Consider the following 539,778-nt stretch of genomic DNA (forward strand, 5'->3'; position numbering starts at 1 on the left):
TGTATGTAATCTGTACACACATATAAGCACACCACATGCACACACCACACACACACGGTGTTTCAGAATGATGGACCCAATTTCAAAGCAGTATATTTCACGATGGCAACATGTTACAATTACACCAAAAGTTACACATGGTTTAATGAGTTATCTCAGACAGTCATATGAGAGTTCGCAAGTTCTCGGCTGGCACGACGAGTGGACTTGCGCGGTCTACGCTGAAAACTCTCTTGAATTCTTCTCACGTTTTCCTCTCAAGTGCGTGGTCGCCCTGTGCTCTTCCCCTTACATAAACAGCCTGTTTCCTTGAATTGTTGGTACCAATGAGGAATGCTGATTGGCATTGGCGGATCAATGCCAAAACGCCGTTGAAACGCACGCTGCATCGCGATTGCGGATTCAGTCTTGCTGAACTGCAGAACGCAAAACGCCTTGTGTTGCGGGGTCGCCGTGTTGCGAATGACTGAGGCAAGGGGCCATTTGTGCGCTGAGAGAGGCATCTAGCGGTAATCATTTGAAACTCCATGCCCCACCCTTTCAAGTGGTGAGAGTTTCATTCATGGGTGGTTCGTGGTTGCAGAGATATAGCGATTTCAAATCGGGTCCATCATTTTGAAACACCCTGTATATTAGAGGTGCACTTAGACTCGGATATGTGTGTGTGCGCGCGCGCGTGCAAATTTGTGTTGTGGGCCTGTGCCCCAGATCTTTTAAGAGATTTGGCAATGCCCCTGTTGAGCGAGGTATTTCTCTGGGTTCACTGTACAGCTGGTATGACTGGCATGTATCTAGGTAGGTTTTCCTTGAACTTTTACAGCAGTTTGGGTCACCAGCAGCACTTGAAATGGGCCTTCCCACTTTGGGGCTAGGCAGTTCTTCCTTCGGTGACTTTTCACATACACATAATCTCCAGGCTGGATGTCATGATATGGACCCTCAACAGGGTCTGCCTGTGCATCTTTGGTTTGGTCTTGATACCTGGAAACAATTTTGATTAGTTCAATCTCATAATTAGTAATAGCATCAAATTGTTCACTTACTTCTGCAACTTGTGGTGGTTTCAGGCCCACAAGCATCACTTCTCCAAATACTATCTCATATGGACTTAGGCTGTCAGGAGTGTTTCTGAGTGCAGGGAGTGGGAGAGTAGTTCAGATTCTGAAGAAGAACCACCAGACATGGGAGAGGAATTTTCCCAGGCTAGTCCAGACATGGCTGGGCCGGCTGCTCAGGTTTCAAAGGTCCAGTTGGAGGAAGAGGGTTCCTCTTCACCCCCCCCCCCCGTGAGAGACAGCAAACAGGGAGAGGCGGGGTTTGGGGAGTCTGAATCAATAGATGCCAGACGCAGAGCAAAGAGGGAGAAGGCTGGGGTGGAACTTAGACAGTCTACCCGATTGGCCTTGCGTGAACAGCTGCGCTAGAGACCTCACGAGAGAGAGAGAGACCTCCTCCCACCCCTTAAGTTAGGCTAGTGAGATTGCTTTCCTTTCAAATGCCGCAACTTTTGCAGCTATCTTTTGAGCCCCCTGAAGGCATTTCCTTGTAGACTGAGAGTCACTGAGAATTTGCATCTGTATGACCCTTTGAAGAATTGGATTAAAAGCCCTAGACTAAAGCCTCTTGTCTGTGTTTTATTTGGCATCTGAAATTCAGTGGGGGAAAAAGGAATCCCGACAGTGGCCATGTTTGCGATTTGGCAGGTTTTGTAATTGCATTGTAACTAATGGCAAAGCTTCAGGCCATTTTAACCCTGTATCAGCACATATTTTTGCCAGTGTCCGCTTTATGTCTCCATTTTTCCTCTCTACTTGGCCTGAAGATTGTGGGTGGTAAGGAGTATGAAATTTTAGCTTAACCTGTAAAACGGTACACAATTTCTTTATTAGATCAGCAGTGAAATTACTTCCTTGATCAGATTCCAACCATTGGAGTATTCCAAATCTGGGGAAAAACAGTTTCCTTGCAAATGTAATAGCATCTGCTTTTCTTGTTGGGTAACATTCAACGCAGCCACTAAACGTGCATACGACCACTGAACAATATTTTTGTAGCTCGTTGCTACATTTCAATAAAGTCAAGTTGTAGCACCATGAGTGGTTGGTCAGGTCTGGGTGGTGCACTGGGTGTAACTTTTTCTCTATCTGTTGAGGCAAATAGTTCACAGATTACACACTGCTGGGTGATTGTTGCAGCAGCTTGGTGTATACCTGGGGCAAACCACTCTTTTTGTAACTGTTGTGCTATTCCCCTTTTGCACGTGTCCCTTTTGATGGGACACAAGTGCAAGCCAATAAAGCACTACTTTGGGGGCAACAGGTTTGAAATCGGGGCCAATATAGACACCAGAGGTTGAAAGAGTACAACCCAAGAGATCCCACTGGTGTTTTTCTTCTGGAGGAACGGCGTGTTGTGCCGCAGCGAGTTCTTCAAAGGAAAGAGGGGTAGCAAACCCTGTGAAGATCTCAAAAGGGGCCAGAAATCCAGAGACAGAAGCTGCCTTCGCTGCAGCATCTGTCTGTGCATGACCTAAAGAGACGGAGTCAGTGTTTTTAGTGTGAGCAGGACAGTGCATAACAGAAATGCTAGCAGGGTATTGTAAGGCATCTAATAAAGAAGCAACTGGGGGCCATGTGCAATGGCTGCTGTACTGGAGGTAATGAACCCTCGTTGTTTCCAAATTTGTCCTGTGGAATGACACACACCAAAAGCATATTTCAAATCAGTGTAAACATTTACAAACAATCCCATAGCAAGGAAACACGCACGGGTAAGAGCGATCAATTCTGCTGCTTGTGCAGACTGTACATGAGGAAGAATAGAGGATTCAAGAACAGCGGTATCAGAAACAACAGCATAAGTGGTAACTGATTGACCTTCATTGTTATGTTTGCAAGAACCATTACAGTAAAATATATCAGGATTAACAAGAGGAACATCGGTAAGATCGGAACGTGGTTTTATAGTCAATTCAAGGATTTGCTGGCAATCGTGTGGGGTGTGATCTGGTTCTCTGTCTGTAGGAAGGGGGAAAAGCGTAGCAGGGTTAAAAACATTACACTGTGAGATAGTAACACTGGGGTTTGTTAGCATGGTTTGCACCTAAGTCAATTACTGGGGCAATACCTTGCTTGGCATCCCGAGATACAGGATATTGAGCCAGTCTTGGAAAAGGCTTGTTGGTTTTGTAAGTAATATGGACTGGTTGGGCAGATGTTAGCAATCCTACTTCATTGGCATGGGTTGCCCACAACGAAGGAGGCACCTGAGAGAGATCCAGAGGAAATTGGTCTGGACCGCTATCTGGGTGTTCTTTAGTTAACATCTGGAAAAACTGAGAAACATTTGTTCCCGGAATATCTACAAATACTTTCAGGGGAACAGTAAGTTGAAGCCCACAATTTGCACAACCAGTCTCGTCCCAGGAGGTTGTCGGGGCAGAGGGCGACAGTAAAAAGGCATGCCCTTCGGTTAAAGGGCCAGTTGAAAATGAAACAGGGTCTGCAAAGGTACGGGGTATGGGATTTCCTCCAATACCAACAGCATGAATAACACGGTTGGAGAGGGGTAAAGTCACATCTGCAGGTTTTACAGTAGACAGCGTAGCACCTGTATCAACTAAAAAGGAATAAGGCTTCCCTTGAATTGAGAGAGTCACTAAAGGTTTATCTGAAAAAGATTGCTTAGGTAATGCTGGGACTTCAGAGCATTGCCATTGTGTTTGAGTGGGATCCCATGAAGGGTGCTTGAAGTGGCTGTGCAGATGGATTTAGACCAGCGTTGGTGGTCTGCTGAGAAAATTGTCTTGGTTGCCATGGAACAGCATTGTTGTAAAAGGGCTAAGTTTGGGTCATGGTGTCTTGTCCCTGACCAGTCTTTTCTTTATCCCTTATTCTTTTGCGACACTCATTCTTCTGATATCCCTCTTTTTTACCATAATGGCACTGTCCAGGCTTTCTAGTGTTAGTCTTTTCCGTTGAAATGTTCTTTGCGTGGGGGCCCTTAGAGTTAGGTTGCTGCTGGAACACCGGTGGCTGCTTGGGGAACCTTGGTGTTGTTGAAGATCTTGAATTTGCATGGCCATTAGGGTGGTTTTGAGCTCTTTCTTTTTTGCTTTTTCACTTTGCGCATTTCCCCAAAACCGAGTAGATGCCTCAGTAATTTGGCTGAGTGGGTGGCCTTTCCATCCCGCTACAGTATTCTTTAATTTTGTGCCAATTTCAGGTATCATGTTTTCTACCAAGGTAGAGACAACCAGCTGATGATTTCCTTGAGCTTCCGGGTCTAATGAGGGAGACTTAAGGAAGGTTTCCAGGAATCATTCGACAAAGGCGGCTCGGTGCTCACCTTCCTTCTGTTTTCATTGTTGCACTTTTGCCCCATCAGATTTTTGAAGAAAGGCTTCAGTTGCTGCATTGAGGAGTCTTCCATATTGGCATCTAAAAGGCCCTGCTTATGGTCATTACTTGGAGGTCCTGGCAAAACTTCAGGCCACCTATTTACCAGTTGAGCAGGCTGTTCCCCTGTTGGCTGTCTGGCTTGGCGCATAAGGACTGAATACTCATGGGGCAGCAAAACTCCGTGTAAGATCCACTCAATGTCCCAATGTGTGGGATTATAAATGGCTATTAGGCACTGCATTTCTTCTTGAAACTTCGGGGGGTCCTCTCGCAATGCAGGCAAAAGAATCTTATAATTCGCTATGTCTGCAGCAGTCCATGGTACATGGATGCACGGCTCACCTCCCTGAACTCCGGGAAACATGCACATAGGAAACTGGCCAGGGGGTTGAGATGACCACTTAGGACGAAAGTACTCTGTACTATATGGAACAGTTCCTTTCTTTTCTCCGTGTTGGTGTGGCATTGACAAGACTACTACATCGCCAACTTTTATACCACAATTTCTCAAATCTGGTCTCAGTTGGTTTTGGAGAGACTCTACGGTTTGATCTCTTAACATGATCGTGGGGGCAGGGGAGGTGCTAGAGGAGGGAGAAGGCGAGGAAAAATAGCCTGTTGGGGTTGAAGAGTAGAAGGAGAAACGAGGAGGAAGAGGGGTTTGGGGGGAGGAGGGGGTGAAGAGCAGATTGGAGACCATAAGTCAAGGAGATCTTCTGGAGGGTTGGGCAGGGGTGCAGTGGCAGGAAGTTGTAGGTAGAGAAGAGTATATGAAGGAAGGCCCATAGAAAGGGAAAGAGGAGAAGAGGAAGAGGAGGAAGCAGCTAAACAGCACTCAAGCTCTTGGATTTTTTTTTGTCCTTCTTTGCAAGATAATCTTTTTGGATGTCTACTATGATGGCATCTTCTTTCTTATTTGTTCCTCCCATAAGAACCAAAAGTCTATCTGCCTGGGATGGGGGGTTTCTAAAAATCCTCTGAGGTAGAGGAGCTTGCTTTCTTCAAATGAGCCCTCATCTGGCCATTGGTGACTCGGGTCTTTGTAGGTATACTCATTTCACACATGACACAAAAACTGTAGTCGTTTAAGACTGAGACCTGCCGGCAATTTTCCTGGTTGGCTGCAGATTTTTATCATCCGTGCTAGTGGGGAACCTGGAGTTGGGGTTTTGGACCCTGAACCTCTCATGTTGTGTTCTATCCAAGGACGCAACGAGGATTCCTATCCACAGAAATCGCTCTTATTGACAGCTGGACCTAACCATGGACTTTCCCACGATCAAACACACCAAAACGCTCCGCTGGTTTAGGAGCCTGTTCGTGAAGGAAAACGGAAATTCTTTACTCACCGGTGAATTTCTGTTCTAATCGAGTGAAGGAGGCCAGCCAGAATAGGGAAGGACCTGCCTCCGGGGCTGGGAAGGCAGCCTGCAGTTGAACTTCTGGAGGAGGTGGGGCCTCCCCCATGCTCACCAGTTGAGTCTTCCAAGTCATTGAAACTCTTCGGAAGCCCCCGGTCCTGACGGTCTTTGATTGTGTACTTTGACTGATGATCAGGCTGAGGAAGCAACAGTAGTGAAGCCTGTCTAGCCAAGGAGTCACCTAGAAGGAGGCCGGCCCAGGCGGGCCTGGCTGGCCTCCTTCACTCAATGAGAACAGAAATTCACCAGTGAGTAAAGAATTTCCGTTTCTCCCATCAAGTGTAGGAGGCCAGCCAGTATGGGGATGTGAAAAAGCAGTTCATCCCCGGGTGGGCCAACAAAGCGTCAGGCCGGCCTCCTGCTAGGATTGTAGGACTCTTTGGAGGACCCTCCTGCTGAAGGTGCCCTCTGCAGAGGCAAATAGGTTGATTTTGTAGTGGCATGTGAATGTATGTATGGACGACCACGTGGCTGCCTTGCAGATCTCCTCTAGTGGAGCTCTCTCCCAGAAGGCTGCTGATGCAGCCATCCTTCTCACCGAGTGGGCCAATATTCCCTCTGTGGCTGCTAGGCCGCTGGAGGTATAAGCCAGTGCTATGCAGTCACGTAGCCATCATGCCAGAGAGGCCACTGACACCTTCTTGCCCAAGGAGGATGGTCTAAAGGACATGAATAGGGCACTATGTTGCCTGTGGGACCTGGTTCTATCCAGGTAGAACTTGAGGGCCTGCCTAGCATCTAAAGTGTGCCACTCCCTCTCCTGGGGGCTGGAAGGGTGAGGGCAGAAGGAAGGGATGATCGGCTCTTGGGCTCTGTGGAAGTTTAAGTTGACCTTGGGGATAAAGGTTGGGTCCGGGAGAAGGACCACTTTGTCCCTGTGAAAAATGCACAGTTCCTTCTCTGCCAAAAGAGCCCCCGGCTCAGAGACCCTTTTGGCAGACGTGATGGCTAGAAGGAAAATTGTTTTGGGGGTCAACACCTTAAGGGTGGTGGCCCCTAGGGATTGGAATGGCACTTTGGGCAGAGCTTAGAGGACAGCTTTGAGGATCCATGCGGGGAACCTTCTCACCAGGGAGGATTGATCAGTGAGGCTGCCCTGAGGAAACTCTTAATGTGGGGGTGAGTCCCTAAGGTCCCCCCCCCCGGTCTAACTCCCCTAGTATGGACCCCAAGGCAGAAACCTGCCTTTTTAGGGTGTTTGTTTTGAGGCCTGTTGACAGGCCCTCCTGGAGGAACTCCAGGATATCGCCTATGTTAGTGGCTAAGGGGTCTCTCCCTGCTGTCTGGGCCCATTTGAGGAAGGCCCTTCAGGTACGCTTGTACGACCTGCTAGTGGAGGACCTCCTGGAGGCCAGGAGGATGGAAACCACTTTTGATGAGTAGTCCTGGTCCCCTAGCAGTTTCCACTCAACCTCCAGGCAGTTAGTTTCAGGAAACCTGGGTCTTGGGGCGTGATCGGCCCTTGAGTCAGCAGGTCATGTCAGGGCATCAGGGTCAGTGGTTTGATCGTGGTTAGGCTCATCAGATCATTGTACCGTGGTGTCCTTGGCCAGTTGGGGGCTATCAGGATTAGCTCCGCCCACTGGTCCCTCAGCTTCCAGATCATTTTTGGGATGAGGGGTAAGTGGGGGAAGGCGTAAAGAAGATCCCCAGGCTATCTGATAGTCAGGGTGTGTGTGAATTCAGTGCCTGTCATGAGGTAGTGGGTGGCGAACCTGGGGAACTTGGCATTCTGCTGGGATGCAAAGAGGTTGATGCAAGGCAGGCCTAACTGCCTCGTCAGCCAACTGAATGTGTCCGGGTGGAGGGACCATTCTCCTGGGTCTAGGGATGTCCTGCTGAGCCAGTCGGCCTGGATGTTCAGCACACCTTTTAGGTGCTCTGCCTTAATGGAATGGAGGTGTTTCTAGGCCCATCTGAACAGCATCATGGCCTCCTTCTGAAGGGATTTGGACTGCATCCTTCCTTGTTTGTTCACGTGCGCCTTCGTTACTACTCTGTCTGTTCTGATTAGGACATCCTGCGACTTTAGCTGTGAGGCTACGTGTCTCAGCGCCAGCCGGATGGCCCTCGGTTCCACTAGACTGATGCTGAGGTGAGATTCCTCCTCAGTCCACAGGCCCTGGGTGTGATTGGCCTCACAGAGAGCACCCCATCCTGTGAGGCAAGCATCTGTGGTTAGGGTGGTGAATGTTGGGGCCTGGATGGGGACACCCTCTGCAAAGTTGTGCGACCACCAGGATAGGGAGCAAGAGACTTCCGCTGGGATTGTCACCACTGGGTTAAGATTGGATGCTATTTCCTTCTGGAAGGCCAGGAGGAATGACTGTATGGGCCTTGTGTGGAATCTTGCCCACTGGATGGCCTCCTGGCATGAAACCATCATGCCCAGCAGCTTTGCCAGTTCTCTGAGGCAGAGTTTCTTGTTGGTCTGGATCCGGGCCGCCAACCTGCTTACTGCGGTCTGCCTGTCTGGAGATAGGGTCATGGTGTCCTTGGTTGTGTCCAAGGTCACCCCCAGGTGGAACAGGAACTGTGGTGGTGACAGGGAGCTCTTCTTCTTGTTGATGACAAACCCCAGGGACCGTAGGGTTGAAAGAGTGTCGCTGGTGTCCTGCATAGTTCCCATGATGTAGAGCGGATTAGGACATCGTCCAGATAGGGGTGTAGATGGATTCCCTTTGACCTCAGGTGGGCCACTGGGGCCAGGAGGATCTTTGTGAACACTGTCAGAGCTGTGGCTAGGCTGAAGGGGAGAGCCTTGAATTGGAATTGTTTTGTTCTGTAGCTGAAGCACAGGAACTTGTGGTGAGATGGCTGGATGGGGATGTGCAGGTAGGCCTCTGACAGGTCCACCGATGTTAAGTAGTCCCCTCTCTGGACACTCTCCTTTATGGACTTGAATGTCTCCATTCAGAACTTCTGTTCCCTCAGGCAGTGGTTGAGCCACGTTAAGTCCAGAATGGGCCTGGTCCCCCTGTTCCTCTTCGGGACTGTGAAGAAGAAGGAGAAGACGCCCTGTCCCCTCTCTTTCCGTGGCTTCTTCTCGATGGCTCGGATCTGACATCGGTGTTGTATTGCTGCAAGAGTCCTCCAATGCCCAGCTGGGTCCTTCCGATGGGGAGAGGGCTTGGGCTTTGTCTGGAAGCGCTTTGCTTCTTTCTTCACTGGGTTCGGCAAAGCTTTCTTCTTATCCGTAGTCTCCACCAGGAGCTTGTCTAGGGCCTCCCCGAACAGGAGCTTACCTGAGAAGGGGACGCTCGCCAGACTGGAATTGGTTTTGGCGTCCACTCCCCAGTTGTGCAGCCAGATGTTCTTCTAGCCACGACGTTAGCTGCTGTGGCTTTTGCTCCCAGTTGGAAGAAGTCTAGTGAGGCATCGGCCAGGAATGAAGCTGCCATCGCTATATCCTGTAGGGTGTCGTGAGCCTCCTTCCCCGGGGCTCTGTCGTGGAGCAGTCCGTTTGCCATCATGAAGATGCCTGTAGTGACGATGGTTGACATGGTTGCTGTTCACATGGTGGACGTGACTGGGGCCTCGAAGCCCCTGTGGAGTGCTGTCTCGGCCCTTTGGTCGTGCTGGTCTGAGGGGAGCTCGTCTTGCTCTGAGGTTAGAAGAGCCTTGGACTTGAGAGCTGCGATGGGTTCGTCTACTCTGGAGATGACCAGGTCCTGCATGGCATCCTCTTGCAGGCTCTAGAACCTCTCACAAGTGGCAGTGGAGTGACTAAGAACCGGTTGACCTAGACCACTCCTCGCCTAGTATCTCTTCCAGGCTTAGTGGGAGTGGCACATTCAGTTGAGTGGGGGTAGTGGGAAGGCTGCAGCCGCCCCCGCCTTCTTTGTCCGGCCCTGGGGGTGTCGCGGTTTCTTCCTGGTCTGTAAGGTCCAGGATGCTGAGGCATTTGGTGATAATTTTGGTAAAGGCCTCCGAATGGAAAAGACGGCCCTGGGGGGACTTTTCCTTAGGCTTGCCTCCCTCTGAGGGGTCTCTGTCCTCGGATTCTGATGAGCTTGCCCTGAGGGAAGGGGAACTAGAGCTGTGGGTGTCAGAGCGGTAGGCAGGGGATGAGGCAGGGGATTCGTCCCTCTGTCTCCGCTCTCTGAGCCGCCTTGCCTTCTTCTTTTGGTTAGAGGACGACGAGGATCTGGAGTGCTTCCTCCCGGAAGGGCCCCTGTTTGAGGTGGATCGGGACCTGCCTGAGGCCTCACTCCTCCTCCCCCTCTGCCTGCTTCTCCGGGAGTGGGCACAGGGGGTGGGGGTGCAGCTGCGCTCCCGTTTGGAGTGTGATCTGTTGCACCAGTTGCCCATGGCGCTGATGCTGGATGAGTGCGAGCAGGTGCACCGCCTGGATCGGGCCCTTTCCCTGGATGTGCTCCTGCAGGAACGCTCTCTGTGCCCAGTCCCCTCTTGCAGAGAGGCCCTATGTCTGATCTGGCAAATGTCCTCCCCTAGGAGATGAAGCTTTCCCCCTCCCAGAGCTGTGCTGGGGGTTGGCCCTCAGGGTTGGCCCTATAGCAGGGCTCCAAGCCCCCCACCCCCTCCTCCAAGGGTTCCCATGAAGGGGAACGCAGGGGACTGGAGTCTTTCATTTCTTGCCCTTTCGGGTGGGGGGGGGCAGGGGGCTGCTCAGGGTCCCTGCCGCCTGGATTCATCCTCTCCAGGCCGCTCCTGTTCTTTTCAAGCGGGGGGCAATGGAAGCTGCCACTGCCCCTCATAAGCACCACCGTCGGTCAGGCCTTGCTCCACTGTGCCACAAGGCTGCTGGTGGAGAGGGGGCCGATGTCAGTTCCTGCCTCAGATCTGCGGTTGTGGGTTCCCTCCGCCCCCTTGCGGGAGCAGCTGGACTGTTGGGGCTTCCCCGGTGCCTGTGCGGTGGCGGGTGAGAAGCCCTTGCGGGGGGGATCTGGTTCCGTCGCCCCTCCGCGAGCCGGCCCTCTGTGTACCAGAGGAGCGGTCACCTCCCCCATGTGACCAAAGGCCACTCCTTTCTTCTTGCTTCTTCCTTCCTCTTTTTTTTTTGGTAGTTGCTCATGCACGCGAGAGCCTCAGACATAGCTGCCTCCCACCATGAGGCAGGAAGTCAAACTGGCGAGCAGGGTAGAGGCCCTGCCTCCTGCGGAAGCTCAACTGGAGACTGCCCTCCCGGCCCTGGAGGTGGGTCCTTTCCCATTCTGGCTGGCCTCTTGCAGTCAGTGGGAGAACCACTTCCTAGATTGGCCTCTTTCAGTCCAGGCGTCAGCCCACCCACCGCAGGTCACAGCCTCGTGGGGCCGCCATGGCGGTGTTTCGTATTCTGGACACAAACACAATCACTCACAAAAATGTTCGAAAGTCATTCCCGGACACAATACAACCTAAACTACATTCCACCCAATACTATCTCTATATTTTTCCAAAGAGCTATGTTTTACGGGAAATTACTCTTACCGCCTCTGCTGATCTTGAGTGGCAGAGACGAGGAGGACTGAAAAGGAGATTTTAAATGGATCTCTTACCCTATGGATGCGCACTCAGCCCTGATCCCAGCATCTGTGGTCGAGCCCAGCTGGAGGAGTTCCAGTCATCCCACTGTTCACACCAAATTGTCAGGGAAGTGTGCCTCTAGGGGTCCATAGCCTGGAGGTCACAGCACACTGCAAATGGCAGCTCTTTGGAAAGCTTTATTTACAATAACACCTGCATGGACAGAGTCATAAGATGAGTCTGACAGACCTATGGTGCAGCACTATTTGGCCTTTTACACTGTCTTGGTTACATATAACTCCACCCTTTCGCAGGGCTGACGCAGCCAATTGCGGCATTCTGCGGCAGCTGGTAATAACAACACAGCAGTAGTTTCACGCAGGCGCGTGAGCATGGCGATCTCATCTTCACGTGACTCTTGGTGCTTCAGCAATGGGATCTCTGTCGGTGCCTTGGTGACTGTAAGGCGTTTCTTTATATGAGCATAGCAGGCTTGCGCACGTGACTCGGCTGTTGCTGGCGAATGGCGTTAACATTTCATTCCTTCTCCCACATACACTTCCGCAAGACAGAGAACTCATCAACTCATATTTCTTTAATTAAGGTCCCTAATCTAAATAAGTTTCAAAGTAGTTTAGTGTGCATTCATTCATTTATTACTACATGTATATACCATCTTTTTTCCTCTTGGAAAGCTCACATGGCCCTCCTCCTCTCCATTTTATCCTCACAACAATCCTGTGGAGTAGGTCACACTGACAGTCAGTGTCTGACCCAAGGTCACCCAGTGGGCTTCATGGCCGAGTGGGCACTAGAACCCGGGTCTGCAGAGTCCCACTCTGACACTCTAAGACAGCCTTCTCCAACCTGATGTGCTTTAGGTACGTTGGACCACAGCTCCCAGCATGCCCCAGCCAACATGGCTGGCTAACACATCTGGAGCACACCAGGTTGGGGAAGGCTGCTGTAAGCACTGCACCACGCTGGCTCTCCAAGTATGTGAGAGTTGAGGAAAACATGAAGGTGGCAGCAGAAGGGGACAAGGAGGTGGTGCCTGCCTGAGGACTTGGAGGGGGGCGAGAGGGTGAAGAAGGGCTGGAGGCTCAGAGGGAGACTGAGGGAGGGAGTGTTTGTGGAGGGTGAGGAGATATTAAGGACAGACCAGTGGGTGAGATGCTGCATCTTCAGACCCTGAACTAGACTGAGAGCTTTGGTGCGTGTGGCCCTCAGGTGAAGGACCCTCCCCCAGTCTCTGGTGTCTCTTTGGGCCTTGGTGTTTTTCAAAGTTCCACTTATGACCTGGACCCCCTTGAGCAACTCCTTAAGGATCTCTTGCCTCCCTAAGAGTCCCACCTTCCTTCTTCTACATTCCCCCTTCCCAGTAACTTGGGTTTTGGCTGTAGGCGTTGGGTGACTGACAGTCTAGACACAGGGTTTAACCACAAACGCTTACTAGAAGATTTAAAGCAAACAAATGACAACTAAAGGCATTGACACAATCAAGCTGAGTGATACAAAAGGCTTTAAAAGAAAATAAAAGTTGCAAAATGCAAGTTCCTTTACGCTAGCTGTCCTTTTCTATGCTGCTGCTTCCTGCTCACTGTTCAGACTCTGCTCTCACTTCAGGCTCTGTCTCTCTCTCTCTCACACTTTTGCTCTGGCTGCAGCCTGGTCTTTCTGACTCTTACTGGCTCTCTCCCTCTCTTTATATGCCCTCCTCCCTCAAAACCAAAGTGAAACTTCTCCTCTCTGGGCTACCGCCTCCGAACTCCAGGCCTCTACGCCTGACCCCTTTTTCCTTTGTCTCTGTAGGCCTCAAACCTTCACAGCCTTCCCTTCTGGGAGATGGCCTGGTTGCTAGCTGGAGTCATCCCTGGGAGAAAAACCTGCCTGCCCTCCGAGTGTAATAATTAACTCACAGAACAAAGTCTTGGCTTTGCAGGACGTGGCAGCCTCTCCAATTGGCCTTGAGATAGAAACTGACAGAAGAAGGAGGAGTTCCTTTGGCCCTGTCAGAGGCTCCCTTGGAGCACAGATCCAAGATGGACGAGAAAGACTTAGGTGGCCCTGGAGCAGGAAGAGGGCCTGGTACCACCACAACTGGGAGCAGTGGGGAATTCTGGGAAAGAACGGTGCAGAGAATCCTGGGACAAGAGATGCTCTGCCCAGATGTACAGAGCCAGCATTTCCGGCATTTCTGCTACCAGGAAGCCGAGGGGCCCCGAAAGGTTTGCAGCCGACTCCGCGATCTCTGCTGTCAGTGGCTGAAACCAGAGAGGCACACCAAAACCCAGATGCTGGACCTGGTGATCCTGGAGCGCTTCCTGACCAACCTGCCCTCGGAGATAGAGGGCTGGGTGAGAGAATGTGGAGCAGAGAGCAGTTCCCAGGCGGTGGCCCTGGCAGAAGGTTTCCTCCTGAGCCAGGCAGAGGATAAGAAGCGGGCAGAGCAGCAGGTGAGAGCCTTTCTTCTTGATAACTCCCAAGGGTGAAGAACGGGAGGGAGGATATACTAAAGCGTTCTTTTAATTGTCCAGGGTCTTTGCCTGTAGTACCATTCCTTTTCCAGTCCTTCTCCCCACTGCATGTCCTGGATCCTCATTGGTGTTTTAGGAGCAGGGCCTGTTTGCAGAATTGGGCACTGATTTCCCTGAGGCAGAGAAGGCTCCAGGTGGCAGCAGACAGAGTCCAATGCAAAGGAGGATCGTGCTGGAGGATGACGGTGGAGCCACCATGCGGGGTAAGGATTAATGGGACATATTTCAATGGGGTATCCCTCTCTGGAGTATGCAAGAAATCCATGGCATCCTTTTAAGTTCCTCTAAATATGGTGAGGGTGGGGGTGGGGATTGACACTTAACTTCATCGTTTCCCACACGTCAGAAATGTGGTTACTATCAAAACATGAAAACATTATACATGCAAACCAGTACTTTGATTTCTGGTGAATTACCCAAATGGGGAGAGATGTGTTTTCACACAACTCAAACGTTAAAAAATGGGTATAAACAGCGGAGGTTTGATGACCTTGTGTACTTAGACATGCATCATTTAATCTCCAAGAAAAGTACATGCTCCTGTTTTCTCACCACATCTGCTTCCACAGGTGATGGAACGATGCTGGCAATAGGGACCCACTCATCTCTTCCTTGTGGTGGAGGGGAAACAGCTGCCGTGGGATCAAATCAGGTAGGGGGAAGGGGAGACAGGCCAGAATAGCCTAGCTGCCTCTGTCTTCTGCTCGCCTCCCTGGGCCTGAGCAAATCTCTCTCTTTCTCTTTGCTTCTGTCAAAGCTGCCCATTTGGAAGGCTGTGAGTGCCTCTCATGAAGGTTTAGATCACATTTTCCCCCATCTTTGGGGGCCCATGGGCACAAAAGAAGAGAATAGGGCACGTATGAGATGCTGAGAATAATCACCCTTCATCTCACCTGAATTAGTGTTTAGGTTTTTGCTCATCTGTAATATTCATGGAATCTCTGAGGAGGGCATGTTTCCCTTTCCTTTCAGAGTCTGGTGGCCTTTGAGGACGTGGCTGTGTCTTTCACAGAGGAGGAGTGGGCTCTGCTGCATCCTGACCAGAGAGCTCTGCATCGGGAAGTCATGGAGGAGAACTCTGGGATCGTGGCCTTTCTTGAGAAGGCTCTGTCTTTCCCTGGTGGTAATGATATCTTGTTTACAAATGCAGCAGACTAATTTTAGCAATTTTGCACATACCGTATATTTCAGCATGTCAAGTCCCCATCTTCCAGTCTAACAAGATGTATATATTTCTATTGAGTAAGGGTGCAATCCTATGTATATTTAGACAGAAAAAAGTTAAATGCTGGCTGGGGAATGCTGGGAGTTGTAGGACCTTTTTCCGTCTAAACACGCATAGGAGTGTGCCCTAAGGACACATTCATGATGTATGTTTAGACAGAAAAGTCTCCTGGCTGTAGCACATAAGGTTGCTCCCTAAAACATAAATATTCCACCTTCCCATATTGAAAAATATTGTGGGTGGCCCGGTTGGGCAACCCATAGTTATCCTTGAGAACATAATTTTGTATGTTTTTCCCATAGGGGCAAAAAGTCAGTTTTGGGGGCATAGCTAAGCTCCCCCTTGTCCAAGCTGCCCCAAATTTTGTCCATAGATAGCTACTTAATTTGCTAGCAGATTAGCTAGGTTTGGTGCATAACGAAGCTTATTATGGGATGGTATAGGGAAAAAGGATTCGTCACCCATGTTGGGCTTCATGGATGGAAGTGAGCATTGCCCTTTGAGATAAAGGTCTATGGGGAGTTGTTCTACTGCATAGGCTGTGGTAGAAGTATTTTTGAGTGTGAAAGTTCAAGAAAAAAGAGTGAACATGCGTGACCAACTGTCTGTCACGCGAAATACAAATGGAAAGCTGCCAAATTTGCTATGCTGGGAGAGGATGGGCTAACTAGCACTGAGGTTGAAATCCAGCAAGATCGGTCAAGGGTTGGGGAAGGGATGAGCTTCCCCCGCACACCCCATTTTTTTGTATTGAGGGAAGTCGGTTGGAGGTTTCAGAATTGTTGGTGCTGAGCTGTGCGTGTGGCCGGGGGGTTGGGGGGATTTAAGGGGCCCCCTGGAGCCCCATGGCAGAGCAGCTTGGTTCAGGTCAATCAGTCAAGGCAGGGAGAGGGAACTGAAGGGGCTGTGCTCTGCCCCTGCAGAAGGGTGCTTGATTCGCATTTTTTCTTTACCAAAGTTAATGTGTTTTTAAAAAGGCCGCCATAGGAAGTACAGGAGGAGGTGCAGGAGTCAGGGGGCTCATGCCTGGTGTGTCTGTGTGTGCAGGATGGGGTGGGGGGCTCCAGGTTGGGAGGGTCATGGGGGGTCATGCCTGGCTCTGCAGGGTGGGGTCTGAAGAGGTGATGTCTGTGGAGGGGGTCAGGGGTGAGGGGTCATGCCAGGGCTGGAGTCCTGTGTGTGACGGTGGGGATTCGTATTGGGTGTGGGTGTCCTGAAGTCGGTGTCTGGGGTGGGGGATCGGAGGTGAAAGCTCATGCTGGGAGTGAGTGTCTACGGGTGGGTGCCCAGGGTGGGGTTGGGTGGTGGTGGTTCAGAGACCAGTTGAGGGAGCTTGTGCCCAAGTCTGCGTGGCGAGCGCTAAGGGGGTGATGCCTGGGGGTGGGTCCAGGGGATCAGAAGCCAGGCACGCCCCCCCCCACAAACTCCCATGAAATCACTCCTATACTGGGGCATTCGCCCCATGCCCCTGAGCCCCTACACCATATATTATCCCCTGAGGCCCCACCCCAGACATCACCCCCATTTCAGACATCACCCCCACCCTAGACATTACCCCCCCAAGCCCCCACTGTGCAGTCCCAGGCATGAGCTCCCAATCCAGAAAAGATCTAGGTATGAAGCCCCCCAAACTGCCCGTCCAACTGCCCCCCCAGCCCGGAGCCCCCAGTCAAGCTCCCCCCACAGATCCCCATCCATGGCACGAGCCTCCACCCCTGATGCTCACCTGGTACAAGCCCTGAGTCCAGACATCCATCCCTAGCATGAGCCCCCACGCAGCAGAGCCAGGCATGAGCTCCTCCCCAAGCCACAGTCCTCAGCCTGGAGCCCCCAGCTCCAGACCCCCCACCCCAGGCATGTTGTTTATCACACTGGCAGTAGAATTTCATCTTGGGCGAACAGCCACATCTGGTCACTGTGTCACCTGGTGAAGCAAGCAGATGGGTGCTGGCCAGTGTGCAGTGACACCCACCTATCTGGACACAAGCCACTTGCCAGCACATTTAGAAGACGCACACATTCTGTTCGTGGCTAAGGAATAGTGGACTGCTGTTGCACGCCGCTTTGCATGAAGAGGTGATGGGAAGAGCGACTGGGCAGGCATTAATCAGCATGATAACTCAATGCTACTAGAAAACGTACTAGTCACAGCCGCGCTTCTGAAAGGTCTTCGGTTGCCGGTGACAGACATTCTTCTTTGACCACCAACTTCCCTGCTCCCAGACTTTGTCGCCTCTCTGGCCCTCTGAATTGTGGCTGGCGCCTGGGAGTCCAGGCTGAGCCACAGCAGATGTGTCCTCCTGACACTTCTGGCGTACTGGTAGCCAGACATTGGAAAGGGCTGGCAAGCTGTGGACGCCTCACACCCAGTTGCCAGGGTCCACTCCTGCCCACCGCAGACTTCTTCTGATCACCACTGGTACCCGCCTTCCCTGCCCCCACATTTTGAGCCTGCCAGTTTTCATAGCCACTGTACACTCCAGATGACATGTAAAATGGAGAAAGGCCGTAAATGCAGGGAAATCTTCTGTTACAGTTACAGTGTTGATAAACACCAGAGTCTGCACACTCCTTTGTGCTCTTACATCTGTGCTGCAATCCTTGTGGGGAGGGAGGAGTGGAGCAGGAGGGAGCGCCAAGGACATGTCTTAACACTTTCCTCACAAGACCTATGATATCAGTGGCAAAACTTACGGTGCTTCATGAACGGTGGTTGAACCAAACACACAGAAGCCAGGAGATCATCTTCCCAACCCTAACGCCAGCCCCCGTCCCAACCACAACACGCCTGGGACAAAGGGACCAGCACGTGTGTGGCAAGTGCCCAAGGGCAGGAGCCCATGGGGATGCTCATGGGGCCACTGGACCACAGAGCTCTGGGACCTCTCAGTCAGCAGCCTGAGTGCTTGGCCCTGTGAGGTATTGCGCTTGCCAAGGCTACGGTGGCCAACCAGCTGCCCACAGGAAACCCAAAGCAGGACATGAGCGCAACAGCATCCTCCTGCCCACGTTCCCCAGCAGCTGGTGTACAGAGGCAGACTGCCTCTGATGCTGGAGGTACCACATACCCATCAGGACCAGTAGCTAGTGAGAGCCTTCTCCACCATGAATTTGTCCAATCCTGTTTTAAAGCCATCCAAGTTGGCAGCCATCACTACATCTTGTGGAAGTGAATTCCATAGTTTAACTTAGCGCTGTGTGACTGACCCAAAGTCACCCAGTGAGTTTCATGGCTGAGAGGGGACTAGAACCAGATCTAGAACCAGATCTATGAATTCCATAGTTTAACTCAGCGCTGTGTGACTGACCCAAAGTCACCTGGTGAGCTTCATGGCTGAGAGGGGACTAGAACTAGACCTCCTGAGTCCCAGACCAACACTCTAGCCACTACACCACACTCGCTCTCATTGAGCTTCATGTATGAACTGATGAGCTTCATGTGTGAATGGAAGCCTAATTCATGTTCCATACCACACCTGCTGTCAGTTAATGCCAGCAAGAGAGGCTGAGAAATGCATTGTAAGATCTGCCTCCCATCCAGGTCTTTTCAGTTCTTCCCTTTTTCAACACAGTTCTTTGAGGTTGTTCAGTGATTTCGTGCTCTCTTTCTAAATCTTACCAGCTCCTTGTCTTCATTGCAGGAGATGATGAAATGGAAACTGAGACTGAGAGATACCCACATGAGGAGCCACCAGAAAGAGACAGATGCAAACAGACAGAGCAGGAGAGAATAAAAACAGGAGCAAAGCAGAAGATGAGGAATACATCTTCTGCTTTTCAGGGCAGTGGCTGTGTTGAAACCACAGTGCAAGAAAAAATAGATGCAAGAAAGGAAATAAGTCAATTCTCTTTGTGTAAGACAGGTTTGGACTCTCAATCAAGCCTTAAAGGTCATTGTAAAATCCACACAGAGAACAAATTGTTTAAATGCTTGGAGTGTGGAAAGAGCTTCAGTGTGAGCAGAAGCCTCAGAAGACATCAAATAATTCACACAAGGGAGAAACCCTATGAATATGCAGAGTGTGGAAAGTGCTTCAACAAAAGTTCAGCTCTAACATCTCATCAAAAAACTCATGCAGGGGAGAAACCATATGAATGTGCAGAATGTGGAAAGAGCTTCAGTGTGAGCAGAAGCCTCAGAAGACATGAAAGAATTCACACAAGGAAGAAACCATATGAATGTGCAGAGTGTGGAAAGTGCTTCCACAGAAGTTCAGCTCTAACATCTCATCAAAAAACTCATGCAGGGGAGAAACCATATGAATGTGCAGAGTGTGGAAAGTGCTTCAGTCAGAACACACACCTCACTTATCATCAAAGAATTCACACAGGGGAGAAACCATATGAATGTGCAGAGTGTGGAAAGTGCTTCCATGTAAGCAAAACACTCAGAAGACATCAAAGAACTCACACAGGGGACAAACCATATAAATGTTCTGAGTGTGGAAAGAGCTTCAGTGTGAGCTCAAGCCTCACTTATCATCAAAGAATTCACACAGGAGAGAAACCATATGAATGTGCAGAGTGTGGAAAGTGCTTCCATGAGAGCAAAACGCTCAGAAGACATCAAAGAACTCACACAGGGGACAAACCATATAAATGTTCTGAGTGTGGAAAGAGCTTCAGTGTGAACTCAAGCCTTACTTCTCATCAAAGAATTCACACAAGGGAGAGAATATATAAATGTTCTGAATGTGGAAAGAGTTTCAGGGTGAGCAGAAGCCTCACCTCACATCAAAGAATCCACACAGGAGAGAAACCATATAAATGTGCAGAATGTGGCAAGAGCTTCAGTCAGAAGACACAACTCAGTTCTCATCAAAGAATTCACACAGGAGAGAAACCATATGAATGTGCAGATTGTGGAAAGTGCTACAGGCAGAAGATAACCCTCACTCTTCATCGAAGAATCCACACAGGGGAGAAACCATATCAATGTTCTGAGTGTGGAAAGAGCTTCCGTGTGAGCACAAGCCTCAGTTCTCATCGAAGAATTCACACGGGGGACAAACCATATAAATGCTGGGAGTGTGGAAAGAGCTTCCGTGTGAGTACAGTCCTCGCTTCTCATCGAAGAATTCACACAGGGGACAAACCATATAAATGTGGGGTGTGTGGAAGGAGCTTCAGCTTTAGCACAAGCCTCAGTAGACATGAAAGAACTCAAGCTCACGGGAGAAGCCATATAAATGCTTGGAGTCTGGAATAAACTTCAGCGTGAAAACAGGCTTCTGTTAAAATCAAAGAGGAAAGTGATATAAATGCTTGGAGTGCAGAAGTTTCCAGATGAGTATAAACCTGATTTCTCATTAAAGAATTCCTATTGGATAAACCATATAATTGCCCGGAATGTGGAAAGAGTTTCAGTGAGAAGATCTCACTTCTCACCAAATAACTCACACAGGGGAGAACACTTAGAAGTATTTGGAACATGTCACGAGATTCAGTCACAATCCAGCTCATCTTTCACATCAGAGAACCCACTTTGGAGATCAAATTAGAAGAACTCGCTACACCCATACAAGCCTTCCCAGCCCTTAAGTTTGAAACCCTGTTCATGGGCCCACCAGCAATATCCATCAAGTTGGTGGGAACAAGACTGGGCCTTCTTGGTGGTGGCCCCAAAACAGTTGAACTGTCTCTCATGATAATGTTGCTTAGCCCGTTCATTATATGTTTTAAACAGATATTCAAAACCTTATTGTTCCCATCTGCTTTTACCTGATTTATTTGAAGTTGGCGCATCTTTTTAACAAATAGTTTTCATGAAAAGGTAGCAATACCACATAAATATGATTTGAACGAAGGGAGCAATTCAGAGCCTGAGGATCCCCACCCCTGGGCTAGGGGAATATGTGCATAAAGTTTTGCAACAGTGCAATCCTCTACAAGTAAGTTCCATTGAGATCAATGGGGCTGACCCCCAGGTAAGTGAATGCAGAAAGGTCTGCAGCCTTTGCTCCTCTGATGCTGGAACTCCAATGTTGGAGAGGGCAAAAAGGCGAAACGGGAAATCTGGGAAATCCACAGGATCGAAAGCCTTCCCAGTCTCAGGCACAGGCCCCTGGAACAAGGGAAAGCTATGTCACCCTGGAACTGGTCTACTTGGTTTCCCTCCCATTGAGAGCAAGAGGAGGGGACATTTAAATAACAGGATAACAATGGCTGGAAAAAGTCCAAAAGGAAAGGGAAAGTGCCAGACCCTCCAAGCAGGCATGGTAGGGGGCTGGTGAGAAAGGGGCCAGGACCAGGGGAAGCGGCTCTGGTGCTTCAACGGGTGATGCAGGACCAGTGGGCCCTCTGTGTTGGTCCCAGGCGGCTTCCCATTTCCAGTCTTTGGAGCTCGAGAGAACCCGAACTCTGCTCTTACATTGGCAGGTTTTTTAAAAATACGGAATTCCCCTGGTTTTTAAGGAGATGAGAGGAGCCGTGCTGCATCAGACCGAAGGCCTCCCCAGTCCAGCATTCGGTCTGCACAGTGGCCAGCCAGGAGCCCCAGTGGGAAGCCCACCAGAAGCAGGACACGAGTGCAGCTGCCGCCTCCCACTTGCGTTCCTCAGCAACTCGAGTACGTAGACATACTGCCTCCGACACTGGCGCTGGCACAGAGCCATCAGGACTAGTAGCCATTGGTAGCCTTCTTCTCCATGACTTTGTCTAATCCCCTTTTAAAAGTGTCCACGTTGGTGGCCCGCACTACATCTTGTGGTAGCGAATTCCACAGTTGAACTATGTACTGTGTGAAGAAGCTGAAAATCTGTCCTGAATCTCCCACCATTCAGCTTCATGGGATGACCCCTCTGGGGTCGAGTATTATGAGAGGGAGAAAAATGTCTCCCTATCCATATTCTCCACACCATGCATAATTTGGTACACTTCTATCATGTCTCCTCTTACTCGCTTCATTCTCTGCTAAACAATCCCATATGTTGTAACCTTTTCTCATAGGGGAGTCGCTCTGGCCCCTTGCTTCATCTTTTAGCAACTCTACAATATCCTTGTTGAGGTGCTGTCCTGGATTTTAGGTGTTGCAGAATTTAAGCACCCTGCTTCTTCCCTCTCAGTCACTGACCAGAGACAGTAGTTCGAGCGGATGTTTTATTCAAAGCAAACACCAAGGTGTGGTACTGTCAAGAATGGCTCAAGACTGGACCCTGAACAATAGCTCACACAAAGTTTTATACGCACATGAAAAAAATACATGGACAGGACATTCCTCTTTAATATGATTGGTCTTCAAGACTGAAACATGTCAAGCATGCGCAGAAGCATCAGCTAGCCTTTCCCCTTGGGGTGCTGACAGTCAACTTTTGTTTGCCTTGCAATATAATGAAAAAAGGAACTTATAGAAATTGTTTTTCAGCCAGAAGAGACACACTTAGCCAGAGATTTATTTTAGATAACTTGTGTTTGCGGTTGTCCACTTTACCGTTAGTCATTTCAACAGTTAAAGAAAGTGTAAAAGGTTAAGCAGCTTTAAGTTCATTATTAAGACACAATCAGCTGAAATGACAGAACAAAATGGAGGCACAGAGGCTAAGAGATTTCTGTCACATAGGAAATAGCCAATTTTGCTTTATTGGACTTGCTGGGAAGGCTATTAAAAAAATGCTAACCCACCTCTCTTAGAACAATATAAGATAGCATATTATGAAATGCAAATGGTAAATATTAAAGATGAATAATTAAGAATTTGAAAATGTAAATAATTAAAAAGTATTGCATTAAATTGTATTAAAGAGAAGACAACACAGAGACACAAGCAGGTTCACAATAAATTCTGGGTAACTGGCATAAAAATAATGATCAAGATGACTTGGATGGTATCCAAAGAGAAAGCACTGATTTAAAGCCCTATCTCTTAGGCCAAAAAGTTATTTGAGTAATGAATAGGTGTTGTTACTGTTCAGTCGTTCAGTCATGTCTGACTCTTCGTGACCCCATGGACCATAACACGCCAGGCCTTCCTGTCCTCCGCTGTCTCCCGGAGTGTGCTCAAGTTCATATTCATTGCATCGGTGATGTTATCTAACCATCCCATCCTCTGCTGTCCCCTTCTCCTTTCGCCTTCAATCTTTCCCAGCATCAGGGTCTTTTCCAGGGAGGTTTCTCTTCGCATTAGGTGGCCAAAATATTTGAGCTTCAGCTTCAGTATCTGTCCTTCCAATGAGCAGTCAGGGTTGATTTCCTTTAGGATGGACAGATTTGACCTCCTTGCAGGCAAAGGGACTCGTAAGAGTCTTCTCTAGCACCACAGTTCGAAAGCATCGATTCTTCGGCGCTCAGCCTTTCCTATAGTCCAGCTCTCGCAGCCATACGTTGCTACTGGGAAAACCATAGCTTTGATTATATGAACCTTTGTCAGCAAGTTGATGTCTCTGCTTCTTACTATGCTGTCTAGGTTTGCCACAGCTTTCCTCCCAAGGAGCAAGCGTCTTTTAATTTCATGGCTACAGTCACCGTCTGCGGTGATCTTGGAGCCCAAGAAAGTAAAATCTGTCACTGCTACCATTTCTTCCCCTTCTATATGCCAGGAAGTGATGGGGCCAGATGCCATGATCTTCGTTTTTTTAATGTTGAGTTTCAAACCAGCTTTTGCACTCTCCTCTTTCACCCTCAACAAGAGGCTCTTGAGATCCTCTTCGCTTTCTGCCATTAGGGTGGTACCGTATGCGTATCTGAGGTTGTTGATAATTCTCCCAGCAATCTTAATTCCGACCTCTGATTCATCCAACCCAGCGTTTCTCATGATGTACTCTGCATATAAATTAAATAAGCAGGGCGACAATATACAGCCTTGTCGTACTCCTTTCCCAATTTTGAACCAATCGGTTGTTCCATCTCTGGTTCTTACTGTTGCTTCTTGACCCTCGTACAGGTTTCTCAGGAGACAGGTAAGGTGGTCTGGTACTCCCATCTCTTTAAGAATTTGCCACAGTTTGTTGTGATCCACACAATCAAAGGCTTTAGCGTAGTCAATGGAGCAGAAACAGACATTTTTCTGGAATTCTCTTGCTTTCTCCATGATCCAGCGAATGTTGGCGATTTGATCTCTAGTTCCTCTGCCTCTTTGAAACCCAGCTTGTACTTCCGGTAGTTCTCGGTTCGCATACTGCTGAAGCCTAGCTTGTAAGATTTTGAGCATAACCTTGCTGGCATGTGAAATGAGCGCAACTGTATGGTAGTTTGAACACTCTTTGGCATTGCCCTTTGGAATTGGAATGTAAACTGATCTTTTCCAGTCGTGTGGCCATTGTTGCGTGTTCCAAATGTGTTGGCATATTGAGTGCAGCACTTTAACAGCATCATCTTTTAGGATCTTAAATAGTTCAGCCGGAATACTGTAATCTCCGCTATCTTTGTTGTTAGTAATGCTTCCTAAGGCCCACTTGACTTCACTCTCTAGGATGTCCGGCTCCAGTTCAGTGACCACACTATCATGGCTATCAGGGACATTAAGATCTTTCCTGTATAGTTCTTCTGTGTATTCTTTCCACCTCTTCTGAATCTCATCTGCTTCTGTTAGGTCCCTGCCTTCTTTGTCCTTTATCATGCCCGTCTTTGCACAAAACATTCCCTTGAGATCTCCAATTTTCTTGAAGAGATCTCTAGTCTTTCCCATTCTGTTGTTTTCCTCGATTTCTTTGCATTGTTCATTTAAGAAGGCCTTCTTGTCTCTCCTTGCTATTCTCTGGAACTCTGCATTCAGTTGGGTATATCTTCCCCTTTCTCCCTTGCTTTTCGCTTCCCTTCTTTCCTCAGCTACTTGTAAAGCCTCATCAGACAGCCACTTTGCTTTCTTGCATTTCTTTTTCTTTGGGATGGATTTCGTTGCTGCCTCCTGAACAATGTTACGGACCTCCGTCCATAGTTCCTTAGGCACTCTGTCTATCAGGTCTAATCCCTTAAATCTATTCCTCACCTCCACTGTATATTCATAAGGGATATGATTTAGGTCATACCTGAATGGTTTAGTGGCTTTCCCTACGTTCTTCAATTTCAGCTGAAATTTTGCAATAAGAAGCTCATGATTTGAGCCACAGTCAGCTCCAGGTCTTGTTTTTACTGACTGTATAGAGCTTCTCCATCTTTGGCTGCAAAGGACATAATCAATCTGATTTCGATATTGACCATCTGGTGATGTCCATGTGTAGAGTCGCCTCTTGTGCTGTTGGAAAAGAGTGTTTGCTATGATCAGCGTGTTCTCTTGGCAAAACTCTATTAGCCTTTGTCCTGCTTCATTTTGTACACCAAGGCCATGCTTGCCTTTTATCCCGGTGATTTCTTGACTTCCTACTTTAGCATTCCAATCCCCTATGATGAAGAGGACAACTTTTTTTGGTGTTAGTTCTAGAAGGTGTTGTAGGTCTTCACAGAACCGATCAACCTCAGCTTCTTCGGCCTCAGTGGTTGGGGCATAGACTTGAATTACTGTGATGTTGAATGGTTTGCCTTGGATTCGTACTGAGATCATTCTGTCGTTTTTGAGATTGTACCCCAGTACTGCTTTTCCCACCCTTCTATTGACTATGAGTGCTACTCCATTTCTTCTAAGGGATTCTTGCCCACAGTAGTAGATATAATGGTCACCTGAATTAAATTTGCCCACACTTGTCCATTTTAGTTTGCTGATTCCCAAGATGTCAATGTTCAATCTTGCCATCTCATGTTTGACCACCTCCAGCTTACTTTGATTCACTGATCTTACATTCCAGGTTCCTAAACAATATTGTTCTTTACAGCATCGGACTTTCTTTTCAGCACCAGACACATCCACAGCTGAGTGTCCTTTCGGCTTTGGCCCAGCCGCTTCACTCTTTCTGGTGCTACTTGGAAATACCCTCTGTTCTTCCCCAGTAGTATATTGGACACCTTCCGACCTGAGGGGCTCATCTTCCGGTGTCATATCTTTTAGCCTTGTGATACGTTCCATGGGGTTTTCTTGGCAAGAATACTGGAGTGGGTTGCCATTTCTTTCTCCAGTGGACCACATTTTGTCAGAACTCTCTGCCATGACCTGTCCATCTTGGGTGACCCTGCACGGCATAGCTTATGGCTTCACTGAGTTACGTAAGCCCCTTCGCCACAACAAGGCAGTGATCCATGAAGGGGTAAAATACATTTACAATTAAATTGTAATTACATTTACAACAGGTACAATTAAAAAAACATTAAAAGCACAGCATTTTAATGGGCTTGCCCAAGTTTTCAGCTGCTGCTGTCTTAGTCATTTCATTTCTCTCAGCTCCTCAGTATAACAATAGGCCAAATGTATCTAGGATCAATGGTCTTAGGGTGCAATCCCATGCATGTTTAGACAGGAAAAAGCCCTACAGGTGGCTGGGGAATGCAGGGAGTTGTAGGACTTTTTCCTGTCTAAACATGCATGGGATTGCACCCTTAATGACTCAGGCCATTTCCCCATTCCAGAGATCTGCAGGACGTTGAGATGATATATATCCATATAACACCCAGGATTTGGGGTAGTCTGTAAGACTAAACAGACCCAAATAATGAAGTATCCATGACAAAAAATATGCATCTCCCTTACGCCATCGTTTGGGAAAATGCCAACTCAAGAGTGTGTACTTCAAAATTCAGACAGACTGCTGATTGGCGTGGAAGCAAAGAAACCCCAAGCTACGTCAGACATGGGGGTCTTGGAGTGAATATTGAAGTCCCATCTATCCTGGGGGGACCACAACACTGCACCCAAGACCACCTCCATAAGGGAGGGACAGAGGTGTTGTGTCGGGTACATGAATGGAATCCATGTTCTCTGTTGAGATCCCACCACCTCTATCATGTTTCCCCTCAGTCGTGATTTTTCTAGGCTAAACGGTCCCAGATGCTGTAACCTTTTCTCATCTGGAGTTGCTCCAGCCACTTGCACCTATGAGAAGACAGGATACCCTGGAGAAGATGCTGATGCTAGGGAAAGTGGAAGGCAAAAGGAGGAGGGGCTGACCAAGGGCAAGATGGATGGATGATATTCTGGAGGTGACGGGCTCGACCTTGTGGGAACGGGGTGGCAACGGCAGACAGGAAGCTCTGGCATGGGCTGGTTCATGAAGTCACAAAGAGTCGGAAGCGAGTGAATGAATAAACAACAACACAATATCCTCATTGAGGTGTGGTGACCAGAAATGTACACAGTGTGGATATGGACAGTTTTTTATTCCTTTCCTAATGAGCTCCAATATGGAATTTGCCTTTTTCCCCAGCAGCTGCACGTTGGGTCAATATTTTCATCAAGCAGTCCAATGCAACCCCAAGCTGTCTTTCTTGCTCAGTCACCGCCAGCTCATCCCATCAGCGTATATGTGAAGATATACATACAAATTAAGCGAGGCAGGCGGCTACTAAGGAGGGGGCTTTTCAGTGGTGGCACCCCAGTTCTAGAACGCCCTCTCCAGAGATGCTGACCTGGCGCCTACGTTGCAGTCTTTTCGGTGAAAACCTCTTTCTTCCTTTAAATCTGCTTTTAAAAATGTGACCCTGCTGCTGCTTTATACTTCGGTTTTAATACTGTAGATAAAAACTTTTAAAAGTTTCATATTCTTTTTTTATCATACTGTGTTTTATGGTTTTGACTATAGCGAACCTCCCCTCGAGCTCCAGTCACTGGCCAGCATAGAAAGGTAATCAATAAATAAGCAGACGTGAATCACGTTACACTTGCCCTCGCTGAACCGCCAGTGCCGCTGTATTGCCCGTTCCCCACGCCTGAGCCGGGGCGACGTGCGGCGCTGCCCCGCGCTCCGGGCAAGGGGGCGCCCGGGCTTGCGGGGTCGGGCGGAGCGCGCGCGGCTCCTGGGGGGCGGGGAGGGGCCCCGCGTGCGCGCGCCTCCCCCGGAACCCCTTCCTGTGCCGGCTCCGCCCCGCGGGGAAGCGGAGCCGCTCCTGTCCGGCGCGGGCGGGCGGGCGCGCCGCGGAGTCCCTGCGGGGTCAGGCGAGTCTCCTGCGGCCCCGCCGGGGCGTGCGGGAGGGGTCCCTGGGGAAGCCCCGGGGGGCGCGCGCCCGGGGAGGACGGGCGCGGGGGCTCGCCAGGCACGTCCGCGCGCAGCCAGTGGCGAGGAACGGGAAAGCGGGGGGGGGGCATTATCCCGTTGGGAGGCCGGGGCTGCCAAGAGCGAGGGCGGGGGCGGGTGGAGGGCTGAGGAGAGGCCCCCGCCCGGGGCTCAGCCCGGGAAGGCGGCTCGTGCGGCGCACCCCTGCCTCAGCCTCAGCCTCCCCCAGTGCAGGGCGCGCTCCCGGTGCGCCGGACTACAACTCCCTCCACGGACGAGCGCAGGCTGGGAAGGCAGGACACGCGCCGTCCTGCTCTCCGCAAAGCCAGGAGGCCCTTTCACGGGGCGGGGGGGTTGGAAGTCGGAAATGGTGTAAAAGATGGAACAGAAGCGACTGACCGATCAACCCCCCCGTGTTTTGCTCAGGATGGGCGTCCTCTCCATAGTCACCCTTTGTCCGCTCATGGGGGTTGCGGGGAGAAGAAACTAGTCACTGGACGCAAGTCTTCAAACGCAGAAGAAAGGAAATATCAAATAGGGATGTCGAAACGCGTGTGGGGAGGAGGGTGGGGGACCCCAGCAAGCATGGCAACAGATCCCAGCTCTTTTGCTGCACAAAGTCTGTGGGCTCCTTGGCAGCAACGGCCGGCCAGTGGTGGGAACAGGACGAGGCCCTACGTGAGCCTTGGTTCTGCTCCAGCAAGACAACTCTTAGCTGTGACTGTGAGAGGAATGGAGCCTCCATGGACAGAGAGAGTATATCTGATTCGGGGGCAGCAGAGACATGTTACTTAGTTTTACCTGAAATAATCAAAAAGATGCCCGAATTAGAGAAAAGGTTATGTTTTTCCTAAAAATCTGGGCTCTTTGTATATGTGAATCCAAGAGATTAATAAACTATCCAAAAGTCAGATAATTAACTCATATTTCCTTAATCTTTTGTTCAGTCATGTCCGACTCTTCGTGACCCCGTGGACCATAGCACGCCAGGCCTTCCTGTCCTGCGCTCTCTCCCGGAGCGTGCTCAAGTCCATATTCATTGCATCGGTGATGCTATCTAGCCATCTCATCTTCTGCCGTCCCCTTCTCCTATTGCCTTCAATCTTTCCCAGCATCAGAGCCCTAATCTGAGCTTTAAGGTAGCTTAGTGTCAAGAGATCCCTTTTTTTTTTTGGCATTAGCTGCTTGTAGCAAGCTCTGTTTTGTGAGGAGGGGCTGGAACACACCCATTAAACCACCTGCAAGTGTTATCGGAGTCCCCCCCACCCCCCACCGGTCTCTGCTCTCATCAAGGCCAGAGCGGAAGTCTTGTCCAATTAGGCCAACTGATTTCAGTGAGGCTGCGGTGAGAGCTTTTCGGCTCCCCTCCGCCCTCCTGGAAGCCAAGGATGTTATCCAGCCCAAAATTGATTGGCTATGGAGGCTCACTCACTTGTCAAGGGTGGGGAGTATAACAGTAGAAGGGGGCACTGGCTATTTGGTCTTTGTTTGGTCTTCGTCTTCATTCTGGTCTTCGATGTTGGTCTTTGTCTGCCTATGCTAACTGGCTTCTGGGCCTGTGAGCTCCCGGGTCGGGCCCTGTCCTATGGGAAGGCCATTGCTTCGGTAAAGGACGGGACAGGAATAGGTGCTGCGTTACTAATTTTGCCTGCACCATTGTTCCAAAAGGTTTCTCTGTCGTTTCAAAGGGTTTCTCTGATTGCTTTGGGTTTTCTCTGACTTCCTCTGATATCTGTACACCTTTTCTACCCTTTTCCCTCTTCCTTATTTTAAAAAACTCCACACCTGTTTAAAGTCTGTGTATGCTTTATTCCACTTTATGCTTTATTCAGCCCCAGTACTGAATTCAGAGTCTTCCGCTTTGGTCTTGCTACTGTCCTCATGGCGCCCGCAGGCACATCTAATGGTTTCCACAAATGGGAGTCCAATGTGGTGCCCGCAGCCAGCAGGCACCTGAATTTTTTTATTGTTTAAAAAATATTTTATTTTTGGAGATCCAGTCAGCGCCATGTTACTCTGGCAAGCATTCTACCAAGGCTCCGCAGGTCGCCCCCTCAAACAGCTTTTAAAAGGTTGAAAAACCTTTTCATCTTTCCCTGGAATTAAAAGGGAAAGCTTGAGTTCCATCTGGATAAGATCTTGGAAGGACAACTCCTTTTGCAAAAGTGGCAGAAGGGCTGCATTCTAAGGTCAGTTTTTCCGGAGCGTCATCTACTCAAAAGTTGTTTTGGAAACTCCTACATAGTGAGGAGACTTCAGGGCTGACAAGCAACAATTTTAGTTAGTAACTTTGAATTGAAAATAACAACATCTGAGGACCTGCAAAATTTGTTTACATGACTGTTTATGTGACTGTTTCTTTCTAACTATTTCTACCTGCCTTATCTTTGGAAGAGGGGGATGGCAGCATCAAAGGGAAGGAAGAAAACTGTTGGACCACCATCGACCCCCCCCCAATCCCCCCTTTGTTAAAGGCTTCTAAAGACCCTGCCGATTTAGGGGAGGTACTGGCCTTGATAAAAACTTTGTCTTTTCAACTAGCAGAACAGGCTAAGAGGTTGGATACAATCCAAGATTCCAATACCATCCTTCAAGGGGCTGTGGATTTAATTAATAGCTTAATTAATTAATTAATTAATTGCCCATCTGGCTGGTCACCCAGCCACTCTGGGCAATGTACAACAACAAAACAGTTAAAACAATACAATTCTACATTAAAAACATCATAAAAAATACCCTAACCCACCCCAAATGCCTGCCTGAACAACAGTGTTTTTAATGCGCTGCGGAAGCTCATTAAAGAGTGGGCATGGCGGAGTTCCCTAGGGTGGGAGTTCCACAGAGTGGCAAAAAATGGAACTGAAGGTCAGTGCCCTCCAAGAACAGATTTCTGTGCAAGAAACTACAATGCAAGCCTGTCATAATGTCATGTCTGCTAGAATTTCTCAATTGGAGGCATATTCACACAGGGCAAACCTGCGCATCCTGGGTATTAAAGGTGTGCCTGATGGGATAAGCTTGCCTAAATTCCTGGATAAATTTCTGCATGAGCTATTTGCTCTGCCAGCTGATTATTTATTGGATACTGAGCATGCATACCGTGTTCCAGGTGCAGCTCATGGCACCAATGGGACTGCAACTGTCAGAGTCCAATTTGCAAGAGTCTCTACAAAAACCCATATCCTATGTTTGGCTAGAGAAATTAAAGGACTTTTTTCAGGGCCAAATCAAGATAAAGTTATGCTATTTCCAGATTACACCAAAGAAATTGCTGACAAAAGAAGGCAATTTACCTAGGCGAGAATTCATTTAAGACAAATTAATTTACAATATCATATCAAATATCCTGCTATATTTTGTATTCTTTTTGAAGGCCAGATTAAAAAAAATTTAAATCATGAATTGGCGGCGGCTTGGTTAGCTGGCATACAAAGTAAAACGCAGGAGACATCTTTTCTTGCTTCGTGAGCTGAGAATTCTTCAATCAAGATTGCTCTTTCGATTTGTTTAGGCTACAAGGGCCAGGCAGTACGCCAGTGAGGAGGATTGTTTATATATATTCCTGTTTTCTTCTTACTTCGTTTTCATATTAGATATGATATACTTATATAAAATTTTTATTTGGCTGTGTATAGATATGTACACATTCATATATATATCCAGAAATGATATTATTTAAAAGATAGATAATATTTAACTTATATGCAGAGTACATCATGAGAAACGCCGGGTTGGATGAATCACAGGTCGGAATTAAGATTGCCGGGAGAATTATCAACAACCTCAGATATGCAGACGATACCACCCTAATGGCAGAAAGCGAAGAGGATCTAAAGAGCCTCTTGTTGAGGGTGAAAAAGGAGAGTGCAAAAGCTGGTTTGAAACTCAACATTAAAAAAACTAAGATCATGGCATCTGGCGCTTCCTAGCATATCGAAGGGGAAGAAATGGAAGCAGTGACAGATTTTATTTTCTTGGGCTCCAAGATCACCGCAGACGGTGACTGTAGCCATGAAATTAAAAGACACTTGCTCCTTGGGAGGAAAGCTATGGCAAACCTAGACAGCATAGTAAAAAGCAGAGACATCACCTTGCCGACAAAGGTCCGTCTAATCAAAGCTATGGTTTTCCCAGTAGCAACGTATGGCTGTGAGAGCTGGACTATAGGGAAGGCTGAGCGCCGAAGAATTGATGCTTTCGAACTGTGGTGCTGGAGAAGACTCTTACGAGTCCCCTGGACTGCAAGGAGGTCAAATCAGTCCATCCTAAAGGAAATCAACCCTGAGTGCTCATTGGAAGGACAGATACTGAAGCTGAAGCTCAAATATTTTGGCCACCTAATGCGAAGAGAAAACTTTCTGGAAAAGACCCTGATGCTGGGAAAGACTGAAGGCAAAAGGAGAAGGGGACGGCAGAGGATGAGATGGCTAGATAGCATCACCGATGCAATGAATATGGACTTGAGCACGCTCCGGGAGAGAGCGGAGGACAGGAAGGCCTGGCGTGCTATGGTCCATGGGGTCACGAAGAGTCGGACACGACTGAACAACAACAACAATATAAAATATATTAATGATTTATTATTTTTTACCCATTTCTTTTTTCTTTTTTTACTATTATTGTTTTCATACTATGAGACCTTGATTAGTAATATTTTTAACTGGCTAAATTTTTAAGCTCTATTATTATATATTAACTGAAAGGCAATATATGCTTAGTGGAAATGAACTGTATGCTTCCTTCCGTGTTATGATCATATGATATTGAAATTTAAGGTTGATTATCTATGCTGTATTGAAGTGTAATAATGGCAATGATATAGGTATAATTTTTTAAATAGAATGATACTTGAAGTCTGTGTGTAATGAAGTTTAAATTTAATCCCTTGAAGCAACTTTTATATTTTTTCTTTTTCCCTTTGGCTTTCTTCCCCCTTTGGCTTTTTTTTTCTTTCTTCTCCCCCCCCCCCTTCTTATTGCTGTGTCCTCTTAAGCAGGGGTCCCCAATCCCCAAGCCTCGGACCGCTACCGGTCTGTGGCCTGTTAGGAACCGGGCTGCAGCAGGGGTGTGGGAGGCGATCCGTCCCTCCCCTCCCCCCCCGGAATCCTCGCCGGCCCTGGCCAGCTCTGCTCTGCAGCGAGTCTGCAGAGGTGGTGGCCGGCTCTGGCTGCTGGCGGACTTCCAGCCCCTGGGATGCAAATGGGACGCATTTGCGTCCCTGTTCTTCAAGTAATAGGCTACGTAAATCTTTATTTGTGTCCCATTTGCGTCCCAGGGACCGGAAGTCCGCCAGCAGCCAGAGCCGGCTGGTGGCTCTGTGGACTCGCCGCGGAGCGGAGCCGGCCAGGGCCGTCGAGGATTCCGGGGGGAGGGAACGGATCGCCTCCCCTCCTCCCTGCGGACCGGTCCCTGGGTTCATAAAGGTTGGGGACCGCTGCTCTTAAGAATACTGTATTGTTGGAAACTGTAGATAATGTTTGGTTGTTGCTATTTATTTCATTTATAAAGATTAAAATAGAATAAAAACTATTTTAGTGTGTGTGTGTGTGTGTGTGTGTGTGTGTGTGTATATATATATATATATATAATTTTTTCCATTTTTAAAAATATACATACATGGATTTTTATGAAGCGCATACAGCTTTCTTGTAATTCTACATGGGTTTCAACCAAGGCAAACCAAATATCCAAGTAAGTATCCATTTTAAGGTGGCATCTATAACCTACCCATTCAAATATTGAAACCGTAATAAGGTCCTCAAGCCATTGCATTATAGGGGTGAGTGTTTATCCTTCCAATGTTGTACTATCAGTCATTTTGTTGTCAAAAGGGTGCAGAGAATCCATTTATGCTAACCATTTCTTAATTTCCATGAGGCAGGTAAATAATTTAAAGGAGAGTGTACATCAGTGAATAATAAAGACTGTTCCAGTGCAAAATTTATCATGTAGTAACCGCCTCTCCAAAAGAAGCAATTACTGGACATTGCCAAAATAGATGTTTAGAAGACGCATTAGCTGTATTGTACCACAATAAGTTACCCAAATTACACAATTCCTTATTAAAGAGACGTTGTGGTGTCCAGTAGATGTGAAACAAAAGTTTTCACTGAATAAGACGTATCCTAAGATCCACAGACATGACGGAGATGCCAAAATGATCCAGCATTGTGTGGTGGTGCCCACAGCAATTCTCAAATTCCCAGCTGTGCCCACAAGCTGAAAAAGGTTGGGGAATGCTGGTTTATAGTTGGAGATCAAACTAGAGGATGTCAGCTTGAGCCCTTAGTCCTGTGCTCCAAGCGTGTCCTGCAAGGTCTGAGTACCTCCTCGCTCGGACTGAGGTGGATGTTGAAAAGGGCTGTGGCACTCTGCCAGGAAATTTGTCCACCCACTGCCCACACTGTGGGAGTTTGGGGGTAAGCCCTCTTCACCCTCCTCCTCCAAACTTAGTGTATTTTTATTTATCTATTTATTACATTTATATGCTATCTTTTATCTACTTGCCACAATCCCAAGGTGGCTCACATGATCCTCTTCTCCATTTTATCCTCGCAACAACCCTATGAGGTAGGTTAGGTTGAGAGTCAGTGACTGGACCAGTGTCACCAAGCGAGCTTCATGGCTGACCAGCAACTAGAACCCGTGTCTCCCGAGTCCCAGTCCAGCACTCTTACCACTGCACCACACAGGCGCCATCCTTTCCTTCAGAGAGATGACCTGGTTGCTAGCCAGAGTTATCCCTGGGAAAAAAATTCTTCCTGCCCTGATAATGTAATAATTAGCTCACAGAACCATGTCTTGGCTTTGCAGGATTTGGTAGCATGTCCGCTTAAGGCAGTCTTGGCCTTCACACAGAAAGTGCAAGAAGGAGGAGGTTCTGTGGCCCTGTCAGAGGCTTCCTTGGAGCACAGATCCAAGATGGACCAGAAAGGCTCCGCTGGCCCCAGAGGAGGAAGAGGGCCTGGTAAAACCACAAATGGGAGCAGTGGGGAATTCTGGGAAAGACCGGTGCAGAGAATCCTGGGAGGAGAGATGCTGTGCCCAGATGGACAGTGCCTGCGCTTCAGGCAGTTCTGCTACCAGGAGGCTGAGGGGCCCCGAGAAGTTTGCAGCCAACTCCACGATCTCTGCTGTCAATGGTTGGAACCAGAGAGGCACACAAAATCTCAGATGCTGGACCTGGTCATCCTGGAACAGTTCCTGACCGTCCTGCCCGCAGAAATAGGAAGCTGGGTGAGAGAATGTGGAGCGGAGACCAGTTCCCAGGCGGTGGCCCTGGCAGAAGGTTTCCTCCTGAGCCAGGCAGAGGACAAGAAACTAGAAGAGGAGCAGGTGGGAGCCTTTCTTCTTGATATCTGCAGAGGGTGAAGAATGTGTGGGATGATATACTAAAATGTTCTACGAATTGTCCCAGGCCTTTGCATCTCATGTAATTCCTCTTCTAATTCTTCTCCCCATTGCTTGTCTTGGATCCTCATTGCTGTTTCAGGAGCAGGGCCTGTTTACAGAATTGGGCACTGATTTACCTAAGGCAGAGAAGGCTCCATCCAGCAGCAGACAGAGTCCAGTGCAAGGGACGACCGTACTGGAGTGTGATGGGGGTAAGAATTAACGAGGCACATTTCGACTTCTAAATATTCTAGATGGTTGAGGGGGGATGGTTGTGGAGTGGCTGTTTCCAAAGGTCAGAAATGTATTTCTACCCTTGAAGTCATTATACATGGAAACCAGCATTGTGATTTCTGGTCAAGGACCCAAATGGTCCTTGGGGAGGGATGTTTTTGAACACAGCTGAGATTTTAAAAAATGGGTATAAGCTGGTGGAGGTTTAATCCCCTTGTGAACTTAGACATGCATCATCTAGTCTCCGAGAACAGCACATGCACCAGCTTTCACACCACCTTTGACTCCCACAGGTGAAAGGATGATGCCAGCAATACACATCCAGCCATCACATGGTGGAGGGGAAACAGCTGCCCTGGACCTGGATCAGGTAGTGGGAAGGAAGGATCTCCCTCCTTCTCTTTTCTTCCATCAAAGCTACCCACTTGGAAGGCTCTGCATACCACTCATGAAGGTTTAATTAGGTTTTCCCCATGTTTGGGGGCCCATGGGAACAAAAGAAAAGTACATGTTTAGCCACTGAGAATACTAACCATTCACCTCATCTTAACTAGTGCTTTGGGTTTTGCTCATCTCTTGATGGAGCCTTATGAGGAGAAAACGTTTTCTTTTCCTTTCAGGGTCTGGTGAGCTTTGAGGAGGTGGCTGTGTCTTTCACGGAGGAGGAGTGGGCTCTGCTGGATCCTGACCAGAGAGCTCTGCATCGGGAAGTCATGGAGGAGAATTCTGGGAGTGTGGCCTTTCTTGGTAAGGCTCCATCTTTCCCTGTTTGGTAATGATATCTTGTTTACAAACGCAAGAAACTAATTTTGGGATTTTTGCACATTACGTATATTTCAGCATGTCAAGTCTCCATCTTCCAGTCTAACAGGATGTATATGTTTTTATTGTTTAGACAGAAAACAACTCCTTGCCGTAGGACCTCTTCCTGTCTAAACATGTGCATCATAACATTAATATTCCACTGTTCCATATCAAAAACATATATATCTACAAATGGTCTAACGATGGTTGAACTTCAATACTGTTAAAACCACAAAATTCTTCAAACAGGAATTTAAATCCGAGAGGCAAGATGAAGCAGCCCTGCCATGACCTACTGCCTAAAAGTCAATAGAGAAGGAGGCGTGTGTCCCTTGGCAGGAAGTGGTAACAGAACTGGGACCACTGTTAGAAGGCCCTGTAGCTCTGATAGAGTATATACCTTTATTCCCTCTTCTTCAATTTGTGCCAGTCAAGCATCTGGAGAGTAATCATTAAGCCAGGACCAGACTAATAATAAAATTAGTTCTAAAATGTATTGAAATAGCAGGCAAGATGGTGAAAAGTGAAATGTATTAATGAAAGACATTTCAATGAAGACATGGTAGAAACTCAACAATTAGCTGAATTAAAAATGATTAAGGCATAATAAATGGAATGAGGCTGTTACAATGTGACTATCATAAAAGTATTAATAAAATATAAACAGTAATCCCATTAACTAATGAAATCATAGTGCATGGCAAATAGAATATTAGGGAAAGAATATCAGATATTAATCTTTGCCTAGCACCCTCTCCAGCGCAGCTAACTTAGGGCCCAATCCCTTTTATAGTAACAAGAAAAGACAATAAAGTCCGACGAAACTGCCGTGTCAGCATCTTAGAGGATTGACAGGGCTATGAAAAATGAGAAAAACCCAACCAGCTATAAAGAACCAGGCTGTAAGAGCAGAATGCAGAACCTTGCTCCTAAAATCAAGAAGCAAAAGAACATTGGTGACGATTACTGAAATATAGGGCACTAAGTTCTCACTTTGAATAATTAGTAGCTAAAATATGTTTTAAAACTAAATCCCACTCTCCTCCTCCCGAAGGAAAGCCTTCTGGGGCAGAGTCTTAAGTCTCAAAGTAGTTCTGTGATCAAAGCCATAAAACAATAAAGAAAATCAGAAGGCACAAACTTAACTGTGTTTTACCCTAAAACATTTCAGAAGCACTTTTTACTCTGCCCTACTTGCTCCTTTGCTAAACATCCTCCGAATTAGTTCTGTGTTACTCCATACCCAGGCCAGGACAGTTCAGAGAGCTCTCGGTTTTTTAACGTGCAGCATCCTCTTTGGAGGACCGCTACCTTCGCAGCCTCTGTCGCTCTTCTCTGGCAGAAGGACGCGTGCCTTATTGTACGCTTCACGCTGCCACGATTCATTGTGCGGGGTATCTCATAGTTTCCCCTGCATACCGTTGGCAAGGCTGCATTGCCAGCTTTTCTCCCTCTCTCCTTGTTTCCAGCAAAGCAGAGGAAAACCCTCAGAGTGTTTGTGAGCTCGTGTTTTAGCTCACAGGAAGTCCAGGCCTTGGGGGCCTTCTCCTGGTCCACAGCCCCCCAGAAGGCAGAAATCAAGTCCAAAAATAGAGGTTAGCTAACATGCCTCAGATAGGGTCTGCGGAGCTGGGCAGCCACGGACCATTTTAATGTGTGGGTGAGCTCATGTGGGAAAAAGCGGTCCTCGGTGTATCTGGAACCCTGATCCTTTGGTTATTTAATGCTAAACATCCGCATTTTGAGTTGTTCCCGGAAAGGGCTTAGGAGCAAACATAGGCCTTTAGAGAGATCTGACACCAGTGCCTCATCCCAGCACTTGTCCGCAGTAGATATGGCAACCAAGTTGGATTGGATGTGAGAGCAAATTAGTCACACGAGGTCCACGCTGGTGGGTTTGGATGGAGAGGGTTCTGCCAGACGCAACTCTGAGGCTGGCGTGGCAGCCACTGCCCCTGCCCATGCTCTAAAAAGCCCGTGGTTGGTTGGGACATGAACGCTCATGTTCCCCAGCAAGTGGTGTAGAAAGGCATACTGCCTCGGACACTGAAGGTGCATATATTTATTTGATTTATTTGCCGCCCATCTTACTGGCTACCTGGCCACTCTAGTCGGCGTACAATGCTAATAACAAATTTACATAATCAACTGAACAAAAACAACAACAACAAACATACTAAAACAACACTGCTCTAAGAAACCCTAACCCACCCCAAATGCTTGCCTGAACAGCCAGGTTTTTAAAGCCCAGTGGAAGCTCATCAAAGAGGGGGCATGGCAGAGGTCACTAGGGAGGGAATTCAAAGTGGGGGCCACCACAGAAAAGGCCCTCTCCCTAGTCCTCACCAGCCTAGCTGTCCTGGCTGATGGGACAGACAGAAGGCCTACCGAAGCTGATCTCATTGAGCAGCATTCCTGGTGTTGTTGGAGATGCTCCTTAAGATAGACTGGGCCGGAACCGTATAAGGTTTTAAAGGTCAATGCCAACACCTTGAATTGGGCCCAAAAAACAACTGATAACCAGCGCAGCTTCTTCAGTACTGAGTGATGTGGTCCCGCCGACGGCTGCCTTTAATCTGGCGGGCCACTGCATTCTGTACCACCGTGAAATATGGATTTAATTTTCCCCAGGACCACTCAATTGATCAGGCTGAGAGGTTTGGGATCTTAAGAGGAGGAGAAGAACATGCACACAACTAATGTAGATGAAATAAAAGGAGATTTATTGAAATAAAAAATATGCAGAAGTAGAACCTCCCCAGAGAGTTTCAAGCTCTCTGAGGCTGAAGAGGTCACACACCTCTCAGGCACAAACTTGATTACAAGCAAATCTCTAAAGATCTTCAAGCCCCCTGAATCTCAAGAGGTTACACGCCTCTTAGATTAGAGCCCCAAACCAACAATCCTCGAGAGGCTGCATGCCTCTTAAGGCAGAAACTTAGTTACCCAAATGTGGTGCATTAAATGACTAAATATACAGTTAGCCCCCGTTTGTTGCTCAGCTCCAAATCGGTCCGCTGCCACAGATGGCCCACTGGGACAATGATGATACAGTGTCAGCCAGGCCCAAGCCTAAGCGTGTTGTCTTATATCCTAAACCCAAACAGTTAAGCGTGACAGAACAAAGATAGCTGCGCCCATATCTAAGCCCTGGACAGTAAAATCCTCTCCCTGAATGTTACCCAACACATACCACAGCGCTATCAAGGACTTGGCCAGAGCACTCAATGCGTGTCCCGTGGATTGAGGGTACTGTTGGTATGTGCACATACAACGATCCAGATGCAACCACGCCCCTCCTGAACAATGGCAGATTCAGGGGTTTTATACTCTTCTTTCTCGTTGGGGCTCGTGAGATCAAAGAGGGGTTCAGTATGTTCTTTGTTGATAATGCATCATGTGCTCAATTTCCCAAGACTGACATTTGTTGTAGACAGCCAGGAACCTCCTTCCGACTCCCCAACATTTCTATGGTTATAAAGTGCCATCCTTATTATCAGAACATCTGCAGATACCCCTCTTTTATTGGCCCATGTCCGTCTTCTGTAACTGATACTTTGGCAATCTTCAGCACATACCAAAGCACCCTCATCTGGCCCTCCTGCAATAAAACCATTCACTCTCCATTCACACCTCCCCTTCCTGATCTGGGCTATTCACATGACATGGACTGGTTTAGGATGTTGACCTTTTCACATTTCATAATGTTCTAATTCACATTCAGATATCATGGGCTACAGTTTACATTTCAGGATGTTTACAATTCTAGGCTTGTGCTCAGAGTCAAACTCTGCATTCTCTTTCTTTTCACACCACATTTGTTACATTGCAAAAAAAACCCCAAAGTACATCAGGTCTATAGATTATCCACTATAGTACATCAGAAGTCTATAAGATTATCCACTAGGAGCAGAAAGAGAAGTTATAGAAAGTACAATTGACAAAGGTGGATTTAAGAAATGAGAGAAATTAATAAAAGGGAAATATAAGTGGATATGAGGAGACATTAGAAAGACAACTTGAAGAAAAATAGGAAAAATAAAATCACACTGTGTCACCAGCTGCAACTTATGAACCGTCTTCAAGGGTAACCCCACATAGACCACATTACAGTAGTCTAAACAAGAGGAGACCAGGGCATGAAATACTGATGGGAGCAGATGGTTAGGGAGATAGGGGCACAGCCGCCGTATCAGATGGAGTTGGTACAACGCTGCCTGGCTCACGGCTCACACCTGAGCCTCCATGGACAGCTGGGAGTCTAAAATGACCCCCAGACTGCGGACCTGGTCCTTCAGGGTAGCCGCACCCCGTTAAACACCAGGTCAACATCACCCAACCTCCCCTTGTCTCCCACAAAAAGTACTTCGGTTTTGTCAGAGTTCAGTTTCAGCTTAGTCCTTTTCATCCAGCAACTCACCAACACCAGACACTTGGACAGGGTTTCTACAGCCATGAGAGGTAGAGTTGTGTGTCATCCGCATATTGGTGACACTGCACCCCAAACCTCCTGATGATAGCCCCCAGTGGCTTCATATAGATCTTAAATAACATTGAGGAGAGAACAGATATATTCCTCAGGACTAGTAGCTATTGATAACCTTCTCCGCTAGGAATTTGTCTAACCCCCCGTTAAAGGCATCCAAATTGGTGGCCATCACTACATCTTGGGAAGTGAATTCCCTAGTTTACCTATGTGCTGTGTGTAGAAATACTTCCTTTAGTCTGTCCTGAATCTCCTGACAATCCACTTCATGGGATGACCCCAAGTTGTACTATTATAAGTGAGGGAGGGTAATGTCTCCCTATCCACTTTCTCCACACCATACATAAGTTTGTACACCTCAGTCATTTTGTACACTTCTGTCGCCTAGATAAGGACTTAACTACTCAGGCCATGTCCCCATTCCAGAGATGTGCAGGACGTTGACATATTCACCCATTTCATCTCGCAATAGAATTCATACATTGTAACGGTCCCACTGCCCCCACAGTAAATCTAAATGCTGTCAAGTACTGATATCACATGCTAGCAGTGGGATTCCTCAGCCTGTATGGACAATGCACCTTCATGGTCCAATGGACTCTGCAGTATTTGGTGTTCCCTGTAAAGCTAAATGTTCTCAAGTAGTGATGTATCCATGACAAAAAAATACTATTGTGCACCATCTTTGCATCCATCTCATTTGGCAAAATTCCAACTTGAGCATGTACTGCCCAAGCGAGACAGATCCCTGATTGGCGTGGAGGTGAGGAAATCCGAAGCCACGTCAGACATGGGGGTCTTGGAGTGTATATTGAAATCCTACCTATCCTCGGTGGACTTCAACACTGCACACAAAACCACCTCCATCAGGCAGGGAGAGTGTGGTTGTGTCAGGTACATGAATGGAATCCACACAAAGCCCACCGCTCTGTCTGCAAGCATAAAACAAGGAAATTCCCCAGTGGGATTCCAGGTGGAATCTGATAGACTCCACCGAACCCAATGCTTCTGGTCTGAAAAGGGTGACAGGGACTGCTAGGATTCTGCTCCCTGTGTCCACCCAGGACTCCCTAAGAGACACTAAGTTGGCTCACTTACCCAACGTTAACTCCCAGTTTCGTTCCTGTTTTCCTGGCTGTTTCCTTCTTGACCTTCTTGGCATGGATCTGTTTGTGATTCTCAGGCTGCTGGCCTAGTATTCAAGATGCTCTTCGCTAGGAGTGGACTCTGAAGGAAAAATAGCAGATGTCTAATCTTGCAACCCAGCTCTCAGAAGTCTTTATATCTCTCTATTTATTATTATATTTCTATCCTGCCTTTTTTCTTTTGGCAAGGAACCCAGGGTAGCTTCCATGGTTCTCCTTCTCTCCATTTTATCCTCACAACAACCCTTTGAGGTAGATTAGGCTGAGGGTCAATGAGTGACCCAACGTCACCTATTTAGCTGCATTGCTGACAGGGGACTAGAGCCCAGTTCTCCCGAGACCCAGTCCAACAGTCTAACTACTACACAACACCGGCTGTCATTAAGCTTCATGTCTGAACCTCTGAGCTTCATGTCCAAGTGGAAGCCCAACTCATGTTTCCATAATGTTAATCCATTTTCCATACAACACCGGCTTACAGATAACACCACTCAAAGGAGGCTGAGAAATGCATGGTAAGATTTGCCCCCCATCCAGGTTTTTCCAGTTCTTCCATTTATCACAACTATTCACTGCGGGTGGCCAGTGATTTGAGGTTTTGTTTCTAAACCAGTTCTCTTGTTTTATTGCAGGAGGTGATGAATGGGAAGCTGAGACTGAGAGAGAAACATGTGAAGAGTCACCAGAAAGAGCTGGATGGAAAATCCACACAGAGGACAAATCGTTTGAAAGCTTGAAGTGTGGAAAGGGATTCAGTATTGGAAGATGCCTCACTTCCCATCAAAGAATTCATGCAGGCGAGAAAGCATATGAATGCTTAGAGTGTGGAAAGAGCTTTTATTTGAGCAGAAATCTCAGTAGACAACAAAGAATTCACACAGGGGAGAAACCACATAAATGTGCAGCGTGTGGAAAGAGCTTCAATGTGAGAAGAAACCTCAGAATACATCAAAGAACCCACACAGGGGAGAAACCATATAAATGCTTGCAGTGTGGAAAGTGTTATAGTCACAAGATAAATCTCACTACTCATCAAAGAACTCACACAGGGGAGAAACCATATAAATGCTTGGAGTGTGGAAAGAGTTTCAGTGTTAGCTCAACCCTCACTTCTCATCAAAGAACCCACACAGGGGAGAAACCATATAAATGTGTAGAGTGTGGAAAGTGCTTCAATAGAAACACAAACCTCACTTCTCATCAAAGAATACACACAGGAGAGAAACCATATAAATGTGCAGACTGTGGAAGAAGCTTTAGTTTGAGCACTACCCTCAGTAGACATCAGAGAACTCACACAGGGGAAAAACCACATAAATGTGCAGAGTGTGGAAAGAGCTTCAATAGAACCACACTCCTTGCTTCTCATCAAAGAAATCACACAGGAGAGAAACCATATAAATGTTCTGATTGTGGAAAGAGCTTCAGTGTGAGCAGAAGCCTCACTTGTCATCAAAGAATTCATACAGGAGAGAAACCACATAAATGTGCAGAATGTGGAAAGTGCTTCAATACAAGCAGAAACCTCTCTTCTCATCGAAGAATTCACACAGGAGAGAAACCATATAAATGTTCTGAGTGTGGAAAGAGCTTCAGTGTGAGCACAAGCCTCAGATATCATCAAAGAATTCACACAGGAGAGAAGCCATATGAATGTGCAGAATGTGGAAAGTGCTTCAATAGAAGCACAAACCTCACTTCTCATCAAAGAATTCACACAGGAGAGAAACCATATAAATGCTTGCAGTGTGGAAAAAGCTTCTGTCATAATTCAACCCTAAAAACACATCTGAGAATTCATACAGGAGAGAAACCATATAAATGTTCTGAGTGTGGGAAGAGCTTCAGTGTGAGCACAAGCCTCACTTCTCATCAAATAATTCACACAGGGGAGAAACCACATGAATGCTTGGAGTGTGGAAAGAGTTTTAATGTGAGCAGAAACCTCAGTAGACATCAAAGAACTCACACAGGGGAGAAACTATATAAATGTGCAGAGAGTGAAGAGAGCTTCACTTTGAGCAGAAACCTCAGTAGACATCAAAGAATTCAGGGGAGAAACCATATAAATGCTTGGTGTGTGGAAAATGTTTCTGTCAAAATCAAAGAACTTAGACAGGGGAAAGATGATATAAATGATTTCAGTGTAGAAGTTTGTATATGAGTATAAACCTGATTTCACATCAAAGAATTCATATGGGATAAATCATGTAATTGCCTGAAACGTGGGAAGAGTTGCAATCAAAAGATCAATCTCACTTCTCACCAAATAACTCACACAGGGGAGAAGCCATACAGGTGCTTGGAGTATGGAGTGAGATTCAGTCACAATACATTCCATTTTTCCCATTGGAGGAAACCAATTTGGAAGAATAAATTTAAAGAACTGACTATACTCATATGAGCCTTCCCTTCCACTCTATTGGTCTCCAAAGCCCTGCTCACGTGCATACCATCAAGAGCTGTAAAACTGGTGGGAACAAGAGACAGGGCCTTCTCGGTGGTGACCCTAATACTGTTGAACTGCGTCCCATGATACATTTGCTTAGCCCCCACCCCCATGATGTTTTTAAACACACTTCAAAAATGGTTATTCATATCTGCTTTTACATGATTCATGTGAAGTTGGCCCAGCTGTTAAAAAATAAAAAACATAAATACGATGTGAAAAAAGTGAGTAATTCAAAGAAAAAAATCTTAGGAATTTTAGAAAAGACACTAATTAAATTATAGAGAAAAACATATACTGAGAAATTTCATGATGATCCTTAATATTCCAAAGTTTATGGAAAGGTACCATTCAAGCAGTATTTTAAAGCTCCTTCACAGATTTTCCTTAATCCCTAGACACCTCTGGGGGTTGACACAACTTCAAAAAAGAGGCAGTGCAAAAATTGCTATATGCAATAGAATTGTGATTAATTTCATTTCCTCCAGTTCAGTTTTACTACCCCAGGAGAATTATTTTGTGGTTTGGGGTAAGACAATATGCTGACATTTCAAACATGATATCTAATAGACTTTTCAAAAATTATTTAATATCCAGGCAATCCTTCAAAAATATGTAAATAGTCTGCCTGTGAGGTTTGACATGTTAAGCACTCTTCTAACTGATTAGAGAACATTGTTTTAAATCTATGTGGTACTATGCAGTCCTGTTGGTGCTTAAAAAAATATTCCCAGTTTGTGCTCAAAATATTACTAAATATACAATAAATAAATGGATTGCTTTTACTATTTTATAGTTGGTTGTAAATGGTGTTGTTGAATTGTTCTTGATTTTGTATTTCTCTGTATTTGTTCAGGATGATTTTAGTGAGTAAGGGCACAGTCCTATATATGTTTAGCCAGAAAGAAGCATTCCCCAGCCAGAAAGGAATCTTACAACTTCCAGCATAGCGGAAGAATGCTGGGAGTTGTAGGACTTTTTTCTGGCTAAATATGCTTAGGATTGCACCCTTAACCACTTTGAGAGTGCGTTTTAGCCCGTGAAACTGGTATATCAAATCTTAAAGTAAATGCTAAGGAAGGAGTTGTGTTAATGTGCAGAAGGAAATACAACTAAAGAAACATTAGGGTTGTATTTTTCCTTCCATTAGTACATAGTGACAAATACTGACCGAGAGTCCATAGATGTCCCCCAACTGCAAAAGGAATAGCAATATTCAGAATTTCTGCTCACTTCATTGAATACATTTTACCCAGCTACGGTTTCTTAGCATTCCAGTGCTAGACAAATCCAGGCCCAGCTCAGGACATTTTGGTGCCTGAGGCAAAGCAGGTAAAAGGAAGAGAGAGCACCAATTTTCAAATACCAAAGATTGAATTTTACTGAAGAAAAACATTTTACTGAAGAAAAACGTTTTACTGAAGAACGTCAGAAAAAAACTTGACGTCTGAAGGAATACACACATGCACACACCGCCCCCCCTCAAGAAAGGGACTGACAGGGAAACTAACAGGGAAACAAAACAACCAGGGATAAACACATCCAGGTAACCTAACTCGACTGTGTCATTATTAGCCAATTTGGCCCTCAGATTCAGAGAGGTTCAACGTTCCTCCCACATGGGTTTACCCTCCACTGAGTTTTGCTGCGTTCACCTATGAGGAAATTCATGTGCAGCCTGATCTTATTCATGTTCTTCACTCAGAAGTAAGTCATGCCACTGATTTCAATGAGATCTGCTTTCTGCTGAGCTTGTATGGGACGGTGACATACTCCAGTCTCTAGTGTCAGGCACAAAAGAACAACAGGTACATAATGCAAACAGGTGTGCCCAGCCACAGGGAAAGTTGGGAATATGTACGGACAACACTGGAGAGTCCACAACGGGGGGGGGGGGTGCATACACAGGAATTATTGCATGCAGCTCCTCCGTTGCCCCTGGGGTCAAGCAGAATGAGAGATGTGGTCCATGTTTTCTTACTTGGGGCAAACAGAATAGGGATCAGGTTGTGCTTCTCCCAAGTACCTCCTCCAAATCCTAAGCCCCTTCTGGCAGGCCTTCCTTCTTCCTGGGCCTCCGTCTCCCAGGTCTTCTGCTTGTGGCCTGCTGCTGGCCTTCTCCACTCCTCGCTCAGGAAGGGCTCCTCACTTCAGACCTGGCCTCACACCACTCCTACGTCTTTCCCTGTGGTAACTGACACAGAAAATTACTCCCCAGTGGCACCTTGTCTGGAAATCTTAGGCGGCATTTGCTCGCTCGCTCACTCACTCACTCCTTGAACCCTTTTCCCAGCAGGCCTGTAGTTCTTCCTGTGACCAGAACAGGCCGCCTGCTTTGCCACAGAAACGCTCCCGAAAGCCTTCCTTGTTCCTTCTCTCTTTACAACCAGTTCTGCAACCGAGGCTCTTTTGGCCTGTGCTGCTCATAACCTTGCCTGGCCAATCTTACCTCTATTAAAGCCGAGACGTAAATAAAGATGTTACCTTCCTGTGATGGGTTTAGACTCCCTTACCCTTGGGCTGCAGGCCTAGCTAATAAGCAGGCCCCTCCCTTCCCACCTCCCGAGGATGCATTTTGCAGCCAGCTTAGGCCTCAGCTGAGCAGCTCTTCTGTTGCATGCACAACTATGTAAAATATGGCCCGGGAAAGGTCCCATTATGTCACACACATGTTGAGATTCGAGTGCCATCATACACCCCGATACACCATTTCCTCTTTTTATGAAAACTTTAAACCTAGTACCAAGTATTCTGGTGAGCCATGTGGCAGCGTCAGGACAGGGACAATGGTGTGCACAGGAACTGGAGCAGGGGCTCCCTTGCTTTCTGGAGGCCTGGGGCAAATTGCCCCAGTTCTCCCCCCTCTGGTTAGCCCTGCAGCTTTGCGGTGTTATCAGGTTGTATAGCTTGCACAGGTTTGCAAAACATAGCAGTGTTAACAGGCCCTGCTACTCGCAGGCTTTTCCCTACTAATGTCTATGAAATGGGCCCAGAGTGAGTGAGCTCTTACTTGCTGCTCTGCTTTCAGCGCACTCCTGCTCCGGTTCTAGGATCCCCAGGACGTTTCTGTCATGTGATGTGGGTGGCTCTCTACAGTTGACTCTCATGGAGTTCTGGCCTATATTCTTTATTATGTTCAGCACACACACAAAATGGCTCCTGCTGTGAACTCTCCTGCCTGAGCTCCAACATTCCCTCCTCAGCCGCAAGAAGTAGGTTGTCTGTTGGAGTGGTGTAACTAGTCCTCAAGGCAAAGTGTCACTGTATTCTACCGTATCCCAGGCTGTAGCTTCTTCAGTTTTCTTCCCTTGCTGCAACACAGCAAAACTATCACAGGTTTTACTTTTGATATTTTTCTTGTTTTGTAGCAATTCCTATCTTTTGGTAAGCATTCTATATTTTAGAATATCCATTATTTTTATCTTTAAAAATAATTAACAAAAGTTATCAATAAAACTCACTTCTTACCGCTTACGGCTCCTCCGAGTAAAGCTGTGTTCTAGTGATTTTTACCTAGTGCAAATGACATCAAAGTGGAAATTGAAAAAGAAACATCATCAGTTTGTAGTTAGTACCCAAGTAATCCGTAGAACCTTGAAAAACAGGTTACAGACACTTGCTTTTTTGCCACCCTAGCTCTTTGCAGACAGTACATTAAAAAACATAACCACTGAGCTCAGCTCAGCACCCCGCTCAGCTCCGTATCCTGGTGACTCAGCTCACCCACCGCTAAGGCCATCCCTCTGTGTGTGCGTGTGTATATGAAAGAAGAGTTTTCTAGAAGAAAAAGAAATACATAAACTTCAACCGAAGCAGACCAAATATCTTCATGGGTATCCGTTCGCGAGTGACACCTATATACCACTAATTCAAATGTTGAAAGTGTTGGCAGATCCTCAATCCATTGCACTAGATCATCTCTACACCAGCCTAAGATCCCACATTTAGAATGGGGCTTTCTGTTTCTGTTTTAAATGCAGGATCATGATGGGCTCCTTTTTGCAAGTGCTTCCTCTCCACCCCTTTTCTCCCTTATCTGCGACTGCATCTTCCATGTTTCATTATACAGCCGCTAGATGGCGCTGTGGTCTAGCTCCTCTTATATAGGCTTTTCCCTTTTCATGAGGGAACTCAAGTGGAAGTCAAGCGCTATAATTGGATAGCTCATTATCACCGATCTTTAAAAAAAAAATGGAACAAAGGTCATTTAGTACGGGAGATGCCCTGGAGGTTCATGAAGTCATCTACAGGACCCGCAAACGTCTGTGAGTAATCAATCTCAATAGTAGGGTAAACACTCCTTTGAAGAAGCCCTTATAGAAGGTGAGTGTTTATCCTTCCAATGTTGGAATATCAGTCTTCTAGCTATCAAACTGGCACAGAGAATTATTCACTGACGCTGGCCATGCATTAAATTCCAGAAAATTGGTAGATAATTTAAAAGAAGATGTACATCAGTAAATATTAAAGAGAGTTCCAATACAAAGTTCATCTGTAAAATAAACACCCACTGCTCCTGGCCTGAAGAGACAGAGATCACATCCTAAGGGAGCACTGTATAAGAATCTTTGTTTAAATACAAATTTTAAGTTTGTTTGGAAGCAGAGGCTTCATGAGTCTGTGGGGTGCAGTCCACCAACTCTGAAGCAACCTGGTGCCCTCCAGATGTTGTCGACTACAAGCCCCCTACGCCCCAGTCAGCATGGCCAAAGGTCAGGAATTATGGGAGCTGTAGTCCAAAATATCTGAAAATATTGGGTTTCTTGTCTCTTGGGGCAGATGGGTTGGGGGGCTCTCCTGGGTGCTATAATTTTTTCCTCCCCTGATGATACTAGGAGGAAGCTGGCAGCACAGGCTCCGCTCTGGTTTTGCTTCTGATGCTTTGGTTTCTCTCCGAAGAGAAATCCCACCCACACAGACCTCTTGCATATTGGATGATGTATGCAAAAAGAAAATGTTTCTGTAGCGTTCTGCATCGTGTGGTCTTCGGGTTTTGTCTATATATATTCCCCTAAAAATTCTCTTACATTTTCACCAATTAAATTACTCAAAATATTATTAAATATCCAATAAACAGATTGTTTTAAAATTGTGACTGCTTTTGGTATTTTTTTGTTGGCTTTAGATGGTGTTGTTGAATTGTGGACATAAGTTATTGATTTTGTATTATTTTGTATTTCTTTCTGGTGATTTTAGTGAGTAAGGGCACAAACCTATGCATATTTAGATAGAAAAACGTCCTACAACTCCCAGTATTCCCTGGCCAGAACGGAGTCTAAAGGAGCCAGAAATGTATTTACAACTCTCAACATTCCCCAGAGCTAGCATGGCTAATCATGCATAGGATTATACCCCTAACCACCTTGAGAAGGCTGTATAGCCCTTAAAATCAGAAAATTAACATGAGTTAAAGTCATATTAATGTGAAAAAGCAAAGACAACTAAAGAAAATTTCGGCTTCTGTTTTTCCCCTCTCTTCCATTAGTACATAGTGACAAATACTGATCAAGAGTCCATAGATGTTCCCCAACTGCAAAAGGAATCGCAATATTCAGAATGCGTGCTCACTTAATTGTTTGCATTTCAGTGCTAGTCAAATCGAGGCCCAGCTCAGGACATTTTGCTGCCTGAGGCAAAGCAACAAATGCCCCCCACCCTGCCCGCAGTGACAGAATTGGTTTGAAAGGGGCATTTAACTTCAGCTCCATAGGTAGAGCAGGGTTGGGGAACCTGTAGCCCTCCAGAGACTATTAGACTACAACTCCCATCACCCTGAGCATTAACCATGCTGGCTGGGGCTGATGGGAGCTGGGATCTGTCACTGGCTAGCAATGGCCTGTTCTGTGAGCGGAAAGGAAAACAAGCAAAACAGGAGCTCACACGCCATTTTGCTTGCACTCCCGATTTCCTTTTCCCTCCCTGTGGATTTTTCTGCTGCCATCAGATAGAAAGCTTCATTGCTCTGGCGGCCTCCATGGACAGAGACTTAAAATTTTCTGGGTCACAGGTATCTCGTTTAGGAAATGTGGGGATTGGTTATTAGACCTGGGGTGGGTAGTGTTACAAGAGCAGAACTCGCTCCTTAGTCTGATGCCAAGACGGAGGCCCAGTGAATTCACTAGACGCAGGTGAGACTCTGGATCAAGCACTTTATTGCATGGCCTGCAAGGCACTCTGTCAGCAAAGCAGCAGAGAGCCCTGAATATTCAGTGGGGCAGACTTTTATACAGGGAAATACGTCACATATAGGGAAGAGCTCTAGTATGTTCTTCTAGACACATTACTTGGAGGCATGCACACACTCTGTTATCTGGAACAAAGCTGGACATTCCCTTCTCTGGGGAGGGTCAGAGTGAAGAGCTGTTGATACAATCAACAATGAACAATGATGATTGTTGATACAATCAACAAGTACAATGCTTATCAGCCTGTAGCACAGGCTGCGGGTTGCTGTTTACTGGGGAGGAACCTACACTCCCCAGCAATTCCCAGAACAGGCTGCAATCTGCTACGTATAGACTGTCACAGCCAAAAGAGGGTGAGCTAGCGAACAAACATGGAGTTAATCTATTTTAAGACTTAACACATACACAAACATCTGTTGGACACCTTATAACTGCATTGCCAATTTGGGGTACACCTAACACATTAGAACAACAACAACAAACACATTAGGGGTGAGGTTAAAGGGTGCATTCCACAGTAGCCAAAAAGAAGGAAGAGGGACCACAACATTTCAAATACCGAAGATTAAATTTTACTAACGAAAACTGTCAGTTGGAAAAAGTTTGACATCTGAAGGAATACACACACCCTCAGAAAAGGCATATGAACAGCAGGGAAGAAGCTGCAGAGAAAAAAGGCAACTCTTAAGTCCAACAATAATGAGCGAAGTGAGGCAGGCAGCTACTAAGGAGGGGCTTTTCAGTGGTGGCAGCCAGCTTATAGTATGCCCTCCCCAGAGATGCTGACCTGGCGCCTACGTTGCGGTATTTTCGGTGAAGACCTTTTTCTTCCTTTAAATCTGCTTTTAAAAATATTTACCCTGCTGCTGCTTTATACTTCAGTGACGGTGACTGTAGCCATGAAATTACAAGACGCTTGCTCCTTGGGAGGAAAGCTATGGCCAGCCTAGACAGCGTAGTAAGAAGCAGAGACATCACCTTGCCGACAAAGGTCCGTCTAATCAAAGCTATGGTTTTCCCAGTAGTAACGTATGGCTGCGAGAGCTGGACTATAAGGAAGGCTGAGCGCCGAAGAATTGATGCTTTCGAACTGTGGTGCTGGAGAAGACTCTTACGAGTCCCCTGGACTGCCAGGAGGTCAAATCAGCCCATCCTAAAGGAAATCAACCCTGAGTGCTCATTGGTTTATGGTTTTGACTATAGCGAACCTCCGATCGAGCTCCAGTCACTGGCCAGCATAGAAAGGTAATCAATAAATAAGCAGACGTGAATCACGTTACACTTGCCCTCGCTGAACCGCACGTGCCGCTGTATTGCCCGTTCCCCACGCCTGAGCCGGGGCGACGTGCGGCGCTGCCCCGCGCTCCGGGCAAGGGGGCGCCCGGGCTTGCGGGGTCGGGCGGAGCGCGCGCGGCTCCTGGGGGGCGGGGAGGGGCCCCGCGTGCGCGCGCCTCCCCCGGAACCCCTTCCTGTGCCGGCTCCGCCCCGCGGGGAAGCGGAGCCGCTCCTGTCCGGCGCGGGCGGGCGGGCGCGCCGCGGAGTCCCTGCGGGGTCAGGCGAGTCTCCTGCGGCCCCGCCGGGGCGTGCGGGAGGGGTCCCTGGGGAAGCCCCGGGGGGCGCGCGCCCGGGGAGGACGGGCGCGGGGGCTCGCCAGGCACGTCCGCGCGCAGCCAGTGGCGAGGAACGGGAAAGCGGGGGGGGGGCATTATCCCGTTGGGAGGCCGGGGCTGCCAAGAGCGAGGGCGGGGGCGGGTGGAGGGCTGAGGAGAGGCCCCCGCCCGGGGCTCAGCCCGGGAAGGCGGCTCGTGCGGCGCACCCCTGCCTCAGCCTCAGCCTCCCCCAGTGCAGGGCGCGCTCCCGGTGCGCCGGACTACAACTCCCTCCACGGACGAGCGCAGGCTGGGAAGGCAGGACACGCGCCGTCCTGCTCTCCGCAAAGCCAGGAGGCCCCTTTCATCGGGGGTTGTTGTTTATTCTCTCAGTCGCTTCGGACTCTTCGTGACTTCACGGACCAGCCCACGCCAGAGCTTCCTGTTGGCTGTCGCCACCCCCAGCTCCCCCAAGGTCGAGCCCGTCACCTCCAGAATGTCATCCATCCATCCACCTTGCCCTTGGTCGGCCCCTCTTCCTCTTGCCTTCCACTTTCCCTGGCATCAGCATCTTCTCCAGGGTGTCCTGTCTTCTCATGATGTGGCCAAAGTACTTCAGTTTTGCCTTTAATATCCTTCCCTCCAGTGAGCAGTCTGGCTTTATTTCCTGGAGTATGGACTGGTTTGATCTTCTTGCAGTCCAAGGCATTCTCAGAATTTTCCTCCAGCACCACAGTTTCTTCCTTCGCTCAGCCTTCCTTATGGTCCAGCTCTCGCAGCCATAGGTTATTACAGGGAATACCATTGCTTTAACTATGCGGACCTTTGTTGTCGGTGTGATGTCTCTGCTCTTAACTATTTTATCAAGGTTTGTCATTGCTCTACTCCCAAGAAGTAAACGTCTTCTGATTTCCTGCCTGCAGTCAGCGTCTGCAGTAATCTTTGCACCTAGAAATACAAAGTTTGTCACTGCCTCCACGTTTTCTCCCTCTATTTGCCAGTTATCAATCAAGCTGGATGCCATAATCTTGGTTTTTTTTGAGGTTTAACTGCAACCCAGCTTTTGCACTTTCTTCTTTCACCTTTGTCATAAAGTTCCTCAGCTCCTCCTCGCTTCCAGCCATCAAAGTGGTGTCATCTGCATATCTGAGATTGTTAATCTTTCTTCCAGTGATTTTAACTCCAGCCTTGGATTCATCAACCCAGCACTTCACATGATGTGTTCTGCATACAGGTTGAATAGGTAGGGTGAGAGTATACAACCCTGCTGCACTCCTTTCCCAATCTTAAACCAGTCCATTGCTACGTGGTCGTTATACAGATTCCTCAGGAGGCAGACAAGATGACTTGGTATCCCCATACCACCAAGAACTTGCCACAATTTGTTTTGATCCACACAGTCAAAGGCTTTAGAATAGTCAATAAAACAGAAATAGATGTTTTTTTGAAACTCGCTGGCTTTCTCCATTATCCAGCGGATATTGGCAATTTGGTCTCTAGTTCCTCTGCCTTTTCGAAACCCAGCTTGTACATCTGGCAATTCTCGTTCCATGAATTGCTGGAGTCTACCTTGCAAGATCTTGAGCATTACCTTACTGGCAAGTGAAATAAGTGCCACTGTTCGATAGTTTGAACATTCTTTAGTGTTTCCTTTTTTTTGGTATGGGGATATAAGTTGATTTTTTCCAATCTGCTGGCCATTCTTGTGTTTTCCAAATTTGCTGGCATATGGCATGCATCACCTTGACAGCATCATCTTGCAAGATTTTAAACAGTTCAGCTGGGATACCGTCATCGCCTGCTGCCTTGTTATTAGCACACCGTCAAATCTATCCCCAATATTATTATCCTTCCTATACAGATCTTCCATATATTCTTGCCACCTTTTCTTGATATCTTCTGCTTCTGTTAGGTCCCTGCCATCTTTGTTTTTGATCACACCCATTTTTGCCTGGAATTTACCTCCAATGTTTCTGTTTTTCTGGAAGAGGTCTCTTGTCCTTCTTATTCTATTATCTTCTTCCACTTCCAAGCATTGCTTGTTTAAAAATATTTCCTTATCTCTTCTGGCTAACCTCTGGAATTTTGCATTTCATTGAGCATATCTCTCCCGATCACTGTTGCCTTTTGCTTTCCTTTCTTGGGCTACTTCCAGTGTCTCAGCAGTCAGCCATCTTGCCTTCTTGGTTTTCTTTTTCTTTGGGACATTTTTTGTTGCCGCCTCCTAAACAGTGTTGCGAACTTCTGTCCATAGTTCTTCCGGGACCCTATCTACTAAATCTAGTCCCTTAAATCTGTTCTTCAACTCCACTGCATATGCATTAGGAATATTAGTGAGCTCATATCTAACTGATCTGTGGGTCTTCCCTATTCTCTTTAGTCTGATTCTAAATTGTACAATAAGAAGTTCGTGATCTGAACTACAGTCAGCTCCAGGTCTTGTTTTTACTGACTGTATAGATGTCCGCCACCTTTGGCTACAAAGGATGTAGTCAATCTGATTTCAGTGTCGACCATCTGGTGAAGTCCATGTATAAAGTTGTCTTTTAGGTTGTTGGAAGAGAGTGTTTGTTATGCACAGTGAGTTGTCTTGGCAAAATTCTATCAGCCTATGTCCTGCTTCATTTTGTTCTCCCAGACCATGCTTGCCTGTAATTCCAGGTGTTGTTTGACTACCCACCTTAGCATTCCAGTCTCCTGTAATGAAAATAACATCTCTTTTTAGCATATTGTCCAGTAGGTGATGCAGATCCTCATAGAACTGATCTACTTCTGCTTCTTCAGCATCTGTGGTTGGGGCGCATATTTGGATCACTGTGATGTTAAATGGCTTACCCTGAATTCGAACTGAGATCATTCTATCGTTTTTTGGATTGTATCCAAGCACTGCTTTAGCCACTTTATTATTAATTATGAAGGCTACTCCATTTCTTCTGTGGTCCTCTTGTCCACACTAGTAGACCTGGTGGTCATCTGATGTGAAGTGGCCCATTCCAGTCCATTTCAGTTCACTGACACCCAAAATGTCTATATTTAATCTTGACATCTCCTCAACAACCACATCAATTTGCCCTGGCTCATGGATCTTACATTCCAGGTTCCTATGGTGTGTTGACCTTTAGAACATCGGATGTCAGGGTGGAAACTGAGCCCATAGAGCCCCAGAGCAGTTCTGATTCTGAGGAGGAACAGCAATCCGTGGGAGAGGAGCTCGCTCATCTCTCACAGGCACAGCAGCTGGCAGAGATTCCTCCTGCCAGCATTCCTAGGATAGATAGTGACCCTGGCAGTGAGAGAGCGCTGGACGGGGGCTTGCTAGATGCTCGGCGCAGACACAGGGAGCGACGACAGATGGAGGGCGCCGAAAGGAGGCGCTCCGCTCGTTTGGCGCTAAAACAACGGTCGCGTCCCAAGGACCCAAGGGAAAGAGGGAGGATCTCTCCATAGCCCATAAGTTCAGAGTCTTCCCACGGTTCTTCTTCAAACGGGGACCAACTGCCTTACCTGGAGCTTAGGCTACTCTGCTATCTATCCCCAGTGCAGTTCCTTGCTTAGTCGCTAGTGATTAGTATCTGTAAGAGTGATAAAGGAATAAAGCCTTGGAAAGAATCCTCTTTGTCTGTGTCCTGAGTTGGCTATTGGATGGGACTGCAAGAGGCAGCTAGGGCGCTCCTGACATCAGATTTGTTGTTCACCACCAGCACCATCGGCCTTTAGCCATCCTTTCAGTTTTGAGCTAGCTGCGTCATCACATCTGGGCCTAGTTGAACTTATCCTCTGTTCCTCCCCTGGAGCATTTTGACCATCTTCTGACCTGGGAGTCCCATCTTCCGATGGTATACCGACATATCTCTGGTTGTACTGATCCATTTAGTTTTCATGGCAAGAATACTGGGGTGGGTTGCCGTTACCTTCCTCAGGGATCGTATTTAGTCTGACCTCTCTGCCATGACCTTCCCGCCTTGTGTGTTCCTTCACGGTTTAGCTCATGGTGTCATTGAGGTGCTCAAGCTCCAGCACCACGACAAGATAACGATCTCCTTTGCTGGAGTTGATCGGGGGGGGGGGGGGGTTAAAAGTTGGAAATGGTGTAACGTCCTCTCCATAGATCACCCTTTGCGGGAGAAGAAGATATTAGTCACTGGACGCAAAAGTCTTCAAATGCAGAAGAAAGGAAATATCAAATAGGGATGTCAAAATGCGTGTGAAGAGGAGGGTGGGGGACCCCAGCAAGCATGGCAATGGATCCCAGTTCTTTTGCTGCACAAAGTTTGTGGGCTCCTTGGCAGCAACAGCCGGCCAATGGTGGGAACAGGATGAGGCCCTATGTGAGCCTTGGTTCTGCTCCAGCAAGACAACTCTTAGCTGTGACTCTGAGAGGAATGGAGCCTCCATGGACAGAGACAGTATATTTGATTCGGAGGCAGCAGAGATATGTTATTTAGTTTTACATGAAATAATCAAGAAGATGCCCGAATTAGAGAAAAGGTTATGTTTTTCCCAGAAATCGGGGCTCTATGCATATGTGAATCCAAGAGACTAATAAACTGTCCAAAAGTGAGATAATTAACTCATATTCCCTTAATGGATAGCCCTAATCTGAGCTTTAAGGTAGCTTAGTGTCAAGAGATCCCGTTTTTTAGCGTTAGCTGCTTGTAGCAAGCTCTGTTTTGTGAGGAGGGGCTGAAACGCAACTGTTAAACCACCTGCAAGCGTTATCGGAGTCCCCCCCCACCCCCCACCGGTCTCTGCTCTCGTCAAGGCCAGAGCGGAAGTCTTGTCCAATTAGGCCAAATGATTTCAGCGAGGCTGCAGTGAGAGCCTTTTCAGGTCCCCTCTGCCCTCCTGGAAGTCAAGGACGTTATCCAGCCCGAAAGTGATTGGCTATGGAAGCTCACTCACTTGTCAAGGGTGGGGGGTATAACATTAGAGGGTGGCACTAGCTATTTGGTCTTTGTTTGGTCTTCGTCTTCATTCTGGTCTTCGATGTTGGTCTTTGTCTGCCTATGCTAACTGGCTTCTGGGCCTGTGAGCTCCTGGGCGGGCCCTGTCCTATGGGAAGACCGTTGGTTTGGTAAAGGATGGGATAGGAATAGATGCTGCGTTATCGATTTTGCCTGCAGCATTGTTCCAAAAGGTTTCTCTGTCGTTTCAAAGGGTTTCTCTGATTGCTTTGGGTTTTCTCTGACTTCCTCCGATATCTGTACACCTTTTCTACCCCTTTCCTCTTCCTTATTTTAAAAAATTTTCACACCTATTTCAAAGGCTATGTATGCTTTATTCCACTTTATGCTTCATTCAGCCCCAGTACTGAATTCAGAGTCTTCCGCTTTGGTCTTGCTACTGTCCTCATGGCGCCCGCAGGCACATCTAATGGTGTCCGCAAATGGGTCCCCAAATGAGTCCAATGTGGTGCCTGCAACCTGCAGGCACCTGAATTTTTTTATTGTTTAAAAAATATTTTTTCCATTTTTAAAAATACACATACATGGATTTTTATGAAGCGCATACCACTTGTAATTCTACATGGGTTTCAACCAAGGCAAACCAAATATCCAAGTAAGTATCCATTTTAAGGTGGCATCTATAAGCTACGTATTCAAATATTAAAACCGTAACAAGGTCCTCAAGCCATTGCATTATAGGGGTGAGTATCCTTCCAATGTTGTACTATCAGTCATTTAGCTGTCAAAAGGGTGCAGAGAATCCATTTATGCTAACCATTTCTTAATTTCCATGAGGCAGGTAAATAATTTAAAGGAGAGTGTACATCAGTGAATAATAAAGACTGTTCCAGTACAAAATGTATCGACTAGTAACTGCCTCTCCAAAAGAAGCAATTACTGGACATTGCCAAAATAGATGTTTAAAAGAAGCATTAGCTGTATTGTACCACAAGCAGTTAGCCAAATTACAAAATTCCTTATTAAAGAGACATTGTGGTGTCCAGTAGATGCGAAACGAAAGTTTTCACTGAATAAGACGCATCCTAAGATCCACAGACTTGACAGGGAGACGTCAAAACGATCAGGCATTTTGTGGTTGTTCCGACAGCAATTCTCAAATTCCCAAATGTGCCCACAGGCTGAAAAGGGTTGGGGACTGCTGGTTTAGAGTTTGAGATTTAGGGATCGAACTAGAGGATGTCAGCTTGAGCCCTTAGTCCTGTGCCCCAAGCGTGTCCTGCAAGGTCTGAGTACCCCCTCACTTCGACTGAGGTGGATGTTGAAAAGGGTGGTGGCACTCTGCCAGGGCAGTTATCTGCCCACTGCAGTCTCAGTCCAGCACTCTTACCACTGCACCACACAGGCGACATCCTTTCCTTCGGAGAGATGACCTGGTTGCTAGCCAGAGTTATCCCTGGAAAAAAAAATTCTTCCTGCCCTGATAAAGTAATAATTACCTCACAGAGCCATTTCTTGGCTTTGCAGGGTTTGGTAGCATCTCCACTTAAGTCAGTCTTGGCCTTCAGATGGAAAGTGCCAGAAGGAGGAGGTTCTGTGGCCCTGTCAGAGGCTTCCGTGGAGCACAGATCCAAGATGGACCAGAAAGGCTCCGCTGGCCCCAGAGGAGGAAGAGGGCCTGGTAAAACCACAAATGGGAGCAGTGGGGAATTCTGGGAAAGACCGGTGCAGAGAATCCTGGGAGGAGAGATGCTGTGCCCAGATGGACGGCGCCTGCGCTTCAGGCAGTTCCGCTACCAGGAGGCCGAGGGGCCCCGAGAGGTTTGCAGCCAACTCCACGATCTCTGCTGTCAGTGGTTGGAACCAGGGAGGCACACAAAATCTCAGATGCTGGACCTGGTCATCCTGGAACAGTTCCTGACCGTCCTGCCCGCAGAAATAGGAAGCTGGGTGAGAGAATGTGGAGCGGAGACCAGTTCCCAGGCGGTGGCCCTGGCAGAAGGGTTCCTCCTGAGCCAGGCAGAGGACAGGAAACTGGAAGAGAAGCAGGTGGGAGCCTTTCTTCTTGATATCTGCAGAGGGTGAAGAATGTGTGGGATGATATACTAAAATGTTCTGCAAATTGTCCCAGGCCTTTGCCTCTCATGTCATTCCTTTTCTAATCCTTCTCCCCATTGCATGCCTTGGATCCTCACTGCTGTTTCAGGAGCAGGGCCTGTTTGCAGAATTGGGCACTGATTTCTCTGAGACAGAGAAGGCTCCATCCAGCAGCAGACAGAGTCCAGTGCCATGGATGACCATACTGGAGGGTGACGGGGGAGCCACCATGCAGGGTAAGAATTAACGGGGCATATTTCGACTTCTAAATATTTTGGATGGTTGAGGGGGGATGGTTGTGGAGTGGCTGTTTCCAAAGGTCAGAAATGTGTTTCTTTTCTACCCTTGAAGTCATTATACATGGAAACCAGCTTTGTGATTTCTGGTCAAGGACCCAAATGGGGAGGGATGTTTTTGAACACAGCTGAGATCTTAAAAAATGGGTATAAGCCGGTGGAGGTTTAATCCCCTTGTGAACTTAGACATGCATCATCTAGTCTCCGAGTACAGCACATGCGCCAGCTTTCACACCACCTTTGACTCCCACAGGTGAAGGGATGATTCCGGCAATACACATCCAGCCATCACTTCTTCATGGTGGAGGGGAAACAGCTGCCCTGGACCTGGATCAGGTAGCGGGAAGGAAGGATCCCTGGGGAGACATTCAGGAGCAGCAACCTCTGTCCTCGGCTCACCCCCCTGGGCCTGAACAGATCTCCCTCCTTCTCTTTGCTTCCATCAAAGCTGCCCACTTGGAAGGCTGTGAGTGCCACTCATGAAGGTTTAATTTGGTTTTCCCCATGTTTGGTGGCCCATGGGAACAAAAGAAAAGTACATGCACAGCTGCTGAGAATACTAACTATTCACCTCATCTTAACTAGTGCTTTGGGTTTTGCTCATCTGTAATCTTGATGGAGTCTTATGAGGAGAAAACGTTTTCTTTTCCTTTCAGGGTCTGATGGCCTTTGAGGAGGTGGCTGTGTCCTTCACGGAGGAGGAGTGGGCTCTGCTGGATCCTGGCCAGAGAGCTCTGCATCAGAAAGTCATGGATGAGAATTCTGGGAGTGTGGCCTTTCTTGGTAAGGCTCCGTCTTTCCCTGTTTGGTAATGATATCTTGTATACAAACACAAGAAACTAATTTTGGCATTTTTGCACATTACGTATATCTCAGCATGTCAAGTCGCCATCATCGAGTCTAACAGGATGTATATGTTTTTATTGTTTAGTCAGAAAACAACTCCTTGCGTAGGACCTCTTCCTGTCTAAACATGTGCATCATAACATTAATATTCCACTGTTCCATATCGGAAACATATATATCTACAAGTGGTCTAACGATGGTTGGACTTCAGTTGTTGTTGTTCAGTTGTTCAGTCGTGTCCGACTCTTCGTGACCCCATGGACCATAGCACGCCAGGCCTTCCTGTCCTGCGCTCTCTCCCGGAGTGTGCTCAAGTTGGACTTCAATACTAAATGTTAAAACCACAAAATTCTCCAAACAGGAATTTAAATCCCAGAGGCCTGATGAAGCAGCCTTCCATGACCTACTGCCTAAAAGTCAATAGAGAAGGAGGCGTGTGTCCCTTGGCAGGAAGTGGTAACAGAACTGGGACCACTGATAAGCAGGCCCTGTTGCTCTGATAGAGTATATACCTTTATTCCCTCTTCTTCAATTTGCTCCAGTCAGTATCTGGAGAGTGATCATTAAGCTAGGACCAGACTAAAAATAAAATTAGTTCTAAAATGTATTGAAATAGCAGACAAGATGGTGAAAAGTTAAATGTATTAATGAAAGACATTTTGATGAAGACATGGTAGAAACACAACAATTAGTTGAATTAAAATGATTAAGGCATAATAAATGGAATGAAGCTGTTGCAATGTGACTATCATAAAAGTACATTAATAAAATATAAACAGTAATCCCTTTAACTAATGAAGACATAGTGCATGGCAAATAGAATATTAGGGAAAGAGTATCAGATATTAATCTTTGCCTAGCACCCTCTCCAGCATAGCTAACTTAGGGCACAATCCCTTTTATATCAACAAACACCATAAAATAACATCAGAAGAAACTTCTGTGTCAGCATCTTAGAGGATTGACAGGGCTATGAAAAATGAGAAAAAAAACCAACCAGCTATGAAGAACCAGGCCATAAGAGCAGAATGCAGAACCTTGCTCCTAAAATCAAGAAGCAAAAGAACATTGGTGACGATTACTGAAATATAGGGCACTAAGTTCTCACTTTGAATAATTAGTAGGTAAAATATGTTTTAAAACTAAATCCCACTCTCCTCCTCCCGAAGGAAAGCCTTCTGGGTCAGAGTCTTAAGTGTCAAAGTAGTTCTGTGATCAAAGCCATAAAACAATAAAGAAAATCAGAAGGCACAAACTTAACTGTGTTTTACCCTAAAACATTTCAGAAGCACTTTTTACTCTGCCCTACTTGCTCCTTTGCTAAACATCCTCCGAATTAATTCTGTGTTACTCCATACCCAGGCTAGGACAGTTCAGAGAGCTCTCGGTTTTTTAACGTGCAGCGTCCTCTTTGGAGGACCGCTACCTTCGCAGCCTCTGTCACTCTTCGTTGGCAGAAGGACGCGTGCCTTATCGTACGCTTCACACTGCCACGATTCATTGTGCGGGGTATCTCATGGTTTCCCCTGCATACCGTTGGCAAGGCTGCATTGCCAGCTTTTCTCCCTCTCTCCTTGTTTCCAACAAAGCAGAGGAAAACCCTCAGAGTGTTTGTGAGCCGTGTTTTAGCTCACAGGAAGTCAAGGCCTTGGGGGCCTTCTCCTGGTCCACAGCGCCCCAGAAGCCAGAAATCAAGTCCAAAAATAGAGGTTAGCTAACATGCCTCAGATAGGGTCTGCGGAGCTGGGCAGCCACGGACCATTTCAATGTGTGGGTGAGCTCATGTGGGAAAAAGCAGTCCTCGGCGTATCTGGAACACTGATCCTTTGGTTGTTTAATGCTAAACATCCGCATTTTGAGTTATTCCCGGAAAGGGTTTAGGAGCAAACGTAGGCCTTTAGAGAGATCTGACACCAATGCCTCATCCCAGCACTTGTCTGCAGTAGATATGGCAACCAAGCTGGATTGGATGTGAGAGCAAATTAGTCACACCAGGTCCACGCTGGTGGGTTTGGATGGGGAGGGTTCTGCCAGACACAACTCTGAGGCTGGCGTGGCAGCCACCGCCCCTGCCCGTGCTCTAAGCCCATGGTTGGTTGGGACATGAACGCTCATGTTCCCCAGCAAGTGGTGTAGAAAGGCATACTGCCTTGGACACTGGAGGTGCATATATCCCTCAGGACTAGTAGTTATTGATAGCCTTCTCCTCCAGGAATTTGTCCAACCCCCTGTCAAAGGCATCCAAATTGGCGGCCTTCACTACATCTTGGGAAGTGAATTCCATAGTTTAGCTAAGTGCTGTGTGTAGAAATACTTCCTTTAGTCTGTCCTGAATCTCCTGACAATCCGCTTCATGGACAACCCCAGGTTCTAGTATTATAAGCAAGGGAGGGTAATGTCTCCCTATCCACTTTCTCCACACCGTGCATAAGTTTGTGCACCTCAGTCATTTTGTACATTTCTGTCTCCTAGATTAGGACTTAACTACTCAGGCCATGTCCCCATTCCAGAGATGTGCAGGACGTTGACATATTCACCCATTTCATCTCGCAATAGAATTCATCCGCCTCTATATGCCAAACATTGTAACGGTCCCACTGCCCCCACAGTAAATCTAAATGCTGTCAAGTACTGATATCACATGCTAGCAGTGGGATTCCTCAGCCTGTACGGACAATGCATCTTCATGGTCCAATGGACTCTGCAGTATTTGGTGTTCCCTGTAAAGCTAAATGTTCTCAAGTAGTGATGTATCCATGACAAAAAATAATATTCTGCACCATCCCCGCATCCACATCACTCAGCAAAAGGCCAATTCAAAAGTGTATACTGCCAAAGCGAGACAGATCCCTGATTGGTGTGGAGGCAAGGAAATCCGAAGCCACATCAGACATGAGGGTCTTGTAGCGAGTATTTAAATGCCACCTTTCTCGTGGACCACAACACTGCATGCAAGACCACCTCCATCAGGCAGAAAGACTGTGGTTGTGTCGGGTACACGAATAGAATCCACATTCTCTGTCGAAAGCCCAGCACTGTGCCTGCAAGCATAAAACATGGAAATTGCCCAATGGGATTCCAGGTGGAATCTGATGGACTCCACCGAACCCAATGCTTCTGGTCTGAAAAGGGTGACAGGGACTGCTAGGATTCTGCTCCCTGTGTCCACCCAGGACTCCCTAAGAGACACTAAGTTGGCTCACTTACCCAACGTTAACTCCCAGTTTCTTTCCTGTTTTCCTGGCTGTTTTCTTCTTGACCTTCTTGGCATGGATCTGTTTGTGATTCTCAGGCTGCTGGCCTAGTATTCAAGATGCTCTTCGCTAGGAGTGGACTCTGAAGGAAAAATAGCAGATGTCTAATCTTGCAACCCAGCTCTCAGAAGTCTTTATATATCTCTGTTTATTATTACATTTCTATCCTGCTTTTTTTCTTCTGGCAAGGAACCCAGGGTAACTTCCATGGTTCTCCTTCTCTCTGTTTTATCCTCACAACAACCCTTTGAGGTAGATTAGGCTGAGAGTCAATGAGTGACCCAACATCACCTATTTAGCTGCATTGCTGACAGGGGACTAGAGCCCGGTTCTCCCAAGACCTAGTCCAACAGTCTAACTACTACACAACACTGGCTGTCATTTAGCTTCATGTCTGAACCTCTGAGCTTCATGTCCAAGTGGAAGCCTAACTCATGTTTCCATAATGTCAGTCCATTTTCCATACGACACCTGCTTACAGATAACACCAGTCAAAGGAGGCTGAGAAATGCAAGGTAAGATTTGCCCCCCATCCAGGTTTTTCCAGTTCTTCCATTTATCACAACTATTCACTGAGGATGGTCAGTGATTTGGGGTTTTGTTTCTAAACCAGTTCCCTTGTTTTATTGCAGGAGGTGAGGAATGGGAAGCTAAGACTGAGAGAGAAACATGTGAGGAGTCACCAGAAAGAGCCGGATGGAAAATCCACACAGGGGACAAATTGTCTGAAAGTTTGGAGTGTGGACAGGGATTCAGTATTAGAAGATGCCTCACTTCCCATCAAAGAATTCACACAGGGGAGAAACCATATAAATGTGCAGAGTGTGGAAAGAGCTTCAGTGTGAGAAGAAATCTCAGAATACATCAAAGAACACACACAGGGGAGAAACCATATAAATGCTTGGAGTGTGGAAAGTGTTATAATTACAAGATAAATCTCACTACTCATCAAAGAACCCACACAGGGGAGAAACCATATAAATGTGCAGAGTGTGGAAAGAGCTTCAGTGTTAGCTCAACCCTCACTTCTCATCAAAGAACCCACACAGGGGAGAAACCATATAAATGTGCAGAGTGTGGAAAGTGCTTCAATAGAAACACAAACCTCACTTCTCATCAAAGAATTCACACAGGAGAGAAACCATATAAATGTGCAGACTGTGGAAGGAGCTTCAATGTGAGAAGAAACCTCAGAATGCATCAAAGGACTCACACAGGGGAGAAACCATATAAATGCTTGGAGTGTGGAAAGTGTTATAGTCACAAGATAAATCTCACTACTCATCAAAGAACCCACACAGGGGAGAAACCATATAAATGTGCAGAATGTGGAAAGTGCTTCAATATAAACACAAACCTCTCTTCTCATCAAAGAATTCACACAGGAGAGAAACCATATAAATGTGCAGAGTGTGGAAAGAGCTTTAGTTTGAGCACAAACCTCACTTCCCATCAAAGAATTCACACAGGAGAGAAACCATATGAATGTGCAGAGTGTGGAAAGTGCTTCAATAGAAGCACAAACCTCACTTCTCATCAAAGAATTCACACAGGAGAGAAACCATATAAATGTTTGCAGTGTGGAAAAAGCTTCTGTCATAATTCAACCCTAAAAACACATCTGAGAATTCATACAGGAGAGAAACCATATAAATGTTCTGAGTGTGGGAAGAGCTTCAATGTGAGCACAAGTCTCACTTCTCATCAGATAATTCACACAGGAGAAACCACATGAATGCTTGGAGTGTGGAAAGAGTTTTAATGTGAGCAGAAACCTCAGTAGACATCAAAGAATTCAGGGGAGAAACCATATAAATGCTTGGAGTGTGGAAAACGTTTCTGTCAAAATCAAAGAACTTACACAAGGGGAAAATGATATAAATGATTTCAGTGTAAAAGTTTGTATATGAGTATAAACCTGATTTCACATCAAAGAATTCATATGGGATAAATCATGTAATTGCCTGAAATGTGGGAAGAGTTTCAGTCAAAAGATCAATCTCACTTCTCACCAAATAACTCACACGGGGGAGAAGCCATACAGGTGCTTGGAGTATGGAGTGAGATTCAGTCACAATACATTCCATTTCTCCCATTGGAGGAAACCAACTTGGAAGAATAAATTTAAAGAACTGACTACACTCATATGAGCCTTCCCTTCCATTCGATTGGTCTCCAAAACCCTGCTCATGTGCATACCATCAAGATCTATCAAGAGACAGGGACTCAGTGGTATTGAACTGCGTCCCATGATACATTCGCTTTAAACACACTTCAAAACATGGTTATTCATATCTGCTTTTACATGATTCATGTGAAGTTGGCCCAGCTGTTTAAAAAAAAACATGAAAAAGTAACAATACAACATAAATATGATGTGAAGAAAGTGAGTAATTCAAAGAAAAACATTTTAGGAATTTTAGAAAAGATACTAATTAAATCATAGAGAAAAACACATATTGAGAAATTTCATGATGATCCTTACTATTCCAAAGTTTATGGAAAGGTACCATTTCTCTGTGAATTTGTTTTTGGATGTCACTGACTCTTTTGGAAATATCTTCGCTTACTTGATAAAGCTGCTTCACAGATTTTCCTTAATCCCCAGCCACCTCTGGGGGTTGAGACAACTTCAAAAAAGAGGCAATGCAAATATTATTTTGTGGTTTGGAGTAAGACAATATGCTGACATTTCAAACATGATATCTAATACACTTTTCAAGAGTTATTTCATATCCAGGTAATCCTTCAAAAATATGTAAGTAGTCCACCTGTGAGGTTTGGCATGTTCAGCACTCTTCTAACTGATTAGAGAACATTGTTTTAAATCTATGTGGTACTATGCGGTCCTATTGGTACTTAAAAAAATATTCTAAGTTTGCACTCAAAATATTACTAAATATACAATAAATAAATGGATTGCTTTTACTATTTTATTGTTGTTGTTCAGTCGTTCAGTGGTGTCCGACTCTTCGTGACCCCATGGACCATAGCACGCCAGGCCTTCCTGTCCTGCGCTCTCTCCCGGAGCGTGCTCAAGTTCATATTCATTGCATCCGTGATGCTATCTAGCCATCTCATCCTCTGCCGTCCCCTTCTCCTTTTGCCTTCAGTCTTTCCCAGCATCAGGGTCTTTTCCAGGGAGTTTTCTCTTCGCATTAGGTGGCCAAAATATTGGAGCTTCAGCTTCAGTATCTGTCCTTCCAATGAGCACTCAGGGTTGATTTCCTTTAGGATGGACTGATTTGACCTCCTTGCAGTCCAGGGGACTTGTAAGAGTCTTCTCCAGCAGCACAGTTCGAAAGCATCAATTCTTCGGCGCTCAGCCTTCCTTATAGTCCAGCTCTCACAGCCATACATTACTACTGGGAAAACCATAGCTTTGATTATGCAGACCTTTGTCGGCAAGGTGATGTCTCTGCTTTTTACTATGCTGTCTAGGTTTGCCATAGCTTTCCTCCCAAGGAGCAAGCGTCTTTTAATTTCATGGCTACAGTCACCGTCTGCGGTGATCTTGGAGCCCAAGAAAGTAAAATCTGTCACTGCTTCCATTTCTTCCCCTTCTATATGCCAGGAAGTGATGGGGCCAGATGCCATGATCTTCGTTTTTTTAATGTTGAGTTTCAAACCAGCTTTTGCACTCTCCTCTTTCACCCTCAACAAGAGGCTCTTGAGATCCTCTTCACTTTCTGCCGTTAGGGTGGTATCGTCTGCATATCGGAGGTTGTTGATAATTCTCCCAGCAATCTTAATTCCGACCTCTGATTCATCCAACCCGGCGTTTCTCATGATGTACTCTGCATATAAGTTAAATAAGCAGGGTGACACTATGCAGCCTTGTCGTACCCCTTTCCCAATTTTGAACCAATCGGTTGTTCCATGTCTGGTTCTTACTGTTGCTTCTTGACCTTCGTACAGGTTTCTCAGGAGACAGGTAAGGTGGTCTGGTACTCCCATCTCTTTAAGAATTTGCCACAGTTTGTTGTGATCCACACAATCACAGGCTTTAGCGTAGTCAATGAAGCAGAAATAGACGTTTTTCTGGAATTCTCTTGCTTTCTCCATGATGCAGCGAATGTTGGCGATTTGATCTCTAGTTCCTCTGCCTCTTCTAAACCCAGCTTGTACTTCCGGTAGTTCTCGGTTCGCATACTGCTGAAGCCTAGCTTGTAGGATTTTGAGCATCACCTTGCTGGCATGTGAAATGAGCGCAATTGTGCGGTAGTTGGAACACTCTTTGGCGTTGCCCTTCTTTGGAATTGGAATGTAAACTGACCTTTTCCAGTCTTGTGGCCACTGTTGAGTGTTCCAGATTTGTTGGCATATTGAATGCAGCACTTTAACAGCATCATCTTTTAGGATTTTAAATAGCTCGGCTGGAATACTGTCATCTCCGCTAGCTTTGTTGTTACTAATGCTTCCTAAGGCCCACTTGACTTCACTCTCGAGGATGTCCGGCTCAAGTTCAGTGACCGCACTATCATGGCTATCAGGGACATTCAGATCTTTCCTGTATAGTTCTTCTGTGTATTCTTGCCACCTCTTCTTAATCTCATCTGCTTCTGTTAGGTCCCTGCCTTCTTTGTCCTTTATCATGCCCGTCTTTGCACAAAACGTTCCCTTGAGATCTCCAGTTTTCTTGAAGAGATCTCTAGTCTTTCCCATTCTGTTGTTTTCCTCGATTTCTTTGCATTGTTCATTTAAGAAGGCCTTCTTGTCTCTCCTTGCTATTCTCTGGAACTCTGCATTCAGTTGGGTATATCTTCCCCTTTCTCCCTTGCTTTTCGCTTCCCTTCTTTCGTGAGCTACTTGTAAAGCCTCATCAGACAGCCACTTTGCTTTCTTGCATTTCTTTTTCTTTGGGATGGATTTCGTTGCTGCCTCCTGAACAATGTTACGGACCTCCGTCCATAGTTCCTCAGGCACTCTGTCTATCAGGTCTAATCCCTGAAATTTATTCCTCACCTCCACTGTATATTCATCAGGGATATGATTTAGGTCATACCTGAACAGTTTAGTGGTTTTCCCAACGTTCTTCAATTTAAGCCGAAATTTTGCAAGAAGCAGCTCATGATCTGAGCCACAGTCAGCTCCAGGTCTTGTTTTTACTGACTGTATGGAGCTTCTCCATCTTTGGCTGCAAAGGACATAATCAATCTGATTTCGATATTGACCATCTGGTGACGTCCATGTGTAGAGTCGCCTCTTGTGCTGTTGGAAAAGAGTGTTTGCTATGATCAGCATGTTCTCTTGGCAAAACTCTATTAGCTTTTGTCCTGCTTCATTTTGTACACCAAGGCCATGCCTGCCTGTTATCCCGGTGATTTCTTGACTTCCTACTTTAGCATTCCAATCCCCTATGATGAAGAGGACATCTTTTTTTGGTGTTAGTTCTAGAAGGTGTTGTAGGTCTTCATAGAACCGATCAACCTCAGCTTCTTCGGCCTCAGTGGTTGGGGCATAGACTTGAATTACTGTGATGTTGAATATTTTATAGTTGGTTGTAAATGGTGTTGTTGAATTGTTCTTGATTTTGTATTTCTCTGTATTTGTTCATGATGATTTTAGTGAGTAAGGGCACAGTCCTATGTATGCTTAGCCAGAAAGAAGCATTCCCCATCCAGAAAGGTGCCCTACAACTTCCAGCATTCCCCAGCCAGAAAGAAATCCTACAACTCCCAGCGTAGCTAGCTGAGGAATGCTGGGAGTTGTAGGACTTTTTTTCTGGCTAAATATGCTTAGGATTGCACCCTTAACCACTTTGAAAGTGCGTTATAGCCCGTGAAATTGGTATATCAAATCTTAAAGTAAATGCTAAGGAAGGAGTCGTGTTAATGTGCAGAAGGAAATACAACTAAAGAAACATTGGGGTTGTATTTTTCCCCCTCTTATGTTAGTACTGTGGTAAGAATCCTTTAAACCTCACCCCTGATGTGTTGTGTGTACCCCAGAATGGCAACGCAGTTATAAGAGTGCCGTTGGCACCTGTTTAAGGTGTTCCACAGATGCTGATGCTTCTGTAAGTCTTAGCCAGAGCTACTCTTATGTTTGAACACTAGCCTTGTTTTGGCTGCACAGTCTCCAAGAAGCAGATTACAGCCCGTGAGCAGTTTCTCTGCCGATTCAAAGGGAGGATGAGTACCTCCCCAGACTGCAGGCTGATAACATTGTATGTTGTGCAGTAACTGAGTGTCGGTAGCTGGCAGACTGCCGTCCCTCTCCAAAGAGAGAACATTCAGTTCCTCTCCAGATAACTGTGTGTTGTGTACCTCCAAATATGGCTAGAGTTCTTCCCTGTATGTGACTTATTTCGCTGTATAAAAGCCCGCCCCACTGAACAGTCAGGCCTCTCTGCCCCTTTGCTGACAGAGTGCCTTGCTGGCCACGCAATAAAGCACTTTCAGATCCAGAGTCTTACCCGTGTCCGGCTAGACAACGAACAAGGAGCGTGTTCCGCTCACACGACAGTACATAGTGACAAATACTGACCGAGAGTCCATAGATGTCCCCCAACTGCAAACGGAATAGCAATATTGAGAATTTCTGCTCACTTCATCGAATACGTTTTACCCAGCTACAGTTTCTTTGCATTTCAGTGCTAGTCAAATCCAGGCTCAGCTCAGGACATTTTGCTGCCTGAGGCAAAGCAACAAATGCCCCCCGCCCCGCCCCCCGGTGACAGAATTGGTTTGAAAGGGACATTTAACTTCAGCTCCATAGGTAGAGCAGGGTTGGGGAAGCTGTAGCCCTCCAGAGGCTATTGGACTACAAATCCATGACCCCTGAGCATTAATCAAGCTAGATGGGGCCGATGGGAGTTGGACTCTGTCACCGACTAGCAGTACCCTGTTGTGTGAGTGGAAAGGAAAGGAAATCCAGGCCTGGAGTTCTTCCTGTGACCAGAACAGGCCGCCTGCTTTGCCACAGAAACGCTCCCGAAAGCCTTCCCTGTTCCTTCTCTCCTTACAACCAGCTCTGCAACTGAGGCTCTTTGGCCTGCATTGCTCATAACCTTGCCTGGCCAATCTTACCTCTATTAAAGCCGAGACGTAAATAAAGATGTTACCTTCCTGTGATGGGTTTAGACTCCCTTACCCTTGGGCTGCAGGCCTAGCTAATAAGCAGGCCCCTTCCTTCCCACCTCCCGAGGATGCATTTTGCAGCTCAGCTGAGCAGCTCTTCTGTTGCATACACAACTATGTAAAATATGGCCCGGGAAAGGTCCCATTATGTCACACACATGTTGAGATTCGAGTGCCATCATACACCCCGATACACCATTTCCTCTTTTTATGAAAACTTTAAACCTAGTACCAAGTATTCTGGTGAGCCATGTGGTAGCGTCAGGACAGGGACAATGGTGTGCACAGGAACTGGAGCAGGGGCTCCCTTGCTTTCTGGAGGCCTGAGGCAAATTGCCCCAGTTCTCCCCCCTCTGGTTAGCCCTGCAGCTTTGCGGTGTTATCAGGTTGTATAGCTTGCACAGGTTTGCAAAACATAGCAGTGTTAACAGGCCCTGCTACTCGCAGGCTTTTCCCTACTAATGTCTATGAAATGGGCCCAGAGTGAGCGAGCTCTTATTTGCTGCTCTGCTTTCAGCGCACTCCTGCTCCGGTTCTAGGATCCCCAGGACGTTTCTGTCATGTGATGTGGGTGGCTCTCAACAGTTGACTCTCATGGAGTTCTGGCCTATATTCTTTATTATGTTCAGCACACACACAAAATGGCTCCTGCTGTGAACTCTCCTGCCTGAGCTCCAACATTCCCTCCTCAGCCGCAAGAAGTAGGTTGTCTGTTGGAGTGGTGTAACTAGTCCTCAAGGCAAAGTGTCACTGTATTCTACCATATCCCAGGCTGTAGCCTGAGGCAACGCGACAAATGTCCCTGCCCTGCCCGTGACAGAATTGGTTTGAAAGGGGCATTTAACTTCAGCTCCATAGGTAGAGCAGGGTTGGGGAACCTGTAGCCCTCCAGAGACCATTGGACTACAATTCCCATCACTTGTTGTTGTTCAGTCGTTCAGTCGTGTCCGACTCTTCGTGACCCCATGGACCATAGCACGCCAGGCCTTCCTGTCCTGCGCTCTCTCCCGGAGCGTGCTCAAGTTCATATTCATTGCATCCGTGATGCTATCTAGCCATCTCATCCTCTGCCGTCCCCTTCTCCTTTTGCCTTCAGTCTTTCCCAGCATCAGGGTCTTTTCCAGGGAGTTTTCTCTTCGCATTAGGTGGCCAAAATACTGGAGCTTCAGCTTCAGTATCTGTCCTTCCAATGAGCACTCAGGGTTGATTTCCTTTAGGATGGACTGATTTGACCTCCTTGCAGTCCAGGGGACTCGTAAGAGTCTTCTCCAGCACCACAGTTCGAAAGCATCAATTCTTCGGCGCTCAGCCTTCCTTATAGTCCAGCTCTCACAGCCATACATTACTACTGGGAAAACCATAGCTTTGATTAGACGGACCTTTGTCGGCAAGGTGATGTCTCTGCTTCTTACTATGCTGTCTAGGTGTGCCATAGCTTTCCTCCCAAGGAGCAAGCGTCTTTTAATTTCATGGCTACAGTCACCGTCTGCGGTGATCTTGGAGCCCAAGAAAGTAAAATCTGTCACTGCTTCCATTTCTTCCCCTTCTATATGCCAGGAAGTGATAGGGCCAGATGACATGATCTTAGTTTTTTTAATGTTGAGTTTCAAACCAGCTTTTGCACTCTCCTCTTTCACCCTCAACAAGAGGCTCTTGAGATCCTCTTCGCTTTCTGCCATTAGGGTGGTATCGTCTGCATATCGGAGGTTGTTGATAATTCTCCCGGCAATCTTAATTCCGACCTCTGATTCATCCAACCCGGCATTTCTCATGATGTACTCTGCATATAAGTTAAATAAGCAGGGTGACAATATGCAGCCTTGTCGTACTCCTTTCCCAATTTTGAACCAATTGGTTGTTCCATGTCTGGTTCTTACTGTTGCTTCTTGACCCTCGTACAGGTTTCTCAGGAGACGGGTAAGGTGGTCTGGTACTCCCATCACTTTCAGAATTTGCCACAGTTTGTTGTGATCCACACAATCAAAGGCTTTAGCGTAGTCAATGAAGCAGAAATAGACGTTTTTCTGGAATTCTCTTGCTTTCTCCATGATGCAGCGAATGTTGGCGATTTGATCTCTAGTTCCTCTGCCTCTTCTAAACCCAGCTTGTACTTCCGGTAGTTCTCGGTTCGCATACTGCTGAAGCCTAGCTTGTAGGATTTTGAGCATCACCTTGCTGGCATGTGAAATGAGCGCAATTGTGCGGTAGTTGGAACACTCTTTGGCGTTGCCCTTCTTTGGAATTGGAATGTAAACTGACCTTTTCCAGTCTTGTGGCCACTGTTGAGTGTTCCAGATTTGTTGGCATATTGAATGCAGCACTTTAACAGCATCATCTTTTAGGATTTTAAATAGCTCGGCTGGAATACTGTCATCTCCGCTAGCTTTGTTGTTACTAATGCTTCCTAAGGCCCACTTGACTTCACTCTCGAGGATGTCCGGCTCAAGTTCAGTGACCGCACTATCATGGCTATCAGGGACATTCAGATCTTTCCTGTATAGTTCTTCTGGGTATTCTTGCCACCTCTTCTTAATCTCATCTGCTTCTGTTAGGTCCCTGCCTTCTTTGTCCTTTATCATGCCCGTCTTTGCACAAAACGTTCCCTTGAGATCTCCAATTTTCTTGAAGAGATCTCTAGTCTTTCCCATTCTGTTGTTTTCCTCGATTTCTTTGCATTGTTCATTTAAGAAGGCCTTCTTGTCTCTCCTTGCTATTCTCTGGAACTCTGCATTCAGTTGGGTATATCTTCCCCTTTCTCCCTTGCTTTTCACTTCCCATCTTTCGTGAGCTACTTGTAAAGCCTCATCAGACAGCCACTTGGCTTTCTTGCATTTCTTTTTCTTTGGGACGGATTTCGTTGCTGCCTCCTGAACAATGTTACGGACCTCCGTCCATAGTTCCTCAGGCACTCTGTCTATCAGGTCTAATCCCTGAAATCTATTCCTCACCTCCACTGTATATTCAGAAGGGATATGACTGAGGTCATACCTGAACGGTTTAGTGGTTTTCCCGACGTTCTTCAATTTAAGCCGAAATTTTGCAAGAAGCAGCTCATGATCTGAGCCACAGTCAGCTCCAGGTCTTGTTTTTACTGACTGTATGGAGCTTCTCCATCTTTGGCTGCAAAGGACATAATCAATCTGATTTCGATATTGACCATCTGGTGACGTCCATGTGTAGAGTCGCCTCTTATGCTGTTGGAAAAGAGTGTTTGCTATGATCAGCATGTTCTCTTGGCAAAACTCTATTAGCTTTTGTCCTGCTTCATTTGGTACACCAAGGCCATGCCTGCCTGTTATCCCGGTGATTTCTTGACTTCCTACTTTAGCATTCCAATCCCCTATGATGAAGAGGACATCTTTTTTGGGTGTTAGTTCTAGAAGGTGTTGTAGGTCTTCATAGAACCGATCAACCTCAGCTTCTTCGGCCTCAGTGGTTGGGGCATAGACTTGAATTACTGTGATGTTGAATGGTTTGCCTTGGATTCGTACTGAGATCATTCTACCATTTTTAAGATTGTACCCCAGTACTGCTTTTCCCACCCTTTTGTTGACGATGAGTGCTACTCCATTTCTTCTAAGGGATTCTTGCCCACAATAGTAGATATGATGGTCACCTGAATTAAATTCGCCCATGCCTGTCCATTTTAGTTCGCTGATTCCCAAGATGTCGATGTTCAATCTTGCCATCTCATGTTTGACCACCTCCAGCTTACCTTGATTCATTGATCTGACATTCCAGGTTCCTAAACAATATTGTTCTTTACAGCATCGGATTTTCTTTTCACCGCCAGACACATCCACAGCTGAGTGTCCTTTCGGGTTTGGCCCAGCCGCTTCACTCTTTCTGGCGCTACTTGGAAATACCCTCTGCTCTTCCCCAGTAGCATATTGGACACCTTCCGACCTGAGGGGCTCATCTTCCGGCGTCATATCTTTTAGCCTTGTGATACGTTCCATGGGGTTTTCTTGGCAAGAATACTGGAGTGGGTTGCCATTTCCTTCTCCAGTGGACCACATTTTGTCAGAACCCTCTGCCATGACCTGTCCGTCTTGGGTGGCCCTGCACGGCATAGCTTATGGCTTCACTGAGTTACGCAAGCCCCTTCGCCACAACAAGGCAGTGATCCATGAAGGGGAATTCCCATCACCCTTGAGCATTAACCATGCTGGCTGGAGCTGATGGGAGCAGGAATCTGTCACTGGCTAGCAATGCCGTGTTCTGTGAGCGGAAAGGAAAACAAGCAAAAGATGAGCTCCCACGCCGTTTTGCTCACACTCCCGATTTCCTTTTCCCTCCCTGTGGGCTTTTCTGCTGCCACCGGGTAGAAACCTTCATTGCTCTGGTGGCCTCCATGGACAGAGACTTAAAATTTTCTGGGTCACAGGTATCTCATTTAGGAAATGTGGGGACTGGTTATTAGACCTGTGGTGGGTAGCCAAAAAGAAGAAGGAAGAGGGACCACAACATTTCAAATACCGAAGATTAAATTTTACTAAAGAAAACTGTCAATTGGAAAAAGTTTGACATCTGAAGGAATGCACACACCCTCAGAAAAGGCATATGAACAGCAGGGAAGAAGCTGCAGGAAAAAAAGGCAACTCTCAAGTCCAACAATAATGAGCGAAGCGAGGCAGGCGGCTACTAAGGAGGGGCTTTTCAGTGGTGGCACCCAGCTTGTAGTATGCCCTCCCCAGAGATGCTGACCTGGCGCCTACGTTGCGGTCTTTTCCGTGAAGACCTGTTTCTTCCTTTAAATCTGCTTTTGAAAATATTTACCCTGCTGCTGCTTTATACTTCGGTTTTATACTGCAGACAAAAACTTCTAAGAGTGCATATTCCTCTTTATCACGCTGATTGTTATGGCTTCAGCGACAGCGAGCCCCGGGCGAGCTGAGCACGTGCCGCTGTATTGCCCGTTCCCCACGCCTGAGCCGGGGCGACGTGCGGCGCTGCCCCGCGCTCCGGGCAAGGGGGCGCCCGGGCTTGCGGGGTCGGGCGGAGCGCGCGCGGCTCCTGGGGGGCGGGGAGGGGCCCCGCGTGCGCGCGCCTCCCCCGGAACCCCTTCCTGTGCCGGCTCCGCCCCGCGGGGAAGCGGAGCCGCTCCTGTCCGGCGCGGGCGGGCGGGCGCGCCGCGGAGTCCCTGCGGGGTCAGGCGAGTCTCCTGCGGCCCCGCCGGGGCGTGCGGGAGGGGTCCCTGGGGAAGCCCCGGGGGGCGCGCGCCCGGGGAGGACGGGCGCGGGGGCTCGCCAGGCACGTCCGCGCGCAGCCAGTGGCGAGGAACGGGAAAGCGGGGGGGGGGCATTATCCCGTTGGGAGGCCGGGGCTGCCGAGGGCGGGGGCGGGGGCGGGTGGAGGGCTGAGGAGAGGCCCCCGCCCGGGGCTCAGCCCGGGAAGGCGGCTCGTGCGGCGCACCCCTGCCTCAGCCTCAGCCTCCCCCAGTGCAGGGCGCGCTCCCGGTGCGCCGGAGTACAACTCCCTCCACGGACGAGCGCAGGCTGGGAAGGCAGGACACGCGCCGTCCTGCTCTCCGCAAAGCCAGGAGGCCCTTTCACGGGGCGGGGGGGTTGGAAGTCGGAAATGGTGTAAAAGATGGAACAGAAGCGACTGACCGATCAACCCCCCCGTGTTTTGCTCAGGATGGGCGTCCTCTCCATAGTCACCCTTTGTCCGCTCATGGGGGTTGCGGGGAGAAGAAACTAGTCACTGGACGCAAGTCTTCAAACGCAGAAGAAAGGAAATATCAAATAGGGATGTCGAAACGCGTGTGGGGAGGAGGGTGGGGGACCCCAGCAAGCATGGCAACAGATCCCAGCTCTTTTGCTGCACAAAGTCTGTGGGCTCCTTGGCAGCAACGGCCGGCCAGTGGTGGGAACAGGACGAGGCCCTACGTGAGCCTTGGTTCTGCTCCAGCAAGACAACTCTTAGCTGTGACTGTGAGAGGAATGGAGCCTCCATGGACAGAGAGAGTATATCTGATTCGGGGGCAGCAGAGACATGTTACTTAGTTTTACCTGAAATAATCAAAAAGGTACCCGAATTAGAGAAAAGGTTATGTTTTTCCTAAAAAAAATTCCTAAAAATTGGGGAATGCTGGTTTAGAGTTGGAGATCAAACTAGAGGATGTCAGCTTGAGCCCTTAGTCCTGTGCCCCAAGCGTGTCCTGAAAGGTCTGAGGTGGATGTTGAAAAGGGTTGTGGCACTCTGCCAGGGACTTTGTCCACCCACTGCCCACACTGAAGGAGTTTTGGGGTAAGCCCTCTTCACCCTCCTACTCCCTTCATACTTAGTGTATTTTTATTTATCTATTTATTACATTTATATGCTGCCTTTTATCCGCTTGCCATGATCCCAAGGTGGCTCACATGATCCTCTTCTCCATTTTATCCTCGCAACAACCCTATGAGGTAGGTTAGGTTGAGAGTCAGTGACTGGACCAGTGTCACCAAGCGAGCTTCATGGCTGACCAGCAACTAGAACCCGTGTCTCCCGAGTCCCAGTCCAGCACTCTTACCACTGCACCACACAGGCGCCATCCTTTCCTTCAGAGAGATGACCTGGTTGCTAGCCAGAGTTATCCCTGGGAAAAAATTCTTCCTGCCCTGATAATGTAATAATTATCTCACAGAATCATGTCCTGGCTTTGCAGGATTTGGTAGCATGTCCGCTTAAGGCAGTCTTGGCCTTCACACAGAAAGTGCCAGAAGGAGGAGGTTCTGTGGCCCTGTCAGAGGCTTCCATGGAACACAGATCCAAGATGGACCGGAAAGGCTCTGCTGGCCCCAGAGGAGGAAGAGGGCCTGGTGAAACCACAAATGGGAGCAGTGGGGAATTCTGGGAAAGACCGGTGCAGAGAATCCAGGGAGGAGAGATGCTGTGCCCAGATGGACGGCGCCTGCGCTTCAGGCAGTTCTGCTACCAGGAGGCCGAGGGGCCCCGAGAGGTTTGCAGCCAACTCCACAATCTCTGCTGTCAGTGGTTGGAACCAGGGAGGCACACAAAATCTCAGATGCTGGACCTGGTCATCCTGGAACAGTTCCTGACCGTCCTGCCTGCAGAAATAGGGAGCTGGGTGAGAGAATGTGGAGCGGAGACCAGTTCCCAGGCGGTGGCCCTGGCAGAAGGTTTCCTCCTGAGCCAGGCAGAGGACAAGAAACTGGAAGAGGAGCAGGTGGGAGCCTTTCTTCTCGATATCTGCAGAGGGTGAAGAATGTGTGGGATGATATACTAAAATGTTCTGCGAATTGTCCCAGGCCTTTGCCTCTCATGTCATTCCTCTTCTAATCCTTCTCTCCATTGCATGTCTTGGATCCTCACTGCTCTTTCAGGAGCAGGGCCTGTTTACAGAATTGGGCACTGATTTACCTGAGGCAGAGAAGGCTCCATCCAGCAGCAGACAGAGTCCAGTGCAAAGGAGGATCGTGCTGGAGGGGGACAGGGGAGCCACCATGCAGGGTGAGGATTAATGGGGCATATTTCGACTTCTAAATATTTTGGATGGTTGAGGGGGGATGGTTGTGGAGTGGCTGTTTCCAAAGGTCAGAAATGTGTTTCTTTTCTACCCTTGAAGTCATTATACATGGAAACCAGCTTTGTGATTTCTGGTCAAGGACCCAAATGGGGAGGGATGTTTTTGAACACAGCTGAGATCTTAAAAAATGGGTATAAGCCGGTGGAGGTTTAACCCCTTTGTGAACTGAGACATGCATCATCTAGTCTCCGAGAACAGCACATGCACCAGCTTTCGCACCACCTTTGACTCCCACAGGTGAAGGGATGATGCCGGCAATACACATCCAGCCATCACTTCTTCATGGTGGAGGGGAAACAGCTGCCCTGGACCTGGATCAGGTAGCGGGAAGGAAGGATCCCTGGGGAGACATGCAGGAGCAGCAACCTCTGTCTTCAGCTCACCCCCCTGGGCCTGAACAGATCTGGGCTCTGCGTGCTCCTCATGAAGGTTTAATTAGGTTTTCCCCATGTTTGGGGGCCCATGGGAACAAAAGAAAAGTACATGCACAGCTGCTGAGAATACTAACTATACACCTCATCTTAACTAGTGCTTTGGGTTTTGCTCATCTGTAATCTTGATGGAGTCTTATGAGGAGAAAACGTTTTCTTTTCCTTTCAGGGTCTGGTGGCCTTTGAGGAGGTGGCTGTGTCCTTCACGGAGGAGGAGTGGGCTCTGCTGGATCCTGGCCAGAGAGCTCTGCATCAGAAAGTCATGGATGAGAATTCTGGGAGTGTGGCCTTTCTTGGTAAGGCTCCGTCTTTCCCTGTTTGGTAACAATATCGTTTACAAACGCAAGAAACTAATTCTGGCATTTTTGCACATTACGTACATCTCAGCATGTCAAGTCTCCATCTTCCAATCTAAGACGACGTATTTGTTTTTATTGACTATGGGCACAATCATATGTATGTTTAGACAGAAAACAACTTGCCGTAGGACCTCTTCCTGTCTAAACCTGTGCATCATAACATTAATATTCCACTGTTCCATATCGAAAACATATATATCTACAAGTGGTCTAACGATGGTTGGACTTCAGTATTAAATGTTAAAACCACAAAATTCTGCAAACAGGAATTTAAATCCGAGAGGCAAGATTGAGCAGCCCCAATAGAGAAGGAGGCGTGTGTCCCTTGGCAGGAAGTGGTAACAGAACTGGGACCACTGTTAAGAAGGCCCTGTAGCTCTGATAGAGTATATACCTTTATTCCCTCTTCTTCATTTTGCTCCAGTCAAGCATCTGGAGAGTGATCATTATGCCAGGACCAGACTAAAAATAAAATTAGTTCTAAAATGTATTGAAATAACAGGCAAGATGGTGAAAAGTGGTAGAAACTCAACAATTAGCTGAATTAAAAATGATTAAGGCATAATAAATGGGGTGAGGCTGTTACAGTGTGACTATCATAAAAGTATTAATAAAATATAAACAGTAATCCCATTAACTAATGAAGACATAGTGCATGGCAAGTAGAATATTAGGGAAAGAATATCAGATATTAATATTTGCCTAGCACCCTCTCCGGCGCAGCTAACTTAGGGCACAATCCCTTTTATAGTAACAAGAAAAGACAATAAAGTCCGACGAAACTGCTGTGTCAGCGTCTTAGAGGATTGACAGGGCTATGAAAAATGAGAAAAACCCAACCAGCTATAAAGAACCAGGCCGTAAGAGCAGAATGCAGAACCTTGCTCCTAAAATCAAGAAACAAAAGAACATTGGTGACGATTATTGAAATATAGGGCACTAAGTTCTCATTTTGACTAATTAGTAGCTAAAATATGTTTTAAAACTAAATCCCACTCTCCTCCTCCCGAAGGAAAGCCTTTTGGGTCAGAGTCTTAAGTGTCAAAGTAGTTCTGTGATCAAAGCCATAAAACAATAAAGAAAATCAGAAGACACAAACTTAACTGTGTTTTACCCTAAAACATTTCAGAAGCACTTTTTATTCTGCCCTACTTGCTCCTTTGCTAAACATCCTCTGAATTAGTTCTGTGTTATTCCATATCCGGGCCAGGACAGTTCAGAGATCTCCCGGTTTTTTAACGTGCAGCGTCCTCGTCGGAGGATTGGTACCTTCGCAGCCTCTGTCGCTCTTCAATGGCAGGAGGACTCTTCACACTGCCACGATTCAATTTGTCTAACCCCCTGTTAAAGGCATCCAAATTGGGGAAGTGAATTCCATAGTTTAGCTATGTGCGGTGTGTAGAAATACTTCCTTTAGTCTGTCTTGAATCTCCTAACAATCTGCTTCATGGGACAACCCCAGGTTCTAGTATTATAAGCGAGGGAGGTTAATGTCTCCCTATCCACTTTCTCCACACCGTGCATAAGTTTGTACACCTCAGTCATTTTGTACACTTCTGTCGCCTAGATTAGGACTTAACTACTCAGGCCATGTCCCCATTCCAGAGATGTGCAGGACATTGACATAGTCACCCATTTCATCTCGCAATAGAATTCATCCGCCTCTATACGCAAAACATTGTAACGGTCTCACTGCCCCCACAGTAAACCTAAATGCTGTCAAGTACTGATATCACATGCTAGCAATGGGATTCCTCAACCTGTATGGACAACACATCTTCATGGTCCAGTCGACTCCACAGTATTTGGTGTTCCCTGTAAAGCTAAATGTTCTCAAGTAGTGATGTATCCATGACAAAAAATAATATTCTGCACCATCCCCGCATCCACCTCATTTGACAAAATGCCAACTCAAGAGTGTGTACTGCCAAAGGGAGGCAGATTATCGGCGTGGAGGCAATGTAATCCCAAGCCACGTCAGACATGGGCTTCTTGGAGTGTATATTGAAATCCCACCTATCCTGGGTGGACTTCAACACTGCAGACAAAACCACCTCCATCAGGCAGGGAGAGTGTGGTTGTGTCGGGTACACAAATGGAATCCACATTCTCTGTCGAGAGCCCACCACTCTGTCTGCAAGCATAAAACAAGCAAATTGCCCAATGGGATTCCAGGTGGAATCTAATAGACTCCACTGAACCCAGTGCTTCTGGACTGCAAAGGGTGACAGGGACTACTAGGATTATGCTCCCTGTGTCCACCCAGGACTCCCTAAGTGAGCCAGCACTTACCCAACGTTAACTCCCAGTTTCTTTCCTGTTTTCCTGGCTGTTTTCTTCATGACCTTCCTCGCATGGATCTGTTTGTGATTCTCAGGCTGCTGGCCTAGTATTCAAGATGCTCTTCGCTAGGAGTGGACTCTGATGGAAAAATAGCAGATAATGTCTGATATTGCAGCCCAGCTCTTAAAAGTCTTTATATATCTCTATTTATTATTATATTTATATCCTGTTTTTTTTTTCTTCTTTCAAAGAATTGAGCGTAGCTTCCATGGTTCTCCTTCTCTCCGTTTTATCCTCACAGCAACCCTTTGAGGTAGATTAGGCTGAGGGTCAATGAGTGACCCAACATCACCTATTTAGCTGCATTGCCAATTGGGGACTAGAACCTAGTTGTCCCAAGACCCAGCCCAACAGCCTAACCACTACACGACACTGGCAATCATTAAGCTTCATGTCCGAACCTATAAGCTTCATGTCCAAGTGAAAGCCTGTACTGCCCCTGCAGTAGGCTGTGAACTCTTAATTTAGAGGTGCCAAGATAGTGATAAATCAGATCCAAGTTTACTGATAAAGGAGTACTTTATTGAGTAACTTACAGCACACAGGCGTACCCAGTGGTTGGATCAGACAGCTTCTCTGAACCCAGAGCCATGGGGTACAATGGGTCTTATACCATACATGTTAGCAAGGAGGCAGCATCAGCAGCAAGCACCCCCTAGCATTCCCAGCGTAGACTAGCAGGGCTTGGTTCCCAGCACAGCCACCTGTATCTTTAAGATAAACAACCTCTGCTTCTCAGGACACTCTCCTCATTAGGACACTCTCCTCGTTAGCAAGGGATGTGCTTGCAGCTGTTTCTCACCCTTTGACTCATCCTGGTAAATCAAGAGGCCTGTTAAGGGAAACAGCAGTCCTCTGACCAAAGCCAGGGAGCATTATGGATCTAAGCCACTCTAAAACCACTAATAGCTTGATTCAGGCCTGGGGCCTTACAAAGCCCAACTCATGTTTCCATAATGTTAACCCATTGTTCCATACCACACCTGCTTACAGATAATGCCAGTCAAAAGAGGCTGAGAAATGCGTGTTTTTTTCAGTTGTTCCATTTATCACAACTAGTCATTAAGGATGGTCAGTGATTTGAGGTTCCGTTTCTAAATCTTACCAGTTTCCTTGTTTTATTGCAGGAGGTGATGAATGGGAAGCTGAGACTGAGAGAGAAACATGTGAGGAGTCACCAGAAAGAGATGGACGGAAAATCCACACAGGGGACAAATCATTTGAATGCTTGGAGTATGGAAAAATATTCAGTATTAGAAGATGCCTCACTTCCCATCAAATAATTCACACAGGCGAGAAAGCATATGAATGCTTAGAGTGTGGAAAAAGCTTCAGTGTTAGCTCAACCCTCACTTCTCATCAAAGAACCCACACAGGGGAGAAACCATATAAACGTGCAGAGTGTGGAAAGTGCTTCAGTAGAAACACAAACCTCACTTCTCATCAAAGAATTCACACAGGGGAGAAGCTATATAAATGTGCAGACTGTGGAAGGAGTTTTAGTTTGCGCACTACCCTCAATAGACATCAGAGAATTCACACAGGGGAGAAACCACATAAATGTGCAGAGTGTGGAAAGAGCTTCAGAAAAAGCTCAGGCCTCACTTCTCATCGAAGAATTCACACAGGAGAGAAACCATATAAATGTTCTGATTGTGGAAAGAGCTTCAGTGTGGGCACAAGCCTCAGATATCATCAAAGAATTCACACAGGAGAGAAACCACATAAATGTGCAGAGTGTGGGAAATGCTTCAGTAGAAGCACAAGTCTCACTTCTCATCAAAGAATTCACACAGGAGAGAAACCATATAAATGCTTGCAGTGTGGAAGAAGCTTCTGTCATAATTCAACCCTAAAAACACATCTGAGAATTCATACAGGAGAGAAACCATATGAATGTGCAGAGTGTGGAAAAAGCTTCTCTCATAATTCAACCCTAAAAACACATCTGAGAATTCATACAGGAGAGAAACCATACAAATGTTCTGAGTGTGGGAAGAGTTTTAATGTGAGCAAAAACCTCAGTAGCCATCAAAGAACCCACACAGGGGAGAAACTATATAAATGTGCAGAGAGTGAAAAGAGCTTCAGTTTGAGCAGAGAAACCCCAGTAGACATCAAAGAATTTAGGGGAGAAACCATATCAATGCTTGGGAGTGGAAAAAGTTTCTGTCAAAATCAACTTACACAGGGAAAAAATGATATAAATGATTTCAGTGTAAACGTCTATATACGAATATAAACCCAATTTCACATCTAAGAATTCATATGGGATAAATCATGTAATTGCCTGAAATGTGGGAAGAGTTTCAGTCAAAAGATCAATCTCACTTCTCACCAAATAATTCACACAGGGGAGAAGCCATACAGGTGCTTGGAGTATGGCGCGAGATTCAGTCACAATACATTCCATTTTTCCCATTGGAGGAAACCAATTTAGAAGAATAAATATAAAGAACTGACTACACTCATATGAGCCTTCCCTTCTATTAGATTGGTTTCCAAAACCCGACTCATGTGCATACCATCAAGATCTATCAAATTGGTGGGAACAAGAGACAGGGACTTCTCTGTGGTGTCCCCAATACTGTTGAACTGCATCCCATGATACATTTGCTTAGCCCCCACCCCCATGATGTTTTTAAACACACTTCAAAAATGGTTATTCATATCTGCTTTTACATGATTCATGTGAAGTTGGCCCAGCTGTTTAAAAAAAAAAAACATGAAAAAGTAACAATACAACAAGAAAAAAATCTTAGGAAATTTAGAAAAGATACTAATTAATAGAGAAAAACACATTGAGAAATTTCATGATGATCCTTACTATTCCAAAGTTTATGGAAAGGTACCATTTCTCTGTGAATTTGTTTGTGGATCTTACTGACTCCTTTGAAAATATCTTCAAAAAAGAGGCAATGCAGATAATTGCTATAAGCAATAGAATTGTGATTAATTTCATTTCCTCCAGTTCAGTTTGTTCCTTTAACTACCCCAGGAGAATTATTTTGTGGTTTGGAGTAAGACAATATGCTGACATTTCAAACATGATATCTAATACACCTTTCAAAAGTTGTTTAATATCCAGGCAATCCTTCAATAAACTATGTAGTCTGCCTGTGAGGCTTGACATGTTCAGTATCCTTCTAACTGATTAGAGAACATTGTTTTAAATCTATGTGGTACTATATGGTCCTATTGGTAATTAAAAATAATTCTAAGTTTGCGCTCAAAATATTACTAAATATCCAATAAATGGATTGCTTTTACTATTTTAGAGTTGGCTGTAAATGGTGTTGTTGAATTGTGGTTATTCTTGATTTTGTTTCTCTCTGTATTTGTTCATGATGATTTTAGTGAGTAAGGGCACAGTCCTATGTATGTTTAGCCAGAAAGCATTCCCCAGCCAGAATGGAGTCCTACAACTCCCAGCATTCCCTAGCCAGAAAAGAGTCCTACAACTCCCAGAATTCCCAAGCCAGAAAGGAATCCTACAACTCCTAGAATAGCTGGCTGGGGAATGTGGGGAGTTGTACTTATTTCTGGCTAAGTATATATAGGATTGTACCCTTAACCACTTTGAGAAGGCTGCATAGCCTTTGAAAGTGGTATATCAAATCTTAAAGGAAATGCTGAGGAAGAAGCCATATTGATGTGCTGAAGCAAAGACAACTAAAGAAATGTTAAGGTTGTGTTCCCTCTCTTCCATTAGTACATAGTGACAAATACTGACCAAGAGTCCATAGGTGTTTCCCAACTGCAACAAGAATCACAATATTCAGAATCTGTGCTCACTTCATTGTTTGCATTCCAGCGCTGGTCAAATCCAGGCCCAGCTCAGGACATTTTGGTGCCTGAGGCAAAGCAGGAAACGCCCCCCAACCTCGTACAGAATTGGTTTTAAAGGAACATTTAACTTCAGCTCCATGGGTAGAGCAGAGTTGGGGGACCTGTAGCCCTCCGGATACCGTTGGAACCACAACTGCCATCACCCCTGAGCATTAACCATGCTGGATGGGGCCGATGGGAGGTGGAGTCTGTCACCAACTAGCAATGCCCTGTTCTGTGAGCAGAAAGGAAAACAAGCAAAAGAGTGAGCTCGAGACCCCCTTTTGCTCACACTCCAATTTCCTGTTCCCTCCCTGTGGCCTTTTCTGCCGCCACCAGGTGGAAACCTTCATTTCTCTGGTGGCCTCCACCAAACCAGTGTTAACATTCTCTGGGTATCAGCTATCTAGGTAGTATGGGGATTTGTTATTAGATAGGGGGTGGGTAGCCAAAGAGAAAAAAGAGTGAGCACAACATTTCCAATTTGTTGTTGTTCAGTCGTGTCTGACTCTTCGTGACCCCATGGACCATAGCACGCCCGGCCTTCCTGTCCTGTGCTCTCTCCCGAAGTGTGCTCAAGTTCATATTAATTGCATCGGTGATGCTATCTAGCCATCTCATCCTCTGCCGTCCCCTTCTCCTTTTGCCTTCAGTCTTTCCCAGCATCAGGGTCTTTTCCAGGGAGTTTTCGCATTAGGTGCCCAAAATATTTGAGCTTCAGCTTCAGTATCTGGCCTTCCAATGAGCACTCAGGGTTGATTTCCTTTAGGATGGACTGATTTGACCTCCTTGCAGTCCAGGGGACTCGTAAGAGTCTTCTCCAGCACCACAGTTCGAACGCATCAATTATTCGGCGCTCAGCCTTCCTTATAGTCCAGCTCTCACAGCCATACGTTACTACTGGGAAAACCATAGCTTTGATTAGACGGACCTTTGTTGGCAAGGTGATGTCTCTGCTTCTTACTATGCTGTCTAGGTTGGCCATAGCTTTCCTCCCAAGGAGCAAGCGTCTTTTAATTTCATGGCTACAGTCACCGTCTGCGGTGATCTTGAAGCCCAAGAAAGTAAAATCTGCCACTGCTTCCATTTCTTCCCCTTCTATATGCCAGGAAGTGATGGGGCCGGATGCCATGATCTTCATTTTTTTAATGTTGAGTTTCAAACCAGCTTTTGCACTCTCCTCTTTCACCATCATCAAGAGGCTCTTTAGATCCTCTTCGCTTTCTGCCATTAGGGTGGTATCGTCTGCATATCGGAGGTTGTTGATAATTCTCCCAGCAATCTTAATTCCGACCTCTGATTCATCCAACCCGGCGTTTCTCATGATGTACTCTGCATATAAGTTAAATAAGCAGGGCGACAATATGCAGCCTTGTCATACTCCTTTCCCAATTTTGAACCACTCGGTTGTTCCATGTCTGGTTCTTACTGTTGCTTCTTGACCCTTGTACAGGTTTCTCAGGAGACAGGTAAAGTGGTCTGGTACTCCCATCACTTTAAGAATTTGCCAGTTTGTTGTGATCCACACAATCAAAGGCTTTAGCGTAGTCAATGAAGCAGAAATAGACATTTTTCTGGAATTCTCTTGCTTTCTCCATCATCCAGCGAAAGTTGGCGATTTGATCTCTAGTTCCTCTGCCTCTTCGAAACCCCGCTTGTACTTCCGGTAGTTCTCGGTTCGCATACTGCTGAAGCCTAGCTTGTAGGATTTTGAGCATCACCTTGCTGGCATGTGAAATGAGCGCAATTGTGCGGTAGTTTGAACACTCTTTGGCATTGCCCTTCTTTGGAATTGGAATGTAAACTGACCTTTTCCAGTCTTGCGGCCATTGTTGAGTGTTCCAAATTTGTTGGCATATTGAATGCAGCACTTTGACAGCATCATCTTTTAGGATTTTAAATAGCTCAGCTGGAATACTATCATCTCCGCTAGCTTTGTTGTTACTAATGCTTCCTAAGGCCCACTTGACTTCACTCTCGAGGATGTCCGGCTCAAGTTCAGTGACCGCACTATCATGGCTATCAGGGACATTCAGATCTTTCATGTATAGTTCTTCTGTGTATTCTTTCCACCCAAATATTAAATTTTACTGAAGAAAAACGTCAGAAAAGAATTGAAGTCTGAAGGAATACACACATGCGCTCCCACCCCCTGAAAGGGCATACAACTAACAGGGAAACAAAAATAACCAGGGATAAACACATCCAGGTAATCTAACTAGACTGTGTCATTATTAGCCAATTTGGCCCTCAGATTCAGAGAGGTTCAATGTTCCTCCCACATGGGTTTGCCCTCCACTGAGTTTTGCTGCGTTTGCTTATGCGGAAATTCATGTGCAACCTGATCTTATCCACGTTCTTGACTCAGAAGTAAGTCGTGCCGCTGATTTCAATGAGACCTGCTAGCTATGTCAGGCACAAAAGAAGAACAACAGGTACATAATGCAAACAGGTGTACCCAGCCACAGGGAAACTTGGGAATATGTACGGACAACACTCGAGAATCCACACAAAGCCGCTTACTCTTCGTTACTAAGCATGCCAAGCACCATATCAAGTGAATAAATATGGTAGTAATTCAGTTCCCAACCAACCCACTTCTTTTCTTTTTTAAATTGCACAAATGCCTCTCTTGAAGGCAGGGGAAGCCAAGCTCCGTGGGCCACACTCATTCCACTCCCCAAGCCTCACCCTCTGGCCTGAAAGGGGGGCAGCTCTGTGAGAAGGCAGAAACAGGAATCCCCTGGTTATCTTCAATCCAATGGAGGCTGAGCGGTACATAGGGGAATTGCCTTGTTATCTCAGATCCAGTGGAGGGCAAGCAACACACAGGGGAATCTCTTTGTTATCTCCAATCACAGATTGGAGATAACAAGGGGACTGGGGGAGCAGCAGCTGCGCACTCTTCAGACATGTGCAGGAGCTTTTGCAAATGACAGAGGAATGGGCTTTGCTTGTCCTTTGCCTTCCCTGTATGGTGGAGGCAAAGAATGAGTAACATCAGGCTTTGCCTGGCCTGTGTCCTGTCCCCAACGGGACAAGGTGTGAGGCAGGCAAAGGTTCTTTGCTGTGCATGGACCCTCTCGGATGGGGGAAGATCAGCAGAGGACCTGGTTCTCAGCAGACATGCTTGGGAGGATCATCTCCTGACATGCCAGCCAGCTTGCATGGCCTTTGTGCGAGCTTTTCCATTTTCCTTGCCCAATATGTAGGAGATCTGGGTGGGTGGGATTTCCTGCTCTTTGGAGGGAAACCGAAGCATCGTGAGCAAAGCCAGAGCAGATGATCGTCAAGGGAAGAACTGGCTAATAGGAAAGACACAGTTTAGTTAGATTAGCTGGATGTGTTTATCCCCGGTTGTTTTTAATACCCTGTTGCTCATATGACTTTTTTTAGGTTGTGCATGTATGCTAAAAACATTTTCCTATTGACATTTTTCTTCAGTAAAACATAATCGTTGCTATTTGAAATGCTGTTGTCTCCCTTTTTTTCTTTTTGGCTACCTACCTCACATCTAATAGCCAGTCCCCACACTACCTAAAGTAGATACACGAGACCCAGAGAATGTTAAGGCTGCTTTGGGGAGGGAAAAACAAAAAGGCAGGTGAGCTCACTCTTTTGCCTGTTTTCCCTTCCACTCATAGAACAGGGCACTGCTGGTCTGTGACAGACCTCAACTCCCACTGGCCCCAGCCAGAATGGCTAATGCTGAGGGGTGATGGGAGGTGTAGTCAATAGTATCCACATGGCTGCAGGTCCCCCAGCCCTGCTCTACCGATGGAGCTGAAGTTAAATGTCCCTTTAAAACCCATTCTGTCAAGGGTGGGGGTGCATTTGCTCCTTTGCCTCAGGCACCAAAATGTCCTGAGCTGGGCCTGGATTTGACTAGCACTGAAATGCAAAGAGACCATAGCCGAGGAAAACCTATTTGATGAAGTGATCACGGATCCTGAATACTGCTATTCCTTTTGCAGCTGGGGAACATCTATGGACTCTCGGTCATTATTTGTCAATGGAAGCAGTGACAGATTTTATTTTCTTGGGCTCCAAGATCACCACAGACGGTGACTGCAGCCATGAAATTAAAAGACGCTCGCTCCTTGGGAGGAAAGCTATGGCAAACCTAGACAGCATAGTAAGAAGCAGAGACATCACCTTGCCGACAAAGGTCCGTATAATCAAAGCTATGATTTTCCCAGTAGTAACGTATGGCTGTGAGAGCTGGACTATAAGGAAGGCTGAGCGCCAAAGAATTGATGCATTCGAACTGTGGTGCCGGAGAAGACTCGTACGAGTCCCCTCGACTGCAAGGAGGTCAAATCAGTCCATCCTAAAGGAAATCAACCCTGAGTGCTCATTGGAAGGACAGATACTGAAGCTGAAGCTCAAATATTTTGGCCACCTAATGCGAAGAGAAAACCCACTGGAAAAGACCCTGATGCTGGGAAAGATTGAAGGCAAAAGGAGAAGGGGACGGCAGAGGATGAGATAGCATCACCGATGCAATGAATATGAACTTGAACACGCTCCGGGAGAGAGCGGAGGACAGGAAGGCTTGGCGTGCTATGGTCCATGGGGTCACGAAGAGTCGGACACGACTTAACGACTGAACAACAACAACTAATGCGTGAGAGAGAGAAATATGACCCTAAAGTTTCTTCAGTTGTCTTTGCTTCTGCATGTTAATATAACTCCTTCCATAGCATTTTTTAAAAAGATTTGATATATCACTTTTAAGGGGTATACAGCCCTCTCAAGGTGGCTAAGGGTCAGGAATGCTCGGAGTTGTAAGACTTGGAGGGTGGCTGCTGGGTATTTTGGGGGACTGGAAGGCTGGGTTTGGCCAGTCCTATTTTGGTAGGGGAGCTGGAATCTGTTCCAGAGTGGTCCTACCTTGCAGGAAGGTTGGAGCTGGTTCCGGCGGGTCTTTCACAGCCTGCCTTGGATATTGATGGTAGGCCCAAGAGCAGGATTTCAAAGTTAAGGGCTGGGAAGGCTTGTATGGGTCTTTCCACATTCCAGACAATTATATGGCTTCTTCTCTGTGTGAATTCTTTGATGTCTACTGACGTTTTTGCTCAGACTGAAGCTCTTTCCACACGCTGCATATGTATATGGTCTCTCTCCTCTGTGAATTCTTTGATGAGAAGTGAGGGTAGAGCTAACACTGAAGCTCTTTCCACCCTCCAAGCATTTATGTGATTGCTCCCTTGCGTGAGATTTTTGATGACAAATGAGATTTATCTTGTGACTGAAATTCTTTTCACACTCCAGGCATTTATATGGTTTCTCCCCTGTGTGAAGTCTCAAGATGGTATGTAAGGGTTGATTTTTTACAGCACTTTCCACACTCCAAGCATTTCTAGTTTCTCTCCTGTGTGAGTTCTTTGATGAGAAGTGAGGTTTGTGTTCTGACTGAAGTGCTTCCAACAGTCTGCATATTGATATGATTTGTCCCGTGTGTGTCTTATTTGATGTCTACTGAGGTTTGTGCTCGTAATAAAGCTCTTTTCACACTCTGCGCATTTATATGGTTTCTCCCTTGTGTGGGTTCTTTGATGCCTGCTGAGATTTGTGCTCACACTGAAGCTCTTTCCACATCTGAAGCATTCATATGATCTTCCCCCCATGTGAGTTCGATAGAAAGTGAGACTTGTTCGAATACCGAATCTCTTTCCACACTCCCAAGCATTTCAACGATCTGTCCTCTATGTGGATTTTACAATGACCTTTATGGCTCGACTGAGAACCAACGCTTGTCATACACACAGAGCATTCATTTGTTTCCTTTCTTTCATCTATTTTTTCTTGGACTGTGGTTTCATAGTAGTCACTGGTCTGACAAGTGGAGGATTTATTCCTCATCTTCAGTTTGCTTTAGTGTTTATTCTCTCCTGGTCTGTCTGTTTCCATCCATCTCATTCTGGTGGCTCCTCACGTGGGTCTCCCTCACTCTCAGCTTCCCATTCATCACCTCCTGCAATGAAGAGAGGAAACAGGCAAGATTTAGAAAAGGAACTTCAAATCACTGAACATCCTCAATGAACAGTTGTGACAAAAGGAAGAACTGAAAAGACCTGGATGGGATGCAGACCTTCCCACACATTTCTCAGCCTCCATTGACTGGCATTAACTGACAGCAGGTGTGATATGGAACATGATTTCGGTCTCCATTCAGATATGAAGCTCATAGGTTCAGACATGAAGCTTAATGAGAGCCAGTGTGGTGCAGTGGTGAGTGTGTTGGGCTGGGACTTGGGAGATCTGGGTTCTAGTCCTTTGTCGGCAGTTGTGAATTTGGGCCAGTCACTGACCTTAGCCTAAGCAACCTCCCAGATTTGTTGTGAGGATAAAATGGAGAGGAGGAAGACCATGTAAGCCACCTTGGGTTCATTGCAAGATGAAAAAAGTTGGGATACAAATGTAGAGCCAGCGTGATGTAGTGTTGGACTGCAAGTTGAGAGATCCAGGTTCTAGTCCCCACTTGGCCATGGAAGCTCACATGGTGACTTTGGGCCAGTCATAGACTCACAGCCCAACCTACCTCACAGGGCTGTCGTTGAGAGGATAAAAAGGAGAGGAGGATTATATATGCCACCTTGAGTTCCTTATGGACGAAAAAAGATGGGATAAAAATGAAACAAACAAATAGGTGGACTTTTAAGGGCTAGGACATAAGATCAGACATCAGTTATGCTAATCTACTTTCAGAGTCCCCTCCTAGCCAAGAGCATCTTGAATATGAGGCCAGCAGCCTGAGAGTCGCACAGAGATTAATGCCAAGAGAGTCAACAGGAAAGAAAACAGGAAAGAAACTGGGAGTTAACGCTGGCTAAGTGAGCCAACTTAGTGTCTGTTACTGAGACCTGGGTGGAGACAGGGAGCAGAATCCTAGCAGTGTCTCTCACCCTTTTCAGACTGGAAGTATTGGGGTCCACGGAGTCAGTTTCCATCTGGTATCCCACTGGGCAAGTTCTTCATTTCACGCTTGCAGGTACAGTGGTGGGCTCTCGACAGAGAACGTGGATTCCATTCCTGTACCTGACACAACCACACTCCCCCTGCCTGATGGAGGTGGTCTTGTGTGCAGTATTGAGGGCCACCTACGATAGGTGGCATTTCACTATTCACTCCAAGACCCCCATGTCTGACGTGTCTTGGAATTTCATTGCCTCCACACCAGTCAGGGATCTGTCATGCTGTGGCTGTACACACTCCTAAGCTGACATTTTGCCAAATAATGTGGATGCGGGGGCAGCGCATAGCTTAATTTTTTTGTCACAGAAACATCATTACTTGGACCATTTAGACTTCCAGGGAACCCCAAATACTGGAGGGGCAGTGGGACCATGAAGATGTTTGGCCCATAGAGGGTGAGGGATCCTATTGCTATATACATCTGTCCGTACAAATCTCTGGAATGGGGAAATGGCCTGAATAGTGAAGACCATTGTTCAGGAACTGGGGGAAATGAAGTGGCTATGACACCAGTAGCTGAAAATTCAAGGCAATTTTAAGAACATGGGCAGTGATGGAGGCTACTGTAACAGCCTCAGAGTTGCATCTGGCAGAACCTGTTCTATCCAAACTCACCATAGTGGCCTGGGTGTGACCCATTTACTCTCATGTGGGCTGTGCTGTGGGGGTCAGATAAAATAGAGACAGGGATATGATTTGATACGGTTAGGATTTTAGGACTGAGAACTCAGGGAGAGGGGGAGGCGTCTGTGGCGATTTGTGAAGTGATTATTTGAGAGTGTGATCTAGAGAATGGTTTATGAGAGAACATATACTGATAAAGCCATTAAGAGTTACCTAAAGAACGCTTTATTGATTATAACAATAAGTTGTTGAATTATATTCAACAACTTATTGTTATAATCAATAAAGCGTTCTTTATCAACGCTACGCCTTCTGCTCTTGGCTACATAAGGGGAAGGTATAAAGGCAACAGTACAAGGTTATAAGTAAAGTCTGTGTGTCCTCGCAGATAGAGGACTGAGTAAAGGGTTGGACCTCAGCCTTAAAAGTCCTTGTTGTTGTTGATTCGGTCAGTCGCTTCCGACTCTTCGTGACTTCATGGACCAACCCACGCCAGAGCTTCCTGTCGGCTGTCGCCACCCCCAGCTCCCCCAAGGTCGAGTCCGTCACCTCCAGAATATCATCCATCCACCTTGCCCTTGGTCGGCCCCTCTTCCTTTTGCTTTCCACTTTCCCTAGCACCAGCATCTTCTCCAGGGTATCCTGTCTTCTCATTATTTGGCCAAAGTACTTCAGTTTTGCCTTTAATTTTGCCTTAAAGGTCCTGGTGGCAGTGAAACCTGCTGTGTGTGAGAGAAGGTGGTTTCTGCTGAGGGTGAGAAAGGCCTCAGAGAAGGGGAATTCTCAGTAGGAGAAGGCAGGAACACCACAGCAATAATTTTTGGACTTATTTTCTGGGTTCTGGGGTGCCGTGGAAAAGGAGAAGGCCCATAAAGCCTGGATTTCGTGTGAGCTAAAACATGGGCTCACAAACACAATGATGGTTTGCCTCTTTTGCTGGAAACAAGGAGAGATGGAGAAAAGCTAGCAGTGCAGCCTTGTGGATGGCACGCAGGAGAATAGCCCCTGCGCCATGAAACAGAGAAGTGTGAAAGGTGCAACAAAGCATGGATTGTCCTTTCAGCTAGAAGCCATGAAGGCTGTGAAGGCTAGCGATTATCCAGAAGATAATGCTGCACATTAAAAAAAAAAAAATGGGGGGGGGGGGAGATCTCTGAACTGTCCTGGCCTGGGTGTGGAATAACACAGAACTAATTAGAATGTTTAGCAAAGGAGCAAGCAGGGCAGAGAAAAAAGTGATTTTGAAATGTTTAAGGTTAAAACACAGTTAACTTTGTGTCTTTCTTTATTGTTTTATGGCTTTGCTTACACAGCTAAGTTGACATATAAGACTCTGCCCCAGAAGGTTTTCCTTTGGAAGGAGACTGGGATTTAATTTTAAAACATATTTTATTTACAATTTTTCAAAATTAGAACTTCCTGTCCTACATTTTGATAATATTCACCAATATTATTATGTTAGGGCGCAATCCTATCTAGATAGGCGTCTGCCTCCGAACTCGGAGGTGACTGCCTATCCAAAGCAGGGCAGAAGCACGGAGGGGATTGTTCTCTCCGCACTTCTCCTGCCCTGCTTTTTTGGCTAGACAGCCGATTGTGGCTGTCTAGCCGCGGGAGCACGGAGCGGGGAAGGAGGCTGCTGTATGACACATAGGGTGTGTCATACAGGCAGCTATGCTCTCCCTGCCCCGGAACACCCCCACCCACGCTCCTTTCCAACCGCTTCGTGCTCCTCTTGAGAGCACGGAGGATGGGGCTGTTCCGTGCTGCCTCTGGGGCAGCGTGGAAGTGCGTGGAGGTCGGTTCCCAGAAAACAACATATCCTCTAGCTGTCTAGCCGCTGTCTAGTGGCCACAGGATTGCTCCCTTACTTGATTTTAGAAGCAAGGGCAGGTTTTTCCTGCTGTTCTTATGGCCTGGTTCCTTATAGTTGGGTCCCTCACATTTTTTCTTCATAGTCCTGTCAAGGATGTAAGGTTTTGACATAGATGTTTCTTCTGACTTGATATTACCGTCTTTTATTGCTGAATTCCTGTGGGCCAGCATTGGTCTTCTCATTTGTTTCACTGATACCTTGTTACACCAGAGAATCATTTTCATTTTCATTTCACTCTATAAAGCTAAAGGCTTCTCATGTTTCCCTGTTCCAATGAAAAATTGGAAGCCAGATTGATGTAGACTGGTAAGGTACATTTTTTCACTTGGTACAAGGGAGGAAGTTTAAGTTCAAATATTTATGCCTCTAAGGGCACAATCCTATGCAAGGTTAGGCAGAAATAAGTCTTACAACTCCCAGTAGGACCTGTTTCTGTCTAAACATGCATAGGATTGTGCCCTAATTTCGCTGGGGCTGGAGAGGATGCTAGACAAAGATTAATATTTGATATGATTTCTCTTATATTCCATTTGCCACACAGTATGCCTTAGTTAATGCAATTATTTTTTATATTTAATTAATACTTTTATAATTGCATATATAATAGTCATAATTTAACAGCTTCATAACATTTATTATGCTTTAATCATTTTAATGTAATATATTTTGATTTTGTACATCTTCACTGTTTTTCATAAAATACTTTTAACTTTTCACCATCTTGTCTGTTAGTTCAACACATTTTAAAACTAATTTTATTTTAGGTGTGCGTTTGTCTTAACGATCACTCTCCAGATGCTCACCAAAGCAAAGTAACAAAGAGGGAATAAAAGGTATATCCCCTATCGGAGGTGCAAGGCCTTCTCAGCAGTTGCCCCGGCACTGTACCACTTCCTGCCAAGAGACACACACCTCCCCCAACCTTCTTAATTGTCTCGTAGGCAGTAGGTTATGGCAGGGCTGTTCCATCAGGCCTCTGGGATTCTATGATGGCTCCAGTCTGTATCTGTAGTTCTGGCAGCTCATAATATTTCCTGAGGTTAATGACCTGATGCTGATTGTTACATTCTTGTTTTGAGGATGTTGTGGGTTTCTCACTGTCTTCATCGGGCAGCAGTGGCAAGCGCAGGCAGAGGATCCAGCTGCTCTCGGCTCGCCGTGGCGATCATTTCACCTTGCCTCCCCCTCCTCAGTTGGGCTATTCTGTCACCTCGGAGGACTTGGATGCAGAGAAGGCAGCGCTGCAGTGGTTTAACAAAGTCTTGGAGGAGAAAACTGGTAGCCCCCCCCCCCCAGCTGCCTTTTGGATGAACTGCTGCAAGTCTGACCACCAGTGGGACAGCCTCAGAGAATGACAAGGGGGCGGGGGGGGGGTCATGCCTCTCCTCCTGCCCAGGGCTCGCAGTGTCCCTTGGGGCGTCCCGTTGGCTCTTGCCAAGTGTGGTGGCAAGAGTGTTGGACTGGGAGCTGGGAGATCCGGGTTCTAGTCCCCACTCGGCCATGGAAGCTCGCTGGGTGACTTTGGGCCAGTCACAGACTCTCAGCCCAACCCACCTCACAGGGTTGTTGTTGTGAGGATACAACGGTGAGGAGGAGGATAATGTAAGCCGCCTTGGGTTCCTTGCAAGGGGAAAAAAGGCGGGGTATAAATGCAGTAAATAAATAAATTAATAAATTAACATTTAGTACCGAAGCCTAACCATTGTTAGACCACTTGTGGATATATATTTTTCAATATGGAAAGGTGGAATATTAATGATTTGGGGTGGAATCCCATGCAAGTTTCAACAGAAAGACATCCTACAGCCAGGAATCTTTTCTGTCTAACCATATATAGGCTTGTGCCCTTAGTCGATAAAAACGGATGCATCCTGTTAAGACAGGAAGAGGGAGACTTGATGTGCTGAAATATACGTAATTTGCAAAAATCCTAACATAGTATGTTGCATTTGTAAACAATGTATTATTTTGTTTAACAATAACAAGATATTATTACCAACCAGGGAAAGATGGAAACTTACCAAGGAACACCAGGATTCCAGAATTCTCCTCCATGTATGCAGAGCTCTCTGGTCAGGATCCAGCAGAGCTCCCTCTCCTCCATGAAAACCACAGCTCATAGGTCACTAAACTGTGAAAGGAACAGAGAACGTTTCCTACTCACAGATTCCATAAAGAATACAGATCAGCAAAATCCAAAGCACTAGTTGAACCGCCCAGAGAGCTTCGGCTATTGGGCGGTATAGAAATGAAATAAAGAAATAAAATAGTTAAGGTGAGGTGAATGGTTATTATTCTCAAAATCAGTATATGCCCTGTTCTCCAGGCCTCAAACAATGGTGGAAAACTGAATGGCACTCACACCCTTCCAAGTGGGAGCTTTGACAGAAGCAAAGATAAGGAGATTTGTTCAGGCCCAGGGAGGTGAGCCGAGGACAGAGGCACCCAGGCTACCCCTTGCCTGTCTCCCCAGTGATCCTTCCCCCTACCTGATTCAGTCCCACGGCAGCTGTTTCCCCCCCAACACAAGGAAGAGTTTAGTAGGTACCTACTGCTAGCATTGTCCTTTCACCTGTGGGAGACAAAAGTGGTGTAAAATCAGGAGAATATGCTTGTCCCAGAGATTAAACCATGCATGTCTAAGTACACAAGGCCCTAAACCCCTGCTGTTTATACTGATGTTTTTATTTCAGTTGTGTGCAAACACATCTCTCTCCATTTGGGTTCTTGACCAGAAATCACAACACAGCTTTCCATGTGTAACGTCTTCAAGCGCTGAAAACAAACACATTTTTGAACTGCGGAAAAAAATGAAGTTGTGTCTATTCCCACCACCCCCCAATCCGCCCCACCCCCATATTTAGAGGAATCAAGTTGAAATATGCCCCATTAATTCCTGCATGGAGGCGCCTCAGTCAGCCTCCTGCACAATCCTCTTTTGCACAGGACTTTAGTCTGCTGATGGAGCCTTCTCTGCCTCAGGGAAATCAGTGCCCAGTTCTTGGGGGATCAGTTATTACCCTGTTGGATGTTATTACCCTGTTGCTCATATGACCTTTTATAAGTTTCTGTGTGTGCAATTCCTTCAAATGTTAAAACCTTTTCTTACTGATATTTTTCTTGAGTAAAATTTAATCTTTAGTATTTGAAATGTTGTAGTGTCTCTTTCTTTTTTCCAACCCACCCTATGTCTAGTAACCAATCCCCAGACTAGCTACAGTAGATACCCGAGACTCCGGCTGGTTTGGTGGAGGCAGCCAGAGAAATAAAGATTTCCACCTGGTGGCAGTGGAAAAGCCCACAGGGAAGGAAAAGGAAACTGGAGCGTAAGCTCAGTCTTTGGCCTGTTTTTCCTTCCACTCACAGAACTACATTGCTGGTCCGTGAGAGACTTCAATTCCCATCAGCCCCACACAGCATTGCCAATGGGTACGGATAATGGGATGTGTAGTCCACCAGCATCGGGTGGGCTACAGGTCCCCCAACCCTGATTTACATATGGAGCTGAAGTTAAATGTTCCTTTAAAGCCCATTCTGTCAATGGTGAGAGTGGCATATGCTGCTTTGCTTCAGGCAGCAAAATGTCCTGAGGTGGGCCTGGATTTTCCTAGCCCTGAAATGCAATTAAACCACAGTTTGGTAAAACCTATCTGATGAAGCGAACACAGATTCTGAATATTGCTATTCCTTTTGCAGTTGGGGAACATCTGTGGACTCTGGGTTATTATTTGTCGCTATGTACTAATGTAAGAGAGAGAAAAATACAACCCCAACGTTTCTTTAGTTCTTTTTGCTTTTGCACATTAATATGATTCTTTCCTTGCCATTTATTTTAAGATTTTATATACCAATTTTAACAGCACAGTCTTCTCAGGGTGGTTAAGGGTGCAATCCAATGCATGATTAGCTAGAAAAAAGTCCTACAACGCCCAGCATTCCCCAGCCAGCCAAGCTGGGCATTGAAGGACTTTTGTTGTGGCTAAGATTGTGCCTTTACTCACTCAACTTGACACAGAGAAATACACAGAAATAAAAAAAACTTTAACAATAACTGAAATTCAACAACACCTTCTAAAACTAACAACAAAGTAGTAACAAAGTTTTCACAATTTTTAAACAATCCATTTATTTATTGGATATTCAGAAATATTATGAGTAATTCAATTCACCACTGTTCAGAGCTCAGCGTTATGGAAGGGAAGGTTTGCATGGGTGTAGTCGGTTCTTTCATTCTTCCATGGGGGTTTCCCCAATATGAAATATGGGATGTATTCTGACTGAATCTCACTCCATACTCAAAGCACTTCCATGGGTTCTCCCCCGTGTGAGTTATTTACTGGGAAGTGAGATTAATCATCTGACTGAAACTCTTTCCACATTCCAAGCAATTATATGGTTTACCGCATACGATTTAACAAGAAATTGGGATTATAATCATTTGGAAACTTCTACACTCCAAGCATTTATAGTTTCTCCCCTATGTAAGTTCTTTGATTTCAACAGAGGCTTGCGATTACACTTAAGTCTTTTCCACACCCCAAGCATTCGTATTCTGAGGTTTCTGTTAATAATGAAGCTTTTTCCACACTCTGCACATTTATATGGGTTCTCCTGTGTGAATTCTTTGATGACAAGTGAGGCTTGTGCTCGCACTGAAGCTCTTTCCGCACTGCAGGCATTCATATCGTTTCTCTCCTGTGTGTATTATTTGATGAGAAGTGAGGCTTCCACTCAAACAGAAGCTATTTCCACACTCAGAAGATTTATATGGTTTTTCTCCTGTGGGAAGTCTCAAATGTGTTTTAAGGGTTGAATTATGACATAAGCTTTTTCCACACTCCAGGCGGTTATAGGGTTTCTCCTCTGTGTGAATTCTTTGATGATAACTGAGGTGTATCTTCTGACTGAAGCTCTTTCCACACTCCGCACATTTATATGGTTTCTCACTTGTGTGGGTTCTTTGATGTCTACTGAGGCTTGTCCTCAAACTGAAGCTCCTTCCACAGTCTACACATTCATATGGTTTCTCTCCTGTGTGAATTCTTTGGTGAGATCTGAGGTGTGTGTTCTGAGTGAAGCTCTTTCCGCACTCTGCGCATGTATATGGTTTCTCCCCTGTGTGCGTTCTTTGATGATCAGTGAGGTGTACGCTTCTACTAAAGCTCTTTCCACACTCCAAGCATTTATATGGTTTCTCCCCTGTGTGAGTTCCTTGATGTCTACTGAGGCTTCCCTTCAAAGTGAAGCTCCTTCCACAGTCTGCACATTTATATTTTTTATCCCGTGTGTGAATTCTATGATATTTACTGAGGTTTCTGCTCACACAAATTAGGCTCGTGCTCACACTGAAGCTCTTTTCACACTCCAGGCATTCATATGGTTTCTCTCCTGTGTGAATTCTTTGATGGGAAGTGTGGCACATTCTAATACTGAATCTCTTTCCACACTCCAAGCATTTAAAAGATTTGTCCTCTGTCTGGATATTAGAATGATCTTTAAAGCTCAATTGAGAATCAAAGCTTGTCACACACACAGAACACTGATTTGTTTCCTTTCTTTCATCTATATTTTCTTGGACTGTAGTTTCATAGTAGTCACTGCCCTGAAAAGCAGAGGATTTATTTCTCATCTTCTGATCTGCTCCAGTTTTTATTTTCTCCTGGTCCATCTGTTTCCATCTGTCTCTTTCTGGTGGCTCGTCACATGGGTTTCCCTCAGTCTTGGCTTCCCATTCATTACCTTCTGCAAAGAAGACAGGAAACTGGTAAGATTTAGAAACAGAACTGAACATCCTCAATAAGGAAAGCTTCCTCCTGTGCAACCACCGGGTCATTACTGACCCCTAGAGGGACACCGCTTATGCTGGCGTTTTCATGGCAGACTAGCGGGGTGGTTTGCCATTGCCTTCCCCAGGCGTGACTACCTTTCCCACAGCAAGCTGGGCAGTCATTTTACCGACCTCGGAAGGATGGAAGGCTGAGTCGACCCGAGCCGGCTACCTGAGACCCGGCTTCCGCTGGGATCGAACTCAGGTCGTGGGGAGAGTTTCAGTTGCAATACTGCTGCCTACAACAATTGTCATAAAGGAAAGAACTGAAAAGACCTGGATGCGAGGGAGATCTTACCATGTATTTCTCAGCCTCTCTTGACTGGCATTAACTGACAGCAGGTATGGTATGGAGCAATGGATTGGCACCAAGAAACAAGAGATTAGCTTCCACTCAGACATGAAGCTCATAGATTCACAAGTTCAGACATGAAGCTTAATGAGAACCTGTGTGGTGCCGTGGTTAGCGTGTTGGACCGGGACTCAGGAGATCCCAGTCCCTGGTCGTTCCTTTTGACAATAATCACCAATATTATTTTGCTTATTGATTTTAGGAGCAATAGTAGGTTTTTCCTTCTATTCTTATCGCCTGGTTCTTTATAATCAGTCAGGTTTTTTCCCTTTTTCATACCCCTGTCAATCATTTAAGGTTCTGACACAGAAGTTTATTCTGACTTTATTTAGGGTGCAGTCCTATCAACTGAGTCCTTGAAGATCGTAAGCTCTGGAACTCGGTGGTTTACGATCATCCTATGCTGGGCAGGAGAAGCAATCTTCGCTTCCGCATTCTCCCATCCTGCATTATTTCTAGATGGTCTTTTTCGCGAGTCTAATCAAGGCATTTTGAAGTGGGAGGAAATGAAGCTGGCAGAGGTTCAGGGTGCCTTGTATCCTGGCCTCTGCCCTCTCCTCCCCATCCCCCAAATGCCCCCTTTTCCTGCTTTTCAAGGTCCAGTTCCCGATCTCAGAGACCAGCTGGTGCAGTTCTTTCTGCTCAGGCAATGAGGGGGTAAAACCTCTGACTCCCCCTTCTGAGGTCAGATTGCTGTCTCCAGCCTCAGAGGGGAGACTCTGAATAATCCTATGCCCCCTCAGACACTGCCTAGATGCTATATTAATGCTCGCTTAGCCATCTTTTATTGCTGAATTTATGTGGGCCAGCACTGGCCCTATTATTTGTTTCACTGATATGTTGTTATGCTAGAGAATCATTTTCATTTTATTTTTAATTTCAGTGTTTAAAGCTAAACGCTTCTCATGTTCCCTGTTCCAATTAAAAGCTGGAAGTCAGATTTATGGTAACTGGTAAGGTATGTTTCTTTACTTGCTACCAGGAAGACGTTTAGGTGCAAACATGTATGACTCTCTGGGTACACTCCTATGCCTGTTTAGGCAGAAATAAGTCCTACAACTCCCAGCAACCCCCAGATGGCAATGTGGGCTAGGTACTGCTGAGAATTGTAGGAGCCTTTTCTGTCTGAACATGCATAGGATTGCACTTTTAGTTAGCTGTGGCTGGAGAGGGTGCTAGACACAGTTTAATATTCGACATGCTTCCTCTTACATTCCATTTGCCATGTAGTACGTCTTAAGTAGTTAATGCAATCACTTTTAAATTTTATTAATTCTTTTATCATGTCCTTTATGGTAGTCACATTGTAACAGCTTCATTCCAATTATTGTTCTTTAATTATCCTTAATGCAATATATTCTTAATTTTGCACCATGTCTTCAGTGTTTTATATGAATGCTTTTACACAATCTTGTCTGGTATTTCAATACATTTTTAAAATAATTTTAGTTTTAGTGTGGTTCTGGCCTAAGTATCACTCTTCATGTTGTAGCCAGGGCAAATTAAAATAGAGGGAGTAAGGATATATCCTCTATCTGAGGTACAAGGCCTTCTCAGAAGTGGTCCCAGTGCTGTGCTACTCCCTGCCAAGGGACACACACCTCCCCCATCCTTCTCAATTGTCTCGTAGGCACTAGGCTCTGGCAGAACTGTTCCATCAGGCCTCTGGAACTCTATGATGGCTCCAGTCTGTATCCGTAGTTCTGGTGGCTCCGAACATTTCCTGAGATTCTAATCACTGATTCTGAAAATTTAATGCTGGTCATTAAATTCTTCTCTTGAGGATGTTTTGGTTTTAACATCTAATATCAAGGTCCAACCATTATTATACCACTTGTGGGTACATATTTTTCAATAAGGAAAGGTAGAATATTAATGCTTTAGAGTACAGTCGTATGCATGCTCACAGTTGTACGAGTTTTTTCTGTCTAACCATATAAAGAATTATGCCCTTAATCAATAAAAATAGATACATCCTGTTAAACTGGAAGATGGAGGCTTGACATGCTGAAATATATGTAAGGTGCAAAAATGCTAAAATTAGTTTCTTGCATTTGTAAACAAGATATTATTACCAACCGGGGAAAGACGGGGCCTTGCCAAGAAACGCCAGGATCCTAGAATTCTCCTCCATGACTTCCCGATGCAGAGCTCTCTGGTCAGGATCCAGCAGAGCCCACTCCTCCTCCGTGAAAGACACAGCCACCTCCTCAAAGGCCACCAGACCCTGAAAGGAAAGGGAAACATGCCCTCCTCAGAGATAATGTGGAGTCTGCAGATGAATAACACCCAAAGCATGAGTTAAGGAAAATGAATGGTGATTATTCTCAGCATCTATATGTGCCCTGTTTGCTTTTTTTGTGCCCATGGCCCCCAAAAGATGGGGAAACCTGATCTAAGCTTTCCTAAGTGGCATTCACAGCCTTCCAAGTGGGCAGCTTTGACAGAAGCAAAGAGGAGAGAGCTTTCTTCAGGACCAAGGGGTGAGCAGAGGACAGAGGGACCAAGGCCACCCCCTACCTGATTCAGTCCCACAGCAGCTTTTTCTCCACCCCCACAAGGAAGAGATGAGTGGGTACCCATTGCCGGCATTGTCCCATCACCTGTCAGAGACAAAAATAGTGTAAAATCAGGAAAATGTGCTTGTCTCAGAGATTAAACCATGCATGTCTAAGTATACAAGGCACTAAGCCTCCGCTGCTTATACCCATTTTTATTTCAGTTGTCTGAAAACACCTCTCCCCATTTGGGTTCTTGACCAGAAATCACAATACTGATTTCCATGTATAAAATCTTCAAGTGCTGAAAACAAACACATTTCGGAACTGTGGGAAAGGATGAAATTCAGTGTCTGTCCCCCTACCCTCCCTGAAGCCCTAAAAATATTTAGAGAAACCCAGTTGAAATATGCCCCATTAATCCTCACCCTGCACAGTGCCTCCTCCGTCAGCCTCCTGCACCATCCCCCTTCGCAGTGGACTCTGTCTGCTGCTGGATGGAGCCTCCTCTGCCTCAGGAAGATCAGTGTCCAATTCTGTAAACAGGCCCTGCTCCTGAAACAGCATTGAGTTTCCAGGACATGCAATGGGGAGCAGGATTAGGAAAAGAATGATAGTAGCAAAGGCCTTGAAAAATTAGTCGAACATTTCTTTTATGTCCCCCTCCCATTCCTCCCATTATATCCCCCTTTTATATTCCCCTCCCCCTCCCTTTGGAGTTATGAGGAAGAAATGTTCTCACCTGTTCCTCTTCCTGTTTCTTGTCCTCTTCCTGGCTCAGGAGGAAACCTTCTGCCAGGGCCACCGCCTGGGAACTGGTCTCCGCTCCACATTCTCTCACCCAGCTCCCTATCTCCGGGGGCAGGATGGTCAGGAACTGCTCTAGGATAACCAGGTCCAGCATCTGGGATTTGGTGTGCCTCTCTGGTTTCAGCCACTGACGGCAGAGATCATGGAGTCGGTTGCAAACCTCTCGGGGCCCCTCAGCATCCTGGTAGCAGAACTGCTGGAAACATTGGCTCTGTACATCTTTGCAGAGCAACTCTTGTCCCAGGATTCTCTGCACCATTCTTTCCCAGAATTTCCTACTGCTTCTAGCTGTGGTGGTAGAAAGCCCTCCTCCTGCTTTGGGGCCACCTGAGTCTTTCTCGTCCATCTCAGATCTGTGCTCCAAGGAAGCCTCTGACTGGGCCAAAGGAATTCCTCCTTCTTCTGCCTTTTTATATCTCAGAGTAACAGCTGTCACAACTGGAGGTGCTTCCAAGTCCTGCAAAATGTTTTGTGTGTTAATTATTACACCGTTAGGGCAAACGTGGATGACTCTGCCTAGCAACCCCACCTTCTCCCAGATGGAAAGGCAGGTGAATACCAAGAGTCAGAGAGAAAGTAGAGACTAGGGCAGGTTCCTTCCCCTGACAGCCATAGATTAAAACTTTCTATTTGCTTGAAGAAGATGCAGCATCTGTCCACTTATCTCTCCCCTAGTAATCCTAACCCTCCACGAACTCTGTCTCTGCATCTCTTCTTCAGCTTCTTTCCTCCCCACAAATCCTCAGCAGGCCCCCTCTTCTTGTCCCTTTCTGCTGTTGCCCCTGTGTTCTCCCTGTGTCCTCCTGTAAACTGAACGCCCTTGACACTGGCTTACATAGGAACGTAGGAAGCTGCCTATGCTGAGTCAGACCCTTGGTCTGTCTAGCCCAGTACTGTCAACCCCTCCAGGGTTTCAGGCAGGATTCTTTCCTAGCCCCATCTGGAGAAGCCAGGGATCGAACCAAGGACCTTTTGCATGCAGAGCAGGGGCTCTGCCACTGAACTACGGGCTAATATGAATGAAATACTAGTTGGTGAGTTATCTGAATTGTAGATACTTTCTTAATCTGTCAAACTAACATGCGGATAAATCTAGATTTTCTGTGGAAAGAACACTTTTTCCCTAATGTAGACATATGTTTAATTATAAAATATAATTTCTACGCCGCAGCTGAGATTTGGTATACTGCTTCTGTACAGGGAGTTTCTATTCCTCCCACAACTGTAGCAGATCCAAGGTTTACATAGGGCTGCATCCCCTTCCCAAAGGTTGCCAGCCCTCGTTTCAAAGAAACCAGAAGCTTTGGCATGAAAAGAACCCGACTGTCCTTTGTTTGGGTCTTCCCTGCCCCCACAAAAACCTCCAGCCCCCCCCCCCCACAAACACATTTTTCTTTTTAAAAATCCCCCCCAGCTTTTTAACACTTTCAATTATTTATTTATTAAATAAATAATCTGCCCCTCTGAGCACTGCTCAGCAATGTGCAAGAATGTATCTGAGAACCCAGGTTGGTACGGGGGGGGGGCAGGAGGGGTGCGGGGCGTGGGAAGGGCTGTGACCAATTAAGTAGGATGCTAATTCTAATCGAAATACTGCAATCAAAATACTACATTCGATGGATGCATCACTTTGGCTCAATACACCCAAGATTTCAAGCTTTTAAAAATCCCCCCCCCCTCAAATCAAAGGGGCCTCGTGGCTTTGCAGGGAGTGGGAAAGAAGGCCGCCTGAGGTGGCCCTTGTGGGGGAACCCTGTGTGGGCCACCTCCTCTGGGGTGAAATGTGGGGAGGGGGAGGCCTGTTCCTTTCCGGCCCTCCGCCCTTTCAAAACCTCAGCGACCTCCACACCTTTTCTCCCCAGTGGCGGGCCGCGGTTTTGAGCCTGGGCAGCCCCCCTCCCTGGGGTCCCCATGCCCCCTGGGCAGTTTCATCCCTCCTTCCTTCCTTCCTTCCCTCCCTCCCACCCACCTACCTACCTACCTACCTACCTACCTACCCACCGTTACTTTTGCAGCGCCAGGACTCCCCTCTCCCCACATGCACGAGGTGGAGCGGGGGAGACTCGCCAGATCCCCGGGAAACCCGGGCACGCGACCTGCTCGGGGCAGGAGAGGCTCCATTTTCGGGTGGGGGAGGGGCCAGCACTTGAATGGGAGGGAGGGGCTGCGGGGCACCCCCTCCCCCGACTCCCTTCCTCTCTAGGAATCCACACCCGTCGTTTTAACCCTTAGCAGGCCGAGCAGCTAAGCTACAAGCCAGGCTTCAGCAGTATGCGAGCCGAGAACTACCGGAAGTACAAGCTGGGTTTCGAAGAGGCAGAGGAACGAGAGATCAAATCGCCAACATTCGCTGCATCATGGAGAAAGCAAGAGAATTCCAGATAAACGTCTATTTCTGCTTCATTGACTACGCTGAAGCCTTTGATTGTGTGGATCACAACAAACTGTGGCAAATTCTTAAAGTGATGGGAGTACCAGACCACCTTACCTGTCTCTTGAGAAACCTGTACGAGGGTCAAGAAGCAACAGTAAGAACCAGGCATGGAACAACCGATTGGTTCAAAATTGGGAAAGGAGTACGACAAGGCTGCATAGTGTCACCCTGCTTATTTAACTTATATGCAGAGTACATCATGAGAAACGCCGGGTTGGATGAATCAGAGGTCGGAATTAAGATTGCTGGGAGAATTATCAACAACCTCCGATATGCAGACGATACCACCCTAATGGCAGAAAGCGAAGAGGATCTCAAGAGCCTGTTGTTGAGGGTGAAAGAGGAGAGTGCAAAAGCTGGTTTGAAAATCAACATTAAAAAAACTAAGATCATGGCATCTGGCCCCATCACTTCCTGGCATATGGAAGGGGAAGAAATGGAAGCAGTGACAGATTTTACTTTCTTGGGCTCCAAGATCACCGCAGATGGTGACTGTAGCCATGAAATTAAAAGACGCTTGCTCCTTGGGAGGAAAGCTATGGCCAACCTAGACAGCATAGTAAGAAGCAGAGACATCACCTTGCTGACAAAGGTCCATCTAATCAAAGCTATGGTTTTCCCAGTAGTAATGTATGGCTGTGAGAGCTGGACTATAAGGAAGGCTGAGTGCCGAAGAATTGATGCTTTCGAACTGTGGTGCTGGAGAAGACTCTTACGAGTCCCCTGGACTGCAAGGAGGTCAAATCAGTCCCTCCTAAAGGAAATCAACCCCAAGTGCTCACCGGAAGGACAGATCCTGAAGCTGAAGCTCAAATGTTTTGGCCACCTAATGCGAAGAGAAAACTCTCTGGAAAAGGCCCTGATGCTGGGAAAGACTGAAGGCAAAAGGAGAAGGGGACGGCAGAGGATGAGATGGCTAGATAGCATCACGGATGCAATGAATATGAACTTGAGCACACTCTGGGAGAGAGCGCAGGACAGGAAGGCCTGGCGTGCTATGGTCCATGGGGTCACGAAGAGTCGGACACGACTGAACGACTGAACAACAACAACAACAAGGCCAAGCAGCTAGAAGATCTCCCTGGGGCTCTCCAAGCAGGAAGGCAACCTGGGCAACCACAGGAAAGAAGCGCTGGATTGGGCCGGAGTGCGTTGTGCTCCCTGGGAGGAGCCAGGAGGAGGCTGAGGGCAGCCGCCGCTGCTCCTGGCCCGAGGAGGGATTGGCCACAGCTCTCTCAGGCTCTCAAAGCAGGGGTCGAGGGGAGGGAACCTGGGCAAAGGAAAAAAAGGCTGGCACCCTTGCTTGCTGGAATAATCATAAACAAATACAGAGGAATACAAAATCAATAAGTATAACCATTCAAGAGCCCCATCTAAAACCAACAATAAAATAGTAAAAACAGCAGTCACAGTTTTGAAGCAATCCATTTATTTATTGGATATTTAGTAATATTTTGAGCAACATAATTTGTGCAAATTTAGGATAATGTTTTTAAGTTACCAGCTCGGCCACATAGCACACATAGATTTAAAACGATATACTCTGAATCAGCTAGAAGAATGCTGGGTGTGTCAAGCCTCGCAGGCAGACTGTCAAGAATGACGGCCTGTTGTCCTCCATAAGATCAGGCCAGGCGGTCACGTCTGATGTAAGCACCCGGATGGTGTGTCATCTAGAGGCTCCTCGGCCCTCTGCGCAAGGCCAGGCGCGGCCCCAGCTAATTGGGGAGTGACCACAGCTGGCGCTGGTGGGGGGTTCCAGCCGCTTGAGGGCCAGGGCGGCCCACCCAGGGCCAGGTTGCCCAGGTTGCCGTCCTTTGACTCCTGCTTTGAGAGCCCCAGAGAGCCCTTCCGGCTGCTTGGCCTTCCAAGGGTTCAGTGGGCCGAACCAGATTCCTGGAGAGGAAGGGACTTGGGCAAGGGGGGCGGGTTCCCCCCATAGCAGGTGCCCATCAAAGTTATACAGGGGAGAAACTGTGGAAATGCTTGGAGTGTGGAAAGAGCTTCATGATGAGGGCAATCCGTCCTGAATCTCCCACTGGCAAGAATGACGGCCTGTTTTCCACCATAAGATCAGGCCAGGCGGTCCGTTCAGATGTAACCACCAGGGATGGTGGGTTATCTAGAGGCTCCTCGGCCCTCTGCGCAAGGCCAGGCGCGGCCCCAGCTAATTGGGGAGTGACCACAGCTGGCGCAGGTGGGGGTTCCAGCCGCTTGAGGGCCAGGGCGGCCCACCCAGGGGCTGAGCCAGTGCCCGGCTCAAGGAAATCTGCACTGGGTTGCCAGGGCTGGGCTTGAAAAGAGGGCTGAGGTCGAGGCATGGGGCCTCCCTTCATCCTGGTTGTCCTGGACCTGCAGATGGCTGGTTGCTATCTGGGGAGATCCATACTTAGGTATGGAAGGAGAGGCCGGGTAGATTTATTATTTTGGCTTGGCTGTGCGTTCATAAAGCTCTCTGTACATGTTTAAGTAATTTGGCTTCGTACCCTTTTGTGTAACTTGGTACTTCTATTCTTCCCTTTCCCTCCACCCCTTTTTTTGTATCTTAATGAACGTTCATCCAACCTTTAGTTGGTGTGACTTTCTCTGCATAACCTCAGTACTAATTTCAGTGCCTCTTAGCTTAGGAGGGTGGCTACTGGATATTTTGGGGGACTGGAAGGATGGGTTTGGCAAGTCCTATTTTTGGAAGGAGAGCAGGGATTGGGTTCGGAGCAGTCCTACCTTGCAGGGAGGTTGGGGCTGGTCCCGGCAGGATCCCCTCACACAGAGGATTTACACATATTTTAAAGGATTGCCTGAGCATTTAACGATTTTGGAAAGAAATATGGGATATCACTTTTGAAATGTCTCTAGATCGCCTTACTCCAGACCACAAAATAATTATCTTGGGATCTTTTAAGGAAAAAAAACTGAACTGGAAGATATGAAATTAATAGCAATTCTACTGAATATAGCAAAAATTGGCATTGCCTCTTACTGAGTTTCCTCAAACCCCACAGGTGTCTTGCTTTCTCAAGGAAAATCTGGGAAGCAGCTTTATCAATAAAACTTAGATATTTCCCAAGGAGTCAGCAGGGCCCACAAACAAATAAATTCATAGATAAATGTCCCTTTTAATAATCTTTTGGAATAAGGATCATCATGGAATTTCACACCAAGTTTTTTGTTGATGATTTAATTAGTATGTATTTGTAAGATTTTTAAGATTTTGTCTTTGAATTGCTCACTTTGTTCAAATCATATTTACATTTTCATAAACATATTTTTTAAACAGCTGGAGCGACGTCAGATTAAACAGGCAATAGCAGATGTGAACAATCACGTTTTTAGAACCTGTTTAAACCACATAATGCAGAAGCTAAGCGAAGTTATCATGGGAGGCAGTTCATCAGTGTTGGGGCCACCACCAAGAAGGCCCCATCTTGCTCCCACCAACTTGATGGCTATTGCTGGTGGGCCCATGGGCAGGATTTCAAACTTAAGGGCTGGGTAGGCTTATATGAGTGTAGTCAGTTCTTCAAATTTATTCTCCCAAGTGGGTCCTCTGGTGTGAAATATGAGATGGATTGTTACAGAATCTCCAAGCTCTTCTATGGAGTCTCCCCTATGTGAGTTACTTGGTGGAAAGTGTGAATGATCTTCTGACTGACACTCTTTCCACATTCTATGCTTTAACCCATCTGAATTCTTTGATGAGAAATCAGGATTATACTGATTTCAGATCCTGGAAAGGAGATACTGGAGAATCTGATCTGCTTGGGATAGAAGAGACTCCACTTTCCTCTGAGGGGAAGCCAGTATTTGAATGGAGGGAGGGGCATTTGCTATGGGGGACTCCCTCTCCCCCCTCCCCCAATTCCCTCATCTTCCTGTATTTCTGTGCAGAGATATGTATTTTTCACATACAGTGCAACCCCACCTCCCTTTCTGTTCCTCCTGTTCTTTTTGAACAAGTTATATCCTTCAATTGCTGTATTCCAGTCATGGGAGTCATCCCACCAAGTCTCAGTTATACCTATCAAGTCATAATTTCCCTCTTGTATTAAGAGTTCAAGTTTGTTCTCTTTGTTTCCCATACTCTGGGCATTAGTATATAGACATCGAAGACCATGTGCTTCATAGTCTGGCTTTCTTCCTACATGTGTCTGAAGACTATGATTGGGCGCTATCAGAGCTGTTCTCGCCGTTGCAGTGCATGTGTCTACGTCCATTGTTACCCCCAACATTACATCCCCCTTCCCTGTAGGATTCAGTTTAAAGCCCTCCTGATGAAGTTCTTCATGCTGTGGCCAAACACATTCTTCCCATCCTTTGTGAGGTGCAACCCATCCCTTGCCAACAGCCCATCTTCCAGGAAATATAGCCCGTGGTCCCAGAATCCAAATCTCTCTCGTCGGCACCACCTTCGTAGCCAGTCATTCACCCGGAGTATTTTTCGTTCCCTTTCTATCCCTCTTCTAACTACTGGAAGGATGGATGAGAAAACTATCTGGGCCCCAAAGTTCTTGAGTTTCCTTCCCAAAGCTTCAAAGTCTGACGTGATCTCTTTGTAGCTCCGCTTGGCGGTATCATTTGTTCCCACATGGATGAGAAGAAAGGGATACCTGTCAGTGGGCTTTATGAGTGCAGGCAACCTTTCAGTCACGTCTGTAATCCGTCCTCCCGGGAGACAACATACCTGGCGAGTCCACGGGTCTTCGTGACATACTTGGGTCTCGATCCCACGCAGCAAGGAGTCTCCCACTACTAGCACTCTTCTCTTCTTCTTGTTGTGGGCCTGGGTTTCATCGCCTCTGTTTGACTGACCTTTAGCCTCTTGCTCATTCTCATGTAGGTTCCCCTGTGATTCTTCCTCTGCAGGCTGTCCTCCAGTCTCATCCGCAAGTACCTGGAATCGGTTCCACAGCTCCACTGCTTCCACTGGTGCGGAGTGGCATCTAGTTCTTCTTCTCCTAACTGTCACCCTTTTCCAAGGAGTATCCTCTACTCCATTTTTCTTCACCTCAACATTTCCCACTTCTGCCTCATCTTGCTGTTGCTCTTCAAGCTTCTGGTCTTCCCTTTGCTGCTGTAGTTCCCCCATTCTGTCCAAGAACTCTTCGTGTTCTCTTATTCCCCAGAGGGTCGACAGTCGCTGCTCCAGTCCACTTACTTTTTCTTCCAGCAGTGTGATCAACTTGCACTTGTTGCACATGTAGGCCATGTTGTTCTCAGGCAAGGAAACAAACGTTGCACACACCTTGCAGGTCACCACCACTGGACAGTCCTGTCCTTCCATTGCCTCTTTTCCCTTTTTGTGTCTAGCTTTGTGGTTGTTCTAGACTAGCCTGTGCCTGCTCCTCCACTCAGTAGAGGTTAAAAGCAGAGTCCCACTCTTAGCCTCTGTCTCCTTTGTCTCTTCTACCACTGCAACTCCCCTGGCCAACTCCTGTTTGCTCGCTCTGGTCGCTCGCTCTCTGGGAGCTTGCTTGCTTCTGTAGTCCCTGGACCAGCTGGAGCAGCTTGCTCTGCTCAGCTGGGAGGCGGGAAACAGCATGGTTTTGCGGGGCTTTGCTGGGGGCTCTGACTTTTCCTCTCCTGACGATCCTAGGAGGAAGCTGACAGCGAAGGCTCTGCTCTGGTTTGGGTTCTGATGCTTTGGTTTCTCTCCAAAGAACAGGAAATCCCACCCAGCCACCCAGATCTGCTACATATGAGGCGATGAAAAGAAAATGTTTCTGTAGCTTAGAGCAGGGGTCCTCAACCCCTGGGCTGCGGACTGGTACTCGTCTGTGGCCTGTTAGGAACCGGGCCGAAGTAGGGGTGTGGGAACCCCCCTTACCTTCGGTCCATGGGGTGGGGAGGCGATTTGCCCCCCCACCGGAATCCTCGCTGGCCCTGGACGGCTCCGCTCCGCAGCGAGTCCGCAGAGCTGCCGGCCAGCTCCGGCCACTGGCAGACTTCCGGCCGCTGGGACGCAAATGGTGTCCACGTTCTTCAAGTAATAGGCTACGTAAATCTTTACATAGCCTATTATTGCAAAGCTCCCCTGTGGAGCGGAGCCGGCCAGGGCCAGCGAGGATTCCGGGGGGGGGGGCAAATGCCCCCCCCTCCGCAGACCCAAGGTAAGGGGGGTTCCCACACCCCTACTGTGGCCTGGTCCCATCCCCCCCCCCCCCAGTCTGTGGAAAACTTGTTCTTCCACGAGACTGGGCCCTGGTGCCAAAAAGGTTGGGGACCTCTGGCTTAGAGGATCCTCCGATGGGTCACTTCACGGAACTCCAATGGCCTCGAAGATTCAGTGTCATTTCAGGTGTATAGATGGAAAGATGTGTTTGTGTGCAGGGGCAAATAATTTGCTTTTGCTTTTTCAGTCCTTAATGTGATTTCATGGAATGTCAAGGGGCTGCGAAATAATAGCAGAAAAGAGTGCTTTCTAAGTTAAAAGAGCTTAGAAAGTTGATACGGCCTTTTTACAAGAAACTCATTTGATGGCTGCAGATGAACATATGTTGCAAAAGGACAAGTCTGAGAGGTTTATTTAACAGATACCTCAACACAGTGTAAAGGGGTTGCGATTTTAATTCATAAACGACTTTCTATTTTAGTTCAACGGGTGATTCTTGATACTCAGGGTCATTTTTTGATCCTGCTTGGGAAGTATATGGATAAACTAATTGCCATGATTAATGTATATGGGCTTAATAATGATTCTTCAGTTATGTTTCATGATTGTTTTAGTAAACTGGTTGATTTCACTTATGATTATTTGATAGTGGGTGGGGACTTTAATGAGATTTAAGACACTTTGCTGGGCAGGAATACACCTCCTCTTAAGACCCAAACAGCTATGAGACTGGCAATCTACGCTTACATGGTGGAATATGGTTTCATTGATGCTTGGAGAAGTTTACATCCTGCTGATAGAAAGTATGCTTTTATTTCACCAGTCCACCACAATTGTTTTAGATTAGGTTATTTTTTAATTTCTACATCTTTGGTAGGTCAAATAAAAGATGGCAAGATTGACACATGGACACAGACAATGCCCCAACATGCTTAGAACTGAGATTTTTTTACATCACTAGGGCCCATTGTCTTTGGTGCTTTAATATTTCTCTTCTTAATCATGATAAGTTTAAAACTCAGAAGTTAACTGAACTGACAGAGTATTTAAAAACTAATGAGGGTACAGCTGGTTCATACACCATCGAATGGGAGGCCAGTAAAGCTTTTATATGGGGCTGAATTATTGCCTATTCCTCTTACCATTTTTTTTAATTCAACAGGTGGCTTTAAATAATAGAATCATAGGGTCAGAAATGGCCTACAAGACCAATGAGTCCAACCCCCTGCTCAATGAAGGAAGCCTGATTCCCAGGCAGTCTCCCATCATAATAAGAAGTTGAAATATCTTATAACTCAGTTTGCCATTTCCCCTACTGTACAACTTTATCAAGAGTTGCAGAATGTTAAGCATGAGTTGAATAATATTCTTTCACAGCAGGTGGAAATTGCTTTGACTTGTTTATGACAGGTAGATTGGGAAAATGGTGAACGTCCCAGCAAGATCCTTGCACATTGTCTTAAACAGCAACAACACTGAAATGTTATTTCAGCTATCAAAGATGAGAGCGACAGAGTATATATCAGGTGGCCCAAAAGTAGGTATACAGTTGTTTAGAATGTTGATGGGACAGGGAGAGAATGTGTGAGTAGAAGATGTGTGGGTAGAGTCAGAATTACAGTTGGGAAGAGTGAGCGACCAAGTGACAGTTAAATCAGTTAAGTGTAGAGTGAGGGGAGTGAGGCCCTTAAGTTGTTTAGTTGTTTAGTGTTGTTGTTGTTTTTTACTGATATTGTGAATGATGGCAGCGAACTTGAGTCAAGAACAAAGAAAGTGGATTCTAAAGCAGTACTGGAAGACTGAAGATGCTGAGCGGGTGCGCACAGCGTGGCAAGAAGCATCTGACACTCCTCCACCAACATGTCTGACAATTTATCATCTTGGAGATAAATTTGAAGCAACAGGTGCAGTGGCTAATGCACCAAAATCTGGATGTCCTAGGACATCTATGACAGAGGAAAATGAGATGAGAGTCTCTCTGACATTTGTGAACAGTCCGAAAGAGTCCACACGACGTGCGTCTAAGCAGCTATCCATACCTAGAACGTCCTTGCAACGCTTAATGCGTAAATTGAAATTGAAGCCGTACAGTCCAAGACTGTTACATGGTCTTCTGGAGGACGACCCAGACCGTCGACTGCAATTCTGTGAGATGATGCACAACCAAATCTCTAACGAACCAGACCTTCTTGATAAGATCATCTGGTCAGATGAAGCTTCTTTCAAGTTGTCAGGCCACGTGAACAGGCATAACTGTGTGTATTGGGCAGATGAAAATCCTCATTTGACTATCACATCTCAACTGAACCAGCCAGGCGTCACAGTGTGGGGTGCACTGTCCAACGAAGGTGTTGTAGGACCGGTTTTCTTCTGTGGATAGTAACAATTACCTAAACATGTTACACGACATGGTAGTGCCACAACTCAGAACCAGGGCTCATTTCACCGAACTGCTCTTCCAACAAGATGGGACACCTCATTATGCTTTTGCAGTAAGGGACTATTTTGACAACACCTTCCCACAGCATTGGATCGGACAATGTGGCAGCATTGAATGGCCGCCACGTTCACCCAACTTAACACCAATGGACTTCTTTTTGGGGGGCATAGTAAAGAATAAGGTTTTTGAGAGGAATCCCCAGACAGTGGACGAATTAAAAGAGTTCATCTCGGAAGCATTTATGGACATTGATGCGGACTGGAATTTGTGTCGTACTGTGTGTCACAGTGTTCTGAACAGGTTCGAGGAATGTTGCAATGTTGATGGAATACATTTCGAGCATTTACGAGATTAAACAGTGTTAAACAAATAAACAGTGTAATAAAATGCAAATAAACTATACTGTATACCTACTTCTGGGCCACTCTGTACATCTCCTATAGATATAAACTCACAATTTTTAAAGTTTTACACTGATCTTTAAAGCACTGGTAGTGAAAAGGATATGGAAGCTTTTTCCCCCTCATGTTAATCTTCCATGCTTAGATTCTCCATGACAGCTTCTTTGGGGTCCTTTGCATTCGGAGGAAATTATGATGGAAAACTGCCTGGGAATCAGGCTTCTTGCACTGAGCAGGGAGTTGGACTCGAAAGTCTGGTAGGCCCTTTCCAACCCTATGATTCTATGAATGCAATTATGAATATGAATACTGGAAAATCACCCAGTTTGGATGGGTTTCCAATTGAGTGGTATAAAACATTTTCTAGCCTATTAGCTTGAAAGCTGTACTGCTTCTGTAATTATATTTTTGAATTGGGTCCCTTTCTTCATCGTTAAATGATGCTTATATTACTATGATTCCTAAGCCTGGCAAGGATCGTACTCACTGTGCTAACTATTGACCTATATCATTAATTAACGTAGATATTAACATATTAACAGCAATCATGGCCAATAGATTGCAAAAAGTTATTGTAGCATTGTTCGGCCAGACCAGGTGGGATTAATTAAAAACAGACAGGGGCCTGATAATCTCAGATTGGTTGTTGATCTGGTCGCTAGAGGTGAACTCAGCAAACATAATACTTCTGTACAGGGGCATCATTCTGAAATGGCCCACCTGGGCACAGACCTTTTGAGCTGTGCCCTGGATCTTTTGCGCTGTCCTAATTGCCATTTTTTTTACATTTTCCCATTGACTTGCATTGGAAAACAGAAACAGCCATAACTTTTTTAGTTTGTATGATAAATACATGAAATTTGGAGACTTGGTAGCCCCCATGGAGCTGATTGAATCTGCTAAATCAGGCCTAGTGGCTTTTGTGCTAGCCACAGGTAAAATTTGCTTTTTTCAAGAAAATGTGTCAAAGCAAAGAGCTATATTTTTTTTGTGCTTCCACATACGTGCATGGAATCTGGCGACCGGGCAGCCCCTATGGAGATGACTGAGCCTGCCAAAGTTCAGACAGTTAGGTCCAGCGGCTTTTGCGCTAACCATGCATAAAGTTTTCTTTTCTAAAAGTCTAAAACAAAAAGCAAAAACTGTCAAGCCACCCAGGGATTGAAGGTGTTTAAGACGACCATTAGGAGGTCACTATCCCTAATCTCTGGTGTAGGTTTTTTTTGAGGTGCAAAAAACCCCTCTCTCCCCCTACTTTTCTGCTCTTACATGCCCACTGTTGGGAGCTTGCTTGCAATTAAATTTTGAAGAGGGAGAAGGAAGGAAAGAAAGAGCACCATGTGAAATACTGGTATTCCACACAGCATCTGATTTTACTGCCCCAAACTGGAACCTTTGGCTTTTGCAGAAGTTTAGTAGCTTGAGTACAGCAAAGGATCCAATCAGCCTCCACAAACTTCTTCCTCCCCCTCCACTTTAATTTATCCTAAATAGCTGTAGGACTAAAATAATTCCAAAGGGAGGGTTAGCACTATGTGGCATCATGATCGAAAAACTGGTGGGGCTTTTAAATAGGTTCTACAGTTTTAAAAAAGCTAGAAAAAGCCCTCAGCCACCTCACCTCATAAAGTTCATGTAAGTACGTGCAATCCTTGCAAACCCTCCACAGCCTCCTAAATTCCTCTGAAGTACTACCTCTCTGAAAGGAGCCACTTGGCACAGGGAATTCTCTCTACCCCACCACCCTGCATTTCCACTCACCATCCTTCTTCCCTCCCCTCCCCTATCCTTTCTTTCTCTTCTTTATTCCACCCACAGCATATCTTGGGGAATTCTTAGAGAGAATTCTCTTCAGTGGGCAAGCGAAGTTCTGAACTGTATTTGACTTTATACAAACAGACAAGAGGGCTTGTTTTTCTCCTCTTCACTCAAGCCTTTGAGAAGAGTGGGTTCATATGGTTTCAGAGAAACAAATCTGAGGTCTGTTTGTTTGTCGGTTGCCATTACCCAGCAGTAGGAAGGGCTGTAGCTCAGTGGTAGGGCACATGCGTGGCATGCAGAAGGTCCCAGGTTCAATCCCCAGCATCTCCAGGTAGGGCTAGGAAAGGATCCTGCCTGAAAGTCTGGAGAGCTGCTGCTGCCAGTCAGTGTCAACAATTCTGCGATACATGAACCTAGTGTCTGACTCAGTATAAGGCAGCTTTCTATGATCCTATGAACAGAAAGCTTTAGTAAAAAAAAACAGGAGTTTTTGGTTTGTTTTTAAGTGGAGGGGAGGTAAATATTGCTAATTTATTCAATCCTATGTATGCCTACTGAGAAGTCCCATTATGTTTAATGAGGCTTACCCTCAGGAAAGTGTTTATAGGATTCCAGCACAAGTTACTTTTGCAGGGAGGTTTGCACCTTGATGTTCTGCGTGTTTACTCAGAAATAAGTCCTGAGTTGTGAGCATGGTACTGCAGGCTTAATACACTGTCTACTTAATTCCATCGAATGAATTGACTACTCTTTCAGCTCAGTCCTATGCATGTTTTCTCATTTGTGGGTTTGTGGTTTGTTTTTGCATGAACTCTAGCTTCAGTGGTGAGGGAAAGGCACTTATTACATGCTCAGAGTTTCTCCACAACTTAGCCCTAGTTTTGAAAACAGACTCATTGGTTGAATCCTGGTGAAGTCTTGGCACAAATGAAGATACAATGAGAGCTTGTGCATAAAGAGGAGGTAGAGTTGCACAAATCAAGAGATCTGTTTTTATGAAGAGTTGCTGGAGGATGGTAGGATGAGGAGGGATGGTTGCATGGAGGGGAATAGAGCTGGTAGGGGGAGAATGTAAGTGCCCAGTAGTGACAAAAAATTCTGCACATGCTCAGAGGCACTCTATATTTAAGAACATAAGAAACAGCCCTGCTGCATCAGACCAAGGTCCATCTAGTCCAGCATTCTGTTCACACAGTGGCCAGCCAGATGCCCATTGGAAACCCACAAGCAGGACATGAGTGCAATAGCACCTTCCCACCTATGTTCCCCTGCAGCTAACATTGGTGAAATGTAAATAAATTCTAGTAACTCTAAATTTGCATGCATGTATACCTTTCAGAAACTTTGCAGGTTTCTTGCCTGGGGGACACCTCTAATGACCTGTGTATTTTCATACAAATTTACCCAAAAATTATTGGGGAAGGGGTGAAGGGAAGGGAAAGCAAATCACTCCTGCCCCCAAATTGGAGAACCCCCCTTCCACATGAACTGCTGCACCTATTCTTCTGAAATTTTGCTGGTTTCTTACTTAGGGACAACTCTAGGCTGTCTGTAATTTTCAGAACAATGGTCCACAAAGAAAATAGGGAGATAAGTATGTCCTCTTCTGGAGACCTCAAAATGTCAAGGCCAGCCTTGCACAAAAACCCATTCTGAAATTTGGCAGACATGATCTCCTCTGAGGGGGCAATGAATCCTGAAATTTTTATCTAATTCTTCTAAGGAAGTAAAACGTTATTGGCAGTTCCCTTTGAAAGAAAATCAAAACATAAAACCTGCACCTATTTTTCTGACATTGGGCAGGTGTAATCCCCTTCTAGGATTATCATTCAGTTCTGACCAAGAGAAAAAAGTTAGCATTTTTTTTCTAATTTCCCATGGTAATCAACAGGAAGCATTAAGACTCATTTTCCCAAACATTGACTCAGGTTTGGTGCTGAGCTGAAGTGGTCAAACTGGCCAGAGTAGAAATTGGCCAGAGTAGAAGTGGGATGTTTTCCAAAACTCTGAATTGGGGCCTGAGTTGAAGTGGGGTGGAGGGTCAGTGCACACTTCTTCTGTATGTACGTATGTAATCTATACACAGATGCAAGCACACTGCATGCACACACCCTACACACACACACACACACACAGATTATATATATATTAGACGTGCGCTTAGACTCGGATAAAGATATATAGGTATGCACATTTGTGTTATCAGCCTGTGCCCTGGATCTTTTAAGAACCTAGCAATGCCCCTGCGTCTGTATCAACACATGATGAGAAATTTAAAGCAGAAATTATCTTATCTGACCAGAAGCAATTATAGAGCACTCCCCATTCAATCTCAAAAAAGTTCATTCAATTTGGACTGCAGAAAGGCTCGATCAGTAATAAAAAGAGATGCTAGGGAAATTAAGTCTGACTATTCTCCCGAAACAATCAAGATATTTGTAAATAAGAAAAAAAGAACATAGGGAGATAATTAGAGATAAGAAAATGATATTCTTGGACGCAGCTATGAAGACAAAAAACAGGGTAGCCTTTTGGAAGATTGTAAATAATGGCTTAAATAGTGACAAACGTATTGTAAGCCATCAAATATCTAAGACAGATTGATGGAGGGAGCAATCCTACCTTGATCGATCGTCGCCTCCGAACCCAGGGGCAACTGCCTATCTAGTGCAGGGCGGGAGGAGTGGTGAGGAATGGATCTCCTCCTCACTCCCCCTGCCTGACTTTTGCGGCTAGACAGCCGATTTTGGCTGTCTAGCCACGGGACCTCAGAGCGTGGGAAGCGGCACCTGGGCGACATGTAGGATGTGTTGTACTGGATTTCTGACTTCCCGCCTCGGCATGCCCCTGGGAACGCCCCATTTTTGCCACTCTGTGCTCCTCTTCTCAGCACAGAGCATGGCGCCATTCCGCGCTGCCTATGAGACCGCACAGGAGGGGGTGGAGGTTGGTTCTCAGGGAACCAACCTCAGAGCGCAGGCTCTAGCCACTGACTATAGACCATAGGTTAGTGCCCAAAATTAATCTAACTGGCGACCTCCCAAAGGGTTGGAATACTTCTATAGTAATCCCGATCTTTAAGAAGGGGGATTGTAAACTCCTGTCAAGGTACAGGCCAATTAGTCTCATTGATATAGCAGCCAAACTATATGCTAGACATCTGCTGAACAAACTGGAAGACTGGGTTATTTTGAATAATATTCTTATAGAAGAACAAGCTGGGTTCCAAGTTGGTTACTCAGCAATGGACCCATTGCTTTCGATTAGATCGCTTGGTCAATCAGTACATAACTGAAGAAAAGTCAAAACCGTATGTGGCATTTGTTGATTTCTAAGCAGATTTTGACTATAAATAGGAACAGGTTATGGGCAAAAGTGGTAGAGTTAAACATGGATTGACACCTCTTGATTTTATTCCAATTGTTTCATCAAAATTCAAACGTCCAGGTGAGATTTTGCCCTGCTGGACACAAGTCAAATAACATCACAGTATCTTGAGGTGTTAAACAGGGATGTGTCCTGGTTCCCTTTTAATTGAATGTATTTGTAAATGATGTAGCTCATGACTTGAGTGGCAACTTTTTTTCCAGTAAAAGTAGGACAAAGAAAGCTGTCATTTCTCCTCTATGCTGACGATCTGATTCTTATCTTGCATACTCAGACTGGTAGACTGGTCTGCGTAGATTACTATCAGCATTGGCTGAATATTCGCAGAAAAATCTATTGTCTATTAGTTATGGGAAAACTAAAGTCATGGTCTTTGAACATAGATCTCCAATACATAAGGGGAGAATAAATTCCCACCCATCGAGCAAGTACCCTCATATTGTTATTTGGGCATTCTATTTTAATCTTCAGGAGGTTGGGGTGCCCATTTTAGGTCCTTGAAATTAAAGACAAACCTGCAACTAAATGGATTATTGGAAGTTTTTGAGCACAACAGGAGGTTATGAAATCCACCCAATTCTAACCTTGCTGAAATCAAAACTTATCCTCCAATTTCGGTATGGAGGAGAGCTATGGGGTTTTAAAATCCTGTATGATAGCAAAATATTTCAAAATAAGCGGCTAAGGATAATTCTTGCTGTATCAAGGAGTACTCACTTCATCTTGGGTTTGTCTTGCTTGGTAACACAGAGTGAACTGCTCTGTGTGGACCTTGAGTGTTGTTCATATCTATTCCCTAGTTGCCCTGTGGCTGGGCATATCGGTTTGCATTATTTACTTGCTGTTCTTGTTCTGTGCTTCTGACACAGCTGAAGTCTGACATGGGTCACAATCCAATAAATGCTAAGCAGAAAGCAAGAATCACTGAAAAGAGTGGTGTGACTTCCTTCTGAGTGAAACACATGGATAAGATCAGGCTGCATATGAATTCCCTCATAGGTACCTGCAGCAAAACTCAGGGCTGGAGGCGGAGTGAACCCATACAGCAGGGGCATTTGAACCTCTTTGAGTCAGAGGGCCGAATTGGCTAATAATGAGGACGCAGTCTACTGTAGTTAGGTTAGCTGGAAGTGTTTATCCTTGCTTGCTTTTATGACCCTGTTCATCATATGACCTGTTTTTGCACGGGGTGTGTGTGCGCGCGCGCGTGCATTCCTTCAGATGTCAAAACATTTTCCTATTGACATTTTTCTTCAGTAAAATTCAATCTATGGTCTTTAACATTTTGTAGTCATAGAATCATAGAATCATAGAATAGTAGGGTTGGAAGGGGCCTACAAGGCCATCGAGTCCAACCCTCTGCTCAATGCAGGAGTCCAAGTCAGAGCATCCCTGACAAATGGCTCTCCAGCCTCGTCTTGAAGGCCTCCAGTGTGGGAGAGCCCACCACCTCCCCAGGTAATTGGTTCCATTGTCGTATTGCTCTTACAGTCAGGAAGTTTTTCCTGATGTTCAGCCGGAATCTGGCTTCCTGTCACTTGAGCCCATTATTCCGTGTCCTGCACTCTGGGATGATCAAGAAGAGATCCTGGCCTTCTTCTCTGTGACAACCTTTCAAGTACTTGAAGAGTGCTATCATATCTCCCCTCAGTCTTCTCTTCTCAAGGCTAAACATGCCCAGTTCTTTCAGTCTCTCTTCATAGGGCTTTGTTTCCAGTCCCCTGATCATCTTTGTTGCCCTCCTCTGAACCCTCTCCAGTTTGTCTGCATCCTTCTTAAAGTGTGGTGCCCAGAACTGGACACAGTACTCCAGATGAGGCCGATCCAGTGCTGAGTAGAGGGGAACTAGTACTTCCCGGGATTTGGAAGCGATACTTCTATGAATGCAGCCCAAAATAGCATTCGCCTTTTTTGCAGCCACATCACATTGTTGGCTCATATTCAGCTTGTGATCGACAACAATTCCAAGATCCTTCTCGCTTGTAGTGTGGTTGAGCCACGTATCCCCCATCTTGTAACTGTGCATTGGTTTCTTTTTCCTAGGTGCAGAACTTGGCATTTGTCCCTATTCAATGTCATTCTGTTGTTTTCTGCCCAGCCCTCCAGTCTATCCAGATCACTTTGAATTTTGTTTCTGTCTTCCAAAGTATTAACTATCCCGCCCAATTTTGTGTCATCTGCAAATTTGATCAGCATTCCCTGCACCTCCTCCTCCAAGTCATTAAGAAAAATGTTGAAGAGCACTGGGCCCAGGACTGAGCCCTGCGGTACCCCACTCACCTCTCCCCAGTTTGAGAAGGTCCCATTGATAAGCACTCTTTGAGTCCGATTCTGTAGCCAACTGTGGATCCACCGGATCGTTGTTTCATCTAGCCCACTTTGAGCTAGTTTGCTCATCAGGATATCATGGGGCACTTTGTCGAAAGCTTTGCTGAAGTCGAGGTATATGATGTCCACAGCATTCCCACGGTCTACAAGGGAGGTTACTTGATCAAAAAATGAGATCAGATTTGTCTGGCAGGACTTGTTTTTGACAAATCCATGTTGGCTTCGAGTAATCACGGCATTGTTGTCAAGGTGCTTCCAGATGGATTGCTTTATGATCTGCTCCAGAATTTTCCCAGGGATTGATGTCAGACTGACTGGTCTGTAGTTCCCAGGTTCCTCCTTTTTACCCTGTTTGAAGATAGGGACAACGTTAGCCCTCCTCCAGTCATCTGGCTCTTCCCCCGTCCTCCATGATTGCTCAAAGAGAATAGACAGCGGTTCTGAGAGTTCTTCTGCCAGTTCCTTCATGACTCTTGGATGCAGTTCATCTGGCCCTGGAGATTTGAACTCATTCAGAGTAATGAGGTGTTCCTTGACCACCTGTTGATCTCAAGCTGCAATCCTGCCCCTTCAGCCTGTACTTCGCCTTTGCCAGGGGGGTCATAGACCCTCTTTTGGGAGAAGACTGAGCCAAAGTAGGAATTGAGCACCTCTGCCTTTTCTTTGTCATCTGTTATCGTTTTGCCATCCTTATTTAATAGCTGAACCACCCTTTCTTTCCTCTGCCTTTTACTATGCACGTAGCTGAAGAAAGCCTTTTTGTTGTTTTTAACATCCCTTGCTAACCTCAGCTCATTCTCAGCTTTAGCCTTCCTGATGCCATCCCTGCAATTCTGTGCTATCTGCCTGTACTCTTCCTTTGTTACTTGGCCTTCTTTCCACTTCCTATATGTGTCCTTTTTTGTTTTCAGGTCATCCCTAAGCTTTTTGTGAAGCCACATTGGCTTCTTCTGTTGTCTTCCACCTTTTCTTCTTGTTGGAATTGCTTGTGATTGTGCCTTGAGAATTTCCTTTTTTAAAAGCTCCCACCCATCTTGGACTCCTTCTCTCGTTAGCATCGCTTGCCATGGGACCTTACTGATCATTGTTCTGAGTTTATGAAAACCAGCTTTCCTAAAATCCAGGGTACGTGTTTGACTACACTCAGCTTTTGCTTCCCTTAGAACCAAGATCTCAAGTACAACTTGGTCGCTTTCCCCCAGAGTTCCTGTAACTGCTACTTTATCCACTAAGTCTTCTCTGTTGGTTAGGATCAAGTCAAGGATAGCCGATCCTCTAGTTCCTTCCTCTACTTTCTGTAGGAGGAAGTTATCCGCCACACAAGTCAAGAATTTCCTGGAGGGGCCATGTTTTGCAGAATTTGTCTCCCAACAAATATCGGGGAAATGTACCCCATTACTACTACATCATGCTTCCTTAAAACATTGGCTATTTGCTTTTCAAAAGTTTCATCCTTGTCTTCTCCTTGATTGGGTGGCCAGTAGTAGACTCCGACCACCAGGTTCCTTTTATTCTTTACTCCATTTATTTCAACCCAGATGCTCTCGATGGGGCTACCAAGCTCATCCTCCTGTATTTCTGTGCAGAGATATGTATTTTTCACATACAGTGCAACCCCACCTCCCTTTCTGTTCCTCCTGTTCTTTCTGAACAAGTTATATCCTTCAATTGCTGTATTCCAGTCATGAGAGTCATCCCACCAAGTCTCAGTTATACCTATCAGGTCATAATTTCCCTCTTGTATTAAGAGTTCAAGTTCGTTCTGTTTGTTTCCCATACTCTGGGCATTAGTATATAGACCTCGAAGACCATGTGCTTCATAGTCTGGCTTTCTTCCTACATGTGTCTGAAGACTATTATTGGGCGCTATCAGAGCTGTTCTCGCCGTTGCAGTGCATGCATCTATGTCCATTGTTACCCCCAACATTACATCTCCCTTCCCTGTAGGATTCAGTTTAAAGCCCTCCTGATGAAGTTCTTCATGCTGTGGCCAAACACATTCTTCCCATCCTTTGTGAGGTGCAACCCGTCCCTAGCCAACAGCCCATCTTCCAGGAAGTATAGCCCGTGGTTCCAGAATCCAAATCTCTCTCGTCGGCACCACCTTCGTAGCCAGTCATTCACCCGGAGTATTTTTCGTTCCCTTTCTATCCCTCTTCTAACTACTGGAAGGATGGATGAGAAAACTATCTGGGCCCCAAAGTTCTTGAGTTTCCTTCCCAAAGCTTCAAAGTCTGACGTGATCTCTTCGTAGCTCCGCTTGGCGGTATCATTTGTTCCCACATGGATGAGAAGAAAGGGATACCTGTCAGTGGGCTTTATGAGTGCAGGCAACCTTTCAGTCACGTCTCTAATCTGTCCTCCCAGGAGACAACATACCTGGCGAGTCCATGGGTCTTCGCGACATACTTGGGTCTCGATCCCACGCAGCAAGGAGTCTCCCACTACTAGCACTCTTCTCTTCTTCTTGTTGTGGGCCTGGGTTTCATCGCCTCTGTTTGACTGACCTTCAGCCTCTTGCTCACTCTCATGCAGGTTCCCCTGTGGTTCTTCCTCTGCAGGCTGTCCTCCAGTCTCATCCACAAGTACCTGGAATCGGTTCCACAGCTCCGCTGCTTCCACTGGTGCAGAGTGGCGTCTAGTTCTTCTTCTCCTAACTGTCACCCTTTTCCAAGGAGTATCCTCTATTCCATTTTTCTTCACCTCAGCATTTCCCACTGCCTCATCTTGCTGTTGCTCTTCAAGCTTCTGGTCTTCCCTTTGCTGCTGTAGTTCCCCCATTCTGTCCAAGAACTCTTCGTGTTCTTATTACCCGGAGGGTCGACAGTCGCTGCTCCAGTCCACTTACTTTTTCTTCCAGCAGCGTGATCAACTTGCACTGGTTGCAGGTGTAGGCCATGTTGTTCTCAGGCAAGAAAACAAACATGGCACACACCTTCCAGGTCACCACCACTGGAGAGTCTTGTCCTTCCATTGCCTCTTTTCCCTTTTTGTGTCTAGCTTTGTGATTGTTCTAGACTAGCCTGTGCCTGCTCCTCTACTCAGTAGAGGTTAAAAGCAGAGTCCCACTGGTGTGAAAGTGTGTGTTACAAGACAAATAAATGGAAAAAAGTTAGTTAAAATAAAAAAATAAAAATAATTAAAAAAAATGTTAGGGCCTCCCCCTTGTCCTCCCCTGCCGAACTCCCCTGGCCTAGTCTCTCTCTTTTTGGCTACCCACTCCGTATCTAATAACCAGTCGCCACACTACCTAAACTAGGTACCTGTGATCCAGAGAATGTTAAGTTTGCTTTTGGGGAAGCTGCCAGAGAAATAAAAGTTTCCACTGATGGCAGCGGAAAAGGCCCCAGGGAGGGAAAAGCAAAACAGCATGTGAGCTCACTCTTTGCCTGTTTTCCCTTCCACTCAGAGAACAGTGCATTGCTGGTCTGTGACATACTCCAACTCCCATCAGCCCCAGCCAGCATGGTTAATACTTGGGGGGAGGGGAGTTGAAGACCAATAGTATCTGGAGAGCTACAGGTCCCCCAACCCTACTCTACCTATGGAGCTGAAGTTAAATGTCCCTTTAAAACCAATTCTGTCAGGGGGCGGGGTGAGGGGGGCATTTGTCGCTTTGCCTCAGGCAGCGAAATGTCCTGAGCTGGGCCTGGATTTTACTGAATTTCTTCAGTTCTCTTCGCACATTGATATGACTCCTTCCCTAGCATTTATATTAAGATTTTGTAGACTGCTCTTCAGGGCTATAGAGCCCTCTCAAAGTGGTTAAGGGTGCAGCAGTATCCATGTTTTGTCAGAAAGCCATGCTGGGAACTGTTGGGCTTCTTTCTGGCTGGGGAACGTTTGGAGGTCTAGGCCTCCTTTCTGGCTTGGCAGCACTGGGAGTTGTAGGACTTTTTTTCCTGTCTAAACATTCATAGGCCCACCCAGATCTACATATTGGGCAATGAGAGTGGAAATCGTTTTGCAAATTGTTTCCAGTTAACCATATGACCTGCGGGCGGGGGCTGCACACATGTGCATTCCTTCAGGTGTCAAAACGTTTTCCAGTTGACATCTTCCTTCAGCAAAATTTAATCTTTGGTCTTCGAAATGTTGTGGTCTCTCCTTTTCTTTTTGGCTACCCACCCCATCTCTTATCCCCACGCTTCCTAAACTAGATCCCCGAGACTCAGAAAATTTGCAGGCTGCTTTGGTGGAGGCAGCATGAGAATGGAAGGTTTCCACCTGGTGGCAGCGGAAAAGGCCTCAGGGAGGGAAAAGCAAGGCGGCTTGTGATGTCAGTCTTTGGCCTGTTTTCCTTCCTCTCACAGAACAGGGCATTGCTGGTCTTTCACAGACTCCAACTCCACTGGCCACAGCCAGCATAGCTAATGCACAGGGGCGATGGGAGTTGTAGTCCAATAGTATCCGGAGGCCCCCCAACCCTGCTCTACAAGTGGAGCTGAAGTTAAATATTTCTCTAAAGCCCATTCTGTCAGAGGTTGGGGGGCATGTCCTGCTTTGCCTCAGGCAGCAAAATATCCAGAGCTGGGCCTGAAATGCAAATAAACCTTAGCTGGGGAAATCGTATCTGATAAAGTGAGCAGGGGTTCTGAATATCGCTATTCCTTTTGCAGTTGGGGAATGTCTATGGCTTCTCAGTCATTACTTGTCACTATGTACTAATGTAAGAGAGAGAAAAATAGAAGCTTCAAGTTTCTGTAGTTGTCTTTGCTTCTGCACTTTAATATCACTCCTTCTCTGGTGTTTAAGATTTTATATACCACTTTTTAGAGCTATACAGCCCTCTCAAGGTGGTTGAGGGTGCAATTATTTGCATGTTTAGCCAGAAAAAAGCCTGAGAACTCCCAGCATTCGCCAGCCAGCCATGCTGGGAGTTGTACAGCTTCTTTATGGCTGAGGAATGCTGGGAGTCTAAACATACATAGCATTGCATCCTTACTCACTAAAATAATCATAAAGAAATACACAGAAATACATCGATAACAATAACTGCAATTCAACAAACCATCTAAAACGAACAATAAAATAGTCAAAAGCAGCTACAATGTTTAAACAAACCATTTATTTATTGGATATTTAGTAATATTGTGAGTAATAATAGTTAGTGCAAATTTAGGAGTATTTTTATTTTTAAAAATTACCAATTAGAACATATACCACAACATTTTGTTTATTTATTTATTTTATATCCCACCTTTCTTCTATCATGGAACTCAAGATGGCTACACCTGGTTCCCAGGGCCTCCTGTGCCTTCAGACTATGCCCTGGGGCACAGATTTAAAACAAAGTACTCTAAGCAGCTGGAAGAATGCTGGACATCTCAAGCATAACAGGCAGAGTATTTCCCTTTCTTTTAAGCATTGCCTGAATATTAAAAAAATTTGGAAATAGGTGCTGGATATAAACTTTGAAATATTCAGCATATCATCTTATTCCAGACTGCAAAAAATTATCTTTGACTATTAAAAAGGAACAAACTGAGCTGGAGGAAATGAAATTAACAGTGATTCTATGGAATGTAGCAAAAATGTCCATCACCTGTTATTGGCAGTTTTCTGAAACCCCACATCTGGGAAGTAGCATTATCAATTAAACTTACATATTTCCTAAGGAGTCAGCAAGGTTAACAAAGATACATTCACAGAAAAATTGTCCCTTTTCATAAACATTTTGAATAATAAGGCCCATCATGGAATTGTACAGTAGGGGGTTTTATCTAGGATTTAATTAGAATCTATCTGTAAGATTTTGTCTTTGAATCACGCACTTTGTTCAAATTGTATTTATGCTGCATTGTTACATTTCACAGAAATATTTTTTAAAAGCTGGGCAAACTCCAAATGAATCAGGTAAAACCAGATGTGAACAATCAGGATTTTCAAAGGTGTTTGAAACACAGAATGAAGTGGCTAAGCAAAGTTATCATGAGAGGCAGTTCAACAGAGTTGGGGCCACCACCAAGAAGGCCCTGCCTTGTTCCCTCCAACTTGATGGATAGTGCTGGTGGGCCCATGAACAGGATTTCAAACGTCAGGACTCAGAAGGCTTGTGTGGGTGCAGTCAGCCCTTCAAACTCATTCTCCCAAGTGCGTTCTCTGATGTAAAATATGAGTTGGATTTGGACTGAAACTCATTCCGTACTACAAGCATTTCTGTGGGTGCTCCCAGGTATGAGTTATTTTGGGAGAAGTGACATTGATCTTTTCATGGACACTCTTTCCATATTCCACGCAATTATGTGGTTTATCCCATATGAATTCTTTGATGTGAAATCAGGTTTATACTCACATGGAAACTTATGTACTTCAAGCATGAATATAATTTCATATCATTATATCATTTTTCCAGAGACATGTGGTCACACTGAAGCTTTTTCTACTCTCCAACCATTTATACAGCTTCTCCCATGAGTTCTTTGATGTGTTCTGAGGTCTCTGCTAAAAATGAAGCTCTTTCCACACTCTGCACATTGATATTTTTTTTTTTAATTATTTATTTCATTTCTATACCACCCAATAGCTGAAGCTCTCTGGACGGTTCACAAAACTAAAACCAAGGAGCACACAATAAAACTATATAAAATATATAAAACATTAAAACCACAGTATAACAATACAACCAGAATAAAACCAGAATAAAACCTAACAGCAATGCAGGGATTTAAAATACAGATTTAAAACAGCAAAGCTAAAATTCTAGAAAGCTAAAATGCTAAAATGCCTGGGAAAATAAAAAAGTCTTCATCTGGCGCCGGAAAGAATACAGTGTAGGTGCCAGGAGAACCTCTCTAGGGAGCTCATTCCACAGCCGGGGTGCCACAGCAGAAAAAGCTCTCCTCCTAGTAGCCATTCGCCTCACTTCCTTTGGCAGGGGCTCACGAAGAAGGGCTGCTGAGGATGATCTTAAGGTCCAGACAGGCATATATGGGAGGAGGCGATCCTTCAGATAACCTGGCCCCAAGCTGTTGAGGGCTTTGAATGTTAATACCAGCACTTTGAATTGGGCCCAGAAATGGACTGGCAGCCAGTGCAGCTGGAAAAGCACTGGCGTAATATGAGCTTGCTGGCCAGTCCCTGTTAACAATCTTGCTGCCCTGTTTTGGACCAGCTGAAGTTTCCGGACCATTTTCAAAGTCAGCCCCACGTATAACGCATTGCAGTAATCCAGATGAGAAGTTATCAAAGCATGCATAACTGTAGCTAGGCTATCTCTGTCCAGATAAGGGCGTAATTGGTATACCAGCCTTGTTGTTCAGTCGTTCAGTCGTGTCCGACTCTTCGTGACCCCATGGACCATAGCACACCAGGCCTTCCTGTCCTGCACTCTCTCCCGAAGTGTGCTCAAGTTCATATTCATTGCATCGGTGATGCTATCTAGCCATCTCATCCTCTGCCGTCCCCTTCTCCTTTTGCCTTCAGTCTTTCCCACCATCCGGGTCTTTTCCAGAGAGTTTTCTCTTCGCATTAGGTGGCCAGAATATTGGAGCTTCAGCTTCAGTATCTGTCCTTCCAATGAGCACTCAGGGTTGATTTCCTTTAGGATGGACTGATTTGACCTCCTTGCAGTCCAGGGGACTCGTAAGAGTCTTCTCCAGCACCACAGTTCGAAAGCATCAATTCTTCGGCGCTCAGCCTTCCTTATAGTCCAGCTCTCACAGCCATACATTACTACTGGGAAAACCATAGCTTTGATTATGCGGACTTTTGTCGGCAAGGTGATGTCTCTGCTTCTTACTATGCTGTCTAGGCTGGCTATAGCTTTCCTCCCAAGGAGCAAGCGTCTTTTAATTTCATGGCTACAGTCACCGTCTGCGGTGATCTTGGAGCCCAAGAAAGTAAAATCTGTCACTGCTTCCATTTCTTCCCCTTCTATATGCCAGGAAGTGATGGGGCCAGATGCCATGATCTTCATTTTTTTAATGTTGAGTTTCAAACCAGCTTTTGCACTCTCCTCTTTCACCCTCAACAACAGGCTCTTTAGATCCTCTTCGCTTTCTGCAGATAAAAAGGGCTCCGTGCGACTGAGTTCACCTGTGGCTCAAGTGACAGTTCTCCCCCATGTTTCTTTCCCAGATGTGTTTTAAGGGTTGAATTATGTCAGAAGCTTTTTCCACACTCCAGGTATTTACATGGTTTCTCCCCTGTGTGAATTCTTTGATGAGAAGTGAGGTTTCTCTTGTGACTGAAGCGCTTTCCACAGTTTGCACATTCATATGGTTTCTCCCCTGTGTGCATTCTTTGATGTCTACTGAGGTCACTGCTTGCACTGAATCTCCTTCCACACTCATGACATCTATACGGTTTCTCTCCTGTGTGAGTTCTTTGATGAGAGGTGAGATGCGTGCTTGTTCTGAAACTCCTTCCACACTCAGAACATTTATACGGTTTCTCTCCTGTGTGAATTCTTTGATGAGAAGTGAGGTTTGTGCTCACACTGAAGCACTTTCCACATGGCAAACATTTATATGGTTTTTCTCCTGTGTGTGTTCTTTGATGAGAGGTGAGTTGTGCATTCTGACTGAAGCACTTTCCACACTCTGTACATTTATGTGGTTTCTCTCCTGTGTGAATTCTTCGATGAGAAGTGAGATGCGTGCTTGTTCTGAAACTCCTTCCACACTCAGAACATTTATACGGTTTCTCTCCTGTGTGAATTCTTTGATGAGAAGTGAGGTTTGTGCTCACACTGAAGCACTTTCCACATGGCAAACATTTATATGGTTTTTCTCCTGTGTGAGTTCTTTGATGAGAGGTGAGTTGTGCATTCTGACTGAAGCACTTTCCGCAGTCTGCACATTCATACGGCTTTTCTCCTGTGTGAGTTCTTTGATGACAAGTGAGCCTTGTACGTGTACTAAAGCTCTTTCCACAGTCCAAGCATGTATATGGTTTCTCTCCTGTGTGAGTTCTTTGATGGGAATAGAGGTTTGCGCTCACCCTGAAGCACTTTCCACACTCTGCACATTCATATGGTTTTTCTCCTGTGTGAATTCTTAGATGGGAAGCTAGGCTTTTGCTCACTCTGAAGCACCTTCCACACTGCAAGCATTTATATGGTTTCTCTCCTGTGTGAATTCTATGATGTCTACTGAGGCTTCTGCTCACATTGAAGCTCTTTCCACACTCCAAGCATTTAAACAATTTGTCCTCTGTGTGGATTTTACAATGACAATTATGGCTTGATTGAGAATCAAAGCATGTCTTACACACAGAGCATTGACTTGTTTCCTTTCTTTCATCTATCTTTTCTTGGAATCTGGTTTCATAGACGTCACTGCCCTGAAAAGCAGAGGATGTATTCCTTATCTTCTGATCTGCTTCAGTTTTTATTTTCTCCTGGTCCATCTCTTCACATCCATCTCTTTCCAGTGGCTCCTCACATAGGTCTCCCTCACTCTTGGCTTCCCATTTATCACCTCCTGCAACGAAGACAGAAAACTGCTAAGATTTAGAAAGAGAACCTCAAATCACTGAACATCCTCAATGAATACTTGTGATAAAGGGAGGAACTGAAAAGACCTGGACGGGAGGCAGGTCTTACCATGCATTTCACAGCCTGTCTTGACTGGCATTAACTGACAGCAGCTGTGATATGGAACGTGAACCCGGAGCCCATTCAGACATGGAGTTCATAGGTTCACAGGATCAGACATGAAGTGAAATGTCAACCAGTGTGGTTCTAATTTCCCGTCAGCCATGAAGCTCACTGGGTGACTTTAGGTCAGTCACTGACCCTCAGCCTAAGCTCGTTCCTAGGTTTGTTGCGAGGATAAAACAGAGAGGAGGAAGACCATGTAAGTGACCTTGGACACCTTCCAAAAGGAAAAAAGGAAGGACACAAATGTAATAATAAATAAATTTTTCCACATGTAGCCACCTTGAGTTCCATGATGTAAGAGAAGGGGGATATAAATGTAATAAATGAAAAATTATAAAAATACGTAGACTTTTAAGGGCTGTGCCACAAGATTAGGCATTAACTTTCAGAGTCCCCTCCTAGCCAAGAGCATCTTGAATATTAGGCCAGGAGCCTGAGAGTCGCAAACAGATCAATTCCATGGAGGTCAACATGAGAACAGCCAGGAAAACAGGAAAGACACTGGAAGTTAACACTGGCTAAGTGAGCCAAATTAGCATCTCTTAGGCAGAGACCTGGGTGGATCCAGGGAGTAGATTCCTGGCAGTGTCTCCCACCCTTTTCAGACCAGAATCATTGGGTTTGGTGGAGTGTATCAGATTCCATCTGTATCCCATTGGGCAATTTCCTTGTTTTATGTTTGCAGATGGAGTGGTGGGCTCTCGACAGAGAACGTGGATTCCATTAGTGTACCTGACACAATTACAGTCTCCCTGCCTGATGGAGGTGGTCTTGTGTGCAGTGTTGTGGTCCACCCAGGGTAGGTGAGATTTCAGTATTCACTCCAAGACCATCATGTCTGATGTGACTTGGGATTTCATTGGCTCCACACCAATCAGGGGTCAGTCTAACTTTGGCAGTACACAGTCTTGAGTTTGCATTTTGCTAAATGGTGTGGATGTGTGGGCATAATTGGTTGTCATGGATACATCACTGCGTGAGAACATTTAGATTTGAAATGGGATTGGACAAATTCTTCTACAGGAAGGACAGGGAAGGATGTACTGGGGGAGGTGTTGCCCTGCACATCAAAGTGGGCATAGTGTTGAGCGGACTAGAACACCTACGAGGGGTACGCTCTTCCACAGAAGCGCTGTGGGTGATCATACCAGCCCCTGCAATGAATTTAGTGCTGGGAACGTGCTACTGTCCCCCAGACCAGAATGCTCAGAGTGACCCTGAGATGGAAAATGAAATCATGGAGGCGTCCAAACAAGGAAGTAGTAGTGGGCGACTTCAATGACCCCCACATTGACTGGATCAATGCATGTTCCGGTCACGACAAAGAGGTTAAATTTCTCGATGTCCTAAACAATTGTGCCCTAGAACAGTTGGTCTTGGAACTTATCAGAGGGGAGGTGACCTTGGATTTAATCCTAAGTGATGTTGCCCAAGATGTAGTATGAGATGTAAATGCTGTTGAACCAATTGGAAACAGTGACCACAGTGCTATCAGATTTAATAGAGATTTAAGTGGAAAATAGCCCAGGAAGTCCAATGCAGTCACATTTGATTTCAGAAGAGGAAACTTCTCTAAAATGAGGGAAGTGATGAAAAAGAACTTAAAAGGGGGAGCCAGGAGGATTAAATCCCTTCAAAATTCTTGGAGATTACTCAAAACTACAATAATAGAAGCCCAGCTAAAAGGTATACCACAGGTTAGGAAAGGTAGCACCAAGTCCAAGAGGTTGCTGGCATGGTTAACAAGCAGTGTCAAGGAAGCTATTAGAGAAAAGCGGGCTTCTTTCAGAAAATGGAAGTCTTGCTCAAGTGAGGAAAACGAAAGGGAGCACAAGCTTGCACAAAGGCGATGCAAGCAGACAATAAGAGATGCAAAAAAGGAGTTTGAAGAGCATAGTGCCAACAATATCAAGGCCAACAATAAAGAATTATTTAAATATATCAGAAGCAGGAAACCAGCTAGGGAGGCAGTTGGACCACTGGATGAAAATGGCGTTAAAGGAGTACTGAAAGAAGGCAAGGAGCTTGCAGAGACGCTGGATGAATTCCCTTCATCCATCTTCACTGCAGAAGATATAGGACAGATACCTGCGCCTGAACTGATGTTTTCAAGAAGGGAGTCTGAGGAACTGAGGCAAATAGTGGTGACAAAAGATGAAATTCTCAACCTTATGGATAAACTGAAAACAAATAAATCACTGGGCCCAAATAGTGATTCATGCAACATGCCCCTAAGATCAGCCTCTATACCAGAGGACTGGAAGATGGCCAATGTAACACCAATTTTCAAAAAGGGATCCAGGAGGGATCTGGGAAATTACAGGCTGGTTAGCTTAACGTCTGTTACAAGTAAATTGGTTGATGGCATTATTAAAGATAAAATTAGTAAGCATATAGAAGGACAAGCCCTGCTGAAAAAGAATCAACATGGCTTCTGCAAAGGTCAGTCCTGTGTCACTAACCTTTTAGAGTTCTTTGAGAGTGTCAATAAACATGTAGACAGCGGGGATCTGGTAGACGTTCTTTACTTGGACTTCCAAAAGACTTTTGACAAAGTCCCTCATCAAAGACTCCTGAGCAAACGTAGCAGTCAGGAAATCAGAGGACAGGTCCTCTTATAGATCAGTAACTGGTTAAAGAACAGAAAGCAGAGAGTAGGAAGAAATGGTAAATTCTCCCAATGGAGGGAAGTAAATAGTGGGGTCCCACAGAGATCTGTATTAGGACCAATGCTTTTCAACCTGTTCATAAATGATCTGGAATTAGGAGTGAGCAGTGAAGTGGCCAAGTTTGCCGATGACACCAAATTAGTTAGGGTGGTCTTCACCAAGGGACTGTGAGGAGCTTCAAAAGGATCTCTCCAAACTGGGAGAATGGGCATCCAAATGGCAAAAGCGGTTCAATGAAAGCAAGTGTAAAGTGATGCAAGTTGGGTCAAAAAATCCATTTATTATCTGATGGGATCTGAGCTAGTGGTGACTGACCAAGAAAGAGATCTTGGGGTTGTGGCGGACAGCTCAATGAAAATGTCAACCCAGTGTGCGGCCGCTGTAAAAAGGCAAACTCCATGTTAGGCATAATTAGAAAAGGAATTGAGAATAAAACTCCCAATATCATACTGCCCTTATACAAATCTATGGTGCAACCACACTTGGAATACTGTGTCCAGTTCTGGTCACCATACCTAAAAAAAGATATTGTAGAGCTGGAAAAAGTGCAGAAGCGGGCGACTAAAATGATCAAGCAGCTGGAGCATCTCCCCTATGAGGGAAGATTACAACAGCTGGGATTGTTTAGCTTGGAAAAAAGGAGGGTGAGGGAAGACACGATAGAGGTCTACAGAATTATGCATGGTGTGGTGAATGTGGATAGGAGACATTTTGCTCCCTCTCTCAAATACTGGAACCCACAGGGGTCATCCCATGAAGCTGAACAGTGGGAGATTCAGGACAGATAAAAGGAAGGACTTCTTCGCACAGCGCATAAACTATGGAATTCACTACCACAGGATGTAGTGATGGCCACCAATTTGGATGGCTTTAAAAGGGGGTTAGACAAATTCCTGGCAGAAAAGGCTATCAATGGCTACTAGTGTTGATGGCTATGTGCTACCTCCAGTACCAGAGACAGTGAGCCTGTGTATACCAGTTGCTGCTTGGGAATCACGCATTACCCCACCCCCAATTTAGGGCCGGCCCTACTATGTGGCAGGGTGAGGCAGTCGTCTCAGAGGACAGATGCTAAGAGGCAACAGCAAAGTGTTCAGGGAGAGAACTGTATACCATGTTCAGCGTACTCTGCACCCCCTAAGTTTGCCTGCTCCCTTCAAATGCGGTGGAGAACGTTGTCCCATCATTAGTGCTCATCTCCCAGTCCAGTCAGCTTTGGTACATGGAACGGGAGGGGGCGCCATCTTGTCCTTTGCCTCAAGCAGCCAAATGCCTTGGTCTGGCCCTGCCCCAAGTTAGCTAAGACCTTACAGCAGTCATGGATAGCCGGGTGTGGTGATTCCACACGCACAATATGTAAATAGTAAAGGTTTGTATATACGTATGGTGGCTGGTATGTATCTGGAATGATTGACAGGTGAGTGTGAGGCGGGGTTTGGCAAGAATGTGGGCAAGAATGACAGCGTGGCAAGTGGAAGAAAGGGGGAGTGGCTGGGTGAGAATGGAATGCAGTGTGATTGGAGGAGAGCTTGTGCAGAAAAGGGTGGGGTGAGTGCTTCTAGCGAGTCAGAGCAGTCTGGGAGGAAGGTAGATTAGGTACATCTGAGATGTGATTGGGAGATAACAGTGAGAACCTCTAGCAAGATAGTCTATGGGACAGAGAGTGTGTCAGATGGCGTGAGAGAGGGTGTGAGAGGTTTTGAACATAGAACTAAAAGCAAGAGTTATATTGTGTAGTTTATAGTGTCGACTTATTTTAGTCATCGTCCCCGATATCCTTTCCTCATCCCAACCCAGTTCCTATTTCCAGTCCTGTTGTATCAAATAAGCCTTCTTTGTTTTCAGTTTTAAAAGACAGTTTCCTTTTTAGTTATTAGGAAGGGTTTCATGGAATCACCCTCACGTGCTGGCTGCTTGGTCTGTGCTACCAAAAAGAAAGCAAGCAGCTCTAAAAGGGTTATTGGTGGCAGCAATCGTGAGAGTGGTGAAGCATCTCAATACACAAACAGAGGATTGTGGGTGAGAGCCTAAAAGTGTCAGTGTCAGGAGAGACACTGATCAAAGCACCTGATCTGGTGACTAGAAGTAGAATCATGAAGTGGTCAAAAGGCCTCAGGTCCTCACAGCGGGATATACATGCAATAAATAAATAGAGACACAGGACCTTCCCTTTGGGAGATCTTGGGGGATGAGAAAGGGGTTCTTTATTCATGTTAAGGTGCTGGTTGTAAATATTCTCATTGTAACATAGGTTAAAGTGAGATACACAAAGATGTCTATTGCTCATAGTATATACTCTCCTCAATAAATGTAAATGTTTGACCTGAAGATACTATCCTTTAATGTAAAGGGTCTGGGGACACCTCAGAAACGAAGCAGAGGCCAAAACCTGCTCCAAAAAGAGCAATCAGACATCAAGATGTTACAAGAAACTCATCAAAAAACTCAGGAAAATGAAGATACTGAACTACCCAAGTTTGGGTGAGCTCAATACAGCTCCTGGCTCTTCAAAAGACAGTGGGGTTCTCATTGCATTTGGAAAAAAATGGTCAGTTTCACATTACTGGACACCTTGTATCATCCTAAAGCCAGGTATGTTTTTGTTAAAGGGCCCATTGGCAGAGAAAAACTCTCATTTGGAGCAATATATAGCCCCAATGAAAACCCCCTACAATTTCTACAAAGCACATTACACATCTTAGCTTCGAAGAAAGGGGCGGGGATGATTCTAGACTGTGACTTAAAAATGGTGGTAAATGAAAACTTAAGATAGGAGTACGGAGGCAAATATGAAACCAAATAGGAAATAGAAATCCACACAGAGAAACAAGCAGGTTCACAAGGAATTCTGGGCAACTGGCATAAAAATAATGGCCATGATCACCTGGAAAGTATCCAAAGACAAAATGCTGATTTAAAGCCCTATTGCTTGGGCCAACATTTTATTTGAGTTTATTTTAACTTAATTATCTCCTTTATTTTAACAAGGAGATAATTAAGACTGTGAGCCCCTCTTTATGGGACAGCAGATAATATTGGTTATGAGGTAATTTCTGTATAAAAATAAGGATACATACATGCTGATTTGACAATGTGGGAGCTTCTTACTCGAAACTCACCATGCCTGCGTACCTGTCAGCTGAACAGCCTATTCAGTAGTGAATAGGGAACTTGGAACTTAGAACGAGATCTCTCTTATTTAAAGTGTTAAGACTAGAAATCTAAGAACAGGAGATATTTGAGAAATTCTATTTCTTTTTAAGCTGTTAAGATCTAAGAATCATTAGCCAAGCTGTGTTTAACATCAGAAATGTTTTTATATTACTATTATATGCAAGTTATATTTTGATGTCATTCTACAAGTATATTTCTAATAAAAATGATACATGGATGAAAAAAGACTTTTCTGTATTAATTCTTGTTGGTAAAAAGGTGTATGTTTTGTTGAGAAGTATTTAATCTGCTATTAAATGGTAAAAGAAGAGCGAAATGCTTCCAAATGCTTTGAGCTATAGGCAGATAGCTAACAGTCCCTCATCCGGAACAACGACGCATACTTCGGGCTTTAACAATGAAAAGAAATGAAATATTATAACTTTGGAAATAAAAATTCAAAACACAAAGATTAGTATTTGCTATTCTTTCCTTAATATTCAATTTGCCATGCAGCATGCCTTCATCACTGAATGGAATTACTTTTTATATTTTATTAATACTTTTATGATAGTCACAATGTAACAGCTTCCTTCCATTTATTATGCCTTAGGGTGCAATCCTATGGGGATAGGCGGCTGCCTCCAAACTCGGAGGTGACCGTCTATCCAATGCAGGGCAGGAGACGTGCAGAGGGGATTGTTCCCTCCGCACTTCTCCCTCCCTTCATTTGCAGCTAGACAGCCAATTTCGGCTGTCTAGCCCCAGGAAGGCAGAGCGGGGGAGGAGGCTGCCGGACGACACATTGGATGTGTCGTACAGGTGTTTCCACATTCCCCGCACCAGAATGCCCCCCCAGAGTACAGCGTTTTGGCCGCTCCATGCTCCTCTTCAAAGTGTGGAGCACGGGAGCCATTCCGCATTGCCTGCAAAGCAGTGCAGAAGTGGGAAGATGGTCGGTTCTCCAGGAACCGATCCTGGAGCGTGGACTCCGACGTGAGTTCCCAGAAAACCAGATATCCTATGGCCGTCTAGCCGCTGACTAGCGGCCATAGGAGTGCTCGCTAATTAATCACTTTTCATTCAATATATTATTGATTTTGTACCATGTCTACACTGTTTTTCATTAATACATTTGACTTTTCACCCTCTTGTCTGCCATTTTATTTTTAGTCTGGTTCTGGCTTACTGATCACTCACCATGTGGTCACTGGAGCAAATGTTAAAAGAGGGAATAAAGGTATATCCAATATCAGAAGTACAAGGCCTTCTCAGCAATGGCCCCAATGCTGTGCAAGTCTCTACCAAGGGGCACAGACCTCTCCCATCCTCCTCTCTTGTCTCGTAGGCAGTAGGCTAAGGCAGGAATGCTCCATCAGGCCTCTGGGATTCTACGATGGCTCCAGTCTGTATCTGTATCATTTCTGGCAGCTCCTAATATTTCCTGAGGTTTTAATGACCTGATGCTGATTGTTAAATTCTTGTTTTGAGGATGTTGTGGTTTTAACATTTAGTAGTGAAGTCCAAGCATTGCTAGACACTTGTGGATGTATATCTTTCAATATGGAAAGGTGAAATATGAATGTTATAAGGGGCATGTTTACACAGGAAGAAGTCCTACAGCCAGGAGGTTTTTCTGTTTAAATATACAAATACATACATCCTGTGAAACTGGAAGATGGAAACTTGACGTGCTGAAACATACATAATGTGCAAAACCCCTAAGATTGGATAGCTGCAGTTGTAGACAAGATATCATTACCAACCAGGGCAAGACGGAGCCTTCCCAAGAAAGGCCACAATCTCAGAATTCTCCTCCATGACTTCCCAATGCAGAGCTCTCTGGTCAGGATCCAGCAGAGCCCACTCCTCCTCCGTGAAAGACACAGCCACCTCCTCAAAGGCCGCCAGACCCTGAAAGGAAAGGGAAACATTTTCTCCTCAGAGATTCCATGAATATTACAGATGAGCAAAACTCTAAACACTAATTCAGGTGAGATGAAGGGTGATTATTCTCAGCATCTCATACATGCCCTATTCTCTTCTTTTGTTCCCATGGGCCCACAAAGATGGGGGAAAACGTGATCTAAACCTTCACGAGAGGCACTCACAGCCTTCTAAGTGGGCAGATTTGACAGAAGCAAAGAGAAGAGGGGAGGTTTGTTCAGGCCCAGGGAGGTGAACTGAGGACAGAGGTTGCTGTTCCTGCATGTCTCCCCAGTAATTCTTCCCGCTACCTGATCCGGGTCCAGGGCAGCTGTTTCCCCTCCACCACGAAGAAGAGATGGCTGGATATGTATTGCCGGCATCATCCTTTCACCTGTGGGAGACAAAAGGGGTGGGAAACCAAGAGCAACTGTTTGTCTCGGAGATTCAACCATGCATGTCTAAGTACACAAGGGCATCGATCCTCTGCTGCTTATACCCATTTTTAAAATTTAAGTTGTATGAAAACACATCTCTTCCCATTTGGGTCCTTGACCAGAAAACACAATACTGGTTTCTGTGTATAATGTCTTCCGGTGTTGATAGTAAACACATTTCTGTGGGAAAGGATGAAGTTCAGTGTCAATCCCCCCACCCCCCTCAAGCCCCCCAAATATTTAGAGGGACCAAAAAGGATCCCATGGACTTCTTGCAGACTCCAAAGAAGGAAACCAAGTTGAAACATGCCCCAGTAATCCTTACCCTGCATGGTGGCTCCTCTGTCATCCTCCAGTATGATCCTCCTTTGCACTGGGCTCTGTCTGCTGCCGGATGGAGCCTTCTCTGCCTCAGGGAAATCAGTGCCCAATTCTGCAAACAGGCCCTGCTCCTGAAACAGCAATGAAGATTCAGGACATGCAATGGGGAGGAGGACTGGGAAAGAAATGGTACTACAGGCAAAGCCCCTGGACAATTAGTAGAACATTTTAGAGTACCCAGCTCTCGTTCTGAATCCTTTAGCGATACCAAGAAGAAAGGCTCTCACCTGCTGCTTTTCCAGTTTCTTGTCCTCTGCCTGGCTCAAGAGGAAACCTTCTGCCAGGGCCACTGCCTGGGAACTGGTCTCTGCTCCACATTCTCTCACCCAGCCCTCTATCTCCATGGGCAGAATGGCCAGGAACTGCTCCAGGATCACTAAGTCCAGCATCTGGGTTTTGCTGTGCCTCTCTGGTTTCAGCCACTGATGGCAGAGATGATGGAGTCGGCTGCAAACCTCTCGCGGGCCCTCGGCCTCGTGGTAGCAGAACTGCCGGAAATGCTGGCTCTGTACATCAGGGTGGAGCAGCTGTTCTCCCAGGATGCTCTGTACCGGTCTTTCCCAGAATTCCCCACTGCTCCCAGTTGTGGTGGTACCAGGCCCCCTTCCTGCTCCGGGGCCAGCTGAGTCTTTCTCGTCCATCTCGGATCTCTGCTCCAAGGAAGCCTCTGACGGGGCCAAAGGACTTCTTCTGGCACTTTCTGTCTCAAGGCCAATGGGACTTGCTACCAAGTCCTGCAAAGCCAAGACATTGTCCTGTGAGGTAATCAGGGCAGGACTATGTTTTTAAGAGGGTGATTCCGGCTAGCAACCAGAAAGGCTGGTGAATGCCAAGGCCCAAAGAGACAGCGGAGACTGGGGGAGGGTCCTTCACCTGAGCCCTCAACCTGCTGGAGGGTCTGAAGATGCAGCATCCCACCACTGCTCTGTCCTCATCAACTCCCCCTGCACAAACCCGCCCTGTCTCAGCCTTGCCCTGAGCCTCCACCCCTTCTCCGCCCTCGCTGTCAGGGGTGCCTCTGAGCATAGGCAGTGGCAGAGTAGCTCTGATTTCGAAGAGGAACCGCAAAACGTGGGGGAGGAGCTTTCCCAGACTCTTCCAGACTAGCAGAGACAGACCCCTCAGCTCTCAACAGCCCAGCTGGACGGAGAGGGCCTCTCTTCACACCCCCTGTGAGAGTTAGCGAACGGGGGGGGGGGGGCTTGGAGAGCCTGGATTCTTAGACGCCAGGCGCAGACGCAGCGCCAAGAGAGAGGTGGCGGGGCGGAGCTTAGGCGATCTGCCCGATTGGCCCAGCAGAACAGCTAGGACTAGAGATCTCACGAGAGGGAGGGAGATTCTCCCCCACCCCTTAAGTCAGGAAAGCATGCCTGCCTCTTCTCAAGGGGTGGGAAACATTCAACCTTGTATGCCCGCCTCTTCTCAAGGGGTGGGCAACATTCAACCTTGTATGCCTGCCTCTTCTCAAGGGGTGGGCAACATTCAACCTTGTATGCCTGCCTCTTCTCAAGGGGTGGGCAACATTCAACCTTGTATGCCTGCCTCTTCTCAAGGGGTGGGCAACATTCAACCTTGTATGCCTGCCTCTTCTCAAGGGGTGGGCAACATTCAACCTTGTATGCCTGCCTCTTCTCAAGGGGTGGGCAACATTCAACCTTGTATGCCTGCCTCTTCTCAAGGGGTGGGCAACATTCAACCTTGTATGCCTGCCTCTTCTCAAGGGGTGGGCAACTTTCAACCTTGTATGCCCGGCTCTTCTCAAGGGGTGGGCAACATTCAACCTTGTATGCCCGGCTCTTCTCAAGGGGTGGGCAACATTCAACCTTGTATGCCTGCCTCTTCTCAAGGGGTGGGCAACATTCAACCTTGTATGCCTGCCTCTTCTCAAGGGGTGGGCAACATTCAACCTTGTATGCCTGCCTCTTCTCAAGGGGTGGGCAACATTCAACCTTGTATGCCTGCCTCTTCTCAAGGGGTGGGCAACATTCAACCTTGTATGCCTGCCTCTTCTCAAGGGGTGGGCAACATTCTACCTTGTATGCCTGCCTCTTCTCAAGGGGTGGGCAACATTCAACCTTGTATGCCTGCCTCTTCTCAAGGGGTGGGCAACATTCAACCTTGTATGCCTGCCTCTTCTCAAGGGGTGGGCAACATTCAACCTTGTATGCCCGGCTCTTCTCAAGGGGTGGGCAACTTTCAATCTTTGTAGCTTCCCTTTGAGCTCCCTGGAGGCATTTCCTTTGCAGACTGCGACTTACTGACAATTTGCATCTGTATGACCCACTGAAGTAAAAGGATTAGAAAGCCCTGGACAGAAGCCTCTTGTCTGTGTTTTGATTTGGCTGTTTGAAGTTCAGCGGGGACCAAAGGGAACCCTGACACTCTCCCTCCCCCCAAGTCCTCAGGCGAGCACCTTTTTCCACAAGTCTCACATACCCAGAGAAACAGTATGTTGCAGTGGTTAGAGTGCTGGACTGGGGCTCAGGAGACGCGGGTTCTAGCCCCAACTCAGCCACAAAGCTCATTGGGTCACTTTGGGCCAGTCACTGACTCTCAGCTTAACCTCACAGGGTTGTCGTAAGGGTAACATGGAGAGGGGGAGGCCCATGTGAGCCTGGCAAGAGGGGAAAAAGGGGGCCATACATGTAAACACACACTAAGGTACCTGGAAACTCATTCACATTAGGGCTCTCAATTAAGGAAAGAGGAGTTGATGAATTCTCTGACTTGTGGACAGTGTATTAATCACTTGAATGCACATATGCGTAAAGCCTAGATTTCTAGGGAAAACACAACCTTTCCTCTCATTGAGACACCTTTTTAATTATTAAATGTTACACTAGGTGACGTGTCTCTGCTGCCTCTGAGATCAGGTAGACTGCCTCCGTCCACGGAGGTCCCATTTCTCTCACAGATAAGAGCTGCTTGCGGGAGCAGATGCAAGGCTCACACAGGGCCGCATCCTGTCCCCGCCACTTGCTGGCCGCTGCCTCCCAGCAGCCCACAACCTTAGCGCACCAAAAGAACTCAGGTCCGCTGGCCGGCTTAGTTGGGGGTCCCCCTGCACCCCACCCCACCCCGTCCCGCCCCCCACATTCTGACATGCCAATTTCATCGGCCCTTGCTCTTGCTTTGGAAGACTGATGCGTCCCCCGCGGCCGTGCGTGTGCGCGCGATTCTACAGGGCAGCCTTCCCAGCCTGGCGCCCTCCAATGGCCAGGCGGGCTGGGGCGACGGGGGCGTCGCCTGGCACGCCGGGAGGAGCGGGCACCGGATGGCGCAAGGCCGAGGCCTGCGGAGCGAGGCGAGCCGCCTTCTCCGGCGCAGCGGCGCCTCTTCCGGCCCGCCGGCCTCCCTCCGCTGCTCTCCGCAGCCCAGTCACCGCCCCGCTTCCCCTCCGCCCTCCAGCGGCTGGCTGCGCTCTCGGCCTGCCGGGCCGCCCCCGGGCCCTCGCACCCCTCCCGCCTTCCCCCGGCCCCGCAGCCCGGGACCCCGCGCCCGGCGGGGCGGAGGAGACTCGCCTGTCCCGCGGGGAGGCCGGACTGTCCTCTGCCGGGCGGGCGCGCGCGGGAGGGAGGGAGGGAGTCGGGGCGGGCGCGCGCGGGGCCCTCCTCCTGCCCGCCCCTTCCTCCCTGGGAGGCGCGGGCAGCCGCTCGCCCCGGAGAGCCGAGCCGAGCCGAGCCCGCGCTGGGCCTCCCCCCGGAGCCGCGGGAACGCGCCTCGCCAGCCGGGAAGGGAGGCTGCGGAGGCGCGTGGCCGCCTGTGCGTGGCGGCCCCGCCCCGCCCCCCCTCCAGAGCGCGCGGCGGAGCGGGCGCTGCGGCGGCCCATGCGCGCCAGCGCAGCGAGCCCGCGGGGAAGGGCCGGCCCGCGTGTGCGTGGCTGGCGCTGCTCCGCTGCTCGGCCGAAGCCCGCGGGCTCGCAGGCTGGGAGCACGCGCCGCGACAAGGGGACAGTGCGGCCGTTTCGAAAGGCGCACTGCCGCGGCGAAGCGAGGTGTGGTCCCGCAGCGGCGCAAACAGGGCAAGAGTGCAGGAGCGATTCGAAGTGACGAGGGCTTCACGCGGCCAAGAGGGTGGCTACCGCAGGGTAGCGCCAGCTCAGCCTCGGGGCGCGGGGGTTCCACAACCGGGGTGCCACCACTGAAAAGCCCTCTCCTGAGTAGCCGCCTGCCGCGGTTCATCCCTTGCAAGTGCGAATTCACGTATATGCTGATGGGATGGGGGCTGGGGGGACTGACCAAGAAAGAGCTCTTGGGGTTCAGCTGGACAGCTTGATGAAACGGTTTGCTTGGGAAAGGGCAAACCCCATTAGGAAAGGAATACAAAAAACCCCGAATGAAGCTGAATGGTGGGTATGAAGGAGGGGGATCCCAGCCACCGGGACCGGCCGAAGCCTCCCTGCAAAGGAGGGCCGCTCAGGACCCCATCGCGGGATCCTGGCTGTCCTTCCAGAAGTAGGACTGGCCAAACCCGGCCTTTCAGTCCCCCAGCATACCCAGTAGCCACCCTCCTAAGCCAAGAGACGCTGAAATTTGCACTGAGGTTATGCAGAGAGATCACACCAACTAAACGTTGGATTCAGATCTGACAAAAGGGGTAGCGGGAAAGGGAAGAATGGAGGTAGCACATTACACAAGAATGTAGAAAGCCCAATCACTTAACTATAAACAGAGGGCTTCCTGAACACACACCCAAGCAAAATAATAAATCTACCTGGCCTCTCCTTCCGTACCTAAGTATGGATCTCCCCAAATAGCAACCAGCCATCTGCAGGTCCAGGATAACCAGGATGAAGGGGGGCCCCATGCCTCAGCCTTAGCCCTCTTTTAAAGCCCAGCCCTGGCAACCCAGGGCAGATTTCCTTGAGCCGGGCACCAGCTCAGCCCCTGGGTGGGCTGCCCTGGCCCGCAAGCAGCTGGAACCCCCCACCTGCACCAGCTGTGGTCCCTCCCCAGTTAGCTGGGGCCGCGCCTGGCCTTGCGCAGAGGGCCGAGGCGCCTCTAGATGACACACCATCCGGGTGGTTACATCAGACGTGACCGCCTGGCCTGATCTTATGGAGGAAAACAGGCCGTCATTCTTGCCAGTGGGAGATTTAGGACGGATTGCCCTCACAATGAAGCTCTTTCCACACTCCAAGCATTTCTAGTTTCTCCCCTGTGTAACTTTGATGGGCACCTGCTCTGGGGGGAGCCCCTCCCCCTCACCCAATTCCCTTCCTCTCAAGGAATCGGGTTCAGCCCACTGAACCCTTGAAGGCCAAGCAGCTGGAAGGGCTCTTAAAGCGAAGAAGGCAACCGGGGCAACCATAGGAAAGAAGAGCTGGACTGGGCCAGAGTGGGTTGTGCTTCCTGGGAGGGGCCTGGAAGAGGCTCAGGGCAACAGCCGCTGCTCCTGGCCTGAGGAGGGAGAGGCCACAGCCTGAGAGAGAGCTCGGTACACAGGAGTCTTGGTTTGAAGACAACTTTGAAGTTTGTTTGGACGCAGAGTCTGTGTGAGTCTGTAGGGTGCAGTCCACCAACCTTGAAACATCCTGGTGCCCTCTAGCTGTTTTACACGACAAGCCCCTTAAATCCCAGCCAGCAAGGCCCATGGTCAGGAATCAAGGGAGCTAGCTGTAATACAAAATCTCTGGAGAGCACCAAGTTTCCTGCCTTTTGCATCAGATGGTTATATGGGGTTCTGAGTTTTTCCTCCCCTGGCGATCCCAGGTGGAAGCTGGCAGCGAAGGCTTTGTTCTGGCTTTGCTTATGATGCTTTAGTTTCCCTCCAAGGAGCAGGAAATCCCACCCAGACAGATCTCCTACAAAATGGGCAATGAAAGCGAAAACAAGATGTTTCGGGAGTTTGGTGGGTCCTCCGATGAGTCAGTTCCCATGGCCAATGGCCATGCAGACTCAGTGTCATTTCAGGTGCAAAGAAACCATAATCTCTGGATTTTAGGAAAGTCCGTTTTAATAAACTCAAAACAATGATAAGTAAGGTCCCATGGCAAGCGACACTAACGAGAAAAGGAGTCCAAGATGGGTGGGAGTTTTTAAAAAAGGAAATTCTCAAGGCACAATTACAAACAATTCCAACAAGAAGAAAAGGTGGAAGACAACAGGAGAAGCTAATGTGGCTTCACAAGAAGCTTAGAGGTGGCCTGAAAACAAAAAAGCACACATATAGGAAGTGGAAGGAAGGCCAAGCGAAAGAGGGAGAGTACAGGCAGGTAGCACAGAATTGCAGGGATGGCGTCAGGAAGGCTTAAGCTGAGAACGAGCTGAGGTTAGCGAGGGAGGCTAAAAGCAACAAAAAGGCTTCCTTCAGATATGTGCATAGTAAAAGAGGAAATAAATGGTGGTTCAACTATTAAATAAGGATGGCAAAATAACAGATGACAAAGAAAAGGCAGAGGGGCTCAATTCCTACTTTGGCTCGGTCTTCTCCCAAAAGAGGGTCTATGACCCCCCTGGCAAAGGCGAAGTACAGGCTGAAGGGGCAGGATTGCAGCTTGAGATCAATAGGCATATGGTCAAGGAACACCTAAATACTTTGAATGAGTTCAAATCTCCAGGGCCAGATGAACTGCATCCTCGAGTAATAAAGGACTTGGCAGAAGAACTCTCAGAACCACTGTCTACTATCTTTGAGCAATCGTGGAGGACGGGTGAAGTGCCAGATGACTGGAGAAAGGCTAATGTTGTCCCTATCTTCAAAAAGGGCAAAAAGGAGGAACCTGGGAACTACAGACCAGTCAGTCTGACATCAGTCCCTGGGAAAATTCTGGAGCAGGTGATAAAGCAACCCATCTGTAAGCACCTTGAAAACAATGCAGGGACGACTCGAAGCCAATATGGATTTGTTAAGAACAAATCCTGCCAGACGAATCTGATTGCATTTTTTGATCAGGTCGCCTCCCTTGTGGACAGTGGGAATGCTGTGAACATAATGTACCTCGACTTCAGCAAAGCTTTCGACAAAGTGCCCCATGATATCCTGATGAGCAAACTAGCTCAAAGTGGGCTAGATGAAACAACGATCCGGTGGATCCACAGTTTGCTACAGAATCGGACTCAAAGAGTGCTTCTTAACTGGGGAGAGGTAAGGAGCGGTGTACCTCAGGGCTCAGTCCTGGGCCCAGTGCTCTTCAACATTTTTATTAATGACTTGGTGGAGGAGGAGGTGCAGGGAATGCTGATCAAATGTGCAGATGACAAATAATTGGGCAGGATAGCTAGTACCCTGGAAGACAGAAACAGAATTCAAAGTGATCTTGATAGGCTGGAGTGCTGGGCAGAAAACAAGAGAATGACATTTAATAGGGATAAATGCCAAGTTCTGCACCTAGGAAAACGAAACCAAATGCCAGTTACAAGATGGGCGATACTTAGCTCAACAATACAAGAGAGACAGATCTTGGAACTGTTGTAGATATAGGCTGAATATGAGCCAACAATGTGATATGGCTGCAAAAAAGGCAACAGCTCTTTTGGGCTGCATTAATAGAAGCATAGCTTCCAAATCCCGTGAAGTACAAGTTCCCCTCTACTCAACACTGGTTAGGCTTCATCTTGAGTACTCTGTCCAGTTCTGGGCACCACAATTTAAGAAGGATGCAGAAAAGCTGGAGAGGGTTCAGAAGAGGGCAATGAAGATGATCAGGGGACTAGAAACAAAGCCCTGTGAGGAGAGACTGAAAGAACTGGGCATGTTTAGCCTTGAGAAGACTGAGGGGAGATGGGATAACGCTCATCAAGTACTTGAAAGGTTGTCACAGAGAGCAAGGCCAGGATCTCTTCTCAATCATCCCAGGACACGGAATAATGGGCTCAAGCTACAGGAAGCCAGATTCCGGCTGAACATCAGGAAAAACTTCCTGTCAGAGCAATATGACAATGGAACCCGTGACCTCGGGAGGTGGTGGGCTCTCCCACACTGGAGGCATTCAAGACGAGGCTGGACAGCCATCTGTCAGGGATGCGTCCAGCCATCTGTCAGGGATGCTTTGACTTAGATTCCTGCATTGAGCAGGGGCTTGGACGCGATGGTCTTATAGGTCCCGTCCAACCCTACTATTCTATGATTCTGTTAAGCCTCAGAGGAGTGCAGTGACATTTCTGTATGAACTCTTTGCTGTTCAGCTATCTCCTCTCCACACCCTTTGACTTTTCAAAGAACAGCAACTCTGAGGCCTACAACACTCCTGATTAAAATGATCAGCCGCTGTGAAACATCTGCCTATTTTGTTATGGATGGTTTATATTGTGTGAGGATTCCGAGATTATATAAAGGGTTAGCTGACAGAAGCGAGACAAGGCCTGAGGGATCCTGGAAGCAATATCTAGTTTAGGGGGGTTTGTGTATAGGGTTTTAGAAGGGGTAGAGTAGGGAGGGAAGTGGGAAGCTGCCTTAACGGACGTGTTTCCTGTGCTCAGCAATGATGTGCAATGCTCCAGTCTGTGCTTGCTTCCAACTCGCCCTCCCTGCACCTGACCCCTTTCCTTGGTCTTTCTGGCCCAAATCCAGATGGGGAGGATGGAGGGCCTGGGACCAGCACAGAGGACCTGCCGGTCCTGTAAGACAACTGGCTGGGTAAGTGTCCGGGAGAGACGGCCTCCTGTCGCATTATGAGGACAGCCATTCCACATTTCATCCATGCTTGGAGGCATCCGCAGGAAGGGGCAAGGAGGGGCAACTGACCCCCATGGGGCGAGTTAACCCTTCTGGGTGTGTTAAGCCTTTGCGGGGATTTCTGTTAGGATTTAAATCCTAACAGAAATCTAAATCTAACCTAAATCCTGTTAGGATTTCGTTGCAGCCTCTTAAAAAAAAAAACCAATTTAGAAATCCAGAAGCTTCCTGTAGCTGGGTCTGGGAAGTGGTGGGTTTAGCAAAAAAACACACCAAATGATGACAGCAAAGACAGGAGTTCATGATCTTTCTACCTCTGGTCTTGTTAATATTTTCTTCTGACTTTATAAAAATTACCTTGACAATGTGTGCAGATAAAGTTCACCGTGATTATATACCTATTGGAGGAAGCGGAGCAGTGGCTGAGAAAGTGTGGGATGCAGCCTTGCAAAGGAGCCCGGTGTCATTACACCCGTTCTGCGGGGGGGGGGGGGGTCACAGTATTATTTACAACTGACGTTAGCAGCAGCACAATTTATCAAGGGTTGGAACGGGTTGTTGTGATACATCTCTCTTTCTCTCTCTCTCTTTTATATTGTATTTTTGGTTGTATTTTTGTGGTTTTAATTTTGTGAACCACCCAGAGAGCTTTGGCTATTGGGCGGTATAAAAAAGGAATGAATGAATGAATGTCTATACTGCCCAATAGCTGAAGCTCTCTGGGCGGTTCACAAAAATTAGAGCTACAGTATGCAACATAAAACAATATAAAACATAAAAGTTTAAAACCACAGTATAACAATACAAAGAAAATAAAACCTAGCAGCAATGCAGAGATTTAAAACACATTTAAAACACCAGAGCTAAAAGATTAAGAAGCTAACATGTTAAAATATAAACATATAAAAACATCTCAAACACACCTAAACTAAATGATTACTATAACATTATATAAATGTAACAGCCATTTTTAACCTATACACAATTAATACTTCTGACATTCATATAAAAATCAAGAAACCATTACTTTTACACATATTCAAACCGACAAGGCAAAAAGTAAGAACAACAAAGTGCAAAGATCTGTTATTGTCTGTATACATAAAAAACTTCAAATGAGACCTCAGGATTACTCTAACTGCAATAATTATCATGTTAAAAAAATAACACATCAATACTGGTTTATAATATTAAAGAGCCTTCTTCCCATGAAAACAGACCGCTGACTTGTCTACCTTCTATTGCACACTTGAAACTGACCAGCACCTTTTGTATAACCATATGACAGCACATTATATAGGCTGTGTTAAACTACCCTTATAACAGGGTGGACTTCATGAAGTAAATCTATAGTAATGAAAGAGTACCATTTGTAAATAGCTCTCCAAAATGGCATACATAAAGCGTGTTCTTGAAAGAGAGAATTTTTCATAGAAAACACTTAAACTGTAATTCCCTTATATGATGCCACCATTTCATGTTCAGACAAATTTAAATCCTCGCATCATCTTTTTTTTAAACTTAATTTTTATTCTACTTTTTATCTTTATAAATGAAATAAACATAATCACCATCTATAGTTTTCCGCATTACAGTATTCTTCAGGATGCAGCAACAACCAAAAAAACAAAAAAGAAAATATAAAAAGGAAAGAGAAGGAAAATGGTGAAAGAACAGAAAAACAAAGGGAACAAGAAAAGGTATTTTTTAAAAAAAGTTACATAGAAGGGTTACATTTAGACTCCCTTACACATAAACTTCAAGTATCACTCTACTTAAAAGATTATACCATCGCCAATATTACAATTCAGTACAGCCTAGGTAATCCATCTTATTTCAGTAACATATCTTCAGATTTATAGCAAGGAAACAGGCATACAATTTTCCCCTCGCCATAAAATGCTTTTCAACTAACATATAATGGTAAAGCTAAAATCAACCAACCAGGAATATTACTAATCATAGTCTCAAAATAATAATAATAATACTCATAATAACTAAAAGGAAAAGAAGCCAATTATAAAGGATAAAAGAAAACAAAGCAACAATTACTAGTATATGTTATACTATCTATATTTTAGATAGCATCATTTCTAAATATATATATATGAATGTGTACATCTATGCACCTACAAACTGGAATTTTATATACGGTATATCATGTCTATTATAAGAAAAAGGAGTTAAAAGAAAATGGAAGGAAAAAAACCGGATATATGTAAACAATAATCTCTGGCATACTGCCCAGATCTTGTAACCCAAACAGACCAACAAGCAATAATTGTTTATACATTCCCCTCCCCGGGCTCATCATGCCAGCTGTTCCATTCAGTTTGGGATTCCTCTTCCCCCAATGCACGAGGTGAGCTAAAGACCCACCAGATCTCAGAAGGAAGAAACCGGAGCATCTGATCCGCTTGTTGGAGGAGACACCACTTTCTACTGTGAGGGAGGAGCCAGTCTTACCATCTATTTGTAAGATTGGTAAGATTTTGTCTTTGAATCGCTTCCTTCGTTCAAACTGTATTTATGCTGTATTGTTACCTTTTCACAGAAATATTTTTTAAAAGCTGGGCAAACTCCAAATGAATCAGGTAAAACCAGATGTGAACGATCAGGATTTTCAAAGCTGTTTGAAACATATAAATGAAGGGGCTAAGTGAAGTTATCATGGGAGGCAGTTCAACAGTGTTGGGGCCACCACCAAGAAGGCCCTGCCTTGTTCCCTCCAACTTGATGGATAGTGCTGGTGGGCCCATGAGCAGGATTGCAAACTTAAGGACTCGGAAGGCTTGTGCAGGTGCAGTCAGCCCTTCAAACTCATTCTCCCAAGTGCGTTCTCTGATGTAAAATATGAGTTGGATTTGGACTGAAACTCATTCCATACTGCAAGCATTTCTGTGGGTGCTCCCAGGTATGAGTTATTTTGGGAGAAGTGGCATTGATGTTCTCATGGACACTCTTTCCATATTCCACACAATGATGTGGTTTATCCCATATGAATTCTTTGATGCGAAATCAGGTTTATACTCACATGGAAACGTATGTACTTCAAGCATGTCTATCATTTCATATCATTATATCATTTTGACAGAGGCATGTGGTCACACTGAAGCTTTTTCCACTCTCCAAGCATTTATATGGCTTCTCCCATCAGTTTTTTTTTATGTCTTCTGAGGTCTCTGCTAAAAATGAAGCTCTTTCTACGTTCTGCACATTGATATGGTTTTTCCCCCATGTTTCTTACTCAGATGAGTTTTAAGGGTTGCATTGTGTCAGAATCTTTTTCCACACTGCAGGTATTTACACTGGTCTCCCCTGTGTGAATCCTTTGATGAGAAGTGAGCCTTTTCTTGTGACTGAAGCGCTTTCCACAGTTCACACATTCATATGGTTTCTCCCCTGTGTGAATTATTTGATGGGAAGTGAGGTATGCCCTTCTACTGAAGCACTTTCCACACTCTGCACATTCATATGGTTTCTCCCCTGTGTGAATTGCTTGATGGGAAGTGAGGTATGCCCTTGTATAGAAGCACTTTCCACATGCTACACATTCATATGGTTTCTCCGCTGTGTGAATTCTGTGATGAGAAGTGAGTTCAGTGCTGCTTTTGAAGCTCTTTCCACACTCTGTACATTTATATGGTTTCTCCCCTGTGTGAATTCTTTGATGACAAGTGAGGTGTGCTTTCCTACTGAAGTGCAGTCCACACTCCGCACATTCATATGGTTTCTCCCCTGTGTGGATTCTTTGATGACAAGTGAGGTGTGCTTTCTGCCTGAAGCACATTCCACACTCTGCACATTCATATGGTTTTTCCCCTGTGTGAACTCTTTGATGGGAAATGAGGCTTGCATTCAAACAGAAGCACTTTCCACATGCCGCACATTTATATGGTTTCTCCCCTGTGTGAATTCTTTGATGAGAAGCTAGGTTTGTGCTCACACTGAAGCACTTTCCACAGTCCAGGCATTTATGAGGTTTCTCCCCTGTGTGAGTTCTTTGATGGGAAGTGAGGCTTCTGCCTGCACTAAAGCTCTTTCCACACTCCAAGCATTTATACGGTTTCTCCTTTGAGTGGGTTCTCCCTTGATGAGAGGTGAGATTTCTCTTCTGACTGAAGCACTTCCCACACTCTGCACATTCATATGGTTTCTCCCCTGTGTGAATTGTTTGATGGGAAGTGAGGTATGCCCTTCTACTGAAGCACTTTCCACATGCTACACATTCATATGGTTTCTCCGCTGTGTGAATTATTTGATGAGAAATTAGGTTTATGCTTCTTTTAAAGCTCTTTCCACACTCTGCACATTTATATGGTTTCTCCCATGTGTGAATTCTTTCATGAGAAGTGAGGTGTGCTTTCTTCCTGAAGCGTTTTCCACACTCTGCACATTCATATGGTTTCTCTCCTGTGTGAATTCTGTGATGAAACATGAGTTCAGGGCTTCTTTTGAAGCACTTTCCACACTCTGCACATTTATATGGTTTCTCCCATGTGTGAATTCTTTGATGAGAAGTGAGGTGTCCTTTCTGACTGAAGTGAAGTCCACACACTGCACATTCATATGGTTTCTCCCCTGTGTGGATTCTTTGATGACAAGTGAGGTGTGCTTTCTGACTGAAGCACATTCCACACTCTGCACATTCGTATGGTTTCTCTCCCGTGTGAATTCTGTGATGAGAAGTGAGTTCAGAGGTTCTTTTGAAGCTCTTTCCACACTCTGCACACTTATATGGTTTCTCTGGTGTGTGAATTCTTTGATGAAAAGTGAGGTCTGCACTTGTTCTGAAGCTCTTTCCACACTCCGAACATTTATATGGTTTTTCCGCTTTGTGAATTCTTTGATGAGAAGTGAGGTACGCTTTCAGACTGAAGTGCAGTCCACACTCTGCACATTCATATGGTTTCTCCCCTGTGTGAATTCTTTGATGAGAAGTGAGGTGTGCTTTCTGATTGAAGCACATTCCACACTCTGCACATTCATATGGTTTCTCTCCTGTGTGAATTCTTTGATGAGAAGTGAGGTGTGCTTTCTGACTGAAGTGTAGTCCACACTCTGCACATTCATATGGTTTCTCCCCTGTGTGGATTCTTTGATGAGAAGTGAGGTGTCCTTGCTGACTGAAGCACATTCCACACTCTGCACATTCGTATGGTTTCTCTCCTGTGTGAATTCTGTGATGAGAAGTGAGTTCAGTGCTCCTTTTAAAGCTCTTTCCACACTCTGCGCACTTATATGGTTTCTCTCCTGTGTGAATTCTGTGATGAGAAGTGAGGTCTGCACTTGTTCTGAAGCTCTTTCCACACTCCGCACATTCATATGGTTTCTCTCCTGTGTGAATTCTATGATGTCTACCGAGGTTTGTTCTCATATTGCATCTCTTTCCACACTCCAAGCATTTACACAATTTGTCACTGCCCTGAAAAGTGGAAAATTTATTCCTTATCTTCCGATTTGCTCCAATTTTTATTCTCTCACATTCCATTTGTTTACATCCATCTCTTTCTGGTGGCTCTTCACATGGGTCTCCCTCACTCTCGGCTTCCCATTCATCACCTCCTGCAACGAAGATGGGAAACTGGTAAGAGTTAGAAAGAGAACCTCAAATCACTGAACATCCTCAATGAATCCTTGTGATAAAGCGAGGAACTGGAAAGACCCGGACAGGAGGCAGGTCTTACCATGCATTTCGCATCCTGTCTTGACTGGCATTAACTGACAGCAGCTGTGATACAGAACGTGAACCCGGCGCCCGTTCAGACATGGAGCTCATAGGCTCACAGGTTCAGATATGTAGCGTAAGGTCAGCCAGTGTGGGGTAGCAGTTATAGTGTTGGACTGGGCCGTGGGAGCTCTGGGTTCTAGTTCCCTGTCAGCCATGAAGCTCACTGGGTGACTTTAGGTCAGTCACTGACCCTCCGCCTAAGCTCATTCCCAGCTTTGTTGTGAGGATAAAATGGAGAGGAGGAAGACCATGTAAGCCACCTTGGAGACCTTCCAAAAGGAAAAAAGGAAGAATTCAAATGTAGTAATAAATACATAAATAGGTAGACTTCTAAGGGCTGTGCCACAAGATTAGGCTTGAATTTTGCAATTTAACTTTCAGAGTCCCCTCCCAGCCAAGAGCATCTTGAATATTGGGCCAGGAGCCTGAGAGTCGCAAACAGATCAATTCCATGGAGGTCAACATGAGAACAGCCAGGAAAACAGGAAAGACACGGGGAGTGAACATCGGCTAAGCGAGCCAACTTAGTGTCTCTTAGGGAGACCTGGGTGGATCCAGGGAGCAGATTCCTGGCAGTGTCTCTCACCCTTGGCAGAACAGAAGCATTAGGTTCAGTGGTGTCTATCAGATTCCACTTGGAATCCCACTGGGCAATTTCCTTGTTTTATGCTTGCAGACGGAGTGGTGAGATCCCGACGGAGAACGTGGATTCCACTAGTGTACCTGACACAATCACAGTTGCCCTGCCTGATGGAGGTGGTCTTGTGTGCAGTGTTGTGGTCCACACAAGGTAGGTGAGATTTCAATATTCACTCCAAGACCATCTCGTCTGACGAGACTTGGGATTTCACTGCCTCCACACCAATCAGGGGTCTGTCTGACTTTGGCAGTACACAGTCTTGAGTTTGCGTTTTGCCAAACGATCTGGATGTGGGGGCTGTGCATAGCATAATTTCCTGTCATGGATACATCCTTATGCGAGAGCATTTAGACATGAAAAATGGGATTGGACAAATTCTTCTACAGAAAGAACAGGGAAGGGTGTACTGGGGGAGGTGTTGCCCTGAGCGGACTGGAACACCTATGAGGGGTAGGCTCTTCCACAGAAGTGCTGTGGGTGACCATACCAGCCCCCGCAATTTAGTGCTGGGAACATGCTACTGTCCCCCAGACCAGAATGCTCAGAGTGACCCTGAGATGGAAAACGAAATCATGGAGGCGTCCAAACAAGGAAGTAGTAGTGGGCGACTTCAATTACCCCCACATTGACTGGATCAATGCATGTTCCAGTCAGGACAAAGAGGTTAAATTTCTCGATGCCCTACACAATTGTGCCCTAGAAGAGCTGGTCATGGAACTGACCAGAGGGGAGGTGACCTTGGACTTAATCCCAAGTGATGTTGCCCAGGACGTAGTACGAGATGTAAATATGGTGAACCAATTGGAAACAGTGACCACAGTGGTATCAGATTTAATAGAGATTTCAATGGAAAATTGCTCGGGAAGTCCAACTCAGTCACATGTGGCTTCAAAAGAGGAAACGTCTCTAAAATGAGGGAACTGGTGAAGAGGGGGTCAAGGGGATTAAATCCCTTCAAAATGTTAGGAGATTACTCAAAATCACATCAACAGAAGCCCAGCCAAAATGTATACAACAGGTTCGGAAAGGTAAGTCCAAGAGGGTGCCGGTACATTTAACAAGCAGCCTCAAGGAAGCAGACAATAAGAGATGCAAAAAAGCATTTTGAAGAGCCTATCCCTAACAATGTCAAGGCCAACAATTAAGAATTCTTTAAATATATCAGAAGCAGGAAACCAGTAGATAATACTGGTTATGAGGTAATTTCTATAAGCAAAAGGGATACATACATGCTGATTTTAGAATGTGGGAGCTTCTTTGAAACTCACTATGCGTGCATACCTGTCCGCTGAACAGCCTATTCAGTAGCGAATAGGGAACTTGGAACTTAGAAGGAGATCTCTCTTTTTTTAAAATGTTTAAACTAGAAGTCTAAGAACAAGAGATTTTTAAGAAATTCTGTTTCTTTTTAAGCCGTTAAGATCTAAGACTCTTTAGCAAAGCTGTGTTTAACAGCAGAAATGTTTTTATGTTATTATATTCAAGTTATATTTTGATGTCATTCTACAAATATATTTCTAATAAAAATGATACATGGATGAAATAAGACTTTTCTGTATTAATTCTTGTTGGTAAAAAGGTGTATGTTTTGTTGAGAAGTATTTAATCTGCTATTAGATGGTAAAATAAGAGCGAAATGCTTCCAAATGCTTTGTGCAGATAGCTCACAGTCCCTCATCCGGAACAACGACACATACTTCAGACTTTAAAAAGGGAAAGAAATGAAATGAAGGTATTGGATACAGGTAAAATAACAATGAATTTACAATTTACCAATCAAAAAAATTATAACTTTGGAAATAAAAATTAAAAACACAAAGATTAGTATTTGCCATGCATGGATCACTGCCTTGTTGTGGCGAAGGGGCTTGCATAACTCAGTGAAGCCATAAGCTATGCCGTGCAGGGCCACCCAAGACAGACAGGTCATGGCGGAGAGTTCTGACAAAATGTGGTCCACTGGAGAAGGAAATGGCAACCCACTCCAGTATTCTTGCCAAGAAAACCCCATGGAACGTATCACAAGGCTAAAAGAGATGACGCCGGAAGATGAGCCCCTCAGGTCGGAAGGTGTCCAATATACTACTGGGGAAGAGCAGAGAGTATTTCCAAGTAGCGCCAGAAAGAGTGAAGCGGCTGGGCCAAAGCCAAAAGGACACTCAGCTGTGGATGTGTCTGGTGGTGAAAAGAAAGTCCGATGCTGTAAAGAACAATATTGTTTAGGAACCTGGAATGTCAGATCAATGAATCAAGGTAAGCTGGAGGTGGTCAAACATAAGATGGCAAGAGTGAACATCGACATCTTGGGAATCAGCAAACTAAAATGGACAGGCATGGGCAAATTTAATTCAGGTGACCATTATATCTACTACTGTGGGCAAGAATCCCTTAGAAGAAATGGAGTAGCACTCATAGTCAACAAAAGGGTGGGAAAAGCAGTACTGGAGTACAATCTCAAAAACAACAGAATGATCTCGGTATGAATCCAAGGGAAACCATTCAACATCACAGTAATTCAAGTCTATGCCCCAACCACTGAGGCCGAAGAAGCTGAGGTTGATCAGTTCTATGAAGACCTACAACACCTTCTAGAACTAACAACAAAAAAAGATGTCCTCTTCATCATAGCGGATTGGAATGCTAAAGTAGGAAGTCAAGAAATCACCGGGATAACAGGCAAGTATGGCCTTGGTGTACAAAATGAAGCACGACAAAGGCTAATAGACTTTTGCCAAGAGAACATGCTGATCATAGCAAACACTCTTTTCCAACAGCACAAGAGGCGACTCTACACATGGACATCACCAGATGGTCAATATCAAAATCAGGTTGATTATGTCCTTTGCAGCCAAAGATGGAGAAGCTGTATACAGTCAGTCAAAACAAGACCTGGAGCTGACTGTGGCTCAGATCATGAGCTTCTTGTTGCAAAATTTCGGTTTAAATTGAAGAACGCAGGGAAAACCACCAAACCATTCAGGTATGACCTAACTCATATCCCTTATGAATATACAGTGGAGATGAGGAATAGATTTCAGGGATTAGACCTGACAGACAGAGTGCCTGAGGAACTATGGACGGAGGTCCGTAACATTGTTCAGGAGGCAGCAACTCAATCCATCCCAAAGAAAAAGAAATGCAAGATAAGCAAAGTGGTTGTCTGATGAGGCTTTACAAGTAGCTGAGGAAAGAAGGGAAGCGAAAAGCAAAGGAGAAAGGGGAAGATATATTCAACTGAATGCAGAGTTCCAGAGAATAGCAAGGAGAGACAAGAAGGCCTTCTTAAATGAACATTGCAAAGAAATCAAGGAAAACAATAGAATGGGAAAGACTAGAGATCTTTTCAAGAAAATCGGAGATCTCAAGGGAACGTTTTGTGCAAAGACGGGCATGATAAAGGATAAAGAAGGCAGGGACCTAACAGAAGCAGATGAGATTAAGAAGAGGTGGCAAGAATACCCAGAAGAACTATACAGGAAAGATCTGAATGTCCCTGATAGCCATGATAGTGCGGTCACTGAACTTGAGCCGGACATCCTCGAGAGCGAAGTCAAGTGGGCCTTAGGAAGCATTACTAACAACAAAGCTAACAGAGATGACAGTATTCCAGCTGAGCTATTTAAGATCCTAAAAGATGATGCTGTTAAAGTGCTGCACTCAATATGCCAACAAATTTGGAACACTCAACAGTCGCCACAGGACTGGAAAAGATCAGTTTACATTCCAGTTCCAAAGAAGGGCAACACCAAAGAGTGTTCAAACTACCGCACAATTGCGCTCATTTCACATACCAGCAAGGTTATGCTCAAAATCCTTCAAGCTAGGCTTCAGCAGTATGTGAACCGAGAACTACCGGAAGTACAAGCTGGGTTCCGAAGAGGTGGAGGAACTAGAGATCAAATCACCAACATTTGCTGGATCGTGGAGAAAGCAAGAGAATTCCAGAAAAATGTCTATTTCTGCTTCACTGACTATGCTAAAGCCTTTGATTGTGTGGATCACAACAAACTGTGGCAAATTCTTAAAGAGATGGGAGTACCAGACCACCTTACTTGTATCCTGAGAAACCTGTACGAGGGTCAAGAAGCAACAGTAAGAACCAGACATGGAACAACCGGTTGGTTCAAAATTGGGAAAGGAGTACGACAAGGTTGCATATTGTCGCCCTCTTTATTTAACTTATATGCAGAGTACATCATGAGAAACACTGGGTTGGACGAATCAGAGGTCGGAATTAAGATTGCTGGGAGAATTATCAACAACCTCAGATACGCAGACAATACCACCCTAATGGCAGAAAGCGAAGAGGATCTCAAGAGCCTCTTGTTGAGGGTGAAAGTGGAGAGTGCAAAGCTGGTTTGAAACTCAACATTAAAAAAACGAAGATCATGGCATCCGGCCCTATCACTTCCTGGCATATAGAAGGGGAAGAAATGGAAGCAGTGACAGATTTTATTTTCTTGGGCTCCAAGATCACCGCAGACGGTGACTGTAGCCATGAAATTAAAAGACGCTTGCTCCTTGGGAGGAAAGCTATGGCAAACCTAGACAGCATAGGAAGAAGCAGAGACATCACCTTGCTGACAAAGGTCCGCATAATCAAAGCTATGGTTTTCCCAGTAGTAATGTACGGCTGTGAGAGCTGGACTATAGGGAAGCCTGAGCGCCGAAGAATCGATGCTTTCAAACTGTGGTGCTGGAGAAGACTCTTACGAGTCCCCTGGACTGCAAGGAGGTCAGATCAGTCCATCCTAAAAGAAATCAACCCTGACTGCTCATTGGAAGGACAGATACTGAAGCTGAAGCTCCAATATTTTGGCCACTTAATGCGAAGAGAAAAGTCACTGGAAAAGTCACTGATGCTGGGAAAGATTGAAGGCAAAAGGAGAAGGGGATGGCAGAGGATGAGATGGCTAGATAGCATCACCGATGCAATGAATATGGACTTGAGCACACTCCAGTAGAGAGCGGAGGACAGGAAGGCCTGACGTGCTATGGTCCATGGGGTCATGAAGAGTTGGACACGACTTAATGACTGAACAACAAAATGCCTTCATTAGTGACTGCAATTACTTCTTATATTTATTTCTACTTTTATGATTGTCACAATCTAACAGCTTCCTTCCATTTATTATGCCTTAATCGTTTCTAGTTCAATATATTGTTGATTTTGTACCATGTCTACACTGTTTTTCATAAATAGATTTGACATTTCACCCTCTTGTCTGCTACTTTATTTTTAGTCGGGTTCTGGCTTAATGATCACTCACCATGTGGTCACCGGAGTAAATCTTAAAAGAGGGAATAAGGGTATATCCCCTATCAGAAGTACAAGGCCTTCTCAGCAGCGGCCTGAGTGCTGTACCAGTCTCTGCCAAGAGGCACACACCTCCCCCATCCTCCTCTCTTATCTCGTAGGCAGTAGGCTAAGGCAGGGCTGTACCATCAGATCTCTGGGATTCTATGATGGCTCCAGTCTGTATCAGTATTTCTGGCAGCTCCTAATATTTCCTGAGGTTTTAATGTCCAGATGCTGATCATTACATTCGTGTTTTGAGGATGTTGCGGTTTTAACATTTAGTAGTGAAGTCCAAGATTGTTAGACACTTGTGGATGTATATCTTTCAATATGGAAAGGTGAAATATGAATGTTATAAGGGGCATGTTTACATAGGAAGAAGTCCTATGGCCAAGAGATTTTTCTGTTTAAACGTACATAAGATTGTGCACTATGTCAAAACAAATACATACATCCTGTGAAACTGGAAGATGGAGACTTGACGTGCTGAAACATATATAATGTGCAAAACCCCTAAGATTAGATAGCTGCAGTTGTAAACAAAATATTATTACCAACCAGGGCAAGACGGAGCCTTCCCAAGAAAGGCCACAATCCCAGAATTATCCTCCATGACTTCCCGATGCAGAGCTCTCTGGTCAGGATCCAGCAGAGCCCACTCCTCCTCTGTGAAAGACACAGCCACCTCCTCAAAGGCCACCAGACCCTGAAAGGAAAGGGAAACATTTTCTCCTCAGAGATTCCATGAATATTACAGATGAGCAAAACCCTAAACACTAATTCAGGTGAGATGAAGAGTGATTATTTTTAGCATCTCATACGTGCCCTATTCTCTTCTTTTGTTCCCACGGGCCCCTAAAGATGGAGGGAAATGTGTTCTAAACCTTCACGAGAGGCACTCACAGCATTCCAAGTGGGCAACTTTGACAGAAGCAAAGAGAAGGTGGGAGCTTTGTTCAGGCCTAAGGAGGTGAACCAAGGTTGCTGCTCCTGCATGTCTCCCTAGTAATTCTTCCCACTACCTGATAGGGGTCCAGGGCAGCCGTTTCCCCTCCACCACCGAGAAGAGATGGCTGGATATGTATTGCCAGCATCCTCCTTTCACCTGTGGGAGACAAAGGGCGTGGGAAACCAGGAGCATCTGCTTGCCTCTGAGATTACACAACACACAGAATCATAGAATCATAGAATAGTAGGGTTGGAAGGGGCCTACAAGACCCTCGAGTCCAACCCCTGCTCAGTGCAGGAATCCAAGTCAGGGCATCCCTGACAGATGGCTGTCCAGCCTCGTCTTGAATGCCTCCAGTGTGGGAGAGCCCACCACCTCCCGAGGTCACGGGTTCCATTGTCATATTACAGGCAGGAATTTTTCCTGATGTTCAGCCAGAATCTGGCTTCCTGTAACTAGAGCCCATTATTCCATGTCCTGGCACGACTGAGAAGAGATCCTGGCCTTGCTCTCTGTGACAACCTTTCAAGTACTAGAAGAGTGCTATCCTATCTCCCTTCAGTCTTCTCAAGCCTAAACATGCCCAGTTCTTTCAGTCTCTCCAGAGAGGCCTTTGTTTCCAGTCCCCTGATCCTCTTCATTGCCCTCCTCTGAACCCTCTCCAGTTTGTCTGCATCCTTCTTAAAGTGCAGTGCCCAGAACTGGACACAGTACTCAAAATGAGGCCTAACTAGTGCTGAGTATAGGGGAACTAGTATTCCCAGGATTTAGAAGCTACGCTTCTATTAATGTAGCCCAAAAGATCATTGGCCTTTTTAGCAGCCACATCACATTGCTGGCTCATATTCAGCTTGTGATCTACAACAATTCCAAGATCCTTCTCGCTTGTAGTGTTGTTGAGCCAAGTATCCCCCATTTTGTAACTGTGCGTTTGGTTTCGTTTTCCTAGGTGCAGAACTTGGCATTTATCATTACTAAATTTCATTCTCTTGTTTTCTGCCCAGTGCTCCAGTCTATCAAGATCACTTTGAATTTTGTTTCTGTCTTCCAGCGTATTAGCTGTCCTGCCCAATTTTGTGTCATCTGCAAATCTGATCAGCATTCCCTGCACCTCCTCCTCCTCCAAGTCATTCATAAAAATGTTGAAGAGCACTGGGCCCAGGACTGAGCCCATGTGTACGTGTCTAAGTATCAAACCTCTGCTTATATCCATTTTTAAAATTTCTGTTGTGTGAAAACACATATCTCCCCATTTGGGTCCTTGACCGGAAAACACAATTCTGGTTTCCAGGTACAATGTCTTCCCATGTTGATAGTAAACACATTTCTGTGGGACAGGATGAAGTGCAGTGTCAGTCCCCCCACCCCCTCAAGCCCCCCAAATATTTAGAGGGAATAAAAAGGATCCCATGGACTTCTTGCAGACTCAAGAGAGGGAAACCAAGTTGAGGGATGCCCCAGTAATCCTTACCCTGCACGGTGGCTCCTCTGTCACCGTCCAGTATGATCCTCCTTTGCACTGGACTCTGTCTGCTGCCTGACGGAGCCTTCTCTGCCTCAGGGAAATCAGTGCCCAATTCTGCAAACAGGCCCTGCTCCTGAAACAGCAAAGAGGATCCAGGACATGCAATGGGGAAGAGGACTGGAAAAGGAATGGTACTACAGACAAAGGCCCTGGACAATTCGTAGAACATTTTAGAGTACCCAGCTCTCGTTCCGAATCCTTTAGCGACATCAAGAAGAAAGGCTCTCACCTGCTGCTCTTCCAGTTTCTTGTCCTCTGCCTGGCTCAAGAGGAAACCTTCTGCCAGGGCCACCGCCTGGGAACAGGTCTCTGCTCCACATTCTCTCACCCAGCCCTCTATCTCCGAGGGCAGATTGGTCAGGAAGCGCTCCAGGATCACCAGGTCCAGCATCTGGCTTTTCGTGTTCCTCTCTGGTTTCAGCCACTGACAGCAGAGATGATGGAGTCGGCTGCAAACCTCTCGCGGGCCTTCGGCCTCCTGGTAGCAGAATTGCCGGAAACGCTGGTTCTGTACATCTTCGCAAACCATCTCTTCTCCCAGGATTCTCTGCACCGGTCTTTCCCAGAATTCCCCACTGCTCCCAGTTGTGGTGGTACCAGGCTCTCTTCCTGCTCCAGAGCCGGCTGAGTCTTTCTCGTCCATCTCGGATCTCTGCTCCAAGGAAGTCTCTGACGGGGCCAAAGGAACTGCTCTTTCTTCTGGCACTTTCTGTCTCAAGGCCAATGGGACTTGCTACCAAGTCCTGCAAAGCCAAGACATTGTCCTGTGAGGTAATCAGGGCAGGACTATGTTTTTAAGTGGGATGATTCCGGCTAGCAACCAGGTCACCTCCCAGAAGCAAAGGCTGGTGAATGCCAAGGCCCAAAGTGACAGCGGAGACTGGGGGAGGGTCCTTCACCTGAGCCCTCAACCTGCTGGAGGGTCTGAAGATGCAGCATCCCACCACTGCTCTGCCCTCATCAACTCCCCCTGCACAAACCCACCCGGTCTCAGCCTTGCCCTGAGCCTCCACCCCTTCTCCGCCCCACTGTCAGGGGTGCCTCTGAGCATAGGCAGTGGCAGAGTAGCTCAGATTTCGAAGAGGAACTGCAAAACGTGGGGGAGGAGCTTTCCCAGACTCTTCCAGACTAGAGATCTCACGAGAGGGAGGGAGATTCCCCCCCACCCCTTAAATCAGGAAAGCATGCCTGCCTCTTCTCAAGGGGTGGGCAACATTCAACCTTGTATGCCCGCCTCTTCTCAAGGGGTGGGCAACATTCACCCTTGTATGCCCGCCTCTTCTCAAGGGGTGGGCAACTTTCAACCTCGTATGCCCGCCTCTTCTCAAGGGGTGGGCAACTTTCAACCTCGTATGCCCGCCTCTTCTCAAGGGGTGGGCAACTTTCAACCTCGTATGCCCGCCTCTTCTCAAGGGGTGGGCAACTTTCAACCTCGTATGCCCGCCTCTTCTCAAGGGGTGGGCAACTTTCAACCTCGTATGCCCGCCTCTTCTCAAGGGGTGGGCAACTTTCAACCTCGTATGCCCGCCTCTTCTCAAGGGGTGGGCAACTTTCAACCTCGTATGCCCGCCTCTTCTCAAGGGGTGGGCAACTTGCAACCTCGTATGCCCGCCTCTTCTCAAGGGGTGGGCAACTTGCAACCTCGTATGCCCGCCTCTTCTCAAGGGGTGGGCAACTTGCAACCTCGTATGCCCGCCTCTTCTCAAGGGGTGGGCAACTTTCAACCTCGTATGCCCGCCTCTTCTCAAGGGGTGGGCAACTTTCAACCTCGTATGCCCGCCTCTTCTCAAGGGGTGGGCAACTTTCAACCTCGTATGCCCGCCTCTTCTCAAGGGGTGGGCAACTTTCAACCTCGTATGCCCGCCTCTTCTCAAGGGGTGGGCAACTTTCAACCTCGTATGCCCGCCTCTTCTCAAGGGGTGGGCAACATTCAACCTCGTATGCCCGCCTCTTCTCAAGGGGTGGGCAACATTCAACCTCGTATGCCCGCCTCTTCTCAAGGGGTGGGCAACATTCAACCTCGTATGCCTGCCTCTTCTCAAGGGGTGGGCAACATTCAACCTTGTATGCCTGCCTCTTCTCAAGGGGTGGGCAACTTTCAACCTTGTATGCCTGCCTCTTCTCAAGGGGTGGGCAACTTTCAACCTTGTATGCCCGGCTCTTCTCAAGGGGTGGGCAACTTTCAACCTTGTATGCCCGGCTCTTCTCAAGGGGTGGGCAACTTTCAATCTTTGTAGCTTCCCTTTGAGCTCCCTGGAGGCATTTCCTTTGCAGACTGCGACTTACTGACAATTTGCATCTGTATGACCCACTGAAGTAAAAGGATTAGAAAGCCCTGGACAGAAGCCTCTTGTCTGTGTTTTGATTTGGCTGTTTGAAGTTCAGCGGGGACCAAAGGGAACCCTGACACTCTCCCTCCCCCCAAGTCCTCAGGCGAGCACCTTTTTCCACAAGTCTCACATACCCAGAGAAACAGTATGTTGCAGTGGTTAGAGTGCTGGACTGGGGCTCAGGAGACGCGGGTTCTAGCCCCAACTCAGCCACAAAGCTCATTGGGTCACTTTGGGCCAGTCACTGACTCTCAGCTTAACCTCACAGGGTTGTCGTAAGGGTAACATGGAGAGGGGGAGGCCCATGTGAGCCTGGCAAGAGGGGAAAAAGGGGGCCATACATGTAAACACACACTAAGGTACCTGGAAACTCATTCACATTAGGGCTCTCAATTAAGGAAAGAGGAGTTGATGAATTCTCTGACTTGTGGACAGTGTATTAATCACTTGAATGCACATATGCGTAAAGCCTAGATTTCTAGGGAAAACACAACCTTTCCTCTCATTGAGACACCTTTTTAATTATTAAATGTTACACTAGGTGACGTGTCTCTGCTGCCTCTGAGATCAGGTAGACTGCCTCCGTCCACGGAGGTCCCATTTCTCTCACAGATAAGAGCTGCTTGCGGGAGCAGATGCAAGGCTCACACAGGGCCGCATCCTGTCCCCGCCACTTGCTGGCCGCTGCCTCCCAGCAGCCCACAACCTTAGCGCACCAAAAGAACTCAGGTCCGCTGGCCGGCTTAGTTGGGGGTCCCCCTGCACCCCACCCCACCCCGTCCCGCCCCCCACATTCTGACATGCCAATTTCATCGGCCCTTGCTCTTGCTTTGGAAGACTGATGCGTCCCCCGCGGCCGTGCGTGTGCGCGCGATTCTACAGGGCAGCCTTCCCAGCCTGGCGCCCTCCAATGGCCAGGCGGGCTGGGGCGACGGGGGCGTCGCCTGGCACGCCGGGAGGAGCGGGCACCGGATGGCGCAAGGCCGAGGCCTGCGGAGCGAGGCGAGCCGCCTTCTCCGGCGCAGCGGCGCCTCTTCCGGCCCGCCGGCCTCCCTCCGCTGCTCTCCGCAGCCCAGTCACCGCCCCGCTTCCCCTCCGCCCTCCAGCGGCTGGCTGCGCTCTCGGCCTGCCGGGCCGCCCCCGGGCCCTCGCACCCCTCCCGCCTTCCCCCGGCCCCGCAGCCCGGGACCCCGCGCCCGGCGGGGCGGAGGAGACTCGCCTGTCCCGCGGGGAGGCCGGACTGTCCTCTGCCGGGCGGGCGCGCGCGGGAGGGAGGGAGGGAGTCGGGGCGGGCGCGCGCGGGGCCCTCCTCCTGCCCGCCCCTTCCTCCCTGGGAGGCGCGGGCAGCCGCTCGCCCCGGAGAGCCGAGCCGAGCCGAGCCCGCGCTGGGCCTCCCCCCGGAGCCGCGGGAACGCGCCTCGCCAGCCGGGAAGGGAGGCTGCGGAGGCGCGTGGCCGCCTGTGCGTGGCGGCCCCGCCCCGCCCCGCCCCCCCTCCAGAGCGCGCGGCGGAGCGGGCGCTGCGGCGGCCCATGCGCGCCAGCGCAGCGAGCCCGCGGGGAAGGGCCGGCCCGCGTGTGCGTGGCTGGCGCTGCTCCGCTGCTCGGCCGAAGCCCGCGGGCTCGCAGGCTGGGAGCACGCGCCGCGACAAGGGGACAGTGCGGCCGTTTCGAAAGGCGCACTGCCGCGGCGAAGCGAGGTGTGGTCCCGCAGCGGCGCAAACAGGGCAAGAGTGCAGGAGCGATTCGAAGTGACGAGGGCTTCACGCGGCCAAGAGGGTGGCTACCGCAGGGTAGCGCCAGCTCAGCCTCGGGGCGCGGGGGTTCCACAACCGGGGTGCCACCACTGAAAAGCCCTCTCCTGAGTAGCCGCCTGCCGCGGTTCATCCCTTGCAAGTGCGAATTCACGTATATGCTGATGGGATGGGGGCTGGGGGGACTGACCAAGAAAGAGCTCTTGGGGTTCAGCTGGACAGCTTGATGAAACGGTTTGCTTGGGAAAGGGCAAACCCCATTAGGAAAGGAATACAAAAAACCCCGAATGAAGCTGAATGGTGGGTATGAAGGAGGGGGATCCCAGCCACCGGGACCGGCCGAAGCCTCCCTGCAAAGGAGGGCCGCTCAGGACCCCATCGCGGGATCCTGGCTGTCCTTCCAGAAGTAGGACTGGCCAAACCCGGCCTTTCAGTCCCCCAGCATACCCAGTAGCCACCCTCCTAAGCCAAGAGACGCTGAAATTTGCACTGAGGTTATGCAGAGAGATCACACCAACTAAACGTTGGATTCAGATCTGACAAAAGGGGTAGCGGGAAAGGGAAGAATGGAGGTAGCACATTACACAAGAATGTAGAAAGCCCAATCACTTAACTATAAACAGAGGGCTTCCTGAACACACACCCAAGCAAAATAATAAATCTACCTGGCCTCTCCTTCCGTACCTAAGTATGGATCTCCCCAAATAGCAACCAGCCATCTGCAGGTCCAGGATAACCAGGATGAAGGGGGGCCCCATGCCTCAGCCTTAGCCCTCTTTTAAAGCCCAGCCCTGGCAACCCAGGGCAGATTTCCTTGAGCCGGGCACCAGCTCAGCCCCTGGGTGGGCTGCCCTGGCCCGCAAGCAGCTGGAACCCCCCACCTGCACCAGCTGTGGTCCCTCCCCAGTTAGCTGGGGCCGCGCCTGGCCTTGCGCAGAGGGCCGAGGCGCCTCTAGATGACACACCATCCGGGTGGTTACATCAGACGTGACCGCCTGGCCTGATCTTATGGAGGAAAACAGGCCGTCATTCTTGCCAGTGGGAGATTTAGGACGGATTGCCCTCACAATGAAGCTCTTTCCACACTCCAAGCATTTCTAGTTTCTCCCCTGTGTAACTTTGATGGGCACCTGCTCTGGGGGGAGCCCCTCCCCCTCACCCAATTCCCTTCCTCTCAAGGAATCGGGTTCAGCCCACTGAACCCTTGAAGGCCAAGCAGCTGGAAGGGCTCTTAAAGCGAAGAAGGCAACCGGGGCAACCATAGGAAAGAAGAGCTGGACTGGGCCAGAGTGGGTTGTGCTTCCTGGGAGGGGCCTGGAAGAGGCTCAGGGCAACAGCCGCTGCTCCTGGCCTGAGGAGGGAGAGGCCACAGCCTGAGAGAGAGCTCGGTACACAGGAGTCTTGGTTTGAAGACAACTTTGAAGTTTGTTTGGACGCAGAGTCTGTGTGAGTCTGTAGGGTGCAGTCCACCAACCTTGAAACATCCTGGTGCCCTCTAGCTGTTTTACACGACAAGCCCCTTAAATCCCAGCCAGCAAGGCCCATGGTCAGGAATCAAGGGAGCTAGCTGTAATACAAAATCTCTGGAGAGCACCAAGTTTCCTGCCTTTTGCATCAGATGGTTATATGGGGTTCTGAGTTTTTCCTCCCCTGGCGATCCCAGGTGGAAGCTGGCAGCGAAGGCTTTGTTCTGGCTTTGCTTATGATGCTTTAGTTTCCCTCCAAGGAGCAGGAAATCCCACCCAGACAGATCTCCTACAAAATGGGCAATGAAAGCGAAAACAAGATGTTTCGGGAGTTTGGTGGGTCCTCCGATGAGTCAGTTCCCATGGCCAATGGCCATGCAGACTCAGTGTCATTTCAGGTGCAAAGAAACCATAATCTCTGGATTTTAGGAAAGTCCGTTTTAATAAACTCAAAACAATGATAAGTAAGGTCCCATGGCAAGCGACACTAACGAGAAAAGGAGTCCAAGATGGGTGGGAGTTTTTAAAAAAGGAAATTCTCAAGGCACAATTACAAACAATTCCAACAAGAAGAAAAGGCGGAAGACAACAGGAGAAGCCAATGTGGCTTCACAAGAAGCTTAGAGATGACCTGGAAACAAAAAAGCACACATATAGGAAGTGGAAGGAAGGCCAAGCAACAAAGGAACAGTACAGGCAGGTAGCACAGAATTGCAGGGATGGCGTCAGGAAGGTTAAAGCTGAGAACAAGCTGAGGTTAGCGAGGGAGGCTAAAAGCAACAAAAAGGCTTTCTTCAGGTACATGCATAGTAAAAGACAGAGGAATGAAATGGTGGTTCAACTATTAAATAAGGATGGCAAAGTGATAACAGATGACAAAGAAAAGGCAGAGTTGCTCAGTTCCTACTTTGGCTCAGTCTTCTCCCAAAAGAAGGTTTATGATCCCCCTGGCAAAGGCGAAGTAAAGGCTGAAGGGGCAGGATCGCAGCTTGAGATCGATAAGAATATGGTCAAGGAACACCTAAATACTTTGAATGAGTTCAAATCTCCAGGGCCAGATGAACTGCATCCTAGAGTAATTAAGGAACTGGCAGAAGAACTCTCAGAACCACTATTATCTTTTTAAAAAATATTTTATCTTTATAAGCACTACCAGAATTACCAACAACCTACTCAATACCTCAGTTCTCATCCACACAATATTTTAGTGAGGATACCACAACAACAGAAAAAGAAAAAAAAAGGAGAAAAGGAAAAATAAAGGAGAGGAAAAAAGGAGGTCAAGAAAAAAGAAACCAGTTCTCCCCCCCCCCAACTACGAATTAAATTTAAACTCCAACATCTCCCAGGCTCCAATAATATTCTATTTTTTTAAAAAGAAAAAAACCACATCTATTATACAATCTTACAATTTAGTAGTACAATCTTTTATATCAGCACCACAGTTCTACACTTCATTCCCAAAAGCCTGAATATTAGAAATAATAATAGTCAAAGAGAGACTGTAGTATTGTATAGTAATAAAACTTAAGATAAATCTTCAACCATCAATATTTTTTATTCTAGATATTTTGTCTATTTTAAAATATAAAATAGGAGAGTCATAAAAAGACAGAGAAAAAATAATAACAATAAAATGCATAAAAGTAAACAAATATATATAAAAACATGTCTTCTGAGTTAGCCTAGATCATGAAAGCTACACACAAACCGTTAACGGTACTTGTTTAGAAATTCCAATTCATGGAGTTATGACAGAGTTCTCAGACATTTTAAGATTCAACCAAGCCTCTGCCATTTCATGATTCGTGAACTTCATCTGATCTTCAGAGAACCACTGTCTATTATCTTTGAGAAATCATGGAGGACAGGTGACATGCCAGATAACTGGAGGAGGGATAATGTTGTCCCTATCTTCAAAAAGGGCAAAAAGGAGGAACCTGGGAACTACAGACCAGTCAGTCTGACATCAATCCCTGGGAACATTCTGGAGCAGATGATCGAGCAATCCATCTGGAAGCACCTTGAAAACAATGCAGGGATTACTCAAAGCCAACATGGATTTGTCAAGAACAAATCCTGCCAGACTAATCTGATCACATTTTTTGATCAGGACACCTCCCTTGTGGACTGTGGGAATGCTGTGAACATAATGTACCTCGACTTCAGCAAAGCTTTCGACAAAGTGCCCCATGATCTCCTGATGAGCAAACTAGCTCAAAGTGGGCTAGATGAAACAACGATCCGGTGGATCCACAGTTGGCTACAGAATCGGACTCAAAGAGTGCTTCTTAATGGGATCTTCTCAAACTGGGGAGAGGTAATGAGCGGGGTACCGCAGGGGTGAGTCCTGGGCCTAGTGCTCTTCAACATTTTTATGAATGACTTGGAGGAGGAGGTGCAGGGAATGCTGATCAAATTTGCTGATGACAAAAAAATTGGGAGGGATAGCTAGTACCCTGGAAGACAGAAACAGAATTCAAAGTGATCTTGATAGGCTGGAGTGCTGGGCAGAAAACAAGAGAATGACATTTAACAGGAATAAATGCCAAGTTCTGCACCTAGGAAAAAGAAACCAAATGCACAGTTACAAGATGGGCGATACTTGGCTCAACAATACTACAAGTGAGACAGATCTTGGAACTGTTGTAGATACAAGCTGAATATGAGCCAACAGGGTGATGTGGCTGCAACAAAGGCAAATACTCTTTTGGGTTGCATTTATAGACATCAAGTGGGCTTTAGGAAGCATTAGTAACAACAAAGCTAGCGGAGATGACAGTATTCCAGCTGAGCTATTTAAAATCCTAAAAGATGATGCTGTTAAAGTGCTGCATTCAATATGCCAACAAATTTGGAACACTTCAACAATGGCCGCAAGACTGGAAAAGGTCAGTTTACATTCCAATTCCAAAGAAGGGCAGTGCCAAAGAGTGTTCAAACTACCTCACAATTGCGCTCATTTCACATGCCAGCAAGGTGATGCTCAAAATCCTGAAAGCTAGGCTTCAGCAGTATGCGAACCGAGAACTACCGGACGTACAAGCTGGGTTTCGAAGAGGCAGAGGAACTAGAGATCAAATCGCCAACATTCGCTGCATCATGGAGCAAGCAAGAGAATTCCAGAAAAACGTCTATTTCTGCTTCATTGACTACGCTAAAGCCTTTGATTGTGTGGATCACAACAAACTGTGGCAAATTCTTAAAAGTGATGGGAGTACCAGACCACCTTACCTGTCTTCTGAGAAACCTGTACGAGGGTCAAGAAGCAACAGTAAAAACCAGACATGGAACAACCGAGTGGTTCAAAATTGGGAAAGGAGTACGACAAGGCTGCATATTGTCACCCTGCTTATTTAACTTATATGCAGAGTACATCATGAGAAACGCCGGGTTGGATGAATCACAGGTCGGAATTAAGATTGCCGGGAGAATTAACAACCTCCGATATGCAGACGATACCACCCAAATGGCAGAAAGCGAAGAGGATCTCAAGAGCCTGTTGTTGAGGGTGAAAGAGGAGAGTGCAAAAGCTGGTTTGAAACTCAACATTAAAAAAACTAAGATCATGGCATCCGGCCCCATCACTTCCTGGCATATAGAAGGGGAAGAAATGGAAGCAGTGACAGATTTTACTTTCTTGGGCTCCAAGATCATCGCAGACGGTGACTGTAGCCATGAAATTAAAAGACGCTTGCTCCTTGGGAGGAAAGCTATGGCAAACCTAGACAGCATAGTAAGAAGCAGAGACATCACCTTGCCGACAAAGGTCCGTCTAATCAAAGCTATGGTTTTCCCAGTAGTAATGTACGGCTGTGAGAGCTGGACTATAAGGAAGGCTGAGCGCCGAAGAATTGATGCTTTCGAACTGTGGTGCTGGAGAAGACTCTTACGAGTCCCCTGGACTGCAAGGAGGTCAAATCAGTCCATCCTAAAGGAAATCAACCCTGACTGCTCATTGGAAGGACAGATACTGAAGCTGAAGCTCCAATATTTTGGCCACCTAATGCGAAGAGAAAACTCTCTGGAAAAGACCCTGATGCTGGGAAAGATTGAAGGCAAAAGGAGAAGGGGACAGCAGAGGATGAGATGGCTAGATAGTATCACCGATGCAATGAATATGAACTTGAGCACACTCCGGGAGAGAACGCAGGACAGGAAGGCCTGGTGTGCTATGGTCCATGGGGTCACGAAGAGTCGGACACGACTGGACGACTGAACAACAACAATAGAAGCATAGCTTCCAAATTCTGGGAAGTACTAGTTCCCCTCTACTCAGCACTGGTTAGGCCTCATTTTGAGTACTGTGTCCAGTTCTGGGCACTGCACTTTAAGAAGGATGCAGAGAAGCTGGAGAGGGTTCAGAGGCATGGAATAATGGGCTCAAGTTACAGGAAGCCAGATTCCAGCTGAACATCAGGAAAAACTGACTGTCAGAGCAATACGACAATGGAACCAGTGACCTAGGGTGGTGGTGGGCTCTCCCACACTGGAGGCATTCAAGATGAAGCTGGACAGCCATCTGTCAGGGATTCTTTGACTTGATTCCTGCATTGAGCAGGGGGTTGGACGCGATGGTCTTATAGGTCCCTTCCAACCCTACTATTCTATGATTCTGTTAAGCCTCAGAGGAGTGCAGTGAAATTGCTGTATGAACTCTTTGCTGTTCAGCTATCTCCTCTCCACACCCTTTGACTTTTCAAAGAACAGCAACTCTGAGGCCTACAACACTCTTGATTAAAATGATCAGCCGCTGTGAAACATCTGCCTATTTTGTTATGGATGGTTTATATTGTGTGAGGATTCCGAGGTTATATAAAGGGTGAGCTGACAGAAGCGAGACAAGGCCTGAGGGATCCTGGAAGCAATATCTAGTTAGTGGGATTTGTGTATAGGATTTTAGAAGGGGTAGAATAGGGAGGGAGGTGGGAAGCTGCCTTAGGGGACATGTTTCCCGTGCTCAGCAATGATGTGCAGTGTCCCAGTTTGTGCTTGCTTCCAACTTGCCCTCCCTGCACTGACCCCTTTCCTTGGTCTTTCTGACCCAAATCCAGATAGGGAGGATGGAGGGCCTGGGACCAGCACAGAGGACCTGCTGGTCTTGTAAGAGAACTGGCTGGGTAAGTGTCCAGGAGAGACAGCCTCGTGTCACATTATGATAGCCATTCCACATTTCGTCCATGCTCGTAGGCATCCGCAGGAAGGGACAAAGGGGGGCAACTGACCCCCATAGGGTGAGTTAACCCTTCTGGATGTATTAAGCCTTTGGAGGGTCCTGCCTGTTAGGAATTAATTGCAGCCTCATTAAAAAAAAACACCAATTTAGAAATCCAGAATCTTCCTGTAGCTGGGTCTGGGAAGTGGTGGGTTTAGCAAAAAAACACCAAAAGATGGCAGCAAAGACGATCTTTGTACCTCTGGTCTTGTTAATATTTTCTTCTGAGTTTATAAAAATTACCTTGACAATGTGTGCAGATAAAGTTCGCCGTGATTATGTACCTATTGGAGGAAGGTGTGCAGTGGCTGAGAAAGTGTGGGATGCAGCCTGGCAAAGGAGCCCAGTGTCATTACTCCCATTCTGCAGGGGTGGGGGGGGGTGCGTCTGACGACTCGGCGGTGTAGTCCGTTGTTGCTGGTGTTTTAGGTAAATGCAGATAGAGCTGGAGGTTTGCTTAATGTATTTCTTTGTGGCATTTATATACCGCTGAATATAATAAAATCATTCACTGGTTCACAATATTATTCACAATTGATGTTAGCAGCAGCACAATTTATCAAGGGTTGGAACAGGTTGTTGTGATACCTCTCTCTCTCTCTCTCTCTCTTTTATATTGAATTTTCAGTTGTATTTTTGTGGTTTTAATTTTGTGAACCACCCAGAGAGCTTTGTCTATTGGGCGGTATAAAAACAAAATAATAAATAAACAAACAAATAAATGTCTATACTGCCCAATAGCTGAAGCTCTCTGGCTGGGTCACAAAAATTACAGCTACAGTGTGCAACATAAAACAATATAAAACATAAAAGCTTACAACCACAGTATAACAATACAAACAAAATAAAACCTAGCAGCAGTGCAGAGATTTAAAATACAGATTTAAAACACCAGAGCTAAAAGATTAAGAAGCTAAAATGCTAAAATACTGGGAGAATAAGAGAACCTGCCAGTTTTAACTCTTGCAGGGGGCCAAGTGGGACTTCTCCCCATCTCTCTCTTAGCATTGGCCTTGGAGCTTAAAAACAAGGAGAAATGAAAAATGGAGAAATGCTTGGTGCCTATAGAAACAAGTTTAGTATGGCTCTTTTATGTACTCTACATTTTGTGTATGGCTGCATAGTTAAAAAAACAAAACGCTGTTAGCACCAAGGAGCAGGTCTACCATTTCTGGCGACTGAACAGAGAGAAGGCCTGGGCATGAAGTCTACCAAGACAGATCGATCCGGCCTCGGAGAAATTTGTGCGCCAGGCCTATCCCTGTTGTTTCTCACTGAGCGGACCTGGTGCACAAGCAATGCCCTCCCACCGCTGAAACCCTCAGTAGATTCAGGGCCCTTCACCAGGTTGATTTATTTGTACAATCCATGAGAAAACACTAATTTCTGTGGACCTACCTGGCACACTGCCCAAGCGCCATGGTGGGAGAAAAAGAGGAGGGGAGGCACGTGTACAGGAAAAAACAAAGAGAAATGGAGAAATCCTTGATGCCTATTGAAAAAAGTTTAGCACGGTTCTTTTATGTTGGCCCAACGCGTTTCGGAAATGCTGATTTCCTTCTTGGGGGGCTACAATAAAAATATATACAGACAACATCTTAGTAATTTTATGTTAGGCCAGGACATATAAAAACATCTCAAACACACCTAAACTAAATGATTACTATAAAATTATATAATTGTAACAGCCATTTTTAACCTATACACAATACTTCTGACATTCATATAAAAATCAAGAAACCATTACTTTTACACATATTCAAACCGACAAGGCAAAAAGTAAGAACAACAAAGTACAAAGATCTGTTATTGTCTGTATACATAAAAAACTTCAAATGAGACCTCAGGATTACTCTAACTGCAATAATTATCATGTTAAAAAAATAACACATCAATACTGGTTTATAATATTAAAGAGCCTTCTTCCCATGAAAACAGACCGCTGACTTGTCTACCTTCTTCTTCATGAAGTAAATTTGTAGTAATGAAAGAGTACCATTGTAAATAGCTCTCCAAAATGGCATACGTAAAGCATGTTCTTGAAAGAGAGAATTTTTAATAGAAAACACCTAAACTGTAATTCCCTTATATGATGCCACCATTTCATGTTCAGACAAATTTAAGTCCTCACATCATTTTTTTAAAAACTTAATTTTTATTCTACTTTTTATCTTTATAAATGAAATAAACATAAACACCATCTATAATTTTCCGCATTACAGTATTCTTGAGGACGCAGCAATAACCAAAAAAACAAAAAAGAAAATGTAAGGAAAGAGAAGGAAAATGGTGAAAGAACAGAAAAACAAAAGGAACAAGAAAAGGTATTTTTAAAAAAAGTTACATAAAAGGGTTACATGTAGACTCCCTTACACATAAACTTCAAGTATCACTCTACTTAAAAGATTATACCATCGCCAATATTACAATTCAGTACAGCCTAGGTAATCCATCTTATTTCAGTAACATATCCTCAGATTTATAGCAAGGAAACAGGCATACAATTCTTTTCCCCTCGCCATAAAATGTTTTTCAACTAACATATAATGGTAAAGCTAAAATCAACCAACCAGGAATATTACTAATCATAGTCTTAAAATAATAATAATGATACTTGTAATAATTAAAAGAAAAAGAAGGAAATTATTAAGGATAAAAGAAAAAAAAGCAACAACAATCACTAGTATATGTTATACTATCTATATTTTAGATAGTATAATTTCTAAATATATATATGAGTGTGTACATTGCTATACACCCACAAACCAGAATTTGATATACAGTATATCATGTCTATTATAAGAAAAAGGAGTTAAAAGAAAATGGAAGGAAAAAAAACGGATATATGCAAACAATCATCTCTGGCATACTGCCCGGATCTTGTAACCCAAACAGACCGACAAGCGATAATTGTTCATACAGTCAGGGCCAGAAATACTGGAACAAGGATAACTGTTTTGGCAGTTGGCCTCTGTACACCACCACATTGAAGGTGAAAGGAAACACACCCAGATGGGAGCGAAGTCAGGACTTTCAGCTGTAATTCAAGGGGGTTGACAAAAGTGGGGCACTAACCATTCAGGAAGGACAGCCAGTGGCATACACCCCCCCCCCCATCGTTGGTGGCTCATAAGTAATGGAACGAATGGCTGGCAAGCAGCTGCGTGGCCAGGTGCGGCCTGTTTCCTGGGTGCCCCATGACCAGTCAAGCAGATAAAAGGCCTGGAGGCGGTTGTGAGTGTTACATTTGCATCTGGTAGCTGTTCACTGGAACTCCCAACATGAGGTCCAAAGAGGTGTCCATGCAAGTGAAGGAGGCCATCATTAGGCTGAGGAAACAACATAAACCCATCAGAGAGATCGCAAAAACAGTGGGAGTGGCCAATATAAGTTTGGAACATCCTGAAAAAGAAGGAATTAACTGGCAAGCTCAGCAACAGCAAAAGGCCTGGGACACCACGGAAGACAACTCAAGTGGATGACTGCAGAATTCTGCTCATGGTGAAGAGGAACCCTTTCACAATATCTAGCCAGGTCAAGAACGCTCTTACGGAGGTAGGCATGTCACTGTCAACATCTACAGTCAAGAGACGGCTTTATGAATGTAAATACAGAGGCTTCACAACAAGGTGCAAACCACTGATAACGCTCAAGAACAGAAAGGCCAGATTAGCCTTTGCCAGCAAACACCTAAAAAAGCCTGCCCAGTTCTGGAATAAGATTCTTTGGACTGGTGAAACCAAGATTAACTTGTACCAGAATGATGGGAAGAGAAAAGTATGGAGAAGGAAAGGAACAGCTCATGATCCAAAGCATACCACATCATCTGTCAAACATGGTGGAGGCAGGGTTATGGCATGGGCATGTATGGCTGCCAATGGAACCAGGTCACTGGTGTTTACTGATGACCTGACTGCTGATAAAAGCAGCAGGATGAATTCTGAAGTGTATAGGGCTACACTTTCTGTTCAGATTCAACTGAATGCTGCCAAACTGACAGGACGCCACTTCATATTGAAGATGGATAATGATCCTAAACATTCAGCAAAAGCTACTCAAGAGTTTCTCCAGGCAAAGAAGTGGGATGTTCTTCAATGGCGAAGTCAGTCACCTGATCTCAACCCAATAGAGCATGCTTTTCACTTACTAAAGACAAGACTGAAGGCAGAAAGACCCACAAACAAGCAGCAGCTGAAGGCAGCTGCAGTAAAGGTCTGGCAAAGCATCTCGAGGGAGGAAACTCAGCATTTGGTCATGTCCATGGGTTCCAGACTTCAGGCAGTCATTGACTGCAAAGGATTTTCATCCAGGTATTAAAGGCGATCCTTAAGTTTGAAATGATGTTGGTTTGTTCCATTACTAATGAGCCACCAACGATGGGTGTGTGTGTATGCCATTGAGGCTGTACTTCCTGAATGGTTAGTGCCCTACTTTTGTCAAACCCCTTGAATTACAGCTGAAAGTCCTGACTTCGCTCCCATCTGGGTGTGTTTCCTTTCACCTTCAATGTGGTGGTGTACAGAGGCCAACTGCCAAAACAGTTATCCTTGTTCCAATATTTCTGGCCCTGACTGTACATTCCCTGCTCATGGGGCTAAAGATGTCTCCCGTGCTTTACCAACAAGCCAAGCTTCCGCCATTTCATGATTTAAAAACTTTTTCATCTGGCCTTCAAAGAGAATGCAAAATGTGGCAGGGCATTTTATGTGATATTGTAAATTCATTTGTCTTGCCTGGTTTCTCGCCTTAGTGAATTGCCTTCTTTTATCAGCCATTTCTTTAGCGTAATCTGGAAATAGCATAACTTTATCTCGTTTTGGCCCCCAAAGATCTCCCCCCTCTCTTGCCAAGTGCAGAATGTAATGTTTTATAGAAGCTCTTGCAAACTGAACTATAACAGTAACAGCAGTCCCTTTAACACTATGCACCGGGCTTGGAACACAAAATGCATGCTCAATGTCAAGGGAAATAATCAGATGGCAAAGCGAGTAGTTCATGCAGGAATTTATCCAAGAATTTAAACAGGCTTACATCAGTGGGTGGTTCTTTGATGCCAATAATGCGTAGGTTTGCTCTTCGAGTGAATGCTTCCAGTTGAGAGATTCTAGTAGACAGGATATTATTAGCTTGCATTGTAATTTCTTGAGTCGACACCCAAGCTTGCAGGTCACTAACTTTCGCCTCCGTCTCTTGCAGAGAAGTATTAATTAGGTCTACAGCCACTTGAAGAGCGGTAATGGAATCTTGGATTGTATCCAATCTCAGCCTGTTCTGACAGTTGAAAAGACAATGTTTTTATCAAAGCAAGCAGCTCCTCTATATTTCCACCATTTCTAGGAGCCTTTGCCAAGGGAGGTGTGTGTGTGTGTGGGGGGGGGGGGTCGGCAGTGGTCCCGTTCCTTTTTTCCTTCCCCTTGATGTTGCCATCCTTCTCCTTAGGCACATTTTGCAGGTCCTCAAATATTGTTGGTATTCTCTAATCCATAAACAGTAAAAAAAAAAAAAAAAAAACAACATTTGGAACTTGTCAGCCCTGTGTTCTCCTAATTAGATGGGAGTTTCAAAACAGCTTTGAGTAGGTGTCTTTGCTCCAGAAAACTAACCTTGGAGTCCAGCCGTTCTGCTGCTCCGCAAAATGAGCTACTCTTCCAAGATTTCATCCAGATGGTGCTCTTGCTTCCCCTTTTAGTTCCAGGGGAAGATAAAAAGGTTTTTCAACCTTTAAAAGCTGTTTGAGATGCCAGGATGACATTGGCTCTGACCGGAAGTCCAGTCCTCACATCATCTTATTTTGCAGAAATACTTTTCTTACAACAGGCATTTGTTCTCCTTTGAAAATCTATTGTTCTTCAAAATTGCCTTAGACGGTTAAGAAACTTTGTTGGAATGACCAGGAAGACAAATAGGAAAGGGAATATCCATATTAGAAAATTGTTTTCATATACAGCCTAGCTACACTTTACTCTCTTGCTTCTTGTTGCAAATGCAAACAAATCGTGCTCACCCCAAAACGTTATAATCTTATACGAGCCATAGTCCTCCCAAGAACGTTACTTGCTTAACACCCACAAACTCACCTTATCTTGTAGTCAATATACTAAGACAGACAAACGTCATCCATTTGTATTAGCAGAAAGGCTCCCGTGGGCAGATCCACATAAATTAGTCTTTTCTCATGGATTGTACAAATAAATCAGCCTGGTGAAGGGCCCTGAGTGTACTGTGTGTTACCTGTAGAGTGCTGCCTAGCAGTGGGCTGCAAGCTGAGCAGGTCACACACACCCCATATTAACCCAAAGGGTCACTGCAGGGGTGGAGGGAGTTATGGAAAGAACCGAGGGTTTCAGCGGTGGGAGGGCATTGCCTGTGCACCAGGTCCATTCAGTGAGAAACAACAGAGGGGCAGGCCTGGCGCACAAATTTATCCGAGGCTGGATCGATCTGTCTTGGTACACTTCGTGCCCAGGCTTCTCGCTGTTCAGTCGCCAGAAATGGTAGACCTGCTCCTTGGTGCTGTCAGGGTTTTTAAAAAAAACAACTATGCAGCCATGCACAAAATGTACAGTACAAGGAAAGTTATGCAAGTCCAAAAGCACAGTGCTGTTGTTCAAAATTCAAGCCATGCAAAAGTTGTATTGTTAGTGGATGTTAACGTGGCTGATAAGAACGTGAAAAGTGAAGCGAGTAGTCCAGGCTCCTCCAAAATCCTAAACCCTGATCAAGCAGATTCATTTCTCCTTCCACTGGTACAGATACTCCCCACAGACTCTAATTCTAATCAAAATACACAAGTATCATTGAGGAATCAATTCGGATATGCAGAGTAGGAAAGAAAAAGGTTGCCTGAGGAGGTCTTTGTGAGGGAGATCTCTGTTTGCACCACGTCCTCTGGAGTAAAATGTGGGGAGGGGGAGGTCTCTCATGCTCTTTTCTGCCTATCCATCTTCCCCATAGGTTTTTTTTTTACTCAATTTTTTAAGTGTGAATTTTAACCAAACCAAAAAAAACAAACAAGAAACATAAAAAACCAAAAGATTTTAAAAGTATAACAACATATTCTAAAACCCTCAGTTTCAAATATTACAATATTCTAAGGAGAAAAAAGAGGAAAAAATAGGTTACACATAAACTTCAGTAAATGCAGACCAGATATCCAAATATAAGTCCATTTGCAAGTTACAGCTATATACCGCTCTTTCAAATGTTGCTAGCATTGTTAAGTCTTCGATCCACTGCATTACAGGTGGTGAGCTTTTATCCTTCCAGTATCATCATATCGGTCTTTTGGCAACCACAAGGGCATGAAAGATCCATTTACGCTGACCATGTGTCACCTTCCAAACAACAGGTAAGTAATTTAAGAGAACATTTACATCAGTAAATATAAAAGAGCTTTCCAATACAAAATTTGTCCATATAACAACTTCCTCCCAAAAGGAGGCAACTATTGGCCACTTCCAAAACATATGGATGAGAGAAGCATTGACTATATTACTCCTCCAATGATTAGCCGAATTGACAAGCCTCTATTAAAGAGACGTTGTGGCGCCCAATAGACCTGAAAAAAAAGTTTTTGCTGAGTAAGACGTAACCGAAGATCCATAGGGATATCCGATACAGATGCCAAAACAGCGGTCCACTGATTAAACAAAATTGGACATTCCAATTCCCTATTCCATTCCTGCTGTAAACCACATGTATCCTATTTGTTCATTGATAATACGGATTTATAAACATGAGTTTATAACCATAGCTTAATGACCCACACACCTTTTCTCCGGCAGGCGGTGATTAGAATCTGAGCAGCCCTCCCCCTCCCCCCACCCCGGTCATCATGCCAGCTGTTCCATTCAGTTTGGGACTCCTCTTCCCCCAAAGCACAAGGTGAGCTAGAGGAGACCCACCAGATCCCAGAAGGGAGAAACCGGAGCATCTGATCCGTTTGTGAGAGGAGACACCACTTTCTACTGTGAGGGAGGAGCCAGTCTTACCATCTATTTGTAAGATTGGTAAGATTTTGTCTTTGAATCGCTCCCTTCGTTCAAACTGTATTTATGTTGTATTGTTACCTTTTCACAGAAATATTTTTTAAAATCTGGGCAAACTCCAAATGAATCAGGTAAAACCAGATGTGAACAATCAGGATTTTCAAAGCTGTTTGAAACATACAATGAAGGGGCTAAGCAAAGTTATCATGGGAGGCAGTTCAACACTGTTGGGGCCACCACCAAGAAGGTCCTGCCTTGTTCCCTCCAACTTGATGGATAGTGCTGGTGGGCCCATGAGTAGGATTTCAAACTTAAGGACTCGGAAAGCTTGTGTGGGTGCAGTCAGCCCTTCAAACTCATTCTCCCAAATGTGTTCTCTGATGTAAAATATGAGTTGGATTTGGACTGAAACTCATTCCATACTACAATCACTTCTATGGGTGCTCCCAGGTATGAGTTATTTTGGGAGAAGTGACATTGATTTTCCATATTCCACGCAATAATGTGGTTTATCCCATATGAATTCTTTGGTGCGAAATCAGGTTTATACTCACATGGAAACTTACGTACTTCAAGCATGTCTATCATTTCATATCATTATATCATTTTGACAGAGGCATGTGGTCACACTGAAGCTTTTTCCACTCTCCAAGCATTTATATGGCTTCTCCCATGAGTTCTTTGATGTCTTCTGAGGTTTCTGCTAAAAATGAAGCTCTTTCCCCATTCTGCACACTGATATGGTTTTTCCCCCATGTTTCTTTCTCAGATGAGTTTTAAGGGTTGAATTATGTCAGAATCTTTTTCCACAACCCAGGTATTTACACTGGTCTCCCATGTGTGAATCCTTTGATGAGAAGTGAGCCTTTTCTTGTGACTGAAGCACTTACCACACTCTACACATTCATATGGTTTCTCCCCTGTGTGAGTTCTTTGACGTCTATTGAGGACACTGCTTGCACTGAATCTCCTTCCACGCTCTAAACATTCATATCGTCTCTCTCCTGTGTGAACTCTTTGATGAGAAGTGAGGCTTGAGCTTTTTCTGAAGCTCTTTCCACACTCTGCACATGAATATGGTTTCTCCCCTGTGTGAATTCTTTGATGAGAAGTGAGATGTGCTTTCTGAATGAAGCGTTTTCCACACTCCGCACATGTATATGGTTTCTCCCCTGTGTGAATTCTTTGATGAGAAATGAGGCTTGTGCTCACACGGAAGCACTTTCCACACTCTGGACATTCATATGGTTTCTCCCCTGTGTGAATTAATTGATGGGAAGTAAGGTATGCCCTTCTGTTGAAGCACTTTCCACACGCTACACATTCATATGGTTTCTCAGCTGTGTGAATTCTTTGATGAGAAGTGAGGTCACTGCTTCTTTTGAAGCTCTTTCCACACTCTGCACATTTATATGGTTTCTCCCGTGTGAATTCTTTGATGACAAGTGAGGTGTCCTTTCTGACTGAAGTTCAGTCCACACTCTGCACATTCATATGGTTTCTCCCCTGTGTGAATTCTTTGATGAGAAGCTAGGCTTGTGCTCACACTGAATTATGTCAGAATCTTTTTCTGACATAATTCAGGTCTCCCCTGTGTGAATCCTTTGATGAGAAGTGAGCCTTTTCTTGTGACTGAAGCGCTTTCCACAGTTCACACATTCATATGGTTTCTCCCCTGTGTGAATTCTTTGATGAGAAGTGAGGTGTCCTTTCTGACTGAAGTGCAGTCCACACTCTGCACATTCATATGGTTTCTCCCCTGTGTGAATTCTTTGATGAGAAGTGAGGTACGCTTTCTGACTGAAGTGCAGTCCACACTCTGCACATTCGTATGGTTTCTCTCCTGTGTGAATTCTGTGATGAGAAGTGAGTTCAGTGCTCCTTTTGAAGCTCTTTCCACACTCTGCACACTTATATGGTTTCTCTGGTGTGTGAATTCTTTGATGAGAAGTGAGTTCACTGCTCGTTTTGAAGCTCTTTCCACACTCTGCGCACTGATATGGTTTCTCTCCTGTGTGAATTCTGTGATGAGAAGTGAGTTCAGTGCTCCTTTTGAAGCTCTTTCCACACTCTGCGCACTGATATGGTTTCTGCGGTGTGTGAATTCTTTGATGAGAAGTGAGGTCTGCACTTGTTCTGAAGCTCTTTCCACACTCCGCACATTTATACGGTTTCTCCCCTGTGTGAATTCTTTGATGACAAGTGAGGTGTGCTTTCCTACTGAAGTGCAGTCCACACTCCGCACATTCATATGGTTTCTCCCCTGTGTGAATTCTTTGATGAGAAGCTAGATTTGTGCTCACACTGAAGCACTTTCCACAGTCCAAGCATTTATACGGTTTCTCCCTTGAGTGGGTTCTCCCTTGATGAGAGGCGAGATTTCTCTTCTGACTGAAGCACTTCCCACACTCTGCACATTCATATGGTTTCTCCGCTGTGTGAATTGTTTGATGAGAAATTAGGTTTATGCTTCTTTTAAAGCTCTTTCCACACTCTACACATTTATATGGTTTCTCCCATGTGTGAATTCTTTCATGAGAAGTGAGGTGTGCTTTCTTCCTGAAGCGTTTTCCACACTCTGCACATTCATATGGTTTCTCTCCTGTGTGAATTCTGTGATGAAACATGAGTTCAGGGCTTCTTTTGAAGCTCTTTCCACACTCTGCACATTCATATAGTTTCTCCCCTGTGTGGATTCTTTGATGACAAGTGAGGTTTGCCTTCTCACTGAAGCACATTCCACACTCTGCACATTCGTATGGTTTCTCTCCTGTGTGAATTCTGTGATGAGAAGTGAGTTCACTGGTTCTTTTGAAGCTCTTTCCACACTCCGCACACTTATATGGTTTTTCCCCTGTGTGAATTCTTTGATGAAAAGTGAGGTACGCTTTCTGACTGAAGTGCAGTCCACACTCTGCACATTCATATGGTTTCTCCCCTGTGTGAATTCTTTGATGAGAAGTGAGGTACGCTTTCTGACTGAAGCACATTCCACACTCTGCACATTCATATGGTTTCTCTCCTGTGTGAATTCTTTGATGAGAAGTGAGGTGTCCTTGCTGAGTGAAGCACATTCCACACTCTGCACATTCGTATGGTTTCTCTCCTGTGTGAATTCTGTGATGAGAAGTGAGTTCAGTGCTCCTTTTGAAGCTCTTTCCACACTCTGCGCACTTATATGGTTTCTCTCCTGTGTGAATTCTGTGATGAGAAGTGAGTTCAGTGCTGCTTTTGAAGCTCTTTCCACACTCTGCACACTTATATGGTTTCTCTCCTGTGTGAATTCTGTGATGAGAAGTGAGTTCAGTGCTGCTTTTGAAGCTCTTTCCACACTCTGCACACTTATATGGTTTCTCTCCTGTGTGAATTCTATGATGTCTACCGAGGTTTGTTCTCATATTGCATCTCTTTCCACACTCCAAGCATTTATACAATTTGTCACTGCCCTGAAAAGCGGAAAATTTATTCCTTATCTTCCGATAAGTTTTTATTGCTCCAGTTTTTATTCTCTCACATTCTATTTGTTTACATCCGTCTCTATCTGGTGGCTCTTCACATGGGTCTCCCTCACTCTCAGCTTCCCATTCATCACCTCCTGCAACGAAGATGGGAAACTGGTAAGAGTTAGAAAGAGAACCTCAAATCACTGAACATCCTCAATGAATCCTTGTGATAAAGTGAGGAACTGAAAAGACCCGGACAGGAGGCAGGTCTTACCATGCATTTCGCATCCTGTCTTGACTGGCATTAACTGACAGCAGCTGTGATACAGAACGTGAACCCGGCGCCCGTTCAGACATGGAGCTCATAGGTTCACAGGTTCAGATATGAAGCGTAAGGTCAGCCAGTGTGGGGTAGCAGTTATAGTGTTGGACTGGGCCGTGGGAGCTCTGGGTTCTAGTTCCCTGTCAGCCATGAAGCTCACTGGGTGACTTTAGGTCAGTCACTGACCCTCCGCCTAAGCTCATTCCCAGCTTTGTTGTGAGGATAAAATGGAGAGGAGGAAGACCATGTAAGCCACCTTGGAGACCTTCCAAAAGGAAAAAAGGAAGAATTCAAATGTAGTAATAAATACATAAATAGGTAGACTTTTAAGGACTGTGCCACAAGATTAGGCATAAATTGTGCAATTTAACTTTCAGAGTCCCCTCCCAGCCAAGAGCATCTTGAATATTGGGCCAGGAGCCTGAGAGTCACAAACAGATCAATTCCATGGAGGTCAACATGAGAACAGCCAGGAAAACAGGAAAGACACGGGGAGTGAACATCGGCTAAGCGAGCCAACTTAGTGTCTCTTAGGGAGACCTGGGTGGATCCAGGGAGCAGATTCCTGGCACTGTCTCTCACCCTTGGCAGAACAGAAGCATTAGGTTTGGTGGTGTCTATCAGATTCCACCTGGAATCCCACTGGGCAATTTCCTAGTTTGCAGACGGAGTGGCGGGCTCTTGACAGAGAACGTGGATTCCATTAGTGTACCTGACACAACCACAGTCTCCCTGCCTGATGGAGGTGGTCTTGTGTGCAATGTTGTGGTCCACCCAAGGTAGGTGAGATTTCAATATTCACTCCAAGACCATCTCGTCTGACGAGACATGGGATTTCACTGCCTCCACACCAATCAGGGGTCTGTCTAACTTTGGCAGTACAGTCTTGAGTTTGCGTTTTGCCAAACGATGTGGATGCGGGGGCTGTGCATAGCATAATTTCCTGTCATGGATACATCCTTATGCGAGAGCATTTAGACGTAAAAAATGGGATTGGACAAATTCTTCTACAGGAAGGACAGGAAAGGACGTACTGGGGGAGGTGTTGCCCTGCACGTCAGAGCAGGCATAGTGTCGAGCGGACTGGAACACCTACGAGGGGTAGACTTTTCCATAGAAACGCTGTGGGTGACCGTAACAGCCCCCGCAATGAATTTAGTGCTGGGAACGTACTACTGTCCCCCAGACCAGAATGCTCAGAGTGACCCTGAGATGGAAAACGAAATCATGGAGGCGTCCAAACAAGGAAGTAGTAGTGGGTGACTTCAAATACCCCCACATTGACTGGATCAATGCATGTTCCAGTCACGACAAAGAGGTTAAATTTCTCGAAGCCCTAAACAATTGTGCCCTAGAACAGTTGGTCATGGAACCGACCAGAGGGGAGGTGACCTTGGACTTAATCCCAACTGATGTTGCCCAGGACGTAGTACGAGATGTAAATATGGTTGAACCAATTGGAAACAGTGACCACAGTGCTATCAGATTTAATAGAGATTTAAGTGGAAAATTGCCCGGGAAGTCCAACTCAGTCACATGTGACTTCAAAAGAGGAAACTTCTCCAAAATGAGGGAAATGGTGAAAAGAAAGTTAGAAGAGGGGGTCAAGAGGATTAAATCCCTTCAAAATGCTTGGAGATTACTCAAAATCACATCAACAGAAGCCCAGCCAAAATGTATACAACAGGTTCGGAAAGGTAACTCCAAGTCCAAGAGGGCGCCGGTATGTTTAACAAGCAGCCTCAAGGATATAAGGGGCATGTTTACATAGGAAGAAGTCCTACGGCCAGGAGATTTTTCTGTTTAAATGTACATAAGATTGTGCACTATGTCAAAACAAATACATACATCCTGTGAAACTGGAAGATGGAGATTTGATGTGCTGAAACATACATAATGTGCAAAACCCCTAAGATTAGATAGCTGCAGTTGTAAACAAGATATTATTACCAACCAGGGCAAGATGGAGCCTTCCCAAGAAAGGCCACGATCCCAGAATTCTCCTCCATGACTTCCCGATGCAGAGCTCTCTGGTCAGGATCCAGCAGAGCCCACTCCTCCTCCGTGAAAGACACAGCCACCTCCTCAAAGGCCACCAGACCCTGAAAGGGAAACATTTTCTCCTCAGAGATTCCATGAATATTACAGATGAGCAAAACCCTAAACACTAATTCAGGTGAGATGAAGGGTGATGATTCTCAGCATCTCATACATGCCCTATTCTCTTCTTTTGTTCCCACAGGCCCCTAAAGATGGGGGGAAATGTGATCTAAACCTTCACGAGAGGCACTCACAGCATTCCAAGTGGGCAACTTTGACAGAAGCAATGAGAAGGAGGGAGATTTGTTCAGGCCCAGGGAGGTGAGCCGAGGACAGAGGTTGCTGCCCCTGCATGTCTCCCTAGTAATTCTTCCCGCTACCTGATAGGGGTCCAGGGCAGCCGTTTCCCCTCCACCTCCAGGAAGAGATGGCTGGATATGTATTGCCGGCATCCTCCTTTCACCTGTGGGAGACAAAGGGCGTGGGAAACCAGGAGCATCTGCTTGCCTCTGAGATTACACAACACACAGAATCATAGAATAGTAGGGTTGGAAGGGGCCTACAAGACCCTCGAGTCCAACCCCTGCTCAGTGCAGGAATCCAAGTCAGGGCATCCCTGACAGATGGCTGTCCAGCCTCGTCTTGAATGCCTCCAGTGTGGGAGAGCCCACCACCTCCCGAGGTCACGGGTTCCATTGTCATATTACAGGCAGGAAGTTTTTCCTGATGTTCAGCCAGAATCTGGCTTCCTGTAACTAGAGCCCATTATTCCATGTCCTGGCACGACTGAGAAGAGATCCTGGCCTTGCTCTCTGTGACAACCTTTCAAGTACTAGACGAGTGCTATCCTATCTCCCTTCAGTCTTCTCAAGCCTAAACATGCCCAGTTCTTTCAGTCTCTCCTGAGAGGCCTTTGTTTCCAGTCCCCTGATCCTCTTCATTGCCCTCCTCTGAACCCTCTCCAGTTTGTCTGCATCCTTCTTAATGTGCAGTGCCCAGAACTGGACACAGTACTCAAAATGAGGCCTAACTAGTGCTGAGTAGAGGGGAACTAATACTTCCAAGGATTTGGAAGGTATGCTTCTATTAATGCAGCCCAAAAGAGCATTTGCCTTTGTTGCAGCCAAATCACATTGTTGGCTCATATTCAGCTTGTGATCTACAACAGTTCCAAGATCCTTCTCGCTTGTAGTGTTGTTGAGCCAAGTATCCCCCATTTTGTAACTGTGCGTTTGGTTTCGTTTTCCTAGGTGCAGAACTTGGCATTTATCACTATTAAAAGTCATTCTCTGGTTTTCTGCCCAGTGCTCCAGTCTATCAAGATCACTTTGAATTTTGTTTCTGTCTTCCAACATATTAGCTATCCTGCCTAATTTTGTGTCATCTGCAAATCTGATCAGCTTTCCCTGCACCTCCTCCTCCAAATCATTAATAAAAATGTTGAAGAGCACTGGGCCCAAGACTGAGCCCATGTGTACGTGTCTGAGTATCAAACCTCTGCTGCTTATACCCATTTTTAAAATTTCTGTTGTGTGAAAACACATCTCTCCCCATTTGGGTCCTTGACCAGAAAACACAATTCTGGTTTCCAGGTACAACGTCTTCCAGTGTTGATAGTAAACACGTTTCTGTGGGACAGGATGAAGTGCAGTGTCAGTCCCCCCACCCCCTCAAGCCCCCCAAATATTTAGAGGGACCAAAAAGGATCCCATGGAATTCTTGCAGATTCCAGAGAGGGAAAGCAAGTTGAGGCATGCCCCAGTAATCCTTACCCTGCACGGTGGCTCCTCTGTCACCCTCCAGTATGATCCTCCTTTGCACTGGACTCTGCTGCCTGATGGAGCCTTCTCTGCCTCAGGGAAACCAGTGCCCAATTCTGCAAACAGGCCCTGCTCCTGAAAAGGCAAAGAGGATCCAGGACATGCAATGGGGAAGAGGACTGGAAAAGGAATGGTACTACAGACAAAGGCCCTGGACAAGTAGTAGAACATTTTAGAGTACCCAGCTCTCGTTCTGAATCGTTTAGCGACATCAAGAATAAAGGCTCTCACCTGCTGCTCTTCTTGTTTCTTGTCCTCTGCCTGGCTCAGGAGGAAACCTTCTGCCAGGGCCACCGCCTGGGAACTGGTCTCTGCTCCACATTCTCTCACCCAGCCCTCTATCTCCGAGGGCAGATTGGTCAGGAAGCGCTCCAGGATCACCAGGTCCAGCATCTGGCTTTTCGTGTTCCTCTCTGGTTTCAGCCACTGACGGCAGAGATGATGGAGTCGGCTGCAAACCTCTCGCGGGCCCTCAGCCTCGTGGTAGCAGAACTGCCGGAAATGCTGGCTCTGTACATCAGGGTGGAGCAGCTGTTCTCCCAGGATGCTCTGTACCGGTCTTTCCCAGAATTCCCCACTGCTCCCAGTTGTGGTGGTACCAGGCCCCCTTCCTGCTCTGGGGCCAGCTGAGTCTTTCTCGTCCATCTCGGATCTCTGCTCCAAGGAAGCCTCTGACGGGGCCAAAGGAACTGCTCCTTCTTCTGGCACTTTCTGTCTCAAGGCCAATGGGACTTGCTACCAAGTCCTGCAAAGCCAAGACATTGTCCCGTGAGGTAATCAGGGCAGGACTATGTTTTTAAGAGGGTGATTCCGGCTAGCAACCAGAAAGGCTGGTGAATGCCAAGGCCCAAAGAGACAGCGGAGACTGGGGGACGGTCCTTCACCTGAGCCCTCAATCTGCTGGAGGGTCTGAAGATGCAGCATCCCACCCACTGCTCTGTCCTCATCAACTCCCCCTGCACAAACCCGCCCTGTCTCAGCCTTGCCCTGAGCCTCCACCCCTTCTCCGCCCTCGCTGTCAGGGGTGCCTCTGAGCATAAGCAGCGGCAGAGTAGCTCAGATTCCGAAGAGGAACCGCAAAACTTTCCCAGACTCTTCCAGGCCGGCAGAGACAGACCCCTCAGGTCTCAATAGTCCAGCTGGACAGAGAGGGCCTCTCTTCACACCCCCTGTGAGAGTTAGCGAAGGGGGGGAGGGAGATTCCTCCCCACCCCTTAAGTCAGGAAAGCGAGCCAGGGGTTTTCTCAAGGGGTGGGCAACTTTCAACCTTTGTAGCTTCCCTTTGAGCTCCCTGGAGGCATTTCCTTTGCAGGCTGCGACTTACTGACAATTTGCATCTTTATGACCCACTGAAGTGAAAGGATTAAAAAGCCCTGGACAGAAGCCTCTTGTCTGTGTTTTGATTTGGCTGTTTGAAGTTCAGCGGGGACCAAAGGGAACCCTGACACTCTCCCTCCCCCCAAGTCCTCAGGCGAGCACCTTTTTCCACAAGTCTCACATACCCAGAGAAACAGTATGTTGCAGTGGTTAGAGTGCTGGACTGGGGCTCAGGAGACGCGGGTTCTAGCCCCAACTCAGCCACAAAGCTCATTGGGTCACTTTGGGCCAGTCACTGACTCTCAGCTTAACCTCACAGGGTTGTCGTAAGGGTAACATGGAGAGGGGGAGGCCCATGTGAGCCTGGCAAGAGGGGAAAAAGGGGGCCATACATGTAAACACACACTAAGGTACCTGGAAACTCATTCACATTAGGGCTCTCAATTAAGGAAAGAGGAGTTGATGAATTCTCTGACTTGTGGACAGTGTATTAATCACTTGAATGCACATATGCGTAAAGCCTAGATTTCTAGGGAAAACACAACCTTTCCTCTCATTGAGACACCTTTTTAATTATTAAATGTTACACTAGGTGACGTGTCTCTGCTGCCTCTGAGATCAGGTAGACTGCCTCCGTCCACGGAGGTCCCATTTCTCTCACAGATAAGAGCTGCTTGCGGGAGCAGATGCAAGGCTCACACAGGGCCGCATCCTGTCCCCGCCACTTGCTGGCCGCTGCCTCCCAGCAGCCCACAACCTTAGCGCACCAAAAGAACTCAGGTCCGCTGGCCGGCTTAGTTGGGGGTCCCCCTGCACCCCACCCCACCCCGTCCCGCCCCCCACATTCTGACATGCCAATTTCATCGGCCCTTGCTCTTGCTTTGGAAGACTGATGCGTCCCCCGCGGCCGTGCGTGTGCGCGCGATTCTACAGGGCAGCCTTCCCAGCCTGGCGCCCTCCAATGGCCAGGCGGGCTGGGGCGACGGGGGCGTCGCCTGGCACGCCGGGAGGAGCGGGCACCGGATGGCGCAAGGCCGAGGCCTGCGGAGCGAGGCGAGCCGCCTTCTCCGGCGCAGCGGCGCCTCTTCCGGCCCGCCGGCCTCCCTCCGCTGCTCTCCGCAGCCCAGTCACCGCCCCGCTTCCCCTCCGCCCTCCAGCGGCTGGCTGCGCTCTCGGCCTGCCGGGCCGCCCCCGGGCCCTCGCACCCCTCCCGCCTTCCCCCGGCCCCGCAGCCCGGGACCCCGCGCCCGGCGGGGCGGAGGAGACTCGCCTGTCCCGCGGGGAGGCCGGACTGTCCTCTGCCGGGCGGGCGCGCGCGGGAGGGAGGGAGGGAGTCGGGGCGGGCGCGCGCGGGGCCCTCCTCCTGCCCGCCCCTTCCTCCCTGGGAGGCGCGGGCAGCCGCTCGCCCCGGAGAGCCGAGCCGAGCCGAGCCCGCGCTGGGCCTCCCCCCGGAGCCGCGGGAACGCGCCTCGCCAGCCGGGAAGGGAGGCTGCGGAGGCGCGTGGCCGCCTGTGCGTGGCGGCCCCGCCCCGCCCCGCCCCCCCTCCAGAGCGCGCGGCGGAGCGGGCGCTGCGGCGGCCCATGCGCGCCAGCGCAGCGAGCCCGCGGGGAAGGGCCGGCCCGCGTGTGCGTGGCTGGCGCTGCTCCGCTGCTCGGCCGAAGCCCGCGGGCTCGCAGGCTGGGAGCACGCGCCGCGACAAGGGGACAGTGCGGCCGTTTCGAAAGGCGCACTGCCGCGGCGAAGCGAGGTGTGGTCCCGCAGCGGCGCAAACAGGGCAAGAGTGCAGGAGCGATTCGAAGTGACGAGGGCTTCACGCGGCCAAGAGGGTGGCTACCGCAGGGTAGCGCCAGCTCAGCCTCGGGGCGCGGGGGTTCCACAACCGGGGTGCCACCACTGAAAAGCCCTCTCCTGAGTAGCCGCCTGCCGCGGTTCATCCCTTGCAAGTGCGAATTCACGTATATGCTGATGGGATGGGGGCTGGGGGGACTGACCAAGAAAGAGCTCTTGGGGTTCAGCTGGACAGCTTGATGAAACGGTTTGCTTGGGAAAGGGCAAACCCCATTAGGAAAGGAATACAAAAAACCCCGAATGAAGCTGAATGGTGGGTATGAAGGAGGGGGATCCCAGCCACCGGGACCGGCCGAAGCCTCCCTGCAAAGGAGGGCCGCTCAGGACCCCATCGCGGGATCCTGGCTGTCCTTCCAGAAGTAGGACTGGCCAAACCCGGCCTTTCAGTCCCCCAGCATACCCAGTAGCCACCCTCCTAAGCCAAGAGACGCTGAAATTTGCACTGAGGTTATGCAGAGAGATCACACCAACTAAACGTTGGATTCAGATCTGACAAAAGGGGTAGCGGGAAAGGGAAGAATGGAGGTAGCACATTACACAAGAATGTAGAAAGCCCAATCACTTAACTATAAACAGAGGGCTTCCTGAACACACACCCAAGCAAAATAATAAATCTACCTGGCCTCTCCTTCCGTACCTAAGTATGGATCTCCCCAAATAGCAACCAGCCATCTGCAGGTCCAGGATAACCAGGATGAAGGGGGGCCCCATGCCTCAGCCTTAGCCCTCTTTTAAAGCCCAGCCCTGGCAACCCAGGGCAGATTTCCTTGAGCCGGGCACCAGCTCAGCCCCTGGGTGGGCCGCCCTGGCCCTCAAGCAGCTGGAACCCCCCACCTGCACCAGCTGTGGTCCCTCCCCAGTTAGCTGGGGCCGCGCCTGGCCTTGCGCAGAGGGCCGAGGCGCCTCTAGATGACACACCATCCGGGTGGTTACATCAGACGTGACCGCCTGGCCTGATCTTATGGAGGAAAACAGGCCGTCATTCTTGCCAGTGGGAGATTTAGGACGGATTGCCCTCACAATGAAGCACTTTCCACACTCCAAGCATTTCTAGTTTCTCCCCTGTGTAACTTTGATGGGCACCTGCTCTGGGGGGAGCCCCTCCCCCTCACCCAATTCCCTTCCTCTCAAGGAATCCGGTTCAGCCCACTGAACCCTTGAAGGCCAAGCAGCTGGAAGGGCTCTTAAAGCAAAGAAGGCAACCGGGGCAACCATAGGAAAGAAGAGCTGGACTGGGCCAGAGTGGGTTGTGCTTCCTGGGAGGGGCCTGGAAGAGGCTCAGGGCAACAGCCGCTGCTCCTGGCCTGAGGAGGGAGAGGCCACAGCCTGAGAGAGAGCTCGGTACACAGGAGTCTTGGTTTGAAGACAACTTTGAAGTTTGTTTGGACGCAGAGTCTGTGTGAGTCTGTAGGGTGCAGTCCACCAACCTTGAAACATCCTGGTGCCCTCTAGCTGCTTTACACGACAAGCCCCTTAAATCCCAGCCAGCATGGCCCATGGTCAGGAATCAAGGGAGCTAGCTGTAGTACAAAATCTCTGGAGAGCACCAAGTTTCCTGCCTTTTGCATCAGATGGTTATATGGGGTTCTGAGTTTTTCCTCCCCTGGCGATCCCAGGTGGAAGCTGGCAGCGAAGGCTTTGTTCTGGCTTTGCTTATGATGCTTTAGTTTCCCTCCAAGGAGCAGGAAATCCCACCCAGACAGATCTCCTACAAAATGGGCAATGAAAGCGAAAACAAGATGTTTCTGGAGTTTGGTGGGTCCTCCGATGAGTCAGTTCCCATGGCCAATGGCCATGCAGACTCAGTGTCATTTCAGGTGCAAAGAAACCATAATCTCTGGATTTTAGGAAAGTCCGTTTTAATAAACTCAAAACAATGATAAGTAAGGTCCCATGGCAAGCGACACTAACGAGAAAAGGAGTCCAAGATGGGTGGGAGTTTTTAAAAAAGGAAATTCTCAAGGCACAATTACAAACAATTCCAACAAGAAGAAAAGGTGGAAGACAACAGGAGAAGCTAATGTGGCTTCACAAGAAGCTTAGAGGTGGCCTGAAAACAAAAAAGCACACATATAGGAAGTGGAAGGAAGGCCAAGCGAAAGAGGGAGAGTACAGGCAGGTAGCACAGAATTGCAGGGATGGCGTCAGGAAGGCTTAAGCTGAGAACGAGCTGAGGTTAGCGAGGGAGGCTAAAAGCAACAAAAAGGCTTCCTTCAGATATGTGCATAGTAAAAGAGGAAATAAATGGTGGTTCAACTATTAAATAAGGATGGCAAAATAACAGATGACAAAGAAAAGGCAGAGGGGCTCAATTCCTACTTTGGCTCGGTCTTCTCCCAAAAGAGGGTCTATGACCCCCCTGGCAAAGGCGAAGTACAGGCTGAAGGGGCAGGATTGCAGCTTGAGATCAATAGGCATATGGTCAAGGAACACCTAAATACTTTGAATGAGTTCAAATCTCCAGGGCCAGATGAACTGCATCCTCGAGTAATAAAGGACTTGGCAGAAGAACTCTCAGAACCACTGTCTACTATCTTTGAGCAATCGTGGAGGACGGGTGAAGTGCCAGATGACTGGAGAAAGGCTAATGTTGTCCCTATCTTCAAAAAGGGCAAAAAGGAGGAACCTGGGAACTACAGACCAGTCAGTCTGACATCAGTCCCTGGGAAAATTCTGGAGCAGGTGATAAAGCAACCCATCTGTAAGCACCTTGAAAACAATGCAGGGACGACTCGAAGCCAATATGGATTTGTTAAGAACAAATCCTGCCAGACGAATCTGATTGCATTTTTTGATCAGGTCGCCTCCCTTGTGGACAGTGGGAATGCTGTGAACATAATGTACCTCGACTTCAGCAAAGCTTTCGACAAAGTGCCCCATGATATCCTGATGAGCAAACTAGCTCAAAGTGGGCTAGATGAAACAACGATCCGGTGGATCCACAGTTTGCTACAGAATCGGACTCAAAGAGTGCTTCTTAACTGGGGAGAGGTAAGGAGCGGTGTACCTCAGGGCTCAGTCCTGGGCCCAGTGCTCTTCAACATTTTTATTAATGACTTGGTGGAGGAGGAGGTGCAGGGAATGCTGATCAAATGTGCAGATGACAAATAATTGGGCAGGATAGCTAGTACCCTGGAAGACAGAAACAGAATTCAAAGTGATCTTGATAGGCTGGAGTGCTGGGCAGAAAACAAGAGAATGACATTTAATAGGGATAAATGCCAAGTTCTGCACCTAGGAAAACGAAACCAAATGCCAGTTACAAGATGGGCGATACTTAGCTCAACAATACAAGAGAGACAGATCTTGGAACTGTTGTAGATATAGGCTGAATATGAGCCAACAATGTGATATGGCTGCAAAAAAGGCAACAGCTCTTTTGGGCTGCATTAATAGAAGCATAGCTTCCAAATCCCGTGAAGTACAAGTTCCCCTCTACTCAACACTGGTTAGGCTTCATCTTGAGTACTCTGTCCAGTTCTGGGCACCACAATTTAAGAAGGATGCAGAAAAGCTGGAGAGGGTTCAGAAGAGGGCAATGAAGATGATCAGGGGACTAGAAACAAAGCCCTGTGAGGAGAGACTGAAAGAACTGGGCATGTTTAGCCTTGAGAAGACTGAGGGGAGATGGGATAACGCTCATCAAGTACTTGAAAGGTTGTCACAGAGAGCAAGGCCAGGATCTCTTCTCAATCATCCCAGGACACGGAATAATGGGCTCAAGCTACAGGAAGCCAGATTCCGGCTGAACATCAGGAAAAACTTCCTGTCAGAGCAATATGACAATGGAACCCGTGACCTCGGGAGGTGGTGGGCTCTCCCACACTGGAGGCATTCAAGACGAGGCTGGACAGCCATCTGTCAGGGATGCGTCCAGCCATCTGTCAGGGATGCTTTGACTTAGATTCCTGCATTGAGCAGGGGCTTGGACGCGATGGTCTTATAGGTCCCGTCCAACCCTACTATTCTATGATTCTGTTAAGCCTCAGAGGAGTGCAGTGACATTTCTGTATGAACTCTTTGCTGTTCAGCTATCTCCTCTCCACACCCTTTGACTTTTCAAAGAACAGCAACTCTGAGGCCTACAACACTCCTGATTAAAATGATCAGCCGCTGTGAAACATCTGCCTATTTTGTTATGGATGGTTTATATTGTGTGAGGATTCCGAGATTATATAAAGGGTTAGCTGACAGAAGCGAGACAAGGCCTGAGGGATCCTGGAAGCAATATCTAGTTTAGGGGGGTTTGTGTATAGGGTTTTAGAAGGGGTAGAGTAGGGAGGGAAGTGGGAAGCTGCCTTAACGGACGTGTTTCCTGTGCTCAGCAATGATGTGCAATGCTCCAGTCTGTGCTTGCTTCCAACTCGCCCTCCCTGCACCTGACCCCTTTCCTTGGTCTTTCTGGCCCAAATCCAGATGGGGAGGATGGAGGGCCTGGGACCAGCACAGAGGACCTGCCGGTCCTGTAAGACAACTGGCTGGGTAAGTGTCCGGGAGAGACGGCCTCCTGTCGCATTATGAGGACAGCCATTCCACATTTCATCCATGCTTGGAGGCATCCGCAGGAAGGGGCAAGGAGGGGCAACTGACCCCCATGGGGCGAGTTAACCCTTCTGGGTGTGTTAAGCCTTTGCGGGGATTTCTGTTAGGATTTAAATCCTAACAGAAATCTAAATCTAACCTAAATCCTGTTAGGATTTCGTTGCAGCCTCTTAAAAAAAAAAACCAATTTAGAAATCCAGAAGCTTCCTGTAGCTGGGTCTGGGAAGTGGTGGGTTTAGCAAAAAAACACACCAAATGATGACAGCAAAGACAGGAGTTCATGATCTTTCTACCTCTGGTCTTGTTAATATTTTCTTCTGACTTTATAAAAATTACCTTGACAATGTGTGCAGATAAAGTTCACCGTGATTATATACCTATTGGAGGAAGCGGAGCAGTGGCTGAGAAAGTGTGGGATGCAGCCTTGCAAAGGAGCCCGGTGTCATTACACCCGTTCTGCGGGGGGGGGGGGGGGGGGTCACAGTATTATTTACAACTGACGTTAGCAGCAGCACAATTTATCAAGGGTTGGAACGGGTTGTTGTGATACATCTCTCTTTCTCTCTCTCTCTTTTATATTGTATTTTTGGTTGTATTTTTGTGGTTTTAATTTTGTGAACCACCCAGAGAGCTTTGGCTATTGGGCGGTATAAAAAAGGAATGAATGAATGAATGTCTATACTGCCCAATAGCTGAAGCTCTCTGGGCGGTTCACAAAAATTAGAGCTACAGTATGCAACATAAAACAATATAAAACATAAAAGTTTAAAACCACAGTATAACAATACAAAGAAAATAAAACCTAGCAGCAATGCAGAGATTTAAAACACATTTAAAACACCAGAGCTAAAAGATTAAGAAGCTAACATGTTAAAATATAAACATATAAAAACATCTCAAACACACCTAAACTAAATGATTACTATAACATTATATAAATGTAACAGCCATTTTTAACCTATACACAATTAATACTTCTGACATTCATATAAAAATCAAGAAACCATTACTTTTACACATATTCAAACCGACAAGGCAAAAAGTAAGAACAACAAAGTGCAAAGATCTGTTATTGTCTGTATACATAAAAAACTTCAAATGAGACCTCAGGATTACTCTAACTGCAATAATTATCATGTTAAAAAAATAACACATCAATACTGGTTTATAATATTAAAGAGCCTTCTTCCCATGAAAACAGACCGCTGACTTGTCTACCTTCTATTGCACACTTGAAACTGACCAGCACCTTTTGTATAACCATATGACAGCACATTATATAGGCTGTGTTAAACTACCCTTATAACAGGGTGGACTTCATGAAGTAAATCTATAGTAATGAAAGAGTACCATTTGTAAATAGCTCTCCAAAATGGCATACATAAAGCGTGTTCTTGAAAGAGAGAATTTTTCATAGAAAACACTTAAACTGTAATTCCCTTATATGATGCCACCATTTCATGTTCAGACAAATTTAAATCCTCGCATCATCTTTTTTTTAAACTTAATTTTTATTCTACTTTTTATCTTTATAAATGAAATAAACATAATCACCATCTATAGTTTTCCGCATTACAGTATTCTTCAGGATGCAGCAACAACCAAAAAAACAAAAAAGAAAATATAAAAAGGAAAGAGAAGGAAAATGGTGAAAGAACAGAAAAACAAAGGGAACAAGAAAAGGTATTTTTTAAAAAAAGTTACATAGAAGGGTTACATTTAGACTCCCTTACACATAAACTTCAAGTATCACTCTACTTAAAAGATTATACCATCGCCAATATTACAATTCAGTACAGCCTAGGTAATCCATCTTATTTCAGTAACATATCTTCAGATTTATAGCAAGGAAACAGGCATACAATTTTCCCCTCGCCATAAAATGCTTTTCAACTAACATATAATGGTAAAGCTAAAATCAACCAACCAGGAATATTACTAATCATAGTCTCAAAATAATAATAATAATACTCATAATAACTAAAAGGAAAAGAAGCCAATTATAAAGGATAAAAGAAAACAAAGCAACAATTACTAGTATATGTTATACTATCTATATTTTAGATAGCATCATTTCTAAATATATATATATGAATGTGTACATCTATGCACCTACAAACTGGAATTTTATATACGGTATATCATGTCTATTATAAGAAAAAGGAGTTAAAAGAAAATGGAAGGAAAAAAAACGGATATATGTAAACAATCATCTCTGGCATACTGCCTGGATCTTGTAACCCAAACAGACCAACAAGCAATAATTGTTTATACATTCCCCTCCCCGGGCTCATCATGCCAGCTGTTCCATTCAGTTTGGGATTCCTCTTCCCCCAATGCACGAGGTGAGCTAAAGACCCACCAGATCTCAGAAGGAAGAAACCGGAGCATCTGATCCGCTTGTTGGAGGAGACACCACTTTCTACTGTGAGGGAGGAGCCAGTCTTACCATCTATTTGTAAGATTGGTAAGATTTTGTCTTTGAATCGCTTCCTTCGTTCAAACTGTATTTATGCTGTATTGTTACCTTTTCACAGAAATATTTTTTAAAAGCTGGGCAAACTCCAAATGAATCAGGTAAAACCAGATGTGAACGATCAGGATTTTCAAAGCTGTTTGAAACATATAAATGAAGGGGCTAAGTGAAGTTATCATGGGAGGCAGTTCAACAGTGTTGGGGCCACCACCAAGAAGGCCCTGCCTTGTTCCCTCCAACTTGATGGATAGTGCTGGTGGGCCCATGAGCAGGATTGCAAACTTAAGGACTCGGAAGGCTTGTGCAGGTGCAGTCAGCCCTTCAAACTCATTCTCCCAAGTGCGTTCTCTGATGTAAAATATGAGTTGGATTTGGACTGAAACTCATTCCATACTGCAAGCATTTCTGTGGGTGCTCCCAGGTATGAGTTATTTTGGGAGAAGTGGCATTGATGTTCTCATGGACACTCTTTCCATATTCCACACAATGATGTGGTTTATCCCATATGAATTCTTTGATGCGAAATCAGGTTTATACTCACATGGAAACGTATGTACTTCAAGCATGTCTATCATTTCATATCATTATATCATTTTGACAGAGGCATGTGGTCACACTGAAGCTTTTTCCACTCTCCAAGCATTTATATGGCTTCTCCCATCAGTTTTTTTTTATGTCTTCTGAGGTCTCTGCTAAAAATGAAGCTCTTTCTACGTTCTGCACATTGATATGGTTTTTCCCCCATGTTTCTTACTCAGATGAGTTTTAAGGGTTGCATTGTGTCAGAATCTTTTTCCACACTGCAGGTATTTACACTGGTCTCCCCTGTGTGAATCCTTTGATGAGAAGTGAGCCTTTTCTTGTGACTGAAGCGCTTTCCACAGTTCACACATTCATATGGTTTCTCCCCTGTGTGAATTATTTGATGGGAAGTGAGGTATGCCCTTCTACTGAAGCACTTTCCACACTCTGCACATTCATATGGTTTCTCCCCTGTGTGAATTGCTTGATGGGAAGTGAGGTATGCCCTTGTATAGAAGCACTTTCCACATGCTACACATTCATATGGTTTCTCCGCTGTGTGAATTCTGTGATGAGAAGTGAGTTCAGTGCTGCTTTTGAAGCTCTTTCCACACTCTGTACATTTATATGGTTTCTCCCCTGTGTGAATTCTTTGATGACAAGTGAGGTGTGCTTTCCTACTGAAGTGCAGTCCACACTCCGCACATTCATATGGTTTCTCCCCTGTGTGGATTCTTTGATGACAAGTGAGGTGTGCTTTCTGCCTGAAGCACATTCCACACTCTGCACATTCATATGGTTTTTCCCCTGTGTGAACTCTTTGATGGGAAATGAGGCTTGCATTCAAACAGAAGCACTTTCCACATGCCGCACATTTATATGGTTTCTCCCCTGTGTGAATTCTTTGATGAGAAGCTAGGTTTGTGCTCACACTGAAGCACTTTCCACAGTCCAGGCATTTATGAGGTTTCTCCCCTGTGTGAGTTCTTTGATGGGAAGTGAGGCTTCTGCCTGCACTAAAGCTCTTTCCACACTCCAAGCATTTATACGGTTTCTCCTTTGAGTGGGTTCTCCCTTGATGAGAGGTGAGATTTCTCTTCTGACTGAAGCACTTCCCACACTCTGCACATTCATATGGTTTCTCCCCTGTGTGAATTGTTTGATGGGAAGTGAGGTATGCCCTTCTACTGAAGCACTTTCCACATGCTACACATTCATATGGTTTCTCCGCTGTGTGAATTATTTGATGAGAAATTAGGTTTATGCTTCTTTTAAAGCTCTTTCCACACTCTGCACATTTATATGGTTTCTCCCATGTGTGAATTCTTTCATGAGAAGTGAGGTGTGCTTTCTTCCTGAAGCGTTTTCCACACTCTGCACATTCATATGGTTTCTCTCCTGTGTGAATTCTGTGATGAAACATGAGTTCAGGGCTTCTTTTGAAGCACTTTCCACACTCTGCACATTTATATGGTTTCTCCCATGTGTGAATTCTTTGATGAGAAGTGAGGTGTCCTTTCTGACTGAAGTGAAGTCCACACACTGCACATTCATATGGTTTCTCCCCTGTGTGGATTCTTTGATGACAAGTGAGGTGTGCTTTCTGACTGAAGCACATTCCACACTCTGCACATTCGTATGGTTTCTCTCCCGTGTGAATTCTGTGATGAGAAGTGAGTTCAGAGGTTCTTTTGAAGCTCTTTCCACACTCTGCACACTTATATGGTTTCTCTGGTGTGTGAATTCTTTGATGAAAAGTGAGGTCTGCACTTGTTCTGAAGCTCTTTCCACACTCCGAACATTTATATGGTTTTTCCGCTTTGTGAATTCTTTGATGAGAAGTGAGGTACGCTTTCAGACTGAAGTGCAGTCCACACTCTGCACATTCATATGGTTTCTCCCCTGTGTGAATTCTTTGATGAGAAGTGAGGTGTGCTTTCTGATTGAAGCACATTCCACACTCTGCACATTCATATGGTTTCTCTCCTGTGTGAATTCTTTGATGAGAAGTGAGGTGTGCTTTCTGACTGAAGTGTAGTCCACACTCTGCACATTCATATGGTTTCTCCCCTGTGTGGATTCTTTGATGAGAAGTGAGGTGTCCTTGCTGACTGAAGCACATTCCACACTCTGCACATTCGTATGGTTTCTCTCCTGTGTGAATTCTGTGATGAGAAGTGAGTTCAGTGCTCCTTTTAAAGCTCTTTCCACACTCTGCGCACTTATATGGTTTCTCTCCTGTGTGAATTCTGTGATGAGAAGTGAGGTCTGCACTTGTTCTGAAGCTCTTTCCACACTCCGCACATTCATATGGTTTCTCTCCTGTGTGAATTCTATGATGTCTACCGAGGTTTGTTCTCATATTGCATCTCTTTCCACACTCCAAGCATTTACACAATTTGTCACTGCCCTGAAAAGTGGAAAATTTATTCCTTATCTTCCGATTTGCTCCAATTTTTATTCTCTCACATTCCATTTGTTTACATCCATCTCTTTCTGGTGGCTCTTCACATGGGTCTCCCTCACTCTCGGCTTCCCATTCATCACCTCCTGCAACGAAGATGGGAAACTGGTAAGAGTTAGAAAGAGAACCTCAAATCACTGAACATCCTCAATGAATCCTTGTGATAAAGCGAGGAACTGGAAAGACCCGGACAGGAGGCAGGTCTTACCATGCATTTCGCATCCTGTCTTGACTGGCATTAACTGACAGCAGCTGTGATACAGAACGTGAACCCGGCGCCCGTTCAGACATGGAGCTCATAGGCTCACAGGTTCAGATATGTAGCGTAAGGTCAGCCAGTGTGGGGTAGCAGTTATAGTGTTGGACTGGGCCGTGGGAGCTCTGGGTTCTAGTTCCCTGTCAGCCATGAAGCTCACTGGGTGACTTTAGGTCAGTCACTGACCCTCCGCCTAAGCTCATTCCCAGCTTTGTTGTGAGGATAAAATGGAGAGGAGGAAGACCATGTAAGCCACCTTGGAGACCTTCCAAAAGGAAAAAAGGAAGAATTCAAATGTAGTAATAAATACATAAATAGGTAGACTTCTAAGGGCTGTGCCACAAGATTAGGCTTGAATTTTGCAATTTAACTTTCAGAGTCCCCTCCCAGCCAAGAGCATCTTGAATATTGGGCCAGGAGCCTGAGAGTCGCAAACAGATCAATTCCATGGAGGTCAACATGAGAACAGCCAGGAAAACAGGAAAGACACGGGGAGTGAACATCGGCTAAGCGAGCCAACTTAGTGTCTCTTAGGGAGACCTGGGTGGATCCAGGGAGCAGATTCCTGGCAGTGTCTCTCACCCTTGGCAGAACAGAAGCATTAGGTTCAGTGGTGTCTATCAGATTCCACTTGGAATCCCACTGGGCAATTTCCTTGTTTTATGCTTGCAGACGGAGTGGTGAGATCCCGACGGAGAACGTGGATTCCACTAGTGTACCTGACACAATCACAGTTGCCCTGCCTGATGGAGGTGGTCTTGTGTGCAGTGTTGTGGTCCACACAAGGTAGGTGAGATTTCAATATTCACTCCAAGACCATCTCGTCTGACGAGACTTGGGATTTCACTGCCTCCACACCAATCAGGGGTCTGTCTGACTTTGGCAGTACACAGTCTTGAGTTTGCGTTTTGCCAAACGATCTGGATGTGGGGGCTGTGCATAGCATAATTTCCTGTCATGGATACATCCTTATGCGAGAGCATTTAGACATGAAAAATGGGATTGGACAAATTCTTCTACAGAAAGAACAGGGAAGGGTGTACTGGGGGAGGTGTTGCCCTGAGCGGACTGGAACACCTATGAGGGGTAGGCTCTTCCACAGAAGTGCTGTGGGTGACCATACCAGCCCCCGCAATTTAGTGCTGGGAACATGCTACTGTCCCCCAGACCAGAATGCTCAGAGTGACCCTGAGATGGAAAACGAAATCATGGAGGCGTCCAAACAAGGAAGTAGTAGTGGGCGACTTCAATTACCCCCACATTGACTGGATCAATGCATGTTCCAGTCAGGACAAAGAGGTTAAATTTCTCGATGCCCTACACAATTGTGCCCTAGAAGAGCTGGTCATGGAACTGACCAGAGGGGAGGTGACCTTGGACTTAATCCCAAGTGATGTTGCCCAGGACGTAGTACGAGATGTAAATATGGTGAACCAATTGGAAACAGTGACCACAGTGGTATCAGATTTAATAGAGATTTCAATGGAAAATTGCTCGGGAAGTCCAACTCAGTCACATGTGGCTTCAAAAGAGGAAACGTCTCTAAAATGAGGGAACTGGTGAAGAGGGGGTCAAGGGGATTAAATCCCTTCAAAATGTTAGGAGATTACTCAAAATCACATCAACAGAAGCCCAGCCAAAATGTATACAACAGGTTCGGAAAGGTAAGTCCAAGAGGGTGCCGGTACATTTAACAAGCAGCCTCAAGGAAGCAGACAATAAGAGATGCAAAAAAGCATTTTGAAGAGCCTATCCCTAACAATGTCAAGGCCAACAATTAAGAATTCTTTAAATATATCAGAAGCAGGAAACCAGTAGATAATACTGGTTATGAGGTAATTTCTATAAGCAAAAGGGATACATACATGCTGATTTTAGAATGTGGGAGCTTCTTTGAAACTCACTATGCGTGCATACCTGTCCGCTGAACAGCCTATTCAGTAGCGAATAGGGAACTTGGAACTTAGAAGGAGATCTCTCTTTTTTTAAAATGTTTAAACTAGAAGTCTAAGAACAAGAGATTTTTAAGAAATTCTGTTTCTTTTTAAGCCGTTAAGATCTAAGACTCTTTAGCAAAGCTGTGTTTAACAGCAGAAATGTTTTTATGTTATTATATTCAAGTTATATTTTGATGTCATTCTACAAATATATTTCTAATAAAAATGATACATGGATGAAATAAGACTTTTCTGTATTAATTCTTGTTGGTAAAAAGGTGTATGTTTTGTTGAGAAGTATTTAATCTGCTATTAGATGGTAAAATAAGAGCGAAATGCTTCCAAATGCTTTGTGCAGATAGCTCACAGTCCCTCATCCGGAACAACGACACATACTTCAGACTTTAAAAAGGGAAAGAAATGAAATGAAGGTATTGGATACAGGTAAAATAACAATGAATTTACAATTTACCAATCAAAAAAATTATAACTTTGGAAATAAAAATTAAAAACACAAAGATTAGTATTTGCCATGCATGGATCACTGCCTTGTTGTGGCGAAGGGGCTTGCATAACTCAGTGAAGCCATAAGCTATGCCGTGCAGGGCCACCCAAGACAGACAGGTCATGGCGGAGAGTTCTGACAAAATGTGGTCCACTGGAGAAGGAAATGGCAACCCACTCCAGTATTCTTGCCAAGAAAACCCCATGGAACGTATCACAAGGCTAAAAGAGATGACGCCGGAAGATGAGCCCCTCAGGTCGGAAGGTGTCCAATATACTACTGGGGAAGAGCAGAGAGTATTTCCAAGTAGCGCCAGAAAGAGTGAAGCGGCTGGGCCAAAGCCAAAAGGACACTCAGCTGTGGATGTGTCTGGTGGTGAAAAGAAAGTCCGATGCTGTAAAGAACAATATTGTTTAGGAACCTGGAATGTCAGATCAATGAATCAAGGTAAGCTGGAGGTGGTCAAACATAAGATGGCAAGAGTGAACATCGACATCTTGGGAATCAGCAAACTAAAATGGACAGGCATGGGCAAATTTAATTCAGGTGACCATTATATCTACTACTGTGGGCAAGAATCCCTTAGAAGAAATGGAGTAGCACTCATAGTCAACAAAAGGGTGGGAAAAGCAGTACTGGAGTACAATCTCAAAAACAACAGAATGATCTCGGTATGAATCCAAGGGAAACCATTCAACATCACAGTAATTCAAGTCTATGCCCCAACCACTGAGGCCGAAGAAGCTGAGGTTGATCAGTTCTATGAAGACCTACAACACCTTCTAGAACTAACAACAAAAAAAGATGTCCTCTTCATCATAGCGGATTGGAATGCTAAAGTAGGAAGTCAAGAAATCACCGGGATAACAGGCAAGTATGGCCTTGGTGTACAAAATGAAGCACGACAAAGGCTAATAGACTTTTGCCAAGAGAACATGCTGATCATAGCAAACACTCTTTTCCAACAGCACAAGAGGCGACTCTACACATGGACATCACCAGATGGTCAATATCAAAATCAGGTTGATTATGTCCTTTGCAGCCAAAGATGGAGAAGCTGTATACAGTCAGTCAAAACAAGACCTGGAGCTGACTGTGGCTCAGATCATGAGCTTCTTGTTGCAAAATTTCGGTTTAAATTGAAGAACGCAGGGAAAACCACCAAACCATTCAGGTATGACCTAACTCATATCCCTTATGAATATACAGTGGAGATGAGGAATAGATTTCAGGGATTAGACCTGACAGACAGAGTGCCTGAGGAACTATGGACGGAGGTCCGTAACATTGTTCAGGAGGCAGCAACTCAATCCATCCCAAAGAAAAAGAAATGCAAGATAAGCAAAGTGGTTGTCTGATGAGGCTTTACAAGTAGCTGAGGAAAGAAGGGAAGCGAAAAGCAAAGGAGAAAGGGGAAGATATATTCAACTGAATGCAGAGTTCCAGAGAATAGCAAGGAGAGACAAGAAGGCCTTCTTAAATGAACATTGCAAAGAAATCAAGGAAAACAATAGAATGGGAAAGACTAGAGATCTTTTCAAGAAAATCGGAGATCTCAAGGGAACGTTTTGTGCAAAGACGGGCATGATAAAGGAAAAAGAAGGCAGGGACCTAACAGAAGCAGATGAGATTAAGAAGAGGTGGCAAGAATACCCAGAAGAACTATACAGGAAAGATCTGAATGTCCCTGATAGCCATGATAGTGCGGTCACTGAACTTGAGCCGGACATCCTCGAGAGCGAAGTCAAGTGGGCCTTAGGAAGCATTACTAACAACAAAGCTAACAGAGATGACAGTATTCCAGCTGAGCTATTTAAGATCCTAAAAGATGATGCTGTTAAAGTGCTGCACTCAATATGCCAACAAATTTGGAACACTCAACAGTCGCCACAGGACTGGAAAAGATCAGTTTACATTCCAGTTCCAAAGAAGGGCAACACCAAAGAGTGTTCAAACTACCGCACAATTGCGCTCATTTCACATACCAGCAAGGTTATGCTCAAAATCCTTCAAGCTAGGCTTCAGCAGTATGTGAACCGAGAACTACCGGAAGTACAAGCTGGGTTCCGAAGAGGTGGAGGAACTAGAGATCAAATCACCAACATTTGCTGGATCGTGGAGAAAGCAAGAGAATTCCAGAAAAATGTCTATTTCTGCTTCACTGACTATGCTAAAGCCTTTGATTGTGTGGATCACAACAAACTGTGGCAAATTCTTAAAGAGATGGGAGTACCAGACCACCTTACTTGTATCCTGAGAAACCTGTACGAGGGTCAAGAAGCAACAGTAAGAACCAGACATGGAACAACCGGTTGGTTCAAAATTGGGAAAGGAGTACGACAAGGTTGCATATTGTCGCCCTCTTTATTTAACTTATATGCAGAGTACATCATGAGAAACACTGGGTTGGACGAATCAGAGGTCGGAATTAAGATTGCTGGGAGAATTATCAACAACCTCAGATACGCAGACAATACCACCCTAATGGCAGAAAGCGAAGAGGATCTCAAGAGCCTCTTGTTGAGGGTGAAAGTGGAGAGTGCAAAGCTGGTTTGAAACTCAACATTAAAAAAACGAAGATCATGGCATCCGGCCCTATCACTTCCTGGCATATAGAAGGGGAAGAAATGGAAGCAGTGACAGATTTTATTTTCTTGGGCTCCAAGATCACCGCAGACGGTGACTGTAGCCATGAAATTAAAAGACGCTTGCTCCTTGGGAGGAAAGCTATGGCAAACCTAGACAGCATAGGAAGAAGCAGAGACATCACCTTGCTGACAAAGGTCCGCATAATCAAAGCTATGGTTTTCCCAGTAGTAATGTACGGCTGTGAGAGCTGGACTATAGGGAAGCCTGAGCGCCGAAGAATCGATGCTTTCAAACTGTGGTGCTGGAGAAGACTCTTACGAGTCCCCTGGACTGCAAGGAGGTCAGATCAGTCCATCCTAAAAGAAATCAACCCTGACTGCTCATTGGAAGGACAGATACTGAAGCTGAAGCTCCAATATTTTGGCCACTTAATGCGAAGAGAAAAGTCACTGGAAAAGTCACTGATGCTGGGAAAGATTGAAGGCAAAAGGAGAAGGGGATGGCAGAGGATGAGATGGCTAGATAGCATCACCGATGCAATGAATATGGACTTGAGCACACTCCAGTAGAGAGCGGAGGACAGGAAGGCCTGACGTGCTATGGTCCATGGGGTCATGAAGAGTTGGACACGACTTAATGACTGAACAACAAAATGCCTTCATTAGTGACTGCAATTACTTCTTATATTTATTTCTACTTTTATGATTGTCACAATCTAACAGCTTCCTTCCATTTATTATGCCTTAATCGTTTCTAGTTCAATATATTGTTGATTTTGTACCATGTCTACACTGTTTTTCATAAATAGATTTGACATTTCACCCTCTTGTCTGCTACTTTATTTTTAGTCGGGTTCTGGCTTAATGATCACTCACCATGTGGTCACCGGAGTAAATCTTAAAAGAGGGAATAAGGGTATATCCCCTATCAGAAGTACAAGGCCTTCTCAGCAGCGGCCTGAGTGCTGTACCAGTCTCTGCCAAGAGGCACACACCTCCCCCATCCTCCTCTCTTATCTCGTAGGCAGTAGGCTAAGGCAGGGCTGTACCATCAGATCTCTGGGATTCTATGATGGCTCCAGTCTGTATCAGTATTTCTGGCAGCTCCTAATATTTCCTGAGGTTTTAATGTCCAGATGCTGATCATTACATTCGTGTTTTGAGGATGTTGCGGTTTTAACATTTAGTAGTGAAGTCCAAGATTGTTAGACACTTGTGGATGTATATCTTTCAATATGGAAAGGTGAAATATGAATGTTATAAGGGGCATGTTTACATAGGAAGAAGTCCTATGGCCAAGAGATTTTTCTGTTTAAACGTACATAAGATTGTGCACTATGTCAAAACAAATACATACATCCTGTGAAACTGGAAGATGGAGACTTGACGTGCTGAAACATATATAATGTGCAAAACCCCTAAGATTAGATAGCTGCAGTTGTAAACAAAATATTATTACCAACCAGGGCAAGACGGAGCCTTCCCAAGAAAGGCCACAATCCCAGAATTATCCTCCATGACTTCCCGATGCAGAGCTCTCTGGTCAGGATCCAGCAGAGCCCACTCCTCCTCTGTGAAAGACACAGCCACCTCCTCAAAGGCCACCAGACCCTGAAAGGAAAGGGAAACATTTTCTCCTCAGAGATTCCATGAATATTACAGATGAGCAAAACCCTAAACACTAATTCAGGTGAGATGAAGAGTGATTATTTTTAGCATCTCATACGTGCCCTATTCTCTTCTTTTGTTCCCACGGGCCCCTAAAGATGGAGGGAAATGTGTTCTAAACCTTCACGAGAGGCACTCACAGCATTCCAAGTGGGCAACTTTGACAGAAGCAAAGAGAAGGTGGGAGCTTTGTTCAGGCCTAAGGAGGTGAACCAAGGTTGCTGCTCCTGCATGTCTCCCTAGTAATTCTTCCCACTACCTGATAGGGGTCCAGGGCAGCCGTTTCCCCTCCACCACCGAGAAGAGATGGCTGGATATGTATTGCCAGCATCCTCCTTTCACCTGTGGGAGACAAAGGGCGTGGGAAACCAGGAGCATCTGCTTGCCTCTGAGATTACACAACACACAGAATCATAGAATCATAGAATAGTAGGGTTGGAAGGGGCCTACAAGACCCTCGAGTCCAACCCCTGCTCAGTGCAGGAATCCAAGTCAGGGCATCCCTGACAGATGGCTGTCCAGCCTCGTCTTGAATGCCTCCAGTGTGGGAGAGCCCACCACCTCCCGAGGTCACGGGTTCCATTGTCATATTACAGGCAGGAATTTTTCCTGATGTTCAGCCAGAATCTGGCTTCCTGTAACTAGAGCCCATTATTCCATGTCCTGGCACGACTGAGAAGAGATCCTGGCCTTGCTCTCTGTGACAACCTTTCAAGTACTAGAAGAGTGCTATCCTATCTCCCTTCAGTCTTCTCAAGCCTAAACATGCCCAGTTCTTTCAGTCTCTCCAGAGAGGCCTTTGTTTCCAGTCCCCTGATCCTCTTCATTGCCCTCCTCTGAACCCTCTCCAGTTTGTCTGCATCCTTCTTAAAGTGCAGTGCCCAGAACTGGACACAGTACTCAAAATGAGGCCTAACTAGTGCTGAGTATAGGGGAACTAGTATTCCCAGGATTTAGAAGCTACGCTTCTATTAATGTAGCCCAAAAGATCATTGGCCTTTTTAGCAGCCACATCACATTGCTGGCTCATATTCAGCTTGTGATCTACAACAATTCCAAGATCCTTCTCGCTTGTAGTGTTGTTGAGCCAAGTATCCCCCATTTTGTAACTGTGCGTTTGGTTTCGTTTTCCTAGGTGCAGAACTTGGCATTTATCATTACTAAATTTCATTCTCTTGTTTTCTGCCCAGTGCTCCAGTCTATCAAGATCACTTTGAATTTTGTTTCTGTCTTCCAGCGTATTAGCTGTCCTGCCCAATTTTGTGTCATCTGCAAATCTGATCAGCATTCCCTGCACCTCCTCCTCCTCCAAGTCATTCATAAAAATGTTGAAGAGCACTGGGCCCAGGACTGAGCCCATGTGTACGTGTCTAAGTATCAAACCTCTGCTTATATCCATTTTTAAAATTTCTGTTGTGTGAAAACACATATCTCCCCATTTGGGTCCTTGACCGGAAAACACAATTCTGGTTTCCAGGTACAATGTCTTCCCATGTTGATAGTAAACACATTTCTGTGGGACAGGATGAAGTGCAGTGTCAGTCCCCCCACCCCCTCAAGCCCCCCAAATATTTAGAGGGAATAAAAAGGATCCCATGGACTTCTTGCAGACTCAAGAGAGGGAAACCAAGTTGAGGGATGCCCCAGTAATCCTTACCCTGCACGGTGGCTCCTCTGTCACCGTCCAGTATGATCCTCCTTTGCACTGGACTCTGTCTGCTGCCTGACGGAGCCTTCTCTGCCTCAGGGAAATCAGTGCCCAATTCTGCAAACAGGCCCTGCTCCTGAAACAGCAAAGAGGATCCAGGACATGCAATGGGGAAGAGGACTGGAAAAGGAATGGTACTACAGACAAAGGCCCTGGACAATTCGTAGAACATTTTAGAGTACCCAGCTCTCGTTCCGAATCCTTTAGCGACATCAAGAAGAAAGGCTCTCACCTGCTGCTCTTCCAGTTTCTTGTCCTCTGCCTGGCTCAAGAGGAAACCTTCTGCCAGGGCCACCGCCTGGGAACAGGTCTCTGCTCCACATTCTCTCACCCAGCCCTCTATCTCCGAGGGCAGATTGGTCAGGAAGCGCTCCAGGATCACCAGGTCCAGCATCTGGCTTTTCGTGTTCCTCTCTGGTTTCAGCCACTGACAGCAGAGATGATGGAGTCGGCTGCAAACCTCTCGCGGGCCTTCGGCCTCCTGGTAGCAGAATTGCCGGAAACGCTGGTTCTGTACATCTTCGCAAACCATCTCTTCTCCCAGGATTCTCTGCACCGGTCTTTCCCAGAATTCCCCACTGCTCCCAGTTGTGGTGGTACCAGGCTCTCTTCCTGCTCCAGAGCCGGCTGAGTCTTTCTCGTCCATCTCGGATCTCTGCTCCAAGGAAGTCTCTGACGGGGCCAAAGGAACTGCTCTTTCTTCTGGCACTTTCTGTCTCAAGGCCAATGGGACTTGCTACCAAGTCCTGCAAAGCCAAGACATTGTCCTGTGAGGTAATCAGGGCAGGACTATGTTTTTAAGTGGGATGATTCCGGCTAGCAACCAGGTCACCTCCCAGAAGCAAAGGCTGGTGAATGCCAAGGCCCAAAGTGACAGCGGAGACTGGGGGAGGGTCCTTCACCTGAGCCCTCAACCTGCTGGAGGGTCTGAAGATGCAGCATCCCACCACTGCTCTGCCCTCATCAACTCCCCCTGCACAAACCCACCCGGTCTCAGCCTTGCCCTGAGCCTCCACCCCTTCTCCGCCCCACTGTCAGGGGTGCCTCTGAGCATAGGCAGTGGCAGAGTAGCTCAGATTTCGAAGAGGAACTGCAAAACGTGGGGGAGGAGCTTTCCCAGACTCTTCCAGACTAGAGATCTCACGAGAGGGAGGGAGATTCCCCCCCACCCCTTAAATCAGGAAAGCATGCCTGCCTCTTCTCAAGGGGTGGGCAACATTCAACCTTGTATGCCCGCCTCTTCTCAAGGGGTGGGCAACATTCACCCTTGTATGCCCGCCTCTTCTCAAGGGGTGGGCAACTTTCAACCTCGTATGCCCGCCTCTTCTCAAGGGGTGGGCAACTTTCAACCTCGTATGCCCGCCTCTTCTCAAGGGGTGGGCAACTTTCAACCTCGTATGCCCGCCTCTTCTCAAGGGGTGGGCAACTTTCAACCTCGTATGCCCGCCTCTTCTCAAGGGGTGGGCAACTTTCAACCTCGTATGCCCGCCTCTTCTCAAGGGGTGGGCAACTTTCAACCTCGTATGCCCGCCTCTTCTCAAGGGGTGGGCAACTTTCAACCTCGTATGCCCGCCTCTTCTCAAGGGGTGGGCAACTTGCAACCTCGTATGCCCGCCTCTTCTCAAGGGGTGGGCAACTTGCAACCTCGTATGCCCGCCTCTTCTCAAGGGGTGGGCAACTTGCAACCTCGTATGCCCGCCTCTTCTCAAGGGGTGGGCAACTTTCAACCTCGTATGCCCGCCTCTTCTCAAGGGGTGGGCAACTTTCAACCTCGTATGCCCGCCTCTTCTCAAGGGGTGGGCAACTTTCAACCTCGTATGCCCGCCTCTTCTCAAGGGGTGGGCAACTTTCAACCTCGTATGCCCGCCTCTTCTCAAGGGGTGGGCAACTTTCAACCTCGTATGCCCGCCTCTTCTCAAGGGGTGGGCAACTTTCAACCTCGTATGCCCGCCTCTTCTCAAGGGGTGGGCAACATTCAACCTCGTATGCCCGCCTCTTCTCAAGGGGTGGGCAACATTCAACCTCGTATGCCTGCCTCTTCTCAAGGGGTGGGCAACATTCAACCTTGTATGCCTGCCTCTTCTCAAGGGGTGGGCAACTTTCAACCTTGTATGCCTGCCTCTTCTCAAGGGGTGGGCAACTTTCAACCTTGTATGCCCGGCTCTTCTCAAGGGGTGGGCAACTTTCAACCTTGTATGCCCGGCTCTTCTCAAGGGGTGGGCAACTTTCAATCTTTGTAGCTTCCCTTTGAGCTCCCTGGAGGCATTTCCTTTGCAGACTGCGACTTACTGACAATTTGCATCTGTATGACCCACTGAAGTAAAAGGATTAGAAAGCCCTGGACAGAAGCCTCTTGTCTGTGTTTTGATTTGGCTGTTTGAAGTTCAGCGGGGACCAAAGGGAACCCTGACACTCTCCCTCCCCCCAAGTCCTCAGGCGAGCACCTTTTTCCACAAGTCTCACATACCCAGAGAAACAGTATGTTGCAGTGGTTAGAGTGCTGGACTGGGGCTCAGGAGACGCGGGTTCTAGCCCCAACTCAGCCACAAAGCTCATTGGGTCACTTTGGGCCAGTCACTGACTCTCAGCTTAACCTCACAGGGTTGTCGTAAGGGTAACATGGAGAGGGGGAGGCCCATGTGAGCCTGGCAAGAGGGGAAAAAGGGGGCCATACATGTAAACACACACTAAGGTACCTGGAAACTCATTCACATTAGGGCTCTCAATTAAGGAAAGAGGAGTTGATGAATTCTCTGACTTGTGGACAGTGTATTAATCACTTGAATGCACATATGCGTAAAGCCTAGATTTCTAGGGAAAACACAACCTTTCCTCTCATTGAGACACCTTTTTAATTATTAAATGTTACACTAGGTGACGTGTCTCTGCTGCCTCTGAGATCAGGTAGACTGCCTCCGTCCACGGAGGTCCCATTTCTCTCACAGATAAGAGCTGCTTGCGGGAGCAGATGCAAGGCTCACACAGGGCCGCATCCTGTCCCCGCCACTTGCTGGCCGCTGCCTCCCAGCAGCCCACAACCTTAGCGCACCAAAAGAACTCAGGTCCGCTGGCCGGCTTAGTTGGGGGTCCCCCTGCACCCCACCCCACCCCGTCCCGCCCCCCACATTCTGACATGCCAATTTCATCGGCCCTTGCTCTTGCTTTGGAAGACTGATGCGTCCCCCGCGGCCGTGCGTGTGCGCGCGATTCTACAGGGCAGCCTTCCCAGCCTGGCGCCCTCCAATGGCCAGGCGGGCTGGGGCGACGGGGGCGTCGCCTGGCACGCCGGGAGGAGCGGGCACCGGATGGCGCAAGGCCGAGGCCTGCGGAGCGAGGCGAGCCGCCTTCTCCGGCGCAGCGGCGCCTCTTCCGGCCCGCCGGCCTCCCTCCGCTGCTCTCCGCAGCCCAGTCACCGCCCCGCTTCCCCTCCGCCCTCCAGCGGCTGGCTGCGCTCTCGGCCTGCCGGGCCGCCCCCGGGCCCTCGCACCCCTCCCGCCTTCCCCCGGCCCCGCAGCCCGGGACCCCGCGCCCGGCGGGGCGGAGGAGACTCGCCTGTCCCGCGGGGAGGCCGGACTGTCCTCTGCCGGGCGGGCGCGCGCGGGAGGGAGGGAGGGAGTCGGGGCGGGCGCGCGCGGGGCCCTCCTCCTGCCCGCCCCTTCCTCCCTGGGAGGCGCGGGCAGCCGCTCGCCCCGGAGAGCCGAGCCGAGCCGAGCCCGCGCTGGGCCTCCCCCCGGAGCCGCGGGAACGCGCCTCGCCAGCCGGGAAGGGAGGCTGCGGAGGCGCGTGGCCGCCTGTGCGTGGCGGCCCCGCCCCGCCCCGCCCCCCCTCCAGAGCGCGCGGCGGAGCGGGCGCTGCGGCGGCCCATGCGCGCCAGCGCAGCGAGCCCGCGGGGAAGGGCCGGCCCGCGTGTGCGTGGCTGGCGCTGCTCCGCTGCTCGGCCGAAGCCCGCGGGCTCGCAGGCTGGGAGCACGCGCCGCGACAAGGGGACAGTGCGGCCGTTTCGAAAGGCGCACTGCCGCGGCGAAGCGAGGTGTGGTCCCGCAGCGGCGCAAACAGGGCAAGAGTGCAGGAGCGATTCGAAGTGACGAGGGCTTCACGCGGCCAAGAGGGTGGCTACCGCAGGGTAGCGCCAGCTCAGCCTCGGGGCGCGGGGGTTCCACAACCGGGGTGCCACCACTGAAAAGCCCTCTCCTGAGTAGCCGCCTGCCGCGGTTCATCCCTTGCAAGTGCGAATTCACGTATATGCTGATGGGATGGGGGCTGGGGGGACTGACCAAGAAAGAGCTCTTGGGGTTCAGCTGGACAGCTTGATGAAACGGTTTGCTTGGGAAAGGGCAAACCCCATTAGGAAAGGAATACAAAAAACCCCGAATGAAGCTGAATGGTGGGTATGAAGGAGGGGGATCCCAGCCACCGGGACCGGCCGAAGCCTCCCTGCAAAGGAGGGCCGCTCAGGACCCCATCGCGGGATCCTGGCTGTCCTTCCAGAAGTAGGACTGGCCAAACCCGGCCTTTCAGTCCCCCAGCATACCCAGTAGCCACCCTCCTAAGCCAAGAGACGCTGAAATTTGCACTGAGGTTATGCAGAGAGATCACACCAACTAAACGTTGGATTCAGATCTGACAAAAGGGGTAGCGGGAAAGGGAAGAATGGAGGTAGCACATTACACAAGAATGTAGAAAGCCCAATCACTTAACTATAAACAGAGGGCTTCCTGAACACACACCCAAGCAAAATAATAAATCTACCTGGCCTCTCCTTCCGTACCTAAGTATGGATCTCCCCAAATAGCAACCAGCCATCTGCAGGTCCAGGATAACCAGGATGAAGGGGGGCCCCATGCCTCAGCCTTAGCCCTCTTTTAAAGCCCAGCCCTGGCAACCCAGGGCAGATTTCCTTGAGCCGGGCACCAGCTCAGCCCCTGGGTGGGCTGCCCTGGCCCGCAAGCAGCTGGAACCCCCCACCTGCACCAGCTGTGGTCCCTCCCCAGTTAGCTGGGGCCGCGCCTGGCCTTGCGCAGAGGGCCGAGGCGCCTCTAGATGACACACCATCCGGGTGGTTACATCAGACGTGACCGCCTGGCCTGATCTTATGGAGGAAAACAGGCCGTCATTCTTGCCAGTGGGAGATTTAGGACGGATTGCCCTCACAATGAAGCTCTTTCCACACTCCAAGCATTTCTAGTTTCTCCCCTGTGTAACTTTGATGGGCACCTGCTCTGGGGGGAGCCCCTCCCCCTCACCCAATTCCCTTCCTCTCAAGGAATCGGGTTCAGCCCACTGAACCCTTGAAGGCCAAGCAGCTGGAAGGGCTCTTAAAGCGAAGAAGGCAACCGGGGCAACCATAGGAAAGAAGAGCTGGACTGGGCCAGAGTGGGTTGTGCTTCCTGGGAGGGGCCTGGAAGAGGCTCAGGGCAACAGCCGCTGCTCCTGGCCTGAGGAGGGAGAGGCCACAGCCTGAGAGAGAGCTCGGTACACAGGAGTCTTGGTTTGAAGACAACTTTGAAGTTTGTTTGGACGCAGAGTCTGTGTGAGTCTGTAGGGTGCAGTCCACCAACCTTGAAACATCCTGGTGCCCTCTAGCTGTTTTACACGACAAGCCCCTTAAATCCCAGCCAGCAAGGCCCATGGTCAGGAATCAAGGGAGCTAGCTGTAATACAAAATCTCTGGAGAGCACCAAGTTTCCTGCCTTTTGCATCAGATGGTTATATGGGGTTCTGAGTTTTTCCTCCCCTGGCGATCCCAGGTGGAAGCTGGCAGCGAAGGCTTTGTTCTGGCTTTGCTTATGATGCTTTAGTTTCCCTCCAAGGAGCAGGAAATCCCACCCAGACAGATCTCCTACAAAATGGGCAATGAAAGCGAAAACAAGATGTTTCGGGAGTTTGGTGGGTCCTCCGATGAGTCAGTTCCCATGGCCAATGGCCATGCAGACTCAGTGTCATTTCAGGTGCAAAGAAACCATAATCTCTGGATTTTAGGAAAGTCCGTTTTAATAAACTCAAAACAATGATAAGTAAGGTCCCATGGCAAGCGACACTAACGAGAAAAGGAGTCCAAGATGGGTGGGAGTTTTTAAAAAAGGAAATTCTCAAGGCACAATTACAAACAATTCCAACAAGAAGAAAAGGCGGAAGACAACAGGAGAAGCCAATGTGGCTTCACAAGAAGCTTAGAGATGACCTGGAAACAAAAAAGCACACATATAGGAAGTGGAAGGAAGGCCAAGCAACAAAGGAACAGTACAGGCAGGTAGCACAGAATTGCAGGGATGGCGTCAGGAAGGTTAAAGCTGAGAACAAGCTGAGGTTAGCGAGGGAGGCTAAAAGCAACAAAAAGGCTTTCTTCAGGTACATGCATAGTAAAAGACAGAGGAATGAAATGGTGGTTCAACTATTAAATAAGGATGGCAAAGTGATAACAGATGACAAAGAAAAGGCAGAGTTGCTCAGTTCCTACTTTGGCTCAGTCTTCTCCCAAAAGAAGGTTTATGATCCCCCTGGCAAAGGCGAAGTAAAGGCTGAAGGGGCAGGATCGCAGCTTGAGATCGATAAGAATATGGTCAAGGAACACCTAAATACTTTGAATGAGTTCAAATCTCCAGGGCCAGATGAACTGCATCCTAGAGTAATTAAGGAACTGGCAGAAGAACTCTCAGAACCACTATTATCTTTTTAAAAAATATTTTATCTTTATAAGCACTACCAGAATTACCAACAACCTACTCAATACCTCAGTTCTCATCCACACAATATTTTAGTGAGGATACCACAACAACAGAAAAAGAAAAAAAAAGGAGAAAAGGAAAAATAAAGGAGAGGAAAAAAGGAGGTCAAGAAAAAAGAAACCAGTTCTCCCCCCCCCCAACTACGAATTAAATTTAAACTCCAACATCTCCCAGGCTCCAATAATATTCTATTTTTTTAAAAAGAAAAAAACCACATCTATTATACAATCTTACAATTTAGTAGTACAATCTTTTATATCAGCACCACAGTTCTACACTTCATTCCCAAAAGCCTGAATATTAGAAATAATAATAGTCAAAGAGAGACTGTAGTATTGTATAGTAATAAAACTTAAGATAAATCTTCAACCATCAATATTTTTTATTCTAGATATTTTGTCTATTTTAAAATATAAAATAGGAGAGTCATAAAAAGACAGAGAAAAAATAATAACAATAAAATGCATAAAAGTAAACAAATATATATAAAAACATGTCTTCTGAGTTAGCCTAGATCATGAAAGCTACACACAAACCGTTAACGGTACTTGTTTAGAAATTCCAATTCATGGAGTTATGACAGAGTTCTCAGACATTTTAAGATTCAACCAAGCCTCTGCCATTTCATGATTCGTGAACTTCATCTGATCTTCAGAGAACCACTGTCTATTATCTTTGAGAAATCATGGAGGACAGGTGACATGCCAGATAACTGGAGGAGGGATAATGTTGTCCCTATCTTCAAAAAGGGCAAAAAGGAGGAACCTGGGAACTACAGACCAGTCAGTCTGACATCAATCCCTGGGAACATTCTGGAGCAGATGATCGAGCAATCCATCTGGAAGCACCTTGAAAACAATGCAGGGATTACTCAAAGCCAACATGGATTTGTCAAGAACAAATCCTGCCAGACTAATCTGATCACATTTTTTGATCAGGACACCTCCCTTGTGGACTGTGGGAATGCTGTGAACATAATGTACCTCGACTTCAGCAAAGCTTTCGACAAAGTGCCCCATGATCTCCTGATGAGCAAACTAGCTCAAAGTGGGCTAGATGAAACAACGATCCGGTGGATCCACAGTTGGCTACAGAATCGGACTCAAAGAGTGCTTCTTAATGGGATCTTCTCAAACTGGGGAGAGGTAATGAGCGGGGTACCGCAGGGGTGAGTCCTGGGCCTAGTGCTCTTCAACATTTTTATGAATGACTTGGAGGAGGAGGTGCAGGGAATGCTGATCAAATTTGCTGATGACAAAAAAATTGGGAGGGATAGCTAGTACCCTGGAAGACAGAAACAGAATTCAAAGTGATCTTGATAGGCTGGAGTGCTGGGCAGAAAACAAGAGAATGACATGTAATAGGAATAAATGCCAAGTTCTGCACCTAGGAAAAAGAAACCAAATGCACAGTTACAAGATGGGCGATACTTGGCTCAACAATACTACAAGTGAGACAGATCTTGGAACTGTTGTAGATACAAGCTGAATATGAGCCAACAGGGTGATGTGGCTGCAACAAAGGCAAATACTCTTTTGAGTTGCATTAATAGAAGTCAAGTGGGCTTTAGGAAGCATTAGTAACAACAAAGCTAGCGGAGATGACAGTATTCCAGCTGAGCTATTTAAAATCCTAAAAGATGATGCTGTTAAAGTGCTGCATTCAATATGCCAACAAATTTGGAACACTCAACAATGGCCGCAAGACTGGAAAAGGTCAGTTTACATTCCAATTCCAAAGAAGGGCAATGCCAAAGAGTGTTCAAACTACCGCACAATTGCGCTCATTTCACATGCCAGCAAGGTGATGCTCAAAATCCTACAAGCTAGGCTTCAGCAGTATGCGAACTGAGAACTACCGGAAGTACAAGCTGGGTTTCGAAGAGGCAGAGGAACTAGAGATCAAATCGCCAACATTCGCTGGATCATGGAGCAAGCAAGAGAATTCCAGAAAAACGTCTATTTCTGCTTCATTGACTACGCTAAAGCCTTTGATTGTGTGGATCACAACAAACTGTGGCAAATTCTTAAAGTGATGGGAGTACCAGACCACCTTACCTGTCTTCTGAGAAACCTGTACGAGGGTCAAGAAGCAACAGTAAGAACCAGACATGGAACAACCGAGTGGTTCAAAATTGGGAAAGGAGTACGACAAGGCTGCCTATTGTCACCCTGCTTATTTAACTTATATGCAGAGTACATCATGAGAAACACCGGGTTGGATGAATCACAGGTCGGAATTAAGATTGCCGGGAGAATTATCAACAGCCTCCGATATGCAGACGATACCACCCAAATGGCAGAAAGCGAAGAGGATCTCAAGAGCCTGTTGTTGAGGGTGAAAGAGGAGAGTGCAAAAGCTGGTTTGAAACTCAACATTAAAAAAACGAAGATCATGGCATCCGGCCCCATCACTTCCTGGCATATAGAAGGGGAAGAAATGGAAGCAGTGACAGATTTTACTTTCTTGGGCTCCAAGATCACCGCAGATGGTGACTGTAGCCATGAAATTAAAAGACGCTTGCTCCTTGGGAGGAAAGCTATGGCCAACCTAGACAGCATAGTAAGAAGCAGAGACATCACCTTGCCGACAAAGGTCCGTCTAATCAAAGCTATGGTTTTCCCAGCAGTAATGTATGGCTGTGAGAGCTGGACTATAAGGAAGGCTGAGTGCCGAAGAATTGATGCTTTCGAACTGTGGTGCTGGAGAAGACTCTTACAAGTCCCCTGGACTGCAAGGAGGTCAAATCAGTCCATCCTAAAAGAAATCAACCCTGAGTGCTCATTGGAAGGACAGATACTGAAGCTGAAGCTCCAATATTTTGGCCACCTAATGCGAAGAGAAAACTCTCTGGAAAAGACCCTGATGCTGGAAAGATTGAAGGCAAAAGGAGAAGGGGACGGCACAGGATGAGATGGCTAGATAGTATCACCGATGCAATGAATATGAACTTGAGCACACTCCGGGAGAGAACGCAGGACAGGAAGGCCTGGCGTGCTATGGTCCATGGGGTCACGAAGAGTCGGACACGACTGGACGACTGAACAACAACAATAGAAGCATAGCTTCCAAATTCTGGGAAGTACTAGTTCCCCTCTACTCAGCACTGGTTAGGCCTCATTTTGAGTACTGTGTCCAGTTCTGGGCACTGCACTTTAAGAAGGATGCAGAGAAGCTGGAGAGGGTTCAGAGGCATGGAATAATGGGCTCAAGTTACAGGAAGCCAGATTCCAGCTGAACATCAGGAAAAACTGACTGTCAGAGCAATACGACAATGGAACCAGTGACCTAGGGTGGTGGTGGGCTCTCCCACACTGGAGGCATTCAAGATGAAGCTGGACAGCCATCTGTCAGGGATTCCTTGACTTGATTCCTGCATTGAGCAGGGGGTTGGACTCGATGGTCTTATAGGTCCCTTCCAACCCTACTATTCTATGATTCTGTTAAGCCTCAGAGGAGTGCAGTGAAATTGCTGTATGAACTCTTTGCTGTTCAGCTATCTCCTCTCCACACCCTTTGACTTTTCAAAGAACAGCAACTCTGAGGCCTACAACACTCTTGATTAAAATGATCAGCTGCTGTGAAACATCTGCCTATTTTGTTATGGTTTATATTGTGTGAGGATTCCGAGGTTATATAAAGGGTGAGCTGACAGAAGCGAGACAAGGCCTGAGGGATCCTGGAAGCACTATCTAGTTAGTGGGATTTGTGTATAGGATTTTAGAAGGGGTAGAATAGGGAGGGAGGTGGGAAGCTGCCTTAGGGGACATGTTTCCCGTGCTCAGCAATGATGTGCAATGTCCCAGTTTGTGCTTGCTTCCAACTTGCACTCCCTGCACCTGACCCCTTTCCTTGGTCTTTCTGACCCAAATCCAGATGGGGAGGATGGAGGGCCTGGGACCAGCATAGAGGACCTGCTGGTCTTGTAAGAGAACTGGCTGGGTAAGTGTCCAGGAGAGACGGCCTCGTGTCACATTATGATAGCCATTCCACATTTCGTCCATGCTCGTAGGCATCCGCAGGAAGGGACAAAGGGGGGCAACTGACCCCCATAGGGTGGGTTAACCCTTCTGGATGTATTAAGCCTTTGGAGGGTCCTGCCTGTTAGGAATTAATTGCAGCCTCATTAAAAAAAAACACCAATTTAGAAATCCAGAAGCTTCCTGTAGCTGGGTCTGGGAAGTGGTGGGTTTAGCAAAAAAACACCAAAAGATGGCAGTAAAGACAGGAGTTCATGATCTTTGTACCTCTGGTCTTGTTAATATTTTCTTCTGAGTTTATAAAAATTACCTTGACAATGTGTGCAGATAAAGTTCACAATATCTAGGAATTAATATCTAGGAATTAATTCCTAATGTTAGGAATTAATTGCAGCCTCATTAAAAAAAAACACCAATTTAGAAATCCAGAAGCTTCCTGTAGCTGGGTCTGGGAAGTGGTGGGTTTAGCAAAAAAAACACCAAAAGATGGCAGCAAAGACAGGAGTTCATGATCTTTGTACCTCTAGTCTTTTAAATAAATGTCTATACTGCCCAATAGCTGAAGCTCTCTGGCTGGGTCACAAAAATTACAGCTACAGTGTGCGCAACATAAAACAATATAAAACATAAAAGCTTACAACCACAGTACAACAATACAAACAAAATAAAACCTAGCAGCAGTGCAGAGATTTAAAATACAGATTTAAAACACCAGAGCTAAAAGATTAAGAAGCTAAAATGCTAAAATACTGGGAGAATAAGAGAACCTGCCAGTTTTAACTCTTGCAGGGGGCCAAGTGGGACTTCTCCCCATCTCTCTCTTAGCATTGGCCTTGGAGCTTAAAAACAAGGAGAAATGAAAAATGGAGAAATGCTTGGTGCCTATAGAAACAAGTTTAGTATGGCTCTTTTATGTACTCTACATTTTGTGTATGGCTGCATAGTTAAAAAAACAAAACGCTGTTAGCACCAAGGAGCAGGTCTACCATTTCTGGCGACTGAACAGAGAGAAGGCCTGGGCATGAAGTCTACCAAGACAGATCGATCCAGTCTCGGAGAAATTTGTGTGCCAGGCCTATCCCTCTGTTGTTTCTCACTGAGCGGACCTGGTGCACAAGCAATGCCCTCCCACTGCTGAAACCCTCAGCAGATTCAGGGCCCTTCACCAGGTTGATTTATTTGTACAATCCATGAGAAAACACTAATTTCTGTGGACCTACCTGGCACACTGCCCAAGCGCCATGGTGGGAGAAAAAGAGGAGGGGAGGCACATGTACAAGAAAAAACAAGGAGAAAAGGAGAAATCCCTGATGCCTATTGAAAAAAGTTTAGCACGGTTCTTTTATGTTGGCCCAACGCGTTTCGGAAATGCTGATTTCCTTCTTGGGGGGCTACAATAAAAATATATACAGACAACATCTTAGTAATTTTATGTTAGGCCAGGACATATAAAAACATCTGAAACACACCTAAACTAAATGATTACTATAAAATTATATAAATGTAACAGCCATTTTTAACCTATACACAATTAATACTTCTGACATTCATATAAAAATCAAGAAACCATTACTTTTACACATATTCAAACCGACAAGGCAAAAAGTAAGAACAACAAAGTGCAAAGATCTGTTATTGTCTGTATACATAAAAAACTTCAAATGAGACCTCAGGATTACTCTAACTGCAATAATTATCATGTTAAAAAAATAACACATCAATACTGGTTTATAATATTAAAGAGCCTTCTTCCCATGAAAACAGACCACTGACTTGTCTACCTTCTATTGCACACTTGAAACTGACCAGCACCTTTTGTATAACCATATGACAGCACATTATGTAGGTTGTGTTAAACTACCCTTATAACAGGGTGGGCTTCATGAAGTAAATTTGTAGTAATGAAAGAGTACCATTTGTAAATAGCTCTCCAAAATGGCATACGTAAAGCATGTTCTTGAAAGAGAGAATTTTTAATAGAAAACACCTAAACTGTAATTCCCTTATATGATGCCACCATTTCATGTTCAGACAAATTTAAGTCCTCGCATCATCTTTTTTTTAAACTTAATTTTTATTCTACTTTTTATCTTTATAAATGAAATAAACATAATCACCATCTATAGTTTTCCGCATTACAGTATTCTTGAGGACGCAGCAACAACCAAAAAAAAAAAAAAAGAAAATATAAGAAGGAAAGAGAAGGAAAACGGTGAAAGAACAGAAAAACAAAGGGAACAAGAAAAGGTATTTTTAAAAAAAGTTACATAAAAGGGTTACATTTAGACTCCCTTACACATAAACTTCAAGTATCACTCTACTTAAAAGATTATACCATCGCCAATATTACAATTCAGTACAGCCTAGGTAATCCATCTTATTTCAGTAACATATCCTCAGATTTATAGCAAGGAAACAGGCATACAATTCTTTTCCCCTCGCCATAAAATGCTTTTCAACTAACATATAATGGTAAAGCTAAAATCAACCAACCAGGAATATTACTAATCATAGTCTCATAGTAATAATAATAATAATAATAATAATAATAATAATGATGATACTTATAATAATTAAAAGAAAAAGAAGGAAATTATTAAGGATAAAAGAAAAAAAAGCAACAACAATCACTAGTATATGTTATACTATCTATATTTTAGATAGTATAATTTCTAAATATATATATGAGTGTGTACATTGCTATACACCCACAAACCGGAATTTTATGTACAGTATATCATGTCTATTATAAGGAGTTAAAAGAAAATGGAAGGAAAAAAACCGGATATATGTAAACAATCATCTCTGGCATACTGCCCGGATCTTGTAACCCAAACAGACCGACAAGCGATAATTGTTCATACAGTCAGGGCCAGAAATACTGGAACCAGGATGGCTGTTTTGGCAGTTGGCCTCTGTACACCACCACATTGAAGGTGAAAGGAAACACACCCAGATGGGAGCGAAGTCAGGACTTTCAGCTGTAATTCAAGGGGGTTGACAAAAGTGGGGCACTGACCATTCAGGAAGTACAGCCAGTGGCATACACCCCCCCCTCCCATCGTTGGTGGCTCATAAGTAATGGAACGAATGGCTGGCAAGCAGCTGCGTGGCCAGGTGCGGCCTGTTTCCTGGGTACCCCATGACCAGTCAAGCAGATAAAAGGCTTGGAGGCGGTTCTGAGTGTTACATTTGCATCTGGTAGCTGTTCACTGGAACCCCCAACATGAGGTCCAAAGAGGTGTCCATGTGAGTGAAGGAGGCCATCATTAGGCTGAGGAAACAACATAAACCCATCAGAGAGATCGCAAAAACAGTGGGAGTGGCCAATATAAGTTTGGAACATCCTGAAAAAGAAGGAATTAACTGGCAAGCTCAGCAACAGCAAAAGGCCTGGGACACCACGGAAGACAACTCAAGTGGATGACTGCAGAATTCTGCTCATGGTGAAGAGGAACCCTTTCACAACATCTAGCCAGGTCAAGAACGCTCTTACGGAGGTAGGCATGTCACTGTCAACATCTACAGTCAAGAGACGGCTTTATGAATGTAAATACAGAGGCTTCACAACAAGGTGCAAACCACTGATAACGCTCAAGAACAGAAAGGCCAGATTAGCCTTTGCCAGCAAACACCTAAAAAAGCCTGCCCAGTTCTGGAATAAGATTCTTTGGACTGGTGAAACCAAGATTAACTTGTACCAGAATGATGGGAAGAGAAAAGTATGGAGAAGGAAAGGAACAGCTCATGATCCAAAGCATACCACATCATCTGTCAAACATGGTGGAGGCAGGGTTATGGCATGGGCATGTATGGCTGCCAATGAAACCAGGTCACTGGTGTTTACTGATGACCTGACTGCTGATAAAAGCAGCAGGATGAATTCTGAAGTGTATAGGGCTACACTTTCTGCTCAGATTCAGCTGAATGCTGCCAAACTGACAGGACGCCACTTCATATTGCAGATGGATAATGATCCTAAACATTCAGCAAAAGCTACTCAAGAGTTTCTCCAGGCAAAGAAGTGGGATGTTCTTCAATGGCCAAGTCAGTCACCTGATCTCAACCCAATAGAGCATGCTTTTCACTTACTAAAGACAAGACTGAAGGCAGAAAGACCCACAAACAAGCAGCAACTGAAGGCAGCTGCAGTAAAGGTCTGGCAAAGCATCTCGAGGGAGGAAACTCAGCATTTGGTTATGTCCATGGGTTCCAGACTTCAGGCAGTCATTGACTGCAAAGGATTTTCATCCAGGTATTAAAGGCGATCCTTAAGTTTGAAATGATGTTGTTCCATTACTAATGAGCCACCAACGATGGGTGTGTGTGTATGCCATTTAGGCTGTACTTCCTGAATGGTTAGTGCCCTACTTTTGTCAAACCCCTTGAATTACAGCTGAAAGACCTGACTTTGCTCCCATCTGGGTGTGTTTCCTTTCACCTTCAATGTGGTGGTGCACAGAGGCCAACTGCCAAAACAGTTATCCTTGTTCCAATATTTCTGGCCCTGACTGTACATTCCCTGCTCATGGGGCTGAAGATGTCTCCCGTGCTTTACCAACAAGCCAAGCTTCTGCCATTTCATGATTTAAAGACTTTTTCATCTGGCCTTCAAAGAGAATGCAAAATGTGGCAGGGTATTTTATGTGATATTGTAAATTCATTTGTCTTGCCTGGTTTCTCGCCTTAGTGAATTGCCTTCTTTTATCAGCTATTTCTTTAGTGTAATCTGGAAATAGCATAACTTTATCTCGTTTTGGCCCCCAAAGATGATCTCCCCCTCTCTTGCCAAGTGCAGAATGTAATGTTTTATAGAAGCTCTTGCAAACTGAACTATAACAGTAACAGCAGTCCCTTTAACACTATGCACCAGGCTTGGAACACAAAATGCATGCTCAATGTCAAGGGAAATAATCAGATGGCAAAGCGAGTAGTTCATGCAGGAATTTATCCAAGAATTTAAACAGGCTTACATCAGTGGGTGGTTCTTTGATGCCAATAATGCGTAGGTTTGCTCTTCGAGTGAATGCTTCCAGTTGAGAGATTCTAGTAGACAGGATATTATTAGCTTGCATTGTAATTTCTTGAGTCGACACCCAAGCTTGCAGGTCACTAACTTTCGCCTCCGTCTCTTGCAGAGAAGTATTAATTAGGTCCACAGCCACTTGAAGAGCGATAATGGAATCTTGGATTGTATCCAATCTCAGCCTGTTCTGACAGTTGAAAAGACGTTTTTATCAAAGCAAGCAGCTCCTCTATATTTCCACCATTTCTAGGAGCCTTTGCCAAGGGAGGTGTGTATGTGTGTGTGGGGGGGGTCGGCAGTGGTCCCGTTCCTTTTTTCCTTCCCCTTGATGTTGCCATCCTTCTCCTTAGGCACATTTTGCAGGTCCTCAAATATTGTTGGTATTCTCTAATCCATAAACAGTAAAAAAAAAACCACCACCAACAACATTTGGAACTTGTCAGCCCTGTGTTCTCCTAATTAGATAGGAGTTTCAAAACAGCTTTGAGTAGGTGTCTTTGCTCCAGAAAACTAACCTTGGAGTCCAGCCGTTCTGCTGCTCCGCAAAATGAGCTACTCTTCCAAGATTTCATCCAGATGGAGCTCTTGCTTCCCCTTTTAGTTCCAGGGGAAGATAAAAAGGTTTTTCAACCTTTAAAAGCTGTTTGAGATGCCAGGATGACATTGGCTCTGACTGGAAGTCCAGTCCTCACATCATCTTATTTTGCAGAAATACTTTTCTTACAACAGGCATTTGTTCTCCTTTGAAAATCTATTGTTCTTCAAAATTGCCTTAGACGGTTAAGAAACTTTGTTGGAATGACCAGGAAGACAAATAGGAAAGGGAATATCCATATTAGAAAATTGTTTTCATATACAGCCTAGCTACACTTTACTCTCTTGCTTCTTGTTGCAAATGCAAACAAATCGTACTCACCCCAAAACGTTATAATCTTATACGAGCCATAGTCCTCCCAAGAACGTTACTTGCTTAACACCCACAAACTCACCTTATCTTGTAGTCAATATACTAAGACAGACAAACGTCATCCATTTGTATTAGCAGAAAGGCTCCCGTGGGCAGGTCCACATAAATTAGTCTTTTCTCATGGATTGTACAAATAAATCAGCCTGGTGAAGGGCCCTGAGTGTACTGTGTGTTACCTGTAGAGTGCTGCCTAGCAGTGGGCTGCAAGCTGAGCAGGTCACACACACCCCATATTAACCCAAAGGGCCACTGCAGGGGTGGAGGGAGTTATGGAAAGAACCGAGGGTTTCAGCAGTGGGAGGGCATTGCCTGTGCACCAGGTCCATTCAGTGAGAAACAACAGAGGGGCAGGCCTGGCGCACAAATTTATCCAAGGCTGGATCGATCTGTCTTGGTACACTTCGTGCCCAGGCTTCTCGCTGTTCAGTCGCCAGAAATGGTAGACCTGCTCCTTGGTGCTGTCAGGGTTTTTTTTAAAAAAAACCTATGCAGCCATGCACAAAATGCACACTACAAGGAAAGTTATGCAAGTCCAAAAGCACAGTGCTGTTGTTCAAAATTCAAGCCATGCAAAAGTTGTATTGTTAGTGGATGTAAAACGTGGCTGATAAGAACGTGAAAAGTGAAGCGAGTAGTCCAGACTCCTCCAAAATCCTAAACCCTGATCAAGCAGACTCATTTCTCCTTCCACTGGTACAGATACTCCCCACAGACTCTAATTCTAATCAAAATACACAAGTATCATTGAGGAATCAATTCAGATATGCAGAGTAGGAAAGAAAAAGGTTGCCTGAGGAGGTCTTTGTGAGGGAGATCTCTGTTTGCACCACGTCCTCTGGAGTAAAATGTGGGGAGGGGGAGGTCCCTCATGCTCTTTTCTGCCTATCCATCTTCCCCATAGGTTTTTTTTTTACTCAATTTTTTAAGTGTGAATTTTAACCAAACCAAAAAAAACAAACAAGAAACATAAAAAACCAAAAGATTTTAAAAGTATAACAACATATTCTAAAACCCTCAGTTTCAAATATTACAATATTCTAAGGAGAAAAAAGAGGAAAAAATAGGTTACACATAAACTTCAGTAAATGCAGACCAGATATCCAAATATAAGTCCATTTGCAAGTTACAGCTATATACCACTCTTTCAAATGTTGCTAGCATTGTTAAGTCTTTGATCCACTGCATTACAGGTGGTGAGCTTTTATCCTTCCAGTATCATCATATCGGTCTTTTGGCAACCACAAGGGAATGAAAGATCCATTTACGCTGACCACGTGTCACCTTCCAAACAACAGGTAAGTAATTTAAGAGAACATTTACATCAGTAAATATAAGAGAGCTTTCCAATACAAAATTTGTCCATATAACAACTTCCTCCCAAAAGGGGGCAACTATTGGGCGTTTCCAAAACATACGGATAAGAGAAGCATTGACTATATTACTCCTCCAATGATTAGCCGAATTGACAAGCCTCTATTAAAGAGACGTTGTGGCGCCCAATAGACCTGAAAAAAAAGTTTTTGCTGAGTAAGACGTAACCGAAGATCCATAGAGATACCCGATACAGACGCCAAAACAGCGGTCCGCTGATTAAACAAAATTGGACATTCCAATTCCCTATTCCATTCCTGCTGTAAACCACATGTATTCTATTTGTTCACTGATAATATGGATTTATAAACATGAGTTTATAACCATAGCTTAATGACCCACACACCTTTTCTCCGGCAGGCGGTGATTAGAATCTGAGCAGCCCCCCCCCCCCCCCCCCGGTCATCATGCCAGCTGTTCTATTCAGTTTGGGACTCCTCTTCCCCCAAAGCACAAGGTGAGCTGGAGGAGACCCACCAGATCCCAGAAGGGAGAAACCGGAGCATCTGATCCGTTTGTGAGAGGAGACACCACTTTCTACTGTGAGGGAGGAGCCAGTCTTACCATCTATTTGTAAGATTGGTAAGATTTTGTCTTTGAATCGCTCCCTTCGTTCGAACTGTATTTATGTTGTATTGTTACCTTTTCACAGAAATATTTTTTAAAAGCTGGGCAAACTCCAAATGAATCGGGTAAAACCAGATGTGAACAATCAGGATTTTCAAAGCTGTTTGAAACATACAGTGAAGGGGTAAGCGAAGTTATCATGGGAGGCAGTTCAACACTGTTGGGGCCACCACCAAGAAGGTCCTGCCTTGTTCCCTCCAACTTGATGGATAGTGCTGGTGGGCCCATGAGTAGGATTTCAAACTTAAGGAATCGGAAAGCTTGTGTGGGTGCAGTCAGCCCTTCAAACTCATTCTCCCAAGTGCGTTCTCTGATGTAAAATATGAGTTATTTTGGGAGAAGTGACATTGATTTTCCATATTCCACGCAATAATGTGGTTTATCCCATATGAATTCTTTGGTGCGAAATCAGGTTTATACTCACATGGAAACTTATGTACTTCAAGCATGTCTATACCATTATATCATTTTGACAGAGGCATGTGGTCACACTGAAGCTTTTTCCACTCTCCAAGCATTTATATGGCTTCTCCCATGAGTTCTTTGATGTCTTCTGAGGTTTCAGCTAAAAATGAAGCTCTTTCCACATTCTGGACATTGATATGGTTTCTCCCCCCATGTTTCTTTCTCAGATGAGTTTTAAGGGTTGAATTATGTCAGAATCCTTTTCCGCACCCCAAGTATTTACACTGGTCTCCCCTGTGTGAATCCTTTGATGAGAAGTGAGCCTTTTCTTGTGACTGAAGCACTTACCACACTCTACACATTCATATGGTTGCTCCCCTGTGTGAGTTCTTTGATGTCTATTGAGGACACTGCTTGCACTGAATCTCCTTCCACACTCTACACATTCATATGGTCTCTCTCCTGTGTGAACTCTTTGATGAGAAGTGAGGCTTGAGCTTTTTCTGAAGCTCTTTCCACACTCTGGACATTCATATGGTTTCTCCCCTGTGTGAATTAATTGATGGGAAGTGAGGTATGTCCTTCTATTGAAGCACTGTCCACACGCTACGCATTCATAGGGTTTCTCCTCTGTGTGAATTCTTTGATGAGCAGTGAGGTCACTGCTTCTTTTGAAGTTCTTTCCACACTCAGCACAATTATATGGTTTCTCCGGTGTGTGAATTATTTGATGAAAAGTGAGGTCTCCACTTGTTCTGAATCTCTTCATTCAGGTCTCCCCTGTGTGAATCCTTTGATGAGAAGTGAGCCTTTTCTTGTGACTGAAGTGCAGTCCACAGTTTACACATTCATATGGTTTCTCCCCTGTGTGGATTCTTTGATGACAAGTGAGGTTTGCCTTCTGACTGAAGCACATTCCACACTCTGCACATTCGTATGGTTTCTGTCCTGTGTGAATTCTGTGATGAGAAGTGAGTTCAGTGGTTCTTTTGAAGCTCTTTCCACACTCTGCACACTTATATGGTTTCTCCGGTGTGTGAATTATTTGATGAAAAGTGAGGTCTGCACTTGTTCTGAATCTCTTTCCACACTCCGCACATTTATATGGTTTCTCCCCTGTGTGAATTCTTTGATGAGAAGTGAGTTCAGTGCTCCTTTTGAATCTCTTTCCACACTCTGCACACTTATATGGTTTCTCTGGTGTGTGAATTCTTTGATGAGAAGTGAGTTCAGCGCTCATTTTGAAGCTCTTTCCACACTCTGCGCACTTATATGGTTTCTCTCCTGTGTGAATTCTGTGATGAGAAGTGAGTTCAGTGCTCCTTTTGAAGCTCTTTCCACACTCTGCGCACTTATATGGTTTCTCCCCTGTGTGAATTCTTTGATGAGAAGTGAGGTCTGCACTTGTTCTGAAGCTCTTTCCACACTCTGCACATTTATATGGTTTCTCCCCTGTGTGAATTCTTTGATGAGAAGTGAGGTGTGCTTTCCTACTGAAGTGCAGTCCACACTCCGCACATGCATATGGTTTCTCCCCTGTGTGGATTCTTTGATGACAAGTGAGGTGTGCTTTCCTACTGAAGTGCAGTCCACACTCCTCACATTCATATGGTTTCTCCCCTGTGTGGATTCTTTGATGACAAGTGAGGTGTGCTTTCTGCCTGAAGCACTTTCCACACGCTGCACATTCATATGGTTTCTCCCCTGTGTGAATTCTTTGATGAGAAGCTAGGTGTGTTCTCACACTGAAGCACTTTCCACAGTCCAAGCATTTATACGGTTTCTCCCTTGAGTGGGTTCTCCCTTGATGAGAGGCGAGATTTCTCTTCTGACTGAAGCACTTCCCACACTCTGCACATTCATATGGTTTCTCCGCTGTGTGAATTCTTTGATGAGAAGTGAGGTGTCCTTTCTGACTGAACTGCAGTCCACACTCTGCACATTCATATAGTTTCTCCCCTGTGTGGATTCTGTGATGAGAAGTGAGGTCTGCACTTGTTCTGAATCTCTTTCCACACTCCGCACATTTATATGGTTTTTCCCCTGTGTGAATTCTTTGATGAGAAGTGAGGTACGCTTTCTGACTGAAGTGCAGTCCACACTCTGCACATTCATATGGTTTCTCTCCTGTGTGAATTCTTTGATGAGAAGTGAGTTCAGCGCTCATTTTGAAGCTCTTTCCACACTCTGCACACTTATATGGTTTCTCTGGTGTGTGAATTCTTTGATGAGAAGTGAGTTCAGCGCTCATTTTGAAGCTCTTTCCACACTCTGCGCACTTATATGGTTTCTCTCCTGTGTGAATTCTGTGATGAGAAGTGAGTTCAGTGCTCCTCTTGAAGCTCTTTCCACCCTCTGAGCACTTATATGGTTTCTCCAGTGTGTGAATTCTTAGATGAGAAATGAGGTCTGCACTTGTTCTGAAGCTCTTTCCACACTCCGCACATTCATATGATTTCTCTCCTGTGTGAATTCTATGATGTCTACCGAGGTTTGTTCTCATATTGCATCTCTTTCCACACTCCAAGCATTTATACAATTTGTCACTGCCCTGAAAAGCGGAAAATTTATTCCTCATCTTCCAATAAGTTTTTATTGCTCCAGTTTTTATTCTCCCACATTCCATTTGTTTACATCCGTCTCTTTCTGATGGCTCTTCACATGGGTCTCCCTCACTCTCGGCTTCCCAATCATCACCTCCTGCAACGAAGATGGGAAACTGGTAAGAGTTAGAAAGAGAACCTCAAATCACTGAACATCCTCAATGAATCCTTGTGATAAAGCGAGGAACTGAAAAGACCCGGACAGGAGGCAGGTCTTACCATGCATTTTGCAGCCTGTCTTGACTGGCATTAACTGACAGCAGCTGTGATACAGAATGTGAACCCGGCGCCCGTTCAGACATGGAGCTCATAGGTTCACAGGTTCAGATATGAAGATCAATACTATGGAGGTCAACATGAGAACAGCCAGGAAAACAGGAAAGACACGGGGAGTTAACATCGGCTAACTGAGCCAACTTAGTGTCTCTTAGGGAGACCTGGGTGGATCCAGGGAGCAGATTCCTGGCAGTGTCTCTCACCCTTGGCAGAACAGAAGCATTAGGTTAGGTGGTGTCTATCAGATTCCACCTGGAATCCCATTGGGCAATTTCCTAGTTTGCAAACGGAGTGGCGGGCTCTCCACAGGGAACGTGGATTCCATTAGTGTACCTGACACAACCACAGTTGCCCTGCCTGATGGAGGTGGTCTTGTGTGCAGTGCTGTGGTCCACCCAAGGTAGGTGAGATTTCAATATTCACTCCAAGACCATCTCGTCTGACGAGACATGGGATTTCACTGCCTCCACACCAATCAGGGGTCTGTCTGACTTTGGCAGTACACAGTCTTGAGTTTGCATTTTGCCAAATGATGTGGATGTGGGGGCTGTGCACAGCATAATTTCCTGTCATGGATACATCCTTATGCGAGAGCATTTATACGTAAAAAATGGGATTGGACAAATTCTTCTACAGAAAGGACAGGAAAGGATGTACTGGGGGAGGTGTTGCCTTGCACGTCAGAGCAGGCATTGTGTCAAGCGGACTGAAACACCTACGAGGGGTAGGCTCTTCCACAGAAGCGCTGTGGGTGACCGTACCAGCCCCCGCAATGAATTTAGTGCTGGGAATGTGCTACTGTCCCCCAGACCAGAATGCTCAGAGTGACCCTGAGATGGAAAACGAAATCATGGAGGCATCCAAACAAGGAAGTAGTAGTGGGTGACTTTAATTACCCCCACATTGACTGGATCAATGCATGTTCCAGTCACGACAAAGAGGTTAAATTTCTCGATGCCCTACGCAATTGTGCCCTAGAACAGTTGGTCATGGAACCGACCAGAGGGGAGGTGACCTTGGACTTAATCCCAACTGATGTTGCCCAGGACGTAGTACAAGATGTAAATATGGTTGAACCAATTGGAAACAGTGACCACAGTGCTATCAGATTTAATAGAGATTTAAGTGGAAAATTCCCCGGGAAGTCCAACTCAGTCACATGTGGCTTCAAAAGAGGAAACTTCTCTAAAATGAGGGAAATGGTGAAAAGAAAGTTAGAAGAGGGGGTCAAGGGGATTAAATCCCTTCAAAATGCTTGGAGATTACTCAAAATCACATCAACAGAAGCCCAGCCAAAATGTATACAACAGGTTCGGAAAGGTAACTCCAAGTCCAAGAGGGCGCCGTTATGTTTAACAAGCAGCCTCAAGGAAACATACATAATGTGCAAAACCCCTAAGATTAGATAGCTGCAGTTGTAAACAAGATATTATTACCAACCAGGGCAAGACAGAGCCTTCCCAAGAAAGGCCACGATCCCAGAATTCTCCCCCATGACTTCCCGATGCAGAGCTCTCTGGTCACGATCCAGCAGAGCCCACTCCTCCTCTGTGAAAGACACAGCTACCTCCTCAAAGGCCACCAGACCCTGAAAGGAAAGGGAAACATTTTCTCCTCAGAGATTCCATGAATATTACAGATGAGCAAAACCCTAAACACTAATTCAGGTGAGATGAAGGGTGATGATTCTCAGCATCTCATACATGCCCTATTCTCTTCTTTTGTTCCCACGGGCCCCTAAAGATGGGGGGAAATGTGATCTAAACCTTCACGAGAGGCACTCACAGCATTCCAAGTGGGCAACTTTGACAGAAGCAAAGATAAGGACGGAGATTTGTTCAGGCCCAGGGAGGTGAGCCAAGGACAGAGGTTGCTGCCCCTGCATGTCTCCCTAGTAATTCTTCCCGCTACCTGATAGGGGTCCAGGGCAGCCGTTTCCCCTCCACCACCAAGAAGAGATGGCTGGATATGTATTGCCGGCATCCTCCTTTCACCTGTGGGAGACAAAGGGCGTGGGAAACCAGGAGCATCTGCTTGCCTCTGAGATTACACAACACACAGAATCATAGAATAGTAGGGTTGGAAGGGGCCTACAAGACCCTCGAGTCCAACCCCTGCTCAGTGCAGGAATCCAAGTCAGGGCATCCCTGACAGATGGCTGTCCAGCCTCGTCTTGAATGCCTCCAGTGTGGGAGAGCCCACCACCTCCCCAGGTCACGGGTTCCATTGTCATATTACAGGCAGGAAGTTTTTCCTGATGTTCAGCCAGAATCTGACTTCCTGTAACTAGAGCCCATTATTCCATGTCCTGGCACGACTGAGAAGAGATCCTGGCCTTGCTCTCTGTGACAACCTTTCAAATACTAGACGAGTGCTATCCTATCTCCCTTCAGTCTTCTCAAGGCTAAACATGCCCAGTTCTTTCAGTCTCTCCTGAGAGGCCTTTGTTTCCAGTCCCCTGATCCTCTTCATTGCCCTCCTCTGAACCCTCTCCAGTTTGTCTGCATCCTTCTTAATGTGCAGTGCCCAGAACTGGACACAGTACTCAAAACGAGGCCTAACTAGTGCTGAGTAGAGGGGAACTAATACTTCCAAGGATTTGGAAGGTATGCTTCTATTAATGCAGCCCAAAAGAGCATTTGCCTTTGTTGCAGCCAAATCACATTGTTGGCTCATATTCAGCTTGTGATCTACAACAGTTCCAAGATCCTTCTCGCTTGTAGTGTTGTTGAGCCAAGTATCCCCCATTTTGTAACTGTGCATTTGGTTTTGTTTTCCTAGGTGCAGAACTTGGCATTTATCACTATTAAAAGTCATTCTCTGGTTTTCTGCCCAGTGCTCCAGTCTATCAAGATAACTTTGAATTTTGTTTCTGTCTTCCAACATATTAGCTATCCTGTCCAATTTTGTGTCATCTGCAAATCTGATCAGCATTCCCTGCACCTCCTCCTCCAAATCATTAATAAAAATGTTGAAGAGCACTGGGCCCAAGACTGAGCCCATGTGTACATGTCTGAGTATCAAACCTCTGCTGCTTATACCCATTTTTAAAATTTCTGTTGTGTGAAAACACATCTCTCCCCATTTGGGTCCTTGACTAGAAAACACAATTCTGGTTTCCAGGTACAACGTCTTCCAGTGTTGATAGTAAACACGTTTCTGTGGGACAGGATGAAGTTCAGTGTCAGTCCCCCCACCCCCTCAAGCCCCCCAAAAAAGATCCCATGGAATTCTTGCAGATTCCAGAGAGGGAAAGCAAGTTGAGGCATGCCCCAGTAATCCTTACCCTGCACGGTGGCTCCTCTGTCACCCTCCAGTATGATCCTCCTTTGCACTGGACTCTGTCTGCTGCCTGATGGAGCCTTCTCTGCCTCAGGGAAATCAGTGCCCAATTCTGCAAACAGGCCCTGCTCCTGAAACAGCAAAGAGGATCCAGGACATGCAATGGGGAGGAGGACTGGAAAAGGAATGGTACTATAGGCAAAGATTCTGGACAATTAGTAGAACATTTTAGAGTACCCAGCTCTCATTCTGAATCCTTTAGCAACATCAAGAAGAAAGGCTCTCACCTGCTGCTCTTCCAGTTTCTTGTCCTCTGCCTGGCTCAGGAGGAAACCTTCTGCCAGGGCCACCGCCTGGGAACTGGTCTCTGCTCCACATTCTCTCACCCAGCCCTCTATCTCCGAGGGCAGATTGATCAGGAAGCGCTCCAGGATCACCAGGTCCAGCATCTGGCTTTTCGTGTTCCTCTCTGGTTTCAGCCACTGAAGGCAGAGATGATGGAGTCGGCTGCAAACCTCTCGCGGGCCCTCGGCCTCGTGGTAGCAGAACTGCCGGAAATGCTGGCTCTGTACATCAGGGTGGAGCAGCTGTTCTCCCAGGATGCTCTGTACCGGTCTTTCCCAGAATTCCCCACTGCTCCCAGTTGTGGTGGTACCAGGCCCCCTTCCTGCTCCGGGGCCAGCTGAGTCTTTCTCGTCCATCTTGGATCTCTGCTCCAAGGAAGCCTCTGATGGGGCCAAAGGAACTGCTCCTTCTTCTGGCACTTTCTGTCTCAAGGGCAATGGGACTAGCTACCAAGTCCTGCAAAGCCAAGACATTGTCCTGTGAGGTATTCAGGGCAGGACTATGTTTTTAAGAGGGATGATTCCGGCTAGCAACCAGAAAGGCTGGTGAATGCCAAGGCCCAAAGAGACAGCGGAGACTGGGGGAGGGTCCTTCACCTGAGCCCTCAACCTGCTGGAGGGTCTGAAGATGCAGCATCCCACACACTGCTCTGTCCTCATCAACTCCCCCTGCACAAACCTGCCCTGTCTCAGCCGTGCCCTGAGCCTCCACCCCTTCTCTGCCCTCGCTGTCAGGGGTGCCTCTGAGCATAGGCAGTGGCAGAGTAGCTCAGATTCCGAAGAGGAACCACAAAACTTTCCCAGACTCTTCCAGGCCGGCAGAGACAGACCCCTCAGGTCTCAATAGTCCAGCTGGACAGAGAGGGCCTCTCTTCACACTCCCTGTGAGAGTTAGAGAACGGGGGGGGGGGGGCTTGGAGAGCCTGGATTCTTAGACGCAAGGCGCAGATGCAGCGCCAAGAGAGAGGAGGCGGGGCGGAGCTTAGGCGATCTGCCCGATTGGCCCAGCAGAACAGCTACGCCTAGAGAGCCTAGAGATCTCACGAGAGGGAGGGAGATTCCCCCCCACCCCTTAAGTCAGAAAAGCATGCCCGCCTCTTCTCAAGGGGTGGGAAACATTCAACCTTGTATGCCCGCCTCTTCTCAAGGGGTGGGCAACTTTCAACCTTGTATGCCCGCCCCTTCTCAAGGGGTGGGCAACTTTCAACCTTGTATGCCCGCCTCTTCTCAAGGGGTGGGCAACTTTCAACCTTGTATGCCCGCCTCTTCTCAAGGGGTGGGCAACTTTCAACCTTGTATGCCCGCCTCTTCTCAAGGGGTGGGCAACATTCAACCTTGTATGTCCGCGTCTTCTCAAGGGGTGGGCAACATTCAACCTTGTATGTCCGCGTCTTCTCAAGGGGTGGGCAACATTCAACCTTGTATGCCCGCCTCTTCTCAAGGGGTGGGCAACTTTCAACCTTGTATGCCCGCCTCTTCTCAAGGGGTGGGCAACATTCAACCTTGTATGCCCGCCTCTTCTCAAGGGGTGGGCAACATTCAACCTTGTATGCCCGCCTCTTCTCAAGGGGTGGGCAACTTTCAACCTTGTAAGCCCGCCTCTTCTCAAGGGGTGGGCAACATTCAACCTTGTACGCCCGCCTCTTCTCAAGGGGTGGGCAACATTCAACCTTGTACGCCCGCCTCTTCTCAAGGGGTGGGCAACTTTCAACCTTGTATGCCCGCCTCTTCTCAAGGGGTGGGCAACATTCAACCTTGTATGCCCGCCTCTTCTCAAGGGGTGGGCAACTTTCAACCTTGTATGCCCGCCTCTTCTCAAGGGGTGGGCAACATTCAACCTTGTATGCCCGCCTCTTCTCAAGGGGTGGGCAACATTCAACCTTGTATGCCCGCCTCTTCTCAAGGGGTGGGCAACTTTCAACCTTGTATGCCCGGCTCTTCTCAAGGGGTGGGCAACTTTCAACCTTTGTAGCTTCCCTTTGAGCTCCCTGGAGGCATTTCCTTTGCAGACTGCGACTTACTGACAATTTGCATCTGTATGACCCACTGAAGTGAAAGGATTAAAAAGCCCTGGACAGAAGCCTCTTGTCTGTGTTTTGATTTGGCTGTTTGAAGTTCAGCGGGGACCAAAGGGAACCCTGACACTCTCCCTCCCCCCAAGTCCTCAGGCGAGCACCTTTTTCCACAAGTCTCACATACCCAGAGAAACAGTATGTTGCAGTGGTTAGAGTGCTGGACTGGGGCTCAGGAGACGCGGGTTCTAGCCCCAACTCAGCCACAAAGCTCATTGGGTCACTTTGGGCCAGTCACTGACTCTCAGCTTAACTTCACAGGGTTGTCGTAAGGGTAACATGGAGAGGGGGAGGCCCATGTGAGCCTGGCAAGAGGGGAAAAAGGGGGCCATACATGTAAACACACACTAAGGTACCTGGAAACTCATTCACATTAGGGCTCTCAATTAAGGAAAGAGGAGTTGATGAATTCTCTGACTTGTGGACAGTGTATTAATCACTTGAATGCACATATGCGTAAAGCCTAGATTTCTAGGGAAAACACAACCTTTCCTCTCATTGAGACACCTTTTTAATTATTAAATGTTACACTAGGTGACGTGTCTCTGCTGCCTCTGAGATCAGGTAGACTGCCTCCGTCCACGGAGGTCCCATTTCTCTCACAGATAAGAGCTGCTTGCGGGAGCAGATGCAAGGCTCACACAGGGCCGCATCCTGTCCCCGCCACTTGCTGGCCGCTGCCTCCCAGCAGCCCACAACCTTAGCGCACCAAAAGAACTCAGGTCCGCTGGCCGGCTTAGTTGGGGGTCCCCCTGCACCCCACCCCACCCCGTCCCGCCCCCCACATTCTGACATGCCAATTTCATCGGCCCTTGCTCTTGCTTTGGAAGACTGATGCGTCCCCCGCGGCCGTGCGTGTGCGCGCGATTCTACAGGGCAGCCTTCCCAGCCTGGCGCCCTCCAATGGCCAGGCGGGCTGGGGCGACGGGGGCGTCGCCTGGCACGCCGGGAGGAGCGGGCACCGGATGGCGCAAGGCCGAGGCCTGCGGAGCGAGGCGAGCCGCCTTCTCCGGCGCAGCGGCGCCTCTTCCGGCCCGCCGGCCTCCCTCCGCTGCTCTCCGCAGCCCAGTCACCGCCCCGCTTCCCCTCCGCCCTCCAGCGGCTGGCTGCGCTCTCGGCCTGCCGGGCCGCCCCCGGGCCCTCGCACCCCTCCCGCCTTCCCCCGGCCCCGCAGCCCGGGACCCCGCGCCCGGCGGGGCGGAGGAGACTCGCCTGTCCCGCGGGGAGGCCGGACTGTCCTCTGCCGGGCGGGCGCGCGCGGGAGGGAGGGAGGGAGTCGGGGCGGGCGCGCGCGGGGCCCTCCTCCTGCCCGCCCCTTCCTCCCTGGGAGGCGCGGGCAGCCGCTCGCCCCGGAGAGCCGAGCCGAGCCCGCGCTGGGCCTCCCCCCGGAGCCGCGGGAACGCGCCTCGCCAGCCGGGAAGGGAGGCTGCGGAGGCGCGTGGCCGCCTGTGCGTGGCGGCCCCGCCCCGCCCCGCCCCCCCTCCAGAGCGCGCGGCGGAGCGGGCGCTGCGGCGGCCCATGCGCGCCAGCGCAGCGAGCCCGCGGGGAAGGGCCGGCCCGCGTGTGCGTGGCTGGCGCTGCTCCGCTGCTCGGCCGAAGCCCGCGGGCTCGCAGGCTGGGAGCACGCGCCGCGACAAGGGGACAGTGCGGCCGTTTCGAAAGGCGCACTGCCGCGGCGAAGCGAGGTGTGGTCCCGCAGCGGCGCAAACAGGGCAAGAGTGCAGGAGCGATTCGAAGTGACGAGGGCTTCACGCGGCCAAGAGGGTGGCTACCGCAGGGTAGCGCCAGCTCAGCCTCGGGGCGCGGGGGTTCCACAACCGGGGTGCCACCACTGAAAAGCCCTCTCCTGAGTAGCCGCCTGCCGCGGTTCATCCCTTGCAAGTGCGAATTCACGTATATGCTGATGGGATGGGGGCTGGGGGGACTGACCAAGAAAGAGCTCTTGGGGTTCAGCTGGACAGCTTGATGAAACGGTTTGCTTGGGAAAGGGCAAACCCCATTAGGAAAGGAATACAAAAAACCCCGAATGAAGCTGAATGGTGGGTATGAAGGAGGGGGATCCCAGCCACCGGGACCGGCCGAAGCCTCCCTGCAAAGGAGGGCCGCTCAGGACCCCATCGCGGGATCCTGGCTGTCCTTCCAGAAGTAGGACTGGCCAAACCCGGCCTTTCAGTCCCCCAGCATACCCAGTAGCCACCCTCCTAAGCCAAGAGACGCTGAAATTTGCACTGAGGTTATGCAGAGAGATCACACCAACTAAACGTTGGATTCAGATCTGACAAAAGGGGTAGAGGGAAAGGGAAGAATGGAGGTAGCACATTACACAAGAATGTAGAAAGCCCAATCACTTAACTATAAACAGAGGGCTTCCTGAACACACACCCAAGCAAAATAATAAATCTACCTGGCCTCTCCTTCCATACCTAAGTATGGATCTCCCCAAATAGCAACCAGCCATCTGCAGGTCCAGGACAACCAGGATGAAGGGAGCCTCCATGCCTCAGCCTTAGCCTCAGCCCTCTTTTAAAGCCCAGCCCTGGCAACCCAGGGCAGATTTCCTTGAGCCGGGCACCAGCTCAGCCCCTGGGTGGGCCGCCCTGGCCCGCAAGCGGCTGGAACCCCCCACCTGCGCCAGCTGTGGTCCCTCCCCAGTTAGCTGGGGCCGCGCCTGGCCTTGAGCAGAGGGCCGAGGCGCCTGTAGATGACACACCATCCGGGTGGTTACATCAGACGTGACCGCCTGGCCTGATCTTATGGAGGAAAACAGGCCGTCATTCTTGCCAGTGGGAGATTTAGGACGGATTGCCCTCACAATGAAGCACTTTCCACACTCCAAGCATTTCTAGTTTCTCCCCTGTGTAACTTTGATGGGCACCTGCTCTGGGGGGAGCCCCTCCCCCTCACCCAATTCCCTTCCTCTCAAGGAATCCGGTTCAGCCCACTGAACCCTTGAAGGCCAAGCAGCTGGAAGGGCTCTTAAAGCAAAGAAGGCAACCGGGGCAACCATAGGAAAGAAGAGCTGGACTGGGCCAGAGTGGGTTGTGCTTCCTGGGAGGGGCCTGGAAGAGGCTCAGGGCAACAGCCGCCGCTCCTGGCCTGAGGAGGGAGAGGCCACAGCCTGAGAGAGAGCTCGGTACACAGGAGTCTTGGTTTGAAGACAACTTTGAAGTTTGTTTGGACGCAGAGTCTGTGTGAGTCTGTAGGGTGCAGTCCACCAACCTTGAAACATCCTGGTGCCCTCTAGCTGTTTTACACGACAAGCCCCTTAAATCCCAGCCAGCAAGGCCCATGGTCAGGAATCAAGGGAGCTAGCTGTAATACAAAATCTCTGGAGAGCACCAAGTTTCCTGCCTCTTGCATCAGATGGTTATGCGGGGTTCTGAGTTTTTCCTCCCCTGGCGATCCCAGGTGGAAGCTGGCAGCGAAGGCTTTGTTCTGGCTTTGCTTATGATGCTTTGGTTTCCCTCCAAGGAGCAGGAAATCCCACCCAGACAGATCTCCTACAAAATGGGCAATGAAAGCGAAAACAAGATGTTTCTGGAGTTTGGTGGGTCCTCCGATGAGTCAGTTCCCATGGCCAATGGCCATGCAGACTCAGTGTCATTTCAGGTGCAAAGAAACCATAATCTCTGGATTTTAGGAAAGCCCGTTTTAATAAACTCAGAACAATGATAAGTAAGGTCCCATGGCAAGCGACACTAACGAGAAAAGGAGTCCAAGATGGGTGGGAGTTTTTAAAAAAGGAAATTCTCAAGGCACAATTACAAACAATTCCAACAAGAAGAAAAGGCGGAAGACAACAGGAGAAGCCAATGTGGCTTCACAAGAAGCTTAGAGATGACCTGGAAACAAAAAAGCACACATATAGGAAGTGGAAGGAAGGCCAAGCAACAAAGGAAGAGTACAGGCAGGTAGCACAGAATTGCAGGGATGGCGTCAGGAAGGTTAAAGCTGAGAACAAGCTGAGGTTAGCGAGGGAGGCTAAAAGCAACAAAAAGGCTTTCTTCAGGTACATGCATAGTAAAAGACAGAGGAATGAAATGGTGGTTCAACTATTAAATAAGGATGGCAAAGTGATAACAGATGACAAAGAAAAGGCAGAGTTGCTCAATTCCTACTTTGGCTCAGTCTTCTCCCAAAAGAAGGTTTATGATCCCCCTGGCAAAGGCGAAGTAAAGGCTGAAGGGGCAGGATCGCAGCTTGAGATCGATAAGAATATGGTCAAGGAACACCTAATGACTTTGAATGAGTTCAAATCTCCAGGGCCAGATGAACTGCATCCTAGAGCAATTAAGGAACTGGCAGAAGAACTCTCAGAACCACTATTATCTTTTTTTAAAATATCTATTTTATCTTTATAAGCACTACCAGAATTACCAACAACCTACTCAATACCTCAGTTCTCATCCACACAATATTTTAGTGAGGATACCACAATAACAGAAAGAGAAGAAAAAAAAGAGAAAAGGAAAAATAAAGGAGAGGAAAAAAGGAGGTCAAGAAAAAAGAAACCAGTTCTCCCCCCCCCCCAACTACGAATTAAATTTAAACTCCAACATCTCCCAGGCTCCAATAATATTCTATTTTTTTAAAAAGAAAAAAACCACATCTATTATACAATCTTACAATTTAGTAGTACAATCTTTTATATCAGCACCACAGTTCTACACTTCATTCCCAAAAGCCTGAATATTAGAAATAATAATAGTCAAAGAGAGACTGTAGTATTGTATAGTAATAAAGCTTAAGATAAATCTTCAACCATCAATATTTTTTATACTAGATATTTTGTCTATTTTAAAATATAAAATAGGAGAGACATAAAAAGACAGAGAAAAAATAATAACAATAAAATATAAAAACATGTCTTCTGAGTTAGCCTAGATCATGAAAGCTACACACAAACCGTTAACGGTACTTGTTTAGAAATTCCAATTCATGGAGTTATGACAGAGTTCTCAGACATTTTAAGATTCAACCAAGCCTCTGCCATTTCATGATTCGTGAACTTCATCTGATCTTCAGAGAACCACTGTCTATTATCTTTGAGAAATCATGGAGGACAGGTGACATGCCAGATAACTGGAGGAGGGATAATGTTGTCCCTATCTTCAAAAAGGGCAAAAAGGAGGAACCTGGGAACTACAGACCAGTCAGTCTGACATCAATCCCTGGGAACATTCTGGAGCAGATGATCGAGCAATCCATCTGGAAGCACCTTGAAAACAATGCAGGGATTACTCAAAGCCAACATGGATTTGTCAAGAACAAATCCTGCCAGACTAATCTGATCACATTTTTTGATCAGGACACCTCCCTTGTGGACTGTGGGAATGCTGTGAACATAATGTACCTCGACTTCAGCAAAGCTTTCGACAAAGTGCCCCATGATCTCCTGATGAGCAAACTAGCTCAAAGTGGGCTAGATGAAACAATGATCCGGTGGATCCACAGTTGGCTACAGAATCGGACTCAAAGAGTGCTTCTTAATGGGATCTTCTCAAACTGGGGAGAGGTAATGAGCGGGGTACCGCAGGGGTGAGTCCTGGGCCTAGTGCTCTTCAACATTTTTATGAATGACTTGGAGGAGGAGGTGCAGGGAATGCTTATCAAATTTGCTGATGACAAAAAAATTGGGAGGGATAGCTAGTACCCTGGAAGACAGAAACAGAATTGAAAGTGATCTTGATAGGCTGGAGTGCTGGGCAGAAAACAAGAGAATGACATGTAATAGGAATAAATGCCAAGTTCTGCACCTAGGAAAAAGAAACCAAATGCACAGTTACAAGATGGGCGATACTTGGCTCAACAATACTACAAGTGAGACAGATCTTGGAACTGTTGTAGATACAAGCTGAGTATGAGCCAACAGGGTGATGTGGCTGCAACAAAGGCAAATACTCTTTTGGGTTGCATTAAAAGACATCAAGTGGGCTTTAGGAAGCATTAGTAACAACAAAGCTAGCAGAGATGACAGTATTCCAGCTGAGCTATTTAAAATCCTAAAAGATGATGCTGTTAAAGTGCTGCATTCAATATGCCAACAAATTTGGAACACTCAACAATGGCCGCAAGACTGGAAAAGGTCAGTTTACATTCCAATTCCAAAGAAGGGCAGTGCCAAAGAGTGTTCAAACTACCTCACAATTGCGCTCATTTCACATGCCAGCAAGGTGATGCTCAAAATCCTACAAGCTAGGCTTCAGCAGTATGCGAACGGAGAACTACCGGAAGTACAAGCTGGGTTTCGAAGAGGCAGAGGAACTAGAGATCAAATCGCCAACTTTCGCTGGATCATGGAGCAAGCAAGAGAATTCCAGAAAAATGTCTGTTTCTGCTTCATTGACTACGCTAAAGCCTTTGATTGTGTGGATCACAACAAACTGTGGCAAATTCTTAAAGTGATGGGAGTACCAGACCACCTTACCTGTCTCCTGAGAAACCTGTATGAAGGTCAAGAAGCAACAGTAAGAACCAGACATGGAACAACCGATTGGTTCAAAATTGGGAAAGGAGTATAACAAGGCTGCATATTGTCGCCCTGCTTATTTAACTTATATGCAGAGTACATCATGAGAAACACCGGGTTGGATGAATCACAGGTCGGAATTAAGATTGCCGGGAGAATTATCAACAGCCTCCGATATGCAGACGATACCACCCAAATGGCAGAAAGCGAAGAGGATCTCAAGAGCCTGTTGTTGAGGGTGAAAGAGGAGAGTGCAAAAGCTGGTTTGAAACTCAACATTAAAAAAACGAAGATCATGGCATCCGGCCCCATCACTTCCTGGCATATAGAAGGGGAAGAAATGGAAGCAGTGACAGATTTTACATTCTTGGGCTCCAAGATCACCGCAGATGGTGACTGTAGCCATGAAATTAAAAGATGCTTGCTCCTTGGGAGGAAAGCTATGGCAAACCTAGACAGCATAGTAAGAAGCAGAGACATCACTTTGCCGACAAAGGTCCGTCTAATCAAAGCTATGGTTTTCCCAGTAGTAATGTATGGCTGTGAGAGCTGGACTATAAGGAAGGCTGAGCGCCGAAGAATTGATGCTTTCGAACTATGGTGCTGGAGAAGACTCTTACGAGTCCCCTGGACTGCAAGGAGGTCAAATCAGTCCATCCTAAAGGAAATCAACCCTGACTGCTCATTGGAAGGACAGATACTGAAGCTGAAGCTCCAATATTTTGGCCACCTAATGCGAAGAGAAAACTCTCTGGAAAAGACCCTGATGCTGGGAAAGATTGAAGGCAAAAGGAGAAGGGGACGGCACAGGATGAGATGGCTAGATAGTATCACCGATGCAATGAATATGAACTTGAGCACACTCCGGGAGAGAACGCAGGACAGGAAGGCCTGGCGTGCTATGGTCCATGGGGTCACGAAGAGTCGGACACGACTGGACGACTGAACAACAACAATAGAAGCGTAGCTTCCAAATTCTGGGAAGTACTAGTTCCCCTCTACTCAGCACTGGTTAGGCCTCATTTTGAGTACTGTGTCCAGTTCTGGGCACTGCACTTTAAGAAGGATGCAGAGAAGCTGGAGAGGGTTCAGAGGCATGGAATAATGGGCTCAAGTTACAGGAAGCCAGATTCCAGCTGAACATCAGGAAAAACTGACTGTCAGAGCAATACGACAATGGAACCAGTGACCTAGGGTGGTGGTGGGCTCTCCCACACTGGAGGCATTCAAGATGAAGCTGGACAGCCATCTGTCAGGGATTCTTTGACTTGATTCCTGCATTGAGCAGGGGGTTGGACTCGATGGTCTTATAGGTTCCTTCCAACCCTACTATTCTATGATTCTGTTAAGCCTCAGAGGAGTGCAGTGAAATTGCTGTATGAACTCTTTGCTGTTCAGCTATCTCCTCTCCATACCCTTTGACTTTTCAAAGAACAGCAACTCTGAGGCCTACAACACTCTTGATTAAAATGATCAGCTGCTGTGAAACATCTGCCTATTTTGTTATGGATGGTTTATATTGTGTGAGGATTCCGAGGTTATATAAAGGGTGAGCTGACAGAAGCGAGACAAGGCCTGAGGGATCCTGGAAGCAATATCTAGTTAGTGGGATTTGTGTATAGGATTTTAGAAGGGGTAGAATAGGGAGGGAGGTGGGAAGATGCCTTAGGGGACATGTTTCCCGTGCTTAGCAATGATGTGCAATGTCCCAGTTTGTGCTTGCTTCCAACTTGCGCTCCCTGCACCTGACCCCTTTCCTTGGTCTTTCTGACCCAAATCCAGATGGGGAGGATGGAGGGCCTGGGACCAGCACAGAGGACCTGCTGGTCTTGTAAGAGAACTGGCTGGGTAAGTGTCCAGGAGAGACGGCCTCGTGTCACATTATGATAGCCATTCCACATTTCGTCCATGCTCGTAGGCATCCGCAGGAAGGGACAAAGGGGGGCAACTGACCCCCATAGGGTGAGTTAACCCTTCTGGATGTATTAAGCCTTTGGAGGGTCCTGCCCGTTAGGAATTAATTGCAGCCTCATTAAAAAAAAACACCAATTTAGAAATCCAGAAGCTTCCTGTAGCTGGGTCTGGGAAGTGGTGGGTTTAGCAAAAAAAACACCAAAAGATGGCAGCAAAGACAGGAGTTCATGATCTTTGTACCTCTAGTCTTGTAAATAAATGTCTATACTGCCCAATAGCTGAAGCTCTCTGGCTGAGTCACAAAAATTACAGCTACAGTGTGCAACATAAAACAGTATAAAACATAAAAGCTTACAACCACAGTATAACAATACAAACAAAATAAAACCTAGCAGCAGTGCAGAGATTTAAAATACAGATTTAAAACACCAGAGCTAAAAGATTAAGAAGCTAAAATGCTAAAATACTGGGAGAATAAGAGAACCTGCCAGTTTTAACTCTTGCAGGGGGGCCAAGTGGGACTTCTCCCCATCTCTCTCTTAGCATTGGCCTTGGAGCTTAAAAACAAGGAGAAATGAAAAATGGAGAAATGCTTGGTGCCTATAGAAACAAGTTTAATATGGCTCTTTTATGTACTCTACATTTTGTGTATGGCTGCATAGTTAAAAAAACAAAACGCTGTTAGCACCAAGGAGCAGGTCTACCATTTCTGGCGACTGAACAGAGAGAAGGCCTGGGCATGAAGTCTACCAAGACAGATCGATCCAGTCTCGGATAAATTTGTGTGCCAGGCCTATCCCTCTGTTGTTTCTCACTGAGCGGACCTGGTGCACAAGCAATGCCCTCCCACCGCTGAAACCCTCAGTAGATTCAGGGCCCTTCACCAGGTTGATTTAATTGTACAATCCATGAGAAAACACTAATTTCTGTGGACCTACCTGGCACACTGCCCAAGTGCCATGGTGGGAGAAAAAGAGGAGGGGAGGCACATGTACAGGAAAAAACAAGGAGAAAAGGAGAAATCCCTGATGCCTATTGAAAAAAGTTTAGCACGGTTCTTTTATGTTGGCCCAACGCATTTCGGAAATGCTGATTTCCTTCCTGGGGGGCTACAATAAAAATATATACAGACAACATCTTAGTAATTTTATGTTAGGCCAGGACATATAAAAACATCTGAAACACACCTAAACTAAATGATTACTATAAAATTATATAAATGTAACAGCCATTTTTAACCTATACACAATTAATACTTCTGACATTCATATAAAAATCAAGAAACCATTACTTTTACACATATTCAAACCGACAAGGCAAAAAGTAAGAACAACAAAGTGCAAAGATCTGTTATTGTCTGTATACATAAAAAACTTCAAATGAGACCTCAGAATTACTCTAACTGCAATAATTATCATGTTAAAAAAATAACACATCAATACTGGTTTATAATATTAAAGAGCCTTCTTCCCATGAAAACAGACCACTGACTTGTCTACCTTCTATTGCACACTTGAAACTGACCAGCACCTTTTGTATAACCATATGACAGCACATTATGTAGGTTGTGTTAAACTACCCTTATAACAGGGTGGGCTTCATGAAGTAAATTTGTAGTAATGAAAGAGTACCATTGTAAATAGCTCTCCAAAATGGCATACGTAAAGCACGTTCTTGAAAGAGAGAATTTTTCATAGAAAACACCTAAACTGTAATTCCCTTATATGATGCCACCATTTCATGTTCAGACAAATTTAAGTCCTCGCATCATCTTTTTTTTAACTTAATTTTTATTCTACTTTTTATCTTTATAAATGAAATAAACATAATCACCATCTATAATTTTCCGCATTACAGTATTCTTGAGGACGCAGCAATAACCAAAAAAACAAAAAAGAAAATGTAAGAAGGAAAGAGAAGGAAAACGGTGAAAGAACAGAAAAACAAAGGGAACAAGAAAAGGTATTTTTTAAAAAAGTTACATAAAAGGGTTACATTTAGACTCCCTTACACATAAACTTCAAGTATCACTCTACTTAAAAGATTATACCACTGCCAATATTACAATTCAGTACAGCCTAGGTAATCCGTCTAATTTCAGTAACATAACCTCAGATTTATAGCAAGGAAACAGGCATACAATTCTTTTCCCCTCGCCATAAAATGCTTTTCAACTAACATATAATGGTAAAGCTAAAATCAACCAACCAGGAATATTACTATTCATAGTCTCATAGTAATAATAATAATAATAATAATACTTATAATAATTAAAAGAAAAAGAAGGAAATTATTACGGATAAAAGAAAAAAAAGCAACAACAATCACTAGCATATTTTGTACTATCTAGATTTTAGATAGTATAATTTCTAAATAGATATATGAATGTGTACATTTCTATACGCCCACAAACCAGAATTTTATATATAGTATATCATGTCTATTACAAGAAAAAGGAGTCAAAACAAAACGGAAAGAAAAAAAGCAGATATGTTTAAACAATAATCTCTGGCATACTGCCCAGATCTTGTAACCCAAACAGACCAACAAGCGATAATTGTTTATACATTCCCCTCCCTGGGCTCATCATGCCAGCTGTTCCATTCAGTTTGGGACTCCTCTTCCCCCAACGCATGAGGTGAGCAGGAGGAGACCCACCAGATCCCAGAAGGGAGAGACCGGAGCATCTGATCCGCTTGTGAGAGGAGATACCACTTTCCTCTGCGGGGGAGGAGCCAGTCTTACCATCTATTTGTAAGATTGGTAAGATTTTGTCTTTGAATCTCTCCCTTCGTTCAAACTGTATTTTATGTTGTACTGTCACCTTTTCAGAGAAATATTTTTTAAAATCTGGGCAAACTCCAAATGAATCAGGTAAAACCAGATGTGAACAATCAGGATTTTCAAAGCTGTTTGAAACATATAATGAAGGGGCTAAGCAAAGTTATCATGGGAGGCAGTTCAAAAGTGTTGAGGCCACCACCAAGAAGGCCCTGCCTTGTTCCATCCAACTTGATGGATAGTGCAGGTGGGCCCATGAGCAGGATTTCAAACTTAAGGACTTGGAAGGCTTGTGTGGGTGCAGTCAGCCCTTCAAACTCATTCTCCCAAGTGCGTTCTCTGATGTAAACTATGAGTTGGATATGGACTGAAACTCATTCCATACTGCAAACATTTCTGTGGGTGCTCCCAGGTATGAGTTATTTTGGGAGAAGTGACACTGATTTTCCATATTCCACGCAATGATGTGGTTTATCCCATATGAATTCTTTGATGCGAAATCAGGTTTATACTCACATGGAAACTTACGTACTTCAAGCATGTCTATCATTTCATATCATTATATCATTTTGACAGAGGCATGTGGTCACACTGAAGCTTTTTCCACTCTCCAAGCATTTATATGGCTTCTCCCATGAGTTCTTTGATGTCTTCTGAGGTCTCTGCTAAAAATGAAGCTCTTTCTACATTCTGCACATTGATATGGTTTTTCCCCCATGTTTCTTTCTCAGATGAGTTTTAAGGGTTGCATTGTGTCAGAATCTTTTTCCACACTCCAGGTATTTACATTGGTCTCCCCTGTGTGAATCCTTTGATGAGAAGTGAGCCTTTTCTTGTGACTGAAGCGCTTTCCACAGTTCACACATTCATATGGTTTCTCCCCTGTGTGAATTATTTGATGGGAAGTGAGATATGCCCTTCTACTGAAGCACTTTCCACACTCTACACATTCATATGGTTTCTCCCCTGTGTGAATTATTTGATGAGAAGTGAGTTCAATGCTTCTTCTGAAGCTCTTTCCACACTCTGCACACTTATATGGTTTCTCCGGTGTGTGAATTCTTTGATGAGAAGTGAGTTCAGTGCTGCTTTTGAAGCTCTTTCCACACTCTGCACATTTATACGGTTTCTCCCCTGTGTGAATTCTTTGATGACAAGTGAGGTGTGCTTTCAGGCTGAAGTGCAGTCCACACTCTGCACATTCATACGGTTTCTCCCCTGTGTGGATTCTTTGATGAGAAGTGAGGTTTGCTTTCCTCCTGAAGCACATTCCACACTCTGCACATCTGTATGGTTTCTCCCCTGTGTGAATTCTTTGATGGGAAATTAGGCTTGCGCTCACACGGAAGCACTTTCCACACTCTGTACATTTATATGGTTTCTCCCCTGTGTGAATTCTTTGATGAGAAGCTAGGTTTGTGTTCACACTGAAGCACTTTCCACAGTCCAAGCATTTATGTGGTTTCTCCCCTATGTGAGTTCTTTGATGGGAAGTGAGGCTTCTGCCTGCACTAAAGCTCTTTCCACACTCCAAGCATTTATATGGTTTCTCCCTTGAGTGGGTTCTCCCTTGATGAGAGGTGAGATTTTTCTTCTGACTGAAGCACTTTCCACACTCTGCACATTCATATGGTTTCTCCCCTGTGTGAATTGTTTGATGGGAAGTGAGGTATGCCCTTCTACTGAAGCACTTTCCACACGCTACACATTCATATGGTTTCTCCACTGTGTGAATGATTTGATGGGAAGTGAGGTATGCCCTTCTACTGAAGCACTTTCCACACTCTGCACATTTAAATGGTTTCTCCCATGTGTGAATTATTTGATGAGAAGTGAGGTGTGCTCTCCTACTGAAGCGTTTTCCACACTCTGCACATTCATACGGTTTCTCTCCTGTGTGAATTCTGTGATGAAAAGTGAGTTCAGGGCTTCTTTTGAAGCTCTTTCCACAGTCTGCACATTTATACGGTTTCTCCCATGTGTGAATTCTTTGATGAGAAGTGAGATGTCCTTTCTGACTGAAGTGCAGTCCACACTCTGCACATTCATATGGTTTCTCCCCTGTGTGGATTCTTTGATGAGAAGTGAGGTGTGCTTTCTGACTGAAGCACATTCCACACTCTGCACATTCGTATGGTTTCTCTCCTGTGTGAATTCTGTGATGAGAAGTGAGTTCAGTGCTCCTTTTGAAGCTCTTTCCACACTCTGCGCACTTATATGGTTTCTCCGGTGTGTGAATTCTTTGATGAGAAGTGAGGTCTGCACTTGTTGTGAAGCTCTTTCCACACTCCACACATTCATATGGTTTCTCTCCTGTGTGAATTCTATGATGTCTGCCGAGGTTTGTTCTCATATTGCATCTCTTTCCACACTCCAAGCATTTACACAATTTGTCACTGCCCTGAAAAGTGGAAAATTTATTCCTTATCTTCCGATTTGCTCCAGTTTTTATTCTCTCACATTCCATTTGTTTACATCCGTCTCTTTCTGGTGGCTCTTCACATGGGTCTCCCTCACTCTTGGCTTCCCATTCATCACCTCCTGCAACGAAGATGGGAAACTGGTAAGAGTTAGAAAGAGAACCTCAAATCACTGAACATCCTCAATGAATCCTCATGATAAAGCGAGGAACTGAAAAGACCCGGACAGGAGGCAGGTCTTACCATGCATTTCGCAGCCTGTCTTGACTGGCATTAACTGACAGCAGCTGTGATACAGAATGTGAACCCAGCGCCTGTTCAGACATGGAGCTCATAGGCTCACAGGTTCAGATATGTAGCGTAAGGTCAGGCAGTGTGGGGTAGCAGTTATAGTGTTGGACTGGGCCGTGGGAGCTCTGGGTTCTAGTTCCCTGTCAGCCATGAAGCTCACTGGGTGACTTTAGGTCAGTCACTGACCCTCCGCCTAAGCTCATTCCCAGCTTTGTTGTGAGGATAAAATGGAGAGGAGGAAGACCATGTAAGCCACCTTGGAGACCTTCCAAAAGGAAAAAAGGAAGAATTCAAATGTAGTAATAAATACATAAATAGGCAGAACAGAAGCATTAGGTTCAGTGGTGTCTATCAGATTCCACCTGGAATCCCATTGGCAATTTCCTAGTTTTATGCTTGCAGACAGAGTGGTGGGCTCTCGACAGAGAACGTGGATTCCATTAGTGTATCTGACACAATCACAGTATCCCTGCATGATGGAGGTGGTCTTGTATGCAGTGATGTGGTCCACCCAGGGTAAGTGAGATTTCAATATTCACTCCAAGACCATCTCGTCTGATGAGACTTGGGATTTCATTGCCCCCACACCCATCAGGGGTCTGTCTGACTTTGGCAGTACACAGTCTTGAGTTTGCATTTTGCCAAACGATGTGGATGTGGGGGCTGTGCATAGCATAATTTGTTGTCATAGATACATCCTTATGTGAGAGTACTGAGATGTGAAAAATGGGACTGGACAAATTCTTCTACAGGAAGGACAGGGAAGGGCGTATTGGAGGAAGTGTTGCCCTGTACATCAGAGCAGGCATAGTGTCGAGCGGACTAGAACACCTACGAGGGGTAGGCTCTTCCACAGAAGCGCTGTGGGTGACCATACCAGCCCCCGCAATGAATTTAGTGCTGGGAACGTGCTACTGTCCCCCAGACCAGAATGCTCAGAGTGACCCTGAGATGGAAAATTAAATCATGGAGGCATCCAAACAAGGAAGTAGTAGTGGGTGACTTCAATCACCCCCACATTGACTGGATCAATGCATATTCCAGTCACGACAAAGAGGTTAAATTTCTCGATGCCCTACGCAATTGTGCCCTAGAAGAGCTGGTCATGGAACTGACCAGAGGGGAGGTGACCTTGGACTTAATCCCAAGTGATGTTGCCCAGAACGTAGTAGAAGATGTAAATGTGGTTGAACCAATTGGAAACAGTGACCACAGTGCTATCAGATTTAATAGAGATTTAAGTGGAAAATTGCCCGGGAAGTCCAACTCAGTCACATGTGGCTTCAAAAGAGGAAACGTCTCTAAAATGAGGGAACTGGTGAAAAGAAAGTTAGAAGCAGGGGTCAAGGGGATTAAATCCCTTCAAAATGCTTGGAGATTACTCAAAATCACAACAGAAGCCCAGCCAAAATGTATACAACAGGTTCGGAAAGGTAACTCCAAGTCCAAGAGGGTGCCGGTATGTTTAACAAGCAGCCTCAAGGAAGCTATTAGAGAAAAGCAGGCTTTCTTCAGAAAATGGAAGTCTTGCCCAAGTGAGGAAAACAAAAGGGAAAACACAAAGGCCATGCAAGCATAATAAGAGATGCAAAAAAGCATTTTGAAGAGCATATCCCTAACAATGTCAAGGCCAACAATTAAGAACTCTTTAAATATATCAGAAGCAGGAAACCAATAGATAATACTGGTTATGAGGTAATTTCTCTATACACAAGGGATACATACATGCTGATTTTAGAATGTGGGAGCTTCTTTGAAACTCACCATGCGTGTGTACCTGTCAGCTGAACAGCCTATTCAGTAGCGAACAGGGAACTTGGAATTTAGAAGGAGATCTAGTCTTAACACTTTGAAAAAGAGAGAAGTCTAAGTACAAGAGATTTTTAAGAAATTCTATTTTTTTTAAGCTGTTAAGATCTAAGACTCTTTAGCAAAGCTGTGTTTAACAGCAGAAATGTTTTTATGTTATTATATGCAAGCTATATTTTGATGTCATTCTACAAGTATATTTCGAATAAAAATGATACATGGATGAAAAAAGACTTTCCTGTATTAATTCTTGTTGGTAAAAAGGTGTATGTTTTGTTGAGAAGTATTTAATCTGCTATTAGATGGTAGAAGAAGAGCAAAATGCTTCCAAATGCTTTGTGCAGATAGCTCACAGTCCCTTATCTGGAACAACAACGCATACTTCAGACTTTAACAAGGAAAAGAAATGAAATGAAGGTATTAGATACAGGTAAAATAACAATGAATTTACAATTTATCAATCAAAAATATTATAACTCTGGAAATAAAAATTCAAAACACAGATTAGTATTTTCTATTCTTTCCCTAATATTCCATTTGCCATGCAGTATGCCTTCATTTCGAGAGTGAAGTCAAGTGGGCCTTAGGAAGCATTAGTAACAACAAAGCTAGCGGAGATGACAGTATTCCAGCTAAGCTATTTAAAATCCTAAAAGATGATGCTGTTAAAGTGCTGCACTCAATATGCCAACAAATCTGGAACACTCAACAGTGGCCACAAGACTGGAAAAGGTCAGTTTACATTCCAATTCCAAAGAAGGGCAACGCCAAAGAGTGTTCAAACTACCGCACAATTGCGCTCATTTCACATGCCAGCAAGTTGAACCTCAAAAACCTACAAGCTAGGCTTCAGCAGTATGCAAACCGAGAACTACCGGAAGTACAAGCTGGGTTTTGAAGAGGCAGAGGAACTAGAGATCAAATCGCCAACATTCGCTGCATCATGGAGAAAGCAAGAGAATTCCAGAAAAACGTCTATTTCTGCTTCATTGACTACGCTAAAGCCTTTGATTGTGTGGATCACAACAAACTGTGGCAAATTCTTAAAGAGATGGGAGTACCAGACCACCTTACCTGTCTCCTGAGAAACCTGTATGAGGGTCAAGAAGCAACAGTAAGAACCAGACATGGAACAACCGAGTGGTTCAAAATTGGGAAAGGAGTATAACAAGGCTGTATATTGTCACCCTGCTTATTTAACTTATATGCAGAGTACATCATGAGAAATGCCGGGTTGGATGAATCAGAGGTCGGAATTAAGATTGCTGGGAGAATTATCAACAACCTCCGATATGCAGACGATACCACCCTAATGGCAGAAAGCGAAGAGGATCTCAAGAGCCTCTTGTTGAGGGTGAAAGAGGAGAGTGCAAAAGCTGGTTTGAAACTCAACATTAAAAAAACGAAGATCATGGCATCTGGCCCTATCACTTCCTGGCATATAGAAGGGGAAGAAATGGAAGCTGTGACAGATTTTACTTTCTTGGGCTCCAAGATCACCGCGGACGGTGACTGTAGCCATGAAATTAAAAGACGCTTGCTCCTTGGGAGGAAAGCTATGGCAAACCTAGACGGCATAGAAAGAAGCAGAGACATCACCTTGCCGACAAAGGTCCGCATAATCAAAGCTATGGTTTTCCCAGTAGTAATGTATGGCTGTGAGAGCTGGACTATAAGGAAGGCTGAGCGCCGAAGAATTGATGCTTTCGAACTGTGGTGCTGGAGAAGACTCTTACGAGTCCCCTGGACTGCAAGAAGGTCAAATCAGTCCATCCTAAAGGAAATCAACCCTGAGTGCTCATTGGAAGGACAGATGCTGAAGCTCCAATATTTTGGCCACCTAATGCGAAGAGAAAACTCCCTGGAAAAGACCCTGATGCTGGGAAAGACTGAAGGCAAAAGGAGAAGGGGACGGCAGAGGATGAGATGGCTAGATAGCATCACCGATGCAATGAATATGAATTTGAGCACGCTCCGGGAGAGAGCGCAGGACAGGAAGGCCTGGCGTGCTATGGTCCATGGGGTCACGAAGAGCTGGACACGACTGAACGACTGAACAACAACAACAACAACATGCCTTCATTAGTGACTGCAATTACTCTTTATATTTATTTCTACTTTTATGATAGTCACAATCTAACAGCTTCCTTCCATTTATTATGCCTTAATCGTTTCTAGTTCAATATATTGTTGATTTTGTACCATGTCTACATTGTTTTTCATTTGACTTTTCACACCCTTGTCTGCTACTTTATTTTTAGTCTGGCTCTGGCTTAATGATCACTCACCATGTGGTCACCGGAGCAAATCTTAAAAGAGGGAATAAGGGTATATCCCCTATCAGAAGTACAAGGCCTTCTCAGCAGCGGCCCGAGTGCTGTACCAGTCTCTGCCAAGGGGCACACACCTCCCCCATCCTCCTCTCTTATCTCGTAGGCAGTAGGCTAAGGCAGGGCTGTACCATCAGGCCTCTGGGATTCTATGATGGCTGTATCAGTTTTTCTGGCAGCTCCTAATATTTCCTGAGGTTTTAATGACCAGATGCAGATCGTTAAATTCTTGTTTTGAGGATGTTGCGGTTTTAACATTTAGTAGTGAAGTCCAAGATTGTTAGACACTTGTGGATATATATCTTTCAATATGGAAAGGAGGAATATGAATGTTATAAGGGGCATGTTTACATAGGAAGAAGTCCTACGGCCAGGAGATTTTTCTGTTTAAACGTACATAAGATTGTGCACTATGACAAAACAAATACATACATCCTGTGAAACTGGAAGATGGAGACTTGACGTGCTGAAACATACATAATGTGCAAAACCCCTAAGATTAGATAGCTGCAGTTGTAAACAAAATATTATTACCAACCAGGGCAAGACGGAGCCTTCCCAAGAAAGGCCACAATCCCAGAATTCTCCTCCATGACTTCCCGATGCAGAGCTCTCTGGTCAGGATCCAGCAGAGCCCACTCCTCCTCTGTGAAAGACACAGCTACCTCCTCAAAGGCCACCAGACCCTGAAAGGAAAGGGAAACATTTTCTCCTCAGAGATTCCATGAATATTACAGATGAGCAAAACCCTAAACACTAATTCAGGTGAGGTGAAGGGTGATGATTCTCAGCATCTCATATGTGCCCTATTCTCTTCTCTTGTTCCCATGGGCCCCCAAAGATGGGGGAAAACATGATCGAAACCTTAACAAGAGGCACTCACAGCCTTCCAAGTGGGCAACTTTGACAGAAGCAAAGAGGAGGGAGCTTTGTTCAGGCCCAAGGAGGTGAGCCAAGGTTGCTGCTCCTGCATGTCTCCCTAGTAATTCTTCCCGCTACCTGATAGGGGTCCAGGGCAGCCGCTTCCCCTCCACCACGAAGAAGAGATGGCTGGATATGTATTGCCGGCATCCTCCTTTCACCTGTGGGAGACAAAGGGCGTGGGAAACCAGGAGCATCTGCTTGCCTCAGAGATTACACAGCACACAGAATCATAGAATCATAGAATAGTGGGGTTGGAAGGGGCCTACAAGACCCTCGAGTCCAACCCCTGCTCAGTGCAGGAATCCAAGTCAGGGCATCCCTGACAGATGGCTGTCCAGCCTCGTCTTGAATGCCTCCAGTGTGGGAGAGCCCACCACCTCCCGAGGTCACGGGGTCCATTGTCATATTACAGACAGGAAGTTTTTCCTGATGTTCAGCCGGAATCTGGCTCCCTGTAACTTGAGCCCATTATTCAGGGTCCTGCACTCTGGGATGATCAAGAAGAGATCCTGGCCTTGTCTGCATCCTTCTTAAAGTGCGGTGCCCAGAACTGGACACAGTACTCAAAATGAGGCCTAACTAGTGCTGAGTAGAGGGGAACTAGTATTCCCAGGATTTAGAAGCTATGCTTCTCTTAATGCAGCCCAAAAGAGCATTGGCCTTTTTAGCAGCCACATCTCATTGTTGGCTCATATTCATCTTGTGATTGACAATTTCAAGATCCTTCTCGCTTGTAGTGTTGTTGAGCCAAGTATCCCCCAACTTGTAATTGTGCATTTGGTTTCATTTAGGTGCAGAACTTGGCATTTGTCCCTATTAAATGTCATTCTCTGGTTTTCTGCCCAGCACTACAGCCTATCAAGATCACTTTGAATTCTGTTTGCGTCTTCCAGGTTACTACCTATCCTGCCCAATTATCTGCCATCTGCAAATTTGATCAGCATTCCCTGCACCTCCTCCTCCTCCAAGTCATTCATAAGAAGAGCACTGGGCCCAGAACTGAGCCCATGTGTACGTGTCTAAGTATCAAACCTCTGCTTATATCCATTTTTAAAATTTCTGTTGTGTGAAAACACATCTCTCCCCATTTGGGTCCTTGACCGGAAAACACAATTCTGGTTTCCAGGTACAATGTCTTCCCGTGTTAATAGTAAACACATTTCTGTGGGACAGGATGAAGTGCAGTCCCCCCACCCCCTCAAGCCCCCCAAATATTTAGAGGGACTAAAAAGGATCCCATGGACTTCTTGCAGACTCAAGAGAGGGAAACCAAGTTGAGGGATGCCCCAGTAATCCTTACCCTGCACGGTGGCTCCTCTGTCACCCTCCAGTATGATCCTCCTTTGCACTGGACTCTGTCTGCTGCCTGACGGAGCCTTCTCTGCCTCAGGGAAATCAGTGCCCAATTCTGCAAACAGGCCCTGCTCCTGAAACAGCAAAGAGGATCCAGGACATGCAATGGGGAGGAGGACTGGAAAAGGAATGGTACTACAGACAAAGGCCCTGGACAATTAGTAGAACATTTTAGAGTACCCAGCTCTCGTTCCGAATCCTTTAGCGACATCAAGAAGAAAGGCTCTCACCTGCTGCTCTTCCAGTTTCTTGTCCTCTGCCTGGCTCAAGAGGAAACCTTCTGCCAGGGCCACCGCCTGGGAACAGGTCTCTGCTCCACATTCTCTCACCCAGCCCTCTATCTCCGAGGGCAGATTGGTCAGGAAGCGCTCCAGGATCACCAGGTCCAGCATCTGGCTTTTCGTGTTCCTCTCTGGTTTCAGCCACTGACAGCAGAGATGATGGAGTCGGCTGCAAACCTCTCGCGGGCCTTCAGCCTCCTGGTAGCAGAATTGCCGGAAACGCCGGTTCTGTACATCTTCGCAAACCATCTCTTCTCCCAAGATTCTCTGCACCGGTCTTTCCCAGAATTCCCCACTGCTCCTAGTTGTGGTGGTACCAGGCTCTCTTCCTGCTCCAGAGCCGGCTGAGTCTTTCTCGTCCATCTCGGATCTCTGCTCCAAGGAAGCCTCTGATGGGGCCAAAGGAACTGCTCCTTCTTCTGGCACTTTCTGTCTCAAGGCCAATGGGACTTGCTACCAAGTCCTGCAAAGCCAAGACATTGTCCTGTGAGGTAATCAGGGCAGGACTATGTTTTTAAGAGGGATGATTCCGGCTAGCAACCAGAAAGGCTGGTGAATGCCAAGGCCCAAAGAGACAGCGGAGACTGGGGGAGGGTCCTTCACCTGAGCCCTCAACCTGCTGGAGGGTCTGAAGATGCAGCATCCCACCACTGCTCTGTCCTCATCAACTCCCCCTGCACAAACCCGCCCTGTCTCAGCCTTGCCCTGAGCCTCCACCCCTTCTCCGCCCTCGCTGTCAGGGGTGCCTCTGAGCATAGGCAGCGGCAGAGTAGCTCAGATTCCGAAGAGGAACCGCAAAACTTTCCCAGACTCTTCCAGGCCGGCAGAGACAGACCCCTCAGGTCTCAATAGTCCAGCTGGACAGAGAGGGCCTCTCTTCACACCCCCTGTGAGAGTTAGCGAAGGGGGGGGAGGGAGATTCCTCCCCACCCCTTAAGTCAGGAAAGCGAGCCAGGGGTTTTCTCAAGGGATGGGCAACTTTCAACCTTTGTAGCTTCCCTTTGAGCTCCCTGGAGGCATTTCCTTTGCAGGCTGCGACTTACTGACAATTTGCATCTTTATGACCCACTGAAGTGAAAGGATTAAAAAGCCCTGGACAGAAGCCTCTTGTCTGTGTTTTGATTTGGCTGTTTGAAGTTCAGCGGGGACCAAAGGGAACCCTGACACTCTCCCTCCCCCCAAGTCCTCAGGCGAGCACCTTTTTCCACAAGTCTCACATACCCAGAGAAACAGTATGTTGCAGTGGTTAGAGTGCTGGACTGGGGCTCAGGAGACGCGGGTTCTAGCCCCAACTCAGCCACAAAGCTCATTGGGTCACTTTGGGCCAGTCACTGACTCTCAGCTTAACCTCACAGGGTTGTCGTAAGGGTAACATGGAGAGGGGGAGGCCCATGTGAGCCTGGCAAGAGGGGAAAAAGGGGGCCATACATGTAAACACACACTAAGGTACCTGGAAACTCATTCACATTAGGGCTCTCAATTAAGGAAAGAGGAGTTGATGAATTCTCTGACTTGTGGACAGTGTATTAATCACTTGAATGCACATATGCGTAAAGCCTAGATTTCTAGGGAAAACACAACCTTTCCTCTCATTGAGACACCTTTTTAATTATTAAATGTTACACTAGGTGACGTGTCTCTGCTGCCTCTGAGATCAGGTAGACTGCCTCCGTCCACGGAGGTCCCATTTCTCTCACAGATAAGAGCTGCTTGCGGGAGCAGATGCAAGGCTCACACAGGGCCGCATCCTGTCCCCGCCACTTGCTGGCCGCTGCCTCCCAGCAGCCCACAACCTTAGCGCACCAAAAGAACTCAGGTCCGCTGGCCGGCTTAGTTGGGGGTCCCCCTGCACCCCACCCCACCCCGTCCCGCCCCCCACATTCTGACATGCCAATTTCATCGGCCCTTGCTCTTGCTTTGGAAGACTGATGCGTCCCCCGCGGCCGTGCGTGTGCGCGCGATTCTACAGGGCAGCCTTCCCAGCCTGGCGCCCTCCAATGGCCAGGCGGGCTGGGGCGACGGGGGCGTCGCCTGGCACGCCGGGAGGAGCGGGCACCGGATGGCGCAAGGCCGAGGCCTGCGGAGCGAGGCGAGCCGCCTTCTCCGGCGCAGCGGCGCCTCTTCCGGCCCGCCGGCCTCCCTCCGCTGCTCTCCGCAGCCCAGTCACCGCCCCGCTTCCCCTCCGCCCTCCAGCGGCTGGCTGCGCTCTCGGCCTGCCGGGCCGCCCCCGGGCCCTCGCACCCCTCCCGCCTTCCCCCGGCCCCGCAGCCCGGGACCCCGCGCCCGGCGGGGCGGAGGAGACTCGCCTGTCCCGCGGGGAGGCCGGACTGTCCTCTGCCGGGCGGGCGCGCGCGGGAGGGAGGGAGGGAGTCGGGGCGGGCGCGCGCGGGGCCCTCCTCCTGCCCGCCCCTTCCTCCCTGGGAGGCGCGGGCAGCCGCTCGCCCCGGAGAGCCGAGCCGAGCCGAGCCCGCGCTGGGCCTCCCCCCGGAGCCGCGGGAACGCGCCTCGCCAGCCGGGAAGGGAGGCTGCGGAGGCGCGTGGCCGCCTGTGCGTGGCGGCCCCGCCCCGCCCCCCCTCCAGAGCGCGCGGCGGAGCGGGCGCTGCGGCGGCCCATGCGCGCCAGCGCAGCGAGCCCGCGGGGAAGGGCCGGCCCGCGTGTGCGTGGCTGGCGCTGCTCCGCTGCTCGGCCGAAGCCCGCGGGCTCGCAGGCTGGGAGCACGCGCCGCGACAAGGGGACAGTGCGGCCGTTTCGAAAGGCGCACTGCCGCGGCGAAGCGAGGTGTGGTCCCGCAGCGGCGCAAACAGGGCAAGAGTGCAGGAGCGATTCGAAGTGACGAGGGCTTCACGCGGCCAAGAGGGTGGCTACCGCAGGGTAGCGCCAGCTCAGCCTCGGGGCGCGGGGGTTCCACAACCGGGGTGCCACCACTGAAAAGCCCTCTCCTGAGTAGCCGCCTGCCGCGGTTCATCCCTTGCAAGTGCGAATTCACGTATATGCTGATGGGATGGGGGCTGGGGGGACTGACCAAGAAAGAGCTCTTGGGGTTCAGCTGGACAGCTTGATGAAACGGTTTGCTTGGGAAAGGGCAAACCCCATTAGGAAAGGAATACAAAAAACCCCGAATGAAGCTGAATGGTGGGTATGAAGGAGGGGGATCCCAGCCACCGGGACCGGCCGAAGCCTCCCTGCAAAGGAGGGCCGCTCAGGACCCCATCGCGGGATCCTGGCTGTCCTTCCAGAAGTAGTTGTTGTTCAGTCGTGTCCGACTCTTCGTGACCCCATGGACCACAGCACGCCAGGCCTTCCTGTCCTGCGCTCTCTCCCGGAGCGTGCTCAAGTTCATATTCATTGCATCCGTGATGCTATCTAGCCATCTCCTCCTCTGCCGTCCCTCCTCCTTTTGCCTTCAGTCTTTCCCAGCATCAGGGTCTTTTCTAGGGAGTTTTCTCTTCGCATTAGGTGGCCAAAATATTGGAGCTTCAGTATCTGTCCTTCCAATGAGCACTCAGGCTTGATTTCCTTTAGGATTGTCTGATTTGACCTCCTTGCAGTCCAGGGGACTCGTAAGAGTCTTCTCCAGCACCACAGTTCGAAAGCATCAATTCTTCGGCGCTCAGCCTTCCTTATAGTCCAGCTCTCACAGCCATACATTACTACTGGGAAAACCATAGCTTTGATTAGACAGACCTTTGTCGGCAAGGTGATGTCTCTGCTTCTTTCTATGCCGTCTAGGTTTGCCTTAGCTTTCCTCCCAAGGAGCAAGCGTCTTTTAATTTCATGACTACAGTCACCGTCTGCGGTGATCTTGGAGCCCAAGAAAGTAACATCTGTCACTGCTTCCATTTCTTCCCCTTCTATATGCCAGGAAGTGATGGGGCCGGATGCCATGATCTTCGTTTTTTTAATGTTGAGTTTCAAACCAGCTTTTGCACTCTCCTCTTTCACCCTCAACAAGAGGCTCTTGAGATCCTCTTCGCTTTCTGCCATTAGGGTGGTATCGTCTGCATATCGGAGGTTGTTGATAATTCTCCCAGCAATCTTAATTCCGACCTCTGATTCATCCAACCCGGCATTTCTCATGATGTACTCTGCATATAAGTTAAATAAGCAGGGTGACAATATGCAGCCTTGTCGTACTTCTTTCCCAATTTTGAACCACTCGGTTGTTCCATGTCTGGTTCTTACTGTTGCTTCTTGACCCTCGTACAGGTTTCTCAGGAGACAGGTAAGGTGGTCTGGTACTCCCATCTCTTTAAGAATTTGCCACAGTTTGTTGTGATCCACACAATCAAAGGCTTTAGCGTAGTCAATGAAGCAGAAATAGACGTTTTTCTGGAATTCTCTTGCTTTCTCCATGATGCAGCAAATGTTGGCGATTTGATCTCTAGTTCCTTTGCCTCTTCGAAACCCAGCTTGTACTTCCAAAAGTAGGACTGGCCAAACCCGGCCTTTCAGTCCCCCAGCATACCCAGTAGCCACCCTCCTAAGCCAAGAGACACTGAAATTTGCACTGAGGTTATGCAGAGAGATCACACCAACTAAAAGTTGGATTCAGATCTGACAAAAGAGGGAAAGGGAAGAATGAAAGTAGCAAGTTACACAAGAGCGTAGAAAGCCCAATAGCTTAACTATAAATTGAGAACTCTCCTTCCATACCTAGGTATGGATCTCCCCAGATAGCAACCAGCCATCTGCAGGTCCAAGACAACCAGGATGAAGGGAGGCCCCATGCCTCGACCTCAGCCTTCTTTTAAAGCCCAGCCCTGGCAACCCAGGGCAGATTTCCTTGAGCCGGGCACCGGCTCAGCCCCTAGGTGAGCCCCCCTGGCCTCCAAACTGCTGGAACCCTCCACCAACGCCAGCTGTGGTCACTCCCAATTACTAACTAAGGTCCCATGGCAAGCGACACTAACGAGAAAAGGAGTCCAAGATGGGGGGGGGGGTTAAAAAAGGAAATTCTCAAGGCACAATTGCAAACAATTCCAACAAGAAAAAAAGGTGGAAGACAACAGAAGAAGCCAATGTGGCTTCACAACAAGCTTAGAGATGACCTGAAAACAAAAAAGGACACATAGAGGAAGTGGAAGGAAGGCCAAGCGAAAGAGGGAGAGTACAGGCAGGTTGCACAGAATTGCAGGGATGGCGTCAGGAAGGCTTAAGCTGAGAATGAGCTGAGGTTAGCGAGGGAGGCTAAAAGCAACAAAAAGGCTTCCTTCAGATATGTGCATAGTAAAAGACAAGAGGAAATAAATGGTGGTTCAACTATTAAATAAGGATGGCAAAGTGATAACAGATGACAAAGAAAAGGCAGAGGTGCTCAATTCCTACTTTGGCTCCGTCTTCTCCCAAAAGAGGGTCTATGACCCCCCTGGCAAAGGCGAAGTACAGGCTGAAGAGGCAGGATTGCAGCTTGAGAGCGATATGCATATGTTCAAGAAACACCTAAATACTTTGAATGAGTTCAGATCTCCAGGGCCAGATGAACTGCATCCTCAAGTAATAAAGGACCTGGCAGAAGAACTCTCAGAACCACTGTCTACTGTCTTTGAGCAATCATGGAGGATGGGTGACGTGCCAGATGACCAGAGGAGGGCTAATATTGTCCCTATCTTCAAAAAGGGCAAAAAGGAGGAACCTGGGAACTACAGACTAGTCAGTCTGACATCAATCCCTGGGAAAATTCTGGAGCAGATGATAAAGCAATCCATCTGTAAGCACCTTGAAAGCAATGCAGTGATTACCTGATCCATTTTTTGATCAGGTCACCTCCCTTGTGGACTGTGGGAGTGCTGTGAACATAATATACCTTGACTTCAGCAAAGCTTTCAACAAAGCGCCCCATGATATCCTGACCCCAGCTGTGGGGTCACAGCGCCAGCTGTGGTCACTCCCCAATTAGCTGGGGCCACACCTGGCCTTGAGCAGAGGGCCGAGGAGCCTCTAGATGACACATCATACCGGGTAGTTACATCCGAACGGACCGCCTGGCCTGATCTTATGGTGGAAAACAGGCCGTCGTTCTTGACAGTGGGAGATTCAGGACAGATTGCCCACACAATGAAGCTCTTTCCACACTCCAAGCATTTCTACAGTTTCTCCCCTGTGTAACTTTGATGGGTACCTGCTATCGGGGGACCCACCCCCCTCGCCCAAGTCCCTTCCTCTCTAGGAATCTGGTTCAGCCCACTGAACTCTTGGAAGGCCAAGCAGCTGGAAGGGCTCTCTGGGGCTCTCAAAGCAGGAGTCAAATGAAAGCAACCGGGGCAACCATAGGAAAGAAGAGCTGGACTGGGCCAGAGTGGGTTGTGCTTCCTGGGAGGGGCCTGGAAGAGGCTCAGGGCAACAGCCGCTGCTCCTGGCCTGAGGAGGGAGAGGCCACAGCCTGAGAGAGAGCTCGGTACACAGGAGTCTTGGTTTGAAGACAACTTTGAAGTTTGTTTGGACGCAGAGTCTGTGTGAGTCTGTAGGGTGCAGTCCACCAACCTTGAAACATCCTGGTGCCCTCTAGCTGTTTTACACGACAAGCCCCTTAAATCCCAGCCAGCATGGCCCATGGTCAGGAATCAAGGGAGCTAGCTGTAGTACAAAATCTCGAGAGCACCAAGTTTCCTCGACTTCAGCAAAGCTTTTGACAAAGTGCCCCATGATATCCTGATGAGCAAACTAACTCAGAGTGGGCTAGGTGAAACAATGATCCGGTTGATCCACATTGGCTACAGAATCTCACTCAAAGAGTGCTTCTCAGTGGGATCTTCTCAGACTGGGGAGAGGTAACGAGCAGGGTACCACAGGGCTCAGTCCTGGGCCCAGTGCTCTTCAACATTTTTTATTAATGACTTGGAGGAGGAGGTGCAGGGAATGCTGATCAGATTTGCAGATGACAAAAAATTGGGCAGGATGGCTAGTACCCTGGAAGACAGAAACAATTCAAAGTGATCTTGATAGGCTGGAGTGCTGGGTAGAAAACAAGAGAATGACATTTAATAGGGACAAATGCCAAGTTCTGCACCTAGGAAAAAGAAACCAAATGCACAGTTACAAGATGGGCAATACTTGGCTCAACAATACTACAAGCAAGACAGATCTTGGAACTGTTGTAGATGCGAGCAGAATGTGAGCCAACAAAATGATGTGGATGCAAAAAAGGCAAATGCTCTTTGGGCTGCATTAATAGAAGCATAGCTTCCAAATCCTGTGAAGCACTAGTTCCCCTCTGCTCAACACTGGTTAGGCTTCATCTTGAGTACTGTGGCCTGTTCTGGGTGCCACACTTTAAGAAGGATGCAGACAAGCTGGAGAGGGTTCAGAATGAAAGTGATCAGGGGACTGGAAACAAAGCCCTATGAGGAGAGACTGAAAGAAATGGGCATGGTTAGCCTTGAGAAGACTGAGGGGAGATAGGAGAGCACTCTTCAAGTACTTGAAAGGTTGTCACAGAGAGCAAGGCCATGATATGTTCTCCATCATGCCAGAGTGCAGGACACAGAATAATGGGCTCAAGTTACAGGAAGCCAGATTCCAGCTGAACATCAGGAAAAACTTCCTGTCAGAGCAATACAGCAATGGAACCCGTGACCTCGGGAGGTGGTGGGCTCTCCCACGCTGGAGGCATTCAAGACGAGGCTGGACAGCCATCTGTCAGGGATGCGTCCAGCCATCTGTCAGGGATGCTTTGACTTAGATTCCTGCATTGAGCAGGGGCTTGGACTCGATGGTCTTATAGGTCCCTTCCAACCCTACTATTCTGATTCTGTTATGCCTCAGAGGAGTGCAGTGAAATTTCTGCATGAACTCTTTGCTGTTCAACTATCACCTCTCCACACCCTTTGACTTTTCAAAGAACAGCAACTCTGAGGCCTACAATACTCCTGATTAAAATGATCAGCCGCTGTGAGACATCTGCCTGTTTTGTTATGTATGTTTTATATTGTGTGAGGATTCTGACCTTATATAAACAGTGAGCTGACAGAAGTAAGACAAGGCCTGAGGGATCCTGGAAGCAATATCTAGTTAGTGGGGTTTGTCTATAGGATTTTAGAAGGGGTAGAGTAGGGAGGGAGGTGGGAAGCTGCCTTAACGGACATGTTTCCTGTGCTCAGCAATGATGTGCAATGTCCCAATCTGTGCTTGCTTCCAACTTACCCTCCCTGCACCTGACTCCTTTCCTTGGTCTTTCTGGCCCAAATCCAGATGGGGAAGATGGTGGGCCTGGGAACAGCACAGAGGACCCACTGGTCCTGTAAGAGAACTGGCTGGGTAAGGGTCTGGGAGAGATGGCCATTCCACATTTCATCCGTGCTTGTAGGCATCCGCAGGAAGGGGCAAGGAGGGGCAACTGACCCTAAGCCTTTGCGGGGCCCTGTCTTTTAGGAATTAATTGCAGCCTCATTAAAAAAAAAAACAATTTAGAAATCTAGAAGTTTCCTGTAGCTGGGTCTGGGAAGTGGTGGGTTTAGCAAAAAAAACACACCAAACGATGGCAGCAAAGACAGGAGTTCATGATCTTTCTACCTCCGGTCTTAATATTTTCTTCTGACTTATAAGAATTACCTTGACAATGTGTGCAGATAAAGTTCACTGTGATTATGTACCTATTGGAAGAACCCGAGCAGTGGCTGAGAAAGTGTGGGATGCAGCCTTGCAAAGGTGCCCAGTGTCATTACTCCCATTCTGCCGGGGGGGCGGGGGGATTGTCTGTACACCAGGTCCACTCAGTGAGAAACAACAGAGGGGCAGGCCTGGTGCACAAATTTCTCCGAGGCTGGATCGATCTGTCTTGGTAGACTTCGTGGCCAGGCCTTCTCGCTGTTCAGTCGCCAGAAATGGTAGACCTGCTCCTTGGTGCTGTCGGGGTTTTAAAAAAAAACCCTATACAGCCATACGCAAAATGTACAGTACAAGGAAAGTTATGCAAGTCCAAAAGCACAGCGCCTTCATTCAAAATTCAAGCCATGCAAATGTTGCATTGTTAGTGGATGTAAAAAGTAGCTGATAAGAATGTGAAAAGTGAAGCGAGTAGTCCAGTCTCCTCCAGAATCCTAAACCCTGATGAAACAGATTCATTTCTCCTTCTCCTGCTACAGACACTCCCTGCAGGCTCCCCTGCTACTCTCTAGAGCTGCCTTCCCCAACCTGGTGCCCTTCAGATGTTTTGGACTTCAATCCGTCCCAGCCAGCATGGCCAATGGAGCGGAATGCTGGGGTTGCAGTCCCAAACATCTGGAGGGCACCAGCTGGGGGGAAACTGTTTTAGAGAGCGTTCACCAATGTTTCCAAGATGAAGGAAAGCGCTCAAGGACAAGTCATGGGAAGTTGTTAATGTTATGCTAAGGACAGTGATGCCATGAAACAGACAAAATATTCTTAAGATATGCTGCATTTGTTGTTGTTTTCCTTCTTGTTCCTAGATTTGGGGGGGGGGGGTTATCCCTCCAAATAAAGTTTTGTTGAAATTCATGATGCTTCTTAAACACTATTCTGGATTAGTGCTGTTCAGTTGCCAGAATCTTCTACTCTGTGTAGGCTTCTAAATGTCATAGAATGTGATGTTAAGCAACAAGGAGCACACACGAGGAAAGTACACAGATGTGTTGAGCAGCGCACGCGATGCGCCAATAACAACCGCAAAATGCTGCGCAGCTCCCCTCCCCCCCGCCAAAATTCCTGCAGATGCCCATGGTGGCAGTGTGCAAAAATGCATCAGAGAACCCAGGTTGATATTCAGGGGCAGAAGTGGGAAGGGATGTGAGCGATTAAGGAGGATGCCAATTCTAATCAAAATACATGACTATCATTGAGGAATCAATTCGGATATGCAGAGTAGGAAAGAAAGAGGTTGCCTGAGGTCTTTGGGGAGGAGATCTCTGTTTGTGCCACGTGCTCTGAAGTGAAATGTGGGGAGGGGGAGGTCTGGCATGCTCTTTTCAGCCCATCCGTCTTCCCCCTAGGTTTTTTTTTTAATCAATTTTTTTATTGTGAATTTTAACCAAACCAAAAAACAAACAAGAAACATAAAAAAAACATTTTTTTAAATAACAACATATTCTAAAACCCTCAGTTCCAAATATTACAATATTCTAAAAAAAAAAGAGAGGAAAAAATAGGTTACACATAAACTTCAGTAAAAGCAGACCAGATATCCAAATATAAGTCCATTTGCTAGTTACTCAAGATAAATATCAGTCTTTTGGCAACCACAAGGGCGTGAAAGATATACCACTCTTACAGATGTTGCTAGCATTGTTAAGTCTTCAATCCACTGCATTACAGGTGGTGAGCTTTTATCCTTCCAGTATTGTCATATCAGTCTTTTGGCAAAAGGGCATGAAAGATCCATTTACGCTGACCATGTGTCACCTTCCAAACAACAGGTAAGTAATTTAAGAGAACATTTACATCAGTAAATATAAAAGAGCTTTCCAATACAAAATTTATCCATATAATAACTTCCTCCCAAAAGGAGGCAACTATTGGGCATTTCCAAAACATATAGATAAGAGAAGCATTCACTATATTACTCCTCCAACGATTAGGCGAATTTGACAAGCCATCTTTAAAGAGATGTTGTGGTGGCCAATAGACCTGAAACAAAAGTTTTTGCTGAATAAGATGTAACCGAAGATCCATAGAGAGATCCAATACAGATGCCAAAATGGCGGTCCATTGATTAAACAAAATAGGACATTCCAATTCCCTATTCCATTCCTTCTGTAAACCACATGTATCCTATTTGTTCGTTGATAATAAGGATTTCTTAAAAACGATAGAATGATGTCAGTACGAATCCAAGGCAAACCATTCAACATCACAGTAATTCAAGTCTATGCCCCAACCACTGATGCCGAAGAAGCTGAGGTTGATCGGTTCTATGAAGACCTACAACACCTTCTAGAACTAACACCAAAAAAAGATGTCCTCTTCATCATAGGGGATTGGAATGCTAAAGTAGGAAGTCAAGAAATCACCGGGATAACAGGCAGGCATGGCCTTGGTGCACAAAATGAAGCAGGACAAAGGCTAATACAGTTTTGCCAGGGGAACACGCTGATCATAGCAAACACTCTTTTTCAACAGCACAAGAGGCGACTCTACACATGGACATCACCAGATGGTCAATATTGAAATCAGATTATGTCCTTTGCAGTCAAAGATGGAGAAGCTCTATACAGTCAGTAAAAACAAGACCTGGAGATGACTGTGGCTCAGATCATGAGCTTCTTGTTGCAAAATTTCAGCTTAAATTGAAGAACGTAGGGAAAACCACTAAACCATTCCGGTATGACCTAAATCATATCCCTTATGAATATACAGTGGAGGTGAGGAATAGATTTCAGGGATTAGACCTGATAGACAGAGTGCCTGAGGAACTATGGACGGCGGTCCGTAACATTGTTCAGGAGGCAGCAACTAAGTCCATCCCAAAGAAAAAGAAATGCAAGAAAGCCAAGTGGCTGTCTGATGAGACTTTACAAGTAGCTGAAGAAAGAAGAGAAGTGAAAAGCAAGGGAGAAAGGGGAAGATATATCCAACTGAATGCAGAGTTCCAGAGAATAGCAAGGAGAGACAAGAAGGCCTTCTTAAATGAACAATGCAAAGAAATCGAGGAAAACAACAGAATGGGAAAGACTAGAGATCTCTTCAAGAAAATTGGAGATCTCAAGGGAACGTTTTGTGCAAAGACGGGCATGATAAAGGACAAAGAAGGCAGGGACCTAACAGAAGCAGATGAGATTAAGAAGAGGTGGCAAGAATACCCAGAAGAACTATACAGGAAAGATCTTAATGTCCCTGATAGCCATGATAGTGCAACCACTGAACTTGAGCCGGACATCCTCGAGAGTGAAGTCAAGTGGGCCTTAGGAAGCATTAGTAACAACAAAGCTAGCGGAGATGACAATATTCCAGCTGAGCTATTTAAAATCCTAAAAGATGATGCTGTTAAAGTGCTGCATTCAATATGCCAACAAATTTGGAACACTCAACAATGGCTGCAAGACTGGAAAAGGTCAGTTTACATTCCAATTCCAAAGAAGGGCAATGCCAAAGAATGTTCAAACTACCGCACAATTGTGCTCATTTTACATGCCAGCAAGGTGATGCTCAAAATCCTACAAGCTAGGCTTCAGCAGTATGCGAACCGAGAACTACCAGAAGTACAAGCTGGGTTTCGAAGAGGCAGAGGAACTAGAGATCAAATCGCCAACATTCGCTGGATCATGGAGAAAGCAAGAGAATTCCAGAAAAACGTCTATTTCTGCTTCATTGACTACGCTAAAGCCTTTGATTGTGTGGATCACAACAAACTGTGGCAAATTCTTAAAGTGATGGGAGTACCAGACCACCTTACCTGTCTCCTGAGAAACCTGTACGAGGGTCAAGAAGCAACAGTAAGAACCAGACATGGAACAACCGAGTGGTTCAAAATTGGGAAAGGAGTACGACAAGGCTGCATATTGTCACCCTGCTTATTTAACTTATATGCAGAGTACATCATGAGAAACGCTGGGTTGGATGAATCACAGGTCGGAATTAAGATTGCCGGGAGAATTATCAACAACCTCCAATATGCAGATGATGCCACCCAAATGGCAGAAAGCGAAGAGGATCTCAAGAGCCTGTTGTTGAGGGTGAAAGAGGAGAGTGCAAAAGCTGGTTTGAAACTCAACATTAAAAAAACGAAGATCATGGCATCCGGCCCCATCACTTCCTGGCATATAGAAGGGGAAGAAATGGAAGCTGTGACAGATTTTACTTTCTTGGGCTCCAAGATCACCACAGACGGTGACTGTAGCCATGAAATTAAAAGACGCTTGCTCCTTTGGGAGGAAAGCTATGGCCAACCTAGACAGCATAGTAAGAAGCAGAGACATCACCTTGCCGACAAAGGTCGGTCTAATCAAAGCTATGGTTTTCCCAGTAGTAATGTATGGCTGGAGAGCTGGACTATAAGGAAGGCTGAGCGCCGAAGAATTGATGCCTTCGAACTGTGGTGCTGGAGAAGACTGTTACGAGTCCCCTGGACTGCAAGGAGGTCAAATCAGTCCATCCTAAAGGAAATCAACCCTGACTGCTCATTGGAAGGACAGATACTGAAGCTGAAGCTCCAATATTTTGGCCACCTAATGCGAAGAGAAAACTCCCTGGAAAAGACCCTGATGCTGGGAAAGACTGAAGGCAAAAGGAGAAGGGACGACAGAGGATGAGATGGCTAGATAGCATCACCGATGCAATGAATATGAACTTGAGCACACTCCGGGAGAGAGCGCAGGACAGGAAGGCCTGGTGTGCTGTGGTCCATGGGGTCACGAAGAGTCAGACACGACCGAACGACTAAATAAAAAGGATTTATAACCATAGCTTAATGACCCACACATCTTTTCTCTGGCAGGCGGTGATTTGAGTTTGGGTAGCCCCCCCCCCCACCCCCGTCATCATGCCAGCTGTTCCATTCAGTTTGGGACTCCTCTTCCCCCAACGCATGAGGTGAGCTGGAGGAGACCCACCAGATCTCAGAAGGGAGAAACCGGAGCATCTGATCTGCTTGTGGGAGGAGACACCACTTTCACCTGCGGGGGAGGAGCCAGTCTTACCATCTATTTGTAAGATTGGTAAGATTTTGTCTTTGATTCGCTCCCTTCGTTCAAACTGTATTTATGTTGTACTGTCACCTTTTCAGAGAAATATTTTTTAAAAGCTGGGCAAACTCCAAATGAATCAGGTAAAACCAAATGTGAACAATCAGGATTTTCAAAGCTGTTTGAAACATACAATGAAGAGGCTAAGCAAAGTTATCCTGGGAGGCAGTTCAACAGTGTTGGGGCCACCACCAAGAAGGCCCTGCCTTGTTCCCTCCAACCTGATAGATAGTGCTGGTGGGCCCATGCGTAGGATTTCAAACTTAAGGACTCAGAGAGCTTGTGTGGGTGCAGTCAGCCCTTCAAACTCATTCTCCCAAGTGCGTTCTCTGATGAGTTGGATTTGGACTGAAACTCATTCCATGCTGCAAGCATTTCTGAGGGTGCTCCCAGGTATGAGTTATTTTGGGAGAAGTGACATTGATCTTCTCATGGACACTCTTTCCATATTCCACACAATGATGTGGTTTATCCCATATGAATTCTTTGATGCGAAATCAGGTTTATACTCCCATGGAAACTTATGTACTTCAAGCATGAATATCATTTCATAACATTATATCATTTTTACAGGGGCATGTGGTCACACTGAAGCTTTTTCCACTCTCCAAGCATTAATACAGCTTCTCTCATGAGTTCTTTGATGACTTCTGAGGTCTCTGCTAAAAATGAAGCTCTTTCCACATTCTGCACATTGATATGGTTTCTCCCCATGTTTCTTTCTCAGATGGGTTTTAAGGGTTGAATTATGTCCGAATCTTTTTCCACACTCCAGGTATTTACATTGGTCTCCCCTGTGTGAATCCTTTGATGAGAAGTGAGGCTTTTCTTCTGACTGAAGCGCTTTCCACAGTTCACACATTCATATGGTTTCTCCCCTGTGTGGGTTCTTTGATGTCTATTGAGGACACTGCTTGCACTGAATCTCCTTCCACACTCTACACATTCATATGGTCTCTCTCCTGTGTGAATTTTTTGATGAGAAGTGAGGTGTGGATTTTGACTGAAACGCTTTCCACAGTCTGCACATCCATATGGTTTCTCTCCTGTGTGAATTCTTTGATGAGAAGTGAGGCGTGTGCTCACACGGAAGCTCTTTCCACACTCCAAACATTTATATGGTTTCTCCCCTGTGTGAATTCTTTGATGAGAAGCGAGGTTTGTGCTCACACTGAAGCTCTTTCCACACTCCAAGCATTTATATGGTTTCTCCCCTATATGAGTTCTATGATGGTATGCGAGGTTTGAGCTCACACTGAAGCACTTTCCACACTCCAAGCATTTATATGGTTTTTCTCCTGTGTGAATTCTTTGATGGTAAGTGAGGCTTTTGCTTACACTGAAGCACTTTCCACACTCCAAGCATTTATATGGTTTCTCTCCTATGTGAACTCTTTGATGACAAATGAGGCTTTTGCCCGCACTAAAGCTCTTTCCACACTCCAAGCATTTATATGGTTTCTCCCCTGTGTGGGTACTTTGATGGGAAGTGAGATTTTTGATCTGACTGAAGCACCTTCCACACTCTAAGCATTCATATGGTTTTTTGCCCCTATGAATTCTTTGATGGGAAGTGAAGCTTTTGCTCACACTGAAGCACTTTCCACACTCCAAGCATTTATATGGTTTCTCTCCTGTGTGAATTCTTTGATGACAAATGAGGCTTTTGCCTACACTAAAGCTCTTTCCGCACTCCAAGCATTTATATGGTTTCTCCCCTGTGTGGGTTCTTTGATGAGAGGTGAGTTTTTTGTCCTGACTGAAGCACTTTCCACACTCTGCACATTCATACGGTTTCACCCTTGTGTGAATTCTTTGATGGGAAGTAAGGTATGCCCTTCGATTGAAGCACTTTCCACACTCTACACATTTATATGGTTTCTCTCCTGTGTGAATTCTGTGATGAGAAGTGAGGTCTGTGCTTCTTCTGAAGCATTTTCCACACTCTGCACATTTATATGGTTTCTCTCCTGTGTGAATTCTTTGATGAGAAGTGAGGTGTGCATTCTGACTGAAGCACTTTCCACAGTCTGCACATTCATATGGTTTCTCTCCTGTATGAATTCTATGATGTCTGCTGAGGCTTGTTCTCATACTGAATCTCTTTCCACACTCCAAGCATTTACACAATTTGTTACTTCCCTGAAAAGCTGAGGATTTCTTCCTTATCTTTTGATTTGCTCCAGTGTTTATTCTCTCACGTTCTGTTTGTTTACAGCCATCTTTCTGTGGTTGCTCTTCACGTGGGTCTCCCTCACTCTCGGCTTCCCATTCATCACCTCCTGCAATGAAGACAGGAAACTGCTAAGATGTCAGGGTGGACATTGAGCCCATAGAATCCCAGAGTAGTTCTAATGCTGAGGAAGAGCAGTCGCTCCTGGGAGAGGAGCGCGCTGCTCTTTCCCAGGACCAACAGCTGACAGAGTTTCCTCCCCCCCACATTCCTAGTTTAGTTAGCAGTCCAGGGAGTGACCGAGCACAGATAGCAGACTTAGTGGAGGCGTGCACTCAACGGCTGCGCCCCGAGGATCCAAGGGAAAAGGGAAGGGATTCTCCCTAGTCCTTATATTCAGGGGGTCTGCCAGTAATTGCCTTTCAAACGGGACCAACTATTCCAACTTAGGGCATAGGGATGCTGCTGCTCAGATCTAGTTGCTACCTGTAGAGTTGTTAAGTTGTAAAAGAAGAATAAAGCTTTGAAAAGAATCCCTTTGTCTGTGTCTGGACTTGGCTACTGGATTAGACTGAGAGAGCCCTCCAAGGAGCCCTTGACATAAGATTTAGAAAGAGAACATCAAATCACTGAACATCCTCAATGAATCCTCGTGATAAAGGGAGGAACTGAAAAGATCTGGACAGGAGGCAGGTCTTACCACGCATTTCGCAGCCTGTCTTGACTGGCATTATCTGACAGGAGCTTTGATATGGAACGTGAACCCGGAGCCCGTTGAGACATGCAGCTCATAAGTTCACAGGTTCAGACATGACGCTTAAGGTGAGCCAGTGTGGGGTGGTGGTTATTGCCTCGGGAGCTCTGGGTTCTAGTTCCCTGTCAGCCATGAAGCTCACTGGGTGACTTTAGGTCAGTCACTGACCCTCAGCCTAAGCTTGTTCCCAGGTTTGTTGTGAGGATAAAACAGAGAGGAGGAAGACCATGTAACCTACCTTGGAGACCTTCCAAAAGGAAAAAAGGAAGGATACAAATGTAATAATAAATAAATTTTACCACATGTAGCCGCCTTGAGTTCCATAATGGAAGAAAGGGGGGATATAAATGTAATAAATGAAAAACAACAAAAATAAATAAATAGGTAGACTTTTAAGGGCTGTACCACAAGATTAGACATTAATTGAGCAATTTGACTTTCAGAGCCCCCTCCCAGCCAAGAGCATCTTGAATATTAGGCCAGGAGCCTGAGAGTCGCAAACAGATCAGTTCGATGGAGGTCAACATGAGAACAGCCAGGAAAACAGGAAAGACACTGGAAGTTAACACTGGCTAAGTGAGCCAACTTAGTGTCTCTTAGGGAGACCTGGGTGGATCCAGGGAGCAGATTCCTGGCAGTGTCTCTCACCCTTGGCAGAACAGAAGCATTAGGTTTGGTGGTGTCTATCAGATTCGACCTGGAATCCCATTGGGCAATTTCCTAGTTTTATGCTTGCAGACGGAGTGGTGGGCTCTCGACAGAGAACGTGGATTCCATTAGTGTACCTGACACAATCACAGTCTCCCTGCCTGATGGAGGTGGTCTGGTGTGCAGTGTTGTGGTCCACACAGGTTAGGTGAGATTTCAATATTCACACCAAGACCATCTCGTCTGACGAGACTTGGGATTTCATTGCCTCCACACCCATCAGGGGTCTGTCTGACTTTGGCAGTACACAGTCTTGAGTTTGCATTTTGCCAAACGATGTGGATGTGGGGGCTGTGCATAGCATAATTTGTTGTCATGGATACATCCTTATGTGAGAGCACTGAGACGTGAAAAATGGGATTGGACAAATTCTTCTACAGGAAGGACAGGGAAGGGTGTACTGGGGGAGGTGTTGCCCTGCACGTCAGAGCAGGCATAGTGTCGAGCGGACTAGAACACCTACGAGGGGTAGGCTCTTCCACAGAAGCGCTGTGGGTGACCATACCAGCCCCCACAATGAATTTAGTGCTGGGAACGTGCTACTGTCCTCCAGACCAGAATGCTCAGAGTGACCCTGAGATGGGAAACGAAATCATGGAGGCGTCCAAACAAGGTAGCAGTAGTGGGTGACTTCAATTACCCCCACATTGACTGGATCAATGCATGTTCCAGTCACGACAAAGAGGTTAAATTTCTCAATGCCCTAAACAATTGTGCCCTAGAAGAGCTGGTCATGGAATTGACCAGAGGGGAGGTGACCTTGGACTCAATCCGAACTGATGTTGCCCAGTACCTAGTATGAGATGTAAATGTGGTTGAACCAATTGGAAACAGTGACCACAGTGCTATCAGATTTAATAGAGATTTAAGTGGAAAATTGCCCAGGAAGTCCAACTCAGTCACATGTGACTTCAAAAGAGGAAACTTCTCTAAAATGAGGGAACTGGTGAAAAGGAAGTTAAAAGGGGGAATCAAGAGGATTAAATCCCTTCAAAATGCTTGGAGATTACTCAAAATCACAGTAACAAAAGCCCAGCTAAAATGTATACCACAGGTTAGGAAGGGTAACTCCAAGTCCAAGAGGGTGCCGGTATGTTTAACAAGCAGTGTCAAGGAAGCTATTAGAGAAAAGCAGGCTTCCTTCAGAAAATGGAAGTCTTGTCCAATTGAGGAAAACAAAGGGAGCACAAGCTTGCACAAGGGCGATGCAAGCAGACAATAAGAGATGCAAAAGTGAAGTTTGAAGAGCATATCGCTAACAATGTCAAGGCTAACGATAAAGAATTATTTAAATATATTAAAAGCAGGAAACCAGCTAGGGAGGCAGTTGGACCACTGGATGAAAATGGCGTTAAAGGAGTACTGAAGGAGGGCAAGGGGATTGCAGAGAAGCTGAATGAATTCCTTTCATCCATCTTCACTGCAGAAGATATAGGACAGATACTTGTGCCTGAACTGATGTTTTCAAGAAGAGAGTCTAAGGAATTGAGGCAAATAGTGCTGACAAAAGATGAAGTTCTCAACCTTATGGATAAACTGAAAACAAATAAATCACTGGGCCCAAATGGTGATTCATGCAACATGTCCCTAAGATCCGCCTCTATACCAGAGGACTGGAAGATGGCCAATGTAACACCAATTTTCAAAAAGGGATCCAGGAGGGATCTGGGAAATTACAGGCCAGTTAGCTTAACATCTGTTACAAGTAAATTGGTTGATGGCATTATTAAAGATAAAATTAGTAAGCATATAGAAGGACAAGCCCTGCTGAAAAAGAATCAACATGGCTTCTGCAAAGGTCAGTCCTGTGTCACTAACCTTTTAGAGTTCTTTGAGAGTGTCAATAAACATGTAGATGGGGGGATCCAGTAGACACTGTTTACTTGAACTTCCAAAAGATTTTTGACAAGCTCCCTCACCAAAGACTCCTGAGTAAGTGTAGCAGTCATGCAATCAGAGGACAGGTCCTCTTATGGATCAGTAACTGGTTAAAGAACAGAAAGCAGAGAGTAGGAAGAAATGGTAAATTCTCCCAATAGAGGGAAGTAAATAGTGGGGTCCCACAGGGATCTGTTATTGGGGCCAATGGTTTTCAACCTGTTCATAAATGATCTGGAATTAGGAGTGAGCAGTGAAGTGGCCAGGTTTGCCAATGGCACCAAATCAGTTAGGGTGGTCTTCACCAAGGGACTGTGAGGAGCTTCAAAAGGATCTCTCCAAACTGGGAGAATGGGCATCCAAATGGCCAATGAGGTTCAGTGTAAGCAAGTGAAAAGTGATACACGTTGGGGCAAAAAATCCCAACTTCAAGTATAACCTGATGGGATCTGAGCTAGCAGTGACCGACCAAGAAAGAGATCTTGGGGCTATGGTGGACAGCTCAATGAAGATGTCAACCCAGTGTGCGGCTGCTGTAAAAAGGCGAACTCCATGTTAGGCATAATTAGAAAAGGAACTGAGAATAAAACTCCCAATATCATACTGCCCTTATACAAATCTATGGTGCGACCACACTTGGAATACTGTGTCCAGTTCTTGTCACCATACCTAAAAAAAGATACTGTAGAGCTGGAAAAAGTGCAGAAGAGGGCCACTAAAATGATCAAGGGGCTGGAGCATCTCCCCTATGAGGGAAGATTACAACAGCTGAGATTGTTTAGCTTGGAAAAAAGGAGGGTGAGGGGAGACACGACAGAGGTCTACAAAATTATGCATGGTGTGGAGAATGTGGATAGGGAGACATTTTTCTCCCTCTCTCATAATACTAGAACTCACAGGCGTCATCCTGTGAAGCTGACTGGTGGGAGATTCAGGACAGATAAAAGGCAGGACTCCTTCACGCAGTGCATAGTTAAACTATGGAATTCGCTACCACAGGATGTAGTGATGGCCGCCCATTTGGATGGCTTTAAAAGGGGGCTAGACAAATTCCTGGAGGAGAAGGCTATCCATGGCTAGTAGTCTTGATGGCTGTGTGCTACCCCCAGTACCAGAGGCAGTAAGCCTATGTATAGAACACGGGTGGGAGGGTGCTGTTGCACTCCTGTCCTGCTTGTGGGTTCCGTGGGCAGCTGGCTGGCCACTGCGTGAGCACAACCTTGCCCATATCCAGCACGGATCTTCTTATCTTCTTCTGACCATTGCTTCTAGATCACTTTGGCCTACTGCTATACTGAGGAACTGGGGGAGATAAAATGACGGGGACAGCAGTGGCTGAAAATTCATGGGAAGTCCAACCAAACATAGCTTTTTAGAACTTGGGTGGTGACTGTGGATATCACAACAGCCTCAGAGTTGGGTCTGGCAGAACCTGTTCTATCCAAAGCCAACAGAGTGGACCTGGTGTTACCAATTTGCTCTCACATCTGACAGCCATTCAGACTGGTTGCGATATCTATTGTGGACAAGTGCTAGGATGAGGCTGTGGCTTCACATCCATCTAATAACCATACTAGCTCCTAGGTTTGTTCATGCAGCAACTGAAAACAGCGATGTTGAGCATTAAAACTACTAAATGATCAGTGTTCCAGATACATGAAAGACCCCTTTCTCCCACATGAGCTCACCCACACATTAAAATGGGTCTGTGGCTGCCCAGCTCTGCAGACCCTATCTGAGGCATGTCAGCAAACCTGTATTTCTGGACTTACTTTCAGTGGTCTGGGGAGCTGTGGACAAGGAGAAGGCCCACAAAGCCTGGACTCCCTGTGAGCTAAAACATGGGCTCATAAACACCATGATGGTTTTCCTTTGATGGTTTTCCTTCAGGTTTTCCTCAAGAACATCATGATGGTTAATATATGCTTTAAGAAATATTAACAACTTCTGAGGGATGATTTAAGAAATGTTAACAATATCTGAGAACATCTGAGGACCTGTAAGATCTGTTTGAGAGAAACATGTCTGCGCCGAGGAGAAGAAAGGAGCTGGCATCAACTCCCCCCGCGCCCCCTGTGTCAAAAGTTTCAAGAACAGAAGATATAGGGGAACTATTTACTCTGATAAAGACTTTATCTTTGCAATTTCCAGAGCAAGTCAAAAGGCTGGATTTAATCCAAAATTCCATCACCACCTTGCAAGGAGCTGTAGATTTAATTAATGCGTCACGGCAAAAAATGGAGACGAAAATTAATGAGCTTGAAGACCGAGTGGCAGGAAATGAAACTTTTGAAACAAAGGAAATCAACCCTGAGTGCTCATTGGAAGGACAGATACTGAAGCTGAAGCTCCAATATTTTGGCCACCAAATGCGAAGAGAAAACTCCCTGGAAAAGACCCTGATGCTGGGAAAGATTGAAGGCAAAAGGAGAAGGGGACGGAGGATGAGATGGCTAGATAGCACCACTGATGGAATGAATATGAATTTGAGCACACTCCAGGAGAGAACGAAGGACAGGAAGGCCTGGCGTGCTGTGGTCCATGGGGTCATGAAGAGTTGGACACGACTTAACGACTGAACAACAACAACAAAATGCCATCATCACTGAATGCTATTACTTTTTATATTTTATTAATACTTTTATGATAGTCACAATGTAACAGCTTCCTTCCATTTATTATGCCTTAATAATTTTTAATTCCATATATTGTAGATTTTGTACCATGTCTTCACCGTTTTTCATTAAAACATTTGACTTTTCACCTTCTTGTCTGCTATTTCAATGAAGTTTAAACTAATTTTAGTCTGGTTCCAACTTAATGATCACTTACCATATGGTCACCAGAGCAAATTTAAAAAGAAGGAATAAAGGTATATCCCCTATCAGAAGTGCAAGGCCTTCTCAGCAGTGGCCCCAATGCTGTGAAAGTCTCTGCCAAGGGACACACACCTCCCCCATCCTCCTCTCTTATCCTGTAGGCAGTAGGCTAAGGCAGGGCTGTACCATCAGGCCTCTGGGATTCTATGATGGCTCCCGTCTGTATCAGTATTTCTAGAAGCTCCTAATATTTCCTGAGGTTTTAATGTCCAGATGCTGATTGTTAAATTCTTGTTTTGAGGATGTTGCGGTTTAACATTTAGTAGTGAAGTCCAAGCATTGCTAGACACTTGTGGATGTATATCTTTCAATATGGAAAGGTGAAATATGAATGTTATAAGGGGCATGTTTACACAGGAAGAAGTCCTACGGCCAGGAGGTTTTTCTGTTTAAATGTACACAAGATTGTGCACTATGTCAAAACAAATACATACATCCTGTGAAACTGGAAGATGGAGACTTGACGTGCTGAAACACACATAATGTGCAAAACCCCTAAGATTAGATAGCTGCAGTTGTAGACAAGATATTATTACCAACCAGGGAAAGATGGAGCCTTACCAAGAAAGGCCACACTCCCAGAATTCTCCTCCATGACTTCCTGATGCAGAGCTCTCTGGTCAGGATCCAGCAGAGCCCACTCCTCCTCCGTGAAAGACACAGCCACCTCCTCAAAGGCCACCAGACCCTGAAAGGAAAGGGAAACATGCCCTCCTCAGAGATTCCATGAATATTACAGATGAGCCAAAACCTAAACACTAATTCAGGTGAGGTGAAGGGTGATGATTCTCAGCATCTCATACGTGCCCTATTCTCTTCTTTTGTTCCCACGGGCCCCCAAAGATGGGGGGAAATGTGATCTAAACCTTCACGGGAGGCACTCACAGCCTTCCAAGTGGGCAACTTTGACAGAAGCAAAGAGAAGGAGGGAGATTTGTTCAGGCCCAAGGAGGTGAGCCGAGGACAGAGGTTGCTGCTCCTGCATGTCTCCCCAGTAATTCTTCCCACTACCTGATAGGGGTCCAGGGCAGCTGTTTCCCCTCTACGGCAAAGAAGAGATGGCTGGATATGTATTGCCGGCATCCTCCTTTCACCTGTAGGAGACAAAAGGGGTGGGAAACCAGGAGCAACCATTTGTCTCAGAGATTCAACCATGCATGTCTAAGTACACAAGGGCATTGATCCTCTGCTGCTTATACCCATTTTTAAAATTTCAGTTGTGTGAAAATACATATCTCCCTATTGGGGTCCTTGACCAGAAATCACAGTACTGGTTTCCATGTATAATGTCTTCAAGTGTTGATAGTAAACACATTTCTGTGGGAAAGGATGACATTCAGTGTCACTCCCCCCACCCACCCCTCAAGCCCTCCAAATATTTAGAGGAATCAAAAAGGATTGCATGGACTTCGTGCAGACTCCAGAGAGGGAAACCAAACTGAACTATGTTCCAGTAATCCTCACCCTGCATGATGGCTCCTGCATCACCCTCCAGCACAATCCTCCTTTGCAGTGGGCTCTGTCTGCTGCTGGAAGGAGCCTGCTCTGCCTCAGGGAAATCAGTGCCCAGTTCTGCAATCAGACCCTGCTCCTGAAACAGCAATGAAAATCCAGGACATGCAATGGGGAGGAGGATTAGAAAAGGAATGGTACTAGAGGCGAAGACCTTGGACAATTAGAAGAACGTTTTACTATATCCCCCCTCACATTGTTCACCCGTCAGAGATATCAAGAAGAAAGGCTCTTACCTGCTCTTCTTCTTGTTTCTTGTCCTCTGCCTGGCTCAGGAGGAAACCCTCTGCCAGGGCCACCGCCTGGGAACTGGTCTCTGCTCTGCATTCTCTCACCCAGTTCCCTATCTCCATGGGCAGGATGGTCAGGAACTGTTCCAAGATCACGAGGTCCAGCATCTGGGATTTTGTGTGCCTCTCTGGTTTCAGCCACTGATGGCAGAGATCATGGAGTCGGCTGCAGACCTCTCGGGGCCCCTCAGCCTCCTGGTAGCAGAACTGCCGGAAATGCTGCCTCTGTACTTCAGGGCAGAGGAGCTGTTCTCCCAGGATTCTCTGCACCGTTCTTTCCCAGAACTCCCCACTGCTTCCAGTTGTGGTGGTACCAGGCCCTCTTCCTGCTCCTGGGTGGTCACCTGAGTCTTTCTCTTCCATCTCGGATCTCTGCTCCAAGGAACCCTCTGATGGGGCCAAAGAAACTCCTCCCTTTTCTGGCACTTTCTGTCTCAAGGCCAATGGGAGTTGCTACCATGTCCTGCAAAGAGGGATGACTCCAGCTAGCAACCAGGTCACCTCCCAGAACGAAAGGCTGGTGAACACCAAGGACCAAAGAGGCAGCAGAGACGGCTGGAGGGTCCTTCCCCCAAGGGCCAGAGGCACCAAAGCCCTCACTCTGGTGGAGGGTCTCAAGATGCAGCTTCCCACCCACTGGTCTGTCCTTATCAACTCCCCCTGCACAAACCCACCCTGTCTCAGTCTCTCTCTGAGCCTTCCCCCCTTCTCCACCCTCTCCCTCCCTTCAATTCTCAGGCGAGCACCGTTTCCCACAAGTCTCACATACCCAGAGAAACAGCATGTTGTAGTGGTTAGAGTGTTGGACTGGGACTCGGGAGATCCAGGTTCTAGCCCCAACTCAGCCACAAAGCTCATTGGGTCACTTTGGGCCAGTCACTGACTCTCAGCTTAACCTCACAGGGTTGTTGTAAGGGTAACAAGGAGAGGGGGAGGCCCATGTGAGCCTGGCAAGAGGGGAAAAGTGGTGAGGGGGATATACATGTAATCAAGAAATATACGCTAAGCTACCTTGAAACCCATTCACATTAGGGCTCTCAATTAAGGAGTTGGTTTCTGCGGAGGTTTTGGAGCTTATTATATCTGTCTCTCCAGAAGTGCCCGATTGGTGAGTTTGGTTGATTTGGCTCACTTGGAAGTGTCCATTTTTCTTCAATACAGACTATGGCCCGGAACGGGTATCGGAACATGGTTTCTGCTGACGTTTTGTGGCTTATGGCATCACTCCCATGGACTTATGTGTGACGGGCGAGTTTGGTTGCTTTCGCTCATTCGGATGTGTCAGTCTGGGGCCATTCCGTTGTGTTCCGGATGTGTTCTAGGCATTATGGGGTTAATAATAATACAATATTGCACGGGTTTTAGCCCTAAAATATTGTTCTGCAGTGCTTCTAACACATGCTCCTATTTTTGCCATGCATTTTTTTTTTAATATAAACGGGCCGGTCCGTCCCGGCTTTTGCACCGTCCCCGAACCGCTCTTGTCAGCGGCCAAGGTGAGGATAACCCCCAGCCTTTTTCTCTCCAATGGCTGGCTCCGGTTTCAGTCTGGCTTGGTCTTCTCCTCCCCGCCTCCTTGGGGGTCATCGCACCCCCTCGTGACTTTCCCAGGCACAGCCCCCCCCCCCCCGCAGCCCTGGCACTCCCCCACCCAAATGCCCAGGTGGGGCTGGAGCAAACTCACCTGCTCCCCGAAGGGAGACCCGGGTGCGCCTGAGCTGCTCCGGACAGGAGAGGCTCCGCTTTCCTCTGCGCGGGAGGAGTCAGCACAGGAAGGGATTTCGGGGGGAGGGGCGCGGGCGGGGGACCCTCCTCCTCCCCCCGCCCCTTCCTCTCCAGGAGTCGAGCGCAGCCATTCGGCCCCGGAAAGCCGAGCCAGCGCTGGGCCTCCTCTCGCTGTCTCTCTCTGAGCAGGGGCGAAGGAAACGCGCCTTGCACCAGCCGGGAAGGGAAGGCTCCGCTTGCGACCTGTAGATGCATGTAACCGTTTGTGCTTGCTGGGTTCCGCCCCCCTCACCTGCCCCGTCAAGAAAATGCGGCGGAATGGGCAATAATGGCGAACGCGCGTCAGTGTTGTTGTTGTGCAGTTGTGTCCGACTCTTCGTGACCCCGTGGACCACAGCACGCCAGGCCTTCCTGTCCTGCGCTCTCTCCCGGAGCGTGCTCAAGTCCATATTCATTGCATCCGTGATGCTATCTAGCCATCTCATCCTCTGCCGTCCCCTTCTCCTTTTGCCTTCTGCCTTCCCCAGCATCAGGGTCCTTTCCAGGGAGTTTTCTCTTCGCATTAGGTGGCCAAAATATTGGAGCTTCAGCTTCAGTATCTGTCCTTCCAATGAGCACTCAGGGTTGATTTCCTTTAGGATGGACTGATTTGACCTCCTTGCAGTCCAGGGGACTCGTAAGAGTCTTCTCCAGCACCACAGTTCGAAAGCATCGATTCTTCGGCGCTCAGCCTTCCTTATAGTCCAGCTCTCACAGCCATACATTACTACTGGGAAAACCATAGCTTTGATTAGACGGACCTTTGTCGGCAAGGTGATGTCTCTGCTTCTTACTATGCTGTCTAGGTGTGCCATAGCTTTCCTCCCAAGGAGCAAGCGTCTTTTAATTTCATGGCTACAGTCACCGTCTGCGGTGATCTTGGAGCCCAAGAAAGTAAAATCTGTCACTGCTTCCATTTCTTCCCCTTCCATATGCCAGGAAGTGATGGGGCCGGATGCCATGATCTTCATTTTTTTAATGTTGAGTTTCAAACCAGCTTTTGCACTCTCCACTTTCACCCTCAACAAGAGGCTCTTTAGATCCTCTTCGCTTTCTGCCATTAGGGTGGTGTCATCTGCGTATCTGAGGTTGTTGATAATTCTCCCAGCAATCTTAATTCCGACCTGTGATTCATCCAACGCGGCGTTTCTCATGATGTACTCTGCATATAAGTTAAATAAGCAGGGCAACAATATGCAGCCTTGTCGTACTCCTTTCCCAATTTTGAACCACTCGGTTGTTCCATGTCTGGTTCTTACTGTTGCTTCTTGACCCTCATACAGGTTTCTCAGGAGACAGGTAAGGTGGTCTGGTAGTCGCATCTCTTTATGAATTTGCCACAGTTTGTTGTGATCCACACAATCAAAGGCTTTAGCGTAGTCAATGAAGCAGAAATAGACATTTTTCTGGAATTCTCTTGCTTTCTCCATGATCCAGCGAAAGTTGGCAATTTGATCTCTAGTTCCTCTGCCTCTTCGAAACCCAGCTTGTACTTCCCGTAGTTCTCGGCAGCTGTAAAGGGGAAAACCCCAAAGAAAAAGGCCACTCTGCTTATTTATTGATGACATTTCCTACAATAGGAAAGAAGTGCTGGATTGGACCGGAGTGGGTTGTGCTCCCTGGGAGGATCCAGGAAGAGCCGCTGCTCCTGGCCTGAGGAGAGAGAGGCCGCCGTCTGACAGCGCTCAGTGGAAAGGCTTTGTTTAAATAAAACTTTGCTTGGAAGCAGAGTCTGGGGTGCGGTCCACCAAGCCTGAAACAACCCGGTGCCCTCCAGATGTTTTAGACTACAAGCCCTGTAAGCCCCAGCCAGCATGGCCGATGGTCAGGAATTATGGGAACTGTCGTCCAAAATATCTGGAGAGCACTAGGATTTCTGCCTCTTGCAACAGATCCTGGAGGCTCTGACTTTTCCTCCCCTGACCATCCCAGGAGGAGCTCTGGTTTAGCTTCTGTTCCCTCCAAGGAGCAGGAAATCCCACCCACCTAGATCTCCTACAAATTGGGCAATGGCAGCCAAAAGAAAATGTTTCTGCAGCTTGTTCCCGGTTATTCATATTACTTTTTTTCAAGGTGTGTGCGTGTGCGTTCTTTCAGCTGTCAAGACGTTTTCCAACTGACATTTTTCTTCAGTGTTTTATTTATTTATTTTTATTTATTTATTTATTTATTTATTACATTTATATCCTGCCTTTTTCCTCCAAGGAACTCAAGGCAGCATACATAATTCTTCTCCTCCTCCATGTTATCCTCACAACAACAACCCTGTGAGGTAGGTTGGGCTGAGAGTCTGTGACTGGCCCAAAGTCACCCAGTGAGCTTCCATGGCCAAGTGGGGGACTAGAACCCGGATCTCCCGACTCCCAGTCCAGTACTCTAGCCACTACACCACACTGGCTCTTAATTTTTGGTATTTGAAATGTCGTGGTCTCTGTTCCTTTTTTCTTTTTGGATAGGCACCCCATGTCTGATAAACTAGATACCTGCGACCCAGAGAATTTTAGGTCTGTTTTTGGGGAGGCCGCCAGAGAAATACTGGTTTACATCTGGTGGCAGTGGAAAAAGCCTCAGGGAGGGAAAAGTAAGGAGTGTGAGCTCACTCTTTGCCCTGTTTCCCTCCCACTCACAGAACAGGGTATTGCTGGTCTGTGACAGACTCCAGCTCCCATCAGCCCCATCCAGCATGGTTAATGCTTAAAGGTGATGGCAGTTGTGGTTGCAATAGTATCCGGAGGGTTACAGGTCCCCCAACTCTGTTCTACCTATGGAGCTGAAGTTAAATGTCCCCTTACAACCAATTCTGTCAAGAGGTTGGGGTGCATTTGCTGCTTTGCCTCAGGCCCCAAAATGTCCTGAGCTGGGCCGGGATTTGACCAGCACTGAAATGCAAATAAACTGCAGCCAGGTAAAACCTATTTGATGAAGTGAGCAGGAATATTGCTATTCTTTTTGCACTTGAGAGAACCTGATCATTATTTGTCACTATGAACAAAAGTAAGAGAGAAAAATACAAGTGTCAAGTTTCTGTAGTTGTCTTTGCTTCTGTGCATTAATATGACTTTACCTCACATTGATTTTAAGGGCTAGACAGCCCTCTCAAGGAGGTTAAGGGTACAATCCTATGCATGGTTAGCCAGAAAAAAAGTCTGGCTGGGGAATATTGAGAGTTGTAGGACTTTTTTCTGTCTAAACATGGATAGGATCGCACTCTTACTCACTAAAATCATCATAAACAAATACACAGAAATATAAAATCAATAACAATAACCACAGTTCAACACCACCGTATAAAACCAACAATAAAATAGTAAAAAGCAGTCACTGTTTTAAAACAATCCGTTCATTTATTGGATATTTATTTTTTCATTAATTTTTACTTTAAATTTCTGCCCCAAAAAAGCATTAAAAAGAAAAAAAATGTAACTACATGATTTGAATGTATCCATTTTAATGGATGCATATGAAATGTTTGTGTGTGTGTGTGTGTGTATATATATATATAGTTGTAGAAAAATTAATCCACACCTCTGTTTCGGAAAACAATCCTTTAGGGTGCAATCCTATCGGGATAGGCAGACGCCTCCGAACTCGGAGGCAACTGCCTATCCAATGCAGGGCAGAAGCGCAGAGGAGATGATCCCCTCCGTGCTTCAGCCACCCTGCATTTACGGCTAGACAGCCGATTTCAGCTGTCTAGCCATGGGACCTTGGAGCGTGGGAAGCGGCAGCTGGACGACACATACGAGGTGTTCTGCCGGCATTTTCGACTTCCCTGCCCCGACGCCCCCAGGAACGTCCCGTTTTTGCCGCTCCGCACTCCTCTTCTGAGTGCAGGGCCGTTCTGCGCTGCCTACAAAGCAGCGCGGGAGGGGGTGGAGCGTGGGCTCCGAGGTCGGTTCTTGGGAACCAACCTATCCTATGGCCATCTAGCCGCTGACTAGCGGCCATAGGATTGCACCCTCAGAGACTTATTTGGCCAAAAGTGAATTATCATTGAAAATATGTTGGGGAGGAAACCCACGCAATCACAATAGTCTAACGGCAGTACAAAGCTCCTCCCCTGCCATTTACATGCAACCAATTATATAATTTTGCAATCAGCATATGAATCATAGCCCCCCTCCAACCCATTGATCAACTGATTGACTGATTCATTAGCAAGTGATACTGAGGAGTCAGCAGTTACCAATAATTATAGAAATTGCGAATCACCGCAAGGCTGCTCTTCCCGACTGTCACAGATTTCCAAGTTGCTAACTGTAATTTGTACTTCCTGTTTCAAAAAATATTATTGGTCTTCAGAGCCCAAGTGACTTCTGTGGCAAGAAAGCTAAGCAGGGTCAACCCTGGTTAGTACTTGGATGGGAGACCACCTGGGAATCAGGCTTCTTGCATTGAATAGGGGGTTGGACTCGATGGTCTTGTAGGCCCCTTCCAACCCTATGATTCTATGATTTCTTAGTTATAAGCATATTTCTCATCCCTTGTTATTTTCCTTTGCAAGGTTGATTTCAATAATGCGGCCTGGTAAAGTCTGAATCAAAACTGCTAAAGCTTGAACTCTCATTTCTTGCCCTTTATTAGATTTTTCTTCTACAATATATGTGAAAATTCAAATTTTAATACAAGAAAATTTGTACAAAGACTTCAAAAAAGTAGACCAAATATTCATACATCTATCTATTCACAAGTGGTGCCTATCTACCACCCATTCAAATGTTGAAAGTGTTGTTAGGTCCTCAAATCCATGGCATTATAGAAAAAAACAGGTGTGAGCTCACTCTTTTGCCTGTTTCCCTTCCACTCACAGAACACATATTGCAGGTTGGTGACAGACTCCAACTCCCATCACCCCAGCCAGCATGGCTAATGTTCAGGGGTGATTGTCGTTGTAGTCCAACAGTATCCAGAGAGCTTCAGGTCCTCCAGCCAAGCTCTACATATGGAGGTGAAGTTAAATGTTCTTTTAAAGGTAATTCTGTCAGAGGTGGGGGTGCATTTGTTAGTTTGCTTCAGGCAGCAAAATGTCCTGAGCTGGGCCTGCATTTTCCTAGCACTGAAATGCAAACAGACCATAGCTGGGTGAAACCTATTTGATGAAATGAGCAGAAATTCTGAATATTGCTATTCCTTTTGCAGTTGCGGAACATCTATGGACTCTTGGTCATTAGAATAATAGAATCCTAGAATAGTAGGGTTGGAAGGGGCCTATAAGACCCTCAAGTCCAACCCCCTGCTCGGTGCAGGAATCCAAGTCAGAGCATCCTTGACAGATGGCTGTCCAGCCTCGTCTTGAATGCCTCCAGTGTGGGAGAGCCCACCACCTCCCTAGGTAATTGGCTCCATTGTCGTATTGCTCTGACAGGACGTTTCTCCTGATGTTCAGCCGGAATCTGGCTTCCTGTCACTTGAGCCCATTAGTTCGTGTCCTGCACTCTGGGATGATCGAGGAGAGATCCTGGCCTTCCTCTGTGTGACAACCTTTCAAGTACTTGAAGAACGCTATCGTATCTCCCCTCAGTCTTCTCTTCTCCAGGCTAAACATGCCCAGTTCTTTCAGTCTCTCCTCAGAGGGCTTTGTTTCCAGTCCCCTATATATTGTTTGTCAATGTATAAAAAAAATTGTGAGAGAGAAAAATACAAGCGTAAGGCTTTTTTAGTTGTCTTTGTTTCTGCAAGTTAACATGACTGCCTCCCAAGCATCTATTTTAAGATTTTATATACTGCCTTTAAGGGATATACAGCACCCTCAAGGTGGTTTAGGGTACAATCTTATGCATGTTAAGCCAGAAAAACATCCTACAAATTGTTGTAAGATGTCTTTCTGGGTGGGGAGTGCAGGGGGTGTAGGACTTCTTTAATCTAAACATGCATAGGATTGCGCCCTTGCTCATTAAAATGATCATAAACAAATACAAAGAAATACAAAATCAATAACAATAACCGCAATTCAACAACACCCTCTAAAACCAACAATAAAAAATAAAGAACAATTACATTTTTAAAACAATCCACTTATTTATTGGATATTTAGTAATAGGTTTAGTAATTAAATTAGTGCAAATTTAGTAAATTAGTGCAAATTTAGGATAATTTTTAAAAAAAAATTATCCAGAGGACCATATAGTGACGCATAGATGTAAAACAAAGTACTCTAATCAGCTAGAAAAACGCTGGAAGTGTCAAGCCCCACAGGCAGAGTATTTACGTATTTTTTTAAAAGATTTTTGTTGTTTATTCGGTCCGTCGCTTCCGACTCTTCCTGACTTCATGGACCAGCCCACGCCAGAGCTTCCTGTTGGCCATCGCCACCCCCAGCTCCCCCAAGGCCGAGTCCGTCACCTCCAGAATGTCATCCATCCATCTTGTCCTTGGTCGGCCCTTCTTCCTTTTGCCTTTCACTTTCCCTAGCATCAGCATCTTCTCCAGGGTATCCTGTCTTCTCATTATGTGGCCAAAGTACTTCAGTTTTGCCTTTAATATCATTCCCTCAAGCGAGCAGTCTGGTTTTATTTCCTGGAGTATGGACTGGTTTGATCTTCTTGCAGTCCAAGGCACTCTCAGAATTTCCCTCCAGCACCACAGTTCAAAAGCATCTATCTTCCTTCGCTCAGCCTTCCTTATGGTCCAGCTCTCGCAGCCATAGGTTACTACAGGGAATACCATTGCTTGAACTATGCGGACCTTTGTTGTCAGTGTGTCTCTGCTCTGAACTATTTTATCAAGATTTGTCATTGCTGTCCTCCCAAGAAGTAAACATCTTCCGATTTCCTGGCTGCAGTCAGCATCTGCAGTAATCTTTGCACCTAGAAAGACAAAGTCTGTCATTGCCTCCACGTTTTCTCCTTCTCCCTCTATTCGCCAGTTATCAATCAAGCTGGTTGCCATAATCTTGGTTTTTTTGAGGTTTAACTGCAACCCAGCGTTTGCACTTTCTTCTTTCACCTTCGTCATCAGGTTCCTCAGCTCCTCCTTGCTTTCAGCCATCAAAGTGGTATCATCTGCATATCAGAGATTGTTAATGTTTCTTCCAGCGATTTTAACTCCAGCCTTGGCTTCATCAAGCCCAGCACGTCCCACAATGTGTTCTGCGTACAGGTTGAATAGGTAGGGTGAGAGTATACAACCCTGCTGTACTCCTTTCCCAATCTTAAACCAGCCCGTTGTTCCGTGGTCTGTTCTTACCATTGCTACTTGGTCATTATACAGATTCCTCAGGAAGCAGACAAGATGACTTGGTATCCCCGTACCACCAAGAACTTGCCACAATTTGTTATGATCCACACAGTCAAAGGCTTTAGAATAGTCAATAAAACAGAAATAGATGTTATTCTGAAACTCCCTGGCTTTCTTCATTATCCAGTGGATATTGGCAATTTGGTCTCTAGTTCCTCTGCCTTTTCGAAACCCAGCTTGTACATCTGGCAATTCTCGTTCCATGAATTGCTGGAGTCTACCTTGCAAGATCGTGAGCATTACCTTACTGGCATGTGAAATAAGTGCCACTGTTCGATAGTTTGAACATTCTTTGGTGCTTCCCTTTTTTGGTATGGGGATATAAGTTCATTTTTTCCAATCTGTTGGCCATTCTTGTGTTTTCCAAATTTGCTGGCATATGGCATGCATCACCTTGACAGCATCATCTTGCAAGATTTTAAACAGTTCAGCTGGGATACCTTTTAAAGATTGCCTGAATATTAAACAATTTTGGAAAACAGTATTAGATATAATCTTTGAAATGTCAGCATATCATATTACTCCAGACCACAAAATAATACTTGGCATATTTAATGGAAGAGAAGGAAATGAAATTAATTGAAAAAAGTGGCATTGCCTCTTATTGGAAGTTTTCTCAAACTCCATAGGTATCTTAATTTGTTTAGGGAAATCTGGGAAGCTGCTTTATCAATTAAACTTACATATTTCCCAAAGATTCAGCAAGATCAACAAATTCAGAGAAAAATGGTCCCTTTTCATAAACCTTTCGAACAATAAGGTCCATCATGGAATTACAGAGTATGTGTTTGTCTCTGTGGTTTAGTATGTATTTATAAAATTTCTAAGATTTTGTCTTTGAATTGCTCACATAGTTCTAATCATATCTATGCTGTATTTTTACCTTTTCATAAAAGTATGTTTTAAAAACCTGGGCAAACTTCAAATTAATCAGGTAAAACAGATGTGAACAATCAGGTTTTAAGAAGCAGTTTAAAACACATAATGAAGGGGCTAAATGAAGTTCTCGTAGGAGGCAGTTCAACAGTGTTGGAGCCACTACCAAGAAGGGCCCGTCTTGTTCCCACCAATTTGGCTGATATTGCTGGTGGACTCATGTGCAGGATTTCAAACTGGGAAGTCTTGTATGGGTATACTCAGTTCTTCAAATCCCTTCTCCCAAGTGAATTCTCTGTTATGAAAGATGGACTGGATTGTGATGTAATCTTATTCCATACTACAAACACTTCTATGGGTTCTTCCCTGTGTGAGTTATTTAGTGAGAAGTGAGACTGATCTTCTGACTGAAACTCCATATTCCAGGCAATTCTATGATTTACCCCATATGACTTATTTCATGAGAAATCGGGTTTATACTCATATGGACATATGGACACTGCTCTCCAAGCATTTATATCATTTGATTTTGGCAGAGATTTCTGCTCACAGTGAAGCTTATTCCGTACCCCAAGCATTTATATGTCTTCTCCCTTGAGTACTTTGATGTCTACTGAGGTTTCTGTTCAAACTGTTCAAAATTCTCGATGAGAATTGAGATGCGTGCTTGTTTTGAAACTCCTTCCACACTCTGCACATTTATATGGTTTCTCCCCCATGTTTCTTTCTCAGATGTGTTTTATGGGTTGAATTATCTCTGAAGCTTTTTCGCACTCCAGGTATTTGCATGGTTTCTCCCCTGTGTGGATCCTTTGATGAGAAGTGAGGTTTCTCTTCTGACTGAAGCACTTTCCACAGTTCGCACATTCATATGGTTTCTCCCCTGTGTGAATTCTTTGATGTCTATTGAGGTCGGTGTTCGCACTGAATCTCCTTCCACACTCAAGACATTTATACGGTTTCTCTCCTGTGTGAATTCTTTGATGAGAAGTGAGGATTGAACTTTTTCTGAAGCTCTTTCCACACTCTACACATTTATATGGTTTCTCTCCTGTGTGAATTCTTCGATGAGAACTGAGATGCGTGCTTGTTTTGAAACTCCTTCCACACTCCGAACATTTATATGGTTTCTCTCCTGTGTGAATTCTTTGATGAGAAGTGAGGTGTGTGCTTGTAGAGAAGCACTTTCCACAGTTTCCACATTCATATGGTTTCTCCCCAGTGTGAATTCTTTGATGAGAAGTGAGGTGTGTGCTAAAACTGAAGCTCTTTCCACACTCCAAGCATTGATATGGTTTCTCCCCTGTGTGAGTCCTTTGATGAGAAGTTAGAGTTGTGCTTCTGTTGAAGCACTTTCCACACTCTGCACATTGATACAGTTTCACTCCTGTGTGTATTCTTTGATGATAAGTGAGGCTTGTCCTTTGACTGAAGCACTTTCCACACTCTGCACAGTCATATGGTTTCTCTCCTGTGTGAGTTCTTTGATGAGAAGTAAGGCTTTTGCTCACACTGAAGCGCTTTCCACACTCTGTACATTCAAATGGTTTCTCCCCTGTGTGAGTTCTTTGATGAGAAGTGAGGCTTGCACTCATACTGAAGTACTTTCCACACTCCAAACATTCAAATGGTTTCTCCCCTGTGTGAGTTCTTTGATGAGACGTGAGGTGTGCACTTCTAATGAAGCTTTTTCCACACTCAGAACATTTATATGGTTTGTGCCCTGTGTGAGTTCTTTGATGCTTCCTAAGATATGTGAGCAAACTGAAGCTTTTTCCACACTCAAAACATTTATATGGTTTCTCTCCTGTGTGAATTCTTTGATGAGAAGTGAGGCTTGAGCTTTTTCTGAAGCTCTTTCCACACATTGCACATTCATATGGTTTCTCTCCCGTGTGAATTCTTTGATGAGGAGTGAGGTTTGTGCGTCGTTTGAAGCTCTTTCCACATTCAGAACATTTATATGGTTTGTCTCCTGTGTGAATTCTTTGATGGGAAGTGAGGCTTGTTCTAATACTGAATTTCTTTCCACACTCCAAGCATTGAAATGAGTTGTTCTCTGTGTGGATTTTACAATGACCTTTAAGGCTTGATTGAGAGTCAAAGTTTGCCTGACACACAGAGCATTGGCTTATTTCTTTTGTTTCATCTGTTTTTTCTTGGAATGTGGTTTCACTGTAATCACTGCCCTGAAAAGCGGAGGATTTATTCCTCATCATCTGCTTTGCTCCAGTTTTTATTCTCTTCTGTTCCATCTGTTTACACACATCTCTTTCTGGTGACTCCTCACGTGGGTCTCCCTCAGTCTCGGCTTCCCATTCATTACCTCCTGCAATGAAGACAGGAAACAGGTAAGATATGGAAATGGAAGGGCAAATCACTGAACATCCTCAATGAACAGTTGTGATAAAGGGAAGAACAGAAACGACCTGGATGGGAGGAAGGTGTGGTATGGAATGTAAATTTGGATTCCATTCAGACATGAAACTCATAGGTTCATACATGAAGCTTAATGAGGGGCAGTGTGCTGCAATTGTTAAGAGTGTCGGACTCGGACACAGGATATCTGGGATCTAATCCCCTGTCGGTCATGTAGCTCGCCGGGTAACTGTGGGTCACTCACCGACGCTCACTCTAACCTGCCTCACAGGTGTGTTGTGACTATAAAATGGAGAGGAGGACCATGTAAGGAATGTAACCCTGGGTTCCTTGCAAGAGGAAAAAAGGCAGGATACTAGTATAATATCAAATAAAGAAAGAAATAGGTAGACCTTTAAGGGCTGTGCCATCAACTTAAACATTAATTGTGCTAATCTACCTTCAAGAGTCCACTCCTAGCCAACAGCATCTTGAATATTACGCCAGCAACCTGAGATTAATACCAGGAGGGTCAACAGGAAAATAGCCAGGAAAACAGGAAAGGGACTGGGAGTAAACACCGGCTAAGTGAGCCAACTTTGTGTCTATTATTGAGACCTGGGTAGACACAGGGAGCAGAATCCTAGCAGTGTCTGTCACCCTTTCAGACCAGAAGCATTGGGATTGGTGTTGTCTACCAAATTCCACCTGGAATCCCATTGGGCAATTTCCTCGCTTAGTGCTTGCAGACAAAGGGGTGGGCACTCAACAGAGAATGTGGATTCCATTCAGGTACCTGACGCAACTACATTCTCCCTGCCTGATGGAGGTGGCCTTGTGTGCAGTGTTGTGGTCCACCCAGGATAGGTGGGACTTCAATATTTACTCCAAGACCCCCCCATATATGATGTAGCTTGGGATTTCATCACTTCTGCCTCAATCAGGGGTCGATCTCAACTTTGGCAGTACATGCTCTTGAGAGGGCATTTTGCCAAATGATGTGGATGTGGGGGATGCATAACTTTATTTGTCATGGATACATCAGTACTTGAAAGCATTGAGACTTACTGGGAACCCCAAATACTGCAGGGCCAGAGGGACTATTACAACGTTTTGCCTATAGGAGCTGATCAATCCTCTTACTAGAGTGATATGGTTGTATTCGACAATGTCTGTGCACATCTCTAGAATAGGGAAATGGCCTGAGTAGTTAAGACCTGATAGAGGTATACAAAACACTAAGAATTGTAATACTAGAACCCAAAGGGGTCATCCTATGAAGCTGATTGGTGGGAGATTCAGGACAGATCAAAGGAAGGACTTCTACACACAGCACAGAGTTAAAGGACAGAATTGATGGAACTGAGGGGAGATAGGATAGCGCTCTTCAAGTACTTGAAAGGTTGTCACAGAGAGGAGGCCAGTATCTGTTCTTGATCATCCCAGAGTGCAGGATGCGGAATAATGGGCTCAAGTTACAGGAAGCCAGATTCCGGCTGAACATCAGGAAAAACTTTCTGACTGTTAGAGCAATACAACAATGGACCCAATGACCTGTGGAGGTGGTGGGCTCTCCCACACTGGAGGCATCCAAGATGAACCTGGACAGCCATCTGTCAGGGATGCTCTGACTTGGATTCCTGCATTGAGAAGGGGGTTGGACTCGATGGCATTGTAGGCCCCTTCCAACCCTACTATTCTGATTCTATGAATTCACTTCCACAAGAGGTAGTGATGGCCGCCACTTTAGATGGCTTTAAAATGGGATTGGACAAATTCATTGAGGATAAGGCCATCAATGGCTACTAGTCCTCATGACCATTTGCTACCTTCAGTACCAGGGGCAGTATGCCTATGTACACTAGTTGCTGGGGAACATGAGTGGGAGGGTGCTGTTGCACGCCTGTCCTGCTTGTGGGTTTCCCATGGGTAGCTGTTTGGCCACTGTGTAAACAGAATGCTGGATCCAGCAGGGCTCTTCTGATCTTCTTACCACCATTGTTCCTAGATACATTTGGCCTATTATTATACCAAGGAGCTGGGGGAGACGAAATGGCTGGGACAGCAGTGGCTGAAAATTCATGGGAAGCCCAATGAAACATGGGCTTCTGAGAACATGGGCAATCCTGGTGGCTACCACAACAGCCTCAGGGTTTTGCCTGGCAGAACTTGTTCTATCCAAAGCCGCCACAGTGGACATGGTGTGACCCATTTGCTCTCTCATCTCCCATCCATTCCAACTCGATTGCCATATCTGTGCTGGGATGAGGTGGTGGCTTCACATCTGCCTAGTGGTTATGTCAGCTCCTAAATCCATTTCTGGAACAACTCAAAATGGCGATGTCAAGCATTAAAACTGCTAAATGATCAGCATTCCAGATACATGAAGGACCACTTTCTCCCTCATGAGATCAACCACACAATAAAATTCTCCATGGCTGCCCAACTCCACAGAACCTACCTGAGGCATGTTAGCTACTCCATATTTTTGGACTTATTTTCTGGATCCTGGGGTGCTGTGGCCAAGGAGAAGGCCCACAAGGCCTGGACTTCCTGTGAGCTAAAACATGGGCTCGAGAACACCATGAAACTTTGTGCCTTTTGTCTGTCTTTATTGTTTTATGGCTTTGCTCACACAACTGTGTTGACACTTAAGACTCTGCCCCATAAGGTTTTTCTTTTGGGAGGAAAAGGGGGGATTTAATTTTAAAACTTATTTTACTTAGGAATTTTTCAAAGTAAGAACTTAGTGTCCTACATGTTAATAATCATCATTGATGTTATTTTGTTTCTTCATTTAAGGAGCGAGGGCAGATTTTGCATTCTGCTCTTATGGGTAGGGCTTTTTCCTTATTCATAGCCTTATCAAGGCTCTAAGATATTGACCCAGATGTTTCCTCTGACTTTATTTTACTGTCTTTTACTGTTGAATTCCTCTGGGCCAGCATTAGCCCTTTCATTTGTTTCCCTGATTCCCTGTTACATTCTCAGAATCATTTCCATTTTCCATTTTATTTTTAACTTCAGTGTTTAAAGCTAAAGGTTTCCCATGTTCCCTGTTCCAATTAAAAGTTGGAAGACAGATTTATGGATACCGAGAAGTAGGTATGTTTCTTCACTTGGTACCAGAGAGAAAATTTGGGTGCAAATATTTTTGACTCTAACGGCACAATCCTATGGCCACTAGACAGTGTCTAGATGGCCATAGGACTGGTAGGTTTCTGGGAACCAACCTCAGAGCCCACACTCCAAGGTCAGCTCCCGAAGAACCACCTCTCCACCCCCTCCCCCACTGCCTAGTAGGCAGCGCGGATCGTCCCTGGGCTCTGGGCTCGTAAGAGCCATGCGAAGCGGGGCATAGAGGGGCATTCCTGGGGATGGGGAGTGCCGGTACGACACTTCCTATGCATCGTCTGGCCTCCCCACCCCTTGCTCTCCCCACCCCTTGCTCCAATGTCCTGCAGCTAGACAGCCAAAATTGCCCATCTAGCTGCGAATGCAGGGCAGCTGGAGCACGGAGGAGAGGGTCCCTCTGTGCTCTTCCCGCTGTGCACTGGATAGGCTGTCACCTCCGAGTTTGGAGGTGGCCGCCTATCCACATAGGACTGCTCCCTAAGGGTACAATTCCCAGTTGTAGGACCATTTTCTGTCTAAACATGCACAGGATTGTGCCCTAAGTTAGCTGGGGCTGGAGAGGGTGCTAGACAAAGACTAACGATTGAGATTCTTTCTCTTATATTACATTTGCCACGTTGTACACGTTAAGTAGTTAATTCAGTCACTTTATATACTTTATTAATACTTTTATAGTTGCATTTATGATAGTCACATTGTAACAGCTTCATTCTGTGTATTATGCATTAATCATTTTTAATGCAATGTATGGCTGATTTTGTGCCATGCCTTCACTGTTTTTCATTAATACCTTTAACTTTTCACCATCTTGTCTGTTATTTCAATACATTTTAAACAAATCTTATTTTTAGTGTGGTTCTGGCTTATTGATCACTCTCTATATGGTCACTGGTACAGGGCCTTCTCAGCTGTGGCCCTAGTGTTATTACCACTCCCTGCCAAGGAACACACATCTCCCTTATCCTTCTCTGTTGTCTTGTAGGCAGTAGGCTAAGGCAGGGCTGTTCCATCAGGCCTTTGGGATTCTATAATGGTTCCTACTGTTTCCAAAGGTTTTAATAACCTGATGCTGATCATTACATTCTTGTTTTGTTGATGTTGTGGTTTTAACATTTAGTTTCAAGGTCTAACTATTGTTAGACCACTTGTAGATACACACTTTTCAATATGGAAAGGCAGAATATTGATGTTTTAGGTTGCAATTCTATGCATGTTTAGACAGAGAGAACTCCTACAGCCAGGATGTCAGAAGGATTCTTTTCTGTCTAAACATACATAGGATTGTCCTGTTAGTGAATAAAAATAGATACATCCTGTAAGAATGGGAGACTTGATGTGCTGAAATATATGAAATGTGCAAAAAATGCTAAAATCAGTTTGTTGCATTTGTAAACAAGATATCACTACCAAACAGGGAAAGGCGCAGCCTTACCAAGAAAGGCCACAATCCCAGAATTCTCATCCATGATTTCCCAATGCAGAGCTCTCTGGTCAGGATCTAGCAGAGCCCACTCCTCCTCCGAGAAATACACAGCCACCTCCTCAAAGGTCACCACACCCTGAAAGGAAAAGAAACCATTTCCTCCTCAGAGATAATGTGGAGATTGCAGAGGAGCAAAATCCTAAATACTAGTTAAGGTGAGGTGAATGGTGATTATTCTCAGCATCTCATATGTGTCTTTTTCTCTTCTTTTGTTCCCATGGGCCCCAAAACATGGGGGAAACCTGATTTAAACCTTCATGAGTGGCACTCACAGCCTTCCAAGTGGGTAGCTTTGAAAGAAACAAAGAGAAGGAGAGAGATTTGTTCAGGCCCAGGGAGGTGAGCCAAGGACAGAGGTTGCTGCTCCTGCATGCCTCCCTAGTAATTCTTCCCGCTACCTGATAGGGGTTCAGGGCAGCTGTTTCCCCTCCGCCATGAAGAAGAGATGGCTGGATATGTATTGCCGGCATCCTCCTTTCACCTGTGGTAGACAAAGGGGGTGGGAAACCAGGAGCATCTGCTTGCCTCAGAGATTAAATGATGCATGTCTATGTACACAAGGCACTAAACTGCCACTGTTTATACCCATTTTTAAAATTTCAGTTGTGTGAAAACACATCTCTCCCATTTCGGTTCTTGACCAGAAATCACAATACCTGCTTGCATCTATAATGTCTTCAAGTGTTGAAAATTAACACATTTCTGAACTGTGGGAAAGGATGAAGTTAAGAGTCACTTCCCAACCCCCCAAAATATTTAGAGGAACTCAGTTGAAATATGCCCCAGTAATCCTTACCCTGCACGGTGGCTCCTCCGTCACCCTCCAGCATGATCCTCCTTTGCACTGGACTCTGTCTGCTGCCTGACAGAGCCTTCTCTGCCTCAGGGAAATCAGTGCCCAATTCTGTAAACAGGCCCTGCTCCTGAAACAGCAATGAGGATCCAGGACATGCATTTGGGAGACGGACTAGAAAAGGAATGGCACTAGTGGTAAAACCCTTGGACAATTAGGAGAATGTTTGACTATATCCCCCCTCACATTCTTCACCCTTCGGAGATATCAAGAAGGCTCTCACCTGCTCCTCTTCTTGTTTCTTGTCCTCTGCCTGGCTCAGGAGGAAACCCTCTGCCAGGGCCACCGCCTGGGAACTGGTCTCTGCTCTGCATTCTCTCACCCAGCTCCCTATCTCTGAGGGCAGGATGGCCAGGAACTGCTCCAGGATCACCAGGTCCAGCATCTGGGTTTTGCAGTGCCTCTCTGGTTTCAGCCACTGATGGCAGAGATTGTGGAGTCGGCTGCAAACCTCTCGGGGCCCCTCAGCTTCCTGGCAGCAGAACTGCTGGAAATGCTGGCTCTGTACTTCAGGGTAGAGCAGCTGTTCTCCCAGGATGCTCTGCACCGGTCTTTCCCAGAATTCCCCACTGCTCCCAGTTGTGGTGGTACCAGGCCCTCTTCCTGCTCCGGGGCCAGCCGATTGTTTCTCGTCCATCTCGGATCTCTGCTCCAAGGAAGCCTCTGATGGGGCCAAAGGAACTCCTCCTTCTGGCACTTTCTGTCTCAAGGCCAATGGGAGATGCTACCATGTCCTGCAAAGCCAAGACATTCTTCTTCGAGTAAATGATTACATTGTGAGGGCAGGGAGATTATTTTTCCCAAGGATGATTCCGGCCAGCAACCAGGTCCTCTCCCAAAATGGAAGGCTGGTGAACACCAAGGCCCCAGCAGACAGCAAAGACTGGGGGAGGGTCCTTCACCTGAGGGCCACACGCACGCACCTGAGCCCTCAGTCTGATTGAGGGTCTGAAGATACAGCATCCCACTCACTGGTCTGTCCTTATCAACTCCCCCTCCACAAACACTCCCTCTCTCAGGCTCCCTCTGAGCCTCCACCCCCTCTTCACCCTCTCCCCCTCCCTCCAAGTCCTCAGGTGGGCACCATCTCCTGGTGCCTTTCTGCTGCCCCCTTCATGTTTTCCTTACGCCTCACAGACACACAGAGCGAGTGTGGTGCGGTGGAGAGAGTGTTGGACCGGGTCTTAGGAGACCCGGGTTCTAGTTCCCACTTGGCCATGAAGCTGACACAGTGATTTTGGGCCAGTCACTGACTTTCAGCCCAACCTACCTCAAAGAGTTGTTACAAGGATAAAATGGAGAGGAGGAGGAGAACCACATGAGCCTTGCAAGAGGAAAAAAGGCAGGGTATACATGTAACAATACATAAATAAACACTAAGCTGCCTTGACTCATTTAGATTAGGGATCTCAATTAAGGAAATAGGAGTTGCTTAATTATCTTTAATTTACATATGCGTAAAGCCTAGATTTCTTGGGAAAACGTAACCTTTTCTCCAATTCAGACATCTTTTTGTTTATTAAATGTAAAACTAAGTCACATATCTCCGCTGCCTTTAGATTAGTTACACTGTCTCTGTCCATGGACACTCCATTCCTTTCATAGATAAGAGCTGCTGGAGCAGATCCAAGGCTCACAGAAGGTATCCTCTGGTTCCCAACACTGGCCAGCCGTTACTTCCAAGGAGCCCACAACCTTTGTGCACCAAAATAACTTGGATCCATTGGCTGTGCTTTGTTGGGGGTCTTTGCCTCATCCCATCCCATCCCACCCCCACCCTCCTCCAATATCATGCCAGTTTCATATTTCCTTTCTCCTGCTTTTTAACACTTTTGTGTTTTCTGAGAATAACCTCTCTCCTCACCACCCACGCACAAGCAGACAGAGATTGATATATGGAGAGGACACGAATTCTGCTCTAAATACAGGGGCTTTAATCGGTTAATCGCTTCAATTCCATCTTTATCAACATTTCAGACTTTTAAAAAACTCCCCCCAGATCCAAAGGGCCTCCTGGCTTTGCAGAGAGCAGGAGAGAAAGAACCCACCTGAATGTGTGTGTGTGTGTGTGTGTTATTCTGTAGGGCAGGCTTCCCCAACCTGGTGCCCTCCAACAGTCGTGGTGGCTGTGGATGATGGGAGTTGTAATCCCATACTACTGGAGGGGGCCAGTAGATAGGGCAAGGCTGTGGTATGGTTGAGCTCCACAAGGTGAGCTCAACCTTCTCCAGGGTGAAATGAGGAGGGGGTGGCTTCTCTTCTCAGCCTTTCCCCCCTCCCTCTCATTTGCCCCACATTCTCCCAATTGTTAATGACCCCCACCTTTCCAACTTTTCTCTCCGTTGGCTGGCTGCAGTTTGAGCCTGGGTAGGTCTCCCCCACCCCACCCCACCCCAATCCCCGGGGGTCGTCACGCCCCTCGTGGCTTTCCCACTGAGACCCCCGCCCCCCGCAGCCCTGGGACTCCCCGCACCCTGATCCCCGAAGGGAGACCTCGATGCACCTGATCTGCTCCGGACAGGAGTGACTCCACTTTCCTCTGCGGGGGAGGAGTCAGCACAGGGAGGGATTTAGAGGGAGGGGCGTTTGCTATGCGGGGGGGGGAACCACTCCTCCTCTTCCACTTCCTCCCCCTGTTCCCTTCCTCTCTGGAAATCGAATTCAGTCCATTTAACCCTTAGAAAGGCAAGCCAGCGTCAGGAGCGTCTCTCTCTCAAAGCAGGAGCCAAGGAACCACACCTTGCACCAGATGGGAAGGGAAGGCTGTGCTTGAGATATATAGATATAGATATATAAACAATTTTGCATATTGGGTTTTGCTTCCCCCCCCGCCCTTCAACAAAATGTGGGAGAATGGGAAATAAATGCCGTTCAGTGTTATTGTTCAGTCGTGTCCGACTCTTCGTGACCCCATGGACCATAGCACGCCAGGCCTTCCTGTCCTCCGCTCTCTCCCGGAGTGTGCTCAAGTTCATATTCATTGCATCGGTGATGCTATCTAGCCATCTCATCCTCTGCCGTCCCCTTCTCCTTTGGCCTTCAGTCTTTCCCAGCATCAGGGTCTTTTCCGGGGAGTTTTCTCTTCGCATTAGGTGGCCAAAATATTGGAGCTTCAGGTTCAGTATCTGTCCTTCCAATGAGCACTCAGGGTTGATTTCCTTTAGGATGGACTGATTGACCTCCTTGCAGTCCAGGGGACTCATAAAAGTCTTCTCCAAGCACCACAGTTCGAAAGCATCGATTCTTCGGCACTCAGCCTTCCTTACAGTCCAGCTCTCACAGCCATATGTTGCTACTGGGAAAACCATAGCTTTGATTATGCGGACCTTTGTTGGCAAGGTGATGTCTCTGCTTCTTACTATGCTGTCTAGGTGTGCCATAGCTTTCCTCCCAAGGAGCAAGCGTCTTTTAATTTCATGGCAATAGTCACCATCTGTGGTGATCTTGGAGCCCAAGAAAATAAAATCTGCCACTGCTTCCATTTCTTCCCCTTCCATATGCCAGGAAGTGATGGGGCCAGATGCCAGTGTAAAGTGATGCACGTTTGGGTAAAACAAAAACCCCACCCTGCTTATTTATTACATCTCTATACTGCCCAAGGGCTCAAACTCTCTAGGAGGCTCACTATGGTTAAAACTATAAAATACAGCACAATAAAAAATAACATAAAACTTTAAAAAGGTTTAAACTACATTATGCAACCAAACGCTAAACCAGCAGCAGAGTAAAGATGTTAAAAATACAAGAATAGATGTTAAACAATAAAAAGGTCTTCACTTGCCATGGAAAGGCTGTAACATAGCACAAGCTCAGCCTCTCTGGGGAGGACATTCTACAACCAGGGTGCCACCACTGAAAAGCCTTCTCCTTAGTAGCTGCCTGTGTTGCTTCATTCGTTGTATGCGTGATTTCACATACATGCTGATGGGATCTGACCTGACCACTTAGGGTCTTGTTGGACAGTTTGATGAAAATATTGACCCAGTGTGCAGCTGCTATGAAAGGGGCAAATTCCATGTTGCGGCTCATTAGGAAAGGAATACAAAATAAATCTGCCCATATCATTTTGCCTTTAGAAGACATCTGTGGCGTGACCACACTTTATAAACAGTTCTGGTCACTGCAGCTCAACAAGGATTTTGCAGAGCTGGGAAAAGGGGCAGCAAGGGGGCTGGGCCAACTCTCCTATGAGGAAATGTTACAACATCTGGGATTAGAAAAAAGGCAAGTAAGAGGAGACATGATAGAGGTGTGTAAAATTATGGATGGTGTAGGGAAAGTGGATAGGGAGACATTTTTCTCCCTCTTTCATAATACTAGAACCCCAAAGGGGACATCCCATGACAATGAATGGTGGGAGATTCACGACAGATTAAAGGACGCCCTTTTTCACAGAATTTAACTGTGGAATTCGCTACAACAAGATGTAGTGATGGAGGCCTACTTGGACACTTTAAAAAAGGAATTAGACAAATCCATGGAGGATAAGGCTACCAATGGCTACTAGACCAGATGGCTCTATGCTACCTCCAGGATCAGAAGCAGTATGTCTCTGTACACCAGTTGCTAGGGAACATGGGTGGAAGGGTGCTGTTGCGCTCATGTCCTACTTGTAGTGGGCTTCCCTTTGGGGCCCCTGGTTGGCCACTGTGTGAACAGAATGCTGGACTGGAGAGGCCCTTGATCTGATACAGCATGGTGCCTCTTATCTTCTTAAAAGCCAGGGAAATTCAATAATGAAGAAACCCTGTCAGTTTAAGAGCAGAGTCTGGGTTCTCTCGAGCTCCACAGAGAGTGGAAGTGGGAAGTTGCCTTAACTGGTGTGGGTCCCGTGATCAGTAACGATGTGCGATGTCCCAAACTGTGCTTGCTTCCAACTCACCCTCCCTGCACCCAACACTGTTTGGGAGGGTCTGGCATTTTCCCTTTCCTTTTGGACTTTTACAGCCATTGTTCTTCTGTTCTTGAAATGTTCCCTCCCCTTGCATAAATTACACCAGCTCCAGCATGGTATCCGTTTCCCTTGTTCCAGGGACGCGTCTGGGGGCTGGGAAGGTTTTGGATCCTGTGGATTCCCAGACTTGCCCCTGGGACGCCTTTCTGCCCTCTCCAACACTGGAGTTCCAGCATGAGAGGAGCAACAGCTGCAGACTTTTCCCCAGCCTCGTTTACCTGGAGGTCAGCCCCATTGATCTCAATGCAGATTTAGATCAGGGCTCTCAATTAAGGAAATGATGAATTATGTGTCTTGTGGACAATTTATTAATCTCTTGAATTTACATATGCATAAAGCCTAAGTTTCTAGGGAAAACAAACTTTTCTCTAATTCAGACATCTTCTTAATTATTAAATGTAAAGCTAAGTAATATGTCGCTGCTGCCTCTGACATTGGGTACACTGCCTTGGTTCATGGATGTTCCTTTCCTCTCGCAGATAAGAGCAGCCTTGCTGCAGCAGATCCAAGGCTCACATAGGGCTGCATCCTGTTCCCAGAAGTTGCCAGCCACTGTTTCCAAGGAAACCACCAGCTTCGTGCACCGAAAGAACCAGACTGTGCTTTGCTGGGGTCTCCCCACGCACACACACAAATACACCCTCTTTTCGCCCCACACACATTTTTCTTTTTAACCCCAGCTTTGTAATACGTTCATGTCCTCCTTGAAAATTTTCCCTCTGCATTTGCTCATGGGGGCAAGAGTCCCCCCGCCCCCCGATTCCAGTCATGGCATCATTCTGAGAGTGGCAACAGAGCCTGCTCCTGCCCAGTTTATATCCCTTCTTTCTTCTGTGCTTCATTTTTTCTTCTGGCAGAGCTTCTTCCTTCTTCCTGGACCTCCGTCTCCCAGGTCTTCTTCTTGTGGCCTGCTGCTGGCCTTCTCCACTCCTCACTCAGGAAGGGCTCCTCACTTCAGACCTGGCCTCACACCACTCCTATGCCTTTCCCTGTGGTAACTGCTACAGAAAATTACTCCCCAGTGGCACCTTGCTTGGAAATCTTAGGCAGCATTTGCTCCCTCCCTCCTTGAATCCTTTCCCCGGCGGGCCGGGAGTTCTTCCTGTGACAGGCCATCTGCTCTGCCACAGTCTGAATCCCTCCTGGAAGCCTTCCCTGTTCCTTCTCTCCTTACAACCAACTCTAACCGGGGCTACTTGACCTGGGCCAATTGTAAGCCTGCCTGACCAATCTTATTTCCACTAGTGTAAAGTCCGTGTCACACAGGCGCTAGTAGTCTAAGAACGATTTTAAGTTTGAAGTAAAAAACATGTGATGTCAGTCGGGCACAGTTTGGCGCTTTCTTTTTTAAAAGACCATTTTGCATTTCTTTTAAGTGTCAGGTCGAAAACATGTGATGTCAGATCAGGTGCTGTTTGGCGGAGAGCAAAGAAGCTCGGCTGAACTCGGCTGAGCAATAGGAGACTGTTTGGCACGGAGCAAATAAGCATACTGTTTTGCTCTTGTAGCTTGAGCTGTGACCTTCTTAGAAGCTCCAAAATTTTCTGCACCTCTACACTGTTCAAGCTTCAGTTAAAAAAAAATGAGCAAAATCGGTCTGGTAGATCTCTGGTAATAAGAGTTACACTGACTTATTCTTATATAGATTAAAGCCAAGACGCAAAGAAAGATTTTACTTTCCTGTGATAGGTTTAGACGCCCTTACCACTGGGCTGCAGTCCTAGCTAATAAGCAGGCCCCTCCCTTCCCGCCTCCCAAAGATGCATTTTGCAGCCAGCTTAAGCCTCAACTGAGCATCTATTCTGTTTACTACACAACTATGTAAAATATGGCCAGGGAAAGGTCCTGTTATGTCACAAACTCACCTATTATATGAAATAAGAGCTGAGCTAGAAAAAGCATGGACTTGTGGAATTGCTGCTATATGGTGTTATCTCGACCCCAAAGCTGAATATGCTGCTGGCCACTCACAGCTACACTCACATTCTGAATTTTATATTGCTTTCTATGGGCAATAATCACTGCTCCATAAAGGCAGGCTAGTGAGCAGGCCTCCTGAGATTTGGGGGAGGCAGGGGGCCGGGGATGCAGCTTCTCTTTACCATTTATTTATTTATTTGTTTGTTTGTTTGCAAACCAAGAGCTTTGGCTATTGAACTGCATAGAAATGTACTAAATACATACACATTTCTAAAATTAATTTGTTGCTTGATAGTTAATAGCTCTTTCCACAAAGAGCTATTCAAAGTCGAAGCATTTACACAGCTTCTCCCCTGTAGAGTTCTTCAATGAGAAGTGAGATGTGTTCTCTGACTGAAGCGCTTCCCAAATGCCAAACATTTATTTATAGGGTTTCTCCCCTGCACGGATTCTCAGATGTTTTGAAAGCATTGATTTATCACAAAAGCTCCATGCATTTATATGGTTTCTACCCTGTGTGACTTTGTTCATGTTTACTGAGACATACTCAGTAAATATACTCTTCTTTTAAAAAAAATCCTCTCCAGCTTTTGAGCACTTTCAGGTCCTCCTTGAACAGTCTTTCCTTCTCAGCTCTGCTCTGCAGCATGCAAAAATGCACCCCCCTCCCCCCATTCCTTTCCTCTCTACAAATCCAGTTCAGTCCATATAACCCTTAGAAGGACAAACAGCTGGAAGGTCTATCTGAAGCTCTCAAAGGAGTCAAGGGAAGGCAACCTGGTACCCTCCAGATGTTTCAGGCCCCCAAACCCCAGCCAGTGTGGTCAATGCTCAGGAATTATGGGAGCTGAAGTCCAAAATATCTGGTGAGCACCAGTTTCCTGCCTCTTGCAGCGGATCTTGGATGCTGGTTTTTTCCTCCCCTGGCGATCCTAGGAGCAAGCTGGCAGTGAAGGCTCTGCTCTGGCTTTGCTTATGATGCTTTGGTTTCCCTCCAAGGAGCAGGAAATCCAACCCACCCAGATCTTCTACATATTGGGTGATGAATGCGGAATGACAATGTTTCTGCAGCTTGACGGGTCTTCTGAAGGGTTATGTCACTGGAACTCTAATGACCAATAGCCTCGTAGTTTTAGTGTCATTTTGCTTCCATAGAAACCACAATTTCTGTTAAGCCCCAGACAACTGCAGTCAAATTTCTGCACCAATTTCTGTATGAACTCTTTGCAGTTCAACTATCCCCTGTTCACACTATTTGACCTTTCTAAGAACAGCAACTCTGAGGCCTACAACACTGTTTAAAATGATCTGCCACTGAATTCTCAGGGTTCTTGCTCTTTATAGCTGACTTGTGACCACTGAGGCTTTGCCTTGTCAGGGGAAGACAACCAGAATGGGGCAGGTCCAAATGATATCAAAGGGTAGGGTCATAACCCCTGATATGATTAGGTCCTTGTCGGAGCTGTCGAGAGGACGATCCTCCCGAACATGTCTGCTGGGAGCCAGTTTTGCTGTGTGCGGGTCTTCTCCCATCTCCTTGCACAGAGAACCCCTTCACCTGCCCCATGCCCTTTCCCACTGGGGACAGGACACAGGGCAGGAAAAGCCTGACTTCACTCGTCCTTTGCTTCTGCCATGCGGGGAGTTCCTGCAAGTGTTGCATGGGTACACAGCTGCCACTTCCCCAATCCCCTTGTTATGTCTAATCTGTGATCGGAGATAACAAGGGGACACTTCAACAACACCATCTAAAATTAACAATAAAATACTAGCAAAGCAGTCACAATTTTTAAACAATCCATTTATTTATTGGATATTTAATAATATTATGAGAAATTTAATTCAACACTGTTTTGGAAGCCAATCTTATGGAAGGGAAGATTTGTATGGGTGTAGTCGGTTCTTTAAATTCATTCTTCCAAGTGGGTTTCTCCAATGTGAAATAGGGATGTATTCTGACTGAATCTCACTCCATACTTGAAGCACTTCCATGGGTTCTCCCCCATGTGGGTTATTTGGTGAGAAGTGACGTTCATCTTTGCACTGAAACTCTTTCCACATTCCAGGCGATTATACGGTTTATTGCATACGAATTCTTTGATACGAAATCGGGTGTATACTCATATGGAAACTGCTACACTCAAAGCATTTATATCGTTTCTCCCCTATGTAAGTTCCTTGATGTTGACAGTGACTTGTGCTTACACTTAAGCTTTTTCCACATTCCAAGTACTTATATGGTTTCTCCCGTGAGTTCTCTGATGTCTTCTGAGGTTTCTGCTCCCACTGAAGCTCATTCCACACTCTGCACATTTATATGGTTTCTCCCCTGTGTGAATTCTTTTATGAGAAGTGAGGTTTGTGCTCACACTGAAGCTCTTTCCACATTCTGCACATTTATACGGTTTCTCCCCTGTGTGAATTCTGAGATGAATTTTAAAGGCCGAATTATGGCAGAAGCTTTTTCCACACTCCAGGCATTTATAGGGTTTCTCCCCTGTGTGAATTCTTTCATGAGAAGTGAGATGTGCCTTCTGATTGAAGCTCTTTCCACACTCGGCACATGTATATGGTTTCTCTCCTGTGTGAGTTCTTTGATGCATTCTGAGGCTTCTCCTCAAACTGAACCTCCTTCCACACTCTGGACATTCAAATGGTTTCTCTCCTGTGTGAATTCGTTGATGAGAACTGAGGTTTCTGCTCCCACTGAAGCTCATTCCACAGTCTGCACATTTATATGGTTTCTCCCCTGTGTGAATTCTTTTATGAGAAGTGAGCCTTGTGCTCACACTGAAGCTCTTTCCACACTCAGAACATTTATACGGTTTCTCTCCTGTGTGAATTCTGAGATGAGTTTTAAGGGCTGAATTATGGCAGAAGCTTTTTCCACACTCCAGGCATTTATAGGGTTTCTCCCCTGTGTGAGTTCTTTCATGAGAAGTGAGGTATACCTTCTGACTGAAGCTCTTTCCACACTCTGCACATGTATATGGTTTCTCCCCTGTGTGAATTCTTTTATGAGAAATGAGGCTTGTGCTCACACTGAAGCTCTTTCCACACTCTGCACATGTATATGGTTTCTCCCCTGTGTGAGTTCTTTGATGCATTCTGAGCCTTCTCCTCACACTGAAGCTCCTTCCACAGTCTAGACATTCAAATGATTTCTCTCCTGTGTGAATTGTATAATGATCAGTGAGGCTTCTGCCAAGACGGAAGCTCTTTCCACACTCAAAACATTTATAAGGTTTCTCCCCCGTGTGAATTCTATGATGCCTACTGAGGCTTCTGCTCTCACTGAAGCTCTTTCCACACTCAGAACATTTATACGGTTTCTCTCCTGTGTGAATTCTGAGATGAATTTTAAGGGCTGAATTATGGCAGAAGCTTTTTGCACACTCCAGGCATTTATAGGGTTTCTCCCCTGTGTGAATTCTTTCATGATAAGTGAGGTGTATCTTCTGACTGAAGCTCTTTCCACACTCAGAACATTTATACGGTTTCTCTCCTGTGTGAATTCTGAGATGAGTTTTAAGGCCTGAATTACGGGAGAAGCTTTTTCCACACTCCAGGCATTTATAGGGTTTCTCCCCTGTGTGAATTCTTTCATGATAAGTGAGGTGTATCTTCTGACGGAAGCTCTTTCCACACTCAAAGCATTCATATGATTTCTCTCCTGTGTGAATTCTTTTATGGGAAGAGCTTGTTCTAATACTGAATCTCTTTCCACCCTCCAAGGTTTTAAATGATTTATCCCCTGCGTGGATTTTACAATGACCTTTAAGGCTTGATTGAGAATGAAAGCTTGTCTTACACACAGAACATTGATTTCTTTTGTTTCGTTCATCTATTTTTTCTTGGACTGTAGTTTCATAAATCCTCCACTTTTCACTGCCCTGAAAACTAGTGGAAGATTTATTCCTCATCATCTGCTTTGCTCCAGTTCTTATTCTCTCCTGTTCCATCTGTTTACACCCATCTCTCTCTGGTGGCCCTTTACGTGGGTCTCCCTCAGTCTCAGCTTCCCATTCATCACCTCCTGCAATGAAGACAGGAAACTGGTAAGATATGGAAAAAAGGTAAAGGTGTCCCCAACCAGTTGTGTCCGACTCTAGGGTGTGGTGCTCATCTCCATTTCTAAGCCGAAGAGGCGGCGCTGTCCGAAGACGCTTCCGTGGTCATGTGGCCGGCATGACTGAACACCGGAAGATATGGAAACAGAAGCGCAAATCACTGAACATCCTCAATGAACTGTGTTAATAAATGGAAGAACTGAAAAGACCTGGATGGAAGGGAGATCTTACCACATATTTCTCAGCCTCTCTTGACTGGTATGAACTGACAGCATGTAGGGTATGGAGCAATGGATTGGCACCAAGAAAACCTGAGTTTAGCTTCCACTCAGATATGACTCTCATAGGTTCACAAGTTCAGATATGACACTTAATGTGAACCAGTGTGGTGTAGTGGTTGGTGTGTTGGACTGGGAATCAGGAGATCTGGGTTCTAGTCCCCTGTCGTTCCTTTTGACAATAGTCACCAATATTATTTTGTTTCTTGATTTTAGGGGCAAGAGCAGGTTTTTCCTTCTACTCTTAAGACTGGATTCTGTATAAAGAATTGGGCTTTCCCCCTTTTCATAGCCCTCTCAAGGATTTAAGGTAGAAACATAGACGTTACTTCCGCTTTTATTTAGGGTGCAGTCCTATCGATTGAGCCCTCGATAATCGTGAGCCCCCGAACTCGGAGGATTATGATCATCCTATGCCGGGCATGAGGAACGGCAGAGGCAATCTTCGTCTCCCTGTCCTCCACCACCACCACCACCACCACCACCGCCACTGCATTTTTTGCAAAACAGGGTTTTTTGCCCGTCTAGTGAAGGCATTTCAGAGCAGGAGGGAAGGAGGCTGGCAAAGGTTCAGGATGACTTGTATCCTGGCCTCTCCAGTCTCCTCCCCTCCCTCCACCTGAAACGTCCCTTTTCCCCATCTCCGATGTCAAGTTCCTGACCTCAGAGACCAGCTGGCATGGTTCTTTCTGCGTGGGCTGTAAGGGGGTCGGATGTCCGACTCCCCCTTCTGGTGTCGGAGCTCTGTCTCCGGCCTCGGAGGGAGGACTCCGAACACTCCTATGGCCCTCAGACACTGTGTAGGGGCCAAAGGACTGCTCCCCTCACCGTCTTTTATTGTTGCATTTCTGTGGGCCAGCACTGGCCCTATCATTTGTTTCACTGATACTTTGTTATGCTAGAGAGTCATTCATTTATTTTTAACTTCTGTGTTTAAAGCTAAAGGCTTCTCATGTTCCCTGTTTCAATTAAAACTTGGAAGACAGATTTATGGTGTCTGATAAGGTTTTGTCTGGTTTTTCAATACATTTTAAAACTTATTTTATTTTTAGTGTGTGATTCTGGCTTTAGGAACATAGAATCATAGAATAGTAGGGCTGGAAGGGGCCTATAAGACCATCGAGTCCAACTCCTGCTCAATGCAGGAATCCAAGTCAGGGCATCCCTGACAGATGGCTGTCCAGCTTCATCTTGACTGCCTCCAGTGTGGGAGAGCCCACCACCTCCCGAGGTCATTGGCTCCATTGTCGTATTGCTCTAACAGTCAGGAAGTTTTTCCTGATGTTCATCCAGAATCTGGCTTCCTGTAACTTGAGCCCATTATTCCATGTCCTGCATTCTGGGATGATCGAGAAGAGATCCTGGTCTTCCTGTCTGCAACAACCTTTGAAGTACTTGAAGAGTGCTATCCAGGGGCGTTGTTAGGACAGAGCCCACCTGGGCACGGGCACGGATCTTTTGAGCTGTGCCCCGGATCATTTGAGCTGTCCCAATTGCCTTTTTTTTTTTTACGTTTTACCACTGACTTGCATTGGAAAACCAAAACGGCAATAGCATTTTTAGTTTGTATGATAAATACATGAAATCTGGAGGTTTGGTAGCCCCCATGGAGCTGACTGTATATGCCAAATTTCAGCCAGTGGCTTTTGTGCTAGTCACAGGTAAAATTTGCTATTTTCAAGGAAATCTGTCAAAGCAGAGAGCTATAATTTTTTTGTGCTTCCACACACATGCATGGAATTTGGGGACCTGGCAGCCCCCATACAGCTCACTGAGCCTGCCAAATTTCAGACAGGTAGGCCTAGTGACCTGTGTGCTAGCAACAGGTAAAATTTGATTTTTTCAAGAAAATGTGTCAAAGCAAAGAGGTATAATATCTTTGTTCTTCCACATAAGTGTTTGGAATTTGGAAATCTGGCAGCCCCCATGGAGCTGATGGAACCTGCCAAATTTCAGGCAGTTATGTCCAGTGACTTCTGTGCTAGTCACAGGTAAAGTTTGCTTTTTTCAAGAAAATGCGTCAAAGCAAAGAGCTATATACATATTTTGTGCTTCAACATACGTGCATGGAATTTGGGGACCTGGCAGCCCCTATAGAGATGACTGAGCCTGACAAAGTTCAGACAGTGAGGTGTGGTGGCTTTTGTGCTAGCCACAGGTAAAATTTGCTTTTTCCAAAAAAATCTGTCAAAGTAAAGAGCTGTAATTTTTTTGCGCTTCCACATAAATGCATGGAATTTGGGGACCTAACAGGCCCTATAGAGCTGACTGAATCTACCAAATTTCAGACAGTTAGGTCCAGTGGCTTTTGCTCTAGCCATGCGTAAAGTTTCCTTTTCTGAAAGACTAAAACAAAAAGTAAAAACAGTCAAGCCACCCAGGGGATTAGAGATCCTAATCAGAAGGTGTTTAAGGTGACCGTTAGGAAGTCACTATCCCTAATCTCTGGTGTAGGATTTTTTTGAGATGCAAATAAACTCTCTCCCCCTATTTTTCTTTTCTGCTCTTACATGCCCACTGTTGGGAGCTTGCCTGCAATGAAACTTTGAAGAGGGAGAAGGAAGGGAAGAAGGAGCTCCATGTGAAATACTGGTATTCCACACAGCATCTGATTTTACTGCCCTGAACTTGAACCCTCGGATTCTGCAGAAGTTTAGTAGCTTCAGTACAGCAAAGGATCCAATCAGCCTCCACAAACTTCTTTCTCCCCTTCCACTTTAATTTCTCCTAAATAGCTGTAGGACTCAAATAATCCCAAAGGGAGGGTTAGGACTATGTGGTGTCATGATCGAGAAACTGCTGGGGCTTTTAAACAGGTTCTACAGTTTTAAAAAAGCTAGAAAAAGCCCTCAGCCACCTCACCTCATAAAGTTAATTTGCAAACCTCACAAACCCTCCACAGCCTCCTAAATTCCTCTGAAGTACTACCTCTCTGAAAGGAGCCACTTGGCTTATGGAATTCTCTCTGCCCTGCACCCCCATGCACATTTCCAATCACCATTCTTCTTTTCTTCTTCCCTCTCCTATCCTGTTCTTTCTTCCTTTCTCTTCTTTATTCCACCCAGAGCATATCTTGGGGAATTCTTAAAGAGAATTCTCTTCGGTGGGCAAGAGAAGTTCTGAACTGTATTTGACCTCATACAAACAGACAGGAGGGTTGGTTTTTCTCTTTCTCCTCACTCAAGCCTTTGAGAAGAGTGGGTTCACATGGTTTCAGAGAAACAAATATGGGACTGTCTTGTTTGTCAATTGCCATTATCCAGCAATAGGAAGGGCTGTAGCTCAGTGGTGGGGCACATGCTTGACATGCAGAAGGTCCCGGGTTCAATCCCCAGCATCTCCAGGTAGGCCTAGGAAAGAATCCTGCCTGAAACTTTGGAAAGCTGCTACTGCTGCCAGTCAGTGTCAACAATACTGGGCTAGATGGACCCAGGGCCTGACTCAGTATAAGGCAGCTTCCTACGCTCCTATGAACAGAAAGCTTTAATTAACAAAACAGCAGTTTGGGGTTTGTTTTTTAAGTGGAGGGGAGATAAATATTGCTAATTTATGCAATCCTATGTATGCCTACTCAGAAGCCCCATTCTGTTTAATGAGGCTTACCCTCAGGAAAGTGTGCATAGGATTCCAGCACAAGTTACTTTTGCAGGGAGGTTTGCACCTTGATGTTCTGCATGTTTACTCAGAAATAAGTCCTGAGTTGTGAGCATGGTACTGCAGGCTTAATACAGTGCCTACCCAATATCATCTAATGAACTGACTACCCTTTCAGCTCAGTCCTATGCATGTTTTCTCATTTGTGTGTGTGTGTGTTTCATTTTGCATGAACTCTAGCTTCAGTGGTGAGGGAATGGCACTTAGTACATGCTCAGAGTTTCTCCATAACTTAGCCCTAGTTTTGAAAACATGTTCATTGGCTGAATCCTGGTGAACTCTTGGCAAAAATGAAGTTATGGGGAGGAAGATACAGTGAGAGCTTGTGCATAACAAGGAGGAGGTAGAGAGGAGTTGCACAAAACAAGAGAGATCTGTTTTTACGAAGAGTTGCTGGAGGATGGTAGGATGAGGACGGATGGTTGCATGGAGGGGAATAGAATTGGTAGGGGGAGAATATAAGTGCCCAGTGGTGAAAGAAAAACAGTCTGCACATGCTCAGAGGCACTCTACATTTAAGAACACAGGAAGAGCCATGCTGCATCAGACCAAGGTCCATCTAGTCCAGCAATCTGTTCACACAGTAGCCAACCAAATGCTCATAGGAAACCCACAAGCAGGACATGAGTGCAATAGCACCTTCCCACCTCCTGCTAACATTGGTGAAATGTAAATAAATTTTAGTAATTCTAAATTTGCATGCATGTATATCCTTCAGGAACTTTGCAGGTTTCTTGCCTGGGGACACCTCTAACGACCTGTGCCTTTGCATACAAATTTATCCAAAAACTATTGGAGAAGGGGTGAATGGAAGGGAACGCAAATCACTCCCTCCCCCAAATTGGAGAACTCCCCTTCCACATGGACTGTTGCACCTATCCTTCTGAAACTTTGCTGGTTTCTTACTTAGGGACAACTGTAGGCTGCCTGTAATTTCAGGAACAATGCTCCACAAGGAACATAGGGATATAAGTATGTCCTGTTTTGGAGACCTCAAAATGTCAAGGCCACCCTTGCACAAAAACCCTTGGGGCTGTCATTCTGAAATTTGGCAGACATCATCTCCTCTGATGGGGCAATGAATCCTGAAATTTTTATCCAATTCTTCCAAGGAATAAAAATGCTATTGGCAGTTCCCTTTAAAAGAAAATCAAAATATAAACCCTGCACCTATTTTTCTGACATTGGGCAGGTGTAATCACCTTCTAGGGGGCAACTATGCCTGAAATTATCATCCAGTTCTGACCCAGAGAGAAAAGTTAAGAGGTGTTCTTTTTTCTAATTTCCCATGGTAGTCAACAGGAAGCATAAAGACCATTTTTCCAAATATTGACTCAGGTTTGGTGCTGAGCTGAAGTGGTCCAACTAAAAATTGGCCAGAGTAGAAGTGGGATGTTTTCCAAAATGCTGAATCAGGGTCTGAATTGAAGTGGGGTGGGGGGTGGGGGTCAGTGCACACTTCTTATGTATGTATGTATGTATGTATGTAATCTATACACACACCACACACACACATATATATATATATTAGACATGCGCTTAGGCTCGTGTGTGTGTGTGTGTGTGTGTGTGTGTGTGAGTGTCTGTGTGTATATATATATATGCAAATTTGTGTTATGGGTCTGTGCCTCAGATCTTTTAAGAACCTAGCAACCCCCCTGGCGCTATCCTATCTCCACCCAGTCTTCTCTTCTCAAGGCTAAACATGCCCGGTTCTTTCAGTCTCTCCTCAGAGGGCTTTGTTTCCAGTCCCCTGATCATCTTTGTTGCCCTCCTCTGAACCCTCTCCAGTTTGTCTGCATCCTTCTTAAAGTGCGGTGCCCAGAACTGGACACAGTACTCAAGATGAGGCCTAACCTGTGCTGAGTAGAGGGGAACTAGTATTTCCTGGGATTTGGAAGCTATGCTTCTATTAATTCAGCCCAAAAGAGCATTTGCCTTTTTTGCAGCCACATCACATTGTTGGCTCATATTCAGCTTGTGATCGACAACCATTCCAAGATCCTTCTCGTTTGTAGTATTGTTGAGCCAAGTATCCCCCATCTTGTAACTGTGCATTTGGTTTCTTTTTCCTAGGTGCAGAACTTGGCATTTATCCCTATTAAATGTCATTCTCTTGTTTTCTGCCCAGCACTCCAGCCTATCAAGATCAATTTGAATTTTGTTTCTGTCTTCCAGGGTATTAGATATCCCACCCAATTTTGTGTCATCTGCAAATTTGACAAGCATTCCCTGCACCTCCTTATCTAAGTCATTAATAAAAATGTTGAAGAGCACTGGGCCCAGGACTGAGCCCTGCGGTACCCCACTCGTTACCTCTCCCCCGTTTGAGAAGATCCCATTGATAAGCACTCTTTGAGTACGATTCTGTAGCCAACTGTGGATCCACCGGATCGTTGTTTCATCTAGCCCACTTTAAACTAGTTTGCTCATCAGGATATCATGGGGCACTTTGTCGAAAGCTTTGCTGAAGTCGAGGTACATTATGTTCACAGCATTCCCACCGTCCACAAGGGAGGTGTCCTGATCAAAAAATGTGATCAGATTAGTCTGGCAGGACTTGTTTTTGACAAACCCATGTTGGCTTCGAGTAATCACTGCATTGTTTTCAAGGTGCTTACAAATGGATTACTTTATAATCTGCTCCAGAATTTTCCCAGAGATTGATGTCAAACTGACTGGTCTGTAGTTCCCAGGTTCCTACTTTTGCCCTTTTTGAAGATAGGGACAACATTAGCCCTCCTCCAGTCATCTGACACTTCACCCGTCCTCCATGATTTCTCAAAGATAATAGACAGTGGTTCTGAGAGTTCTTCTGCCAGTTCCTTTATTACTCAAGGATGCCCGGCCCTGGAGATTTGAACTCATTCAAGGTATTTAGGTGTTCCTTGACCATATGCCTATCGATCTCAAACTGCAATCCTGCCCCTTCAGCCTGTACTTCGCCTTTGCCAGGGGGGTCATAGACCCTCTTTTGGGAGAAGATTGAGCCAACGTAGGAACTGAGCACTTCTGCCTTTTCTTTGTCATCTGTTATCATTTTGCCATCCTTATTTAATAGCTGAACCACCATTTCTTTCCTCTGTCTTTTACCATGCATGTATCTGAAGAACGGCTTTTTGTTGCTTTTAGTGCCTTCTGTACCATTTGGTAGGTTATGGCAGGGCTGTTGCATCAGGCCTCTGGGATCTCTGTTGGCTCCAGTCTATATCTGTATTTCTGGCAGCTCCAAACATTTTGTGAGGCTCTAATGACTGATGCTGATCATTTAATGCTGGTCATTAAATTCTTCTCTTGAGGATGTTTTGGTTTTAACATTTAGCACTGAGGTGCAACCATTGTTAGACCACTTGTGGATACATATTTTTCAATATGGACAGGTGGAATATTAATATTTTAGGGAACAATCTTATTCCCTACAACCAGGAGTCTTTTCTGTGTACATATACGTACATAGGACTGTGCCCTTAGCCAGTAAAAAAAGATAAATCCTGTTAGACTGGAAGGTGACTTGTTCTGCGGAAATACACGGAATGTGCAGAAATGCTAAAATGAGTTTGTTAGGTTTGTAAACAAGATATTATTACCAGTCAGGGAAAGACGGAGGCTTACCAAGAAAGGCCACGATCCCAGAATTCTCCTCCATGACTTCCTGATGCAGAGCTCTCTGGTCAGGATCCAGCAAAGCCCACTCCTCCTCTGTGAAAGACACAGCCACCTCCTCAAAGGCCACCAGACTCTGAAAGGAAAGGGAAACATTTTCTCCTCAGACTCAGACATAACATGATGATTAGAGATCAGTAAAATCCAAAGTGCTAATTAAGGTGTGTTGTATACTGATTTTGTGTAGCATCTGTACAAGCTCTTTTCTCTTTTTTTTGTGCCCATGGACCCAAAACAAGCTTCAGGAGTGGTACTCAAAGCCTTCCAAATGGGCAGCTTTGACGGAAGCAAAGAGAAGATTTGTTCAGGCCCAGGGGGCGAGCAGAGGAGAGAAGCTGCCCCTTGCCCCATCTCCCCAATGATCCGTCCTGCTACCTGATTGGGTCCACTGGCAGCTGTTTCCCCTCCACCACAAGGAAGAGACGATTGGGTACCTATTGCCAGCATCATCCTTTCACCTGTTCGAGACAAAAGTGTTGTGAAATCAGGAGAATGTCTCAGAGATTAAAAGATGCATTTCTATGTATACAAGGCACTAAACCTCCACTGTTTCTACCCATTTTAAAATTTCTGTTATGTCAAAATACATCTCTCCCCATTTGGTTCTTGACCAGAAATCATAATACTAGTTTCCATGTATAAAGTCTTCAGATGCTGAAAATAAACACACTTCTAAACGGTGAGAAAAGATTATGTTAAGTGTCACTCCCACAAACCTCTCAGCCACCCCAAAATATTTAGATGAGCCAAGTTGAAATGTGCCCTGTTAATCCTCACCCTGCATGGAGGCTCCTCCGTCACCCTCCAGCATGATCCCCCTTCGCAGTGGACTCTGTCTGCTGCTGGAAGGAGCCTTCTCTGCCTCAGGGAGATCAGTGCCCAATTCTGCAAATGGGCCCTGCTCCTGAAACAGCAATGAGGATCCAAGTTATACAGTGGGGAGAACGATAGAGAAGGGATGACGCTAAAGGCAAAGGACAATTATTAGAATGTTTTTCTATATCCCCCCTCACATTCTTCACCCTTCGGAGATATCAAGAACAAAGGCTCTCACCTGCTGCTCTTCTTGTTTCTTGTCCTCTGCCTGGCTCAGGAGGAAACCCTCTGCTAGGGCCACCGCCTGGGAACTGGTCTCCGCTCCGCATTCTCTCACCCAGCTCCTTATGTCAGAGGGCAGGATGGTCAGGAACTGCTCCAGGATCACCAGGTCCAGCATCTGGGTTTTTGTGTGCCTCTCTGGTTTCAGCCACTGACGGCAAAGATCGTGGAGTCGGCTGCAAGCTTCTCGGGGTCCCTTGGCCTCCTGGTAGCAGAACTGTCGGAAATGCTGGCTCTGTACATCTGGGCAGAGCATCTCTTGTCCCAGGGTTTTCTGCACTGTTCTTTCCCAGAATTGCCCACTGCTTCCAGTTGTGCTGGTACCAGGCCCTCTACCTGCTCTGGGGCCACCTGAGTCTTTCTCATCCATCTCAGATCTGAGCGCGAAGGAAGCCTCTGACTGGGCCAAAGGAATTCCTCCTCCTTCTGCCATTTTATGCCTCAAGGTAAAGGCTGTCTCAATTGGAGGTGCTTCCAATTCCTGCAAAAGGTTTGGTGTGTTATTTATTACATTGTCAGGGCAAATGGGGATGACTCCGGCTAGCAACCAGGTCTTCTCCCAGATGGAAAGGCAGGTGAATGCCAAGAGCCAGAGAGAAAGTAGAGACCAGGGAAGGTTCCTTCCCTTGACAACCATGGATTAAATCCTTCTATCTGGTTGAGAGTCAGAAGATGAAGCATCTGGCCACTAACCTCTCCCTAACTAATCCTAAAGCTCCATGAACTCTCTCTCTCTGTCTCTATCTGCATGTCTTCTTCAGCCTCATTCCTCCCTCCAAGTCCTCAGCAGACCCCCTCTTCTTGTTCCTTTCTGCTGCTGTCCCCATATTTTCTTTAAGCGGTCCTGACGCTAAGTATCATAGAATCATAGAATAGTAGGGTTGGAAGGGGCCTACAAGGCCATCGAGTCCAACCCCCTGCTCAATGCAGGAATCCAAGTCAAAGCATCCCTGACAGATGGCTGTCCAGCCTCGTCCTGAATGCCTCCAGTGTGGGAGAGCCCACCACCTCCCCAGGTAATTGGTTCCATTGTCATATTGCTCTGACAGTCAGGACATTTCTCCTGATGTTCAGCAGGAATCTGCCTTCCTGTAACTTGAGCCCATTATTCCGTGTCTTGCACTCTGGGATGATCGAGGAGAGATCCTGGCCTTCCTCTCTGTGACAACCTTTCAACCTTATCCTTGACTAAACATAGGAAGCTGCCTTATACTGAGCCCACCTAACCCAGTATTGTCAACATTGACTGGCAGCGGCTCTCCATGGTTTCAGCCAGGATTCTTTTCCCAGCCCTCCCTGGAGAAGCCGGGGTTCGAACCTAGGCCCTTCTGCATACAAAGCAGGGGCTCTAACACAGAAGTACAGCCTAGTATTAATGAAATATTAGTTGATGAATTATCTGACTTGTAGACTGTTTATTAATCTGTCAAATAAACATGAATAAACCTAGATTCTTAGTGGAAACATCCGTTTTCCCCTAATGTAGAAGTGCTTTTTAATTATTTCATATAAAAATACAGTTTTTTCATTGCATCTGAGATTAGATATACTGCCTCTGCACATGGAGGTTTCTTTCCTCTCACAGCTAAGAGCAGCCTTGCTGGAGCAAATCCAAGGCTCACCAAGGGCTGCTCCCAGAAGATGCCAGCCATTGCTTCCAAGGAAACCACCAGCTTTGTGCACCAGAAGAACTGGACTGTTCTTCATTTGGGTCTCTTCCCCCACTGCCCCAAAAAACTCTCAACCCATTTTTCTTTTCAAAAATCCCCCCCCTCACAGCTTCTTAATGCTGTCATGTCCTTCTTGAATAGTCTCCTCTTCTAAGCACTGCCCAGCAATGTGCAAAAATGCATCAGAGAATGGAGGTTGATATTGGGGGGCAGGGCGGAGGGGGAGTGGGAATGGGTGTAACCGATTAAAGCAGATGCTGTCGAAGAATCCTTCGACACCTCCACAATGCTGTCGATCACAAAAGCAACCACCTCAGTTCAATGCTGATTAAAAAATCCGTATTTTCTGCAATGTTTTCATTTTTGAAGGATGAGGTAAGAAAACATCCATCCAGGAGACCACATGAAACTCTTCCTTGAACTGCTATATACACTGATAGTTTCGGGTTATTTTAAGTTTGTTTATGTTTAAGGCTTGCAGAGAGGCAAGGGAGCTCTTCCTAAAGAAGGAAGACACATTCCCCCTGCAAAACCGCAGAATGAGAAAGCTCCCACAAATATCTGAGATTCGGGTAAGGGCTTCCGAAGTTGTTACTTCCAGCCAGAGGTGATTTCTGCTACTTCCCATTTCAGTAAGCCTAGGATGGCATGCATGGCTCTTTTCCTGCCCCCTCACTATTTTATCCTCACAACAACCTTACAAGATGGTGACCCGATTTCCTGTCTCCAGTTGAGAGGTCCACTTGGAACCGATGCTGCCAGTGCTACTGGTCCTGGGCTGAGGGCATGGAAGGGAAGGTGTGCTGCCTGGTGCCTCTGGGCCTATACTTGGCTGACTGAGTGGAGCCAGGTTGGCTGGAGTCCAGCCAAATCCCAATCACGGATGCAAGGAAAGTGGAGAAAAGGCAAACACACCGTCTGCTCTGGGCTCCGAGCAAACACTTTTGCCTAGAGGATAAAATGGAGGATTCTGTACGCCGCCTTGGGTTCCTTAGGAGGAAAAAAAGTGGGATATAAATGTAATTAATAATAATAATAATAGATGCCAACTGTAACCAAAATACAGGAGTATCATCAGTGAATCAGTTTGGTTCAATCTACCCAGATTTCAGACCATTTAAAATTCAAAGGGGACTCCTGGCTTTGCAGAGAGCAGGAACCTCCCCCTGCCCCCAAGTTGTCTGGTGGGGGAATCCTGTATGAGTCACTTCTTATGGGATGAAATGTGGGGAGGGGGAGGGCTCACATGCTCTTTTCAGCCCATTCTCCCCACAGGTTAATAACCCACACACCTTTTCACTAGCAGGCTGCGGTTTGTCTGGGCAGCCCTCCTCCCTGGGGTCACCATGCCCCCTGTGCAATTCCGTCCCCCCCGACCCTCCCCTTGCAGCCCTGCGGCTCCCCTTCCCCCAAATGCACGGGGTGGGGTGGAGGAGACGCAGCAGTTCCCAGGAGGGAGGAACGGGGCAGGCGAGGGGGGAACAGATCCGCTGGTGATAAGAGACTCCGCTATCCTCGGGTGGGAGGAGCCAGCACTGGAATGGGGGAGGGGCAATTGCTATGGCGGACTCCCTCTCCCCCCTCCCCCAATTCCCTTCCTCTCGAGGAATCCGGTTCAGCCCACTGAACCCTTGGAAGGCCAAGCAGCCGCAAGGGCTCCCTGGGGCTCTCCAAGCAGGAGTCGAGGGAAGGCAACCTGGGCAACCATAGGAAAGAAGCGCTGGATTGGGCCGGAGTGGGTTGTGCTCCCTGGGGGGAGCCAGGAAGAGCCGCTGCTCCTGGCCCGAGGAGAGAGAGGCCGCCGGCTGGGAATGCCCCGTACGCAGGAGTCTTGGCTTGAATACACCTTCCAAGTTCGTTTGGAAGCGGAGCTTGTGGGGTGCAGTGTGCCACTGTGAAACAACGGGGTGCCCTCCAGATCTTCTAGACCATAAGCCCCACCTTGCATGGGTCAGGAATTATAGGAACCGCAGTCCAAAATATCTGGAGAGCACCAGAGTTCCTGCCTCTTGCAGCAGATGATTTTGGGGGGCTCACCTGGGTGTTCTGACTCCCCACCCCCACCCCCGATGCTAGGAGGAAGCTGGCAGCGAAGGCTCTGCGCTGGTTTAGCTTATGATGCTTTGGTTTCCCTCCAAGGAGCAGGAAATCCCACCCACCCATATTGGGTGATGAATATGAAAAGAAAACGTTTCTGCATCTTGTTCCCTGTTAATCGTCTGCCTTTGGGGGGTGGGGAGGGGGTGTGTATTCCTTCAGATGTCAAAACTTCTCCCAATTCCCATTTTTTCCAGTAAAATTTAATCCTTGGTGTTTGAATTGTGGTGGTCTCTCTTCTTTTTGGATACTCACCCCACACTTCCTAAACTAGATACCTGCGAGTCCCAGAGAATTTTAAGCGTGCTTTTGGCGAGGCAGCCGGAGAAACTGTTTCCACCTGGTGGCAGCAGAAAAGGCCTCAGGGAGGGAAAAGCAAAGCGGCTCGTGAGCTCAGTCTTTGGCGTTTTCCCTTCTGCTCACAGAACAGGGCGTTGGTCGTTCACAGACTCCCAACTCCACTGGCCACAGCCTGCATGGCTAATGCACAGGGGCGATGGGAGTTGTAGTCCAATAGTATCCACTCTACAAGTGGAGCTGAAGTTAAATGTTTCTCTAAAGCCCATTCGGTCAGAGGTTGGGGGGCATGTCCTGCTTTGCCTCAGGCAGCAAAATATCCAGAGCTGGGCCTGACTTTTACTAGCACTGAAATGCAAACAAACCCATTGCTGGGTAAAACCTATTTGATGAAGTAAGCAGCGGTTCTGAATATTGCTATTCCTTTTGCAGTTGGAGAACATCTATGGACTCTCAGGCATTATTTGTCATTATACACTAATGTTTGTCTATTTTTTAAAAATTCCTGGCTGCCTTTCAGGGCAGAAGCCCTGCCAAGGCGGCTCACAGCAATAAAATGCATTAAAAAATGTGAGAGAGAGAAAAGTCCAAGCTTAAAAGTTTATTTAAGCTGGCTGGAGAATGCTGGGAATTGTATAGCCCTTACAAGCAGTATATGAAATGTTAAAATAAATGCACAGTAATATATAACTCCTTCCCTAGCATTTATTTTAACATTTCATATACTGCTTGTAAGGGCTATACTGTCCTCTCAAAGTGGTTAAAGATGAAATCCTATGCATGTTAAGCTAGGAAAAAGCCCTACAAGGAGTTGTAGGACTCCTTTCTGGGTGAGGAGTGCTGGGAGCTGTAAGACTTTTTTCTGTCTATGCATAGGATTGCGCCATTACTCAGTAAAATCATCATGAACAAATACACAGAAACACAAAATCAGTAACTGTAACCGCAATTCAACAACACCATCAAAAGCCAACAATAAAATAGTAAAAAGCAGTCACAATTTTAAAACAATCCATTTATTTGTTGAATACTTCGTAATATTTTGAGTAATATAATTAGTGCAAATTTAAGAGATCCCCCCCCCCCAAATAGGGCCATATCGTACCAAGATTTAGAACAATGCACTCAATATGCCAACAAATTTGGAACACTCAACAATGGCCACAAGACTGGAAAAGGTCAGTTTACATTCCAATTCCAAAGAAGGGCAATGCCAAAGAGTGTTCAAACTACCGTACAATTGCGCTCAATTCACATGCCAGCAAGGTGATGCTCAAAATCCTACAAGCTAGGCTTCAGCAGTATGTGAACCAAGAACTACCGGAAGTACAAGCGGGGTTTCGAAGAGGCAGAGGAACTAGGGATCAAATCGCCAACATTCGCTGGATCATGGAGAGAGCAAGAGAATTCTAGAAAAATGTCTATTTCTGCTTCATTGACTACGCTAAAGCATTTGATTGTATGGATCACAACAAACTGGCAAATTCTTAAAGAGATGGGAGTACCAGACCACCTTACCTGTCTCCTGAGAAACCTGTACGAGGGTCAAGAAGCAACACTAAGAACCAGACATGGAATAACCAATTGGTTCAAAATTGGGAAAGGAGTACGACAAGGCTGCATATTGTCGCCCTGCTTATTTAACTTATATGCAGAGTACATCATGAGAAACGCCGGGTTGGATGAATCACAGGTCAGAATTAAGATTGCCGGGAGAATTATCAACAACCTCCGATATGCAGATGATACCACCCTAATGGCAGAAAGCAAAGAGGATCTAAAGAGCCTCTTGTTGAGGGTGAAAGTGGAGAGTGCAAAAGCTGGTTTGAAACTCAATATTAAAAAAACGAAGATCATGGCATCTGGCCCCATCACTTCCTGGCATATAGAAGGGGAAGAAATGGAAGCAGTGACAGATTTTACTTTCTTGGGCTCCAAGATCACCGCAGACGGTGACTGTAGCCATGAAATTAAAAGACGCTTGCTCCTTGGGAGGAAAGCTATGGCAAACCTAGACAGCATAGTAAGAAGCAGAGACATCACCTTTCCGACAAAAGTTCGTATAATCAAAGCTATGGTTTTCCCGGTAGCAACGTATGGCTGTGAGAGCTGGACTATAAGGAAGGCTGAGCACCAAAGAATCGATGCTTTCAAACTGTGGTGCTGGAGAAGACTCTTACGAGTCCCCTGGACTGCAAGGAGGTCAAATCACTCAATCCTAAAGGAAATCAACCCTGACTGCTCATTGGAAGGACAGATACTGAAGCTGAAGCTCAAATATTTTGGCCACCTAATGCGAAGAGAAAACTCCCCGGAAAAGACCCTGATGCCGGAAAAGATTGAAGGCAAAAGGAGAAGGGGACGGCAGAGGATGAGATGGCTAGATAGCATCACTGATGCAATGAATATGGACTTGAGCACACTCCGGGAGAGAGCGAAGGACAGGAAGGCCTGGCGTGCTATGGTCCATGGGGTCACGAAGAGCCGGACATGACTGAACGACTGAACAACAACTCTAATGAGCTAAAAGAATGCTGAACATTTCAAGACTCACAGGCAGACTGTGCACATTTTTTCAAGTATTCTCTGAATGTTAAACAATTTTGGAAAGAAGTACTGGATATAATCTTTGAAATGTCAGCGTATCATCTTAGGCCAGACCGCAAAATAATTATCTTGGGATATTTAAAAGAACAAACGGAGATGGAAGAAATGAAATTCATAGCGATTCTATTGAATATAGCAAAAATTTGCATTGCCTCTTATAGGTTGTTTTTTCCAACCCCACAGGCATCTTAATTTGTTAAGGAAAATCCGGGAAGCAGCTTTGTCAATAAACATACAGATTTCCCAAGGAATCAACAATATCCACAAACAAATGCAGTCATAGAAAAATGGTCCCTTTTCAAAACTTTTGCAATAATTATGGAATTTCAAAATAGGTGTTTTTGTCTATGATTTAATTAGCATCTATTTGTAACATTTGTAAGATTTTGTCTTTTGCCCTGAAAGGCGGCCAAGACATTTTAAAAAATAAATTGCTCATTTTGATCAAATCATGTTTATATTGTTACCTTTTCATAAAAGTATTTCTTAAAAAGCTGGACCAACTTCAAATAAATCAGGTAAAAACAGATGGGAACAATCAGGCTTTTAAAATGAGATCTTAATGATACAGGGTGGGATACAAATGTTTTAAATAAATAAAACAAATTAAAAAAAACCATAATGAAGGAGCTAAGCAAAGTTATCATGGGAGGCAGTTCAACAGCGTTGGGGATACCACCAAGAAGGCCCTGTCTTGTTTCCACCAACGTGATGAATATTGCTGGTGGGTCCATGAGCAGGTTTTCCACATGGTTTCACATGGACCTATGGCCCGATTGGAGTCCACCAGGTGAAGAGCCCCCCTCCTTTGGAACTCCCTGCCCCTGGAGGTCAGGCAGGCACCAATATTGTGTTGCTTCCAGCGCCTCCTTAAAATAGCAGTTTCAGAAGGCATTCCTTAACTGACCAGTCATGGTTTCTATTGGCATTGTTTTTGTTTTTTAAAGCATAATTCTAATATAGTGTTTTAATCTTTTTATTCTCTTACTGTTTTATCTTTTGTCTTCATCGCTCTGAAATCTGTTTTAGATATGGAGCAGTATACAACTATTGTAAATAAATAAATAAATAAATAAAGTCAAACTAAAGGGCTGGGAAGGCTTGTATGGGTGTACTCAGTTCTTTAAATTCATTCTCCCAGGTGGGTTCTCTGATGTTAAATATTAGTTGGATTCTGACATAATCTCATTCCATTCTCCAAGCATTTCTAAGGGTTCTCCCCTGTCTCAGTTATTTGGTGAGAAGTGAGATTGATTTAATGACTGAAACTCCTTCCACATTGGAGGCAATTTTATGTTTTATTCCATATGAATTCTTCGATGAGAAACCAGGTTTTTAATGTCTACTGAGGTTTCTGCTCAAACTGAAACTCTTTCCACACTCTGCATATTTACATGGTCTCTCCCATGTGGATTATTTGGTGTGATGTTAGATCTGAGCTCCACTTGAGCCTCTTTCCACACTTTGCACATTTATATGGTTTGTGTGTGTTCTCTGATGTCTACTGAGGTTTGTGCTCGCACTAAAGCTCTTTCCACACTCTGCACATTCATATGGTCTCTCTCCTGTGTGAATTTTTTGATGAGAAGTGAGGTGTGGGTTCTGACTGAAGCGCTTTCCACAGTCTGCACACTCATATGGTTTCTCCCCTGTATGAATTCTTTGATGAGAAATGAGGGATGTGCTTCTATTGAAGCACTTTCCACACTCTGCGCATTCATATGGTTTCTCTCCTGTGTGAATTATTTGATGAGAAGTGAGGTGTGTGTTCTGACTGAAGCGCTTTCCACAGTCTGCACATTCATATGGTTTCTCCCCTGTGTGAATTCTTTGATGAGAAGTGAGGCTTGTGCTAACACGGAAACTCTTTCCACACTCTGCACATTGATACGGTTTCTCTCCTGTGTGAATTCTTTGATGAGAAGTGAGGTGTGTGTTCTGACTGAAACGCTTTCCACAGTCTGCACATTCATATGGTTTCTCCCCTGTGTGAATTCTTTGATGGGATGTGAGGCTTATCCTCACACTGAAGCTCTTCCCACACTCTGCACATTCATATGGTTTCTCTCCAGTGTGAATTCTTTGATGAGAAATGAGGTGTGTGTTCTGACTGAAGCACTTTCCACAGTCTGGACATTCATATGGTTTCTCCCCTGTGTGAATTCTTTGATGAGAAGTGAGACTTACCCTCACACTGAAGCTCTTCCCACACTCTGCACATTCATATGGTTTGTTCCCTGTGTGAGTTCTTTGATGAGAGGTAAGGCTTGTGCTCACACGGAAGCTCTTTCCACACTCAGAACATTTATATGGTTTCTCCCCTGTGTGAATTCTTTGATGAGAAGTGAGGCTCATCCTCACACGGAAGCTCTTCCCACACTCAGAACATGTGTATGGTTTCTCCCCAGTGTGAATTCTTTGATGAGAAGTGAGGCTTATACTCACACGGAAGCTCTTTCCACACTCTGCACATTTATATGGTTTCTCTCCTTTGTGAATTCTTTGATGAGAAGTGAGGTGTGTGTTCTGACTGAAGCCCTTTCCACAGTCCGCACATTCATATGGTTTCTCCCCCGTGTGAATTCTTTGATGAGAAATGAGGCTTGTGCTCACACTGAAGCTCTTTCCACAGTCCGCACATTTATACGGTTTCTCCCCTGTGTGAATTCTTTGATGAGAAGTGAGGCTTGTTCTCGCACTAAAGCTTTTTCCACACTGCAAGCATTTATATAATTTCTCCCCTGTGTGAATTGTTTGGTGTGATCTTGGATTTGAACTCTGACTAAAGCTCTTTCCACACTCTGCACATTCATAAGGTTTCTCTCCTATGTGAATTATTTGATTAGAAGTGAGGATTGTTCTAATACAGCACCTATTTCCAAACTCCAAGCACTTGAACGATTTGTCCTCTGTGTGGATTTTGCCATGATCTTCAAGGCTTGATCGGGAATCAAAGCTTGTCTGACACACAGAACACTGATTTGTTTCCTTTCGTTCATCTATTTTTTCTTGGACTATGGTTTCATTGTAGTCATTGCCCTGAAAAGCAGAGGATTTATTCCTCATCTTCTGATTTGCTCCAGTTTTTATTTTCTCCTGGCCCATCTCTTCACATCCGTCTATTTCTGGTGGCTCCTCACATGAGTCTCCCTCAGTCTTGGCTTCCCATTTATCACCTCCTGCAATGAAGAGAGGAAACTGGCAAGATTTAGAAACGGAACTTCAAATCACTGAACGTCCCCAATGAACATTTGTGATAAGGGGAAGAACTGAATAGACCTGGATGGGAGGCAGGTGTGGTATGGAACGTCAGTTCAGTTTCCATTCAGACATGAAGATCCTAAGTTCAGACATGATGTTTAATGGCAGCCAGTGTGGTGCATTGGTTAGAGTGTTGGATTGGGGCAGGAGACCCAGGTTCTAATCTCCTGTTGGCCATGAAGCTCATTAGCTGACTTTGGCCCAGTCCCTGACCTTCAGCCTATCCTGCCTCACAGGGTTGTTGTGGGGATAAAATGGAGAGGAGGAGGACCATGTAACCCGCCTTGGGTTTCTTGCAAGAAGAAACAAAGCAGGATACAAATGTAATAATAATATGTTTTGTCATGGATATATCATTACTTGGGAACATTTGGACTAACAAGGAAACCCAAATATTGCAGGGGCAGAGGGACCTATATTTGGCCCATAGAAGTGGATGAATCCTATTGCTAGCTTGTGATATGGGGTTATATCTCAACGTCCATGCAGATCTCTCGAATGGGGAAATGGTCTGAGATGTGATACAAGTGTACACACTGACAGACCTATGGACAGGAAAACCACAAACTGATGAGTGCTACAGCACCATCCCACCCATGTTCCCCAGGAACTGGTGTATATAGGCACACTGCCTCTGATTTTGGGGTTGCATATGGCCATCAGGCCCCTTCATGGATCACTGCCTTGTTGTGGCGAAGGGGCTTGCGTAACTCAGTGAAGCCATAAGCTATGCCGTGCAGGGCCACCCAAGACGGACAGGTCATGGCAGAGAGTTCTGACAAAATGTGGTCCACTGGAGAAGGAAATGGCAACCCACTCCAGTATTCTTGCCAAGAAAACCCCATGGAACGTATCACAAGGCTAAAAGAGATGACGCCGGAAGATGAGCCCCTCAGGTCGGAAGGTGTCCAATATGCTACTGGGGAAGAGCAGAGGGTATTTCCAAGTAGCGCCAGAAAGAGTGAAGCGGCTGGGCCAAACCCGAAAGGACACTCAGCTGTGGATGTGTCTGGTGGTGAAAAGAAAATCCGATGCTGTAAAGAACAATATTGTTTAGGAACCTGGAATGTCAGATCAATGAATCAAGGTAAGCTGGAGGTGGTCAAACATGAGATGGCAAGATTGAACATCGACATCTTGGGAATCAGCGAACTAAAATGGACAGGCATGGGCGAATTTAATTCAGGTGACCATCATATCTACTATTGTGGGCAAGAATCCCTTAGAAGAAATGGAGTAGCGCTCATAGTCAACAAAAGGGTGGGAAAAGCAGTACTGGGGTACAATCTTAAAAATGATAGAATGATCTCAGTACGAATCCAAGGCAAACCATTCAACATCACAGTAATTCAAGTCTATGCCCCAACCACTGAGGCCGAAGAAGCTGAGGTTGATCGGTTCTATGAAGACCTACAACACCTTCTAGAACTAACACCAAAAAAAGATGTCCTCTTCATCATAGGGGATTGGAATGCTAAAGTAGGAAGTCAAGAAATCACCGGGATAACAGGCAGGCATGGCCTTGGTGTACAAAATTAAGCAGGACAAAAGCTAATAGAGTTTTGCCAAGAGAACACGCTGATCATAGCAAACACTCTTTTCCAACAGCACAAGAGGCGACTCTACACATGGACGTCACCAGATGGTCAATATCGAAATCAGATTGATTATGTCCTTTGCAGCCAAAGATGGAGAAGCTCCATACAGTCAGTAAAAACAAGACCTGGAGCTGACTGTGGCTCAGATCATGAGCTGCTACTTGCAAAATTTCGGCTTAAATTGAAGAACGTCGGGAAAACCACTAAACCGTTCAGGTATGACCTAAATCATATCCCTGATGAATATACAGTGGAGGTGAGGAATAGATTTCAGGGATTAGACCTGATAGACAGAGTGCCTGAGGAACTATGGACGGAGGTCCGTAACATTGTTCAGGAGGCAGCAACGAAATCCGTCCCAAAGAAAAAGAAATGCAAGAAAGCCAAGTGGCTGTCTGATGAGGCTTTACAAGTAGCTGAGGAAAGAAGGGAAGCGAAAAGCAAGGGAGAAAGGGGAAGATATACCCAACTGAATGCAGAGTTCCAGAGAATAGCAAGGAGAGACAAGAAGGCCTTCTTAAATGAACAATGCAAAGAAATCGAGGAAAACAACAGAATGGGAAAGACTAGAGATCTCTTCAAGAAAATTGGAGATCTCAAGGGAACGTTTTGTGCAAAGACGGGCATGATAAAGGACAAAGAAGGCAGGGACCTAACAGAAGCAGATGAGATTAAGAAGAGGTGGCAAGAATACACAGAAGAACTATACAGGAAAGATCTGAATGTCCCTGATAGCCATGATAGTGCGGTCACTGAACTTGAGCCGGACATCCTCGAGAGTGAAGTCAAGTGGGCCTTAGGAAGCATTAGTAACAACAAAGCTAGCGGAGATGACAGTATTCCAGCTGAGCTATTTAAAATCCTAAAAGATGATGCTGTTAAAGTGCTGCATTCAATATGCCAACAAATCTGGAACACTCAACAGTGGCCACAAGACTGGAAAAGGTCAGTTTACATTCCAATTCCAAAGAAGGGCAACGCCAAAGAGTGTTCAAACTACCGCACAATTGCGCTCATTTCACATGCCAGCAAGGTGATGCTCAAAATCCTACAAGCTAGGCTTCAGCAGTATGCGAACCGAGAACTACCGGAAGTACAAGCTGGGTTTCGAAGAGGCAGAGGAACTAGAGATCAAATCGCCAACATTCGCTGCATCATGGAGAAAGCAAGAGAATTCCAGAAAAACGTCTATTTCTGCTTCATTGACTACGCGAAAGCCTTTGATTGTGTGGATCACAACAAACTGTGGCAAATTCTGAAAGTGATGGGAGTACCAGACCACCTTACCTTTCTGCTGAGAAACCTGTACGAGGGTCAAGAAGCAACAGTAAGAACCAGACATGGAACAACCGAGTGGTTCAAAATTGGGAAAGGAGTACAACAAGGCTGCATATTGTCACCCTGCTTATTTAACTTATATGCAGAGTACATCATGAGAAACGCCGGGTTGGATGAATCACAAGTCGGAATTAAGATTGCCGGGAGAATTATCAACAACCTCCGATATGCAGACGATACCACCCTAATGGCAGAAAGCGAAGAGGATCTCAAGAGCCTCTTGTTGAGGGTGAAAGAGGAGAGTGCAAAAGCTGGTTTGAAACTCAACATTAAAAAAACTAAGATCATGTCATCTGGCCCTATCACTTCCTGGCATATAGAAGGGGAAGAAATGGAAGCAGTGACAGATTTTACTTTCTTGGGCTCCAAGATCACCACAGATGGTGACTGTAGCCATGAAATTAAAAGACGCTTGCTCCTTGGGAGGAAAGCTATGGCCAACCTAGACAGCATAGTAAGAAGCAGAGACATCACCTTGCCGACAAAGGTCCGTCTAATCAAAGCTATGGTTTTCCCAGTAATAATGTATGGCTGTGAGAGCTGGACTATAAGGAAGGCTGAGCGCCGAAGAATTGATGCTTTCGAACTGTGGTGCTGGAGAAGACTCTTACGAGTCCCCTGGACTGCAAGGAGGTCAAATCAGTCCATCCTAAAGGAAATCAACCCTGACTGCTCATTGGAAGGACAGATAATGAAGCTGAAGCTCCAATATTTTGGCCACCTAATGCAAAGAGAAAACTCCCTGGAAAAGACCCTGATGCTGGGAAAGACTGAAGGCAAAAGGAGAAGGGGACGGCAGAGGATGAGATGGCTAGATAGCATCACGGATGCAATGAATATGAACTTGAGCACGCTCCGGGAGACAGCGGAGGACAGGAAGGCCTGGCGTGCTATGGTCCATGGGGTCACGAAGAGTCGGACACGACTGAACGACTGAACAACAACAACAATGGCCATCAGGACTAGTAGACATAGATGGCCCTCTCCTCCAGGAATTTATCTAACCACCTTTGAAAGCCATGCAAATTGGTGGCCATCACTACATCTTGTGGTCGCGAATTCCATCGTTTTACTCTGCAATGTGCGAAGAAGTCCTTCCTTTTATCTGAATCTCCCACCATTCAGTTTTTGGGGATGATCCCTTTAGGTTCTAGTATTATGAGAGGGAGAAAAATGTCTCCCTATCCACATTCTCCACATCATGCATAATTTGGTACACCTCTACTATGTCTCCCCTTACTCACCTTTTTTCCAAGCGAAACAATTCCGGCTGGTGTAAGCTTCCCTCATAGGGGAGTTGCTCCAGCCCCCTGATCATATTTGTTGCCCTTTTCTGCACTTTTTCCAGTGCTACAATACCTTTTTCTAGGTGCAGTGACTAGAATGGGATATAGTATTCTAAGTGTAGTTCCACAGATTTGTATAAGGGCAGTATAATATTGGCAGTTTTATTCTCAATTCCTTTTCTAATTATGGCTGACATGGAGTTTGCCTTTTTTATGGCGGTCGCACAATGGGTCAACATTTTCATCTAGCTGTCCACCACAACCCAAGATCACTTTCTTGGTTGGTCACCACTAGCTCAGATCCCATCAGGCTATACTTGAAGTACTTGCTTACGCTGAACCGCATTTGCCATTTAGATGCCCATTCTCCCAGTATGGAGAGACCCTTTGGAGCTCCTCACAATCCTTTTTTGTTTTAACCACCCTAAATAATTTGGTGTCAATGGCAAACTTGGCCACTTCACTGCTCACTCCTAATTCCAGATCATTTATGAACAAGTTGAAAAGCATTGGTCCCAATACAGATCCCTGTGGGACTCCACTATTTACATCCCTCCATTGGGAGAATTTACCATTTATTTCTAGTCTCTGCTTTCTGTTACTGAGCCATAAGAGGACCTCTCCTCTTATTCCATGACTACTACATTTGCTCAGAAGTCTTTTGTAAGGGACTAAGCAAATAGCCAATATTTCAAGGAAGCATGATGTAGTAGTAATGGGGGACTTCAATTTCCCTGATATTTGTTGGGAGACAAATTCTGCAAAACATGGCCCCTCCAGGAAATTCCTGACTTGTGTGGTGGATAACTTCCTCCTACAGAAAATAGAGGAAGGAACTAGAGGATCGGCTATCCTCGACTTGATCCTAACCAACAGAGATGACTTAGTGGATAAAGCAGCAGTTACAGGAACTCTGGGGGAAAGTGACCATGATATACTTGAGTTCTTGGTTCTAAGGGAAGCAAAAGCTGAGTGTAGTCAAACGTGTACCCTGGATTTTAGGAAAGCTGATTTTAATAAACTCAGAACAATGATCAGTAAGGTCCCAAGGCAAACAACACTAGCAAGAAAAGGAGTCCAAGATGGGTGGGAGCTTTTTAAAAAGGAAATTCTCAAGGCACAATTACAAACTATTCCAACAAGAAGAAAAGGGGGAAGACAACAGAAGAAGCCAATGTGGCTTCACAAAAAGCTTAGGGATGACCTGAAAACAAAAAAGGACACATAGAGGAAGTGGAAAGAAGGCCAAGCAACAAAGGAAGAGTACAGGCAGGTAGTACAGAATTGCAGGGATGGCGTCAGGAAGGCTAAAGCTGAGAACGAGCTGAGATTAGCGAGGGAGGCTAAAAGCAACAAAAAGGCTTTCTTCAGCTACATGCATAGTAAAAGACAGAGGAAAGAAAGGGTGGTTCAGCTATTAAATAAGGATGGCAAAACGATAACAGATGACAAAGAAAAGGCAGAGGTGCTCAATTCCTACTTTGGCTCAATCTTCTCCCAAAAGAGGGTCTATGGGCCCCTTGGCAAAGGCGAAGTACAGGTTGAAGGGGCAGGATCGCAACTTGAGATCAACAGGCATATGGTCAAGGAACACCTAAATACTTTGAATGAGTTCAAATCTCCAGGGCCAGGCATCCTCGAGTAATAAAGGAACTGGCAGAAGAACTCTCAGAACCACTGTCTATTATCTTTGAGAAATCATGGAGGATGGGTGAAGTGCCAGATGACTGGAGGAGGGCTAATGTTGTCCCTATCTTCAAAAAGGGCAAAAAGGAGGAACCTGGGAACTACAGACCAGTCAGTTTGACATCGATCCCTGGGAAAATTATGGAGCAGATTATAAAGAAATCCATCTGTAAGCACCTTGAAAACAATACAGTGATTACTCGAAGCCAACATGGGTTTGTCAAAAACAAGTCCTGCCAGACGAATCTGATCTCATTTTTTGATCAGGTAACCTCCCATGTGGACTGTGGGAGTGCTGTGATCATAATGTACCTCGACTAAAGCAAAGCTTTCGACAAAGTGCCCCATGATCTCCTGATGAGCAAACTAGCTCAAAGTGGGCTAGATGAAACACTGATCCAGTGGATCCACAGTTGGCCCTCTCCAGTTGAACCCTCTCCAGTTTGTCTGCATCCTTCTTAAAGTGCAGTGCTCAGAACTGGACACAGTACTCCAGATGAGGCCTAACCAGTGCTGAGTAGAGGGGAACTAGTACTTCCCGGGATTTGGAAGCTATGCTTCTATTAATGCAGCCCAAAATGGCACTGGCCTCTTTTGCAGCCACATCACATTGTTGGCTCATATTCAGCTTGTGATCGACAACAATTCCAAGATCCTTCTCGCTTGTAGTGTTGTTGAGCCATGTATCCCCCATCTTGTAACTGTGCACATTCAGCTTCTCTGAAATCTCCTTATCCTCTGTTAGTACTCCATTAACTCCATCATCATCCAATCATCCAACTGCCTCCATAGCTGGTTTTCTGCTTTTGATATATTTAAATAATTCTTTATTGTTGGCCTTGACATTGTTAGGGATATGCTCTTCAAAATGCTTTTTTACATCTCTTATTGTCTGCTTGCATCACCTTTGTGCAAGCCTGTGCTCCCCTTTGTTCTCCTCACTTGGGCAAGACTTCCATTTTCTGAAGGAAGCCTGCCCTTATCTAAGATCTTCCTTGACACTGCTAGTTAACCACGCCAGTGACCTCTTGGACTTGGTGCTACCTTTCCTCACTTGTGGTATACATTTTAGCTGAGCTTTTATTACTGTGCTTTTGAGTAATCACTAAGCATTCTGAAGGGATTTAACCCTCTTGACTCCCCCTTTCAACTTCTTTCTCACCAGTTCCCTCATTTTAGAGACATTTCCTCTTTTGAAGTCAAATGTGACTGAGCTGGACTTCTTGGGCAATTTTCCACTTAAACATATATTAAATCTCATAGCCCTGTGGTCACTATTTCTATTTGGTTCAACATCATTTACATCTTATACTAGGTCCTGGGCAAAACCACTTAGGATTAAATCCAAAGTCACCTCCCCTCTAGTCGGTTCCATGTCCAGCCTATTTGCCAATCTAGGGCAAAGTCATTTAGGGCATCAAGAAATTAACCTCCTTGAAAGTCTCATCCACCAGCCTCTCTACCTCTCTTAGCTTCTCCAGGTGAGCAACCTTGGCTTCAAGGCAACAAACTTGTTCCCTGAGATCCAGGAGCTCATTACACTGAGCACACACCCACGACTTCTGTCCAGTGGGCAGATAGTCGTAGATGTGGCACTCAGTGCAATACACTGTATATCCCCCACAGCCCTGCTGGCTTTCTACCTATTATTATTATTATCATCATTATTATCATTATTGGGTTTGTCTACCTGGAAAATCTAGTTTACGAGGAGAAGGTGAGGAATTTATTTATAGTTATTTATTTACAGTTACTTGCTATGAGTAGGGAGAGAAGAGTTGACTGCCCTGGTTTCCTCACCCTGTTGCCAAGCTCACACAGGTGCTTAACTTGCTTTCATGCTAATGCTTTGTCACTGGGGCTGATTTGCTTCATCAGTGGGGCTCCTCACAAGCCCGCCTACTAATATAACTTGGCCCAATTGCTGCTTCAGCCAATCTGATTGGAGGGCTTGTTTGAAAAGCAAGGGAGGCTGTGTGTGGACTACTGGTCTGCACTGGCTTCCAGTGGGTGGGAATGTAGGTCCTCAGAATGGAGATTCCTATTTAGGAAGGAGGACAATACTGAATGGGAGACCTATTTAGGGGAGATCCTCTATTCAATGGGTCATTGGAGGGGACAGCAGACAAAGGGTAGGTGATTTGGGAAGGGATGTGGTTTGCAAGGGCTGAGTCCTTTTTCTCTGTGTGTGTGTTTGTGTGTGTGTGTTTTAACTAAATGATAAGCTGAAATCTGAAATTTGGGATGGGTCCTTTTCCTGTGCGTTTTTAAAAAACTACATGATAAGCTGAACTCTCAAACTACAGAAAAATATTTTTCTGTGCTTTACTTAATGGACTGCTCTGTATCGAGGTATAACCATGGTTAACTACTTGTGGGTGTATACTTTTCAATATGGAAAGGTGGGATACTAATGTTTTAGGGTGCATATTTAGGCAAAAAAGAAGCCCTACAGCCAGGAGTGTTTTCTGTCTAAACATACATAGGATTGTGCACTTAGTCAATAAAAATAGATAAATCTTGTTAGACTGGAAGATGGGGACTTGACATGCTGAAATATATGGAATGTGCAAAAATGCTAAAATTAGTTTGTTGCATTTGTAAACAGACTGTTCACTTGAGGGAATGATATTAAAGGCAAAACTGAAGTACTACTGAGAAGACAGGATACTCTGGAGAAGATGCTGATGCTAGGGAAAGTGGAAGGCAAAAGGAAGAGGGGCCGACCAAGGGCAAGATGGATGGATGATATTCTGGAGGTGACGGACTCGACCTTGGGGGAGCTGGGGGTGGCGACGGCCGACAGGAAGCTCTGGCGTGGGCTGGTCCATGAAGTCATGAAGAGTCAGAAGCGACTGACCGAATAAACAACAAAATTTGTAAACAAGATATTACCACCAACCAGGGAAAGATGGAGCCTTACCAAGAAAGGCCACACTTCCAGAATTCTCATCCATGACTTCCTCATGCAGAGCCCTCTGGTCAGGATCCAGCAGAGCCCACTCCTCCTCCGAGAAATACACAGCCACCTCCTCAAAGGTCACCACACCCTGAAAGGGAAACATGTCCTCCTCAGAGATAACATAAAGATCACAGATAAGCAAAATCCAAAACACTAGTTAAGGTGAGTTGAATGCTTGTAATTCTCAGCATCTCTACAAGCCCTCTCCACTTTTTTTGTGCCCATGGAAAACTTGACCTAAACCTTCATGAATGGCACTCACAGCCTCACAAATGGGCAGCTTTGACGGAAGCAAAGAGAAGGAGATTTGTTCAGGCCCAGGGGGTGAGCAGAGGATAGAGGCACCCAGGCTGCCCTTTGCCCTACCTGATTGGGTCCACTGGCAGCTGTTTTCCCTCTACCACAAGAAAGTGACGATTGGGTACCTATTGCCAACATCATCCTATCACCTGTGGGAGACAAAGGTGGTAGGAAACCAGGAGCGTGAGATTAAACAATGCATGTCCAAGTACACCAGTGTCAGGGTGGAAATTGAGCCCATAGAGCCCCAGAGCAGTTCTGATTCTGAGGAGGATGAGCAATCCATGGGAGAGGAGCCAGCTCATCCCTCACAGGCACAGCAGCTGACAGAGATTCCTCCTGCCGGAATTCCTGAGATAGATAGTGACCCAGGCAGTGAGAGAGTGCGGGAGGGAGGCTTGTTAGACGCTTGATGCAGACACAGGGAGCGACGAGCGATGGAGGGCGCGGAAAGGAGGCGTAGCGCCCATTTGGTGCGCAAGCAACGGCCACATCCCATGGACCCAAGGGAAAGAGGGAAGGTCTCTCCCTAGCCCATAAGTTCAGGGTCTTCAAGTGATTCTCCTTCAAATGGGGACCAACTGCCTACCCAGAGCATAGGCTACTCCACTTTTCATTGCTTAGTCGCTGGTGATAGCGTCTGAAAAGAGTCATTAAGTTGTAAAAGGATTAAAGCCTTAAAAAGAATCCTTTTGTCCGTGTCTTGAGTTGGCTATTGGAGTGTACTGAAAGAGGCCGCTAGGGCACTCCTGACAACCAGGGCATTAAACCTCTGCTGTTTATACCCATTTTTTAATTTCTGTTATGTCAAAACACATCTTTCCCCGGTTGGGTTCTTCTTAACCAGAAATCACAATACAGGCTTCCATGTATAATGTCTTCAGGTTTTGACAGTAAACACATTTCTGAACTATGGGAAAGGATCATAGAATCATAGAATAGTAGGGTTGGAAGGGGCCTACAAGGCCATCGAGTCCAACCCCCTGCTCAATGCAGGGGGTTGGACTCGATGAAGTTAAGTGTCACTCCCCACACCCACCCGAAATTCTTAGAGGAACCTAAAAGGATGCCATGGATTTCTTGCGTACTCCAGAGAGAAAAACCGAGTTGAAATATGGCCCATTAATATGTACCCAGCATGGTGGCTCCTTTGCCAGCTTCCTGCACCATCCTCCTTTGCACTGGACTCTGTTTGCTGCCGGATGGAGCCTTCTCTGCCTCAGGTAAATCAGTGCCCAATTCTGTAAACAGCCCCTGACCCTGAAACAGCAACAGGGATCCAAGACATGCAATGGGGAGAAGGATTAGAAATGAAAAACATTAAAGGCAAAGGCCTTGGACAATTAGTAGAACATTTATTATATCCTCCCTGCCATTCTTCACCCTTCGGAGTTATCAAGAAGAAAGGCTCTCACGTGCTGCTCTGACTGCTTCTTATCCTCTGCCTGGCTCAGGAGGAAGCCTTCTGCCAGGGCCACTGCCTGGGAACTGGTCTCTGCTCTGCAATCTCTCACCCAGCTCCCTATCTGCGAGGGCAGGATGGTCAGGAATTGCTCCAGGATGACTAGGTCCAGCATCTGAGATTTTGTGTGCCTCCCTGGTTTAAGCCACTGACAGCAGAGATCGTGGAGTTGGCTGCAAACCTCTCGGGGGCCCTCAGCTTCCTGGTAGCGGAATTGCCGAAAATGCTGGCTCTGCACATCTGGACACAACATCTCTTCTCTCAAGATTCTCTGCACCGGTCTTTCCCAGAATTCCCCACTGCTCCCAGTTGTGGTGGTACCTGGCCCTCTTCCTGCTCCGGGGTCAGCTGAGTCTTTCTCATCCGTCTCGGATCTGTGCTCCAAGGGAGCCTCTGACGGGGCCAAAGGAACTCCTCCTCCTTCTGGGACTTTCTGTCTCAAGGCCAATTGGAGATGCTACCAAGTCCTGCAAAGCCAAGACCTTGTTCTTTGAGTTAATTATTACACTCTTGAGGGCAGGGAGGTTTCTTTCCCAGGGATGACTCCAGCTAGCAACCAGGTCATCTCCCAGAAGGAAAGGCTAGTGAACACCAAGGCCTACAATGGCCATGCTGGCTCGGGATGATGGGAGGTGTAGTTCAACACAACTGGAGTGGGTATTAGATTGGGGAAGGCTGAGGTATGGGTGAGCTACGTTAAGTCACCTTCTCCGAGGTGAAATGGCGCCAGGGGAAGGGGGGTGTCTCTTTTAGCCCTTCCACCCTCCCTCTCACTTGCCCTTGTCAGCCCCCAAATCCTCCCAATACGTTAATGACACTCCCTCCGCCCCCCATACACACACACACCCCTTTTCTAGTTTTTCTCCTTTGGCTGGCTACGGCTTGAGGCTCGGCAGGTCTTCTCCACCCTCCCTCCCCGGGGGTCATCACACCCCCTCGTGACTTTCCCAGGGAGCCCCCGCAGCCCTGGGGCTCCCCCCCCACAAATGCCCAGGTGGGGCTGGAGGAGACTCACCTGATCCCCGAAGGGAGACCCGGATGCGCCTGAGCTGCTCCAGAGAGGCTCCTCTTTCCGGGGCGGGGGCACAAGAAGGGATTTCGGAGGGAGTGGGGGGGATCCTCTCCTCCTCTTCCTCCCACCCCCAATTCCCTTCCTCTCTAGGAATCGAGTTCACTCCACTTAACCCTTAGAAAGCCAAGCCAGCGCCAGCAGCTTCTCTCTCTCAAAGCAGGAGCCAAGGAAACACGCCCCGCAAAGCTCTTTGGCTTTTTGCTTCCCGCCCCCACCCTTCAAGAAAATGGGGTGGGGGTGGGGGGATAAAAATGTTTCCAATAAATAAATAATATTTCCGCCGCTTTTTTGAGTGAGATTGGTCAGTTGGCTTTGTGCGTCCCTGTGAAATTGATCCAGCCAGTTTTCGGACATCACAAGGCAAAGACTGCAGAACGTGCTTCAAAGCTGGATTCGAATGATCCTTCAGGACGTGGTGGTGCCCTCCAGATGTTTTGCGCTGGGGTCCTCATCAGCTCCAGCCAGTACGGCCAATGGCCAGAGATTGGGAGTTGTGGTCCAGGTCCACTAGAGGGCAATAGCTTTGTGATGTCAAAGTATGCAGCGGCCATTTATTCATTCAGCATACCTGCTTGTTTCAAGAGGGCCCAAAGCAGGGATAGGGAACGTCTTGCAGCCCGCAGGCAGCATTCCATTTCGGAGCTATCCGGGCCGCATTCCGGTGGTGGGCGGGACTGGAGGCAAAGGGAGCGGGGCCAACATACAAAACAAAAACAAAACCCCCAGCATATTTTGGCTTTAAACACACACTGCTAGTAACTAAACCTTAGGAAAGGCACTTCAGCGTTTTAGAATAAGGAAAAAAACATGCAAAAGATAGGAAATCAGCAAATGATTGGTGGCTGGGGGAAAAGGGGTGTTCATCCAGAGAACGCTCAAGGGCCAGACTGAGATTCTGGGCAAGCCACATTTGGCCTCCAGGCCTGAGATTCCCCCCCCATGTCTTAAAAAGTTAACAGGCTACAGTGGCATCTGGGGTTAGCTTGCCAAGGGCTGCCCCTCTAAGCGCTCCATATGTCTTAGGAATCCCTTGCCCCAAATCTATTTTATTTCCTACATTTATTTCCCACCTTTCCTTGAGCACAAGGTAATGTACATGATCCTTCTCTCCATTTTATCGTCACAACAGCCCTGTGAGGCAGGTTAGGCTGAGAGTTGTTGACTGGACCAAAGTCATCCAGTGAGCTTCACGGCCAAATGGGGACTTGAACCCGGGTCTCCCCAGTCCCAGTCCCACACTCTAACCACTACACTATACAGTCTCTAAGGTTAGGAAACAGACGGTGATAGTCATAGAATCATAGAATAGTAGGGTTGGAAGGGGCCTACAAGGCCATCGAGTCCAACCCCCTGCTCAATGCAGGAATCCAAGTCAGAACATCCCTGACAGATGGCTGTCCAGCCTCGTCTTGAACGCCTCCAGTGTGGAAGAGCCCGCCACCTCCCTAGGTCATTGGTTCCGTTGCAGTATTGCTGTAACAGTCAGGAAGTTTTTCCTGATGTTCAGCTGGAATCTGGGTTCCTGTCAGTTGAGCCCATTATTCCATGTCCTACACTCTAGGATGATCCAGAAGAGATCCTGGCCTTCTTCTCTGTGACAACCTTTCAAGTACTTGAAGAGCGCTATCATATCTCCCCTCAGTCTTCTCTTCTCAAGGCTAAACATGCCCCGTTCTTTCAGTCTCTCTTCACAGGGCTTTGTTTCCAGTCCCCTGATCATCTTTGTTGCCCTCCTCTGAACCCTCTCCAGTTTGTCTGCATCCTTCTTAAAGTGTGGTGCCCAGAACTGGACACAGTACTCCAGATGAGGCCTAGCCAGTGCTGAGTAGAGGGGAACTAGTACTTCCCGGGATTTGGAAGCTATGCTTCTATGAATGCAGCCCAAAAGAGCATTGGCCTTTTTTGCAGCCACATCACATTGTTGGCTCATATTCAGCTTGTGATCGACAACAATTCCAAGATCCTTCTCGCTTGTAGTGTTGTTGAGCCACGTATCCCCCATCTTGTAACTGTGCATTTGGTTTCTTTTTCCTAGGTGCAGAACTTGGCATTTATCCCTATTAAATGTCATTCTCTTGTTTTCTGCCCAGCGCTCCAGTCTATCCAGATCACTTTGAATTTTGTTTCTGTCTTCCAAAGTATTAGCTATCCTGCCCAATTTTGTGTCATCTGCAAATCTGATCAGCATTCCCTTCACCTCCTCCTCCAAGTCATTAATAAAAATGTTGAAGAGCACTGGGCCCAGGACTGAGCCCTGCGGTACCCCACTCGTTACCTCTCCCCAGTTTGAGAAGGTCCCATTGATAAGCACTCTTTGAGTCCGATTCTGCAGCCAACTGTGGATCCACCTGAGAGTTGCTTCATCTAGCCCCCTTTGAGCTAGTTTGCTCATCAGGAGATCATGGGGCACTTTGTCGAAAGCTTTGCTGAAGTCGAGGTACGTTATGTTCACAGCATTCCCACAGTCCACAAGGGAGGTGACTTGATCAAAAAATGAGATCAGATTCATCTGGCAGGATTTGTTCTTGACAAATCCATGTTGGCTTCGAGTAACCACTGCATTGCTTTCAAGGTGCTTACAGATGGGTTGCTTTATCATCTGCTCCAGAATTTTCCCAGGGACTGATGTCAGACTGACTGGTCTGTAGTTTCCAGGTTCCTCCTTTTTGCCCTTTTTGAAGATAGGGAGACCATTAGCCCTCTGTTGGATCTCCTTTAGGCAGATGGACCCATCAGACTGTGAGTTCACATCTACTTTGGACAGCTCACAGTACCTCCCTTCTCTGAGTTCCCTTTCTTCACAAATGGTGAAATTTATGACCTGAGGGTTGGAGCACCTTCCCTATAAGGAAATCTTATTAAAAAAAAAAGAGTGTAGAGAGAGAAAAATGGACCATGGATGAATGCTATAAGATAGGAGTGCAGAACCTTTTTCAGTCCCAGAGCCCAGTCCCATTTCAGACAAACTTTTGGGGCTGCATTCCTGTGGCGAAGGAGACAGGACCAACATAGAAAAAATATGGGTGTTTTTCAGCTTAAAGAGCCGGTGTGGTGCAGTGGTTAGAGTGTTGGACTGCGACTTGGGAGACCCAGGTTCAAATCCCCACTAAGCCATGAAGCTGACTGGGTGACTTTGGGCCAGTCACTCACTCTCAGCCTAACCTACCTCACTGGGTTGGTGTGAGGATAAAATGGAGAAATGGAGGACTATGTAAGCTGCCTAGGGTTCCTTGCAAGAGGGGGGAAAGGCAGGATATAAACATAATTATATATACCTCAGTTAGGTATAACTGAGACTTGGTGGGATGACTCTCATGACTGGAATACAGCAATTGAAGGATATAACTTGTTCAGAAAGAACAGGAGGAACAGAAAGGGGGGTGGAGTTGCACTGTATGTGAAAAATACATATCTCTGCACAGAAATACAGGAGGATGAGCTTGGTAGCCCCATCGAGAGCATCTGGGTTGAAATAAATGGAGCAAAGAATAAAAGGAACCTGGTGGTCGGAGTCTACTACCGGCCACCCAATCAAGGAGAAGACGAGGATGAAACTTTTGAAAAGCAAATAGCCAATGTTTTAAGGAAGCATGATGTAGTAGTAATGGGGGACTTCAATTTCCCCGATATTTGTTGGGGGACAAATTCTGCAAAACATGGCCCCTCCAGGAAATTCCTGACTTGTGTGGCGGATAACTTCCTCCTACAGAAAGTAGAGGAAGGAACTAGAGGATCGGCTATCCTTGACTTGATCCTAACCAACAGAGATGACTTAGTGGATAAAGTAGCAGTTACAGGAACTCTGGGGGAAAGCGACCATGTTGTACTTGAGTTCTTGGTTCTAAGGGAAGCAAAAGCTGAGTGTAGTCAAACACGTACCCTGGATTTTAGGAGAGCTGATTTTCATAAACTCAGAACAATGATCGGTAAGGTCCCATGGCAAGCGATGCTAGCGAGAAAAGGAGTCCAAGATGGGTGGGAGCTTTTAAAAAAGGAAATTCTCAAGGCACAATCACAAACAATTCCAACAAGAAGAAAAGGTGGAAGACAACAGAAGAAGCCAATGTGGCTTCACAAAAAGCTTAGGGATGACCTGAAAACAAAAAAGGACACATATAGGAAGTGGAAAGAAGGCCAAGTAACAAAGGAAGAGTACAGGCAGATAGCACAGAATTGCAGGGATGGCGTCAGGAAGGCTAAAGCTGAGAATGAGCTGAGGTTAGCAAGGGATGTTAAAAACAACAAAAAGGCTTTCTTCAGCTACGTGCATAGTAAAAGGCAGAGGAAAGAAATGGTGGTTCAGCTATGAAATAAGGATGGAAAAATGATAACAGATGACAAAGAAAAGGCAGAGGTGCTCAATTCCTACTTTGGCTCAGTCTTCTCCCAAAAGAGGGTCTATGACCCCCCTGGCAAAGGCAAAGTACAGGCTGAAGGGGCAGGATTGCAGCTTGAGATCGACAGGCATATGGTCAAGGAACACCTCATTACTTTGAATGAGTTCAAATATCCAGGGCCAGATGAACTGCATCCTAGAGTCATAAAGGAACTGGCAGAAGAACTCTCAGAACCGCTGTCTATTCTCTTTGAGAAATCATGGAGGACGGGGGAAGTGCCAGATGACTGGAGGAGGGCTAACGTTGTCCCTATCTTCAAAAAGGGTAAAAAGGAGGAACCTGGGAACTACAGACCAGTCAGTCTGACATCAATCCCTGGGAAAATTCTGGAGCAGATCATAAAGCAATCCATCTGGGAGCACCTTGACAACAATGCCGTGATTACTCGAAGCCAACATGGATTTGTCAAAAACAAGTCCTGCCAGACAAATCTGATCTCATTTTTTGATCAAGTAACCTCCCTTGTAGACCGTGGGAATGCTGTAGACATCATATACCTCGACTTCAGCAAAGCTTTCGACAAAGTGCCCCATGATCTCCTGATGAGCAAACTAGCTCAAAGTGGGCTAGATGAAACAACGATCCGGTGGATCCACAGTTGGCTACAGAATCGGACTCAAAGAGTGCTGATCAATGGGACCTTCTCAAGCTGGGGAGAGGTAACGAGTGGGGTACCGCAGGGCTCAGTCCTGGGCCCAGTGCTCTTCAACATTTTTCTTAATGACTTGGAGGAGGAGGTGCAGGGAATGCTGATCAGATTTGCAGATGACACAAAATTGGGAGGGATAGCTAATACTTTGGAAGACAGAAACAAAATTCAAAGTGATCTGGATAGACTGGAGCGCTGGGCAGAAAACAACAGAATGGCATTTAATAGGGACAAATGCCAAGTTCTGCACCTAGGAAAAAGAAACCAAATGCACAGTTACAAGATGGGGGATACGTGGCTCAACCACACTACGAGCGAAAAGGATCTTGGAATTGTTGTCGATCACAAGCTGAATATGAGCCAACAATGTGATGTGGCTGCAAAAAAGGCCAATGCTCTTTTGGGCTGCATTCATAGAAGCATCGCTTCTAAATCCCGGGAAGTACTAGTTCCCCTCTACTCAGCACTGGTTAGGCCTCATCTGGAGTACTGTGTCCAGTTCTGGGCACCACACTTTAAGAAGGATGTAGACAAACTGGAGAGGGTTCAGAGGAGGGCAACAAAGATGATCAGGGGACTGGAAACAAAGCCCTATGAAGAGAGACTGAAAGAACGGGGCATGTTTAGCCTTGAGAAGAGAAGACTGAGGGGAGATATGATAGCACTCTTCAAGTACTTGAAAGCTTGTCACAGAGAAGAAGGCCAGGATCTCTTCTTGATCATCCCAGAGTGCAGGACACGGAATAATGGGCTCAAGTGACAGGAAGCCAGATTCCGGCTGAACATCAGGAAAAACTTCCTGAGTGTCAGAGCAATACGACAATGGAACCAATTACCTGGGGAGGTGGTGGGCTCTCCCACACTGGAGGCCTTCAAGACGAGGCTGGACAGCCATTTGTCAGGGATGCTCTGACTTGGATTCCTGCATTGAGCAGGGGGTTGGACTCGATGGCCTTGTAGGCCCCTTCCAACCCTACTATTCTATGATTCTATAATAATAAATAAATAAATAAGTAACTGAGCCTCACGTGGGCCCTCTCACAAAATGGTTGCCATGGGGTGGGGCTTGCCCATTCATCAAATGGCTGCCATGCTGGGCATGGCTAGTCACAAAGCACCCATTTCCCAGAAGGAAAGCAGGTGAGACTGAAAGAAAAGTAATTTGCCCAAGAACCGAAGTACAAGGCAGAGGTGGGGTTCTAGCTCCAGAGCACAAAACCATTCCCTTGGACCCAAATAAAGAAAATCCTGGAGGGCAGCATGGGGCATTGCAGCATGTCAGTCTCCCAGTTAAAAACATTGATTTAAAAAATCTTAAGAAACAAAATTAAATTCAGGAGGGTCAGGGAGCATGGCAGGTGCAAAGTGACCCCAAAGATAGCATTTCTGAGAGAGCTTCCTTTGGAGGTCCTGGATTTCATTATCATCCCTCCCAAACTAAATTTTGCTCCCAAGGCCTCATGACTAGGGATGTACGAATCCCTTACTTGGTTCTGGACTTCCAGCTGCGGATGGGCTGCTGTGGACGCAAATGGCGGCCGCCGTAGCGGCCACCATTTGTGTCCTTCCAGGCTGCCGCGATAGGCTATGTAAGTATTTACATAGCCTATCACAGCATGCCCCCCCCCAAAAAAAAACGGCATACGCAAATGGCGGCGGCTATGGCGGCTGCCATTTGCGTTCCCTATTTTTTGCCGTTCTTTCCTACATAAATATTTACGTAGGCAATTACGGCAAAAAAAAAAAAAAAAAAGGGAACCGCAAATAGCGTAGTGGGCGCTATTTGCGTTTCTTTTTTTTTCACCGTAAAAGCCTACGTAAATATTTCTGTAGGATAAAACGGCAGGAAAAAAAAGAATGCAAATAGCGGCCACTACACTATTTGCGGTTCCCCCTTTTTTTTTGCTGTAATTGCCTACGTAAATATTTACGTAGGATAAAACGGTGAAAAATAGGGAACACAAATGGCGGCTGCCGTAGCCGCCGCCATTTGCGTACACTGGTTTTTTTTTTCTTGGCTTGCCGTGATAGGCTACGTAAATACTTACGTAGCCTATCACGGCAAAGACCAGAATGCAAATGGCAGCTGCGGCAGCCGGTCGAAACACCAGCCACTGCTGCCGAAGCTGCTGCTGGAGCCACTGCCGTCCGGAACATCCGCCCCAGGTAAGCTTTCTCCTGGGGGGAATCCGCGGGGGGGGGGCAGGGGGGCGGCAGGCCATTCCGCCATGGATTTTGGGGGGCTGAATGCCAGTGCATTCGGCCTCACTGAAATCTGCGGCGGAATTCTCCGCCATCCCTACTCATGACTACATTTCCAAACATCATTGGTGTCGACGTGCAGCATGATGGCCGACTCCTCCCAGCCACTACTTACCAGCTTAATGCCTGTTATCCAATTATCTGGGCAGAAATTGTCCAAAGCGACAAGCTGTATCACATCAGGAATAAGACTGGCAAGGGCCCTGTGGGCACATTTCTGAATTCTCTGTAACAGAAAACTGAGTTTAATCACTGTCAGTAGGCCTTGTTTTCCAACTGTGCCCTGAATCCCTTTCAATTTTGTAGAGTCAGAATGTTTTTTTGTATTTGACAAATAGCCATTACAAACAATGTAACTTAATACATTGTGAAATAACAGAACGTAGACAGAAGTCAGGTTAATGAATCCCCTGCACAGTCGACTGCAACAGCATTCAGAGCTGGGGCACAAATATGTTTTGCGGCGTTAGCAAACAGGGCTGTTCTGCGTGTGACATCAGGGTCGCAATCTGAGAATAACCAGTGAATCTTCACATCAACACTTTTACCCTGTAAGGAAGCCAAGATCTGTCCCAGGAGTCTCCCCCTGGCGATTTGATATAGGTGGCAGTACAGGAAATAATGTGAGTTATTCTCTAGCTCTCCCATATCACGGACACAGAACTGAAGGTTTCTTGGAACATGCCTTGTACCCTTTCTAAGTGGTGGCCTCCCGACAGTGGAATGAGCTCGGTGCTGAGGTCTGAGAACTGAGAACTGTCATCTTTCCGCTTTCACACTTTCCACATTTCAAGCATTTATATGGTTTCTCCTCTGTGTGATTTCTTCGATGTAACATAAGGCAGTACTGAGAACTGTCATCTTTTCGGTGCCAGGTTAAAACTGCCCTCTTCCCCCAGGCATTTAATGACATGGGCATTTAATAGGGCATGTATGTCTGCTGTTTGAACAGGTCTATTAAAAATTGTTTACTGATATTGTTTTAGCTGTTTAATTTTTTTAAAAATTTGGATGTTAAACATTTTTTAGACTATGTTTTTATCATAATGTTGTATAATCCTGTTCTTGGTTGTTTTTTTTTATGAATTGTTGTGAACTGCCCAGAGAGCTTCGGCTATGGGGCGGTATAGAAATGAAATGAAATGAATGAATGAATAAATAAATAAATAAATAAATAATTGGGATTTTCTTTTTATTCTGGCAGGTAATGGAAAGGACATGGAGGATTATAGGGAGCTGCGTGGGCCTTCATCGCAAGCAATCATTTACAAAGTGGAGAAAAGGACCTCCAGGAATCAGGAGGAATCAGGGAGGGAGGGAGGTAACCAAATAGCTTTCCATGAAATTAAAGTACAACAAGAATATCACAACAGACATCATTGTCCAGCATGTGGGAAAATACTGAGTTGTAAATCAAACCTTGTTGTGCATTGCAGAATCCGCACAGGGGACAAACCGTATATATGCTCAGATTGTGGTGAGAGCTTTCGTCGGACCTCAAACTTTGTTGTACACCAGAGAATTCACACAGGGGAGACACCTTACAAATGCTTGGAATGTGGAAAGAGCTTCAGTCAGAGAGCAAAACGTATTTCCCATCAAAGAATTCACACACAGGAAAAACCATATGCGTGCCTGGAGTGCAAAAAGAGTTTTAAACAGAGATATGCCCTTACTTCACATCACAGAATCCATACAGGGGGAAAACCATATAAATGCCCAGAGTCAGAGTGCGGAAAGAGCTTTAGTCAGAAGTCAAATCTTACATCTCATAAAAAAATTCGCACACAGGAGAAGCCATATAAATGCTTGGCATGTGGAAAGAGCTTCAGTCAGAGCATAAGCCTTAAGGCACATCAAGGAATACACATGGGGGGAAACCATATAAATGTTTGGAATGTGGAAAGAGCTTCAGTACAAGCACACACTTTATGATACATCGAAGAAATCACACAGGGGAGAAACCATATAAATGCTTGGAGTGTGGAAAGAGCTTCCGTGTGAGTGAAAGGCTTATGTTACATCGAAGAAATCACACAGGGGAGAAACCATATAAATGCTTGAAATGTGGAAAGTGTTTCAGTTGGATCACAACTCTTACGTCACATAAAAGAATCCACACTGGAGAGAAACCATATACATGCTCATACTGTAGCATGAACTTTTGTGATAAATCAAGACTTAAAAGACATCAAAGTACTCACACAGGGGAGAAACCATTTGAATGTTTGGAGTGTGGAAAGAGCTTCAGTCAGAAGGCACACTTTATGTCACATCAAAGAATTCACACCGAGGACAAGTCATAAAAATATGTGGTGTATGGAAAGTGCTTCCATAATAGTACAAGCATAATTTCATATCAAAAAAATTCACAGAACAATTTTAAATACAGCTATTCAAGGCTGCATTCTAAATACTCTTACCTAGGAGTAAGTCCCAATGAATTCAACAGGTCTTACTTCTGAATAGATGAGTGGCTTCAAAACTTGTTTCCTAATAGACTAATGTTTACATCAACTTAAAAATAATATTAAAGCAAATGAAACTGCTGCAAATCAAACAGTTTAATCATCAATGTATTAGAAGAATTCACTGAATAAATGATCAATGAATTATAAGAAACAAATGGTTTAATATAAACTCTAATATGAAGACTCTAATATAAATTGGAAAGTAGCAATTACAGGTTTTCCAGTTTTTATGAAGTAAATAAAAAGAATACTGCTGGAGCTGCTCAATAGTAGGCAAGAAACATACCTAACCAAAGATAACTATTATGCTCCCTTGAGAACCCATGCAAAGTGAACTGCCTAGAGAGCTTCAGCTACGGGAAGGTATAGAAATATAATAAATGAAATGAAATGAAAGTGAAATGTGGTAAGCATGAGGAGTTCTGATTGGTCTGACTGAAACATGGATCGGATTCACTGCCCCACTGACATCGGAGCCACCAGCCTCCACTGCACGGATGTGAATTGCACATCCGAAACCAAGGAGGGTATGACTTAGTGTTGCAAAGTGACATGGTGGAAGTCCTTGAACGCAGTCTGGACAGCCCCACCGGCGACTCTCCTGTTGCAGGAATTGCGGCAGCAGAAAAGCGGCTGGCACAGTCCTCCAAAGTGGCGGCCACCTCTCACCCTGTGCCTCACTCTGAGGACCTCTTAGAGGGAGGCATAGGCTGACTGGCCATTCCAGAGAGCCAGGGAAACCGCTGGAGTGGCCATCCAGTGCCTTGCGCTGAAGGCTCCACAGAGTGAGGCATTGGCCTAGCTGACAAGTGTTGCTACGGGAGGACCTCTCAGAATGAGGTATTGGGCAGGCTGGCTCTCAAAAGCCTCGGTAAATAACACAGCATGAAAAGAGTTAGCATGGCTCTCCAGAGGGGTCCTTCCCCAGAGAGGGGTTCTCCCTTCCCCAAAGAGATATTCTGAATTAGGCGTCCTTGGAGACCAGATGGAAGCTGCACTATCTAAGGTTCCGGATGAATGGAAAGAAATTGTGTTATTACTAGCACTTGGCTGGAGTTCTCATGTTATTTTCATCACTTAGGGAGCATAGGATTGTTCAGAGTCACCCTTCCAAAGCTGGAGATAGTGCACCAACTTTGGAAGGGGGAGTTGGAGATCTAACCCCCAAACCCCTCACAGCTGGCACAGAAAGAATTGCGCCAGCTATCCTCCAGGGTTGAAAAAGTGACCTAGCAGAAGGAGGAAAGGGGGCGTTCCAGTGGGTGTGGAGGGGAGGAGACCAGAGAGGCCAGGATACAAGATACCCTGATCCTCTTCCTGCCTTCTTTCCTCTGCTTCTGAAGCGCCCTTGCTAGATGGGCTAAAAAACCCATCTAATGAAACCTGCAAGGCGGGAGGAGGGGGAGGCAAAGATCCTCCTCTCCTCCCGCCCTGCGTCGGATTATCAGACACCTCCAAGTTCGAGAGCTTCCAATCATCGAGGGCGCAATTGATAGGATTGCACCCATGATTGCTCTTATTTGCTAAAACAGTTATAAAAACCTGTTTTCCCCCCTAGAAGTATTATTACAATAACTATCCAATTGCTGGGATTTTTCTCCTTCAAAACTTGTAGTAAAGACGACATTTGTTGGTCCTTGAGTCTCACTCCACCCAGTAAAGACTGCTTGCTGGGTAAGTAAGGAGGCACATAGGAGGCCGCAAAGTTGCAGTGGATAAAAGGTTGTTTTATTGGTGGTGGCAGCTTGGAAAAATAAGGATGTTCACTTAGTGGCAGCAGTGAAGAAAACGAGAGGAAGGGCTAAGTTGGGGCCTACTTTGTGGCCGCTCCCTGGCTGTGGAACTCCCTGCCGAGGGAGGCTAGGGTGGTTCCCTCTCTGCTGTCCTTCCGCCGACAGGCAAATACATTTTTGTTCCAGCAAGCCTTTGCCTTGTAAGCTTGTCTGTTAAAGTGGGTGCTGTTTTTATTATGTTCTTGTTGTATTTGTAATGGTGTGTTTTGATGTATTTGTTTCATATTTGTTTGAACTGAGTTTTTTTTAATTTTAAATTTTTGTTCATAATAGTGTTAGCTGGCTTGAGCACCATTTCCTTAGTGGAAAGGTGGGGTGTAAATCAATCAATCAATCAATCAATCAATCAAATAAATTAGGAAACAAGTTAGGTGGTTTGCTCTCCTCCCTTCTGTCTCATGCTGTAACAGGTTCTGTCCCATCCCCATGGAGGGACAAGAGTTGAAGCAAAATCAGTGTGTCCAACAGTCAATTGCTGGGAAGGATGGTTCTTTCAGCCAGAACATTAATTAGGGTTGAAATATTAAGATGATTGTTGCAATAAGCTTTCAGCATTAGATCTCAATGTGCTTAAACATGCTCAGTTCTGTTGGATTGTGACCCACAGAGATACCGAAAACTGCTACTGGCTTCTAGTCCTGATGGCTACGTGCTACCTCCAGTATCATAGGCAGTATGTCTATGTCCACCAGTTGCTGGGGAACATGGGTTGGTCTGATCCAGCAGGGCTCTTCGGATGTTCTTATGCTAGATTTATGCTATAACTAGCAAATGGCTTCACATGGGTTGGGAAGAGCCTTGTGTTTGTTACAACAAAGCGTTACATACCTGTCAGAGTTGGAATACAGTGAAGCCTTCAAGCAAATTTATGCATCTGCCAGAGCACCCATTATGCACAGCCCTGGCCATGGAGACACCCCCATAGCCCCTTGAGGGAGGGGTCTGTTTTGTTTTGTTCTGTGTCTCCTGGTGACTGTCTTGAGCTTCCCTCTCTGTCAGCCATGTCTCCCTTCTTCTCCACTCTTCCTTCTCTCTCCCTCCCACCACATCAACTGTGGGCAGCTTGCTCCCTTCCCCGGGCCCCTGCTGTATCTATGTGATAATATAGGTTGAGCGTCTGATGGCAGACAAAAACTTCACTATGCCTAAAACCATCCCAGACCCAGATAGAGGTACAACAACTCCTGGAAGTTTCATAACCATCAGATGTACAGTTTTCAGGTCCATGGAGGGAATATGGAGAAACACTTCTGTTTATATAGAGAGAAGATAATTTTTCAGTGCAGTCTTCAGCATGTCTACTCAGAAGTAAGTCCTAGTGACTTCAATAGCACTTACTCCCAGGTGAGTGTGTATAGGATCGCAGCTACTGACCTGGTTAGCATGTAACACTAAGCCATGATTTATTTAAATCATGGTTTGTTGTCCTACCCAGGGTATATCCCTCCACATAGCAACCTCCACCTCTCACTGGGACTGATAGCTGGTGTGGTGCAGTGGTGAGAGTGTTGGATGGGGATGCGGAAGAGCAGGCTTCTGGTCCCCACTCGGCCATGAAACTCACTGGGTGACTTTGGGCCAGGCGCTGACTCTCAGCCTAACTTTCCTCACAGGGTTGTTGTGAGGATAAAATGGAGAGGAGGAGGAGGATTATATATACTGCCCTGGGCTCTTTGGAGGAAAAGGCAGGATGTAACAAACAAACAAACAAACAAAGTAACAAATAAATATAAATGCAACCCCCACCCCACCCCGAAAGTACATTCATTCATGGCATTTATTTATGTATTACATTTCTATTCCTCCCAATAGCTGAAGCTCTCTGGGCGGTTCACAACAATTAAAACCATAAAATACAAGATGATAAAACACAATATAAAAGTTTAAAACTGCAGTATAAAACAAAGATAATAACCAAATAGAACCTAGCAGCAGTGCAAGGATTTAAACTACAGTACCAGATTTAAAATAGAAACTGGAAAACTAAAAAGATTGGGAAAATAAAAAGGTCTTCGCTTGGCTCCAAAAAGAGCACAATGTAAGCGCCAGGTAAGCCTCTCTGGGAAGTTCATTCCAAAGCCAGAGAGCCACAGCAGAAAAGGCCCTCTTCTTAGGAACCACCCACCTCACTTCATTTGGCAGGGGCTCCCCTCGAAGGACTGCTAAGGATGATCTTAGGGTCTGGGCAGGTGTACATGGGAGGAGATGATCCTTCAGGTAACCTGGCCCCAATCCATTTAGGATTTTGAATGTTAATACCAGCACTCTGACTCTGGCCCAGAAATGGACTGGCAGCCAGTGCTGATGGAAAAGTACTGGCATAATATGATCGTGTTGGCCGGTCCCTATTAACAATCTCGCTGCCCCATTTTGGACCAGTTGAAGTTTCCAGACCGTTTTCAAAGGCAGCCCCATGTCTAACGCATTCTGCCCTCCTGCTCCACCACCTCCCCAAAAGTCGCTCTTCTCTTGGGATCAGACCTCTGTGTTTTAGATTTATTTGCTTAGCTCCATTGGTGTGTCTGGCTGCTGATTTTTCTCTCCAGCCCACTCCAACTGAGACTTCAGTGGGGGCTTGTGCCAAGTAAATGCACCTAGCGGGGGCACTGCTAGCCTGGGCAGATGAGGCCCTGGCCCCAAATCTATTTCTCAGGGCATTGGATTTATTCCACATAATAAGTTTGTTTTTAAAAATGTATTATTGTAATTGAAATTCCTGTAACAGCATTTTTCACTGTAACCGTTCACCACTGAAACAAAGGACCAAAGGACCCTTCCTGTGTACACGCTCCCTGAATTCAAAACCAAGGATGTATATAGAGACATTTCAAGTGAGCACTGTGGATCAAGACAAGATTACATTTTCAATTTCAACTGACGCTAAAGTCTGAACTAGAAATACAGTGCTCTTGGTAATACGATTGCTAACATTATTTTACTTTTGCATTCGCTATACGGCCTCTTTCTCTTGTGGATTCAAGTTCTTTCCATGCTCTGAGCACTTAAGGATCTCTTCCTTTACGAGTTCTGCAATGTTTTCAAAGATCAGTTGATCACTAAAAGGACATGTTACAGGGCATTTCTAAATGAAACGGGGCTTTACGGGGTTTTATCCTGCACCTTTACTGAGGCTTCTGTTTCCGGATTCTTTGAGGGATTAAGATTGGCTGCTTTCCACGTGCTTTTTTCAGGGGGCAGGGAGTTGTGTTCTTTTTCTGCCTTTCTATATGTTTCATTATACAAACACTAGACGGTGATGTGGTATAGCAGAATTCCACAATTACTCGAGACTCTTATTCCACCATTTCTAAATAATACCAGACTTTCCTCATTAGGAAAAAACCTGTGATAATGATTGCAAAGCACAGGAGAGGCCCTGGAGGATGACGACATTATACAATGCAAACTACTGTGAGTGCCCAATAAAAGCCCCATGTAGAAAGGCTCTGTGTCTGAACATTAAGAGCTTACTCTCGTGTGTGATTTCTTTTGTGTCTAATAAGGTTTATACTTCGATTGAAGCACTTTTCACACTCCAAACTTGTATAAGGTTTTCCCCTTGTGTGGATTCTCTGATACCTAACAAGGTCTGACATTTTACAAAAGCTCTGCCTACAGTCTGAGCATTGGTACGGCCTCTCCCCTGTATGGATGATTTGATGTGAGTTAAGCTGTGTGTTCCATTTGAAGCTCTTTCCACACTTCCAAGCATTTATGTGGTTTCTCTCCTCTGTGAATTTGTTGGTGTCTCACAAGGTGTGATGTCTTATGGAAGCTCTGACCACAATCTGAGCATTCATACTGTCTCTCCCCTGTGTGGATTCTTTGATGTGAAGCAAGCTGTGTGTTCCAGCTGAACCTCTTCCTGCACTCTCCCCTGTGTGAGTTCTCTGATGCGAAGTGAGGCTCATGTTCCGACTCCACATTCTGAGCATTGATATGGTTTCTCCCCTGTGTGAATTCTGAGATGAGAAACAAGTTTTATCCTCTGACTGAAGCTCTTCCCACACTCCAGTCATTTATAAGGTTTCCCCCCTGTGTGCCTCCTTTGATGGGAACCAAGATTTTTGCTCTCACTGAAGCTCTTTCCACACTATACACATTTATGTGCTTTCTCCCCTAGGTGGGTTTTCTGATGTCGAAACAGCCTTGACGGCTCACAAAGCTCAGAAACGTGTTTGTACAATCTCTCCCCTATGTGAATTCTTTGATGTTCCGTTAGGCCAAATTGAAGGTTTTCAGACATGCAGACCATGTATTGTTTTCCTTTCCTTTCTGTTTTATGCACTGGAGTTGATTTATATGCAGTTCCCCAAGCCCCAAAGCCTTAGATTTACTCCTCTTCTTCTCGGTTTGGCTTCCATTATGTGTCTGAAATAACTGAAAGAGCTGGGCATGTTTAGCCTTGAGAAGAGAAGACTGAGGGGAGACAGGATAGCACTCTTCAAGCCCTTGAAAGGTCATCACAGAAAGGAAGGCCAGGATCTCTCCTTGATCATCCCAGAGTGCAGGACACGGAATAATGGGCTCAAGTTACAGGAAGCCAGATTCCGGCTGAACATCAGGAGAAACGTCCTGTCAGAGCAATACGACAATGGAGCCAATTCCCTACGGAGGTGGTGGGCTCTCCCACACTGGAGGCATTCAAGACAAGGCTGGACAGCCATCTGTCAGGGATGCTCTGGCTTGGATTCCTGCATTGAGCAGGGGGTTGGACTCGATGGCCTTGTAGGCCCCTTCCAACCCTACTATTCTATGATTCCATGATTCTGTGATCCAGGCCAATTTCCAGCATTCCTCCCATCTCTGGATACCCAGCGCCTTCCACAAATACCCCATGATTTTTCCTCTCATTCTTGCCCTCCTGTCTGTCACCCCCTAGAACAGAGAGAGCAATAAAAAAAAGCATGAGTGAGAAATGGAGTCTCCATTGAGAGGGAGGGGATCAAATTCACTGCTTGAGAAGGAAACAAAAGGGGTTCTCTCCCCAGACAGGTTTGATCAGTGGATTTGGGAGGGGAGGGGCTGTGCATCTATTCTGGGTTTCAGTCAGAACCAGCCAGACCTCTAAAGGAGCTATCCAGAGTGCTGAACCCTATCCCCAAAATGAGTTCAGCACCTTGCATGGCTCCCTTAGAGTTCAGGCTGAAACCCAGAATGGATTTGCAGCCCCACTGAAATCAGAGCCTCCAGTGGTTTTGATTGACATTCACTAAGGATACTTTAACTGTCTAGCTTGGCCTCTTTTTCCCCTCAGAAGCCAGACAACCAAAAAGACAAGCTATCAGTGCAATCCTAGGCATGTCTACTCAGAAGTAAGCCCCACAGAGTTCAATGTGAACTTTGTCCAGGGGAAGCACGTTCCCCATTGCTGGGGAACCTTCTCCCAACGCCCACATGCATGAGGGCCCCCTTCCCTCAGGGAAAAGCAGTGAGAGACCACATGCCTCAGTGGATGAGGTTGGAGCCAACCATACTCACAGGGTCTGTCTGTCTGTCTGTTTTTATTGTGTTTTTACTGTTTTTACTGTGTTTTTATTGCTCTTAATATCATTCAGATTTTATGTGCTTTATCGTTGTACGCTGCCTTGTGAGGGCTTCTGCCCTGAAAGGCTGCCAAGAAATATTTAAAATACAACAATTAAATGAATGCATTACTTCAGAGCGGACATAGGTAGGACTGCGTTGTTGGCCTCTGCTGCCAATCCAGTGAGGTCCAGGGAAAATATTTCTGGGCTGAAAGCAACAAGGTCAAAGGCCCGCAACCAGAACTGAGGAAGGGGGACCATCCCAGTCGTGAGTCCTTCCAAGCCCTTATAACAGGGGGTGGGGAACATCCCCAGTTGTTAGCATGTTGGCTGAAGATGATGGGAGTTGGGAGTCCAACAACATTTCGAGGACTGCAGGTTCCCCACTCGTTATACATTCATGGGAGACGGGTCAATAAGTAGCTCTGGCGCAAAAGCTAAATGGAAACCTCCAGTGACGGAGGAAATCTACTTCCACGGCTGGAAATGTGATGCTGGGCTAAAGGGGAACTGGGAGTCTGGCAGGGCCGGCCCAAGACATTTGCTGCCTGAGGAAAAGAACAAGATGGCGCCCTTTCCCGTTCCATATACAAAAGCCGACTGGACTGTCTCTTCAACACTGACAACAGGACAGCATCCTCCACTGCACCTGAAGGAACAGGTTAGCTTGGGGGCAGAGGGCAGGCTGCATGGCCCATAGCTCTCTCCTCCAACACCTTGCCGCCACCTCCCAGCATTTGTTGCCTGAGGTGACCGCCTCATTTTGCCTCATGGTAGGGCCGGCCCTACAACCTAGACAGCATAGTAAGAAGCAGAGACATCACCTTGCCGACAAAGGTCCGTCTAATCAAAGCTATGGTTTTCCCAGTAGTAATGTATGGCTGCGAGAGCTGGACTATAAGGAAGGCTGAGCGCCGAAGAATTGATGCTTTCGAACTGTGGTGCTGGAGAAGACTCTTACGAGTCCCCTGGACTGCAAGGAGGTCAAATCAGTCCATCCTAAAGGAAATCAACCCTGAGTGCTCATTGGAAGGACAGATAATGAAGCTGAAGCTCCAATATTTTGGCCACCTAATGCGAAGAGAAAACTCCCTGGAAAAGACCCTGATGCTGGGAAAGACTGAAGGCAAAAGGAGAAGGGGACGGCAGAGGATGAGATGGCTAGATAGCATCACGGATGCAATGAATATGAACTTGAGCACGCTCCGGGAGAGAGCGCAGGACAGGAAGGCCTGGCGTGCTATGGTCCATGGGGTCACGAAGAGTCGGACACGACTGAACGACTGAACAACAACAACAACAAGGGCCGGCCCTGACATCTGGATAGTCATAGGGTCTCCCCAGCCCTCTGAGAATGGAATTCTCAGGATGGAAGCACTGTGAGTCAGGACAGGAGTAGTTCTGAACTCAAAGCCTCTGCCATGGGAGAGGGAGACCTCACAGAAGCAGGGGAAACTAGCAGCCCTCTGCGAAAACCACACAACTGGAAAATGGCTCAGGATCCCACATCTATGTAGCTACCTGCTTCTCTGTTGCCTTCCTCGGAGCTCAGGGCAAATGCCTCTCCTCCTCCTCCTTCCAGCCAGGAGATGAGCTCAGGTTTGGGGATCAAAAGGCATCCTTTGGAAATGGGGGAGAAGAGAACAGAAGCAGTTTGTCTTCATTCGGGCAGTTTTTCAGAGATTGCAAAATAGCCTCTGGACAGAGATGAAGCTGACATCCTATACACACTTACCTGGGCGTAAGTCCTGTTGAACACAGTCGCACTTACTTCTGCGTAAAGATGCATAGGATTGCACCCCATATGGAAATGTTGCTTTCACTCTTACAGGGAAGGAGAAGAGTTATGTCCTCTTTGCCTTATGCCAGTGGTGGAGAAGGTATGGTCCCCCAGATGTTGTTGGACTACAACTCCCATCAGCCTTAGGCAGCATAGCCAATGGAGAAGGATCATGGGAGTTGTAGGCCAAAACATCTGGAGAGCCACAAGTTGCTCACCCCTGCCCAGGACTGACAACCTCCCATTCAATTCTGAAATAGGGCCAACATGTAAGAGCCCAAATCCTTTCTAGCTCAGGGGAAAAAAAGAGAGGCACGAGACCCGTAGCCAACATTCCCGGGGTAGACAGCCTGGCACAGCACACTGGTTTATATTGACACAGTCATGGGAATTCAAACCTTTATGCATCTCTCAACCAAGGAGAAAATTATGTATCGAGAGAAGCCACGTTCCCATAATTCTCCAGCATCACTTCCCAGTACAGAGCCCTTTGGTCCGGATCCAGCAGAGCCCACTCCTCCTCGGAGAAATGCACAGCCACCTCCTTGAAAGACACTGGGCCCTGAAAGACAAAGAAAACATTCCCAGTTGGCAGATAACACAAAGGAGAGTGTGGAAGTTTCCCTCCTTTGCTCACATGGTCGAACGGCAGAGCTGATGAGGACATCTTTGGCAGTTTGCATCACCAAGAAGGCAAAGGGGAAAAGCCTGAGTCTTTGGGGTTCCCCCCAAAAAGGAAGAAGGCCTCAGACTGTCCCCCTGCACTTCTTCCAAATCAGTGCAGCGTTAAGGGTAGGCTTGATTGTTCACCTGTCTCTCGCTCTGGCCTGGACAGTGAGGGTGGTGAGAAGGCGGAACAGGAGATGCCACAGCCAACTTGCTCCCTGCCTGTCAAGCAAGCAAGTGGTAGCAAGAGGAGCAGCTGCTGGCAAAGGTGGTGAGAAGGGAGGCCCACTGAGGGAGGGGCCCACTGAAGCTGTGCTGTCCAAGAGCCTGCCAAAACCTGGAGCAGCCCTGTCCCTGACGGTCCTTGCCATCCCTGAGCCAGCAGCATAGCGGTGGTTTCCACTCCGTCGCAAAAAGGAGACAACGTCCAAAGTATTGTCCGCATCCAGCTGCTGCCACCTGCAAGGGAGTCAAATAAAAGGGAAACGTGATTTGTTACATCTTGCCTGATAAAGAGATCTGGAGATCTCGAAACTTGCCCATTTTATTTGTGACCTTTAGGTTGGCCTAATAAAGGTATGACACTAATGTGGATTTTGGATTTTTTCTTATGGCCAACCCGGCTACCTTTGCTTTCTGTAGATCTCTCTCTTCTACCTGCCCCCTTCATTTAAAAAAAGGAGGAACGGAGCATATGGTGATGAAGAATATATCCCATCCCTCCTGCAATGATGCTGCTGAACAGAACAACAACGATAACAATGACGATGATGATGGTGATGATGCAACACCAAGATTGGGTCAGCTAACTCGGCGGGGTGGGGGCGGGGGGGGGCTTAATGTAGGCGGACAAGGACCTTTTTACCATCAAATGCAACCTGATCCTCTTTCATGTTTACTCGGAAGAAAAGTCATACCCAGCAGTGTCACTGCTGCTGGCTAGGGGCTTTCCCCCCAAATAGTAAATGTGCATTCTATGTGCAGCAGAATCCATGCATGCATTTTGTAAGTCCCAAAATAAAGGAGGGGGCGGGAGAGAAATTCTGATTTTATTTACTAACCCGCGGGGGGGGGGGGGAGAGGGAGGCGTCGCTGCAAGGGTGCAATCCTGTGCATATTTAGACAGAAAAAAGTCCTACAACTCCCAGCTTGCTCCAGACAGCCATGCTACCCGGAGCATGCTGGGTGTCGTAGGACTTATTTTCTGTCCAAACATGCACAGGATTGCACCCTAAGTGTTAAACCAGCAGCGCTTTCCTAGAGAGGAAGGAAATGTGCGGCAGGGGGATGTCAATAGAGGACGCTCCTTCCTGCCGCAGGTCTCCTCCGCTCTCAGCCCAAATATTTCTGCAAAATGGGCTTTTGAGTGTTCCTTGGGGAAACTGGGCTGCCAGCAGTGAGGTAAAGGTGCATTTACAGGTGGGTGGCGGGAGGGACGTGGCTTTTTTTGGTGGGGGGAAAGGGGCAGAGAAAATTTTTAGAAATGTGCTGTTGGTAAAAGAGAGGCTCCAAAGCACCCCCATCCAAAGGGGCTGCTTGTCCGCCCTGTGCAGCTGTTTCCAGGCAGCGGTGCAGCTGAGGTTGAATTTTAGGGCCGAAGTCTGCCCCCCCCCCCCGCAATTGGCAGGGGCAGCAGAAGCACACTCCATCTTATTTCTGTCACCATGATGGTGTTATGATTTAAGCACGTTTAAAATGCAAAATTGTACATGCTCAGGATCCTTTTCTTTTTTTATCAGAGTTGGCAAGCAGTTTTTTGTTGCTGCTGTTCTTCTATATCAGGAAGAAAGAGATGTTAGTTGCGTGCTTTGCAATGGAAGTAATACAGATGGATGTCTAACAACCCTGCCCCCAAATAAGATCATTAACAGTGCAGTCCTGCACAGGGCTACTCAGAAGTAAACCCCCTTGAGATCAGTGGAAGTTTCTCCCAGGTAAGTTTGCATAGGATTGCGGCCTAAATCCAAGAGTCTAAAATTATCTAGTTGTGCCAGTGTTTTCAGATGAGATCTTCCTGCCTATGTTTGGGACAAGCAAGGGAAAGAAATTTTTAAAAAATGGAGCCACATGGATTTCCTGGCCCTTTAGAGAAAGAAATCATTAAAAAAAACAAAAACAGAGCTACATGGATTTCCTGGCCATTTATTTATTTGTGAACTACTAAGGGATGTTATTATATTAAGCAATTTAGAAGTATTGCCAATAAAGAAATAATTTCAGAGGCTGAGCTACCTTGCTAGGCGAGGGGGAAAGGAAAGGATGATTAAGGGAGCCAAATTCAGGTGGCTGGGGGGACCACCAGACCTAATGTGTTTATAAGAATGGTGCAAAAAAGGGGGGATTTTTGGCAGCTGCAGCTTCTCTCTGCCTTGCATGACAAGGTGCATGTCAAAAAGTCCCCCTTCTGTGTCAGTGTTAGGGACATCTGCCATTTTCTGTGCCTTTGCAGTAGCCCTGAGGTCTTCAACATGGTGCTTCTGGGCACCAGTGTCCCTAAGGATCCCTCTCTTGGCACCTACCAGGCTTCCTGCCCCTCCTGGTTTTTATTTCTTAAGTTTTTATTTATTTAACTGTGAGGCTGGCATGCTGCAAAGCGAAGTGCCAGCCTGTGGCATTATCTTTTATTTCCAAGAAGCTCTAGAAGTGTTCTTAGAAAAATGGTGGGTGCCTGCAGCCCAGCACTTTGTTTTGGGGCTTGCCCAACTGCCCCCCCACCAAAAAAAAGTTACACTAGGAATGGTAGGGGGTGTCCTTTGGGGCTGGGAGGGGGCAGGGAGCAACTTGAGGTGCTAGAGGGACTGATGGAAAGCAAGGGGGTGTTTTGATTGCTGTGTGTGTTTGCTGGTTTGTTGTTTCGGCATGGCGTGTGTTTTGCCTGGTTTCTGTGTGTATGGAATACGTTTGGCCTGGTGTGTGTTTTTGTTTGGCTGTGTATGTGTGTGTTTCTCTGAGCATTGCCAGTTTGCCTTCTGTGAAATGTGTATTTTGTTGAGCTTTGTTGGGGGCAAATATGTGATTTGACATACTTAGTGTCTTGGCCAAGTTGCTTCGCTCTGTCCCTCCTCAGTTTGCTTTCTGTGAAATGGCTGTCTGCACAGAAAACAGTAGGTTCAAAAGAGTGGTTTTGGGTTCTGAAGCCCAGTCTGTCTTTGGGGAAGAGGGTGTTTTGTGACCAGTTGCGCCCACTGTGGCAGACATTTTGTGACTGGGCAGTCCTCCCCCATGGCAGCCATTTTGTGAGAGCATCCACAATACTCTCCCAAGATTCCAAATGCACCCACTCATCCAAAAAGCTTGAGGGCCCCTTCATTTTCCTTGAAATGTCTGTGCTGAGAATCACACAGTTCTGTGCCTTCCCTTATTGCTGTTTGTGCCTCTTTGCTTCAGGGTGAATGGCTAGTTGGCAGCTGGGGAAAGCCGTCAGCTTCCGGACAGCCTTCTCTGGGGCCTGAGATGTGATATGATGAGGTGTCGCTGAGGGAGTTTTTCCACCATGCCTGTCCCATCTTCTGCGCTGTGGGTCCACCCTCTTGCCTGGATGTAATTGCAGACACTGAGTGAACGGCCAAACTCTTATCCCCCGCCTGAGTGAAACAGGACCCAGGCTCCCAGCTAAGTCAGGAGCATTTCCTGAAGTGGAAATGGCTGCAGAGCAGAGGGGGAGGTTCCCAGCTCTGGGTCTCCAGTTCCAGACTGCCCTGGGGGAAAACGAGGAGCCAGGAATGAAAACTGAGCAAGAGGAACCACCAGGCCTCAAACCAGCGGTGGGGCTGACAGAAATGGGAGATGCCTCGCCTACCAGTCAGGGGACTGTTGGGCAGCACCTGAGCTGGGGAGAGCTGCAGAACATCAAGCAAGAGCCGGAAGAGAGGCTGTCATCTCTCCGCTGGGAAGCCCAGTGGCAGGAGTTCCTGAGGGTGATACAGACACCTCACTCCAGAGAGGGAATCCCACAGCTGCCAGAGACTGTGCCGTGGGGTGAGGTTAAGACTTCCCTGCCTCCCATTCAGGGAGCCATCAGCCAGGGAACAAGAGATGGAAGTGGGACTGGACACCCTCCTGCTGTTAATGGGTCGTCCCAGCCAGCCGACAGCGGGCCGGACACCGTAGGCAGCAGGGGAGGCTGTGGGCAAATGGAAGAAATCAAGATGGAGGATGCCATCAGCTCGGAGGTGCAACGCCAGCACTTCAGGCAGCTCTGCTACCAGGATGACTGGGCCCCCCAGGAGGTTTATAGCCGTCTCCGGGAGCTCTGTGCTCAATGGCTGAAGCCGGAGAGGCACACGAAGGAGCAGATCTTGGACCTGGTGGTCCTGGAGCAATTCCTGGCCATCCTGCCCTCAGAGATGCGGAGCTGGGTGAAGGCCCGCGCGTCCGAGAGCTGCTTCCATGTCGTGAGCCTCGCGGAGGATTTCCTGATGGGGCACCAAGACACCACGAAACCGGAGCGGCAGGTGTGGGAGCGTCTGGCCCTGGCAGTCGTTGGCGCTCCCAGAGCTGGTTGCTATGCGAAAGACACAGGCGGCCTTCTCCAACCTGGCGTCTTCTAGAGGTGTTGGACTACAACTCCCATCATCTGTAGCTGGGGTGGTGGGAGTTGTAGTCCAACACCTCCAGAGGGGCCCAGATTGGGAAAGGCTGCTACAGACAAATCAGAATGGGTTGAATTTAGACAAATTCCTGGAGAAGGCTACCAATGGCTACTAGTCCTGATGGCTCTATGTTACCTCCAGAATCAGAGGCAGTGTGCCTGTGTACACTGGTTGCTGGGGAACATGGGCAGGAGGGTGCTGTTGCACTCAGATCCTGCTTGTGGGTTTTCCCTGGGCAGCTGTTTGGCCACTGTATGAACACAGTATTGGACCACATGGACCCTTGGTCTGATCCACAGGGCCCTTCTTATGTTCAGAGGAGGGCAATGGTGATGGTCAGTGGTATGGACATGTCCTGTCATGGGGGTGTTGAACCTCTTTCAGCCTGAGGGCCAAATCCAGTTTTGGAGAAGTTCTCGGGGGCCGCATTCCGTTGGGGGGCAGGGCCAACGTATGAAAAAAATGCTGACGTATTTTAGCTTAAAGCTCTCCCTGCCAGTAGCTAAGTCTTAGGAGAGAAACTACCCAGAAAACTGCCAGGAAATCACCAATCAGTGGCTGGAGGAAAGGGGGAGGGGTGATCAGGAGGACCAGATATGGCCCATGAGTCTGAGGTCCCCCACTCGTGTCCTACGGGGAAAGGCTGAAAGGAACTGGATATGCTTTGCCTGGCAAAGAGGAAAGTGAGTGGGACATGGTTTCCCTTTCCAAAGACCTGAGTGGCTGTCACACAGAATAGGGCAGAGACTTGTTCCCTGCTGCTCCACAGGGCAGGACTGGATCTAACTGGCTTGCATTACAGGCGGGTGGGTTTTGGTTAAAGATTACCAGAAACATCTAAACAACAAGAGCGGGTTGACAACGGAACCAGTCCTCTAGAAAAGCCTTTCGTGTCCCGGCACCTTTCAGATGTGTTGGACTGCAACTCCCATCATTCCCACAGCATTGGCTGTGCTGCCTGGGGTGATGGGAGCTGGAGTCCAACAGATCCGGAGGGGGCACCGGGCTGGGAAAGGCTGAGCCACAAGGCCACCTCCAGTTCTAGGATTCTACGAAGTGTCGTCTCCCTCCTACTGGGTCAAAACTTCCCTGGGTATTTTCAGGTGCCGAGAACGTTCCAGAAGGTTGCCATGATGGAGAAAGAGGGGGAGTCACAAGGAACCGCTCAGCGGCAGCTCAGCAGGGAGGTCAAGCGAGAGAATGAGGGAGCTGGCGGTGCCCTGGGTAAGGACCTATCACCTCTGAATTACTGTGCGGTTCAAAGTAGGTCTAATGCTCTAACTCTTATCCGTCTTGATGTGGAGCTGCTTGTGACTGATAGGAGCATCCCAAGACAGTTAGAGAAGCGGGGCTCGTCGGAGCAGGGTGAGAGAGAAAGGAGGATGGAGAAACAGACTTTTCACTAGTTCAAGGCGCAATTCTATCCAGATGCTTGTCAGCCTCTGAACTCAGAGGCTGACGGGCATCGAGACCATTGCTGCCTCCAACACGCCCGCTCCCATCCGCAAGCCACCCAGGCACCGCTCCGACATCTTCACAGTGAGTCCTGGGCTGATGGGGCAGGGGGTGGGGTGGAAGGGCAGCTCCTCACGGCCTTTGTGTGGGTGGGTTCGACTGCACTGCATCGGCTGTCTGAATGGAGTGCTCCCGTGTCTGTGGTGTGTGTGTGTGTGTGTAGCAAAGGGCTTGACCCGGCTGGTGTTGGTGTCCTGCAAGGGCTCAGCCCTGGCTCTCATGCTGTTCCAGCTGTTCATGGGCAATTTGGTGACAAGGAGCTCATCCTGTTTGCAGATGATACAAACTTGGGATGGGGAGGTGGTGGGCTGTCCCACACTGGAGCCATTCAAGACGAGGCTGGACAGCTACTTGTCAGGGATGCTTTGACTTGGATTCCTTCACTGGGCAGGGGATTGGACTTGATGGTCTTGTAGGCCCCTTCCAACCCTACTATTCTGTGATCCTATGATCTTCACCTCCTTGCTCCTCTCGCTCTGCATTTTCGCTAGACAGGCTTTTTCGCCTCTCTACCAGGGCTGCTTCCCAGGCAGAATGAAGAAGGGTGGAGCGGCCTGGGGATACTTTGTAAGACAGACTCTCCAGTCCCCTCCCCACCCACAGAAATTCCCCCTTTACGTCCTCTCCGAGGTTGCTTTTCCGATCTTGGAGAGGAAGCCAGCGCAGTTCTCTCCACACCGGCTGGGAGTGGGCGGGGAGCGTGGATTCCTGGATTCCAAGATCAAAGCACTGTCTCTGACCTTGGATCCAGGAATCCAAAATATCCTGTGATCCCCCCAGATGCTGTCTAGGCGGTCATAGGATCGCCCCCTTATAGTCTTAGAATTTTTACTGTTCAGTCACTGGTGCCACCAGGGTTGGACCACGGGGTGCTGGTCTGGGCCCCTCAAATGACCTGCTGACTGATGGAGAGCCGAGGGCTCCTTCTCCTGCTGCTGTGACTCTGCCAAAGGGACGTTTTATACTGTTTAAATCGATTTTATCTGTACGCCACCCTGAGATCTTAACGATAAAGGGTGGGATAGAAATGTTTAAATGAATAAATAAATGTGCCACAGCGGTGGCCAGTCAAGGCTGCAGCCCCGTGGTGCACCATTTTAAATTAAGGCATTTTTACGCTGCCTTGGGGTGGGGGTGGCCAGTGAGGGCACCAAAGCGGTGAGAGGACCATCCCTTTGCTGCTCCGGTTCAATACAATACATTAAAAATATAAACCAATGAGGACAGCATGAAATAAAACCAGGATAAAATCAGCACAAAGAGTAAAAACACTCCAGCTCGTAAAACCAAGGTAAAACCACAAGTGGTGAATATAATGAGATCAAAACAAAACAAGTGAGCACCAGTAGCGCATCAGGTTTAAACTTTTAGGGCGCAATCCTGAGCAGGTTGAGACAGAAAAAAGTCTGACAACTCCCAGCATGCCCCAGCCAGCACAGCTGGCTGGGGCATGCTGGGAGTTGTCGGACTTTTTTCTGTCTCAACCTGCTCAGGATTGCGCCCTAAAAGTTTATAGAGGCCAAACCAAAAGTTTACAGGCCAAACCTCAGGGAAGGAACGCAGATTAACAGTCAGCACCTGTATTCAACAGCAAGTCAAGCCACATTAATAAACATCATGGCTTGTTTCCTCTCATCCTTCGCATTGATATTGGGTCTCAGTGGATCAGTAAACATCGCCTCCTTAATCTTTCTCCTTTGGAGGCACTGCTCAGCTGCAAGCACAAAGATCTTCACTAAAGTTGCTGTGCCAGTGTGTTTCACCCTCATATGACGGGACCCTTCACCTAATGAGATCAGTTTCACCCATGTGTTCTTCCCCATCTTCTCTCTCTATCCCACCAGATGATGGGGAGCACAGTGGGAATGATCGAGAAAGGTTCTGGGTGCCCTCGGGAAGAGTGCTGGGCCAGGAGCCGGAAGTAAATGCTGAAAACCAAGATGGTCCAGAGAAGTTTCACACATGTGAAATGGAGAAGTGGAGGAATAAATTTGCCTCTTGCCAGGATGGCAGTGTCTGTGAAATATCAGTACAACAAGGGATACTCAAAAGGAAGAGAAGGAGCAAAGGCACCATGAGTGAGAAGCTTTTCCGGGATGAATCAAACCTTAATAGAACCCACGCAGGAGAGAAGCCACATGAATGTTCGGTCTGTGGGAAAATATTCCGGCGCCGCTCAGACCTTAATAGTCACCAGAGAACCCACACAGGTGAGAAACCATATACATGCTTGAACTGTGGGAAGAGGTTCAATCGAAGCACCAACCTTATTTCTCATCAAAGAATCCACACAGGGGAGAAACCATACAAATGCGTGGATTGCGGCAAAAACTTTTGTCACAAGTCTGGCTTGATAAGGCATCGGCGAACCCACACGGGAGAGAAACCGTATGCCTGTTCAGAGTGCGGGAAGAGCTTCAGTCAAAGGCAACATCTAATCACGCACCAGAGGAACCACACTGGCGAGAAGCCGTTTACCTGCTCCGAGTGCGGGAAAAGCTTCAACCAGAGCCAGCACCTGATCACGCACCAGAGGAACCACACGGGAGAAAAGCCGTTCGAATGCTCACAGTGCCGAAAAAGCTTTTGCGACAAGTCCACCCTTATTAGACACCAGAGGAGTCACCTTGGGAAGAAACCGTTCAAATGCTCAAAGTGCGAAGAAAGCTTCTATCGGAGCAAACATCTTATCAGGCACCAGAGAATTCACATCCAGACTTCAGTGGTCTAATTCAGCCTTCCCCAAACTCGGTGGCCTCCAGATGGGTTGGGCTACAACCCCCATCAACCCCAACCAGCTGGTTGAGGTTGGTGGGAGTTGTAGTCCAACCCATCTGGAAGCCACCGAGTTTGGGGAAGGCTAATTTGATTTCATGGTTATTTTTAAGTTTATGTATGTAGATAGTGTTTGTCCTTCCAGTTCTGGCCCTTTCATTAGGCAGAGTGAAGTGGTTGCCCCAGGCGGCAGAAGCTGGGAGGCGGCAGCCAGGTGTTAGACGAGAGAGCCAAGTGCCAAGCAGCCTGCTCTGTGCCCCCTAAGCTAGCCTGCTCCTTCAGGTGCAGCGGAGGATGCTGTCACATTGCTGGTGTTGAAGAGGTAGTCCAGTAGGCTTTTGTACATGGAATAGGAGAGGGCGCCATCTTGTTCTTTGCCTCAGGCAGCAAAATGTCTTGGGCCGGCCCTGTGTCTCTTGCTTTTCACTGTCCACAAATTACGTTTTGAAGATGGGGGTTTGGATACCTTCTGCCACCATGGCGAGGAGGTATAATTTCCAACTGTCTATCAACACAATACAGAGAGAGCTTGGTTATTAAACAGTTCCACTCCCTATTTCTCCAACACACACACACACCTGCTCACCCTGCAATCACCTAATTTGCATTGGATTACCCAGTTCCCCTCAACCCTGGACAGAGATATCCTGGCCGCAGTAATCCACCTATTCCCAGTTTGCTGAGTTCAGCACCAGGGGTTCTCCTCCAGGGTCCCCTGCCAGCAGGTAGTGCTGAACAGCTTTCAGTCTAGAAATGCTTAACTTTAGACGTTAATGTCCTACTTCAAGCTATTTTAAACCCCTTCCCAGATACGGAGGAAATACAAATGCCCGTTTCAGCATAGCTTGAGAAAGCAGCCCATGATATTGGTGAGGGTCGAGAGGCAATTATTGGGTCAGACATAAAAAATGTTGGCATCTCACGGACCAGCTCTATGGTTCTCTCAGGGGCAGGATTTTTGAATCTCTCTCAGCTCGAGTTCAATTTCAGAGAAGCTCTCAGGAACGCCATTTCAGTGGTAGGCATGGCGAAAGGGGTGGAGCTAAATTCAAAAAATACCCCAGCGCCAGCATGTTTTAGCTTTGAGCTCTTTGAGGCACTTCAGACTTTTAGAATGGGGAGAAAACTGCAAAACTGGTAAAGTCCCAAACGATTGGTAGGTGGGAGAAAGGGGCTGGGGGGGCATGGATTTGAAGCCTGGGAAGGCCAAATTTGCCCAGTGACCCGAGATTCTGCACCCCTGAGTGGCAAAATAATTTGGTGGCTCCCCCATCCAAAAGACAGATGAAGCTTGATACTCTCATAGTCTCTGATCAATAGAAAAACATGAAAACACGACACCTTTACAGTGTAGTTCTCAGTGAGGCGGTCAACCTGTGGTTGGGCTGTACCACTTTGGACTTGAAGGTGGGGCTCACAAGAATGCATGCTTCATCATAAGTTGAATTCACTAACAAAATGGCTTAGAGCAGGAGAGCAGAATGTTCGACCTGCGGGCCAAATCCGGCCCTTTCTCTCAGCCTAACCTACCTCCCAGGGCTGTTGTGAGGATAAAATGGGGGGACAACTATTTGTGCCCCCTTGACCTCCTTTGAAGAAAGGTGGTATATAAGTAATAAACTACAATACTGCTACTACTAATATTAATGATATAATGACATCTCCCATGTAATAGCCAGCCTTAAGAGTATCCCAAACCGCATACACAATAGGAGTGGTGTGTTCTGGGAGTTCCCCCTTTACACACTTTAATAATTCCTGGTGGGAGGGAGGAATGTGTATATAACCCACTGATGAAAGATTTAGTTTGGTGATTAATTTATTAAAAGCCTCGTCTCCATTTAAATCTCTGTGCATTTTATCACAACCCCAACATAGGTACCTTTGTGGAATGTGTGAGATAACTTAAAATTTAAAGAATACATAAAAGCTACCACTGAATTTTCAGAAAAAGTCCACCTTGGACGCCAGAGACACAGTAGCTTCAGATGATAAACTGGTGCCCTTCAGTCAGCCTCTTGAAATTTGCAGGCCAGGATCTCTTCTCGATCATCCCAGAGTGCAGGACACGGAATCATGGGTTCAAGTGACAGGAAGCCAGATTCCGGCTGAACATCAGGAAAAACCTCCTGACTATGAGAGCAATACAACAATGGAACCAGTGACCCAGGGAGGTGGTGGGCTCTCCCACACTGGAGGCCTTCAAGCCGAGGCTGGACAGCCATCTGTCGGGGATGCTCTGACTTAGATTCCTGCATTGAGCAGGGGGTTGGACTCGATGGCCTTGTAGGCACCTTCCAACCCTACCATTCTATGATACTTATATGTTTAGAATTGGGGGTGGGGTGGGTAATTCATGGATTTCCACATCATTCACTTGAATATGGTACTTACCGTGTTGTATTCAGCACAATGAACTGTGTGTGTGCTGACCTCGTAAGTATAGCCCAGACTCCAGTTCCACCCCGTTCCTCAACCTAGAACAGGAGCAGGCAACCTGTGACCCTCCAGGTATTGTTGAACTACAACTCCCATTATTCCTGGCCATTGGCCAAGTTGGCTGGGGCTGATGGGAGTTTGAGTCCAACAACATCTCAAAGGTTTCAGGTTGCCCACACCTGACCTAGAAGAAAACCTGCGGCAGTTTGTATAACCCTGTTAAATAAACTTTGTTATGTTGCCAATGCCTGTGCTGAATTCGCTTGTCAATACAAGGTTCAACAGACAAGATGGTACACTAGGGAGCGTGTTAATGACCAAGAAAAAGCTCCCATCACAATACAAGAACAGAAGAGACATGCTGGATCAGACCCAGGGTCCATCTAGTCAGTATCCTGCTTCCCATAGTAGCCCAGCTGCCTGTGAGAATCCTACAAGCAGGACATGGGTGCAACAGCACCCTCCCACCCATATTCCCCAGCAACTGGTGTATATAGGTATACGGCCTATGATACTGGAGGTAGCACATAGCCATCAGGACTAGTAGCCATTGATAGCCTTCTCTATGAATGTAAAGCCATCCACAGTGGCTGCCACCCCATCCTGTGGTAGCCAATTCCACAGTTTAACTGCTCTGTGAGAAGAAGCCCTTCCTTTTATCTGTCCTGAATTTCCCACCAATCAGCTTCAGGGGATGACCCTGGTATTACATGAGGGAGAAAAATGTCTCCCTACCCACTTTCTCCACCATATATAATTCTATACATCTCTATCATGTCCTCCTTAACGTTTTTTTCTATACTAAGCAGCCCCAAACATTGTAACCTTTCCTCATAGGGGAGATGCTCCAGCCCCCTGATCATTTTAGTTGCCCTTTTCTGCACTTTTCCCAATTCTTCTTGTTGTTCAGTCGTGTCCGACTCTTCGTGACCCCATGGACCATAGCACGCCAGGCCTTCCTGTCCTGCGCTCTCTCCCGGAGCGTGCTCAAGTTCATATTCATTGCATCAGTGATGCTATCTAGCCATCTCATCCTCTGCCGTCCCCTTCTCCTTTTGCCTTCAGTCTTTCCCAGCATCAGGGTCTTTTCCAGGGAGTTTTCTCTTCGCATTAGGTGGCCAAAATATTGGAGCTTCAGCTTCAGTATCTGTCCTTCCAATGAGCAGTCAGGGTTGATTTCCTTTAGAATGGACTGATTTGACCTCCTTGCAGTCCAGGGGACTCGTAAGAGTCTTCTCCAGCACCACAGTTTGAAAGCATCAATTCTTCGGCGCTCAGCCTTCCTTATAGTCCAGCTCTCACAGCCATACATTACTACTGAGAAAACCATAGCTTTGATTAGACGGACCTTTATCGGCAAGGTGATGTCTCTGCTTCTTACTATGCTGTCTAGGTTTGCCATAGCTTTCCTCCCCAGGAGCAAGCGTCTTTTAATTTCATGGCTACAGTCACCGTCTGAGGGGCTCATCTTCCGGCGTCATATCTTTTAGCCTTGTGATACGTTCCATGGGGTTTTCTTGGCAAGAATACTGGAGTGGGTTGCCATTTCCTTCTCCAGTGGACCATATTTTGTCAGAACTCTCCGCCATGACCTGTCCGTCTTGGGTGGCCCTGCACGGCATAGCTTATGGCTTCACTGAGTTACGCAAGCCCCTTTGCCACAACAAGGCAGTGATCCATGAAGGGGTTCCCAATTCTACAATATCCTTTTCGAGGTGCAGTGACCAGATTTGTGCAAAGGCATTATAATATTGGCAGGGTTTTTTTCAATTCCTTTTCTAATGACTTCCAACATGGAATTTGGCTATTTTACTGCAGCCATGTCCTGGGTTGATGGGTTAATCAATCTGCCATGAGCCCAAGATCCCTTTCTTGGTTAGTCACCTCTAGCTCAGACTCCATCAGCATATATGTGAAGTTAGGATTTTTTGCCCCAGCTTGCATTGCTTTACACTTTGTTGCAATGAACCGCATTTGCCATTTGGATGCCCATTCTTGCAGTTTGGAGAGATCCTTTTGGAGCTCTTTGCATTCCCTTTTTCTTTTAACCACCCTAAATAATTTGGTGTCATCAGCAAACCTGGCAACCTCACTGCTCCCTCCTAATTCCAGATCATTTATGAACAAGTTAAAAAGCACTAGTCCCAATACACATCCCTGTGGGACCCTACAATACCTCGAGGGCCACACATCCCACATCCCCTGTGCCACGTGAAAGAACTGACATTGGATTTATCAACAATGTTCTGCCAAACAAAACTAAACAAAATCCTGCCCATAATGCCTAATATTGATGTTTCAGCCCGAGAGCCAAATTCCATTTTGGAGAAGCTCCCGGTGGCCAGGTTCCTGCACGGGGTGGGGCCATAGGGGAGTAGGCGGGCCAAAATAAAAAAGGGGGGGCACAGGCAAAAGTGGCAGTGCCAAAACCCTAACTCAACATATTTAAGCTCACACTGTTAAATGGACCAACTTTCTACATTTGACAGATTTCTTGTGTTTCCCCACAAGACATCATAAGGGCTATAACAGAAAGAGCACTTTGAATCATCACCGTTGATTTTCCAGTAGTATTAAATTGTTGTGGTAAGTTGTTGTGACTAGATCTCAACTTTGTGGAGAGGACATATGGGGGAAGTTAATATTTGCACACACAAAAATAAGCTGAGTTTCCAGGTCAGAAGACATGGCTTTGTGTTCCTGAAGGTTGTCTGAAGCCCTGATGCCTCCCTCCAAAACAGATACTTTGAACAAAGTTTGCTCAATATGGATAATAGAATTTTAGAGTTTGATGAAACCTCAGAGATCATCTGTTCCAACCCCCTGCTCAAGAATGCAGCTGCAGCATCGTCAACAGATGGCTGTCTAGCCTCTGCATCAATACTTCCAGCAAAGAAGAGCCCACCACCTCTGGAGGGGGTCTGTGCCACGGACAAACAGCCCCTACCTTGTGTGAGCATATGGAAGGAGGGCCTTCTACCAGCCCTCCTGAAAGACAACTTAGGGTGCAATCCTATGCATGTTCTGACAGAAGAAGGCCCTACAACTCCCAGCATTCCCCAGCCAGCATGGCTGGCTGGGGAATGCTGGGAATTGTAGGACTTTCTTCTGTCTAAACATGCATAGGACTGTGCCCTTAATTTTTTTCCTCTTCCCTTCCTGTCCCTTTTTCCTTGTGTGTTGTGTCTTTTTTTTTAGATTGTCAGCCTTTAGATTGTCAGGCAGGGGTGGTCTTTTTTTTTTTTTAATTGATTGTATGTAAGCTGCTCTGGGGAGACTTTTTGGCTGAGGGGTGGGATAAAAATGCTTTAAATAAATACAGCCACTAGGAAGCTTTTTCCTAAGGTTTAGCCAAAATCTGCGTCCTTGCAATTTCCAGTTGGTTCCTGTCCTGCCCTCTGGAGCAAGAGAGACCAAGTCTGCTCCATCTTCTGCGTGATTAGGCCCTTCAGATATTTGAAGCCCGTTATTATTCTCCCAAACCTTCTCCAGGTTAAACATACCCAGCTCTTTCAGCCATCCCAGAATTGTCACCATCATAACCCTCCTCTGAACATGCCCGTTTGTCAGGGCGCCAAAATATAAATTGCTTTAAATGTGTGTTTAACAGCTACGTCGTCGTCTTCTCCTTTTAAAAAAAATTACTCTAGAGTAGGCTTGGTGCCCCCAGATACAGATCAGGATCCTAGCATAGAGGCGGAGGCGGCAGGGGCGTGTTTTTAAGATCCAGATCAGCTCCCATGTACCTACTACAGAGTAAAAAATGAAAAAGACATCGGTACTACATACACATTTATATTAACGTCTGTTTTGACCCCCAAGATGCAATCCTATACACTGGTTATTGGGCGGATTAGAAATGTAATAAATAATAAAGTAAAATTAATAATAATGATAATGACAATGATGATGCCTACTAAAAAGCAGATCCCATGGAGTTCAATCCCAGGAAACTCGGTATCGGATTGCAGCCTTACAGTGCAATCCTATACGTGTCTACTCAGATGTAACCCCACTGAGTTCAGTGGAGTGTCATTTTCTTTTTTTTCCTTTCAAATACGTTTTTATAAGATTAATACCAGTGGACATTGTCAACAAAAGCAAACATATTAATTGCTGAAAATACAAATGCCTGCGGCGTTCCCTTTCTTATAGCAGAACTCATCTCTGTCATATTATTCCCTGAAGATACTATTTTCTGGTCAGGATGTCGTAGATCTCCGCCCTTCTGTTTTGTATCAGGTCTTTCCAAAGGGGCTTTTTGAGCAAGCGGGAGCGGGTGGGGGCGGTTAATGATCCCGCAGCCCCTTCTTTACAAAGGGAAACCATATTTAAATCAATCAATTGGCCATACTCAGAAATCCCTCCCTCCTGACTGCGTGCTGGTTTGAGTTTTGCCTGTCTGGCTAAGGGCGCAATCCTGTGCCTGTTGAGACAGGAAAGAAGTCCTCCAACTCCCAGCATAGCTGGCTGGGGGATGCTGGGAGTTGTAGGACCTTTTTTCCTGTCTCAACATGCATAGGATTGCGCCCTTAGCCAGCCTTTCCCGGACCTGGTGCCGTCCGGATGTTTTCGACTACAACTCCAAGCATCCCTGACCATTGGCCATATGATGGGAGTTGCAGTCCATTAAATGTGGAGGACACCAGTTTGGGGAAGGCGAAGCTCTTCTCCCCCCTCGCTTTCAAGGGTTAAACCTACAGAGCTGTGTTTCCTAGAGATGGAAAAAAAGGGGGGGCGTTTAATCTTTTTCCTGCTGGGGGTGGGGTTTTGCTTTGAATGTCCCTGCAGCTGTAGAAAGAAGAAGAGGAGGAGGAAGAAAAAGAGGAAGGGGCGAGACTAAGGAGGTGCATGGAGGGGTCCCCCCCACCCCACAGTGGAAGGAAGCAGCCAGAAACTGTAGGGAAAGTGGGGAGATCCCCCCAAATTTTCTCCCTCCTTTGAGTAGCAAGGGGCGTCTGTGCTGCTGGTTCCCCCCCCCCCCAGTAAAACCTCCAATGAACCTTCCTGATTATTGGAAGAAGCCGAAAAAGCCTTTGCAAGTTATTTCCCCGCCACCTCATCTCTACCTTACCTGGTCAAAGGCACCTGGGCATCATGGCATCTTTCTTCTAGGTAGGCGGGGGGCTTTGCTGTGGGGTGCGGGGCTGGCCTTCAAACTGAGATGGGCTGCCCATCTGAGTTTCTGCTTCTTGCAATGCTGGGCTAAACCTGTCTTGCTATCTTTTCTGAGATTTCTGGGGCGCTTTTACAGAGCATCCAGGTGCAACGTTGTAAGCGGCACGGAAGTGGCTTGAGCGCTCTCCAGGAAAACAAATGCTTTGGACAGCAGTGCCTTGGGGTTGTGCCCCTAGACCCCAAACGATCACCCATAGAGCAGTTGTTGATGGGAGCAGCGGCAAACAGACCCAGTGTCAGTGTCTCGGTTGCCATGGATATGCTAGGACAGCAAACTATCTGTCCCATTTTTAAACAACATTTTATAGTCAGGGGACCCTGGCCAGCTGTGTAGACAGGCACAGATGCTCATTTTATTGTTTTTATGTTTATTATATATATTGTCCTTTTCTACAACAAAATGGATGTGCTTGGAGTATTTCCTTTCTTATCAGGGCTAGCAAAGCATCTGGTTTGTTTGCTTGTTTTGTTTGCTAGAACTCATCAGGAATGCAGAAGCAGTTGCTGCCAGATGTGGGGATGCCCACCACTAGCTGACTTATTTGTTGCATTTATATACCCCACCTTTTCCTCCAAGGAGTCCAAGCCACTGTACACGGTCCTCCTCCTCTCCATTTTATCCTCACAACAAGCCTGTGAGGTGGGTTAGGCTGAGAGTCAGTGACTGGCCCAAAGTCTCCCAGTGAGCTTCATGGCTGAGTGGGGACATGAACCCTGGTCTCCCCCATCCCAAACTCTAACCACTACACCACAGTGGTTTAGATAGCTTTAAAAGGGGGGTTAGGCAAATTCATGGAGCAGACACTTATCGACAGTTCCTAGCCACAATAGCTAATGGAACCTCCAGGTTCAGGGGCAGTGTACCTCTAACAGCTGCTGGGGTGGGGAGTGGTGGCAGACAATAAGATTTCCTTGTGGGCTTCCTGGAAGTATTTGGCTGTACACTGTTGGACACAGGATGCTGGACTAGATGGAAATTTGGTCTGATCTTAAAGAGGTCTTGTAAATCAGGGATGAGAACCTGTGACTCTCCTAATATTGTTGGACTCCCAACTCCCATCCGCCTCAGCCAGCGAGGCCACTGGTCAGGGATGATGGGAGTTGTCACCTGATAACATTTCGAGGGGTTTCTCCACCCCAGCCTAAAATTAAAAACAAACAGGAAAGCATCTTTTGTGAAAGCATCCTCAGTGTTTTTCCAAAAGTGTTGTCTACAAAATGTGCAGTGGCCCCAGAAACTGAAAGTTTGATTTCTTTTCTTTAAAACAAACAAAAGAAGGGGGGTAATTTTGCATTATATTTAAATCTAGATATTGACAGAGGGCAATACATTTAACATTTCCCCCCTGTATTTTACAGAGAAAAATGTAGGTGGAACCCATTGGCTGTTTAGAGGTTTCCTTCATGGTTCTTCATAACCACAAATTATATGTACAGTGCAGTCCTAAACATGTCTGCAAAAAAGTAAATCCCACTGAGTTCAATGGGGTTTACTCCCAAGTAAATGAGTATAGGATTGTAGTCTTAGGACAAACAAAACGTTGTCCTGGTCATGCGTAGTGAAGTTATGTGTGATTGTTTTCTTTACTCTCCTGCAAGTGCATATGGACCTGATTCGGATCAGAACCATGGCATTTTGGGAGAGGAAGGTTTAAACTATGCCCTCACCTGTTTTTGTCCCAAAATTCCACACCGCCAGCCCGGGGCGGCAGGGGTTGGGGGGCAATTAAAAGAAGGAGAAAAAGTGTCTGTTGGAATCAGTGGAGGCTGTTTTTCTCTTCTGTAAGCCCCTTGTGGGGCATGGAATTTCAGGACAAAACTGGCAGGGGGGGCTTAAACCCACCTCTCCCAAAGCGCCATGGTCCCAATCTGAATCGGGGCTGTGTGTGCTTGCAGAAGAGTAGGGAAAGCAATCATGCCTCGGTCTGCTATGTGGGATTAGGAGAAAGTTTAGTTTGGCCCTTAAGAGTCCAATCCTAATTGATTTCCATTCGAAAGAGTTGGTCTCTTTTCTATCTTCTGAGGAAAGGCTTTGACAAATATTACGGTTTTTCATTCTCTCCTTCCTGTTTTCTGTTTTTTTCTTCTCAGGGTTAAGCACTTTGTGCTGGTCTTAAACAACAAAACCTCCACTCTTTTTGCCCCCTTCAATCTTTTTTATTTTTAAAGAACATTTGATACCTCAGAAATCATCACGGTGGCATCAGGCAGGGATGAAAATGGAGGCGCAAGACTCACAAAGCCTCACAGAAGCTGAGAGGTCGCAGAGGATGGGAAAGGCCCCTTTCGTCAACCAGGCCGAGAGTCTCAGGGACGGCCTGCGAAGGACAACCACCCCACATAAGGTGAAACAGGAACCAGGCGAGGGCCTTCTTCATCACTGGGAGGCCCAGTGGCAGGAGTTCCTGAAGACAGTGGAGTCCCCTCATCCCGGTTGGGGTGTCCCACAGTTGCCAGAGGAGCCCACACCGTGGGACAATGCCAAGGCCTTCCTGGCCTCCTTCGAGCAAGTGGCCGAGGCCTGCCAGTGGCCCAAGGAAGAGTGGGTGGCCCGGCTCCTGCCTGCCCTCAGCGGAGAAGCTGAGCAGGCCTTTAGCAAGCTGGAGGCTGGAGACAGCGAGGATTATGGGAAGGTGAAGGCGGCCATCTTGCGAGGGGATGCCATGAGCAGGGAGAAGCAGCGCCAGCACTTCCGGCATTTCTGCTACCAGGAGGCCGAGGGGCCCAGGGGCGCCTACAGCAGACTCCAGGAACTTTGCCAGGGCTGGCTGAAGGTCGAGAGGCACTCCAAGGAGCAGATCCTGGAGCTGCTGATCCTGGAACAGTTCTTGACCATCCTGCCGCCGGAGATCCAGAGCTGGGTGAGGGACGTTGGCCCCGAGACCTGCTCCCAGGCAGTGGCCCTGGCCGAGGATTTCCTGCGGTTGCAGCAAGAAGCTGAGAGGCAAGAAAACCAGGTGAGGCCATTTTGTCCTGCCATCTGTGCATTGCTTGGGGCCGTGTGGATTGGTTCCAGGATTGGGAAGTGGTGATCCAGGCCACACTGGACTAGGCCTCTAGCCTGCCTTTTCGGGTTTATTCAACAAGAGAATTAACTCTGTCCTCTTCATGCATCGGAAGCATAGGAACATCGCAAGCTGCCTTCTCAGAACATTAGTCCATCTAGTCTAGTATTGTCAACAATGACTGGCAGCAGCTCTCCAGGTTTCAAGCAGGATTGCTTCCTAGCCCTACCTGGAGAAGCCGGGGATTGAACTTGAGACCTTCTGCATGCAAAGCATGGGCTCTCATTCATGCTGGCATCATTCATTGAAGCACCTCATTTAGCAGCTCATTTATGAGTTCAGTGACATTGCCGTGTATCTGATAGGATCCCCTGGCTCTGTCATTCATGCCACAATGATTTAATGACCTGGTTTACATGTAATGACAAACCATGGTTTAATTAACCATGGTTTGTGGAATTGTGAGTTGTTACATGAGAACCTGGAATTGTGGGTTAATTATGGGTCAACCACAAACAACCCAAAAAGAGAACACATGGTTTGTTGTTGTGAATTGTGGGTTGTCTAAACCATGGGTTGTCGTTACATGCGAATCCAGAAATGTGGGTCGTCCATGGGTTGTTTCTCCAGGCTACAGAGGCAGTGGGCAAGAGGTAAAAAAAACAAGCTTCTTTACATGCCAGTACTGCAGTACCACAAAGGCATCTGGGAAACAAGGAGGGAGCAGGTGAGCCCAGGAACTGAGAACACAAACCATGGCTTGTGTTATCACCTGCCAGGCAAACCCTGGGTAGGGCAACAAACCTGATTTAAATAAACCATGGGTTAACGTTACATGCAAACCAAGTGCCTTTAGGTGTCGCAGTTCTCTGCCTTTTATCAAGGTAAACATAAATGTGGGACCTGGAACAAATTGTTACAGTGTGAAATGCCTCCTTTTCAGGGATGCAGCCAGCCGGGCCCTTTTCAAGATATTCCATTGCATTCCCCTCCCCAATAGCTTTCTCTCCATCCGTCCTGCAACAGTCAGTCAACATTCCATTGCCACTGAGCATGTTCAAGCCTCATTCAGCTTTTCTGTGCTTCACCCTGAGGTTTTTCTTCCTCCTAAAGCATTTTTTGTACTTCTACATACTTTGAGGTTCCCCTGAGCTTGCTGTTACCTTCCTCTTGGGTGTGGATGGTACCCTTTTGGCTACAGAAGGACTGGTACTCAGAGATTTGAGATTGCTATTATTAATTTGTATTGTTTGTTTATTAAATTTATATTCCATCCCACTGGCAGATGCCTTTGGGCGGCTTACAATGATAAAAAATACCATAAAGCAACAATCCAATAAAAATCACAAACCATGAAAATATCAAAATATTAAAACATTAACAATTATTTCTGTTTATTTACTTACTGCATTTTCAGCCCTCTTTTCTGACAGTTATTGACTCCCAAAGTGGCTCACATCAATAATAAAAAGAGAGAGAGAGAAGCCCTGCCATTAGGCTTACAAACTAAAAAGACACAACATGCAAGGAAAGGGCAAGTGGAAGGAGAAGGAAGAGGGGGGAGATCAGTTCTTCAAGGACAGATCAGAGTGGTGAGGTATAAGTAGACATTTAAATGCACTTCTGGCCAGACTCACTGGTGTTTTTGCTCGAGTAGCAATTGGTGTCCATTCGGTCGATGGGTGGGGGCAGAATGTTCCTCTTTCCACTTACTTCTGCAGTCATAAGAACATAGGAAGAGCCCTGCTGGATCAGACCATGGGTCCATCTAGCCCATTCTGTTTGCACTGTGGCCAACCAGCTGCCCATGGGAAACCCACAAGCAGGACATGAGTGCAACAGCACCCTCCCACCCATGTTCCCCAGCAACTGGTGTACATAGGCATCCTGATTCTGGAGGTAGCCTATAGCCATGAGGACTAGTAGCCATAGATATCTTCCATGAACTGGCAGGGAGTCAGTTTTTCTTTCCATAAAAAAATCCGTTAGGGAGGAAAAGATGGAATAGCTGCAGCAGCCCTTTGATGGCTTCCCAATTATGGAATGAACTCCCTGGTGGGGCCCACCTGGCACCAACATTGTTATCTTTTCAGTGCCAGGTTAAGACCTTTCTCTTCTCACCAGCATTTGGCAGCATATGATAGCTTTTTCAATCAGGTCATGGTCTATTATTTGGATATATGTATGTGTATGTGTGTCTGCTTTCTGTTTATATGTTTGTAGCTAAACTCTTTTTTGGGTTATGCACAATGCTGAATTTTTAAGATTTTTAATCTTTTTAAACCACCCAGGGGGCTTTGGCAATTGGGCAGTATAGAAATGCAGTAAATGAAATGAAATGACTGGGAGCGTGTGGAGCCATCCATCTAGAAGCACCCTCAATCCCTTGTATCTAGCCATCTTGGGCCCTCCAGATGTTTTGGCCTATACATCCCATGATCCTGTGCTGGCTAGGGTTGATGGGAGTCGAAGGCCAAAAACATCTGGAAGCAAAACAAGCCGCCCACTTTGGATCTAGCGCCCTCCTGTTCCCTGTTGTGCTTACCCTGACAGGAGTCCTCTCTACTGCGTTGCAGGTGGGATTTGAGGAGATGGCTGTGGGTTTCCCCACTGTGAGCCAGGTTCCGCCTGACATTGAGCAGAGGCAGCGGTCCACAGGGGCCAAGAAGGAAGATGAGGCAGAAGCCAGACTAGCAGGTAAGCAGAGATGTCCTCAGCCGTCCTTGAATCCTCCGAAGCGCCTACGCCGATTTCAACTCTTCCTGTGGTGAATGGATGGAGTTGGTCCCTTTTAACGGGGGCCATAGCTCAGTGTGATAGACCACATGCTTTGCAGGCAGAAGGTCCCAGGTTTGATCCCCAGCTTCTCCAGGTAGGGCAAGGAAAGAATCCTGCCTGAAACCCTGAGAGCCGCTGCTGCCAGTCAGCGTCGACAGTACTGGGCTAGATGGCCAAGGGCCTGACTCCGTATAAGGCAGTTTCCTATGTTCCTATGTAACAGCATAACGAAGCATAACAATCATGTGGAGAGGTGAACTGTACATCAAGAGGGCTAGTCGCCCAAAACTAACACGAAGCATGACAAGGTGATTCCGAGGTACTGATTCGGAGGGGGCTGGATGGAGCAGGGGTGATGAACCTCTTCCAGCCTGAGGGCCAAATTCCATTTCGGAGAAGTTTTCAGGAGCTGCATTCCAGTGGTGGGTGGGGCCAGTGACAAAGGGGGCGGACCCAAAGGCAAAAGAGGCTGGGCCAAAGCACCAGCATATCTTCGCTTAAAAGCCGCCCAGAGAGCTTCTGCTATTCAGTGGTATAGAAATGTAATAAATAAATGAAGCTCTTGCTGCCAGTATCGAAACCTTTCAACCTTTTAGAATGTGGGGGGAAACTGCAGAAAGGCCGAGACACCACCGAACAATCGGTGGTTGGGGGGAGGGGGGCAAAGGAAGGGGCGTGGCAATCTGGCGAACCCCTGAGGGCTGAATAGGAGGGCCGGATTTGACCCTTGGGCCTGAATTTCTACACCCCTGGGTTGGAGCGTGCTGGCCTTCACCTCCACAGTTCCAGCACAATTTGCAGTTGGAGGTGAACGTCCTTTCTGGCACTGCAAGGACGAAACAAACTCCCTGGGACTCCTCCTGTGGCCAGTGAATGAGGCCAGCTTGGTCCCCCTCTTGCCGTGATGTCCTTTCTGGTAGGGAGGGCAAACTGGCCAATGGCAGAAGCCAGAGCGTGCTTCCCTTCACCTCTATCAATGGCTACTAGTCCTGATGGCTCTATGCTACCTCCAGTATCAGGGGCAATATGCCTGTGTACCCCAGTTGCTGTGCTGTGAGCACTGTGGCACTCATGTCCTGTGTGTGGGTTTTCCATGGGCAGCCGGTTGGCCACTGTGTGAACAGAATGGTGGACTAGAATGACCCTTCTGTTCTTATGTGTATGTCGCAGGAAGGCATCATCTTAGAAAGAGTAGAGTGCCTCCTCTCACACACATGAGGGAATACCTCTTCTCTCTCATTCAGTTTTGAAACATTTCTTTATGATGTGTAACTGTAAATGTGTAATATTTGACATTTCTGAGAATGCCTCTTCTACGGACATGCTTGCCATCTGCATGGGTTTTAATTGATCAGCGCTTTTTTCAGTGATCAGAGTGTGTTTTTGATCAGCTGATTGACCTGCTTGATTTGACCTACTTTTCTCATTACTGCAGCAGGTAAGAGGTGGCTGGGCATACTCGAGGGGGAAAAATGTACATCAGAAGACCCCGAGCAAGTAGGACTATGTGGATTGGCAGTAGAGAGAGCAGAAGAGAACTGTTCCTCGTGTAGTGAGCAGGAAAATGCCCCTGAGGTTCAAGAATGGCCAAATGAAACCCACCCCATGGAGCGAGCTGATGAGCCTCCTTCTTGCGAAGGTGATTACAAGGACTTCAGTGAAACCACAGACCAGCAGGAAATTCACACCGGTAAGAAGCAGAACACATACAGTGTTTGTGGGAAAAGCTGTAGTCAGAGCCCAGGCCTTATTCTTAACCAGAGAGCCCACACAGGAGGAAAACCACAGAACAAATGCTTGATTTGTGGGAAGTCCTTCCTTTATAGCTCAGACCTCATAATTCATCATGGAATCCACACGGGTGAGAGACCATATGAATGTCCCGACTGTGGCAAAAGGTTTAGCCGTGGCTCCGATCGCAACCGTCATCAGAGAATCCACACGCAAGAAAAGCTGTACAAATGCCTGGTCTGTGGGAAGTGCTTCCTTTATAGCTCAGACCTCATAATTCATCAGAGAATCCACACTGGAGAGAGACCCTACGAATGCTTGGACTGTGGGAAAAGGTTCAGCTGCAGTTCTGATCGTAATCGTCATCAGAGAATCCACACTGGGGAGAAACCATATGTGTGCTTGGACTGTGGGAAAAGGTTCAGTCAGAAGGTTCACCTTAATAGGCATCGTAGAATTCATATGGGAGAAAAAACATATAAAAGCCCGGATTATGGGGAAAGTTTCAGTGTGAGCTGATCCCTCATGGTTCGTTACAGCTGGCGCACATTGAAATGCGTGATGTTAATTCTGTTAGGTGCATTCTAGTTCAATTAAACTGTTGACTTTGGGAAAAATAGTTATGAGTTTAAAGGTCTCCCCACTTAGCTCTTTCCTTTTCTGTCAAGTCCTTTTTCAATTTAATCAGCTTCATTTTCTGCTTTCAAGCTCCATTTTGTCTCATCCAGGAATGAGTTGTGTCTGGGATTCTCTCGTTTCTCCAACAGGTAAAGGGTGGTTGATCATAAATGAATGGGAGAAAGATGTGCCGGAAGATTCAGAGCAAACAGGAGCACATTGGATAATAAGGGGAAGAAAAGGAGATAATGTTTTCTGATGTTATAAGCAGGACAGTGCCATGAAGGATCAAAAGAACAGTGAGTGGAAGCAGGAAACTCACCCTCTGAGGATAGTGAATGATTCTCCTCATTGTGACAAGGACCTCAGAAAAACTGCAGTGCAACAAAGAATCCACATTAGTAAGAGGCAAAACACTTGCCAAGCTTTTGGGAAAGGCCTCATCCCAAGTTCAGGCCTCTCTAAAAATAAGAATGCTTTCATAAAAGGAAAACCACAGAGGTGCTTGTTCTGCAGAGGAAGCTTTCTTCATTGCTCCAATCTCATTCATCAGAGAATCCATGCCGCCAAGAGCACATAGGACTGCCTGTGGCAAAAGGTTCAGCCGTGGCTCCGATCACAACCGTCATCAGAGAACCCACACGCAAGAAAAGCTGTACAAATGCCTGGTCTGCGGGAAGTGCTTCCTTTATAGCTCAGACCTCATAATTCATCAGAGAATCCACACTGGAGAGAGATCCTACAAACGCTTGGTCTGTGGGAAAAGGTTCAGCCGCAGTTCTGATCGTAATTGTCACCAGAAAATCCACACTGGGGAGAAACCATATGTGTGGGGAAAAGTTTGGTAAAAAATTTAAACTCCATAGGCATCAAACAATGCATGCAGATGAGAAACCATACAAATGCTTGCAATGTGGGAAGACATTCAGGTGCAGCTCATACCTTCAGGTTCATCAGAGAATCCACATGGGAGAGAAGCTGTATAAATGCTCCTATTGTGGAAAAGGATTTGGGGGCAGTTCAGGCTGTGCTGCGCCATCAGAGAATCCGCATCGGGAAAGAAACTATCCGAATGCTCAGAGCGCGGGAAAAGGTTCTGCCGAAAAATCTACCTTGACAGCCATTGTAGAATCCAGACTAAAAAGATGTGGAAGGGGGAGTGTGATGTGTAATGTCACAGCATATTATAGAGGCACTTGGGAGGGAGAAAATATATCCAGTGAAAGGATATGCAGGAATATGTGACACAGTGCAGTGTTGTTTTCACAGGAAAAAAAGACATGCCTGGAAGACATTTCTAACCTATGCTTTCCAGCGAGTTCTTGGCACAAATTGGAGACAATGAAAAACGCCTCTTTTAATTGTTGGTATTGTTTTGTAGTTTCAGGTATGTTGCATGTGCTGGTTTTGCGGTTACTTTTGCTGAAGTTTTTTCGTGGCTTTGCATTTGTTCGTCTATCACAGGGCTGCAGAACCAAATCCACCTCACTTGGAGGTCATAGGAAGCTGCTTTGTACAATGTCAGACCATTTATCCACATAGCTCACCGTTGTCAGCACTGACTAGCAATGACTCCCCAGGGTTTTTCAGGCAGAGGTCTTTCTTAGCTCTACTTGGAGATGCTGGAGATTCAACCTGGGTCTTCTGCATGCAAAGCGGGGGCTCTACCACTGAGCTATGGCCCCTCCTGGTTAAGGCTTAATTGATGGCAGTAGGAGCAAAAACATGCTGGTATTTTGAGTATTTTGCCCCTCTCCTTTTGCATTTGTCTCTGCCTACCATGGGAATGCAGCCCCCAAGAGCAGCGGTCCCCCATGGGGTGGCCACGGGTGCCATGACACCCATAGGCACCTCCAACGTCACCCACAAAGGGGTCCACAAACTGGTGCCTGCAGCTACCCATTTTTTAAATTATTTTTTCTGGGTTTTTAAAATATACGTACGTGGATTTGTATGAAATGCACCCATCTTTCCAGCAAATATACAGTCAGGGCCAGAATATTGGAACAAGGATAACTGTTTTGGCAGTTGGCCTCTGTACACCACCACAATGAAGTTGAAAGGAAACACACCCAGATGGGAGCGAAGTCAGGACTATCAGCTGTAATTCAAGGGGTTTGACAAAAGTAGGGCACTAACCATTCAGGAAGGACAGCCAGTGGCATACACACATGCCCATCGTTGGTGGCTCATAAGTAATGGAACAAACCAACATAATTTTAAACTTAAGGATCGCCTTTAATACCTGGATGAAAATCCTTTGCAGTCAATGACTGCCTGAAGTCTGGAACCCATGGTCATGACCCAATGCTGAGTCTCCTCCCTCAAGATGCTTTGCCAGGCCTTTACTGCAGCTGCCTTCAGCTGCTGCTTGTTTGTGGGTCTTTCTGCCCTCAGTCTTGTCTTCAGTAAGTGAAAAGCATGCTCTATTGGGATGAGAGCAGGTGACTGACTTGGCCATTGAAGAACATCCCACTTCTTTGCCTGGAGAAACTCTTGGGTAGCTTTTGCTGTATGTTTTGGATCATTATCCATCTGCAATATGAAGCGGCATCCTATCAGTTTGGCAGCATTCGGCTGAATCTGAGCAGAAAGTATAGCCCTATACACTTCAGAATTCATCCTGCTGCTTTTATCAGCAGTCAGGTCATCAATAAACACCAGTGACCCGGTTCCATTGGCAGCCATACATGCCCATGCCATAACACTGCCTCCACCATGTTTGACAGATGATGTGGTATGCTTTGGATCATGAGTTGTTCCTTTCCTTCTCCATACTTTTCTCTTCCCATCATTCTGGTACAAGTTAATCTTGGTTTCATCAGTCCAAAGAATCTTATTCCAGAACTGGACAGGCTTTTTTAGGTGTTTGCTGGCAAAGGCTAATCTGGCCTTTCTGTTCTTGAGCGTTATCAGTGGTTTGCACCTTGTTGTGAAGCCTCTGTATTTACATTCATAAAGCCGTCTCTTGACTGTAGATGTTGACAATGACATGCCTATCTCCTCAAGAGCATTCTTGACCTGGCTAGATGTTGTGAAAGGGTTACTCTTCACCATGAGCAGCATTTTATTTATTTATTATTTTATTTATTTATTATTATTTATCCAGCAGCATTCTGTGGTCATCCACTTTAGTTGTCTTCCGTGGTCTTCCAGGCCTTTTGCTGTTGCTGAGCTTGCCAGTTAATTCCTTCTTTTTCAGGATGTTCCAAACTGTTGTGTTGGCCACTCCCAATGTTTTAGCTATCTCTCTGATGGGTTTATTTTGCTTCCTCAGTCTAATGATGGCCTCCGTCACTCGCATGGACACCTCTTTGGATCTCATGTTGGGGGTTCCGGTGAACAGCTACCAAATGCAAATGTAACACTCAGAACCGCCTCCAGGCCTTTTATCTGCTTGACTGGTCATGGGGCACCCAGGAAACAGGCCACACCTGGCCATGCAGCTGCTTGTCAGCCATTCGTTCCATTACTTATAAGCCACCAATGATGGATGTGTGTGTATGCCACCGGTTGTACTTCCTGGATGGTTAGTGCCCCACTTTTGTCAAACCCCTTGAATTACAGCTGAAAGTCCTGACTTTGCTCCCATCTGGGTGTGTTTCCTTTCAATTTCAGTGTGGTGGTGTACAGAGGCCAGCTGCCAAAACAGTTATCCTTGTTCCAATATTTCTGGCCCTGACTGTACATAAGCTTCAGCAAAAGTGGACCAAATATCCAAATAAGTATCCATTTGAAAGTGGCGTCTCTATGCCACCCGTTCAAATACTGAAAGTGTTGTAAGGTCCTCAATCCATTGCATTAGAGGAGGCGAGTGTTTATCTTTCCAATGTTGCAATATCAGTCTTTTAGCTGTCAAAAGGGCACGGAGAATCCATTTATGCTGACCGTTTGTTAATTTCCATGAAGCAGGCAAATGATTTAAAAGAGCGTGTACCTCCGTGAATATGAAAGACTGTTCCAGGACAACATTTATCTCTGTAATAACCTCCTCCTTAAAAGAAGCAACTACTGAACATTGCCAAAACGAATGCCTAAAAGAAGCGTTAGCTTTATTGTGCTGCCAGCAATTAGCTGAATTAGGCAATCCCTTATTAAAAGAGAGATTGCAGTGTCCAATAGACAAGAAGCAAAACTTTTTGCTGAGTAAGCTGCAGCCTAAGTTCCATAGACCGGACAGGTAGATGCCAAAACGACGATCCACAGCAGTTTCTCAAATTCCCAAATGTGCCCATGAGTCCAAAAAGAGGGGAGGGGGGCTGCCCAAGAGCTTCTCTAAAATTGCATGTGACCCTTAGGCTGGTAGAAATTTAACACTCCTGATGTAGGTAATACTAGGCAAGAGATGGACTAGTGGTCTGTTTTAGTATGAGACAGCTTCCTACATATTCCCCATTTAAAACTGCTTAAAGGACTTGACTGCAGGTTTTTTTTTAATGTCAAGCACTCCATGTATCAATGGACAGGAGGGTAGTACATGAACGAAACTTTTATTTCTGCATCTGACCACCAAAAGTTCCACACAACTGGGGTGGGAGGTGGGTTCTCAAATGGGGTTGTAAGGATCTCTTCCATGTGGGCATTGGCATGGGTCAACGAGATCCAAATGATTTTGGATAATAACATATCTGAACTGTGCGGCGGATCTTATCATTTTGTCGTTTCCATGGTAAGGAACACAGAGTTGCCTGGGAAAATCTTACGAGTTAAGTGGGGGGGTATTTCTCTCATGCACTCATACACACACCTCTCTTATACTCATAGGTCACAAAACAGAAACATAAAGTAGCCCCTCCTGATTTGGATTGGGGCCACAGCATGTGGGGGAGAGGTGCTTAAATCCTCCCCCCCACACACACACACATCCATCCTGCAGCCCTATCCAAATTTTCCACCCCTACCCCGTTATTTGTCACAAAGGAAGAAATTTAACAGGCACAAAAATTGGTACTCATAAATTTCCTCCTCTGCAGCTAATAATACCTTCACCCCGGGGGTGGGGGAGTTCATTAATAGGGGGAGAATGGGTGTAGGGGAAAGGGTTGGATTATCACCCCTGCACTGTGTCTCTGATCCAAATTGGAGAAGAGAGGGCTCTGAGGCTGCTTTTACTGGAAGGGTATTACAGGTATTTATTTCATACCGGTGTGCAAATGGATTCCAAATTCTCCACCCCAATAGTTGGCAGAGAAATTGAGATCTTTTCACCAAATTTCTTTATGGGGAGGAGAAATTGTCCAGAAGCATCTCAGAGCGGAGCTCACTATTTGCAGTGGTTGTAATTCAGTTTCTTTTCTTTCCATAAGGGTTTTTTGTGCTTCCACCATTTTCATTTCATTCATTAAATTTCTATACTGCCCCATAGCTGAAGCTCTCTGGGCAGTTCACAAAGATTAAAAACCATTAAAAATACATCATTCAAAGTGGAAAACCATTTACATCAAAACATAAACAGACAGCACATGCACAGACAACATATGTCTAAAAACTATTTTTTTAAAAACAATCAACCAAAGACAATCCAGGACCTGATTAAAAACTCAGTATATGCTGCCGCATGCCTGAGAGAAAAGGAAGGTCTTAATCTGGTGCCGAAAAGATAACCGTATTGGTGCCAGGTGGGCCTTGTCAGGGAGATATTTCCATAATTGGGGGCCCATCACCAAGAAGGCCGTCTCTCTTGTTGCCGCCCTCCGAGTCTCCCTCAGAGGAGGCAGCTGGAAGAGAGCCTTAGATGCTGAATGTAGTGTCTGGGTCAGTTAATGTCGGGAGTGAAGGTCCATCAGGTATTGTGGTCCTGAGCTGTGTAAGGCTTTCTTTTGGTGGTGTTTCTGCACTTACTAAAATTTAAATAGAAACTACATACATCTCACCACAGTGGGGAAGGCTGACCAAGTGAGCTGTGCGCCTGCTCAGTCTGCTTTACCTAAGAACATAGACCAAGGGTCCACGTAGTCCAGCATTCTGTTCACACAAGAGGCCAACCAGCTGTCCCAATGGGAAACCCACAAGCACTCTTCCTGGTTTGCAGGTGAGGTTGCAGGATCCAGCCATTCCAGTGCATTCATATGGCCATCTCGAAAGAGACCTGACATATAAAAGAGAGAGAGAGAGACTTGATGAGATGATCCCTTTACTGGTTCTACCATCTTCTGTGCTTTTGACTTTTGTACCAGTTACATGGTATAATGTGTAGAATCATAGCATTGGAAAAGGGCCATTTAGGCCATGAGTCCAGCCCTCTGCTCAGTGCAGGAATCCACTTTGAAGCATCCCTGACAGATGGCTACCCAGTCTCTGCTTGAATACCTCCCAAGAGCCCACCACCTCCCTAGGCAGCTGGCTCCATTGTCTGATTGCTCTGACCATTGGGGAGTTTTCTCTAATGTTCAACTGAAATCTGCCTTTCTGTAACTTAAGCCTGTTATTTTGTGTCCTACAGTCTTGGATGACAGAAAATGGGTTGCATCCCTCTTCTGTGCAACAACCCTTTAGGTACTTGAGAAGTGCTATCATATTTCCCCTCAGTCTTCTCAAAGACCCAGCTCTAACATACGCTTGGGTTCTCTAGAGAAGGACCTCCAGCCTGGATTGTTTAACCTTTTAGGAGAGCCAAAACCACGCCCCCCCCAACCACTGCTCTGCACGCACTCAATTCTCTCCTGCCCGCCCGCCCCCGCCTTTCCCTCCTGCAGTAAAACTGGCATCAATAGATGTTTTTTCTAAGCTTAATTGCTATGGATGGAATTGGGTGGGGTTGCGACATGTATGTGTGTGAGGGGGTTAATCCTCCTTGAAAATTGGCCCTGGCATGTCAATTAAATTGAGGAAAAATCTTCCCATTGGCACCAATGAACACTGTGGAATAGATCTATCTATTAGAGATATCAGTGGCTACTAGTCCTGAAGGCTATGTGCTACCTCCAGTACCAGAAGTAGTATGCCCGCATACACCCGTTGCTGGGGAACATGGGTGGGAGGGTGCTGTTGCACTCGTGTCCTGCTTGTGGGTGTCCCGTGGGCAGCTGGTTGGCCACTGTGTGAACAGAATTCTGGACTAGATGGACCCTTGGTCTGATCCAGCAGGGCTCTTATTTTCTTATCCAGGCCCCTGGGAAATAGATTTGGGGTCCCATGGCCTGGGCCTAGCGATGCCTCTGGCTCTTGCCTCCACCCCAAAATCGGGAGAAGTCAGAGAAGATTTGAGGGCATTGGGTTGCTGGTGCTGGAATTGTCCATGCAGGAGGCAAGTAAGGGCTGTGTGTGGGAAGACCTCAGCTGGGGAGGCACTGCCCAGCCGTTCCCATGATGTGCTCAACCAGCACATTCAGTTCAGTGATGAATGTGGGGAAAACCCCGCTCCTACACCTTTTTTCATCTGGTTGCATTCAGTCAAAGGAGGACCAAATGCAAAGGACCATAGAGATATTCAGTCGAAGGCGTACCAAATGCAAGGGCCATAGAGATATGGCTGTGGAATGGCTATTCGGAGTCTGTATTAGATGCCGCCCCACAGGTGGTGGTGTTTTAACAGGACCCGGAAGTGCAGGGTGTAAGGGTTGTTGTTGTTGTTCAGTCGTTCAGTCGTGTCCGACTCTTCGTGACCCCATGGACCATAGCACGCCAGGCCTTCCTGTCCTGCGCTCTCTCCCGGAGTGTGCTCAAGTTCATATTCATTGCATCCGTGATGCTATCTAGCCATCTCATCCTCTGCCGTCCCCTTCTCCTTTTGCCTTCAGTCTTTCCCAGCATCAGGGTCTTTTCCAGGGAGTTTTCTCTTCGCATTAGGTGGCCAAAATATTGGAGCTTCAGCTTCATTATCTGTCCTTCCAATGAGCAGTCAGGGTTGATTTCCTTTAGGATGGACTGATTTGACCTCCTTGCAGTCCAGGGGACTCGTAAGAGTCTTCTCCAGCACCACAGTTCGAAAGCATCAATTCTTCGGCGCTCAGCCTTCCTTATAGTCCAGCTCTCACAGCCATACATTACTACTGGGAAAACCATAGCTTTGATTATACGAACCTTTGTCGGCAAGGTGATGTCTCTGCTTCTTACTATGCTGTCTAGGTTTGCCATAGCTTTCCTCCCAAGGAGCAAGCGTCTTTTAATTTCATGGCTACAGTCACCATCTGCCGTGATCTTGGAGCCCAAGAAAGTAAAATCTGTCACTGCTTCCATTTCTTCCCCTTCTATATGCCAGGAAGTGATAGGGCCAGATGACATGATCTTAGTTTTTTTAATGTTGAGTTTCAAATCCCCTCTTTTTTCATGTGGCGCAGAGTGGTAGGCGGCAGTACTGCAACCGAAACTCTCCCCACGTCCTGAGTTCGATCCCAGCGGAAGCCGGGTCTCAGGTAGCTGGCTCGGGTCAACTCAGCCCTCCATCCTTCCGAGGTCGGTAAAATGAGTGCCCAGCTTGCTGGGGGAAAGGTAGTCACGCCTGGGGAAGGCAATGGCAAACCACCCCGCTACAGTCCGCCATTTATTTATATTCATTTATTTATTGCATTTATACCCCGCCTTTCTCCCTCTCGCAAGGAACTCAAGGCGGCTTACATTCTCCTCCTCCTCACCGTTGTATCCTCACAACAACAACCCTGTGAGGTAGGTTGGGCTGAGAGTCTGTGACTGGCCCAAAGTCACCCAGTGAGCTTCCATGGCCGAGTGGGGACTAGAACCCGGATCTCCCGGCTCCCAGTCCGTCACCCTCACCACTACACTACACTACACTGGTCATGAAAACGCCAGCGCAAGCGGCGTCCCTCTAGGGGTCAGTAATGACCCGGTGGTTGCCCAGGAGGAACCTTTCCTGTCCTCTTTGTTCACCTCTATGGTGCCCAATGAATGCACCTTTCCTGTCATAGAGATTGAAAAAAGTGTAGAGGGACATGAAGCCTGAATTTCCACCAAAAATTAAAACCCACCACTGACCGTGATTGCCTATGTGTGACATAGACTTAATTAAGTTATACACATTAATTAATTTACAGTGCTTATATATCACCCATCAACTGACATTCTACAGGTGGTTTACTATCAAATGCTTAAAAATGTTTCCCCCCATACACAAAATAAGACCTGGCTTAAGAACATGATGCCGTCTTTTTGGAGGGGGGCCGTGGTGGGAGCCCGGCTGGCCAGTCACAGCCACACCAAAATCCTGGATTTCTCCTTTGATTTCTACGGGCAGATCTCACTTCTGCCCTTGGGGAGGGGGAAAATATGGCTCCAAGGTAAACCCAAAGTTCCCTGCCCAAACAATGGGATGGGCTACTCTCGAGTTTTCTTATCTCTGTGCTTGGTATTCCAGCCATCTGGAAAGGTGAAAGAGACCTGCAAGGATTCCCCCAGCCAGGGAGGAGGGGAACAGGGCCAGACAAATAATCCAAAATGCGGGAGGTGAGTGGAAATGGAGGAAGGAGGAGAGAAACTGCTGCTTGGAAAGAGTTGGGGTGGGGGGAGGAAATCCAAGCCCCGCAGCTCTCCCCTATAAGAATGGAGCTGCGAAGTAGCCCCCTAACTGCATTTTGTTTGTGGCTTTGTCTCTCTCTTTTTTAATTGATCAAGGGGCTGGAACAACTCCCCTATGAGGGAAGGTTACAACAGCTGGGACTGCTTAGCTTCGAAAAGAGGGAAGCAAAGGGAGACATAGAGGTGTACAGAATTATGCACGGTGTGGAGAAAGGGGTTAGGGAGACATTCCCCCCCCCCCCATAATACCAGAACCCGGCGGGGTCGTCCCATGAAGCTGAATGGTGGGAGATCCAGGACAAATCAAAGAAAGGGCTTCTTCACACAGCGCACAGTTAAACTATGGAACTCACTTCCCAACGATGTAGTGATGGCCACCAATGTGGATGGCTTTAAAAAGGGATTGGAGAAATCCATGGAGAATAAGGCTATCAATGACTACTAGTCAGAGGCACTATGCCTGTGTGCACCAGTTGCTGGGGAACATGGGTGGGAGGGTGCTGTTGCACTCATGTCCTGCTTGTGGGTTTCCCGTGGGCAGCTGGTTGGCCACTGTGTGAAAAGAATGCTGGATTAGATGGGCTCTTGGTCTGATCCAGCAGGGCTCTTCTTATGTTCTTAGGGTTTTGCAAGATTATGTAGTTGTATCCCATGTTAGTCCTACTTAAGAGTAATCCCATTGAAACGAATGGGTCTTAAATCAGATGATGGATACAGCCCCATGTATGGTGTGGAGAAAGTGGATAGAATATTTTTTTCTCCCTTTCTCCTACAACTGTTTTACTCTTGGTCATCCAGCGAAACTGGTGGAGGTGTTCAAGACAGACAAAAGCAAGTCCGAAGTACTTAAACTGTGGAATTCACTTCCACAAGATGTAGCGAGGGTCACTACATCTGATGGCTGTAAAGGGGGAAGAGACAAATTTAGGGAGGATGAGCTCATCATTGTCTACTAATCCTCATGGCCCATATGCCACCTCCAGGGTTAGAGGCAGTATGCTTTTTTAAGCTGCGTTTAAGAGTTGTTGTTGTTCAGTCGTTAAGTCGTGTCTGACTCTTCATGACCCTGTGGACCATAGCACGCCAGGCCTTCCTGTCCTCTGCTCTCTCCCGGAGTGTGCTCAAATTCATATTCACTGCATCGGTGATGCTATCTAGCCATCTCATCCTCTGCCGTCCCCTTCTCCTTTTGCCTTCAATCTTTCCCAGCATCAGGGTCTTTTCCAGGGAGTTTTCTCTTTGCATTAGGTGGCCAAAATATTTGAGCTTCAAAGTTTAAGGGTAGTACCTTTTAATTCAATGAAGCTTACTCCTAGGTAACTGTGCATAGGATTGCAGTCTTAAGGGCACAATCCTATGCATGTTCAGACAGAAAAAAGTCCTACGACTCCTAGCATTCCCCAGCTAGCATAGGGATGAAAGTGAAATGCAGTTTGAAATGCACTTTGTTCCAGTTTTTAAAACGTATCGATGGCCATAGAGAACGCTGGATTTACATTCGCATTTCAAACATCCTCCATTTTTACTTTCCAGAGGTGTAGCCATGTTCAAAATGACAAAATGTGGTCCACTGGAGAAGGAAATGGCAACCCACTCCAGTATTCTTGCCAAGAAAACCCCATGGAACGTATCACAAGGCTAAAAGATATGACGCCGGAAGATGAGCCCCTCAGGTCGGAAGGTGTCCAATAAGGCCTGGCGTGCTATGGTCCATGGGGTCACGAAGAGTCGGACACGACTGAAGTACTGAACAACAACAACAACAACAACAAAAGCCATGTTCAGCTGTTGCAGCGAGGTCTTATAGCACCTTAAAGACTAACATTTATTGTGGCATAAGCTTTTGTGGATTTTAGCCCACTAGTCCACTTCACCAGGTCCTTGGAAGATTATGGAGAGTTTCAAGTTTATATATGGTACATATGATGGCAGTACGGAGGAAGAATTGTAAACAGTGAGGTCAGAAGGAAATTAAATGCAAAAAGTGTCAAGCACATTATTAATGTGGGCATTCACACAGTGCAGTTGTTACTGATCATACAAACGTACTTCACACATGGTTTGTTGCCCTACCCAGGGGTTTTTCTGGAAGTTGATAGAACGAACCATGAATTGTTTTCTCAGTCCCTGGGTTGGTTTCACTCCTCCTTTGCCAGCTGCTTCCCTGTATCCAAAATGCCTTCGTAGCACTGTAGTACTGGCATGCAAAGCAGCTGGTTTTTTTTTTTTTTTATCACACTTGCCTGTACAACTCACGAACAAACCACGGTTTTGGGTTCACATGTAATGACAACCCATGGTTTAATCAGCGGTCCCCAACCTTTTTGGTGCCAGGGACCGGTCTCATGGAAGACAATTTTTCCATGGACTGGGGGGAGGGGGGGGTCTGCTGGTGGACTTCTGGCCGCTGGGATGCAAATGGCATCCACATAGCGGATACCATTTGCGTCCCTATTCTTTGCAGTAATCGGCTACGTAAAGATTTACGTAGCCTATTACTTGGAGAACAGGGACGCAAATGGCGTCTGCTATGTGGACGCCATTTGCGTCCCAGTGGCCAGAAGTCCGCCAGCTGCCAGAGCCGGCTGGCAGCTCTGCGGACTCACTGCGGAGCAGAGCCGGCCGGGGCCGGTGAGGATTCCGGGGGTGGGGAGGGACAGATTGCCTCCGCCCCCCCTGCGGACCCAAGGTGAGGGGGTTACGCACAACCCTGCGGCTCAATTGCTAACAGGCCACGGACCAGTACCTGTACGCAGCTCAGGGGTTGCGGACCCCTGGTTTAAATAATCCAGAGTTCACTACCTCAAAACAAACCACATGTCCTCTTTCCAGATTGTTTGTGGTTAACAAACCATGGTTTGTTAGCATAGCTGGGTTTGCACATCATGACAACCCAGAATTCAACAACCCATACCATAGGTTAGTATTATGTGCAAAACCAGCCGTAGTGTGATAAAAATCCTTTGTCGTCTGTGACAGTATTAAACCTGTTGATGAATTCTAACTTGTGTTCAACTGAAAGTCCATTTTCAGTCCTCCTTCCTCCCACAATGTTTGGGAAACATTTTTATTTTTAAAAAAATGGCCTTTTCCCAATTTTAACCTGTCTTCTTTGTACAGAAGTACAATTTTGATTACAGGCACAGTTCCCTTGCCTGATCTCTCTTCTTTTTCCCTGATTTTGAGCATCTGTAGAATAGTTAGTTCCTTCACAGCCAGCCCTCCCCATGACCACCCAGAGAGCTATCTTTAAGCACAGGGGCTGTTCGCACACAACAACAGTGTTCAATGGCAAATCGTGGTTTAATTTGTGGGGCTGTGCGCAAGCCACTTCCAATTTGCAGAAACAACCTACAAACGCTGCCCTACTCATAGGTTGTTGGTGTGATGTCTGAACCGGGACAGTTTGGGTTATTTGTGGATTAAACAACCCAAAATTATCCTAAGAACAAATTATAGGTTAACTTTGGGTTGATTAAGCCATGAACGATCCAAAGTTTCTGGGAATCGATGTTATTCTAACAACCTATGAACAACCCAATTCTGGGTTGCTATTTAAAAGTGGAAGTGGTAGGCGCACATGAGGCAGTGTGCCCTCTCTCCCCCACTCCTGCACGAGAAACTGTAGGTTGCTTAAATTATGGGTTGTCATTCCGTGTGAACCAGGTCTAAGATATGCTGGCATTTTTGGCCCTGCCACGACTGGAATGCGGGGCCCCCAAGAGCTTCTCTGAAATTAAATTCAGCCCTGGGCTGATGGAGGTTCCCCATCCTTGCCACATATGTATTTCTCTCCTCCTCCCCACTTTAAACATGCAGGCATTTCTTGATCAGAATTAGCTCCTTGAAACAAACAGGAAGATAGGTGAAACTGGGTCAAGGAGGAGAAATATCCAATACATGTGAAGGGTCTTGCCATCACCTCTGTCTCCCTTGCAGAAAGCGGAATGGCATTGGCCCCATGTTCTAGATTGTCTCCTCTCTGGAATGGAGTTGAGTGGAACTCACTATGATGCAGCCTGCTCAGGTAAGAGCCAGATCACCCAGGAAGCATGCCAGGGGGATGGTTGAGTTTCTCCCTCCTTTGTTACAGGGCTTGAACCTGTTTCTTTTCTGGTCCTGCAAGATCTTCAAAGGCTGCCCTCTCCAAAGTTGGTGGGCTTGATGGACCTTTTCCCCTGCAGCAAGAAAATGGCTGGAAAATGTTTCACCCTCCAAATATTGTCAGTTGGCCACTTAGTGTTATGCTGTGTGTTCCCATATTGTCAAGCGCTCCTTGAAGTCGAGAATGTTTTTGGTGCTGTCGTAGAAATAATCACCATTCTGTTTCAGACTACAGTTCCTTCAGAGACTTTATTTTGGCCAAAATCAAATAAAATCAACAGCTGTTGAGAAGGAAACCAACACAACACTGAGAGTCCAGGTTTCAGTACAAGAATCCTCCCATACAATTCACAAATAGCATACTATACATTCTTTCAAGCTAACATATGAATGAACTGAATCATTAGGAAAAATAAGGAGGGGTCAGCAAGTTATAGGACGGTTCAAACAAACAGTCATGGAAGAAAAGGTTTATCAGCTTTTTCCCAACTGGTCTGTCACCTGACTACTAAAAATTGCTAATCGCAATTTCACAGAATCATAGACTAGTAGGGTTGGAAGGGGCCTATAAGACCATCAAGTCCAACCCCCTGCTCAATGCAGGAATCTAAGTCAAAGCATCCCTGACAGATGGTTGTCCAGCTTCATCTTGAATGCCTCCAGCGTGGGAGAGCCCACTACCTCCCTAGGTCATTGGTTCCATTGTCGTATTGCTCTAACAGGAAGTTTTTCCTGATGTTCAGCCGGAATCTGGCTTCCTGTAACTTGGGCCCATTATTCTGTGTCCTGCACTCTGGGATGATTGAGGAGAGATCCTGGCCTTCCTCTGTGTGACAACCTTTCAAGTACTTAACAGTGCTATCATATCTCCCCTCAGTCTTCTCTTCTCAAGGCTAAACATGTCCAGTTCTTTCAGTCTCTCCTCATAGGGCTTTGTTTCCAGTCCCCTGATGATCTTCGTTGCCCTCCTCTGAAACCTCTCCAGTTTGTCTGCATCCTTCTTAAAGTGTGATGCTCAGAACTGGACACAGAACTCCAGATAAGACCTAACCAGTGCTGAGTAAAGGGGAACTAGTACTTCACGTGATTTGGAAGCTATGCTTCTCTTAGTGCAGCCCAAAATAGCATTTGCCTTTTTTGCAGCCAAATCACGTTGTTGGCTCAATTTGTACTTCCTTCTTTCTAAAAATATGTTTAACCTACAGCATATTTCTTCCACCCTTGCCCCTTTTATTGCAAACTGCTTTTCCAGCAGCAAACTGCTTTTCCTAGCAGCTCTTAAAGCCTGAACTAAAGCACTGAAGCTTGAACCACTATCTCTGTATCTCTTGCCTTTTTTTTCTCCAGCGGTACATAGCAGCATCCTTCTTTTCAACAGCATGGTGGGGTCATCTGAAAGCACAGGAAGGGTGTGAGCTTGTAACCATCTTCATGCTAAACAGGGGCTCAACCACTGAGCCACAGCCCCTACACCAGTCCTTCTAGCTCAGTATTGTCTCCAGGGTGTCCAGCAGGCTTCTTTCCATGCCCTGCCTGGAGGTGCTGAGGAATTAATCTGATATGAAAAGTGGGGCTCTACTTCCCCAAAGGTGATATTTCTAAAATGTGATAGATCAGCCTTTCCCAATTCAGCGCCCAATCCAGATGTGTCAGACTACAGCTCCCATAATCCTCAGCCACTAAGGCATTGGCCGGGATGATGGAACTTATAGTCCGGCACATCAGGAGGGTGCCAGGTTGGCAAAGGCGACTATGGGTACTTTACTATTATCTGACCAATCAGTTCCCTGCTTGTGTCTCTGTGAGTGTTTTGCTGGGCAAATGACAACCTGTCTTGAAATCTTGGGTCCTACAGGAAAGTATCTAGTAACCCCACCATGATTTATTCTTTCAGATTGTGAGCAAAAGTGGAGGTGGGCTTGGGGAGTGAGGTGAAATGATTAATGGAGAGAGAGCGTTTTCCTTTTTCAGAGTCCGGTGGCGTTTGAGGAGGTGGCTGTGTATTTCACCAAGGAGGACTGGGGTCTGCTGCATCTGGACCAAAGAGGTCTGCACAGGGAGAATTATGGAGGAGAATTATGGGAATGTAGTCTCTCTGGGTAAGGACATGTTTGGCTCTGGATTGATAGATGCTAAATATCAGGATCAGGGGTGCAGAACCTCTTTCAGCCTGCGGGCCGAATTGAATGTTGAAGAAGCCCCCGGGGCTGCATTCCAGTGGTGGATGTGGCCACAGGCAAAAGAGGCAGGATCAAAATAGCAACATGTTTCCCGGGACCTTCTCCATGCAAAGCGTGAACTCTACCACTGAATGACGGCCCTTTTCATCCAGGACAGATTGTCTTATCAGCCTTTGAATTCTCCTGGTGGATACTCGTTATGGCTTCCTGCTGTCCATTCACTTCCACTTTGACACTTCACAGTCATTCTGGAAGCTGGAGCTAGTGCAGAATGAGGCAGCTCAGCTCTTGTCGGGAGCTGCCCCTTTCCAGCATGCAACTCCTTTGCTGAGGGAACCGCCCTGGCTGCCTATTCACTACCAGGCCAGGTTTAAGGTATTAGTACTAGTGTACAAAGCCCTAAACAACTTGGGACCAGGATACCTGAGGGAGCGCCTTCTTCTTTACCAACCTGCCTGGTCACTGAGGTCATCAGAGGGCTCGCTCCTGGTGGTTCCACATGGACCCAAGGCCCGGTTGGAGTCCACCAGGAAAAGATCCTTCAGCGTGGTGGCCCCCCTCCTGTGGAATTCCCTGCCTTTGGAGGTCAGGCAGGTGCCAATGTTGTTTTGCTTTTAGTGCCTCCTGAAGACATTGCTATTTCGAGAGGCTTTCCCTGAGTGACCAACCAGCTGCAGTTTATTAAGTTCAGAATCTCTTCTTTAAATTGTTTAATGGTTTTAATTATGGGGTTTTATTCTTTTATCTTGTTGTTCACCACTCCGAAATCTTTGATGTGGAGTGGTATATAAATATTGTAAATAAAATAAATAATAAATAAATAATTCCCTCATCAGAGTTCCCTTTCCTCTTCCATGACTGATTTTAGGCTCCATTTCTTCATCACACTCCTAATGAAGATTCTCTCTTTTTTTCCAGCTGGTAATAGACAGGGCAGTGAAGATTATGGGGAGTCATCTGGAATGTCCTTGGAAACTATCAAGAATGAAGTAGAAGAAAAGACCTTTGGGGACCCACAGGGGTCAAGGAAGCAAGGAGAAAACCCAATGGGCGTCCATGAAATCCCAACTCAAAGAATGCATGCTGAGGAGAAGCCATTTAAGTGCTTGATGCATGGAAACCGAGTCAGTCAGAATGCAACCCTTATTTCCCATGAGGGAACCCATGCAGGGGAGAAAGAATTAAAGTGTTTGGAGTTTGGAAAAGGTTTCAGTCAGAGCACACCCCAGATGTCACATAAATTAATTCACACAGGGCAGAAGCTGTGCAAATGCCTGGAATGTGGGAAAAGCTTCAGTCGGAGCACAAACCTTACCAAACACTTAAGAACTCACACAGGGGAAAAACCATTTAAATGTCTGGAGTGTGGGAAAAGCTTCAGTCAGAGCTCAAACCTAATTTCCCATCAAATCATTCACACAGGGGAGAAGCCATTTCGGTGCCTGGAGTGTGGAAAGAGCTTCAGTCAGAGCACAAACCTTACTAAGCATGGAAGAGTTCACACTGGGAAGAAACCTTTTAAATGCTTAGAATGTGGCAAGACCTTCAGTCAGAGCTCAGACCTTATTTCCCATCAAAGAATTCACACAGGGGAAAAACCATTTAAATGTCTTGAGTGTGGAATGAGTTTCAGTCAGAGCACAGCCCTTACTAAACATGAGAAGATTCACACAGGGGAGAAACCATATACATGCCTGGTGTGTGGAAAGAGCTTCAGCTGGAGGAAAAACCTTACTTCACATCAAAGAATCCACATGGGAGAGAAACCATATAAATGCCTGGAGTGTGGGAAGGGCTTCTATCAGAGCACAAATCTTAGTAAACATGAAAGAATTCACTCAGGGGAGAAACCATATAAATGCTTAGAATGCGGAAAGACCTTTACCGTAAGCACAAGCCTTACCTCACATCAACGAATCCACACAGGAGAAAAACTATATAAATGCCTGGAATGTGGAAAGAGCTTCAGTCGAAGCACAAACCTTACTAAACACTTAAGAACTCACACAGGAGAAAAACCATTTAAATGTCTGGAGTGTGGAAAGAGCTTCAGCAGCAATGCATACCTTACTATGCATCGAAGAATTCACATGGGGGAAGAACCGTATCAGTCCTTGGAATATGGAAAAAGCTTTGGTCAGTACTCAGCCCTTATTTACCATCAATATGTTCACACAGGAGGAGAGCTTGTAGATAATGGGGTTGTGGAAAGTGCTTCAGTAAGAGAACAAACCTCAATTCCATCAAAGAATTAACATGAGACAGGCACCATACAATCTCCTGGAATGTGGAAAGAGCTCCAGTCTGTGCAACACTGTTATCAAGGAGTGCACACAGCAGAGATCCTATAAAATGCTCAGAATATGGTAGAAGGTTTTGTAATACAATCAAAGCTGGATAGATATTGAAGAATTCACACAAGGGAGAGATTATATATCGAGTAGATGATAAGAAAGAACTTCAGTGGCTGGGTTCACACAACACACTAACCCATACTCAGTGGTTGAGTGTGCATTGTTGAACTGTGGGTTATTGTGTTGTATGAACGCAGTGCATTTTCCACAGAGTGGGTTATCGTGTTGTCTGAACCCAGCACGTTGTCCGCAGAGTGGCTTGTTAACCATGCAGTGCAGCCTGTTAACCACCCTGAACAACCCAACAACAACCATGGGTTCTCACATGGTTAACAAGCCACCCTGCGGAAAATGCTCTGCATTCACGCAACACAATAACCCACGGTTCAACAACAACCCACACTCAGTCACTGAGTGTGGGTTAGCATGTTGTATGAAGCCAGCCAGTGAGTACTTAAGGCCAGGGGCGGGAGCCAAAATAACTTGAGTGCCACAACTCCCATTATCCCTCACCGTTGCCTGTACTAACTAGGGCGGATGGGAGTTGTAAACAAAACATCTGGAGGACCAAAGGTTGCCCGCCCCTGACTTAAGCGTTAATAACCATGAAGAGAGAAAAGCCATAAGTGCTCACTCTGTAGCGAAACCTTGTGGTAAGTGTAGCCACATTATATTGTTGTGTATTACTTTTTAGCCACCTCCAGTGGGTAGCTGCCTCCCACAGGTTACAATATTTTAATATTTTATACCTCAGGTCTGTGAGTCCCAGGGCATGGTCTGAAGGAACATGAGGCGGCCATCTTGCTGAAACTAAGCAGGTCTATGTCTGGCCAGTTGTTGGAGGGGAGACCATCTGGGAATCCCATGTGGTCACCTTGAGTTTCACAGTGGAAGAAAGGTGGGATACAAATGTGACAAATAAATAAAATGGCATAGGATCCCTCTCTTATGAGCATAATTAAAAAGACAGAAATGGCAGTTAGTGCACAATACAATTCATATTATATTTCTCATCATTTAATTCTCTTTGGAATGTACTTATAGAAGTGTAACCTACATTATCGTCTGACTGCAGAATCAACTATTCATTGTCAGGCCTTCATCAATCCATGTCCATCGGTTCCTGTCTAACCTGCTTTGCCCTCAGTGGGTCAAGTCACACAACCCGTTAAAAAAAAAATAGACACAAACTTATTTGTGGGAATTTTATTACCCCAAACTGTGTTCCAATGTATCGCTGGGTGATAAAATACCCTATGAAGAATCATAGAATAGTAGGGTTGGAAGGGTCCTACAAGACCATCGAGTCCAACCCCAAGAAATTTGTGTCTGTGGCGTAAGAAGAAGTGTTTCACAATACTCAAAACACCCGTAGCCAGAAAACGCACTTTCACAGGAGGTGGATTCCCCCCCCTGCCTTTGGGACCCATTTTCCTCTCCCTGCTGCATATAGAATAACTAACACGGTACCTGTTCCTTTAGAAAGCTATTATTTTTATTTTCCATTTGAAATAACTATGTTGTAAACCCCAAATCCTGGGAAACTATCATAATCTGTTATTACTAAGAACTAACTTTTTTTGGTGTTGTGAGGTATTTTTCTAACCCCAATAACAAATTTGTCTCTGGTGAGGTAAATGAAACCCCAATGAAATCCTGTGGTTTGTGCCAAACTGTTGACGGGGGGAATAGTATGGAGACACAATTCACCCTATTAGTAGAAGAAAAAGTTGTATGGATTTTTCTTTGAAAAAAACCATGGGACATTTTTTAGCCCAATACGTTACATTGGTTGGGGGCATAAAAACGCCCCAAAGGCAAAATCAAGAGATTTTGAATATTTTACGGTCCAAATGTGTTTTTGTTTCCAGAAAGGAAGCAGTAAGTAGTATATGGCTGAAATTTGGGAACATTATGAAGTGACAGCAGACAATAATATCATGGAAATACTGTGTTGTAGATCTACTTTCAGCAGTGAACGTGCATTTGGGGTAGCCCCGTAGCTGTTCTCCTTGGAGCAGGGTTTTATCGCCATCATGACCTTTAGGTGAAACACCTTTAAACCCCTGTCTCCAGGCAGAGAACCTCATTCTCAAGCTCTCTCTTACACTGACCATTTTAAAGATCTCCATTTTGAAAGCAGAATAGAATTACACGCCACACCTATTTTCAAAAAGGCAGTCCTAAATCAGCTGTGAATAAGGAACGGCAAGAGAGAAAGGGGACAACCTGCATGTAGGAGATGCAACTGTGTGCTTGTTGAGGAGCAAAATGTCAGACATGACAAGTGCAAAGCAGGTAAGGAATGCAAAGGAATGAATCGTTAAGGCAAGTTTAAAGAATATGGGAAGAAACAGAAGCAAGTCTGAAGAATAATAGAAAGGTCGTCTCAACTTCACCTCTCTTCTCTCCTCCCCAATCACTTTTTTTTGGTTTCTTTTCCTCCATATATATTTGCAAGTGTTAGATGGCTTTCCGATTGAGGTGGGAGCTGGGTAAGACTATTTGTGGGTAGGGTTCCATTGAAGATTTTATATACACACACACACACATGCAGAATCCAACGGGCTGCTTCTGCCCCTGCCGATCCTCACCCCCCCCCAAATTCCACTGTGCAAGGGGCCCCCACTGCTTGCACAACGGCATTTTAGTGGTTCTGGGGCAACCCGAAATGAGTGAAAACTCTTGTTTCTGAAAGGAGGCAAGTCGGCGGAGCTTGAATAAACCGACCCGCCTCTTAGAAGCGAATGTTTCTGGTCATTTCGGGGCTTCCCCTAGGAAGCACTAAATTTCCATTGCATAAGCAGCGGGTTCCATTTGCACTATGGAGATGGCTGGATCCCTACTTTGGAAGGGAATTGGAGGGGAGAAAGGAATCGGCGGGGACATAAGCACCTCGTCGGATTCTGCCATTCTCTCTCTCTCTCTCTCTCAACACTAGAAAGGAATTACTTAAATTGAGTGGAAGAATTCAGAACCGAGGAGAGACGTTTAAGAGATTTTTACTTTGTAATATAGACAATGGAGGCTTTTTTAAAAGTGTGGTTTCAACAGGAGAGGGGTGATTTTTCGAGGGGTGGTGGTGGCAATGTTGGGGAAGGGAGCGTTAGCCCTCCTCTTCCTCCCCAACAGCCACCCCCTCCCGGAAATGCTACCTGCGCTGCAGTTAGATTTTTTAAAAGTTTCCATTTTCACCAACGGAGGCTTATAATATGCCTTCATTTTCACCAGTGCAGGCTTTTTAGAAACCTAAATGCCACATGGGTTGGGGAGCAGGGAAACTGTCTCATCTCTCATCAGGGATAAGGCAGGGAAGCTGGTGGGCTGGAGGATTCCCCATTCCCGAACTATATCAACCTTGTATTTAACAAGTTGCCTGGTTGCCACAGGAGACAAGGAATCCCGTGCAAGTGGAAAAACAAAACCTCTTGTGAAAAACAGGTGGTAGTAGGGTATTGTTTTTCCCAATTTTTCCAGTTATTTTTCCCCTGGGCCTTCACATCTGTAGGCTGGTTCTCTGCAGCTCCCTTTGTTGCCCAGATCTGTGTGGCACAGGCCGAATCGTCACCTGCCATCCCCCCAAGACATGAGTTCAAGGTGCCCTCCTCCCAACCCCCCTGATGAGCTTTTGGCCTGACAGAACGGAGGAAATTATGAGAGCAAAAGTGGACTTTGGGTACATTAAAGAGGGCTTCGCATAAAAGATTGAGTGAGACAAACTAATGCGGGATGAATCGGTGGCGGGTCGGTCACGCCCAGCAATCCGCAGCTGTGAAGGATGGTTCCTGCAACAAACTGCAGACTCGGGAGGTGTGAATACCTGAGTACAGGAAGATGGTCATCAGACTATTTCGTCCCAAATACTCTCCACATCTTGTGCTACATCATCCTCTTCCTGACTGTCTGCCTGGGCAACTAATAGGCCTCAGACATTTTGGCCTACAACGCCCATGATCCCTCACCATTGGCTATACTCCCTAGGGGTTTTGGGACCTGTAGGCCAAAACATCTCGAGCACCACACGTTGCCCACCTCTGCTGCATGGTCACGTGAAGTCACTCCGATTTTTTGGAGGCGCGTTATAACTGGTGTGAGCCGAGGGGACCACAGGCACCTTTCCAATGGAGCATGTGCCATGTATTATTCTCAGAAGAACAATGGTAAGTTGCAAGCTCTAAGTAACAGTATTCATAAGATAATTAAGATTAGTGTTTTTTGTGATAAATTTTCATAGATTTTCACAATTGTTGATTAATGCTATTGTGATTTTTTTTTTTAAATGTCATGTTTAATTTTGTGATATGTTAAGCCAACGCGACTGAAATAAAACTGATTTTGCTTTCGTTACCTGTCTCTGATCCTCGGTATGAAACTTTTCACACTTTGAATAAAAAAGATCCTGATTTAAATGGTACCATGACGGCAGCAGTATGAATGGGGAAGGGAGGGGGGTGGGAGGTGCAGTGGCAATGACATGGGTGGGTGGGGGCCATGCAACAGCAGCGGGTCCTCCTGGGCGTGGTGGGAGCACACTGCTGCTCCTCCCGGCCTGCTGCCTGAGGTGGGGGATTCACCCTGCCTCATGAGAGGGCCGGCCCTGGTGGGGAACCTCAAGCCCTCCAGGATTCTCGAGGTGGCCCTGCCCCCTTCTGTTAGCCTCGCCCCTTTTCCCCAACCACCAATTGTGCCGCTTTTATACAGTCCCCCCCCCCACAATTCTAAATGGTTGAAATGCCTCTCCTAAGACTTGGCTACCGGCAGTAAGAGTTTTAACCTACAATATGCCGGTATTCTACATATTTTTAGCCTCGCTCCACTTTGTCTTCAGCTCCATCCACCACTGGAATGTGGTCCCCAAGAGATTTGCTGAAACTGAATTCAGCCCATGGGCTGAAAGAGCTTCCTCACCCCTGAACTAGGGAATGGGGAACATAGAAATTCAATAGCCGGTCCGTAAAGGATAGCTCTCCTGAGCATTAAGCTTTGGGGATTAAATTTGGTACATGCGTTCACGACCCCATGCTTCCTTTCAAGTGTGAATACTGGTTCAACCCAACTACCCATTATCAAAGTGGGGAGGGAAGATAATGCCAACTACATAATGTAATATCCAACTGCAGAAAGGAGATATTGTGCTGAAAGTTGATGTGTGCCTTCAGGACATGCATCTGTGGTTCACTTTGGAAACCCAACCAGCCCTTCACAGCACCCACCTGACCACTGAGATATCTCAGTGAAGAAATTAGGCTACTATTACTTCTTTAGCATAATTCACCTGTTGGAGTTCAAACAAGAGCTCAACCACCACACCTATTTTATTGTGGGGGGGGATGGGGAGAAGAGAGCGAGAAAAGATGAAAAATGCATTTCCATACAACACCTGAAGCAAAAGTTCTCAAACACTGCTTTACAAGCGGGCCAAAGTTCAGCATCTTCTTGACAAATCTTTGACCAATATTTCTGAAAATGCTAACACCCACTTCCCCCTCATTCATTGCAAAGCTAAGTCCTTGCTGAGGTCTCAGCAACATTAAATTTAAAACTAGATACCCTGAAATGATACACAATGTTGTTTAACAAACATTTTTGCCCCAAAGAGATGGAGCGACCACAGTTCTGTACAGTACTATGAATGGGGCATAACTGTAAATACCAGTTTTAATGATGATTTTTAATGGTTTTTACTCTTTGTAAACCGCTGAGAGAGCTTTGGCTATGGGGCGGTATAGAAATGTAATAAATAATTATAATAATTGTTAAGCAACCATATTTTGTATACCTGATTCCTGCTAGTGGTCTGGACAAGCAACTGATATTTTGAGAACGGGGTGACGAATCTCATGCCCACAGCACAAATCCGGTGCCTGGGGTCCCAATCCGGCCTTTGAGGTTCCCAAAGTGCCCCCCCCACTCCTGACCACCAATCATTTGATGATTTCCCCATTTTTGTGTGAAGTTCCTCTTCAGCTGAAATCCCCTTTCTTGTGATTTGAATTCACGGGTTTGGGCCTTACCCTCTGGAGCAATAGAAGACAAATTGTCTCCATCATCTATGACATAGATTCTATGTGACAGCTCTTCACATAGTTGAAGATGGCTATCATAATGTCTCTTTTCAAGCTAAACATATCCTACTCTTTCAACCTTTCCTCAAAGGACTTGATTTCCAGGATGCTCGCCAACAGTCTCGCTCCCCTCTGGACACTTTTCAGTTGGTCTATACCCTTCCTAAAACTGCAGTGCCCAGAACTGGACAGTGTTCCAGGTGAGGACTGAGAAAAGCAGAATAGAGTGGTACCATTACTTCTCATGATCTGGACAGTACAATTCCGTTGATGCAGCCTAGAATTGCATTAGCCTTGCTAGCTGCCGCATCACACTGCTAAATCATGTTCAGCTTGCGGTCTAGTAAAACCTCTAGATCTTTTTAACACATACTGCTGTCAAGCCATGTGTCACCCATCTCATATTTGGGCATCTAACTTTTCCTACCTAAATGCAGAACTTTACACTTATTCCTGTTGAAATTCATTCTGAACAGCAGCACTCCTGTTAAGAGTCCAACTTTTTATTGAGAGTCCCTAACTTTCCCCCCTTCTCTTTATGAACTGAATACCCTTGACCAGTCTATATTATAAATTTGCAGGTTTCTTTCCTGGTAGCACAGTCTCTTTCATCCATTCGCTTCAGTTATTATTTCGTGTGTACTTTTCTAGGTGTTTTTAAAATGTTTTGTATTCTTTCAAAGGTTGTACTGTTTTACTAAAATAAAGAGAATGAAAAGTTTAATAAATAAAACAGTTCAGATATTTATCTGTTTGTCTTTTGGATGGGACTCTTTGCGGAGGTGAGGTTAATTTCATCACAGGTGTTAAGAAAAAGACTGTTCTGGCATCAATCCTTCTAACAGCAAACTCAGCTGGTGAGTATCCACAGGATTGTAGCCAAAATGGGGCAACAGAGGAAAAGAACGAGGAAGTATCAGCATGCTTGGGGGACCCCAAGGTTTGCAAAAGTAAAAACAAATCTTTAGGAAAAAGCCCTAAGTGGGCAAAAAACAAGCACCACTACCAAAACAACCCAATGGGAACTAAGGATACTCAATGGCAAGAAAAGGTTGAGTGTACGTTTGGGGCAACGTGTGTGGGGGGAAACAGAAGTGGAAAGAAGGAATGGAATGGAATATTCTGGAAGGGGACATGGCTGGCTGGAACACCGAAGAGGAGCACTCAATGCTAGAACAATGCCTTGTAAAATCAACTCAACTTTCCCACCACATTTACTTATTTTATCATCTTCAATAAAGTTTGCATGCAAAAAGTAGTATTTGCCACAGTCTGGCATCCCATGTTTGGACTCCCTGTTACAGATTAAGGTTTAATCGGTTAGGAAAAACCCTCTAGCCTGACGATTTACACGTCTGAACATGGCATGAATCCTTTGAAGTAAGATGCGTGTGCCACTTTAGCTTTCCACAGTCCAAGCATTTCTAGGATCTACAGGATTCTCCACTGAGCGCTTTCTTTGATGTGCTTTCAAACTTGGTCCAACATAAAAGCTTACATGACAGTTCTGAGCAGTTAAATCCTGTCTGTCTGTCTGTCTGTCTGTCTGTCTGTCTGTCTGTCTCTTTCTTTCTTTCATGGATCCAAGCTCTTTCCCGACTCCAGGCACTTACGATTTGTCTCATCTGGAAGTTCTCTGATGATTTTCCAGTGCTGAGTTATCACACAAGCTCATGCTGCAGTCCAACCATTCATACTGTTTCTCCCTCGCGTGGATTTTTTGATGCGAAGTAAGGTTCGAGTCTTTACGGAAGCTCCTTCCACACTCCCAGCATTTGTATGGTTTCTCTCCTGTGTGAATCCTTTGATGCGAAGTGAGGTGTGTACTCCTACTGAAGCTCTTTCCACACTCCAAGCATTCATATGGTTTCTCGCCTGTGTGCATCCTTCGATGTCTAATGAGGTGAGAATTCCGACTGAAGTTCTTTCCACACTCCGAGCATTCGTAAGGCTTCTCCCCTGTGTGGACTCTTTGATGTGAACTAAGGCTTGCAGTTTGACGGAAGCTCTTTCCGCACTCCAAACATTCGTAAGGCTTCTCGCCCGTGTGAGTTCTCTGATGTAATGTGAGGCTGTGGCTAAAACTGAAGTTCTTTCCGCATTCCAAGCACTGATACGGTTTCTCCCCGGTGTGGATCTTCTGATGTGAAATAAGGTGTGCGCTCTGCCTGAAACTTTTCCCACACACCAAGCACTTGTACGGTTTCTCCCCTGTATGGATTCTTTGATGAGAGGTGAGGTCTATCTTCTGAATGAAACACTTCCCACACTCCAAGCAACTATATGGTTTCTCCCCAGTATGGATTCTTTCATGCCTAATCAGTTTTTCCTTCTGACAAAAGCTCTTTCCACACTCCAAGCATTTAAATGGTTTCTCTCCCGTATGGATTTTCCAATGAACATTAAGACTCGACTTGCTGCTGAAGCTTTTCTCACACACGGGGCAAGTATTCTTTTCCCTTCCTTTATCTATTTGTGCTTGGAATGAGATTTCATGGAAGTCGCCACCCTGAAAGTCATCAAATTGGTTTTTCCTCTCCAGCTGTACTTCCATTTTCCACCTCTGCTGTCCTCCCTCTTCAGAAAGAGCTCCTCCCAATGACACATTGCGTGTGTCTCTCTCCTTTGCTCTCCCCCACCTGTTACCTGCTGGAACAAAGAGAGAAAAATGGTAACAGCCCAAGAGAGGGGCCGTAGCTCAGGGGCAGAGCCCCTGCTTTGCATGCGGAAGGTCCCAGGTTCGATCCCCAGCTTCTTCAGGTAGGGTGAGGAGAGAATCCTGCCTCAAACCCTGGAGAGCCACTGCCAGTCAATGCTGACAGTACTGGTCCAGATGGACTCAGGGGCTGACTCATTATAAAGAAGCTTCCTATGTTCCTATATGGAGCCTCAAATCAAGGAACTAATCCAATGAATTCTTGTGGCAAATGACAGAATAGCAAACATCAACGCGAGGCAGATCTTGCCATGTGCTGAATGGTTTCTGTTGATCAGCATGAACTGACAGCCAATGTGGTGTAGAACACTGACACGGATTATGGCAGGGGTGGGCAATTTGTGGCCCTCCATCTGTTTTAGCCTACGACTCCCCTCACCCCTCACCGTTGGCTATGCTGGCTGGGGCTTGATGAGAGTTGTAGGCCAAAGCATCTGGAAAGCCACAAGTTGCCCACCCTTGGGTCTTCACCTGAGGGCTTCCTCCAGGTGCCCCCGCCAAATGAGGCAAGGAGGGTGGCTACAAGAGGGACGGCCTTTTCTGTGGTGGCACCATGTTTGCGGAACGTTCTCCCCAGAGAGGATTGTCTGGTGCCTACGTTATGGTCTTTTTGGCACCAGGTGATGGACTTTTGGGTACTTTTTTATTGTCCCAGGCATTTTTAGACCTGTTTTTTAGTGTTTTTCGTGTCTTATTCTGCTGCTTTTAATTTGGTTTTATGTGCCGGAATGGTTCTATTCTTTGCTGTTGGTTTCATCTTGTTTTCGTTCTGTGCTGCTTTTATTCTAATGTTTGTATTTTATGTTTGGAACGTAAAATATGTAAAATACACCCAGCGAACTTCAGTTATTGGGCAGTTTAAAAGTACAGGAAGTAAAGGAGCAATTCTATGGCCCCTAGACATGTGCATTAACCACGGGGGGAGCAATGCCCTCTCAACATTGTCTGAGGGGCCATAGGAAACTGTGGATTCCCCCTTCGAGGCCAGAGACAGCACCCTGACCTCGGAAGAGGGAATCGGAGATCTGACCCCTGACCCCTTGCAGCTGGAGCAGAAAGAACCACGCCAGCTGCCCTCTGAGGTTGGAAACATAACCTCGGAGAGGGGAATGCCCACAGTGCATTCCGGTGGGCAGGGAGGGGAGGAGACCAGAGAGGCCAGGATACGATCTATCCTGAGTGTCTTCCACCCTCCTTCCATCCTGCTCTGAAGCGCTTACAATATGTTGTGAGTGGCTTCGGGAGCTGGCTGATCAAGCATCAGGATATAAATATAATAAACAAAAAGACAGATCTTGTGCGCTTAAACTGTGGGGAAGAGGTCTGCGCGGTATGAATGCTAGAACCTAATGAACATACAGTATGTCCATTTGAAGTTGCCAATCAAATGCCTCCTTGCATTGTCTCCTTGGATGGGTGGTGTCTCTTTAAGTCTCCTGCACAGGATTCCCAAGCCCGGCAACCAGGATCCTTTAACTAGAGAGTTTAAGGATTTAATCTAGGACCTTCTGCATGCAAAGTGCACTCTCTGCTTCTGAGCTACAGGCCCTCCCTTTCTTAGAGGGCAACAGATAGCGTTAGAGCACTCCAAGGTCAGAGTGTCAGATGCATCCAATGCCCTGCTAGTCTCCTGGAAGATGGAGTGACATTCACTGGTCTCCCCCCTGTATTTTTTTAAATGATCCAGAGCCTCCCCCACTCCTCCCACACCATGCCTCTGCTCCTCCCCATTTCTCCCATCTTTGATGGCAGAGAGGTGAGGGGCACGAATCTTCCCCTGGGGCAGGGAGCAGGATTGCAAGATCAGATCTCCTCCTGCAAGATCTGAGTTGTGTCTCCAACCTCAGAAGGGACTACAGGATTGCAGCTTAAGTGCATTTATGCTTACTTTTGGAGAGGTTCCTTCAGGTAACCTAGCCCTGAGCCATCTGGGCTTTAAAGGTCAAAATCAGACTACGAGCTACCCTTCCCACTAAAGAGGGGCGTGAAACCTTTTTCCTATGAAGAGCCGTTGAGCCATGGGAAAAGTCAGTGGGGGGTGCAGCTGATAGTGGGCGCAGCCAAAGCCAAAACTGGGTGGAGCATGCAACATTGTAAGATTTTATAGCTTGCTCGCTCTCTGTGCGACACCATCCCCCCTCTCTCTTGGCCACCCCAACTCTTTCTCTCTCTGAGCCACCCCAACTTTCTCTCTCTCTCTTTGGGCCACCCCAACTCTCTCTCTCTCTCTAGGCCACCCCTTCTCTCTCTCTCTCTGGGCCACCCCAACTCTCTCTCCCTCTCTCTGGGCCACCCAAACTCTCTTTCTCTCTGGGCCACCCCAACTCTCTCTCTCTCTTTCTGGGCCATCTCATCCCCTCTCGCTCTCTTTCTGGGCCACCTCATCCACTCTCTCTCTCTGGGCTATCCCAGCAGTCTTGCTCCTTCTATGGGCCACCCAAACTCTCTTTCTCTCTGAGCCACCCCATCCCCTTTGTCTCTGGGCCACCCCAACTCTCTCTGGCCCACACAAAATGAGGCTGAGGCCCACATGAAGCCTGTGGGCCACAGTTTTCCCACCCCTAGCTCTAAAGAGATTCTACAATCCTGCCTGAAGAATTGGCCACTGTGATAAATCAACAACAACAATAAACAATAGCGATGTCTTCCTTCAGCAGCTCTGAGCCAAAGAAAAGGAGGGAGCCCTACCTAGAGAGGCTACGTTCCCACAATTCTCCATCATGACTTCGTTGTGCAGAGCCCTCTGGCCTGCGTCTAGCAGGGCCCACTCCTCCTCGGTGAAATGCACAGCCACCTCCTCAAATGTCACCCGATCCTGAAAGAGGAAGAAAAGTGTTTCCCCCCATGCAGACAATATGACTGCTTCTCCTTTTCAAAGCACCCCTGGAAAATAAGGTAAGCAGGATCAGCAAGACACCGTTGCAGCGCAAAGTGCTGCTGTTCAGGGTTCTGGACACACCTAGCGTGCCCCTTAGCCACCTCCCACACAATCCCTCTCTTACCCAATCAGGCTCCCTGGCAGCCATTTCTGTTCCACCGCAAAGAGGAAGAGATGACCTCGTACACAGCGCAAGCGTCATTCCACCACCTGCGAGGGAGACAACATTGCAGAGAAAGTTTTGTCCGACCACACTTGAGACAGAAATGACTGAAAGCTTGAAGCAGGCCTTTTTGCGTCATATTGTTTACTTATTTATTTATTGCATTTATATCCCACCTTTTTTCCTCTTGAAAGGAACCCAAGGCGGCGTACTTAATCCTCCTCCTCTCCATTTAAGCCTCACAACAACAGCCCTGTGAGGTAGGCTGGGCTGAGAGTCAGTGACTGGCCCAAAGTCACCCAGTGAGCTCCCATGGCTGAGTGGGGACTAAAACCCGGATCTCCGGGCTCCCAGTCCAGCACTCTGACCACTACACTACACCATATTCTGATGCATGTTCTTGTTACAGCTAAAGCAAGCAAAGTAAGCAGACAGAAGTGAAACCAAAAGCAGCACTGTGGGTGGCGAAGGCTATACAGGAACAGAGGAAACAACAACAAAAACAACCCAGCTCTACATGGGGCTGCCCTTGAAGATGGTTCATAAACTGCAACTTGTGCAAAATGCAGTGGCCAGACTGATGGCCGATTTTGCCCCACTTGCACTGGCTGGTTTTGACTTATAAAGCTTTACAGGGCTCGGGACCACAACACCTGACAGAGCGCCTCTCCTGGTATGAAGCCACCCATGTACGACATCCAACATCTGAGGCCCTCCTCCGAGTGAGGTTTTGAGGATGGCAACAAGGGACAGGGCTTTTTTGATGGTGGCCCCTCCCAATTGTGGGAGGTCCTCTGGGTGCCAACGTTGTCATCTTTTGGCACCAGATTAAAACTGTGCTCTACTCCCAGGAATTTGATGGCATACGGTTTGGACACTTAAAAAGAACAATCTGAGGAAAATCGAATCCTTCGAAATGTGGATATACCAACGCAGGCTGAAAATACCGTGGACTGATCCAGTAACAGACGAGAACGTACTATGGAGAGTAAGCAAACAAACAGAATTGGTAAAGACCATCAAGAGAAGAAAGTTACAATACCTTGCTCATATTATCTGAGGCGAAAAATACGCCATATTCCAACTCATTATACAAGGGAAAATGGAAGGAAAAAGATCAACAGCAAGAAGACGAACATCAGGCTTAAAGAATTTGAGGGAATGGTTCAGCTGTACTTCTATACAACTATTCAGAGCAGCAGAGTCAAAAACAAAAATAGCTGTAATGATAGCTAACTTCCGATAGGAGACGGCACCTTAAGAAGATGAGCTTCATAATTTGTTTTATCGGACCATGGTATTTTATTATGATCAGCTTTAATTTCTTTTACATTTTTGTGTTTTCATCCCTGCTGTTAAGACTTCTTGAGTCTTTTTTCCCAGAAAGGTATCTAAAACCTTTGTCTGATACTCCTGAAAACATCTTTATTTCAAGAAGCATTCCTTGATCGACCAGCCACAGTTTTTATTGGTCTTCTGTTTTTAAAAACAAATCTTGTTTTTATTTATTTAAAGACAATTTATTGGTCTTCTGTTTTTAAAAACAAAAAACAAAATCTATTGGAATTTGTTTAGATGTGGAGAACTATATAAATGCTGTAAAACTAACTAACTAACTAATTGAATAAATAACAATTACAGCAACAGCAACTCCCTTTTCATATCCTTGTCAGACCTGGGCCAAATACCCTCTTCAGACGATCTGCTGGCCTTGCTAACAAGGGGTGGGTACGTGCTGAAGAGTCTGTTGCCTTTGCCAGTGATCGCTTCTAAGGGGGGTTCAAGGCGGGGAGGGGTAGATCTGTTGGAGAGTGAAGGCTGTGTTGGTCCAGACCAGAAGCCGACTCCGTGAAGGAGTGAAAGGGGCAGGGAATTTTCTGTGGGAATTTCAGTCTGTACGTATGTAAGCGAAAGAGGGGCACACTAGCTAAGTGGACAACTTATAGTTTTTGTTTGTCATTTTAATGTATCCTCTGTTCATTCCCTTATCTTATTTGTTTTGTTGACGTATGAATAAGTTAGTCTAGTTAATTATTTGGCTGGTGCCGTGTATTTTGAGGGGTCTGACTAAGGTCTAAGGGAGGGGATTTCTCCCCACATGACCTAACCACTTGGTGACGCTCTCCAGAGTTAAAATCCGAACCTGGAAAAGTGGGGTGAAGTGAATCAAGTCCCAGTGGGGAAGAAGGAAGTATTGCATGTGCATTAACCATGGAAGGAGCAATCCTATGGCCCCTCACCATTGTCTGAGGGGCCATAGGATACTGAGGATTCCCCCATCCGAGGCTGGAGATGGCACTCCGACCTTGGAAGGCGGAATTGGATATCTGTCCTCACCCACCCACTGCGCCCTGTGAATCCTCGCCCTCCCATCACAGCCTGTGAATCCTCACCCACCTCGGTCACCCTCCTGCACAATCCACCTGAATAGCGGCCTCTCTCTGGGATCCAACGGAGCATCCTCTGCCTTGTGGAACCCGGTGCCCACATCTGCCAATGGCCCCTGCATCTGAAACAACCACGAGGATCCCAAGAAACAGAGAGGGAGAGGGATAAGAAAAAGAATGGTACAGGCAAAGGCTTGAAAGCATTGGTGGGCTGGGGGTCCTCCCTGGATGGTCTCCAGAAAATGTAGGGCAACTAGTAGGGATTTTTAAAGATATCTTGGACATGTTCTCAGTCCCTTGGAACTACCAGGACAAAGAACCTACCTGTTCTTCCCACTTTTTGTCCTCTGCTTGACTCAGGAGGAAAATTTCTGCCAGGGCCACCGCTTGGGAACTGGTCTCGGGTTCACATTCTCTTACCCAGCTCTCCATCTCCGATGGGAGGACGGCCAGGAACTGTTCCAGGATCACCAGGTCCAGGATCTGATTCTTTGTGTGCCTCTCTGGCTTCAGCCACTGATGGCAGAGATCGTGGAGTCGGCTGCAAACCTCTCGGGGCCCCTCGGCCTCCTGGTAGCAGAACTGCCTGAAGTGCTGGCATTGTACATCTAAGCTGAGGGTGTCTCCACCCAGGATCCTGTGCACTGTTCTTTCCCAGAATTCCCCACTGTTCCCAGCCTGGATGGCATCAGAGCCAGTTAAGTCTGGCTCTTTCATCTTCTACTGGGCAGCAAAGCAGCCTCCAACAGGACCAAATCACCTCCTTGCCCTGCTACCAAGCGCTTTCTTAAAGCCCAAAGCAGTGAGGCTGAGAAGTCCCGCAAAGCCAAAACAGTGCTCTGACCTGTGAATGCACTCTCCAGCTAGGAGTGTATTTTAAATTCAAATTCCAGCTACCAAGTGGATATTCTGCCCTGGAGGAAAAAAAGGCAAATGCTAAGTGTTAAAGAACAACTATTTATTTACTTAAATTTATGGAGGGAGCAATCCTATGTGGATCGAAAGTCACCTCTGACCCCGGGGGTGACCGCCTATCCAGCGCAGGATGGGAGGAGTGCATCTCCTCCTCACTCCCCCCGTCCTACTTTTGCGGCTAGATGGCCGATTTTGGATGCCTAGCCGCGGGACCTCAGGGCACAGGAAGCAGCAGCCGGACGACACATAGGATGTGTCAGAGCGGCATTTCCGACCTCCCTGCCCTAGTGCGCTTCTGGGAATGCCCCATTTTTGCTGCTCCATGCTGTTCTTACGAGCACAGAGCCGATCCACGCTGCCCACAAGGTGGCGTGGGAGGGGTGGGGGGGCCGGTTCTCCAGGAACTGACCTATCCTATGGCTGTCTAGCTGCTGACTGGCAGCCATAGGATTGCGCCCTTATTTATTTCTGTTTGAATGTATTAGACACTTTTCTCTAAAACAAAAGACTCAAACTGTCTTATAGCAGGGGTTAAAACGTGCAAAGAGCTAAAACCATTTAAAACAGCTAAAAACAACTGAAAATGCCAAGAGCTGGTGAAACAACTACATTAAGCAGCCCCATCATATGCTGTCGAAAGCCTGGGAGTAGAGAGAAGTCTTAACCTGGCACCGAAAAGATGCCAATGTTGGTGTCAGGAGGGCCTCACTGCATAATTGGGGTGCCACAACCGAGAAGGCCCTTCTTGCCATCCTCTGAACTGTTTTCAGAGGAGGCACTCTAAGGATTTTTTAAAAAAGATTTTTTCCACCCTCTTTTTAGGGCACATTGCCCTTACCACAGAGCTTACAATATTCTAAAAGATGTGAAAAAGCAATTACAATTTCAAGAATTAAACAGCAAAATTATTAAAACAAAAACAAACAGCTGGTGAGAGCCAGTGTGGTATAGCAGTTAGAGTCTTGGACTGGGATGCGGGAGATCTGGGTTCTAGTCCTCATTCGGCCATGAAGCTCAGTGGGTGACTTTGTGCCAGTCACTGACTCCCAGCCTCTCCTACCTCACAGGGTTGTTGTGAAGGGAGGAAGAGGGCCATGTAAGCAATCTTGGGTTCCTTGCAAGAGGAAAAAGGGTAGGATATAAATATAATAAGAAAGAAAGAAAGAAAGAAAGAAAGAGGTAGGCTTTTAAGGGCTGGGCCATAGGGTTATACATTAAGGGCGCAATCCTATGCATGTTTAGACAGCGAAAAGGCCTACAACTTTTAGCATTCCCCAGCCAGCCATGCTGGGAGTTGTAGGCCTTTTCTCTGTTTAAACATGCATAGGATTGTGCCCTGATTGTGCTAAACTAGTTCCTTCCTATCCAACAGCATCAAGAATCCTAGGCCAGCAGCCTGAGAGTCACCACCAGATTAATGCCAGGAGGGTCAACAAGAAAACAGCCAAGAAAACAGGAAAGAAACTGGGAGTTAACGCTGGCTAAGTGAGCCAACTTAGTGTCTGTTACTGAGACCTGGGTGGAGACAGGGAGCAGAATCCTAGCAGTGTCTCTCACCCTTTTCAGACCAGAATCATTGGGGTTAGTGTAACCTACCTCACAGGGTTGTTGTAAGGATCAAATGCAGAGGAGGAAAACCATGATGTGAGCCATCTTGGGTTCCTTGCAAGTGGAAAAATGGTGGGATAGAAATGGGAGTTGTAGGATGTTTTCCCCATCTAAACATGCATAGGATTGTGTCCTTAATAGCATAGAACTACAATGACCAGAAAAACTACAAGAATCTGAAAATGTTGATGGGAATGTAATGTTGTAACATGGCCCTAAATTATGAAATACATCATTTTATCATCCATTGACATACACATGCAAAGTTGCAAGTGATTCAAAAAGACACGTTTCAAGGAGACAACCATCTGAGAGTGGGGCATTGCTCCTGCTATTAAACATTAATTAGGGTGATTCAAAAGAACTTGTTGAAAAATATTATTAGAAATGGGAATGTACTGGAATACCCGTCAGTCACCTTGAAACACGTCTTTTTCGAATCACTGGTCTCTAATTACAATTTGTCATTTCATATGTTTATATCACTGGTGGATGATTATAGAATTATGTCTTTCATAATTTAGGGACGTATGCATACAATTACATCCCCATTTTTTTTTTCAGATCCTTGTGGTTTTCCCACTTATTGGACTTCTGGATCAGTAGAAGGCAGCTTCCTATGTTGCTATTACGGGAATTAAAGAATTAAAAGGAAGGACTTCTTCACACAGTAAAGAGTTAAACTATGGAATTGGCTACCACAAGGCATGGTGATGGCCACCAATCTGGATGGCTTGAAAAGGGGATTGGACAAATTCCTGGAGGAGAAGGCTATCTATGGCTACGAGTCCTGGTGGCTCTATGCTTCCTCCAGTATTAGAGGCAGGATGCCTCTGTACAGCAGCTGCTGGGAACATGGGTGGGAGGGTGCTGTTGCACTCATGTCCTGCTTGTGGGTTTTGTGTGGGAAGCTGGTTGGCCACAGTGCGAACAGAATGCTGGACTAGATGGACCTTGGTCTGATCCAGCAGGGCTCTTCCTATGTTCTTAAAGACCAAAGCATCTGAAGGGTGCCAGGTTTTCAGAGGGCAGGGGTGTCTTTCTCCCCACCCTCCCTGGAGCTACTACGTCCTGCTCCCAGGGTGTTGCACAGGCATCTGGAATGGGTTGGCTGCTTGGAGCATCTCCGTCTAGGTCAATCTTTCCCCAGCCTGGGTCCCTCCGGATGCTTCGAACTACAACTCCCAGCATTCATACACACACACACACACACACACTTCATGTCCATGCATTGAAACTGAGATATTCAAATCTATGTTGGTACATTTTTCGGTCTTTTCCTCTGTTTTGTTTTGCTGAAATTTTACAATAAAAATGAATTAATTATAACGATGACAACGACGACGACAACTCCCAGCACTCCTGAGCGCTGGCCATGCCAGCCAGGGCTGATGGGAGTTGAAGTCTAAACCATCTGGAGAGATCTGGTTGTGGGGAAGTCTGCCGTATAGGGTGAAGGGAGGAGAGGGGAAGAACTCGCTTCTTCTGCTCAGCCCCACCTTTGAACAGCAGCTGCCTCCCTGCCTTTCTCCCCCATTCTCTGGCTGTGCTTTGAGGATGGGGGTGTCTCCAGCTGGGGGACCCCCCACCCAGCTAATTTTTCTGCGCTCTTCCCACCAACCCTGCAGTGCAGTCCTGCCTCTGCACCCACCCCTCCCCCCAAAGGCCCTCAGGACTCACCAGATGCCCCCCTTGCATGGGAAAGACAAAGGGCTCCTTGTGCCCCCCAGAGGAGGAGGAGGCCGGGCAGGAAGCTACTGTCACACAGCCCACAGGAATCCCTACTTCCCAGGTGCCTTTCTAGGAATCCAGCCCCTCTCTGACTTTAACCCTTAGACCACCCTTCTCCCACCCCCAAAGCCTGGTACCCTCCAGATGGGTTGAACTGCAAATGGCATCATGTTATATATTGCCTATATTTCCTGGGCGGGCTGCTCGCTCTCTGGCTCTCTGTCTGTTGTATTTAATTTACTTCTTTCAACTTTATGTAATCCACCTAAAGAATGACTGTTATTGGGTGGATCCAAAAAGAAGTAAATGAACATAAAAAGGGTGTGTGTGTCTCCCACCTCTTCTTGGAAGCAGGACGGCTCCTGCAGGCTTGTCTAAATTTTGCAAAGAGACGCCCTACTCCCCCAAAACTCTTCTTGGGCACTGCAACATCGCTTTAATAAGGGTTTGTTTTTCTGGCCTGGCAAGGATACAGGGTCTTTTGCAGACTGGTACCGCTTACAATCCCCATCACTTCCTGGCATATAGAAGGGGAAGAAATGGAAGCAGTGACAGATTTTACTTTCTTGGGCTCCAAGATCACCGCAGACAGTGACTGTAGCCATGAAATTAAAAGACGCTTGCTCCTTGGGAGGAAAGCTATGGCAAACCTAGACAGCCTAGTAAGAAGCAGAGACATCTCCTTGCCGACAAAGTCCGTCTAATCAAAGCTATGGTTTTCCCAGTAGCAACGTATGGCTGTGAGAGCTGGACTATAAGGAAGGCTGAGCGCCGAAGAACTGATGCTTTCGAACTGTGGTGCTGGAGAAGACTCTTACGAGTCCCCTGGACTGCAAGGAGGTCAAATCAGTCAATCCTAAAGGAAATCAACCCTGAGTGCTTGTTGGACGGAGAGATACTGAAGCTGAAGCTCAAATATTTTAGCCACCTAATGCGAAGAGAAAAGTCACTGGAGAAGACCCTGATGCTGGGAAAGATGGAAGGCAAAGGGAGAAGGGGATGGCAGAGGATGAGATGGCTAGATAGCATCACCGATGCAATGAATATGGACTTGAGCACGCTCCGGGAGAGAGCGGAGTACAGGAAGGCCTGGCGTGCTATGGTCCATGGGGTCACGAAGAGTTGGACACGACTTAACTACTGAACAACAACAACAACCGCTTAAAATACTGCTTTGATTCAGAGTTTAGTCCAGGGGTCTCCAACATTTTTGGACCTGTGGGCACATTTGGGAATTTGGGAAAGTGCTGTGGGTACCACCACCACATGCCTAACCAGTGGGCTGCCGCTTTGGCGTCTACCTTTTGTGTCTGTGGAACTTAGGCTGCGTCTTATTCAGCAAAAACTTTTATTTTGTGCCTTTTCGACATCACAACGTCTCTTTAATAAGAGATTGTCTAATTTGGGTAATTGCTGGCGGTGCAATGCAGCTAATGCTTCTTTTAAACTTATGTTTCGGCAAAATCCAGTAGTTGCTTCTTTTGGGCAGGAGGTTATTACAGATATAAATTTTGTCCTGGAACAGTCTTCAACATTCATTGATGTACACGCTCTTTTAAGTTATTTACCTGCTTCATGGAAATTTAACAAACAGGCAGCATAAAAGGATTCTCCGCGCCCTTTTGACAGCTGAAAGACGGATATTACGACATTGGAAGGATAAACATTCATCTCCTCTAATGCAAATGGATCGAGGACCTAACAACGCTTTGAATATTTGAACAGCTGGCATATGGACGCCACCTTCAAATGGATACTTATATGGGTAGTTGGTCCCCTTTTGTTGAAGTTTATGTGTAATTCTTAGAAAGCCGTATTTTCATATATATACACACACTCAAACATTTCATATGTGTGCATTGGAACTGATATATTCAACTTTAATTTTTGTGAACTGCCCAGAGAACTTTGGCTGTTGGGCAGTATAGAAATGAAACAATGACTAAATTAACTTTATAGAGCCACAATTTTTTTTGTTTTGCTGAAATTTTACATTAAAAAAATTAATTGGAAAATAAAATCTTGCAGAGAGACCTATTATGGCAGCCTTCCCCAAACTGGTGCCTTCCAGAAGAGTCTGACTACAGTTCCCATCAGCCCCAGCTGGTGGGAGTTGTAGATGGACATATCTGGAAGGCACCAGGGTCTGGAAGGCTGGTCTATACCCATTCCATATGACCCGAGCATTTCGACTGGGCCTATCCTTCTGAAAATTTTGGCTGGGTGCCAGTAGCATCTTATGCTTTCTTGCTCATTTATTTATTACATTTCAATCTCACCTTTCCTCCATGGAGATCAAGGTGGTTTATATGGTTCTTCCCCACCCCCTTCTTTTCCATTTCATCCTCACAACCGCCCTGCAAGGCAGGCTAGGTTGACAGTAGTTTAGGTGGTAAATTTCATGGCGGAGTGGGGATTTGAGTATGGATCTCCCCAGCCTTAGTCTGACACTCTATCCCCGGGTGCAGAAACACACGTTTGGGGGCCAAATCTGGCCCTCCGGGGTTCCCCAAAAGACCGCATCCCGTTTCCCCTGACCTTTGGCAGTTTCCCAGCTTTTGTGCGATCCCCCCTGCCCATACATACATTTTAAAAGGTGGAAGTGACTCTCTTAAGGTTTAGTTACTGGCAGTAAAACTTCATGTAAACTATGCTGGCATTAGGAGTATTTTGGGAATTCATGCCCCACCTCTTTTGCCTTTGGTCACGCCAACCACTGGAATGCGGCCCACGAGAAAATGGAATTTGGCCCTTGGGCTGAAATAGATTCAACACCCCTGCTCTAACCACTCCATAAATTAATGGCACAACAACAGCCAGTGTGGTTGTAGCGGCTAGGGTGTTTGGCTGGGACTCAGGAGACCCGAGTTCAACTCCCACTCAGCCATGAAGCTGAATGGGTGACTTTGGGCCAGTCACTGATTCTCTGCTGATAACCTACCTCACATGGCTGTTGCGAGGATAAAATGGAGGGGAGGAGGGCTGTGTAAGCCACCTTGGGTTCCTTGCAAGAGGGCAAAAGGCAGGATATAAATGTAACATTAATAATAATAACAACAACAACAAACCAGGGGCTGTATCAACATGTGTTCCAGCCCAAGAGAAAGAGCACACAGCTTCCAAAAAATAAAGTTTGTCAAATTTGCAGTGATGGCAAGAAGAGATTTAAAGATTATAATTCTGCATCAAGTTAAAAACAAAGCTAAAAACAAGACAAAACTACTGGACAACCATTGCAGCCTTCATAAGCCAGAAGGAGAAAGCACAGATTTTCTATCATAAGGTCCAAAACTGATGTCACAAGAAAGGCATGATTTTGGAACCTTAATTTTTTTTTAAATAGCAGCTGTGAGCTCTCTATCTCAATAAGAGCTGCTGCTGCAGTGTGTGTGTGTGTGTGTGTGTGTGTGTGTGTAGGTGGGGTTTAACTTTCCCCCACCTGTTTTCCTGATAATCCCTTCCCATCAAAGCTACTATCTGCACTGGGAAGAAAAATGTATGGGCATTTTTTTCCTCCCAAGGAAAATACCAGCAAGGTGTGGTTGCAATTCCTGTCAGGAAAACAGAATAGAGGGGAAGAGTTAATCCCCTCCCATGCTATGGTTTTGATGTGGATTGGGGTCCCCCCCTTCCCCCCATACACTCTGTTTAGTTTTTAGATAGTTTTTATCATAATGTTGTATTTTGTCTTGCTGCATAATGTTGTTGCTTGTATTTTTATGTACTGATTGAACTGCCCAGAGAACTTCAGCTACTGGGTGGTAAAGAAATGAAATAATAATATTTAAACTAGGGCTTGGGGAACAAGTGATGTTTGAAATCACTAGGATTCTCCAAAGTATGCCTAATTCCTGTTCACGTTTGCAATTGCTGCCTGCTTTGCACAAACAGGAGATTTGCACAAATCAAACAGTAATCGAACAGGAGATTTGCACAAATCCCAAGATTTGCACAAATGTCCTAATTTGTGCAATTTTCCTCCATAGGCTAAAGCCGGGCCGATTCAGTCTACTGAGGGAATTTGCGCAAGCGGGAGAATTTGCACAAATCGAACTGGGAATCGGGAACGAGACGAATGCAAGCCTGCGTTCGACAATTTGCAAAAAATGTTGGTGGACATGTGCTCACATTTGGGGCTTTGAACAGGGCATGCTCGCAAACATCCCTAGTTTAAACAGATGGTTTCAACAGTTATTTTAACATCATGTAAAAAACAAAGATCAACGTATTCGTCTTCCTCCATCCCTTCCTTCTCCTCCCACATTTCTGTTCCCTGTACAGGTTTTAGGTGTTTGTCCCTAATACATTTACCAATGAAAATATTAACACCAGGGATAAAGTATCAGAACAATATTCAGAACAATATTCATTGCCATACGTGATTCCCTTTACTGATATTTGCTTTTGCTGGGGCTCCAACATTTGGGTGATGAACCAGTTGGATTAAAAAGGCTCTCCCAGTGTTTGTTGGACATCCTATGTTCATGGCACCCTTTGCCAACCTTGTGCCCTGCAGATGTGCTAAACTTCAACTTCCATCTGGTCCAGCCCGCGTGGCCAACTGTCAAGAATGCTGGGAGTTGTAGTCTAAAACATCTGGAGGGCACCTGGTTGGGGAAGGCTAGTTTAAAGATATTGAGCTGGAGCCAGACGAAGCTTTGAAAATACCCATGGTTAAGGTCAAGAATGGAGCAAAGGAAGCCATGATGGACTTGGTTCCACATGGGTACATACAGCCCTTATGTTGATACAGTGAAGGCTTCAAGCAAACCTATGTATCTGTCAGAGTTGGACATATTATGAAATTAATTATGAAATTAATTAATGTGTTTAGAAGACTTAAGTGAAGCCACACTCACTGGCACCCTAGGCAGGGCCCTTGCCCTGGTGTACCCCTACAGCCCCCTGCGGGAGGGGTCTGTCTACTCCATTCCTCTGAGTGGAGCTGCCCTGCAGAACGGGAGAGGGACAATGCATGTAACTGTGTCCCTTGGCCTACTATCCCCCCTGGCTTCAAACCACATGGGCTGCGAAGTTATGCACGGGTTAGGAAAGTCTGCCCTTAGCAGCTGAAGATACTACTGCAGGGTTCAACCACAGGGACACATGAGAATTAATTGAAATTAATTAATGTGTTTAGAAGAAGAAGAAGAAGAAGAAGAAGAAGAAGAAAAAGAAGAAGAAGAAGAAGAAGAAGAAGGAGGAGGAGGAGAAGAAGAAGAAGAAGAAGAAGAAGAAAAAACCAGGGGCATACTCCTGGGGTCCCCTTAGTAGGCATGCCAGGTTTCACACTCTTGGCACTGACAGATGGACAGATGCATGTCAATCTGGTTTTCACATAATGCTAGCCCATGGTTTGTTCAAACCATGGTTTGTTGCCCTACTCAGGGTTTGTCGGGCAGACAAACAAACCATGTTAGTTTTCTCAGTCGCTGGGTTGCTTATTTCCCTTCTACTTTGCCAACCCACTCCCTCCCTGTATCTCAACTGCCTTTGCAGCACTGTAATAATGGCATATAACGAGGCTGGGGTTTTGTTTATTGCTCTTGTCTGCTGCCTCTGTAGCCTGGAGAACCAACCCATGAACAACCCACAATTCTGGGTTTGCATGTGATGACAAGCCATGGTTTAAACAATACAGAGTTCACAACCTAACAACAAACCATGGGTTCTCTATGTGAGTTGTTCATGGTTGACAATCCATAGTTAACCCATAGGTCTGGGTTTGCACATAATGACCATGGTTAATTAAACCATGGTTTGTCGTTATGTGTGAACCCAGCAGTCCTCTTTTATTTTAGATTCATGTATTATTAACATTTATATACTGCCTTATTTGCTAAAAAGCCATCAAGGTCATGTGCAACCCATTGAAATCAATGTGAGAAACATTACGAGTCCCACTGATTTCATTCAGAACTAAGTGCAACTAAGGGTGCAATCCTATGCATGTTTAGACAGAGAAAAGGCCTACAAGTCCCAGTATGCCCCAGCCATGGCTGGCTGGGGCATGCTGGTAGGCCTTTTCTCTGTCTAAACATGTGTAGGATTGCGCGCTAAGTTAGTTATAATTGGTAGGTTCCAGACTGACTATGTTTTGTGAAGCCAGAGTATAGGTTTAATATGGGTTGTTGTTGAATTGTGGGTTGCTGTGTTGTGTAAAACAAGACACATTAACAAACCATAATTCGTTAACCATGAACAACCCACAGTTCACAACCCAGCAACAAAACATGGTTTCTCTTCATGGATTGTTCATGGTTAAAAAAACATGGGTTGTTAGCACGGCTGGATTCACACAACTCAACAACCCACAATTCAACAATATCAGCCCATACTCAACCCATACTCAATCCATACTCTGGCTTGTCATGTTGTATGAACTCAGTCATTATCTTTACATTTAAAACATACTTAACACAAAGTGCAAAGGGCAGGCACTCCCTTAAATACAGCTGTCCCCCATCTCTTTTACACAGAAAGGAATATATCTGCTAAGATGGAGTCTGCTGTTCACACACATTTGCATCCTATAAAAAAAGCGAGGCATACTTCTCCTTTTCTCAGAACTACTGTTTTTACTTCTGTACAAATGGACACATGACTTAACACTTAAAGCAAATGCGATGAATCAACCGCGGCTTCTTTAATTCGGCGAGAGCCCTTGTTCTCACACTTGCTAATTGGGAAGCTGATGCAAACATTTAAACGTTCCTGTATGAAACTATGATGCAGACCTGATACCCTCCAGATGTTTTGGACTTCAGCTCCCAGTAACCCTAGCTAGGCTGGCAAATGGTCAGGAAAGCCAAGAGTTGTAATCCAAAACATCTGAAGATCACCAGGTTGGGAAAGGCTGCTGTATCAGGTTGGTTGAAAGGCATGGTCAATCGACAAACTTTTTCAGGCCTGGAATGGCTCCAGAACTAAACCAAAAGTGTAAAAGCAGGAGAGCATCCAAAATAGACCCATGAATGAAAGGGAAACGTCTCAAGATGCTAGAACAAAGATTTTATTTGTTCAAAAGCCCAACACCAGTGAATTTTAGTAGGAGACATTATTACAGGAAAGTCTGCAGATGTTTTTATAACCCCTTGAAGGCCTTAAAACAAAACTAGGCTGAAACAGGTTGGGCTTTTTTACACATAAAACTTTTGTTCCAGCATTTTGGGACGTTTCCCCTCCATTCATGGTTCAGAACTCAACCAAAACCAAAACCATGTAATGCACTGATTCTCGGTTTTCTTCCCCCTGTGAAATACAGTGGGTGCGCTAATATGGCTTTTCTCCGGTGTGGGGTCTTTCCTTTCTCCGTCTCGTAAGACGCTAGTTCAAGCAAAAGGTTTGGCCCGAGTCAGACTGTTCCGTCGGCAGCTTCTCTGCGCTGTGATTCCTCCGGTGCCTTATCAAGTGCGACTTGCTAATGAAGCCCTTCTCGCACACGGCGCACTTGTACGGTTTCTCCCCTGTGTGGGTCCGCCCATGCGCCAAGAGATTCGAAGTGCTGCTGAAACTTTTCCCGCAGGCGCAGCACTGGTACGGCTTCTCGCCCGTGTGCGTCCGCTCGTGGAGAATGAGGTGTGAGCTCTGGATGAAGGTCTTCCCACAGTACGAGCACTCATACGGTTTCTCCCCCGTGTGGGTCCGCTCGTGCGTTACCAGGTGTGACCTGCGGCTGAAGGTCTTCCCACAGTAAGAACACTGGTACGGTTTCCCCCCGGCGTGGATCCGCTGATGTCCCAGGAGTTGCTCCTTGCAAGCAAGGGCTTTCCTCTCCTGGTACGCATGCGGGAGCTCCAGGATTTCAACCTGTTCATATTTTACAAGGCCTGAGCCCTCCTCAAAGCTTTCCCCAGATCCACTGGGTGCCCCTTGTGGTGACCGCTGCAGAGGGATTCCATCAAAAGACTTCTCACCGACCCCGCAAGGAACAGACTCCCCTGCCCTGTTTTTTGGGTGGCTCCCTTGCTGCCTTGGTTGTTCGCTCTGATCCTCGAAGGCTTCCCCCTCTTTGTGGGTCTTGAAAAGGCTTTTGATCGCTCTTCTTGGGGATGGTTCCGCTTGCTCAAGCCTCGCGGGGGGACTGTTTAGCTCCTCACACTCGCTCACTTGCATGTAATCTGTCAAAATTAGAAAGACCATGAAAAAGCTGTTTCCATACCTCAGCTGAATTGTCTGCGGCCGTCACTGATGTTTCATGGGTGGTTGCAGCCGTTTTACATTTTGTATGTTTTCATTCTATTGTAAGTGGTCCTGAATCTTTTTTTGAGAAAGGCGTCTAAGGGAGCAGTCCTGTGGTCCCTGGGCGAATGTCCCAGGGACCACAGAATTGTTCGGAGCCCCCCTTCTGAGGTCAGAGACAGTGCTCCAACCTCGGAAGGAGGAGTCGGAGATCAGACCCCTCTTTGCAGCAGACGTGGAAAGAACTGCACCGGCTGCTGTCAGGGTTGGATCGGAGCCCAGAGAGCCCCAACGCAGTTCTGATTCTGAGGAAGAGATAGAAACAGCGGGAGAGGAACCCGCACGCTGTTCAGAGGCGCAGCCAGGGGGAGAGCCCCTCCCAGTACACATTCCTGAGAGTGATAGTGACTCTGGCAGGGAGAGGGAGGCGTGACAGCAGTTTCTGGACGCTAGGCTCCGGCGCAGCATCAAGTGGGAGATGGCGGGCGCTGAGAGGAGCCACTCAGCCTGCTTAGCGCGACAACAACAGCGGCGCCCTGATGCCCCACGGGAAAGGGGTGGACTCTCTCCTCCAAGCCCATAAGTTCAGAGGTTTCCCGCCTTCCCCTCCAAATGGAGATCAACTGATTCCTAAGGCTAGAACCCCCGAGTAGGCAGCTTTCTTAAATCTCACTTGTAGGAGCAAGCAATTAGCATCTGTAAGCGTCATTAGGTTGAATGGGAATAAAGCTTTGGAAATAGCCCTATTGTCTGCGTGTTGATTCTGGCTACCTGAGGATCTCAGAAGGCAGCACGGGTGACCTCTCGACAGCTGCCCTCTGAGGTCTGAAATGTGACCTTGCAAGAGGAGGACAGGGGCTGTTACAGGGGGCCAGAAGGGGAGGAGACTGGAGAGGCCAGGATGCAAGTTATCCTGAGCCTCTTCCAACTTTCTTCCCTCCACCTCTGATGTACCCTCGCTGGATGGGCTAAAAGGCCCTTCTATCAAAATCTGCAGGGCAGAAGGACAGGGAGGTGAAGATTGCTTCCATTGCTCCTTCCACCCTGCATTGGATGATCAGATGCCTCCAGCTTCAGGGGCTTCCAGTCACTGACATTTTAATAAATACTAATACTACAAATAATAATAAATCTTCATGATGGACTGTACGTCATGGGATTAAGGCTGCAGTCATGGAAAAAGTGCTTAGAAGATGATTTTTGTAGCAACTGCTCAGGGACTATGCAATTCTTGCATTTTTTTGGTAAGAGAACTCTAACCGAGAACTGGAGCTACATGGAGAGAGAGACAGAGACAGAGAGAGAGATTACAATACTTCACGGCCTACAAAATCAGAAGCACGAACAGAGAGATCACAACAATTTTAAACAAAAAAAGAAATAGTTGCTGAGGTCAGAACGCAACAATATTTTGAGATTTGTGTAGCAATCAGATGATTCCAGAAGCATGTGGATCGTTCAGAGAAACAGTGCACTGAAAAATGGCTAGGAACATAAAAAATCTGAGGGGGTTACCCTTGTACTTGAGATCCTATGCTTAACTATTGCAGCAATAACTTCCTGACTGTTAGAGCAATACGACAATGGAACCAGTGACCCAGGGAGGTGGTGGGCTCTCCCACACTGGAGGCATTCAAGACGAGGCTGGACAGCCATCTGTCAGGGATGCTCTGACTTGGATTCCTGCATTGAGCAGGGGGTTGGACTAAGTGGCCTTGTAGGCCCCTTCCAACCCTACTATTCTATGATTCTATGAAATAGCAGCCAACAGGATGATGCACCACGAGTGTACAGCAGGGGTGTTGAACCTCAGCCGCACTGGCCAAATCTGGCCCTCTGAGATTCCCCACAGATGGCCACACCCCTTCCCCTGACCACTGACCGGTGGTTTCCTGGCTTTTGGAAGTCTTTTCTCCATTCTAAAAAGTTGACATGCCTCTCCTAAGGCTTGGTTACTTGGCAGGAAGAGCTCAAAGCTAAAATATGCTGTTGTTTATGCTTTCTGGGCTCCACCACCTTTTGCCTTCCAAACATCAACCTTTTAGAATGGGGGAAAACTGCACAAAACCCAGGAAGCCACCAAATGAACCAGGAGGGAGGGGGAGAAAGGGGCCACCTGGGGAATGCCACAGGGCCAGAATGGGAATTGTTGCTGTAGATAAAACCGAAAACATGCAAATGAGAAGAAAAGCAGCACTGATGATACTTGGAAGCCTCTCTGGGCATCTTTAATGCTAGAGACTAATAGTCTTCTGAGGAAGAAGGAAAAGGCTGGAGCCAAAACCATTTAGCATTGGAGGGGTTTAGCATCGTCCTTACCTTGTGAGCTCACTTCTCCAGCACTGCCTTCCAGCTTGGTCTCTTTATACTGCTGCCTCTGCCCTGTGTCGGTCAGAGCCTGTGCCGATTTGGACACGCCCTCCTCAAACATTGCCTCCCCAAACGACGCTGGCATCTGGAACCACAGCAAAAGTTCCTTGCACAATGGCCTCTCCGTTGCTATTTTTTGCAGGGGTGGAGAAAAACCATTGCTTCATGGCAGAGCACCTGTTTCAACGTGGAAGGTCCCTGGTTTGATCCCTCCAGTTAAAAGGATCACTAAGGGCACAATCCTATGTATGTTTAGACAGAGAAAAGGCCTACAACTCCCAGCCTGGCTGGCTGGGGCATGCTGGGGGTTGTAGGCCTTTTCTCTGTCTAAACATGCATAGGATTGCGCCCTTAAGCAGGGGACGGGGAAAAGGTCTCCTTGCGAGCCTGCAGGACTGTTGCTAGGAAGAGCAGACATAGCAGAGCATAATAGACCAGGGGCACCTCACTTTGTTCAGCCCGATGGCCAATTAATTCTTGTGAACCACCCAGACAGCTTCAGCTATTGGCCGGTATAGGAAGGAAGGAAGGAAGGAAGGAAATAAATAAATAAATAAATTTTGGGGAAGCTCCCAGGGCTGCATTCCAGTCATGGGCGGAGCCAGGGCACAGGGGGCGGGGTGAAAAGCAAATGGGGCAGTGCCAAAATACCAACATGTTTTAGCTTAAAGCTCTTGTGTGCAGTAGCTGAGCCTGAAGAGACATTTTCAACCTTTGAGAGTGGGGAAAAAACAGGGAAGCCACAAATCAGCCACTGGGGGAAAAGGGGTTGGGGCTGTGGGGAGGGGTGTGGCCACCTGGGAAGCCCAGTGGCCTGGGTTGGGATCATTCATATAAAATTTGGGAGGACCTGGATAAGTTAGGAGGGGAAAGTGGAGAAGGAGACATTCTTCTCCCTCCCTCATAATACTAGAACCCCAAAGGGGCCATCCCATGAAACTGATTGGGGGAGATTCAGGACATATAAAAGGAAGGACTCCTTCACACAGCACAGGGTTAAACTATGGAATTCGCTACCACAAGGCGTGGTGATGGCCACCAATTTGGATGGCTTTAAAAGGGTTGGACAAATTCCTGGAGGAGAAGGCTATCAATGGCTGCTAGTCCTGATGGCTGTGTGCTACTGTATTGATCTGGAGTCCTGATTCTGTCAGACCCCGGTCATCAGTCAGATTCTTTTGGTTACCAAGATGAAACAAGCCACTTGTGCAAAATATGACAGTTTATGTAAATGGTTTTTAATCTCTGTATATTGTATTTTTAATGGTTTAATCTTTGTAAACTGCCCAGAGAGCTCTGGCTATTGGGCAGTATAGAAATGTAATAAATAAATAAATAGATACAATAAAATAATAATAATAATAATAATAATAATAATAATATATTGATAGAACGTGGATGCAGAATACACACACACACACGAAGTTCTCACCTCCCTTCAGGTGGCAAAGCAGTTGCCACACCCTGCATGTCTATCTGGGGCCCCAAAACAGACGAAGGCCATTCCTGAGGGCCACAAGTTTCTCTAGGCCGGTAGCATGCTGATTCCTCTGTTGTCTGGGTAGAGGGAACGACTGCAAGACTCATCAGACCTCAAACACAACTGTCCTTTATTTATCCTTTGTTTATTTGTCCTTTATTTATCACACACAGAACTGCAGAACTTGGCAGAGGCTGCAACCGCTGCTGCTGCTCCCAGCTCTACAGGAGCTGCCCAGATTCAAAACCATAACTATGGGCGCAATCCTATGCATGTTTAGATAGAGAAAAGGCCTACAACCCCCAGCATGCCCCAGCCAGCAATGCTCTTCTGCAGCAGGCCTTTTGTCTGTCTAAACATGCATAGGATTGCGCCCTAAGCCACAGTTACCCCCCCCACCCCCAGGATACATAACATCCTCCTGAGAGCGAGGCCAGAGATCAAAGCTAGCCTGCTTGACTTCGTAGCTTTCTCCTCCCCTCTCTTGAACCAACAGGCTGGCACCCAGAAACACACTCTCCTCCTAGAGGGGGGGGGGGGGGCTGCCTCCCTCTCGAAGGACCTTGAAACATCCCGGCCTGGGAAGCTAATAAGAGAGAGCCTCTAGCATTCCTGCTTAAGTGTAAAATCCTCCCATCTCGTGGCCGATATAAGACACCGCCCTCTTTGAGAAAAGGGTGAGGTAACCAGGCATATGCACAGTTGTTGATATATGAAACTGCACTTGCTTGATACCAATTAAAAGTATGTGAGAGGCTCACTCTAGAAGCCCCACACCCCATCAAGGGGCCTACTTTTGTTAGCTAAAGCCTGCTAAACTTTACTGACCGTGTTAAACTACACAGGTCTCTATGCATTTAGAGACTCTGTGAAGTTCACAATTTCTGCTCGCCAACCAACCCACTACAGCTGCATCCAGTATGCCTCTGTACACCAGTTGCTGGGGAACATGGGCGGGAGGGTGCTGTTGTACTCATGTCCTGCTTGTGGCCTTCCCATGGGCAGCTGGTTGGCCCCTTTGTGAACAGAATGCTAGTCTAGATGGACCCTTCGTCTGATTCAGCACAGCTCTTCTTATGTTCTTGCGTTCTTAGAAACTGAAAGCTAACCAATATCTTCAGCCAGATCCTCAAATACTATTGATGGGGAATTTTAATGCTTGACTTGGAGCCTCAGATATAGTACTTTATTGATTTATTTCATTTTGTTTCTATACCGCCCAACAGCCGAAGCTCTCTGGGCGGGTCACAAAAATTAAAACCATAAGATACAGCATAAAACAACATAAAAACAATGTAAAATATGAAAGCTTAAAGCCACAATATAAAAGTACAGCCAGAATAATATTTATTTACTATTTATGGGAATTTAGGCCTTCCTGTAGAGGACTTCGAAGGACCCCAGGTGGGCCAAATTTGGCCCACATGCCTGAGTTTCAACACCCCTCAACTAAACAAACTATTATTTTGCTTGGCCCTCGATGAGGGTCAGTTCAAACTCTCTCTGCCCTCAAGGATGACACAGCCATCTCCTCAAAAGCTTCTGGCCCTTGAAGCGGCTGTGAGGAACCTCTCCACAGCGCTAACAAAGGGCCTGACTCCGCTGCATACCCTCACAACGAGAAGCCCCACTGCAATGGGGCTGCTCATTTCTATGGGGAAGAAGTGAGAACAGTGAACTTGGTCACCCTCCAAGAAAGGCAGGAGATGAACATCACACCAAGATGGCAGCTGCCTGTCCTAATCCTTCAATGGGTGGAGACCTCACCCTGTATTTCATCACCCTGGACCACCCGTGACAAGACGACAGGCCTCACCTGTTCTTCCTGTCTCTTCTTGGCCTCGTGCTGCATCTGCAGGAAATCCTCAGCAAGGGCCACCGCTTGGGAGCAGGTCTCGGGTCCAATGTCTCTCACCCAGCTCTGGATCTCCGGTGGCAGCACACTCAGGAATTGCTCCAGGATCAGCAGCTCCAAAATCTGCTCCTTGGTGTGTCTTTTCACTTTTAGCCACCGGTGGCAAACTTCCCGGAGTCGGCTATAGGCTCCCCTGGGCCCTTCGGCCTCCTGGTAACAGAAATGCTGGAAGTGGTGACACCACCTCTCCCTGGCCAGAGCATCCTGTCGCAAGATGGCCGCCTTCACCTTCCCATAATCCTCTCTGTCTCCGGCCTCCAGCCTGTGGAAGGTCTGCTCAGCTTCTCCGCTGAGGGCTGGCAGGAGTTGGGTCACCCACTCTGCCTTGGGCCACCGGCAGGCTTCAGCCACTTGCTCGAAAGAGGCCAGGAAGGCCTTTGTGTCGTCCCATGGCGTGGGCTCCTCTGGCAACTGCATGGCCCTCCAGCCCGAGTGAGGAGACTCTACCGACTTCAAGAACTCCTGCCACTGGGCATCCCAGTGCTGAAGGAGCCCCTCCTCTGGTTCCTGTTTAACTTGTTCTCCTGGTGTCTTGTGCATGAATTCTCCAATACCACCAGCCTGGAGGACATGAGGGGATTTTCCTTCTCCTGCGAAGTCCTCCTTCGGCCTAAGGCTTCCTGAGTCTTGCTCCTCCATTTTCATTCCCGGGGATACCCAGTGCTTGAACACAGCCTGGACCTGGAAGCCTGGCTGATTCTCCTGTTCTGTATCCATATCCTCTCTCTCTCCGTCTCTCAGTCTGCTCACAGAATCCCAGAAGTAAACACTTGCAGAGAACACCACAGGGTTAACTGTAGACCATCGGGCTTTCCCCCTCAGTTGTCTAACCTCACGACGACGTCTCAGAAGCTTCAAGGCGAGAAACAGAGAAATGGGGAGAAGATGGTGTCCAAAGCAGGGCCTTCTGCCTGGATGGGGAAAAGGAAGGTACCAGGGTGAGAAAGGAGAAACAACAGTCAATGGCTCCATTTTGGGAGGCTACAAAGATGGTGGCCAATATACCCCCTCCCGTGTGAAATGAAAGGTGGGAAAAGAGAGCAATTGATGAGAAGATTAAGAGGATGGAAAAGACCAAACCCTAGTGCAGGGTCTTTTCCATCCCCCGCTCCCCAATTCTTTAGAACTGGAGATGAACTGCTTGTGGGGCTTTCTGCATCCAAAGCATGTGACCTTCCGTGGAGCTGTGTCCAGATCTTTGGTCCCTCTAGCTGAGAATGGTCTATTGTGGCTGGTTATGGCTTTCTTGGGGTCTTGTGGGGCTGGCACACGAGTAGGTGGGGAACGACGTCTGCCTGCCAGATATCCTTTAGGTTGGAGATGCCGAATCCTTTTGGTTGGAGATGCTGACTGCAACAGCCCTCTCCCACTTGTATTCCCCAGCCACTGGTACTCAGAGGGTTTCTGCCTCCCATCCCCAAGTCAGTTGTTATAGCCAGCATGACTAGTAGCTACTGATCACCTTCTCCACCATGAGTTTGTCTCATCCCCTTTAAAGCCATCAGTAGCAAATTCCATAGCTTGACTATGTGCTGTGTGACAAAATCCTTCCTTTTATCTGTCCTGAATCTCCCACTTTGAGGAATGACCCCAGCAGCTTCTAGTATTATGAGAAAGGGAGAAAAACATCTCCCTGCCCAGCATGCATTTTATTTTATTTTATATTAATCAATCAATCAATCAATCAATTAATTATTTTTTTCATTTCATTTCATTTCTATATCGCCCAATAGCCGAAGCTCTCTGTGCGGTTCACAAAAATTTGAATAACTGTCTAAGCCTCTGTCTGGCGATTCCTGTGAGGAAAGGTAGAACGAGCTGGGTGTATTTAGCCTGGAGAAGAGACGACTGAGAGGCGACACGATTGCCATCTTCAAATATTTATTTTGCTTATTTGTTTTCTGTCGCTCCAGAGGGTTTGGCCTGAACCAATGGGTTCAAATGAGAAGGAAAGGGATTTTTTGACTAAACGTCTTGAAGAACTTCCCGATGTCACGAGCTGTTCAATGGTGGACCAGGTGGACCATCAGGGGGACCATCTGAAGAGCCTGGATGGTCACCTGTCAGGTATGCCATCTCCTACATCAACAGGGAGTTAGAACAGAGGACCTTTGGGGTCCTTTCCAACTCTTATGCGTGGGTTTGCATGTAATGAGAAGCCCCCGTGTGGGAATTTCCCCCCAAGTTTTTTGATGCTGTGGCGGCCGCCATTTTGAATATTCAAGCCATGGCAAGGGCCTGCCGCAGCTTCTTGTTACATGTGAACCCGGCAAGGGTGGGTTGTTGGAGTGCTTGACAAGCCACCTGAAACCCTAAAACAGCCCATGGGTTCTGGGTGGCTTGGCAAGCACCCCAACAACCCACCCTTGCCACGTTCGCATGTAACAACAAGGTACAGCGCGCACTGCAGCTGCAGCTTGAATATTCAAAATGGTGGCTGCCATGGTGACGAAAAGCCCCACGGAGAAATTCCCCCATGGTGGTTTCTCATTACATGCGACCCCACTCACAGATTCTATTATGTGTCATAACGGGCATCATCTTAGGCATTTCCTCCTATACGTAAGAAAATGGAGAACGCCTTCTCTAAGAAGGTGTCTGCTGCCTGCTGTTTTTATAGGCATTGGCATTAATATGCTAATAATAGTTGTTTCATGCTGCCTGATTCGCTGGGACATCTTGTTGGCAATTGAACATTTTAGTCAACTGAGTATTTTAAAATTGAGTCAACTGAATATTTAAACCCAATTCTCCTGTCCACAAACCGGTGCCCTCAAATGTGTTGGGACTGAAACTCCCAGCATTCTCAGCCAATGGCCATGCTGGCTGGGAATGCTGTGAGCTACAGACCAACACATCTGGAAGACACCAGGTTGGGAAAGGATAATCTAGCCAACCAATTAAACACTGCAGCCAGTTCGTTTGGCTGTCTCTGGGCTTGAGAGAGAGGCTGTCAGAGGCATGCCTTCAAATACCATTTGCTGTGGTGGGGAAATAACAGGAGAAGGTCCTGCTTCCGGGTTGCCCGTAAACATCTGCCTGGCTGCAATCGGAATAGTGGACTAGATAGACCCATCATCCGATTCATCAGTGCCTAAAAAGCAGAGATGGGGGAGGTGTGGCCATCCAGATATTGTTGGACTACCACTCCCATCATCCCTGACCACTGGCCATGCTGGCTGGGGCTGATGGGAGTTGCAGTCCAACAACACCTGGAAAGCCACACGTTTGCCTAGCAGGAGGCTTTGGAGAACCACCAGCAGTCCGAATAGATAATACTAAAATCCAAAAGGTGGGGAATGAGCAAAACCTATAGATACCTTCCCTTTCTCCCTTCTCAGCTTTTTTCGTTTGTTTTACTTTAGGTTCTCTTTTTGGTTGTTAGGGTTATGTTTGTTGCGTTTAGATCAACTACAAAAAAAGTCCAATGAAGGCACAATCCTATGCATATTTAGACAGAAAAACATCCTATAACTCCGAGTCCTAAAAATGAAAGGCGTTGGGGGGAAGAGGTAGGATGTAACTTTAACTGAGTAGAATCACAGCACACAAAATTCAAGGGAGGCAGAATGAGTGGGAAGAGAGTGATAGGGCAAAAAGGAAGCTATATCTCGCTTTTAAAGTGACTAAGGACACAGTCCTATGAGTGTTTAGACAGAGAAAAAGTCCTACAACTCCCAGCATGCCCCAGCCAGCCATGCTGGCTGGGGCATGCTGGGAGTTGTAGGACATTTTTCCTGTCTAAACATGCATAGGACTGTGCCCTAAATATTATTAATTTTGGTTATTTACTAAATGTATATCCTGCCCTATACCCAATGAGAATAAAATCAGTGCAATGTTGATTATTATTGGATGACAAGATAGTTGCCATCAAAGCACACCCCAGCCTCTGAGTAATGGCTAATGCAAACCACAAGGCTCTACCCCCACAGACTTACAATTTTAAACAATGCTGGGGGATGCTGGGAGTTGTAGGACATTTTTCTGTCTAAACATGCATAGGATTGCACCCCTAAAAATGTTAATAATTGAAAAGAGTCGGACAAATAAGTTTGCTGCTTCTTACAACTCGGCATAAAGCCGCTGCGTGCTTTTTCTTATCAGCCCGTCATATCATCTTTGGGGAATGGCCCGTGGCTCAGCCGCAGAGCTCACGCTTCGCACGCGGGAGGTCCCAGGTTCAAATCTCGACATGCGTCCTGATGGGTTGATCTTTGGTTCCCGATGGGTCCATCTTTGGATCTCCTGTTTCAAAAGGATCAGGGAGCATGACTGCAAAAGACACCTCCCACCCTTTCTCTCTCTCTGTCTGCCAGTGACCTTGGGGAATCTGTTACCCGTGGGATTATTAGACGGCCTTGGGTGAGACGGAGTGACAATCTTACTCCGGCTAAGGCAAGCGTCACAGATTCATCGCAAGCCAGGCACGGTAGGGCTTGATGCCTCCGATGCCAGATTTATTTTGCAAAACAAGGGAAGGAAAAGGAGATGTCTAAGGCAGACTTGTCACCTCCCGCACCTTCGAGCCAGCCAGCTGGGGAGGAATTTCCCTGCCTCTGCTTCTTTTCACCTCTGGGGGGGTGCAAAAAAGCCCCCCCGCACTTACCCAGATCCTCCCCCTAAGGGGGGTGCCCATCCGGATTCCAGCCCCCAAACAGCAGAAGCCACTCCCGGGAAAAAAGTACATTCAAAAGAGCCTGTTTCCGGAGGAGGGCCCATCGCAGGAAGGGGCTTGCTTCGCTTTGGGGGAGGCGCCTTCCTAGCAATCCGGCCTCTGCAGTTGGCCTCCTTTCCCTGGGGGTCTCCTGGCTGGAAGCTGGCAGCCGGTGCTGGGTGCGAATCCTACACTGCCGAAAGTGGGGTGGTGGTGGCTTTGCTGGCTTTTCATTGGCTCCCAAGCTTCCGCCGCTTTGCACTGGATTGCAAACAGGCAGAGCTGGCAGCTAGGCAGTTCAGTGCCTCTTGGTCGTGCAAGGGCTGCTGGGAGTTGTAGTTCGCAGTAACAAGCCATGCGCTGGGAGGAAACACATGTTTTCCACATGTTTTTTTCTGTTTCTTTTCAAATCCAAACTCAGCCTTTGGGAAGCGAGGAACGCCTATGGCTCTCATGCTGGAGTTGGAGCAACTCCCCAATGAGGGAAGGTTACAACAGCTGGGATGCTTTAGCTTGGAGAAAAGGGGAAACATGACAGAGGTGTACAAAATTATGCATGGTGTGGAGAATGTGGACAGAGACATTTTTCTCCCACTCTCATAACACTGGAACCCAAGGAAGTCATCCCATGAAACTGGTTGGTGGGAGATTCAGGACAGATAAAAGGAAGGATTTCTTCACACAATGCAGAGTTAAATGATAGAATTCGCTACCACAAGATGTAGTGATTCCCATCATTTTGGACGGCTTTAAAAGGGAACTGGACAAATTCCTGCAGGAAAAGGCTATCAATGGCTACTAGTCCTCATGGCTATATGCTACCTCCAGTATCAGAGGCAGTATGCCTATGTACACCAGTTGCTGGGAACATGGGTGGGAGGGTGCTGTTGCGCTGATCTCAGAAGCTAAGCAGGGTCAGCCCTGGTTAGTACTTGGATGGGAGACCGCCTGGGAATCAGGCTTCCTGCACTGAGCAGGGGGTTGGACTCGATGGTCTTATAGGCCCCTTCCAGCCCTATGATTCTATGTCTGTGTCCTGTCCTGCTTGTGAGTTTCCCATGGGCAACTGGTTGGCCACTCTGTGATCAGAATGCTGGGCGAGATGGACCCTTGGTCTAATCCAGCATGGCTCTTATGATGTTCTTATGCAGAAGATTGTACACCTAGTCACTTTAAAAACAGAATATAGACTCCATCCACCTACCCCAGACTATCACTCTCTTCTCATTCATTCTGCCTTCCTTGCATTTTGTATGCTGTGATCCTAGTCAGTTTAAAGTTACATCCTACCTCTTTCCCCACAATCCCCTTTCAATTTTAAAACTTGGTATCTGGTTCTACCTGTAATAGTCTTTCTTCTGACACAACCTGCAACAATCATCAAGGCTTAGCTTCAGATTTTTGAATGTGTGCAACTGTCAAACTGCCAATATCCTCTTCTGTTCTAATTCTCTGATCTAGCTTAAAATTCCAGCCTTTGTTTTCTGTTTTTCACATGACCAAATATTTCCCTTCAATGTTTCCACTGCTCACAACTTAATTTTTTAAAAATGCTGCTTTTAGAATGCATCATTTTATATTTGTTTTCCCTTTTGAATCACCCCCCCCCCCGCAAACCCAGTTTGTACTTATGTGTTGTAGGCTGCAGGGTAAAAATACTAAATAAGGGCACAATCCTATGCATGGTTAGACAGAAAAAATCCTACAATAAATAAATACAGAGGTTACTCAGAGAAGGGGCTCTACAGAAAACCTCAAGATACAGACATGCTGGTATGGGAAGAGGCGCTCCATCTGGTATTTGGGTCTCAAACCATTTAGGTCAGCATTCCCCAGTGTGGGTTCTGTTATTTTAATTTGCACAATTGGTTTGTAATATTTTCTTATTATCAGGTTGAAATTAGTCTTAGTCATACTTAGAGTAGACCTATTGAAATCAGTGGGACATAAATTAAAACCAATGGGACCCAAGTTAAAATGAAATCAGTGGGGCTTAAAGTAATGGCTAACTAAGGGAGCAATCCTATGGCCGCTAGACAGCAGCTAGATGGCCATAAGATATCCTGTTTTCTAGGAACCGGCCTCGGAGCCTGCACTCCAAGGTTGGTTCCCGGAGAACCGACCTCCCCCCACATCCACACTGCCTCCAAGGCAGCGGGGAACAGCCCCGTCCTCCGTGCTCACAAGAGGAGTGAGGGGTGGCCGAAAAGGGGTGTGTCTGGGGGGGTTCCGGGGCGGGGAGGGCAGAAATGCCTCTACAACACATCCAATGTGCCGTACAGCAGCCTCCTTCCCCGCTCAGCCCTCCTGCGGTTAAAATGCAGTGAAGGAAGTGTGGAGGAAACAATCCCCTCTGTGCTTCTCCTGCCCTGCTTTGGATAGGCGGTCACCTATCTGGATAGGATTGCACCCTTTATTCCCCATTATTTTCAAAGAGTCTGCTTTTAAGTCTAAGTCTGAATCCAACTGATATTCATTATGTATATAATGTACGTAATATTCATTGTTGTTGTTGTTCAGTCGTTAAGTCATGTCCGACTCTTCGTGACCCCATGGACCATAGCATGCCAGGCCTTCCTGTCCTCTGCTCTCTCCCGGAGCATGCTCAAGTTCATATTCATTGCATCAGTGATACTATCTAGCCATCTCATCCTCTGCCGTCCCCTCCTCCTTTTGCCTTCAATCTTTCCCAGCATCAGGGTCTTTTCCAGTGAGTTTTCTCATCGCATTAGGTGGCTAAAATATTTGAGCTTCAGCTTCAGTATCTGTCCTTCCAATGAGCAGTCAGGGTTGATTTCCTTTAGGATGGACTGATTTGACCTCCTTGCAGTCCAGGGGACTCGTAAGAGTCTTCTCCAGCACCACAGTTCGAAAGCATCAATTCTTCGGCGCTCAGCCTTCCTTATAGTCCAGCTCTCACAGCCATATGTTGCTCCAGGGAAAACCATAGCTTTGATTATACGAACCTTTGTCGGCAAGGTGATGTCTCTGCTTCTTACTATGCTGTCTAGGTGTGCCATAGCTTTCCTCCCAAGGAGCAAGCGTCTTTTAATTTCATGGTGACAGTCACCGTCTGCGGTGATCTTGGAGCCCAAGAAAATAAAATCTGTCACCGCTTTCATTTCTTCCCCTTCTATATGCCAGGAAATGATGGGGCCAGATGCCATGATCTTAGTGTTTTTTAATGTTGAGTTTCAAACCAGCTTTTGCACTCTCCACTTTCATCCTCAACAAGAGGCTCAGTAGATCCTCTTCGCTTTCTGCCATTAGGGTGGTATCATCTGCATATCTGAGGTTGTTGATAATTCTCCCGGCAATCTTAATTCCGACCTGCGATTCATCCAACCCGGCGTTTCTCATGATGTACTCTGCATATAAGTTAAATAAGCAGGGCGACAATATACAGCCTTGTCGTGTTGTTGTTGTTCAGTCGTTCAGTCGTGTCCGACTCTTCGTGACCCCATGGACCATAGCACGCCAGGCCTTCCTGTCCTGCGCTCTCTCCCGGAGCGTGCTCAAGTTCATATTCATTGCATCCGTGATGCTATCTAGCCTCTCATCCTCTGCCATCCCCTTCTCCTTTGGCCTTCAGTCTTTCCCAGCATCAGGGTCTTTTCCAGGGAGTTTTCTCTTCGCATTAGGTGGCCAAAATATTGGAGCTTCAGCTTCATTATCTGTCCTTCCAATGAGCACTCAGGGTTGATTTCCTTTAGGATGGACTGATTTGACCTCCTTGCAGTCCAGGGCACTCGTAAGAGTCTTCTCCAGCACCACAGTTCGAAAGCATCAATTCTTCGGCGCTCAGCCTTCCTTATAGTCCAGCTCTCACAGCCATACATTACTACTGGGAAAACCATAGCTTTGATTAGACGGACCTTTGTCGGCAAGGTGATGTCTCTGCTTCTTACTATGCTGTCTAGGTTGGCCATAGCTTTCCTCCCAAGGAGCAAGCGTCTTTTAATTTCATGGCTACAGTCACCGTCTGCGGTGATCTTGGAGCCCAAGAAAGTAAAATCTGTCACTGCTTCCATTTCTTCCCCTTCTATATGCCAGGAAGTGATGGGGCCAGATGCCATGATCTTCGTTTTGTTAATGTTGAGTTTCAAACCAGCTTTTGCACTCTCCTCTTTCACCCTCAACAAGAGGCTCTTGAGATCCTCTTCGCTTTCTGCCATTAGGGTGGTATCGTCTGCATATCGGAGGTTGTTGATAATTCTCCCAGCAATCTTAATTCCGACCTCTGATTCATCCAACCCAGCATTTCTCATGATGTACTCTGCATATAAGTTAAATAAGCAGGGTGACAATATACAGCCTTGTCGTACTCCTTTCCCAATTTTGAACCACTCGGTTGTTCCATGTCTGGTTCTGACTGTTGCTTCTTGACCCTCGTACAGGTTTCTCAGGAGACAGGTAAGGTGGTCTGGTACTCCCATCACTTTAAGAATTTGCCACAGTTTGTTGTGATCCACACAATCAAAGGCTTTAGCGTAGTCAATGAAGCAGAAATAGACGTTTTTCTGGAATTCTCTTGCTTTCTCCATGATGCAGCGAATGTTGGCGATTTGATCTCTAGTTCCTCTGCCTCTTCTAAACCCAGCTTGTACTTCCGGTAGTTCTCGGTTCACATACTGCTGAAGCCTAGCTTGTAGGATTTTGAGCATCACCTTGCTGGCATGTGAAATGAGCGCAATTGTGCGGTAGTTTGAACACTCTTTGGCGTTGCCCTTCTTTGGAATTGGAATGTAAACTGACCTTTTCCAGTCTTGTGGCCACTGTTGAGTGTTCCAGATTTGTTGGCATATTGAATGCAGCACTTTAACAGCATCATCTTTTAGGATTTTAAATAGCTCGGCTGGAATACTGTCATCTCCGCTAGCTTTGTTGTTACTAATGCTTCCTAAGGCCCACTTGACTTCACTCTCTAGGATGTATGGCTCAAGTTCAGTGACCGCACTATCATGGCTATCAGGGACATTCAGATCTTTCCTGTATAGTTCTTCTGTGTATTCTTGCCACCTCTTCTTAATCTCATCTGCTTCTGTTAGGTCCCTGCCTTCTTTGTCCTTTATCATGCCCGTCTTTGCACAAAACGTTCCCTTGAGATCTCCAATTTTCTTGAAGAGATCTCTAGTCTTTCCCATTCTGTTGTTTTCCTCGATTTCTTTGCATTGTTCATTTAAGAAGGCCTTCTTGTCTCTCCTTGCTATTCTCTGGAACTCTGCATTCAGTTGGGTATATCTTCCCCTTTCTCCCTTCCTTTTCGCTTCCCTTCTTTCCTCATTGTAGAGAAATCAGTTCTTGCTGCATCGCTGTTAATAAGTTCAATGAACTCCTCTTGTGCTGTCTCAGGAACATCTTCACCTTTGACTGTGAATGGGCTTCTGGCAAGTGCAAATGGGGTGTCAGGTAGATTTGGAAAGTACGATGAAATTTTGTCTGCAAGCATGTGCAAGTGTTCTTTCACAGAAATTAACATCGTAATCCTTTTGTCTGTTTCAATGTCATGTTCCTCAAAGAAAGCAGATAAGGTAGGCAACATGTAAATTTTATTTTCATCCAATTTTTTTTTGCCAAAGCTGAAGTTTCATTTGGAATGATCGGATCTTTTCAGGCAAATCGAGGCATGTTGCATTTGGTTCTTGCAGTGATAAATTTAACTCATTCAAGATGGCAAAGATGTCAACCAAGTAAGCTATTTTCTGCAGTTCACTTTTATCGCTGAAAAGTGCTTCAAACTGCGGTCTTGCTTTCTGATTAAAAAACGTTTTGAGTTCATCACGAAGCTCAAAAACACGTTTTAAAACTTTTCCTCTCGACAACCATCTCCCTCCAGTGTGAAATAGCAGAGCATTGTTCGGTGTATCCAACTCGTTGCACAATTGCGAAAATAGTCGACTGTTTAAAGTGCTCGCCTTTGCAAAATTGACAGAACTTATGACGCTTTTCATTACTTCTTATAACTCTTGTGGCAGCGTCTTCGTTGCTAATATTTGCCGATGAATCATACAGTGAGTTCCGATGACTTTTGGTGACTCATTCAGTACCAAACGTTGAAATCCAGATCGACATCCTAGCATAGCTGGAGCACCATCTGTGCAAACACCACAAACCTTTTCCCAAGAGATCTTATGCTCTTTCAGAAATGAACCAACTGTGTCAAATACATCACGTGCAGTAGTTGCCGTTTCAAGAGGTTTTCAAAAAAGAAACTCATCTTTAAAGTCGCCATCATTAATATACCTCACGTAAACCAGTAACTGTGAACAGTTTGCAACATCTGTAGATTCATCAGGCTGGATACTAAATATTGGAAGTGGAGCAGATTTAATTTCCTGGATTACCTGATCAAGAATATCAGCAGACATGTCATCTATTCTTCTGCAGACAGTGTCGTTAGATAAGGAAATGGCACTCAATTTCGTAACAAATTCGTCTCCGATCATAACTCGAACAATGTCTTTGGCCGCTGGCAACAGTAAATCCTCAGCAATGGTGTGAGGTTTCATAGCTCTGGCGATTCTGAGTGCCACCAAATATGAAGCTTCAGCGGCTGCTACGTTTTGTTTGTGGTACTGGCCACCAGTGTCAAGTCTGGCGTTCTTGAGTCCATCAGCTTTGCTTCTAAAATAGTTGGTATCCTTGCCGGCAAAGCTCGGATGCTTGCTATCAAAACAGCGTTTTAGTTTGTTCGGCTTCATAGATTCGGCTGATAGCACTTCACAACAAATAACACATTGCGGCTTCTCAATTCCCGCTGTAATTATTGAGGTAAAACCATACTGTAAAAAATCCTCACTATATTTTCTTTTCTTAACGTTCTTCTCTACATGATCCATTGTCATGGGATGGTTTGCTAATGAAAATAATATATAACAACAGCTTTAAAAATACAAAAGATGATACATGGCATAGTTCAGTCAATACAGTTCATTAAAGTTTCCTTTGATTTACCATTCTCTGTGTTGTTGTTTTTACATACCTGTTACTATCACAAGGGGGCAGTATTCACATCAACCACAGCTGAATATAAAAAGACCTATCAGCATCCAGATTAAGTTCCCATGGTACAGATTTTTTTTTTTTGCAGTAGTTGATGATTTTACAGTACATGATTTTACATTTACCCAGTAATTATAATTCATGAAGTGTCGTTTTACCTCCAATACTGCTGCTTTCAACACAGTAGCTGCTTTTAACAGAGTAGCTGCTTTCAACACAGCAGCTGCTCTCTACACATGTGTGACTGGTCCGCATAAGTACATTATGGCGCCAACCCTGTCACATACACCTGTATTTGTACGGGGTGTATGTGATGGGGTTGGCGCGATGATGTCATCACGCCGGGTACCATATGTGGGCGTATCTGCATGTGGGTGGACCCGCCTGGAGACGGATAGAGGAGTGGTGTCTCGGTTCCTAAGACCATATGTGTTTTCCGATGGTCTTAGGTGACCCCTGTGAAAGGGTCGTTCGACCCCCAAAGGGGTCACGATCCACAGGTTGAGAACCGCTGTTCCAAGGGATTCTTGCTACTCCATTTCTTCTAAGGGATTCTTGCCCACAGTAGTAGATATGATGGTCACCTGAATTAAATTCGCCCATGCCTGTCCATTTGAGTTCGCTGATTCCCAAGATGTCGATGTTCAGTCTTGCCATCTCATGTTTGACCACCTCCAGCCTACCTTGATTCACTGATCTTACATTCCAGGTTCCTAAACAATATTGTTCTTTACAGCATCGGACTTTCTTTTCAGCACCAGACACATCCACAGCTGAGTGTCCTTTTGGCTTTGGGCCAGCCGCTTCACTCTTTCTGGCGCTACTTGGAAATTCCCTCTGCTCTTCCCCAGGAGTATATTGGACACCTTCCGACCTGAGGGCTCATCTTCCGGCGTCATCTCTTTTAGCCTTGTGATACGTTCCATGGGGTTTTCTTGGCAAGAATACTGGAGTGGGTTGCCATTTCCTTCTCCAGTGGACCACGTTTTGTCAGAACTCTCTGCCATGACCTGTCCGTCTTGGGTGGCCCTGCACGGCATAGCTTATGGCTTCCCTGAGTTACACAAGCCCCTTCACCACAACAAGGCAGTGATCCATGAAGGGATAATAGAATATACACAATACACAGGGCGCAATCCTAAAGGATGGTCAGCCGAACTTGGAGGCGACCAAGTATCCAGTGCAGGGTGGGTGGAGGGCAGAAGGGATCTTCTCCCTCACTTTCCAGCCACCCTGCATTTGATTTTGGCTGTCTAGCCTGGGCGTCTCAGAGCAGGGAGCAGGGAGGCCAGACGGTGCATAGAAAGCCTCGTACTGGTGCTTCCACCGACTCTGCCCCTCCCTGCCCCCAGGAACACCCCCTTTTCCCCCACTCTGCACTGCTCTTACGAGCACGGAGCCAGGGATGAGCTGTGCGGCCTATGAGGGGGAGGGGGCGGGGAGGCGGTTTTCTGGGAACCGACCTTGGAGCGCCGGCTCTGAGGTTGGTTCCCAGGAAACAAAAATCCTGTAGGAGTCTAGCCTCTGTCTAGCAGCCATAGGATTGTGCCCTTAACCACTTACAAGAAATAATAAAATAAAATGTTATTACTATGTATAAAATTACTCAGCAAGTGCAGCAAGCAAGGAATCCTAACTTTAAGAAAAATATTACAGCATCAAGGTTTCCATTTATTTCCTGTGTTGAAACTCTTTGAACTTTTGATCAAATTCCAACCAAGTTGACCAACCAAGTCTGACTAATACACACATACGCACAAAGCAACACACACTCATACACACTCCTTTTATATGCTGTATATCTCTCGGCTATTGGGCGGTATAGAAATTAAATAGAATAGTAGGGTTGGAAGGGCCTACAAGGCCATCGAGTCCAACTCCCTGCTCAGTGCAGGAATCCAAGTCAGAGCATCCCTGACAGATGGCTGTCCAGCCTCGTCTTGAAGGCCTCCAGTGTGGGAGAGCCCACCACCTCCCCAGGTAATTGGTTCCATTGTCATATTGCTCTTACAGTCAGGAAGTTTTTCCTGATGTTCAGCCAGAATCTGGCTTCCTGTCACTTGAGCCCATTATTCCGTGTCCTGCACTCTGGGATGATCAAGAAGAGATCCTGGCCTTCTTCTCTGTGACAACCTTTCAAGTACTTGAAGAGTACTTAAAATATCTCCCCTCAGTCTTGTCTTCTCAAGGCTAAACATGCCCAGTTCTTTCAGTCTCTCTTCATAGGGCTTTGTTTCCAGTCCCCTGATCATCTTTGTTGCCCTCCTCTGAACCCTCTCCAGTTTGTCTGCATCCTTCTTAAAGTGTGGTGCCCAGAACTGGACACAGTACTCCAGATGAGGCCTAACTAGTGCTGAGTAGAGGGGAACTAGTACTTCCCGGGATTTGGAAGCTATGCTTCTATGAATGCAGCCCAAAAGAGCATTTGCCTTTTTTGCAGCCACATCACATTGTTGGCTCATATTCAGCTTGTGATCGACAACAATTCCAAGATCCTTCTCGCTTGTAGTGTGGTTGAGCCACATATCCCCCATCTTGTAACTGTGCATTTGGTTTCTTTTTCCTAGCTCTTCCTTGCTCTTCCGTGTTGAGAGTTAATTTTTTCACACCTGCCTTAGGAGATTTTAAAAAGGTGTTGAACCTCTTTCAGCCGGAGGGCCGCATTCCATCTTGGGGAAGCTCTCAGGGGCCACATTCCACTGGTGGGTGGGGCCAAAGGCAAAAGGGCAGGGCCAAAAATACAAGCATCTTTTAGCTTCAAGCTCTTACACCAGTAACTAACCCTGTAAAAAAGGCAAACTTCATGTTAGGCATAATTCGAAAAGGAATTGAGAGTAAAACTGCCAATATCATATCATACTGCCTTTATAAAAATCTATGGTGTGACCATGCTTGGAATACTGTGTACAGTTCTGGTCACCACACCTAAAAAAAGGACATTGTAGAGCTGGAGAAAGGGCAGAATAGGGCAAGTAAAATAAGCAAGAGGCTGGAGCATCTCCCCTATGAAAGAAGGTTACAACAGCTGGGATTGTTTAGCTTGGAAAAAAGGAGGGGAATGGGAGACATGATAGAGGTGTACAACATGATGCATGGTGTGGAGTGGGAGACACTTTTCTCCCTCTCATAATAGTAGGGCCCAAAGGGGTCATCCCATGAAGTTGATTGGTGGTTCAGGACAGATAAAAGGAAGGACCTCTTCACACAACGCACATTTAAACTATGGAATTCACTTTGACAAGAGGTAGGGATGGCCACAAATTTGGATGGCTTTAAAAGGGGTTAGATGAATTTCTGGAGAAGACTATCAATGGCCACCAGTCCTGATGGCTATGTGCTCCCTCCAGTACCCGAGGCAGTGAGCCTATGTGCACCAGTTGCTGGGGATCATGGGTGGGAGGGTGCTGTTGCAGTCATGTCCTGCTTGTGTGTTCCTGGTCGACAGCTGGTTGGCCACTGTGTGAACAGAGTGCTGGACTAGATGGACCCTTGGTCCAATCTGGCACGGCTCTTCTTATGTTCTTATAGGCATTTCCCCCTTTTCAAATGGGGGAAAATGCACAGAAGCCAGGAAACCACCAAACAGTTGGTGTTTGGGGAAAAGGAGGTGGGGCCAGGGGAGAAGAGGCATGGACATCTTGAGGTTCTGCACCTCTAATTTAAAAAGAGAAAATGTCTTCTTCTTCTTCTTCTTCTTCTTCTTTCAGGGCCTGGTGTCCTTTGAGGAGCTGACTGTGTATTTCACACTGGAGGAGTGGGCTCTGCTAGATCAGGACCAAAAGGCCCTCTACAGGGAAGTTATGCTGGAGAATTATGGGAATTTGGCAACTCTGAGTAAGGATTGTTTTTCTTCTTGGTTGATAGATGCTGAAAGGTGTGAACTCCCCTTACGGCAGGGATAGGTAACGTGTGGCTTTCCGGATGTTTTTGGACTACAACTCCCATTGTCCTTCACAACTGGCTAGGGCTCATAGGAGTTGTAGTCCACCATCATTTGCAGGCCACACTTTCCCCACGCAGGTGTTAAGGTTGTTGGGTAGTATCCAGCGTTAGTCCTACATAGAGTAACCCCTTGTAATGAACGGGACTGAAGTTAGTCATGGCTAACTTCAGTCCCGTTCACTTCAAGGGGTCTACTTTAAGTAGGACTAACATTGCATACTACCCATTCTTTACAGAGGTATTGTAAATATGTTGCTGAAGAGGAAGAAAGTGGCCAGGCTGTCTTCTCTTCACACAACTGCTAAGCTTTACCATTCAGGACCCGTTTTATTCTGGCCTGGCAAGAATACAGGATCTTTTGCAGCCTCTTACAATACTTCCCTGTTTCAGAGTGTAGTCCAGGGTTCCCCAACTTTTTTGGACCCATGGGCATATTTGGGCATTTGAGAATCTGCTGTGGGCACCACCACAAAATGCCTAATCAGTGGATCGCCGCTTTGGTGTCTACCTTTTGCGTCTATGGATCTGAGGCTGTGTCTTATTCAGCAAAAATATTTGTTTTGTGTCTTTTTGACACTGCAATGTCTCTTTAATAAGGGATTGTCTAATTCTGGTAATTGCTGGTGGTGCAACACAGCTAATGCTTCTTTTAAACATATATTTTGACAATGTCCAGTACTTGCTTCTTGGGGGGGGCAGGGGTGTATTGCACTGATAAATTTTGTCCTGGAACAGTCTTTAATATTCGCTGACGTACACACTTTTTAAAATTATTTACCTGCTTCATGGAAATTAAGAAAAGCTCAGTGTAAATGGATTCTCTGTGCCCTTTTGAGAGCTAAAAGACTCAGCATTGGAAGGATGAACATTCACCTCCTATAATGAATGGATTGAGGACCTTACAACACTTTCGATATTTGAATGGGTGGCCTGCAGACGCGAACTTCAAATGGATACTTATTTGGATATTTGGTCCACTTTTGTTGAAGCCTATATATAATTGCTAGAAAGTTGTATGCATTTTATACAAATCCATGTACATATATTAAAAAAAGGATTAATTCTTTTAAAAATTGAAAGACTTTTTTTTGCATTCCCATGGGTACTATGTTGGGGACCCCACATTGAGGACCCATGGTTTAGGGGAAGCCATCAGACCTGGAGCGGGCATGTTTTCAGAGGCAGCTTCCTTTCTCCCACTGGGAGAGAGGAGGTTGGTTTGAGAGAGGGTAGCCAACCTGTAGCCCTTGGCTTCATTTCAAAAGCCCTCCGCATGCAATCAGTTCAGACTGTTGGGAAAAGAAAAGGGGGGAAAAAAAGGTATGACTTATGGCTCCTACCCCAACCATCCCTGACATGCGGCCCCTGCCAGATGATGACACTGATGATGATTTATAACATTCCTTTGACACCTTTCTCAGAAAAGACTCAAGACATCTTATAACAAAGATTAGAGCACACACAAATTTAAAACAGTTTAAAACAGCTAAAAACAATGAACAATAAAATACCACAACCTGAAAGAAACACACCTCAATTAAAAAAAAACATCATATGGCATTAAATCCTTGGGAGTAGAGTAGGATTAGGAGGCATATGGCCTACAGGGCCCCCCCCCCCCCATGTGGTCTCTGCCACCCTCCAATTTAATGGAAAAACATTGTTTAAACCAAAATGGCGTCTGGAGCAATTGGCAAGCTAATTTTGACCCTTTGGGCGCTCTGTAGCAGCTCCAGATGCCATTTTGTTCCCATTTTTTAAAATTCCCCTGTGTTTTTGGCACCTGCACATGGCTCCAGGTGACGAAAATGGTCCCTGGGCCTCCTGAAGTTGCCAACACCTGTAGCAGAGGAACGTCTTAACCTGGTGCTGAAAAGATGACAATGTTGGCGCCAGGCAGGCCTCACTGGGGAGAGCATTCCTCAGTTGGGCAGCCACCACTGAGAAGGCCCTCTTCCTTGTTGCCATGCTCTTAACCTCCCTCAGAGCAGGCCCTCAGATGTTGATCATCATGTATGGGTAGGTTCATACAGGAAGAGGCACTCCATCAGATTACCCACAAGGAAATGACAGAAAAAGGTTTGACAGAACACTTTTGACAGAAACCTTTGACAGAAAAGTTTGACAGAAACCCTCGACATAAAAAAGTTTGTGCACAGATGGCTTAAGAGGATGTTTCCATCTGGGTTTTTGGGCTTCCCCTTCCCTGATCTGAGAAGTGGCTGAGATTAATATTGCTTCTTCTCCTCCAGAAATGTATTCCTGATGGTCATTTCAGTCTGAGTTTGGGAAAGCAGCAGACATGCAGCAGCAAGGATCAGATGGACGCTTCCAGCTTCCTACTATTCTCCCCCACGTTCAAGTTATATAGTTTTCAGGAGAGCAAAAGTTTTGCCATGTGACCTTTTCCTCAGCACTAGGGAAGTAGGGGGTGGTGGAATGAGGCAGGATCAGTCGGCCTGGTCGCAATGACTGAACATTTATTACAGTAGTCAGAAATCCCCAAAACTAACTTCTCTGCTTTTCTTCCCCTCTTTCACCCTCCAAAGGATGCCTTTTGATTCGCAAACCTGACCTCATCTCCTGGCTTGAGCAAAAAGAAGGACGGAGAACAGAAGGTATAATCTGTCTTCGAAGTATGGAGTTTTCTCAAGAGCGTGGTGGCTTTCCCTTGCTCTGTTTGGTCCTCAAACTCTGGTATTTGGAGGGACACTGCCCCTGTTCATGGAGGTTCCATTCTTAGCTACCATGACTAATATCTGCTACTAGAACTGTCCACCGTGAATGTACCTAATATTGTGGTGGTGTTGTTTGGACAAAAACCCAAAGGACCTTCTTGCTGAATCAACAAGAACAAAGGTAGAATCAATTAAGAACTAAGGGTGCAATTCTATGCAAGTTTAGACAGAAAAAGGTCCTACAACTCCCAGCATTACCCACCCAGCAGTGCTGGCTGGGGAATGCTGGGAGTTGTAGGAATTTTTTCTGTCTAAACATGCATAGGAATGTGCCTGAAGGCTATAATCCTATAAACCCACTCACCTGGGAGGAAGCCCTGCTGAAGTCAGTGGGACTTACTCCTGAGCAGGCATGCATAGAATGGTGCTATAAATGCCCATCTCAGCAGTGCACCAATTTTTCTAGCGTTGGCCACCCAGCTACTCCAACCAGAGGCCCAGAAGCAGTAAATGAAGGCGACTTTGGCTTGTGCCATCATCTGGAAATCGATGGATATTCCACTGATGGAGGTTACATTTGTAGCTAAGAGTGGCCAGCTGTTAAAGGAGACAGGGTTTCTGCACCTTTAATAGTTGCATTTCTGCTGAAATCCCCTAAAGGTGCAGAAGCCCCGTCATTTTTTGTATTCAGCCACCCTGATTGTAGCCAATCCAGCCCAAGACATTTTGCTGCCTAAGGCAAAGGACAAGATGGCACCCCTGTCCCCCCCCCCATTCCACATACAGATGCTGACTAGACTGGTAGTCGACTCTTACTTCAACTCTGGTAAAAGGACAGCATCCTCCATCACACCTGAGGGCAGCAGGCTGGCTTTGGGGTTGCGGGGCAGGCTGTGCACGACACGCAGAGCTCTGTCCTCCCAACACCTTGCTGTCACTCTCTGCTCCCCAGTATCTGCTGCCTGAGGCACCTGCCTTATAGCAGGGCTGGCTCTGCTTGTAGCTCTTGTGTTTTCTGGCCCACTGATAGAAGAATGTCATGAATATATCTAATCCTTTATTGCAACAACTGCTTTTCTGGAAAAGGAGTCCTCCAGAGGGGTGATGACTATATATGCAACTTTTATGCAATTTTATTTGCATATAGGTTTGCAAATTTTATTGCAAATCAGTGTCCTTTGTCTTGGGTGATGCATAAGAGGCCACCCTAAGTCTACCCAATCTAGCTTTCTTTCTCCAACAGAGGTCAGCCAGATGCTTCCAGGAAGCCCACGAGCCAGGCACAGTGGAGATTGTCACCCCCAGTTGCTTGTCCCCAAACGGATATGTTTTAGGCCATCTCCTTCCTGGAGCAGAGTGGGAAATGCCTCTATGCAGCCAGCTCAGGTAGAGTCATCAGGGAGGGAGACCTGCAGGGCAGGAGACGCTGTGAGTGTCTTTTTCTCTGTTTCGGGTCCCCAAAGAACCAAGCTACTTTCCATTGACTTCTGGTGATGCAAAATGCCAACGATGTCCCCCGTGAACTCTTCTTGTTCAAGCGTGAGTGAAAGAGGGGGATTTTCAGTAAGATGTTAGCTACTTGCTCTAGCTCCCTGCAGTGTAGGCAGTGACAACTGGTTGCTTGGGCTGAACACCAGCCCTGCAAAGTAGGCTGTAACCACCCCTTATGTCCACCTCAGCCTGAGCCAGGGGACTCTCAGACCTCACAGGGCTTATGCTCCTAGGGCTTATGAAATAGGAGCCCAAGCTGGCACCCCCTATTTCGAGGCCCCAGGCCCCAAACATTAAACAGTAGCATTAACCAAGCAGCAGGCTCTGAACTTAGTACCAAGGCTTACTTGGAAGGAAGCTACCTCAAGGTAGTTGATAACTTTCTTTATGAAGACGAAGAAAAGACGTACAAGAACCAGAGCATGTCTGGAAACAGCGCTTCAAGGTAAAAACAACAAAGCTTCCCTCAACCTGCCTACACGCACCTAAGCATGGGTCTTCAAAAAAAGTCAGGACCAAACAGACATACGTGGAGTCCAAAGCAAAGATAGGAGGCGAAGACGATGGGCCATTGTCACCCTCCTGCTTTTATGCTCACACCCCTGGCAACTCCAAGGAAACCCCTGTTAGCCAATCACAGGCTGGCTAAGACTGTTTTCCCAGGCCCCAAGGGGTGGGGGGGGTGTTCCCACAGGAACGCAGCTGAGATCACTTACGGCGCCATCCTATGCATGTTTAGACAGAAAAAAGTCCTACAGCTCCCAGCATTGCCCAGTCAGCATGGCTGGCTGGGGAATGCTGGGAGATGTAGGACTGTTCTGTCTAAACATGCATAGGATGGCGCCCTTAGTCCAATTAACTGGATCTTGGTTCGACCTTAAAGCTTCTCTAGATAACTCACACGCAGGTGGTGCAGGACTACGGGCCGCTTTAGTCTGGCAACATGGAACCTCACACACTGCTGATACCTGGGAAGAAAATGGAGTTCTTGAGAGTTGTGGATAAATTGGAGAGACTATTATTCCTTTTGCATTAACCATATGTGTCAATAAAATACATTCAAATGCTGTCATATTTCTGGTCACACTAGAAATTACTAGAAATTACCCTTACTATAGCACCAGTGGGCAACGCAGGAGAGGGCCCACCTGCCCCCGGCCTTAAGTGGGCAACGCAGGAGAGGGCTCGCCTGCCCCCGGCCTTAAGTGCAGCCCCTGCTGACCCCCGCCTGCCCTGAATTGGCAATCGATGGTTTTCTACCACATTTTGGTGGCAAACTGCAACGGTGGCCTAAAATGTCCAAATTTAGCTTTAAAACATGACACACACCTTGTTTTAAAGCTAAATTTGGCCTTTTTATGCCACCGTAGCAGTTTGCTGCTGAAATTCAGTGTCAAACCGCCAATGGTTTTGCCACTGTGGCCGCCTAAATTCGGCAGTGTGATGGTAGTGCAGCCCCTGGTGCAACGAAATTAGCCCCTGGAGCGCCTGGAGTTTCCCACTCCTGTACGACAAGATTTGTAATGAGATATTATATTTGATGAGCGAGCATCCGTTTCATTTGCATTCTCTGAAGCTTTTCTTTCAATTCTGTCATGGTGAGAGGGGTTTTGTTTTCAGAGAGATCTCGCGTTCTATAAACGCCTTTTGGTTTTCATGTTGCTCTTCTTCATCTACATGGGCAAAATTTAGGTGCAGCAAGAATGGAAGCAACAGGGATCTTTCTGGGATTAATATATTTTTCCATTCCATCCAGATATTTAATGCAGTGTATAAAAAGGGACTGTCTACCCATTTCAAATCTCCTATTTCCCCCCTCCAAATAAAAAAGAGGGGAATTTTCACACCTTGGCGTTATCTGTGAATTGCCACGCATTCCATATATAAAGCAACTCTGCTGTGAGTCACACCATATCTTTTTTCTTCTTTTTCTTTTAGGGTCCAGTGTCCTTTGAAGAGGTGACGGTCTACTTCACTAAAGGGGAGTGGGCTCTGCTGGATCCAGACCAAAAGGCTCTGTACATGGAAGTCATGCTGGAGAATTATGGGAATGTGACTTTACTGGGTAAGGATCACTCTTTCTCTTTGCTGATAGATGCTGAATTTCCATTACTGTTGTCAGGCAGTCCATCTGGGCATGCCGGCTATGCCATCTTGTACCAGTTTTCTTGTATAGCAATGATTCAGAGACTCAGGCTGTAATTCTATACATCTCCCTGTGGGAAGGATCCTGATGAGTTTTTATTAGTTAACATTGTTTATTGTGATTTCATTATTTTTATGTTATTTGTAAGCCGCTTTAGCAGGATTTGTATCTTGAAAGGTGACAGATAAATAACGGTAACAAATAAAGTGCTTCTTTACATAGTGCATAAATTGTGGAATTAGCTACCACAAGATGTAGCGATGGCTACCAATTTGGATGGCTTTCAAAAGGGATTAGACAGATCCATGGAGGAGAAGGCTATCAGTGGCTACTAGTCCTCATGGCCATATGCTATCTCCAGTATCAGAGGGAGTGTGCTTCTGTATACCAGTTGGAGAACATAGGCAGGAGGGTGCTATTGCACTCATGTCCTACTAGTGGGCTTCCCCCAGCATCTGGGTGGCCACTGTGTGAACAGAATGCTGAACTAAATAGGCCTTTGGTCTGATCCAGCATGGCTCTTCTTATGAATTCAGTGAGTAGACACGTATAGGATTGCACTGTTAAGACAGAAGTAGGGAAGTGTTTCAGTGTGAGACAGGAGACTATCCAACCAGGGTAAGAGACAGACTGATGCCTTCTCCTCTGCAGTTGTGTTCACAGTCTGAGCTTAGTCAAACAGCAGACACATACCTGTAAGGATCAGGAGCATTTTTACATGAGGCTTTTATTGCATGCTCATGATTGGTCACTCATGGACGTTTGCAGGTCCTTTACACAACGTCATCAACTACCAGGGTGCCTCCTGTGCTTTCTGACCTTTATCCTGCTTTTAAAAAAGATTGGCGATAACCCATTAAGGAACTTTAATCCGATATATCGGCTGTGTGTTATTACGGAGTTCTGCTATAACCACAGCACCATCTAGTGGCTGTAAAAATGAAACACATTGAACTTGCTGAGAAAGGAAGTCCCTGAAAGCACATGTCTGCATGTGTAAAGGAACTGTTCTTAATCCCACAAAGAACCCGGAAGCAGAAGCTCTGGTAAAACTGTGGGATTTTAGCCTTGTGTGGTGAAGCCCTAGGTGGGTGCTTTCTAGGGATGTACGAAAGTCACTTGCCTTTTCGAAGGGTGACATTCACGGTGGGGGGGAGGTGCTCTGTCCCTCCCCCCGAAATTCTGGCTGGGGGGGAGGCGCTCCGTCCCTCCCCCCCCGAATCCTGGCCGGCTGGGTCCGCAAATGGCGGCGGCCATAGCCGCCGCTGTTTGCGTCCCTGCAGTCAGCCGTCATAGGCTACGTAAATGTTTACGTAGCCTATCACGGCTGATTTAAAAGAAAAAAAAACCACGCGTGTATGCAAATGGCGGCGCCCGTGGGCGCCGCCATTTGCGTTCCTTATTTTGACACGTCTTAGTCTATGTAAACATTTACATAGACTAAGACGGCGAAAATAAGGGGAACGCAAATAGCGTAGCGTCTACGCTATTTGCGTTCCCCTTATTTTCGCCATCTTAGTCTACGTAAATGTTTACGTAGACTAAGGCATGTCAAAATAAAGAACGCAAATGGCGGCGCCCATGGGCGCCGCCATTTGCATACACGCGTGTTTTTTCTTTTCTTTTAAATCAGCCGTGATAGGCTACGTAAACATTTACGTAGCCTATCACGGTATTTTTTAAAAATCTAGCCGTGATAGGCTACGTAAATCTTTATGCAGCCTATCACGTTTGTTTGTTTGTTTGTTTGTTTTACTGGAAATGGCGGCGGTGGCAGCCGGTCAGAAGACCGGCTGCCGCAGCCGCCGCCAAACCGCCGCCGCCGGAGCCGCTGCCACCAGGAAGATTCGCCCAAGGTAAGTCCCGTCCCGGGGGGGGCGGGGGGGGCAGACCGTTTTGCCACCAATTTCGGGGGGCCGAATGCGCTGGCATTCGGCCTCCCCGAGATTCGTGGCGAAATTCTCTGACATCCCTAGTGCTTTCTGGCCCACACTCTGCTACCCCATTTGGTACCTTTCTCTCCAGGAATCAGATAATTTGCAGGAGAATGAACTGCTTACTGTGTGCACTTTTTTCACTTTTGGTAGAGGAGGAAACCAGTAGGAGATTGGATTGGAATCTTTACATATTTCTTTAGGATGTCAGAAGTAACTCCTGCTTTTGTCTCCCCATCACCTGAAGGATGTCTTCTGATTCCAAAACTTTACCTCATCTCCTGGCTGGAAGATGGAAGAGAACTATTTACCCAGAGCTCATTGGAAGAAGGGGGAACAGCAGGTAGCTGCTGAGATGTGGGACCCTTGGTTGTTTTCAAATTGTGGGGTGAACCTCCCTGGTTCTGTTTTGATTCACACAGATCAAACCCCACCGCTGCCTCCTTCCCAACAGTGTTTATGGTCCAAGCTTCGGTGAGCAGCAGACACACCCCTGTAAAAGTCAGACGGAATGTGTTCAGGCTCATCCTGTGTTCCTGCTATTTCGGGGGTCCCCAACCTTTTTGGACCCATGGGCACATTTTGGAATTTGAGGAACTGCTGTGGGCACTACCACAACATGGCTCCCATGAAGGATGAGGCTAGTCACATAATGGGTGGCATGGGGGCCTGACTAGTCAAAAGTGAGCTAAAGAGGTGGGGTGGAAATAGCAAGGCCAGAGGTTGGGAGGGAAGGGGAAATAGCAAGGTAAAGGGGAGAGAAAGAGCAAGGCTAGAGGTTGGGTTGGGGAGAAACAGTGAGATAAAGAAGGGGAGCGAAATAGAAAAGCTAGAGGCTGGGAGGGAGGGAGAAAGAGCTAGACAAAGGGGCAGAGGGGAGAGAAAGTGGGGGAGAGAAATAGTGAAGCTAGAGGCTGGGAGGGGGGAGAAACAGTGAGATAAAGAGGGGGAGAGAAATAGCGAAGCTAGAGGGAGGGGGAAACGGCCAGGCAAAGGTGTAGAGGGGAAAGAGAGCAAGGCTAGAGGCTGGGAGGGGGAAGAAACAGTGAGATAAAGAGGGGGAGAGAAATAGCAAAGCTAGAGGGAGGGAGAAATAGCAAGGCAAAGGGGCAGAGAGGAGAGAAAGACCAAGGCTAGAGGCTGGGAGGGAGGGAGAAACAGCAAGGCAAAGGGGTAGAGGGGAGAGAGAGCAAGGCTAGAGGCTGGGAGAGGGGAGAAACAGATAAAGGGGGGAGCAAAATAGGGAAGCTAGAAGCTGGGAGGGAGGGAGAAAGAGCCAGACAAAGGGGCAGAGGGGAGAGAAAGTGGGGGAGAGAAATAGTGAACCTAGAGGCTGGGAGGGGGGAGAAACAGTGAGATAAAGAGGGGGAGAGAAATAGCGGCGCTAAAGGCTGAGGGGGAGGTAGAAAAAGCAAGGCAAGGGGGTAGAGAAAGAGCAAGGCTAGGAGGGGGAAACAATGAGGTAAAGAGGTGGGATGAGAGAAATAGTGAAGCTGGAGGCTGGGAGGGCGGGAGAAAGAGCAAGGCAAAAGGGGCGAGGGGAGAGAAAGAGCAAAGCTAAAGGCTAGAAAGGGAGAGAAAGAAGACTGCCCTAATGTTTTCAGAGGTTTTTCTCAAACTATTTTTTTGCAGGGGGCCAGGAGGGGAGAGCTTCGTTGGTGCAGTTAGAGGTCCCCATGGATACCATGGTGCCTGCGAGCACCACATTGGGGACCCCTGAGCACTATACTGGTGCAGAAGTTCAGTACTATGCTGAAGAACTTAATTTTTCTTTACTTGTCTCTCTTCTGCCTTTTGGGGTAGGGTGGTACATCAGGTCAGGCCAATTTAGTATTCTGAAGATGTATTTATCTTCCTCCTTCTCCTCCTTCTCCTGAATTTTATTACTTTTCCAAATACTAGGACAAACAAGCAAAGAAAGAAAGAAAGAGAATCACATCAAGTTTAGGTCCGGTTTTTGAGAGAGGGTACTACATTTAATGTATTTTCCCCCCTTACAAGCAGAACTATGAACGGAATCCATTGGCTGCTTCCAGATTTTCTTTCGGTTCTTCAAAATAGCACATTATATTCAGCCCGTTTCCCTTAATCTGAAGAAAGATTTTGACAGGTGTTGATGCCTATATCCCTGATCTGTATGTGATATAAAATCATACCATATTGTATAAAAATCCGATACTTTAACTTTGGCTTTAGCCAATTTCAGTTGATACGTTCATTTTTCTGCCATGGCTGTTTGCCACAGCTCCATGCACCAAGGCTTCAGTGTTAGAAACTTTTGCAGTTTTCCAGCTTTTAACTATCAGCCTGAGGGATGCCATCAGCATGAACATGATTAATTCCTTAGACATCACTTTTGCATGAGGTGTCATGGCGAGAGTGTTGGACTGGGAGTTGGTAGATCCGGGTTCTAGTCCCCACTTGGCCGTGGAAGCCCATTGGGTGACTTTGGGCCAGTCACTGACTCTCAGCCCAACAACTCACAGGGTTGTTGTTGTGAGGATAAAATGGAAAAGGAGGAGAACTATGTACACTGCCTTGGGTTCCTTAAGGAAGAAAAAAGGCGGGATATAAATGTGATAAATAAATAAATAAATTCTTCCCATATTATTAATAAATAGCCAATGCTATTGTGACATAATGAGCTTTTCTACATGAGGCATTTATTGTGCGCTCGTGATTCCTTACTCACAGTTGTTTAGGGGTTCTTTAAATGACCTCCAGTTTCGCTTCTGTTTTTTAAGAGCACTTTCCCAGGTTATTTTAGAGTGGAGGAAATGCAGTATCATTTCTGAAAGTGAAAGAAAAGGTATTTTTGTATGTGTTTGTTTGCACTATTCTGCTATAGCACAGCTCCACCTAGAGATTAGTCAGCAGAAAAGCAGGAAAGGAAAAGCTCTTTGTGCAGAGCTCAGATCTCAATTCTGTGACGGAACTGAACAAGTAACAGCCTCATGTAGAAAAGCTCAACATTTTTGATATCTAGCCTTGGCTATTTCTGAAAATATCATGTTCCAAAACTGTAACACAACAGGACATGACCATCACATATGAATATATATACCTTGCTGATGATCATATCAGACATTCCAGAACTAACGTCTCTGCTTTTGTTTCCTGAAACCTGACTTGAAGGATGTCTTTCAGTGCCCAAACCTGCCTTCATCTCCTGGCTGAAAGAAGGAGAAGGAGGAGGAGAAAGGAAGCTATCTGAGAGATCCAGTGGAGGCCAGAGAACCACAAGTAAAGGCTTAATTGTGAATTCCTTCGTTATCTTAGAATTGTGGGGTATTTCCTCCAAGGGTTGGTACATTTCCCTGGTTCAGTTTTATTTTTCACATGAAAGGGTTCCCGGGTTCCCCTTATGACCTGGACCACCTGAGCAACCCTTAAGGATCTCTTGCCTCCATAAGAGTCCCACATTCCTTCTTTTAAACTTCCCCTTCCCAGTAATGTGGGGTTTAGGCTGTAGATGTGGGGTGACTGACACTCTAGACGCTTGGGGTTTAACCACAAGAGTTTACTGCTATATTAAAGCTAGCAAATCACAGCTAAAGGTATTTACACAGTCGAGCTGAGTGATACAAAAGGCCTTAAAAGAAAATAAAAGTTGCAATATGCAAGTTCCTTTACCCTAGCTGTTCCTTTTACCTTTCCAGGCTGCTTCTTCCTGCTCTCACTTCGGACTCTGCTCTCACTTCAGGTTCTAGCTGTCTCTCTGTTCTTCCTGACTCTCCCTTGCTCTTGCTCTTGCTCTGGCTGCAGCCTGGGATTTCTGATTCTCACTGGCTCTCTTGCTCTCTTTATATACCCCTCCCCCTCAAAACCGAAAGTACTGCTTCAAACCTGAAGAAAGGAAACTCAAGTGGAGAAATGAAACTGACACTTAACCAGAGAAATGAAAGGACTCTTCTTAGGGATACCCCATTCCAACAGAAAACTCCAGGCGCCTATGCCTGACTTTTTTTCCTTTTGTTTCTGTAGGCCTCAAACCTTCACAGAGGGAGATCTCTCAAGCTTTGAGAGCTCCTGATGGGCATCTTTTGTGGCTTCCTGTGCAGTGGTGCAGCTAGGGAATTTTGCTTGGTTACTTGCTACTATTTATTGTTTCAGGCTTGAGGCTTGCGAATAGAGTGGGGTGAAGCTGAACCCCTATTTCCTGACCTTCAAGAGTGTCCCGTAAAAGAACGAAATACCCTGGACAATGTGTGGTTTTGCACTTTAAGCCTGTTTCAATCATGGCCCCATCACAGCTACAGGAATGAAATGGAAATTAGTTCTGCTGCCTTCATACTGACCGCATTTACGTGGGAATGAGCGCCATATTGTTGTGGAAAGTATAATTCTTGTGATGCCTGGGAGTCCCCTGGCTCTAGCCGAGGTGGTGGCAGCCTACCTGGGCAACTGTTGGTCCCTGCCTACACTGCAGGGAGTTAAGGCTCCCCCTTCCTCCCTTCACAGCCGCTATTCACAGAATCACGTCAGGCTGCAAGTGAGGGCACTGCAGCTTTGATTGCCCCACACTGGAAAACAAAATGTTAAAAACACTCTCCTGACAAAGAGAGGGCTTTTATTCATTGCATTTATATCCCGCCTTTTTTCCTCTTGCAAGGAACCCAAGGCGGCTTACATTATCCTCCTCCTCTCCATTTTATCCTCGCAACAACCACCCTGTGAGGTAGGCTGGGCTGAGAGTCTGTGACTGGCCCAAAGTCACCCAGTGAGCTTCCATGGCCAAGTGGGGACTAGAACCCGGATCTCCCAGCTCCCAGTCCATCACTCTCACCACTACACTTCACTGGCTCACTCTGATGTGCTGTTTTTCCAGGTGCAGGGAGAATTTTACATGGCAGCGGGGGGGGGGGAGCAGTTCTCTCCATTACAGCTTGTGCTACTTGTCTGGCTTCTGCTTGTCGAAAGAGTTCCTGTCTAAGAACTGCCCAGTTAACCAGTATTCTTTCTTGGGCAGTTAATGGCACAACCCTATCCAGATGCCCGTCAGCTTCTGAACTCAGAGGCTGACAGGCATCCAATGCAGAGCGGAAGGAGCACAGAAGCGATTGTTGCCTCCACGCTTCTCCCGCTCAACATTTTTGCTAGATGGGTTTTTGCCCGTCTAGCTAGGGCTCTGCGGGGGGGGGGGAGGACTGGGGAGTGCTCGTATCCCCGCTTCCCCAGTTGCCTCCCCTGCCCGCCGATGGAACCACCCCCTTTCCCTCCTCTCTGAGGATGCTTTTGCGACCTTGGACAGGCAGTGTGGGGTGGGGAGCTCGGACTCCTGGGTCCAAGGTCACAGTGCTGTCTCCACCCTCAGATCCAGGAATCTGAACTATCCTATGGCCCCCCAGACGCTCTCTCTGAAGTATCATCAGTGGACATCATTCAAAACCAGAGAGCCAGTGTAGTGTAGTGGCTAGAGTATTGGACTGGGAGCCAAGAGATCCGGGTTCTAGTCCCTGTATGCCCCGGCCGTGGGCTTCCAAGATTTAGAGGTGCCAAGAAAGTGACAAGTCAGATCCAGGTTTGCTTACATGGAGACTTTTATTGAGTACATACAGCGCAGAGGCGTACCCAGTGGTTGGATCAGACGACGCTCTGAACAAAGAGCTGTGCTGCAAGATGGTTTTTTATATTGTACATGTTATTCAGGCATAGCAGTGAGGCAATATGACAGGTGCAAGCATTAGAGTTCATCTACAACCTTCCCAGCATAGCCCAGCAGTGCTTGGTAACATATTTGGCAGAAGCAAGACCAACAGAATTTTCTCAGCATGGAGACCTGTGGCTTAAGATGAACATAGCTTTACTCTCAGGCACATCCTGGGCTCTGATAAGATAAATGGTACCAGAGCTCGTTAGCATGGAATGTGCCGAGGGGGCGCTGCACCAGCCTTTGCCTCATCTTATGAGCCGAGAGGCCCAACTACTAGGGATTGCAGCTATTAATGAACCAAAGCAGAGAGCATTATAGATCTCTAAGCTATTATTAGCTTGCTTACAGGCCTGGGGCCCTACAGTCCCCATTCGGCCACGGAAGCTCACTGGGTGACTCTGGGCCAGTCACAGACTCTCAGCCCAACCCACCTCACAGGGTTGTTGTTGTGAGGATATAATGGAGAGAAGGAGGATTGTTTACACTGCTTTCAGTTCCTTGGAGGAAAAAAGGCAGGATATAAATGCAATTAATAAACAAACAAACCGTTTAATGTATGGCAAGATCTGCCTCTCCATTAAGTTTTTGGATGGGATCTGGAGGCAGAACCCGTTTTCTGCCCGTTTCCCCAGCAGTGATCTTGATTTGTTCCCTCACTGGAGGCTCTATTTCTCACTTGTGCTCTTCTTATCACTCTCTCTGTTCTAGGAAATGAAGGGCAGGAGGGTGAAAATGAGAGGGAAATTCATCGACTGTATGTGGAAGAAGCCAGACATCCACAGCTGGAAGAAAAGAGTAAGTATCATGGTGGATCAAAGATGCAGAAGGGAAACCCGACAGAGAATCAGAGACAGAATTCCAATTCTTCTTGGCGTGAGGATTTCTATACAACCCCAATCCGACAAAAGCATAATAACCTGGGGAAAATGAATAAGTGCTCTGAATGTGAGAAAACCTTCAGTAGTAAATCAAGCCTTAACAGACACCAGAAAATTCATACAGGAGAGAAACGCTATAAATGCCTGGAGTGCGGAAAGAGCTTCTGTCAGAGCATTAATCCTACTTCACACCAAAGAATTCACACAGGGGAAAAACCATATAAGTGTTTGGAGTGCGGAAAGAGTTTCAATCAGAGTTCACACCTTACTAAACATCAAATAATTCACACCGGACAGAAACCATATATATGGTTCGAGTGTGGAAAGAACTTTGTTCGTAGTACTCACCTGACTAGGCATGAAAGACTGCACAGAGGAGAGAAACCATACAAATGTTTGGAATGTGGGAAGAGCTTCAGTTGGAGCACAAACCTTATTTCACATCAAAGTATCCACGCTGAGGAGAAACTGTATGCATGCTTGGAGTGTGGAAAGAGCTTCAGTTACAGAACACACCTTACATCCCATCAAAGAGTCCACTCAGAAGAGAATCCATATAAATGCCTTGAGTGTGGAAAGAGTTTCAGAGATGGAACAAATCTAACTTCTCATCGAAGAACCCACACAGGGGAAAAACCATATACATGTTTGGAATGTGGAAAGAACTTCACTCGGCGTGCAAGCCTTACTTCTCATCAAAGAATACATTCAGGGGAGAAACCTTATAAATGTTGGGAGTGTGGAAAGAGTTTCTATAGGAACACCCATCTTACTTTACATCAAAGTATCCACACAAGGGTGAAGCCATATGAATGTTCAGAATGTGGGAAAAGCTTCAGCCATGGTGCACATCTTAAATCCCATCAAAGGATTCACACAGAAGAGAAATTATATAAATGTTTGGAGTGTGGAAATAGTTTCAGAAATGGAACAAATTTAAGTTCTCATCAACTTAAGGTTCGCCTGGCGCCTACATTGTATTCCTTTCGGCGCCAGGTGAAGACCTTTTTACTTTCCCAGGCATTTTAGCATTTTAGCCTTCTAAATTTTTATCTTTGCTGTTTTAAATCTGTATTTTAAACTTCTGCACTGCTGCTAAGTTTTATTGTGGTTGTATTGTTATATTGTGGTTTTAATGTTCTGTATATTTTAAATTGTTTTATTGTGTGTTGTTTGGATTTAATTTTTGTGAACCGCCCAGAGAGCTTCGGCTATTGGGCGGTATAGAAATGAAATAAATAAATAAATGAATGAATAAATCAAAGAACCCACACAAGGGAGAAACCATATACACGTTGGGAATGTGGAAAGAGGTTCAGTCGGAGTGCCAACCTTACTTCTTATCAAAGAATACATTCAGGGGAGAAACCTTATAAATGTTGGGAGTGTGGAAAGAGCTTTAGTAGGAACACTCACCTTACTGTACACCAAAGTATCCACAGAGGGGAGAAACCATATGAATGTTCAGAATGCGGAAAGAGCTTCAGCCACAGTGCATATCTTAAATCCCATCAAATAATTCACATAGAAGAGAACCATACAATGTTTGGAGTGTGGAAAGAGTTTTACTCAGAGTTCAAATATGACTTCACATCAAAGTATCCACACAGCAGAGAGACCACATAAAAGCTTGGAGTCTGGGGAAAGGTTTAAACAGAACTCAGCTTATTTCACATCAAAGCATCCACAGAGAGGAGAAAACTGTGGTGCTGTGTGAAGCTGCATCCATTTCATTTCTAAGAGGCAGCCATGTTAGTTGCGTATAGAAAACAATAATGAAGCAAGGTGTGCTATGTTAAACACTAACAAAGCATTGTGAGCTTTCAGGAGATGTTTTTGATTAATTTCAAGCCATGGTGCACTGCTAAACCCTAGCACTAGAGCACTTAACCAAATTTTGTTTTTTTTAAGTGCTGAAGAACAGGGATTTCTGGTCAAGATGGCAACCCAAGAGACATTGTGGTTTATGGTTTGCTAGTTCCAGTTTGACCCATATGCACTGTCAGGAATGATTGTGAGCATGTGGAGATAGTTAGCAGCTCAGACTCAGAAGGGGAACAGCCAGAACTGGGGGAGGTTTCCTCCCTAGTGAGCTCAGATATGGATAGGCATTCTTAGGATGGCTCGATCTGAAGCCACCCCCCCCTTTCCTCCCCCGTGAGAACCCAGGTCTCGGAGGAGGAGGAGAGTGCGGGGTGTGACCTGAAGGATGCTAGAGTCCGGCACAGAGCAAAGCAGGAAAAGTTAGAGGCATTGCTCAGACATTCCACTCGGTTGGCTATGTGTGATAGCCTACGTAGGAGGGCACAACTGTAATGGAGGGCCATCCCCCCTAAGGTATTCTGGCCGGCAAGTTCTTGTTCAAACTGCCGGAAAAGTCTCCGATTCTCACTTGGCTCCTCTATCAATATTCGTAATTGTGTGGAGTCGCTGTTTTCCTTTGTAGCCTGAGAGTCTCCGAGGATTTGCATTTACAGTATAAAGAACCTGGTAGCTAACTAATAAAGTAGTGAGCCTGAAGCCTGGTGCCTTGAAGTGTGTCACTGCGAACGGACAGGACCAAGGGACCTGACATGCACATGCTGAGTTAATATTCCATGGCAACTTGGAAAAACAGTTGGACAGCCCTTCCTCTGTAAATGCTGCGCCGGGCTGACTGTGGCAATGATACCTTACACCAGGGGTGTCGAACCTCTTTCAGGGCTGAATTCAATTTTGTAGATGCTGAATTCAATTTTGGGGGCTGCATTACAGTGGTGGACAGGGCCAAGGACAAAAGGAGCAGGGCCAACAATATCATATTTTACCTTAAAGTTCTTACTGCCAGTGACTCAGAAGAGGCATTTCTGTTGGAAAGTCTGGTGTGACTTACAGCAGAGTTGCTTTAGGTAGAGAAAGCGTGGCAACACAGCATTTAGTATTAAAGACAATGTGGGCTAGAGCCAGTTTAGAAGAAGTTCAAATCAACTTACTTTATTGTTGCTTTTATATACATCATCAGAGAAGGCCATCTAACACTGTTTAACTGCAAGCACCCCCTGTCGCTGGGTGTGTGAGGGCAAGTGGGCAAAGGCATGAGACAGGGTTACTTGCTTCCTCTCTGGAGAGACAACATGGCGCTTCTTGCAGAGGCGGAGGAAGGGGAGGGAGCAGGAAGCAGGAACAGATCAGGCAGCATGGACATTCTCTATTGCCTCCTAGTGTCTGGAAGCATGCGGAGTTGTTCCTATTATCCAACAGTTTCAACCTTTTAGAATGGGGAAGAAATGGCATGAAAGCTGAGAAACCACCAAACAACGGGGGAAGGAAAGCGGCAACCATGTGCTGAAGCGGGGAAGGAGGCAGGGCCATCTGAGTGCCCCTGGTGGGCCAAATTTTGCCCCCATGTGGGTTGGATTTGGCCCTTGGGCCTCAGGTTCCATAACAAATGAATTCAATAAAGCAGGGGTGTTGAACCTAACACCCTGCTTTATTGAATTCATTTTTTATGTTTATATCCCACCTTTACCTCCAGGGTGGCTCACGTGGTCCTCCTCTCCTCCATTTTATCCTCACAACAACCCTGTGGGGTAGGTGGGGCTGAGAGTCTGCGACTGGCCCAAAGTCACCCAGTGGGCTTCATGGCCGAGTGGGGACTAGAGCCGGATCTCCCGAGTCCCAGTCCAACACTCTCACCACTACTCCATGCTGGCTTTATAAGTCCTCACCATTTATCATTCAGTGGTCAGAGGGCTTTGCGGCTCTTGCTGCCTTTGAACGCACACTCTATTGTTGACAGCTTTGCCCAGATATGTATTTGGACATCTGGTCTATATAAACTAATTTGTGTGCGTGAACCATTTCTAATTTTCAGCTTAGCATCATGAGCTAAAGTATTTGATATGTAACTAGAACGGATGCTGAGATATGAGAATGTATACTATAGCCCGATCTCGCTCCATTCCCTTTCTTTCTTTCTTTCTTTCTCTCTCTCTCTCTCTCTCTCTCTCTCTCTTTCTTTCTTTCTTCTCCTTCACTTTCCTTGGCTGTATGTTTATTGTTCTTGTAAGAAAAAGTTAGAGAAAATTGAATAGAGACTATTAATAATAAAAAGTGCTGACCAACAGTGCTAATATTCCTAACACATGCTCCCACCACATGCACAATTACACTGTGTAAAAATCAGAAATGCTGTACTGGACATTGGTACTCCCTCCATCTGCGTACACTCCTGGGGTTATATCCAGGGTCTGCCTTCCGCAACAGGAAGGGGCCTTCCGCGAGAGGAAACGCTGCACTTGGGAAAGGTCCCTCCGCCTGATCCCCCGCGCCCCCCCTGCCACTACACACACACACTGCATCTCACTCCATTCAACAGCATCTCCTGACTTTTGGTGGGGTTCATACAACACAGTAAGCCAGGGTAGGGTGGAGTGTGGGTTGTCGTTGAATCGTAGGTTCTCTGTGAACCCAGGCACACTAACAAACCATGGTTTGTAAACCACAAACAACCCATGAAGAGAAGCCATGGTTTGATGTGTGGTTGTAAAACTTGGGTTGTTTGTGGTTAATAAACCATGGTTTGTTAGCATGGTTGGGTTCATGCAACACAACAACCCATGTTTTCAAGAACAACCCACACTCCACCCATATACTCGACCTGAATTCTGGCTTGTTGTGTTGTGTGAATCAGGTCTTTGTGTAGCATTTTCACGGGGCTGGAGGGGCTGCTGTGGGAAGGAGGGGGTGGGGAAATTGACTGACCTATTATGTCCCTTGAGTTGGGGGCAAGTGCACCATTTGCTGCTCCATTTGAGAGCAACAAAACTTTTTAGGCTGTCCCTGCAGCTTCCATATATGGACTGGGAGAGGGCACCATCTTGTCTTTAACCTCAGCAAAATGTCTTGGGCCAGCTCTTTCACTCGGTCCCCGGTGTTTTTGAGCCCATTGGCCCATTTAGCTTTTTTTTTAATGTGCCATGGATGCAATCACAAAATGGCTGCTGCGGTGGGGGTAGGGTAGATGAGCATTAGTAGTGACAAAATATTGGCGTCCTGTCTAAAAGCAATATGAAAGGTGGTGAACACTGACGTGTGTGTGCACAGACACAATCAACACAGTAGAATTAAAATATCCACTTTACTGTAAAATATACATAGCCTATATATAGCTATCTCAATCTTAATTTTATGATTATGTGTCATTATTTTGACTATGTAAGTTGCCACTGTACTCTGTAGTGGGCTGACCCACACTAGAGGCATCCAAGATGAGGCTGGACAGCCATCTGTCAGGGATGCTCTGACTTGGATTCCTGCATTGAGCAGGGGGTTGGACTCAAGGGCATTGTAGGCCCCTTCCAACCCTACGATTCTATGATTCTGAGCAGCTGCCATGCAGAGGCATGTTGCCTCTGAACCTGGCTAGTAGCCATCATGATAAATAGCCAGGTCAAAAAATATATTTAATATAAAAGGGAAAAATAAACATATTATACAATTAGCAGCTCCCTCTCCCTTGCTCCACAAAACTCCCCCCCACCCTGGGCTTGAACCAGCCTAAGGGAGAGTCCTGAACAGGAGGTGAGGATGGTGCAATCCTATGCATGTTTACACAGAAAAAAAAGTCTCGCAGCTCCCAGCATGCCCCAGTTGACATGGCTGGCTGGAGGGATGCTGGGTTGTAGGGCTTTTTCTGTCTAAACACGCATAGGATTGCACCCTAGATCTGTGTGTAGCAGCTACATCTTTTGTTCATTTTCCCTCTAGAATTGGCACAGGGGGGGCCATTCCTACTTCCCATGCAATCTGAATTGGGGGCCCCGCACCTACTCTAGAGTAAAAATGTGGTGTGAGGGGAGACGTAGCTGCCTGACACATTTAAAGACCTGTCTGTTTGGGCCCTGTGTGCATGGGTGTGCAAAAGACACACATTTAAAAACCTGTCTGTTTGGGCCCTGCGTGCATGGGTGTGCAAAAGACAGATTGAACGATATATCTGTTTGGGCCCTGCGTGCATGGGTGTGCAAAAGACACACATTTAAAGACCTGTCTGTTTGGGCCCTGCGTGCATGGGTGTGCAAAAGACAGATTGAACGATATATCTGTTTGGGCCCTGCGTGCATGGGTGTGCAAAAGACACACATTTAAAGACCTGTCTGTTTGGGCCCTGCGTGCATGGGTGTGCAAAAGACAGATTGAACGATATATCTGTTTGGGCCCTGCGTGCATGGGTGTGCAACAGACACACATTTAAAGACCTGTCTGTTTGGGCCCTGCGTGCATGGGTGTACAAATGACAGAGATTTATAGACATGTCTGTTTTGGCCCTGTGTGCATGCGCGTGCACAATATCTGCTTTGGTCAGAGCGCCATGCCCTGCTTTTGCACCACCTAGCAGTCTCAGGTTCGGTCCCCGGCATCGCCAGGCCCACTCTGGAGAGCTGCTTTCGGTCCGTATCAACCACACTGGGCTAGACGGACCAAGGGTCTGCCTCAGGGGAAGGCAGCTTCCTGTGTTCCTGATGAAGAGTTCTGGGGAAGCCGGAAGCTCGCGCACTTCTGTGGCTTCTGGATCGGCTCTCATCCAGGGAAGGCGGGTGCGGGATTGATGCTTTCAACGCGCTGGGGCCTCGCCTGCTTGGCTTGAGGGCCTCGCTCCCCGCGCCCATGAACCGCCGCGTCTTTCCAGCCCGCCGGCCCCGCAAATGGAGGACGCTTCCCGCTGCAGCTGGAGACGGGAAGCCCGAGCAGAGCGCCCTGCGCCCGCGCGGCTCGCCCCGCTTCTCTAGGCCGCGGGAACCAGTTCCTGCCGTCGCTTCCCTTCCGCGGAAGTCTCTCAGGCGGCGGCGGCGGGCGGAGGAGCCAACCCTGGGACAGGATCGGTGAGTCCCAAGGGGCTCCGGGGGCGGGGAGGGAGGCTGCAGCGCGAAACCCCGGCAGGCAGGCAGGAGAAGCGACCCTGAGAAGCCCCCGGTGCTCCTTTCACAGTCCTGCAGCCGACCCCCCTCGCCCTGCACGAGCGAGCCAGCCTTCCCCCGCCTGGCGCCCTCCAGGTGTGCCGGACTACAAAGCCCAGCATCCCCTAGCCAGCATGGGTGTTTTGCGTTGCGAGGGCGCGTCCCCGCTCCTCCTCCTCCTCCCGCCGTCTGCACAACCACCGGGCCCCCTGCAGAGCGCAGCAAGGCAGCTTCGGCGGCTGGATGGTCTGTTCAGAAGAAGGAGCTGACGCCAGTTTCCACTGTGGCATCGCGGGTGCGTCCTTAGGAGCAGGGCTGGGGAGGGTGTGGCGCTCCAGGGCTTGGCGGACTACAGCTCCCATCAACCGTAGCCAGCGTGGCGAGACGCGAGAGTGATGGGAGGCGAAGTCGGAGATGGGAATGGGGGTATGCGTTCTCCATCCCAGCTTAGGAAGCGTTCCAGGGCGGAGGCGGGGGGACTGCGGTACAGTGCAATCCTGTACTAGTAGTTCAGTGGCAGCACCCCTGCTTGGCATGCAGAAGGTCCCGGGTTCGAGGCTTCTCCGAGTCAGGCTAGGAAAGAATCCTGTCTGGAACGCTGGAGGGAGGGCCGCTGCCAGTCAGAGTCAACAATACTGGGCTACATGGACCAAGCAACACAGCATAGAGGCAGCTTCGTTGGTTGTTGTTGTTCAGTCGTTAAGTCATGTCCGACTCTTCGTGACCCCGTGGACCATAGCACGCCAGGCCTTCTTTACAGCATCGGACTTTCTTTTCACCACCAGACACATCCACAGCTGAGTGTCCTTTTGGCTTTGGCCCAGCCGCTTCACTCCTTCTGGCGCTACTTGGAAACGCCCTCTGCTCTTCCCCAATAGTATATTGGACACCTTCCGACCTGAGGGGCTCATCTTCAGGCGTCATCTCTTTTAGCCTTGTGATACGTTCCATGGGGTTTTCTTGGCAAGAATACTGGAGTGGGTTGCCATTTCCTTCTCCAGTGGACCACATTTTGTCAGAACTCTCCACCATGACCTGTCCGTCTTGGGTGGCCCTGCACGGCATAGCTTATGGCTTCCCTGAGTTACGCAAGGTTCCTATTTAATTCAGCCCTTTTTATTCAGAAACATGAGGACTGGAATCTTGCTTTATTTTTAGGTTCCTAAGGGCGCGATCCTATGCACATTTGCATGGCTGGCTGGGGAATGCTGGGAGTTGTAGGACTTTTTTTCTGTCCAAATGTGCGTAGGATTGTCCAATCCCCTTTTCAAGCCATCCAAATTGGTTGCTGTCCCTACGTCTTGTGGAAGTGAATTCCATAGTATGACTCTGTGCTGTGTGAAAAAGCCCTTTTATCTGCCCTGAATCTCTCACCATTCAGCTTCATGGAAGTCTGACCCCTTTGGGTTCTAGTATTATGAGAGAGGGAGAAAAATGTCTCCCTATCCACTTTCTTCACTTCGTTTGTAATTTTTTACGAATGTATTTGTCTGTACGTAATTGTGTGTTTGCATAATTTTGTACTAATTTTGAGAGCCAGTGTGGTGTAGTGGCAAGAGTGTTGGGCTAGGAGCCGGGAGATCCGGGTTCTAGTCACCACTCGGCCATGGAAGCTCCCTGGGTGGCTTTGGGCCAGTCACAGACTCTCAGCCCAACCCACCTCACAGGGTTGTTGTTGTGAGGATACAACGGTGAGGAGGAGGATAATGTAAGCCGCCTTGAGTTCCTTGCGAGAGGGAGAAAGGCGGGGTATAAATGCAATAAATAAATAAATAATGTAAGCCGCCTTGGGTTCCTTGCAAGAGGAAAAAAGGCGGGGTATAAATGCAATAAATAAATACTAACTAAACACAATTTCGACGAAGGAAGGGGGTAGTTACGGAAACATCACAGCCTGCCTTATATACCAGGTCAGTCTGTTTGTCGCTCCAGCCCAGAATTGTCTCTTTTGGTTGGCAGTGGCTTGTCCAGGTTCTGGGGCCCAGAACAGTCGTTCCCACCCTACCTGCTACCTGACCCTTTTTAACTGGAGAGGCCAGCTAACTTTAACAGGGGCCTTCTGCATGCAAAGTTTCTGTGTGGCCCCTCCTGGAAATGCTAGACCAGACGGCCTCCAACTCGGTGCCCCCAGATGTTTTGGACCTCAGCTCCCAGCCAGCGGGGCCAATGGTCAGGAATTCTGAGGGGTGTCGTCCAAAACATCTGGAGGACACCAGCCTTGGGAAGGCTCTGGCAGACCATAAGAAAGCTTCAGTATGCGGCACTTTGTGAGAGCTGGTGCAGTGCAGTGGTTAGAGTGTTGGATTGGGGGGACTCGGGAGACCTGGGTTCAAGTGCCCACATGGCCATGATGAAGCTCGCTGGGTGACTTTGGGCCAGTCACTAACTGCCTAGTCTACTTCACAGGGTTGTTGAGAGGATAAAATGCAGAGGAGGAGGAATATGTAAGCTGCCTGGGGTTCCTTGCAAGAGGACAAAAGGCGGGATATAAATGCAATAATAAATAAACTAAACCTTTATTATTTTATTTGTTTATTTGAATTATACCCTGCCCTTCCTCAGAAGGAGCTCAGGGCAGCTGACAACTGTAAGGATTTTTTCCTCTTCTCTCTGGTTTGTTCACTGAGTATAGCGATATTATGAGGAGTATGCATATATGGGGAAGAGACCGCTTTTGGGGCGCAGGGGCGTTTAAGGGCTGTGAGAGCCTATTAGCATGGCATGCTGAAGGGGGCTTAAGGGATAGTACTTATCAGTGGGGATAATGCTGTAGGGTTTAAGGGGGCAAGTAGGGAAACACAGAGGCACAGATCCATTGTATTAGAAGCTTATTAGAAGCAATACATATATTGATAAGAAATGTTTCATTGCATTTCGAATTGTGTGACAAGAAAGAAAAACAATACAACACATAAACAATGTTAAAATTGCAACTACGAAATTACAAGTACAGTAAAAAAATGGAGAGCCAGTGTGGCGTAGTGGTTAGAAGTGTTGGATTGAGGGGACCCAGGTTCAAGTCCTTACTTTGCCATGATGCCCACTGGGTGAATTTGGGCCAGTTACTGACTCTCAGCTTAGCCTAGCTCACAGGGTTGTTGTGAGAATAAAATGGAGAAGTGGATCATGTGAGCTGCCTTGGGTTCCTTGCTGGAGGAAAAAAGGCAGGTTATAAATGTAATAAATAAAATAAAAATAAATAAATAAATAACGATCACTACAATGCTAGAAAACAGATTAAACCCTTGCTTGTACCCCAAAAGCGGCCTTACCCTTTTAGATGTCTTCCTCTTTTCAGTTGTGACTAAGAAACAATATGGAGAACGGCTGGTTTTATTTATTTATTGTACTTGCATGCCTTTCCTCCAGGAGGTTCAGGGTTGTGTGCATCGTCTTCCCTGCCTCCTTGTTTTCCTCACAACAACCCTGCGAGGCCCGTTAGGCTAGTTGGCTCAGTGAACTTCAGGAATGTGTGGGCATTTGAATCTGGGTCTCCCCTTTACCAGACTGGCTTTCTACAATCTTCCACTGGCTTTGAACTGATGTACAAAGGATGTGAAAAGGATAAAGCATTGTGCTTCTTACCCTTACAGGCAGTGAAACAACATTGCTGACACCTTCCAGATGGTCTCCTCTTTGTGGTAGATTGGAAATAACTGCTATGCATCCAGCTCAGGTACATGAGGGGTAATCTTGGAGGAGTGCAAGGAAGCATCTTTGGGGTGCCTTCTGTGTTATGCCCTGCCCCCACAAAACACCTTTGCCTTCTTTGATGTCAAAACTGCACTTTAAGCCGTCTACGATCCTGTAGGTAGGGATGCATGGATTGTCAATGGCTACCAGTCCTGATGGCTATGTGCTCCCTCCAGTACCAGAGGCAGTGAGCACCGGTTGCTGGGGAACACGGGCGGGAGGGTGCTGTTGCGCTCATGCCCTGCTTGCGGGTTCCCGGTCAACAGCTGGTTGGCCACTGTGTGAACAGAATGCTGGACTGGACGGACCCTTGGTCTGATCCAGCAGGGCTCTCCTTATGTTCTTATGTATAAAATCCACGCCGTCTTTGTTTCACGGATTGTCAGGCATCTTTTGTTCTGTTGTCTGCTCACAGACAGATTTGAATTTTTTTCGTTACGTGGGAAAAGATGCAAATAATTCCGTAAGAGGGTGCGCAACGACGTACGTAATTTATCTTAGCATGTAACATTTGGTGTATTGTCCCTATTCCATTCAGCTTTTCCCCACGGATATTGACCAGTCTCAGCAGAAACTTGCGTATTTTCCTGTGAATAAATATGCATAAATTTTGGGAAAGTTTAAAAAAAAAAAAAGATCCGAAAGTCCACGGTCTCCGCGCGGCCTGAGGGAGTCGGTCCACAGCAGATTCTGCAGGTCGGATGCTTAGAAATCAAAGCTCATTTTAGTCTATCTTGAATCTCTCCAGCATCCCTGCCTGTAGGTAATCCTCCAAATTACTTAAGAACGCAGTCCTATGGGGATGGCCACAAGTCTCCGAACTTGGAGGCTTACGGCCATCCAATGCAGAGCGGGAGTTGTGGCGGAGGCAGTCTTTGCCTCCGTGCTCCTCCCGCTCTGCATTTCAGCTAGACAGGCTTTTTCGCCCATCTAGCTGAGGGGGAGGGGAGGGAAGGAGGCTCAGGAGGCCGGAGGATTCCTTGTAAGCCGGCCTCCCCAGTCCCCTCCCTGCCCACAGCAACACAACTTTACCTTCCCTCCGAGGTCGCCTTTGTGGTGCAGTTCTCTCCACGCTAGTGGGGAGGGGGAAGGGGCGAGGAGATAGCGCCCCGACCTTGGAGCCGGGAATCCGAGCTATCCTATGCCCCCTGCTGCCCTGCGACGCTGTCTAGGGGCCGTAGGCTTGCTCTCTAAATTTCTTACTTCACATTTTAACTGAACTTCACATTTTAGAATCCCAGGGTCCTGGGCCGTACCTGGCCAACCTGAGGCCCCAGTCTGGATCTCTGGGGTTTGTCAGATGCCCCACCTGCTCCCTATTTTCCAAGCTGCTGATCGTTTGGTGGTTTCTGAGGTTTTGCACGCACGCACGCACACACACACACACATTTTAAAAGGTTGAAATCCTTCTCCTAAAACTTAGTTACTGGCAATAAGAACTCTAAGCTAAAAGATGCCGATATATTTGGCCCTACTCTTTTGGCCTCTGGCCCACCACTGAAATGCTGAGAGCTGCTCCAAAAGCGAATTCTGGCCCCAGGCCAAAAGAGGTTCTGCCCCCCTGTTTTCGATTGTGAGTGAAGGAGAAGAAGCTTCAGCCACTTCCTTGGGGTTACTTGTGAGGAGAAGGTGCTTTCTTTTTTTTCTTTCAGGACTGGGTGACCTTTGAGGAAGTGGCCGTGCATTTCTCTAGGGGAGAATGGGTGCTGCTGGATCCAGGCCAAAAAGCCTTGTACAAGGAGGTCATGCTGGAGAATTATGGGAACGTGGTTTCTCTGGGTAAAGATTTCATTTTCATTTCATTTATTGCATTTCTATACTGCCCAATAACCCAAGCTCTTTGGGTGGTTTACAAAGATTAAAAACCGTTAAAAATACGTTATGCAAAGTGTAAAACCATTTGCAGACAAACATATAAACAGACAGTACACACACACAGACAGCATATCTCTAAGCAATTTCAAACCATCAGCAATAAAACAAAACCAAGGCCAGATTAGAGCTTCATATGCTGCCAAATTATTATTGTTATTATTATCATCATCATCATTGTGACATTTCTATTCTGCCCCATAGCCAAGGCTCTCTGGGGGGGTTACAAAAATCAGAAGACATTAAAAATACAGTACGCATATTTTAAAAACCCTCTACATAAAACATACAGACAGTGCATACAGAGACAACATATATCTAAAAGCAATTTTAAGCAATCAACCATGACCATAAGACAACTCCAGGACCTGATTAAACTCATCATATGCCTGAGCAGAGAGAGAGGTCTTAACCTGGTGCTGAAAAGATAACAGTGTTGGTGTCAGGCAGGCCTTGTCAGGGAGATCATTCCACAATTGGGGGGCCACCACCGAGAAGGCCCTCTCCCTTGTTGCCACCCTTCGAGTCTCCCTTTGAGGAGGCACCTGGTGGAGGACATTAGATGCTGAACATAGAGTACGGGTCGGTTCATGCCACGCGAGGCACTCCATCAGGTATTGCGGTCCCGAGCCATGTAAGGCTTTATAGGTCAAAACCAGCACCTTGTATCAGGCTCGGAAGCATACAGGCAGTCAGTGCAAGCAGGATGTCTTTCCTTTGGTTCGTCGACAGTGAAGACAGGAGATCTCTTGCTTGGTATTATTGCCCCTTAGGGATGCCATGAGGGAAAAGAGTGGCTGGCCTGTTGCAGTTCTCTCTTTCTTGGCACAGCTGGGCTCTGGCATCTCTTGCCAAGAAAGCTCCAGCCCCCTTGACAACTCTCAATTAGAGCTGATGAGAAGAAGTCAGGCTAGGCCTTGTCGCTCCCTGTTGGAGGAGAAAACTTCCCCGCAGCTCAGGAACCTCAGCACGCCCTCAGAGAGAACTTCCCTGCAGCTCAGGAAACTCAGCGCGCCCTCAGAGAGAACTTCCCTGCAGCTTGAGGCTTCCTTTCCTTGTGCATGTGTCAAATTCTGGGGTTTTTGCACCATACATTGTTGTGAGTGAACAGGGGCATTGAACAGGGGCATTGTGAGTGAACAGGGGCGAACAAGCTGGCTTCTGCCACCTGATTACTGGCTCCTAGCCCCCCAAGCACTCCCGCTGCAAGAGGGAGGAACTAAGCACCCTGCCGAAGGAGAGATTGTTGTAATCAGAAGTGCTGTGAAGTAACAAGTCTGCTTTTGCTTTTCCCCCTATAAGATGGAGAACCATGGATGCCCAAACCTAACCTCATCTCCTGGCTAGAAGAGCAACCTCTCCCGCCCTCTGCGGAAGGAAGTAAATCGGCAGGAAGCGCTGGGCAGGTGACTGAAAGTGGAGCAAAGACTCTTGTGTTGGCAGAGAGAGTCGATCCTCCTAATCCCACAGGGAACGTAAATTTTTTTAAGTGCCTAGACTGCACAAACCTTCAGTTGTAATTCAGGGGTTCAGGTGCATCAGAGAAGCCCGCACAGGGGAGAAACCATATGACCCGGTCTGCGCGCAATGACAGCCCCGGGCTTCAGAAAAACCTGGGTTGCCATGGACAGCGGGTGTCCTGGCTCCTGGCCACCTGATCACTCCTGCTGTAAGTGGGAGAAGCTAAACAACCCAGAGATGCTCTGCCCCTGGTTATTTATCATTATGTATGAACCAGGAATTTTGGGTTGTTGGGCAAGGCAAACCCCCCAGTTTGAACCCCCAGGGTTTAACCTGGGAATGTCTCTGGATTGTATAGCTCATTTTTAAAGGTACTGTAGCCCTTAAATGCCCACATGATGCTTTTCCAGTCCAGAGTAGACATGCCGACACCATTCCAACCTGCCCACACTCTGACCTAGTTCGCATGTAATGCCAACTCAGAGTACGGGTTGAATATGGGTTGTCATTGAATCGTGGGTGGTTGTTGCGTGTGAACCCTGCTCTATGGTTTAACTATGGGTTGTTAACCATGAACAATCCAGACTTCATTACCCAGCAACAAACCTTGGGTTTTCTTCCTGGGTTGTTCGTGGTTAACAACCCATAGTTAAACCATAGTGTAGGGTTCGCATATATTATATATTATATTATATTATATTATATTATATTATATTATAATATTATTTATTTATTTATTTATTTCATTTTTATACTGTCCAATAGCCCATGCTGTCTGGGAGGTTCACAAAATTAAAATCACAAAAATACAATAGAAAATACAATATAAAATATAATAGATTAAAACTACAGAATAAATATACACCCAGGATAAAACCTAGCAACAGTGCAGATATTTAAAATGCAATAGCAGATTTAAGACAGCAGAGCTAAAAAAGTGGAATACTAAAATGCTAAAAATGCCTGAGAAAATAAAAAGCTGTTCACCTGGCACTGGAAAGAGTACAACATAGGTGCCAGGTGAACCTCTCTAGGAAGTTTGTTCCACAACTGGGGTGCCACAACAGAAAAGGCCCTTTTCCTGGTAGCCACCTGCCTTATCAATTTTGGCAGGGGCTCATGGAGGAGGACTCCTGTAGATGATCTTAGGGTCCAGGCAGGCACGTATGGGAGGAGGTGATCCTTCAGGTAACCTAGCCCCAAGCCACTTACTTTAATATTTATAAATAAATATTTTATTTGTTTCATTTCTATACTGCCCAATAGCCAACCTCTCTGGGCGGGTCACAAAAATTAAAACCAAAGAGCACACAATAAAACAATATAAAATATAGAAAACATTAAAACCACAGTATAACAATTTTGTTGTTGTTGTTCAGTCGTGTCCGACTCTTCGTGACCCCATGGACCATAGCACGCCAGGCCTTCCTGTCCTGCGCTCTCTCCCGGAGTGTGCTCAGGTTCATATTCATTGCATCGGTGATGCTATCTAGCCATCTCATCCTCTGCCGTCCCCTTCCCCTTTTGCCTTCAGTCTTTCCCAGCATCAGGGTCTTTTCCAGAGAGTTTTCTCTTCGCATTAGGTGGCCAAAATATTTGAGCTTCAGCTTCAGTATCTGTCCTTCCAATGAGCACTCAGGCTTGATTTGCTTTAGGATGGACTGATTTGACCTCCTTGCAGTCCAGGGGACTCGTAAGAGTCTTCTCCAGCACCACAGTTCGAAAGCATCAATTCTTCGGCACTCAGCCTTCCTTATAGTCCAGCTCTCACAGCCATACATTACTACTGGGAAAACCATAGCTTTGATTAGACGGACCTTTGTTGGCAAGGTGATGTCTCTGCTTCTTACTTTGCTGTCTAGGTTTGCCATAGCTTTCCTCCCAAGGAGCAAGCGTCTTTTAATTTCATGGCTACAGTCACCGTCTGCGGTGATCTTGAAGCCCAAGAAAGTAAAATCTGTCACTGCTTCCATTTCTTCCCCTTCTATATGCCAGGAAGTGATAGGGGAAGATGCCATGATCTTCATTTTTTTAATGTTGAGTTTCAAACCAGCTTTTGCACTCTCCTCTTTCACCCTCAACAAGAAGCTCTTGAGATCCTCTTCACTTTCTGCCATTAGGGTGGTATCGTCTGCATATCGGAGGTTGTTGATAATTCTCCCAGCAATCTTAATTCCGAGCTGTGATTCATCCAACCCGGCGTTTCTCATGATGTACTCTGCATATAAGTTAAATAAGCAGGGTGACAATATGCAGCCTTGTCGTACTCCTTTCCCAATTTTGAACCACTCGGTTGTTCCATGTCTGGTTCTGACTGTTGCTTCTTGACCCTCGTACAGGTTTCTCAGGAGACAGGTAAGGTGGTCTGGTACTCCCATCACTTTAAGAATTTGCCACAGTTTGTTGTGATCCACACAATCAAAGGCTTTAGCGTAGTCAATGAAGCAGAAATAGACGTTTTTCTGGAATTCTCTTGCTTTCTCCATGATGCAGCGAATGTTGGCGATTTGATCTCTAGTTCCTCTGCCTCTTCGAAACCCAGCTTGTACTTCCGGTAGTTCTCGGTTCGCATACTGCTGAAGCCTAGCTTGTAGGATTTTGAGCATCACCTTGCTGGCATGTGAAATGAGCGCAATTGTGCGGTAGTTTGAACACTCTTTGGCGTTGCCCTTCTTTGGAATTGGAATGTAAACTGACCTTTTCCAGTCTTGTGGCCATTGCTGAGTGTTCCAAATTTGTTGGCATATTGAATGCAGCACTTTAACAGCATCATCTTTTAGGATCTTAAATAGCTCAGCTGGAATACTGTCATCTCCGCTAGCTTTGTTGTTACTAATGCTTCCTAAGGCCCACATGACTTCACTCTCAAGGATGTCCGGCTCAAGTTCAGTGACCGCACCATCATGGCTATCAAGGACATTACTATCATGGCTATCAAGGACATTAAGATCTTTCCTGTATAGTTCTTCTGTGTATTCTTTCCACCTCTTCTTAATCTCATCTGCTTCTGTGAGGTCCCTGCCGTCTTTGTCCTTTATCATGCCCGTCTTTGCACAAAACGTTCCCTTGAGATCTCCAATTTTCTTGAAGAGATCTCTAGTCTTTCCCATTCTGTTGTTTTCCTCGATTTCTTTGCATTGTTCATTTAAGAAGGCCTTCTTGTCTCTCCTTGCTATTCTCTGGAACTCTGCATTCAGTTGGATATATCTTCCCCCTTCTCCCTTGCTTTTTGCTTCCCTTCTTTCCTCAGCTACTTGTAAAGCCTCATCAGACAGCCACTTGGCTTTCTTGCATTTCTTTTTCTTTGGGATGGATTTCGTTGCTGCCTCCTGAACAATGTTATGGACCTCCGTCCATAGTTCCTCAGGCACTCTGTCTATCAGGTCTAATCCCTGAAATCTATTCCTCACCTCCACTGTATATTCATCAGGGATATGATTTAGGTCATACCTGAATGGTTTAGTGGTTTTCCCTACGTTCTTCAATTTAAGCCGAAATTTTGCAAGAAGCAGCTCATGATCTGAGCCACAGTCAGCTCCAGGTCTTGTTTTTACTGACTGTATGGAGCTTCTCCATCTTTGGCTGCAAAGGACATAATCAATCTGATTTCGATATTGACCATCTGGTGATGTCCATGTGTAGAGTCGTCTCTTGTGCTGTTGGAAAAGGTGTTTGCTATGATCAGCGTGTTCTCTTGGCAAAACTCTATTAGCTTTTGTCCTGCTTCATTTTGTACACCAAGGCCGTGCCTGCCTGTTATCCCGGTGATTTCTTGACTTCCTACTTGAGCATTCCAATCCCCTATGATGAAGAGGACATCTTTTTTTGGTGTTAGTTCTAGAAGGTGTTGGAGGTCTTCATAGAACCGATCAACCTCAGCTTCTTCGGCCTCAGTGGTTGGGGCATAGACTTGAATTACTGTGATGTTGAATGGTTTGCCTTGGATTCGTACTGAGATCATTCTATCATTTTTAAGATTGTACCCCAGTACTGCTTTTCCCACCCTTTTGTTGACTATGAGTGCTACTCCATTTCTTCTAAGGGATTCTTGGCCACAATAGTAGATATGATGGTCACCTGAATTAAATTCGCCCATCCCTGTCCATTTTAGTTCGCTGATTCCCAAGATGTCGATGTTCAATCTTGCCATCTCATGTTTGACCACCTCCAGCTTACCTTGATTCATTGATCTGACATTCCAGGTTCCTAAACAATATTGTTCTTTACAGCATCGGATTTTCTTTTCACTACCAGACACATCCACAGCTGAGTGTCCTTTCAGCTTTGGCCCAGCTGCTTCACTCTTTCTGGCGCTACTTGGAAATACCCTCTGCTCTTCCCCAGTAGCATATTGGACACCTTCCGACCTGAGGGGCTCATCTTCTGGCGTCATCTCTTTTAGCCTTGTGATACGTTCCATGGGGTTTTCTTGGCAAGAATACTGGAGTGGGTTGCCATTTCCTTCTCCAGTGGACCACATTTTGTCAGAACTCTCTGCCATGACCTGTCCGTCTTGGGTGGCCCTGCACGGCATAGCTTATGGCTTCACTGAGTTATGCAAGCCCCTTCGCCACAACAAGGCAGTGATCCATGAAGGGGCAGTATAACAATACAACCAGAATAAAACCTAGCAGCAATGCAGGGATTTAGAATACAGATTTAAAACAGCAAGAATAAAACCTAGCAGCAATGCAGGGATTTAAAATACAGATTTAAAACAGCAAAGCTAAACGTCTAGAAAGCTAAAATGCCTGGGAAAATAAAAAGGTGGAAAGAATACAATGTAGGTGCCTGGCGCTGGAAAGAATACAATGTAGGTGCCAGGCGAACCTCACTAGCCACAGCCGGGGTGCCACAGCAGAAAAGGCCCTCCTCCCAGTAGCCACCCGCCTCACTTCCTTTGGCGGGGGCTCATGGAAAAGGGCTGCTGAGGATGATCTTATGGTCCGGGCAGGCACGTATGGGAGGAGGCGATCCTTCAGGTAACCTGGCCCCAAACTTTGAATGTTAATACCAGCACTTTGAATCGGGCCTGGAAATGGACTGGCAGCCAGTGCAGCTGGAGAAGTACTGGCATAATATGAGCTCATTGGCCAGTCCCTGTTAACAATCTTGCTGCCCTATTTTGGACCAGCTGAAGTTTCCAGACCGTTTTCAAAGGCAGCCCCATGTATAATGCATTGCAGTAATCCAGACAAGAAGTTATCAGAGCATAGATAACTGTAGCTAGGCTATCTCTGTCCAGATAAGGGAGTAGTTGGTATACCAGCCTAAGCTGATAAAAAGTGCTCTGTGCCACTGAGTTCACCTGTGCCTCAAGTGGCAGTTCTGGGTCCAAGAGCACCCCAAACTACGAACATGATCCTTTAGGGGGAGTGCAACCCCTTCCAGAACAGGTTGAATATCACCTAGCCGGGCAGACGAACCACCCACTAACAGTGCCTCCATCTTGTCTGGATTGAGTTTCAGTTTATTGGCCCTCATCCAGTCCATTACTGTGCCCAGGCCCTGATTCAGAACAGCCACTGCCTTTTAAAGCCATCCAAGTTGGTGGCCATCCCTACATCTTGTGGTAGCAAATTCCAGTAACTCTGTGCTGTGTGAAGGAGACCTTCCTTTTATCTGTCCTGAATCTCCCACCAATGAGCTTCATGGGGTGACTCCTTTGGGTTCTAGTATTAGGAGAGAAGGAGAAAAAATGTCTCCCTGGCCACTTCCTCCCTAAGTGCGCGTATGAGACTGGAGCCTTTGAGTATCCCACTTCTACCACCTTCTGTGGCCTTGACGAATGTCTGTCAGCTTTGACGAATATCTGCCTCTGACACTGGAGGTAGCACATAGCCATGAGGACTAGTAGCCATTGATAGCCTTCTCCTCCAGGAATGTGTCTTAACCCCCTTTCAAAGCCATCCAAATTGGTGGCCATCTCTACATCTTGTGGTAGCAGATTCCATAGTTTGACTCTGCGCCCACCATCCAGCTTCATGGGTTCAATTATTATGAGAGAGGGAGAAAAATCACTCCCTATCCACATTCTCCACACCATGGAATTGCCCACCTGTGTTATAAATCTTTTAAATTAATAATAAATAGCATTTTAAGTGGGGGAAACCTCTCCAGAGATCAGATTTGGAGAAAGAATCAGAGGGCCACCCAGAAAAAACACCCAAAACATGATGGTTTGGCAACATTCTGACCACTACATCCTCCTGGGTCTCATCCCAAAACACATTTATTTATTTACTATTATTTATTATTATATTTATATCCCACCTTTTTTCCTCTTGCAAGGAACCCATGGCGGCATACACGATCCTCCTCCTCTCCATTTTATCTTCACCACATCCCTGTGAGGTAGGTTAGGCTGAGAGTCCGTGACTGCCCAAAGTCACCAGTGAGCTTCATCGCTGAGGGTGGACTAGAACCCGGATCTCCCGACTCCCAGTCCAGCACTCTCGCCACTAAACCACACTGGCTCGTCCGTTGCATTTCCTGGTGCAGTGCCATTCTGTTCATTTGGCCTGTGTAGCAAGTTATACTGACTTGTTTAGATTAGACAAAGTTGCTAAGTCAGTGCATCGACTAACTTAAAAAGCCCTTTCTATTTTCCCATGCATTTTAGTTTTTCAGTTTCCGTTTTAAATCTGGTATTGTATTTCAAATCTTTGCATTGCGGCTAGGTTCTATTTGGTTCTTATTTTTATTTCTATAGTCCCATTTCAAACATTTAAATTTTTATTTTGTATTTTATTGTCTTGTATTTTATGGTTTTAATTATTGTGAACCACCCAGAGAGCTTCAGCTATTGGGCAGTATAAAAATGTAATAAATAAATAAGGGAGCAATCTTGTGACCCCTAGACAGTGTCTGGGACGGTGGTGGGGGATATAGGATAGTTCGGATTCCTAGATCCAAGGTCGGAGACAGTGCTCTGACTTTGGACCCAGGCCTCTGAGCTCCTTCTCCCCCTCCCCGCCAGCATGGAGAGAACCGCGCCGGCTGCCTCTCCAACGTTGCAAAAGCAACCTCGGAGAGGAGGGAAAGGGGGAGTTCTGTGGGTGGGGAGGGGAGGTGACTGGGGAAACAGGGATACAAGCTATCCCTGGCCTTCTTCCCTCCCCCTCCGCAGAGCCCTACCTAGACGGGGAAAACACCTTGGGCGGGGAGGGCCAGGGTCTGGGGAAGCCAGCTTACTGAGATGCTCCATCCTCCCCAGCCTCTGTCCGTCCTGCTCCGCAGAGCCCTGGCTAGGTGAGTGAAAAAGCCTGTCTAGCAAAAATGCAGAGCGGGAGGAGCACAGAGGCAAAGATCAGCTCTACCACTCCTCCCACTCTGCACTGAATGGCCATTAGCCTCCATGTTCAAAGGCTGACGGGCATCCCACTAGGATTGCTCTCTAAATAAAGTATTTTCAGACAGTGAGAAGCCCAATATGACAAAATAGGTGGTTTCCTCTTCCTTTTCGAATGTGTTTCTCCAGGTGGGCGTAGAATCCTGCAACCATGTGAAGATGAACAGCGTCGAAGCCCTGCTGCAGACCCCTTTTTCAAAACTGAGTTTGGACAACCAGCGCCGTATTAAAGAACTTGGGCCTGACCGTCCCAATCTACACATCGAACAACTGGCCCGAGAGAGGGGAAGGGAAATCACGCGCAGGTTTGGCCGCAGCTGGTATGACCGGAAGAAGTGGCTCTGTGGCAGCGCCTCCAAAAACCTCCTGTTCTGCTTCCCTTGCTTGCTGTTCGGGGGCCAGAGCGCATGGACCAGAGTGGGCGTGGCGGACCTGAAGCATCTCACCGACAAGACGAGGAAACACGAGGAATGTGCCATACACATGGAGAATTGCCTGAAGCTCGCCATGTTGGGCAGGGTCCGCGTCGCTGAGCCAGCAGAGACGGGCAACCGTGCGCTCGTCCAAAAGCACAACCAGGAAGTGGAAAACAACAGGTACGTCCTTTCCAAAATCATCGATTGCATCCGGTTCTGTGGGGCCTTTAACTTGCTTCTTCGCGGTCACAGCGAGACCGAGGGCTCGGGAAATCCAGGCATGCTGAACGGCCTGGTGAATCTGGTTGCTTCGATGGATTCTGCCATGGCGCTCCACCTGCAGAACGCCCGAGTGTTTGGCGGTCTTTCGATGGTCCTTCAGAACGATTTGCTTGGCTGCATGCTGACAGTGGCCAGGGATCACATTAAGCAGGAGCTTAAAAGGACTCAGTTTGTGGCCATCGAGGTGGACGATACCACAGACATGTCGACTCGCTATCAAATTGCACTGATTTTCCGCTACGTCGATGAGGGAGGCTCAGCCGTGGAACGCTTCTATGGGTTCATACCACTGATGGATTCCTGTGCCGAGACGATTGCCGCGGTTTTGCGTCAGCACCTGGATGACGTTTTCCCAGAGCAGACTGACAAGGAGAAACTCATCGCTCAGAGTTACGACGGTGCGAGCATGATGCGTGGGGCGGGCGGAGGAGTCCAGAAGAGGATCCGGGAGGCGTACCCAAATGCCAACTACATTCACTGCTATGCCCACAAATTGAACTTGGTAATGCAGCAAGCGGCGTGTCAAATCAAGGACGTGAAGGCATTCTTCGCAGATCTCTCTGCGTTCCCGGCATTCTTTGCCCACTCAGCGAAAAGGACTAAAGCTCTGGAGGCAGTTGTGAAAAGGCGACTCAGTATCCGGACACTGTTTGAGAGCCGGCAGGAAGTCCTTGAATGCTTTAAGGAAATACGGACCTGGGATTTTGATCACAGCGCTGTCCGCGAGGCCAGGGGGTTTATTCAACTGCTGGAAGAAGATGGTGAGTTCCTCTACTTCTTGTCCTTGTTTCACCGAATAATGCCTCACCTGAACATTCTCAGCAGTGAACTCCAGAGAAGAGCCATTGATTCTAAAGCTGTTCAGTGTGCTCTCTCTGATTTTGTTGGAAACATGAAAACAGTCAGAGATTCTGTCAGTGGCTTGTTCTCTGAGTTACCTGAGCAATCTCAGCTGCCCCGAGGCAAAACAAAGGAGACCCTCGATCGACTTGCAACCCAGGTTTGTGACATCATGGTTTTGCACGCCACCGAGCGATTTGCGTTTACGAGACATCTCGTAACCACGACACTGGTGGAGAGGAGTTTGTTTGAAGCACATAAGCAGAAGTTCCCAGAAGAAGCTGTGAAGGACGTAGTCAAGGCCTACCCCATGCTGCAGAAAGAGAAACTGAAGACTGAGCTTTCGGTCTTGTACAAGAGATACGAACTCCACAATATTAAGGACGCAGCTGCGCTGCTGCGCACGCTTCTGGACAAGGATCTGGAGGCGTGTTTCGTCGAAACGGCAAAGCTGCTGAGAATTTCGGCGACCACTCCGATGGTTGCCGTCAGAGTGGAAGGAATGCTCTCCGCTCTGAGCAGAGTAAAGGCCTTCCTGAGAAACGCCATATCGGAAAACAGGTCTGATGCGTTAGCAATGCTGTCGATAGAACGACAATGGATTAAAGAGATCCCGGACTTCAATCGTAAGACGATGGAACTATTTGCAAGCCGGGAAGAGTATCGGGCTAACTTCACTTACATGCGGTAGGTAAGAAGAAAAAGGAATAAGGACAGGAGGAGAAGCCATCGGTCGACATCCCGATGGACAGGGCTGTCCATCAAGGTGGTACTGGAGGCATCCGACTTTCTGTACTTGTGTGTGGGAGGTGGATGGGGCTGATTCCAATGGGGTCACTCTGTCTCTAAGCCTGCCCTTTCTTATCCTATGAAATGGGGACCTACCTCGAGGATGGGGCAGCCAGAAGGAGTGGCAGAGGCCACACCTCCCCACCCCCAGAGAATGACATTCAGCCAGATGTTAAGGAATGGTACTGCAGTGCTTCCCATGCGATCTTTACCTCCCCACCCTCTGGTCTCCCGAGTTTTTTGCTAGCAAGGGTGCTTCGGAGGGGAACAGAAGAAGATTGGAGGAGGCTCAGGATGACTCGTATCCCAGCCTCTCTGGTCTCCTCCCCTCCCCACCCACTAGAACGCCTGCTTTTCCCCCTCTCTGAGGCAATTTCCAGCTTCCTTCCGTGGCGGCTGTGAGGAGGCAGGGGGAGATCTCCAACTCCTCCTCTGACGTCGGAGCGCTGTCTCCAACCTCGGAAGGAGGCCTCCAAACAATCCCTTGGGCGCTTGCCCAGGGACCGTTGGATTGCTCTCTAAGTCTTCTTTGTGTCATTGCATGGGAGAAGGAGGATGGGGACCAGACCTGGATTAGTTGGCTCAGCCTGCCCTTGGCTGTGGCTCCACCCACCACGCTTTCCACTCTGCCTTCCCCCTGGGCACCGGCCATCCAGGGGAAGCTGGTGGCCCTGATTTCGGTGGGGCTGTGAATCCATTCTGGGTTTGAGTCAGAACCAGCTCGAACTCTAACGGAGCTATCCAAGGTGCTGAACCTATTTGGGGGGATAGACTTCAGCATCTGAGAGCTCCTTTAGAATTCTGGCTGGTTCTGACTGAAACCCAGGATGGATTCACAGCCCCACCGAAATCAGAGCCACCTGCCTCCACTACAGCGGCCGCACTGCTTGGGTCATACAGATCCGCACACCCCCAATAAACCCGTGAGACTTTAAGGTGAGCCTCGACACAGGATGGCCCCATGAACGCCTGATGCGATGCAACAAATATGACAAAAGGTGTGTCAAATTACTGTATTCCGGCGGATCAGTCTAAGTACGATGGCATACAACGCCTTGGGACTGTGGTTTGCTTTGCTGTATGAATACATCTTCGGCAGCCCTTGGAGCAATAGCCCCTTTGGCTGTATAAATATAGCTTTGTCTGCTCACTTTGTCTTCAAACAGGCATCGGATATCCAAAACCGAATAGAAACTGCATACATTCTCAGAGGCCCGCGAAAGCTTTCATTGACAGAGCCAGACGTGATACACACATCAGGGAAACCATATTGGAGATGACATAAGGGAAAGTTTTGGTTGTGGCAAAAGGTGCAGTCTGCTCCAAACAAGCACAAAGGAAGGAGATTTGTTTATTTTTTAGAGTGGGGGTGTATTGTTATTTATTATTATTATTTATTATATTTCTATACCGCCCCATAGCCGAAGCTCTCTGGGCGGTTTACAAAAGTGAAAACATTAAAATACAATATGGAACGTTTAAAAAGCATTTACATAAGCTTATGGACAATATATACAACAACATATAAGTAAAAACAACTTTGAACTAAAAACAATTTGTTTCAAAAATCCAACAATAAAACACAGCTTAAAACAACACTGCTTAGAACAGTATACAAAAGTCAGCGAACAAGAGTTCTAGAAAGGGAAGGCCTGCTGGAACATAGGGATGTACGAAAGTCACTTACCTGGTCTCGCAGCTTGCTTCGCGGTGGGGGGGAGGCGCTTCGCTGATCCCCTCGAAGTTCAGGCCGGGGGGGGGAGAGGCTTCCCGCCTCGCCCGGCCGAAATTCAGGCCGGGGAGAAGCGCCCCGTCTCCCCGGCCGCGAACTTCAAAAGAAAACAAACAAACAAACGCCCCTGTGATAGGCTATGTAACGATTAACGTAGCCTATCACGGCTAGATCTGCAAAGTCAGCCGTGATAGGCTACGTTAATCGTCACGTAGCCTATCACGGGTGACTTTGGGGAAAAACAAAGCGTACGCAAATGGCAGCCCCCATAGGGAGCCGCCATTCGCGTTCTTTATTTGGTCCCTGTAGTCTACGTAAAGATTTACGTAGACTACAGCGAAAATAAGGGCAACGGAAATAGCGTTGCCCTTATTTTCGCCATAGTCTACGTAAATCTTTACGTAGACTACAGGGACCAAATAAGGAACGCAAATGGCGGCTCCCTATGGGGGCCACCATTTCCGTATGCGCTTTTTTTTTTTTTAAGTCACCCGTGATAGGCTACATGACGATTAACGTAGCCTATCACGGCTGACTTTGTAGATCTAGCCATGATAGGCTATGTTAATCGTTATGTAGCCTATCACAGGGGCGTTTTTGTTTTTTTTTTTACTTTTCTTGTAATGGCGGCGGCGGCATTACCGGCTGCCGCCCCTGCCCCTGACGAAGACCTGCCGAACTGCCGCCGGGACCCGCCGCCGGGAGGGACATTCGTGAAAGGTAAGTCCCATCCCGGGGGGGGGGGGGGCGAGAATTTCTCCCCGCAAAACCTTCGGAGGACCGAATGCGTTGGCACTCGGCCCCCCGAAGTTTCGGGGAGAAATTCTCCCCCATCCCTACCGGAACAGCAGTGTCTTCAGTGCCTGCTTAAAAACCTTCAACGAGGTCAGCAGGCACATTTCACCCGGCAGGTTGTTCCACAATGGAGGGGCGGCGGTCGTGTAGAACCCTTTTCGGCTTGAGTGCCAAATTGGCTCCGGTCAAGTACGCCAGGGGTTGCAGATCCAATTTATCTCTTCGGGAAAGGTGAGAAGGCAAGCAAAGCTGACAGCTGCCTCCTCACCTTCTCCGAGAGGGTAGGGGTGGCGGAGAAATCTGCTGCAGATTCGAATCAGGCCAGATTTTCAAGAATCCAACCTGCAAAGTCCACAGTGGACTGACCCCACTCACCTCCGGGTCCATCAGATTTCCTGCAGGATGGCTCTCCGTTCTAAACAGCGCTGGGGCGAGAGCTCTGGGGTGCCACTGAGGCCCTTCCTCCCTGCACCGGCTGTCGGGGGTTTCCTTAACAGCCGGTGCAGGGAAGAAGGGTCCTGGCATGGCCAGGAAGAGAGCTACCCCACAGAATCCGATGGTAAGGCTCTAGGGAAATACGCAGGGCCCTAAGCGGCCCGGATTTCCCTGCCATGGACCCCCCCCCCCAGACTGGAAGTCGCAGGGTACATGCACCCCTATGAGAGGCTGGGGCTTCGGGGAGGGAACCTCTCCGGAAGCCTTTGTGGAACAGATGAAGAGGCCCAACGGGTTAAATTTAGCCCCCTGGGCGGAATTCACCCATCCCTGCTTTATAGGGACCAAAAATTCCTTGGAAATCTCCCATCATTCAGTGGGAATGGAAAGTGGGACAATGGATACATCCGATATCATGAGAGCAGATGCAGAGTTCCGCTCACGCAAAGGGGCATCCCCTTGCTCTCTGCCCCCCTGCGCCCTCATGCTGTCCTCTAACCCCCTGGAGCAGTTGGGGGGGGCACACATGGGAAGCTGCAGGGAGGAAGGGCAATTCCATTTCCACAGCAGTTTTCCTTCCACTGGTGGGCAAGTGGTGTTGGATGCAAGCCAACGTTTGCCACTGCTCATCCCTGACTTGTTTTAATTGTAATGGATGAAATGTGTGATCTGTGACACATCAGCTTTGCTTGCTAAGACCTGTTCATGTGTTCTGCATCGGAGGGAGCAGAACCTCTCGCATGGAACTTGTGTAAGCCACCCAGTTCTCTGCTATCCAAATTTATCCACTCAAACAGTGCAATTTAAAAATAATAATAATGTGGTCAGAGATTCCTCAAGAGATGTGCTCTTTATTATGTTCTCTTTATACTGGGCATATAGAGCGTTGGAGAAATTTTCTTTTCAAAATTGTGATGTCAAATTATCATCAAGAGCAAAGTTTAGCAGCTGTTGGTAAACCCAAATTGATACGTGCGTGCGTGCATGCGTGTGTGTGTGTACGCACACACATATATAAATATCTGATTCCCTGTTTTGGATGATGCTGAATTTGGGTGAACATTTTAAAAAGATGCACACAGTATGAACTGAGCACTTCACATTACCTTTTAAAAAAATCAACATTACCTTTTAAAGAATTCATCAAAACTACTTAAGATAGAAGTATGAGTGTCTGGGTAATACAGCCATCTCTGTAGCAACTCTGCATCCAGATCATAGAATCATAGAATAGTAGGGTTGGAAGGGGCCTACAAGGCCATCGAGTCCAACCCCCTGCTCAATGCTGGAATCCCAGTCAGAGCATCCCTGACAGGTGGCTGTCCAGCCTCGTCTTGGATGCCTCCAGTGTGGGAGAGCCCACCACCTCCCTAGGTCATTGGTTCCATTGTCACATTGCTCTAACAGGAAATTTTTCCTGATGTTCAGCCGGAATCTGGCTTCCTGTCGCTTGAGCCCATTATTCCGTGTCCTGCACTCTGGGATGATCGAGGAGAGATCCTGGCCTTCTTCTCTGTGACAACCTTTCAAGTACTTGAAGAGCGCTATCATCTCTCCCCTCAGTCTTGTCTTCTCAAGGCTAAACATGCCCAGTTTTTTCAGTCTCTCTTCATAGGGCTTTGTTTCCAGTCCCCTGATCATCTTCATTGCCCTCCTCTGAACCCTCTCCAGCTTGTCTCCATCCTTCTTAAAGTGTGGTGCCCAGAACTGGACACAGTACTCCAGATGAGGCCTAACCAGTGCTGAGTAGAGGGGAACTAGTACTTCCTGGGATTTGGAAGCTATGCTTCTATTAATGCAGCCCATAAAAGAGCATTGGCCTTTTTTGCAGCCACATCACATTGTTGGCTCATATTCAGCTTGTGATCTACAGCAATTCCAAGATCCTTCTCGCTTGTAGTGTTGGTGAGCCACGTATCCCCCACCTTGTAACTGTGCATTTACACAGTAAATGGCTTACAACCCCCAGCATCCCCCAGCCAGCCATAGGGGGGGAAAAGGCCTACAACTGTGGATCCACCAGATTGTTGTTTCATCTAGCCCACTTTGAGCTAGTTTGCTCATCAGGATATCACGGGGCACTTTTTCGAAAGCTTTGCTGAAGTCGAGGTATATGATGTCTACAGCATTCCCACGGTCCACAAGGGAGGTGACTTGATCAAAAAATGAGATCAGATTCATCTGGCAGGACTTGTTCTTGACAAATCCATGTTGGCTTCGAGTAATCCCTGCATTGTTTTCAAGGTGCTTACAGATGGATTGCTTTCTAATCTGCTCCAGAATTTTCCCAGGGATTGATGTCAGACTGACTGGTCTGTAGTTCCCAGGTTCCTCCTTTTTTACCCTTTTTGAAGATAGGGACAACGTTAGCCCTCCTAATAGCCCTCCAGACAGGAAGGCGTTTGTTAATTAGGTGACTTTGAACTCATATGAAAAGTTCTGGATTTGTTTTATTTGTACATAAGTTAACTGGGTCATTTTGTGATGTACTGATTTGTAAGAACCTTTGAAAATCATAAACTTTTCAAAATAATGTTTCCTCTTTTCCATCTTTCAATGATTTTAGTAAAGAATGTTCTACTTACTAGAGTCTTGTGCAGCCCAGTAGTTGGACTACTCATCCTTTGGCTGTTGCTTTTTTTTTTTTTTTTTTACGAGGCTTTATCATTTAATTGGCTGCAGTAGCAGTGGGGGGACGCTAGCCAAGACTCGGAGGGAGCAATCCTATGGCCGCTAGTCAGCGGCTAGACGGCCATAGGATATGTGGCTTTCCAGGAACCGACCTCGGAGCCCGTGCTCTGAGGTCGGTTCCTGAAGAACCGACGTTTCCCCACTTCTGCGGTGCCTCGCAGGCAGTGTGGAACAGCTCCGCATTCGGAAGAGGAGCGTGGAGCGGCCAGAACGGCATTCCAGGGTGTGTTCCAGGGCAGGGAAAGTGGAAATGCTAGTATGACACATCCTATGTGTCATCTGGCAGCCTCTTTCCCTGCTCCGCCTTCCCGCAGCTAGATAGCCGAAATTGGCTGTCTAGCTGTAAATGCAGGGCAGGAGGAGCACGAAGGGAGTGATACCCTCGGTGCTTCTCCTGCCCTGCATTGGATAGGCGGTCGCCTAGCCCCATAGGGTTGCGCCTTAAAGGTAGGACAGGCTTGCAAGGGAACCCAGTTCTACAGGTGCAAGGAGAAGCCCCATCTGAAGAAGCATCTCAGCCCTGTGACAAAGCATCAAGGTAATAAGTTGAGCACACATGCAAGTTAAGCACCCATGAGAGTTCAGCAACAAGACGAGGCCGCGGTAATCAATCCTTCCCTCCTGTTGCCGCCAGTAGTAAATAACATAGCTTTTCATGCAAACAAATTCAATAACAAGTTTAAAAGCCAGTTATGAAGGTAGAAAACCAGCCGCGGTGCCGTCAGTGTTGCATGTATGATTATCTGTCTTGTCGACAGAAGTCGTGGAGGCTGGTGGCTCTGATTCGGGTGGGGCTGAGAATCCATTCTGGGTTTCAGTCGGAACCAGCCAGAAATTTCAAGGAGCTCTCCAAAGTGCTGAAGCTATTTTGGGGATAGGGTTTGGCACCTTGGATAGCTCCTTTAGAGTTCTGGCTGGTTCTGACTGAACCCCAGAATGACTTCACTGCCCCCACTGAAATTGGAACCACCAGCCTCCACTGGGAATGACCCCTGCTTTAAGTGGCTAAAAAACCTCCAAGTGTCACAGTGTGTTCACACGACAGGAGTCCCTAGTTAAAAAGAGCATGAACTCTTCTACATTTTTCTTTTATTCCGGGGGAGGAACGGACGACCCCAGCTACTCTTAAAATCTTTGGACTCTTCATTGTATCTCATGGGCAGCTGTCCCATTTACCCCGCCGGCGAAAGCGGGGAGGGAAGGTGGCGTCAAAGGCAACCCGGAAGTCCTCTCTGCAGGCAACGGGACTGTACCTCTAAGACTGCACGAGATCCCTTCCTTCTCCGCCCCGTCCGGTGGGAAAGTGGGCTTTGGTTTTACCGTACACGTGTGGATTCCGCGCGCCTGCGGGCCCCCCCCCCCCAATCTGGGTGAGTTCAAAGGGCTTTGGGTTGCCGGTGCGGGATGGGAGAGAAAAGACAATGCAAGGCTGGGGAGTGGGTGGAAAGACCCCGGGGAAGGGAGAGAAGCAGACGGGGAAAAGGCAGGCTGATGGGAGCTAAGCACAGTGTGCAGCTTGGTTGTTTTAGAGCCTGGACTGAGGATGCAATCCTATGCATGTTTAGCCAGAACAAAGTCCCACAACTCCCAGCTATGCTGGCTAGGGGGTGCTGGGAGTTGTAGGCCTTTCCCCCCCCCCGTGGCTGGCTAGGGTGTGCTGGGAGTTGTAGGCCTTTCCCCCCCTATGGCTGGCTGGGGGATGCTGGGGGTTGTAAGCCTTTTCACCCCTGTGGCTGGCTGGGGGATGCTGGGAGGTGTAGGGCTTTTTCCCCCCATTGGCTGGCTGGGGGGTGCTGGGAGTTGTGGGCCTTCCCCCCCCCCGTGGCTAGCTAGGGGTTGCTGGGAGTTGTAGGCCTTTCCCCCCCCTGTGGCTGGCTGGGGGGTCCTGGGAGTTGTGGGCCTTCCCCCCCCCCGTGGCTAGCTAGGGGGTGCTGGGAGTTGTAGGCCTTTCCCCCCCCCTGTGGCTGGCTGGGGGGTGCTGGGAGTTGTAGGCCTTTCCCCCCCCTGTGGCTGGCTAGGGGGTGCTGGGAGTTGTAGGCCTTCCCCCCTCCCCGTGGCTGGCTAGGGGGTGCTGGGAGTTGTGGGCCTTACCCCCTCCCCCCCGTGGCTAGCTAGGGGGTGCTGGGAGTTGTGGGCCTTACCCCCCCCCCATGGCTAGCTAGGGGGTGCTGGGAGTTGTAGGCCTTTCCCCCCCCCTGTGGCTGGCTGGGGGGTGCTGGGAGTTGTGGGCCTCCCCCCCTCCTGTGGCTAGCTAGGGGGTGCTGGGAGTTGTAGGCCTTCCCCCCCCTGTGGCTGGCTAGGGGGTGCTGGGAGTTGTGGGCCTCCCCCCCCCCCCGGTGGCTGGCTAGGGGGTGCTGGGAGTTGTAGGCCTTTTTCCCCCTGTGGCTGGCTGGGGGGTGCTGGGAGGTGTAGGTCTTTCCCCCCCTGTGGCTGGCTGGGGGATGCTGGGAGTTGTAGGCGTTTTTTCCCCCTGTGGCTGGCTGGGGTATGCTGGGGGTTATAAGCCTTTTCACCGCTGTGGCTGGCTGGGGGATGCTGGGAGGTGTAGGTCTTTCCCCCCCTGTGGCTGGCTGGGGGGTGCTGGGAGGTGTAGGTCTTTCCCCCCCTGTGGCTGGCTGGGGGATGCTGGGAGTTGTAGGCGTTTTTTCCCCCTGTGGCTGGCTGGGGGATGCTGGGAGTTGTAGGCCTTTTTTCTGTCTCAACATGAGTAGGATTGCACCCTTCATGGTCTCCCTCCTGCCCCGTAGACAGCTATGTGTATTATTTCAGGTGTGAAGCACGCAACTAACATTTCTGCCCCCATCACCCATCCAAGCCTGTCCGAGCTGCCATTCCATGCTTTACAACTGTTTCTACATTCTGTGTCTGCTAAAATGTTTGCCAGCTTTGATTTATTTAAAACAACAACCACTGAGCACCTGCAGTTTTGTATTTGAAGCTCTCTTATTATTTATTATTATTTATTTACAACATTTGTATACTGCTCAACAGCTAAACAGATTCCGGAGCTGCGAACAACAAGAGATAAAATGAACAAAAGATAAAAAGAATTAAGCATGATATTGAAATCATTGTTTAAAAAATGGAGTGCCAGTAAAACCGAGGCTGGATAACCAAGGAAGACCTCTTGGAAAAGAGCTGTTCTCAGGAGGTGATGAAAACAAGCCTATGCCAGCGCCTCCCTGACCTCCAGTGGCAGGGAGTTCCACAGGAAGGGAACCTAAATCATAGCATCATCATGGCCACAGGAATAAAATGGGGGATGGCTTCTGCCGCCCTGACATGCCCTTGTCACCTGCCGCTCTCCGGGCCGTCATCTGGGAGGCCCCCGGGGTATCTCGACTTTGGCCGAGGCCCAGCCCTAGCTGCAACACTGGCTAAGGACCCCAAGGAAGAACCCCACCCCACTCACACACAGAGACAGCACAGACATTTCACCCCATAGGGAAGCTTTAGGCCTTTTTTCTATCAAATCATGCTTAGGATTGTGCCCTTAAGGTTTCCCTTTTTTTGGAATTTTGGCCATTTCTGCCTTCAGCACCACCCACCACTGAAATGCAGCAGATCATTTGGTGGTTTCCCGGTTTTTGTGCAGCCCCCCCCCCCTTCTAAAAAGTTGCTGCTTCTCCTAAGGCTTAGTTACTGGCGGTAAGAGCTTTAAGCTAAACTAGGCTGGTATGTTTGGGTGCTTTGGCCACACCCCATTTGCCTTGGGCCCTGCCCACCCCTGGAGTCTGGCTGAAAGAGGCTACCCAGTCTTGCTGGGGATGCTGGGAGTTGCACTTCAGCTCATCTGGTGGGCACTGGTTGGCAAAGGCTGGGGTAACCATTTACTCACAGAATGATGTATCAGCTTTGCAGGTTCTTTGCACTCCCGCCAGTCTGTGCCTTAAGAAAGAAAGTGGCCAAAGAGGGAGGCGATCTCTTGGGCCCGCTTGGATGAAACCGCCTTGGAGGCCCGGATCACAGATGGAAGCTCGAGACCCGGCTGGCCCTGAAAGAAGCCTGCATGCCCATGAGGCTGGGAGTGACAGGGAATTCTGGGAAGGAACCATGCAGAAAGTCTTGGGTGAGGACACACTCAGCTCAGACGTTCAGTGCTGGCGCTTCAGGGAGTTTTGCTACCTGGAAGCCGAGGGGCCCCAAGAGGTTTGCAGCCGACTTCACAGTCTTTGCTGTCTGTGGCTGAAGCCAGAGCGTCACACAAAGGCTCAGATCCTCGACCTGGTGATTCTGGAGCAGTTCCTGGCCGTCCTGCCCCCGGAGATGGAGAGCTGGGTGAGGGAATGTGGAGCAGAGACTAGCTCCCAGGCGGTGGCCCTGGCAGAAGGTTTCCTCCTGAGCCAGGCAGAGGACAAGAAGTAGGCAGAGCAGCAGGTGAGAGCCGTTCATGTTCGTAATGTTGCCGTCTCATATCCACCTTCCCCAACCTGGTGCCCTCCAAAAGTTTTTGGACTCAACTCCTAGCATTCATGCTCACTATGGCCATCCTGGCTGGGGCTGATGGGAGTTGTAGTCTGACACATTTGGAGGACACCTAGTTGGGGGAAGGCTGCCTTATATGACTGCGTTTGTTGGATTTATTTATTTATAATTTATCTCCCGCCTTTTTTCCTCCTTAAGGAACCCAAAGCAGCATACATAATCCCCCTATTCTCCATTTTATCCTCACAACAACAACCCTGTGACGTAGGTTGGGGTGAGAGGCTGTGACTGGCCCAGAGTCACCCAGTGAACTTTCATGGCCAAGTGGGGACTAGAACCCGGATCTCCCGACTCCCAGTCCAATAGTCTAGCCACTGCACCACACTGGCTCTGCTTTACCCTTTTGTATCTTCATTGGGCTTTGATAGAAACGTTGTTTTTATTGTATTTGAAAGCGCTGTGCGCTGTTTTCGGAGCCAAAGATAAACGAATAATCTGAGATTTAAAAAAAAATAGTCGTCCTGGTAGCTCCAGAGGGCCTGCACGCCCCATTCCAGTGACCCATTTTTTTCCTTGAAATAATCCAAGGAGAAGATTCCTTCCCTGCTGGTCTTCTCATCTCTCTGCCATTCCTCCTCTCCTACTGTCAGGAGTGATTCCGAGCATATGGAGATAGTTAGCCGTTCAGATTCAGAAGGGGAACAGCCAGACCCGGGGGAGGCAACTTCCCCAGTGAGTTCAGATATGGATAGGCGTGCTTCTCGGGAGGCTAGCACCCAGATGGCTGGGCCTGAAGCCCCTCCCGCCCCCGGTGAGAATCCAGGAGGAGGAGAGCGCGGGGTGTGACTTGAGGGATGCTAGACTGCAGCGCAGAGCAAAGCGGTAAAAGTTAGAGGAGGAGCTCAGACGGTCGACCCGGTTGGCGATGCGTGAGGGTCGACGTAGGGGAGCATCACTGGGTGGGAGGGGTTTCCCTCCCTAAGTTATTCTAGCCAGCAAGTCCCTGTTCAAACTGCTGGCAACATCGTTGCTCCCATTTGGATTCCCTGCTGTTATTCCTTTGTAGCATGAGAGTCTTTGGGGATTTGCATCTGTAATGAATCTGTTGATAGTGAATTAAAGACCTGAGACTGAAGCCTCTCTTCTGGTGTGTGTGCATGAGGAAGGTGGGGGCCAAGGGAACGTGATACTTACCCTCTCTGCCTGAGACCCCCACTTCTATTTCAGGGGCAGGGGCTGTTAGCGGAAGCGTCGGCAGATTTCCCTGAGGCTGAGGGGGCTGCACCAGGCACCAGGCAGAAGCTGTCATTCCAGGTGATCTTGCCAGGGCAGCATGGAAGTACTGCCACACTGGGTAAGAATTAGTGGGGCCTGTTTCCCACTTCCTCTTTTGAGTCTGTCTTAAATGTGGGGTGTGGAATCTCAGGCCCGCAGCCAAATTCCCCACACAGCCATGCCCGCTTCCCCCCAACCATTAATCATTTCATGATTTCCTGGCTTTTGTGCAGTTTTTTCCCCGTTGTAAAAGGTTGAAATGCCTCTCCTAAGGCTCACTTACTGTCAATAAGGGCTTTAAGTGAAAATAGGCTGGAATGTTTTGATGTTTTGGCCCCACCCCTTTCATTTAGCCCCACCCCTTTCATTTGGCCCCACCCCCTTTGCCTTTGGTCCCACCCACCACTGGCATGCGCCCCCCAAGAGCGTCTCCGAATCTGAATTCAGCCCTTGTGCTGAAAGTGGTTCACTGGCACTGTCTCAAATCCATGGGATCCTTTCAAAGTGTTGGCAATCACCTTTAAATACCTAAGAGCGCAATCCTACGCATGCTTAGACAGAAAAAAGACCTGCAACTCCCACCATGCCCCAGCCGGCATGTGTGGCTGGCGGATGCTGGGAGTTCTAGGACTTTTTTCTGTCTAAACATGCGTAGGATTGCGCTCTTAACTGTGATATATAAACTATCACAACAGACTAGCAGATGAGAGGGAACGTTCGGACTGTAAACCCCCGGAAACCTCCTGTTAGTCTGCAAGACGTAGAAACATGCATTATATTTTATCTGTTTTATTTATTTGCAAGATTTATATACTGCTCTATATCCCGTAAAGTATCTGAGTGGTGAACAATAAAAAGGGGAAATAAATTATCATCATCATCATCATCAATAATAATGATGATGATGATAATAATAATAATAATAAAAAATACAGAATTAAAACCTTTCAAACCAGACAAGATACACATAACTCACATGTTGCTGTAACTCCAGCACCCCTGACCTGGCGCTGCCCAGGAGTGTTGGATTTCACCTCCCGTCATCCCAGCCAGCATGGAAGAGTGGAAGTGGCTCCTGTGCAGTCAAATCAGGTCAGTGACAAGTCTCAGGCAAATGGTTCCACTGGTGGGAGGGAGGAACCACTAAACGCATCTTGCCAAGGGCCCCCGGGTGCCCATCACATTTTTTTTCTGATTCTGAAAGAATGTGTCACTTCCCTCGCTTTCCTTCTGTCAAAGCTGCATGCTACGGACGTGGCAAATGCCACTTCTGACAGTTTGCGTCCCATGAGGGAACCCTCAGCCATCCCACATTAACAATTTCCCCCCTCTTCCCTCCCCATTCCTTTCTCCTTCCGTGTCGTGTCATTTTAGATAGTAAGCCTGAGGCCAGGGACCATCTTGTTTAATTGATTGGATGGGAACCTTTTTGGCTGAGGAGCAGGAAAAAAATACTTTAAATCAATCAATGAATCATTCTTAGAAGAGGAAGATCCATTTTGTTATATGTGAGGAGTGATTCTCTTTCTTTCTTTCTTTCTTTCTTTCTTTCTTTCTTTCTTTCAGGGTCTGGTGAACTTTGAGGAAGTGGCTGTGTATTTCACAGAGGAGGAGTGGGCTCTGCTGGATCTTGGCCAAAGAACCCTGCACAGGAATGTAATGGAGGAGAATCTGGCCTCTCTGGGTAAGGCTCCTTCTTTGCCTTGGGTTGTGGATGCTGAAGGCAGGAATCAGTATTGCAAACATGCCCCGAGGGATGTTCTGACGGTTGTCAGTTGTGGCGATCAAGCCTTGAGTCTGGCTCCTGTTGGAGGAGCCTATGTGATGTCACGGAATGTTGGCCCATGCACCTTCCATCTTCTGAGGGAAATTCTCAGTCGTGGACGGCAGCATCATTGTTTATAAATCAGGGGTAAGCAACCCGGTGTCCTCTAGATGTTTTGGACTAAAATGCCCACAAACCCTGACAATTGACCAATCTGGCTGAGGCTGATGGGAGTTGTAGTGCAAAACATCTGGAGGGCACCGGGTTGCCTATGCCTCATTTAGAGTAAAAGGTCCTTTGCTGAAGCTAAGGAACGTGAGGCCGACTGGCTCCAGGTTTTAGGGGGCCCTTGGCAAGATGCCTTTAGTGGTTCCTCCCTCCCACCAGTGGAACCACTGAGTCCACACCATTGTCACAGTTGCCCATTTGTTTGCCCTGTATGCCCAGTCTGTACAATTGCTGACAGAATGCTCCTCAGTCTTGGAACTACTTGGAGAGGGCAGGTGAACAGGCAGTGGCAGAAGGGAGGAAGGCCAGCAGGGCTGGGAGGCTGTGTGGTCTGGCCCTCCACAGAGGTTCAGGCCTCAGCAGTTGCCTGACAATGCCAGTCACTGGTGCTGGCTCTAGCTGGAGGAGCTGCATGGGCAGTGCAGGGGGATTGAATAGCTGAGTAGTAAGAGGTCCTCGGAGGTAGAGAATCCAGAGGGGCAAATCTCAGGAGCCCCAGGGAACCAGGGGGAGATGTGGCTGAGGAAGAACTGGAAAGAGATGTTCCATAAATCCCAGGGGTGGTGAACCTCTTTCAGCCCAAGGCCAAGTTCCATTTCAGAGAAGTTCTCGGGGGCCGCATTCCAGTGGCAAAGGCAAAGTGGGCCGAGGGAGGCTCAGAGGCAGCAACAAGGGAGAGGGCCTGTTAAGTGATGGCTCCCCATTTATGGAATAATCTCCCTGACAAGGCCCGCCTGGTGCCAACATTGTCATCTTTTTGGCCCCAGGTTAAAACTGCCCTCTTCTCTCAGGCATTGGGCAGAGTATAATGAGTCTCTTGATTGTCTCTGGCTGATTGTTTTAAAATGTTTTAGATATACATGTTGTTGTGTGTGTTATTGTTTTATGTCATTATGTGAATGGTTTTTATATTTTATATAATGTATTTTAATGGTTTTTAGTTTTTGTGAACTGCCCAGAGAGCTTTGGCTATGGGGCTGTATAGAAATGTAATAAATGAATAAATGAAAGTGAGTGAGACCAACAGTACTAAAAATACCAGCCTACTGTAGCATAAAGCTCTTCCTGCCAGTAACGAAGCCTCAGAGAGGCATTTCAGCCATTTAAAATGGGGGGAAAATTGGTGGTGAGGGGAAAGGGAGTGTGGCCCTCTAGGGAACCCCAAAGGGCCAGACAGGGACCCCAAGGAAACTATATAGGGCGGGGGTGGGTGCGGGAGAAAGGGTTTTAGGGTTAGGCTCATTGATTTGGAATCCTAGTTACAGTGGGAAATGCCTGGATTAACTGGTCCATTTGTTTCTTCCAAAGAAGTACTGTGGGTTCATCAACCGGGCCTTGTCTCCTGCCTGGAAGAAGGGGAAGATCCATTTGTCGAGAGCTCTGAAGGAGAAAATCTGGCAGGTAGCTGCTTAGGGGTGCTGTGGTCGCCTCCTTTCTCTGCCATGTTAGGCTGTGAGTTCACTTGAGTTGGCCCTAATCAAGGTATTGCCCTAATACGGACTTGCGGCTAAAGGTCACCATTGAACATTTCAGCGGTTTATCAGGGGAATAGCCCGTGAAAGGGGGAGTAAATGGGAAACAAAACAATATGTCATTTCACTCAAAATTGTTGGGGAAATGTTGTTGTGGGATAAAAAATACTTTATAATAACATCAGCCAACAACTTGTCAGGGTGGAAACTGAGCCGATAGAACCGCAGAGCAGTTCTGATTCTGAGGAGGATCAGCAATCCATGGGAGAGGAGCCAGCTCATCCCTCACAGGCACAGCAGCTGGCAGAGATTCCTCCTGCCGGCATTCCTGGGATAGATAGTGACCCTGACAGTGAGAAAGTGCAGGAGGGGGGTTTGCTAGACGCTCGACGCAGACACAGGGAGCGACGAGCAATGGAGGGCACGGAAAGGAGGCGTAGCGCCTGTTTGGCGCGCAAGCAATGGCCACCTCCCGTGGACCCAAGGGAAAGAGGGAGGATCTCTCCCTAGCCCATTAGTTCAGGGTTTTCAAGTGATTCTCCTTCAAACGGGAATCAACTGCCTACCCGGAGCATAGGCTACTCCGCTGTTCATTGCTTAGTCGCTGGTGATTACCATCTGAAAGAGTCATTAAGTTGTAAAAGGATTAAAGCTTTGAAAAGAATCCTTTCGTCTGTGTCTTGAGTTGGCTGTTAGAGTGTACTGAAAGAGGCCGCTAGGGTGCTCCTGACAAAACTGTTCCCGGAGCGGCTTATGCTCAGTCAGTAAAACAAGACAGTCCCTGCCTGCAGGCGTACAATCTCAAAAGTCACAACACACAAGGAAAAGGGGATAGGGAGGGAAAAGGACAAAATTAAGTAAATTTTCAGTAGAGCTGGTGGAATGGCCTTGCTTCCCCTCTGATCTCCCAGGGCGGGAGTCCAAGTGGAGCAGGCCCTGTCATTCTCTCTGCCTGCTGCTGTCTCAGCTGTTCCTTCTTCTTTTCAACCCAAATTTCTATGGGCTGGATCTAGAACACGGCAAGCAATTTGTGGCCCTCCAGATGTTGTTGCCTACAACCCCTATCAGCCCTAGCCGGCATGGCCAACAGTGAGGGGTGTTGGGATTTGTAGCCCAAAACATCTGGAGGGCTACGAGTTGTCCACCACCTATCTAGATTGCGTTAGTCCCACTCAGTTCCTGCTGAAATCAGTGGGACATAAGTTATGACTTAACTTGACCCATATAAATACATAAATATTTTTATCCCACTCCTCCGTCAAAAAGCCTCCCGGAGTGGCATATACGGTATATAATCGGTAAGACAAGACAGTTCCCACAAGCTTACAATTTAAAAAGACACGATACACACGGAAAAAGGAATGAGGAGGGAAGAGGGAAAAAAATTAAGTCTTTTACCAGGGCTGGTGGAATAGTTCTGCCTGTCCTCTTATTTCTCTCAGTACAACCTGCTGGAATGGCTGCTGGTGGTGAGAGCTGAGGGAGGATGAGTTTCAGCAGAAACGAAGTGCAACTAACTTTAGTCTGGATCCAACCGTGTGAAAATAACTGGATGTATTGATGCCATTGGTTCATCGAGTGCGGTCTTTGGCAGCGCCTCTCCAGAATAAGGAGTCTGAACCTGTGATCTCCTGTGTGCAAAGTAGGTGCTCTACCACTGAGTTAAAGACTGCTGGACTGCACCTCCCATCCTACCTTACCATTGGCTGTGCTGCTAGGGCTGATGGGAACTGCAGTCCAACAATGTCTGGAGGACTACAAGTTGCCCACCCGTTTTATCACAAGAAATTCAGATCAGCATACACAAAATCATTCCGTTTATCCACTTGACAACCCTGTGAGGTATTCTTTTATTTTATTTGTAGCATTTATATACCACTGAATATAATAAAATCCCTCAGTGGTTCACAGTACTAAAGTACAGTGTTAAAACACAGCATTGAAAACACTTCCAACTACAGCAAAAAACCAAGGAGCAGTAAAATGGAGCAGCATAATTAATTTACTTACAGCTCAGGGAAAGTCTGGGTGAACAAGTGTATTTTCAGGAGGCATTTGAAAGACATTTTCTGCCTCCCAGAATACACGAGGGAGGGTTTTGCAGAGGGTGAGTGCCGCTACCGAGAAGGCCCGCCATCTGGGTATTTCACGGCAGCATTCTGTTCGTTTTTGAAAGACCAGCAAGGCCTCCTCTGCTGATCTTAAAGGTTGCCTTGATCTGTATAAGGGAAGGTGGTCTGCTAAGTATCTTGATCCCAAGTTGTTTAGGGCTTTGAATGACGATAACGTAAGTTGTGGCTTGGTAGATGTCGCTGAGAGTTACTTCATGGCTGATCTGGGAGCTGAAACGGAATCTTCATAGTCAGTCCAACACCGACAGAAGCCCTTTAATTCGTGGAAGGGTTTGACTACCCAGTCTATTCTGTTCTCTCACTTGCAACAGCAGTTGATTGGGTCTGTTCTCTGATTTGAGGCTCCATTTCGCTCTGGGGCTCTTACACATTTTCTCTGTTTATTCCAGGAAGCAGTGTTTGTGAGAGCGAAAATGAGGGGAAGCTGCAAAGAAGGGAAACGGAAGCAATGCAGAAGTGGAGGAAGGAATTCATTGTTTCTTGGAGTGCTGACTTCCAAGAAAGAAACACATGTCCTGTGTGTTGGAAAACATTTAGTTGTCAGTCGACCTTTAATAGACATTGTCGAATCCACACAGGGGAGAAACCATATCAGTGCTTGGAGTGTGGAAAGAGCTTCAGTCACCGCTCACACCTCACATACCATCAAAGAATTCACACGGGGGAGAAACCATATCAGTGCGAGAAGTGTGGAAAGAGCTTCAGTCGTAGGTCAACTCTTACTTCCCATCGAAGAATCCACACAGGGGAGAAACCATATAAATGTTTGGCATGCGGAAAGAGTTTCAGGCAAAGCACAAATTTTACCTCACATCAAAGGATACATACACTGGAGAAGCCATATAAATGCCTGGAGTGTGGAAAGAGAAACACAGTAGAAAGTAGAAACACAGGTCTCACTTCTCATCAAAGAGTTCACACAAGTGAGAAACCATTTTAGTGCTTGGAGTGTGGAAAGAGCTTTAGCTGGAGGCGCAATTTTATTTCCCGTCATGGAGTCCACAGAGTGGAAAAACCGTACAAGTGTTTGGACTGTGGCAAGAATTTCAGGATGAGAACATATCTTTCTTGCCATCAAAGAATTCACACAGGAGAGAAACCATATGGATGCCTGGAGTGTGGAAAGCGCTTCAGTCGGCGTGCAAACCTCACTTTTCATCAAAGAACCCACACAGGGGAGAAACCTTATCCATGTGCAATGTGTGGAAAGAGTTTAAGTCAGAAGAGAATCCTTACTTCACATCAAAGAACACATACAGGGCAGAATCATGGAAATGTTGAGAGTGTGCAAAGAGATATGAAATAATAGCAGTTTCGTCACTCCAGGGCAAAAGCATATAAATAATTAGACTGGATCTCTTCTGACCTATCAAACCTTAAGAACCAACAAAGAACGCATGTGAGAAAAACAATAAAAGCTCAGGATGTGGCAAAAATTCATTCAGTGCAAAGAATGTATGATGCGTTGAGAGAAAGAGTGAATGTGGAGCTGTGGAACTCCCTTATTTATTAGGAGGAAAGGATTATTCACTATAGGCAACTACAGAATAATCCTTTCCTCCTAATAAGTAAGGGAGTTCCACGGCGATAGACGGGGTCAGCCCAAAACATTTTACTGCCTGTGGCAAAGAACAAGATGATGCTCTCTCCTGTTCCATATACAAAACCCAACTGGACTGTTTCTTCAGCACTGACAATGGGACAGCATCCTCCGCTGCACCTGAAAGAGCAGGTTAGCTTAGGGGACGCAGGGCAGACCGCTTGGCACTCAGCTCTCTCCAACACCTGGCTGCCACCTCCCAGCACCTGCCGCCTGAGGCGACCACCTCACTCTGACTAATGGTAGGGCCGGCCCTGGGGAATAGATATGTATGTACAGCTGCCATTACAACAGAAGAAAACATGATAAATGTTCTGGTTTAACTTGTTTTCTGCCTATAAACATGGCTTTTATTATTCTGTACTGTTTCAGATTGTACAAGCATAGCCATTCTTGTTTTATGCTCCCCACTATCCTAACACCGTAAGGGCACAATCCTATCTATGCATGTTTAGACAGAAAAAAGTCCTACAACTCCCAGCATTCGCCAGCCAGCCATTTTGATTTTTTCTGTCTAAACATGCATAGGATTGTGCCGTAAGTGTCTCCATTTGGATGGGAATACAGAGGGGGCTTCCAGCATAGAATCATAGTATAGCTGGGTTGGAAGGGGCCTATAAGACCATGGAATCCATGTTTGTGATCTCTGTTTGTATAGAAAGGTACAGGTCAAGGTTGGGAGAAGAGCATGCAGGTGCTCTTTAAAATGGCTTCCGGTCCTTGAAGGAAAGTCATAACCGCTTGGACCCAAACCTGTTTCTCCTTCACTGTTTCTATGCTGCATCTTCCCACACTGTTCTTTCTTCTGCTTCAGCATGTGGGTTCTGTCTTTGTTCATTCAAGAAATAAATTTGGGAATTATTGTTATTAATACATCTAAAGCACCTAAAATGTACTAAGGACTGTGCACAGATTAAAGAACAAAACTGTCCCTGACCGCAGACTCACAATCTGTGACTGGGTGCAGACAACACAATAACCCAACTCACAGGTTGAGTGTGGGATTAGTGTGGGTTGTCATTGAAGCGTGGGTTGTTGAATCCAGCTATGCTAACAAACTAGGGTTTGTTAACCATGAACAACCCATAAAGAGAACCCATGGTTTATTGTTGCGTCGTGAACTGTGGGTTGTTTGTGGTTAACAAACTATGGTTTATTAGTGCAGCTGGGTTCAGACAGCACAATAACCCATGTTTCAACGGCAACACACACTCAACCCATACTCAAGCCTTGAGCGTGGGTTATCGTGTTGTCTGAACCCAGAAATGAATGCTGAGGATTAAGGAAAGCAAGCAAATTCAGGTACTGACTGTTGAAATGGTAACATCTCCGCAGTATCATCACAGCTGGATACGTGGGTCTTACTGCCTTTAAACACACATCTGACCCAACAGCATGCTTCTCTTCAGCTCTTCAGTGCAGTGAACGGCCAGATGGGGGGCCATTCTCCCCCATTCTGCACCCTGCATGTATGCTAATACCAGGAGGGAGGTATTGGCAGGCTCGAAGGGACCCCAAGGTTTGCAGAGGTCACAAAAGTTCTTTGGGGAGCAATCCTAGACAGTGCCTGAGGGGCCATAGGGTATTTCGGATTCCTGATCTGAGGTTGGAGACAGCGCCCAGAGGTGGGAATTAGAGCTCCAATCCTCCCTCCCCCTCATGGCGGGTGTGGAAAGAACCCCACCGGCTGCCTCTTTGAGGTTGGGAACTTGACCTCGGAGAAGGGGGGGCTCAGGGGGAGGAGGCCAGGATGCGAGCTATGCTGAGGCCTCTCCAGCATCCTTTCCTCTTGCCTCCGATGCGCCCTAGCTTGAGGGCCTTCTCTGCAGTGGCCCCACACCTTTGGAACAAACTGCCATTGGAGGTCCTCCATGCTCCATCATTGCAGACTTTTAAGAAGGCCTTGAAAACATATTATTTTACTGTGGCCTTCTCTTGATACGACTATTGTCGCTGTTCCTGCTGTTAACATCGTTGTTGGTTTTATTGTTGGCTTTTGTTGTTGTGTAGTTTTTATGTATTTATCACTTTTAATATTTTAACTGGTTTTATGTATTTTATTGCTGTGAGCCACCTTGGGAGGGCTTCTGCCCTGAAAGGCAGCCAAGAAATATTTTACATAAATAATAAAGGAAGAAAAAGCCTGTCTAGCAAGATTTACAAGGCAGGAGGCAAAGATCGCTCTGCCACCCTCCCACCCTGCATTGGATGATCATAAGTCTCTGGGTCTGGGGGCTTATGATCATTGAGGGCACTCCCACTGGATTGTGCCTTTACAGGGGAGGGAAATCCTAAGGGGAGGGACCCCCCAAACTTCCCAATGATTCCTGAGCACGCTCAGTTGGCATGGGGATATGGACGGACTGTTTGGGGGGGGGGTGGAATGGAGTTGCTGGAATTCTGAACGGCAGTATTCCACACTGGGTCTAAGCTATTGGCTTTTGCAACATCTTTTCATAGATATGTATCATGTGAAGGAGCAGTTTTGCATCTCCTGCCAATTTACTGAACAGTTGCAGTGGATGAGCTTGTGTTTGAATGTCAAACGTAGATGTATCCTGCAGGGGAGGCTGGTGGCTCCGATTTTGGGGGGGCGTCCATTCTGGGTTTTAGTTACAACCAGCCAGAAGTCTAAAGGAGCTATCCACGGTGCTGAAACCTATCCCCAAAATGAGTCCAGAACCTTGGATAGCTCCTGTAGACTTTCGGCTGGTTGTAACTAAAACCCAGAATGGAATCTCTGCCCCACCAAAATCAGAACCACCAGCTTCCCCTGGTAACCTGTAAACCAGGAGTGCTGAACCTAAGGTTTCTGGGCCAGCTCTGGCCAACATAAGATGCTCAATCCAGCCTGCGGGGGTTTTCAAGATGGCCATACCCCTGGCTCCACCCTCTATCCCCCAACGATCAATCGTTGGCCAATCTTGCAGCTTTTGTGCAGTTTCCCCCCCATTCTAAAAGGTCAGAGTGTCTGTCCTAAGATTTAGTTATTCCCAGTAAGAACTTTCAGCTACAATATGCTGGTGTTTTTAATTTTAGCCCCAGGTAAGCATATATAGGGGTTGTAGCTTTAGGCTCCATATATACTTACCTGGGAGCAAGCCCCATTGAACCCAATGGGAATTACTTCTGAGGAGACATGTATAGGATTGTGCTCTAAATATAAAGAACCATAAAGAAAACCTCCAAGCAGCTAATGAATTTAACTTCTATTTTTGTCTTTAAGGTAAACGGAGCTGGGGGTGGGGTGGGGATGTTAAATTTATTATTTCCTCTGTCAAGAACTGGATTTAAACTTGATTCATTTTTAAGAACATAAGAGGAGCCCTGCTGGATCAAACCAAGGGTCCATTTAATCCAGCATTCTGCACACCCAGTGGCCGGCGAGCTGCCCCTGGGAAAGCCACAAGCAGGACACGAGTGCAACAGCACCCTCCTGCCCATGTTCCCCAGCAACTGGTGTACATAGGCAATTTGTCTTTGTGTTGGGAAAATTAATACCATTAACTCTACAGTGAAAGGCAAAAGGAAGAGGGGCCAAGAGCAAGATGGATGGATGATATTCTGGAGGTGACGTGGGGGAGCTGGGGGTGGCGACGGCCGACAGGGAGCTCTGGCGTGGGCTGGTCCGTGAAGTCACGAAGAGTCAGAAGCGACTGAACGAATAAACAACAAAACAACTCCTAGGTTACTGTATAGGAGAGCAGCCAGAAAGAAAGATGGACAGACATTTTATTATTTATTTATTACATTTTTATACCATCCAATAGCTGAACCTCTCTGGGCAGTTCACAAAAATTAAAACCATAAAATACAAGGCAATAAAATATAGACGACAAAATACAATAAACACGTTTAAACGTTTAAAACTAACCTACTTGGAGCGAAACAGGTTAAGATCGAGACATCCAGCCATTTATATGGCTAAAGCTCTTCTAGAAGATGATTTCAATATCCACAACACGTGGAAACAACATTGGCTAGGAAACTGCCCTCCACAATGTCGAAGCCTGCCCTGCATCTTGGAAAAACCACCTGGATTTGACCAGCCCCCTGCGATAGGGACAACCTTGAACCGAATTCGCACGGGTCATGGTAGATGTGCAGATGCCCTTTATAAATGAGGCAAAACAACATCAAATTGTGATTGTGGGGCTGAAAAACAAACTATCCAACATATAGTGAACCCCCCAGAGAGCTTCGGCTATTGGGCGGTATAGAAATAAATAAATAAAAATAATAGTGACAGAGTGTCAAAACCGAGCCTACAATGGAGACTTTGCTGATTTCCTGGCTGTGACAACTGAAGTAAAAAAAACTCTTATCTGTAACGTAGACATACGTTTGTAATATTCCTGTCTATATTTTATATTTTACATTTCATATTGACTGCGCTCTATGTTTTTATTGTAATGCGATGTAAATGTGCCACACGATAAACAAACAAACAAACGTTTAAAACTACCATATAAAAGCACAAATAACAGAACAACAGAAGCTGGCAGCCATGCAAAAATATAAAATGCAATATAAACGTCACTATAAAAATAAATCTGCTACAATATAAAAATAAAAGTAACCCAACAGAAGCTTGCAGCGGCGCAAAAATTTAAAACACAAGACCAGCTATAAAACAAACTGAAAAACTGAAATGCCTGGGAGGAAAAAACAAAACAAACAAAAAAAACTCAACCGCCTGACGCGTCTCCCTTTTGGAGCACGGCGCTCTGCACAAGCGCAGGAGACCGCCCGGCCGCCGAATCTGGCTGGCCGGAAGGGAGCCCCCCCCCCCCGTCTTGGCGCGGCGAGCGAGCGGGCGAGCGGCGCGGCTGCCGGCAGAGGGCTCTGAGCCTGCCCGCGAGGCGGCCCCTGGGCGGCCGCGCCCGCCTCGTCTCCTCTGGCCGGGCTTGGCCGCGGAGGAGGAAGGGGCTGAGCTTCGCGCCGGGCGGCGGCGGCGGCGCTTGCGTCCGGGGTGCCGCGGCGGCAGGCGGGCGCGGGAGGGAAGCAAAGAGCCCCGGCGGGCGCCGCCGCCCAGGGAGAAGGGGCCTCGGGCTGCGATTCCGCGCCCCGCCCCGGACGTCCCCGGGGCGCAGGCGCAAGGCTGCAGCCACGGGGCCCCCGCCCCGCGCCCGGCTCCGCATCTCGCTTGTCGCGTTCAGTCGGGGCAGGGACGAAGCCCCCGAGCGGGCGCCCCCGCCTCGTCTCGTCCGCGCAGTAAACGCGCGGGCGGGGGCGGGGGCGGCAGACGCGGCGCGCCCGCGAGATCAGGGGGGCAGGGCCGAAAGGACGGAGCGCAGCCGCCCTGGCCGGGTCCGCTCAGAAGCCCGCCCCGCCCCGCCCCGCCCGGCGGCGCTTGCAGGCGGGGTGGCGCCGCGCCTCTCCCGCGGTGAGCGAGGGAGCGACTTCGTGCCTTTATCTGACCGTTATGATCCCCCCCTCGCGTATCTTTATCTTGTTAATATTCACAGCTCCGCTTCTCGTATCTTTGTAATTCCGCCCGTTATGACTTAATGTTTATGATTCCCTTCACTCACGCTTTTATCGTTCACATATTTGTGAGTTTAATCGTTATAATTCCCCCTCCCATATTTTTACATTTCTAATATTTATCGTCGTAATCTTTATAATTCGCCTTCTCGCGTCTTGAAAATTCCAACCTTTAGCATCGTAGCCTTTATAATTCCCCCTCACATCTTTATAATTCCAGCTTTAATAATTTTAGTCCTTAAAATTCCTGCCTCTCACATCGTTTTAATTCCAATCTTTATCATTTTAATATTTATAATTCCCCCCTCATATCCTTATAATTCTAATTGTTTTACTTTTAATATTTAGAATTCCCCCTTCACATTTTAATAATTCCAGTCTTTATCATTTTAACATTTATAATTCCCTCCTCTCATATCTTTATAATTCTAATCTGTTGAATTTTAATCTTTATAATTCCTCCCTCACATTTTAATAATTCCAGTCTTTATCATTTTAACATTTATAATTCCCTCCTCTCATATCTTTATAATTCTAATCTGTTGAATTTTAATCTTTATAATTCCTCCCTCACATTTTAATAATTCCAATCTTTATCATTTTAATATTTATAATTTCCCTTCTCACATCTTTATCATTCTAATCTTTTTACTTTTAATTATTAAAATCCCCCCTTCACATTTTAATAATTCCAATCTTTGTCATTTTAACATTTATAATTCCCTCCTCTCATATCTTTATAATTCTAATCCGCTGAATTTTAATCTTTATAATTTCTGCGTCCTACATTTTTATAATTCCAGTCTTTATAATTTAATATTTATAATTCCCCCCTCTCATATCTATCTGACCATCCATCAATTTCTTTTTTCTTTCACAGCTCCCTTTCTTTTTCTCTCCCCAGATGGGCCCAAACATCTAGGGAAGTACAGGAACAAGAGGAATGGATGGAACACACCTGAGTCAGGTAAGGAATATGAGGAATGGGGTGTATGGTGGTGGACAGTGACTAGGGGTTTATACCCAAAATATTCTTAACTCCCAGTCCAGGCCAACACCAGCCCATTTTTTAAGGTAGCCTTGAGGCGTTCTTTTCTGCTGCCAGTCTGTGTATAATGGATCTATTAACTGTTTAGCTCAAGGAGTTACGTTGGAAGCTGAGTAATTAGCGGAAGGGATTTTGCACCCTCCAAGGTATTCCAAAGCTCTTAATTGTTCTAGAGCACTTCTGGACCAAGGTGCAATCCTTTTGAGCAACTTCATAACAGGCAGAAATCCAACAGGTGCTGAAAGAGGCACATGTTAAGTTTCCCGCTGCCAGAGGAAACTATGAAAAAGCGGGGGCTACCGTGGTGGTGATGATCAAGCATTTATGTAGTGCTTCTAAATTGGGGCTGGGCAACACACGGCCCAAAAAATCAGCAAAAAAAGAAAAAAAACCTCCATCAATTCTGTGGCAAACTGCTGTGTAGGCTTACCAAGGACAAGTTTAGCTTGAAAACAAGCTAGATTTGTCCTTGGTAAGCTGCTTGGGTTTTTTTCCCTCCTTTTTTGCTGCCATTGCCTCTGCAAGAACCACCCAAAGAGGTTTTAAATAACTGATTAAGAATGCAACCCATGGGGTGGGGGGGTTAATTGGTCCCCAAACTTCCCAAAGTTGCTCACCCCTGTTCTAAATCTTCAGAGTGCTTCTTGTAATCCCCACAACAACCTTGTAAGGTACGCAGGAGGGTGAAAGAGCAGGTCATCTGACAGAGGCCAGGAATGAGTTGGGAAGTTACTATCTGTAACTCGGTCTCTTAGGGCACACGTCTATGCATGTTTAGTCAGAAAAAAGTGTACGATTCCCAGCATTCCTCAGCCAGCCATGTTGGCTGGGGAATGCTGGGAGTCGTAGGACTTCTTTTCTGTCTAAACATGCATAGGATTGTGCCCTTTGAGAGATGCAGATCTCTATGCTGCACCTACTAAATAGTCCCAGTGTAAAGGTTTTTTTCTTGGCTGATGTTTAAACGTCACGTTGTAGCTTATTATTGCATTTATTTATTTATTTATTTGCTAAAATGGGGCTCTGCTTTTGAAAATGGTCTGGAAACAACATTAAGTCCTGAGTAGGGCTGCAAGATTGTTAACTGGGACGGGGCGGTGTGAGCATCTTGCTCTGCTGTTTCGGCATCTGACTGCGGGGCTTCCAGTCTGTTTCTGGGACCAATTCAAAGCAGTAGTTTTCACCTATAAAGCCCCAAACAGCTTGGGACCAAGTTACCTGAAGGATCACCTCCTCCCTCATGTATCCTAAACAGACCCTGATCTAAGGCCTTTCTGCAGGTGCCCCCACCAAATGAGGTGTAGCCAGTGGTACTTGAGATAAGGGCCTTTTCTGTGGTGGCACTGCTCTCCTCAGAGAGACTCACCGGGCGTAGAATCCCACATGAGGCATATTTACAGTAGGCAAATTCACATGAATGGGTTGTTGTTTATTCATTGTCGCCTCCGACTCTTCGTGACTTCATGGACCAGCCCACGCCAGAGCCGGCCGTCACCACCCCCAGCTCCCCCAAGGTCGAGACCGTCACCTCCAGAATGTCATCTATCCACCTTGCCCTTGGTTGGCCCCTCTTCCTTTTGCCTTCCAATTTCCCTAGCATCAGCATCTTTTCCAGGGTGTCCTGTCTTCTCATTATGTGGCCAAAGTACTTCAGTTTTGCCTTTAATATCATTCCCTCAAGGGAGCAGTCTGGCTTTATTTCCTGGAGTATGGACTGGTTTGATCTTCTTGCAGTCCAAGGCACTCTCAGAATTTTCCTCCAGCACCACAGTTCAAAAGCATCTATCTCCCTTCTCTCAGCCTTCCTTATGGTCCAGCTCTCACAGCCATAGGTTACTACGGGGAATACCATTGCTTGAACTATGCGGACCTTTGTTGTCAGTGTGATGTCTCTGCTCTTAACTCTTTTATCAAGATTTGTCATTGCTCTCCTCCCAAAGAGTAAACATCTTCTGATTTCCTGGCTGCAGTCAGCATCTGCAGTAATTTTTGCGCCTAGAAATACAAGGTCTGTCACTGCCTCCACGTTTTCTCCCTCTATTTCCAGTTATCAATCAATTTGGTTGTCATAATCTTGGTTTTTTTGAGGTTTAACTGCAACCCAGCTTTTGCACTTTCTTCTTTCACTTCGTCATAAGGTTCCTCAATGGGACTCAAGTTAATCATGATTAAGTTAAGTTCCATTCATTTCAATGGGTCTACTCTAAGTAGGTCTTACATTGACTGTTACCCCAGATGCCTATTTTATAGAATTTTCAGCTCCAGGTGAAAACCTTGTTTTATTTTTTGTTTCCCCAAGCCTTTCAAAGTCGCTTTGATTGTTTTAAAATCTAAAATCTGCTTAAATGTATATCTCAGTGCTGCCGAGAGTTTTTGTTACACTGGTTTTCTACTCTGCTTTACATTTCCGTGCATATATGTTGTATTTTATTGTTAATTTTGTAAGCCGCCCAGAGGACTTGGTTGCTGGGTGGCATATAAATAAAATTAATAAGTATTATTTTTTAAAAATTACTGGATTTCTTAGGGCGCAACCTTCTTGGGACTACCGTCAGCCTCTGAACTTGGAGGCTGATGGGCATGCTATGCAGAGCATAGGTTATCTTTTTTGCCCTTCTAGCTAGGGCTCTGCGGAGGGGGAGGGAAGGAGGCAGGGGAGGGCTGAGGAGAGAGTGTATCTCTGCTTCCCTAGTCCCCTCCCCGCCCATGGAACCGCCCCCCATCCTTCCTCTCCAAGGTCGCTTTTGCGAGCTCGGAAAGGCAGCGGGTGCAGTTCTCTTCATGCCCACTGTGAGGGGGAGAGGGAGGGGAGCTCGGATTCCTGGCTCCAAGTTTGGAGCACTCTCTGCGACCTCGGATCCAGGAATCTGAACTATCTTCTGGCCCCTGAGATGCTGTCTAGGGGCCATAGGATTGCTCTCTACATGCATTTTTTTTTGTTATGCTACCCATCAATCTATCCAAGTATAGACTGGTACAAAATAACTCGGTAATGCTTATAATTTCTTCCAGCAGCAGAAACCTTTTTGTTCCAAAAACCATTTGCTTGTTGCTTATGCCCGTTTTGGGGTCTTATTTTTCCTGCTGTTGAATCATGTCATGCTTTATTTTATAGGCTGCCCTGTGTGTGTTTTTTAAAACTGTTCTTTAAAGTTCTGTTTAAGGCTCTGCCATGCTAAACACAATTCCTAGGGAACCAGTGTGGTGTCATGGCTAGAGCTGCCTACCCCAACCTGGTGCTCTCTGCATGTTCTTGGACAAAAACTCCTAGCGTTCCTGAGTCTGTTGACCCTCATGGCTGGGGCGGATGGGACTTGAGGGCACCAGGTTGGGGAAGGCCGGGTTAGCGTGTTGGACTTTGGATAGGGAGACCAGCATTCTCACTTGCCTGTAAAGGTCCCTCGGTGACCTTAGTTCCGTCACACTAACACATTCTAACTGACCTCACAGGGTTGTTGTGTGGATACAAATGTGTTTTTTTGGTGGGGGAGAGAAATAAATATTTTGGAAGTCTCAGAACATACAACCCCCCCCCCCCAAATACCCCAATTTGAGAAATAAATAGTTTGGTTTTCTGTTAATAAATTCTAGAAGTACCTCATAAGGAATCCCAGCGTTCAGTAATTCTGCTAATTATTTTTCTCCTTTCTTTCAGGATGTTGGGGGCCTAGGAAACTGGTGAGTTTGGGGCTCCTTTTTGCACATTTCATCTCTGGCTAAGTTGAGAACAGGCCCTGAATTGGCCTCATTGATCTCCTGCTGTGGAAGGAACAGCCCTATCCTGTCAGGTCCACAGCAGGACAGGAGCTCAGCCTCCTATTCCAGGAGCCCCCAACCTTTTTGGGCCCGTGGGCACATTTGGGAATTTGAGATACTGCTGTGGGCACCACCACAAAATGCCCAATCTGTGGATCTCCCCTTTTGCATCTGCCTGTCACGTCTGTGGATCTTAGATCTTATTCAGCAAAAACCTCTGTTTCATGTCTGTTGGAGATCACAACATCCCTTTAATAAGGGTTCATAGAATCATAGACTAGTAGGGTTGGAAGGGGCCTATAAGACCATCGAGTCCAACCCCAGGTTTGTCTGATTCAGCTAATTGCTGGTGGTGCAACATAGCTAATCCTTTTTGTAAACAAATGTGTTGGCATAGTTTTACCGAAAGCTCTTACTGCCAGTAGCTAAGCCTTAGGAGAAGCATTTCAGCATTTTGGAATTGGGGGAAAACAGCACAAAAGTTGGGTGTCAGGGTTCCTCTTATGACTTGGACTCCCTGAGCAACTCTTTAAGGATCTCTTGCCTCCTTAAGATTCTCCCCTTCCTCCTTTTACCTTCCCCTTCCCAGTAACATGGAGTTTAGGCTGTAGGTGTTGGGAGACTGACCCTCTAGACACAGGATTTGACCACAACAGTTTACTGGTAAATTAAAGCAAGCACATTACAACTAAAGGTATTTGCACAATAGAGCTGAGTGATACAAAAGGCATTAAAAGAAAACAAAACTTGCAAAACACAAGTTCCTTTATCCTAGCTGTACTTAAGACTTCTCCAGGCTGCTTCTTCCTGCTTCCTCTTCAGGCTCTGGTCTCCCCAACTCTGCTGTTACTGGCATTCTCCCTGTCTTGATATACCCTCCTCCCTCAAAACCAAAAGTACTGCTTCAAACCTGAAGAAATGAAGCTTAACTGGGGAAATGAAACTACTCTTCTCAAGGATCCCCCTTCCCAACAAAAACTCCAGGCCTCTAAGCCTGACCATTTTTTCCCCTTTGCCTCTGTAGGCCTCAAACCTTCACACCCGGACACCACCAAACAATCGAGGGAAAGGGAGCAGGGTTGCAGGAAGGGGGCGTGGCCCTCTGGGGAACCTAGGAGGGCCAGATTTGGTCTGCAGATGTGAAGTTCTGCACCCCTGCGCTATGGGAATCCATGTCTCTGCTTCATGTGTCATTTCGTAGATGAACCATTGTTCTGGGAAAGAGAAGGAGATGCAGTCACCAACAGAGAGGCTGGAGGAGAGAAGAGACCACTTGGAATCCTAGGAAAGGGACTCAAGAGGTACAGCTTGATGGACAGCATTTTAAAAAATCTTTTTAATTTCCTTTCTCTAGCAGGGAAGGTGCTGCAGTTCCCAAAACTCAGTCAGGCTTGGTGGAGCTGGAACGGGGACCCAGCAATCTCTCGGACCAAGCGTGTGCTGTTCAGGATGAGCTTCCAGGATGCAATGGTAACATTTTTTTTATTTAAAATCTTTGTACTCTGCTTCTCAGCCGAAACCACAAAGCCTAGATTTTAGCCAATTGATATCCTTCCCTCATAACCAATTCCTCTTCTAGGTTTTACAGCAGGGGTGGGCGACACGCAGCCCGCGAGTTGTAAGCAGCCTCCCTGGCCTTTTCTGGGGGCCCCGCTGCCCTGCTACTGCTGATGCCACCGAAGTCACCTTCTGGTAATACAGGAAGCCTTCTGGGACGGTGACTTTGCTTCCCAACAAGGTGCACGGGAAGCTGAAAATCTGTTTTTGTTCCTGTTTTAAAGGCAAATTGTTGCTCCTTTGACACTACTGCACCACCAAATTTTGGCAGCAAATTTAGCAGCATGGCAGATGCAGAGGTGCGGCCCCATGACCCCCACAGAGTTGCTCAGGCCTGCTTTACAGGGGCCACTCTTAAAGAGAAGACTTAGCCTATCCTTCTCCTGGACATGCTAGTTTTCTATGTGCAGGGAAGTTTTTTCCTCTTTTTTTAAATATGGAAGAGCTTTTTGTCATGGGAGCCCTGTCCTGCAGTCTGAAGTGATACAGACAAGACATAATTTTATTACCTCAGTGAAAACTAGGCCGTTACACATTGCTTTAGTAAATAGAAAAGATTTACTAATCTTTTAGTAAACCACCCTAAAAATTTACGCCGTCACCCATCATCTGTCTGAATTAAAGGAAGAGTTGGGCTAGTTGAGATGGCCGCATCCAGTTCGAATTGGCTGAGATCCGTAGTTGCCTCATCCAGCCTTGTATTTAACAACTTCCTTGTTGCCTTAGGCGACCAGGAATTCGATGCAGGCAAGCAAGTCTCTCTCTCCCTCTTCTGCCAGCCTGTTTGGTTTCTGTCTGGGCTATGGAGAAAGGGAAGGTTGCCCCTCAGCTCTGTCCCTCCTCTTCCAGTCGTTGTTTGAAGGCTGTTTTTTTAAATTCAGCTGCTAAGAGGCTAGTATCCTGTGTTTCCATGCTGGTCATGGAGAAGGGGACTTTCCCTCCTCTGTGGCCAGTATGGAAAGACAGGCTTCTACCCTCTTTACAAGCGAAAAAAATTTTTGTGCAAGTTTTATGGAATTATTTATAATGGGTGTGCAATGCCCAGGGGTTGGGGGGCATATTGCCCCCCCCGACCCACCAGGGGCCACACCCGTCCCCTGCTGCTGTCAAATTTGCCGCTGAAATTAGGCGGTGCTGCAGTGGAGGCTGGTGGCTCTGATTTTGGTGGGGCTGTGAATCCATTCCAGGTTTCAGTCAGAACCAGCCAGAATTCTAAAGGAGGTATCCAAAGTGCTGACCCCACCCCCAAAATAGGTTCAGCACCTTGGACTGCGCCTTTAGAGTTCTGGCTGGTTCTGGCTGAAACCCGGAATGGATTCAAAGCCCCACCAAAATCAGAGCCACCAGCCTCCACTGCATGGTGCGGGCCCCCAAAAGGCCCGCAGGCCATGTGTTACCACTGATTTACAAGGTTGGCCTCATCTCTCTGTATGGCATCTAAATGCTTTATCCAGATGGCCCCAATTGTGCTCCAGGAGAAGTTGAGACTCTTTTCCCCCCATGTACGCACATTTTACCTGTCTCTGTTCTCACCTTATTTCGGTAGGTCAGGCGTGGGTGATGGAGAAGGAGGAGGAAGAAGAGGAAGCATCTCCCAACGTGGAGAGTTCTGAACAGTTAGATGTATCTGGGAAACTGTTAGGAAAAGTAAAAAATGAAGTGTTCCAGATTCCTGAGCAGGAGGAGAGTTTGGAAAAGTTGCGAAAACTAGAAAAGCAAGGCAGCAGTGATGGGAATAAGCCAGTTCTTCTTGGGGCAGGCAACAGAAATAGCGCAAATAATTCCAAGAGGCAGCTGACCTGCAGCAGGTGCGGGAAAAGCTTCAGCAACAGCTCCAATCTTATCGCTCACGAGAGAATCCACACGGGGGAGAAACCGTACAAGTGTCTTAGCTGTGGGAAGAGCTTTGGGAAGAAATCAACTCTCATTGCCCATGAGAGAATCCACACTGAGGAGAAACCCTATGAATGCTCCGTCTGTGGGAGGAGCTTCAGCCAGACCTCCAGCCTTATTGCCCACGAGAGAATTCACACGGAAGAGAAGCCCTATGAGTGTTCCGAGTGCGGGAGGAGCTTCAGCTTGAAATCGAGCCTGGTTGCCCACGAGAGAATCCACACAGGAGAGAAGCCCTACAAGTGCTCGGAGTGCGGGAAAAGCTTCAGCCAGAAATCCGCCCTTATTGCGCATGTGAGAACCCACAAAGGAGAAAAGCCCTATACCTGCTCGGTGTGTGGGAAAAGCTTCAGCCAGAGTTCGAATCTTATTGCACATGAAAGAATTCACACTGGAGAGAAACCGTACCAGTGTGCGGACTGTGGGAGAAGCTTCAACTGCAGCTCAAGTCTCATTCGGCACCAGAGGATCCACACAGAGGACAAACCCTATGAATGTTCAGATTGTGGGAAAAGCTTCAGCTGCAGTTCGAGCCTCATTAGACATCAGAGGACGCACACGGGAGAGAAACCCTACAAATGTGTGGACTGCGGCAAAACCTTTAGTGTGAGCTCCCAGCTTAGCGTGCATCAGAGAACCCACACGGGAGAGAAGCCATACGAATGCTCGGACTGTGGGAAAAGCTTCAGCGTGCGCTCCAGCCTTAGTGCCCACCAGAGAATCCACACGGGTAAGAAACCTTACAAATGTACAGACTGTCCCAAAAGTGTCTACTTGAGGTCCAGTCTCAATGCACACAAGCGGATGCATGGAGGAGAAAAGCCGTATGATTGTGCAGACTGCGGGAAGACCTTCACTTGCAGCTCAAGTCTCATTAGACATCAGAGAATTCACACGGGAGAGAAACCGTACAACTGCGCGGACTGTGGGAAAAGCTTCATTTTGAGTTCCAACCTCATTGCCCATCAGAGAACTCATACAGGAGAGAAACCATACCAGTGCCCGGACTGTGGCAAATTCTTCAGCGTGAGCTCACAGCTCAATGTACACCAGAGAACCCACACGGGAGAGAAGCCGTATGAATGCTCAGACTGTGGCAAGAGCTTCACATGTAGCTCAGGCCTTATTAGACATCAGAGGACCCACACAGGAGAGAAACCGTATCAGTGCTCTGAGTGCGGGAAAAGGTTCAACCTGAGTTCAAATCTCATTGCGCACCAGAAAACCCACACGGGAGACAAACCGTTTAAATGCGTGTACTGTGGGGAAAGTTTCTATACAAGGCCTAATTTTGTGGAGCATCATAAAACCAGCCATATGGATGCTCTAAATAGGAAAACAGATGGCAGCAATGTTAGTCTTGACCCCCAATCTATTAATTACCAAATAAACTATGTAGGATGGGATTGATAACGCTGAGGGAGAACAGCATGATCCACAGGAAAGTTCTGCACAAGCCCCATTGAAATGAATGGAAAGTGCTGTGCAGTTTCACTGGATTGTGTCCCAAACCTTTAACTTCGGACATCACAAAGCCATCTCTTGGATATGTGCAAAAATAATAATTATAATCATCTGTGTTTCTTTGATTCTGTGCCTTTTTTGTAACATTTAATTTTGAGGAAGTTTCCTGGCATGCTGAAAAGTGCAAGCAGGTTTTTTTTTACTTGATAATTTTGAATAGAAAGTTATGATGAAGCTTCATGTATCGAGGCACTAAATCAAGCAGGGGTGGGCAAACTTTTTTCGGTCAAGGGCCGCATTTCCTCATGGGTAATCTGTCAGGGGCCAAAAGTGGGTGGGTCATGTTTTTCTCTTTTCGCCACCCATTTTCTCTCCTTCTTCCTTCCCGCAGAGGAGGCTGCCAAGGGACAGATTGCTCTTGGCAGAGGTCCGAACTGATTGGATGCAGACAGCTTTTGTAATTCTGCAGAGGGCCTGAAATAAAAGTTGTAGACAAGGGGTCTGTTCACACAACATGCTAACCCACGCTCAGTGGTTGAGTGTGGGCTGCTTTGAACCAAGGGTTTTTGTTGAACCGGGGTTAGAGTGTTGTGTGAATGCATCCAGAGTGGCTTGTTAACCATGCAATGTGGCTTATTTTTCTCGAACAAGCCACATTGAGAACCCATGGTTTGTTGTTGGGTTTTTCAGGGTGGTTGACAAGCCACACTGCAGAGTTAACAAGACACCCTGGCTGCATTCAGACAACACAGTAACCCACCCTATGGAAAATGTGCTGCGTTCAGACAACATGCTAACCCAGGGTTCTATAAACAACCCATGGTTCAAAAGAACCCACACTCCACCACCGAGTGTGGGTTAGCATGTTGTGTGACCAGCCCCAAGGAATGAACAATAAAAATAATAACCACACACCTTTCTGTTTTTAAAAAAAAGGGAAATATGGGACCATTCTTTTTATGAGAAACATGTTTGAGATGTATAGGAACAACTTTTTTTCTAAATACCTCAATGCTTTTCAAGCTGGGGTAGCACAGAACTGAAGAGGGCAGTTCTCACAGGATATGTTAGCTGCTTAAAAACAAACGGTTGGTTGATCTACCTCTGGAAAGTACTTACTCCTTGGAATGTGTGTGTAGCAGGGGTGCACCCCAATCTGCCCTGTGCAGCCTCTTGGGGTTCCTCCTCCAAGGGGCGGGGCTTAGGCTCCAAGTCGCCACCACTGGAGGAATCCCTGCTGAGATGCTGAGTGCACACAAGACCTGGCTACTGTCTCCGATCTCAGTCCCAGCACCTGCTGCCTCTCATTTAAGATCAGAGCTAGCAGCGGGGCGGCCTGGGCTTTCTCAATGCTGGGGGGAGGCACAGTTAAGAACATAAGAGATGTGCTGGATCAGACCAAGGGTCATCTCGTCCAGCATTCTGTTCACACGGGCTGACCAGCTGTTGACTGGGAACCCACAAGCAGGACACGAATGCATCAGCACCCTCCTGCCCATGTTCCCCAGCAAGTGGTATACACAGGCATCCTGCCTCTGACACTAGAGGCAGCATAGAGCCATCAGCAGTTGTAGCCATCGATAGCCTTCTCTTCCAGGATAAGTTCTGTGCCTCCTTCCAACAAGAAGACAAAAAGGGAAAAGTGTATGGGGGGGGTGACATCAGGTGGGCCCCGCCTCCTCACACAATGTGAAGGGCGGGGCTACACCCCCTGATATATCTGGCCCATGGGGTGTGGGGTGCGTGGCAATCCGCCCCCCCCCCCCAAAAAGAGTTCTGAACCTGTTGTACAGGTTTGGAGCCTTGGGGTCAAGCTACGTGTTACTTTGAGATTCTAGAGCTCCTAACTGTTTCATACAGGCCACTGCCTCCCCTGCCCCAATTGGATTAGCACTATACGGTTCCAGCCCAGCCTATCTCAAGGAGCGCCTCCAGCAACACCAGACAGGCCACTTAACAAGATCAGCCTCGGATGGCCTTCTCTCTGTCCCATCAGCCAGGACAGCTAGGCTGGTGAGGATGAGGGAGAGGGTCTTCTCTGTGGTGGCCCCCACTCTGTGGAACTCCCTCCCTAGGGAACTCTGCCATGCCCCCTCTTTAATGAGCTTCCGCCACGCACTGAAAACTTGGTTATTCAGCCAGGCATTTGGGGTGGGTTGGGGTATTTTTAAATAATGTTTAATGTATAATTTTACTGTTTTAAATTGTACTGTTGTATGTCGTCCAGAGTGGCCGGGTGACCGGCCAGATGGGAGATTAAGAAATTTAATAAATAAAAAAATATTTACAACCTTTATATATTGCACCACATCTAAGATTCCAGAGCAGTGAAGATAAAATGATTTTAAAAAACCCACAATATTTAAAACTTATTAAAAAACCAACAAACAGTACTGCTAAAAACTGGCTGGTCAATCAAGGAAGGCTTCCTGGAATAAAGCTGTTTTCAGGAGACGCCAGAAACAACACAGTGTTAGCACCTGCCTGACCTCCAGAGGCAGAGAGTTCCATCGAAAGGGGCCACCACAGTGAAGGCTCTTCTCTGGATGGACTCCAGTCGGGCCATAGGTCCTTGTGGAACCACCAGGAGATGCGCTCTGATGACTTTAGTGACTGGGCAGGTTGATAGGGGAGAAGGTGCTCTTTCAGGTATCCTGAGATGGCTATGGTACAATGAGAGGGTGGGGGGTCTAGACTTTTCCCATATGCTGTGGGATCCCTGATCCTGAGTTTCCCTAAATCCAGCTTGCCTGGGACCCACATGCCTTGGATCAGGGCCCCTGCAGGGTGAGAAACACTGGATCGCCTCCCCGGCTCCCCATGCCATGACTCCAATCCAAATTGTCACATTGGGTGTTCCTAAGTAATGTGTAGTTTAAGCCCTAACACTGGACCAAGTGCAGATATATTTTATGTTTTTTTAATTTAAAATATGTATATACGGCTCATCTTATGGTACCAGGGCAGTTTACAAAATGTAATTTAACAAATAGAAAAGGTCCTAATAAAACCACAGCAAAGAAAGCAGACAATACATAAAAGTGGCAGTGTCGCTGCTTGGGTACTCCCCAACCCACTCCCTGCATTGCTTCAAGGGCTAGAACAGTAATTTCCTAACCATGCCTGTGAGAAAACTGGGAGAAATACATTAATTTAAAGGCCCGTGAGCTTGGAGGACTGACCCACTGAGAGTCGGGGTGCTGTGCCTCTCTGATTCATTAGCCTGGCCTGACTTCTTTCCTCTCCAAGCAGCCTTCTCAGTGAACTACATTTCAAAGCCCTGGACTGAGTCCACCCACCAGTGTGGTGTAGTGGTTAGAGGGCTGGCCCAGGCCTGGGGAGGCCCTGGTTCAAATCCCCTCGCCCCCCAGCCATGAAGCTTAACTAGGTGATCTTGGGCCCAATCACATACTCTCAGCCTAACCTACCTCACAGGGTCGTTGTGAAGATAAAATGGCAGGGAGGAGGAGGATAAGGTGTGACACACTGCCCTGAGCAACTAGGAATAAAGGTGGGATATACATGAAAAACTAAATAAATAAATTGGATCTTTCTGGACAGGAAGGCGTATAAAAGGCTTCCTATTTCAATTGAGCCTTGTTTGAGCTGCTATTATTATTTTATATCATCTCTTGGATTCCTTTCTCAAAAAAAGTCTCACAGCAACTTGCACCAATTAAAACATACAGAATGTAAAAACCACTAAAACAAAGATCCGCTAAAATACAACAACACCACAAAACAACTAAAACATCAGTGAAGACCAGAAACAATTCAACTGAAGCTTTAAGCGGTCCATCATATTCCATCAAAGGCTTGGGAATGGAGGAAAATCTTAAAGCGGCACTGGAAAGATGGCAATGTTGATGCCAGGCAGGCTTCACAGAGAAGAGCATTCCACAATCAGGGGGGCAGGGGCAACACCAAAAAGGCCCTTTGCCTTGTTGTCATCCCCCAAACAAGGTTTCCCTGAGCCCTGGTGTGCTCCTGTATCCTTGGTTTTTCTTTGGTCCCACTTCTTGGTTTGTCCTCTGGATCTGACTTCCTCTTTGGTCCTGACTTCTGGCTTGTCCAAAGGCACAAGTAGAGAACCTCTTCCAGCCCAAGGGCTGAATATTTTTTAAAAATATACTAGTATAGCTTTTACTGACAGTAGCCAAGTCTTAGGAGAAGCATTTCAACTTTTTCAGACGGGGAAAAAACTACACAAAAGCCAGGAAACCACCAAACTATCAGTGGTTGCGGGGAGGGGAGACACTAAGGAAGGGGTGTGGCCATTTGGGGAACCCTGGGGCCCAACCACTGATAGTGGTTGGATTTGACCCCTGGGCCTGAGGTTTTCCAGCCATGCTCTAAGGTGACTTGGAATCCTAATAAAAACTGACGTGTGACATGTGTGGCTGTGTGATTTTAATCCTTTTTTTAATGTTTAAAATACAGTAAAAGCAGCATCTGCTCCACACAAGCATAAATCAGTTATACAAAAATACAGAAACATACAAGACATATCCAACAAAATCATTCTGTCAGGCAAAAAAAATAAAGATGTGCAGCCCTACAACAAAGTGTTGCAGTATGAAGTCCTGCTGTTCCAGATTCCAGCCCCTCCATTCCATTTCTTGCTTACCTTCTCTCTCATATGTTAAGTCAGGGGTGCTCAATCTCTTTCACAGGGGCTGCATTCTTGGGGGCTGTATTCCAGTGGTGGGTGGGGCCAAAGGCAAAATGGGTAGGGGCCAAAATACCAAAAACCCAGCAAGTTTAGCTTAAAGCTCTTACTTCCTGTAACCAACCCTTAGGAGAGGCCTTTCAGCTTTTAGAATTTGGAAATATTGTGCAAAAGCTAGGAAACCACAATTGGTGGGCAGGGGAAGAGGGTGGGAGTGAGGGAAGGGTGTGTGGCCATTTGGGGAACCCCAGAGGGCCAATTGGGTCCCAGGCAAGCTGGATTTGGTCCACAGGCTGAGGTTCAACACCCATGGTGAACAGTAACACAGTTTGGACCAAATGGAATCACAACACCAATTAGAATTCAAGCCAGCCAGCCATTGGGAAGCCTTGAAGCTAAGATGGCACTTCTCCACCTGTTAGTGGAAGGAAGCCAAGAGATGTCTCCTATGGGATCTGTGAGGGCAAGAAGGAAGGGTTCACCAACAGAGAAGGCCCTGCTCCTCACACAGCAAGATTGTAGGGTTAAACTAGAAGCGTGAATAATCCTATGCATGTCTACTCAGAATTCCATTGAGTTCAATGGGGCTTACTTCCAGGTAAACATGTATAAGACTGTAGTAAAAATGTAACCTAAAAGCCATTGTATTTCACCCCTTAAGCAGCACATAGTATTATAAGAGCTGCGCATGCCTGGAATGAATGAATAGCAACCCTAGATAAGGTAGCTAGGCAAACATCTAGCAACCAATCAAAGTGACACGCTAGCTAAGGAATGCAAGCTGAAGCGATAAAGCTGTAGCATGGACATTGCCCAGGGTTGACTCTGCTTTGAGCGTGAGCTCCTTTGTCGAACTGTTTGCAAACAATAAAATCAAGTTGGACCCAGCCTGAAGACTCTCCTATTTGGGGCAAATTGGACTAGCCTCCAGGGGGCAACACTAGAAATTTGTGCAACAATCTGGCGAGTAGTCAGGAGTCCCCTTGGAACACCCCGGGGTTGAATGATAAGACCGGCGAAGGTGCCTGTGGGGCGTGCCAGACCACCTTTGAGGTCTGCCACGGCACCGGGGAATGGGGGTCAGGACACCCGGGAGGTTAAAGGTGTGGACTCCATCGATTGAGTCAACCAGGCTGAACGGGTCCGAAGGGACGGCGCCAGGGTACTGGGCGGAGTAAGTATTTGAGTTCCCTTGTGTCTTTCTGTTTGAGTTGCCTTTGGAGTGTCTGAGGTTTTGTCAGGCTCCGCGTACGGTTTTGAATAGGGGTAGGCACAATGGGGTCGGGTAGCTCCCGTGAAGAAAACTCCGTAGCCCCACTGGGATGCATGCTTAGGCACTTTAGGAAGTTCAAAGGACATTTTGGAGTCAAAATGATGAAAGGCAGACTTATAACTCTTTGCCAATTAGAATGGCCATCATTCGGTGTTAATTGGCCAGATATAGGATCCTTTGATATAAATCTTGTAAATGCTGTATATAAGATTGTGGTGAATGATGGGCATTGGGATCAATTCCCCTATATTGATTGTTGGTTGAATTGGTGCGGAAAGAATCCCCCTTAGTTACAGAAGTGTAAAAGTAAAATGTGTAAATGTGTTACTGGCAAGGTCCGTAGGGGCAAGGGGCCCCGGGTGCTGTCTGAATCAAGTAGTGAGATAGATTTGACTCAGGGAAAATGAGGTTATCCACATTTGGATAAGTGCCGACTGAAGTCCGCTGAAGGCGAGGAAAGGTTAAACATAAAGTTCAATATTGTAAAGTCATGATGGTATGCTCCGAGGTGAAGCCCAAAGCCCCTGTTGTCCCTGATTCAAGCCCCACGGAAGGAGCTTGAAGATTGGGAGACCCTGCCCAAGGTGCCCTGAGCTCCCCCCCACCATCTTATTCGGTCTGTTAGGTTGGGAGGAGAGGTTGTTGAGAGAGGGAGGGGGGCCCTCCAGAGACAGTTTATCTGCCACCGTATCCAAGTTCGTTAGAAGAAGCAAAAGCAGTTGAGAAAGTTGCAACTTCTGAAGAAAGAGATTTATTTAAAGCCTTAAAGACTGTGGCAAAATCAAGGAACAAAGGCAAAGCAAGTTTTTAAAACTTGCTCAGAGTCTGTGTAAGCTTATCTCTGTATGTTCTCAGAGCGGAGCCAGGGGAGTCACCCAACTCCCTAGCTGCCGCTGGTTTGGCCTTGGCAGGGAGGGAGGCTGGAAGATGTCTGGGAGGACCTGACAGAGAAACATCCCATCTTTATGGCCCAAAGCCTTCTTTGTTTAGATCTATCATTGTTCAGACTTTTGAGAGGCACTCTGCACATGGACTGGAACTCTAGACCATTAAAGACTTGCCATGAAAAGTACTGCGAGGCTTGTCATAGCCTTAAACTCTTGTTGTTGTAGACTGTGTTTGTGGTCAGCTCAGTGTATTTGTGACTTCAACACTCAGATAAGAGGCTGCATTTCCAAGGCTTTGATTCCATTTACCCTAATGAAGCATACAGATGCAAATTGCTAGAGATTCACAGGCTACAAAGGAAACAGCCTTCAAGAAGTTTAAAGAGAAATTACAATTAGTTTCCTTTAAAAAAGGGGGGGGAGCATTTTTTTTTAACTTAAAAGAGGTGAGAGAGGAGATTCCCCCCTCCCATTACACCTTTAAGCCCAGCTTCTGAAGCCTAAGAAAGTTCCTGCCCCATGTGTTACAGCTCTTTCTCAAAATCTGAACTGTTCTGACATTCCATTTGCTCAGAGGCAAGCCTGACAAGCTGCCAAAACTCATGCAGCATGGAGTTGCCAATGCAAAAATGGTGGCTTAGAACTCTTTGCATGTATGAGACTGCCCTTCCCTTGATTTTGACGGGCCCTGACCATGCAGTCGGTGGAGCAGTAGTTAGATCTGCTCCACCATGCCCTACGATGCAAAACAAATGTTTTCCAGTCATGGTGTTAGGTTTTAATGATATAAAAAAGGTATAGAAGAAGATAAAGAAAGTAGCAGACAACAAGGCTTAAAGAAAAAAGGGAGCTTATCACAAATGTGTGTCGTTGAAATTAGTAAAAAGGTCTAAGTAAGTGAGTTTCTGTGGAGACAATGGCAAACAGCCTAACTTGCAGAGAAAACAAATAAAAAATTAAAGCTGATGCATGGCACAAAGAGTTTGAAACATGATCTGCAAAACAGGCAAGTCAAAGGATAAGTGTGCCTGTTGCAAGGAGGGGGTCATAGTAGTCATAAAAAGAAGGCGGAGCTCCTGCATGAAGCTTCAACAAAAAATATTACCCACTAGAAGTGGACAATTAAAATAAAAAAGGCTTTTCTTAAATTGGAGCAAGCCTTAATATCACCACCTGCCTTATCAGACCCTAGATCATGAAATTTTTAGATGCCTTGATGAAGCCAAAAGAAGTAGCTATGGTGCACATGAGAGCACATGAAAAGAGTGCCATTCCTGAAAAATGGAAAAGGCAATGCTGGCAGCCACCCTGGGCGGAAATATAAACTGCGGCTTGAGAGCACAGAAGCGACCGGGGAGGGGGGGAGAAGAAAGGAAAGGGCCGACTGGGGCTCGATGAATGTGCGTGTTGTCGAGAGAAGAGACATTGGAAGAAGGATTGTCCAGACTTGAAGGAGAAGAGAAAGGAGACTCACCCCGAAGGCTGCCAAATGCGGGCAGAGTCCTCCGGGGACCGGGATCTAAGGCCACCACTCTATGAGCAAACACTCGGGAGGATCCCATGGTAGAGGTAAGGGTTGGGGGCAGAGACTGAGGCCCTAGTAGATACTGGGGCCTCATTTTCTATGATCCCTATGAAACCCCCTCTACCTAAAGAAAGTGGAAAGCATGTGACTGTAGAAGGAATTAAAAAAAAGAACTAGATTGCCTGTGTGTAAGCCCCCCCTCACGAAGATTGCAAATAACATACTGGAACATGTCTTTGTAGTTTCATCTGCATGCCTGGTTGCCCTCTTGGGGCGGGACTTGTTAACAAAACTGCAAACTAAAATCTTCTTCCGTGATAATCAGATTGTAGTACAGCTGCCAATAAAGCAGGGCTCAAATTATCAGATGGCCCTTCAAGTGATCAAGATTATGTTAGAGGCCAAAGGGACTGAGATTTTAGAAAATATTGATCCATGTGTGTGGGCAGACAGAACCCCTGCCCGAACAAAATGCATAATACCAGTCAAAATCTTCTTACAGAAGGGAAAGAGCCCTGTGTGCGTGAGGCAGTATCCTCTGAAGAAAGCCACCTGTGCAGGCTTGAAGCCGCTCATTGAGAAGTTCAAAAAATGATGGATGGCTAATAGAGGGCTCATCTCCCTTTAACATCCCGATTTTGGGTGTGCCCAAGGCAGGTGGCACCTCCTTCAGTTTGGTGCAAGACCTGAGAGCAGTGGCTAATTGCCCTTTGTGCCACAAAAACGATCCAAAGATGTTTGAGTGCCCAGCTTAAATTAAAAGTCGCCCATGGGCCTACTGTCCTTTTCAGAGACTTCAAATTGATTTTTCAGAGTTGCCCCAGACTCATGGCTATTCGTACCTGCTAGTAATAATAAAGCCAATTGACTGCACTGCACAGACAGTAGCCAAGATCCTGTTAAAAAGTAATCCCTAGGATCTTGTTACCTAAAGAGACTGAATCAAATCAGGGGCCCCATTTTGTTGGACAAGTGACGCGAGTAGTGGTCCAGGCATAACAAATTAACTAGAAGCTACACCCCCCTTGAAAACCTCAATCCACAAGTCAAGTTGAGAGGATGAACCACACCCTAAAGTCAACGCTTACTAAAATTTGTTCAAAGATTAAGTTGAAATGGCCACAGACCTTGCCAGTCGTCTTGACTCGAGTACAGTTCGCCCCCAAGGGAAGTATTAAATTGATACCCTTTGAAATGTTATATGGGCGCATACCTCGGATATTACCTATGGCTGATAGCTTAAATGTAAATTTAGAAGTAAGAGCTTTAGAAATTCAAAAATATGTTACTGCCTTGTAGTTTGTTTTGTTTTCACAGGTTTGCGACACCGCACCAATCTTTGCCTTTAGACGCTCCAGTGCATAATCTCAATCCCGGTGATTGGGTGCTAATCCAGTCCTAGAAAGATGAACCACCTACCGGGAAGCGGAAGGGTCCGTTTCAGATCCTACTTACCACTCCCATAGCAACTATAAAAGTTGCTAAAGGGAAAAAGTGGATTCATCACACTGAATAAAGGCATCACTGCACCAGAGAGGGTCACACCGGAAGCTGACCCACCTGAAGGCCACTGTTGGAGTAGTAAACCCCTAGAGAGACTCAAGTATTTGTTCAAGAGAAAGCTTTCTTCCAACACTTATTTGTGCGCATTATTCTTTCCTTCTTGAGTTTAGTTGTCTCAACACTCCCCACTCAAGTAAAATACAAAAACAAAAAAAATTAGTTTAAGAGGCATGTTGAGCTTATGTTTAAGCAGAATAGAGATGAATTTGTTCTCTATTACGAACACCCATCAACTGTCAGAAACTTTATTTTGTTGCCTGCCTTATTTAGAGAACCACAGGTAGCTCTACAGAAAGAGGGCACTCTCATTTCAAGGGTTCTTGATGAACTGAACAAAACTGAGTTCCAAAAGTTCAAATTCCAGACTTACACCAAAAAATGTGTTTTTGTTGTCAGCATTCTAGTAGCTAGAACAAAGGCATCCTAGGCCTCACTTGCCATTTAGAGAAAACCGTCAATGCCACAGCGATAATAGTTTGCGCCTCTAAGTGTGTAGTCCACCGCTGGACCAAAGAGAGTATAAATTTGAGAAAAGCCTTTCGAGGGGGGAACTGTAGTAAAAATGCAACCTAAAAGCCATTGTGTGTGCCTTAAGCAGCACATAGTATTGTAAGAGCTGCGCATGCCTGGAATGAATGAATAGCAACCCTAGATAAGGTAGCTAGTAGGGATGTCAGAGAATTTCACCATGAATCTTGGGGAGGCCAAATGCCAGCGCATTCGGCCCCCCGAAATTGGTGGCGAAACGGTCTGCCCCCCCCCCCCGGACGGGACTTACCTTGGGCGGATTTTCCTGGCGGCAGCGGCTGTGCCGGCCGGTCTTCTGACTGGCTGCTGCCGCCGCCATTTCCATTAAAAAAAAAAAAGTGATAGGCTACGTAAAGATTTGCATAGCCTATCATGGCTAGATTTTTAAAAAACACTGTGATAGGCTACGTAAATGTTTACGTAGCCTATCACAGCTGATTTAAAAGGAAAAAAAATGTGCGTACGCAAATGGCGGCGCCCATGGGCGCCGCCATTTGCATTCCTTATTTTACACATCTTAGTCTATGTAAACATTTACGTAGACTAAGACGATGAAAATAAGGGGAATGCAAACAGCGTAGCGTCTATGCTGTTTGCGTTCCCCTTATTTTCACCGTCTTAGTCTACATAAATGTTTACGTAGACTAAGACGTGCCAAAATAAGGAATGCAAATGGCGGCGCCCATGGGCGCCGCCATTTGCGCACGCGCATTTTTTTTTCTTTTAAATCAGCCGTGATAGGCTACGTAAACATTTACGTAGCCTATCACGGCTGACTGCAGGGACGCAAACGGTGGCGGCTATGGCCGCCGCCATTTGCGTCCCTACTAGCCAGTGGCCAGATGTCCGGCTGCTGGCGGAGCCGGCTGGCGGCTCCGTAGAATCCCTGCGGAGCGGAGCTGGCCGACCAGAATTTCGGTGGGGGAGGGACAGAGCGCCCCCCCCGGCCAGAATTTCAGGGGAAGGGATGGAGCGCCTCCCCCCCACCTCGAATCAATTTCGTTAAAAGGTAAGTGACTTTCGTACATCCCTAGTAGCTAGGCAAACATCTAGCAACCAATCAAAGTGACACGCTAGCTAAGGAATGCAAGCTGAAGCAATAAAACTGTAGCGTGGGCGTTGCCCAGGGTCGACACTGCTTTGAGCGTGAGCTCCTTTGTCAAACTGTTTGCAAACAATAAAATCGAGTTGGATCCAGCCTGAAGTTGACTCTCCTCTTTGGGGCAAATTGGACTAGCCTCCAGGGGGCAACACTAGCAATTTGTGCAACAAGACTGCAGCCTTAGTGCATCTTTACATTGAAGGTGGAGGGGCTCTTTTAATGCAATATGGATCTACCTGGGGGTGGGGGCACAGCTGATAGGTAGCACAGGAGGCTGGACCCAAACTGGCAAACTTCTTTGTTCTGTTATTATTATTGTAATTATAGATGGTCCTGAAATAATAAAAGAGGATGTGTGTCAGTCTGTGCATTAGTGTCATAGTGCCAAGACCATAAAACCTAGACACCTGAAACTTGGCATCCATGCTAAGGGGACCCCAAGGGTGTGTACCTTATGGTTATTTCATTTTCAAAATGCATTAATTTTAATTTTTATAACCTTAGGGTTATTTCATTTTCAAAATGCATTAATTAATTTTAATTTTAACAACCTTAAGGTTATTTCATTTTCAAAATGCATTAAGGCTGGATTTGCCTGATCTTGGAAACTAAGCAGGGTCAGCCCTGGTTAGTACTTGGATGGGAGACTGCCTGGGAATCAGTCTTCCTGCATTGAGCAGGGGGTTGGCCTCGATGGTTTTGTAGGGTCCTTCTAACCCTATGATTCTATTCTATTGTAATTAATTTTAATTTATGTTAATGTGTCCATCTGCTTGAAGCCTGCAGTAATATCTTCAATCACTGGGGGCAGACTTCCTTAACCAGCAGAGAGCTTTGCAGGCCATATCGTTTGCAGCCAGAGTAGATTAGTAGGCCAAAGGATAGCACTATATGCCTTCCCGTTCCCCACTGCTGTGGGGCAGCCCCTCTCGGATGAATGGAACAGACAGACCCCTCCCTTGGGGGGCTATGGGGTGCACCATGACAGGGGCCATACTCAGGGGTGCCCTCAGCCATGGCTTCACTCTGCTGGCGCAGGCACGGTGTGTCCAACTGATAACTGCATAAATTTGCTTGAAGACTTCGGTGTATCAATCTAAGGCCTGTTCAAACCTGTGGGAAGCCTGTGGAAAAAGAAAACTGCCAAGACCCTACTGCCCTTATACAAATCTGTGGTGCAACCACTCTTGGAATACTATGTACAGTTCTGGTCACGACACCTAAAAAAGGTAGGGATGTCAGAGAATTCCGCCACGGATCTCGGTGAGGCCGAATGCACTGGCCTCACCAGAGTTCGCCCCCGAACTCTGTGGCGGAACAGCCTGCCACCCCCCCCACCCCCTGTGGATCCCCCCCGGGACGAGACTTACCTGGGGCGGATGTTCCGGACAGCGGCGGTTCCAGCAGTGACTTCAGCGGCAGCGGCGGCTGGTCTTCCGACCGGCTGCTGCCGCCGCCGCCATCATTTGCAGTCTCCCCCCCCACATTCGTGATAGGCTACGTATAGACTTACATAGCTTATTACATCTGGGTTAAAAAAAAAACCAAAATGCGTATGCAAATGGCGGCGGCTACGGCCGCCGCCATTTGCATTCCCTATTTTTGGTTGTCTTAGTCTATGTAAATATTTACGTGGACTAAGACGGCGAAACTAAGGGGGAACGCAAATAGCATAGCAGACGCGTATGCAAATAGCGGCGGCATCTGGCCCCATCACTTCCTGGCATATAGAAGGGGAAGAAATGGAAGCAGTGACAGATTTTATTTTCTTGGGCTCCAAGATCACCGCAGACGGTGACTGTAGCCATGAAATTAAAAGACGCTTGCTCCTGGGGAGGAAAGCTATGGCAAACCTAGACAGCATAGTAAGAAGCAGAGACATCACCTTGCTGACAAAGGTCCATGTAATCAAAGCTATGGTTTTCCCAGTAGTAATGTATGGCTGTGAGAGCTGGACTATAAGGAAGGCTGAGCGCCGAAGAATAGACGCTTTTGAACTGTGGTGCTGGAGAAGACTCTTACGAGTCCCCTGGACTGCAAGGAGGTCAAATCAGTCAATCCTAAAGGAAATCAACCCTGACTGCTCATTGGAAGGACAGATACTGAAACTGAAGCTGAAATAGTTTGGCTACCTAATGCAAAGAGGAAACCTACTGGAAAAGACCCTGATGCTGGGAAAGACTGAAGGCAAAAGGAGAAGGGGACAGCAGAGGATGAGATGGCTAGATAGCATCACTGATGCAATGAATATGAACTTGAGCATGCTCTGGGAGAAAGCAGAGGACAGGAAGGCCTGGCGTGCTATGGTCCATGGGGTCACGAAGAGTCGGACACAACTTAACGACTGAACAACAACAACATGTTGGCTGCAAAGAAGCATTTAATGTTGAGTGTAGTTGCTTTTAATGTCAAGTGTAGCTTGGTCCTC

At 46.7% G+C, this 539,778-nt stretch overlaps 22 protein-coding genes and 2 pseudogenes across 34 annotated transcripts; 9 read left to right on the forward strand and 15 right to left on the reverse strand.

Moving 5' to 3' along the window:
* The first annotated feature begins 12,872 nt into the window (after positions 1 to 12,872).
* LOC146356169 (uncharacterized) lies at positions 12,873 to 44,235 on the forward strand. Its single transcript, XM_084830031.1, is given in 15 exon segments — positions 12,873 to 13,743; positions 13,901 to 14,027; positions 14,394 to 14,476; positions 14,797 to 14,947; positions 18,691 to 20,247; positions 20,365 to 20,415; positions 21,365 to 21,423; positions 27,749 to 28,305; positions 29,353 to 29,500; positions 34,693 to 35,394; positions 35,552 to 35,663; positions 35,979 to 36,055; positions 36,306 to 36,432; positions 42,753 to 44,168; positions 44,171 to 44,235. Coding segments are annotated over 15 exon segments (5,646 nt in total). The 5' UTR covers positions 12,873 to 13,329.
* An 8,014-nt stretch (positions 44,236 to 52,249) lies between these two features.
* On the forward strand, positions 52,250 to 66,671 carry LOC146356170 (uncharacterized). The gene is made up of 6 exons (XM_084831614.1): positions 52,250 to 52,310; positions 58,775 to 59,296; positions 59,454 to 59,580; positions 59,894 to 59,976; positions 60,297 to 60,423; positions 64,373 to 66,671. The coding sequence occupies exons 2-6, from the start codon at positions 58,883 to 58,885 to the stop codon at positions 65,473 to 65,475; spliced, it is 1,854 nt and encodes a 617-aa protein (XP_084687740.1). The 5' UTR covers positions 52,250 to 52,310; positions 58,775 to 58,882; the 3' UTR covers positions 65,476 to 66,671.
* A 9,153-nt stretch (positions 66,672 to 75,824) lies between these two features.
* On the forward strand, positions 75,825 to 352,944 carry LOC146356171 (uncharacterized). The gene is made up of 8 exons (XM_084830032.1): positions 75,825 to 75,977; positions 77,472 to 77,993; positions 78,151 to 78,277; positions 78,591 to 78,673; positions 78,954 to 79,080; positions 82,614 to 83,561; positions 352,110 to 352,454; positions 352,490 to 352,944. The coding sequence occupies exons 2-8, from the start codon at positions 77,562 to 77,564 to the stop codon at positions 352,942 to 352,944; spliced, it is 2,517 nt and encodes an 838-aa protein (XP_084686158.1). The 5' UTR covers positions 75,825 to 75,977; positions 77,472 to 77,561.
* Positions 98,548 to 106,499, reverse strand: LOC146356172 (uncharacterized). 3 transcript variants are annotated; one of them, XM_084831498.1, is made up of 6 exons: positions 106,281 to 106,499; positions 104,212 to 104,736; positions 103,898 to 104,018; positions 103,492 to 103,574; positions 103,051 to 103,198; positions 98,548 to 100,534 (listed from the first exon to the last, which is right to left on the reverse strand). In XM_084831498.1, the coding sequence occupies exons 1-6, from the start codon at positions 106,398 to 106,400 to the stop codon at positions 99,390 to 99,392; spliced, it is 2,142 nt and encodes a 713-aa protein (XP_084687624.1). In that variant the 5' UTR covers positions 106,401 to 106,499; the 3' UTR covers positions 98,548 to 99,389. The 3 variants fall into 3 exon arrangements, with proteins under 3 accessions (XP_084687624.1, XP_084687623.1, XP_084687625.1); XM_084831497.1 differs by having other exon boundaries at positions 103,898 to 104,024; XM_084831499.1 differs by having other exon boundaries at positions 103,898 to 104,024; positions 106,273 to 106,306.
* LOC146356173 (uncharacterized) lies at positions 129,545 to 147,180 on the reverse strand. Its single transcript, XM_084831265.1, is given in 7 exon segments — positions 129,545 to 131,302; positions 131,305 to 132,564; positions 140,332 to 140,479; positions 140,803 to 140,885; positions 141,254 to 141,380; positions 141,537 to 142,064; positions 144,831 to 147,180. Coding segments are annotated over 7 exon segments (2,838 nt in total). The 5' UTR covers positions 145,491 to 147,180; the 3' UTR covers positions 129,545 to 131,270.
* LOC146356174 (uncharacterized) lies at positions 151,435 to 167,765 on the reverse strand. The gene is made up of 6 exons (XM_084831240.1): positions 167,619 to 167,765; positions 164,299 to 164,812; positions 164,016 to 164,142; positions 162,618 to 162,700; positions 162,154 to 162,301; positions 151,435 to 155,490 (listed from the first exon to the last, which is right to left on the reverse strand). Exons 2-6 carry the CDS (start codon positions 164,710 to 164,712, stop codon positions 153,173 to 153,175), a joined length of 3,090 nt encoding a protein of 1,029 aa, XP_084687366.1. The 5' UTR covers positions 164,713 to 164,812; positions 167,619 to 167,765; the 3' UTR covers positions 151,435 to 153,172.
* Positions 168,942 to 184,368, reverse strand: LOC146356176 (uncharacterized; annotated as a pseudogene). The gene has a single exon (XR_014788302.1). The product of XR_014788302.1 is annotated as an uncharacterized LOC146356176 (transcript).
* Positions 168,942 to 263,487, reverse strand: LOC146356175 (uncharacterized). Its single transcript, XM_084831867.1, is given in 9 exon segments — positions 168,942 to 180,707; positions 225,099 to 225,126; positions 227,955 to 233,835; positions 251,906 to 253,659; positions 258,507 to 258,654; positions 258,968 to 259,050; positions 260,193 to 260,319; positions 260,476 to 260,989; positions 262,833 to 263,487. Coding segments are annotated over 6 exon segments (4,761 nt in total). The 5' UTR covers positions 260,890 to 260,989; positions 262,833 to 263,487; the 3' UTR covers positions 168,942 to 180,707; positions 225,099 to 225,126; positions 227,955 to 231,600.
* On the reverse strand, positions 184,168 to 215,975 carry LOC146356177 (uncharacterized). Its single transcript, XM_084838295.1, has 14 exons — positions 215,829 to 215,975; positions 212,509 to 213,022; positions 212,226 to 212,352; positions 210,828 to 210,910; positions 210,364 to 210,511; positions 201,399 to 203,700; positions 194,363 to 194,568; positions 192,693 to 193,698; positions 192,074 to 192,124; positions 191,329 to 191,474; positions 190,775 to 191,115; positions 190,397 to 190,519; positions 188,539 to 188,686; positions 184,168 to 186,414 (listed from the first exon to the last, which is right to left on the reverse strand). The coding sequence occupies exons 2-14, from the start codon at positions 212,920 to 212,922 to the stop codon at positions 184,400 to 184,402; spliced, it is 7,110 nt and encodes a 2,369-aa protein (XP_084694421.1). The 5' UTR covers positions 212,923 to 213,022; positions 215,829 to 215,975; the 3' UTR covers positions 184,168 to 184,399.
* On the reverse strand, positions 235,745 to 238,749 carry LOC146356178 (zinc finger and SCAN domain-containing protein 31-like). 2 transcript variants are annotated; one of them, XM_084831831.1, is made up of 3 exons: positions 237,826 to 238,718; positions 237,543 to 237,669; positions 235,745 to 235,844 (listed from the first exon to the last, which is right to left on the reverse strand). In XM_084831831.1, the coding sequence occupies exons 1-3, from the start codon at positions 238,237 to 238,239 to the stop codon at positions 235,828 to 235,830; spliced, it is 558 nt and encodes a 185-aa protein (XP_084687957.1). In that variant the 5' UTR covers positions 238,240 to 238,718; the 3' UTR covers positions 235,745 to 235,827. The 2 variants fall into 2 exon arrangements, with proteins under 2 accessions (XP_084687957.1, XP_084687956.1); XM_084831830.1 differs by lacking the exon at positions 235,745 to 235,844 and adding an exon at positions 235,891 to 236,250 and having other exon boundaries at positions 237,826 to 238,749.
* On the reverse strand, positions 270,538 to 286,447 carry LOC146356179 (uncharacterized). Its single transcript, XM_084831411.1, has 7 exons — positions 286,037 to 286,447; positions 285,364 to 285,670; positions 284,299 to 284,815; positions 284,015 to 284,141; positions 283,562 to 283,644; positions 283,112 to 283,238; positions 270,538 to 276,440 (listed from the first exon to the last, which is right to left on the reverse strand). Exons 3-7 carry the CDS (start codon positions 284,713 to 284,715, stop codon positions 274,882 to 274,884), a joined length of 2,313 nt encoding a protein of 770 aa, XP_084687537.1. The 5' UTR covers positions 284,716 to 284,815; positions 285,364 to 285,670; positions 286,037 to 286,447; the 3' UTR covers positions 270,538 to 274,881.
* Positions 295,096 to 304,600, reverse strand: LOC146356180 (uncharacterized). The gene is given in 7 exon segments (XM_084831440.1): positions 295,096 to 295,127; positions 295,130 to 296,557; positions 301,154 to 301,280; positions 301,603 to 301,685; positions 302,001 to 302,127; positions 302,281 to 302,791; positions 304,561 to 304,600. Coding segments are annotated over 6 exon segments (2,211 nt in total). The 5' UTR covers positions 302,695 to 302,791; positions 304,561 to 304,600.
* Positions 310,729 to 324,885, reverse strand: LOC146356181 (uncharacterized). Of its 3 annotated transcripts, XM_084831292.1 has the most exons (7): positions 324,657 to 324,885; positions 324,280 to 324,354; positions 321,651 to 322,175; positions 321,374 to 321,500; positions 320,972 to 321,054; positions 320,546 to 320,672; positions 310,729 to 312,967 (listed from the first exon to the last, which is right to left on the reverse strand). In XM_084831292.1, the coding sequence occupies exons 3-7, from the start codon at positions 322,125 to 322,127 to the stop codon at positions 311,139 to 311,141; spliced, it is 2,643 nt and encodes an 880-aa protein (XP_084687418.1). In that variant the 5' UTR covers positions 322,128 to 322,175; positions 324,280 to 324,354; positions 324,657 to 324,885; the 3' UTR covers positions 310,729 to 311,138. The 3 variants fall into 3 exon arrangements, with proteins under 3 accessions (XP_084687418.1, XP_084687419.1, XP_084687420.1); XM_084831293.1 differs by lacking the exon at positions 324,280 to 324,354 and having other exon boundaries at positions 324,657 to 324,879; XM_084831294.1 differs by lacking the exon at positions 324,657 to 324,885 and having other exon boundaries at positions 310,729 to 312,964.
* LOC146356182 (uncharacterized) lies at positions 329,756 to 343,412 on the reverse strand. Its single transcript, XM_084838431.1, is given in 7 exon segments — positions 329,756 to 329,850; positions 329,853 to 331,544; positions 340,458 to 340,584; positions 340,863 to 340,945; positions 341,930 to 342,056; positions 342,212 to 342,725; positions 343,274 to 343,412. Coding segments are annotated over 6 exon segments (2,424 nt in total). The 5' UTR covers positions 342,512 to 342,725; positions 343,274 to 343,412.
* Positions 352,945 to 362,563: 9,619 nt separating the features above from the next.
* LOC146356183 (uncharacterized) lies at positions 362,564 to 363,899 on the reverse strand. Of its 2 annotated transcripts, none has more exons than XM_084831852.1 (3): positions 363,794 to 363,896; positions 363,021 to 363,335; positions 362,564 to 362,772 (listed from the first exon to the last, which is right to left on the reverse strand). In XM_084831852.1, exons 1-3 carry the CDS (start codon positions 363,868 to 363,870, stop codon positions 362,679 to 362,681), a joined length of 486 nt encoding a protein of 161 aa, XP_084687978.1. In that variant the 5' UTR covers positions 363,871 to 363,896; the 3' UTR covers positions 362,564 to 362,678. The 2 variants fall into 2 exon arrangements, 1 of the variants encoding a protein (XP_084687978.1); XR_014787293.1 differs by having other exon boundaries at positions 362,597 to 362,772; positions 363,742 to 363,899.
* A 262-nt stretch (positions 363,900 to 364,161) lies between these two features.
* On the forward strand, positions 364,162 to 371,714 carry LOC146356184 (uncharacterized). Its single transcript, XM_084831620.1, has 5 exons — positions 364,162 to 364,277; positions 364,616 to 364,810; positions 366,264 to 367,330; positions 368,572 to 368,692; positions 370,828 to 371,714. The coding sequence occupies exons 3-5, from the start codon at positions 366,518 to 366,520 to the stop codon at positions 371,712 to 371,714; spliced, it is 1,821 nt and encodes a 606-aa protein (XP_084687746.1). The 5' UTR covers positions 364,162 to 364,277; positions 364,616 to 364,810; positions 366,264 to 366,517.
* Positions 371,715 to 381,588: 9,874 nt separating this feature from the next.
* LOC146356185 (uncharacterized) lies at positions 381,589 to 388,867 on the forward strand. Its single transcript, XM_084831678.1, has 3 exons — positions 381,589 to 382,332; positions 384,957 to 385,077; positions 386,594 to 388,867. Exons 1-3 carry the CDS (start codon positions 381,589 to 381,591, stop codon positions 387,406 to 387,408), a joined length of 1,680 nt encoding a protein of 559 aa, XP_084687804.1. The 3' UTR covers positions 387,409 to 388,867.
* Positions 388,868 to 396,819: 7,952 nt separating this feature from the next.
* On the forward strand, positions 396,820 to 411,484 carry LOC146356186 (uncharacterized). Of its 6 annotated transcripts, XM_084831713.1 has the most exons (5): positions 396,820 to 396,906; positions 400,918 to 401,005; positions 403,054 to 403,181; positions 404,181 to 405,398; positions 406,371 to 411,484. In XM_084831713.1, exons 3-5 carry the CDS (start codon positions 403,148 to 403,150, stop codon positions 406,376 to 406,378), a joined length of 1,260 nt encoding a protein of 419 aa, XP_084687839.1. In that variant the 5' UTR covers positions 396,820 to 396,906; positions 400,918 to 401,005; positions 403,054 to 403,147; the 3' UTR covers positions 406,379 to 411,484. The 6 variants fall into 6 exon arrangements, with proteins under 6 accessions (XP_084687839.1, XP_084687836.1, XP_084687837.1 ...); XM_084831710.1 differs by having other exon boundaries at positions 404,181 to 411,484; XM_084831711.1 differs by lacking the exon at positions 400,918 to 401,005 and having other exon boundaries at positions 396,839 to 396,906; positions 404,181 to 411,484.
* A 1,384-nt stretch (positions 411,485 to 412,868) lies between these two features.
* Positions 412,869 to 442,968, reverse strand: LOC146356187 (uncharacterized). The gene is made up of 10 exons (XM_084830033.1): positions 442,635 to 442,968; positions 442,095 to 442,273; positions 437,927 to 438,936; positions 434,580 to 434,715; positions 431,407 to 432,199; positions 428,687 to 428,735; positions 419,836 to 419,947; positions 417,400 to 417,485; positions 417,086 to 417,212; positions 412,869 to 414,330 (listed from the first exon to the last, which is right to left on the reverse strand). Exons 2-10 carry the CDS (start codon positions 442,102 to 442,104, stop codon positions 413,303 to 413,305), a joined length of 3,351 nt encoding a protein of 1,116 aa, XP_084686159.1. The 5' UTR covers positions 442,105 to 442,273; positions 442,635 to 442,968; the 3' UTR covers positions 412,869 to 413,302.
* LOC146356188 (zinc finger and SCAN domain-containing protein 31-like) lies at positions 419,946 to 431,402 on the reverse strand. Its single transcript, XM_084831854.1, has 2 exons — positions 424,029 to 431,402; positions 419,946 to 420,739 (listed from the first exon to the last, which is right to left on the reverse strand). Exon 2 carries the CDS (start codon positions 420,540 to 420,542, stop codon positions 420,129 to 420,131), a length of 414 nt encoding a protein of 137 aa, XP_084687980.1. The 5' UTR covers positions 420,543 to 420,739; positions 424,029 to 431,402; the 3' UTR covers positions 419,946 to 420,128.
* Positions 442,969 to 447,909: 4,941 nt separating the features above from the next.
* LOC146356189 (zinc finger BED domain-containing protein 5-like) lies at positions 447,910 to 449,595 on the reverse strand (annotated as a pseudogene).
* A 3,300-nt stretch (positions 449,596 to 452,895) lies between these two features.
* On the forward strand, positions 452,896 to 469,638 carry LOC146356190 (uncharacterized). The gene is made up of 7 exons (XM_084831721.1): positions 452,896 to 452,928; positions 453,392 to 453,518; positions 456,176 to 456,244; positions 459,734 to 459,860; positions 462,123 to 462,218; positions 465,011 to 465,118; positions 468,237 to 469,638. The coding sequence occupies exons 4-7, from the start codon at positions 459,818 to 459,820 to the stop codon at positions 469,433 to 469,435; spliced, it is 1,446 nt and encodes a 481-aa protein (XP_084687847.1). The 5' UTR covers positions 452,896 to 452,928; positions 453,392 to 453,518; positions 456,176 to 456,244; positions 459,734 to 459,817; the 3' UTR covers positions 469,436 to 469,638.
* A 5,293-nt stretch (positions 469,639 to 474,931) lies between these two features.
* LOC146356191 (uncharacterized) lies at positions 474,932 to 528,414 on the forward strand. The gene is given in 18 exon segments (XM_084830034.1): positions 474,932 to 475,269; positions 478,938 to 479,020; positions 480,690 to 480,816; positions 482,212 to 482,315; positions 489,851 to 491,946; positions 492,296 to 492,349; positions 494,977 to 495,134; positions 495,352 to 495,520; positions 503,293 to 503,480; positions 504,396 to 504,493; positions 504,968 to 505,085; positions 506,703 to 506,795; positions 509,388 to 510,303; positions 515,317 to 516,085; positions 517,008 to 517,052; positions 520,789 to 520,811; positions 522,244 to 522,359; positions 523,993 to 528,414. Coding segments are annotated over 17 exon segments (6,846 nt in total). The 5' UTR covers positions 474,932 to 475,269; positions 478,938 to 479,005; the 3' UTR covers positions 525,750 to 528,414.
* LOC146356192 (zinc finger and SCAN domain-containing protein 31-like) lies at positions 500,101 to 502,153 on the forward strand. Its single transcript, XM_084831853.1, has one exon. The coding sequence runs from the start codon at positions 501,641 to 501,643 to the stop codon at positions 502,064 to 502,066; it is 426 nt and encodes a 141-aa protein (XP_084687979.1). The 5' UTR covers positions 500,101 to 501,640; the 3' UTR covers positions 502,067 to 502,153.
* Positions 528,415 to 539,778: the final 11,364 nt, after the last annotated feature.

The sequence above is a fragment of the Heloderma suspectum genome, chromosome 2 (assembly GCF_057233095.1).
Source record: "Heloderma suspectum isolate Gila_16-S chromosome 2, 16-S_ref, whole genome shotgun sequence".
Classification (NCBI taxonomy): Eukaryota; Metazoa; Chordata; class Lepidosauria; order Squamata; family Helodermatidae; genus Heloderma; species Heloderma suspectum.

What these genes read in the sequence shown, in the direction of transcription:
- LOC146356170 (XM_084831614.1), top strand. Translation starts at nt 58,883, where the DNA reads ATGGACCAGAAAGGCTCCGCTGGCCCCAGAGGAGGAAGAGGGCCTGGT. An exon ending in GGAAACTGGAAGAGAAGCAG is followed by an intron (nt 59,297 to 59,453) that starts GTGGGAGCCTTT and finishes CTGCTGTTTCAG; the next exon opens with GAGCAGGGCCTGTTTGCAGA. An exon ending in TGGGAGTGTGGCCTTTCTTG is followed by an intron (nt 60,424 to 64,372) that starts GTAAGGCTCCGT and finishes GTTTTATTGCAG; the next exon opens with GAGGTGAGGAATGGGAAGCT.
- LOC146356171 (XM_084830032.1), top strand. Translation starts at nt 77,562, where the DNA reads ATGGAACACAGATCCAAGATGGACCGGAAAGGCTCTGCTGGCCCCAGA. An exon ending in AGAAACTGGAAGAGGAGCAG is followed by an intron (nt 77,994 to 78,150) that starts GTGGGAGCCTTT and finishes CTGCTCTTTCAG; the next exon opens with GAGCAGGGCCTGTTTACAGA. An exon ending in ACTATATAAATGTGCAGAGA is followed by an intron (nt 83,562 to 352,109) that starts GTGAAAAGAGCT and finishes ATATATGCTCAG; the next exon opens with ATTGTGGTGAGAGCTTTCGT.
- LOC146356172 (XM_084831497.1), bottom strand. Translation starts at nt 106,400, where the DNA reads ATGGAGCCTCTCCTGCCCCGAGCAGGTCGCGTGCCCGGGTTTCCCGGG. An exon ending in CTGGCGCTGCAAAAGTAACG is followed by an intron (nt 104,737 to 106,280) that starts GTGGGTAGGTAG and finishes AACATTTTGCAG; the next exon opens with GACTTGGAAGCACCTCCAGT. An exon ending in CAAGGCCCCGTCTTTCCCCG is followed by an intron (nt 100,535 to 103,050) that starts GTTGGTAATAAT and finishes TCTTCTTTGCAG; the next exon opens with AAGGTAATGAATGGGAAGCC.
- LOC146356174 (XM_084831240.1), bottom strand. Translation starts at nt 164,712, where the DNA reads ATGGACGAGAAAGACTCAGCCGGCTCTGGAGCAGGAAGAGAGCCTGGT. An exon ending in AGAAACTGGAAGAGCAGCAG is followed by an intron (nt 164,143 to 164,298) that starts GTGAGAGCCTTT and finishes TTGCTGTTTCAG; the next exon opens with GAGCAGGGCCTGTTTGCAGA. An exon ending in CTGCCCTGGACCCCTATCAG is followed by an intron (nt 162,302 to 162,617) that starts GTAGTGGGAAGA and finishes CTTTCCTTTCAG; the next exon opens with GGTCTGGTGGCCTTTGAGGA.
- LOC146356177 (XM_084838295.1), bottom strand. Translation starts at nt 212,922, where the DNA reads ATGGACGAGAAAGACTCAGCCGGCTCTGGAGCAGGAAGAGAGCCTGGT. An exon ending in GATTCTGACACAATGCAACC is followed by an intron (nt 194,569 to 201,398) that starts CTTAAAACTCAT and finishes TTCCTCCATAAG; the next exon opens with ATCAGGCCAGGCGGTCACGT. An exon ending in CCTTACGACAACCCTGTGAG is followed by an intron (nt 191,475 to 192,073) that starts GTTAAGCTGAGA and finishes GCTTATGCTCAG; the next exon opens with AGGCACCCCTGACAGCGAGG.
- LOC146356178 (XM_084831830.1), bottom strand. Translation starts at nt 238,239, where the DNA reads ATGGACGAGAAAGACTCAGCTGGCCCCGGAGCAGGAAGGGGGCCTGGT. An exon ending in AGAAACTGGAAGAGCAGCAG is followed by an intron (nt 237,670 to 237,825) that starts GTGAGAGCCTTT and finishes TTGCTGTTTCAG; the next exon opens with GAGCAGGGCCTGTTTGCAGA. An exon ending in CAGAGGAGCCACCGTGCAGG is followed by an intron (nt 236,251 to 237,542) that starts GTAAGGATTACT and finishes TGTCTCCCACAG; the next exon opens with GTGAAAGGAGGATGCCGGCA.
- LOC146356179 (XM_084831411.1), bottom strand. Translation starts at nt 284,715, where the DNA reads ATGGAAGAGAAAGACTCAGGTGACCACCCAGGAGCAGGAAGAGGGCCT. An exon ending in AGAAACAAGAAGAAGAGCAG is followed by an intron (nt 284,142 to 284,298) that starts GTAAGAGCCTTT and finishes TTGCTGTTTCAG; the next exon opens with GAGCAGGGTCTGATTGCAGA. An exon ending in TGCAGGAGCCATCATGCAGG is followed by an intron (nt 283,645 to 284,014) that starts GTGAGGATTACT and finishes TGTCTCCTACAG; the next exon opens with GTGAAAGGAGGATGCCGGCA.
- LOC146356181 (XM_084831292.1), bottom strand. Translation starts at nt 322,127, where the DNA reads ATGGCAGAAGGAGGAGGAATTCCTTTGGCCCAGTCAGAGGCTTCCTTC. An exon ending in AGAAACAAGAAGAGCAGCAG is followed by an intron (nt 321,501 to 321,650) that starts GTGAGAGCCTTT and finishes TTGCTGTTTCAG; the next exon opens with GAGCAGGGCCCATTTGCAGA. An exon ending in CGGAGGAGCCTCCATGCAGG is followed by an intron (nt 321,055 to 321,373) that starts GTGAGGATTAAC and finishes TGTCTCGAACAG; the next exon opens with GTGAAAGGATGATGCTGGCA.
- LOC146356183 (XM_084831852.1), bottom strand. Translation starts at nt 363,870, where the DNA reads ATGGATTCTGCTGCACATAGAATGCACATTTACTATTTGGGGGGAAAG. An exon ending in AGCAGCAGTGACACTGCTGG is followed by an intron (nt 363,336 to 363,793) that starts GTATGACTTTTC and finishes ACTCCCTTGCAG; the next exon opens with GTGGCAGCAGCTGGATGCGG. An exon ending in CAGGCCAGAGCGAGAGACAG is followed by an intron (nt 362,773 to 363,020) that starts GTGAACAATCAA and finishes TTTGTCTTTCAG; the next exon opens with GGCCCAGTGTCTTTCAAGGA.
- LOC146356184 (XM_084831620.1), top strand. Translation starts at nt 366,518, where the DNA reads ATGGCTGCAGAGCAGAGGGGGAGGTTCCCAGCTCTGGGTCTCCAGTTC. An exon ending in CCACGAAACCGGAGCGGCAG is followed by an intron (nt 367,331 to 368,571) that starts GTGTGGGAGCGT and finishes GGGTATTTTCAG; the next exon opens with GTGCCGAGAACGTTCCAGAA. An exon ending in GGGAGCTGGCGGTGCCCTGG is followed by an intron (nt 368,693 to 370,827) that starts GTAAGGACCTAT and finishes CTATCCCACCAG; the next exon opens with ATGATGGGGAGCACAGTGGG.
- LOC146356185 (XM_084831678.1), top strand. Translation starts at nt 381,589, where the DNA reads ATGAAAATGGAGGCGCAAGACTCACAAAGCCTCACAGAAGCTGAGAGG. An exon ending in CTGAGAGGCAAGAAAACCAG is followed by an intron (nt 382,333 to 384,956) that starts GTGAGGCCATTT and finishes ACTGCGTTGCAG; the next exon opens with GTGGGATTTGAGGAGATGGC. An exon ending in GGCAGAAGCCAGACTAGCAG is followed by an intron (nt 385,078 to 386,593) that starts GTAAGCAGAGAT and finishes TCATTACTGCAG; the next exon opens with CAGGTAAGAGGTGGCTGGGC.
- LOC146356186 (XM_084831707.1), top strand. Translation starts at nt 403,019, where the DNA reads ATGATTAATGGAGAGAGAGCGTTTTCCTTTTTCAGAGTCCGGTGGCGT. An exon ending in TGGGAATGTAGTCTCTCTGG is followed by an intron (nt 403,182 to 404,180) that starts GTAAGGACATGT and finishes CTTTTTTTCCAG; the next exon opens with CTGGTAATAGACAGGGCAGT.
- LOC146356188 (XM_084831854.1), bottom strand. Translation starts at nt 420,542, where the DNA reads ATGAAAGAGCCAGACTTAACTGGCTCTGATGCCATCCAGGCTGGGAAC.
- LOC146356187 (XM_084830033.1), bottom strand. An exon ending in AACTAGCCTTCCCCAACCAG is followed by an intron (nt 419,948 to 428,686) that starts GTGCCCTCCAGA and finishes TGGTTGTTTCAG; the next exon opens with ATGCAGGGGCCATTGGCAGA. An exon ending in TGGGAACGTAGCCTCTCTAG is followed by an intron (nt 414,331 to 417,085) that starts GTAGGGCTCCCT and finishes TCTTTGTTCCAG; the next exon opens with CAGGTAACAGGTGGGGGAGA.
- LOC146356190 (XM_084831721.1), top strand. Translation starts at nt 459,818, where the DNA reads ATGGAAGTCATGCTGGAGAATTATGGGAATGTGACTTTACTGG. An exon ending in GGAAGAAGGGGGAACAGCAG is followed by an intron (nt 462,219 to 465,010) that starts GTAGCTGCTGAG and finishes CCTGACTTGAAG; the next exon opens with GATGTCTTTCAGTGCCCAAA. An exon ending in TGGAGGCCAGAGAACCACAA is followed by an intron (nt 465,119 to 468,236) that starts GTAAAGGCTTAA and finishes TCTCTGTTCTAG; the next exon opens with GAAATGAAGGGCAGGAGGGT.
- LOC146356192 (XM_084831853.1), top strand. Translation starts at nt 501,641, where the DNA reads ATGAAACCGCCTTGGAGGCCCGGATCACAGATGGAAGCTCGAGACCCG.